Source organism: Nyctereutes procyonoides, unplaced genomic scaffold (genome assembly GCF_905146905.1).
Source record: "Nyctereutes procyonoides isolate TBG_1078 unplaced genomic scaffold, NYPRO_anot_genome, whole genome shotgun sequence".
Classification (NCBI taxonomy): Eukaryota; Metazoa; Chordata; class Mammalia; order Carnivora; family Canidae; genus Nyctereutes; species Nyctereutes procyonoides.
Window position 1 is genome coordinate 46,592,434 of NW_026575046.1, and position 437,137 is coordinate 47,029,570.

The 437,137-nt window shown below is 45.9% G+C and overlaps 3 protein-coding genes across 6 annotated transcripts; 2 read left to right on the forward strand and 1 right to left on the reverse strand.

The window, feature by feature from the left end:
- The first annotated feature begins 12,744 nt into the window (after positions 1 to 12,744).
- On the forward strand, positions 12,745 to 353,769 carry KCNIP1 (potassium voltage-gated channel interacting protein 1). 2 transcript variants are annotated; one of them, XM_055325909.1, is made up of 8 exons: positions 12,745 to 12,832; positions 341,025 to 341,149; positions 341,948 to 342,017; positions 343,522 to 343,592; positions 344,300 to 344,407; positions 348,821 to 348,925; positions 349,822 to 349,884; positions 352,911 to 353,769. In XM_055325909.1, the coding sequence occupies exons 1-8, from the start codon at positions 12,745 to 12,747 to the stop codon at positions 352,956 to 352,958; spliced, it is 678 nt and encodes a 225-aa protein (XP_055181884.1). In that variant the 3' UTR covers positions 352,959 to 353,769. The 2 variants fall into 2 exon arrangements, with proteins under 2 accessions (XP_055181884.1, XP_055181885.1); XM_055325910.1 differs by lacking the exon at positions 12,745 to 12,832 and adding an exon at positions 140,772 to 141,134.
- Positions 32,793 to 41,790, reverse strand: KCNMB1 (potassium calcium-activated channel subfamily M regulatory beta subunit 1). Of its 2 annotated transcripts, XM_055325912.1 has the most exons (5): positions 41,487 to 41,790; positions 40,273 to 40,389; positions 39,175 to 39,332; positions 37,971 to 38,142; positions 32,793 to 33,815 (listed from the first exon to the last, which is right to left on the reverse strand). In XM_055325912.1, exons 3-5 carry the CDS (start codon positions 39,306 to 39,308, stop codon positions 33,546 to 33,548), a joined length of 576 nt encoding a protein of 191 aa, XP_055181887.1. In that variant the 5' UTR covers positions 39,309 to 39,332; positions 40,273 to 40,389; positions 41,487 to 41,790; the 3' UTR covers positions 32,793 to 33,545. The 2 variants fall into 2 exon arrangements, with proteins under 2 accessions (XP_055181887.1, XP_055181886.1); XM_055325911.1 differs by lacking the exon at positions 40,273 to 40,389 and having other exon boundaries at positions 41,487 to 41,788.
- Positions 353,770 to 388,547: 34,778 nt separating the features above from the next.
- Positions 388,548 to 410,649, forward strand: GABRP (gamma-aminobutyric acid type A receptor subunit pi). 2 transcript variants are annotated; one of them, XM_055325581.1, is made up of 10 exons: positions 388,548 to 388,743; positions 393,532 to 393,628; positions 394,099 to 394,217; positions 398,242 to 398,309; positions 399,105 to 399,322; positions 401,381 to 401,463; positions 405,043 to 405,180; positions 405,662 to 405,814; positions 406,344 to 406,531; positions 408,619 to 410,649. In XM_055325581.1, the coding sequence occupies exons 2-10, from the start codon at positions 393,576 to 393,578 to the stop codon at positions 408,919 to 408,921; spliced, it is 1,323 nt and encodes a 440-aa protein (XP_055181556.1). In that variant the 5' UTR covers positions 388,548 to 388,743; positions 393,532 to 393,575; the 3' UTR covers positions 408,922 to 410,649. The 2 variants fall into 2 exon arrangements, with proteins under 2 accessions (XP_055181556.1, XP_055181557.1); XM_055325582.1 differs by lacking the exons at positions 388,548 to 388,743; positions 393,532 to 393,628 and having other exon boundaries at positions 394,164 to 394,217; positions 398,222 to 398,309.
- Positions 410,650 to 437,137: the final 26,488 nt, after the last annotated feature.

Genomic DNA, 437,137 nt, shown 5'->3' on the forward strand with positions numbered 1-437,137 from the left:
GTGGCTCCCAAACCCGTTCCCATTAGCAACCAACACATCATAGGTGACAAGAAATGTGAACTCCCTTTCCTTGCCCTGCCTGTCATATTTTTGGTTTCCTCTTTGGATGAGCCCATAGCTCGTAACTCAAGCCCAGCCCTGCACAGCTACAGAGCTGTGGAGAAGCAGTTCAGCCCTGGTGGGGGGTGGGGTGCAGAGGCCCCCAGTCCTGAATCTATAGGCCAGTAGCTGGCTAAGTCATCTTGGGTAAAGTCATTTCATCTCTCTGCAGCCTCTGATTCTTCATCTCTAAAAGGGAGATGGAGGTGATGGGATGTGTACTCCTGCCCAGACAGGCTGTTTTGAGGACCCCGGGGAGGGAGGCAGTACCATTAATCTAGGGACCCAAGGGAGAAGACAGGCCCAGGCTACACGCAGACTTTAGTGGGGGAAGTAGAGGGACCACACACCTGGAATTTACTCAAATCTGGGATTTAGGCCCCTACTCTGTTGGAAAAGCAGTCAAATAGGATAGATGAACAGGCTAAGGGTTCAGATGTCTGGGGCTTCAAACCCTGTTCTGTCCCTTACTAGCTAGGTGACCTTGGGCAAGTCATCATCCCTCTGAGCCGTAGATTCCTCATCTGTAAAACGGGAATAAAACTAGTGGCACCTTCAATGGTGGATATAACAAGGCTTGGAAAAGACCTGGCACAGCCTCCAACACACAGAAAATCCACCCCTCACTGCTGCAACTGCTCCTGCATCTTTGCAAAGAGCCCAGGAGCTGTGCTCTCTGGCTTCCTGCCCCACCTGACTTGGGGCCTCACCCCGCCACCACTGCCCACAACTAAGTGCAAGTGCCACTTACAAGGTACATGAAACAGCATTTGAAAAATGAAGGCTCTGTGCTGCTCAGGGATTTTCTATTTAAATTTACTGATTCCCTAATTATAATCTCAGCAAGAAAGAAGACTGAGGACCAGCGGGGGTTGTCGAGGAGCAATTACTTGGCAATTTTCTTTTTTCCAATGGAAGCAAAGGGAGGTGGAAGAGCAGGACGAAGGACAGAGCTCAGATTCTCTACCCTGTCACTTATCTGAGCTTAATATTCTCTGCCCATTGGAGGCAACTCAGCACTTCCTTGGAGGGTAGGCCAAGGGAATGGTGCTTGGGGAGGTGCTGCGGGATAGGGGCTGGCAAGTGGGGGGAGCAGGGGGAATACTCTTTGGCATTCCCCTCTTTCTTGAAAAGCCAAAGCAAGCCTGCTCATCCCTTCCCTCCTGAGCACATACCCATCTAGTAGATCTTTTTTTTTTCTTTTCAAATTTCCAAAAGTAGAAAGAACACTTGCTTAGAATTACCCAAGTCGCTTGTCATAGAGTCAGGCCCCAGAGTCTACCTACAGAATCAGCATCTGCTTGTCCTGATCAGCTGGAGGTAGGCACTGGCCTCTACACTTGACTAGCACTCTGCAATTGATCATCGAGTCCTTGGGCAACTCAATTCATCAGCTCTTGGGTTTCTCTGGTGATAGACTTTAGAAGCATCACCTGCAGAAAAGGATGGCTGGACACTTTCCTTGTCCTCTACACAAAATGACCCCAAACAGTACATTGTTGTTTGCAGAAGGCCAGATCCAGAAGGACTCTAAGCAAGTAATTTCTTTCTTTTTTTTTTTTTAAGCAAGTAATTTCTAAGTGTGAGAGCAAAGCTATAGAGTCAGACTTGCTGGGCTTAGAAATCTTCTTCTACTGCCACATACCAGCAGAACACACAGCACCTCTGTGCCTCAGTCTCCTTAACTATAAAAGTAAGATAATAATAGACACATCCTCCTGGGAGGGTAGAATGAGATTATGTGAACATACACAAGCACATGTACACACATGTATGCACACAAATGCATAGCCAGCACCTCACAGAGTGCCTGGCACGTAAGAACTGCTGGGAGCTGCTATTTATTGCCGACTACACACATACTCATTTAGCCCTCACCATCCCCTGTCTGGCAAGTCTGTTTTTCTCCTGTCTTACAGATGGGGAAACTGAGGCTTAAAGACTTGAGGTAACTGGTGCAAGGTTAAAGAAGCAGTAAAGTCGGAGCCTCTGGTTTATTCATAAAATATTGACTGCTCTCCTTGTGCCAGACTCTATTCCAGGCATTGGGGATTTTGTGGTACACAAGACAGACAATGTTCCTGGTCTCTCAGCAGTCATATCTAGGTGGGGAAAATTTGGAAACAAGATAGTCTGACTCCAGAGCCTATAGGTCTGACCACCAGACTGTCTCCTTGATCGGTGATGGGTCTTATCGTCTTGGTCACACAGCACATAGCTGAGCCTTCCCATCCCCTATCCTGTGTCTGGGCTCCCAGGATGCTGTACTTGGTGTCACTTGCTGAGAAGAGCCCTGGTCTGGGGATGGGGGAACCAGGGTTTGTGGAATACAGACTACCAGATTCACGGTGGGGGTTGTAAGTTCTTGCAAACTGTGAGGAGAAACAGTACTCATTTGTAGTCAAATCTAGCCTTTGCTGCCTGTGATCCCTGAAACCATTTTCCAAAGTCTGTTGAGACCTCCCCAGTCCTAGCAGGGAGGGCTGCCTCTCCCATGCCCCTGGACCCACATCCTCTCCCCAGTAGAAAAGCAGCACACCTGGCCAGGTGGGCTGCAGGTGGCGAGTGGGAACTTGGGCTCCCCCTAGTGAGGCAGTGAGGCAGTGCAGGACTTGCATGCATCCTGGGCACAAAGTCACCTCTGCAGGACTTCTTCCCCATTAAGAAGATGGTGGGATTGGCTGAGTCCTGGTCGAAAAACGGCACCTCCCTCCCATGGCTATCAAGCCCAGCAACAACGCCCCAGTACAGCTGCTTGGAATTCTCACCCTTTTGAGGTACTTGCCTCTGAACCTGAACTTCCCTCAGCTGTGTACATCCAGGTCACTGGATCTAGCCTCACCATAGCCCCCATCAGGCCTCTCGCTGGAAGGGGCCTCCTTGCCATCCTCTTTGCCACATTAAGCACACACTACCTCTTCTGCTGGGCCTGCTGGGTTGGGCTTGCCCCTGACCCCAGCCTGCTTGTCACCACAACCCCACTGGACTGGGGGTAGGGGTGTATGGGTCATGATAGAGATTGGTCCTGAGTCCCATTGCCAGGCTCAGCTTTGCCTCCTAAAAGTCACCCCATGATATTTTTGGAGCCACTCAGCATCCTAATGATTAGCAAACTATTGCAACCAGATGCCTATACTTTGCTGAGTCAGCAGAGGTCCCCACAGCAGTGAGGAGCAGACCCGGGCCAGTGTAATTTGGAAGGAGTCACATGTCCTCTCAGGGCTGCAGTCTCCTTGTCTGAAAATTGAAACAAACTAGTGAGGTTAAAAGGGACAAAATATGGGAAGGCACTCTGGGAAGTATAATGCACAAGCTGTTATTATTATCTCTATTAATTCTGAAATGGAGAAGTCATCTGAGATCCCTTATATTTTAAGACTCAGATATGGGTTTTGTGTAAATGTCCCCCCACCAGGTAGCAGAATCCTTTCTGTCCCATTCTCCTCCCTATTATGTAGATGGAGTGGGGTAGGGGTAGGGTAGGGGTTTTCCTGGTCACCTGGACCTCTGAGCACCTGCTTCCACTGAATTAGGACACTTTAGGGACCTGCTTGGTTTCCTATGTGCCCTGGTCCTATTCTACCTCAAATCTTTCTGAATTTGTACTGTAACCCTTTTCCTAATTTTCATTTTAAAAATATCTGACAAATCCCTTGTGTGTAGCCAACTTCAGAGGAGATAGAGGGAGTTTATCGCATAGCCACACAGATAACTGAAAGTTGAGTGTCAGACAGGCATCTTCCTAAATGTCCTTTGGCTACTTCTGGTACCTTGAGGTCAGTCTCCCTGTCCTCTTTCCTAAGCCCTCATCAGCTCTCTCTCACCCCCAATTCCTGCTGGTTCCTGCAACAGAGAAGTTTACAAATTTCTTTCGGCATATTCTGTCAATCATTGTTCATCAAGGCAACATCCAGGACCCACACCCCAACAGGACTAATGCCCCAACAAAGACAATTCCTTCCCTAAGAGGAATTTATGTGCCAGCTGATGGGATAATGACTTCTTTCTCTCCACCACATTTGTATTTATCTTTGGGCTCCCTGTTCATGTGGGCCAGGGACAGGAGAGAAGAAGGATGGGCACAGAGCAGGGGGCAGCGTTGGAGGCCCCAGAGGGGCTCCAATGCCTCTCCTTGTTCTTCTGCACAGTTATTTTTGAGGGGTCTCAGCTCCCCAACTAGAAGTCAGAGAATCAAACTCAAGCATTTTTCCATCTACATGGCAGAGTTTTAGTAAAGGTGTGTCCTGTGAGGGTGTAGTCCACCAACACTTTGGGGGATGCAGGATCCATACCCTTTCCAACCTAAGCTGAAGCCACATCAAGAGGAGGATCCAGGAAACTCACATTATGTCCAGTCCTTTGTCCTCCTGCTCTGGAACTTTTGAAGCCCAAGGACACCTTGCTCTCAGACTCCTGGCTGGAGACAGAGACAAGAGCTCTGAGTGGTAAAGAGGCGAGACTCACAGTAATTCCAGATTCTAGATAATTCCATGTGGACTCACACACCCTGGATGGGCCGGATGTGTGTAGTGGGCTCCGCAGTTACTATAACAATGGCACTGATGGTAAATAATAATGACTGACACTATTTGAGCACGTATTACATCCCAGATCCTACACATACCTTTCACTGGAAACAATAATCATATGATCTGAGTACTGTGATTACCCTCATTTTATAGATGGGGAAGCAGAGGCTTAAATGGCTTCCTTTGTCTCAAGTCACACAGGTAGGAGGTGTAGGAGCTGGGCTTTTAACCACCATGTAGCACTGCCTCTTAAGCCGTACGCCATTTAATGCTTGTGTAAAATTTGCAATTTAGAAATGAAATTCTCACATATTATTTCGTTTGTCCTCATCTGGAAACACCTAACCTGGAAGCTCTTTTACAACTGTAGCACAGGCAAGAAACTGAGGCCTGAACAAAGAAGGGGTCAGTCTGCCTTCCCTCTGCTCATAGGAATGTGAGGGCGATGCAGAAGGAAGGGGTATTGACTCTGCAGCAGAGACAACACTGAGGACAGGGGTGGCAGGGGGTGTATATAAAAGGAGCAACAGACACCTTCCCTGTCACGAGCAAGCCTACAGGCTAGATGGAGAAAAATGACACAAACCACCCAAAAAGGTTGAGCGTCTCCTCTGGCATGCCTATTGCCTCTTGACCTTCCCGGAACACACCAGCTTCAGGCTGGCTTGAATTCCTCTGAGAGTTGGGTTGGTTTTGCCATCTGAGGTACTGGGCACAGTGACAAGTTATCTATCCCGCAGTGAGCATCACACCAGAGTATGGGAAATACTCAGCACCCCACTACGTTCCCTATGCAAACGCCCCACTGTCTCCTGCCTGCCCTTTAGCCACCAGGCCCTCTGGGCGCTGATGTAATTACCGAGAAGAAGATGAATATTTAAAGGGGCTCTTATTTAACCAGTAAATGCTTCCTCTCCAAGTTTCCTCCATCGCCGTTTCTGGATGGATTCTAGAAGGACTGTTCTGACTTAGACCAGGAGCTGCCTGTGGTTTGGCCCTGTGAATGGTCACGTGACCCTTCTCCCCTCTTTCTGGGATGCGGCCTTAAAGGTAGAGGGGACCAGTCATTCTGGCCTCACTGTGAACATTAAGGTCAGCTCCCCTGTTCTGCAGGGACCTGGCCATATAGGACCCTGACCTGTGGGGAAAGGGAGGAAGAATCAGAGACACTAAAGGGACTGGGCACCCTTGACTCATTCATTACTCCTTTACTATTATCCATACCCCGCCTTGTTGCCACAAATGGATAGTTTCTCTCCAGAGCCAACCCTACAGACCCTTGATCTCAGACTTCGGGCCTCCAGATCTCTGAGAGATGAGACCCCTGCTGTGTCAAGCCCCTCGGCATGGGTGATTTGTTACAGTCGCCACAGAAACCGATGCCAAGAGGAAGAGGAAGAAGAGTCTTTGAGTGTTACAGCCCGAGGGTCCGAGATGTTGACAATGTGGTTTGTTGAGCTAGAGGGTGTTAGAGAAGCCATCTGAACTATTTGCAAAGAGCAGGACCCCGAGGACCGGGAACACAGGACAGGTGTACAGTGATGAGAAAGCAGGAGAACAGAGGCATCCGGAATCCATTGTATCTAGGAATTGGGACCCCAGCCCTAATCTCTGCACTTTGCGGCGGGGTTGGGGGGGTGTCCTGCTTTCAGTGACTCTGGGAGGCAGAGGGGAGGCAGCGCTAACACATTAATTGGCTTGTCTTAGAGGGCTCTCTGCTGTTCAGCCTGGAGCAACCAGAGCCCACACCTGTGTGTGGCCAGCTTCAACTGGTTCTTCTCTTTCTATGATTACAAAATAAAGTGGTCCCCGTGATATTCCAGGACCAAGTCCAGCTGAGAGCATAGCATTTTATGGGGGCAGGAAAAGATAGCAATGGGCAGGACATGTCAATGGGCAACAATGGGGTAGCAGTTGGGGACACAGAGGAAGAAAGGGTGGCTTCAAGGACCAACGTGGTCTCTTCCTACCTTTTGCCTAGAAGCAGCTGCAGCTGCGCACTCCCCTTCCTGCCAGTTCTGTAGCAAACTGTGGTTCCTCCAGCCCCCAGCCAGGCCCTGCAGACCTGCTGACACAGTAGAGAGCAGAGGGCGCTGGACCCCAACACGAGCTGCCCTGCCTTCCACACGAATAAGCCTGAGGACCTCCAGCCAGCCGTGCTGATGAATGCCGATCAGCTCTTAGGCATCATTTCCCCATAATCCTGGCAGGCAGCAGACACCGGGTCCCACTGAGAACGCGGAGCCGCCACGTGCCTAGACCAGGACAGACTCCTCTCTGAGGATCCACTTAAGCAGAGGGGAATTTTTTTCTGAGACTCAGAGGAAAAATAAAATCTGATTTAATTCTTAGGAAATTGCCTTTCTACCCACCTGTGCAAGCCTGTATTTAAATGCTAATATGTTTGGCCTGTTGGGATACCACAGTTATTATTTTTTTCCTAAGCGGCAACAAAACATCATTTATTTTTGAGAGTTCTAGAACCCCCCACCCTCTCTCCTGAGTTTCTCATCTTCATATGCACCTAGCAGCTGGCTGTGTGACACATGAAATCTGTAACCTTCTCCCTCCCCAGACCAGATCCTCTTTATACCTTTCCTGGTTTTGTTTCCAGAACTGCTGGTGGCTTTTGAGCCCCTCCTGTTCCCTAGACTTCCTCCTATCAGTCACCAGTCCTACTGACTCCACTTTCTTCCTTGGGGCAAATTACCAAATCTGACGGAGCCTCCACTTCCTCATCTGTAAAATGGGTATAATAAATAATACTGACCTCAGGTGTTTGTTATAAGACCCAGATAATCCAAACACAACACCCAGCACAGCATCTGGCAACAGACTAACAAATCAGGATGATTTATTTTTATAATGACCATGACCCCCATGGAATCTGCCCTCTTCATCTTAATGATTATTCTATCATGATCTGTTCAATGAGCTCTGAGAGGGCTCTATTAGGTTGGAAAACACTGGTCACTATTTGCTTGAGTATTTGCATGCTCTAAAATTCTTTACCTTATACCTTTGTCTGCTTGTTTATAGTCTGAGCACTCCTACCCGACTCCACCTCTAAAATGCAAGTTTCACAAGGGAAGGGATGCTATCTTTTTACCGGGTAGCCTCAATACCTGGCACAAGGTGGAATTCTACAGTTTTGGAAGGGAAGACCCCTGGCCTGGCTGGTTATTAAACTACCAACTCCCAGGCACCTGGGTGACTCTGTCGATCAAATGTCCACCTTCAACTCAGGTCATGATCCTGGGGTCCTGAAATCAAGCCCCGTATAGGGCTCCCTGCTCAGCGGGGAGTCTACTCCTCCCTCTGCCTCTGCTCCTCCCCCACCCCTCATGCTCCCTCTTTTACTGTCTCTCAAATAAAATAAATAAATAAAATCTTTTTCAAAAATAAAAAAAAAAAACTACTGACCCCCAGCTTCAAGGGCGCCCTTCTCCATCCTGTTTGGTGCTGCTGGGCTGGGACTCTGCAAGCCACATTTCTGCTTTGCCATCAGCAAGCAGCCCCAGGATAGGCTCTGCCAGTAGAGGGACAGGGAGGAGGGGGGCAAGTTGCTTCCAGGCAGCTTCCTGCTCCTGCCTGTGTCCCCAGTACAACTAGCAATGGCATCAGGTTCCAGTGGCAGAGGCTGGTTTCGTTGCTGAACCTATTTTTTGAACTCCCAGAGTCAACCTCATGACTCCCCTTCAGAGACCCCAGCACCAGCCAGCCAGCACCCCATCCTCGGAGGACCGGGTCTCAGGCTCAGGGAGCCTCTCCTCCAGGCTTCTAGGCTCTGAGAATCCCAGTTCTTTCCTTGACTGCCCCCCGCCCAGCGTCAGAGCTGGCAGCTGCTTCCTACCACCTCTGTGATTCCTCAGGGTCCCCTTCTGCCCTCATCCGTCCTCCAATAACCATGTAACAAGTCTTTATATGAAATTCTTGCTGTCAGAAGAGTGGGTGTGGCTGTGTTTCCTGGCTGCAGTGTGGCTGAAATCTGCGTCTAGCCGTGCCCACCTCCACCTCCTCTCACACGCCCATGGACATGGCCGTGGAGGGAATTCCTTTCGGGGCTTTTGTCTCAACTCACTCCATGATGCTTCCAGGAACGGGGGTTTATGATTATAATAGCTGCTTGTTTCTTTCAAATCAAGGCAAAATATGTCTTATTCAAATGCCCAGGGTCTTTAATTTTGAGCCCTGGTGAGATACGAAATAAATTTCCATGAATTTTAGATTCAAATGTCAAATGGCCTTAGGCTCAGCTTCTGCCCCAGCTGTGTGACCATCAACAAGTCACTTTCCCTCTCTGGGCCTGTTTCCTCATCTATAGAATGGGTAGCATAATAATACTTGCCTCATAGGGTTGTAGGGTTACATATATGCAGGTGATCAGTGAATGTTGGCTGCACATAGAAAGTTCTCAGTGAATGTTTCTATCTGGTCAGCCTTTCAACCTTCCAGAGGACAGCACACCTCTCCTCTTGCTCTCGGAGAAGTCAGCACACTCTTGTGAGCAGAGAGACATCTGGAGCCCCCATCTGCTTTTCCTACTGCCCCCTGGAAATCCGTGTGAAGGTTCTTGTGAACAGTAGCAGGTGGACCAATAACTCTGCCTTCCCAAGTTCCTTTGGCTAATGCACATCTGTGACAGGGAGGCCGACTAATTATAAACCTGCTGATGATCTAATTTCCCCGGTGCCACCTGAATGCTCCATTACCGTGTGTCCCTTTCTATTCCTTATTTGCAGAATGGTGTGTTCCTTAAGCCAAGAACGATTCTTTCCCATACTCTTCTATTATGAATTTGATACTGACACAACCAGGCTTCCTTTGCTGGGAATGTTCTTGGCACACTAAATACCTTGCCCACGTTATCAGAGGCTTTGCTGTGTGATATTTTGGATGCTGCTGGTCCTCTCTGGGCCCGAGTCCTGTCCCTAACACTGAGAGTTCAAATACTTATCCTTGCTGAGATCAGAGGAGAATCTGAAATGCTTAGTGTTTGAGTTACTACGAGGGGAGATTAAGAATTGGAGTCTGGCTCCAGGATTTTCCATCATCACAAAGGTTTACTCATACAGCCTCTACTTGTATGGAGTTGTTTTAGATGCAGGGGCAATCGTTGGTGGCACCACCACAACAGTGGTAACAGTAGGAGCAGTAATAATGACCTGTGCACTGACAGAGTGGCTTACTATGCCAGGCACTAGATTAAGCACATTAATTTCATCATGAAGCCTCCCCAGATGAGGTTAAAGATTATTATTCCCATTTTCCAGAAGGAAAAACTGAGGCTCTGTTGCTTGCTCAACAGCTGCTAGATTGCAGACCTTAGCATCTCAGGACTGTCTAGTCTTTGCACTTACTGTTCTCTCTGTTGGAACAGTTATTTCCCTACAAGCTGTGTGGCTGGTTCACGTCTCTGCTTTTGTCATTTAATGGAGCAAAGCTTTTCTCGGTGACTCTGTCACCTTAAGAGCTCCTGTCCCTTTCCACCCATTTCGTCAGATCTCTTCCTTCAAAGCACAGTCCTGTATGCAGACACATTGTCTATCTGTCCTTCCACCATAGGGATGTGACCCCAGTAAGCCCAGTGACTTTGTTTTGTTCACCACTTTCTGCTCAGCACCTGGAGCAGAGGCCAAGGTCGCCTATCTTCACCAATCATATACATGGAATGAACAAGCCTCGGGCAAAGGGCCATGCTCTTAACCACGAACTGTCTTGCCTGGAGCAGGGATGAGATACTTACTCCTTCTTGGGATTTTCCAGCTCCCTCAGACCCCAATGCTGGATTTCTTCCCCCCACACCCCACACCCAATGTTTCAAATGACAAGACTCCAGATTCTGGAGCTGGAGCCCAAAGGCGAGTCCCTCCAGGACTTCTGTCATCCCGAAGCAGATGCTGCCCCACAGCCCTCAGGAAGCCACTCTTCTTGCGGTGTCCTGGCCTGGTTCGAGGCAGAAGAGTTCTGGGTCTGCTAATGCCACTAAAGTCACAGCCACCGTTTATTCTGGCTTCTCACTCTTGAGTGTCCCTGTCTCCTGTGGGATGGAAGAGAGAGGCAGCGGGGTCTAGCCAAGGCAGGTGGTCAGGTGGCTAACACAGCCTCCCCTGATCTTTCTCTAAACATTCTCCTCCTCCCTGACGCCAGGTAGTACTGCTCCTTGTTAGCTCTTTGCCCACCAGCTGTGTTCCAAAGTCAAGTTCTTTCCTTCCCCTTCTTTGTACCTACCTGCCCTGTCTCCATCCCACTAAGATTGTGCAAATTGAACAAGGTTTATCGGATAAACGAGCTCTTGACAAAGGCTTGGTGCCTGATGGTGAATCCATTCCACCATAAGGTTGGGAAGGCACTGACTCCATGTGTCCAGTTTGCCTGGCCCAGTGTTTTCTACATCCTGGGAGCTTGGCAAATATTCACGTGAATAGGTAAACCAAAGACAGTGCCATTATCATTCCCAGACACCATGGGCCTTTTAACTGGAACCTTTGATCCCTAAAGACAAAGAGTGAATAACAGGGCAATTCAGGCCCTAAGACATCAAGCACAATGGGATATTTTCCATCAGGACTCCTTTCTCTATATGTTGTGACTCATACCATGCTGGTGAGTCAGGGTGCCCCGTGCGTATGGACTGTCTCCAGAGTCTGGTCTTAGAGCTGAAATTTGATGGTGATTCCTGTCCAAGAGCTGATATTTGTTTCAGGATTCACTTCCACATGACTCATGGAAGATGGGAAGAGCCCGAATTCCATTGATCTGGCATTTTATCAACTGGTAGCCCATCTTAAACAATCTATTCTTCTCAAACATCCCAGAGAAGCAAATAACAGGGAGACAAGAAAGGAAGAGAAAGACGGATGGAGAGGAAGAGAAAGGCTTTCCCAGGGTGTGGCTTAGTGCAGCAGATGGGGGGTCTCACATCTGCTCTTCATGTGGCCACAGTGCATTAGCAGGTGACGCCCCTGCCAACGGCCCCCGTGAGGACCTTTTGAGTCGCCAAAGAAAGTCCAGTGCGGCGTCACCGGAGAGGTTCATGCGGTGGGCAGGGCCTGGGATGCTGGGATGAGGTGTCCGCCGAGGTCCTGGCGGATGCGCTCAGGCCGTGGTACGGCGGGGCAGTCAGGCTCGTTAGGAAGCGCATTTGCATGCCGGGCTTCCTGTTTGCAGAGTGCCTCGCAGTTTTACTTCTGAGAGTGTTGCGCCGTAATCAGACGGAATTCTGCGCCGGCCCTTGCGAGGAGCCCCCCGCACCGCGGGGCGCGCAGCGGGCTGGGGCTGGAGGCGGGTGGACGGCGCGGCGCGCTCCTGCCCTGGGGAGAGCCGCAGCGGGCTCTGCGGGGCCCGAGGCGGCCGGAGGCGGGCGGGGGCGTTGGCCTTCCCGGTGGCGGAGGCGGGCAGCCCCTCTGCTGCAGCCGGGGCCGGGGCAGCTGCAGGGGCCGGCTCCCGGGGCTCCCGCTCAGCGCCGCTCCGCGAGGCCAACCCGGCCGCCCGCGCCGCTGCCTGCGAACTTTCCCCGAGCTCGGGCGGCGGCGGCGGGCGGGCCTCGGCGCCTGGGGCGCTGTCCCGCAGCCGGGTCGGGCCGGGAGACCCGCTCCGCTAGACTAAGCAGCAGGACAGAGCGGGCGGGCGGGCGAGCAGGGGGCTGCGGAGCGCAGGGCTGCGCGGAGCCGTCCCTCCCTTCTGACTCGAGTATTAATCGCGACATTACCACTGCCAAGTACGAAAGACATCGGCCAAGCCTGCGAGAGCGCCGGCTCCTCCTCCCGCTCGCTCAGCCCCGCTCCCCCTTGGCTCCCTCGGAGCGCCCTGCGCCCTGGCACTGCGTCCCCGTCCCAGCCCGGCGTGCCGAGGTCCTCCCACGGTGAGGACTTGAGTGGATAGCAGGAGGGGGCGGAGGAGGCAGGCAAGGAGGAAGGGAGCAGACATCGTGCCCCGCAGGCTTTCTGGATGCAGAAGCGGGGCTCACTGCAGAGGCAGCTGTGCTGTTCCCGGAGCTTGTGGGGTACATCCGCTCGCAGGGCTTGCCTAGGCGGGCTCCAAGTTCCAGGGCCACGCAAGGTGGGTGCTCTCCCTTCTGGGCGCTGACCGCAGAGCCCACCTTCCCTCTGCCACCATGAGCGGCTGCTCCAAAAGATGCAAGCTTGGGTTCGTGAAATTTGCCCAGACCATCTTTAAGCTCATCACCGGAACCCTCAGCAAAGGTAGGAGCCTGGCCTTGACCCTCATTTTCTGTCGTCCTCATGTGGTCTGGCTGGCCAAAGTGGCAAGTGTCTTGGTGCTGCGTCTGTGGCTGTTCTTGTGTGCCAGGGTCTCCGAGGAGGGTGGGGGGAAAGGGGTGGCTGGGATTCGGGGCTGCTGACAACCTGGGTCCGGCTCCGAGCCTCTGAGCCGGCGCACCACGCCAGGGAGCTCAGCCGGCCATAATTGCCTGGAACTTTGGAAATGGATTTGGTGGTGTGTGGCTGATTGGTTACAGGCGGGCAGAAAGACAGAGCCCTTCCCAGAGCACTGGAAGCTGCTTAGCATGACTAGAGTTTCAAGAAGTTATCCAGGGAGTGTTGTGTCTTGTTGATAAAAGGGAGATTTGATGCGGTGGGCTGCGAGTAATGGTGCAGACCAGAGCCACTTGGGGAGGCCAGCAGGGCAGGAATCCACCACGCGCTGGTGAACACGGGATTCGGATCCGCTCTGGGTCTCATGTGCCAAGGACTTTCTCCCACTGGGTTCCAGGGTCCTGCATTTCTGGAGCTTTGTTCATCATTCTGCTTTCTCAGACCCCTGTTCCTCTGCGGATCTTGCCTGTGTCAAGGTCTGTCTTCTCTACTTCTCCAAGAACTGGGGCAGCAGGGGGGTGGTAGGTTCAACTCCCCAGGCAGCAGAAAGGGTGGTTGTGAACCAGACCTAGGACCGTGTATGCACCAGTCAGCCCCAGGATGCAGAGGGGAGGCTGACTTCTCAGGGCCATCCTTGTCCCTGGAGCCCCCTATAAACACTATGTCACAGAGGGTGAGGCACTCGGAGAGACTCTGGCAAACTTTTTGGAGATAAAATTCGGAGAAAGAGCAGCATTATGTGGTTTCACTGGCTGAAAAAAAGTCTTTAAATATTCATACCCTCTTTCAGGAGGAAAGAGTCTTTAGGGGAGATGCATTGGAAGCAGCAGGCTGGGTATCCAGGGAAGGAGGGCCACAAAACCTTGACCAGGATTTTTTTAAATGACAAGGAGAGAAGATAAAAGCTGCGTGTGGCCAGCTGTGACGATGCGGTGCAGGAGCTCCAGGCCCAGCAGGTCGGGCTTGGTACAAACTGAAAGGCAGGTGTGTTGGTGGGGGGATGGTGAGGTCTGCCTACATCCTTTCTCAGCCCCATCATCACCCCTGTTCTGCCTCCACCACAGTTCTCAAATAGGGCACTGCGCCTCCAGGACGCCCAGGGTGACCAATAGTCTAATGCTGAGCATCAGGCCATGTGCAGATGTACTGGGGCCCATGTGGGATGGACAGGGGTGAGGAGCAGGGAGCCAGGATTAGAGGATACAGCAGTGATCTCCCCGGATTTCGATCCTTCCGAACAGGATTTTCTTCCCACATCACGGATTCCAGGATCTTAGGGAATGAGGGGTGAGGGGTAGCTTCCCATCTCAGCCTTTGCTTCCCAGAGGTTTAGCAGAAAGAGCTTTGGCCCAGACTCAGGTCTGACCCAGGTCTCAACTCTGGCTTTGCTCCCTGTGCAGGCCTCAGCCTCTCTGAGCCTCAGTTTCTTCATCTGTAAAATGAATCTGTTCCCTGCATCCTGTTTATCTCCCAGCATTGAGAGATGGCTATTTGAATAAATGAACAGGAAGATATTGTCTTTGTATTTGCCTCCAATCATTTGCTTAAGGTTTATTTACTAAGCTCCTACCCTGTGCTATGCTAACTGCTGGACACTGGACACATGGACAATATGACACAAGACCTCCATCAAGACATGTGCACTCTGGTGGGGCATAGGATAAATACACAGACATCACCCAGATGCCATGCTGAGTGCGGAGATGGAGGAGGCAAGGGGACCGAAGGGCACCCAGAAGAGAAGCCTGGGGCAGATTCAGAGGCTCCTCCAAACATGGCATCAGCAGAGATGAGAAGCAGGGCAGGAGTGGGCAATGGAAGCAGGCTGGCACCAGCAGAGGAAGCAGCACTGGGGTGTCAGCCTCTGCAGAGACACCAGACAGCACAGGTCAGGTTGGGCCCCTCTCTTCGCTCAGAATCAAGGGGACTAAGATCCATGGAACACAGAAAGGGCTCCCCAGGGACCAGCACTGAGGACCCAGTGGCCCCTGGCCCTTCTACGACCTGCATCCTTACAGCGTTCCCTAGAGCCAGGGCTCACGGAGGCAGCACATAGTGGGCACCAGGGCAGGATGGTGTCTCCCCACTCTGCAGAGAGCACCACATGTTTACATAGCACTGGCTCTGTGCCGGGCACGCACTGGGAAACTGGTGTTCTGCCCAAGCCAGGTGTTTGCTAAATATTTGTTAAATAAATGACCATGGGAGCAGGGCCAGGACTGGAGCACGGGAGCAAAGAAGGTCTTTCTAATGCATAGGCCGCCCTCGGTGACTCTAGGTCAGATCCTACATGGACACATTATGGTAGTTTAATGATTGCTGGGTTTAATTGCAATTTCACTTACTCATTTCTCATTGCAATGGGTCCTCAAGTTGCAAAAATTGAACCCTTAGAAGGACTTTTCCCTGTCCCTTTCAGAATTGAAGAAGGTAAAGATGCTACAGGACCAGGCATCTCCTGCTGGTTGTGGGTTCAACTCATTATGTCTTACCTGCCTTGGGAATTCCTGGAGAACGGAGAGAGCCCAAGACCACCCCTCCCTGTCCTTCCCTTCCTGGACCACAGCCACCTCCTCCCAGTTTTAGCAATCCTGTTGCCCACTGGTCTCAGCTGCGGGTGGCCCAGACTTTTCTCACCGATGCCCTTTTCAGAGCTGAACTGATGAGGTCCTCCTGCTCACACATCTCCTTGACCTTGAGCTTTCCCTTCATAGCTCTGATCACAATCTGTGGTCCACATTCCTTTTAAGAACATGTTTGCTGAAGGCTGTCTTCCCCACTGGACTTCCGCTCTGGGACGGCCGGGGTCATAGGCGTCTTTCGTCACCACCACAGCCAGAGCCACTCGTCCGGTGCCAGGCCGGCAGTGGCTGCTTTGCCGACAGCAGGACATGAATGAAGCAGCACTTCGGGGCACAGACGTCAGCCAGGGAGGATGTTTCGAGTGGGAGCTTTCTAGGACACACTGTGTGAGCCCCCATCCAAGAGGTGCCCAGTAAACCCTCTGTAAACTCTGTCCGGCTGCAAGACCTGAGTCTGGGGCCAGAGGATGAGCCTCCAGCCAGGCAAATCATTCAGAACCGTCCCTGAGCTTTCTCCGTGTCTCGGGAGCGGCATTTAATTGTCCCGCAAGAGGGAGGCTGCACTGGGAAAGAGCTGGCACATCCATCCCTGCCCCTTCAGCTCTACTTTGATTTGTTTTATGTACTGAATTTCCCTGAAATTTAAAGAACAGGTTTCTCTTACTTTAAAAAAAAAAAAAAGTTTGTAAACCACTTATGCAGTGCAAAGGACAGTAGGTTGCCAGACTGGGACATCCTTGGGTCCACTGGGACATCCTTGGGTCCACTGCTGGCCAAGAAGTCTCCTGCAGGGTCCCTCACCTGTCTGGCCTCAGTTACCTAATCTATAAAATGGAATCATAATGCCCTCCTTCAAGGATTAAACAAGAGTGGGTCTATAAAGCTCCCTGCATATTAAGTCCTGGGAAATGTTTGTTGATGTGCCTGCAGTTATTAGCTGCCCCCAGGCCTGTGAGTGCCTCAGGGCAGGGACTCCATCTCACTAACTGGTGCTTTCTTCGTAGCTGGCACAGACTCTGAGAGTGGCCTCTCTAGAATATTCTATTCCCCTCTCCAGAACTTGCTTTCTTAAGGTCCCACCTAGTAGTAAGACTGACTTTAAGCCATTTCCCATACCTGATTCCCTAATTAGGAGTTTAATAGCATGACTCCCAGGGCCAGGCCCTCCCTGGCTCTTTAACTGAATGGAAGCTCAGCTCCTGGCTTAGATGCCTGGTTCACCCCAGGGTCTGGGCACCTGCCTGGTTCTCTTCCTACACAGCCAACTCCCTCGCCACTTCAGAGACTCTGGGGCCATGGGTGGGAACCTAAGTCGTGCAGGCTTCACTCTGTTTGGGGAGGTTCAAGCCCTTCTCCTTCTGCACTTTGGGAACCCATCTGTCACCCCTGGCACAGATGGCGAAGCCAAAGCCAGCAGGAGGGAAGAATCCAATCCAGGAGAGCTTCTCGTTGTCCAGGCCACCCACATGGCTGCAGGGTGGGGAGGAGGTGGAAGGGCTGACCTTGTGAGATTTATCTCAAGGACAATGCCCTAGAACCCCGACTCCACTCTCCCACTCTGGCGGGTGGTTTCTCTCTGTGCTTCAGACCCATCACAGACACACTGTTCCTCTTGCTGCCTCTCAAGGAACTGACCTTGAACCTTCAGGCAGGCCCAGCTTGAGTCCCAGCCCTGTCATCTAGCAGCTGTGTGAGCTCAGGTCAGGTACCTCCCTAAGTCAAGGCTCATCCCTTGTAATTGGAGGTAACACCACCACCAAGTGCAAAGGTTGTTTTGTAAGTCTGTGAGGATGACACAAGTGGCAGGCTGCGGGCAGCTGACGGTGAGTTCCTCCTTACATCGTGCCCTGGGGACCTCTCCTGTCTTGTCCCAGTCCTGACCCTGGGAGTAGGGGTTGCAATCACCATTTTACCAGATAAGGAAACTTACCAGGTGGCCCAGCTGGCAGTAAGTGGCAGAGCTGGGATTGGAACCCAGGTCCTACTGGGGCCAGGACCAGGTGCTTGCCTTTCCACTCCATGGGCTGAAGACACCCCTGAGGGGATTTCTCCCCACCTGTCACTGGCAAAGAGTGCCCCCATCTTCCCACTAATTTTGTAGGTGGGTTTGTAAAGAACTGTTGTACCAGCTGGAGCACTTCAGGGAAGCCATCCGTCTTCCAAAGGTTTGTGACAAATTCCTTAATGTGGCATGACCTGGGTTAAGAAATAAGCTTTATGGGGAATAGAACACTCTACAGGCCAAGGTCAGCAAGACAGCCTCATACATGCTCTTCCAGCAGCACCATCACCTCTCAGATAGGGACACTGGGGCCAGGCACCTGCTGGTTGTTGAATGGGCTCCAAGCCCATGAGGGACACTCCACACCACTCTCCCTTCACATAGGGCAAGAGTGGGGAGTGGTCATGTCAGTGGGGTAATACACAAGGTTTTAGGCACCAGGTACTCTGGAATTGAGAGACTGACTAGTTACTAGAATTTTCTGGGAAAGACCCTGGGAACCCTAGGACCTATGAGATGTCACAGAGCCCTTTGCCAAAAGGAGAATGCCACCAGTTCCATGAACAGCTCAGCTTGCGTGCACTTCCCCACCGCCCTGGGTCCCAACTAGCTCACTATCCTGGCAGGACAGACCAGCCCTGCATCATGGTACTACTCTCTGAGTGCTTGTGCCTTGCCATATGCAGAAAGTTCAGTCACTGGGGCTTCTGGTCCACTCCCACCTCTTTAGTCACAGCCAGAACCGACAAGCGTGGGAAACTAGCTCGTCTGGGCTCTCCCATTGCCCACTAGCCCTCATCCCAGCCTACCTGTCTCTCATCCTTGCCCTCTATACACACACATCACTCCCTCATCCATCTCACCGGCCCGGTGCTCTCTAGGGTCCCCCTAGTCCCATAGCAGCTTCCTGCCACGTGCCAAGGCTGTCCTTCTTTGGGGCCACTGGCCTGTCTTCCAGATAACCTGATACTAGCTAGGAATAATTTGTTCAGGCCTGCTTATCCTGGCGCAGACATCCTATTAACTTCAGGACCACGGGGGAGTGGCTGGTTTGGTCCAAATTAAAAGTAGCTGGAAATGGCCTCTCTGGCAGGAGGGGCATTATGGGTTATGATACCAAGACAAGGGTGGAGTGGATCAAGTCAGGTCCTAAGGGAACTGGAGGTCCCTTATCATGTCAGTATGACCCTCACCTCCCCCAGTCCTTGCAGGGTTACGGAATCTTCAGGGCACAGAATCTTCCTTGGATCACCTCTCTCACCAGACCCCAGGCCCCAGGTCCCTGAGAGCTGTTGATTCCCAAGTGTGGACACGGTCACCTGAGGCAGCCACGGAGGAAGGCAGCATGATTCAGGGAAAGCCAGAGAAAGACTCTAGGGCCAGAGTTCAAATCCTGCCACTTCCTGGCATGATAGCCTTGGGCAAGCTATTTTCCATTTTGAGTCTACGTCCTCCTCCTGGAAAGTGGAACCAGTAGCTCCCACTGTACAGGGTGACCAGGAGACTGAATCGGATGGTGCCTATGACATGTGTGGTACCTAGCACTTAGCAACTGCCTGGTAGAGGCCAAGTTCTGTCCTTCTCTTCTTCTCAAGTGATGAGCCCTTGGACTGGTTGGCAGGAGAAAGGAGACATTGCTGAATGAGGTGGGCTGGGTGTCAAGTCTCCTAGTTCTTCTCCAGATGTGCTGCTACTTAGGTCATGTCCCGTCACCCTATCACTTTTTTTTAAGACTTTTATTTATTTATTCATGGGAAACAGAGAGAGAGAGAGAGAGAGAGAGAGAGGCAGAGACACAGGCAGAGGGAGAATCAGGCTCCACGCAGGGAGCCCGATGTGGGACTTGATCCTAGAACTCCAGGATTATGCCCTGGGCCAAAGGCAGAGGCTCAACCGCTGAGCCACCCAGATATTCCCCCATCCTATCACTCTTAATGACAACTTCTATAATTGATAACTTGTCAACAGCTGAAATTATCCTTTTGATTTAGTGGTTTATGTGTTTACCTACCCAGTCCGCGTGAGGACATGAAGCTCACGTGTGGGGCTTGTGCTTGGCTCCTTGAGTACCCAGTGGGTTGAATGCACGATGACTGAAAGTGTCCCCGGCCAGCACCATCAGTGACTGGAGTCCCTTGCTGAGGCCCTCTCTCACTCTCCATCATGTCGTGCTGGATTCTGTGCAGGAGTGTGACAGAGGTGACCAGCCGGAACCACTGTGATGACATGATGGGTCAGCCCAGTCCACACCCAGGCTTGGTCCCACTTCCACTCCAGTTTTCCTGTGCTCTGCGAGATCGGCCCCTCGACGGCAGGCCCGCATCGCCTGTCCACCGCGGCTGGCCAGCGGCCCTCGGTGTCCATCTGCGCCCCAACCAGGAGGCCAGGAGGGAGGGCCGAGGCTCTGAGGACCCCACAGAAAGGCAGAGGGCTGGAGAGAGAGAGAGGAAGCAGGAGATGAGATAGCCTCGCCGGGGCCAGCAGGGAGGAAAGGAGGCCAGGACCCCAGGAAAAGACGTGAATGGAAGGCGTTTACCATCACCAGCGACCACCCTCCCTGCATGCCTCACAGATCCTCTGTCTGGAGGCATTAGAAAGCCTTACTCCTGATGGGGTGAGGGCAGGGAGGCCACAAACACCAAGTCAACCCTGGTTCCCTCTGGCTGAAGCCACTACACGCCCAGCCCGTGTTCTTAGACCTCCATCAAATAACAGCCTCGGAGCCAAACCTGAGTTCAAATCCAAATCATCATGTTTGCTCACTGAGCAGGTGGCTTCCTTCTCTGGGCCTCAGTTTCTTCATCTCTAAAATGGGGGAATTGTTGATTTGGAAGGTCTCGTCCAGCTTTAGAGCTTTAAGATTCAATACCAGTATTTGCCATCCTCCTTGCTGCACCTGCTCTGGGCCGGACACTGCTCCAAGCACAGTGCATGCCCAAAAGCACAAGAAGGTGGGGTGCTCTCATCGGCCCCATTTACAGTGAGAAAACCGGAGCGTCAGGAAGGGAAGGACCAGGCTCTGAGTCAGGTTGTCTGTTTCCACATTCTGGCTTTGCACCCCTCATTTCTCGCCCTCCGTCTCTAAAACTCAGATCCAGGGTGGGAAAGCAATGAACACAAAGCTCGTGCCTTCCCAGTTTGGCCAAGAGGCGATGTGTAGTGCTCTTTCAGAAATCAAGGCCTCAAGACCTCTGTTCTGACTGAAGCAGCACAATCCCAGAGAATTTCCCTGAGACCCAAGTCCCCCGCAAACCACCACCGCTGGCCATCTTTTCCAGCTAAACAGCAGAAACTACGAGAGAACTGGCTGGACAGCCCAGCCTGCAAGGACAGGAAAGAAAGGAAATGCCACTCTGCAAGCCTTCTCCCTGTAATTGCCAGTCTGGCCAGTTTCCACTTCTTGCTGGAAGGAGGTGGTTGGAAGCAGAGGCAGAGAACTGGGCAGGAATCAGGGAGGGAGATGTGATTTTGATGCTTGTGTCTGGGAGGCCGGGGTTAGCCTGCCCTAATTTTCTTTCTGTAATCTTCTGATTAACCCTGGACCAGTTTGGGTGGCATTTTTCAAACCATCTACGCTTGGCAGGCAGAGCCAAGCCCAGGCTTGCTGCTCACTATCTGCAAGCATCAGCTTGGAACTGGCTGTCATTCAGAGCCTGGGACTACAGGAGGCACACTGCCTGCAGAGGGCACGGCCATCCTTGGGCTGGTTAACCCTGCCCGTGCCTCACAAGCCCAGAAACAGCAGCCTGTCATTCCAAACTCAAGAGGCACCGTGCAAAGAATAATAATCGCCATGGTCCCTGGAGTGTTATCTATTTGCTGGGGCTTTCTGAGGATCCCTACATTCAGTCCAGCCTCAGCCCTGAAGTTACCTACTCTCACCCGAGGATGGGAGAGGTTGAATAACTTTCCGAGGTCACAGAGCCAAAGTGCGACTGAAGATTCCACGCAGTCCCTCAAGGAAGGCTCTTTCGGTCAAATCTCTCAGCACTTTTACTGTCAAGTATAGACTGAACTGTGCCATCTCCCCAATTCATTTATTGGAGCCCTAACCCCCAAGGTGACTGTATTTGGAGACAGTGCCTTGAAAGAGTTAATTAAGGTTAAATGAGGTCACAAGGGTGGGGCCTCATGGCGTCCTTGTAAGAAGAAAGGCACACACAGAGAGGGTGCCACAGGAGGTGACAAGGGTCATCTGCAAGCAGAGGAGAGAGATCTCACCAGAGAGGTCCCAACCTTGCCAGCACTGTGATCTTGGACCTGCAGCCTCCAGAACCACGAAAATAAATTTCCGTCAAGTTACCCAGTCTGTGGTATCGTGTTATGGCAGCCCTCAAAAAGTGACATAACCTCAGAGACAATTCTCTGCATAGCATCCTTTCCCATATTTTTTTATTGTAGTAAATATATATAACATGATATTTGACATTTTTACCACGTTTAGGTGTACAATTCAGTGTCATTAAGCACATTCGCGCTCTTGTGCAACCATCGCCGCCGTCCAGCTCCAGAACTTTCCAGCATCCCAAACTGAAACTGTATCCTCAGTAAACACTAACTCTCCATCTTCCTCTCCCTAGCCCTGGCAACCACCAGGGCTCCTTTCTATCTGTACAAATCTATCTGTTCTAGGTGCTGCATGTAATGGGATCATACAGTAGCTGTCCTTTGGTGTCTGGCTTAGAAAATATTCCCTTGGCAATGTTTTCAAGGTTCATCCACATTTGTATCAGAATGTCCTTCCTTTTCAAGGCTGAATAATAGTCCGTGTATGGATGGACCATCATTTATTTTACCCATTCCTCTCCTGCTATTCATCCATTCCCATATATTTAAAATACAAAATAGATCCCATTCACCCCTTATTCACCACTCTGCCTCCAGCAGTTTCTTGATACATCTGGGGTCAAATGCAGACTTTCCTCCGGGACCTACGGGCTTTGCTTGATGTGCCCTCTGCATTTACATCCTCCACTTCTGGTCTCCCTGGGGTGTACCCGAGCCACCAGGCCCAGATGCTCCTCCTGGCACACCAGCACCAGCTCTGGATGCTCCCAGTTACTGTTACCTGCACCGGGCACTGTCAGCTCTCATCTGTCTGGCACATCCCCTCCTGTGTAATCCCCACCTCCTCATCCCCCACCACCCCCCCCACACACACACGCACATCAGTCACTTTCTGTCCACTAAGGTTGCCTTGTTTTTCCACATAGCATTCATTGCTTATGCAATGACATTACACATTGATTCCCCTGTTTCTGGTCTGGCTTGCCCCCTAAGAGTTCTGCTTCACTTAGTGAAGGCAGGGACTGTTCTGGTTATCACTGTTTCCCGAGTACTCGGTACAGGGCCCAGCACATAGTAGGACTCAGTGGAGGCTGAAGGGTCAACAAGGCAGGTGAGAAGCCCGAGGTCCAGGGAAGACCACTCAGCAAGCAGGCAGCAAAACTGGCTTTGAATCTGGGCGTCTGGTTCTCTTAAAGGCCCTGGTTCTGTAACCCACCTTCCCGAGTCTATCTGTCCATCCACACCCATCCCTTAGCAAAGCCACCAGTGATCCTGCAATCAGACATGAGGGTTTGAGCCTTTTGTCTGGCTCCTGAGCCCCTCATCTTGAGAACTGTCCCTTCCTGTCACTGTAGCTACAGGCCATTTAGTTAATCTTTGATCTATTCTTCCCATGGAAAGAGGGCAGTGTTGCCACAAGGGAAGGACCAGTATTATTTTCCATTTGGCTCTGCACCATTCAGCTGGGAGTATCCTCTGTTACTGTGTGAAGTGACCAGTCACCGGCAAAGGCTTCTGGAGGCTGCAGACACAGCTGGCTTCCCTACCTGTGCTCCAGCCCTTGGGAATCCAGGACCTTCTGGGAACATGATTTTTGGAGGTCATTAGTCTCCAAAGCCAACCATTAGTCTCTGGATGCTATTTGACCTTCAGAAGGTCCATCGCTTCTTTGAGTCTTGCTTTCTGCTGGGAATTGGGAACAAAATAGTAAGTACAGCAATGAGACCTTAGCTTTATAAACCTAAAACCTGAGTGTTAAAACATCTCTTGTGGCCTGGGTCAGACTCCCCTAAGGACACCTCTACCCTGGGTCAGACTCCCCTAAGGACACCTCTACCCCTAAGCTAGACCCCCAGTTTCAAAACCCCAGGGCAGGTGGGCTCTGGCAGGACATTTAACAACATCTGGTGAGCTAAAGGCCAGAAAGTGATGAGCACCTGCCCCCGCCTGCTGGCCTTCTCGCTGGACTCTGTAGTGTAGAAGGAAAGCTAGCATGGGGCTCCCCAGCACAAACCAGTGCCTCTGCATCATACCTTGGACTTTGAAGTCCTCCCAAACAATCTGCCAAGAGCCTGATGGCAAGCAAGCAGTTGAAAGGAAGTCAAGGCCACCCAGGCAAGTGACCAGTGTGAGACTCCTCCTAACACTCCAACCCCAACCCCTTCGGTGTACAGATGGAGAAACTGAGGCTAAAACAAGGAACACCCTTGAAGTAGGTATCTTGAGGCAGAGTCTGGGGGCTGGCATCCAGGAGCACCAGGATGAAGAGAGACCCAGCTCCCTACAGAGGTGTGGCCACCCAACAGTTGGCTCTTCCAGGCCACACATCAATGACTGCAAGACTCCTTGTCTCTTCAGCCGTGACCCTGCAGCCTTGACCTTGTGTCTTCTTCTCCAGTAGGGCCTCCTGTGTCTCTCTCCCTTGCCCCGGCTTGTCTCTTAAGTTCCAGGCCTGCAGGAGATGCCCTGGCTGAACTGTGAGCTCATGGAGGACAGGAGCCATATCTTAGTTGTATAAGATGCCTGATAGGCAGCACAAGGCCTGGTATGGAGTAGGAGTCCAACAGACAGATGAGTTAAAAAAGGAAGGAAAGGAGGAAGGGAGGGAGGGAGGACAGATCTTAAACCCTTCTTTATGAATGTCTTCCTGTGCCCCTACTCGACCCTTATAAAAGCAAAGCAGCTCCCTCTCTCTCAACTCCTCTGTTTCTCTATGTCCCCAGTCTTTCACCCTGCAGTTATCTTCCTCACTAAGTCCTACTGATCATTTCTTGCCAGTGCTTCTCCTATCACTGTCTCTCCATTCTCAGAGCTGTTCCTGAAGTCCACACCCTCACCATGTCTCGGTGGCTTTGCTGCAGCAGCCTGCAGCCTGCACTTCCTCCCATATCTCCCTCTCCCATTCCCTCCACACCACGGGCCAGGCAAAGAGAAATCCATCCAGTCCTTCGACCCAGGATCCCACTTCTAGAATCTGTTCTAAAAGGTGACCAGAGATGTGCACAGAGACTGTGACCCAGGGGTGTTCATCATGGTATCACACCATAGCAGTGAACAGTCAGGGACAAGCAAAGCTTTAGTCAAAAAAGAGTGGGTTAAAATCACTTAGGCTCAGCTATCTGCTGGAATAATGTTACATCTCTGAAAAATGATTTTGAGGACCACTTAAAAACAAGCAGAAATGCTTTTAACGTAATATTAGGTAAAAAAAAAAAGAAATCAAGATACAAAACTGTATGTACAATGAAGTTCCACTCTGTGAAAAGATATGTGTACAGAGGGACGCCTGGGTGGCTCAGTGGTTGAGCGTCTGTCTTTGGCTCAGGGCGTGATCCTGGGATCCCAGGATGGAGTCTTGCATTAGACTCCCCACAAGGAGCCTGCTTCTCCCTCTGCCTGTATCTCTGCCTCTCTCTCTCTCTCTCTCTCTCTCTCTCTCTCTGTCTCATGAATAAATAAATACAATCTTTATAAAAAATGTGTACAGAAAAGTGAAATAGAAAATAAATAAACTAAAGTAGTAGCATGGGTTTCAGTTGGACTTAAGGGTGATTTTTTAAAGTTCTTGACACTTATCTGTATCATCTACACTACACTGCCTTCAACAAGCATGTATATTTAATCAGTCCATAAAGAAATCATTTGCTGAAATATATTTGCAGGTTTTTACTTCTTCTCAAGAACTTCAGTGACAGCCATGCTTTCCTTATCATGATACCACAGCCTCCCACATGCTAGAGCATGCCCTGAACCTACCAGCCTGGGTCCCACAGCTCATGGCCTCAGCCCACATGCTGCTCGTGGCTCCCTGCCTCCATCTGCGTTCTCCCTCAGCCAGACTGGTCCCCACGTGGTTTCCAAACCAGACTTGTGTTTTATGTCCCTGAATGTAACTCTCCAATGATTCAGAAAAAGAAATACACACACACACACACACACACACACGTACAAAGAAACAAAGAGGAGGAATGCAAATATGGCAAAATATTGACAACAGTTTGTGAACAAAGTACATCTCCTAGTACTCATTTTGTAATGCTTTATATAGTTGGAAATTTTTTAAATTAAAACTGGTGAAGGGCACCTGGGTGGCTGAGTCCATTAAACATCTGCCATTGGCTCAGGTCATGATCCCAGGGTTCTGAGATGGAGCCCCACATCAGGCTCCCTTCTCAGTGGGAATCCTGCTTCTCCCTATCCCTCTGGCCCTCCCCTCAGTTGTTCTCTCTCTCTCTCTCTCTCTCTCTCTCAAATGAATAAATAAAATCTTTAAAAATAGATAATAAATAAATAAATAAATAAATAAATAAATAAATAAATAAATAAGAAATAAAGGAGCAGTATAATGTCATGCTTAAAGATATAGGCTGTGCTATGAAATAAGCTGAGTTTAAATCCCAGTTCTACTGATAGGGCAGCAGTGACCTAAAACAAGTTACTTGCTTTCTAGGTCTCAGTTTCTTTGTAGGTGAAATGAGGATAATGAAAATCATAGTATATTTCTATCCTACAGATGCCTGGAGGATGGGATAAATGTGTTCAAAGGGCTTAGTGAAGAGTCCGGCAGACCCTTGAGCATTGTGAACTATTAGTACCAATGTTAAATATAGAAACTGAATGGTGAAGTTATCCATGATGCCTTCTACCTCCCAAAGCAACTCAACCCTTGGGTAACTAAGGGAAGTGTTGTGGCTCAGAAATCTTTTGCTTATGTGATTCTCTTCCTGCCTCTGGCCAGGAGCAGCCAAAACACAGTACGGTTCCCACTGGCATCCATTCCTCCAAATCTTGCCACAGCATCTGACACAAAGGAGGCAGCCAGTAAGTGCACAGAACCCCAAATAAGAAACTTGAAGGGCTCAGGTTGCACGTTAAAGAAAGTTCTCTTCATCAGATACAAGCTTGTCATTTTGCTGATGCAGCCAGTCTATTCCCATGGGCTTCCTGGAGATGAGGCATCACCTTGATAATTTAGCTGTGGATATAGGCGTCCTGCAGTTGGCATGGAAATGCAATTTAATTTCCAATTAAGCCTGATTTCTGGGCCAAGGTATCTGCCTGGCTCACAATTGGAAGATTATTCCAGGCAGATCTGTTGTTGTCAGTGTTGATGGTTCTCCCAAGAAGTAGACTTTCATGGTCACTGGTTCATTGGCCCTTGGATGGTTCAGCAGGGTGGGGATGTAGCCCTTGTGTGCAGGCACTGCTTTTCCATGGGAACTAAGTTTATGTGAGTAGATTAAAGAAAGTTCAATGCAGAGGAAGGCAGTGTGTTTGTGGACAAAAATTTTAAGATGGAATACAGCTAGAAAGGGACGGAGAGGGACAGAGAGGCAAGGTGGTCCCCAGCTCCACTCATGAGAACAGAAAGTGAGAAGTTAGTAGTAAGGAAAGGAGAGCAGTAGGAAGCTCTCTGGGTTCAAAAAGAGAAGAATCTTTATCAGAGGAAAGAGACATGTTTGCGCAAAGAGAGAGTGAACATTCGTGGAGCATCTTTTATGAGTTTGTCACAAGCAATCTATAAAACGAACGGTGTTAGGTTTGTTTTCCAATTGAGGAAGGGGAGACTGGAGGACATTAAATAAACTGCCTGAGGTCCCAGTCCAGCCAGATTCCACCTCTTACTTTTCTGAGCTTTCTTCCCTGCAGTTGCCCTCTCCAAAGACAAAACATGTAACTCAGAGTCATGAGAATAAGGTCACATGAAGTTGAAACTTACCTCCCAAAAATGTAAGGATAAGAAAAAAGCTTTTAGAACATGTTTGGAGAGAGAGAGACGGTGAAACTAGCTGATGGGTGAGTCTACTTGGGGAGATAATCTGATGGAGAGGCAAGCAATACCCACTTGTGTTTGGGTACTTTCCCGCCTCCCCCACAAGGAGTGAGATCTGGACTGGGAGCCATGTGCCAGGATGGCTAAGAGGCTCACGTGACGTCAGGAGCTCAGAGGGCTCTAGCTGCTCCACATCAATGGAGTTCTGGCTTGTGGCTCAGGGAATTTCAATGGAGGGAGTATAAACCAGGGTTTAAAAACATGTGTATATAAGACATTTCCAAGAATATGACTACTTGAGTGGCCAACAGAGTCACAGAAACATTACTTAATTGCCAAGAAGAGTCACATGCCCTGATTTTTATTAATGATTGTAAGAGAAGACTCTAAAGCTATGCATAAATAAGCATGCTGTCAACTCCTGGACAAATTCTAGAGTGGCTGAGTGGACTATTAAACCAATGATTTAGGAATAATGGGGAAAGATAACAGGGGTTGCTGAGAGAAGCATGGGGTCCTCAAGAAAGAGTCATGTCAGACCAGCCTCTCTTCCATTCTGCTTTTTGATAGAGTGACTAATTCAGGGACTGTTGTGGTCCTGGCCTGTCTGGTTCCCGCCCAGTGTTTGACGGGCTGTGGGCTGGGTGGTGCGTGGAATCCTGCAGATTGTAGCTGACTGCATGGCCCGTCTGTCTTAGCAGCACCCACGTCAGAACCTTTGCAGGCCTTTTTAGGACACTATGTTTGGACCTCAACCTACCTCCATTCACTCTTCACAGGCATGATTCCAGGGAGGAGCCTGCAGGAAGCCTGGGCTCTGTGGGAAGGTATATGGAAGCATCCAACACACTGCCGCTCCTGACTGTGCTCTGCTCAGCATTTTCCATTTTTGGTACAGAGACCACGGGCAGAAATCACAGAGCTTTGAGAGTAAGGTCTGAAGCCATGCTATCCGTGTTTGAATCCCAGCTCTGCATTTGACTAACTTCCAGTCTGTGGCAAGTTAAGTCCCTCCCCTGAGCCTCGGTTGCCTCATTTTGGAAATGAAGATAGCAATGATAACCTAAAGGGCATTGTTCGGGTGACATAAGCTGCACATGTAAAAGCTCAACCCGAATCCTGACCTAAAAGTTCTCCATAAATATTAGCTCTACTATTAGGGATGACGTGTTCTTGTACAGGGAGGCATTTGCTAAACATATCCCCAGTGGAAGTGGCTGCCTCCCAGTACAATGAGTTGCTCGTCAAAAGGATATTAATGTAGATTGTCACTAAAGAGGAATGTTGTTGGGAGGACCCAAGCACCAAATTAAAAAGTGAGGAAGCATAGATGATCTTTAAAAAAAAAAAGATTTATTTATTTTAGAGAGAGCATCAATGCTGGCAGGTGGGATGGGCAGAGGCAGAGAGAATCTTCAAGAAGACTCCCTGCTGAGCTGAGCACAGAGCCCCAGATGCAGGGCTGGATCTCAGGGCCCCAGGATCATGACCTGAGCCAATTCCCAAGTCAGCGGCTTCACTGACTGAGCCACCAGGGCACCCAGCACTAGATGATCTTTAAATAACTATTTACCTTCAGAGAACATGAGTTTGTATTTGAAGAGGAGCAATCAACGTGGAATGAACTAGCAGGGGCTCCAGAATTGACACAGGCGGGCTCAGACACTCGCAACCATCTCACCAGGAGTGGGGAGAGAAGACATGTCTTGAAGCTGCATATACTTAGCAAGCCCCTGTGTTTAGTTTACATATATCAGAAAAGAGAGAGCTTGGTATGGGGAGATGGAGATTATGGGAGATTAAAGACTCTGCAACTGGGGTACTGAGTTCAGCTCAGGTGGTGAGCCTGGGGTTTTGGGATCAAGTCCCTCATCAGGATCCCCATGGGAAGCCTACTTCTCCTTCTGCCTATGTCTCTGCCTCTCTCTGTGTCTCTCATGAATAAATAAATACAATCTTAAAAAACGAAAGAGTGCACCTGAGGGAGAAGGTGCAAGCCTTTGGCTAAGTCCCCAACTTTGTCCACTGGTCAGCTGGAAGTTGTTGTCTTCACATCTACATCCAGCCCTTCCCCATCTCTCAAATCCTTTAAGGAAGTTGACTGGGGATCATCTGCTTTATAGAAGTGGGAAGGGAGAGTTGTGGAAATCTAAGAAGAAACTGAACATCTTAAGTTTATCATGGATAGTTATGACCTCATAAGCCTCCTCCCTGAGAACCGCTATACAAGTCTGAAGTGAATTTCTCGGTGTCTTTCTGATCTTGCTTCAACCTTTCTCTTTTCCCTCCATGTGAAAAGGCAGTCGCTGGTGAGGTATAGGATAGCTACACTTTGTTCAAAGACCATATTCCCGAATATTTCATATAATTAAAAATTCCCAAAATGCAATTCTAATTCTAAAGATATGACATATTTTTATGTACCAGCCTATATCGTCAATTAGCAATAGAATGAATGCAGTTTACAATCAAGGCACTCACCTTAGAAAGGAGTTTGAAAATTAGGAGAAATTTTGGATAAATTATTGATGGGGTGGGGGCTGGAGTCACTTCAATAAGTCACAAGAAGATTTTATTAATATTTTATATTGCACTATTCTGAATTTGTGTAAATTAGGCTCTTCATTGTGAAGGAGGCCCCTGATAATGGTGGGGGTGGGGGTAGGAAGAGTGGCCAGCTCCATGAAGGCAGGCACTGGGTCTGATTCATCTCTACCTCCCCATTTCCGGCTCTGATCCCCACAACGTGGGCTGAGTTCCAGGGGAGAGACACAGGAGAGCAAGCCAGGTGCACCTCTCCAGGTGTGAGTCACTGGCCCATGAGATGAAAAGCAAAAATGGTGGAAACATGAGACGTTCATTAGCAGTGATTTATTAAGAGCTGATGAGGACTTTTTGTTCCTAGGCAGCCATTATCCCAAAAAATGTTTTTCCTCAGTGTCTAACTTATTTGTGCTCAAATGCCCATTACTTCATGTTCATCCTGCCCATGGAGTTCTGTGAGCAGGAGGCAGATGGAAGCCAGTCTCATTGACAGGAGGAGGGCATTTGTCCCAAGCCAATGAAGGTCATTATCAATAATGCATGGGGCAGTGGGGGCTGGGCATTGTTCTAGAGCCACAGGGCCTTTCCCCTAGCAGAGGCTGTTTGGAGTTTCTGAGTTTCCGTGTATTTTAGCCCCAAAAGCAGGTACATGGAAACCATGTGCAAAGAAGTCCCTTTCAGTGAGACTAATGGTGGGGGCTTTTGTTTTCTTATTATTATTTAAATTTACTCACATTTTTTAGATCTTGCAGATTCCCACAGAATTATAAGAATTAATACAGAGAGATCCCATTGTACCCTTGGCCTAATTTCCCCCCAAAGTAATATCTTATCATTAGTACCATTACCATAGTGCAAGGTCACCACTGTGGCTTTCTTAACAACTCAGGAGACTCTTGAGACTTCCCTGACCCCAGAAGGGAGAAACTCTGGGGAATGGTGTACTATATTCCCTTGGAAAGAATGTCCCCAAGTAAGAAACTGGAGGGTATGGGGATACATCAGGGATTCCTGGTTGGAAGTGAGAGATGCTCAAGCAGAATATAGATGCCCTCCTCTCACATCCCTGACTTGTATGAGGGCACGTTGGGTTCCAGAGACACAACACTGTTCCCTACCTGGCCCCTGGGGCTTTGAGGGACTAGGGCCCCCAGCTCTTTAGCTGAGTCTGCTCAAGTTACTATGGTTGATAGTCTGATCTGGAATCACACAGCCCAGAGCTTGATTCCCAGCTCATCACCTGCTATATGAATGACCTTGGCCAGTGACCTCTTAGAGCTTCAGTTTTTCATAATATCATATAACACTTACCATGTATCAATTACTATTCTAGGAAGCTTATAGAATAACCAATATGATACCAGCACTTAAAGGGAAATATTATTAGTTCCTATTTTGCAGATGAGGAAATTGAGGCAGAGAGGTTATTTGCCCAAAGCCATCCAGCTAGTGAATGAATGGGAAGGTTGGGTATTGGAAGCCACATTTAAGTTGACATACATAACCACTGTCCTGTATTGCTTTTCCTCCTCTCTGAGGTAGACTCAATAGTATCTAACTGAGTTTCTACAAGGCAAACTGCTTAGCACAGTGCCTGGCATGTAATACATAAGCACCAATAAATGCTAGTTAACATGATCACTGGTATAATTGCTTCTGGAAGTTTCTGAGTATTCAATTACTTCCATTCTGGCCACCTACCATGTGTCAAATCTCTATTTGGCCCTCCCAACTACCCAATAGGAGGAGTCCTTTTTTTTATAGATGAAAAAATTGAGAACCAGAGAGATGAAATCTAGCAGAGGCAGAGACAGATTCATACCTAGGGGCTGCGGCTGGAATCACAGCTCCTGAAGGAACTTCAGAGACATCAGCCTAACTTCACATCTGGCTCAGGACTTGCCCTGTCAAGCAGTCATTTATTTATTCTGAAAAGCCCAATGACAGGGCACTGGTTCTCTACACGAGTGGTTGTCATGCTTGAGGGCACTCAGAAGCCACTGAAGCCATTGTCAAAACACAGAGTGCTGTCCCCATCCCCTGTCTGCCATCTCGTCTCACCCCATCACATCCCCTTGAGGCTTCTGACTAGGAAAGGCTGGAGAGAATGTGCATTTCTCCCAAGGCCCCGCAGAATGCTTATGTCACAGCACCAGGGACCATACTTTGAGAACCACTGTTCTAGGAAAACTTCTTGGAGTAGTAATAATAGAGATGATGGCATGCTCCACTTATGCCCTTTTCAAGTGTGAGACACGCTTCCCTTGCAGGGCCAGTGCCATACACTTACCTGCATTATAAATTATAAATCCCCATCTATGTGGTTACCTTCCTTCCACAGAGAGTTCTTAAAATTTGTATGTTCTCAAAAGCCTGCCTCTGACTGGAGCCCAGTCCCTTCCCAGTACACTTCCTCCTGCTTGGTGACGTGAGGTTCACTCATCCAAATCCTTCCAAGATAATATCTGTCACTGCTTTTCTGATTAAAAACAATAAAACCACATCTTCCAACTGCTGAAAATTTAGAAAAGTACCAAAAATAAAAAGAGGGATGAGAAAGTAAATTAAAATTAGCCACCATCTGAATTCCCAATCCCACTGTTAATATTTTGATATATTTTATTATATTTTCTTATAGCCTCCTGTGATACATATTTTTATTGACATATTTTATGTCAATTGTACATATAACATTACATTAGTTCCAGGTATACAACATAATAATTCGATATTTGTATATATTGCAAAATGATCACCACAGTAAATCTACTTAACATCTGTCACCATACAGAGTTACAATTTTTTTTTCTGATGAGAACTTTCAAGATTTACTCTCTTAGCAACTTTCAGATATGTAGCATGGTATTGTTAATTACAGTCACCATGTATAACTGGAAGTTTGTAACTATATTTGTTCATATTGGAATAAAAATGTATATAGCACCTAGTGTCCTAAAGTAAATTCTGAATGTTCTCTATACATGGGAGCTGCTGTTATTTTCATTATGGAATTCAAAGAAGAAAGTAAGGTTTGCCAAGGATGGCAAAGGTAGGCTTTTGGGCCAACCACGAGAACACAGGCACAGAGATAAGCATCATTGTTATCTGGGGGCTGGTGGGTGGCACAGTAGGGTTTCAGTTAGTTGAGTGGGGACAGGTAATGGAGAGCTGTTACCAGCTGGCCTTGGGCTCTCTGAAGCCCCAGGGACTCATTGTACATTCTTACCCAAGAATGACTTATCAGAGGCATTTCCCAAAGCCCAACCATGTAGCAGAAGTTGTTATGGATCCTAGTGGACAGTGCGAAAGCAGGGGGAGGAGGCGGGGATACGTAAGTAGGGAGCAGCCAGGGGACCCCCCTGCGGCCCAGGCAGCTTTGTGGCATGGATAGGTCTACTTCTGAGCTGCCAGGATGGAAAGGGACTGGTTTATCTTGACCATGGCGATGATAAGGAGACCTCCGGTCAGCAGGAAGGTGGGCCAGAAGAGAGAGAAGAGGAGGGTCTGGGGCCCATAGAGGCGCCGATACAGGACAGTGGTCTCGTTCTCCCGGGTTGTTGAGAAGCAGTAGAAAATCTGTTGCTCGTGGAATTTGGCTTTGACCTTCTCCACATCGGCCCGGGCCACTTGGTAGTTCTCCAGGCTGCCTGGGATGTAGGAGCACTGCAAGGGGGGCGGAGAGGGAAGCAAGAGCACCCATGAAGTTGGAAATCCCTGTTTCTTTGGGAGACATGAGGGGCCAGCATGAAGTAAAGAAAAGTGTTGGCTTTGGAATCGGGGCCCCCAGTGGGAATGAATTTGCCGAAGGCTTGGCAGGCTGTGCACTGCATGGTTCTAGAGAAGCCTTCACAGTGTTGTTGGTGAGGGTGGGGGTCCAGGAGCTGCTCAGGGTACCCACTGCACACCCAGAGCCAGGGGCCCAGCTGCAGCTCTGGCTCTGCTTCCATTGGCTGTAGAAACTGAGGCAAATTGCTTACCTTTCTCAGCCTTGATATCTCAGCTCTTAAATGGGTTCATAGCAGTATCTCTTTCAAAGATTGTAATTAAAGAGGGACTTCAAGCTTATCTAACCAATGAGTGACACAGACTGAGTGGGCTCTGTATTCAGGCTTGGGACAGAGGTCATACACTCAATTCCCCACAGGGCTCATGCACGTAAATGTCCACATGTGAAGTGGGTGAGGGAGGGAAGAAGATGGCAAATGCCAGCTGACACTTGCCTTGCACCAGAGAGGACTGTCAGGGAGTGGTGGCGCCTGGTGAAATGGAGAAAGCCAGAAGCATCCAGACTGCCATCTGCAGACTGCCATCTGCATGACGGATGCCAGGCGATCCAGGAGACCTACTGTAGCCAGGCCTCTGACATTTCAAGAAAAGCCAGAAAGCCAAATTTTAATGTGAACTCTCACAATTTTAAAATGTTGGCAAAAATTTAAATTGAAAACCCTTTGAGGGTTTGTGTGAGCCAAACAAAAAGATCATTAGCAAGCCAGTAATTGACACTGGGATCCAAAAGTAAGAGAGAACACATTGGAAAGAGTTTGTACAGGCAGAGCATAGTATACACTTAATTCTGACACTGATTGTTGTGGCTAGGAGCCCCTGGCTTGGTCAGATGAGATCCAGCTGGAAAGCTCTGCAGAGAAGGCACAAAGTAGAAACGCTGGTTTTATCTCTGCTCTGTGCTGGGAGGTCTGAATGTTGTTTACGTGAGGCTCTGGGAGATGTTCCGCAAGGTGGTTTCCCCACAGCACCTGCAGCAGACTCCCTGGAGAGCTGACCATAGCACAAGTTCCTATTCACTCTGAATTGCTGAGGGTGGGGCCCTGCAAACAAGTGACTCCTTCAGGCACAATAGTTTGAGACCGCTGGCCTGGTACAGTCATGTCTGAGATCAAAACGTGTAGTGTTGAGCCAGCTTCTCCCCAGGCCTTGGCTACTCCCTGGGTTTGAATGAGACCCTGGCCCCAAAGCTGCCTGCCCTGATAGCACTCAGCCAGCAGTAAAGAAAATGGTTGCATCATGGCTCTGACAGCCTGGGAAGTGGGGAAGCTGTGTCCAGAGCAGGTTTCCAGCCTGCCAGGGAGCAGCTGAGGTGCGGGAAACCTGCCTCCAAGGAATCTGACATTCAAAGTCATTGGGTAGTGCAGGGTCCCAGTAGCAGCTGAATTCAGAATTCTGAGCTGAGAGGACCTAGACCATCTCCCCAATGCCTCTGACTTTGGCTCTGGGTAACCCAGCTCATTGAGCAAAGGTGTGGCTGTAGAGCCAGACAGACCTGCATTCAGCCACCAGTTCTAAGTTATGTGACCTTGGTGAATGCCACAACCTCTCTGAGTCCTGTAAAATAGGTTTGTGAGGGTAGCTGCCTGGATGAATTGTCATGGAGACAGGACTGGAGGGTGTGCTGCAGAAACCGACCCAGGGAGAGGCTGGCGACCTCAGGTCAGGCAAGCCGGTCTGCTCCCAAGCCCTAGTACACCAGTGATCGCTCTTGCTTGTCTTTGGAAATTTGTGTCTTGCTCCTCGGGATAAATCAACAGCCACTAGATGTCAAAGAAGAAGCAGGAGTTCTGGTAGAAGCTGATGTAGGGAACTTGGGGGGCTCTACCTCCATCTGGTGTCATGAGTCACTTGCCTTGCACTCTTCAGACCCACTTCTCAGTGACGCCCCAACACTGTCAGTAATCCCACTGCACGCCCTCGCCCTCGGCACCCTGCCCTCCTCATCCCATCAGCTACCAAACGCTCACCATCAGCACCCATCCCTACCACAGGCTCAATCTCCACCCCTGCTGTTGGCCTTGGCCTCAGCCTCTCTGCCCAACCACTGAACTTTCCACTCCTCTGTACCACCCTGATCATGCATCTAGGACCACAGACCCTTTAAACACTTCTGGTCGCTCATAGAAATAATTCTAAACCTCAGAATCACCTGGAGACTCCAGAGATTCTGCATCAGTTGGTCTGGTGTAGAAACCCAGTTTGGTAAGTGCCCAGGTGGTTCCAATGCACAGCCAGAGCTGAGCAGTGCCAGCTTGCCCAATCACATTTTAATTCCATAATTCAGTGGTCCTTGGCAGAGATGACAGGCACACAGCCTGTACGGTGCCAGAATATTATTAGCATTTGCCTTCTCTACGGTCTACTTGAATTTAAATTCTTGAGAACCAGTAGAACCTTCCCCTGGGAAATGCTACGGGAAATGGAGGATCAGTTAGGAGCCACTTATGACTCCACTCCCTGCTAAAATCTGCACCATGAGCATTAGTCGGAGTGAACTTGTTCCAGATAAAGCTCTGGCCTTCTGAAACAAATGCAAAGGAACTTCGTGTGTTCCGAGCCCAGGTTGGTGAGAGACCTGTCCTGATAGATCAGAGAGACCTGACTGCCTTGGCATTCACTCTTACTATTTTTGGTATTGAGGAAGATCACCTCCCCTCTCATAAGGTTGAATCAGTGTGTTTTTTGGTAAAACGGTGATTATAGATAAGCTTAGCCTTTCTCCCAATTCTCTTCCTTATGTTGGACTTTTAAAGCTTAAAAAAAAATCCCTACTGGTTATAAATGCCTAACCCCATATTTTGTGGGATGGCTTCTTCCACCTGCTTCCTTAATCGTGCTATGTGGTGTCTTGCACTGGAATTCAACACACGTTTCTCCTTTCCTACTGCGTTGTATCTGCTGTCTCACTCAGATATCCTTAAAGACTATCTTTTTAGCAAAATAAATAAATCAGTAAAGTGTTTTCTATATTAATTTCTTTAAATATGGGAACTAATTATTATCCATAACTTGTACCTTTCTTCATTAAAGTTTTGCTTCTCTCAAAAAACAAACAGCAACTTACTACAAACAAAAAGCATTCTGATTCCATAATTGGGTCTTGTGGAATGCACCTCTGCAGCCTCTCCCTGCCCCACCGCACCCTGTCTCCTTCCAGTCCCGTCTCTTCTAGGCCCTTCCTCCCGCCATGCCATGGTCTATGCCCTTCCCTCACCATGCATGCTGCCCTCACGTGTCTGTGTATCTAACATCTGCTTGATTTTTAAAGTCTAACCCAAATGCTTTTCTGATACCTTCGCCTCACTGTTGGCTGGAAAAAGTTACTGCCACCTTTAACCCCATACTTTTCTCTGTTCCTCTCCATGGCACCAATCCCTCCCCACTACATACTATTTCCCAGATGAGCTCTCTCCTCCTGAGTCCAGAGCTCCTAACACAGGAAGTGCTCAATGACTACCAGATGAGTGAGTGAATCATTAAATGGATATGGCCAACTTGTATTTTCTATATGAAAGGATAGGATGGGGGGTTGGGGTGTGTGTGGGGAAAGGCAATGATGGGAAAATCTCCCAGGCATTGATTGGCCTCCAGAGATTACTTCAGTCCTGGGCCTCTGGTTTCACCGGGGGAGAGGGGGTGTCTCAGGTGTTCTCCTCCATGGGCTCAGCTCTGGGTCTGGCCTCTCATTTGACTTGCTTTATAGAAATACCTTCTATCCACCTGACATGGAGCTCAGCAGACCACACAGCCTCTGATTTCATAATAGCATTTCAGCAAAGGTGGTACATGCGACTTAGAAGGGCCCAGTGGCCTGGCCATACAGCAATTAGTGGCAGAATGGGGATTCAAACCCAGGTCTGTCTGACTCCGAACCAGAAGAGCTAAGTCTAGCTGGACCTCCATGTCAAGTAGGCTCAGCTTTCCTAGCCTCTACTCTCCAGAGCAGGGATGGGGATTCCTTAGGAAGAGGCCCCCACACCTGCCAGGGACAAGGGGACACGTGCCCAGCTGCCCCACCACCACCATCAGTACCTGCTGGTTCCGGTCCCGAGTGTCCTCTGTGTGGTACAGCACAGCCCACCGGCCCACAGCTGACACGTTAACCCATAGGCACGGGTACTGGGGCACCTTCTTGCCCTCCAGCTCCTCCTGCTCCCTGATGTTGGTCTCAATCAGATGGCACGTGGATTTCTGCGTCCACACACTGGGGAGACCATGCACACACGTACATATCTCAGAACATGGGCTCCAGGCTTGAACCCCTTTAGAGAGACCTAGGGCTGGGACCCTCGTCTTGTCGTAAGCATTCAGCACTAAAGGAGTGTGAACGCAGAGTTGCCCAACACATGGCAAGAACCATAGAATCAGAATATCAGTGCTTGTTTGCCTCTTAGAAATCACCCCTTGGGTAAGATTCCAACCTGGAATCACTCCAGGGTTATAAAAAGTGAGGAGGAAGCAGGCCCAGAAGGGACTAACAGGCTCATCAACACATCAGAGAATCAACTGTGACTCATCTCCCGTTTATCAGGCAGGACACACATCACCAGATGGAGGGGTTGCCAGCAGCTGGAACATGCCCAGAGGCGAGGGTCAGAGACTTAGCCTCAAAAAACAGGATGAGCGAACTGAGCATGTTTATTCCAAACAGAGAATGGATCAGGAACTTCACAGTTTTCCTTTTAAAAGCTCAAGTGGTTGACATGTTAGGGAACAAGGAACATTCTCTGAGATTCCAGAGCAGAGCTCCACAGGAGCAGGTTTTGGTTCATTGTAGACATTTCCTACTTACAGAAAAAACCCAAAATGAAATATGCACAGTGACGTACTGAGCTCCCCGTCACTTGAGACATTCAACAGGAGGCTAGACGCCCACCTGACCAGGAGGTTTCAGAGGGGGACTCAAGCAGTGCAGACAAGCTATGAAAATCTAAAACCTCTGATTTCTCCTGGGATCAAACTCACACTGGGATGTTTGCTCTGATCCTTCTTTGTTTCTTGTGAGAAGGGCCTCCTGTGTCTGCTATCCCCAAGTCCCAGAACCCCCGATGAGCAGAGTCCAGCCAGCCCTACCCCTCCCTGCACTTGAACCCTTCACCCTAAGAATGATTGTCCAGACCTTCCTGCCTGGTGTGAAGTCAAGGGGGTGGGGGTATGAAGAAGACCGGGGTTCCTGGCAGACCAGAGCCTTAGGAGAGCAGCTGGAGGATGGGAGCAGGCCAGGAGAGTGCCCTACCTTTTCTGGTAGAGGGGCAGCATGGTCGTGCCCAGGATATAGTAGGCAATGACAGCACACATCACCATGGCCACACCCAGGCAAAGGGCTCGAGTCTCTCCCCGCTTTTGGGCCATCACCAGCTTCTTGCCCATGTCCACGGCAGGCAGTGGTCATTTCTAGAGCCATAGAGGCAAACAGATATGAGATCAGCCTAGGCAACAAGTAATCCACAGAAGGGGGGACAGGTAAAAAGGGAGACTGCTCAGTGATCAACATCACCTCTAGTTTTGTATGGAGTTTTGTAACTTCAGAGGGCTCTTTGAACTCACGCAAACCTTCCATTAACTCTGAGAGGCAAGTGTTATCATCTCCATTCTACAGTTGAGGGATCTGTGGCTCAGAGAGGTAGAGTGACTTGTGCAAGGTCACACGATGTGAGATAGGTTCAGTAATGGCCCCCAAGAGGTCCTGGGATCTGTGAGTGGTACTTCATGTGGCAAAGACTTTAAGTTAAGGATCCTGAGATAGAGAGATTATCCTGGACTATCCATGTAGACCCTAAATGTAATCATAGAGGTCCTTACAATGAGGCAAAGGGAGATTAGACACAGAAGAGAAAAAGGCAATATGACCAGGGAGGAGAGATTGGAACATTGTGGTCACATGCCAGGAAGTATGAGCAGCCACCAGAAGCCAGAGGGGACAAGGAACAACAGATTGTCCCCTCAGCCTCTGGATGGAGTGGGCCCTGCTGACACCTTGATTTCGGCCCTACCAACACCGCACTGGCTTCCGGAACTATGTGAGAGATTTCCATTATTTGCGGCCACCAAGTTTGCGGTGATGCATTATGGCAGCAACAGAAAAGTAATACAGGAAATAGATGAATACAGTGGGCAGCAGGGGTGGGACATCTGAGCATTTTTTTCTAGGACACTCATCTTAGAAAAACCTGGAACATTTCACAGTTTGTGAACACAATCCCAAGCAAGCCTGGCTGAGTTGGGGGCAGCAAACAGAAAAGGGGCAGCAGGGCCCACTCAGTGCCCCAAACAAAACCACTCCTTTCCTGGAGATTGGGTGTACCCGAGGAGCTGCCCTTGGCATGTGCCCTACCTTCCAGGCTACTCAGTCCTCTCAGGGGCATTGACTCCTCTGCTGCAAAACATCTTGTGTCCTCCTGGCCCTGGGCACTCCGGACACTGGGAAGGCAGGGGTGCTGTGTGACCAGATCTGGAAACTCAGGAGGAGAGGAGTTGAGAGGCTCCCCTGTCAAAGAGAAGTCTGAAACCTGCCGCTTGCTCAGGTCCCACCTATCTGTAATGCTCTGGTGAGATTGTCTACACCGAGTGGGTAGGTTTGCAGAGTCGTGATCAATACTTCAAAGACCACTCAGGAATGGGGTGAGGATATGGGTATGTGTATGGGTATGGGTATAGGATTTGACAACCATAGTGAGAACCTTCAGACGGGAGGAAAGGTAGGCACTGCTGATGGCCTAGAAAGGAAGAAATGGATTGTGGCTCTAATAGGGGGGATTTCAGTTAAACTCCAAGAAGAATTTCTCACTTTTTTGAGTTGCTAAATACCTCTGGACTTTTTGGCTAATCTTCCATCTAGAAAAGTCACTCAAAGTCTGGGGTGAATTTAGGAAAGATGGGAAAAATTAAAAGAAGATAGGACCTAGAATTTTGGTTGGCATTCTTGTCCTTAGAAGGACAGGGCACAGAGTACAGTGTTCAAGCGTTTGGTGGAGTGTGGGGCAGGGATTCTGAAGTCAGCGGATCTGGGATCAAATCCTCACTTTGCCACTTAGCAACCATGTGGCTGTAAAAGGAGAATAATAGTACCTGCTTCAGACAGTTCTACAAAGACCAAGTGGCATACCAAATATCACATATTGATCCCAGTGTCTGGCCCAACACAAGCTCTCAATAAATATTAGCTGTTACTCTTAACAAAGGGAATCCTGAAGGCTTGGAGCAGAAGTCCCCAGGGCTCTTGCTGAGCCAAGTTTTGTCCCACTCCTCCCCTGGGGACAAGTGCCAGGACTGGTGCTGCTCTCCAGGCTGCTGCCCCTGGCTGCTCTGGAATCTGGGACCTGAGTGCTAGGAGTGACCCAGCCATGGAGCAGGCCACCAGAATGGGCACAAATACCAGCAGTGCTAGTCTTGGGTGACACCACTATCAGCCCCCCTGGAGCCCAGAATCCTGATGGACTTCCCTTAAGGAAGCAAGTTCCCACTGCCAGTCTCTCTCCCCCAAGACCTCACCTCTAGCCCCAGTGTTTGGAGAAACCACTCCCCAAGTGCTCTGGACGCAGTACTCACAGTTTCTGCTGCCCTGGAGTCTTCAGCAGGCGGATACTTTCTGCCTGGCCCCCAGCCCCCACCCCAAAAGAGGCTGTCTGAGCTGCAGCAGCAAGCTTGGGCTCCCAGCCCATCTCTGGGAAAGCAGCCTTTGGTCCCCATCTGGGACGAGCCTCCATGCCCAAACATGGTCAAGTCTGAGCACACAGCCCCAGGACACAAACTCCAGAGAGCCCGGACCAAGCCCAGGAGACGAGGGCAGCTGTTACCCAGGCCCCCACACCTGTAATTTTCAGGGTCTGTAGGAAACAGATCTTGAACAAAAAAAGACAGCAAAACTGAGAAACCGGGAAAGACCATCCTGGTACATTTAGAGACTTTTCTTCGTCATTCACTCTCTGGGCTGGCAGAGAAGCCAGGAATAGGAAATGATTTTCCTTTCGTTGACACAAAGGAGGGAGGAGGAGTTAGAGCTCCAAGGGGTTGGGCTTATCAGCTACTAGAGGGCTGACATATCCCCATAGAAGCATCCAAACCCTCCTGAACCTTTGGCACTTACATACTGTGTGACCCTGGGCAGGTCACAGCTACTTCTCTGAGCCTCAATTTTCTCAACTATGTTATTAGGATTTTTTTTAGAACTAACTTGTTTAGGGTTATGATGAGTGTTAGGGATAACAGAGATTTGAGGCAGAGGAAGAGGAACCCACCTTTTAAAGCTCAGCCAAGCAGAAGCTAAAAGCAGTTCCAGCCAGCCAGGTCCAGGGACAGCTTGCTCAGCTAGTGGCCTCCTTGAGACAGTCAAAGGACAGTTTAGGGTCATGGGAAGGGATTTGTTCCTCTCAATATGACAAGTGAACAGCAAAGAGGTCTTTTAAGGCCTAAGACCTCACAGGTAGATTGACAATGAGAGACACAGGGCCTGGAATGAATCCCTCGAGAAATGATTTTTCAAGATGGTCCTCGGCCCATCTAGGGGCCAGAATAGTCCTTCTGGGGCCCAAGAATTCATGCAAAAATGCCAGTCCTTCCTCCTGCTTCTGTGGGGGAGACATACACAGTACATTCAACTAAGCCACTTTTAAGTATGATCAAAGCGCACATAATTTACTGAATGAGTTATTAAGGGTTACACATTTGGAATTTATAAGCAAATACCAGCATTCTTCACAAGGTACTTTTCCCCTCAGAAGACTGAAGCAAGCAAGGAAGGGGGACTGTGAGCTCTCATCACAAAAGCCCCCTTCAAAATGCTGGGACAAGCTCTGTTCTCGAGTTGATGTGGAGAAAAACTCCTGTCCCCAGCTGGCTGTGTAGCTGTAGGTGAGGGGCAAGGAGATCACAATGTTATGACCATAAAGATTAGCGCTCCTGCATTAACACTGGCTGTTAGAAATCACAAAATGCTTTCCCAACTCCAAACTTCCAACGCCCTAACATAATAAGCACTGCAGGTTCATAACAATCTATTCAGGTAGAGATTTTTCTGCCCATTTTATAGATAGGGTAACTGAGGTTCAGAGAGGCTAAATAAAATGCCCAAGGTAAGTTACTTTGCATCTCTGAATCTCAGTTTGTCCATTTCTAGAATGGAGGTATTTATACCTAACCCCTTTTTGTTTTTGAAAAAGAAAAGATCACCTAAGCTACCTAGCCAGCAGACTGTATTTTCCAAAGATGGCCACGCCAACATGCATCCTCCTGTCTCACATCTTACAGCGTGACATCAATACTCCTCCATCAAGAGGGGCGTCTGCATCCTTCAACCTTAGCAGAGCTCTGTAACCACCTTGCCAATAGAATGTGGTTGGAAGTGACACTGTGTGATTTCCAAAGCTAAGTCATAAACAGTGCTACAGCTTTCACTGGGCGCCCTCTCAGGACACTTCCCTTAGAGCCAGCCCCCAGATTATGAAGAAGCCAAGAAGTCACATGTAGGTGTTCCAGCTGACAGCCCCAGCTGGGTTCTCAGCCAACAACCAGCATCCCCCAATGACATGTGAGTGAAGAAGCCTGCAGATGCTTCTAGCCCCAGCCATCAAGCCCCCCAGCTGAGGCCTCAGACATCATGGAGCAGCGATCAGCCCCCCACTCTGTGCACTCTCTGAATTCCCCATTCACAAAATCCATGAGCAAATTAAACAGTTGTTTTATGCCGCTATATTTTGAGGGAATTTGTAATGTAGTCACAGTAACTGGAATATACTGTAAGTGACTTAAAAGAGAAACTTACTGTTGCTGGTGATTGTGGTAGTATTGAACCAGTGGGGATGAGAAACCCTGAGATGACTACAGGGAGTATGATGGGGGAGCTTTAGAAGTGCTCTATATGTTCTGACCTCAGGTTGCTCACTGCTGCACAAATGGAATAGAAGGAAGGTGTTATAAGAGGGAATTCTCATTTCTCAAGCAACTACTATGTGCCAGGGCATGAGCTACATCCATATGTGAGAATACACACACACACACATGCATCACATGCACATACATATATGCATGGCTGTACTTTTATACATACAAGCAGTGCACACGTGCAGTAAGTATGTACATATCTACATATACACATATGTATGCATATCAGGGATACACATACATTTACACACATATACCCATGTGTGCACATACTTATGCACATATAACATATACATACTTATACATGCATGTGCATACACATGTCACATGTACAGATATATGCATATGCATGTGCACACAATACACATACACACACATACATGATCCACAAACCTATACACATATGGACACTTATATGCACACTACGTGCATATATACATGTGTGCACATGCATGTACATATACACGTGTAAATGCACATGTACACATACACACAGATGTATATGCATACACAAACGTATACACATATCCATTCCTCTCAGCAGTCCTCACAAAAGGTCTTGTTTCTATGACTTGCCCAAGGTCACTCCCCTGTCACCTGATGCAACGGAGCCTAATGTGAACCTGCGCTTGCTGACTCCACAGCCCATCCCTATCCGCCCGTGACTCCCTGAGGCACAGTCTTTAAGAGAACCAGAGTTTTTTCACAAGTCAGCTTCAGCTGCTGTGCAAACCCCTCTCCTCAGTCCATAGCCCTTTCTGGATGCTGCATCCACTTATTTATTTAAACCCTTTTGAATCAATATCTATTCTCTGCCACCACTTGGGATAATAAGTCCCATAAATCAAATTGGCAACCGTGTCCTGAGCCCGAGCTGAGGGTGTGTCCCCGGCCGCGTGTTGCTGGGAGCGGGTGTGAGTCGCCCTCAGTCCTCACAAGGCCATTTGCTCACAGACCCTTGAGGACCTGCCTCGCGGAGGCTCTGAATACGTCACTGTGCTATAGTGGATCCCGGTGGGAAAGGGGAGACATAGATTTTTAAAACTGCAAAAAGACACAACGGAAAACTAAACTATTATATTTTCAGGGAGAGAGAGTAATAAAAGAGAAAATCACAGTGAAAGATTTTTCAATGGAGTTGAGAAGACAAAGTATAAAAACAGGACAATTAAATGTCCATATTTGAGTTAAATGCAAGACTGGACCCAACGAGGAACAGGACAGGCCTGCCCCTTTTGAGGGAAGGGAAGTCTCCCACCTTTCTCGTCTGATTCTTCCAGCCAGTGTTTTTGCTTCCCCTCATTTTTCTTACTTAGTGACAAGGTATTTTAGCCTGCTATATTGTTAACATAATTGTAAGCAGCTTGAAATCCTCTTTGAAACAAGGAAAAGCATAAATAAATAAAGAGCACTGCTCTCCATCTGTGCGGTCAGGTTGCTTTCTGATGCCTCTTCCTTACTGCAAAATCATCCACGCTCACTGTGAAAAAGTTGTACGATAGAGAAGCGCACTAAGAAGATGAGGCACAGTGATAACCCAGCCACTGGGAGGGAATTGCTGGTCAGGGTGTGTGTGTGTGTCCTTCCAGATGCTCATAAAAGGATGCATGCATTCTCTCCCTCCGGAGGGCACATCACTGTGTCCCCACCTGCTAGGGCGCTCTTCCTCTTCCCTGGGATGCGATTTTGGGATCCTCACCCCACCTCCTGTTCCCTTAGCCACTCTCCTTGCCTTCTGGGCCAGGTCAGTGCTGTGATTGCACATGCTCAGAGCACCGTGTGCGGCTCCTTCAGAGCACTCACGGTCCTTGTAATGTTGCACCTATTCCCCATTCACAGGTCTCCCCACTAGAGTGTAAGCTCACTGAGACCTGGAGCAAGAACTGTTCTGATTCACTGTCACATCTCTAGATAAACTGAATCTTTGGGGTATTTTCTGTGGTTTGTGGTTTAATTTGAAAAAAACTCTTGCTTTTTCAAAGAACATTCGCCATCTTAACCATTTTTAAGTGTACAGTTTGGGAGTGGTAATTGTTTTGATATCGTTGTGCAATAGATCTCCAGAACTTTGTCATCTTGCAAAACTGAAACTCTACACCCATTAAGCAACAACTCCCCATCTCTTCCTCCTGCTTGGCAACCACCATCTACTGTCTGTTTTTCTGAGTCTGACTACTTTAGATACCTCGTATAAATAGAATCATGCCAGAATTGCCCTTTTGTGTCAGGCTATTTTGCTCAGCATAATGTCCTCGAAGTTCATCTATGTTGTAGCATTTGACCAGGAAAAAACCTCTTGCTCCTTAGTGTAATGTAATACAGTCATCATTTTGCCATACCAGGAAACATTTTTTAAAAGTTTGCACAGTACTGTTTTATATGGGTAAGCTGTAGTATATTTAATTTAAAAGGTATGGTGTTGGATATTTATGAAGGATGCTTGTTAGTTCTTGGAGCTCAGAGTCCTCCTCTGTTGCTGGGTGGACCTGTTCCATCCATCTCCACTGCACTTACACCCATCATTGTTCTGGAACTGACAGGTACGGGGGAGATTGGATCTATGAGGACACAATTTAAGCACCAGAACTTGGGGATAAAGATGACAGAGCCATAGAAGTAGAAGATAGCAGGTTTCAAGTTCCTAGCCTTGTCCAGGCCTGATTTGAGCCTTGGGGGAAGAGGGAGAAACAAGGCAGAGGGAATAGATGCAGGCTGATGGAGCTCTTATCACCCCATAGTTTTTGGGACTTTGGGACTCTGGAGTGAAGAGAACAAAGGGCTCACAGTGATGCTGTGGCCCTGGGCAGTAGCCCCCTAATAAGGGAATCTGCATCATGACTTTTGGCAGCTGCAGCAGAGGCAGTGGCCCGACATAGCCCTGCACCACTCAGGGTCTTGCAAAAAGGGTAGGGCTGGTGATGTGCTGAGCAGGCTCACACCAGCTTCCAGAGAGTGCTTGTTGTTAAGTCACTGGGAGCTGCAAATCAGCCACAGGGGAGCAAAATCTACAAACACTGCAAAGCAGGGCTTTTGCTTTTTGAAGAACCTGTTTCCCAGGTTGCCACTTAGAGGGCACACTCGAATTGGGAAAATGAAGGAGGTTTTAGGAACTACTGACAATGGGGTGGGTAGGGAAGCACAGGGAATGTTGTAGTGCCCTGGAAGCTAGCAACATGGGCCTGAGGGCTGAGGGAAGGGAGCTGTGTCCCACCATCAGAAAGAGAGTCTCCTTGAGAGGGGCTACCTCCAGCCTGGGACCCTCAGTGGCTAAGCTGGGGGAATGAAGAGCTGATTTCACCGTCTGGAGACCCTTCTTCTGATTTCCTGAACCCCATTCACTGAATCCAACTGGTAGAGAGAAGCCGATTGCTCCAATCCCTATGGTCAGCCTGTAGGAAGAGTCTAAAGCAAAGTGGGGAGTGGGTCTGAAAGGGTACCCAAGAAGATATGAGTCCATCTCCTTGAGGTGGCTTTTGGGTTAGAGAATCAGCAAGCAGATCAGAGCAGAGAGCATTGGAGCACAGGAGGGAATCTCTGCAAACCCCCAGGAATATCTGCGGAGCTGTGAGCTGTGCCTCTGAGCCCAAATGTTTGTATATCAAAATAAATGTTGCTCATTTGTAGCCTCCAGCTGATGAGAGCTGAGAAAGCTCAGGTGACATAAACAGTGCTGCATTAAATACTCCTTGCAGTTTTTTGCCCATTCCATTTCCCTAGAATAAAGACCAGACAGCTGAACAAAAATTCTAGAGCAAAGGCTTTTGACATTTCTCAGATTTTGATATTTATTGTATACTGTTTTCCATAAATTGACACCAATTGACAAATATGCGTACACAGCCGGTACATAGAGTAGCTGATTTCACACATATTCACCAATCCTGGGCGCGATGAAATTTAGAAATAGTTGTCTATTAGCTAGATGAAAAAATTTTAGTCCCAGTTTTATTTGGCTCTGCTTAAATTACCAGCAAGGATTGAGCAGTTCTTCATATATTTATTTAGATGCAAAATATTTTATTTGTCCCCATTTTTTTTAAGTTCAGAAGAAGAAAATCTTTGAAAGCAATTCATATAGTGCTCAGCACATAGCCAGCCCTCGATTTACCACTCATTCCTAAACTCATTCAGCACATGTTCATGGCATGTCTAATGTAAGTGACGAGGAGTGAACAAGAAGTCCCCTGCTCAGGACATGTTTGACTCTGGCAAGACCAGGGCCCCCAATCTACATTATCTGCTCTTACTGGTACCTGTCAGAATGGGGTCAAAGGACAGATTGACATTCCCTTGCCTGCCCGCTTCCATCTCCTCGAGTTGTGGAGACTTTGAGGCTGCAAACAGAATATATCTATCCCTTTTGTGAGTCAAAGAATATCCCTCATAGGTTAGAGATCATGTAGGTTGACAGCCTGTACGTGTGTCAGGTTTTCTATTCACAAACTGATAGAGGCAAGTTATAGAAAATCTGATAAGTACAGAAAGATAAAAAGAAGCAATCAAAGTCCAACATCCCAAGGAAAACACTGTCAAAGTACTGGTGCTTAGAATATGTTATTTTAAAAAAAGAATGTATTATTATTATTATTATTATTATTAGAGAAACAGAGGGAGGGGCAGAGGGAGAGGAAGAGAGAGAGAATCTTTTTTTAATAATAAATTTATTTTTTATTGGTGTTCAATTTGCCAACATACAGAATAACACCCAGTGCTCATCCCGTCAAGTGCCCCCTCAGTGCCCGTCACCCACTCACCCCCACCCCCTGCCCTCCTCCCCTTCCACCACCCCTAGTTCATTTCCCAGAGTTAGGAGTCTCCCATGTTCTGTCACCCTCTCTGATATTTCCCACTCATTTTCTCTCCTTTCCCCTTTATTCCCTTTCACTATTTTTTATATTCCCCAAATGAATGAGACCATATAATGTTTGTCCTTCTCCAACTGACTTACTTCACTAAGCATAATACCCTCCAGTTCCATCCACGTTGAAGCAAATGGTGGGTATTTGTCATTTCTAATGGCTGAGGAATATTCCATTGTATACATAAACCACATCTTCTTTATCCATTCATCTTTCGATGGACACCGAGGCAGAGAGAGAATCTTAAGCAGACTCCATGCCCAGCATGGAGCTGGACACGGGGCTCAATTTCACAACCCTGAGATCATGACCTGAGCCGAAATCAAGTCAGACACTTAACTGACCGAGTCACCCAGCCACCACTAGAATATATTCTAAAGACAAATGCAAATGCTTTCTAAAAATAAATTTAGGAATATTCTGTATAATTTTAAATGTGCCCTTATTTTAAATAGGAACACCTTCCCATTAATGTAATATTATTTTACAGCATAGGGTTTCATGTCTCTAATAGTCCATTTTACCAATGTGCTATAACATGTGTATTTTCCTATTATGAAACATTTAGCCTGTTTTCAAAGTTTTGTCATTATTAGCCATCCTCCAATGACAATTTTCGAACATCAGTCTTTGCTCACCTGATTCTTTTCTTCCAATAGACTTCTAAAAGCAGGAATCAAAGAATATTAGCCTTTTAAAGGCTTCAGCCCCCTTCACTTTTCCTGGAAGCATTAGATCCAATAAGATTCAAACTTCCCTTCTACTGGTGAGCTATCTGAGATCAGAGACTTATTCAAAGCAACTTACCTAAAGCCATGCAGCTTTAATGGTGCAGGGGGATTCAGACATTACAGCCTCTCATGGGTGTCAGAACTGAGGCTGGAGCCCATGTCCACTGACTCCCAGGCAATGTTCTTGCCTTTCTCCTCTTCTGTAGACTACTTCTCTACCCATAACTAGAGCTCTCAATTCCTGGCCACTAACATGTAGCAGGCCCTGTGCTAAGTACTGAGAACATAGTATCTCACTTGATCCTGACTCTATGACGGAGGTACTGTGATTGCCCTCACTTTACAGGTGGACACACTGAAACAGAGAGTGTCTGAGACAAGTAGAAACCTACTTGTCCAAGGTCATAAGATCACATACAGAGCTGAGACTCCTACCCTTCCTTGCTATGATGATGGAAATTTGAGCTGTCTAAATATGGAAGCCACGAGTGGCATGTGGCTTTTGAGCACTTGTAAGTGGCTAATGTGAGTGGAGAATTGAATTTTTTAAATTTTATTTCATTTTAATTAACTTAAGTTTAAACAGCCACATGCGACTGGTAGACAGTCTACAAAGTCATAAACTGCTGGCCCCTGGCATTGCCTTTTCTTTGGCTACTTGTCACCATTCTCGACAAGTCCTGGGAAGGCTCTCCCTGCAACCTCTCCTCAGCTGGGGAGGACCAGGCCTGGCCTTCCTGAAGCTCCTCGTCAAGCCTCAGCCTGTGGCTCAGTCTGAGCCAGGACCCCAAGCAGAGGCCACCCCTTGTTTCTGACGCTGGTTCTTAGGCTGCCCAGAGGGGGGCTGGATCCAGTAGCTGCCTCCTGCAGGCATTTAAAAAAAGATGCTGCAGAGAAAAGATTTTTAATCCACCTGTTGCACATTAATAAATATATATGTTTGTGATCCACAAATAATAAGAAGCTCAAAGTCTCCATTTACTCTAAGTGGAAATACCTTTATGAGTTTCACTAGAACCTTCTCTGGGAGTTAAAAAGATAGACTTGAACTCTATCTGTCCCAGAAGACCCTGTCTTTAAGGAGCAAATTGTAGAAGTGTACAGTGCTGATTTTTTTTTAATTCACCATTTACTGAGTGCCTTCTTTATGCACAGCACCTGGCTAGGCCCTGTACACACCTCACTGTGTTTGTTTTCTAGCATTGCAGTAACAAATTGCCACAAACTAGGTGGCTTAAAGCAATCTAAATTTGTTCTCTCACAGTTCTGGAGGCCAGAAGTCTGAAATGAAGAGGTTGTCAGGGCCCTGTTCCTACAAAGGCTCTAGGGGTGGATCCTTCCTTGTCTCTCACAGCTTTTGGTGGCCCCAGGCATTTTGGGACTTGTGGCTGTGCCACTCCAATCTCTGTTCCTGTCTTCACACAGTCTTCTCCTCTTCTTTGTCACCTGTCCTCACAAAGACAGTTACCATCGGATTTAGAGGCCTCCCAGATAATCCAGGATGATCTCAAAATCCTTAATTACATCCGCAAGACCTTTTTTTTTTATTCTAATAAGGCCACATTCACAGGTTCCAGGGATTTGGACATGAACAAAGCTTTTCTCAGGTAGGTGGGGTGGGGGTGGGTGGGCAGGAATTGGGACACCACTGAAGCCACTAAACTCACCTTATTTAAGCTGCATGACAACCTTGAGAGGCAGGGGAATTGGCCAGGATGGATTAACTGCTGCAACAATCTCAAGATATTATTGGCTTTCCCCAATTACAGTGCATTTCTCATGGAATGAGAGTCCAGAAGATTCGCTTCTGGTTGGGTGGATCCCCTCTAGGTGGTTGCTAGTGGCATCAGGCTTCTTCATCTTGTGGCTCCACTGTTTTGTGGCCTTGAGGTGACTCCAGAATTATCTAGCCAATAGACTGGAAGGAGGGAGTGAGTGCAGAGAGAAAATGAGGGTAATTGATAGATAACCACCTTGACCTAGAAGTGACAGATGTGACTTATCTTCATATTCCATTTGTGAGGACTAGTCACATGGTCCTACCCAGATGCAATGGAGTCTGGGAAATGTAGTCCTAGATGAGCAGCCACTTTCCAGCATGAATTGGGTGGGAGGATGAAACTTTGTTGGTCAGTCTGTGACTGCCACAGTATCATTCATTTATTTATTCCTCATTTATGTAATTCATTCTTTCACTTATTTTCCAGAAGATGAATTTGAGGCTCAAAAGAGTTAAGTGATTTGACTAAAGTCACACAGTTTTTAAGGCAGAATTCAGTCAATATTTATTAAGTGTCATCTGGATTTGGTGCCCCTCATTCAGGTGGGTCTGTTCCCTCTTTGAACTTTTATTTATCTGTGTTATTTATCTGTGTGTTTGCCAAGAATAAGATTGATCAGATTTATCTACACGAGCCTCCCTGTTCCTTCCCCACTACCCGAGCAGTCAGTCCTTTGCCCTCAACTGTCAGATTCTTTTTCCCTCCTTATGCCTGCCCCTCTAGAGGATGGGGGGAGAGAGGTGGCTTTAGAGAGGCAGGAGACAGAGAGGTAACACAGAGCTAAGAGCTGGAAAGGGAGGAGGTGGCAGAAAGAGAGAAAATCCATATGGGCCAGATGTCCTAGAAAATTTTCTCTGGTTTGACATGTGAGGGGTTTTGGAGCAGCTCCTGTTAGGAAAATTCAGGAGCAGAGGAAAAATATGAGAGATGTAACTGTGAACTATGAGTTTTATCCACTTTTATGCATTCAAAGGAAATCAGTGATTTTCTTTTTAATTTGTTTAAATGTCTTCTTTTTTTCTGGACTGTATACAGCTCCACATGGAGAGAATGGGCTCCAGGTAGCATAACCACAGGTCCCTGGTAGCTCAGACAGCCTGTGTTTACTCCAGTCAGCCACCTTCACTTTCAAAAATAATCCCACTTGAACAGTAGGTTATGTGGCCATGCTAACTTTGGTGTTTGAGTGGATAGGTCTCCCCATAAGACCAAGGACTCACCTAGGAGACCATGTCTGCTTCACCTCTAAATGTCCAGGCCCAGCTCAGGCCCTTAAGCACAGTCAGTGCCAAGGAATGGATGCAGGGACCAGGAAGGCAGAGCTGTAATTTGGGTCCAGGCCTTTGCATTCCAAATGCCAGGCTCATCCTGCTATGCCAGCTCTGGTTCTGGAGCTCTCCAAATACAGTGAAGCAAAAGGTAATGGGGATGTCGGACTGCCTCCCCTCTGGTTTGTGAATACCATAGAGATTCAGGGATGGGAGCTACTGGTGGCTACTGAAAACACCAGAGAACAGTTCCCAAGTTTCCCATTTCAGAGCCTCTGGGAAAGAGGGTCAGTGTCCCAGGGACACCCTTCCAGATCCCACCATCTTGGCCCTACCTGGAGGACACAGCTCAAGCCTCCCTCTGCATCCGTAGTAGGCAGACTAAAGAGATCATAACTCAAAACACCAACATGCCACAGGGATTTGAATTAAAACTCTTCAGATAAGGAAATTCAGCTCCTTTTTCACTTTTTAAAATGTGCATTTATTTTTCATTGCAAATAGTGTAAACATAGTCTTAAAATTTTGAAATGAATAATCTTTTAAAGAAATGATCCCACCATTTAATCCTAGTCTTTGCATTTTGGAATCTTTTCCTCTGGGAATTTTTCCCCATTGAAATGGTTTTTCTGTACCTAGTTATACTCATAGACATATGTATCAGTTATCTACTGCTGGGTAACAAACTACCCCCAAATTTAGCAACAATGACTCATGACTCTGCTGTGTGGTTCTTCTGGTCTGATCTGAGCTTGGCCAACTTCAGCTGGTCTCCCTTATGTACTCAGTTGGCCCTTTTAGGCCTCAGTCATGTCCCTTGATTGGCTGGCTATCAATCAGCTGGAGTGACAAGGGGTTTCTTAGCTTACTAGATGAGCTTGTTCTCATGGTGCTGGTTTCAAGGGCAGTGAGTGAAGTAGAACCTGTAAATCCTCTCAAGGTCCAGTCTTGGCACTTGTGCCATGTCACTTACACCATATTCTATTAGTCCAAGCTGGTCACAAGGCTGGCCCCATTTCAAGAGGGAAGGAAAGATCACCTCTTGGTAGAGGAATCTGCAAAATACTATGGCCATTTTTGCAATCGATTGTAACTATATAGTTTTGTACTCTTCTGATTTTTCATTTATTATTGTATTATGATCATCTTCTCTTATTAATACAAAGTCTTCACAACATTATTTTTACTGCCTGCATTATGGTTAGATGGTAGATAGACTACAGTTTACTCAACTGTTCCTCAACTGTTGGATATAAAGATTACTTCCAATTATAAATAAGTCTGCACAGAACATCTTTATGCAGTTAGTTATTTCTTTCATTTTCATTGTTGCTTTGGAATACACTCCCAGAAATAGAGCCAAAATGATATATTTTTTTAAATATTCTTGATGTATACTGTCCAGTTCTATTGCAAAGAAGTGCCGCTTTGCCTCCAACTCCAAGAAGAGTGATTTTCAGCAGTAGCCTGTATGCAAGCCTTCCTGCAGGCCACCTGGCTTCCCTTGGGTCTCCTTGCTTTCTGGTGTACCAGGTCAGAGAGCTGGAATAAAAAGCACAGGCTTTCTTTGGGCAACATTAGCATCTGTAGTCAGTGTCCAGTGGTCAGCCTTGTGGTAGACGACAACTGATTCAGGCCCCTGCAATTTCTCACCTCTTGTCTGTCAGCACCTGGATAATATGTCTCCTGGACCAGTGATTCCAACCATCTGTACCATCTGTATCTGAACTGGGAAGCTGGTGGGACCTCAGAGAGGTTCCTGTGTTGGGCTGGCTATGGCAGTCCCTCCCATGGCTGTGTGCAATGCCCCTGCTCAACCATAATTCCAGGTGATCCCCATGGAAACCCACGTGACTGGCAACACTGAGGTTGGTCACACTTCTGAATGGAGACTTGGGACCCATCCCCATTTCCCCTGGGACAAACCTCCCAGTGGGGACACCCTCTTCCACTTCCTCAAAACTTATTTGCCTCCACTGCTATTTCTTCAGTTCCCATGTTTTTAACACACAGAATAATCAGGTAAATGATTGTGTTGACTATGCTTTCCTCTAAGATAATAGACTTACAGCTATATGGAAGGCTTCTGAAATGGATGGCATAATCTGGGGGGAATATTGGATACCATGATTAGAGGGTTGGTGGAAGAGAGATTTGGGACACATTCATGGGAAATCAGATACATGGGTCTGGATGTTGAAAGGACCTTGTGGAGCCTGATGGGACTGACTTTTGGAATGAGGCGGGGAGGAGTAGGTTGGAGAGGTTGGAGAAGCATCATGTGTGAGCTCACAAACTTGAAGTTTGTACACCCCAGTTCCAACCTCTATTGCACCCATTACTGGCCCTGTAAACATAGCCAAGTTATTTCACCTCTCCGTGCCTTAGTTTTCCCACCTGTAAAATAGACATAATAATCCATAAGGATAATTGTAAGGATTAGGGCAATAAATGACAGGTAGTAATAATTGCACCTATTGAATTAAAAAAAAAAAAGAAAAAGGTGATTTGGACACAAAGAACTCTGTGGCTTGTCCAAAGTAGCCTTGACTGGGACTTGTTCAGCGGGGACCAGAACCAGCCAGGTGGCCTTCATATCCCAAGAAGCCTCTTCTGTATCCTCCCATAGCATCTTTCTCCCCAAGTAATGTGAGGCCATCAGCTTATTCCCCTGATCCTAGTACAAATTTTAAATAGTTGGCTTTTCGAGACAAAACAACCTCTCTTTTTGCTGATGAAATATCCAACCTATGAAACCATCAGTTGATGGAATCCACAGAGCAGTATGGAACCTAGAGATGAATCCGAGGGGCTGAAGCTAGTGGGCAGCCTGGGGTCTCCACGGTATGTCTGGTGGGCAGTTGGTGCAAATGGGAGGAACACCTATAGATCCAAGAAAGGGCAGGAATCTAGAAAGAAAGAGTAAGCAGAATGCCTACATTGATTGATACCTCGATTTTCCTTTTACTAAGATTATAACCAAAAAATTATTTTTTAAAAAATCCCACATTAGGAGGTTGGACAGTATCATCGTCTTTGAACAGGTAGAAAGGTGAGGTGAGGTCCAATGAGGTGATGAGGCCCCCAGCTAACATGCGAAGGAGCCAGACCGACTCTGGTGCCGGGGCTCTTTCCTAGCAGTGTGCTCCACGCCCTATACATACTCTTTCTTAGACAACCTTCCTAACAGCTTTGCAGTAGGTACTGTCATTGTTCCCATTTTATAGATGATAAAGCTGAGGTTTAGCTCTGGAGACTAACTGCCCAAGACCACACAGTTAGGAAGGTTGTAGCAGGGATTTGGATTCAGCGTGGCCTGTCTCTAGAACCCTTGGTCTTAAACCTCACACCATGTCTCTGCTGTCTGCAAGGTGAGATCCCTATGTCCTCCCATGGTTCTCAAGACCCTGTGTGACCTGGACCTTTCAATGCTCTGTTCTCGACTCCAACATCTAGGTTACTATTACTAATTTTATTCACCTCCCCTTATCCTTCAGGCCTTGGCTTAAAAGCTACTTCCTCCAGGAAGTCCTCTCTGACCCTCTGACCACTTCCCAGCCAGGAAGGGCACCCTCCTCTGGGCTCTCATAGCACCCATATTTCCTCTGCCGTAGCCTGCCTGGCCTGTGCTGAAACTGCTGATTTTAAGATCTCCATAATAGACTCTGAGGTCCCCAGGTCAGGGACCAAGGCTGCTTGCTCCCTGTACTTGGCTTTTGGCTGCATGGTGGGGAAATATGTCCCAAGAATATCCTCCACCTGCTTCCTGTAGGCCTCCTTCATAACAGGGTGCCAGGCAGGACACAGTCCCTGGGGCCGGAGGAGCTCTTCACTGTGTCCCAGCACCCACCCCACCCCTCTCTTGCCTCTCTTTTTTCCCAATTGCCCAAATTTCAAGAGGTACTTCCAGGCTGCCTCCTCCAATGTTTCCTTGGCCACCCGAGCTCTGAGGTACTCTCTTCTCCCTCCCATGGTGTCCCAAGATTTTTTTAAGATTTTATTTATTTGTACATGAGAGACACAGAGAGAGAAGGAGAGGGAGAAGCAGGCTCACTGTGGGGAGCCCGATGTGGGACTCGATCCCAGGACCCCAGGATCACTCCATGAGTCAAAGGCAGATGCTCTACCACTGAGTCACCCAGGTGTCCCATCCAAAGACATTTCTGAAGAACACCAGTCCCACATGAGACACTTCCTTGGCCCAAAGTCCTGGGAAAACCCTGCCTGATAATACATTTCCTTGATTTGCACATATTAACACTTTGGAAGTCAACACGTGTCTTACACTTGATATACATCAAATGTGAAAGTGTTTATTTCCTAGGAAAGTAGTTATTGCATTAATGATGCCTCTTAGAATTGATGGCATCTTGAGGCCAAGAAAGTGCAGTATGGAGAGCCTCTCGCAAATTGAGAGAGGAAAGGTCCTAAGACGTCCTGTGGTAGAGAAGCAAAATTGGCAAAGCTCAGCCCACTGCTTCACAAATGAAAGCTGAGCCCCGAATATTTTTTTAGAAGATGTATTAACACTTCATGCAACTACCTTCCTCTAAAATGTACTTTGAAAGCACTCCCTGTGACATTTATAATTGATGGGATATATTTCATGATCCACCTTGCATTGTTTCTGTCATCCTTTCCCGGTTACTAATCTTGCCATCTCGCCTACACCACGTGCCTCCCAAGGGAAGGGCATATACACCATAGAACTTGCTGACAGGATGAGTGATGACTCAGACCATGTGCCACATGCCTGCTTCGGAAGAGGGGATTTCAGGGTATAAATGCCACTGCTGCCCAGAACACTTCCTCAGCAGGCGAGGGAGAGTGACTTTTGCTGGTGGCATCTTATTCAGGGTGGTAGCCCTTCAAGGATATGGGTTCTGTTGAATCACAGTTTGTTCAGCTGTGTGACTTCAGACAAGTTGCTTCATCATTCGGAGCCTTCATTTTCCCATCTGTAAATGGGGGAGAATTACCGTGTCTAGCTTCTGCAGTTGATTAAGGGAGGTAACATGAGTAGAGCACTTAGAACGAATCCCAAGATAAGAACTCAAAAGCTAGCTGGTGTTATTTTGTCCTTACTGTCATCATGAAATTCCCCTAGTAGTCAGTGGTGGGCAGGATTCACTGGAGGAGGAAGCTGGATGATGGAAGCATGGAAGCGGATTATTGTTATTATTAGCTGGAGGGAACTACTTACAGAAGAGTCATTGGCCTGTGGGGGCCTCCACGAGACAGGCTGGGCCCATCAGAGGGGGATATGCAGCTCAGGCGCTTGGGTGCGAATGTGTCCCTTATTCCTCAAATCATCTCCTGGGCTCGGCCAGACCCTGGCCTGTAATCTGCTTTCACCAAAGGCAGAGTGAGTGAGCTCTCTGTGATGTAACTCAGTAGAGATGCTGGTGTGAGCAGAATTATCCTACATCCTAAATTTGGGAGATCCAGAATACCCTATCAGGACCACACTTGTCCCCCCGCCAGCCCCTGCAATGTGTGCCAGACAAGGAGGAAATGGTCACCATCCAAGTGTCTTGTTTTATTTTTGGTAGTTCTTATTGGGGCAAAGGGAAAACAATATTTTAAATGTTCTCTGGCTCCTTGAAGAATGTTTTCTTGGCTGTCACCACAGCCCTTGTTCAAAGTCTCAGTTGAAAAGAAAAATAAGCACAGGAAAAGAGAAGCAGAGTGAAGATTCATTCAGCTGAGTTCCTACTCCTGTGTGCCCAGGGGGGATGGTGCGGTTAGTGAGGAGAGGCTCCCAGCCGTCCAGAGCCCAGGTGATCTGGGAGTAAAATGTTTCCAGAACTCTCCCCATCACCTTCCTTCTTATTAAAACACTCATGCAGAGACCCTCTGGGCACACAGGAGTAGGAACTCTGTTCACTTCTCCAGGTGAGGGGACTGTGGGCCTAGGGGGGCAAGAAGGATGGTTGGTGTGGTAGGTTGGTTTCAGAGTGTGAAATACCTTCACAGTTCAAAAGCTGGGGGAGCAGAGGGGATACTGTTCTAGGCACCCAAGAAGGACAACTTGTTTCATCCTCAGACTGAGCGTGGCGGGTGACAATTATACTCAAAGTCACACAGGTGGTGAGAGGCAGGTCTGGAACAGAAATCTGGTCTGTCTGATGCTTAACACCATGCCGCCTTTGTCCACCATGCCATCTCCTGAAACTGAAATCTCAAACTTGGCAGTGTCATTCTGTACCCCCCTTATCAGAGAGTGGGTTCCTAACCTACACAAATCTATACAGAGACTTACCTAGGACCTGCCTTCAGGAGCTTCAGACCCCAGAGAGTTGCCCTCTGGGCTTAGTCCTGGGCCCTCAACATGTTCATGAACCCTCCTGACCAGTTGCTCTTAGCAAACCAACAAGACTGAGTTGTTTTTCCATCCCAAGCTCTGCTCTCAGCTCTGGTAACTCAGGCACAGAAGAGCCCCCATGAGTCAGCTCAGCAGAGGCAGGGTTGTATAGGAGTTTTGCACACAGACTCCAGAGCCAGTCTGGGTTCAGATCCCACTTCTGCTACCAGAGCTACCATGGAGTATTGGATGGTTTATACCCTATACAAGGTCTTCGGTCCAAGATGGCAAGGGGGACTAGCACCCAACACTTCTATCACCAAGCTGTGACCACTGGACCATCACCCAAAGAACAAGGTGTCTTACACCGAAGGGATCCATGTGTGCTAGCCACAGCTGTCTGCTGTTCAGAACTAGGTTATTTGGTTGAGTTGCATACCTTCATGGTGCCTCAATATGTTCACCTGTAAATGGAAAAAATAATATATTTCTCAGATGTGTGAGGGTATGAGGGATGAATACCCAGGAAACATTTAGAGCAGAGCCTAAGGCATAGTAAGTGCTCAAGGCATGTAGTAAGTATCCAGAAGATTAGCCATAGTTTCTGACCAATATTTTATTTTAAGATTTTATTTACTTATTTTAGAAAGAGAGAGCATGCACAGGGCTGGGGGGGGGGAGGGCAGTGAGGGAGGGAGTGTTAAAGCAGACTCCTTGCTGAAGATGGAGCCCAACATGGGGCTTGATCTCATGACCCTGAGATCATGACCTGAGCCGAAACCATGAGTTGGACGCTTAACTGAATGAGCCACACAGGTGCCTATGATGAGCATTTTTAAAGGACAATTTTACTGATGGCAAAATCTGAATCCACAGTGTTATTCAATTTTACACTTTTGTTGTTGTTGTTCTAAGCCTGAGTGTCACCATCAGAAATCTAGAAAAGCCTTTGGAGGGTCTGTGAGGTCCCCACCACAGCCATCCTGCCTCATCAGCCTGCCTCTTGCAGGTCCCCTGAGTCCTTCACACAGGACACTGCAAAAACGACACAGCTATACCTGCAGTGTCCTTCCTACACCCTGAAATGGAAAAGGAAAGCTGGGTTTTTTTTTTCTCATCTCCTGTTTTAGACCAATTAAAAGAAAAGCATTTTAATAAGCCCTGTGGAAAGAGAACTAAAGCTGTTCCCCAGGCTGAGCACTGAACCCAGAGGTCAGGGCAGGATTAATAAGGATGCTATAAATGCAGACAGTGGCCCATATCTCTATGGGCAAAGTGCTCTGGTTTGAGAGAAGAGAGAAAATTAAATTATAATGGGAAAATATACATTATTTGGATCAAGATAAAAAGGAGGAACTCAGTGGAGTGTAAATGAATCTGAGTGGGTCTGGCAGAAGGATGTGGAGGCTGGCTCAGCACGCTGCCCAAGGAAGCCTGGCAGGGCCGTGAAACAGGGCCCCACCGAGAGTCGTGCTCACTCCCAAGTTAGGCCTTACCCCTTCCCAGGGCCCTATCAGCGGGCTTGTAGCTCTGTTTTCCTGGGGTGACAGGTAAATACACATGGTCACCCACCCAACAAGCATTGATGAGACATCTTCCCTGTCCCAGACCCCCACGGGCACCATCCATTCAGAGGGAAGCAAAGCCGGCTCCGGACTACCCCCAGGGAGCACGCAGACACATTATGTGGCTAGAGAGAAGATGATGCTAATTTACCGCGGCTTTCCAAGCACGGTGCTGGAGCCCCTTGGCAGCATTTGCTCACTTTTTCTCACAGCATATGGCCCTCTATCCCTGCCAAGAGGCAAAGGTGATTATGATGCCTATTTTATAGATGAGAAAGCTGAAGCTCTAAGGGCTGAGGGAACTGCCAGACAGCCCGTATGTGGCAGAGCTGAGTTAGAACCCAGGGGTTTATGCCTTTGAAAACCAAGTTCTCAACCACTTTGCAGACAGCTGTTGTGACAGAGAACAGCGGAGGAGCATGTGTGTGTGTACACGTGTGCATGTGTGTGTGTGTCTGTAGGGCATGGCACTGCACCAACCTGAGATAAGCATTCCTGGAAGGCTTCCTGGAGGAGGTAAGGTCTAGTCAGGTCCTAAAGTAAAGATCTTGAGTACCAGGCTAAGGAATTTGGGTTTTATTAAGTGTTTTTTGAGTAGAGATGAAGAATGATCAAGTCCGCAACAGACAATATTTAAAAAGCAAGTATGATGTGCCAGATAATCTATTAGGAGCAGAGAGCATCACGAAGATCTAAAACAAGGTGTACAGCCTTCTGTTCTCTCCTAGCTCTAGTCTGGTTGGAGTGCTGAAACACAAAGCTATCAAAAATAATTAGTGGTCGTGGAAATAAACTCAGGCCAAGTGCCAAATGAAAGGCAGAGACCAGGTGCTATAGGAGGTGAGAGGAGGGAGCTGACCGGGCTCTGGGGTGATCAAGGAGATTCCTAAGGTAGGTGGAATCCTAGTAGGGTTGGAGGAATTCAGAGAGAGAAATGGGAAAGGCACCAGAACTGGGCCCTAATCGTACTCATTTGGGAGTCCCGAGGGCTTAGCAGAGAGCCTGCCTCTCACAGGTGATGAAACGTGCTTGCTGAATGAATAAATGTTGGGTGACAATAAAGGACACATGGTTGAGAGGTAAGGTGTGACCAAGGACTGTGGGGTATGTCTGTTGGAGAAGTGAGTAGATGTGTAAGGTTGCAACAGAAGAAAAGGTGGGAGAAGCCTGTCGGGAGCCGACGGGAGAGGCCTTGACTGCCAGGCCAAAAAGTTTAGCCTTTTCCCTTGGGCAAGCGGTGGCCGCTGAAGTCTCTGAACATTCACGTAGCAGGAAGCCAACAATTTGGGCGAAGCTAAATGTGAGTCTGTAAGCAAAACGTCCTGAGGTGGGGAAAGGAAAGAAGAAAAATACTACAAGACAAGGCTTCAGGAAGTGACTCTTACCATCTAAAATGGACAAACTCTTTGATCTAGAAATCTGATTTCTAGACATTTGTCCAAGGATATCAGGAAACCCCCATGGAAAAAAACTGTTTCTGGAGATTCTTTTGTTTGTTTGTTTGTTTGTTTGTTTGTTTCTGTCTCCCTTTCTGATATTTCCTTTTTTAAATTTTTTATTTTATTTTATTTTTTTACATTTTTTTAATTGGAGTTCAATTTGCCAATATATAACATAACACCCAGTGCTCATCCCATCAAGTACAATGGAATATTCCTCAGCCAATTAGAAACGACAAACACCCACCATTTGCTTCGACGTGGATGGAACTGGAGGGTATTATGCTGAGTGAAGTAAGTCAATTAGAGAAGGACAAACAGTGTATGTTCTCATTCATTTGGGGAATATAAAAAATAGTTTCTGGAGATTCTTACGGCACTATCTAGGACAGAGAACACTGGCACGTAGCTCCCTCTAGGGGCACAACGCAGAGCAGGCCAGCGGGCCCCAGCTCCGGGGCTTCCCATTTTCCCTCTTCTGCCTCTCACCTCAGGGCCTGTGCACCAGCTGTTCCCTCTGCCTGGAGTGCTTTCCTTTCCTCCAGTTATGCGACTCACTCCTTCTCATCTCTGCTTAAATGCCTCCTTCTCAGGGGCGCCTGGGTAGTTCAGTGGGTTACGCGTCTGCCTTCAGCTCAGGTCCAAGTGTCCGAGTGTCCAAGTGTCCACCTGGGATCGAGTCCCGCATCTGGCTCCCTGCTCAGCGGGGTGTTTGCTTCTTCCTCTGCCCCCCATCTCACTCGTGCTCTCTCTCTCTCTCTCAAATAAATAAATAAAATCTTTTTAAAAAAATGCCTCCTTCTCAATGACACCTTCCCTGACCACCCTATGAAATGCCCTTCCATCCCCCTGCCCCATTTAGACCAAACACCTGCCACCCCATGCCGCTGCTTCACTTGTCTCCCAGCCCCTGTTACCATCTGACATACTCTCTATTTGACTTACTTTGTGTACCTGTCTCCGTCACCCCCTACCCACAGGCCCTCCGCATTTCAAGTGCACGCAGGTAGGGATTGTCATCTATTTCACAGGCCGGGGTATCCGGTGCTAGGGCAGCACCTGGCACACGCTAAGTGCCCAATGAGGATTTGTTGAATGAGTGAATGAATGAATGAATGAATGATGGGCAGGTGAATCTGTGAGTCTGTGGCTTACACGTGACATCAGTTTGAGCAGCACCAAGAAGCGACCAGGGCAATGCCTTGCTATTTGCAGGCCTGCAGGGTCTGAGCAGCTGGAGGCTGGCCTGAGTACCTCCGTGCCCTACTCACTGGTGTCAGAAGGGCAATGAACACTTTCAAATTAATTATGCCCGCCTTTGGCACTCAGTGGGGTCATTTCCTGTCCTAATGAAACCTTTCCAAACATAGCCACACTCAATTGAAATGTCATAGCACTTACACTGCAGCTGTGTCGTATGGGAAAGGACTCAAGGCCTGCAGTCAGAAGACATGGATTCGCATCCCAAATTTACCCATCTCTCTCTCAGGGAGGACTCTTCACTTCTCTGAGCCTCAGTTTCCTTGTCTGTGAGGTGGGAATAATAACAGTCAGTAGCTATGTCACAGTGTGGGGCTTGATCAAGGAATTGATCCCGAGATGAGAGATTTTTATGAATTGAAAAGTACCACACGGATTACCCAATGTTACGTGATTCTCATATAAAGGAGGACAGGTTTTACCATGTACCATTTATGAATGAGGGCACCAATGACAGGAAGGGAGCATGGCACAGGCTGGCACAGATGGAGGAGGTGCCTCTGAGTTCTCCCCTTCTAGAATCCCAGTGTAAGTGATGAGGGGCGGTGCTTTGAGCTCATTTTCTTTGTCTGCAGGCTCCAAGTGCAAGCAGAGATCCATACTGTTTCAGAATTTCCTGGGAGAGTAAAACCAACCCAGTGTTTGGTTGCCATTTATTTAGTTCTGTGCTCGTGCCTGGGAAATGGTAAGGAAGGAGGCGGGAGGGAGGAGATGTGGCTCGAGGCCTGAGCTCCATTAAAGGGAGTAATTTATCTAAAGTGCAAAGACAGTGACAGTTCGTGTTGAGCAAGGGACAGGGAAGGGGCAGAGGAGTGGTCTGGGCAAGAGAGTTTCTAGCTCTGGTCCATGGTATTAGGCCCCCAGGACCATCCTTGCAGGAACCAGGAGCTGGCTCTGAATGGGGGAGCCAGGTGATTCCATATCATTCAGCGTCTCCTGGCAGCCTTCAACTCCTAATTCACATCTGATCTGCCCTCAGCTCCAGGGCTCTCCGCTTTGCCCGGCCCAGCCCTTTGGACATGATGTGTATATATAAATATATAAAGATGGTCGGGATCCCTGGGTGGCGCAGAGGTTTAGCGCCTGCCTTTGGCCCAGGGCGCGATCCTGGAGACCCGGGATCGAATCCCATGTCGGGCTCCCGGTGCATGGAGCCTGCTTCTCCCTCTGCCTGTGTCTCTGCCCTCTCTCTCTCTCTCTCTCTCTCTCTCTCTCTCTCTCCCTCTCTCTGTGTGTGTGTGTGACTATCATAAATAAATAAAATTAAAAAAAAAATGGTCTCCTGACTGTGGCTCTGCTGCATCATAGACTCTGCTGCCCCCATTCATCGGCCCAGCCTCCCCCTGGGACCTGCCGTCACAGCAAAGAGGAGCAAAAGCCATCAACCAACTCAGCACCAACCATGTCTCTTTCCTGTAGGGAAATCAACAAACCACAGCCATGTACGCATCCTGACTTTCCCTAATTCTTGTCTAACTGTGTCTGTGACCACTTCTGAGCTAAGGTTTCATAAAAACAGCTGCACAAGTTGAGATTGGGGAAGAAATGACATGATGCACAAAATAGCATAGAAGGCTAAAATGTTTCATCCTCATGGTAACCTAGATTGACTGGCGCTGAGTGCCGGGATGCCGCATCATGAAGAGCTAGGTCCACAGCTCTGCATCCAGTCAAGAGTGCTGCAGTCAATTAGCAATGTCTGCCCCAGGCAAGGGACGGGGAGCTGACTCGTAAATGTCGTATACAATAATTCTTTCTTATATCTAGCCAAATCTATTTTGAGACATGCAATCAACCTAATGACAGCTTTTCTGGAAAAGGTCTCTATTAAATGTTACATGTAGATGTTGATTATTGGATGGATCCAAGTTTCGACCTTATAAATATAAAATATATATTTTATAAAATATAAAAATGATATAAATCTTAAAAATATAAAAATATATAGGATTTATAAATATAAAATGTAAAATGTGTGTGTGTGTGTGTGTGTCTGTGTGTGAAAGAAGGAAATAACTATTTGCTATCCCTTCTCTATGAAAACCTACCTGAGCTCTTCAGCCAAAAATATGATGGGTATTTTTTGGAGAATAAAGAAATGTCTAGAATTTACCCAGACTTTCCCACTCTGGCTGTTTCTTGCTTCCATGTGTACTGGTAAGGTTTCTAATGTTTGATACATAGTGGGTACTTGGCAAATATTCATGGAAGGAGCTTTGAATGATGAACTCACTATCTGTGTATTTTTTTAAGATTATTTATTTATTTATTCATGGGAGTCACAGAGGGAGAGGCAGAGGGAGAAGCTGCCTTCCCTGTGGGGAGCCTGATGCAGAACTCGATCCCAAGGCTCTGGGATCACACCCTGAGTCAAAGGCAGAAGCTCAACTATTGAGCCACCCAGACATCCCTGTTTCTGTGTATCTTTAATGATTTGTAAGTGTTGTCACATTGGCTGAATTTCAATATAAAATATTATATCCTGTCAAATTTTTCTTTTTCTAGGAGCAAACATGATGGGTTAATTGGGATAACCCATATGGGCATTGGTTCATTATTTTTCTGAGTGAGGGGATGTGCTGGATTTCCAGGGAGAAATTCTCTTGCTAATTGTTCCCACTTCTGTATTTGTTTGTTTGCTTTCCTTCTCTCCCTCATATTTCCCCTCATATATTTCTCATCTTTGGATTCCTTATCCTATAGCTCTCGCTTCTCAACCTCAGCTCTACTGATCTTGGGGCAGAATCTTTTTTTTTTTTTTTTTTTTTTTGTCGTGGAAGACTGTCCTGTCCATTGTGTAGCAGTTGGCAGTATCCCTCACCTCTATCCACTAGATACCAGTACAACCCCCTATCCCAAGTCATGACAACCATGTTGTCCAGGGTACATGTCCAATGTGTCCCAGACATTGCCAAATGGCCCCTGAGGAGCCAAATCTCCCAAGTTGAAGACTACTGCTGTAACCTCCCTGGGAGCACAGATGCTTTCTTCATTCTGAGAGATTTCAGCATCCATGCCACCTCCTCAGAGAGCCTTGTGACCACTTGGTCCAAACCAGCCTCAGAGCTCTCCATTCTGCCACAGGACTTCATTTATCTGTAAAGCACATAACTCTCTCTGATAATTCCCAGGCATAAGCTTGTTTATTGGTTGCCTGCCTCTCTCTTTTTTTTTTATTTATGATAGTCATACAGAGGGAGAGAGAGAGAGAGAGGCAGAGACACAGGCAGAGGGAGAAGCAGGCTCCATGCACCGGGAGCCCGACATGGGATTCGATCCCGGATCTCCAGGATCGCGCCCTGGGCCAAAGGCAGGCGCCAAACCGCTGCGCCACCCAGGGATCCCTGTCTGCCTCTCTCTACTAGAGTGTGAGTTCCATAAGGGGCCTATTCTATCTTGACTGTTTTTCTATCTTAGGGTTTAGAAGCGCCCAACACTTAATAGTTCTCAATAAATGTTGTTGAATGGGTGAAGGCAAGGAAATGCCTCTTTGGAGGTGATACTCTAGTATATAAAGCTGCCAGCCACAGGAAGTTTGAGGAAGAGAATTCCAGGCAGAGGGAACAGCCATTGCAAAGCTCATAGGCAAGGTTACACTTGGCATGTGGAAGGTTGCTGGCAGACAGGGATGGGGGAGAGATAGGAGGGGCACGAGAGCCAAAAAGTAGCCTGATTTGTAGACCTGGGGGACCAAGCTGAGGAGTGCAGACTTTAATTCTAAGAGTGACAGCAAGCCCTTTGGAGACCCCCTAGATGCCTCCAAAAGTATCCCTGGCCTCCTGTCTCTTTCTTCTCTCTGTTCTCCAGTCCCACAATGGGCAGGGTTGGGGAGGATTCTTAAATCTGGTCTGAACTCTCAAGGCTGAAGCAAGAGCTGATGTGACCCCCCAAGCCACATCTCAGGGTAGGTGAGGGTCCTTCCATCCAGGAGGCAAAACTGCTGGGGTTATTTCTTTCTCGGCAAAAGCTTGCCACCCTTTGCAAGGACATGGGCTGCCCTTACACTATCAAGTCCTGGCAAGGGAAGCCTGGAGTGTCTGTTTGCAGCTCTTCACAGAAATCAGCTTAAAGAAGTGATACATAGGAAAGAGCATCGAAGAGGCTCATTATGCCCAGTGAAGCCATCCTGGAGCCCTTGGGTTGTATTAATTCCACTCTACCAGAGCTCCTTTCCCCATCCTGTGCTGTGACACTATGGCTGGGTTGGTATTGGAGGACTTTAAGAAAAAAGCTGATTTCTGCATTTAATAAGAACAACTCTACTCAGTATCTCCTGCATGAGAAGAGTTTGGGTAATAATAACAGCTCACTTTGTTTTGAATATTTACCATGTTTTAGGCTTTATTCTAAGCATATCATGCATAATAACTCACTGAATCCTCACAGCAAAACCCGGAGGTCCATACTACCAATTTGCCCCATTTTATAAGTGAGGAAACTGAGGCCCAGAGAGATTATTTAATTTCCCCAGACTCGCTAAGGATTCTAAATCAAGTTAGGTCAGGAAGTCCACACTCTAACCCTTAAACTATATTCTCTTTTTAAAACTAATACCAGCATATTGCACATTATCTTTTAAAATTAACATGCCTTTTGCCTCAGCAATTCCATGCTTAGGAGCGTATAATATCCTGAGCCTAAGAAGATATAAATATTCAGTGGCAGAGATGCAGTATTGTTTAAAATGTAGAACACAACCTGCACCTCCATTAAGAGGGGTTATTCAAATAAGTTGTGGATCCTCCATATAGTAGGAGCTGCTCACAATGACATTATTCATATGTACCAACATGGAAAGTCATCTACACTACATATTTAATAGAAAAGTCCAGAAAAATTGCATTTTAATAAACAGTGATTTGATTTGAGCAATGGGATTGCTAATGATTTTTAATTTCTTCTTTTTGCTGGTCTATAATCTCTAATTTTCCGACAATGAATATGTACTACGTTTGTAATAAGAAAGAAACCCAATAAAATGTATTGGATAAAAGAATAAGCAGCTGGAAATCATTCTCTCCTGAGGAATTCGCATCTTCTCTGACAATCAGGGCTACAGTTACTTTGTGGGAGCCTTCTGTTTATCTCCAAGGATCTGCTTTTGGCCAATGGGGAGAAGAGGCAGGTGATCAGATGTGGGAGAGCCTGAGGCCAGGGTATACATTCACCTGGCTTGTTCTCCATGAGGTCACTTGGACAGACAGTCATTTTCAAGGTACCTGACTATACACAACCCCCTATTTTCTGGGTGCTGGTGACCTTCCCCTCCCAGTGTGGGGAGAGGAGACAGCAAGGTTGTCCAGCTCCTTCTGTGCTCTCTACCCCCTGACACCTTTGTCATTAGTCCTTTTGTAGATAAACTCTCCTACATCACCACAATTTAGTATGTCATCTTTTTCTGGTTGAGACTTTCATACACTTACCTATTTGCTTTTTATTCTTTCCTTAGACCTAATTCTCTAAAATAAAATGACTCTCCAGTTGACCTGTCCAACTTGACTTTTTCTCCTGATGGTCTGGTCTTGCCCACCAGACATATTCATTTGGACAACCAGGGAACTCGTAATACTCACGCCCAAAACACGACTTCAACATTTATTCCCAAACCGAATTCTCTCTTCTTTTCCCTTCCATTCCCACCCTTTCTAAACCTCAAATCATCCTTATCTGTCCCTCTTTGTTACATCCTTTCTGTGCCTAAAGCCTGTGAAGTTAACCTCAGCAATGTCTTTTTCAAACAACCCCTTCACACCATTTCTCCAGTTGGCTCCCGCATCCAGGTCTCCTGGTGGGGTCTGCTTGCCTCCCATATCCTCCACACCTCCCCTCCTCAATCTATGTTATGTGCGACTTCCAGCAAAGGGTCCTTGAAATACAGTTCTGGTCCTATCTACTCCCATACTCAAAACCCAGGGCCACGGCGACCAAACCCAAATGCCTCAATCTTCCACCCAAAAGCCTTTGAACAAACTGAGCTGTGGCCCTACACCCCCAAGTCTTTGCTCATACTGTGTCCTCTGCTGGATCACGTCCTACCACCTTTCCAAGTGTCCCTCCAAGGCTGTTCAACAAAGCTGATCCCCACACAGTTTTCTTCCCCATAAGCAACCCATTCCAAAGTCCTAATCTGGTTGTACTTCTTTCTAGGAAGTGATTCTTTCCCACTTGGCATTTGGGTAAGTAACTTGATTAAGACTGTGCTGTCATAGAGGCCGGTGTTATTTTTGTCTCTGTATCCCATGAGCTCAGCCAGGGGTCTCAGTCTAAGTAGTCACAAAGGCTGTGTACCAGAGGCTCCTGCTCTACAGTGTAAAGTCGTCGTCTGAATGAGGAAGGAAGGAGCTTACATAAGAGGGATGGACAGTGTCAGCCTCCTGTCCCAACCTTTGCAGAGACAAACAAAAGCCTTCGTACCCTAGGAAGGTACGAAGACAGAGATTCTGGGAAGGAGGGGGGTGGCACAGCGGATGAGGTACTGTGGACCGTGACTTCAGCAGCCACGGACATGATGACCAGAGAAATGGAGGAACAACATCCGGTGGAGAAAGCAAATAAATGGCCAAAATCCCCTCTCCCTGCCTGCTGCTGTCGACTTGCATGACCTCCCCCAAGCTTAGACACTGGAAGAGAGGAAACAGAACTCTGAATTTGAATACAATCCTGAAATAATGAATTTGCCAGAAAATGACTAGGTTGAGTTTTGTGCTGCAAGCAGAAGTAGAGCTCAAAATTAGAATTGCATGGAGTTACCGAAGTCAGCATCTTTCATATCTCAGTTGTATGATCTTTTGTATATAAAACTCTGTGCGTCCAATGTACCAGGTGCTCAATATTCAAATTCTCGTTTAACTAGGGAGACTGTAGAATGTATTGCTTTAATTGGGACAATTCTGGGACTGAAGAGGGTGCTGTGTATGTTGCATTGGGATGCAGACTTGTGTGAACCACAGCTTACCGCTATCCTACAGCTAAGCCTCTCAACTTTCATATAAGCAGATAACATTTGTGTGCCCATTTACAGATGGGGAAAACGGGGATGGGGATGCCTAAAGTGATTGAACGGGGATGGGGATGGGGATGCATAAAGTGATTGAATTATGAGTCCAGAATAAATAAGGAGCCACAACTCAAGCCCAGCTGGTCATCTGCCAAAGCCTGCATATTTTCATTTTGCACAGAGCCTTATGCTGGCTCTGCCCAGCTTTCCCATCACCATGTTGCCCACACACTCTGTTCTCTTTTCTTTGCCAACAAAAATATAATGAGGCCACATATACATTTTCTAGTGGCCACATTAAAAAGCAAACAAAAACAGGTGAAAGCAGCTTTAATATCATATTTTATTTAACTCAATATATTCAACATGTCATGCGATACAATCAATGGAAAACAATTATTCATAAGATATTGTACATTTTCCCTGCCTCCACGCACCCCCCACCACCAACATAGAACATACCTCAGGTGGGACTAGCCACCTTCCAAGGGCAATAGCCACATGTGGTAGTGGCTACCCTTCCCAGATGCCGCCCAGTCTGGCAGACCTGGTGAGAGCTGGCCGCAGGCACACTGCCATCTAGTGGACAGATGCTCCTCTCCTGGAAAACCATTCAGAACAAAATTCTCTGCACCCAGTACAATGGTCCCCAGATAAACTCCCCCAAAAAGAACTTGAGGGGAGGGGGGTGTCATTTTGGAGTCGGTATCCAGGGTAGATATGCAGCCATGAAGCAAATTCAGGTTAACACGCTGTTGGTGAACCTCAGCTGCGATTCAGTTTCCTTTCGTAGACACACAAGGACTCAGCAGAAAAAAAAAAAAAGTTTTTTCAGGATGTGTTGAAAACAGTCCTTCAAAAAGACAGAGCTTTTTTTCACACCTAATTTCACTGTATGATTGTATGAAGGACTTCTCCCCAGATAATATACAGCTTCTCTTCTAAATCCATGCTAAAAACCTGGTTTCTTCCAAGTTGTACCTTTCTCACTCAGATTGGGTGCAGTTGCTCAAGGATTTCAGTTACCAAAGTTTTCCCAATGTGAATAATAGATTATGAACCTATGATGAGAGCTGATGTGATTCTAGACTTAGGAATTACCCCCACAGTGGAGGGGAAGCCTTAAACATGGCTTTGTACGAATAAAATCATATAACTGCATCACTCCGGAGAGGAGGCTTGGCACCAACATCGCTTGGCAGGCAGAGTAAGAAGCAGGTGGGGCATTCGTTGACTTGGCACTGAGAGTGTTGTCAGCACCTTACTATCTTCAGGATAGTGTTGGGTTTTGTACAGACACAGACATGATGGTCACCTTTAAGGAGATTATAGTCTTCCCAGGGGAGCCATACAAAACCGTCACAGCTAAACAATGACAAGAAAAACAGCATCATGATAGAAAGCAAGGACTTAAATTGTCCTTCAATTGCAACACTGGGCGGGATGCAAATTAGATATAAAGCAAGCATTTGAGGAGAACAAGAAGGGAACTTCCTTCTGGTTTCAGTCCTGACACTCCCAGGCTGTGTGACCATGTCTCAGCCACACAACCTCTCTGGTCCTCAGCTTTTTCATCTTATACTAAGCAATAAGCAATCTGGACAATTTGCATTTAGAAGATGGGGAACCAAGGAGAAAGGAAAGACAGATATGTTAGAAATGCAGTAAGTGGCTGGGAAAGAGTTTCCCACCAGTGGGAGGGCATGAGCCCAGGCACAGGAAAAAAAGATGCTCAGCTGGCTAACCTAGAGAAAAGTGATGGGCTGGGATGTCCTCGTTCTCTATTCCAGGGATAGTTAGAGATTATCCTGCTCAGGGGCTGAAAACTGGCTTAAATTATTAACTTCAAGAACATTGACTTGAAAAGGATCTTTGAACTTAATCCAGAATAACAAATCTCAAAGACTATTTTACAGAACACTGGTACCTCATGATGGTTAAATCGGTATTTAACAAAACAGACCTCCTTGCCACAGGACTTCTCAGAACCTCTAACATACTATGATTTTCCCAGAGTGCAGACAGTACACAGCATTTCCCAGACTTATTTAACTATGGAACTGTTTTTGTTTTGCTTTGCTTTGTTTTGTTTTTTAAGGGACATCACTTAAGAAGTGATTCGGGAAACAAACTTTGAAAAACACTGCTGTAGCCCAACTCTGCCTTTGCATAGATAGGGAAACTGAGGCCCAGAAAAGACAAGAGGTGACTCAGATTCACAAAGATAGTAGCCGAACCAAGACTGGAATTTCACTTTTTTTACCCAGTAAATTCATTTTTCTTTTTTTCTATTGCTGTTATACACTACTTAGGGATACAAAAAGATCTACAGAATTACACAAGATATGCATGTTGCCACCACCTGCTTAAAAAACAAAGCATTGCCAATTCAGTAAAAAAAAAAAAAAAAAAAAAATCTTGTATAGCTGCCCCGTCTCTCCCCAGGGGAATCCCTGTCCTAAATTTGGTGATATCATTCATGGATATCCCAGTGGAATTTCAAGAAAATCCCATCATCTTCAGAGGCTCCTTTTAGCCTCTTCCATGGTTTGTAACTTGTGATGGTCTTAGAGTTAAAAATAAAGACAAAATATCCCACCTGGGCCAGAACAATGAAGATAGAAAGCCCACCTAGAGAATTCTCAGATTACCTACGCACAGCTCCCAGCACAACCGAGAAGTGTTATGAATCAGTAAACTTTTTCATTCTCAAACGGGCTCTTCATATGCTTTATTAATTCTGTTAGATGCGGGGGTGCTTCTTGCTTCATTCCGTGTGAGACTTTCGTGGCATGAATTCACTGTACCACCCCACCCATCCGCAGGCCAGATGGGGAGCCGGGTGCTGCATAAATGTTTAATTGTGACACAGTAAAAATATTTGCTTTCAGTAGCTAGAAGCTACCAAATGGAGGTAGGGCTGTCTACTAGAGTTGCCAGACTTCATTCTAATGAGAACAGAAATAAAGGCTGATTAAATCAAATTCCCCATAGTGCAGAACCACTTAAATAAATGTTTCATATTGTTTGCATGATGCTTTTAAAATGTAACAGCTGCTTATGTAACCATTAGGCTGGACATAAATCATTCATTGCCATCACCACCGTCAGAGCAGAGCTCGGCTCCTTTCCTTCAGCTGCGGACATTTTCATTACTGGGGGATTTCTAGACAGACCATGTGGGCTCCCCCTCCCTACCCGCATGCTGGGTAGCAGGAGCACATGTGAAGGGATGTGGACTGTATGGTGGGCATGAAGCAGACATTTCTGGAGGCCCTGTACTGCGTGTGACCATTGTGCTGGTTTCTCACATTTCATTCAACCTCACCACAAGAAGGCATTATTCCCCTATTTTATAGATGCAAACACTGAGGCCTATGACAATTAAGTAACCTGCCCAAGGTCCCACAGTAAGAAACAGGGCCTGTATTTGAACCCAGGTCTGGCTGAGCCTTGGCACATCACACATGTCTTTCCAAGAACAAAGGACAACATCACTCCAGCCCCCAAACTCCACACATCTCATGATGCCTTTTGGCAATGATGAGACCAACAGAGGCCAGGGCAGGACTTGAAGAACTAAGGATTCATTTGAGCTGGGGCTTGGGGATGAGAGAGGATCAGAGATTCTGACCTGAACTCCATTTCCTGGGCCAGCAGCCTAGTCCAAGTTTCTGCTACCTCTCACCGTTTACCATGCTGGCCCCCTGCCAGCCTCCCTGCTCTCATTTTTGCTCACCTCAATCCATCATTCCCCCACTCACCTCATAAATCAGACCATGCCCCTCTTCTATTTAAAAGCATCCAATGTATCAGAAAGGGACACAGAACATAAAGACTTCTAACTCTGGGAAATGAACTAGGGGTGGTGGAAGGGGAGGAGGGCGGGGGGTGGGGGTGAATGGGTGACGGGCACGGAGGGGGACACTTGACGGGATGAGCACTGGGTGTTATTCTGTATGTTGGTAAATTGAACACCAATAAAAATTAATTTATTAAAAAAAATAAAGGATGTGTTGGTTGGCAAAAAAAAATAAAAAATAAAATAAATAAACAAAACCAAAAAAAAAAAAAAAAAAAAGCATCCAATGGCTTCCCTCCACTTTCAAAATAAAGCCCAACCTTCCCCCCATGGCCCTCAAGACCTTGCATTGAAATGACATCTGCCACACTTGCTTGCTCTTCCCTACCTCCCTCCTTTGTCCAGACATCCTGGCTTCTTTCGGATCCTCAGACACCTTTGCTTTCTTGCCTGCCTCAGGACCTTTGCATAGATCTTCCCATGGCAGACTCCAACCTGTCAATCCACCTCAGTTCAAAGTCACCTCCCAGAAACCCCTCTCTGCACCCTCCACCGAAAGCTGCTCTCACCTAGACTCTCTCCATTACACAGCTCTGGGTCATTTACTTTGAAGCACTGATTCCTTTCTCAGTTTCTTGACTTGCTTATTATATTCTGATTCACTAGAACGTAGGCTCCATGAGAGATATCTGAGCTATTCACCACTGTTTCCCTAGCCCTAGAGTAATGTCTGAAACATAGAAGGTACCCCATAAAGATCAATTCGATAAATGAATCGACTTGCCACACCCATTTCCCCTGCATCCAGACAGGGTAACCCTCACCTGGCCCCTAGAAAGAGAGGATTTGAATCTGAAAGCCAGTTGTCACCTCCAGGTCCAAGCTCCCTGTAGGTAGCCCAGCCTTGCAGGTGATGTCAGTCACGGAGGAAGGCAGAGAGGTGATGGAGAAAATTCAGGAGACCCTCTGGGGTTCCCTATATTCACAGGCCAGAGAGACAACCAGTGTCCTATCTCTGCAAGGTTGAGTCTAAAGAGAAAACAGAACATGAGGCAGGCTGCTGGTGCCGGCCAGGCTGTAGACACCCCATCATGACTGTGAAAGACTCAGCTGCTGGCCCTGACTGGGCTCCAACCCCACCCACCCCTCCTGCAAGTGCCCCTTGCTCTGCAGTGGAGGTTGGATGGCTTGACCCCAGACCTCCTGGAGCCCAGACCCTGGACATCATTCAGGCTTGAGCAAGCTTTGGAAGGCAGAAGCCACCTTTCTGCTCCTGTGGCAGCTCTTGGCTGGCAGACCAGGTGCTGGAGACAGATTCTCCGTGGCCCTGTTCCACCCTCTGCCCTTCAGCTTCCCAGGGCCCACTTCTTGCCCTGCAGCCCCAGCAGTGGGCCCCTGAGCTCAGCAAAGTCAGCGGCCACCTCAGAGCAAGTGGCCCTGGCAGGTCAGTCCTGCGCTGCTCCAGGGTCTCCCTTGAGGCCTTTTCTCCAGCCCTTCCAGAGACTTTGGAGGACCTCGTTTTTTTCAGTAAGTCCCTTCCTCATCACAACAGGTAGTTCCTCTTTCTTGCACTGACTCTGAAACGAAGCCCTTCCAGGGAAGGGGCGCTTCTTGTCTCTGCAGCCACAGGGCCCGCCACACCTGAGGAGCTCCTTGGGCGTCAGGGACGGCGGGGGGGGGTCTGGGGGGGCTGGGGGGGGCTTTACAGACATTGTGCTCACACCCTCCGTCTCACATTGTCATGCACACCACCGAGGAGGCAACTCTTAATAATACCCGCTGCGTTGATAACCTGTTCATCACCCACATGTCCTATTTGTTTCATTTCCGGGCCCCATTTGGAAGCCTGCCCTTCTCTTGCCGTGCCCCCCCCCCCCACTAGGAGCTAATACTAGGACGCAGGGAAGGGCATGAGGCTCTGAGCCAGGCATGCATAGCTCATGGCCTCCCTCTTCTGGAGTCTGGCCAGGTGCAGCGTAGCTACGACCACATCGCTTAATCCTGTCTCCATGGGCATTCCTGTTTCCCCAGTTTTGAGAAAGGCACAGGGAGAGGAAGTGACTTCGGGGCTCGCACAGCCAGTGGGTGGCAAGACCTGGCCCCACCGCAGCACCTAGCAGCTGGAGTGTGGAAGGGAGCTGTTCCCGGGAGCCCTTGCACCCAACCCTCCGAGTTCCCAGCAGCAGCAGGCGCCAGGGCTCTTCTCGGGCCAGGCCAGAGAGGTCTGCCACCTTCATCTTCCTCCTGAGAGTGGGGTCCCCACCCCTCCCCTGCCTCCCACGGGACAGTGCGCTGCCAGGCTGCCAAGACCCGGAGACATCACCTCTGCTCACACTCTCTCTGGCCTCTGGGTCTGATCCCCACCCCCAGAGTCAGCAAGCTGCCCAGAGCCTCCCAGAGAGGCCTATGGGTTGACTTCAAGTTTAGCATTTTCGGTGTATGATAGAAAGAAAACAGCTTTGTGAGATTTACAAATGCACTTCCCTACTTCCAGAATGCCCTCTTCCCTCCTCTACTTGGCTTGGCGAACTCCTCCTCATGCTGCCAAACCATGCTCCGGTGTTCCCTTCCAGCCTGTTTCCCCCCACGTGGATGGGTCCTACCAGGCACCTCTGGTTTCCTTAGCGAATAAGTTAAGGAAAATCTAAATTGCTCCACATAAGAGAAAAGGAAATTGAGAGCTGAGAGGAGGCTGGGAAAGATGATGTGGCAAGCACCCGGGCTTGAGAGAAGGGGCAGAAAGGGTGAAGGGGTTTTCCCTAATGCAGAATGTAGGGTGCAAGGCCCTCCTCCATCTCCCCACAACAGCGTAAGTCGGGGTCTACACTGCTTACCAGTGTCCTGGGGCTGGGCCTCTCTTTAATTTCATCTTGTGTTTTTATGAAAACAATACCCCTGACTGACCAAATGTAGCGGCAAGAAACACAGTATCTGACTTTAAAATCGCTTAAACCCCTTATTCCTTGCCTTCCAGAGCAAAAGGTCACAGTGTGGGCAACCTTAGGGCCACGGGTTCTGCAGCTCCCTCGTGCCGAGCCTCGGGTGGCTTCTGCCACAGCCTGCTGTGCTGTCAGTAGTCGCAGGACAGGTCAGCGTGCCGCAGGCATCACAGCCTCGTACAACCAACTCCATGCAGCGTCAGACAGGAGGGAAGGTGTGCGTCTCCTTCGCTTCCGGCCTTTACGTGGGAAAGAAAATGGGCCCCATCCTGGCGCCCCCTTGATCCCACCGACTTCCATGCTATGCCCCCACTCACCTGCTGGGAGTGTGGCAAAGTATCTGGGGTCTGTCAACCCTGTCGTGAGAGTTGGACTCTGCCATCAGGGGGCAGGGACAGCTGTTGAGTGAGTGAGCTGCAGCAGGGCAGCCCAGTGGAACCCAGGCACCCCGGTGAAGAGGCAGGGGCTGGGGGGAGCGAGCGGCGGGGAGAGGCCTGCTCAACTGCACCCCAGCCACAGATGTTCTCCTCACATCCATCCACTCAGTTACGGGAGTCTCAGGACAAGGAGGAACCAAAGGAGGCCTCCCCTCCACTTGGATCCCCCCACTGATGGGGAACTTGTTACTCCTGGACACCACCCCTTCATCACAGGACAGCTGGATGTGCTAGGCAGTCCCTTCTATAAACGCAAGGTGACTTCTCAGTAACCTTCCATTGCCCTGGTCCCGCCACATTCATATCCCTTCAGCAGCCCGTTCCACAGCAGCCACCAGAGGGCACGTGGTAGACCACAGAGCTGGAGTGGATAAATCATTCTTGCTAAAAACCCTTCAGTGAGTCCCCAGTGTCTAGGGAATAAAATCCAACTTCACGGCATGGCAAGAAGCTTGTCACAGTCCAACTCCAGCCTGGTCTCTTATGACCTTCCCTCTAACACGTATCTTCTTATACCTTAGGTTACAGCACACTGAAGCTCTTGTTACTCCCCCCAACACTTTGATGCTTTTGTTCTATTTGCCCAGCATATCCCTCTACCTTCTCCAGTTGTCAAACTTCTGCACACACTTCAAAGCCCAGTTCATTTGTACCCTCCTTACCTGGGCTACTATTCAACCCAAAGGACAATATGTTGTTACTTCCTTGGTTCTGTCACATCCTGGGTGGCTAATGCAGCACTTAGTGTTGTTTGGTGCTTGGTGACTTTCCTAAATACTCATTTCTAGCCAAGGCCTGGAAAGTCCTGTTGGGCACCTTTGCAGCCCTGTGCCTAAAGAAACCACTCGGCAGATGCTTGCCTAAAACGAAGGGTCACCTTGGGAACCCTGGCTCACTGTCAGGAAGTAGCAGAGATGGACCTAGAACTATCATGGGGATTCTGTGAGGTGATGTGCAGTTTCCCAGCCCCCGAGAAGTGACCCAAGAATGGGAGCTGTGGCTACTACTGTGGTCACCGTGGCTGCTATGGGCTCTCAGCTCTTTCTTTAACTGACGTTCTCACTGGTTCCCAAAGGGAGGGGGCCAAACTGCCTCCTCAATCCCAGAATTTGCCCCCCGGTCTGCCTTCCTGGCACAGCTGGCTGCATCCAAGCAGGCTCCCGTCCTGCCCTGTCCCTCCCCTTCCTTCCTCTCCCCCAGGGCAGATTCTCCCACTGACTCCATCAGTAGGTGCTGCCAGACAGGTTCAACCGCTTGCCTCTGAGTTAGAGAAATGGATTCTAATTATGGGACCTGCCAAAAGTGGCCTCATTTTACAGACAATTGGGTTGTGAATCGAAGTGAACATTAAAGTTTACAGGCTCGACAGAAACCAACCGGCCTCATCATCTTCCCAGGCTGAGCTGCTGCCTGTCACGGTGCAGGCTTCTCCTCCATTGACTGGACAACCGTTTGTGGTGGGAGTGAGGGGCACTCCAGGGTCATCCTCCCCATGTTCAGCGGTGAAAGAAATGTCTGTCCATTTGTCTGTTGTTTGTTCTTGAAACCTGGGCAGGTGCGGCATCTCCTCTCTAAATGATTTGCTCTCCCCCTGCTCTAGCCTCACACAAGAATATATTAGATAGGGACACCTGGATGGCTCAGCAGTTGAGCACCTGCCTTTGGCCCAGGGCGAGATCCTGGAGTTCCAGGATCCAGTCCCACATCGGGCTCCCTGCAGGGAGCCTGCTTCTCCCTCTGCCTGTGTCCCTGCCTCTCTCTCTCTGTGTCTCTCATGAATAAATAAATAAATAATCTTTTAAAAAGAAGAAGATATTAGATGGTGTGGAAAACAAAAACAGGGAAAAGGGGAGCACCTGGGTGTCTCAGTTGTTGAGCATCTGCCTTTGGCTCAGATCGTGATCCCAGGGTCCTGGGATTGAGTCCTGCATGGGGCTCCCCCAGGGAGCCTGCTTCTCCCTCTGCCTCTGTCTCTGCCTCTCTTTCTCTGTGTCCCTCATGAATAACTAAATAAAATCTTAAAAAAAAAAAAAAACAGGGAAAAGGGTTCCAATCTGTAGACTCTTACTCATAACAGATCCCCAGTGTCTAAGCCTCCACAGTCCTGCTAGTCCAAGCCTCTGCTATTTGGAGTCAGTGGAGCTCCAAGTCTCTGCTGTTTCTGGGCTTTCCAGACCCTGTACACAGAGAGCCAGGCGCTCCCACTGGGTTCCTCAGGGTTCTCCACAACAGGAAAAGAACCAATAGGATCTACATAGATGTAAATCAGAGGACGTTTATCATAGGAACTGGCTTTTGTGTTTGTGAAGGTCAAGAAGTCACACAGTCTGCCATCTGCAGGCTGGTCAACCAGGAACCCATCTGACTCGAAAGGTCTGAGAATCGAGGGCCAATCGTGTTAGTCCGTCACAGTCTGAGGGTCAAAGAATCAGGAGCATCCACTGTGATGTCTGAGGAGGGCAGGAGAAGATAGACATTCCAGGTCAAGCAAAGAGACGAAATCCATTCGTCCTCCACCTTTTGTTCAATTCAGGACAACAAGGGATTGGATGATAACCACTCGCATTGGCGAAGTACTCAGTCTACACTCTTCTGGAAATACCCTCACACTCACACACATCCAGAAGTAATGTTTTATTAGCAATCTAGGCATGCCTTAGCCCAGACAAGCTGGCATCTGAAATGACCCATCACACCCACCAAATCTCTACCACCCACCCGTGAGCTGCTCAGCATCTTTGTGGACTTAGGAGATGAGTCTCTCTTTTTTCCCTCTCCCCCCCCCCCCAAGATTTCTCTCGCTCTTATCCCTGCCTAGCTCCAGGACATCCCACCCTCTCTCCTCAAAGGCTGAGGGCTGCTCAAGGGCAGATTCCATCTTATAGCTCAGTTTTGGTTAGCCTCAACGGTATTATGTCTTTTTTTCAAATTGGGCCATTTTCTAAAAGCTGAGGTTTCCATATAAAAATGCAGACTGCTGGTTTCTCTTTAAAAGTAGGGCAATCTGGCAGTTCTGTGCTCGTGCAGAAACAATTTGATGATGCTGAAGAGCAGAGTTTTTCCAGGAGGTCTGAGATTGCAACAGCTGAAGGACCATTCCTCCCACCACCCCTCCCCCCAAAAACCCTCCCTGAACTTATTTATATCAACTCCTGTCCCTATAGACATTTACTTTAGGTTTTAACTAGTAATAGGGGGACAGGGTTTATTTAAACGCAAAACTGCTTAGGTGAGATGATACATGTAAGACATTTGGGATGGGGCCAGGTACCTAACTGGGTCTTAGATAAATATTTATGGAGTAAATAATCTGATTCTCAAAAATACCAATAATCTGTGCACACGAAGTAAGAATACTAGCTCAGGGTTGGCCCTAGAGGGCTCAGGATTCCACAGTGTAGGGTCTCTGATGTGAGGCCACGCCATCAGGGGAGTTCAGATGACCTGAAGATCGCCTCATGGCCTAAATCCAAAGAGACTGATGCCAGGCCCACGCTTGATGCTGTCAGATGTTTATTTTGGGAAATTAGAAGACAGCCATATGTTAGCCCTAGGGCCCTGGAGCCACCTAGAAGACACCCCCCCCCCAAGCTCTTTACCTGCAGTTTGTTATTAGATCCTCACAAGAACCTTGTGATGTAAGACCTTAGGTCCCCATTTTACAGATGAGAAAAGTGTCTACTGAAAGAGACAGACATTGAAATGGCCAGGCAAATAAACGTAAGTGAGATAAATTCTGAGGGAAAGGCATATATAATGGTATAAAACAAAGAAAATGGGCCTGGTCTAAGTGGTCAGGGAATGTTTCTCTGAAGATATGATACCTGAGCTGAGATCTGAATGATAAGTAAGTGTGATGTGGGATAAGAGCAGGCAGGAGAGACTGTTCTCAGCACTCGCAATCCCAGGTGCACCACATGAACCACTTGAGGAGCCATGATCTCATGTTGCGTGGGTCCGATTAAATCAGTAGGACCTGGGTGCCAGTGTTTTCAAAAGCTTCATGGCTAGGGGCACTTGGGTGGCTCAGTGATTGAGCGTCTGCCTTTAGCCCAGGGCGTGATTCTGGGGTCCCGGGATCGAGTCCCACATCGGGCTCCCTGCGTGGAGCCTGCTTCTCCCTCTGCCTGTGTCTCTGCCTCTCTCTGTGTGTCTCTCATGAATAAATAAAATCTTTAAGAATAAATAAATAAAACCTTCATGGGTGAATCATCGAAATGGAGCAAAAAGGAAGTCCAAAGCTAAGGCACTCACAGACAACAGCCATTCAGAGTTCTCTGGCTGAACATAGTGGATGTTCAATAGCGGTAAGCAGGTGGGATTTTCAACATCTCCATCCTCATTACTACTCCTGCCTCCTCCAGATGGCTTGGTGGCTTAAGCCCAATTTCAAATAAAGGAAAGAAACCTGCCTCTGTTGAGGGCTTACTGAGTGTCACATTATTTATTTCATTTAACATTTACCAAAACCCTCAGAGAAAGGAATGTTGTTAGTATTATTTTACAGATAAGGACACTGAGGCTCAGAGCGGGGAATTGGCCAGAGTCACCCAGCTCACCAGGGGCAGCACTGGGATCCTCTCCCAGGCCCACCTGGCTGAGACATTGCATTCCTTCCCCTGAATTCTGCATCTCCATCCATCCCGAGGGGTCTCCTGCTCACCTCAGCACCATTTCCTGGCCTGGATGCCTCACCTTGGGCTGCCTTGCTTTGGCCTGGCCACAGAGGTAGTTGCATGGGTTATGTCTATTTTGAGCAGGGCAGTGCCATGGTTAAAGAGCAAGGACTGAGGAACCAAATCCTCAGTCCAAATCCTGAGTTCAGATCCTGCTCTACTGCTTCCTGGCTGTGGGATCTCAAACTAGTGTCTATTTTTGTCTTCTGTGGCATGGGGATCATATTAGTTCTGCCTCCTAAGTTTGTTGTGAGGACTTCATATGTATATATTTAATGCGTATTCATTATATTTAGAAAAGCAACTGGAATATAGTCAATGTTCAAGTAATGTCAGGAACTCCAGGAGCTGGAGTGAGAGGAACCCGGACTCTAACGTCCCAACCCCCAAATCGGGGCCATCCTAGGTAGGGTGCTATCTGGCCCCTGCAAACAGGAGGAACAGCACCAGGGACCTGAGGTTGACAGGGAGGATGAAGTGACAGTCATTCCTCCTCCAAGAACAGAATAGAAGGGAGTGCGTGGCTCCAGCGAGCGGCCGATCTATGGACTTGGATGCTGCTGATGTGAGACTGTCTGAGCTGGAGTGGAACTGGCCAGGGTCAGGTCTCAGCCAATCCCCCTGGTGACCTAGCCTGAGTCCCGGACAGCCCCAAGAGCCCGTCCTGACCAACTGTGACCAGTACCACTTGTGACCAGCAGAGGGCGGCACAGGCCACGGGCTCGCCGGCTCCTGCTCACCCGCCCACCTTTTTTCCTAGCAAGGTTTTACCACCTAAGTCCAACCTCTTGGGTTCAGGGTCTCCCTCCTCTTCCCTGAAAGCCAGAAGCACCCTGCCTCTCTTGTCCAATTCCCCCCGCCCCAAGTCTGAGGTCTTCTGGATTCTCTTAGCCTGCATATAGAAGTTTCGCTGCAAACAGGGAGTAAGCCCTTAAATTCTTGCAGAGCATCCCAGCATCTATAGGTGCAGACAGCTCACCCCTCAGAGCTTCAGCTTCCACATCTGTGAAGTGAGGTTGGAAGGGGTGGTTCATTCAGCTGTTTTTTTTTTTTTTTCCAGAAGCTCACTCTGTGCCGGGCACTGAGCTGTGTCTTTGACTTTTTCTCCCAAGAGAAGGAGGTACAACAAGATGATGCCAAAGGCACAAACTCCAAAACAGAGCAGGACTGTGATTAATACCGACCAGTGATGTGATTCTGGACCAGCCACTTCATCTCTGTGAAGTCAGAGAGAAAACCCCTACCCCGTGGGTTTACTGGTGGATGAAATGAGAAACCATGTGCACAGTGCTCTGCACAGTGCTTAGGGAGTAACACTACTGCTTTTTAGGGTATGCCTCTTGGAGACCACCCAGAGCATGCTCTTTCAAGGGCCAGTACCACCATTTCTCCCCCCTCCTCCCATCACCTTCTTAGTTCCACCCTCAGGGAGCCTCCTACCACTGGAGCAGCCCCAGTGCCCTCAGGCTGCTACAGAGGTAGTGTAGGGCAGCTGTCTGGATCTCAATCAGACCAGCACCCTTGTACCTGGTCACTGGCCAAGACCATGGCCTCATCTCAATTTTATGTAGATTGCAAATGGAGCTTCCAGTTCCACTACAGGATTCTGGAATGAGGACTGGTTGGGGGTGGGCATCTGCATTTTCACAGGCTGCCCAGGTGATTTTTTGAGGCACTGCTCCAGGCAACCAGACTAGGGAAGTAGTATTCCAAAACAATTAATTAAGGCAAGTGAAAGGGACAAGAGAACCATTATGCAAATATGCAGCCATTCAAGGCTATTCATTTCCAGGAGAGAATGTGGATCCAGGTAAAGATTGCCTAAAACACTGGCTGAGTCAGCTTGCTCCCCCATAGGGCCAAGTCCTGCTCTGCTTGATGAACAGAAAGGTCTCAGCAACCACATCAGAGGGTGATAGGCTCCATGCTGGGTGACAGGGATCAGCTGCTAGGCCAGAGGCCAGAACTGGGAAGGCCCACCTGTTCCTGCTCGGCAGTTCTCAGTTTGAGGACACACCAGCTTCCCCTGGGAGGGCTCAGTGAGACCCCCAGGGCTGGGCCCACCCCCAGCTTTGGGGCCTGACAGTTTGCATATCCGACAAGTTCCCAGGCATGTGCAAGTGCCTGTGCTTAAGTGTGTGTGTTTTCCTGTTTTCTGCTTTCTGCAGTGTTTAGTTCAGGCTCCTGGTTGGCAACCAGCTTATGGACCCCATTGTGAGTCACAGAGAACAAGACTAGACCAGAAACAGTGACTGTGGCCCAGCTCCTTAGAATCCACAAATCCTGTCCAGGCCGTTGTCTCCAGGCCTCACAGTAAGTAAGCCCACTAGGCTGCTTACAAAGTACACCTGTGTGCTCTCAGTAGGCCAGCCACTGTCCTTGAAACAAACCTACAAACCCACACTTGCCCATGTCACAGAGATGAAGTGACTGCCCCACCGGAGGAAGCAAGCCAAGGTTCAAACCAGAGCATCTGGCCCGGGAAGGAGGCTTGGAGCCCGGCACAGGGCGAGCGTACTAGCAAGAACACAGAGTTCTTGACACCGTGTGACAAGCAAAACCGGACCCTCCCCTTGGAAGCTGGGCTCAGTCCCCCGGTCCTGAGCAGCCACGCTGGGTGGGGCCCATGGCAGGCAGGCAGTTCCCCCACCACTGTCCCGTGCTTTCTTTCTCCTCCCTCTTCACACTCTAGATGGAACTATGTAAAGATCTAAAAGCATTCCGGCTGTCCCTTAACTCCGGGCCTTTGCGGTCTTCAGAGGCACACTGCAGTGGATTTCCTGGTCCCTCTGCCCTGTCAGTGCATGACCAGGCTAAGCTTGGACTCTCTCCAGAGTTTGCTCTGAGGCTGATGTCCTGGTTTCACACCATTTTGTCATCCCCAGCCCTGATCCCCCCATGAAGCCTCTGCTGTCCTTGTTGGCACCGGCCTCCGGGTTTCTAGAAATGCAAGGCTACTGGCTCCACCAACAGGTCTCCAGTAGGCACAGGACACCCAAGAAGTGTGTGACTCTCCTGGCTCTTCTGGGTGTTACTCAGGCCCTTTGGCTCCCCCCCAGCCCTGCACTGGCCAGCTTCTCCCTCTCATCCTCTGCTGAGCCAGCCCCTTACCCCTTACCTCCACCCTTGGCCAGCGCTGAGCTTTGCCTTCCAGCCTTTTGGGTCACAGGAGCCAAGATTCCCGTGTTCCAATTCTAGGTCTACCTTTTGGCATCAGGCCAAGGCAGCCATTCTGGTTGGATATTAGTCCCATCAAGCACGAAACTGTCATACCCTCCCATAATCAGTCCCCAGGCTGCTACAGTTGCTTTTTCAGTTGCCCAGAGCCTGAAGTGCCTGGGAGTGTATCTCATGCTCCTTCATCCCTTCTTCAGGACCTTAGCCCATGTTGGGAGTGGGAAAGCCCTGCTCCCTTGCCCAGAGGTAGGACTAACCCTGAGCACAAGCGGCCTTCCTGAGATCCAACAGGATCACACCTGAGATCATAGCCTCATGTGGCCTCTTGCCTTCCTCTTCTGTTTCTTCTCCCCTGCCCTTGCTGGTTTCTCCTGGAAACAATTCCTTGATCAATCTCATGCACGCAACTTCTGGTCTCAGGGTCTGCTTCCAGAAGCCTGACCTAGGACAAAGGTGGTGTCGTGGCAGACTTTGCCTCTGGCCTGCCATGTGAGGATGGATGGGGGGTGGGGAGCAAGGCTTGAAGCAGTGAAGAGGGATTTGTGGTCATCCTGTCATCCTCAGCCTCTTTCTGTTGCCACCCCAGTCACTGCAGTCTGTGCCTCTCTGTCCCCTTCTGTCACCTGTGTCCATCCCTTGGAGGAGCCTCCTGGGTCATGGATGCTCCCTGTCCCTGCAGCTGGGTGGGAAGAAGGGGTCCCACCACTATAGCATCTCCACTATAGAAGGCTCAGGAACCAACCAGAAGCATCTCCACTATAGAAGGCTCAGGAACCAACCAGAAGGCTTTAGCCCCCACCTACCCCTTCCTCTGCTCTTGGCCAGCATGCTGCCAGATGCAAATAAGAAGAAAATTTTAATTCCACAAATTGCAGCACTTATAAAGCTCGTCAGGCTAACTGGCAGGCAGGCACAGGTGAGGAATAAGCGTTCAGGCTCGGCCAAGTGCCAGGGCCCCGGGCTGCCTTCCAGGAAGTCCCCCACCACCTGCCGCTGCAGCTCGTTCCTCAAATGTGTCAGGAGAGCTGAGCATGATGGGAGGAAAGGGGATAAGCTTGGCATCTGTCCCCCTATTGCTTCCCACTGCCTCTCAATAAGAAGACCGGATGCTTACTCAAGAAAGGAGAGAGTGGGTGGGGTTCCTGCACTCTGCACGGTCCTTCTGAGTTAGCCTTAGGGAAGAAGGTTTTTCCGGGGGGTTGCTTCCACCTCAGTATTTCCAGGTTGAGGCAGCAGATCAGAGCCTGTGGAGCTATTCCCCTTCCCAGGCTTTGCAGCCCCTGCCCCAGTTCCATCCCAAGATGGCATGTGTGTGGCCATTTTTGCCCACTGGGGGCAGATAGCCCAGGACCTCCTGAGAGTAGATGGGCCTGCAGACCTCAGAGGACTCAGAGCCCAAAGGAGTGGTTCATCCTTCCTTTCACAGAGATTTCATGATTCGCATAATTAACAAGTTCAAGGGTAGGAGGAATTCAGGTACTGCTGGATCCAGTGATATGAACAGGACTGGTTTCTCTCCATTTCCTGCCTCTGCTTTCCTGTGTGGGCTTCTTTTTCACATGGTGGCTTCTGGTAGTCTTTCCTTCCAGATGACAAACTGGCCTCTCAGCTCCAGCCTCACATCAAATCAGGCCCGAATCCCATGAGAAAGAGCCAGAGTCTTTGACAGTAGCCCCTGAAAACCTTCTGGGCTTCGTGCTGACCAAATAGCTTATGTTGGAGGCCAGGGTAACAAGATGCACAATTGGCTTTGGGCCTGGACCACGTGGCCACCCCTGGCAATAGATAAAGAGGGAGAAGACATTGGCATGCAAACATTCAGAGCTGCCCCAGTAAGGAGCGGGAGTGGCTACCAGAAGGCAGACACACATGGTTGACCCAGAGGTCTCAAAGCAGAGACTTCTTCTATGGCTCAGGGCTGAGACCAGGCGATCCTGGAAATGGGGCTCCGTACTATGACCCGGGATTTGGGAAGGAGGCATTTGAAAAAAAGCCAGGCTATAGCCTCAGAAATTCTGCTAGAAAACTGCAATTAATGTCTGTCATGACAAACTCAGACGTTCTACCGCCTAAGGTGATTCTGACCGAATTTTCTTTTACAATCAATGAGTTAGGTTCTGTCTCCCTGGGAATGTCCTTTGCTTCTGCTGAAAACTCCTATACATCCTAAAAAAAAAAAAAAAAAAATACAGTGCAAACACCACCTCTTGGATGCCCTGGTAGAAACTGTGCTTTCATTCACCCATTTGACAAACATCGAGTTCCTGCTTAGAGCCAGGCTCCGGGCTGGGTGACAAAGACACTGAGACCAATCAACAGGAGTGATGGGCAGATGGCGCCTGCGCTCACACAGCAGGTGGGGAGCCAGGTATTTATGAAACATACACATAAGTGTAAAACTGAAACTGTAAAACGTGGCACAGCAGAGGCGCCCACTCTAGTACGAGTCTGGCTTGGTCAGGGGAGCCAGAGAAGCAGTTTGAGGCTGTGACCATCAAGCTGAGAGTTTTAGGAAGAGTAGAAACATTGGAGTTAAGAACTCAAGAGGGCAAGGGTGAGGAATGACATGGGAAGATTCTGCTGCCAAGGGGAGGTACCGGGTGGATAGGAGCAAGGGGTTGCTGTTTCTGGAGAGGGAGAGATTGAGGCCAAATACATGGCACACTGGAGAGGATGGCAGAGATAGACCATGCAAGTACTAAGGGCAGCCAGGAGCCACTGAAGGTTTTATGCAGTGGATGGTGTGATAAATTCTGCGTTGGGAAAACATTTCTTTGACCATTGCAAAGAGCAGCTGCAGAGAGCTTGGGAGAGGCAACAGGAGTGTGAGTAGGCCAAGTGCCAAGACACAATTCCATGGTAGCCTGGACCAGGGCTGTGTGGAGGTGGACAGAGATGAGCAGAACATGGTGATGGATTGGGTGTGGGAGGGGAGGACCCGGAAGGGTCAAGGATGACCTCTGGGTTGTCGCCTTACATGTGTAAGTCAATGGTGGCATCATTCTTTAAGAAAGGGAAGGGTCTGGAGGACATAGACAAGGCTGAATTGGAAAGAGACCCTGAGGAGTCATGTGAGTGGAGGGCAACAGAAGCTCTGGGGGCAGAGGAGATCACCCAGGGTGATGGTATGGGATGAGAGAAAGAGAACCTTGGGCCAGTCCTTGAGGAGCACCAGTGTTTGATGGTCAGTTAAAGGATGTGAGCCTTATAAGAAGGAAAAACAGGAATGGCCAGAGAAGTAGAAGGAAAACTAGGAGAGTCTTGTGCCATCTAGGGTCCCCACAGGAAAGAACTGGCACATTCAATGAGTTTAAAGGAAGAGAGTTAGAGGAGGGACTGTGTATAGAGGCATGGACAGTGTTAAAGAAACCCCAGGATGGCAGCGTGCCCAGGGACCAGCACCCCTGGGCCTGAAGCAGCTGGGATGGAGGGCAGGTTGGTGCTGTGGCCTCGGGGATGCAGCCACCACCAGGCCTGCAGGTGGATGGGAGGAGTTTGCAGCAACACGTGCTTGACCTCCAGTCTTCCTGCTCTCCAATCTGCTGATGGCTCTCTCCTTGCCCAAACCCAGCCAGAGTCAGAGGGCGAGGGAGCCAGGGTGGCACAGGCCAGGGGGACACAGAGTAGGGCACGAAAGGGCAGAACATGGATCAGGGAGGAGGAAATGGAGAAAAAGCAACCCAGGTATGGTGTCATGGAAGCCTAAGGGGAGAAGGTTTCTGGGAAGAGCAAGTGATCATGAGTGTGTCACACAGCTGAGAAGCCAACAGAACAAGGGCCAAATTAGTATGATGCGTTCAGCACCACAGAGGTCACCCGTGACTTTAGAAAGAGTTTATTCTGTTGAGTAATGGGGGTAGAAGCCAGACTGGAACATGATATGCAAGGTCTGTTGGTGGTGGTGTTAAAAGAAGAACATAGAGGTCCGGAGTTCAAATCACGTCACAACCACAGATCTGTGACATGGCCTCGGGCCCCACCCCGCTCTAAAGTAGAGAAATTAACGGTACCTGGTAACAGGAGAGCTGGCGGACGTGATGACACCGTGACACACGAACACCTCAATCAACTCTAAAACAATGATGATGGACAAGAGAAGGATTTATTGTACATGGTGCCCCTGCCCAGAACAGTACGGATGACCCCTGGGTCCGTCCCCTGGGGCTTGGACATTTGGGCAGAGTTCCTGTTTCTCTGCCCCTGCCTCGGCCAGGACCTCAGCCCTGGCTACCCTGGTCTCTCCCAGGGGTAGCAGCTCAGCGGCAAGTCCCGTGGGGGCTGCAATGGCTTTGCCCCCTGAGTTTGGGGCAGAAATGGGGCTGCCGAGAAATGTGAATGGAACTTTGGCCAAAGAACATCTGGTGTTTTGAGAAAGCCTGGTGGCCATGGAGACAGCAGAAGCAGGCAGACATTCACAGCTGAGGATGCCTGTCTGCCGGGCTGGGGCTGGGCGTCGGGGCAGGCAGGGCTGCTGGCTCTGCGGGCGCCCTCTCCCTCGCGCCCCAGGGCTCAGTCGGAGTCCCCCTGGGCGTCCGCGGCTGCCCCCCGTCCCTGCTCTCGCCTTCCTCTCTCCACCTGCCGTGTCCCTCCTCGTCGGCAGTCTGTCTGAACGCGTGTGGCCGGGATGTATCTCAGGTCTGCAGCCGCAGGTACGCGAGAATGTGACTCCCCGTGTGTCTTGTAAGTAAACTCTGTTTTCAGTTTGCATGAATGTTCGTCCGGGCGCCAACCCAGGCCTGCAGAGGCCCTGCCGGAGGACCGCAGGACATCTGCAGTGATCTGATCAGACCTCGAAGCCAATGACATGCAACAGCCCTGTCTGAAATCTGTCTGATTGGAAGCAGAAGGAATGTGGGGCCATTTTTAGTGAGGCTTTGTGATTCAGGTAACAGAGCTAGCTCCAGGGAGCCTAGAACAAAGGCGTGCCCCCCTGTGGGGAGAGACACCTCACAGAGCCTGTGCTCGCAACACAACACCCCCACCTCTGGCCAGGATAGAGGTCCCTGCCTGTAAGCATCTGCTGGTGCAGCTGTGGTGGCCACTTGCATGAGTTTGCGCACATCTGTGCACGCACTTTGCACCTCTGTGTGTTTCCGTTCTCAGCCAGGGACCAGAGTGGGAGACAGAGGAGCACAGGAGGCAAGAGGCATCTGCAGTTCCAGAGCCTGCTCTGGCCTGGGCTCTCTGGGGCCCATCACAGTGCTTGGCTCTTGGGAGAACAGGAGAAGCTCTTTACTGAATGAGCACGCACTGACACTGTACCACAGTAAGCACAGCTGCTACTCTAGCAGAGGAAGCAACTAATCAGAGAGGGAACCAAGGTTCTTCTCAGCATTGGTCCATTCCCCAAAACTTTCTTTAACTTTGTCCCCTTTGTTCCCTTGCAGGCCTGGGCAGGGGGTAGACACCCGAGTCACATCCCAGGTTAACCAGTGATGAGCTCTGTGACCTTTGATAAGTGTCTGTCCCTTATGGCAGCTCCTGGTGGAGGAGACAGCATTGCAAAAGCTCTGTGGACTAGGTAACAGGGTTCTTTTAGGGACAGAAAGGAAGCCATATGGCTGAAAGCCTCTGTGAAGCTGAGAGGCCAGCAGGGCCAGATCTGCAGGGTCCCTGGAGCCCTACTAAGGGCTTTGGCACTAATTAGATATGTGTCATGGTCAGATCCTGGCCTCATTCTCAGTTGAGAGTGTGCTCATCTGCAAAGGGCTCTGGACTTGACCTAGGATCCAGCCCGACCTTGGGCCTCTGCCCTAGGTTAACTAGAGATGGGTTCTCACTCAGTGTATAAGATGAGTGTTTCTAAGGGAAACCCATCCCATTACCTGGCTGAGTCTGGTTGCAGGAAGCACATGTGACTCTCAGAGCATTCTGTCCCTACACTCAGGACAGCATCCTGTTTTTGTCAAGTGAATCTAAGGACATCACCACCACATTTGAGTCACTTGACATCCTCAACAACTCCTTCTAGGGTGGAGATCTTTCTGGCTTTGGGGAGGGAGCATATTTATAGATTAATGTTGCCAGTCCAGGCATGTTTCATAGCAGAAAAGAACCCAGAACACAGGAGGTGAGTAGAAAGAAGCTGGGCTTCGATTTGTTACAATAGGTTTTCTGCTGCAGCTATGTTCCAGGGGACACAGAAACCTGTGCCTTTGTGTACAGGAGCCCCTTCTACAAAACCCAAAGATAACCTACTCTTGAATACTCCTTCCATGGGAGGTTCACTACTTTACAGGGCAGTCTCTTGAACAGTGAAAGGCTGAGAAAAGGCTTCCCACCTTTCTGGATTAGCCCTGACCTCGAACTCTGCAGTTCTCTTCCCCATGACACATCTGGTTTTTGAGGCCTCATCATGGATTTGAACCACATATTCACCTAATGTGACATAGTAAGCTTTGGTTCAGCAAGATTTACTTTGTCAGTAAAGGAAGGAGAAAAAAAGTTGAAGTACTTTCCCATGGCTACAAAACCCAGCTGCCCATCAACTTATCACTCAACTTTCTCTGGGCTTACGAAGGCTTATTGGTGATGAGGACCACCCTTAGGTTTGGACAAGAGGTGTGCCTGCCTTGGAATCTGTGAGATAATAAATAAATATATCTGTCCCCAGTTCCTAGCACAGAGCTCCTGAAACCCTCGTACAGAATTTCCTGACTGACAAGAGCACCAGAAGCATCTTTTGTTCTAATGTTTGGTCTATGATCCCAGTTCCTGACATAAGGCTCCTGAAACCTAATTTCCTAGGTGATAGGAGTAGCTCTTGTTCCAACAAGGTGCTTCTGGGGCCTGGATGGCTCCTGGAAGGGGGGCTGGTCAGCAGAAAGACCAAGCCCTGATCAGAAGCTGGGTACTTTCAGCCCATCCCCATCCTCTTGAGAAGAGAGAAGGACTAGAAACGGAGTTAATGACCAATTGCACCTACATGAGGAAGCCTCCATAAAAATCCTAATAATACAGGGGTCGGGGAGCTAGGTTGGTGAGCACCTCCCTGTACTGGGAGGGTGATGCACCCCCAACTCCACAAGGACAGAAACTCCTACCCTTGAGACCCTCCTGAATCTCACCATATGTATCTCTTCATCTGGCTGTTCATCTGTAATCCTTCATCATATACTGTAGTAAGCTGGTAAATGTAACTGCTTCCCTGAGTTCTGTGAGCCACTCTAGCAGATTGGTTGGACCTGAAGAGGGGGTCATGAGAACCTCAGATTTATAACTGGTTGGTCAGGAACACAGGACAGCCTAGACTTGTGGTTGGCACCTGAGGTGGGGTGGGGGCAGTCTGGTAGGCCTGAGCCCTTCACATATGGGATATGACACTATCTCTAGGTCAGCAGCATTGGAACTGAGTTGCATTATAGGATGGCCAGCTGGTGTCACAGAGGATTGCTTGGCATGGGAAAACCCCTACATGTTTGGTGACAGGAAGTGAAGTGTTCTGTGTGAAAGTAAAGGGGACACCTAGGAGGAAGGATGAGAGATTTCGCTATATGGGACCCTTGCTTAGATGACGCCCCTCTGGTCCTCCAGCTGTGCCCTCCCCACAGGTGAGGAGACAGAAAGGGCCATGGGGGTTTGGCCCACAAGGAATCCATCCCCTCTTTCCATCTAGACCATACTGTTGGGGCCAGGACCCCAGGATTCCCTATGCTAGTAGCCCTGGGACTGCTTCCAGAGCCTCCGCACAGCCTGTTTGCTGGGTGTGTCTTCCTGGGAGAAGCAGCCGTTTGCAGGAGCTGTGGATGGGCTTCCACAGCGGGCCGGAGGCAGAAGGCCTCTTCCAGGAGGGGTGAGAAGTGGAAGAAGAGAAAGGGATCAGGTCATGGGCCAGGAGTGGGAGCTAAGGCCTAGTTTTCCTGTACTGCCATGTTCTCCTGAGGAACTCCAAGGAGGTTAAAAATCTGCAAACTCAAGCAGCTAAGAAGCTATCTTTGTTAACGTAGGAAGATAGAATACATTTTATTTAGTACATAGCTGACTTGATATATAACTTTAAATATTTAGACATAGGGTAAGTAGGCCTCTACATTTGTTTCCTCTTGCTACTGCCACAAATTACCACAAATTAAGTGGCTTAAAACAACAGAATTGTCTAATCTTACAGTTCTAGAGGCTAGAACTTGGTCTCACTGGACTAAAGTCATAGTGCCAACAGCGCTGTGTTCCTTCTGGAGGCTCTAAAGGGAATCCATTTCCTTCTTTTTTCCAGCTTCTAGAGACGCTCGCATTCCTTGGCCTGAGGCCCCTTCCTCCCTCTTCAAAGCCAGCAATGGCCAGCCACGTCTTTGTCACACTGCCATCTCTCTGACTCTCTCACCCCTGCCTCCGGTCCTCCACTTAAAAAAGACCCCTGGGATTACTTGAGCACCCCCAGATAACCCATGATAATCTCCCCATCTTGCAGTCAGGTGATGAGCAACTTGAATTCCATCTGCAAACATTGTCACAGGACATCACATAACTTCAGGTTCCAGGAATTAGGATGTGGACATCTTTGGAGGGCCATTATCGTGCCCACCACAGCTTCCATTTGTAGTTTTGTTCCAAGCCCTACAGAAATTTGGAGTCTGATTTGTTGAATCCTGAAAGAGTAATATTAGTGCCTGACAATGACTTTTAAAAAATACAATTCTCCTCAGAGTCTGATTTCTTTTAGACCTCAGGGCTATGTACCTGACACAATTTGCAGGCCTGGGCATGAGCTCCACATTTCCAATGACATTATTATGTTACTTTGGCAGTGTTCTGAGAGTAGAGATAAAAGCCCTTCAATTCTCTCAGCCTACCCTTTACAGAGGGAGAAGGGAATTGGGGACAGACAATGGATAGTACTAACCCTTATTCCCCCATATACCTGCTTTCTGCCCAATTATTTGGGGACAGGCCACAGAAAGGGCACTAGACTGGGAGTTATTGACTTATGCACTCACCAGTTCAGCAAATATTGATTTAACATCTGCTCTTGCCAGACCTAGTGCTTGTAGTTGGGAGACACAGAGGTGGCAAATACATAGTGGCTAGCTCAGTCACTGGGGGCAGAGGCCTTCTTCCTTCTGGGCCTCAATTTTCTTATCAATCTCGTGAGCAATGGAGCCACATTGTGAAGGCAGGGCGCTGGCCCCTCTCACTCACTGTTGTCTCTCCCTGAACCTTGAACACATAGTAGATGCTCAGCAATGCTTGTTGAGATGCTCAGATGTTTGTTGAATGAATGAATTGTCCTCCCTGATCTGACAGTTAATGACCATATCACGTCAACCAAAAAGCAGAGAGCAAAGCAAGAGGAGAACTGGCTGAGCTTGTTACCATGGCTTTGAGAGAGAACATGGAGGAGTTCTAGGGTAGGTTCCTATTGCTCCTTACAGAGCACTTGCTGGAATTTATCAATCCACACAGCCACCTTATGATTGTGGGGCCTAGACGACTCCTGGAAGTGGGGCTGGTCAGCAGACTCTTTATCATTCCTGCTTTACCAAGAAAGCAGACTTATTAAAGAGAAACATGCTTAAGACCACACAGTTGGTAAGAGTCAGAGCTGGGGTCTGAACCTGGACTCTCTACTGAGATCAGCTTGTCTCCTTACCTCACAGGTACATATACAGTCACCCCAGATCCCACTTGGTGGCTGTTAACCTCTCTTCCACTACACCCTGCTACCTTCTCATCTCTGGTGATCTCCTTGGGTCTAAACCACCTCAAGGCCAGGCTGTGCTGATGGGGGCTGAAGAAGGCGAAAGGGCTGAGTTGGGGCGATACTTCAAGTCCTTACCTCCTAACTCAGGTCTCTTGATTGCTCTCAGCTACTTTCCCTGAGCAAAGGCAGAAGTGCTTGATTTGTGCAGCTTCCAGGAAGTCTGCGCCAAGACCAGAGAAATTGCCACCGGCCATCTGTTCTGTTCAAGCCTTCATAAGTGTGCTGCAGGATCTAGAGAATGACAGTTTAAAATATATTGAATAGCTCCTGCCTCTTCCTTTATTACCCTTCGACAGGCTCTGAGGGCGAGCAGCCATTAAAGTAAGCCCCAGCAAGTGTCCCAGCAGCACGGCTGGCATCAGTTGGTACCTTTACAGCAGCCAGGGGATGAAGGACTGGGGATTTTTCTCCCCTTCTGTTTCACTTGCTGAGGCTTAGAAAACTCTGACTGGAATAATCCATTTCTGATGCCTGCTGCCGTGGAGTAGTGCACAGAGCACTGGGTTTGGAGTTAGTCAACTCCCGCATGGGCTGTGTGAACTCAGGCAATTACATCTTCTCTCTGAGCTCAAGTCTTGCTGCCAGTTATCTGTGTCCTAGCTTTTGACGTGACTGCCAAGAAACCGCAGCAGGTCTGGGCAGGCAACTACTGACACCCCACCTCTCCTCTCCCAAGTCTACCTTAGCCCTGTTGTAAGTCAGGCAGGACCTGCAATTTGCTTTAACCTCCATTTCTTGTCCTTAACACTCTACCAAGTGGTCCGGCTGGGCCTCCGCATCCCTCCCCTGGGATCCTGGGAACATAGGAACCCCCTCCAGGTCCTGACTGAATTGTTTCCTTTCTCTGGTGCCGAGGCATAATAGGTGTTCCTGCCTTAGCCAATGGTGTGCTTTAGATATAGTTTCATTCTCTAGATGTCCATGTCTCCCATCGTTCATTTTACCCCCGGAGGTCCCAGCGAAGCCCCACCAGTGCCTGGCTCAGCACCCTGCACACACGGTAAGAACTGGTGTGGGGTTCCCAGCTGGGCTGCAAGCTGGGGAGCTTCCCACTCTGAGTGAGGTGACCCTGCCTCCTGCTGGACTAAGGGTGTGGCATTCATCCATTCATCAACACAATTGACTGAATAAGGGGGGCTTGGGTACATCTGGACCTGCATTTTCAGACAACATCTTCAGGAGACTTTCCCCTCCCTACTGCCGCTTTCTGCTATGTTGTCTTCACCACCCTTAGGGGCTCTTCTGTCTTCTAACAAGCTGGTCTTTGGCAGCACTCAAATTACCTTCCATCCATTTAGCCAGCTTGGGCCAACTATGAGCCAATCACTGTGGCCAGAAGAATGGAACTCTGGATTGGCCAGTTCTGGGTTGTGCACACCCTCCAGTTAGCAGATGTGTGTAACCTCATCTTAGCCGAAAAGATTGAGTACGAGTGGGGTAGGTTCTCAAAAGAAAATAGGGAAAATATTTCTTAGCAGAAAGGGGAATAATAGACATTTGGCGTGCGAAAAACAAAACAAAACACCCAAGATATCTGCCCTGGTCTCATTGGTTTCACATTACTATCCATTCAGTTCTCATCAAATATTTAGAAATGGGTTCCTTATTTGAAACTGTCCTGCGTTTTCACTTAGGATCTATTTTAATCTCTGAGTTCCATCCTCTTCTGTTCTCAGCCTGCACAACCAAGCTGGGAGTAAACTCCAGGAGCCACACCATCCCCAACAGGCTGCAGAGCAACCCAGTATTCTTAAACCTGTTAGGTTTTAAGAAGCCCTCCCTCCACCATTAACTCACCTCTGTTTCCCATGTTCATCAATTATATTACTACCACCAGTAGATATGACCCCTCAAAAATAGAAAACAGAAACCTGGCTGGCAAAATCTCAGGAATGTCTTGATGTCACAATGGCTAGCAGGTAATGCAGCATCTCAGGACCAGTTCAAAGGGGGATATTTTTAAGATCAGGCTCCCCACGTAAGGTCAGTAGTTGCTTTCAGCTCAGACTAACTTCTTCCCATCACCATAACAATCGACTCTCCCATGACAGGACATTGGGATCACTATTTATCAGGAGCAAGTGTGCATATAATGGTATTTGTTCTCTCTTCAGAACTCTACGCCCTCAAGGGTATTGTACCTTCCTTCTTCCCGGTAGTTTCTTGCCTGATAGTGAAGTTCTGACAATGAGCACTGTACCTGTTTCTTTTGCTGCTGTAACAAATTAGCGTTCATCTGGTGGCTTGAAACACAAATTCATTATCTTAGAGTTCTGGAGAACAGAAGTCCAAAATGGATCTCATCAGGCTACAACGAAGATTTCAGCAGAGCTGGGTTCCTTCTGGAAGCTCTAAGAGAGAATCCATTCACTTGCCTTCTTCATCTTCTAGAGGTTACCTGCATTCCTTGGCTTGTGACTGCCTTTCTCCATCTTCAAAGCAAGCATAGAATATTCAAATCTCTCCTTGAGTCTTACCTTTCTGGCACCCTCTTTCACATTTAAAGGACCCTTGTGATTACATCTGGTCTTCCTGAATAATCCAGAATAATTTCCTCATTTTAAAGTCAGCTAGTTAGCTGCCTTAATTCCATCAGCAACCTTAATTCTCCCTTGCCATGTAACATTAATATATTCACTGGTTCCAGGGATTAGGACATGGATATATTTGGGGAGGCCGTTATTCCACTCACCATAAGCACTGAGAATTCTAGGTGACTATGGACTTTCTCAGTGATGTCTGTCCAGCATTAGAAAGTTAGAAGAATAACAGGGTTGCCTAAATACAAATAATATAAATGATCTGAAAGATGAAACAAAAACATTCTAGGACAAAAAGAAATACAGATGTCCCCCAGTGGTCCTATTTAAGAAATAACATACTTGGGTGTATGGTCCTGAAGAGCAGAGATCCTGTCCAAAGGGATCAGAACCTAAATGCTCCCTCCTTAGCTGGGCCCCCATTATAGCTTCCAGTTCTATTGAGGTATTAAGGTTTGCTTTCTTAGGCTCCCTCAGCACTTTCTCCTATTCTCAGAAGCTTGAAGACCCCTCAAATCCATCAGGAATTATACCATATTCATTAGGCAACAGTCCTAAAGATTTGAGGGGATGTTTTGGGGGAACTCAGGTGTGAAATTATAGCCCTGCAAGTTCAAGTACCCAATAATGTAGGTCATTACAACTATGAAATATAAATTATTTCTGGAAAGGTTAGATTAATGACTGATGAAGGGTAACCAGATGTTTGGAGGACAACCTTTTCTTTGTAGGACTGTTATGTTCTCCTGGTCCCACTGACTCATACAGACCTCATAGGCAGAATGGCTCAAGGTCAGCATTACTCATACCGGGTGTCAAGTTGATTCCTACCACATCACAATCCCAGGACTCCAAGTTGGAGCCTTGATGTTGATCCCTTCTATTCCTTTCCCATATTCAGCCTGGATCCCCTCCCTGCACTTTATCCTCTTGTGTTATGGAGAGTACTGTCACTTCCATTAGATTGAAGGCAATTATCACGTCTCATTCACCTCTTTGGGCCCAATGTCTTCCATGATGATGCTCTCTTTGTTAGTTCACTGCTGTTGCTTATCCCTCCATACTATATTTGGAAAAACACTCAAGTTATGAGGCAGACCTCACCTCCCACCATAAAGCTGGGAATGCCAAATAGCCTCTGCGCCAGCCTCCCTTGCAGCTATGGTGAACATGAACGTCCTAGGCCATATCAACCAAATTCTCCTGCCCCAAAGTTTGAACCAGAAGCGGTGACATGAAAAATGAAGAACCACATAGAACCTATTGTGAAGAAAGTGGCAGGGAAGCCACCATATCTAGTTTCCAGGGACAGCATCCAGAATTTAGCCTCAGTGCAAGCTGACAGGGATAGGGAGTCTTCACAGGGCCAGTTCTTCAATGTCATTTCAGGGGTTGTTTCTGGCTCATGGCCTCAAGTTGATTTTAGTCTCTTAGAGATTCAGTGAGCCAGCTAATGTCATTTAATCAATCCCCTTTCTGCTCAGATAAACCAGGCTTAGCATTTGTCATTTACAAATAAGACCCTGAATGAAACAGATGGTTTTGATTCTCCAATTGGAGTCATCCACACATGCCATTTCTTCCACCTGGAGCCATCATCCACATCCCTGTTCTTCCACATAACTTGTACTTATCCATCTAAGGGCCAGCATTGGTGGCTTTTCCTTCGAGAAACCTCCCAGATTACCCCAAGTCTGGGCTCCTGCAGTACTGTGAGTCCCTCCTGGCAGCACTTACCTCTCTGGATCTCGTCTGTTTATTTCTGTATCTCCCTCACTGCTCTGTGAGTTATATGAGGAGAGATTCTCTATTTCATTGTATTATATAGTACCTGGCTTATTCGTATTGTTGAATGAATGAATGAATGAATGATGTGAATGAATGAATGAAACTATCGCAGGTCAGAACAATCCCCAGTAGAGCCCCCACCATCACTTTCTGGCAGTGTAGGGCATCTTAAGCTTTCAGATTCAGGGCAATTGCCCTGTTTTAGAACCCCTCCCTACAATGGTGCTGCCTTATCCTACTTCCACCAGCACTTCTTATGTATCCACTATGTGTCAGATCTCTTCCTTCCCTCTTCCTGCCCACATTTAAGATCCTTCAGGTAGAAGCACTTACACTGCCACTGTCCTTCTTCCTCAGCCAGTCATGGAGGCCCTGGGCACTTGGAGGAGTGGCTGTTGCTCCTTGGGAGAAGCACAGGCTAGCTGCAAGCCTCTTTAATGGGCAGGTTGCCATGGTGACTCTATAATAGAGAGAATTGCTTGAGAAACACTGACCACCAAAGGGAACAATTACCAAAGAAGCATCCATTTATTTAACCATTTTCAAGACTGGGTAAGACATAAAGCCACAAATGAAAAGACACCGCAAACAAATAATAGTGCATGAGCTGGTCTGGACCCAGTTCCAGGCCTGCTCCTCACTCCTCCACTCCCATTGCAGAGAGAGAAAGTTCTGCTTTTCAGTGATCTGTAACACTGGTGTAAAATTACAGTTTTTAATAGTTACCAGCTATTTGCTCAGCACCCATTATGTGCCACATACTCGAACAGATATTTAAAATGTATTTTCTAATTCTGGAAACAACCCTGTAAAGTGAGCATCATTATTCCCATCTTACAGACGAGGAAACTGGGGCCCATGGAGTTTAAATGACCTGTCTGGGTTGCAGAGGTGGGAAGTTCAGGGGCAGTGTTTCAGTTTAGACTCAGCTCAAGGCAGCAAATTCTCCCTGTGTTATAACACTGTCATAGCATCTTCGTGAGAAAGCTTTCTCAGGGATGCGACTCCAGCTCTCTCCTGTCTTGTCTGCACCATGTTCAATTGTCATCTACTTCAAAGATAGGCAGTTGTTTATCCATTCACACATACATTCATACAGACCTACCAATTTCAAAGTTCTAGTGCAAAACCAGCAAGCTTTGTGGTGGGCACTTGGCACACTTGCTAAGTTAAAAAAGCTTCTCCATAAATGCTGAGCTTCCAGTCCATTTTTTTCTACTCCTGAAAGTAGCTTTTCCTTTCTGAACTGCACTTTGGTTCCTGACTTTACCAGCCTAAGCTCCACACTCAGTTTTGTGAGCTGCACATTGCTGCAGCATGTAAAGAGCCCAGAGCCGAGCCTGACATTTGGAGGGCTGAGGAGAGCACAGAGGAAAGTAGGACAGATCCTGAACTGGCTACTTAGGGTTGAACCCCAGTTCTCCTGCTTAGTAGCTAGATGATCTGGAGCAAATGGCTTAAGGTCCCTGTGCCTCAGTTTCCTTCCAAGAACTCAGAGCTAAAAAAAAAAGAAAGAAAGAAAAAAGAAAAGGCACCTTCTCCATAGGATAATCATGAGGATAAAATAACAGAATCATGCACAGAGCTTTGAGCAATGCCACCGGGTTTGTTGATGGCCCAATAACATCAGCCAGCACTGGAAGTAGCAGCAGTGCTCAGTCTCAGTAATGGGTCAGTGCTCTCAAGTTCACCTCTGGCCCACCTCCCCATGCAGCTTCTTCTCCTCTTGGATAACCAGGAGCAGTTGTATGGCCCTAGGGTCTCTACTCACTAATCAAGATGCTCATTCCAGCCACCAACAGCTATCTTCCTTTCTCCCATTCTGTGAGCATCTCTTCATGTAAAACATACATGGGATCATGTCTCTCCCAGGTAAAAACTCTTCCATGGCTCTCTGTAAGCCTAAATTCCACCCAGACTCCTCAGGGGAGTGTGAGGCCTCCCCTGACCTAGCCCTTGCCTACTGTCCAGCTTCACCTCATCAAAATCATTTGCAGCTGCCAGAGCTTAAGGATTTAAGTTTGACCTAATGGTTCCCCTGACTAGAAACACCTTTTTTTTCTCTTTCTCTGGCCAACTTCTCTTGTTTTTAAGGTTCAGCTCTTGCAGAAAGTGAACCCTGGCCATGCAAGTGCCTTCCATTTTGTAGCTGATAACATCTTTGTGTAGTTCAAGCAGAGCACTTGCAGCACTCCATTGTAATTGTTGCTTCTGCAGGATCAGGGAGGGCTGAGCTGTGTCCTGGCACTGACACTGGCAATAGGGGAGGGAGGGCTTGAAAATATTTAGAAGAGTATATGAAAATTACTGAGAACATAAATATGAAGATGTTCATGACTCTGAAGCTGGCCCAGCACTCACAGCTGGGCCCTGGTGCTGACTTTTTGAATATAAATGATTTCACAGAACATAGAGGTAAGGCTACACTGACCAGGATGGAGCAAGTCACAAATAAGACCACTTTGTAGTCATGTCTGAGCACAGACAAAATGGAACATTGGGGGGCACCTAGGTGGCTCAGTGGTTGAGCGTCTGCCTTGGCTCAGGTTGTGATCCTGGGGTCCTGGATAGAGTTCCGCATCAGGTTCCCCACAGGGAGCCTGCTTCTCCCTCTGCCTGTGTCTCTGTCTCTGTCTCTCTGTCTCTCTCTCTCCCAAGAATAAATAAATTTAAAATAAATAAAATAAAGTCTTCAAAAATGGAACATTGTCTGAACCACAAAAATGACCAAGGTCCCCCTTTCCAAGCTAATCTGAGGAATGGCTACTTATTTACCAATGACAATATCATTCCTTCTACCTTACTGATTGAATTTATAAAGATCCCTATTGATAGAGTTACCTTTGCAGCCTGACAACAACCAACCCAGGGCACAGCCCCACTTCCCTGAGCACTCCCTAAATTCACCTAGCACAAGCCTAAATCCTTGAGTGAGTCTTTCCTCATACCCTCTTGCTCAGGTACTTCATTGCCCCCCATGATATACATCCACTCTCACTGCAGACTCAAGAAACCCAGCTCTGTTGAACTAAAGTGTGTCCCTGGAGGCCTTTGGTTAAAGGGCATTGGTATCATTCAGGTTCTATCACCCTGAATTTGTTAAAAGAAATCTTAATTTAAAAATACCTGCAAAACTAATGGTGAGCAATATATTTCTGATAGGGAGCTTGTGCTGTAGCAGAGTACCCTGAGCATCATACTGCTCTCCAGAGAGTTGTTGCCTCAGATTCTTCTTCGCTGTGGACCTCCTGGCTGTCTATGATGGGTATGTCTCCCCTGGAAGAACATCAACTATCATTTCTTGAAAAATTGAGTGTCATCATTGGATAATGACATCTGCTTCCTGGGGAGCACATGACAGATGGTGTCCATCCCAGGAGCTTCTCGGTACAGATAAAGCCTGAGTCGGTGGCTGTTGTCATAGTTTGGTTACTATCTATCTGCAAGGCCATCCTCAAAAATGCCTGGTGATATCACTGCCATCCAGTGGACACCGTTGTGGCTCCATTTCTACCCCCAGTCCTGCTTCCTGTGGAAACATCAATGAAGATGCTGATTGATAGCACCTGGGACAGAGAACAGAACAGATTTGGGCGTTAAGCGCCCATCAGAGACATATTATGTGGTGATTGGATCTTCTCTGACAGTGGATGCATAATGGGTCTAATCTCTCACAGAGGCAGAAGGCCAACAGATGCTAGTCTGCCTTGTGAATGATTATTTCTTTTCTTTGTAGAAATTCAGAGTATCTTAATGGGCAAGATTAAAGTCCAGGTAAGGCCTCTCCTCAGCAGCCAGAAAGTACCTGGCGTTTGTGGCAGCAGAAATCCAATATGAAACCCAGATGATAAAGATGGCAATGGGTGTCACAAATGTCCCATCATAAATTTCTACCTGGAATGAGAACCAGGGAATCACAAATGTCAGCAAAGGCCAGCGATGGCTCTAGAGAGGGATATTAGGCCAGGATTGATCTATGAGGAAGTCTCATTCAGGGCTCCCGGCACCTCCCATCCATGGGCTGAGCTGACACGGGCAGGTGTCAAATTGTCACCCTTCTCCTCACCTCTCAGAAAAGTAAAACTTCTTTATGATGCTTTTTATCAAATTTGTCTCTTGCTGTTTCTTCTCTCTCGCCCCTCCCCTTCACTTCGTTCCTGACAAACAAATGAACTGTTACTCTGTCAGTTATTTATCTGAGTAATTTCTTGATGAAATTGCAAATATAATTGAATTTTCTGAAAACCATGAATTCAAATGAGGCAACAGTAGAGGAAACAGCGTGATTAAGGAATTGTTATTCGCTGGCTGTACATCATTACCACCCAGAATTCGTCGCCGGAGCGCTCACAGATGGAGTCACTGAACTATGATTATATTTTAGAAAATGAAAGGGGACAAATCTAAAAAGGCAATAAAGCAAATTAGGAGCCTTCTTGAGGGATAGGATTATTACTGATTAAGTATATTTGGCATCAAAAATGTGCTAGCACTTTGGCAGTTTAAATTACACATTCGTGCAGTCAACGTTTTTACTGGTCTCAAAATTCGTGTTATTTTGGTCTTCTAATCACATTTCCTTTCACCCTCCAAATTGACAATTTGAAAGAACATTAGAAATGCTCTTTTCTGAAGGACCATTTGCCTTCAAAATGCATTTACACTCAGCAGCTATTAAAAGGGTATCACCCACTCATTTAGTTTCTCAATTTAACTTTAAAGGAAAGTTACTGTACTAGGGGAAGTAGCCCCCATTTCAATATAACGGTCTTCGTCATGTCTCTCCATATGCTGGATTAGTGCTGCAGGATTGCGGGAGGCAATTTGCAGGCATCCATGGCCACCATGTGACCCACTGACTGGAGGTACGCTGCCACATACCCTATAGGAATGGAACTACATTCCTGGTGTCAGTTCACTTTTTAATGGATCTGAGAGTAACTTTGGGGCATATCTCTTGAAGAGCACTTTAACAGAAGTCAGAGTTAAAAGAATTTCCTTGTAGTCCTGGCTCAACCTCCTATCAGCTGTGTGACTCTGGATATATCATTTCACCTCTCTGAGCCTCTGTGTTCCAATTTCTACAAGTACATAGTACCTGCCCCATAAGGTTGCTGGGATGGCAACTGGAGATGAACGCCTGTGGTGTGCTTGCACTGTGCCCTGTGCACAAATGATGTCCATAAGTGTGCTTCTTTCTGCCACCCTCCTCACCCTCTATAATCATGATCTAATCCAGCCTGGATCTCACTCTGGAGGTCTCTTTCACCAAGAGGATCATATCTATCAATTTTCTCTCCTGGTGCTCATTAACCAGTGGAATTCTACTTGGCCAACACTTTCAGCTCTATTCAATGTCTCTTGTCCCTGGGTACAGTCCCCGGGTGGAGCTGAGCTAAAAAATCCCTGCCCAAATGCCAGCCCCATGCAAAGCAGCTTAGGCCAAAACTAGGCCTTGGTCTTTAGAGAGAGACCTGGCTCAGGGTCTCAGACCCTAGGCCAGGGTTGAAGGTGGCAGGAGATGAGCAAAGAAAATCCTAGAGTGCAGGGTCACAGAAAGGGCACTCACTCATCACAAGATGGGCTTGGGGCCCTCCTCCTCCAAGGGTAGGCATGGCAGATTATTTCCCAGGATGACAGCATCCTACATTGTCATCTACTAATCATCTGGCTAATCCTCCCATTGAAGCTGGGGTTTGTGTATCCTCCCCTGAAATCTGTATGGTACTTGACTGACCAATAGAGTTCAGCAGAAATGACCCATGTGATCAAATGACCCAACTAAGGCTAGATCATCCAAGGCAACTCAGCTTCCACCTTGCTTACTGGAATGCTCTCTCTTGAGATCTTTGGCTGATTTGTAAGCAGTCTGCCTATCCTGAGATCCCCAGGCTGTAAGGAGGTCCAAACCTGTCCACATACACAGACCATGTAAAGAGACTCTAAGACTCCCTGAAATGAGATGGATGTTCAACTAGGCCCCGGCTCCAGCCACCATCTAGCTGCACTTGCATGAGACACTGAGCCAACACCCAGATAAGCCTTTCTTTAGTTCCTGACCCACTGAGATGATGAGAGAGAAGAAAATCAATAGTGTTGTTTTAAGTCATCAATTTTAGAGGTGATGACTGGAACAGGGGGGTGGGGGGTGGGTTCACTGTGGAGTAAGTTCCATTAAGTTAAGTGCATCTGTTTTACCTTCGTCCACACCATCTTCATCTCTCCCACCTCTACCACTTACCTGCTGTATGACCTTGGGCAAGTCTCTCCAACCCTCTGAGCCTCTGTTTTCTCATTTCTAAAACAGGGTCATGATAGTACATCCTCATCAAGTGATTATGAGGATAAAATGAGACAGTTATGAAAAGTGCATGGACTAGTACCTGACATGTAATTTAATAAATATTAGCTATCCTGGAGAGCTACTTCAGAATTGGCAGCATGATGTGGAGAAATTGGAACCCTCATACGCTGCTGCTGGGAATATAAAATGATGCAGCCATTGTGGAAAAACAGTTTGCTGCTTCCTCAGTAAGTTAAATATAAAATTTTCCACATGACCAGCAACTCCACTCCTGGGTATATCCCCAAAAGACTGGATAACAAGCGTTCAAACAAAAACTTGCACATGAATATTCACAGCAATGCTATGCACTATAGCCAACAGGTGTGAACAGCCCAACACCCATCGAATGATGAATGGATAAACAAATGCTGTGTATCTATTCAATGGAATATTCTCTATCCATAAAAAGAAATGAAATACTGATACTTGCCATAACATAGATGAAGCTTACAAATATTAAACTAAGTGAAAAAAAGGCTACAGGCTTTTTTTCAACAAAAGATACCTCTTATATAATTCCATTTATGTGAAAAGCCCAGAATAAGGAAATCTGTAGTGACAGAAAGTATATTTAGTGGTTACCGAGGACTACAGATGGGGCTGGGGAGAAAATGAGCAGTGACTACTGGTGGGAACAAATTTTTTTTGGAAGCGATAAAAATGTTCTAAAAGTGATTGTGTTACTGGTCACAGAACTCTGCGAATATACCAAAAGCCACTGAGTTATACACTCTAAATAGGTGAATTATATAGTATGTAAATTATGTCTCAGTAAATCTGTTATATAAAAACATGAATTAGCTATCCCTAAAATCCCCACTGGTTATCCTGCCTCCAACTGCCCACTTTCATTCTCCTCTCTGGCCTTCCCAGTGCAAATAAAACATACATACATAAAGCAGATTGTGTCCCTCCTCTGCTCAAAATCCTCCAGTCCCTCCCGATTTCACCCCAAAGTTAATTCATTATAATACCTATGCTGATCTGAACCTTTTACCTGTGACATCATCTCTGTCCACTCTCCTCTTTGCGTGCTTCATTCCAGCTACACTGAGCAACTTGCTCTCCCCCCAATACATCACGTATATTCCAGCCTCAGGACATTTGTGTTAACTCTTCCCTCTGCCTGTACCATGCCTTCCTCAAATAACTATATGCCTCACACTATCGCTTTTTCTACATTTTTGCTCAAAAGTCAACTTCTCAAGAAGGCTTCACTCTGAGGACACCATTTAAAATTATGACTTGTACCCACCTTCTTCTCTACCACTCCCCAGGAACTCTCAATTTCCCTTTTCTTGCTTTATTTATACTTTTACCATAGTATCTATCTCTCAGGATTCTCTTTAACTTATTTATTTATTTGTTTGTTTGTTTGTTTGTTTATTGAATCTAATTATTGTCTATCTCCTTCTACTAGAATATACCCTCCATGGAACAAGGAATTTTTAAATCTGTTGTGTTAATTGACTTATCCCACGGATACATAGTAGACACTCAAAAAATTGCTAAATTGTTGGACTATATCTCACTCCTCTGTTCTTCCTTGATCTCAAGATAAAGCCTAACTTCACACACTCCTGCATGACCTGCCCAACCCTTTCACTTCAGCTACATTCGGCTATTACAACTTTCCTACTATTCTCTGTATTCCCAAACTCTGAGTCTCAGCCCATGTTTCTCCTGCCTGGAATTCCCATCGCCAGCATGTATTATTATTCCCCATTATACAGATAAGACAACAAAGGCTTAGAAAACTCAGTCATTTGTCCAGGGCCTCGGACTTCAAAGGGCTTATGGTTTACTGGGGAAGACAGATTTTGATCAAATCATAACACTAATACATATGCATTAGATATGGAGATACTGCTTTGAATGTCATCTGAACTGGAGGGCAGAGAAGGCTTTCTGACCTAGGTCTGAGCAATGAGTGGGAATTTGCGAGTAAGATAGGTATGAGAGCACATCGGGACAGCATTCTAGAACATTTATGCCAGGTCCCAAGAGAGAAGGAAATGCTCCATTCCTGCCACTGAAAGACCAGTTTCTCTGGAACACAGAGGGTAGAGGGGAATAGCAGGACAATCAGGCAGGGAAGGGTCAGGAAGGCCACATTGTGAAGTGTAAACTTTACCTTAATAGTTACATTTAACCACTGAGGGGTCTTTGAAGGGATGATCAGAGTGATAAGCCTTGCATTTGTGAACTGTGGTTTGGAAGACAAGTGAGGGGATTTGCAGGACAGATGTGGGAGATAGTGAGTAGGCTCTTGCAATGGTCCAACAAAGAAATAATGCCTAGCTGGCACTAGGGTGTTTTAAATTGAGATGGAGACAAGTAGGAAGGTTAAAAGATATTTATGGGTTAAGAATGGACAGGACATGGTGACAGATGAGGCATGACACTAGAGAGGAAAGGCAGAGCCAAGCATAACACCCAAATCTGCATTGCATAATAGGGTGAATGGTGGTGTCATTCACTGAGAGAGAACGCCCAAGAGGAAGATGTGGTTGACAGGGGATAGGGCATGAGTTCAAGCTGGACCACATATCCAAGTGAATTTGACCAGTGAGAAAGCAGGTATATAGGGCTGGAGCTTGGAAGACAGTTCTGGAGTAAAGATACAGACCTCATCTGTGAAGAGATAGTGACTGAAGTCAAAAGAATGGATGCAATTGCCCAAGGAAAGAGTGAAAAGTGAGAAAGGTAAATGATCTACAACCAAGTCTTACAGCTGAGGAAGCAGAGGAATAGCCAGGAAGGAGAGATGAAAATCAGGCAAGGATGATGTCATGGAAGGGAGGAGAATACAGTGTTTCAAATGCAGCAAATCTGAAGTCAAACATTACAGAAAAGTCCAGCAAAACAAGACTGGAACCTGGCCACTGGGTATGGTGACATGGCTGCCATTGATGACCCAAGGGAGAGAAGTTTTGGTGGAGTGAGAGAAGTTTTGGTGGCGCAGAGCCAGAGTACAGTGTGCTAAGAGATGGGCAAAGATGGGGACAGGAACATACCCAGTGTAGACAACCCCTGAAAGCAGTTTGGCCATGACCCAGAGGAGATAAAAGGGAAGATGGCTAATAGGGCTTGGGAGTCACAGTACTTTTGTTTACTCTTTTTTTTTTTTTGAGATGGATTCAAGCATGTTTAAAATGCTAATGAGAAGTATGCAAGGGAGAGGGAACTGTGGAATGCTATAGGAGGAAGAAAATGATGGATGTCAGCAATTAGAACGTGTGAAGCCCACAGCAAGACCAGGGTATGGGTCTGGGCCTCAGCTGGGAGGAGGGCCAGCTGTATACTCACAGGAAGAAAGGAGAGGCAGGTGCAGGTGTAAGGAGGCCGGCGGGTGCAGCAGCAGGCAACAGAGTGGGACCCCACACATGGTCCAAGTTAGAAGGGCATCCTCTTAGGATGAGGGAGGTGACAGTGGCAGGGCCATAGGTTTGAGCCACAGTGGAAATGGTCACCAAGGGAGCAAGTTGGATTAATTTAAGGAATAGAGATGGAGACAAGGCATATGAGAAAATGCTGAAAATAAGGGGAAATTGGGACCTTAGGGCAGCAATTACAGAAGGGGGAGAGGAAAGATTGGGGTTATGAGGAGGGATGGAAGACATCCAGGTGCAAATACAAAGAAAGATAGCTGTCATGAAGTAGAGAAAGTCAGGAGTAGAATCCTCAAACACAATTCAGTGAATGCTACTGTGTCAAGGTTCAGATTGAAATACATTTTAGTTATACAGTTTTTCTTATATTATAAGTAATTCATGCTCATATTCAAAATGTATTTTTTAAAAGTTCAGAAAAGCATAAAGTGGAAAAGGGAAGTCACCATACCCAAGAGAGATTATCCTAGACATGCTTGCTATGTGCCATTCTCAGTTTATCTTTTTACATTTTAGAATGTTAACTCAGGTTCTCCAATGAATTGATCTTAAGAATAAGTGTTCTTGGTCTTGTTAACAAGGGAGCCAGCATAAGACAAAAGAATTAGCTAATGTGTACTTCTTAGGGGTATGTGTCTATATGGACAGGAATACACATGGGAGGTTTTTATGGGCCAGAGTTGAAGATGTTTATGTCACTTCTCCTTCTATTCAAATCCCTGAGAACTCAGTCACATGGTCACACCTAATTATAAGAAAGGCTGGAAGACATACACTCTGGAAGATGACTCTTGTGGTCAGCTAGGAGCTTCAGCCCACAGTAGGCGAGCAACTTTTACCCTGGGAATATTTGGAATTAAGTGGATAAGTGTAGTAGAAAATCGTACCCTTTGCAATACAATATTTGTGCTTTGTAATAAGCTGAGCTTATATACCTGTCATGTTTAAGAAAGTGTGGCCTTTTAGAGTCACAGACTAACTTTTCCATTCTAATGTAAAATAATTAATTGAGCAATTAATTGACTTCAGATTTTAAGTTGAAATCTAACTAATAAGTATTGGAACCTGTAAAAGAATAAAAGATTTGCTGTATTTGTAAGTTTAATGAATTATATTTACACTAGTTACTTAATACTTAAAAGGTTTGTTAGACAACTGAAGTACTTAAAAAGAGATTCAAATATATTAAATCTATAAATGCAGTTTACAATGTTTACAGCAATTTAATTAAACCCATTTGTAAATGCGAAGAAACATTTCTCAAAGGTGCCCTTAAAAGTGATTGTTAAAATTTGCTAGACTTATAAATAAATAATAGGATTTGTAAACTAAACTTTAAAGCATATGAAAGAACTTGGGTCTGTATGAATTTGTAACTTTAATAAATTGAACATTAATTTTAAAAACCGAAGAAACCTTTGAATAATATTTTAAGTGCCAGAGAGCTTTCCTCAGGGCATCAAATTAATAGTTTTTTATTATTAAAAAAACATATAGTTATGATAAAAAATTCAACCAACATAGAAGGGAAAAGGTGAAGCCCCTAGGCCCAATCCCCCAGGCAACCATCACTACTAGTATCTTGAGGATCCTTGCAGAAATCCTCTACTCATCCACTTATGAAACACCCTCCCCTCTGCTACCTCACCATTTTGTATACAAAGAGGTCTACTCTGTCTAATATTCTGTACTGGTTTTTTCGCTTAATGATATAATTCATGTAGCTTATAAAAATAAAGGTAAAAGCTGCTCCCTTCATCCCTCACCTCTTTCTTGGCATATGGCTTCCCCTCTCCCCTTCAAGTTGTGGCCATACTCATCTTGAGTATGGAGCTGGTGCTCCATTCTCACCCAATGTCCCTGCCCACCTTTCCACTCACCCCACAAACCCCCTCAGCACACAAAATGGCACATACCCAGGTACCAATGGCTTCCACAGCAGCAAATCCACCAGAGAGGACTCAGTTCTTTTCCTCGATCTGTGGCTGTGACGGTTTGCTCTTTCTTCTTGCTCACTGGGCTTCCCACAGTCTCTACCCTCTCCTGCCCTCTACCACTTTCTTTCCTCACATGTTCTCCTACTTAGATATCACATCTACAAGTACTTCAGAACCTGGTCCTTAAGTGTCCTCTTGTCATCCTAAACCTTTTCCTAAAGTGTGTCTCTGCCCACACTTTCTGTCCCCACCTATGAACAGCTGATGCATACATTTGTATGTCTCCAGGCCGGGAGCCCCACCCAAATTCTCAATAGATCTAGACAACTACTCAAGAAGCTCTTCTTCTCCAATGGCTCAAAGGAGGACTGGCTACATAATTTGTTCGGCTTAGTGCAAAATGAAAATGCAGATCCCTTTGCTAAAAATGTATTAAGGATTTCAAGATGGCAACAGAAGAGTATTAAACCACGTGTGGGCCTTATGTGACTACACAGGTCTTGCACCCAAGAGGTGGCCCCATTCAGAGACATCTCAAATTCAAGCCTAAAAAGAAGCACACACCTCCCACCCTACCACCAAATCTGTCCTTTCTTGTCTTTCCTGTTTTCATAGATGGCAGGGCTACCATCCAGCCCTTATCCACGGTACCACCAAGCCCCCCAACAAGTTCCTGCTCCTGCCGCTGGCTATCCCACCTGCAGCCCCCCTAAGCCACCATCATCTCCTTTCTGACTATGGCAACAGGCAACAGCTTTCTCTTGATCCCCACACCTTCTCCCCACATCATTCTACCATCTCCACTATGCTCAGAGAGGGTTTGTTGGTTTGTTTTCTTCAAAATATAAACCTAACTATGATGACTCATTCCCCACCCCCGCCCCCCGCTCCATCCGTTTCCCCCACAATCCCTTGCTGAAAACCCCTTAGCGCCTTCCCATTGAAAATCTCTTTCCCACACAATCATTTTTCTTTTGGCTTTTTTTCATCATATAGACATTTTTATGTTTTTGTAATCAAATATGTCAGTCTTTTGTGGCTTTTGAGATTCATTGTTTTTCTCAGAATGATTTTTTTCCTACTCTAATATTATAAAAATCTTATCTGTGTTCCTTCCTATATCTTGCATTCTCTTTTTTTTCTTTTTTGCATGTAAATGTTTGATCCATGTTTCGATGTGAGGCATGAGCCTTCAGCTTTGTTTTACTCCCAAAGCCCAGTAGCCCTCCTCCAGTGTCCCCTGACTGAGCCATCTTTTCCTCTCTGAATTGCAAAGCCACCTTTACCTGGTCCTGAATTCCTATTGGCATTAGGGCTTATTTCTGGACTTTCCACTCTATCCCACGGATCACTCTTTCCTCGGGTACACGTTTTCTTTCTTTTTTTTTTTTTTATAAATATGGATTTTTTTAATTTTTATTTATTTATGATAGTCACACAGAGAAAGAGAGAGAGGCAGAGACACAGGCAGAGGGAGAAGCAGGCTCCATGCACCGGGAGCCCGACGTGGGATTCGATCCCCGGTCTCCAGGATCGGGCCCTGGGCCAAAGGCAGGCACCAAACCGCTGCACCACCCAGGGATCCCCGGGTACACGTTTTCTGATGGCCTGATGTGAATCAAGGATAAAACCTAGACTCTTCCAGGGCATGAATGTCCTTCGCTCAATCCCCCATAAATAACAATTGCTTCCACTAGGCTTTTCTCTTTCTTTCTTAATAAGAGATGGTGATAAAAGAGGTCTGAGACTCTATTTTCTGGCGAGGTCCAGAATGCTATTACTCTGGGCTATTGATTGAGGGCAGAGCTATCAGCACATGTAGAACTGATACTATTGTGTTGGAAAACTGAAGAGCCCATCAGAGATTCCATCCCATCCTTATGGAAGGAGCTGCAAGTCTTTGAATTCCTAGCACTTGTTCATGCCTCTGGGCTTTCCCTTGGGTCCTTCCCTCCTCTACTTCTTCCTTCCTTCTGCTAAACTATCCAAATCTTCAAAACTTAGCTCAGGTGTCCCCTTGTCAATAAACCTCTCCTGAGGCTCCTCTGTGCTGCTGGCCTGGGTTCACCTCTGCCGCAGCCCCTAGCACATGCACACCATGAATGACATCCCTTCTTGCCCCACATCCCTCTCCCTAGACTGGCAGCAAGACCCAGATCTGGATTGACTTGTGCTCTCCACCTTTCCCTGAGCCTCAGCCCAGCTCTTTAGGGTGTGCGGGGTAGAGGCATCTATTGGTTTTCTGTACAAAAGTTATACCTGATTATTATAGAAGAGAAGATCCAGATAAAAGAATAGCTCTAAGTAATCTCATCTCCCAGTCCCAATGCCTTTTCCAGAGGAAGCCGCTATTGGTGTGCTGGGTAGCTTGGTAAATGTCTGCAGAAGAAATGGCCAACTTTCCTGCAATGGAGGGCTGCTCACCCCTCTTCAGACAAAGAAAATTCTCGTACTTTTTTTACAGCTCAGGGAGACAGGGAGGCTCAGAAAGGCAAGCTGTCATAGCCAACAGTGGCCCAGCTGGGCTTTGTAGTCTGTTCTGAAAAGGAAGCTACACTTGCCATGCCACAGTGCAAGTCCCCCGGCCTGGATACTGCTCCTGGCAGAAGCAGGGATGCACCAGGCCTCGTCCCATGTGCTGCCTGGGGCACGGTGCTCAGGCCTCCTTCCACCTGCATCCCAGGCCTGAGGCCCTCCCTGGATCCCTGCTTCCCCCTCTACATCTCGCTTTCTTCCAAACCTATTCATTTATCACCTTTTGATGAGCTCTTCCAGGCAAGCCGTGTCAGGAAATTTCTTGGTGTTCGTTTTAATAAAATTTAATTATTAAGACAGCCTCACAAGTCATAATACATTTAGTGGCTCATTTTTCACTTTTCCACTAGAGGCCTCCTGGCAGCCAGGTGGGAGGAGTGGAGGCTCTGGGGAGAGAAGTGTCAAAGGCCTTTCTGGCCCTGTAGGAGCTGAGGTGAGGGGAACATGTCCCTGACCCTTTTTCTCTATCAGCACTCAGGCTTCACTCTCATATCAGAGGGGTGGGGTGGAAAGAGTACCCGACATGGAGTCGGGAGGTCTGGGGCAAAGTCCTGCTTCTGTCACAGATTGCCAGGCATGTCTCTGGGAAATACAGATCTCCCCACTACATGAAAGTAGAGTGCCCCTATGAAACTTTTTCCTAAGCCCAAATGGCATAAGGCAAAGAAGCAGTTACTTATGTGGAAGAAATTTTGGGCATTTCCAGACCCCAAAAATCACCTCTCTCAGGGTTTTTTTTTTTTTTTTTTTTTTTTGATGTCTTTGGCCACCTCTTGCTAATGGATGCAAAAAATAAATTAGGATAAAGCACAGATGCTCATAGACACAGTTCAGAGCTGTGGCGGCCTGATGCTAAGATGCTGAGTGTGGCTCCCAGGGAAGGAGAATCGTGTGGCCACTGTCACTGCTCTGCTTGGGGTGTGCGCTGCCTCTATAACAGCTCTCTGCAAAACCCACACCACAGACTATTTTCCTTTCACCTTTGTTTGCAAAAGGAAAAATCTTTGTATTTCTTTTAGTAGCAGAAAGTGGTACTAATGTAGGTCTTCTGTAAAAATGAAGTAACATAACACAACCTTTCCTCATGTGGGGGATACCTGTATAGAGTTTCCCCAGGCCTCAACTTACTCATCTGCAAAATGGGAATAGTTTTGGTCCAAACCTGACAGAGCCATTGTGAGAGTCAGAAGCAAGATCCTGAAATGAGAAGCCACCCCAATAGGCTGATGGAGGCAAACCTATAAGTATGGAAGCTGGCCATGGTGACACTTGTCCCCACTGGCCTATGAATCAGATCATCTGGGGAAGAGATGGGGTGCAACTGCAGGTCATCATAGTCACAGGCACGGTCGACATTTATTAACGGCTTAGCCTATTCTAGGCCCTGCTCCAGGCCTGAGGGCTTTATCTGCACAGCTCACAAAATCCTTACGACAGTCCTAGTTGTTACTAGGATTATAAGGTTGAGACTAGTAGCGTCCATATTTTACAGATGAGGAAACAGAGTCAAAGGGAGGCAAATGCAATATTCCCAAAGTTACAGAACTAGTTGATGGTGGAGCCAGATTTGAAGTCAATGCCCTGGGAGGAATCAGGGAGAGGCCAGGGAAGTTTATAATCAGGGTGACCCTCACCCTAAAGTTGAGGGGAATGCAGAGGTCAGTGAATACCAGAGTCCATGGCAGCTTGATGTGGAGATGTGAGCATGCTTGTGGTGCTTACGAGTAAGCTGGATTCTACTCTTGCCCCCTCTTCAACAGATCCCATAATAGCAACATGGTCTTGGCAACATTGCCAATTCTCTGACCCCAACCCCACCAGGATGTAAGCAGGGAGACAGGTGGTGTTGGTAAAGCTTACACAGAATGATATTTTTATTCTGAAAAGAATCACAGTGTGTGGGTCCAGGAAGGAAATCAGCTTCCATTTATTGAGTACCTATTAAGTGCCAGGCCCCACCCTACTGTAAGCTTTATGTACGATGATTTCTGATTCCCACAAGAACTCCTCTGGGGTCATCAGTATTATTTACATTTTGCTGATGAAGAAACAGGCCCAGAGAGCATAAGTGACCTGTCCCAGTTCACACAGCCAGGTCAATAGGAATGCTGGCAACTAAACCCAGCTCTGACCAATCTCAAAGCTTTTCTCTTCTGCTGCCCTGTTTTCCTCTGTATCATATCTACTCCCATACATTCATGTCAGCCTCACTCTGAGCACCTACTGTGTGCCACACACCAGCTGAGTGCTGTTTGAACAGGCCAGGTCTGCTCCCTCCCTCCCCCCACCACCTCCATGGAAGGGGAGGGTCTCTGCGGGGAGAAGCCTCCCTGCCTCCCACCTCAGACCCAGAGAGACAGTCTCCCACGCTGCTGTCCCAGGAGCAAGCAGGCAGCTTTTCTTAGGTTGTTCTAAGTTAAGGATTCTCTCTTCTGGTAAAACAAGGAAACAGAGGAGATAAAAATAAGAAAACAAAAAGAGAAAGTCACAAAGTTACAAGAACTCTCAAAATATCTTTCTGTTCTGGATACAACTCCCTAACACAACTGGGGTAAGGGCCCCTTTGGGAAGTTTTTATCTGCAGTTTCAAGGGCACTTAAAGAGGGCTGGAGCAGGCCCTGGTTATGCACCCCACTTCCATTTCTTCCCTCCTTTCCTTCTTACCTCCCTGCTAACAGACCCGGTTTTATTCCATCCCCCAGGGAAGCTAACCCTACCCTCGGCTCAGAGTGAAATCCTGAGTGATCCAGGACGCCCTCTTTCCAGTGATGGGTTCAGGGGTGGCTGTGGCCCCATCCTTCCTGGGGTCAGGGAGATGATTTCATGATTATTGGGTTGGCTTGGGTTTAAATTTGTTTCTAATTTGCAGTTCCAAATTATCAGGCGTTAATTCTCTGGTTAGTCACAATGGCGGATGACAAAAGGTCAAAGCGTAGAGCTGTCCTCTCACTTCCTGTGGGGCCCACAGGTTCTTTTCCTCCACAGTCTGACTAAATTATTTTAGTGTCCTCACCTTAGATGGCAGACTTGTCTCTGTTCCAATCTGGGTTTTTATTTTCTTCTTCATGGCTGACCAGTTAAAGGCATAGTTGATAACAGAACGAACAGAAAAGATTCTGGGTTAGCCTTAAAAAATAGACATGTTGTAATTTGTCTTGAATTTTGACCTTTCAATAAATAACTTGTTTCTAAATTATAGTCTTGGTACAGTGGTATGACTCACTGAAATGGTTAATAGCCTGAAATTTTTATTTTAAAGCAAATTTAGGTAAATAAAATTACCTGTTTTTCTGCTGACTTCTGCTTTGGAGAGCTGTTCTCAGAGAAAAGCATTGTTACCCCACAAGCTAACACATCACTCCCTCTATGGAGCAAAGAGCCTCAAATTCTTCACATTCAAGAAAAACGAAAATATTCTGACCACGTCCTAGCAGTAATGCTCAACATCAATTACGAAGCACAAAGACAGTTTTGAAATGCAAAATATTTTGTTATAAATGGCCTTCCTTTGGGCCCACAGATGAGGACACTTCCTATACGTTACTTGGACCTATAACTTCCCCTTGGGATTTTATACCTACCAGAAAGTAAATATTTCTTTTTACGAGTCTAAGACAACCACTTGTTTATTTCATGGATTTGGCTCTTAACTTTTTACCTGATAGCCTGATTTAGAGTCATTCGTGGCTCTTGTCGTTATTCATTCATTGAACAGATGTGTTTGAATGCTGCTGTGTGGGCCTCTTGCAGTGCCACTGGAGAGACAGAGATGAATCCAACATGGCCCTGTGCTCAGAATTCACATCTTTAGAGATGTGTAAGTTAGCATTTGCCATAGAACATGACAAAAACTCCAGTATTCATGCATTCAAGGAGGGTAAGAACAAGTCACCTTGTGGTCGGAGGTCAGGAAGGGCTTCAGAGAAAAAATGTCACTTGGATCTTAGCACCTTCTGGAGGCTTGAAGCAGCGGGGTTGAATTCAGGGGTCAAGATGCATCTAGAAGGGCAGTGGGGGTTGAATGATAGAAGGCCCAGTAGGCCAGGTAACAGCTGGTGCTTTACCCAAATAGACTCTCTGGTAATCATATTCCTTTGGTATCTTTTATAAGTTCCTTGTTTAGTTATTACACACTCATCCTAAACTTTGGTAGATCATGGTCAGAAAGGTATCACAGACACAGGCAAAGGACAGAAGCCCTTTAATTTGGCTTTTTCAATGGAATAGGAGAAGTCACAGCACCTATGGTAGTAGGAAAAGCTTCTTTGGCCTTCAAGTCCCAGGAGAGTACCTGCTGTTGACATGGGTCTTGATAAAGGTATGGATCCCTCAGGCCCATGGAATGCTTCCTCTGCTGTTCTCAAGAGGGGGTCTTAACCCCCCAACTCTGAGGCACTCACAAACTCCTGATCCTGAAGACTCCAAACTCAGCCCATGCTGGAGGGCTTATGCAAGACCATACAACTCCAAGGTCAATTTTCCACGCTCACTTTCCTAGGAGCACCATCTCCCTGTCAAGCCCAGTTCTGCATTGTCAGAACAATTCCCTGCATGCCTAAGTTTCTAGGTGAGAATTTTGGCATCTTGGGTTCCTTTTAAGTAGGACATACTTGTAAGCTCTAAAATAAAAAAGAAAAGGTTCTTGAAAGGTGTTAGCTTTCAAGATTATGGTTCAGTGGGATTTTCAAGGTGCCTAGGGAGAATAAAAATGACACAGACAGCTGAACACTTCCTACAAATGAAACAGCAATATAGATCTGAGTTTCATGCCTGACTCTTGAGGTGGTCAATGAAAAGGAAAAGAAAGCAAAGGGTTGGCAGGATTTTCAGGGCATTTGCCCCCCAGATGTTTCAATCTTACTTTCTTTGGACTTTGAAAAGTGGAACTGCAAGTTACCTGTCAAGGAAGCATCAAACCAGAAGAATTCAAAATATGTGGTGTGGCCATGCAGGGGCAAGCCTTCAGAGGGGACCTCTCTCTGTTGGTTGCTTAGAAAACTAGGACTTATTGCCTGGGGGCATCTTGAAGAAGTCACCAGCTGGAGGCACTGAACAGGCCTATATGATAAAATACTACTTTTCTAAAGAAAATAATAATAATACCAGATAAAATCATATATTATAACATATACAATACAATGTCATAATAATAATAACAACCTCGGGGGAGGGACTGGTAAGGCACCAGAGACAATTGGCTGAGAGGTTAAGACTCCTGCCCCAAAGATCCTTCTCATCTTCTGCATAGGACCTGGAAAAGCTCCATTTGATCAATTCCTTTGAGACATGAAGACTTCTCCACTTCTAAGAATCTTCACGTGAAATGCAAGCACAGTGTGGCATGCCCCAAGGCAAAAATAATCTTCAGTCCCTTCTGATCATAGTGCAGTTCCATGAGGATGATACCTCTCTATTTGGCCGTCTCAGAGGCTCTGGAATTTTGGCTGTGATGCACTGATAGTCCTATCATGCCTATGGGACATATGTCATCAGGAGGGAGCCAAATACACACCTCTTTGCACTTTGCATAATATTCAACTTCCCAATCTCATGAATCTATTCAACAATTTTTCCTTGACATTCAAACACTATTTACTTCATCGATAAATCAAAACTTATTAAACTTTGAACCAATTAGAATTTATCAAACTTATGAACATTGGTTACAAAATTATTTACCCACAGTCTCCAAAATTTTTCACTAAAACCCTAAGTTTAACGTGTCAGACTCCCTTAAATGCTTTAAGCACCTAAAAAGTCAGCCAAAATGCACACAAAAAATCACCAGGACTGAAAAATACAGACTTACAGTTGCTCTTAAACTTGTTACAAAGTATAAAGATCATGGATATAGGTGGAATGTTTCATTATTTTTATACTTACAGTTTCTCAGAGTTACTTTCTTAGAATTAATATGGCAGTTTCTAGAATTAGGGCAAAAAAATTATTTTCTGCTCTGATTACAGAGATCTTCTAATACCAAAAGAAAAACAATATCATGTCAGGCCAGTGTTTGGGGGTCACTGTTCCTTATTTGGGACACCAATAAAGGGTCTTCCAACATTATTACGCTTATTATTAACAGATTATTAAATGTGGCTTCACTAAGAATGTGAAAGTCCATGCCTTTCATGTAGATGTTCTTTTCTGTGACCAGAAGTTTCTCCCCAATGATGTTTCATCTCCTGCAAAAACCAAGGATAGAAAGTCAGCATCTTGCTGTCTTCATGAAGACATTTAGCCGACTCAGGGTCTCCTACCACTTTATTGCTTCCCTCCTGTTACTGTGCATTACTACTAATTTCTATTTTTCTCTCCATAACTATTAGATGTATTCAAAATCCACTCTTTCTTCCTTACAAGGATTGAGAAAAGTGCCAAGGTACCTAACAAACCAACATATATTTAATAGAAGAAACAAGATCATTCATATTGGCAGCTATTTAAAATAATATAAAATGAAACTATCATGTTCACCATGTTTTGTACAATTTATATCAACTTTTTCTCTTTTGAGCTTCATTAGGAACTTATGGCCCTTCACAAGAGACCATGTGTTTAAATTAATTATAGTTATCAATCTCATTTGATGCTTAAATTACCAGAGCCTGACTAAGTGGAAGCCTCTTTAATAAAGCTTTTTGGTCCTTTCAGAGCTAACTGGTGACATTCTGAAGAGCATCTTTACTTTCTCTGCACAAAAGGAACTTCCTTCCTACCTATGACGACCCTCCAAAGAGCTCTATTTCTTTCACTGGGGAAAAGTTATTAGAGATAAAATCTGAGCATCAGGGGGCACTTGAGAGTTGGTGGCCGGATATAAATGCTGCTGCTGCTGCTGTGGTCACTTTTAGCCACAGAGATGGGAAAAATGTTTAAAGTCAGGGAGTTCACATCAGTGCTTCCAATAGAACTATTGCATTGCTCATTTATGCTGTTCTGATATGAAAGTTTTAAATAGATTTTCTCAATGACATGCCAGTTTAGCCTCTCATCCAAGCTGTAAATTGTGCCTCACTTTTCTTTTGTCTTATGTTCATAAAATAAATAGATATAAAATTTTTAATGTTTTTCATTCATCTGTAGTCAGTTGATTAAACAATGTAGACATAAGTTTGAGTCCACTTTAATGAAGGGTTAAGTAACCATAAATAACTATAACCATAAGTAAAGGAGTTTATTTATTAGGGATTTATATTATTTATTAGGGATACTAGGACAGAAAGAAACGTTGAGATTAACCTCACCCACCTTCCATAATGATGGTTGTTTATAGTTGATTTTACAGTGAAAAGGCCTGTATCCACATTGGGGTTGTTTTCTGAGTAGCCCACATGGTCAGATGTGAAGTGCAATTGCCATTGCTTGCTTTTGAGCCTTTCTTTCTAAGTCTTATTCTTTGTTTATGGATTTAGTAAAGTGAATTTCTGGAATTCCAGTCTTTTATCAACTGCTAAAATATTTTGCTTCTCTCCAACGTGGTTAACAGAATGTTGGCTGCGGTGACGGGATGCTTTGCAATCTATATCTTCCACCAAGCGTGATGTATTGGCATTCCCTCTAGCAGTGGTATGTTAGGCCAATTGAGAATCTAGAAGATGTTAATGCTTTTTAAGAGAGTTGTTAGCAGGAAAAGACACTGTATCTTTTCACTCTGATTCCAGAGTGCTTGGAATCCACTCTGAGAAGAGGTCTACCATTGAGATAGCACAAGATACCTCCTCTGCCGTGCCATTTGTCTTCCTCCAACATTGCTCCATCAACCTGCCATAACTCTAAATGTTTCAGGTCAAGTTTATGTCCTTTCCCCAAGGAGGCCAAGGAAGGGTGGACTTTTAGCCAAGTATTAGTCAATGTTTATTAGCAGGAATAACAATAATTAAAACAATGGCCACCTTTTGAATCTCTGTTGAATGCCCAGCACAGTATGAGGCTCATTACAGTTATCATATCATAAAATCCTCATAAGAGTCCAATGAAATGTGTACAATTATTTGCTTCATTTTACCTTTGAAGAAACCAAGGATTGGGTAACTGAAGTGATTTCTCAAGGACTCACAACTGATTAATCGTAGAGCTCAGAAACAGGCATATGTGATGTTGGTGTTTTCAGGAACCACACCTCCTGACAAAAACCATAGCCCCCTGAGATTCTGATATAATTTCTCTTTGCTGGGGATTCAGTAGTGATATTTTAAAAATCCACAGAATCCTGACAGAATTATGGAAGGTTTTATCTAGTATGCTATGAGAGTCAAGTAATGTCCAAGGCCAAGGCTGTCAGAAAGAGAGAGAGATAGAGGGAGGAGAAGGTGAGGGAAAGAGAGATTTATTAACTCCAAAATTATAATAGCTTCCAAAGCTCTCTCTCACCAATTTCTCCCTCCACTGACACAGCCTCAGTGACATTCATAGCCATATATTTGGGATACTTATTAGGAGAAGCATTTTGCTACTGCTGTCCCAATCTCTTTGTCCTAAAAGGTTTTATCTGATCATACAGTATTTCAAGTAGGCAATAACTAGACTCCATGTGACCCCTGGAGCCTTATTCCAGAGCCTAATTCTAAATTTAAAATATCAGATGGGAGAAATAGATTTTCTTCACTTTTGTTCAGTCTTATTTCCAAGGATGAATGGGGTCAAAAGGGGGTCTTGTGTGTGAAAGTCTGGACAGTGTGGGCAGTGACAATGTTCATTTGCAGGCTGTTGAGATGGGTATTTATTTGGAACTACACCTACTTAGGCCCAGAAATTACAGGTGACTGTTGGGTGGGAGCCAGCTGGGTCGTGGGGGAAATAACTTAGGGTGACCCAAGGCTGGGAACCATCTGACTGAAAAGATGAAAGCCAGAAGCCACTCCAGGAGGAAATGCAACTTTTGTACTCTCTTGTGATCATGACTGGGATATTGCTCAGATCTGCCTAAGGTAAGCTTCTGAGTCCCCTTAAAATGCGCTGATCCAGCCTCTCCATCTTAAGACTGCCTCTCCTATCTGCTACCATTTCTCTTGCTTTTCTTTCTTTAAAGACACCAACATTGTTATTTGGAGTTAGCATGCAAGAGGAAAGTACAAATCACTGCAAAACTCAGGCAAATGTCCGTCAATGTTGATTTGCATGGGCCGTGAGGTTCTGGAGTGATGGTTAGGATGACCCCGGAATCAGACAATCCTAGGTTAAATCCCCACTCTTCCCCTTCCCACGTCAGCAGCTACATGTCTCTGAGCTTCATTTTCCTCATTTGCAGAAGGATTGTAAAAGATACCTCCGTGGGATAAGATCTCAGCATCACTAGATTCCTAAATAGGCACATTAGTGTCTGTTCGTTCTGTAAGTGCTTCTTGAGAGGGCACCGTGATGCTGAGGACTCCACAGCCCACTAAGCCCATGGCCATCCCTGCTCTCAGGAAGCTGTCAGTCTACTGGGCCTGACAGGTGGTAATGAGAATGAGAACACCGCACTGAGAAGTGTAACATTATGCCTCCGGGAAATGCAAGAGGATAGAAGTGGGCGGTACGAGCAGCGTGAAATGGGGGTGAAGCTGCAACCAGAAGGGAGAACAGCCATTTCCCACCTCATCACTTTGCTTCCAAGAGAAACAAAAAGTTCTTAGACAAGTTCTCTGGTCCCCCAGTGGGACTTCGTCCAACAGGGGCAGCAGGAAAGCAGTCACTTCAGGCCAACAGACTAGTCAGCAACGCTCTGCCGTCACTTTCCTGCCCTGGCAGTGCTTTGGATTCACACAGACCCCAGTGGGATTGATAAACCCACTCATCTGAATCTCTCCTTCCGCACTCACCCCCTCCGGGCCGTCACCGCATCCCTGTGGCCTTTTCAAGGTGCACTCCTGACAAGCACTCTGCATCAGATCCCCAGGGGTTGTGGCAGCAGGATGAGTCACCTCACAAATATAGTACGTTTCCCTAGGGGGCGGCAGGGGGCGGAAGCATTTGTAGGATTCACCCTGCTTTAATAGATCATTTAGTGCTGTCATACATGCAGGGAGCGAAAACAAGCCAGCAAGCTAACCAGGCATGCAGCCCCTCCCTGAACCCTGGTTGGCGACTCCTAGCCAGCACACCCCTCTGCCACATGTGTATCTTGGGGAGGCTGCAAGAACCGGGTTCACAGGGCCTCACTCAGCTCCACCTCTACCTCCAAGGCCAAGACTCTCATTTTCTCTCTCAATCTCCTCTCTCTCTCTCTCTCTCTCTCTCTCCTCCCCCCTTTCTTCTCCCTCCCTCTGTCTCTTCTTCCTTCACTCCATCTCTCTGGCTCCCTTTCCAGCTTCCTCCATATCTTCCTCCATTTGCAACCCCTCACCCCATCACCCTATCTCCAACCATACCAAACAGGAGTGAGAGCTGATTTTTCACTGCCCTACAAAACTCTTGGTCCAGACAGGGCCCCTGGCCTTGGGCCTAGAGCAGAATCCTATCCTCCTTCCGGCGGGTGGTTCTGTTCCCTCCTTCACCACTCCTCCCTCCATATCCCAAAGCCAAGCCCACAGAGCCCAGCTCTGGACCCAGGGTCTGGACAAAGAGGGTGGCTGATGTTGCCCACACATATTCACACACCCCACCTTCAGGGTCCTGTGGATTTGCAGGGACTATTCTGGGAACCACCTCCAGGAATCTGCAAAGGAGCTGGGGCAGGTCTGAGTTTCCACGGGACCCACCCTCCGCCTCTCAGGGGCTGAGCCTCTGCTCCCTTCCTGAAGGGGCTGAGGAGGGGTGGGTGCTACTGAGGACACAGTCTCAGAGGAAGGTAGGCAGCTTTTAGGCTTCCACTGGGTCTGATACATGAAGGAGGAGAAAGCCAGGAGCTCAAAGATAGAATAGCTGAACCCTGCCCCAAGACCCACATCGTTGACCCCACACCCAGCCTTAGATCACTGCTGGTCTCAATTTAACTGAAAACTGACTGGACAGGACCCCCTGTGTCATTCTTCTAGACACAGTACCATTGCCAAGATTGGAGACAATCCTTGGAACAAAGAACAGACCCTTGGGATTGTCAGACCCCGAGCCAGGCTTTATCCCATATGTCTTCTCATTTACCTTTTCTCAGAAACCTAGAGCTAGGTACAGTGGCCTGTCCCAAACAACAAGGATGTTGAGTTTCAGAGAGGCTAAGTGACTTGAGCAAGTCCGTACATCTGGAAGCATCAAGGCCTGTCTAGCTCCAGTCTTCCCCCTAAATATCTCAACAGGCCACCTGTGGTCCTGACACAGCTGGGGGTAGAAGCAGTGCCATTGCTGTAATAGAGACCCAGGAACTCAATTCAGAACACCAGGCCCCAGCTCATTTAATAGATCATTTAGCGCTGTCATTGGCTGGGCAAGGATCCCAATACCATGCACTTCTGCTGATATCCAGCACCCTGATTAGGCACCCAAGATACCACCCAATTGGCAGAGAGGTCAAATGACAGCTCCTGTCTTGCCCTCCCAGTTTAGAGGTTGGGCATATGAACTCAAGAGAGGCCACTGAATTTTGCCTTCTGAGACTGTACATTTCAAACTGAGCAACCTAGAACAAAAAGTAGTGGCAATGGATTTATCCTGAAGAGACCCTACTCATAACCATGACTTCTGGAACCAGCCTGATTCCTGGCAGTTCCTGGATTTAGTTGTTAAGCTTCTTCTGGGTGTAGGAGTCTCCACACTCTTCTCATAATTTCCTCCTTCTGCTAAAGTTGGCCAGAGTCAGTTTCTGTTGCTTGCAACCAAAAATAAGTCTAACTAATATATCACTATCCTACAGGCAATAGAAAGCCATACTGTGATCATCAAGGCTGTTTATGATCGGGCCTCCCTAACTTTCCCCGACCAGCTTCTTCCTACCTGTGCCTGCAATACCCCAAGTGTGCCATACTGGTCCATTCCTGCCCACTTATGTTCTATGGTTGTGCCATTTTTGTTGAATTAGTCTCCCCACTAGCACGCATGTTAAATTTGAGATATAACTCATTTATTAGTCAGTGTTCTCAAGAAAAACAGGACCAATCATATTAATATATTGGTTATTACATATAACAGTATTATTTTTTAAGATTTTATTTATTTATTCAGGAGAGACAGAGAGAGAGGCAGAGGCATAGGCAGAAGTAGAAGCAGATTCCTCACAGGGAGCCCAATGTGGGACTCGATCCCCAGACCGGGGATCACGCTCTGAGCCGAAGGCAGATGCTCAACCACTGAGCCAGCCAGGTATCCCTATATAACAGTATTATATATGGTGTATATAATATATATATATATATATATATATATATATATATATATATAGAGAGGAGAGAGATTTATTTCAAGGAATTGAGTCCCATAATTGTGAAGGCTGGCAAATTAGAAACCTGCAGGGCAGGTCAGCAGGCTGGATACCCAAGGAAGGGTCTCCAGGATATTGCAGCTCATGCCTGGAGGGAGAATTCTCTCTTCCCCAGGGGAACCTCCATCTCTTTTAAGGCCTTCAACTGATTAGATGAGGCCCACCCATATTATGAAAATTAATTGGCTTTACTCAAGTCTACTGAGTCAAATGTTCATCTCAGCTAAAAATGTCTCTGCGCCAAAATTTAGACTGGTGTTTGACCAAGCAACTTGACACCGTGGCCTAGCAAGTTGGTACGTAAAATTAACCATCACAATTCACATATCATAAAATCATCCCACTTAAAACATACAACTGAGGGGTTTTTAGCCTATTCGCAAACCTGTGCAACCATCACCTATCCTATCATGGAACATTTTGTCACTTCAGAAAGAAATGCAGCCCTTCAGTCACCCTGGTTCCTCCCTCCCCCAGCTCCTGGAAACCTGCTTCTGTATTTTGCACATGCTGCCTCACCTTCCTCCTCCTCTCCCTTTGCACACGTTTAGCAAATTTCTACTCATTGCTCGAAAGCCAGCCCTTCTGAAATCTCCTCCTTGACTCCAGCCTCCCTGAGACACTCCATCCCACTCAGAGTGAGTTAATCATCCCATCTTCTGTGTTCGCCAGTATACACGCTGTCTGTGCCTCCTGGCAGAGCCCTGAGCAAGAGATGTTAACTTGTTTCCCTTTCTCATCAGATCAGGCATTCCTAAACTGTGGCTGGCGATTTCAGTTTTTGAAATGGACCCCACATTTTACCCACCTGGGGTGGGTATAGCTGTGGGTGTGGGTGTGTTTGTGTGTGTTTCTGAGGTGAGGGGTTATAGATTCATCAGATTTTCAAGAATCCCATGAAGTCAGAAGTCACGACATTAGGGAGAGCTTCTCAAGGGTAGAGACAAGCTCATAGCAGCTCTAGGCCTCATGCCTGTTGCAGAGTAGGACGTTTGCTCAACGTGCCTGGGTGATGAATAAAGTACATTTAGGAAAAGGTCACTTTCTTCAGGGGCTTTCCATCATCATTCTCTGTGAAGCAGTTAAGAAGCAAAGCCAAATAACATATGGCTAAGTGTCAGAGGAGGAGGATAGATGTATAAGTGCATACTCATTCATCCATTCATGCAGTCACCCACTCCCCATTTATTTTATGCACCTACAAGGAACCAAGCCCAGTGCCTGGTGCTTGGTGCTCAGAGAAGCAAGCAGTCCCTGAAAGAATCAAAGGTCTCTGAATGTGGAAGAGATGGTATAGGAAATCAAGGAAGGCTTCTTGGGGGAGGTGCTACATGAGTGAAGTCTGGAGTGAGGAACAGGATTCAAATGGACAGGATGAAGGCTTGAGAAGGGGATCCTGAGGGTGTGTGTTGGAAAGGGCACTCACGTGAGCAGATGCCAGCACAAGGCCCTGGATCAATAGTCCTTGTGGCGATGGGAGGACTTCTTAAGTCTCCGAGGGGTGATGGTGTAGAGAAACCTTCCTCATGTGCCAAGACGGACTGTTCGTAATGAGGTGTGGGGTGTCATTCCAGAGCCGGAGCACAAGGCACGGCTGAATGGGTAAGAATACTGACCCTGAGTCCAGCTGAGCCCTGAGCAGAAGGAAGATTTCATTAGCGTCAGAGGGAGGAAGGATGTGCCTGCTACCCCGGAGGCCTGAGGGCAGGAGGCTGGCCAGGCAGGGAGGGTGACCCCACGACCCCTAGTGGTGATTGAGCAGCCTGGGAGCACTGGCACTGAAGGAGGGCGAGACCCCACCCATCACTTCAGCACTGACCCTGCAGGATGGAGGATGGCTGCCAGGAATGGACATTCTCCTTGAGATAGAAGAAGCCATGCTGCAGGAAGTGGAGATTGCAACTCTTGTGGTCAGAGAAGGAATGAGACTGTCAGTGGCTGAGGGAACTCAGGCCAGGCCTAGAGCAGGGTGGCCTGGGCTCACAGCCTTGTGCAGGAGCCCCCTGGGCGGGGGCTGACCCTTCTGATCTCCCTCAGCACCCTGTGAAGGCCCCGGAGCCACCTGGTCCTTCCCCTTCCCCATCTTGCTTGACCCTGTCTCTTCCTCTCTGTCCTCTGCCCTCCCATTCCCCTGCATCCCTGGGCAGCTCTGAGCAGACCACTCTAAATGAAGTGGGACGTTATTTGGGGCAGGAATGCTATGTGCAGAGCTGTGCTTGTTTCAGAGTTTAAAAGCCCTTCTCAGGGCCCACTGGAGAAAGAGATGGAGAGCCTGGACGCGGTGAAGGCTCCCCCTCTGTTGCTGCTGGGAGACACACTGGGGGATGGTGCAGAACTTCTAGCCTCCAGAGCTTGGCCACTGGGTCCCACGCAGAGCAAATGGAGAACTGGGGGCCTCTGGTATGTGCAGACAGCCTGGGGTACCTGCCTTGTGCTTGGGGGTGGGAGGGAGGCAAGAGCTGAGACCTACAAGCCGAGCAGTTGGAAGAACGAGCTGAGCTACAGGATCTGAGGGCTAATCACCAGTCCCCCAGGGGGACCATTTCCAGCCTCCCCACTGAAATGGGAGAGGAGGGTGGAGGAAGGGCAAAGGCTTCTCTCCAGTACTTTTGGGTCAATGTTGGCATGTTGACAGCAGAAAGGATTTTCCCTTATGCTTGGCACTTTGCAAGTATCTTCTCATGGATCCCTCACCTGTTTCAGATAGGTAATAGAGCCTTCCACCTATGGGGATAGAGAAGTACAGGAGATTGGGGATTGAGGCCTTGAAGTGGTAGCCTGGGGAGAGGCCCCTTTTCTCCACAACGCTTGGTTTCCCCTGTGACCAGCACACCAGGCTCTGCAGACTTGACACAGTCATCCAAATAAGAGACAGCTCATAAGCCCTGAGTAGTGCTGTGTGATCTTGTTCGAGTTGCTCAGTCTCTCTGTTCTTGCTCTTCAACTGCAAAGTGAAGCCATCTGAAACCATCCATATGGATGTTGAACCTGCTCTGTTGAGAGGCTTCTAGGGCCTCCAAAGATGGGTAGGCTAATGTCCCTGCCCCCGCTCACAGCTCTCCGATCTTCCCACTCCCCACCTTAAATTTCTCGCATGGTGATGGGACACAGAGGTGTGGGGCGACAATAAAGGGAAAGCACAACGGAGTTTCTTTGTGGTGATGGAACAGTTTTGGTATATTGATTGTGGTGGTAGTTACAACAACCTACAGATGGGCTAGAACGGCTGAGGAACACACACACACTAATGAATAGGTGTGACGCTGCTGAAATATGAACAAGGTCTGTGGATTATGCCAACATCAGTCTCTTGATTTTGATGTTAGACTATAGTTATGGAAGATGCTAACATTGGGGGACACCAGATGACGGGTGCAGAAGACCTCTCTGTACTATTTTTTTAGTTTCTTGTGAGTCTATCATTTTTTCAAAATAAAAAGTGAAAATATATTCTCCTATGGCCTCTCCTTGCTCTTAGGATAAATCCAAACTGCATCCAGGATGACAGACCCTATGTAACCTAGCCTCCCCAGCCTGCTCTGGAACCTTCTCCCTTGTTCTGCTTGGCCCGGCCCCAGTGCCCTTCCCTCTGTGCTTTGAGCCTGCCCAGCACACATTCCCTCTGCAGGGACTTCATGTCTAGTTCTATTACCCTAAATCCTAAGCATGAATAACTCCTGTCTGTCATTCAAATTTCAGAATCGACCCTGCCTCTCTCAGCAAGGCCTTCTATCTCAGGTTGTCCCCCTCAGCTCTCCCACTGTAAGGATTCCACCTCCTGGTACCTCCTTAGAGTGCCTATCACCAACAAATGTAACCTGATTTATTTGCTTCTGTGCTGTGCACTGTCCTAATGACCCTTCCCTATGAGAATGGAAGGTACGGAGAGCAGGAAAATGGTCTGTCTTGGTCACTGGTATATCCTCATACCTACAACAGGGGCAGGTGTCACAGATGGGTAGGGGATATGTATTAATGATCAATGGGTGGATGGATGGATGGATGGATGGATGGACGGATGGATGGATGCATCATACCAGACTACATTTCAGCAGTGGTGAAAAAAAAAAGAGAGAAGAGAAGAGGAAAGAAAAGGGCAGAGAAGAGAAGAGGAAAGAAAAGAAGAAAAGAAAAGAGGAAGTTAATGCAGAGGTTCACTACCAGGACTCCTACTATTATTTAGACATGCACACCCACCTCCCTGAGGCCTACTACAGGCCCAGACTACTCTGCTGGTCCCCACTCCTCAATACAGTTCAACTCTCCTGTGCACTTACTTCTTCCTAATCGCCACCCTTCCCGATCACTAGCAAATCTGGCTTATAATATCAGTCATTTAAACTTTAGTCTGAATTCCACGTCAGTGCCAACTTCATCCAGAGATTTGTAGTATAAACTTTATTTAATATTACTTCATCTCGAGGGAATTTCAGTAAAGGGGAGGGAGGTCCATTTTGGGCACATTTCCTGTGCCCATTAAAGTTATGTTTCATAGAAAGCCAAGAACAAATTCAGATCTGTTTCTGGAAGAGGCTGTGACAGCTGGGGACAACCTTTAGTACTTTAAAACATGAAAGACCCTTTCCAGAGCCCAACTCTATTGTTCTCTCCCTACATTTCCCTAAGCAAACATCTTTCCCTCCCCTGGCCATCTGTAGAGTGGCATATAAAGTCCTTTACAGCCTCGAGTTGTATAACTCTAAGAAAGGGTACTATTCTGGGGAGAGTAAGAGTTTTCGAGAAAATGTGCACACTCAGAATTAGAGCCCAGGGTGCAGGTCAATCCCTTAGCCACCCCCTCCCCCACTCTAGCTGTTCAGTTGCCGCTGTAGAAAACAGCTATATCCCCCCCACCAACCTGGGCTTTCCCTCTCACCTGAGGGCTTAGCTTGGGGAAGTCAGGGCTTTGTGTGGTTCTGGCAGTTTGTATAAAGCAAGGCTTTTAGCGAGGCATTCCATCCCCTGCTTTCTGGAATATTAAGAGAATATTAAATCCCCTTCAGTTTAGCAGATCGGTGAGCTGTTAGGAGGTACCTCCTAGCTCTGGGCACAATAAAACGCTAGAGCAGGTTGCACACAGAAGCCAGGTGGCTTCCAGCCCTGGAGATGTTTCTGGATGACTCAGTTGCTCACTTCAATCATCTATCACAAGTTTATCTGTCACATGGTGCCTGGACCTGCTTTCTCCAAAGTCTGTCCAACTCTAGGTTTGGGGAATCCATAAATGGGCACAGTGGTGCATTGCTACTCTGGCCAGTGAGACATTCCCATGAGAGGAATTAGGCTGTGGCTCTGTGGAGCTGCTGAGGAGAAGGTCCCTGAACCAAGTCATGTGTTTACAGTGATGTTTGGCTGCCAGACTTGATTTAGTCTTCAAGACCCAGTGCCAGCATCTTCTGCTTTGGAAAGCTTTGCCTGACTGCCCTCACCACCCCCACTCTTCCCCCAGGTTGAATCAGACATCTCTTCTCTGAGCACATGTGGTCTCTCAGCTGATTGCTCTAGGCCCATCTCCCAGTCCTCAAATGGCTTGTATGTCACACTCTGTCCCCATAGGACTGGAGCTTCCTACGGGCCAGGATGGAGCCCACCTCACCTCTCTCTGCTCCTCTGCTACCACCACAGGACAGCTGGGGCAGAGCACGGGCTCAGTTGTGCTGGCGGATCATTGGAGGACCTGGCTGGGAGCTCATACATCATAGATGGCAGATTCCAGGGGTTGGCAATGTGGGAACCAGGCAAGGAGCCCCAGTCTCATCTGCAGCCTCCCACAGCCTTCCCTTACTCGGCAGCCTTGATTCGCAGCAAACTGCACCAGGTCCCTATCACACACCAGGCTCGATGCTCATCTGCATAGCATCCTCCATCCAGAACAGCCCTGAGCTGCGGGCACGAATACTAATGCAGCATGCAAATGCCAACCCAGAGAAAGAGAGCCTGGACTGTCAATGAGCTCCCCCAGCACCTGCTAGAGTGCCCAACCCCCTTGCTCACTATGGGCCAGCCAGGACAGGAAGGGACAACAGACACAAGTCATCTCAAAGTGCCACTGTGGTCAAAGCAATGCCTCGTGGCCTCCCAGGAAGGGGGCCTCCATGCAAGGGAGTGGGAGAGAAGGCCAGCCTGGCCTCTCAGGAAGGGGGCTCCCAGAGGTGCTCAGGAGGAAGGATGGTGTTCCTGTTCTCAGAGGTGCTTTATTACCCTTCCCGCCACTCCAACAGTGGCAAGCTAGGCCACCTGGGTGCCAGCTTCAGTGCGCGTGGCCTGTGACCCACCATGGAGCCCTCTAAGCCAAGACACAGGCTCCTCACAGGCATTCGCCTCTGACCCAGGGCCTCATCTGGGAGGACCTCAAGTAGAGAGCACCCCCTCATCCCACCTGTTCTTCCTGGCACTGCTCCCCCCTCCCCACTTCCTCTCTTTTTTGCACTGATCTCCTCCTCTTTCTTTCCTGAGTAACAGCATGGTTTGAAGATAGACAGAAATGGGTTCCAATCCTGACTCTCCAGCTGTCTCATGTTTTATGGCCTTGGACAGATGATTTCACTTCTGCCTCTCGGCCTGCTAATGTATAAAATGGAGGAGAGAGCCGAGAAGGGGTCTTATGAGGACTGTTTACAGATAGCTAAGGACTTCGGGCCACTTCCTCTGGTGTGCCAGAAGTGCTACTTGGCTTATTTCTTAAATTGCCAATCTTAATTTCTATTCCAAATTCCTACTCTTCAAAAAAACAAAACAAAACAAAAAAAAACAAATTCCTACTCTTCGTGGGGGTGGGGGGCAGAAAGGAAATCTCAATAAACTCAGAATAGCCCCATCTTCTCAGCATTATCTGATCTTCTGAGGGCTTATGAAGCATGGAGGTGTGGGGTGGACTCAACCTCTGCTGTGCAGCCTATCGCCTCTCCAGGCAGGCAGCCCCAGGATGTCCTGCTTCCTGAGCATTCTATGCTCACCCTGCCATCCAGGTCATAGCTGAGCCCCCCACCCCCACCCCCACCCCCGGCCTACAACCAAGGTTTACCTGCTCTCTGGGGCATGGTGGGCCATGGCCCTTGTGAGCCCAGGGGAGAGATTCCTCTCCTTGCCGGACTCCACTAGGAGAAACAAGTCAGGAGCCCCTTCCGAGCAAACACACACAGGCTGGTGGAATATGCACTGTCTGTGCTGCATAACGGAGTGGCAGAGCCAGGAGGGGGACTTGGGGTCAGGTCCACTTTCCCAGACACTGCTTGGGAAAGGGACAGGGTCTCCCTGACCCCTGGGTTCCACCCAAGTCTGGAGCTTCAGTGCTCATGGTGCTTGGCCTGAGATAGGTCAGGGACAAATCCTGTCTCCGAGCCCACATTCTTCTATGCCTTTTTTCAAACCAGAGCCTTTGTAAGTCAAAATTCAAGACGGTGGCCCCATCCTTTCTGTGTCTTATTGCCACAGGCAGTGAGTGCTACAGATCTCACATGTGAGGCAGGGTGTGTGGTCACAGAAAACAATAGAAGAAGCATCCATTGATACCTTGTACTTTCATGTTGCCTCATTTCTGCAGCTCTGTCCCAGAGTCAGCCCTTGGTATCAAGGCGACAATGACTTTTCTCCCTGCTTCCTTCCTCCCTCCTTCCTTGCTTCGGGCTTTTTCTTTCTTTTTCTTTCTTTTTTTTTTTTCCTCTTCAGGCTCCAATTGTGGCAGCAGCCGCCTAGCTGGGAAGCTGGGAGCCAGCGCTGACAGGTTCAGCGGGCCGTGGAGGGCCAGGGGCGCTCATCTCTGGCATTATTACTAATCATCACTCAGCATGGTTGCTGCTCCTTCCCTCCTCCCCTGCTCACTTCCTCTGGGGTCTTCAGTTTGGAGAAGTCACAGAGGGAAAACAGACTCTGTGTGCATTCCGCATTTCCATAGGCAGATGGGTATGGCTGCAGCCGCCTGGCAGAAAAGGTATGGATAGGAGCCACAACTGCCAGCCAGAGGGCCAGGACCCAGTGACCTCCCCTTGGCATCTATCCCTTGGCTCTAGGAAGCTACACCATACCTGTGAGTTCCTGGTGAATTGCTTACCTCCCAGAGAAACAGTGCTGAAAAAGGAAGTTAAAATAGCCGCAGGAGGGCTTGGAACCAAGGGGAATGTAGGATCTGGAATCAGACCACCTATGTTCAAAGCCAGCTCCACCACTTCCTTGCTGTGTGGCTTTGGGCAGATCACTAACCTCTCTGTGCTCTGGTTGCATCATATATAAAATGGGAGATAATAAGGATACCTACCTTAATGAAACAATTAATAGGACCAGGAACAAACTGGTACTTAGTGAAAATCCCAAAGACAATGGCTACCACTGTTAAGGTAATTATCATATAATCTAAGAATAAAGGAGGGGAGTAAACGTGACAAACTCCTGCATATTTACCCAAGGAGATCATGGATCCATGTTCTGTTTTGAAATTCTGTCCTCATTGCCCCAGCCATTTTAGTGTCACACCACCATGGCAATTTTCCAGGGCCACCCTCACTCCCTCTCAGTCCTGTCTGCCCCGACTCTCACCTGCACTACCTGAAACTCCATCCATTTCTACCTAGTTCCAGTCTTGCTTTTTCCACCCCACTTCCACCCTGACCTTGTCCTCCTAGGTTGCTCTAGGTCACTGGCCTTGCTGAGTCCAAACCTTTGCTTCTCCCAGGACTGTGTGGGGCTGGCCGGCTCAGCCAGAGTCCTGGGCTGGTTTTCTCAGTGGCAGACCTAGAGAAGTCATTCCCACTCTTTCATGGGGAAATCTGGGATAGGTTGTGAGTTGCTTACCTGCCCATTGCCCCCTTCGACTCTGAGTTCCCCAAGCAAGTGAGCATAAACTTCTGCAGCCCCAGAGACCATCTCAGGGTGTGATGGAACAGAAGGCACTCACTACCCTGTGACTGAATGAATGAGTGAGTGAATGAATGAAGTGTAATGAGGCTGTTTACGATGACTGACACCTCTCCCTGAGCCTTACCAGCCGTTACACTAGAGCCCTGGAATGCTTCTTCTCATGTAATCCTTACAACAGCCTCAAGAGAGAGGCACAATTATTTACACCCATTTTACAGATGTTGAAACTGAGGTTCAGAGAAGTTCAAGTGGCACAGCTAAGAACTGACTGAATCAAATCCCTGATTATCATCTTTTCCCTGTTGCACAGAGTTTCTTAACTAGGTGTCCATGGATGTGCCTCATGTGGGAGAGTCGTGAACACCATAAAATTTTATGCAAGGTGTGAGTGCGTGTTCACACATGCATGGCTATTTTGGGGAAGAAGGTTCACAGGTTTCATTGGATACCTAACTGTTTGTTTGAACGTATGTGAATCCACCTCCCTCCCCACCATTCCTTCTTCTACGCAGCCTTCCATCCACCCCCAGAGAGCCATCTGATCAATTTCATGAAGTGCTGACCTTGTGCCTGGCCTAGGGTTGGCACCCATGACTCCTCTGGTCTCCAGGACACATTATGTATGTTGCTTCAGATAATGTAAGCCAGGATGCTCTGGAATGTCGTCCCCCCCCACCCCCCCCACCCTTGCTGGATCTGGGTAACTCGGAAGGGCTGTGCTGCAAGTGTCTGGGCTGTGTGGGTGGCTGCACTCTGTCTGAACTCATTTCAGCCCCAGGCAGAGACTGTTCTAGCACTGGAGCATGAAGGGGGAACCCTTGGGGCAGTGCAGCCATCAAGACACCCAAGGCAGAGCCTGGGACCTGGCTTCCCTGGCATCAGTCCTGCTCCCTGAAGGGTCAGGATCAACCTTGACAGATGAGGCCATGCTTGATGCATATGGATGTGGCCCTGAGGAGGCACTTCCCAAGCCCAAGTCCTATTCCAAGATGTTTTCTTCCTCCTGGGAAGGTGGGGAAGAAGTTGCTTGCAAAGAAGACTGGAAAGGGAAACGGAAGAATGGAGTTAGCATTTTCTGAGCCAAGGCTGTGTTCTAGGCAGGAGACCCTCTGCCAGGCACTTTTGTAATCGTGATCACTTTCAGCCTCACTCTGCAAATGAGGTTGGTGGGATTATTCTGCTTGCAGATTTTGGAAATGGAGGCTCTCACACATCAAATAGCAGGCTTGAGGTCACAAAACAAACCCAGCATTTGCAACCTGATCTCCTTGACTTGAAAGCTATATCTAACTTCCTGCCTTCTGAGGATCTATACTTAGTTGTGACATAACTTTGTACTTTGCAAAAGGTTTATCTACCTGGCTTCTCTGAGCATCACCCACCCCACCTCATCCCAAACTCATCTGCTCCCTCTTTCTCCCCAGCCCGATCACAGTTTGTAATGGTAAGAGGATCTCATTGTCTTCAATCCTAGCCCACCAGTTCCATGAGGACAGGACTCCTGCCTCTTTTTGTTCATTATTGGTCCCTTTCTTTCAAATGGTACCTGGCAGGTAGATGGTGCTTAATAAATATTTGTTGAATGAATGAATAACTAAATAAGCCCCAGCACGTAAATATGATAAAGGACATTTGCAAAGTGCTTTACCAAGAAATGAAGTATTTTCCCCTTACTTTATCTGACCCAATCCTCACACCAACCCTTGAAAGGACGGACCCTGTTCACGTTTCGGAGAGAAGCAACCCAGGCCCAGATGCACATTTAGTAAGAGAAGTGGGACCTGATCCCAGGGTTAAGTGATGGTGCCCTTTCCCCTGTCCTGATAATCTCAGTTTGAATATTTGCCAAACACTTAGGATGTCCTGGGGCAGGCTAAGCCAGGGAGGGAGGGTGGGGTGGGGGCAGGGAGGGGGTGCCTGCTTTGCTTTCTAAAAACTCAGGATCTATTTGAGGCGGCCAGACTTATGCATGCAGAACATTTGGGAAATGGTACAAGACAGCAGCTAGCATAGTGCTGAATTGCACATAATCAGGTGCCAACCACATTCCCTTCCTTAACTAATCTGAGTCTTTTAATACCAGATGGGGACCCTGAGAATAGATTTCCTATGAAACAGATGAAGAGCAAAGATGGAAGCCAAGGGGAAGGGCTGTGGCTGACTCATTTCTACACCCTTCTAGCCCAGCACGATACCTGGCCCACAGCAGCAGTGATAGTGGCAGTCCGTCCTCCACAACTGGCCACGCTATGTGCCAGGCACCTACTAAGGGCCTTACATCATCTCCAAGTCTTCACAGCAGCACTAAAAAGTAGGTGCTAATGTAGTCCTCAGAAGGGGAGAGTAGGGTTCAGAGAAAGTACTCATCAGGCTCCAAGTCACACAGCTAAAAAGCAGCAGAATCAGCATCGGAACCCAGATCCAGCAGCGCCTCCAGATCCGTGCTCTTCATCTGACACTGCTGCCTCCACGTGTGACCTGCCCAGGCCCCCAAGGATGGAAAGAAACGTGGCTGAGTGAGTGTATGCCAGAAGAGGGGAGGGAGCAAACTTGGCTTGTGTGTTACATAGACCAGCACAGGCATGCTTTCATCGGACCCCTCTGGGTCTCTAACCATTTCACCCTTTCCTCCCTGAACAGCCTTCCAGGGGGACCTTAAGGGGTGTGTATGTCAGAGGGATGGGAAGGCCTTGCCTCCAGAGCTTTCTGAGGGCACGGACAGGCACCGTGGGTGTGTATTACTCAGCTCAGGCTGCTATTACACAATGCCACAGACTGGGTGGCTTAAACAACAGAAATGTATTTTTTCACAGTTCTAGAGACTGGAAGTCCAAGATCCAGGTGCCAACAGGGTGGGTGTCTGGTGAGAGCTCTCCCCTTGGGTTACAGATGGCTGCCTTCTGCTCCCTGTGTGCTCACAAGGCCTTTCTTAGTCGTGTGTTCAGGGCTTGGGGGAACTCTCTGATGTCTGCTCTTATGAGACAGTATGGACTCTAATCCCATGGGACCGAGACCTCATCCTTATGACCTCATTTAGCCTTAATTACCTTTTTAGAGGCCATATCTCCAGATACAGACACACATGTGGGATGGCGGCAGGGGGGTAGGGGACATATGAATTTAAACATATGAGTTTCAAGGAGACACAAACTTTCAGTCCGTAAGAGGATAGGTGAGGGAGGGATCAGAGCTGGCCATGGAGCATGAGCTAGCTCGCCTTCAAGAATAGAAGGAGCCACAGCCAGTGAAGCCCCAGTTGGACAGAGCTGGCACAATGGCCTTAGTGAGTACATGTTGAGGACAGCAGGACAAATCACCCACATGATTCTCTGCTCCCTGCAGCAAGTCTCCCAGAGGCAGGAGTGGGTCTGTTGTCATCTCTCTCTTGATGTGCTCTCCTCCCTAGATGCGTTCTTTGTGAGCCTCTCATGGGCAATGTCTGCTGCATCATATAGTGTGTGTGTATATAGTGTGTGTGTGTGTGCATTTACCTTTCAATAATACCTACCATGCAGGACACCATCAGGAACAAGGGAGCTGTTGTGCATATAAATATCTGGTACATGGTTGACATATGAATGAATAAATATTTGTTGAATAAGTGAATCTTTGCTTGGAAGAGTGTGCTTCTTCCTTTGAAGAGCTAGGATGATCTGGTAATCACCAGTTTTTACTTAATAATTGAGTGAGCAAAGAAAATTAGTTCATTCATTCATTCATTCATTCACTTGGCACAGACTGACTGCACAGGGGGTTAAGTAGACAGTGTAGAGCTAAATCAATAGTGGTCCCTGCTCTTACAGAACACTCTGTGAGGAGGGAGAGACGGACAGGAAAGGGACAATGAAAACCAAGGAAATGACTTTTCTGATGGGCAAAAAGCCCCAAGTGCTGCAGGAACTTGGGGCAGGCACCAGTTCAGGGCCAGGAGGGGACTGCTGGAGAAAATGACACTTGAATTAGATGTTGAAGGATGGGCAGCAGGTCACCAGATGGAGAAGGAGGTGAGGGACATTTTAGGCAGAAGGAATGGCATATGCAAAGGCCCTGAAGCACAACCCTAGAGGGCACCAGTGAGGTCCTGTTTGGCCAGAGCCCTAAAGGGAGCACCAGTGAGCAGAGAGTAGACTGGTAGATGAAGCCAGGCCACAGAAGGACCTCACAATTAATACTCAACAATTTGGACTTCACCTTGGTGATCTCGTTTTATTCCCACTGCTTAGGAGCAGACAGTCACAAACTCCTCCAGATCTCTAATCTCTAAAATGGAGCAATTCATCTCTCCTCTCCTTTTTTCACATGGCAATGGGGAAGAAGAGGAAATGCACGAATGGCATCCTAGCTTTCTGTAAACTCTCAAGTGCTGGTCCTGGTCTTTAGGTAGTATGAAGTTGAGCAGGTGCCTGAGGGTCCAGTGACCCTAGAGGGCTGCACCACCGTCTCCCCAGCAAAGTCCCTCCTCTGCTCCTTGAGTCTTGGCCATCCTGATGGGACCTCTCCTGACCCCTGGCTTCAACCCCAGCCCCACCCTTCTCCAGCAAGGAGTGCAGTCTTGCTCCACCAGCCAGGATTCTAGTCCTCATGGACACACACAGATAAGTTCTGACTGGTATGAGAGCTGAAGCTTTGAATCTAGTGGGGCCTAGAGGAGGTCTCCCTGGCTCAGGAGTCCCCGGTGTCCTCACCTGTCGACAGGAGGTGGTGACACAGTCCTGAACTCCAAGTTCTAATCCCACATTCTGGCTAAGTCACTTCAGGCAAATTCCTCACCCTTGGTAAGCCTCAGTTTCTCTTTACAGTAATGATTAGACGCGATCCGTCTAACTCACAGGGCTGGAGGTGATGTGGGTTATACATAGCAAACGGCAATGCAAATAAAAGGGACAGATGTTATTAAGCACACCTTCCCTGTTGCACAAAATATGACGTGTCTGGATTTGTGAAAGCATTAAGCGCTGAATAGGTAAAGGAAACTACTCAGGGTCCCTGGCCAAGTATCAGGCCAACCTTTGTCCCTGAAAGGGCAGCTAATGTGCTGGAATGAGGGGAAACAGTACCTGAGGGGCCCTGTAGGCTGGAATATGGCTATCTGCCTGTGTAGCTTTGAGTGTACGTGAATGTTGGTAACTCGAATGCCATTTCACACTGTTTGTATGCCTTTGTGCCTCTGTGTTCCTGTGTCTGGACCTTGTGTGGGGTCCTGCGGATGATCCTATGAGTGTATGATGGGCTGAGCGTGTCTGTGTGGACTTGTGGGACTGTGCCTCTATTTTTTTCGTGTGACTGACTACGCGCATGAGTGTGTTTGTGAGCCCATATGTTGGGGGACCTGTGGTCTGCAGGCACAGTGTATACTGGGAACCCAGGCAGCTCCTACTTGGATGAGGGGTAGGTCCTCCCTTGGCTTTCAGGGAGCAGACCTTGCATTTCGGCATCACAGGATGCTGAGGAGAACCCATAGGGGTGAACCCAAACTTTGCCCTTTTGCATGAGACGCTGAGATAGGAGTTGGGGTTCTGTGTGATCTGGAGTGAAAACTCACAATAGGGAGACTGTTTGTCAAATTCAGCCATTACCCCTTCAGCACTAACTCACAGTCTACCCCATGGCTGATGGTGAAGAAATTACTGTGGGGTCTGAGAGCAGGTGGGAGGGTGAACGAGGGAGAGAGTGAGGGGAGAAACAAGAGAAAGCAAGGGCCCAAAGGGGCTCCTTTACCCTGTCCAATTCTCAGTCCATAGAAGGTGGCCCTGGTGTTGGAGGAGCAGGGGGACCCTTCCTCCCACGACAGCTCAGGTAGATGTGTATCTTTCACCTCTCCCTGGGTGGAGCGGACTTTATTTCCCCCACCCTATGAATTCAGAAGGTGGATTAAGTAAGATTTCCCTTAAGTCAAGTGAAATAGTGCATCGCACGCAGGGACACACACGCGCGCGCGCACGCTCTCCCGGGGCGCAGCCTGCGGCCCCCCTGAACCCACCCGCCAGGCGCCGGCCCACGCGGGTCGGTGCGCCCCGGCGCGCGGCGCTCACAGGTGCGGGCGCGCGGGGCGGGGGCAGCGCTGCGGCTGCGGCTGCGGCTGCGGCTGCGGACGCCCCTCGGGGCCCGGCCCCCGCCCCGCCCCCCGGGCGCCCGCCGGCCGCCCCGCGCCGCCTCCTCCTCCGCCCCGCGCCGTCCCTGGCGCTGTTCATTCATGGTTGGTCCCGGCCCCGAGAGCCCGCCGAGCGCCGGGAGCGCAGCGGGGCGCAGCGGCGGCAGCAGGGGCGGGCGGAGCGCGGCTGGCTCGGGGGCCGGCACCGCGCGGGCTGCGGGCTGCGGGCAGCGTCCTGGGCCCGCGGCGCGCGAACAGCCCGGCCCGGTTCCGAAGGCTCGCGGGGAGCGCCTGGCCGTGAGTCGGTGCATGTGCGCGGCTGAAGAAGGGGAGACAAGGCTCCCGGCGCCCCAGCCCCACGCTCGCTGAACACCAAGCTGCAGGCGAGCTGCCGGGTGCTTTTTTGTGTCCTCCTCCAATTCGGAGTAGAGGAGCCACACTGGTTTCTTTCCAGGGGAGGGGAGGGGCAGGGCGAGGGGTCCCAAGTCGCACACAAGTCTTGGCTGCCATGGGGGCCGTCATGGGCACCTTCTCGTCTCTGCAAACCAAACAAAGGCGACCTTCTAAAGGTAAGCCACCTCCTTCCTCCTTTTGTTCCCCTGACTGGATTTGGGGGTGCTGCATGCTGAGCTGGGGTGTACCACCTGCCTCCCTTGGCCTGGACCCTCCTCTTCATGAGGAGCAAGGGCAGGTTCTTGCAGCTAGAGGAGTGAGAAACCTGGCGGGAGGTTTGGTGTGAATATCGTGAACACGCAGAGGAGGGAGCCAGAGTGGGCGCTGGCCCCCCGGCGTGGGGGAGCTCCCCTCTGGGGCTCCAGGTGCCAGGACACTCCTCCTGGAAATCTCTAGGAGCAGAAGGGAGAGTCAGATTCACAGGTGGGGGTGACTGGATTGTCTGGGTGGAAATGTTGGGAAGCTCTTCCCATTCCCATGACGGCTGGCAATTGTGCAACTGTGGGCACCCAGCAAGTGTGCTCACACATTCACACACTCCTCCGGGTGACAGTGCTGATGCAGACCTTGGAGTCCATCATCAGGGAGAGTGCTCTATCTGCTTACCCCAGTAAACCTCTGCAAGCCAAAAGGAATCACCAGCTGCCAAGCGGTAAAACTCCCAGGGCTCATGTCCTGGTGGCTGGGGGAGTCATTAGGAGCGAGGGTATCACACAGGGTGCTGCTGTGCTCTGGGAGCCGCTGTGGAGCTGAGGGCGCTGTCAAGGTGTGATGGAGCAGTGAGCTTATGTCAAGGATTAGAAAGCATGATAGCCGCTGTTCCCTAGCTGAGACATGCCCAGTCTCACCAGCGGGACAGTTGTCAAATGGGTCCATGTGAAGTTGGGGCTGACATATGTTGCGCCATAGGGGACTCATGCAGGCCTCCTCCCCAGCAGTGAGAAAGTTGATTATTGGAAATAAGGGACAGGATGCGGTTAAGAAGAAAGAAAATGATGGGTTTTACTTTCTTTTATTTGATGCTCAAATCCTGTTGTGAGTGGAAGAAAGATTTTAAGTAACCTGACCTGTAGACCTTCACATTCCACCACTGGATCTCAGGTTCTGGTTATAGGCAGGGGCTGTAGTTCCCAACCTTTACTCTGGGTTGTGATTAGAACTGTAGTAAGGTATGGGTGGACCCCAAGGTACTCAGTGAGTCTGCTCTAGGACTTGCTTGGTCTCTCCTGACTCAGTGGGCAAATTCGCATCTCAGAGTTCCCCATGAGTAGCCTGTGCTTCAAGGGGTCCAGGCATCTGGCCCAGCTCCCAGAGATATCAGTCTGGGTGAGCAGTAAGGAATGATATCTCTGGGTATAGATCTTAGGGGATAAAGCTGGATTGGTGTTTAAGTCCCAGAACACAGGTCTAAGGCCACATGAGTTACACATCCTTCTGGCAGGAAAGGGTCTGGTTGCCTTTTACCAGTCTTGGGCAGGCCAGGTCTTCAAGCCTTGGCACAGGACCTTGACATCCAGAGCCTTGATTCTCACAGATCCTCGGATACTACTTATGTAGGAACAAAATTCAGCACCAAACTCCCATCATTTATCTGACCGCTATGAGGTCCCAGAGGCCAGGAGACTATGGAACAAGAAACCCAGGGATTTGTTTTAAAATATTTTCAATGCCTGTCACACTTCTGCGAGGCAGATAGATGTCACAGAAAGGTCTTGAGCTTTGGAGTCCAGTAGGGTCTGGGCGTGCATCCCAGCTTCATCACTCCCTCCTTCTGAGATCTCAGGCCAGCCTTCACCCCTCTCAGCCTGTTTTCTCATCCATAGAGTGGGTGAGAATAGCATCTCCAGGCAGGAAACTCAGTGTGGAGGGAGTAGAGGGAGGGAGGAGCCTGTTTCATATACAGTGTTGGCTGAACCACCAGGGACCCAAGGGAGATTGTTGTAAGGACATGAAAACACGAAGGATGGATATGGAGCTCCTTGCATAGGGTCGGGCAAAGATTAAGAGCTCAGACATTACTGTCTACCGTTCCTGTCTCCTACGCAAAATTCTAGGTCACTCCCGTGAATTCCCATAGGATTCCCAGAGGCCAGAGCTCTTCATTCTCTCCCAGGAGCCTAAGAAACAGAAGACAGGGGTGGGGGGCAAGGGTGACAGCTTCCAGTGATCCTTCCCTTACTGTGTGCCTGGCACATTGTGGGATGCTTTTCCTGCGCTTTCTTATTTAACTCTCACAACAATGCTTGCTTGAAGCTCACAGCATGTCAGGGCTATTGGGCAGGCCACCACGACGAGCTGCACCATCCCTGGGTAGTCAGGCCCTCTTGGACAGAGTTCCACCACATTGGCTGCATTGTTCAGGGCTCCAGCTGTGTACCTTTCTCCCGGCATTCGCCCTGATCAGTCTTATCTTAGCACCTTCCTCTGTGGAATGCTAATCAGCAGGAGACCTTTCCTGCAGAGGAAGGTGACTTGGAAAGTGGCTGGGGAAGGCCAGAGGTCAGGGACCGCTTCCTGGCTAGGTCCCTTAATCCCTTGGAGCCTCAGTTTCTCCTCAGGTTCCATCCTGTTCTCAGATTTGAGGATTTTTCTTGCTGATGCTCTTAATGGAACTGTTACTATGATCTCTGAGACATCAGACTCAGATCTAATTAAGGCATTCGGAAGAGGGTGGTAAAGGTTCTCAATTCAGGATTTGACCTCCCTGGTAGGTTCAAATCCAGGCTCTACCACTCCCTAGCTTTGTTTTCCTCAACTGTGAAACAGGAACAGTAGTAGTTACCATCTTAAAATAGCTGTTATGTTGAGTGGATTTCAGGGATAATGCAAGTCAAATGATCAGCACGAGCTCTGCTGTGTAGTAAGTGGTCAGCAAATTTATAGCTCTACTGTTTGTGGCTTCCAAATGCCTAGAATAAGGCCATCCTGGAAGTAGGCAGTGCCTCTGGGAGTCCTAATAGCTCATTTCCGGAGCCCTCTTTCAGTGCTGTCCAGGGAACTAGGACCCAAAACCCTAGAGGCACAGACGCTGGTTCTGTTACTGCAGCCCCCACTGATCTCTGCTCTGTGGCTGGTCCTGAAAACAACATAGCCTACTGAACAAAGGCCCTGAATGTTTCCAAAATATAATTTGGTGGCACATATAAATTTTTTTAAGTAGGGCAAAGCTCCACGTGACTAGTGCCAAGAGAGAAAGAAGCACCTAGCCCAGGCTGGGTGTTCAGGGAGAGCTTCCTGGAGGCAGCCGAAATCTAAATTAATTTCAGAGCCATGTCACCGAGTAAAAATATTCTAATTCATTTTCTTTCTCTGTTTAGAATCTTTGTTAGTCTTTAATTAAGAATGAGAAAAGCCCTGCTTTGGGGGATTCAGCCTCTGCATCCCAGTCCTAGATTGAATTTCTGGGTGCAGGAATTTTGTCTGTGCTTTTCATACTGTTCTGGGCTTTAAAGAATAAGTGCAAAGGGTTGGGGTGTGGGGTGGCCAAAGAGGGATGATGCAGGTGTAGCTGCTGGGCCTGTGAGGGGCAAGAGAATTTAGAACAACCTATAAGCAAACTGGTTATCAGTCCTCCACGACCAAGAGAAAGCATTCAGAACCTTCAGGAAGGTCTGAGCTTGGGATCTTCAGAGTGCTCATTGAATAGATGAGCTGACTAAATCCCACAACTATTTGAAGCTTATTCTAACCACATGGCAAGTTAGAGACAAATATGGGATTGGTTCCCTGCTTCCTAGATCAGTGAACACCTTGGAGAATATATGCAACCGGAAGGCTCCTGATGAAGCTGGTTCTGTAGTTCCTTCATTGGGCAACATGTTCAACCCAGAAGCTGTAGGAGACCAAGGAGAGGCAGTGAGGCAGAGAGAAGCAGTAACCCTACTGTCACACAGCCCTTGTCGCAAAGGACCTTTGGCAAGTCATTTTACCTTGGAAATGCCAGTTTGCTGATGTCTAAGAGAGGCATACTTATTTACAGGGGTGTTTGTACTGGGCGGTGTTACCGACTTCTGCATCTTTGTTCGTCCTTTTCACTCTGTTACCCTTCCCCCCCATCTCCTAGCCTAATAGTTATAATTCCACTCATATTCCAAGACCCCACTCAGCTGTTTCCACAGCCATGAAGACTTCCCCAGGCCCCATCTAAATTCCTTACTTTTTTTAAGGTGTGCATTCCCATGACTCTCAAGTCATGCATTGTATTGGGCACTGGATGGAGGTGTTAATCCATCTTCCCCCGCGATCCCCCACCCCCATCCACCACTCCAGAGTGTCAGCTTCTTGCAGAGTGCTTGTCTGAATCATTCCTCACGGTCCCCAGCTTGGATTCTTACACATGGTAGGTACTCAAAAAATCTTTTCTGGAGGAAATCATAAATAATGGAATTGTCGGCTGCTCTCTGTTATTTTCTAGAATAGCAGACCCTGAAGGAAAAGTTAGCTTCCCACTGGAATTTCAGTTACCAGCCCTCTGCCTGGAATGAATTCTCTTATTTGGTCTGCTGGCTTTGAATTGGCTTTGTCCACAAAATATACTGAATCTGTTTACCATTTAGCAGGGAGATGCTGAGAGCAGTGTTCCTACTCCCCTGCTCCTGATAGTCACAAAAGGATGAGGAGCCCACACCCAGTGCCAGACACAGTTCTTGGGCCCTCAGTCCCAGAAGAAACCCAGTGAGGATCAAGGCAAACAGAAAGAGGGAGGTGGGGGAATGCCTGGGTGGCTCAGTGGTAGAGCATCTGCCTTCAGCTCAGGGTGTGATCCCAGGATCCAGGATTGAGTCCCCCATTGGGCTTCTCCCTCTGTCTATGTCTCTGCCTCTTTCTCTGTGCCTCTCATGAATAAATAAATAAATCTTTTTAAATTTTTTTAAAAAGAGGGAGAGGGAGGTGGGAAGACCAAAAAATAAAAGTGAGGGACTATTACCTAACATGAGGAGGCTTTCAGACTAGTATCTGGAGAGGGACCTTGTCTTGAACCTCATTATATGCCTCTGAGGGCTTTGCTCAATAAATGCTTCATAAATGTGCAAATGAACAGTGAGCGCATGTGTCAACAAGTGAGTGAAAGAATGGATGATGAATGAATGGAGGAATAAATAAATGAATGAAAGAAAGGAAGGAAGCAAGCAAATGAATTAACAAATGAATGCCAGAAGGAATGATTGAAGACATGAGTGCATGCATGAATGAATGTACCCATAAGTTAATGAAGTAATGAAGTCCTAGTCCTAGTAATGAAGTCTTTGCATGAAGAGCATTGATTGTCATGCTACCCCAATGCTGGACCTTAGGTGTCTACCATGAAATTTGGAAGGAGTCAGTGGTACAGGAAGCCCTGGTGCAATAATTACCAGTAACTTAACAACACGTGCTTCTTAGAAAGCTAAAAATTGTAAATTCAGTCAAGAAGAGTCCTGGCAGTTTTTGGATATCCGTAGGGGTGTAGTATTTTGGGGGGAAGGTGAGAAGATGGGAAAATATCTCTACTTTCACTCTTTTGTTGATTAATTTAAAAAGAAAGGAAGGAAGGAAGGAAGGAAGGAAGGAAGGAAGGAAGGAAGGAAGGAACTGATCTAGAATGACCTCCCTTATGTTTCAGGTTCACATTTACCTTGTCTAGCTGAGATCAGGAACCTGTCTATTTGTCTACCCATTTATCTGTTCACTAAGCAATCTCTTAAGTACCTGTTAAGCATCATTGCTTCTCTGATGTTACCTCTGCCCAATGCCCACTCTGGCTTCCACTCACCCTCCACCTCCACCTCCCCAGTCACCTGGCAAACTCCTACACATCCTTCAAGACCTCATTATTATCACCCTCTCCCAGGGTCCTACGGGCAGAGCACATCTCTCCCTCCCTCCCCTGTTACCTCTGCAGCTGTTGCTGCTTCCCCTTGCCACAATTGTGAACATTATGTGATAATGAATTAATCATTCATCTCTCTGACTAGCTCTAAGGGCATGAGTCTTATTCCATAGTTTCTCTCAGGCCGAATGTTGGGTCCAGAGTTGATGACTGTTGGCTGTGTGGGGCTAAGGATGGATGGGCCAGGGTGTGTGCTCTCGATGGCTCCGGGTAGTGCAGGAGTGCGGCGGCGCAGATGAGAAATCCAGGTCTGCTCATGGGGAGAAGCGCCGCAAAGTTCTGCATAATGGCCCTGGAGTTGATGTTGCCATTCATCAGGCAGAGAGTGAGCAGTGTTTAGGAGGGAGAGGGAGAAAGAGAGACTGACTGAGTGACCGAGTCTTGGGACCTTCAGAAAAAGTCGACTTACCTTTAAATACTTCGCCTCCCTGTAGGAAGTATTTTAAATGGGTCACCTTTGGGGAGCTGCTGCCATCAGCTGCTCTCTGGCTTCCTGTCCCGTAGCCACAGGAGCAGAACTTTGGATGGATTCTTGCCATGCTAGGCCAGGCAGAAACCTCACTGGGGCAGTGGGGGAAATGGGGACGGCACTCGACTCAAATCAGGGCACCAGGAACAGGATCTCAAAAGTGGTTAGGACCACTGAGTGAAAGTAAAGGTTTAAACTCTGGCTCTGTGACTCCTTAGCTCAAGGTCTCTGGGCCTCAGTTTTCTGTTCTATCAAATGGGGACAATGACAGTGTCTCCCTTACAGGGCTGCGTATGGGGTCAAGGAGGTAGTGAGCACAGTACTTCGCCTAAGGTGCGATGATTTTGGCAACTCGGGGTAGTACTGGCTCTGCTGCTTCCTTTATCACATCTCAGAGCCGGTCCCTTCCTCCTCTGTTGCTTCATCTGCACCGTGACTGGGCAGTCCTTGGCTAGCTGTGTCCCTTCGAACTGCAGCCTTTGATTCCATCCCCCTGGGGACCCAGAGCTGTCACAACCCTGGCCACTGGAGCCCCAAGCAGTTTCCCCAGTAACTCCTAGGGGAAGCTGGGAATTTTAGGTCATGAAATTCCCAATGGTGAGATAGGAACGTGGGGATCATCTGCCAGGGTGAATAATAGTAATAGCTGATATTGACTGCTGCTGTCTGCCAGGTACCGTGCTCTGCCTTTTTCCTGTGTTATTTGGTTAACGTCTTCCCAGCCCTGAAAGGGTCCCATTTTGCAGATGAAGAGTTGAGGTTCTAAGAAGGGAAGCTCGTCCATCGCCCAGGGTCACTCAGCTTGTGGATAGCAGGGCCCCATTCTGGCAGGTCCCAGAGCCTGAGCTCTTAGGCACCACATCACCCCCCTCCCCTCCTGGCCTTGCCTCACAGAAGAACAGCCCAAATGTGAAATGTGGATGTTGAGAAGGCATTCAGGGATAGACCTCATTAGCCATACAGAACAACTGAGCCATCTGCAGGCCTTGAGCAAAATGCTTTCAGCCTCATCTCAGACCACCCCTGGATCTGTTTCCATTTAATCTGACACTGCAAAAGCCTAAATATGAAATGATTGGGGGCAGAAGGCCAATTAGCAAATTCATTAATAGGATTAAACACCACTCCTCTGCTCTAATCATTTATGTGAACTAAATTCTTTTCCCTTTGTTGCAGACATCATTGCCTGTCAGTGAAGGATCGGGCACTTAAATCTCTAAGTATGTTAGAATTTCAGACCTTCCGAATCGGGAACCAGAATCAGTCAGTGTCTTCACGTGATCCAGAGAGGCAGGGAGGGGTCAGTTGGTGTATGAGTGGTCATCATTGCAAAGGAAACGAACACTAGTTCCTTCCTGTCCTTGGCCACAGGTTGGCCTAAATCTCTATGACACATCTGCAGGTGGTATGGCGGTTATGGGCATATACTCTAGACCCGGATATAAACCCTGGCTCTGCAGCATGTTAGCTGTGTGACCTCAAGCAGGCCCCCCATGTCTGTGAGCCTTCATTTCAACATCTAGAAAACTGAGATATTGGTAGTAATCCCCTCCAAGGCTGTTATGAGGATGAACTGCAATAATGCATGTAAGACACAGTGGTCGAAAGATAGTAAGAATGCAGTAAGCAGGGAGTTATGACTGTCAAGAACTGTGCTACTCAATGTGGTCCTCAGACCAGCAGGCCTGGTGCCCTGTGGGAGCATGTTAGAAATGCAGTCTCAAGTCCCTACTGGACCAGAACCTTCATTTTACTACGATCTCCAGGTGGCTTCTGTGCCCACTGACCCAGAGCACAGGTCATAGTAAGTATGTATGTGCTTATATGTATATTTATAAGTTTACATACCACGGTGGAAGGGCCTTTGAAACTTCCTGGTTCAAGTCTCATTTAAAATTTAAAAAATGGAGTTCCTAAGGAGGTGAGTGGTTTGCCCATAGTCACGCAGCTTGAGTGTCCAATCTGGGATCTGAACCCTGGGCCTCCCCAGCCCTACTTGTCTTCAACATGAATTGCTATGAAGTCAGATCTCCCCAGATTAACATTTCTTCAACTTTTCTTTCTATCTTTTTTTAAATAAAACAGAAGTGCAGGGCTACATATGCCCATTAAGTTTTAATTTACTAATTTAAAATGTTATTCCAGCTAAGTGAGATCCTGAATCTTAATTCTGCAGCCCTCACCTTAGCAGTACCTATAAGTTCTGTGCTATCTGAAGATGTGACAAGGAGACAGCTAGTTGTATCTCAGATATGGGCCAGGACAGAGTGCAGGCTGAGCCATGTGGGTGAAAGACCTCTCTCTCCACAAGGGATTTCATTGATAATGCTCAGAGTCACAAAGCTGGCAGCCTGGTTTCTGTACAAAGCCTTGGTGTGGGATTTGAAGCCAGAAGGTATGACAGAGTTAGTAGGAGTCTAAGAGGTAAAGGAAGAGCCTGAAGCATGGAAGTGAAGTGCTTTCCATGGGGCATAGTAGGACCTCTCTGTTGGAAAACCAACAAGCAATCCTCCTGGCTGTCGTAGAAAGCTTCCTGTACTAAATGGTTGAGCAAGACTCATCCGGGGTCAACAGGCTTGTTTGGGATAGAAATTGGAGGGATAGAGAAGCATCACTTGAGGAGGGATTCAAATTGTTTAAGGGCCTGTATGTCCCTGACCCTTCTGCATACCTGACCTCCGTTGACTTTTGCAGTAGCCCTGTGATGGTTGTATTGTTAGTCTCCCTTTGCGAATTAGGAAACTGAGGTTCAGAGAGGTTCTGTGATTGCCTAGTGACTAAAGAGCAAGGATTTGAAGCTTGTCTGATACCAAGGTATCCCCCTCCCATGGCCTCCTCCTCCAGCCTGAGGCCCCATCCAGGACAGGCAGGCTTCTGATGCCCAAGAAGCAGTTGGAACAACAGTGGCTAGCTTTTGAGCCCCTGGGAACCAAACATGACAGTCACCAGCCTCCCACTGGCCCTGTCACCTCCTCATTCATGCAGAGCCTACACCCAAGATAGAGGAGGGATCTGCTGGCAGCTGAGGAAGGGTTCTGGAGGCCACACAGCACGCAGGCGCTGTGGGGAAGCCAGTGTGCTGGCCTCTGTGTGGGGCTGAGCCTGCACTTTCTCTCCATTCCTGGCACTCATCCATGTGCCAGTCTCCCAGATGGCCAAACTGCACACTCAGCAGGGGTCTCTTCCAGAGGCTTCCCTGCTCACCTAGCGGGGGCAGCAAGGGGCTCAATTCCCTTCCTCTCTCCTTTGTGTGCTGTCAGCCCAGGGCTAGATTAAGGCTCTGAGCATTTACAGCTAAAATGATTGTACTGCCCACCCCACCCCCCTTACCTGCCACTACTTAGACAATTCATCACAGAAACAGTAAAGTAAGTCTAAGGAAGCCAAATGAAATTTGGATTTTTTCCCATGATGACTGCTTTGATGATTTAAAAAAAATAGAAAATACATTGTCAAAACATGTTTATGGTGCTTAAAGCCATAAACTTTTGCATGTGCCCATTGGGTATTTCTGCTTTGGAGTTGGAACCAGACAGGGGAAAAAAAAAGTGTATTGAGGACCGAGGCACATAGTGCCAGGCACTGTGCAAGGTGTTGACAACTACAACAATAATAACACAAATACTATTGTAAAAGCTGTCATAGTAATAAGAAAAAGAATAGTAAAAACAAATGACACCTATACAGCATTTTTTGCCAAGTGCTATTCTAAGTGCTTTTAATATATTAAACTAATTTAATCCTTACAACAACCCAATACTATGGTTATCCCCATATAACACATGAAATCTCAAACTATGAAAAGTAGCATTCAATCCCCCATTTTATAGATAAGAAAACTGTGGCTTAGGAGGAAGTGACTTAACTAAGCCCCTCCAGGTGGTTGGTGGAAGTGCCAGGATTCCCACCAACTCTGACTGCCTCCAAATGCAGATATGTGCTACTCTCCACCCTACCCCCGCCCCCGGGGTGCCTTATATAGAGCGGTGGTGTGAAGGCCTGAGACTGAAGACTAAATATTGAATCCTGTCCTGACTTTTTCAGGAGCACCCTCCACTCCCCACTGCCTGGTTCATCTGCCCTCACCTTGTGCTACCATTCCGACATCTCTGGGTCTTCCTCACCGTCCAGAGCAACCACTGTGTGCTTTGGTCCACACCGTATAGCCTGTACTGGAACTAAGTCAGGTTCCTATCCCCCGCCACCCTGAAGAAAAAAGCTGCTAGAAGGAGATTAGCGGTGTAGGATACTGTCTTTGCCCTCAAGGAGCTTCACCCTGGTGACAATAATATTTTTTTTTTTGTTTATATACATTATTTCACTTGTGTTTCTCGATTCTGTCTTCTATGTCCCTTATGTGTTTTGAGCATATTGTCTTTTTTTTTCCTTGCTATTTCAAAAAGGTGTTCATTTATACGAAAGTTTACTTCTATATAATTTTTGAGTGCTGACAATGTGCCTCCAGTCATTCTGTTTGGTGACAATAATATTAACAGTGAATCTGTAGAGCTCCAACTATGTGCCAGACACTTTAGCAGCTAGGTTTCATTTAGGCCTTATAGCATTACAAGAAGGTCAGCATTATTACTGGACTCTCTGCAGATAACGAAACTGAAGAACAGAGAATATAAAAACAATGTCCAATGTCTCACCTCACAGAAGTGGCCAGGCCAGCTTTTGAATCCAAATAGTTTGACTCCAGCATCTGCCCACTTAATCACCAGGCTAGACTGTATCTGAACATCAACCTATACCCTAGTGCAGATTGTGTCACACCGTGCGGGCTTGTAGGAGGAAAAGGCATCTCTCTCCGAGGGTGCGTCTGAAGAATCAGGGAGGAGGCCTGAAAGAAGTGGCATTTGAGGCTGATGAAAGAGCAAGGGCTTCCCCCATGCCAAAATGTAGGTTAGTAAAGTTCTAGGCAGAAGGAATAGTATGAGCAATGTCATTGAAGGAGACGACAATAAAGGAGAAGGAATAAAAATGACAGTGATGTTTCTCACTTTTGTGACTTGGGGGAAGTCAGTAGGAAGGTCATCATTAGATATGTGAGGGAACAGAGTGGAGACAGAGACCAGAGCCAGGTATCCACATTCAGGAAGGTGGGGGACGAGGGGGAGGAAGGTCCTGAAAGGTGCCAGAGAGGAAGGATGAGAATAGGCCAAGGTAAGTGGGGAGCAAGACTATCCCCTCTCACCCTCACCTTGTCTCCCCAGAAGTCTCCCAGGGATCACTTCAGCCCACAGCTGCTCCCTCCTCTCCCCCCTCCCGGTGTGCTTACTGTTTGTCCTGCATGATTTAACAATTGATTGCCTTGAATTGTTCTATAATCGCTCCCTGTAAACATGTCCTGACTCTTCAGTAAGAGTACACTTTCCTCAAAGACTGGAACCTTTCTTTCTGCCCTTCTGAGGTTCTCCCACGAGTCCAGCACCATTCTGGGCACATGATTGGTGCTCAGTGGCTTGAATTGACATTTTACTGAGATGCATGAGGACTTGGAATTATTCCCTAACTGAGATTAATGTAACAAAGAAGGCTGGGCATAACTTTCAGGCTCCCCTCAGCATACCCACAGGATCCAAGACAGTAGGTTAGTGAAAAAACATAGAGCATTGGAGACATTTCATAATAGCTTAGAGTTGATAGAAAAGGTATGGCATGTTGGGTGAAGTAGAACGGAAGGCCAGTCCTGGCTTACCCTTTACAAGCTGCGTGGTTGAAGTGAACTGTTTGACACCTCTCTCTATGTCAGTTTCTTCATCTATTAATAACAGCAATCATGACATCAACCCACTAGGTTGTCATGGGGATTAAATGATATCATGTGATTGCAAGTGTTTATAAACTTTAAGGCAATGTACGAATGGTGAATGTTAATATGTAGATGATGATAATGATCACAGATGTGGTAATGCTTTTGATGGTGGTGGTGATGAAGCTCATGGCGGTGATGGTGGTGTTGGTGGTGTTAGTAGCAATGATGACAGTGATGGTTGATAGCAGATAGTGTTATTAGTGGTGGTGCTGGATACAATAGGAATAATATTGGTGAAGGCAGAGATATCGATGACAGTGAGAATAATGGTATTAAGGTAGTAATGATGGTGCTGGTAGGTCATGGTGTTACTGGAGCATGATAATGTTATCAGCAATTGTGATGATTATAGTAGGGATAACAGTGATGGGGTAGTGGTGGTAGTGATGGGGCACGATGGTGGTGGTATGATGAGGGGTGGTATTAGTAATGGTGGTGATAATAGTAGAAGCGATGTTGGCAACAATGGTGGTGGTAAAGTAGTGGTGTTGGAGGTAGTATTGGTGGTGCGATGATGGTGGTAATAATGGGGGTAGTGGTGGTAGTGGCACTGGTGGACTTGAGGCTATTTTTCCCTTTGTTCAATTTATCTTCTTTACTAGTCTACACAGAAGGATTTCTAACTCTGAGAATTTGAATTCCCCCAGATATATTTGTCAACAGTAAGAAAGAATAAAACACATCAGCTCACGCCTCTAGATTTATCCATGGTTGGCACTTTCAGAATAATTTTCATACAGACTGCCTTCTTGACACTTGCGTTCCCAGGACATAGCATAGTGCCGTGCCTGCTACACAGTCAGTCTTTGATAAATATTTGTGGAATGAAAGAATAAACTTGCAGAAGAATATCGGCTATACTCATGGATGAACTCATCAGATTTAAATGTCCCACCTCCAAAAGTATGCAGGGTTGTCAGGCAGCTCTCTATCCCATCAGACTGCAGCTGCATTCACACCATGACCAGCATGGGCAGTTCAGTCACTCTTCTGTTTCAGCAAGCTGGGAAGACTTCTGGGGAGCTCCCTGAATGTCACCCTCAGGCCAGGGCAGAACACATTCTGGGCAGACTCTACAGGAACTAAGCACAAGGAACAATGGAGAAAATGGCATTTCCCATCAGCTTCTTCCGGAGTGTTCGTGTCTCTCTCCTCAGTAACCTTGCTGTTGCATCAGGAATGGGAGGCATGTCCTGCCCTTGGAGACATTCTTCTTGGCAGCAGGTCCCCTCCCCCTGAGCCTGGGAGGGATTATAGCAGTGGTTTCAAATCCATTGCCTCCACAGCCCACCTTCTACCCTGGGCAAATTAGAGGCACCTGGAGGCCTTTTCTCTCCATTCACTGTAAAAAAAGAATAGTCACATGTCAACATTGTAGGGTTCCTGTGGCTTTTAAGAATGTGGCATATAGTAAAGGCTCAATAAACGGTAGTAATTCTTTTTTTTTTTTAATTTATTTATGATAGTCACACACAGAGAGAGAGAGAGAGAGAGAGGCAGAGACATAGGCAGAGGGAGAAGAGGACCGGGAGCCCGACGCGGGATTCGATCCCAGGTCTCCAGGATCGCGCCCTGGGCCAAAGGCAGGCGCCAAACCGCCGCGCCACCCAGGGATCCCAACGGTAGTAATTCTTAATATCAGTGGCATATATTACTTCTATTATTAGTGGAGAGATTAACATAGAAAGCGGTGAATAATGATAGACTGGAGGCTTTGCATATCTTTCTTTGATGGAATACGTGTGGCTTGGATTCATCTTGAAAACCCTGGTCTTGGAAATCTGAGCCCACAGGGTCCCCTGAAGAGATCACACATTGTTGGGGGACGGTTGTTGAGAAAGATGGGGATGACCTATAGGCAATAGCATTCAGGTGTTGTTGTGCTGAATAAGGACTAAGAGTGGGAGATTAAATAGTCTTAGATTTAAATCTCAGACTTGCTTCTCATTGGCCATGTGACCTTAGGTGAGTTACTAGGTGAACCTTGGTTTCTTTGTGTGTCCAGTGAGGTTAATAATACTGACCACATCTGTTCCTTGGGAAGAATCTGGAAAATAAAGTGTGAATGGAGTGAGGGTGGAAATTTGTGTTCCAGGCAGCTCAGGACCGGAGGTAATGGAAAGGCCAAAGTACTTTTGGGATTAGAGCTGCTGACAGCCTTTATCTGTCTCTGGAGTTGATTTATTATTCCTCCAAACCCTGAACAAAGTCAAGGAGGGGATAAAGAAAGGGAGAAAGAGGGGTAATAAGAGTATGGAAGAAAATGTAAACATGTAAAGTGCAGGTAGCAGGTTGCCTTCCCAGAGCAAGCAGTCGATAGAGGGTTCACTGGTGTCCTTTTTATTCTGATTGTTCTTGCTGTCAAAACATGTGGAAAGGAATCCAGGTTGAAAGGAGAACTCAAGCAGAGACATAGGGTGAATGAGATCATGGAGGGATGGACAGATCCTAGGCTGAATGTGATCAAGGTTACCAAGCATCATGTGTAATCTGCAAAGGGTGGAAACTGAGACAGACTGTTCCCGGGCTGTCCCCCTACAACTTCTAATACCATCCAGTGACTCTTTGTGTCAAATGGGAAGAGCTCTTTAAAGATTTTTTTTTTGAAAGGGGAGACAGGCAAAGGGAGAGAAAGAGTCTCAAGCATATTCCTTGCTGAGGGTAGAGCCCAACATGGGGCTCCATCTCACAACCCTGAGATCACGATCTAAGCCAAAACCAGGAGTCCGACACTCAGCCACCTGAACCACTCAAGCACTCCAAATCGGAAGAGCTCTTTAAAGGATGTTTGGTGTGTGTGCATTTGTGCAGAGAGAGAAGGCACGCTACTGTGTATAAAATATCAGACCCCATGCTGGTCACACCCTCTAAATCATCTTTTAATTGTCACACAATCCTATGAGGTAGGTGCTGTTATTATATGTATTTTAGAGGTGATGAAACTGAAGCCCGGAGAGGAGAAGTGATTTACCCAAGGTTATTTCACTGGTAAATGTAGGGACAGTATTGAACCCAGACCTGCCTGTCCCTTAGTTTCTGTAGCACTGTCACTCAGAGACTCTACACCCACTCCCTGGTATTAGCTCCATTTGACATTTGGGGAATTTGAAGCTCGCAAAAGCTGCTTCCCACAGTTGCACAGCCAACGTGAAGCAACGCAGGACTAGTCCCAGTTTTCCTGACTGCCAGCCCCACAATATCACCCTGGTGGCTCACACATCATTGGAACTAAGAACACAAGAATCTCCTATTCCTTCTTCTCTTCCTGCCTGTCTTGGCCTTCTTCCAGAACTGTGGAGGAACAATAAACCAACTCAGGAGGCAGGGGAAGGCTGTAGGAAGCTCAAACCCCAAATTGGTTTGGTCTTTACACGACTTCCATATGAGTTTTCTGGGAGAAAAACCCACCTTGCCCTAATATGTCAGTGGGCAGTAGCCAGGCCAAAACGTATGCTAATGCATTGCTCCTCTCAATCCAGACCCCACTTAATTTAGAGGTTTTCCATGTAACGGTGAGATGCACAGACTGAGAAGCCAGGCAGCCCTAGCCTGGACCTTGGCCCTGCCTTTCTTAAGCTTTGTGATCTTGGGTAAGTCACCTACTCTCTCTGAGCCTCAGGACCTTCATCTGTAAAATAGGGGTAATAGCTCTCTCCTAGGGTCTCCTCTTTCCTAGGAGGAGGAATTAGAAAAGTATATATAAAAATGCCCTCATTTGAGGGTTAACAAGGGCTTTGTTGTTATGGTTTGACCCAGTAAGTCTCAGGCTATACAGCCTTGATGAACATAAGCTCCTCTGCAACCACATCCTAGTCCCTAGCCCAGGTATGACAATTCCTGGCACATGCTCTTACTCCTTTTCTATTGCCCATGACAGATACTGATCACCTGTCATAGTACTTTTTCCTTCAGTGCTAGAATGTGACCTCAGCATCCTTCTTAACACAGCACGCCATTCATGCAGCCCCTACCAATTGATTACAGTTGGCATGGGAGACAGATGAAATTTATTTGCATCCCCATTCTGATGAAGTTCATATATGCTTCTCCCTCTCTACAGTCCAGGATGTCTGGCTCCTGTCTGCATTTCTGCATTTGTGAGTGTGTGTGTGTGTGTGTGTGTGTGTGTGTGTTTAAACTGCTCTTCCAGGCTGTCGTTGGTTTGTTTGTATGTATCTCTGTGCTTTGAGAATTCTGCTTGCCATGTCGTGCCTATGGCTTAAGATCTGCAAGGAAGATCAGCTCATATCTGGGAGGAGGGAATCAAGTTAGAATTAGGAAAACAAAATCCATGCACAGAACTTGCCATCAGCCACCCTTAGGAGTGACACGAGAGATGGTGATTTAATATGAATTTGAGGTCTCAGAAGGTTTAACACTCCATTGGGTGATGACTGAGGTCTCAGGGAAGTAGACCAAGAATAGAACATTTATTCATTAGAGTAATACAGTAATACAATACCACAGTTATGTGGTAACAAGTAGGCCCCAGTATTTCAATGGATTACTGCATAGCATTTTACTTATCGTGCATATAACTGTTCAGTGTGGGTGCTCCTGAAGGGCAAGTAACTTTCCTCTGTGTGGTTGTGCAGGGACTCAGCCTCCTTCCATCTTGTCACTCCACCAATCCTAGGGCCACCTTTACCTCTAGGTGAAGGGTTCACAGATGGCACACTGCTTCTTAACCGCTGTGACCTAACAGTGACAAGTCTCACTGGGGAGAGCTTGCTGCATAACCCCACCCAGATGGAAGGGCGGGTAGGGGTGCAGAGAATGTGGTCTCTGGCTGGTCCAGTGACACCTCCATACCCTTGGAGAAGCACCAGATGGAAGTAGCATAAAGACCACAGCTGGGCCTGTCACAGACAAAATGGGCCCCCTGTCAGTGGGGTGGGTCCTGCCTGGGGAAGGAGTCTGAATTCCGAGCTGTTTGGTCAGCATGGGCATGAAGGAGGACAGCTCAAGAGCCAGAGGTCAACTGGCAGGGGTCACACAGAACCTGCCCAGGGAAGTCCTGCCTCGACCAGGAGGACGTGCCCATGTGATTGTGGTGTCAGCTGTCTCCCTCCCAGGGAGAGGAGGCAGTAGTTGGAGCCGGAGGCATCCAGTGGTCTGACGGCATCTGGACAGTTCTACGTTCCCCTGGGGACATTATTGCGATGTGCCTCCCCAGGCAGCCCTGTCATCAGGGGAAGACAGGGCCGCTCGTGACGACTTCAGCAGCCTGTGTTTTGCAGGGCAGCTCCATTTCTCAGTGTGGTTTATATTTTGGTCTCATGATCTGGGTTAATGAGAGTGTTCTCCTGACAGATGGGTCCCTTCTGGGTGTGCCAGGAAAATCAGGTTTCCGAACCTCCGAGCCTGGGGGCCAGAGGCTGGGGAATGTGCCAAGGTAAATGCCACCTTGTGAGGTCTCTGGGAAGCAGCCAGCAGCCTCCCCTGGGCATCGCTCCTGCCTCATCACGAGGCTTCTCTGGCTGGCCCGTGAGCCTGTGGGAGCCACGTTCACAGCTCTGGAGGTATGGGTCTGTCTCCAGCTGCATGTGGGACATTCCAGCAGTTTCTCCCCAATCTGTGGAAGGAAGGAAGCAGGAAGGAGAGGAGGTGAGAAAAAAACAATCCTGTGCTTAGTCTTCCCTCCAAAGCATACCTTGTGAGCCTCGTCTGTACCGGATTTGGAACAAAGGAATCCTGGCGCTTTGATTATTGTGTCTGCAGCAGTTGGTGAAATGAGCCTGACGCTCACCAGTGCCTTAGTAGGAATTATAATTACATTGGAAGACCCGAGGCAACCAAGTAAACTGATTAGCGGCTCGCTTCAAGTTGATGGATATTTTTTTCCCTCTGGGTCATAAATAGGGCCATGGGAGATGGCGGCTCCCGGGGTGGGAGCAATCGAGATGGGGCTGTGTGCGTCCAGGAAGCCAAACCGAGCGGTGCTGAGGGGTTCCTGGAGGGACGGACGTGCAGGTGCCCACCTGTTCCCGCCTGGGATGTGTCCGCTCTGTTCCCTCGGGCGGGGACTGGCTCTGACGCTGGGCAGGGCTCACTTGGGCTGCAGCGGGGTCCTCAGAGCGGTGTGATGGTGATCAGGCTGTTGGGTGATGCTCTGGGAAGCCCTCCCCCAGGAAAGCTGCAGCTTCTGCCAGGCATAATTATTGCATGGATAATTACACGATTCAGAGCCTGCTGGAGAATTCTGGGCCGGTGCCAGAGCAGAGAGGCAGGGTTCCGGGACGGCGGCCGGTTGCCGCTTCTCAGAGCAGAGTCTAAAAGAAAGAGGGTAACCATTCGGCTTCCTAGGATTCCAACCTGGCAGGGCCAGGATTTGGCAGACATAAAGCCAAGAGAGGTAGGAAGCCAGTGAGTTCTCTCTTCCTCCACTCACCCTCTTTGAGGAAGGGGTCCCCAGCATTCTAACCTAAGCCCCCCTGTACAACCCCCCCAAGCCTCACCTCCCCAGGAGAGCCCATCCCCTCCCACTAGCACCTGCATGCTGATGATGCCAAGCTCCCCAGCACCCACGTCGCCCTCTGAGCTTCAGTTCAGCTGTGCATCCTCAAATGCATGCTGGGCATCTCCTTCAGTTGGAGCTCATCACACCCCCACCGACACTCTGCCTATTTTACTCCAATCTGCCCCCCAGCCAGCATTCTCCTTTTGGCCAGCAACACCTCATCCTCCCAGATTAGGCCCCTAGGTAAAAATCCAAATCCTAACCTCCTCCACCATCCTCATGTCATGTGAGGCCACGTCACATCAATTCACTCTGCCTCTCCTCCCCACCCCACTTGCGTGGCCCAGGGACAGGCTCCATGATCATCACCAGCTTTCATATAGTGGTCTCCTCACTGGCCTCCCTACCTCCACCCTCATCTTCCGGAGACCATCCTCCCACTACCTCCAGATCCATCTCTCTTAGTGTCAATCTGGTTGCAACTTCCCACACTTAGTGCCCTTTAGTGCTTTCCCATTGCCCTCAGCACCGGCTGTACCCCTTCAGGCTCTGCTCAAGCTGGTTGTGCTCCAACACTGTGTGGCCTGCCAGTCTCATGACATGACAACCAACCCTATGGGATGCCACACTTGTGCTTCCTCAGACATGTCTTTGTCATGCCTAACAGTGCAAGTGTGGAAGGAGAGAGTGTAAGGGTGAATGTTCTAGGCTCTGGAGCCAGTCTTCTACGTTTGAATCTTGGCTCCATCACCTGCTAGCTGTGTGACTTTGGACAAGTGACTTGACCCCTCTGTTCTTCTTTCTTTCCATTTATAACATAACAGTGGTGGTAACAATAGAACCTATACCATGGGGTTGGTGAGAGGATTCAGTAAAATAATTCATGTAAAGCACTCAGAACATAATTGGTGCACAGTAGCTATTTTATCAAATGTTTGCTGCATGTCCCAAGGTGGATATTCACAAAATGTCAAATCCAGAAAAAAAAAAAAAAGATTCCAGGTAGTTCACATCTTCATTGTACAGAGAAAGAAACTGAGTTTTTGAGAAGGAGAAGGGCTTCACCCTGGTCACCCTTGGAGCCTGGCTCCCAAACCCCAGCCTGGAGCTCTCTGGAGCCAGACAGCTCCCTCTGGACGGTCAGGTTCTCTGAGTGATGAGGGCTCTCCAGTCGTGAGAGGGGAGTCCTCTCGTACAAGACCACTGCCTCTGACAAGTCAGTTAAAGCAGGAGGGGAGGAAAAATGTGCAACTTGGTTTATTCAAAGTTAATTAAATAAGGGGACATGTGATGGCAGGTGCAATGAGGGGAGTGCTCCCATCCAGGGCCTGGGGAACTCTGTCTAGGACATTATAGTCTCACTGAGGCCTGAGGTACCCCATTTACTGGGTCCCATTGTGTACCCAGCATCGTTGGGAAGAGCCCATGCCTGGAGAGGCCAGCCTGGACTTGGGAAGCAGCCGAGGGCAGGAGGTCCCTGTCTCTGAGCAAGTCCCTGTCTTTGGTGTCTGAGGAGCCTGTCCCAGAGGGCTGGGCCTGCCAGGTTCTTGGATCCTAACCTCAGCTGTAGCACTTACCAATTGAGTGATCTCAGACAAGTGACTGACTTAACTTTCCTGAGCTCAGCTTGCTCTTTCATAAAATAAGGGATCATAATATTCACCTGCCTCCTAGGGTTTTGTGGGAATTAAGGACATCATCTGTGTAAAAGCCCCTAGGTCATGCCTGACTCTTAGTAAAGCCTCCACACACATCTAACAGTGAGAATGATCAAGCCTGCCAGTGTCTAGAGGGCACCCATCCCTGCACATGACTAGTGCATGTTTTTTTCCCTGGAATGCACAAGAAGGAAGACCTCTATGAAAACCCTACAGAGATCTTTGCTGATTGGCAGTTTTTCCTCGAGTTAATTAAGAAGCTTTGACCTGTCTTGCCACATGGGTCTCTGACTCAGAACGCAGTATTGCAATGACTGCAGAACGTGGTGACAATCCAGCCCCTTTCTCAGACAACTGAGGAGAGGCAGGCAGGTGTTCTGAAGGCTTCTCCTGGGGTGAGGTGGAGGAACCATCTGACACTCAGGAGTGCCCTGGTTGAAGAGAGTAATTCAAGTAACTCTGTCCCAGCTGTGTCCCTCAGTAACAGGCGAGAGTATTCATTGAGGATGTGTTGACTGTGCCTCCTACCCTCTGCCCCATGCCCAGGAATCTCATCTCTGCACAGGACTGTGCATCAGAGCCACCAGGGAAATGGGCCTGCTGAGAAAGCCAGAGCCAGCCAGGCTCTCCTCTGGGGCAACACGCACTCTGTGTCATTCCACCCCTGGAATCTCCCCTGTGCCAGGCCCTGGCTCAGCCCTGCCGAGTCTCACGTTACGGGCTCCCTCTCTCTGTCCAGGATCATTAGGCTTTCACCTACAGCTGGGTTCAAAACCTGCCTCCTCCACCTTCCAGCTTTGTGGACTTGCCACACTCATGTCACCTTCCTAGAGACCTACTTTCCTCATTTGTAAAAGTCAGTTTGTATGTTGTGACCATGAAGTGAGAACCAATTCTGCAGAGCTTAGAATGGTCCCTGGCCAGTCATACACACTGGAAATCATCCACCTTATGCAGTAGCCCATTCCTACAGATGAAGTAAAGGAGGTCTGTGAACTCAATGGACATGCTTGGGGAGACTCAAACCCAGGTTTGTCAAGTTCCAAATCCTGGGTTTTTCTGCTGTTTGCAGGCTGTGCTGGAGATCATTGCAGAGGTTCATTCTCCAGCATATCAGATATGTACTGCACCAGATTATGCCTCTTTTAAACTGGAGATATGTCCTTTCTGGCCTTGAAGATTTGCTGGAACTGGAGAGTCACTAGTGGAACCCAGGTCATGACATCTGGAAGGAGAAATAGAAGTATTGTCAGCCTTGTGTTTGGGACATCTCTGCCCGTCCTTGCACCTTCTTCTGACTAGCCACTTTCTGTCCTCTGGGACTTGGCACAGGCATCACGTCTCCTTGAAAGCCATCCTTTGCCTCTCCTCCATCTCAAGACTGGTTTAGGTGAAACTTCTCTCTGTTCCAGGACACTGCTGCTCACAGGAGCCCAGCATGCAGGTCCAGGCCATGAAGCTTTAAGGTCAGAGAGCAAGCCTACTGTTTATAGTGCCTGACATATGGCAGGAGTTAAATAAAGCTATATATTTACTTACTTATTTGCCAATATCCTGCCTCATTACAAAAAAAGACTTGAGACATCTGAATGAATGAATGTTTGCAGAGCTGAATTAGACTGAGGCGGGATGTTAACCCAGAAGAAACGATGTGGGCATGGCATCAGAAAGACTGAGGAGAAAATTCTGACCCTGACCCTGTGGCTTCTGTAGAACTTTGGAGAAGCCTTTTATTTCCTACGGCCTAAGTTAGCTCATTCATTAAATGGGGCTCTGAATGTTGTAAGGACCCAGTGTGAGGCCATGTGCTGAGGTCAGCAGCTCAAAGCTGTGGCAGATCCAGAGCAGAGGAGTTTGACATTGGCCTTTTAAAATATTCATGAATGGCGGCTCCTTGGTGGCTCAGTCGGTTAAGCATCTGTGTTCAGCTCAGGTTATGATCCCAGGGTCGGGGATCAAACCCTGCATCAGGCTTCTGGCTCAGTGGGGAGCCTACTTTTCCCTCTTCCCTCTGCTCATGCTCTCTCTCGCTGTCTCTCTCTCTCAAATAAATAAAATCTTTTTTAAAAAACTAAAAAAATAAAATATTCATAAATGATTGGAAGACTGTGTGGCAGATAGTCACTGTTTTACAAAGGTCTGAACTTGAATGGTGCTCTTTGGAGGCCTGGACGTGTGGGGGAAAGGGGATGTCAGCGAGCTAGAAGTTTGCACATGTGCTTGCACATTCATACACCCACCCCCAGGACACATATCTCAAAACAGCTGCATTTTCCTCTGTCCTTGGGTCCTTGGTAAGAGCAAAAGTCCTTAAAAAACAAAACAAAACACCTTTGTTTTGAGTCATGATGTGATCTAATGTTACATAGCATTTATTTGGGGTCAGAGTTTATTTCAATAGTTTCAAAAACAATATTGTCCTGTATTTATAGAAACATAGAAGTTCTAACGGGGTATTTTCCCTCCTCTACTGTATGTTATTGGGGAGATGGCAAGCTGCAGTGGTATATGTGAGTGGGAGGATTTGGGAAGGTCTCTGGGACTTTCCTTGGAGTGTCAAGGATTAACTGTAGTCGGAACTCAGGAACTCGGAATGATTTCTGCCCTGGGGCCTGCCCTGGAGGAAACTTGCATCTCAGCAGTGACTCCCACCCAGGCTGCTCTGGCTCAGCATCCCAGGTGCTCTGGAACCAGAGTCTAAGGCAGGCTCCCTGGCTCCTACCCTACCCAGCACCCGGACCCTCCCTGACCCAATCCCCAAGCCCCTTGTCAGGATTGAGCTGTAGGTGAACGGTCTCTGTGTATCTGGAGAGCTGCTTCGAAGGCCCGAGGCCCTCTTAACATCATGTGGACTAGTCAAAGAATGCAGGCCAGACTTCATTTTGCTGTGAAATTTTCTAGCAGGGCGACCTTCCTTATCTGTAGATAAGCCTGCATGGCTGGCATGAGGAGGTAATAAGAAGCTTCGTGTCCAGTGCCTGGCACACAGCAGGAGCCCTGGAAAACTTAGTCCATCTTTCTCAAGCATCTGGGAGATGACTGGAACAAATGTCGTAGGATGTGATGTTGCTGATATGGGGCAAACCCCAGGCTTATTTGGAACGGTGAGGGCTTTGTGGGATGTCAGAATAAATAGGGCCCATTACCTCCCACTTCATACTCTCTGCTTTAGGCAGGACCCCTTCTGGGACCTCAAGATGTCACAGGATCAGTGACACCCAGTCAGAGAAATCCAAGAGTCTAGGACTTTAGGCCATTTTTTGTTTGGGAAGGAGGAGACTTCTCCCAGGGACTTGTGCTGCTTCTGTCTCTAAATGCAAGTGGGAATTCATTCTGGAGAGGGTGAAGCTCTGAATTTGAGATTGGAGCCCAGTGGGCTCCATCCAACTGATCTTATTAAATAGGAGATGGTCGGGGTACCTGGGTGGCTCAGTTGTTGAGCGTCTGCCTTTGGCTCAGGTTGTGAACCCGGGGTCCAGGGATCGAGTCCCACATCGGGCTACCCATAGGGAGCCTGCTTTTCCCTCTGCCTATATCTTGACCTCTCTCTGTGTGTCTCTCATAAATAAATAAATTAAAATCTTAAATAATAATAAATAAATAAATAAATAAATAAATAAATAAATAGGAGATGGTCATTAGCCTCAAAGATGGACTTGTGTGGATGAAGGGTGAATGGGCATTCCATCTGGGATGGAATTAGCCAGGACTTTATCAGTTTTAAATACAGAAAGCCAACTTTTACCATTTAAGAAGAAAAGAGGATTTATTGATTCATCTAATAAGAAAGCCAGGATAGGGTTCGCTTCAGGCACAGCTGCATCCAGGTGCTCAAAGAAAATGTCAACAAGAATCTTGATTTCCATTTCTCTCAGGTCTGTTCTCCTCTTGTTTGGCTTTGTTCTCAGGAGAGCTCTAACCTTGGGGTGCCAAGATTTGTACACTGGCAGCAACCCCAGTGGGAGAGGCTTCTCTTCAGTAATCCCAGGAAAAGTCCCAGGGCTGACTCTCACTGGCCTCGGTCGGCTGTGTGCTATGGTCTGATCATCCAGCATCTGGGACAAGGATAATTCTGCCTCAACCACCAGATGGACTGTGTTTGGAGGACAGTGGGAAAACCAAGGAGCGCTTCTTAGAAGGCAAATGGCTGCTGGGTCAGCAGAAACAACAGATGTCACTGCCTTGTTCAAGGATGCAAGGTTTCTGTAAAGCCTAATCTCACACGGAGGCCATGCTCACCCTCCCATCATTCTTGCTTGTTTCCTGAGCACCTGCTTTGTGTTAGGTGCCCTGCTTGCTGTTGAATGCGCCTCTTCTGTGGACTCTAAGATCACTTCTATTGCCAATATTCCCATTTGATAGAAGATAAACCATAGACTCACAGTGTAGAGGGACAGAGTTGCCCAGAGTCAGAGCTTATAAATGGCAGCATTGGAATTTGAACCCACATTAAACAGGCTGACTTCAGAGTGTAGATTCTTAGTCATATACTCTTCCCCCAAAAAGTGCCTCATGATTTCCCCCTTCCATGCCTTTGTTCTCGTTGGTCTATAAACTTTAGAGGCCCTTCTTCCCACTCCTAGCTCACTTGCCAAACTTGTCCTTAAATGCTCTCTTGTCTAAGTAGTTTCTTCTAGGACTAATGATGGGAAGGACTCTTTTCTGCACCACTATGTGCACAGAATTCTGTGGAGGTGTTCATTTCTCCTAGCTGGCCAGCACTTGGAGAGCAGAGACTGTATCTCTCATCTATCACTCCGGCACCTCATGCAGTACCTGGCACATAGCAGGTGCTCAGGGCTCATCAAATGTTCGCTCGTTCAGAGGGCAACACAAATACAATCAAAGCACAGCAGTTTGCTAAGACTTGACAATGGGAGTGGTGTCCTGGTGGTGACCTCATAGCTATTGAGTATTATGTTAATGGTAGTTGGTGTGTTGGATACTGTATTTTAGGGGCTTTGCAAGCTGCTCCTTTTCATCTTCACAGAGATGCTGTACTCTTGTCATTTTGTCAAACTTGAACTCAGGGAGGTGAGATGATTTGCCCAAAGGCTAGCATATCATGTAGCTGGGTTTTAAGGACAAGGACAGGGCTGCCTGACTCCCTCCTGCCTGCCCTCTGCCTCACATACTCAGGGCGCTGCCTGAAAGACTGGCCCCCTTAGCTGGGAAGTTTGTGGCTTTCCAGAATCTGTTGAACATTTTTCTATGTTTGGAGAGTTTCTGACATTAGAAATACCCCCTCCCTAGGGAGGGATCTCACCTTCAGACTACCTACCACCCTCGCATCTAGGGCTAAGATAGCACACCAACCCAGGTGAGGCTGTATTTGGAAGAGGAAATGGATTAAGCCTGGAATCCATTTTTGATGAGAAAGGCAGCAGAGGCCCACAGCTCTCTGGAAGTCATGGTGGGGAAATCCTGGAGCCTCCTTCTCTTGTGTCCATGGTGCCTGTGTTGAGCAGTGGGGTCTTTTCTGGAGAGGTCTCCATGATAGGGCTTGAATCTTGCTCCGGGTTGGATGGCCTCCAAACCTAATACCTTGACCCTCTTGGAGATTCTCTAAATTACTAAGTATCTTTTAATAAGCTCCTTCTCTGGATAAAGCAACTAGAGGGGATACTATAGTTTGTAACCAAGGGCCCTGACCAATAGAACCATCCTCATACAATGGAATGTATGGGTCCTAGGCATGGTCCTCTGGGAAGGCAGCATGAACTCTGGACTGTCCATAGAACCAGGTGAGGCTGTGACAGCAAAGAGACCTGTGGGAATTAAAGAGGGTTACACCAGTGGGTCTTTGGAAGCCTTTGCCATCTGCATCAGCACTTTGAAACTTTTGTGCACATAGATCACCTGAGGATGTTGTTAATATGAAAATTCTGATTCAGGAGATCTGGACTGAGACCTGGGATCCTACATTTCCAGCACTTCCCCCTCCTAGGTTTTGCTGATGCTGATAATCTGAGGACCACCAGTGAGGTGGTGAGGTTCTTATGACCCTTAGGCCTCAGGCAAAATTTCACATATGCATGTCACATAAATGCTGACTACAGTATCATGAAATAATGAGCTCACATCCTTCCCTGGCCAAGTCCACTACTAACAATTATCCCAAATTTTGGTGATATCAGTCTTCAGGTACGTGGGAGCTTCAAATCTCATAATTAGCATGCTTTGTTATGTCACTCCTGCTCCCAATGAGGACATTTTAGTAATTTGCATTGTTGAATAAACAGGATGGTTCCTTTGCCCCACAGGGCAATATGATAGGAGTGTGATGTGCTATTTTTACCTCTAACTCAGCCCAGAGAATGCCAGCAGTGTGTGAGGCACTGCAGGAGCCCCAGCCCCCCATCTGTGGGAAGCAGCCTGTGAAACAGCCAACATGGCCTCTGAAATCTTCACTGTAATCTTTACCATTTCTAACATCCAAGTCCTGGCCCTCTCTCTTTCCAAACTGAACTCATACTATTTTCCATTGTTAACTGGCCCTAGGCCACTTTTAATTCCCTAAAGAGGACTGCCCTCTCCTTCTGCCAAGCCTTTCCTTAGGCAGTTCCCAAACCTGGAATATGCTTATCGCGACCAATCTTATTCCTCTGGCCAACTCCTCCACAACCTTCAAAACCCAGTTCCTGAGTCATCTCCTCCAGGAAGCCTTCCAAGACCCTTCTTTTTCTTTTAGTCCTTAGACTGATCTAAATCCTGGAGATTAGTGCTTCATTTTAAGACTCTTTTTGGCTTCTAGCCTGCAGCAAACTCAGACCGCAGACTTGGGCCTGCAAGAACTGTTATATTGTTGTTCAGGAACCAAACTTAAATTTCAACTTTAAGCTCCCGTTCTGCCAAGTGAAAGAAAGAAAATCTTACTCAACTCAGGTTTCCCACCTTCTTCTCTGGAGTTGTATTTTCATGACTGGCAGTTTCCATCTCAGGCAGGGATGCCAAAGGAAGGAGCAGGGTCAAGGGCATTTGGTCCTCAGCCTTCTCTCTGTGTTGACATCTAACCAGGTGTCCTTGACTCATCTTGCTGCAGTTCACAGGGCAATGATGATCCCTGGGGTATTCTCATCTGAGCTTCAAGGCCTCTGGAGTCCAGTTCATTCTTTCCTTTGCCCCTCCCCCTTGTGCACAAACAGATGCTGGGCTTTGTGAAATGAGATCCTCTGACACCACCCCAGACCCTTTGCCCTGGACACCCTCTAAAACCATCCTGGTGCCCGGATCATGGGCCACAAAGCTGTGTGGTTACCCTTTGCTCTCAAACTCACTCCTCTGGCTATATAGGGGCTGTCTGCATTCCCCCCACCCTGCCCTGCCCAGGGACTTGGCTGAGGGCAGGATGACAGTCCCCTTTCAGATGACCACCAATAAATACCTCAACTTCCTTCCCTTTCATTCTCCTCTTCCTCACCCCAGTCCAGGCACATTGTATGTACAGGGCAGGGGAGGGAGAGGTGAGGCACCAAATTCTCTGACCGAGCATGTAGCCTTCCGTGTCTGTCATTTGTGCATGAGTCCTTCAAAGCTCTGGGCTTTTGGAATTCAGAGAGCCCAAGAAATCAGAAAGAGTTCCTCTCACGTCTATATGTCATGGCCTACAGTTGCCCAAGTCTGTTTTGAGACTCAAAAGTCAAGCAGTACCTTCTTTGTTCCCTGCTTTCCAGAGGCGGTCAGTGTGGAACACCTGCCTGTACCCCAAATTAGGGAGGGGTTTCTGGGCATTGAGAATACCAAGAAAGGGGAACACATGAATCAGAGAGCTCAGAAAGGGCAAGGAGGCACCTCCCTAATCTCTACATTTCGAAACTAGGCGTAGTATAGCGAGGGTTAATAGGAGCCAACATTTATGGGGCATTTCTAGCGAGCATGGCACTGCTTGCCTCATGCTACCTCACAGACCTCTGCAGCAAGTACTATTTTTATCCTGATTCCTCACCTAAGGAAACTAACTAATGCGGACAGGGTTGGCTAGCTTGCCTTAGGCCACGCTGCCGGAGTCCACAGCCCAGCTGGCAGTCGAAGCCTCAGGAGGCTTACCCACTGGACTCTACTGCCTCATCTGCCCAGGCCTTGGCACAGTGCCTGGGACTTGGTAGGGAGCAGCATGTGGAACTCTGCTCGGTGACTTCCTCCTTATTGGCATCAGATCAGTGGCTCACCAACTCTAGGCCTCACTTCAGTCATCTTTAGAAGGTGGATAATAGGCTCCTTAGCCAGAGTACCTGGATGGCTCAGGTGGTTAAGTGCCTACCTTTGGCTCAGGTCATGATCCCAGGGTCCTGGGATCGAGTCCTGAATTGGGGAGCCTGTTTTTTTTTTTTTCTGTCACTCTGCTACTCCCCCTGCTTGCGCTCTTTGTCTCTCTCTCTCTCTCTTTCTCTCTCTCTCTGGCTCGCTCTTTGATAAATAAATAAATAAATAAATAAATAAATAAATCTTTAAAGAAAAAAAAAATAGGCTCTTTAGCCGAGGGCAGCTGTGGACATAAGTGACTCAAGGCTAAAGTTTGATCAAAAGAGCTCAGACTTTGAATCCTAAGACTTGTGCACACAAAGTTTAAATTTCTTCTGTTAGATTACAGCCCTGGACATGTCCCGTCCCCTCTCCAAATGCCAGTCTCCTGATCTACCAACTGGGCACAACCAGCATCTCTGATAAACAGTAAATAAATGTTCGTTGCAATAGGGAGGGGGCAGGAGGGTGATGGACTTGACTAGGTAGGCAGTGGGGTCAGGCCTGCAAATGTGTTCCCAGGGAGTTTAGCCATTGGTTTGGTGTGGTTGCAGGTGCTTGGGGCATGAGGCCCCAGGAGGCCCCCAGCCCCAGCCTCCAGGCAGTCTCCGCCCCATGCAAGCTCCAGGCAAGACTGGCAGCCTGGCCCAGGAGGCATGAGCCTACGGAGTGACGGAGTGACGCTCAGGCCCTCCTGGGAGTTTCGGCTATGGCCACCTTCTGCCTCCCAACCCTGGACACTGCTTATGAGCAAAAGCCCCATCCTGTGTGCAATGTGGCCTGAGCTGCCTGCCTTGGTTTCTTGGAGAGTGTCTGATGAATATGTTTCCTGCACAGCAGTGGCTGCTTCATTTGTTTGTTCTCAAAGTTTCCATTTCTCATTAGCTGCTAAATCGTCCCTGTTGCGGCTGACATCAGGGCCATCCCAGAGACCTGGAGGGGGACCAGGAGCAGCAGGGCCTGCCAGGCTGTTCCCCACAGGGTGTGGATCAGGTTAGCTCCTATCTCTGGAGACTTTAGGAGACGATGCTGTGTCCTCCTCTCCCCAGTGCTGAACTCTGGCCTCACAGCTCAGCACCCGCGGGTGAAAAGAAGAGGAAGGAGGATACGAGCTCTCTTTAACATCGTTACTGTGAGCCAGAAGCTGCAAGGAAAGGCCAGAAGTTTTTGTGGGCTAGAAAAAGCCAGAAGACAGGTGGGGTCTTAGTCCATTCTGGCTACTGTAACAAAATGCTAACAAAACAAAACAAAACAAAACAAAAACAAAATGCTGTATACCCTGGGTGGTATATAAGCAACAGTATTTATTCCTCACAGTTCTGGAAGCTGAAAAGTCTAAGATCAAGGCTTTGTCAGATTTACTGTCTGGCAAGAGCCCCCTTCCTAGTTCATAGAAGGCCATCTTCTCACAGAGTCCTCACATGGTGGAGGGGGTGAGAGAGCTCCCTGGTTGTCTTTTATCAGGGCACAAATCCCATTCAGGAGGGCCCCACTCTCATGACCCAAGCACCTCCCAGAGGCCCCATCTCCTACTATTAGCACATTGGCAATTAGGTTTCACCATATGAATTGGGGGGGATGAACACAAGCATTCAGACCAGAGCAACAGGGACCTGGGTATTGCACATTACATTGTTCTCCCAACAACATCTAGTAGATGTATAATGAACACCCAGCATCTGTTGATAAAGGACCAGAGAAAAGATGGGAAGGACCATTTTCAGAGGCTCCCTCCTATTTAGTCCCAAATTCTTTCTAACTCCAGAACCACTTCACCCCCACCCCATCCCTCCCTGTTGTTCTACTATGTGAAAGATCACTCTGTGAAAACCTGCAAGAAGTTCAGAAATTCCTGGCTGCCGGCCTCCACCCCTTGCCTCTCACGCTGGTAGAGGCCTTTCCCTAAATAAACACTTGTCTCCCATGAGTATTCAGGCAGTGGAAATTAATATCATTGTAAATCTAACTCAAACATAATTAAGAAGGTAAATCTACTTTTGAATTAAAAAAATCTTATCATTCATCTCTAGCCCAAATAAATACAATTTCAGGTCTCTGAGATCTGCAGCATCACCTGAACTACACTCTGCTTCTCTGCCAGAACATGGAGGTGGGAAAGAATTGTCTGAGGAATCACCTCCTCTGGTCCCATCGGGGCAAAGAAGAAGCTTGAACTTGTCACCTATGAAATGGCATCAACAATACGTATCTTAGTTGTTTGTGCGAGGGATTAGAAACGATGCCAGCTGAGGGCCCAAAGGAGACTCTTTGGGAATGATCATAAAGTCTATAAAAGGAACATTGTTTTTGTCCTTTGCAGTATCCTGGTGCCTCACACATGGTGCTTAATAAAAACAAAACCATCAAACTCTGACACCCAGAGAATGGCAGTGACTTGCCCAGGCTCACACAGCAAGTCAGATGAGAGTCCAGATTCACACTGAGGACTCCTAGTCCTGACCTGGCCCAGGGCACAGGTGGTTTGCTGTCTCATTCCACCAATTACTACTATCTGTCCTGGGGCACTGCCTTACTTTCCCTCAGTTTTCCCATCGCAGAATGGGTGTAGACCTCCACCTTAGGAAGCAGGTAGAGTCCTCTCTCACTTTCCCTCAAGAGCTGCCCATTTTCTTTCCAGACTGTGGCCAGAACCTTTTCTCTACCGTCATCAATATGACCCTCTCCTCCTCTGCCCCTTTTGTCCTCACCTCACCATCCCTAAAGATGAAATAACGGTAGGCAACTCTTTCCCTGCTGCCAGCCCTGTCCCAACTCTAAAGTTAGAGGGAGGGCAGGGGAAGGGAGGAGAGGGACTAGAGTGTCTCCTCCCCCTCCACACACCTGATGAGAATTTAGGGAAAGGGGAGCCACCCTGGCTGGCTGTCTATGATTTAACTCTCCTTCCCTCCCTCCTTCCCTCACCTGCAGTGCACTGGAGTTAAAAATGACCTTGGCAAACAGCCTTCTGTATTATCTGTCTAGTGCAGAGAACAGAGTCAAAGAAAACCCACTCAGAAGCCTGGAGAGCTTTGGGGGGGAGGAGGAGGAGGGAGAGGGAGGGAGGGAAGAGGGGGGAGGAAGCATAGTAGGAAATGTCCCCAGGGTGGTAGGCAAGATGGATTAAGGAGAAGAGAGTCAAACCTGTGAAGCTCTGCTCTGGAAAAATCATTGCTGAGGAGAGATTACGTCCCACTGCTTCAGCAGAGCAGGGCTTCTCCAAGTGAGAAGGGGGAACAACCAACCCTCCCTGAGCACCCATCCTCACAGCCATTCTTTGGCATAGGGCACCTTGCTTTGGGTTGGTGCCTCAGAGAGGTAGCAGCTCTGATCTCAACATAGCTTCCGGAAGCTTCTCTCTTCCTGACAAGGCAGGATTGTGCTGAGTGATGAAAGTAGCCAGGTGTTGGGACCACCAGGCCTGGTTTCTACCATCTGGATTTTGCTATGTGACCTTGGACTGGTCACTTTACCAGTCTGACCATGGGTTCCCTTAACTGTAAATGAGGAAAATAATGCCCAACTCAGGGTATTGATGAGTGGAGCCATGTGAGATAATGGTTAAGAACATGGACTTGGGAGTTAGGTGGCCCAAATTCTGTGATTCTGGACAAATGATGTCACCCTTCTGAGCCTCAGTTTCTCCATCTGTAATATGGGGATGCACAAGTGTCTACTTTCCCCTCACATAAACCCTTGTGCTGGATAGGCTCTGTTTGTGCCTCCTCTTCTCTGTGGGGTAGGGAGGCCAATCTGGGGGGACCGTAATTGTGAGGCCTCTGCCTCTGGCTTTTGGCTGTTCTGAGTGGAGATAGCTGCAGGAGCCTGAGGGCAGAAGAAGAATGACATCGAGATATCTACTCATGGGATCCCTGGATGGCTCAGTGGTTTAGCGCCTGCCTTCAGCCCAGGGCATGATCTTGGAGTCCTGGGATCGAGTCCCACATCGGGCTCCCTGAGTGGAGCCTGCTTCTCCCTCTGCCTGTGGCTCTGCCTCTGTCTCTCATGAATAAATAAAAATAAATAAAATCTTTTTTTTTTTTTTTTTAAAAAAGGTATCTACTCACAGGCTCCTTCCCCATCGGGTTGTAGTGGACGGCCCAGGCTTTCAAGAAGGGGCCAAGTCCCCCTTAGGCAGCCCTGTCACTATGTGCTCATAGCCACCCTCCACTCTTTAGATTGGGGTGTTAAAGTTTCCCACTGTCCCTAGCCCAGGGTCCTGCGCTGTCATGTGCTTCCCCGCACCCTGGCTATAGCACTGTAAATAGTCCCTCTGTTAGACTGTCTTTAAGTTACCCAGTTGGAGTGGGCTCTGTGTCCAGCTGAGACCCTGAAGCAGTTGCCCCTGTGGCCACCGACTTGGTACTTTCAACAGGAATAATTAACACAAGCTGAGTTTAGCTCCATACTAAGCCTTTACAAGTGAAATCTCACCTAACCTCTCAACTAGCACTGGGAAGGAAGCTACTGTGATTCTTCCCAGTTTGCATTTGAGGAAATGGGGGCTCTGGGAATTGCTCTAGCCAGGACTAAGTCTAAAGCCCTTAAAGACTATCCTGCATTCCCTCCCTGGTACAGGCAGAGAAGCCTCTGAGTGCACACGGCTCACATTTCCAAGGCGTGTTCTCAAGTAGATACGTTGTCCTTAACCAACTCCGAGGAACATGCTGGTCTGGAATCCAGGCTAATAATTAGGCACAGCTGATATGAGCAGTCCCGCATGGCCTCCAAGGCGGACACACAATAGATGGTAAATATTCTATTTGCTATTGTTACAAAACTCTTTCACAGTAGGGCAGTGATGGGAAGTCCCCTGAGGCCAGCTTCTACCTCCCACCCTGGTAGCTCCTGTTTTCAACACCCTAGCGGGTGGCTGTGGCTTTGGACTTTGCAGGGTGGGGGCTCCCCCTTTCACTCTCATCTCGCTCCTTCCCCATCCCTCCTCCAGGCTCTCTGTCCTCTCCTGGTTCCTCTCCTCCCCTACTGGAGCCTAGGGAGGTGGGAGAAAACATGCACCCCTCTGGGCTGTAAAATCTAATTGGAGACAGGGTTTCACTCAGAGTGAAAGACTCAGGCCTGGAGTGTGTTTAAGGCTGGAGTTTCAGACCCCATTGCCCCTGGGTGTGAGGGGAGTTGAGAAGGAGGGGATGCTATTTTAGGATAGATGGCTCTGGGCACTTCTCATATCCCATGACATGCATGGTTGTGTCCTCCCAGTGTCATTCCAGAAGCCCCCTTCACATCAAGCCTTGTTCTTGGCACAAGAGATGCATAAATGACACCTGGGTCCTGCCCTCAGAAGCTCTTTGTCCATGGGGACGACCTTGAAGCAAATGACCACAGTATGCTCAGCACTCCATGTTCCAGCTGAGGGGCATCATCCTTCTCAGGAGCCCTTTACCATATTTCCTTTAAGGCAAAGACTTGGCCATGTCCCCTGACACATCCATTCATTTAGCTGATATTATTCCATGACTCAGTTTCTGGCCATGCCTTCTCAGCCCTCTTCATTGGCTTCTCTTCCACTGCTACCTACTCAATGGTGGCTGGCCCCAGGCCTCTGAACCAGCCTCCTGTCTGTCCCTCTGTGGTTTCATGCATTCTCCTAGCCTTAAACATCATCATACATAGTTCACAGGTCCTGTGGTCATGACCTACAAAACGCATCCTGACTCTTCCATTTCTCCTCACCATGTCTACTGCCCTCTAGTCCAAGCCAGTCTCACCTCTAGCCTGGACTGTTGGCAGTAGTTTCCAGACTGGTCTCCTTGCTACCAACTTTGACTCTTAGAATCACTCTCAATAAAAATATCAGGCTGTCACTTCCTCACATAAACCTTCCAGTGGTCTCCTTTGGCACCTGGAATAGAATCCATACTCCTGACTGCGGCCCTCAAGACAGCCCCTGGCCTGGCCCCAAGACCTCCCTAAACTCATTTCCCACCTTCACCATGGCTTTCTTGTGCTTTTGCAAACAGGCCCATTCCTGCCTTCTACTGCCAGACCTTCCGATGCTGGAAGCTCCTTCTTAGCATTCAGGTCTCAGTAAAAATGCACCCCCCGCCCCCACCGGCTCCTATCTTTGACCACGGTAGCAGAAGTAGCTTCTGTTCCCATGGGTATTTCATCTTATCTCCATTTTATCGTCCCAGTAGACTTATCCCAACCTAAAGGTATCTCTTGCAAATTTGTTTGCTCGCTCATCTGGTGTCTGTCACCCCTGCTAGACTTCAGACAGGGCCGGGTCAACCTGTTCACCAGTGTCTCTGCAACATCTGGGACAGGATCTGGCACAGCACAGGTGCTAAGCAAGTTATCTTTCAGGGAGCAAATGCCAAGCACGTAGCTCCAAGTTTGTCTTTTAACCCAGCTCTCTGCTTTCAGCGCGAATATCTTGTATATGAAGAACTCAAGGTGAATAAACATTTACACTCCCCAGTGACTTATATGCTCAAGCTGAAGTAAGAAGAGATTTGATTTTTAAAATAATAGTAATAATAAGGGAATCATCCCTCAAACTGTGTTCTGGTGTCAGTGGCTCAACCAGCTTGTGGTGTGGATCTGACCTGTTCACTTTCTGTGAAGCAGAAAGTTCTGAGTTCTGAGTTCTTCCTGTGTCTGATGAGGTTCCAATACACACTACTTTGCTTCTAGATCCCAAGGAGATTTCTCCTCACTACACACCAGGAAAACTCAGATGAGAGACAATTAAGATTTCCAGGCATGGCAATGAGCCCACGAGCTTTCCGGGGGGCACAGCTCCTGCTGCCCACGCCCATGCCCTACAGAGCGACCAGCTGCACTTGGTGGATGATGCACCTGCCCAGGGGCGATGCTCACTGCACCCCTGCAAAAGTCTCAAAAGGCGTTTTGAGACATAGTAAGGAGGCTGCTAGAGCCCAGAGAGACTCGCAGCCCTGGGTTTGGCAGTTAGAAAGCCGCATTGCTCACACAGCGTCCCCACAGTGAGCTTTTGTCCCCCTATCCATTGCCCAGCACTGCTACTCGGATTATGGACTGCAGAGACTGTAACTTAGCCAGATTGTTGCTGGCTACCATGCACTTCTTAGACAACAGGTGGCAAGTACACAGGGCCCATGTGGTGAAGACCTGCCCTTCCCTTAGCACAGCACAGACTGGAGGTTGACAAAATGGAGTGGTCCCCTCCTTGGTAATAAGATATAATGAGCTATTGATGATGACCCACTCCCAGCAGGGCCCTGAGGCAACTGATACATCAGAAACACTGATGAGTTACGTTATTCCCGCATCTGCGCTAAGGGTTGCATGATGGCAGCTCTTTCTTCAGACTAACCGAACTTCACCTGCAGAAGATGAGGCCCCAGAAAGGTCACGAGCTAGATGGGTGGGCGAAGGGTTGAAATGTATGCTGGGTGGCATAAGAACCCCAAGCATTTCTCATTGTCGCTGGCGGAGATCTTTGCAGCTGCACCAAAAGGTGTCCAGAAGCTGGTAGATCTGATGTTGCTCACTAAGCTATTCTAGGTTGTGTCATCTCTGCCTCAGTGGTCCTCTCTATAGAATGGAGTTGTAAGGCTAGATGATCTCATAGGATGTGTATGCAAACGACTTCTCCTTTCTGAACTAATTTCTCAGCTGTGGAAGCATGGGCTTGGAGAGCCGTATAAAAACAAAATACACTTGTGTACACTGCACTTTACTGAAAACAGAACATTCTGGTACCTTTGAAGCACCAATCCTCCTTTCACTCCTTGTCCCATCTACCTTTCTCTTTGTTTTTCTTAAATTTACCCTTAAGAGACATGTCCTTCAGCAACGCATTTCTAAATATTGCATTAAATTTGAAATTTAATAAGAAATAAGGGGCCTGATAATCTTGGCTATGTGATTTGAGACAAGTCCCTTTGCCTCTCTGGGACATGTTTTCCCAGTCTGTAAAATGGGCTGAACGTGGGGAGTGAGGAAAGGGTGACCTTTGAGCCCCTTCCTACTGCTGCACCTGCTCCTGCGCTGCAAGTGACCAATGTTCCACATGACCCTGTGGCTTCTCTGTCTCAAGTGCCAGGCCTGAGGCATCCTTGTTGGGCAGGTTGGTTCTTTCTCTGACCTTCCTGAGTCTGCTGCATTGTCCCTCCAGTCCCCCAAGGTGAGGCTTCTGTCTGAACTCAGAATAAGCTTTTACCCAGTCCCTGATGGCAAGTGCTACCAGCTCCATGAATCCCACTGGGAGGGATTCACCTCTCTCAGCTAAGTGAATGATGCTCTCAGCCGTGCCCCAGAAACCAGGGCTGGTTGAGTCAATACTTGTCACCAGCAAGCTCCTTTCCTGAAACCCCACCTTCCATCCCCAGATGACTAAGTAGTGTGCAGTTCTTCTCAGCCATGACAGCACCACCGAGCAGAGCCCCTCATCTCTACTTTCAGACCCAGTCCGGACAGTCCAAGCCATAATAATAAAGCAACGTTGTGAAGAGGGAAGAGGTTTGCAGTCAGACAGCTTGAACCCTGGCTCTGCCACTTGCAGGCTGTGCGGCCTTGGCAAGTGCCTTCATCTCTCTGAGGTCCAATTTGTGCATCTTCAATAATGAGATTGAAATGCCTGCTGCACCATTCTTAGGAGGTACAAATAACAGACTTGAAACACCTCAGACAGTGATTGCCTGGCACACTGTAGAAGCTCAGGGCCTGGTGGTTCCCTTCCAGTTCTCCCATTCCCATGATATCTATGAAGTAAGATGGGGGAAAAAAATGCTCCACCATCAGCTCCTGTTTTAAAGAGGCATCCCCATCTTCAGATTGATAGCACCTGGGCTTCTCGCCATATACCCAAAAGTCGAACTGAACAATGGTACTCATAGTTGTTTGGCCATATCACACTGAACTGAGGACCTGCCCATGTGGACCTGCCAAAATGTACTAAGTACCTGCCTTGTGGCAGACTCTGTGATGGCCCCGGGAGAGAGAAAGATGAATAAGAAAATATAACATGCAAATCAGAAGCTTGGTTTGGAACTGAGTCATAAACTTCCTGTATGGCATGGGGCAAGTTCAACTTTCTAGACCTCAGCTTCTAAGTCTAAATGTCTCATAGGTATGTATTTAGCAGAGGGTCTCATTCATAGTAACTGTCAAAACCCAAGAAGTGTGACTCAGTCTTGCATGAAAAAGAAGACACACATACCTATATACACAGCAAGATACATCTTAGGTAAAAGAATTTTTCTAAGGAAAATTGGTATCAACGAAATACCACGTGAAGAGAAACTTCACAAAACAACAAATATTAATTATAAATATTGAGGGGAAAAAAGTGTGAATGGGGTCTTACCTTGAAAAGCAAACAAAGCATGAAAGCACTTCTCATAACAAAATGTAGGTTCTAATGTCAAATGAGCTCATTTTTTTCTATTAAAAATAGGAATTATCAAGTGTTGATTAGGGTTTTTTGGTGGAGGAGGGGGTGAAATTTTTTAGACAGAGTTCTATCCTAGTGCAACATAACATTTTTCATTTTGTGTTTGACTTTCACAGCATGGTGATAGAGAATGTCATTCTGAACAAATATTTCAGAGGTTTATCAGTTTTCCCAAGGGCATCTTCTAGTCATTAGATGATAAAATTATTCTCTTTTGAAACACCTGGCATCTTTGTCGATTTTCTCTTCTTCAATTCTTAACTAGTTTAACTCTGCCAATTCTTCATTGTACTTTAAATGTCAGCAGAGCTGTTTCCCAACAGCATTTTTGCTAACTTCAGGAAATCCTGATCTAGTTCATGATTTGCACCTTTTCTTTTCATCAGTTTCCTTTGAATTTCCATTGCATCTTCAGACATTTAAACAACCAACAAGCTGAAGAAAACCAACAAAGGCTTAGGTGAGGTGAGTAAAGTCAGAAAACAGTGTTAATCGGGAGTGCTACTTGAGTATAAACGGCAGGCTCATTAGTAAATATTTTAGTGTTAGGAAGACTTACTGCTCTACCAAACCTTGTAACTATACAGACGTGAATAATGACTTAATTGTCAAATTCAGAGGAACTGACAGGAATTTCTAAAGGAATTCACAATAGCAAGCTTACTAGGTTGATTCTTTTTAAGTATGTATCCTAGATATTTTAACATGCACACTTAACACCGATATCTTTACCTTTCATCTGAATAATGATAGCTTGACGGTGTTTGCACTCTGATTACCTCCTTTCCAGCTTAAATGCCATGGTTCATTATTTTAGTTCTATCTTGTTATTTTTGATCCATTTATATTTAATATACCAACTGATGCTGTTGCTATGTTTTCTATTTCTATTTTCTATTTCTATGTATATACCACATTGCTGTGTTTTCTATTTCTATTCATTTCTTCCTTTATTTTATCTTTGCTGGCTTTTTTGGAAATTAAACAAATTTTTCTATTATTCTATGGTTTTTCTCATATTGGCTTTTGGCTTCATGTTTTGGAATTACTTTTTGGTGGTGACCACACAAGTTTAAATATACATCTTGAGCCTGTAAGGCTTAGCCATCCTAACTTATTTTTAAGTTTGGACTTTTACTGCTTACTGAACAATGCAAGAATTTTAGAATAGATGAACTCCATTGGCTACTGTTAAATATTTGACATCTACATATCCCTCAAGACATTATTAATATTGTCATTTTAACCAGTTAATATTCTTGCATATTTAACCACATATTTCCTTTGTAGTGTCCTCTAATCTTCTTACAATTTTGAATTTCTGGCTGGAATACTTTTTACTTCAATCTGAAGAACATCCTTTGTATCCTCTCATGCTGATCTAATGGCTTTCAGTTTTTGCTGATTTTTAGTTTCCATTTGTCTGAAAATGTCTTATTTTGTTTCATTTTCTGCAGGACATTTTTGCTGTGTATATAAAATAAGAGTGACAGTTTTGTTATTTTTTTATTTCAGCATTTTAAAGACATTTTCTAGAGTTCATTTGTTATTGTTGAAAAGTCAGGTAACAGACTTATTAATGTTTCTTTGAAGATAATTTGTTCCTTTTTTCCTCTATGATTGCTCTTGAGAATTTCTCTTTGGTTTTCAACAGTTTAACTGTAAAGTGTGTAGGTATGATTTTTCTTTGTGTTTAATTCTTTTGGGGGCTTCACTGGGCTTCTTGAATTGATGAGTTGATGTCTTTTCTCAGTTTTGAAACTCTTGACTATTATCTTTCTAAATATTCCTTCTGCCAAATTTCTTCCCTTACTTTTGAGACTCCGATTATGTGTATGTTAGACCTTTTACAACGACCCACATTACACTTACACTGTTGTGGTTTTTTTGACATTACTTTCTTTCTTCTCTGATTTTAATTTTTATCTATTGTTCTGTCTTTAAATTACTGATCTTGTAGTTTGTTATGTCTTGCCTACTGTCAAGCCCATCCAATAAGTTTCTACTTTTTTATTCATTTCCAATAACTGTGGAAAGATAGTAGAATTGGAAAGCTACATATTTTCATCCATTTTGCCCACGATTTTCTCTGTGTTTTTTTTTTTTTTTCTTTAAACAGCGCAATCATAGTTAACATCCTTGGCTCATGACTGCAGTATCTGGATCTCCTGCGGATCATTGTTGTTGTTTGCTTCCTTTTTTCTTTCACTTCTAACCTCTTCACAGTCCTTATAAATTTGACTGAACATTGTGTAGTAAAGCATTGTGAAAGCTCCAGTAGATATATTCTACCAGAGAGATTCCCCCTTTCCTGTATCAGGGGGATAGGATGAAAGGCTGACTCTCTCAGTCCAGTCAGCAATTTAGGTGTGTTGTAGACGGCTTGCAATTTATACCATACTGAATCTATCACATTTAGTTTGTCCTTATTATTTGAGTGTGGCCCTTCAGGGCTGTTGAATGAGAGCCTAGATCGTCTCTGTCTCCTTATCCTTAAAAAAGGCAAAACAGTCAGACATTTATGTTGGGCATCTCTCGCCCTAGTGGAACTCTGTCTCCAAATACCATGAGATTATGAGACTTTATTCCAACCTTCCATCCCAGCTTCCATGCTACCTGTGTTCCTTCAGCACTCAGCAGTGTCCAGTGGGGGAAAACTGTCCTTATATTTTTGGCTCCTCTAGTGTTCAATCCATCATGCCAGTTCTGCACAACTACCCAAAGCTCTGCTAGTTTCAATTTCCCTCAGAAGACTACCTCTTCTTGGCCAATGCCAGCCTCAACCCATGTCCAAAATCACAAATGTCTCCAGGGGAGAAAGCTGTCAGTGCTCATCAGCTTACCTAGGAAGGGCTGTTCTCTTTCTGCAATTTTGGTCCATTTAATCTTCATTTCCATACTCTGATATGTTCAAAATTTTGCAGCTTTTTTTGTAGTTATTGCACTGGGGAAGTTGCTTACCACAATCTACTACATCTTATCTGAAAATACTACTTTATCTTGTTATTTTCAAGTCAACAAATTAAAAATTAATTTATACAGTAATTTTAATGTAGATTGACCTGCATATTAATCACATATATGTATTCTTTTGTGAATCTTTGACCTTCTGTCTGGGTTAATTTTCCTTCTGACTAAGCTATATCTTCTAGAATTTCCTTTGTTAAGGATCTGTTGGTGATAAACTCTATTTTTGTCCCAAAATGCCGTTAGTTTGCTCTCATTCTTAAAATATACTTTCTTTTGGGTATACATTTGCAGGTGGCCAATTCCTTTCTCTTGACACACTGAAAATATCATTGTCCTATATACTGGCTTCCATTGTTATTGTTGAGAAGACAGCTGTTACCCTAATTGCTGCTTATTTGTAGATGTTCTAACTTTTCTCTTTGACTGCTTTTAATATTTCTCTGCCATCAGTTGTGATGTACCCTACACCTCATAGAAGTTTACTGTATACTATCTGAATGATCATAAGCAATGACCCTGAATTAGGTCTTCTCATTCTGTCCTCCATGACTTTTAATCCTATTTCATTTTTCCACTTTTGTTTCTCTACCCTGAATTCTAGAAAATTTTTATTTACATTTATCTGTTTATTAATTCTGCCTTCAATTATGTCTACTTTGTCATTTAACCTATCCATATCCATTCATTGAGACTTCAAAAAGTTTAACCAGTGTATTTTTCAGTTCTATATGCTCAGTATGATTCATTTTCAAATCTGGTAAGATATTTTTATAATATCTTGTTACTTGCTTATATTTTCACACCTCTCTTATTTCTTTAAACATATAAACATTGTCATCTTACATTCTTTGTCATAGAAATTCTGATACCTGAAGCTTTATATGTCTGATTTTTCTATATATTATTCCTGATGGTTCTCTTTCATAGTGCCTTGTTCTTTGAATGTTTTGTATTTTGAGGCTGTTTGTTCCTTGGAACTTTATCTTCGAGAATTATCTGAGGACTGTGTTAAATTTTCACTTCTCCAGAAAGAACTGTCTGCTTCTTCCAATCATCTGGGAAAACTACTAATCATTGACCATTCAAATAAGATTTTCTACTTGAGATTTTTCAGACCAAAAACCCAAGGGAGGGCTAAAATCTGGTTACAAATTTTCAGAAAAATGAGTTCCATTCCTTCCCCACCTAACTCCAACAGCAAAGTCAAAATAGGCAGATTTTTTGTGTTAATTCATTTCTCATTTCCATTATATTAAAGGTCTAGCCCTTTGCGGTTCAAGATCTATGTGGACCCCACTAGGTTTACTTCTTGGTTTCCAAGCAGGGTTGCAGTTACCCTCAGGAGTTGGGAGTGGCCCATGTATGCATAACTCTTTAACACCTCATTATTTAAATACAGTAGACCTGCTTTCCAGAGTCACTGATTTCCAAATTGCTCCAGGCTAAGCCATCCTGAACCTCTCTAGATGGGAGAGTCCTAATGCTGGGACTTTTAGCATAGAGACAGACTGGAGAAGGTGGGCAGTGCACTAGGGAACTCATGGTGACTATGAGGGACAGGGTCCCTGCCTGCTTGGCTTCAGCATACCCCAAGATAAGCCCCTCTGTCGCTACTCCAAGTCTGACAGAGACAGTTACCTTGTCATCTGAAGCTGTATTCACTATAATAGAAAAAAATTCTTGCCTGGGCTAAAAAAGTATATGCCTTATATGAGAGCCTCAGCCAATCTAGACTTTCACCCACAGTTTCAGATATGGAGTTCCTGGATTCTTTTTAAAAATTAATTAGGGGCACCTGGGTGGCTCAGTGGTTGAGCATCAGCCTTTGGCTGGGGTCCTGGGTTCAAGTCCCATATCAGGTTCCCTATAGGGAGCCTCCTCTCCCTCTGCCTATGTCTTTGCCTCTTTTTGTGTGTCTCTCATGAATAAATAAATAAAATCTTTTTTAAAAATTAATTTATGTATTTATTTGATGTATAATTGACATTCAACATAATATTAATTTTGGGTATACAGTGTAATGAATTGACACTTGGATACACTGCACATGATCATCATAGTAAGTCTAGTCACTATCCATCACCATACAAAGTTATTTAAAAAATTGTTTTTGTGTGTGTGTGATGAGAACTTTGAGGATCCACTCTCTCAGCAAGTTTCAAATATGCAGTACATTACCATTGACTATAGTCATCGTGCAGCACAACTCATCCCCATAACCTATTTATTCATTTCTCAACTGGAAACCTGTGCCTCCTGACCGTCTTCCCCCATTTTATCCACCGCCCTGAACACCCTTCTCCCTGGCAACCACCACTCTTCTCTGTGTCCATGAGTTTATTTTTTCATTTGCTTTATTTTTTAGATTCTGCATAGAAATGAGATTATATGGTATTATTTGTCTTTCTCTGACTTATTTCACTTAGCGTAATACCCTCAACATGGGTGTCCTTGGATTCTAAATTTTTAAGAGAAAAAAATTTTAGCACCAACCTTAGGCCATGATAATGTTCTTAGCTAAGCAAACCTGCTCTGATTTAAGGAACTGATATTCATACAACTAATTGATAAAATTGATTTTCTGTTCCTTAACCACATTGACAGTAGAAATAAGGAAACCTGGGATAATATAATGATGGCTGGTCTACAGCTGCTGAAATCACTGAGCACTGGACTGAACTCTAGCATTTCTGAAAGTGTGTTCCTGAAAACATTAGACCATGTGGAGGGCCTCTATGTTTAAATAAGCTTAAGAAATGTTACATACTTAAAACTTCCCTTAGAGATTCACAACATGCATTAGAACATTAAAGGTTCTGAGAAGTCCTACACTTGAAAAGCTTGTTTGATTTGATGTTTTCATCATATTTGAGAATATTTGACCACAAAATTATAAGAAATTTGGAACAGTGAGAATTGGTTTTTTGGATGGAATTTATTTCTGACATAGAAATTCATATGCCATCAATAAACACTGAGAAATGGGTTGTAGAGATACAAATAACATTGATTCAACAAATACTTGTTAAATGCCTCCTATACCTATGACTATAGGTATACATTGGTGAAGAAAACAGACATGGTTTCTGTTTTGTAGCATTTATAAGAGCATTAAACTGTCAGGGAAAGCATTAAGAAATAAACATCAAGTATTAGAAACCAGTTCCTTAAGCTGTTGGACCAGAACCATGGAACAGGCCCATGATCTGGGCAGTTGGCCTGGCAGTTGGCTATTATGCCTAGACTAAAAGCTCCAGAACTTACTAACATAACTGACAAGAACCATAAGGAATACTAAGCACTAACACACTTGGTTCTGGAACAGAAGAAAACATTTATCTAGGAAAGGAAGTTCAGGGAAGACAAGGAAGTAAAGTAGGTGGTTTTTAAGGCTTATCGAATTACCATGGATCTGAAGAGTCTTCCCAAAATAAGCCATGTAACAATATCTGATTTATAGTTCAAGTCAAGTAAATGTTAGCTGGAATGATGAAGATGGTATTGGTAATGATGATGATGATGGCAGTGATGGTGGAGATCACAGTGATGGTGACGATGGTAGTGATGACAATGACAGTAGTGATGATGGTGATTTTGGTGGTGATGATGTTGATGATAGTAGTGGTAATCTTTAACTCTGTCCTAGTGCTTAATACTACATTCAGTTGGTCACTAAGAACTGAACTATAAGTCTACTTTTTAAATAACTCCTAAATACATCTCATTTCTCTTTGAAATTCCATTACCTTCGAATAGGCCTTGGTCCTTTCTCAATAGCCCCCTTACCTCATTTTCCTGCCTCTATCCTCCAGTCTTCTAATCTGTGCCCCCACAATAGCAACGACCCTTTGGCAGGCGTTCAAGTCCTACTGTGAAGCTGCCTGGGTGGTGTAGCAGGGATTCCAGACTCACTAGCGTCCCTTCCCAATTTTACCTCTTCCCCTTTCACATGTATCCCCTGTTCAGCTCCACTCAACCAACTGGACCCCAGGCACACCATGCACATTGACACTTGCATGCCTTTCTCATCCTCCTCCCCTTACTTGTCTTTTCTCCTTCTTGTCTTTTAGCAAAACATATACTCATCCTTCAGGGTCCAGCTTAACAGTCAGAGTGAAGGCTTTGATTCATCTCTACCCTGGAATGGACTACTATATGCTTTTGCCTAGCTTCCTGCATGCTTTCTGCATTTATCTGTATGACCTTCAGTAGAGCTATGTTGTTATGCACGCATGTAGGTGGCTGTGTGAGTGTTCATGGTGAAGTCAGGGATGAGCTGGAAGGAAAACCAATCTTCCACTCTATAGATCAAGGATGCTGCATTCTCCCAGGCTTTAGGAAGTTATTAAAATTAGAACCATTTGTCACAGGAGGTCTCATTGTAGCATCAGACCCTGGGAGGGACCAGGGCACATCTCTTGGCCTCTGAAAGGAATTAATCCATTCATTTGCACATTGATTCCACAAATATTTATTGAAGGTCTGCTGTGTACCAGACACCATGCTGGGAGCTGGGGATATAGAGTTGAACAAAAAAGAGCAGAACCAAGTGCTTATTTTCATGGGATTTATGATCTGCTGCTCTACTAATTCAGGTGGAGGTGGGCAACAATCAAGGAAACAAACCAATAAGGCAACTGGGGATGATAATAAGGGCCACAAAGGAAATGAATGGAGGTCATGAGAGAGTAGTGCAGATGGAGTGGAGAACTGCTTTAAATGTTGCAATCCTGGAGAACTGCCTGAGGAGGTGGCACTTGTGCTCAGATGTCAGTAACAGGAAGGGGCCAGATGTCTAAACATCTGGGGGGAAAAGGAAGGTCCCTCAGGCCAAGCAGAGAGAAGGGAAGGAAGGCAATAAATGAGGGGCAGGGTAATTGTAGAAGCAGGTAAGAGGTAAGCAATGGCCAGGCAATGCAGGGCCTTATGGGTCATGCTAATGAGGCAGGGTTTTATTCTAAATCCAATGGAGGCCTCTCTCATGTTTTAAGCAAAAATGACCAGTTCCCATTGATGCTTTTAAAGGTTTAGGTGTGGGAAATGAATTGCAGAGGGGATAGTGTGGACCAGAGGCAGTGAGGCCAGGGCTGGTGCTGGTGAGGAGCAGGAGCCAGCATCTCCCTCCCTTCCCTGGAAACCCTGGCAGCCCTGGAGACTTGCAGTGAATGACATCATCCTCAGCTCCGGGCTGCTGGATAAGCAGGGAACTCCTCCCAAGGGTTTGTTGCGCTACACACCAGCACCAAGTTGTCAGCTGAGTGCCTGAGGGAGAGAGGAAGGAACAACCTCAAGGAGTACCTGCTGTGGCCCAAACACTGGATAGAACACCATAGCACTTTCTGGATAACACAACGGCTCCGTGAGGAACACCTCTGCTTTGCAGATGAATACTAAAATCCTGAACAGGGAAGGATGCCTGGAAATCATGTGATTGCTCTCCTGTCTCAGAACCTGTGTGTATCTCTGGTTCTCATTAGTTATTAATCATATCCTTAAATAAAGCGCTTGCTACCTTCCAAAGATCTTACAAATATTCTTATAACCACTTCATGAGGTAAGAACTATCATTATCCCCATTTAACAGGTGAGGAAAACTGAGACCTACAGAGGCTAACTTGTCCATGGTAGCACTGAGCCAGGCTTTAAACACAGGCAGTCTGCCCCAGAATCAATATTCTTTTTAACCCTCTGTGATGCCACCTCCCCTCTATTGTCCATGAGCTAGAACAGTAGAAATATCTATCCCTACCCTCCCTGCCCCTAGTAGGCTAACACATGTTTTATACATGTTTTATACATGTGTGGTGTTGCAGAGCTGTTTGGCGGCATAGTTACCACCTTGGGTTCTGTGAGAGTAAGGACACCTCATGGCAGACTGGCCTGTCTGGAAGGGGAAGTCGTTCCCAGTTACTATTCCTTCTACATAAGGGCAGGGCATCGGACAAGAAGCCTGGAGTAAGAAGGTACATCTAAGATGTGTGTCTGGTTTAACTTTCTGTCTCCAGACTTCCCATAGTACCTAGAAAGGAGGAAGTGCTCAGTAACACCTGACCAGTGAGTGGAGGGCTAGATGAATGGTTGAACACAGGCTTACCCTTCCCATGAGAAAGTCCAAGAGGACATTTTTACAGCTAACTCAACATGTAGTACAAGGCTAGCAGGCAACATCTGGTTCTTTCCCTCACACTCCAGAGTCTAAACCAGTGTGACAGTGTAGAATGTTTGCAAGGGCACGTCCTATCTATAGGGAGCAGCTCCTCCTCGGCTCCACCTGGTCATTAAAGCCTGTGGGAATGCGGCCCAGTGTGGCCAGGTCTTCATGAGAATCACATTTTTTTTTCATGATGACCTGAATATACAGATGTCATACACAGTTAACCGGTTTTTAGAAGGCTGCATCCCAAAGCAAATACAGCTAAGGACTAGCTAGACCAAGCCCATGGGCCACTGGTTTGAGGCCCCCGGTCTAGAATCAGTAGGAGGTGGGCCAGAGTGGACTCTGGCTGGTGACCACTAAGAAAGATAAGGGACACCTGGGTGGCTCAGTGGTTGAGCGTCTGCCTTGGGCTCGGGGCATGATCCTCGTTCGAGTATCGAGTCCTGCATCCCCATAGGGCGCCTGCTTCTCCCTCTGTGTTTTTGCCTCTTTCTGTGTCTCTCATGAATAAATAAATAAAACCTTTTAAAAAAGAAAGAAGAGAAGAGAAGGTCCCAGGAGCCTCCGGGAGGAAGTTGCATTCTGCATGCTGGCTCAGCCAGACTCAAGGTATAATCCTTGTTTATTTTCTGGTTGTCATCCCCAGATTTTAGTTTCATCTTGTCCAACATTGGGTTTTTTTTGTTTTCTTTTTTTTTTTTCTTGTCTTCTCCAACATTGTAACCAAGCTTGGACATTCTGCAGTGGGATTAAGGATGGATCTTGTGTACAAAACTGGGCCAATGTGGGAGAAGGAAGCCAGGAAGATGGCTTGATGAGAGCATTAATCTCAACAAGCTGTGTTGTCTTAAAGGCCAAGTTCAGAGCAGACAGCCCAGCTACCCTTCTCCAGATGGAGATTCACCACCCATGGCCAAACTCAAACTCAAAAATTTTCTCAAGAGAGAAAATTTCTTGCAGGCACTCTTCCCAGTTGGGAAACTCTTTTCATGTTCAGTTCAATCCCTTCAGCTGCAGCCAGAGCTCGCTCTCTCTTTCCTGTGTTTTTCTCATCTCTTTCTTCTCCCCCACTCTCTTCCTCCATACCACCCAGAGCCTGCGTGGGGAAGGAGGGAGGGGGCAGCGTGCTCATCCTGGCTCCATTTGGGGTGGACTTTTAATCCAGGCATGTTGCCGACACCTGGTGCTGAGCATTTGCAGGTATTTAATTAAACCAGGGATTCCCAGGGGATTTGAGAAGCCGGCTGGCGGGCAATGGGCTCTATCTCCACATCTTATTTTGACAAGCGCTGTAATTATCCCTCGTTGCTGGCAGGCGGAGCAGAATCACTTTCCTTCCCAGCCCCATCTTCTTAGAACAAGAGTACACAGACTGCTCCATTGCTCCACCAATAAACAACTTGCCTGCCTAGGTTCGCCAATTAGGCTGAGACCGAGCTCAGCCATGATTCAGGTTAATGCAGACATGCCACTCAGCCTGATTATCAGCAGCAGTGGAGGTGACTTCAGAGCACTTGCTTTATGCACTAGGGAAACTGCCCCCAAGGATGGCCTTTAAGGGCAAAAGAATTGAGGTGGGAACCATACCCTCCAAAAGGATAGAGTTTACCTCTCCAGGAGCCAACATGTATGAAGCACCTGCTATGCACCTGTCTGGTGTTTTGTTTTTGTTTTTTAAAGATTTTTATTTATCCACTCATGAAAGACACACAGAGAGAGGCAGAGACATAGGCAGGGGAAGAAGCAGGTTCCCCACAGGAAGCCCAATGTGGGATTCAATCTGGGGACTCTGGGATCATACCCTGAGCCAAAGTCAGAGGCTCAACCACTGAGTTACCCAGGCATCCTGTGTCTGGTGTTTAATTTAAACTTCACAATAATCCTGCCAGGTCAGCATCATCATCCCATATTATAGAGAGACTGAGGCTTTGTGAGGAAAAGTCACCCAGTCAGCTGTGGTGGCCTCAGGACTCTAACCAAGGACTAGCTGACCCTACTACTTCTGCTCTTTCTGCTTTATGGCATTGTGTCCCAGGGATGCCACATATCCACCCCCACCTCCAGGCCCTTCCCCACCTGACTACTAGGGAGCTGCTAGAAAGTTCTAGCCAAGTCAGGAGCAAATGCTTCCCTCTGAGGTATGATGCCCAGTGGTTCTATAGTGAAATGAGGGTGAACTCATTTGTGAAAAAGGGGCTCAGAGTTCTTGTGAAATGAGCTTGGATAGCATCTTTGAAAGTCTTAGGAAAATCGAGAAGGCCTTTGGAATTGTAAAGAAGCAAGTTACTGAGGCTGTGCTGTAGTTCAGAAGGGGACCAAGGAGACGAGGCAGGGGAAAGAAGTTGCTGAGGAAAGGCTAATGGGATAGAACACCCGAGCTCAGCCTGGCTTCCAGGTACCCCATGACCTGGCTTCTTGTGCTAGTGCCAGGCAGGGCTAGGCCAGTGGAGACCAGCCTGCCAGGGACCTTGAACCTATTCCAGCAAGGCTCATAGCAACAACTTGATTGTTATTGTTACAAAATTCATACTGGGCACAGCATCATGTCATGAAACACGTCACTACACTTAATTCACAAGACACTAAGAAGCAAATTCTCTTATCCCTGTTTGATGGATGAGCACAATGAGGTTCCTCAAGCCTCTTCCCTCAGGTCAACAGCAAATGAAGAGTGAAGCTCGGGCCTAATAGTTTGTCTAAAGCACTGTGTAATAAAACCTCCTTCCACATGGGTTGTATTCCAGGTGCCCTCAAACTCCAGAGCTTTTCTTGGAGGAGTTGCAAGGAATGGTTTGAGAGGTGATGTTGGGGGAAGAAAGCCTCTGAGCTGCCAATCTGGGGAGACTCTGGAGTTTCACACTGTGTGCTGTCAGGCCCTGGCTTCACTGCCCAGTGGCCCCACTCTCGGGAGCACCTTCAGGTGTTGTTTATGCTGCCCTTGCTCTCGCTGGTCAGGGACCTGCTTCCCACAGATTGAGCCTTTTCCCCAGGCAAAGATGGAAGGATGGGGGCTGGTGTCAGCAGGGAAGAGGGGGGGTAGGAAGGGAGACACGGGTTGTGTGGCAGATGGGCCCGGAAGCAGGCTGGAGCCAGCTGCCTGGCTCTGGCAGTCTGAAGCATCTTTTCTGATTGTCTTCATTCAGCCCCATCTGTAGATGACTCGTTTTATGAGAGAGGCCCTGGGCATTTGTTCCAGGATCTGAGCTGTGATTAGCAAAGGCACTTGGGGGACCCCACTCCTCAATGCAACAGAATGCTTCTAGATCCTCATCTTGCTCCAGCTGCCATAGAAGGGAATTCTTGCTTATTTGCAGCCTGGATTCCAACTGCTGAGGTTACCTGTTAAAAATGCCCGGGTCATTCTGTCTCAGGAGTTGGATAGACCTGGGTTTATATATCCCAGCGTTTCTATATACTAGTTGTGTGACCTTGAACAGGTTCCTCTACTTCCCTTGAGAAGCAGTGGAGTGTAGAGGTTAAGTATATGGATTCCAGAGACAAGGCTGCCAAAGCTCCAATCCCAACTCCAGTGTGCCATCCCCTTGCTAACTGTGTGACCTTGGCCAAGTGACTCAGCACCCCTGGGCCTGTCTCTTGAGCTGTAAAATAGGACTCCACATGTATCTACCTTATGGGGTTGTCAAAAAGATGAAGCAAACTCATGCATTGAAAGGACATGGTACATTTTAAGTGCTGTAAGTTATTAAGCACTGTTAGGGCATGGCAAATATTTTCCGGAATGAATATGGATAAACTTCAGTCAATAGTTTTCTCTCCTGAAGATATGTCCATTGTGAAGGCATCTCAAAGAGGTGTGGCCTGGAGGAGTGGCAACAGGCAGGTGGTTCTGGTACCTCAAGCCTTCTTTCCTTCTTTCCCTTACCTCCACCTCTCCTGCCTCCCCCTGGCATTCTTCATGCAGTTCATGCTGTAAGCACTTACCAAGGCCCGTGTTGTGTGCCCAACTTTGTGCTTTTGGCAGTAGGCATTCAGCAGTGAACAATGTGGGCCCTGTCCTCTTAGGGACAGTGTGGTGAAATAGTGCTCATGGGGATCAGGGAAGACTTCTTTGTAAATGTAGTATCTGAGCCATATGACCATTAGAAGGAAGAGCATTTTCAGGCAGAGGGAGCAGCTTATGCAAAGGCCCTGAGGTGGGAACATATTTGAAGAACAAGAGGGAGGCCAGAGTAGCTGGACTAGAGTGAGGGAGAAAAGTGGACAGAAATAATGTTGAAAAATAGCCAGGGATCACGTCATAGAGGGCTCTGCAGTCACAGTGAGAAATTTGGGCTTTGTCTGAATTTTCTAGCATAAAGTTGTTATGAAGGTTAAATGAGAAGAGACTTGGAAACACACTTGTAAAGTACTTAGAACAACATGTAGCATATTGGTGCCTTAAATAATTGTTAGCCTTTATTATGGCCACTCTTCATCTTCCCACACTTAGTACTGACACTGTCGCTGGTCTGCTAGCACATTATAGACATTCTGGCTTAGGAAAGAGCACTGTCCTTAAAGTTACATAGATTTGGGCAACAAGTCTCATTTCTGCCTCTCCCTGGCTTATGTGCCTTAGCCAAGCCCCCTTTGTTCCCTGAGCTTTTATAAAATGACCACATCACATTCCCTGCCTAGGTGGTTGTGACTGTGAATTTAAAAGTAAAGAATTATGGTCAAAGATGTTCATTATTTAAACTGCCTTTGCCATCTAAATCAGAAAGTTCAAGCTGGCTAGGGCATCAGGGAAAAATCCCTTCTCACTACATCCCTGAACACCGAGCTCACCAGTAGAGCAAGCTCAGAGCAAGGTGGGAGTGGGTAGAGAGACTCTATCCCAGGTTTCAGGAGGTCTCTCAGGGTGACCCTGAGTGTGCTGTAAGGGAAGCTGTCAATACAGCAGCTTATGTAGCCCCTGGGACCAGCTGGGAATGACCCTGGGTGCTTCCATCCAGTGCACCTGTGCATTTTCCAGAAAGAGGCAGCCAGGTGCTGATTCAGAGAAATCCTAATGGTCCCCAAGTCTATTATTATGTTTTAATGAGCTGGAAAAGCACAACAGAAATCCTTAAGGGTATCGGCTGTGACACACAAACCTAATAAAATAAAACAAAGTGCCTGTAAATCCAACCCATAAATCGCAGATCGACATATGAGGTTGTATCTTGTTAGCCCCTAATATACCATGTGGCCTTAAACAAGTCTCATCTCCTCCTAGGGCCTCAGTTTCTCCATCTGTAAAATACAAGGGTTAAAAAAAGACATGACACCCATGTTGTCTTCCATCCCAGACAGGCTTTGATCCTAAATATTTCCTAGTGCAAGTCTACCCGGGCTACCCAGTATCTTTATTTGGCACCTTGACTGATCTGCTCTTGAGAATTCTCTTCCCATTCCCAGTTTAAGTATCACTCCTCAAGGTAGCATCCACCATCACTCTAGACAGATTTAATTCCTCTCTCTGACTGCATACACTCCTTTTACAGATTTGATAAAGTGAATTATTTTCAAAATTTTACTTCTATAGCCCCAGAGCATTATTTATATTATTCTTATTTCAGCTATCACAATAAATCCAGTTATTTGCATATATGTCAATTTGCCTGCAAAGCAGGAACACATATTATTTATTTTTGGCCTCCTCCCCAGTACTTAGCATAGGAACTGTTTGCCAACATGCCCTAGTTCCTCAAACTTCATAACTTCACACTTTTTCTGTCTTGTACTTGGGATGGCCCTATCTTTTCCTTGGCCTGTAGGCAGACTCCTCTTCATCCTTCAAAGTCCAACACCAGAATCCCCTCCTCTGTTAAACTCTGTCTTCTCCAGGCTAGGTCTCACTTTGAGAGCCTTCATACCCATCCTCTGCTCCTGTCCTGGAAATTGTGTGCTGCCAAAACCCATTTACTGTCAGCTCTCCCTTCTAGGCTGGGGATCCTCAAAGAAGGGCCCCTGGGCATCTTACCTCTACATCCCCAGGGTTCTTGGCCAGGATCCATGAGTGCTTTGGTGTAATTTAGGTAATATGAACTCAATTGTCTGCCAATGGTAAGGCTATTAAACAGATGTGTCAGGGGTCTGAATAAAGCCACTTCAGCATGGACAGATGCCCCCCAACTGAGCAAGACCTAACAGTTCTAAACATCTCATCCAGAACGCTAGACAGAATCTTCATTGCCATTCCAGCTCCTCTGAGCATCTTTATCACACCCCAGTTTCCTCCTGCTTTCTCTCTCATCCTTATGAATAAGGCCAACAGTATCTGCCAGGGGACATTCAGCTACTTTGTCACTGTTCTGTTTCTTAAGTATGGGGGTATGGGTAGTTCATATACTACCAAGTTTAATGGTATGCTTTGCAACACAAACATATATTCTATATTTTCATTTTGTGTAAATCAACTGTTTGTAAGGAAAACATTTATTAGATAAAATTTTTAAATTGGTAAGTAATGCCAGTAGTCAGTGTAAAAGCAGGTTCCAGAAGTTCCCTAAATGCTTTCTGTGGAACCAAGAGAGGTCAAGTTTTCAGGGTAGTAAGCTCTCAGATGGTAGGCATTCCTCATCAGGCCAACCATCACCCAGACTCCAGTTCCCCCTCCCAGCATCTGAGCCTGCAGCAGAAAGCAGATGCTTTCTTAAGAGAATTCTCTGTTCTCTTCTCAATAACTTGACCCAGTGAACTGTACATGCTCTCGTCTGGATCTTGGCTGAAAGCATAAAAGTATTGGGTCAGGCTTCAGATCTGATCAAGGAGGAGAATCAGAATGTCTGGGTAGGTACACTGGCTTGTGGCAGAAGCCCTGGGAAAGACAAGACTTGGGTTTTATGCTCAACTCTGCCTGGAACCTAGGCATCTCACCCTGTAACCTTGGCCCTCATGAGGGCAGTGGGACTTCCCTGGCACACAGCACAGCATTGTGAGTTTGCTGACCCTCTCCCTCCTGGGACAATCGCATGTTAGCCAGTAGTTCCATCTCTCCACCACCCTACCCCCAGGGATCAGAGTGATCCAGTTGTGAGAGTGAGAGTAAGAGGCGTGCAACTTGTGTGTGTCTCAGAGATTTCCAGAGTTTTCAGGACTGTCCAATAATTTCATTTAGAGATGAATGCTTCTTAGATGTTGTCTCTTTCTCATCTCTCTGTTAGTTTCTCTCTGTCCCTCTCTGCATATGCTTGTGTCTTTTTGTGTTTCCTACTGCCTTGCTCTGTCTTTGTCTATCTCTTTCTGTCCTAAGCTGTCTCTTGCATTCACCCCATTTCCCTTGGTCACCTGCTACTTTTACTCTCAGTGGTTTTAACTCTGCTTTTACCCCTGTACCTGCTTCAGCTCTTTCCTTTCCTTCCCATCCCTCTCTCTGCTTCACCCTTTACCACTCCTGCTCCTTCTCACTTGCTTCTCCTTCTCTACTGGTCTCTCTCTATTTCTATCCCTAACTGTGCATCCTTGTCATAGGAGAGATCCCACCTGGGGCCCAGTTGCCAGGCCAAGCACCCTATACAAGATAGTATAAGACAGACATTCCTGCTGTCCAGCAGGCAAGAGCCCAGCCTCCTGGCTAGAGCATGACATCTGCAGTGGTTTGTTTCCACTTACCAAAGGGCATCTGTAATTAATGTGGGCAGTGATTAAGGAGCTGGAGATGTGTTTATGCTCCTCTCGGGCTGCAATGAAACACCCATAACATTTAATGTGGTGCATTGACATTTAAATGTCAATTAAAAAGTCCCTGTTCTGCTTAGCTGGCCCCTAGATCCTCAGATGAACGTTGCCCTCCTGCCTGCACTGCCAACCCCACTGAGGGCTTTTGGCATGCAGATGACAAGGCAGCCACAGTGGCCATGACAGTAGGGGTGGGCAGATTCCAAATGGGCTGAGGTGGCTGTGAGAGTATTGCAGGCATGGAGGACCTCACAAAAAGAAGCAGGGAGTGGAGTGAGGCCAGGCCAAGAGCAGAACTGTGCAGAAGGTGGACGGGAGCAGGTGTATGAAGGGGGTTCATGGGAGGCAAGGTCAAAGGCAGCATTTGCCTCCTTTAGCTCTTGTCCCTGTCCCTTCAGGGCATTGCCTAAAGCTCACCTGTGCACTTATCCCTTAGATGCAAAGTCCCTGCCTCTGGGGCTGACCACCCTTCACTAGACTGGGAACTTCTTGAGGCAGGGGGCCCATGTCTGATTCATCTCCCCACCATCCATGATGTTTGATACACACACAGTCTAGCACACAATGGGTATACTAGGATGACCTATTCAATTCAATGCAATACTTATTTATTGAGTTCCCTCTAGGTAGGAGGCCTTACTCTAGGAACAAGGCTACAAAATGATCAGCACTCCGATCTGGCCCCAAGAAGTGTATTATGTTCTCAAAGACATATAGAAAAGGCAAAAGCTAAGGTAGATGGATGCAAAGAGGACAGGCAGCTGGCCCAGCAAGGATAACAGGGGGAGCTTCCTGGGAAACCTTAAGTAAAGCCAAGATCCAAAGATCAAACATGCATTTTCAAGGCAGATCAGAGACAGAGGGAATTCTAGGCAGAGGACCTAACACTAGTGTGGAGGTAGGGCTGAGCCTAGGTGTGCTTAGTGACAAGGGATAAATGAGTGGTCAGTGACATGGTCATAACAGCTTCATTGTGAAATCTGTGCCCAGGGACCATGTGATTGTTGAGTTTCTGCCACCAGCACATGGGCCCTGTGAGAGCAGGGACCTCACCTATCTTATTCTCTTCTGTATTTTCATGATGGGAAGAATGCTTGACAAGTAGCAGACACTTGATAAACATTTGGCACATGTCTTCTCTGGCCTTCCTTCTCTCGTCCAGTTCCAAAGTCCATTGGGTCCTGAAAGTGCATTTGTTTTGCAAGAACTCTTTACAAAGCCTGGCGTCCTATGGATGCTCCATTCCCTCATCCCTTGTATGCCATCTCTCAGTCTCTGAGCTGCTGGGTCTAAGAACAGCATGCTCCATTTTCTCAAGAGTCCTTTCAACAAGGAGCAAATTTGCATGTAAACTTTCCTGGAGTTGTAGTACAGATAAATATGTCTTCCTGAGCCCAGGGCTCTAAGCTGTAGGTAGAGAATGAAACACAGCAAGTGGGACATCTGCCCAGAATGAGGTTCAGGCCCTGGAATAACACATGGGACCGGGTCTAGTCCTGTGGCTTCTGTAGTCCCTGGCCCCAAGGCAGTGTCCATCTTCTCCTCCACTCTGGAAGGGGAACCAAGAGCCTGAGCCACCCAATTTTTAGACTGTTGGTTTGGCTTCCTGAGACATTTCTCAGGTCACCCACAGCCTTCCAAACCCAGATCTAGTTCCCTCATAATCGTCCCTTTCAGTCTTGGGCAGTGCTGGAGACTTACTAGGAGAGCCTAAGAAACTCAGTGCTTCCCTGTCTTCCATCTACCAATCTGTCATTTGCTCATCCCTGTTCATGGTCAGAAGCCTCCTCTGGAGCACAAATGACTCTGTAGCCTGTTGATTTAGCAGGTGCTGCTGTTCTCCACCTTGGCTGGGACACAGTTTATACTGCCCAACCAAGCAGGCACAGCAGGGGAAGGAATGAATCTAGTGAGTGTTCTGACACTGGATCAATCAGCTGCTCAGTTTATTGGAATTACATCCCAGTGGCTGCTATTGATGGATCTGCATGGAGTGGTACTCAGAGCCTGCTAGACACAGGCTCACAGTCCTGCATTCAATTTGTATAGCCCTGACATCACCTGCCCATGTACTGAGCATCCTTTCCTGTTCTTTTCCAGATACCTCACACTCTGGCATGAGATTTCTAAGGCAGGGGGATCTGCACTAAATATTTGGCATACGTGGTACAGTTAAAATTTTCCTTAGTCTTCTTTCTGTGTCTTACCTATGAGGAATGCAAAGGCACATGCACACAATTTAAGCATGGAGGTTTTAGGATTTTAGACATATTCAGGAAAGTTCCCATCTCAATACATCCCCGCCTCCAAACACTGCTCTTATACACACATACACATGTATGCATGCACGCATGCAAGCACAATCCTCAGCTACCCTGCATCCTCCCTCCTCTATTGCCATGTCACAGCACACTGTGAACACACCAAGGAGTAGATGCACAATAAAAGTCTGCTGAATCTTCAACAGCCCTCATTATGACACTGAGGAGCGTGCATGCCAAGGGTACACAAATGGTTATCACAGATATAGAAAGAAACCATTGGCCTTCTATTGATAATTTTGAATTTTATCATTTGTAATTGCTATCACTATGCATGTTTGATAAGGTATGTTATAATAACACAGTAGTGATGCTAATAATGTATTGAAACCCTATACTCATGTTTTCTGGAGGTGTCCCAGAATTGTAGCTCCATGCTTTTCTTATTGTCTGAATATCTCACCCCTGTTCAGATATCCTTAAATGTCCCTAAGGGTCGTGGAGGGTAAATTGAAAACAACACTTAATTGAACAGCATCTTTCCTTTCTTTCCATTTGGTCTTTTTGGTAGCAGAGAAAATGCTGTGTGGTGGTGTTGTCCATGGTGCTGAATTGACTCTGCTTACAGGGTGAATGGCAGGAGGCACAGATAAAAATTCAGATTCCTGGATTCTCCCAACCCTCCCAGGACTACTGAACAACAGTTTCTTCAGAGATGCAGACTATAAATCTGTATCTTTAAAAGCACCTCCCTAATCGCTCAACCTGGCATGGGCACCCCTAGGCTAGGACATGGTGTTGCTTTTCACCACGAGATACAATGGACTCTTGTCCAACCTCACCCAGAAGCCTGCATGTGGTTAGTCATTATTTTTTTTATCTTTAGCAAACTTTTTTCATGTTTACACTCTTTCAGAACAGATCATTTTTATTGATGATGTCTTAAAAAGTCCATCAGTTTTCATCCATTCATTCAATAAATGTTTTTGCCTGTTACACTTACTATCATTTTATTTTCATTTGGTAGATACAGAAACTGAGGCTGAAAAAGATTTATTTCTGACCGACTTAGCTTGTAAGAAATAGATTCAGAAGTTACCTGGTTCCAAATTCTGTGTCCTTTTAGTTTTATTTCAGGACATTTTAATGAAATGGCCACCAGACAAGATCTTCATGTGTAGAACGTATTGTGCCCCTCAGCCCTTCTTCCTCTCCCTTTCTTATCCCCCACCCCAAGTGCAAGCTGCAGAGAAAATTAACATTCAGGGCACATTCCGCTCCCTTCTGATTCCCATGGAGAGAACACAGCCTCTGCCTGCCAATTAGTGACGTTCAGATCTTTATTAAAGATGGGGACAGCACGTTCCAGTTATGCAAATGCCCTTGTCTGAAAGCAACCACGGGCCAGCGCACCAGCTCCCCTGCTCCCCACAGAGCCACCACAGAGGTGACTTGGCACCCCCAGTGCTGCTTTAATCAATGGTTGAATCAATAACTATTTATTAAACCTTCTCTGAGGTGCTACAGGGAACATAGGGACATATACCACCTCTGCCTATGAGAACCTGGAGCCCAGTGAAAAGTATGGCCAGGGAGGGAGAAGAACTTATAAAGGCCTTTGCTGTTTTTTAAATACTCACACTTTCCATTTATTACTCCCCAAAAAATAGGTGAGGAAAAGATTTGACCTTTGATAAATATTGTGTGCAGGCACTGTTAGGTGCTCTACATACATTATCTCATTCAAATCCAGTAATTTTATGTGTTAAGCAATATGCCATTTGTTTCAAAATGTGTGTTTTAAGTAGGGGATATTGAGATTGTAATCCCAGCCCTGCCACTTTCTCCCTGTGAGACCTGGGACCTCAAATTCTTCATCTGCAAAATGAGAGGAAATAATATGCGTCTTTTAGGATTGTTGGGAGGAGTAATTAGATAACGCATTTAAATTCAAGTGTCTGACTCCACGTGAACAGTAAAGTGTTAAGATGCTTCATATGTAAGAAGATGACAAAAATGAGACAAGTGCAGGACATATATTAGCAATAATGTCTGTATAAGATGGATTCTGAAAGACAACCATTGTGAGAGGAGATTCATCTTCTAATTCTGAGCTATCTGTGCTATTATGTATTTTCATTTAAGCTTTTAAAGAAAAGGGGAAAGATGTGTGAAACTGAACCTCCGAGAGATTCAGTGACTGACCTGAACAAAGTCATACAATGACTGGAGGGACCAAGACAGGACTTGGAATAGTCTGTTTGCAATACCCATGCTCTCCCCCTACACCATGCTGCCTCACTTGGGAAATAGATCTGCAATAGTTCAGAGACTACATAGTCTACATTGGTGCATGGGCTGGTGTTGATTTCTCTCTTGGAGATTGGACCAGTGGAGAAGGCTTGAATTAAAGCAAAAAACAAGGTGGAGGAGGGGGAGGATGGAGGTTAAATGGGTCCCTGATTGTCAGAGGCAATGCTGTTAAGATGGAGCACCATGAAATTAATGACCGACCCAAAGCACCTGAGAAATAGAACTGGTTATTAAAATGCAAAATCATAAACCAGGAGAAGGAGGAAAACAAGCACAAAGAATCAGGAAGAAGGAAGCTATTGCATGGACTACAAAGAACAGAAAATCTGTGACAAGCAGCTGGATATTCAGAAGAAGAATCTGATTCGGAGGGCAGGGCTTTATAGCTTGGGCAGTGGGAATACTTGTTACCTAGAAGAGCTGTAAACAAGTGCCTAAGTCCCAATTGTTGTAGACAATGGAACACACATCGGTGTCTGAGGTGCAGGGGCAGGCACTCAGGTGAGAGGCACTAGTTTTCAACATAGAAGGGTTTTACCTCTGAAAATGTTTGAGACTATCTGGCAGCATGTTTGACTGTCACACTGGTGGGGGCTACTACTGGTATCTAGAGAGTACAGTCCAGGTGTGCTACCAAACATCCTCCAGTGCAACAGGGCAGCTTACTTTCAAAGAATTAACCAGTCCCAAAAGCCCAGGTAGAGAACCTGTGGTCTAAGGGATGAGTGGAGAAGTAGGAGGTTAGGGTGTTAGAGGCCAGACTGATCATCAGATGGGAAGCCATAGAAAAAGAGGCCAGACTAGAGATTGAGTTAAAAGGACACAAGGAGGTTAAGTAATCAATCAGATTAGGAGATCATACAGGAGGTCGGGCAAGAAGGAAGAAGGTGTAAAGGAATTCCTGAGCTCAGACAGAAGGTCAGGATCTAATTATCAAAGAAGCAAAGATCAAGAAGCAATGAGGGAGGGCATTTGTGGCCAGAGCCAGGAAGAAAGGCTGTCAACAAGGAGCGATCATAGTCTGAGTTTGGATGGGAAGTGAGCATGGGGGCTGTGTGTCAAGACAATGGCATTCCGGACAAAAGTTTGCATAAAGCCAAGAAGTCTGAGCACTTTCCTGCCAGGGGCCACCAATGAACCAGGCAGCCCTGGTATGTAGAGCATAAGCTCTGAAGTCAGAGCCAGGTAGGTCCAAATTCTTGCTCTGCCACCTTCCACATACACAGCCTATAGCAGGTCACTGCCCCTCTCTGAACCTAGTTCCTTCATCTATAAAATAGAAGCAATAGAGATTAGCACTGTGGATTACCTGAACTATAGACTTTGTGGCTGTTATTACTGGAACATGATTCTGTCCCTGGTGTTTCTGAACACTTTGGATCATGTCTGTTGCAGATAATCATTCATTCACTCAGCAAACATTTCCTGGCAATTGGTATCCCAAACACATTCTGAATGCTGAAATTCCTGGAGGTATGGGGGTTGATTTCTAGTCTGTGTTTACTACTCCTGAGGTTTGAAAGGTATCTTAAAATTCATAAATGCCTTCCTTAGGCTTGAGTACCCTCTATAACATCCCAGTAAGTAGCCTTATAGCTCTCAGACTTCTAGTGGTGACCAACTCATCACCTCCAGAGGTATGTCACTCCTTTCAGAGAACACTGTAGCTAGAGCATGCATACCTATGTTGAGCTAAAGTCTTTCTGGTCCTATCTTTTTCCCGGAAACTCCCCAGATTTGTTTATATCCTCTCCCATACTGCATCCAATTTAGAAAGAGGCTTCTCTAGATCAGGATGGTTTTTAGACTCTGCACTGTTGAGTGACCCTCCCCAGAATGAGCCCCAGTGTATTCCTTCCTTCTCAAGGTGGAAAGCAGCCAATTGCTGCAACCCTGTGACCCTTCCACCAACAGACATGGCCTCCCTCCTGTGACCTCAGGAACATAGAGATAGAACTCTTTCGAGGTAACCTGAAACATTCCCAAAATTGAAAGGACAAATCGACTTCTCTGGCTTTCTATGGAGCCCATTCTGAACCAGGTGGTCTACCCTTCCTGAAATCTGCACCCGAAGCACAGCAGGAGAAGGACTTTCACTGACGAGGCTTTCTAAACATAAGCTCTCCTTGACACTCTTGGCAGACATTCTACGCCCTCCCAGACCTCACTCTGGGAAGCCTCAAGCCCACAGTTAGCTTTGTTAGGCTTATTATTTTAATCAAGACAGAGAAGTTGTCCCCAGTGAACTTAGACTCCAGCGGAGTAATCAAGATTCAGTGAAATGAAGGGAATTAACATGGAGAGTGGCTTAGAATGAGCTGTTGTCACAGAAAGAGTAAAACATCAGACATTTGGTATCTAACCATTTGGAGCTGTTCTCTCCAAAGAGGACTGTCATGGACAGGAACAGAGAAGAACCAAAGGTCCCCTATTTTCTGCAGCATTTTCTTGTTTCTGCTGTATGGTCCACAGGGGGTGTAGGGTCCAACCTAGCATTTCCAGTAACTGGCTGAGTGATACCAGAAAAGATGAGATGTTCATCTCATCTCTCTGAGCTTCTGTTTTCTGTACAATTAAGAAAAAACACACTCCCTTAGAAGATCATTGAAAAAATTCAAGGACAGTTATTCCTTACACACGTTTGGCATATATACCTAAGAAATGGTAGCTGCTAGTGTCTCCTTCTTATCATTATTTCATGAATAATAATGTTAATTATGACTGGCATTCAAGACCATGAACAACCTGGAAGAATGAGAATCTCATCTCCTTTTCTTGTTATGCTTTTTTCCCTTGGAAAATGCACACCAGTTCATCCTTCCTCATATCCATTCTCTCTCTCTTTCTCTCTCTCCTCTTTTCAGTGCCCCAGTAGGTTCCTGAGAGGGCTGGAAGCTGGGATTGTAAACTGCCAGATCTCATGCCTTGCTCTCATTCCTCTCTCCAAAATCTTATCAAATATTAAAAGCTGTGAAATAGGAGGCAGGTTTTTAATCATTTTAATCACAGCATTTTTCAGCCTGCTCAAAAGGGCTCGAAGGAATCGATTCAGAAGTGGTAATTATCCTTGCAGCCCCGTGCCAGGCTCCAGGTCAGCACTGGAGCGCCAGTGACAGATGGCAGGCACTGGGGAGGGCTCTTCCTGGATGGGGGCACCGAACAGGAGATGCCTCATGGGAGGATGTAAAGCTAAGTCATCCCAGGTTAGGCATCAGGTTTTAAAATGCACACCAAAATCAATTGAAATTCAGCTTACTTTTATTACATTCTCTTTAAGTGCCAGATGCTTGTAGCCTCATTTATCTCTCACAGCAGGTCATGGAGGTATTTACCAGTATCCCAGTTGGTAAGTGGGGAAGAGGAAGAGGAGGCTGCAAAATGGAAAGTAGTGGCCCAAGGCCCATCAGGAAGTGGCATGGTGACCTCAGTCCAGCTCTGAAGCCCGCACTGTGTCCTCTGTGCCTTGATCACTCCTGTGATGAGGGAACTGCTGCAAAGATGTTGGGGGGCCACTAACCTAGATGTCCTGCCTTCCTTATCAGCCTGCACTATGGGTCCAGTCTGCTCACCTCCCTCTCTTCCCCTGCAGGGTTATTTTATGGACTGTGGCTGACTCTTGTTCTCCTCTGGCTACTGAAATTTATCCGTGCATTTCAGACCCTCGGTGAACCACTAACACTTTCCAACAGCCTGTGCATCACGTCCCAGCTGTTGCCCACCTCACCAGCTCATTTCCGGACAATTCCCCCTACCCATTTACCTCTGCTGCGTGCTCTGACAAGACTTAGCTTCCTCTGGTTCCAGATACCTTCCTGCCTTTGCACATGCTTTTCCTATCCGGGAAGAGCTCTCTCTGTCTCACCTTCCAGATCTCAGCTGAAACATCAGCTCTTCCTGAAAAGATTGCTAACTCTTAATTAGGTGTTTCCCCCCTAATTGATACTGCTTTGGCTTTCTTCCTATTACAACAGCCAGTCCTTTGTTGGGATGGCCTGTTTACATGGTTGGGATTCCTTTGGCTGGCCAGGCTGAAAGGGGACAGAAGGCATGTCTGCCTGGTTCAACACCATAGTCCAGGGCCAAGCATGGTGCCCAGGGCAGAGCAGGTGCTCAGTAGACATTAGCTGAGTGAGTTACAGAAATAATGAGACTGGACTTAAAGGGGAGGGGGTTCTGGAAGTTTAGGGAATCAGGCAGTCTATAGCTCTGGGCCAGATGAGGCACACAAGTGATCCAAGTTGGCCATTTGCATACAAAATCCAGAGGAATATTCTTCAATATCACAAGAAAATATGTTTTCCATCATTTTCCTTGAAAAATGCATCCCTCTTGATCTATCTTTCATTTTCCCACGTTTAATAGAGATGTGAATACAGAGAACTATGTCTCTACTATAAGACAAATAGCACCCCATGCACAGTAATAAATGACGACCCAAGCAGTCTACTTGTCGGAAAGATGAAAGGATGTGGGGAGGGAGGGCTGTGGGGAGCGGTGGCGCACAGGTCCCATCTAAAGGGAGAGCTGCTTCTCACCCCCAGTCTGCTGTTGCCCAGGGGAATATGGCCAGATCTTCCGGCTTTTCAAAAGAAGCTAGAAATAGACCACAAGTATAATACCCCAGTTTTTAAGAATTGCCTCAATTACGTACACACGCGCATATGCACAAACAAAAACAAAATAAACAAGCCAAATAAAACATCTGCTGAGAGGTTTTGGTTGTTAGATTGCTACCCCTGCAGACTTTTCCTGCTGAGCAGAGCAGTGAGTCTCCTTGGAAATGGACTCAGGCTGGACCCCAACATCCGAATCCAGTCAATGCCCAGGGTCCTGTGCATGAAAACACTCCCTTCTTACACTCACAGTGCTTTCTTGAAGCTTGAGCAACTCTCAACACCAAAGACAAAATATTTATAACCTGACCAGGCAGTGCTTAAAAGATCAAGGCATATGAGGAACACTGAAATCACTCACATTGTTCCCACTTCCTCTCTGCTGTAGGATCAAATGCTTCCGGTTTCAATGATTAATCGCTTCTCCGTTTTCACCACAAGTAGTACGATGTTATTGATGGGAACAGAAGTATTCATTTCAAGGCTTTGCCTCTGGAACAGATGCAAGTCCTGGGGGAGGGGCTAATGATGGCTTAGGGCATCTGTGGGCTGCCCAGCACTTTGTGTTGGCTGATTCGACCCCTGAGACTAAACGAAGCTACCCCATGCTCCCATTTACCGATGGGCTCAGGAGAGTTCAAATAACTACCCAACAACCGTCACTACCAGGACAATTAATGGCCACTATCTGTGGACTGCTTACTATATTCCAGGTATCATGCCAAGCACATCACACCTCCTATCTTGTTTGTGCTTCATAACATCTTGTAATATATGTGGGGAGGGGAAGGGCAAGGAGCCTTGGTAGCAGCATGACTGTTTTACACACAAAATAAATGAGGCAGAGAGAGGTTAAGCCAAGGTCACACAACCAATAAACAGTAGAGCAAAGGCCAGCTCGGCGTCCAGGCTCCTGCTTCACTCAGCTCAGGCATTCTTCCCTTATGTCCAACCTCAACATAGACCAGATAGTCTCTCCCCAACTGGCTGGGAAGGAACAATTTTTTCCAGAAACCCTATTTACTCCACTGCTTCTCTGGGTGGTCCAGGGTACTGCTGGTACTTTTGTTATACCTCTAACGCGTCACCTATGCTTGCGGTTGGGGTGGAAGATATGGTGGAAGATTGAGAAGATTTACTCCAACAGCTTTTGCATTTCTGTTGAACATGCCTGGAACTTGCTTTCCTCGATACTCCAGGGCAGTGCCCCTCAAACTCAGATCCTTGGAGATATTTATTCTCCAGGTCTGTGATTTCTCAAGGGCAACTTTTATTTATTTATTTATTTATTTATTTATTTATTTATTTATAAATTAATTTTTATTGGTGTTCAATTTACCAACATACAGAATAACACCTAGTGCTCATCCCCTCAAGTGTCCCCCTCAGTGCCCGTCACCCATTCACCCCCACCCCCCGCCCTCCTCCCCCTCCACCACCCCTAGTTCGTTTCCCAGAGTTAGGAGTCTTTATGTTCTGTCTCCCTTTCTGATATTTCCCACACATTTCTTCTCCCTTCCCTTATATTCCCTTTCACTATTATTCATATTCCCCAAATGAATGAGAACATACACTGTTTGTCTTTCTCCGATTGACTTACTTCACTCAGCATAATACCCTCCAGTTCCATCCACGTTGAAGCAAACGGTGGGTATTTGTCGTTTCTAATGGCTGAGTATTATTCCATTGTATACATAAACCACATCTTCTTTATCCATTCATCTTTCGATGGACACCGAGGCTCCTTCCACAGTTTTTTTTTTATTTAAATTGTTGTACTTAAATAAGAATAATTTAAACATCACTTTAATATTCTAGATCGTCTATCATAGCCACCTGTAATAATCCGTGCCTGGAATCCACAAACTACAGCCCATGGACCAAACCCAAGCCCAACTTGTTTTTGTAGGCCCCAAGAGCTAAGAACGATTTTTACAGTTTTAAATCATTGGGGAGAAAATCTAAAGAAGAAGATTTCATGACATGTGAAAGTTGTATGAAATTCCAACCTCAGTGTCTGTAATAAAGTTTTATTGAGACACAGCCACTCTCATTGGCTTGTATGTTATCTATGGCTGCTTCTGCAATAAGACAGCAGAGCTGAGCAGTTGGAAGAGAGACCATATAGCCCACAAAGCAGAAAATATTGACCATTTGGCCCTTGGCAGAAAAAGTTCACCAACCCATCATCTATGCAATGAGATTTTACAATCCATATTTTACAATTGCTTCCAGCTGAGTTGGGCACCTATTTATTTGGGGTGGGGGTGGGGTGTTTGCTTTTATTTTTATTGTCATAAGAGAATAAGGAAAAAGAGCAGGATTTAGGTACCTAAAGTGCCTTCCAGTGAACAAAAACAAATTTCTAATGGTTCCAGGAGAGAGGAGCTGTGAGACCTGAGCCATCATAGCATAAGGTAGTGCTGAAGTAAAATGAAAGAAAATGTCAACTCCACACCATAGTCACACTGCAAGCAGCAATTCCCTTTCAACCAAACCACTTCACATTAAACTAATATTGTTAATTTGAGGTTTATTGGTTTTGCAGTCTTATTTGTGTTTAATTTGGAAATTTGTTTCCACTTTATAGCTTGATAAGAGCCATAAGCATAAGGATTTTATACCTGGCTTTATATGTGTCTGTATTAAATAACATTATGATAAAAATAATTTAAGTCAACACATTGAAATTTTTCCCCTTTAATAGGGTGTATGTTACTCAAGTTTAACAGGAAAAAAAAGGATGCAAGATATATCAATTACATTGTATCTTTAAATCAGTGTAGTCTGTTCTAAATTGCCACCTGCCACCCTGCTAGAAAATTCTATCTTAGTTATTTTGGGAGGTCTCCACCTCAGTCTGAGGGTAGAGAGGATTGTCAAGTAAGAACCCTAAGCTTAAGTTGGAACCAGGTTCTCATTTTTGGGTGGTGATTACATATTTTTCATATTGCTCCTGTGGCTGCATGCTATTTGTGTGTGCTGATACCCACTGTCCATCCCTTAGGCTCTGGTACTCAGAATGGCTTAAAGCTGCCCCTCACTTAGTCCTCTCGCCTGCTTCCTTTACACCCACTCAGCCCACTTCCCCTTCGTCCTCTCTCCTTTTGGACAAAGAGAGAACGATTTTTCTCAATATGCCTTTAGAAGCATAGTAGACTTTGTGAGGTTGGACAATGAAGTGGAAGTGGGAGAGAACAGCACACAACAAGTGGTCTTTCTTCTTAATAATTCACTTTATTACAACAGTTATATAGAAAACATCTTTTTTTCTCTTGCTGCAAAGTTTCACCCAGGCACTGAAGATGAGAGAGTGAATCCGGCTCTTTTAATCATCTCCTGAGTTCCCCAATGTATCACTTCCCTATTGCTATGTAACAGATCATTCCAAATGTTACACCTTAAAACAATAAAAATCACTTCTTTTTTCACAAGTCTGCAATTTGTGCAGGCTTTGGTAGGGATGGTTTGTCTCTATTCCATGTGGAGTCAGGTAGGGTAATTCAACTGGGGTCTGGAGGATCCACTTTCAAGCTGGCTCCCTCACGTGGCTGGCAGACTGGTGCTGGCTGTCGATTGAGAGCTACTGGCAGGCAGCTTGTTTCTTCTCTATGTAAGCTTCCCCATAGGCTTCTTGTTTGGGTTTCAGAGTAGATGGTGGCTTCAGGGCAGCCGGGATGCTTCAAGAACAGACTAAAAGCTTCAAGAACAAGCATTCCAGTGACAAAGGTAGAAACTGTATTGCCTATTACCATCCAGCCTCAGAAGTCACCTAGAGTTATCTTGCCACAGCCTGCCACCACTCTGCATCGTGTGGTAGCTGCTTGGCCAAGTGACTTCAACTCTCCAAGCTTCTGTCTCCTCTACAAAAGTGAGGACACATACATAGTATTACCTCAGGGTGATGCTGTGATCATTAAGCAAAATAGTATATAAAAAGTTAGCCGGGTACCTGGCACTTAGATCGTGTTAGCTTCATTCTCTCTTCCCCAAATCCATGTCAGTCAACCTGGACAGACTCAAATGGCATTCTTCTTAGCTACCACCTTGGAAGCATTTTCCCTCAGAAAACTATGTATGTTTTATTCAATAAATTTACAGGCTACACATAGATCCTTATTCAAACCCTGCAGGGTGATTGGCCTTTTGAAAGTAGACTTGTTTTCAAAGCTGCTGGCTGTGGGAAGGAGCCCAGCAGGGGCCCTTTTGCCAACACTCGTCTATGGGTGGGGGAAATCCAGACCTCCCTCTGGTGGGGCTGATTGAAGTGGAAGGGCCGCCATATGTCTTTCCCAGAAGGGTGACTGACTTCCCACTTTGGTCCCATTCCCCTGAGGGTTTCCTGAAAGCCCTTCCGGCTAGCCCAGTTGGGAGTGTTAGCACATCAGATCCCATGCTTTGGTGAAAAATGTAAACACAGACCTGATTTTTCATTTTAAATGAAGCCAAGCATATTGCTCCCAGCAGATGCCGAGTGACTCAATCTGTCCTCGCGGTTTTGAAGGGAACTGAAGAACAACATGGTAAAATAAAGCAAACAGCACATTTATTGGTTGATAAAATGCTGTTTTAGTCTACCCTGGCATTATGTGGTGATTGCTATGCAGCGAACATCTGTTATTAAATCCAGACTTCTGTTGCCTGGATACATTGAGTCAAAAGCTGGAGCCTATGAGAAATCCATTTATGTGTCTGTTGCATGTGAATGTCAGAGCTCATATGATGCCTTTGTCTTCATTCTAACTGAATCATTTCATAGACAATGTCTTGCTTGTTAATTATGCTCTGCGCCGATACTGTTTTCATTTGATTTAAAAGGGTAAAAGAAACAAAGAAACAGTGTTCTCTCTCTAAGGTGCTCTAAGTAATTTTGTTGACCAGTTTTGGGGGACAGTATAGTGTATTTGGTAGGCCTTTTTCAAAAGAGTTAAGATCAAATGACCCAATAATTTAAATTTTAGAGATCTATCCCAAGGACGTCAGAAATGAGCAAATGTATTTGAGAAGAAGAATGTCCAATGCAATGTTACTTACAACAGCAGAAAAGAGTTGGAAGTCACCTAAATGCACATAAATCAAGAGCTTCATTTCTATCAGCTGCAAATCCCATATTATTCTACATCACAACTCATCTAGGTAGTCCCTTCTCAATAAAAAGATGTTTTGGTGAACCATTTTGTACAGATTTGATTACCTCTTTAGGATAGATCGCTAAATGTGGAATTGTTAGGATAAGTGTATAGTGTATTATTTATTCACTCAGTCGGCAAATGTGTCCTGCGTGCCAACTATGTGCTAGGCAGGTACTGCTTCACACACTGGGAGCCCAATGGTGGGCAAAAAGGTTCCCACCTTCATGGAGCCAACAGAGGGAGAAGGGAGGAAAGAAAACTAGAGGAATCTTGCAGGCAGCAGTGCATACTGAGGGGGGTAAGGCTGAGAATGGTGGAAAGCTAAGGCAAGAGACCTAGAGTGCCACAGGTCAGAGGACACTGAAAGAATCACCCCAGGGCTAGCCCTGGTGACCTTAGACACATGGTACTGGGAAAAGTGGTGCATTTACTCATTTGCCAGATGTTTGTTGAATGCCCGCTATATGGCCAGCTGTGTTCTAGGCAGTGAGTACCCAGCAATGAACATAACCAATATGGTATCTTAAAGTAGAATAAGATGGACAATGAACAAAAAAATAAATTTCAAGAAGTGATAAGTGCCATGGAAGAAATAAAGGGGACTGAGGAGGGAAGAGGGCTCTGGTCAAGGAGAATCTCTCTGAAGAGAGGTTACTTGAGCTAAAATATGAATACTGAGAAAATGATAGTTGTGAGGGCGCTAGGAGAATGGGACCAGCAACAGCAAAGCCCTGAGGTGGGAGCAACCTTGTCGTGTTTGAGGAACAGAGAGGCAGCCATGACTAGAGCCTGGTGAACTGATTTTAAAATGGCTGCCATCAATGTGTCAGTCAGCGATTGTCACTATCATGCTGTGTAACAAACCACCCCAAAATTGAGGAGTATACAACAACTAGCTGGGGCTGTGAATCTCCCCAAGCTCTATTCTCTTTCCATCCATATTCACTACCTCTCTGTATACAAGCTCTCTGCTCTGAAAGCTACAGCAGCCTCAGAATATCTTGCGTGTGTAAGAACCAGGCTTACGTCCAGAAGCAGTGACTCTCAAATTCTACTGAGCATGAGAAATACACATTAAGCTAGTTAAATATGTAACATCCCAGGCCTCAGTGTGAGGCCCCAGGAATCTGCATTTAAAAATCCCAGGCCCCTGGAAGGCCCCAGGAATCTGCATTTAAAAATATCACTCCCAAGTAATTTTGATGAAGGCAGTCCATGAACCACACTTGGAGAATCAGTGGTGGAAAATTCACCAAAGACAGCACAGGCACAGCAGAAAAATAGTGCTGGCTGTTTACCTTCAGGGTAAAGGAGAAGCTGGCCCTGCCCTCCTTGGTTTCCAATGTCACAAAGCACACCTGGGCATTTTTAGCATGCACTTCTCTTCACTGTGATGCCATGTGGCTGGCCCAGCCAGCCAAGGAAAGCCATGAGTTAATGGCATCTCCTGGGTACAGCACACCTCCCCTAGGGCTCTGCTCCCCACTGAGCTCTGCTGGATCCTCTGGCATTTTAAAGGGAAGTCGGAGGTTCTTCAAACAGCCTGGAGAGGTTTACTGGGATTCTAAGGCTCCTCATCCTCTGCTTAGAGCCGGATTTGGCTCCTAGCTTGGAGGCGGGAAGACCTGCTGGCCAGGACTTATAGTGGCTCACAAGGAATCAAAGCAAGCGTTCTCCGCCTTTCTGTGACAGCCCTTCGTACATCTTCTCTGATCTCTGCCTGAGTGGGGGGAAGCGTTCTGAAAGCTCATTATCAGCTCACATACTTTGCCCTGAACCAGCTCTCAAACACCCTGGGATGAGCAGCCCTAATCGGGAAAGAAAAAAAGAAAATAATGAGTTTCTTGCAAGTTCATAGGTATGCCCGGTGCTTTCTGTCCGGCCAGGGTTTAGGCTTCTCTGTTCTAAATTTGATTTTCTGAGCCTTTAGGAGAGTTGGCCATTGGTCCCCTGGCCATTAACTGCTTGCGTGTGCTAGCCTCCTCCAGACCCCTCTACCACCACATGCTGGACCTTGCCCATGTCAAAATGACTGGACTGCTCCCAGGGTTCGGTACTTTCTTGGAAACACTGCTAGAAAGTTATTTCTTTAGTTTATGCTAACAGAAATACCACGTCTAGAAAGACAGGATGGTAATAACTAGTATTAATTGAGCACTTCCTGTGTGTCCTTTACATCTATTAGCCAACTTAATCTTTGTAATAACCCCATGAGGCAAGTACTGTTATCATTGTCATTTCCAGATAAAATAGTGGAGATTCTGAGAAGTCCCTAATGGAAGATCACACAGAGTGGAGGTGCAGATCCAAATGTTCTGTTCCTAGGACCCAGAATCCCAGCCTCCTCACCACCTGCCACTTCATGTTGCATTGAGCAGACAATGCCTACATGGCGACATTTAGGTTGAATGTTGTGTAGACAACCCTGGGCATACCCAGGACATGGACACTCAGAACCACATCACATAAGGAATAGTGGCAGGACTTGAGAATGTTTAGCGTGTCTCATGCTAAACCTGAAGTTAGTCTCGTGACAGGTTGAATAGGAATAGAGAAGTGCAAGGTATGGAAACTAATTTCAAATGCCAGAAGAGGCAAAAGGATTAGATGACCCCGTATGAGCCCAAGAGTTATAGAGTCTAATGAGGTAAAGTAATGGCAGCAAATTAGGGAAACTTTTCAAAACTCAGAAGTGTCCCAAAAAGGGTGGTGTTGCCTTGGGAAGTAGGACTCGCCCTGTTGTGGGAAGCGTGCAAGCAGGCACGTGGCAACATCTCATTGGGCATGGTAGAGAGTGGACTCAAGTGTCAGATATAGATGGCCCAAATAGTTTTTGAGGCACTTGTGATCCAAAGTATCTATGATTCTAGCATGCGTGAGTCATTGGCACCCATCTCAAGTAGCACTTTATGCTGTAATTCAAATGCCCAACACAGACACCTTCTTAATAAGCCTAAAGGTAGGTATCATCACTCCCAGATGATGTCTTGTTGGCCTAGCAGGCAAGTTCTGTGGGATCACTTCCCATCCAACCCCCATCCGGTGATCTGCTGTGAATCACAGGTTATTGAAACTAGATAGGACCACTGAGCTAAATGATACAGATGAAGGAACTGAAAACTAGAGACAGGGATGAACTTGTCCCAGGTCACAGAGCTGGCAAGTGGCCAAAGTGGGCGAGACTCAGAGCTCCCAGCTCCTGAGCTCACTGCCAGGTCACCTCTCACACCCTGTGTCCTCGTAGCATGTTATAACATGAAGGATACTTTGCAGTCTCCTCAAGCAGCGGTGGCAAATAGGATTCGCTTCCTGTGCCAGTTTTTAATTAATCCGTCATGGTTTCCTGAAGAGCTCTTTCAGAAAGAATCTGGGGCCACATCTAGGTTCAGTGAAAATGAGATCTGTAAATCATTTTTGATGGCTGCCTGGGGCACAGGTAGAAAAGTGACAACCTGCGTGCCAAGGATTTGGCATCCTTAAGCAGGTCCATCTCACCGACTTTCTGGATGAGCGCACTGACCTCTCTGGAAGTGATATGAATACTGCAGAAGAGATTATGAGGTGAGATAAGGCCTTCACCACCTCACTTGTGCAAATGAGGCAAGGGTCTTTGTATGATGATTACACGTACCTATGGAATGTAAAAGATACACAGTAGCCTTAAGCCCCAGCAATAGAGAGCAGATGATAGGTCATATGTAGATGGTTTGAATTAACAATTTCTAGTTCATTTTTACTCAGGTGCTTTGCTCTGGGTGGCAGGTGGCTAAAGAGCTTACTCGGGTGATCATAAGCTGGTACTTCTCTGAGATCTTTTTGCAAGTTGGTAAAACGAGGGCTAGGTCCTTCCTCAGGAGGTTCCCACGGGAAATTGAGAAAATGTAAGTAATCAGCACAATGTAATGCTTAGTATTTGCTCAATGAATAGTTGCAAGTACTAGCAGTATAGTATAGCCTCTACTCCCTTCTCTCTGTGTTAGCATCTCTCTGTGTTGTTAAGGGTTCAAGCAAAGGCCACCAGAAACAATTTGCCAGGGAACACAGGTCACCAATGCCAGGCTATTGGTCTGGGGCAGATTTTTTGAGTCCTTTTTTTTTTTCCAAAGAGATTCCAGGAACGGCTTTCCTGCTGAGGGAGCAGAGGAGAACCGGGTGGGGGGGGGGGGGAAGGGAGGCCAGAAAAAGCTCTTACCTTCGTAACACGTTTCACTCTCCAGTTCTCCTCCATGGGCACTCTCGAAGTCCACACTATGGTCCTAAATGTCGGGAAAGAGCCAGAGACCATGAATGTGAAATTTGCCGAGGGCTCGATGTTGAAGAACTGCAGGCTTCCTTGGATTACAGGGGAGCAATCTGCCTCCCAAGCCTGCTGTTTCCAAATTTATCAAAGTGCAAGCCATTTTTTAAAGACCATTAAGTGAACGGGATCAAATGTACTTGAAAACAGAGCAAGCAGCCAGTCAGATCATAAGTCTCACAGCCCCTGAGAAGTTGCTTATATGGTAGAAATGAGAGTTTCTCAGATTCTGTGGGTTTTAGCTCTGCCAACGGGGAAGGGAGAATGAGGAAGCTACTATGTACTGAGTGTCAGTGCTCAGTACCTAATGCTACTGTGTGTCACATGGCTTATATAACATTATTCCATTTATTCTCCACGATAGTAACACTTATAATACTTCCACTGAACAGTAATAATTAGCAGGGAAATAGCTGAAACTTGCATTAGCGATAGCTAGCAGGTACTTTGTCTGTATGCAGGTGGTAAGCATGAATTGCGGTCCTCAAATTCAGAACAAAGAGAAATGTAAGTTTGTTTTTCTATCATCCCTAAATTTTATGCCCATCCTGAGCAGTCAGCCCTTTGCGTAGGAGGACCCAAGTCACTGTCCTGTCAGTTTCCTCCCACCTTCCTTCCTTCCCGGCCACTGCATGTAAGCGTGGGGCAGGAGCTGCAGGTGCAGGAAGGGTCTGTGGAGGCTAGGGACACCCAGCTCTCCCAGTTATCCTCCTCTACATCACTGAATGCAGACACCTCCTCATCCCCATCCGGTCCTGGGCACTCCCACTGCCTTCTTCCCATCCCACCCAAGACCTCAGCAAGGTTCCCCCCAGGAGGCATGGAGGAGCTGCCTGTGGTTCTGGGCCAGCCGGCACTAGGGCATGGCTATGCTGGGAGGCTCCCTCGGCCCATCTTCCTAGACGTCCCTGCCGCCCCTATGCTGTGCTGGACGGAGACAGCCGGTGCCCAGCCTGGTTTCCAGTTGCATCGTCATCTGCAAATGGACTTAGGGGTTCACCTTACTGCCCACCCTTCTCAGCGACCACCAGCATCTTTAGTGCCCTTCTTCCCCTGCTTGCCCTGGCTTAGAGAAGCTTTATCTAGTCTGAGGGCAGAGTAGCCTGCCTCTTCCTCTGCTCTTGGAAATCTACTGTTTGGGGCACAAAACGATCCTGAGGGCTTAGGCTCTTGAGTCTCAATAAACTGAAAATTTTTTCTCAGCTTTCCCATTGCATCCCCCCACCACCCCTGAGGCAGTGAATGCTGCCGAGCAAATAGGAGAAGGGTAGAAAGAAAATCCCAAAATGTTATCCTGCAGTATTCATGAGCTCCAATCCTCCAGCAGCCCTGGGAGGTAAAAATAATTGGCCTGATTTAACCCTGTGGATATGGATGCTCAGAGTGGACAGAGGCCTTCCCGAAGATCATGCCAGGTTAAGGGTTAAGTGGTGGCACTGGGATGGGGCTGGATCCCCCATCTGTCTGACTCCACTACCTAAAGATGGAATATGGGTATTGACAACTCCTTTGATGACTAGAGGCTGGCTGAGGAATTGCTTTGAGAATTCTGAGGCTGAATCTAAACTTGGTGAGTCAAAAGGTCTGAGACCGGGGATCCCTGGGTGGCGCAGCGGTTTGGCGCCTGCCTTTGGCCCAGGGCGTGATCCTGGAGACCCGGGATCGAATCCCACGTCGGGCTCCCGATGCATGGAGCCTGCTTCTCCCTCTGCCTGTGTCTCTGCTTCTCTCTCTCTCTCTCTCTCTCTGTGTGACTATCATAAATTTAAAAAAAAAAAGTCTGAGACCTATTAGTAATGTCTGCCATGGGCAGCAGCCACTCCCAAGCTACCAGGGCTACATGATGCTTCCTAGACTCTGTGCTTCTTAGAAATTCTGATGCTCACCCGTTGGCTAGATAAATTAATGAATGCATAAACTATTTCATTAATGCCAGGCTCAGAGAAGGGGTTTGAGATAGGCTGCTCCTGGCCCATTCACAGGGGTCTTCAGAGACCAGACTGGGCAGATAAAGATAAGATTGCCAGTGGAGATTGGGACCTGAACTTACAAAAGCCCAGAATGCCAAACTCAGAAGCCCATGAGTCGTGAAAGGTTTGGGCTCAGGGGAATAATGTAAGAAAAGCCACATTTCACAGCAGGATCTGGCAGCAAGGAGTTGAGGGGCCTGAGGGAGCAGCTTGGAGAGCTTTGCAGTCAGTGAGGTGTGGGGGAGGTGCCCAACCCATGGGAGAGGAAGGTCATGGTGACAAGGACAAGAAGATGTGGAGGGACAGCTCATAAGACTCAGCGGCTTGCAGAGGGCTCTTTTCCGTAGTGACTCACATGCCCCTTCCTTCTAGTTGAAGTTCAGTTTTATTTTCAGCTTCAATCAGTGGTAATAGAGAAATCCAGGTGCTTTCTTTCCCACATTCTTCTCTGCAGTGTCCTGAGGTCGAATATTCCCATATTCTCCCAAAGACAAGGAATTGACAGCCCAGGGCAGAGAGGGTCTGTGGCGTCATGATGTCATGATCGTCATCGTGATCCCCTCTAATGAGCGCTCTGTGTCCAGCAGAGGGTAAACTTCACAAGCATCATTCCCTTTAACCCCCAACAGCCCTAGAAAGTAGGAACTTCTAGTGTTTATAGTTTACAGGTAAGAAAACGGAGATTCAGAAAGACAAAGTAACATGCCGAAAGTCACACAGCTAAGTGGTAATTCCAGAAACAAAAATGATTTAAAAAAATAAAATCTAGGGGCACCTCAGTGGCTCAGTGGTTGAGCATCTGCCTTCGGCTCAGGTCGTGATCCCAAGGTCCTGGGATCAAGTCCCATATCAAGCTCTGAGAAGGGAGCCTGGTTCTCCATCTGCCTATGTCTCTGTCTCTCTGTATGTCTCTCAAATAAATAAAATCTTTTTAAAATAATTAATTAATTAATTAATTAATTAAAAAATAAGATCTATAAATATTCTAAGTTCAAATCTTGCTTTCTTAACTGTATGCCTCTGGCCCAGTTGTTGGGTGATGTCCTGATACCTAGATTCTCAAAAAGGCCTTCACCACGACTGGATTCACTACATCCCCCCAGCCACTCAGCACTGTGATTCCCCATCCCCCTCATTCAGAGATGTTCAGCTGCACCTGTAAGTCTCCCAGGCACATCGTTTCTGCCCATTACCAGGCTCACAGTACCTGTGAAGATATCAGTGCCACTTCTCATCCCTGTGGCAGAGATGGCTCGGTTATTACTAGAGGAATCAATGTACCCAGCAGCATCAAGAACTTGGCTGATAATGGCATAGCAAATGGAGAAAATTAGAGCTGAATGCATTCATGGTGAAAATTCCTCCCAGGTTAGATGGGACCATTCTCTGAGTGACCCATGACAGATATTCACATGGAACTCATTTGCAGAGTCACCTTCACACCTCTCGGGAGCAGGACTATCTACCACTCTGGTCACACACCAGACAATTCTCCATCCCTAGACCCTGGCCCTCCTGAGTCCTGCCTGGGAGGAGCTGGTGTGTCTGCATGTCTCCTGTAGCACTTCACAAGGACACAGCCTTGACCCTGCAGGTAGGGAGGCTGGAGGATACGGTAGTTGATTGCACAGCCTTTGATGTCGAATGAATATGCTTTCAAGTGTCAACTTTCCTCTTCATGCTGGGCAAGCTGGTCAACATCCCTGAATCTCAGTGCCCTCATCTGTAAAATGGGAGTAATTAATACATATGACATAGGATGGCCATATGAATGAAATGTGATCAAGTATCAAGGTGTCTGAATCAGTCCCTGTATATAGTAGATGCTCAATAAACACAGGCACCAATAATAGTAACAATAATAATAATGTTTACTTATGTGTAATCTTCATAGTACCTTGTGTTTATTAAGTGCTATAATAAGATGTTGAGATTAAGATGGTGCTGATGATAATGCTGATGATGAAAATGATGGGCAGGAGGCGGATAAGTGAGAATTTAAATGCCCTACGGGACCTTGGAAATCATGGGGGAGTAGTTTGTCATAGTAGAAATTGAATGAACTTTAGAGCCAGACAGTTAAGACAGTTGTGCTTAAATTTATTACCAGTCTGTGTGACCAGGGCAGTTACTTCATCTTTTCTAGTCCGGGCCTCTGTCCCTCATTTTCTATAAGGCTATTGTCAGGAGTAAATGAAGCCATGCTCATAAAGTGCTTAGCACAGTTCCTGGCCTAGCACACATTCAATTTATAGCAGGCATTGCTGTTCTTGCCAGTACATTTCTGGTCACCCCGCCTGCGGACAACACTCCCCTTGAGACCAGGGTTGTGTACTCCTTTGTACATGCACCTTGAGGGACAGAGAAGCTAGCAGTTTGTCCTTACAGGTGGGGGTAAATGCTCTGAAGAAAGCCAACAAGTTGCATGATAGGAAATAATGTGGGGTGAATGAGTGATACTAGTTTCCTACTGCTGCTGTGACAAATTATCACACATTTATTTAGTAGCTGAAACAACACAAATATATTATTTTACAGTTCAGAAAGTTAGAAATCAGAAATGAGTTGTAAGGGGCTAAAGTCAAGGAGGGGTTGCAGGGCTGTGCTCTCCAGGGGAGAATGTATTTCCTTCCCTTGTCCAGTCTCTGGATGCCACCTGCATCCCTTGTCTTATGGCTCCGTCTTCCATCTCCAAGCTCTGCTTCTGTCTTCACACCACCTTTCTCTGACTCTCATCCACAGGACTCCGAGAAGGAGCCTTGCAATTACAATGGGCCCACCTGGATAATTCCAGATAATCCCTCCATCTCAGAAATCCTTGGTTTCATTCCATTTTCATTCACTTCATACCATGTGAAGTAACATTCACAGATTCCAAGAATTAGGAACACAGGCATCATTGCATTAGGGGGACATTGTTCAGTGTCACGGAGGCTTTCTACTTCAGATAGATCCTATGCTCGTCATCACTAAGCTCAGTGCTTGGTACAGCAGAGGTAATGAATGAATGAGTGAATGAATGACAGAGAAAGATGGAGGGAAAGCAACAAGACTAAGCTGGCCTAAACAGTCCATATTTGAAATGGACTCCTATGGGTCCCCTGAGAACCAGTTGCTTTGTTATGGATGTGCCCTCCACCATCGAGCATCAAACCTGCTGGAAAGTTAAACCTTTCAGGCTCATTGTGCACTAGAGCTGAAAATCAAGGAGGCCCCTCCAAAACCAACCATGTACTATAACCCCATGTGGGATGCTTTATCTCATCCACAGTCCTCTGTTCCAACAGCCACTATTGTCTCCATTTCTCAGAGAATGACTAAAGGCACAGAGAGGTACAGTCATTCACCCAAGGCCACACAGCTAGAGAATGGCAGAGACTTGACACCAGCTGCCTGACTGCAGAGCCAGCACTCTCATTTCTATCCCACACATTTAATAAACCCACTCCTGGGGCTGCCCAGCTTTATCCCTAAGGGAACTTTCTTTTTCCCTGCTGGATTATGTGTATGATTTTGCAGTCTTGCAAGATTTTAAAAAACATGCATCAGCTTCTGGTGTGCTTGTCACTCATTCATGCCTATGGGCATGCCCTGTCATTATTGAACAAGGTGGAGTCGGGAGAAAGGCAGGCAGGACCAGGGGAGAGCTCCCACCCTCCTCCTCAAATCCTTTGGCTCCCTGGATTGCAGCTGATCTATGCAGCTTCCCTGGGGAAGGAAGTACAAGACACTGCCAGGGAGCCTGGTAGCTTTGCAGAGCAGACCATTCCCTGTTCGCATATCTAAGCTGTTTCCCGTGACTTCGTCTGACTGCAAATGGCCACAGGTTGAGGGCCAAGTTCAGCCCAAGGGGAGAAGGGGTGTATTATGCAGAGGCTCAGCATCCAGGCTTGGAAGTTAGAAAGACCAGAGCTCTTCGTGTTTTTCTGCTACCAGCTGATGGCCTTGGGCATGTCACTTCTCCCCAGTAGCCTCGTCTGATACAATGGATATAATAATGGTGTTTACCTTTTCAATAAAATGAGATAATATTTTCATGTTAGCATTAGCACAATTCCTAATGCCTAAAAGGTACCAGTAAGTGCTATTTGCTATTACCTAATTTCATCAGGTGTTCAGAGTCTAGAATGAATAATTCACACATTTATGGAGCACCTGCTCTGTGCCAAGCATTGTTTGGCACTAGGAGTATGGCAGGGAATCCAGGACATCCCTGTCCTCTTGGAGCTTATAGAGTAGTGCAGCAGAGACACCCAATACAGAAATAAGCATGTAAGTTCAGAGATAGAAATGCTCTGGAGGAAAATTAAAGCAGGGTAAGGGGTAGAGGGGGCCAGCAGGCTGGGGCTCTGTTTATTTTAGACCCAGAGGAGGTGATGTGGGAGCACAGACCTGAATGAAAGGGATATGGGAAGGTGCTTGATGACTGTACTTAAATTATTCTCTTTTTTGTGTGGGCTGATTCTGGTCTGGGAGCCCGCTGGCCTTCAGGATCTGAAGTCTGGCTAGAGCAGCGGGCTTTGTGGTCAGACCGCTGACGGTTCCAATCTCAGCCCTGCCACTCTTGAGATGCACAGCTCAGGTGGTTTCCCCTCTCCTAGTGTCTCTTTCCTTCCCTGTAACATGGGGATGGGGGTGGCTCCGAACTGCCAGGAAGGGCATAGGGATGAGAAGAGAAAACACATCAAGTGTGAGCAGAGACCCTGTCCTAGAGTGCACACTCTATAATTGAGAAGTGCTGATATTTGTATTATTGGATGTGAGTTTGGCAACTCAGAGCAAGCAGGGATGACCTTGAATGTGAATAGAAGGTAGCTGGAAGGGATCTCTGGGTGGCGCAGCTGTTTGGCACCTGCCTTTGGCCCAGGGCGTGATCCTGGAGACCCGGGATCGAATCCCACATCGGGCTCCCGGTGCATGGAGCCTGCTTCTCCCTCTGCCTGTGTCTGCCTCTCTCTCTCTCTCTGTGACTATCATAAATAAATAAAAATTTAAAAAAAAAAAAAAAAAGAAGGTAGCTGGAAGCTTTTACACTTCCCTGGCCTACCCAGGGGATACTGGGGAGCTGTCATCCTAGAGCACCCTGTTAACGGGGTTTTGGTCAAAGTCACTCCCTGCCAGAGCATCAGCTGTGATAGTTGCCAGACACAGGTCCTCACAGGGAAAGCCTGGGGATCAGACAGTCACATCCTGCTGATTGAAACTGAGAGCTAGGAGGCAGACAAAGCAAGTGTGGGCAAGCAAGTCTTGAGTCAGATATGAGCTCCCCAGTGAGGGGAATGGCTGTCACTGAACCATTTCTATCCAGTTAGCAGGAGCTTAGGAGTTGGGCTCTGGTTTATGGTTTGGTGATGGTCAGTGTTGGTGAGAGGCCGTGGCTTGGAGGATGATGGGAGGGTTCCAGTCTCACACTGAACCTCCTGTACCTTCCCCACCAGCTATCACCAACCCAGCTGGGAGAGATTTACTACTTTGTTGATTATTCTTGAAACTGTCTCTATTTGAAATAATTGGGTCCCCTGCTGGGCTGTATTAAAACAATGCCAATGCTGTAACAGACAGCTCCAGGATTTCTGTGGCTGAACATGACAACAGGTGGCTTCCCACCAGAACATCTTCCTCTTTCCAAATATTAATCCCATTCTATTAAACAAGCATCACAACATACTAGCACATTGATTTACTTATCTGCCCTCCTCCCTGCCCCCTCCCACCACCACCAGACGTAGATTGTGAGCACCTAGAGACTGTGAGTGCCTCTCTTAATTACCTTGGACACAGTGGTGGGCATGGGGAGGAACCTGTCAAATCTGAAGGAGTGGACACACCCAGTACCACACCTGAAAGCACCACATGGCACAACAGAATACTGGTCGTGGTTGCTCTGAACCTGGGCTTTCTCATCTACAAGATGGAGAGAGGAGTTCAGTCCTCAGTGGCCTGTATGATTTTAACTAGTACCTCTGCGGAGTGTGGAGCATGGTGCCTAGCGTGGTCCAGGTACTGCCTGAATGGTGAAAGTCTTTAACTCGGCTGTGCTGGGAACTGTGGCCAGCACGGGAGAAGAAGCCTAGAACATCATTCCTGCCTTTCACAGGGTTTTCTCCTGGTTGGGGAGATAAAAGAGTCGTGCCACAGCTAAAGAAGAAGAGCACAGAAGCCAGCACAGGCTGCAAATGTGCTTGAGTTTGTGTAGGTTATCTCAGGACCAATTCAGGAGAATCTGGATGCTGGTTGCATCCGAGAAGGAGAGCCAGAGGTCAGGGAGGTGAAGGAAAGTGGCTCATGTATGCCAAGAGACTTAATTTTTGCTGTATACATGTTCATATAATTGGAATTTACTGTGGGCATATATATACTGTCCTTTAGAAGAGAGTCTATGTGCTAAGAAAGTGTGGGCAAGTGGGGCTCTGGGTGGCTCAGTGGTTGAGTATCTGCCTTTGGCTCAGTCATGATCCCGGGGTCCTGGGATCAAGTCTCACATCAAGCTGCCCACAGGGAGCCTGCTTCTCCCTCTGCTTACGTCTCTGCCTCTCTCTGTGTGTCTCTCATGAATAAATAAATGAAAGAAAGAAAGAAAGAAAGAAAGAAAAGAAAAAGAAAAGAAAAGAAAAGAAAAGAAAAGAAAAGAAAAGAAAAGAAAAGAAGAAAAGAAAAGACAGAAAGGAAGGCCTGGTCCATGGAGATGGGGGTGGAAGTAGGGACCCCTGAGAGCAGAAAAGACTGTGAATTCATCCAGCTTGTACCTACCAACTTCCTGTGTCTCAGAGACCCCACACACCCCAGCATAAATCAGAAACCCTCCGAGGGATTCACCTCAGCAACTCCCAGAAGTGTTTCCCCAGAAAGAACCTGCCATTTGCTTCTGCATCTCCAGCACCTAATGGAGTTATCATGAAGAGGGAGCATTTTTAATTTACTCTGGAGGGGTGTGTGGAGGCCTGGTAACACCGCCTTCCATCTCAGTGACAACAAACTCATTCTTCACTATAATTAAAATGTCACTTTGATAAATAATTCCATCAGCCCCCTTCCACCTATGAATAGCTTCCTGCTATAATTGTTCACATTCTGCTGAATTAGAAGTATTCAAGGGAGAATTTAAGAGGTATTTAGGCAACAAAGATAAATTGAGCGCGTTTTCCATCCTCCCACAATCCCTCATTAAGCAAGACATCATCCCTGGCTGGGGTCCCTCTTCCCGATGCTCTCTTCCCTCTCCAGAGTAGAGGGAAGTGGAGCAGTGGAGTGGTGGAGGGCTGCCTCGGCATGGGCCTCAGAGAGGGCTGGAGTTTTGGAATGTGTATTAGGGGACTTCCCTTCCCAGCCATTACTGCAGAAAAGGGAGAGGAGGCCAGAGATCAAGGGAAGAACATAGACTCCAGTTTCAGGAGGGATCTAAGCTAGGAAATGCCAATTAGCCTTTCTGGACCTCTGTTGTATAACACAATAATACAAGATTACCCATATGAGATTGAGTCAGGATATAATTCATGCTCAAGAAGGAGTCACCTGACCTTGTGTGAGGGACTTCTCATGTTACAGATGAAAGACCCAAGACTCCAAAAAGTGGACTTCCCCTACCTGACACCTAGAAATGGGCAGGGCCAGAGTCTTTAAATACTCGCTGAGACCTATGTGGTATGATGCACATAGTAGGAGCCTCACAAATGTTCCTGTCTTTCATTATTTTTGTTGGTACCTCCTCCTTCCTAATACATGGCATCCATTGGGATTATGTAGGGTGCACAGCCAGCCACAGGGTGTGGAACACCTTGGGAAGTGTCCTGGATTATCCCTTGCCTTGGGTAGAAAGAGACAACATTTAGCTCTTCGCTCTCCACGAAAGCAGTAGAGCTGTGTGGTTAAGAGCATAGCAGTTTGTAGCCAGAACACCAGGGTTCAAAGACAACCTCTCCCACCATGGGGTTGGGCATGTTATAGACTCTGTTTAACTACAGTTTTCTTATCTATAAATTAGAAATAACTGCAGTCCTCTCGAGGAGTTGCAAAAGGCAGCGCCTGGCACAGTGTCTACATGTGGTACACATTAGCCCTTGTTTCCATTGGGTTTCTCATGAAGCATGTAGCAGGTGCCACTCGGTCATACGGTTTTAAGTGCTTTGTGCTCAGCTAGAAGGGAGGGAGCATCAGGCCAATCCAACTGAACCACCCCTTCTTCAGACAGGCATGCCAGTCCACTTCCTTCACAGTACATGTAAGGATCCAGTTCGAGGCCACCAAAATCCTGCCAAAGAAAATCCCACTTCCCAAGTCCAGCTTCTTCCAAGAGTCCTGAGGGGCAGGTGTGCATTGGTGATAGTGGGGTTTAGTTGAGGCTAGGGCTTGGAGGGGTGAGGAGTGGAAATGGGGGTGAGGATGGAGTGTGGGATGGGCACCGGTAAAGGAAGGAAGTAGCACAGATCAGTTGTGTCTTCCCTGAAGTAGAGCCCACAGGGACAGCCCCTGGACCAGGAGTTCTGTCTGAGAGAGCCCCGTCCAGTTTCATCAGTAAGGGAATCCATAAAAAGAACTCACATGCAAGTGTGACTAGTCAAAGAAGCCAAGAACCCTACATGCTACCCACACTCCCTCCCCACTGAGCTATTTTAGAAGATCTGTTCTCCCCCAGGGAAAGGCTCTGGGATCTCCTGAGCAAGGGGGCACTGATTTGCACTGGGCACCTTGCCTGGAAGTGCTCTGATAAAGAGGCCCAAGATGATGGGAAGAAGGGTCTCCCCTACTTCTCCCCTGCAGGCCTCTCGGGGCTGATTTCCTGTGCACCGCCAGGGCTAACTCCCCAGGGTAGAGTCTGATGGCCAGAGTGCTCAGGTTTTAGAATGTGGAGGGAGGAGAGAGTTCATTCACTCTTCCTAAGAATTCTGCAACGTAACTATTTTTATCCCCTTTTACAGAAGGGGAAGTGGAGACTTAGATACCAAGGATAATTTTGCCAAGGTCACACTGTTAGCAAGTGGCTGGATTTGAAGCACTATGACTCCAAAGAGGCAGGCTCTTTACAGCCTATCAGTGATCCCTTTACATTGTGCAAGTTTGCATCACAGGTATAGACAGATGCGATTGACGTGCAGTCCCGTCTTCTAGCCATAAGGAAGGCATCTGTATGGAGAAATGTGGAAATGTGTTGGGGAGGGGGGCGAGTGGTGAGTGTCAGGGTGGTGGTGGACCTCATCCAAGTTGATTGGATGAGGACAGGAAGCCTGGACAGGAAGGCTGCCAGTATTGCAAATACCATCTTGCAGAAGTCTTTTCAACATTAATATGCAGGGACCCAGGGACACCTGGGTGGCTCAGTGGTTGAGAGTCTGCCTTTGGCTCAGGGAGTGATCCCAGGGTCCTGGGATCAAGTCCTGCATCAGGCTCCCTATGAGGAGCCTGCTTCTCCCTCTGCTTATGTCCCTGCCTCTCTCTCAGTCTCTCTCATGAATAAAAAAATAAAATCTTTAAAACAATAACAAAAAATGCTCAGGGACCCAAAAAGTTGTTTCTGAAGCCATAAGGTTTTGAGAACATGGCTCTGAGAAGGGAAGCAGCATGCAAGGGCATATTTATTCTCACAGACTCAAGAAAGAACCAGCAATCCAAACAATTTGTTCTGGAAGATTAGCATCTCCCAGTTCCCACCCCTATCCTAGAAGGCTCATGTGTCCATTTGTAAGTCAGTACATGTCTCTGTGAACATGCTGCTCTATGGCATGCCTGCCCATGCACCCAAGGACCCGTGAGGCCACGGCTGCCATGTGGACATCATGTCACCTGGGCAGCTGCTTCTTAGACCAAAAGTGAAGGGAGAAAGTCTTACCTTAGAGACCCACGTCAGACTGTAGTGTCGCTTAAGAGACTCCCATGTCCTGGAGGTCTGCATGCAGAAGGGCATACAAGAACCCAGACTCCAGCCTGAGCCATAGTCAAGGAGAAGAGAAGTGGCACGGCAGAGAAAACACCATCTGAGCAGCGTGGAGCAGTGGTGGAGAGAGCACTGAGTGAAGAGCCAGGCTGCCAGCTCCTCCAGTCCCTGGCCAGTGACGTCCAACAGGTGCCTTCCTTCCCCTGGGCCTCCACCATCTGCAGAGACAGATCCCACTGGACAACTGGCTCAAAGCTCTCACCCTGCCTGCACACCCCTCCAGTTTGGGGCCTGCTTAGTCAGCAGGATTCTGGTGGGACTGAGCTGGAGCTGTGATCAAAGCCACGTATATGCAGGAAATGGGGATTCTAGAAACCAAAGAAGGGTGCCCCAGAGGTCCCCCACCAACAGAACTGGCAGCAGATGCCGGCCTGAGCTTTTGGGAAGTAGGCAGGCCAAGCAAAGGATAGGAGGTAGTGTTAGCCAACAGTAAGTAAGCACTTGCTGTATACCAGGTAATGCTCAATGTTTAAAGTAGAGTCACTCCTCTTCTGCACAGTCAGGCTGTGGGTGAATTTTATAGAGAAACTGACACAGAGCGTTTAAGGTAAGCTCATGCAGCAGCTGCTGAAGGGAGAAGCCTGGGTTTGGACCCAGCTGACCTGGTGCCAGCATCTGCACTCCTCATGTGTCACTGCTGGTTTTCTTGCCACTGTTGGGATGGGTCCAGAGCCATCACCCAGAATAAGCATTTGGGCCCCAGAGCATCCACCAGTAGTGGTAGCTGGCTGGCTCAGTCCAGTTCAGAGGCCAGGAGCAGGACAGTCATTTGCAGCTGTGGCAATCCAATAACTCAAACCAAGGCAGAAGTGATAAATTGGGGGTGGGGGGTACCTCTCATCATTTTCTCCTAGTGAGGGAAGACCTGTCAGGATCATTGCAGGATTGAGTCAGCCATCCCAAAAAACATCTAATTGAAACCTCCTCACTGAGCCACACTTCCCATCATGCAGAGGAGCTGCCCCACGTCTCTCCTTTATCCTTGTTTGTGAAGAGGCTTCTCCCCTGTTACCCTGCTCCCCCCACTGCACCCCGCCCCACCACCTCCTGCTGGAATGGACAATCATGGATTTTCGAAACGTGATAAATCTGGAAGATGAATGTATTCATGAGCCCATAAAGGGGTCATGAATCACTGGCCCCAATTACTGCCTTCAATCCTGACAAGATGAATTCCCTCAAGCAGATTCTCCTTGTCAGACAGACACGGGAGGCAGTGCCACTACGAATCTTGGGCCACAGATAACATCATTATTCCACACCAGGCTGGTTTCAGTTTCCCAAGCCGCCTCCACTTAATTTGTGGCTCACTTCCGATGCTGAAGAGAAATAAAAGTAAAATTATATGTGTGTGTGTGTGTGTATGTGTGTGTGTATATATAAAATATGTGAAAGAAAAGAGAGGAAGACAAAATGGGGAAGCTTTCATGCCAAATGGAAAGGAGACAAGATAAATGTTCTGAATCTGATTTCAAAAACTGTTTGAAAACCCTGTCCGGAATTGTCAGAAACAGCCCTGGCGTCCCCAGGAAATGTATCGTTGCCAAAGCCCTGTGCCGCTGAACTCTGCGGCCCCCATCCTGCCTCCTGGTGACTTGTTTAGAACTACTTCAAATCAGAACAAATCACAGCCAACTTCACTCTCTCTCCAGCCCCTCAATCACTCGTAATCAGACCATGTATTTTAGCAACAAAATCTTCCCTGGCTGAGCAGCTCATTCATCTGCCTTCTGCAAGCTCAACACCCTTTGAATGGGAGATGAGGGAAAGCCACCTGCTTCTCTGGCAGCCAGGGAAGCTGGGAGGAGGGAGGGAATGCCAGTCCTCCCCCTGCCTGCTAGATGGCCAGAGGGAGCCCAGACCCACAGGACCTGCAGGAGAGGAGGCAACCCAGCAGAGGGATGCGGAAGGTGGGGGAGTCATCTGACTCCACATTTGGTGAACACCTGCCCAGCGCCAGACACCATGTATGGTCTCTGGGTTCAGGCTTTATCAGTGCTCTTTTCTACCCGTGTGACCCCAGACACATTACCCAGTCCTGTGAGTATGGAAGCAAACCCCCGGAATCCATGCACAGAAGAAGCAGAAAATCAGGACTCAGACCTGGTTTGATTTCTCACTCCAACTCTTGGGAAGCAAGTCATTTCTCTAAGCCTTATTTTCCTAATCTGTAAAATGGGGACAGTAATGCCTCCTTGGCCTCTCTCACGGGGTTTTGTGAAGATCAAAGAAGCAAGAGAGAGGAACACACTCAGAGTCCTACAAGTGAATGGCAGAGGCATTATTTAAGCATTGGGAACCTTGAACAAACCCCCATAACCCTCTGATCCATTGAGCTCATCTGACTAAAAGTGTGCACACCAGGAGCTGGGGCAGGGCCTGTTGCCAGGGACACCCACAGCTGAGAAGGAGGAGGCTTGGAAGATTGCACAAGAGGAGATCTCTATCTTGCACAGACAGGGAAGGCCTGGGAGGTGCCAAGGGGGCCCCTTCACACTTCCCTCCACAGGAAGAAGGGGCTGTCCTGCCTTACATGGGCCCAGTGGACAAAAGTCAACAGAGGCCATGCAGGGCGGGGGCCTTCCTGCCATTGCAGATTCCTAAACTGAAACAGATATGGAGAGTGCAGACAATCCCCGAAGCACATCTGACATGCCACCGGCAGGGTGAAAGGGAAAGGGGAGTTGGAGGGGAAGACAGAACAGAGGTCATAAGGCTGAGGCCCCTGACCCTAAGTAAGGCTGTTTCTAGATCCCATAGGTGTACACAAGGGTGCCTTAGGGTCAGGGACATTCTCTTAGTCAGAACCAGAGGCTTGAAGAGCACTAGAGCACATGCCAGACAAAGGGGACTCACTCCTCCTTCCTCTAGCAAATGTTGCTTCTAAAAATTTGACATCAGTTTGTGAGTGACAGTGGGAAAAGCAATTAAAATGAGTTAATACAGTTCCAGGCATACAATAAATACCTAATAAATGCTAGCTATTCATCTTTGACCTGTGGCCTCTCACCCAGACACCACTCAGCAGGCTGTTTCCTCCCTCCTGGAATCTCATGCAACATAATGGTGGCATCTGCTTCGTTTTCTGACTTCTCAAATGATACCAGGGCAGCTAAGGTCTTACCACTGCCCACCTCTTCAGAGTTATAGGTCCTTTATCTCATGTAATGAGTCTCCTATCACTGGACACAATCAAGTAGAGCCCTCCTGGTTATAAGTGGAGGAGGAGGCAGTTGCCAAGGGGAGCTCAGAGGTGCCCTGTCATGGCAGGATTCCATGATGCTCAGGACTGCGGGGTGGACATGGGTGTGTGATGGGTCTGGGAACAAGGGAGCCAGAAGTCAGAACACTGTGAATGGGGAAAGGAAGAGAAACCGGAGAACCCAGAAAGCCAAGCTGATGATTTTAACCTAAATATCTTCTCCTTCCTTTCCTCCTTTTCTGTAGCACTGACCTGAGTTATTTGAATGAGGACAGACAGAGGGCTTAATCAACAGTACTTACTGAATGGAAATAGAACAGCACTTCCCCACGTTTAAAACCATTCACTCTCTTTCCACCACCTACACCCTACAGGAGAAAATGAGGGCTCTTTAACTTGGTACTCAAGATCCTCATCAATCCTGAGCTAACATTTATTGAGAGTATATGTGTGATAGACACTCTTATAGGCACCAACTCATTTAATCCTTATAAGAAAAACCCTATGGGGTGGGTTCTTCTATTGTCACCACTTCACATAAAGGAACCGAAGCCCAGAGAAGTCAATTAACTTGCTCAGGGTCACACAGCTAGTTAGCGATAGAGCTGGGACTTGAACTTGGAGGTCAGTAGTCCTTGCACTGCTGTTCTTAACTCATACTTTAGTCAGCCTGGCCTTGACCGGCCTCTCTAGCCTCACCTTAACTTGCTCACCACCTGGAACTCCTGGCCAAGGCTACAGGAAATGACCTATGTTTCCTGAGTATATCATGCTGTACTTTGCACAGGCTGTTCCCTCTCCCAAATCCCCTTTTCCCCACCCAAATCCTACTTGTTCTTTAAGATCCAAAGTAAGGTCCCCCTATTCTTGGGAGCAATGTTTGAGCTCTGTGCACCCAGAGCTCATTCCCTTGCTACTCATCTCCCCCAGCTTGGTCAGAAACCTCAGAGCACTCTTCTCACACTGCCCTCCAACTGAGGACTTCCTTGTCATCTTCTGGAACATGTCCCCTTCTTTGCTGTCCCCCAAGGCCCTAGCTCAATGCCTTGCATTCAGTAGGCACGTACTATTTTCAGGGGCAGGGCAGAAAACGGTTAGAGCTGAGGCTCTAGAAACAAAAAGGGCCTGATACAAGTTTCCAGTCTGCCATTTGTTAGCTGTGTGACCCTGGGCAAGTCAGCCAGCTGTTTGGAGCCTCTGTTTCCCCTTCTGCAAACTTGATTTTTTTTAAAATTTTTATTTATTTATGATAGTCACACAGAGAGAGAGAGAGAGGCAGAGACATAGGCAGAGGGAGAAGCAGGCTCCATGCACCGGGAGCCCGATGTGGGATTCAATCCTGGGTCTCCAGGATCGCGCCCTGGGCCAAAGGCAGGCGCCAAACCGCTGCGCTACCCAGGGATCCCTGCAAACTTGATTTAATAGTAACTAGGATCCACCTTCGAGGTCCTTGAGCTGATTCATCGAGATAGCTCATATAAATTAATTAGTGCGGTGCCCAGCATGCAATGAGCAGATGGCCAATCAATGTTTGGAAACAATGCACCTCCGAACTGGGCTGGAATCAGACAGACTTAATTTTGAATCTGAGCTCCACCACTTACCATCTTTATGACCTTGGACAAGTCAACGACTTTGATCTGTTTCCCATCTAGAAAGCAGGCTTACTGTTAGGGCTCAATTCAGAAGACTGTTGTGAGGATAAATGCCTAACATGGTACCTGGCCCACAACCAGTGCTCAGTCAAGTGTTCCTTACCATTATTTAAGTGCGTGTTTATTGAATTAAGCCTGCCGTAAACTTGGTGATGGGTGCACACCTTTATGTATAGGGACATGAGGTTTCAAAGGGAGGCTGGCCTGGACCAACCCAGAGTGAGACTGTGGGGTCAGACTTCCAGCTGCAGGTGTTGAAGGGGAAGAGGGCTCTGTAAGGATGGCAGGAGGGCGTAGAGCTGCCTGGACAAGACGGAGCCACCGTTCACCGGGACTTGTGGTTTTACCTATCCCAAGACATGATCCCAGGTCTCCTGTGGTGCTTCTGGGAGGACATGTGGGCAAGGCATAGAGTATAAACCGGGGACCAGTTAGCCGTGATATAAGCTCAGGTTCTGTCTCTGTGTGGCCTTGGGAGGTTATATGCCTCAACTTTAAAACAGGGTTGTAGGGACGTCTGGGTGACTCAGTCCGTTTAGCATCTGACTCTTGATTTCGGCTCAGGTCATGATCTCAGGGTCATGAGATCGAGCCCCGAATCATGCTCCATGCTCAGCTTGCAGTCTGCTTGAGATTCTCTCCATCTCCCCCTGCCCCTCCCCAGCTCTTTTAAGTAATTGACTAATTATTTAAATCTTTTACAACAACAACCTTGGATTATAAATGCAATACCAGTGCTACAGGTCATTGCAAAGAGTGCACCTGCCCTTGCCAGGTCCAAGACACCTTGTAGGTGTTTGATAAGTGTCTGTTCCTGTCCTCTCTCTCCAGAGAAGTCCTGTTCCAGTTCATATACTAGGGCCATGGGCTGGGCTGCAGCGCCTTTCAAATATACCAGCTCCAGGTTTGGAGCTAATGGGGCACGTGGTGGGGACAGCTGGGAGTCACAGCGTTGTGGTGGAGAATATGGCTTCATGAAAATAACATTTGGAAGTGATTATGGGAGCAATGGATCAGAACCACAGTCAGTTGCCAGCCATCCCCGGAGACAGAAGAGGAGATGGAGGCAAATGGGGGATCCTTGCCTGGAGCTGGATAGAGCACCCCCTGAAACTTCACACTGGCCTGCCTCCGCCCTGCCCTCAAGCTTCATCACACCTTCTCTTGGGATGAAGCAGTTTATCCACTCAGGGCTTCTCTGAGTTCTTAATCCCAATAGGACACAAGTTGTTTTACAAAATTATACAATATGAAAGAACATGGAACAAAATCCTGAAATCTGGGGGCAGGGATGGGAGATAACCACAAGGACGTCAGCAATGGAGATGGCAGGAGGAAAAGCTCATTCCACCTCAACAATTCCAGCAGACACCTGCTCCCTGTTCCTGACCCTGTGCTGGGTGCTGTGGACCAGAACGGACCCGACCTGGCTCCTGTGCTCAGGTGCGGAGAAGGCAATGGAACGTGGGCTTTGCACTGTGGAGGAGGCATCACAGCACAGAAGGGATCCTCAGTGCAGCTTTCGGACATGAGGAAAGACATCCTTGAAGAGCTGGAGGTTGTCTGGCCTCTAGCCTGGGCCTCAACCCTGATAGAGGGCAGTGAATCAGGCAGTAGGGGGCAGAAGGTGCTGCCGACACTGAGATGGTGGTTCTGGGAAGATGAAGCTGAGGTCAGTCTCACCCTGCACCACACACAAATAGTTCTGTGGTGCATTTAATTCCCAGAACTCTGACAGTTTACTATCAGATCCTGCACAAGGCCTGGGTATCCTTGGCTTTTAAGGCCAGCCCATCGACAGATACTTACCACGGGGCCCTGTGTCCTGGCACTGGTCCAGGCCTGCAGAAGTGGCCCTGCCACCTGGCCTCACAGCTCTCCACCTCAGCCACAGGGGCTCTCAGACTAGACACGGCTACATTCAAACCCCACAGCTGAGCGTGGTGCTCAGAGAGACGCTAACAGCCTCATCACCGGCTGTTTGGGAGGATGAGAGGGGCTTCTGGCTCACTTCCTGGTTGTAGCAGAGGCTAGTAAGTGGCAGTCAAAAAAACCCTCAGTGTGGGAGGGAAATCTGGAGGCTGAGCACCAACTCTCTGCCGTGTGGGCTGTGATGCCTGGAGCAGGTGATAGAACAGTGACCTCGGTCCCTCTGCTGGCTCCTTGGTTCAGTGGTGGGCATAAGTAGGGGCACTCACTGGAGGCCTGACAACCAGGGCTGTGGTTTCCAGGAGCCCTGGACAGTGTCAGGCCTGCAGGATCAGAACAGTGGCCGTTCTCGCACCGCCTCTCAGTGCTAGCCAGCACAGCAGGCTTTTCCCATAGCATCCCATTAAGCTGCCCACAGAACAGGCAGCCGGATCTTAATATTTACACTGACCTGATGAGCAAACGGGACTCAGCGAGGAGGACTTTCCCAAGGGCATGTGGCTAAGTGCCAGTTCTGGGCTGCAAACCCCAAGCTTCCTAATTCCACAGTGGGTAGTCTCAGTGTTCCACACTCGGTCCCACAGCTCTCCTCTCCTGCCCCCAGAGTGAGCCAGTCAGGATGGCATCTCCACAAGGGGTATCTCAGATGTCCCCGGCATGATTAGCTCCTGTCGGTGCAGGGCTGGGACCCCTGCCCAGCTGCAGCTGAGGTACCCAGCAAGGCAGTGGGCTGCAAGAGTGGAGTTCTTCCCGCCCCCGACCTGTTCCAGGACATCTTTTGAGTGGATGATGTGTGGATGAGGCCCCTTGATAAGGACCAAATCCCCTCTCGTTGCTTGGCAACCCAGCTTACAAGTCATAGCAGGAAAGTAATTTACAGGAATTCAAAGTGTCGCTGGAGGTTCTGCTGAGCCGAACTGGTGCAAAGAGGAGCCGCAATGATCCAGATCACACCTTTGGTGGGAAGGAGGGGAGGAAGGAAATGCTTCCACTTTCCTTACCCCTACAGTTGAGGGCCCTGAACTAGGTTCATTGATCATTTTCCATTAATTTATTTACTGAATCAAAGACATTGAACCCCCGCCATGTGGCAGGCCCTGTGCTGGGAACCAGGCACACAGTGACAGATGAGACAGATGCCATATCTGGATGCACAGACCTCACAGAGACAGACAAGTACAGAGAGCATCGCAACACGTGGGCCACGACAGGAAATGCATGGGGCTCTGGGTGGGAGCCCCAGGGAGACCAAGAGGTACAAATATGGGCATGAGAGGGCAGGGCTCATGCAGGTGACCAGCTAGCCAGAGGACAGAGGGTGTCCCAGCGAGGGGCCAGCGTGAGCAAGGGCATGGGGTGGGAGAGCCTGGCACTCTCAAGAATCCCATGTGGTTGGGAAAGGGCTCCTGCTGGGGCTGCAAAATAAGTGGAGCCCCGACCAGACAGAGCCTTGAGTACCAAGAAAAGCATCTGGCCTTTAGTATAGTCCCACAGCTATTGCTGACGGGCGGGGGGATGGAGCATGAAATCTGTGTTTCAGGACAACCACTCACTCTGGCTTTATTTTTACTATTGGAGAGTAGACTGGAGGAGAAATGAGAGGTGGGAGGGAAAAGACTGGGGACAGGGAAGCCCGTTGGGAAATTGCTAAAGAAAATTGCTAATGGCAAGAGTTGATGAGTTCTAAGGAGGAGAGAAAGGGACAAATTCAAGAGGTGGTAGGAAGTAAAATCAGCCCAGGTGATTTACCAGTGTTGGGAATGTTGGACCGGAGGGGCCTTGAACGTGGCTGCTTGACCAGCAGATGGCACCAGTTAAAAGAGCGGAAGGGTAGGATGAAGACCAGGTGTGATTTTAGGGATGTTTCCTCAGCTCTTATTCATGGGGATTCCTTGGGTTGCCAGCAACAGAAAATCAATTGGAATGCGATTGGGGAACATATTGAGTCATGACATTTAGGAAAGATGGGATGGGGTGCAATGGAACCTTCGTAGCCTTGTCTCATGCCGAAGCCCATGGGTAGCAGTTTATGTTGGACACAGTGTAATGGAGTGGATCTGGAGCAGCAGAAGAAGGAAACAGCAGACACCACACTGAGCTGAGCAGGATATGCAGGATCCTTGGCACCAAAGCCCATCTTGATCTTCACTGTGGCTCCTGTCACACTGTAGGGAGAGAAGCCAAAGGACAGTTGGGAACGGCAAGGCTTTGTGCAAACGTGAGCTGTGTGGTTCCCAAGAAGCCTGACAGGTGAGGAGTCAGGATGAAGAAGTGGAAGCCACAGAAAAGTAATGTTCTCTGCTCATTCATTCCAGTACTTATTGGAAGTTGGAGACCCCCCTTCATGAGGTAACTGGGGGAGCTTTTCCCGCAGAGCAGCTCAGGCATATCCCAGATCTGCCCTTCCCTGACTTCGTCTCCCTTGCAGCTGGAATGACTGAGAACTGCACCAAGACAGATTCAGCCCCCGGGGAGAGGACCAGCTAATGCATGCATCCACATATATCACAGCTTAAGAAGGGCTGCAAACAGCTTCTTGGCACAAAAACAAAGGGCCATTTGCATTGGCTGCCTGCAGTGCCTCTTTCCTGAGCAGATCCAGTTATCTGAGCCACTGAGTCCCCATGTCTCCCTCCTAGGGTGCAGCGTGGCACAGCGGTTAGAGACATGGGTTTTCTTCTCGGCTCTGTGTCAGTGGGCAGCGTGGAGTGAGCTCGCCTCTCTGAGCCTCGGTTCTGCCCTTGTAGACCGAGGTGAACTACCTCAGCGGTGGGAGGTATCCTCTGTCCTCTGTCTTGTCTCCATGCATCCTGGTCTCTGCGTGCTCATGACCACAGCAGGTCCTGGAGCCCTTCTGCCCTGTTCTTCCTCAGGATCATTAAGCATCTGCTCCTATTTCTTTGTTTCCTTGTTATTTCCCAGTGACAATTTCTATGGCACGTAGGGGGAGAATCCGATAGACCCAGCCTATCTTTATTTTTTTTTATTGTGTCAAAATATGCATAACCTAAAATTCACTATTTTCAAGTGTATAATTCAGTGGCATTAATGTTCACAATGTTGTGCCGCCATCACCACTGTCTAGTTCCCACACTGTGTCATCACCCCAAATGAAAACCTCGTACCCATTAAGTACTCCATCTCCCAGCCCCTGGCAACCACCTGTCTGCTTTTTGTTTTTGAGGATTTGCCTGCTTGAGATATTTCACATTAGTGAAGTAATACAATATGTGGCCTTTGGTGTCTGACTTCTTTCACTTGGTATCATGTTTTCAAGAGTCATCCATGGTACACATTCACTGGTGCCTCGTTCCTTCTTATACCCCATTGTATGGATAGACCACATTTCATTCATTCATCAATTAATGGACATCTGGAATTTTCCACTTTCTAGCTGTTGTGAATAGTGCCCCTATGAACATTCATTTACAAGTTTTGGGTTGAACACCTGTTTCCAATTCTTTTGCATATATACCTACAAGTGGAATTGCTGGCTCCCAGTAGTGTATTTAACTGACTAAGGAACTACCAAACCACCTTCCACAGCAGCTGCATCATTTTACGTTCCCACCAGCAATGTACAAGGGCTCTAATATCTAATATCTCCACATCCTTGCCAACATTTGCTATTCTCCTTTGTAAAAAAAAAAAAAAAAAAAAAAAAAAAAAAAACACCTCGACAGGCAGTGATTTCTCCCAAACCTATGAAATGCTGATCGTGTTTGCTGGCCAGTTTGCCAGGAACAGAAGTAAGGGAGAAGCCTGGAGCTCCATGGCCTAAACTTGGCCATCTCAGACTTTTCTCTTTCTTCTGGGGCTGTGGGTTTGGCAGTTTGGGGATCTGGGCCTGGCAGGCCATGTGACATGTGTAGTACACATGCATGACCTCAGTCCTCAACACAACCCTTATTCAAGTGAATAAGTGTTACCTCACCAGCCTATGTTGGTGGGGCCACTGTCCTGACCAGTATTCCAGTGTCCCTGGCTTGTACTCTCACTTGTTCTTTGCAGAACCTTAGCCACAAATGCGGCATCAGCTCTTTCTTTCTCCTGCTGCTCTGGTTTCTCTCCCTGAAACAGTGCTTTGTCTGAGAAATTGCCCCCTCCCGCCAGGCAGTGCCCATGGCTGGGGCCAGATGCCACCATGCTGCCCACTTACTGTCCAGCTGCTCCTGTGAGCTCCGTTCCCCTATGGTGTGTTCTGTCAAAGGAAAGGCCTCAGGTCTCCTGGCCAAGGCCCATGGAGGACCCACGCCTGGTTCACAAGTGTGCCCAGACATGGCCGGACATGCTCGATTTTCCACTTCGATTCTCAACAGGACGTCTCTCCTCTGGCTCTCCCCTGGGTCCTGAAAGACTAAGGGTGTGGCCCTGGAGTTGGACCACAGTTGTTTGGATCGATTCACTTACCAACCACAGTCACTTTCTGTCAGCTCCTGTTTTTAGCCTCTGTACTTCCATTGTCTCATGGATAGAATGGTGGTTAACAATTCCTAATTCATAGTTAGTCCTTATAAAAGACTTAGAATAATGCCTGACCCACAGTAGGTGCTCAGTTAACCTAAAAATCATTATCTAATATAAACAATCATTGAGGGATGAATATATACCAAACCCAGGACTGGGGCCTGCTCCTATTTTTGCAATGACCATACCCAACCACCCCTTAGTAGATGAGGTCATGAGGCACCAGCAGTGAGGGGAGGAGCCAAGAGGAGGACTCTGGATTTGTCTGACCATAAAGTCTGTGCTCATTCCACTCACAGCCAAAAAAAATGCAGTGTCTTCTTACATAAGGTTGAGCCCCACCTCCTGGGTGCTCTGTTTCAAGGAATGTGCTTTTTGCCTGAGGATGGCAGTGGATGATCTGCTCAGGACACTCCCAGGTCACAGAAGAATTGTAGAGAGATAAGGTGAAGATTGTAGCTGAGTGAAGACCAAGGTCTCTAACGCAGAGTCTGGGTAATTTGCAGCTATATCCTACCCAATGTGAATTATTTTCCTCACCCCCCACAAAATTTTCACTAAAATCTACACAGTTTGCCAGTGCTTTTAGAATTGAATTTGTGTATGTGCGGGAGGTATGTTTCCAGTGGCTGCTATAACAAATAACTACACATTAGGTGGGCTGAAAACAACAGTAATGAATTCTCTTGCCATTTAGGAGGTCAGAAATCTGAAATCAGTACCCCTGGACTGAAGTCCAGGTGTGATCATGGCCCCATGCCCTCCAAAGACTATAGGGGAGATCTGTTCCTTGCCTGTCCCAGCTTCTGATGACTTCCAATGTTCCTTGGCTTGTGGCCACATCCCTCCAATGTTTGCCTCCTCAGCCGCATTGCCTCCTCCTCTTCTGAATGTGTCAAAGCTCTCTCTGCCTTACTCCTGTAAGGATACCTGGGATTTCGCTTAGGGCCTACCTGGATAGTCCTAGGTGGTGTCCCGTCTCAATATCCTTAACTTTGTCACATCTGCAAAGTTTTTGCTGTACCAGGGAACATTCACAGGTTCCAGGGATTAGGATGTAGACATCTCAAGGACCATTATTCAGCCTACTATAGGGAGGATGGAATGAAGGAGAATGGCCTTAAGGCAGGTGTGAAGCTGGAAGCCAGGCTGTCTGAAGCAGCTGGTTCCCACTTAGGTCAGACACAGGATCACACTACCCCTGGCAAATGGCAGTACTAGGGCTAGAACTGGGTCTCCTGAACCCAGGTCCGACGCTCTTTCCCACTACAATACAACACACTACTCCCAACTCTTGTTCCACTGGGTCTTCCATGGTAATGGCCCCTGATTTAGGGCCTGTCTGGGTGACCTAGATACTATCTGGAAGGTTTTCACCTGAAGGCCTGTGCTAGGGCCTACAGAGTGGTAACATGGAAAGCATGGGCACCAAACCTTGACAGAGTCCTGTTTGACACATACCTCATATCCTACCCCCTCCTCCAGCCTCCCACTGCTGTCACCCAGGCCCCAGGCTCTCCTGGGAATGAGGAGCATTAATGTCATTTCACATAAGACCCTCTTTCATCCAGCTGTCATCAGTGTTGATAAGCAAACCCAAGAGAAGCCTCAAGTGAGGTGAAGAGGAAGAGGCATGCATCCATTTGAACCTGAGTTAGCATATCTGTGGGATTACATATCATAGTCACGTGAGGATACTTGCTGAAGTTAGATGACATCAGTGATGTGACCCCTGCTTCTCCGAGCCTCAGTTTACTCACCCATAAGAGGGGGATAACTATGTCTACTTGATTGATTCATAATGAAGATAAAGTTGGCCTGAAGGTGATTAGTTAGGTGACCACCCTTAGTTCAGGGAAAAGACAGTCACAGGGCCATATGACTCCTTCTGCACTCTGCAGAGTCTTTTCTGCTAAAGGAAAAGTTGAAAACCCAGGATTAAGATGCTCATTGGAAGCGTGATCCCCGGTGGAGGTAAGGAGGGGGACTCCTCTGGCTGGGAGTCACGGATCTGTCTGCCTGGGTTCTGTGCTTTCACCATTACCTTTCTTCACCCTCCCACAGCCTGCTTCCTCCCAGTGTGGCAGCAGGAGAATAGGGCCTCACAGTACTCCCCACAGTGTCGTGCTCTGGGCAGGAGAAGTTGATCACCATGGCGAACGTTCTCTGTGTCTCCTACGGAACCATACGCAGCAAAGACCAGAAAAGAGAAAGCTTCTTATCGCACAGAACAAGAAAGTTCTCCCTTTCTTCCTTCCAGTCACATGGGAGAGTCAACAGAGAGCACTGACAGCCACCAGGCTATTTTTTTCCCTGATTATAATTATAATAATCACTTCCATTTATCGAGCTGTCTGTATGAGGCACCGTGCTAAGCACTTCATTGCATGTGTTACTGCACCCTGTCTCTCTGAAGGGCTTAGGAAGCAGAAGTTATTATTTTACAGATGAGGAAACTGATGCATAAAGAGATTGAATTTGAATCCCTTGTCAGCCTGAGGCTCCAATCTAAGCTCAGCCCTTTCAGTGAAACTTTCGATTGAAACTATTTTTTTGTGCATTTCAGGAGGTTTTTGGTGATGGGTATAGACATACAGTTGAACAAAATTTTTGTTAATGCTAGTTTACTCATTTATGTGAGTGAGGGAATGGACAAATGGACAGATGCAAACATCCAGCTGTCATCTGGATAAAGATAAAAGGAAGCTGGGCACAGAGTTAGAACGGAAAATGCATGAACTGTTGCTGGAGTGGCACCTGACTTGACCACTTGGCTGTGAACTTCCTTGCTGCCCTAGCAAAGATGGAAACAAGATCTGTTATGCAAATCCTCCACAACAGTGGTTCTCAGCATATGGTCCCCAGGCTAGTAACCTCAGCATCACCTGAGAACTTGTGAGATGCACAAATTCTCATGCCCCAGCCCAGAATTTTCGGGTGAGGTCCAGCCGTGTGTGTGTGTGTGTGTGTGTGTGTGTGTGTGTGTGTGTTTTAAAAAGAAAGAAGGTCCATGTGTGTTTTAACAAACTCTCCAGGTGATGGTGATACACATTCCAGTCTGGGAACCACTTACCTTAGAATGAGAACATACTAGCTCCTGACATATATGTCTAGGAGAGATTTCTCCCACACCCTTGTGTTGCAGCGAGCAATTATTTTCACTAAATCCCTATCATACAAACCATCATGAGCCTGGAAGAGCTGTTTCCTTAAGTGTCCCCTCAGCATAGACCCGTGGAGCCTTATGAAGGCACAGTTCAATGAAAGCAGCACCAGAGGGCCCAAGAAGTTCCTCCGACACACAGGATGATGGTCGGGCTTCCTACTCTTGCACAGCTCAGAAGCCTGGCGAGCTTCCTTGCTTAGCTGGTAGGAGCCAAGACTCTGGAGCCAGGCTGACCTGGATTTGAATCCTGGTTATGCCTTTCATTAACTGAGTGACCTTGGCCAGTTTCCTGAATTCCCTCTCTATGCTTCAGTTCCTTCATGTGTAAAGTGAAAATATTGTACCTATTCTATAGAATTGTTCTAAAAATTTAGTAGGCTAATGGCCAATGTGGTTAATATGGCTAGTAATATACTTTACAATTGGCCCAATGATTATAAACTGATGGGGTGTATTTCTTATAGGTGACTGTGCAAGCCACCAGCCTATATCCATGTCTCTTGCCTTGGAGGACTAGTCTAGAGATGCGTACTTCAAACTTAGTGAGCTCTTAGCATGAGCAGGGTTCTTTCACACATGTCATCCCCTTTCATCTTTTCAATGGCTCTGCACTCTATCACTGCCCATTCTCTGTGCCAGATAAGTCAAGTCCCCCAAATGAGCTGACTTTTCTAAAGTCATGCAGGTAAGAAACGCTATAGGCAGGACTTGATTCCAGATCTGTGGCTCAACAGTTCAACTCAAATTCATTAGTCATTTCTTGAGAATGTGCTCTCTCCGGCTCCCTAGATTCTGAGAGAGATGGTTCTCAGCCCCACTCAGAGTGGGGAAGGGAGGCAGCTTTCAGCATGCCAGCAGGGCTGGGCATCTGAGCTCATCTGGTTGAAACCCCTGATTCACGGTTGTGAAAGTCCAGGTGCTGAGAGGGGCTTCACTTGCCTGGGGCCCCCAGGGAGACCTCAAAACAGCCAGTTCTCCAGCCGTCCACCTCTGGTGCTCAGTTCTCTGCCCCATGCCCCACTATATCTCTCAAAGTTACGGTTAATACCCATGAAAACCGTGGCACAATAGAGTGTAGGAAGAATCTGAGGGCAGAGAGTTAGGGCCAGTTGCTCAGAGCAAGAAAAGGTCAGAAGATGTGGAACTACCCATGTAACCCTTGTGGAGGGGTATCATTCAAACCCATTCAGGGTCGGGGCCACAGAGATATGGGCGTGTCCAACTTCCCTTCTGTCCTGGCCTCCCGGGAAGTCAGAACACTCTCCTCCAAAGCCCACCGTGCCCCGCCTCCAAGTGTGACCCCTTTCCTGAGCTAATGGCTCTCACAGGAAAGACAGAGACTTTGGAGTCAGGCCGGGGTTCCCAGTCATTGTATTGGGCACATGACCAAGCCCAAAGTCAGTGGGGCTGGAAAAGAAAGGGAGGGAGTGAAGCATTTATAAATGATGCAATCTGCCACGTCCACCTTGCAGGGTGGCTGAGAGGGAGGATTGGCTCATTCATTTATTCCATGTGCATTTGCTGAACACTCGCCTGGCCCCACACTGGGTGCTTATATGCAGCAGCAAACAAGAGAGACACAAACCCCTGCCCTCATGGAGCTTACATTCTACCGAGTAAGTGCCCTGATTTATCCACAGACATTTACTGGGTGTCCACCCTATGTCAGATTTGGACAGATGTTGGAGACCAAGATGTCCACGGCAGGACACTGATGTCACTGCCTTCAGTGAGCTCATGGTACATGGGGAACTGGACATGCAGACACCCACTTACCACTCAGATGGAGCAGGAGGCAAAAAACGGGCACGGCTCCAGGGAACACCTGGCCCACCTGGCACTGCCACTCTAAGCCTCTGCCCCCCACCAGCACCTCCCAGCCCCCGCCTTTGCCAGCTCTCCTCGCAGCCCGCGGCCACAGGCCTGGTTTTCAAGCGCCTGGGCCAGCCAGCCTCCCAGAACGCTGCCAGCTTACAGCCGGTCCCTGCTGGGCACAGCGCAGAGGAGCAGAGGAGTGCAGTCGGCGGACCGAGCCGTCGTGAGTAGGAAGCACCTGCTCTCCCCTTCCGAGCCTAGTGGGGGTGACTGGAGAGGAGGGTGCAGATCCTGCAGCTGAATCACACACCCCGGGAACCGCAGTAACCGCGTAGGCCAGTGACAGCACACAGGCCTTCTGCCCGTGGGCTGAAGAAGCCCTGCTTCCCTGGGGTGAACCAGAGGTCAGGGATCAGCCCTCCCCAGAGATTGCTCCCATTTTCCTGAGTCTAAGGAGATGGAGTAAATTGGTTTAATGAAGTGGAGTCTCGTTGTCATGGTGGCGGGAAGAGAACAGACTGATGGCCCTGCCCCAGACTAATGAGGTTAGGTTTGGCTTTTAGTGAATGTGGCCAGCATAATTCAGGGAACTCAGTGTGACCCGTGGTGGACCCTCTTTCAGACAATGGCTTTGTGCCCTGCCCTGCTCTCTTTGGGCAGGCAAGAAACCTGAGGCTGACTCCCCTTCTAGCCCAAGGGGCCAGCCTGTGGGCTCTGCTGGTCCCTCCCCTGTCTTTCTGCCTCTCCCTGGATTGTTGTGCCAGCCCCTTCGGGTCCTGGGCTGAGTTCTGGTCCCATCCACTCTTCCTGGCTCTCCTGCTGGTCATCATGAGCATGACTCTCCTGCTGAAGGCCTCCAACCCGGAGCTGTGCCCGTCTCTCACACTGTAGTGACTATAGTGTCTGATCCCTTTGTCCTCAGCGCACCTGCCTCCACCAGGCAAACACCTGCCTTTGCCCTAAAATTCCAGCTGCAATCTCCCTTCTTCTGGCGAGCCTCCTTTGTCTCTTTTTCTAAACTGCCCTTCCACCAAATTAGTGTTGATCACTATGAAGTTTTAATGCCAGAAATATACTCTATTCCTGTTTATGTACCATATGGATAGCTGTGATATCCATCCATTAAAAAAAGGTGAATTTTTTCCTGCACACACTCCCATCCCCTGCAAGAAGCAATTTGCACCCCTGTGAAGATGCTCCCATCCCCACTGGGGTACATGTTGCACATAAAAGCCCTTCATATAACACATTTCTGTAATCAGTCCCACATCACATTTCAGGGGAGAAAAACAACTCAGCAAGACAGAAAGTTTTTTGCATGGTGACACCTCTTCCGGGAAGCCTCTCATCCTCCTTGAGCCAGGACTGAGATTTCGAACATCCGCCACATACGCTGTTTTCCTGTACATTTATACCACTGTCTTGACGTAGGAGTTTTCCTCCTGGGTTTACAAATTCCTTGAGGGCTGGAATTCCACTCTCAGTGCCTGATACATAGTAGGAGGCTTACAGACAGGAAAAGCAAGACAGAATGTGAGCACTGCTTGGCCTCAGCCTCTCCAGGCTGTGGACAGGCCCAAGGTAGTGTACAGCTGTGGGAGGTCACCCTCGCCAGCACAGCACACCCTGACACCATCACTCTCAGTCAGGAGCACCAAACAATTTCATTAAGGCAGCGGTTCCTTAGCACCAACTGACAAGCCCGTAATAACATTTTAATGGCCTAAGTTCAATTCCCAATAAATTACTTAAGTTTCTGCAATAATAGAGCTGGCATTTTCATTAATACTCCTGATTAATTGTCTGTCCTAGGGAAAAAAAAACCCATCGCCATCACAATCATGATCTTGCTAGTTCCTAGCAGAGAGAATCCCAGCAATGTGGGTTCTCCCACCAGATTAAAGTTGGCAAAGAGTAGAAAAGATTTCTCTGTCACCTGGCACCCTCCGCAGCCGTGGGAACAGAGGAATGTGAGCTGAGTCCAACTGCAAGTACTTGAATCCGATCTCAGCATGTGCTGCTGGGGCCTCGAGCTACTCAAACTGCCTCAGTTTCTTTGCCTGTCAAAGGGGATGATAATACTTATCCCATATGGTTGCTGTGAGGATTAATTGCCTTGGTGCAGGTTAAGTCCTGAGCACAGTATCTGGCATACAGTAGGTGCTCAATAAATAGTGCCTATTCTTTATTTAATTTTGGTTTGACTGTCCCCTCCAGAAAGCTCAGGGAGCTGTGTCACTTCAGAAGAGGCAGAAGTGGGATGTTCGGGAGCGGGTTACTGTAGCAGGGGTGGCAGCCTTTGAAGAAATATCATTCCAGCCTTTTGAGTAGCAAAAATCTGCAAATTTGGATTCATTTCCTGACTCTACCAACAGCTGACTATGGAACCCTAAACAAATCCCTTTTCCCACCAAGCTTCCCCAAAAATGAGGATGATATTTTGGGTTTCCTAGGGTAGTTTCCATATATGTGGAAGCATCTGGTGCCTGTAACTGTTCTTTAGTTTATTCATTCAACCAACAACTTTTATTAGGCACTTATTCTGGGCCAGGCACTGACGAGGCATGGGGGTTCAGCAGACATGGCCCGGTCTCCTGGAGCTCCCCAGGATGGGGAGGCAGGGTTGGTCTACTCTCTAGAACGGGTGTTTGAACAGGGTCTCCTGCTCCAAGTGACACCTGAGCATCTGTGGAAAAGTCTGAATGAAGTGAGAGATCAAGTCATGTGACCACCTGAGGGAAGAGTTCTAGGGGATGGAAGAGAAAGGACAACTAGAGGTTGCTTCTGCCATTGAGTGTGTGTGTGTGTGTGTGTGTGTGTGTGTGTGTGTGTGATTACAAATCATTCCCTGCACAGAACCAGCAAGGTCAGGGGAGGACCCTGCAAGACCCAGGTGCCCAGATAGGACTGGGAAAAGGGACGGGTGCCTCTGTTTTCCTATCTCTGCACTCGCTGTGAAAGCCAGTGATCCCTCTGGCCCTGAGTTTCCCTTTGTCTGTGAAAGAAGTGCTCCCTCTTGGGCATCTTGCTCCTAGGGCACCTAATCTGGCATTCATTGGTCTCTGCATCTCCCATGCTCCCCCAGAGACACCCTGACCTTCATCTAGTTCCTTAAAGCAATATATTCTTTCTCGCCTCTGGGCCTTAGTCCAGGCTGTTCCATCTGCCCGGAACACACCCCCTTATACCTGTCTTCACTCAGCTAACTCATACTTCCATGTCATTGCTTACATGGAATGCCTTCTGGAATCCAGCCTTCCTGAATGTCTCCAGGCCAGGATCTGGTACCTAGTGAGTGGATGATAAATATTTGTCCTGAGCTGGAGATCCTTATCTCAAGATAGGGACACAGGGTCCCTGCCCTGAGGATTCCAGGTCTGGATGGGAAGACAAGATGAAGTTACATGATAATGTGCCTTCTCTATAAAGCATGGAGGAGGCCAGAGGATATGACAGAAGCAAAAGCAGGAGCCAGAAATCACAAGGCCAGCAGGTTAGGATGAGTGGAAAACTTTTTTTAAAAAATATTTTATTTATTTATTCATGAGAGACACAGAGAGAGAGAGAGAGAGAGAGAGAGAGAGGCAGAGACACAGGCAGAGGGAGAAGCAGTTTCCACTCAGAGAGCCTGACGTGGGACTTGATCCGGAGACTCCAGGATCACACCCTGGGCTGAAGGCAGTGCTAAACCTCTGAGCCACCCGGGCTGCCCATGAGTGGAAAACCTGACTGAGGTCAGATGTTGACCCCTGCAGGCTTACACACCATGAGCCTCTGGCTCCTGTCATCCCAGTTATGCTACATGCTTGGGTTGAGACCTCGCCCTCCAGAATATGGATTATCATAAACCAGACTTAGAAATTATAATCGGCCAGAGGGAGGTCCAGGCTTCTGTTAGGCTGTCTTGCATGTCCTTCTGGAGAAAGTGTTTACTTGACTTTTCCAAAGCTGGTTCTGCTTATGACCAATTCCATAAAAGGTCTCCTACAAAGGGAGCTCAGAATCCCATAACCACATGTGCTCTTGGAGAGTCCTTTTGCTCAATAGCATCGCAAAGATTCCTGAAATGTCCTGCAGGAAAGGCTGGGTTAACTTTAGCAGCCCTGTTCCCTACACTCAGTTTTAGAATAAGCAGTCCTTCTTGTGACCCACCAAAGGTCCTGCAGACAAACACCAGGAAATGCAGATCGAACCCATTCTCTGTGCAGGGACTGACAGAGGAAGTTAAAGCGATTGCATTTATTGCACATTTTTCCTTCGAGCTGGAGGAGAGAGTAAATACGATGAAGGAGAGAATTACCAACCGGAGATATAAAGCAGTCGTCTTACAGGGAATGTTCTGTTTGCCCAGGGAGAGGGCTTTCATAATATAAAGCACCATTTCTTCCCCTAAACATCCCTGGGGAGAAAGGAAAGAGAAACTGAAAGAAGCCCTCCGACCAACCACTGGAGATGGGAACATTTCTGTTGGTTTCATTTACATAAGTGTCCTTGGCAATTTGTCCCAATTTGCCTCATTACAAATGATGTAAACATCCGGCGCAATCACAGGCAAAATGGGACAGTTTAAATGCTGCCTGATTAAAAACCCTGGGTTGGCTGCAATGACTTACATGTATGCTAACCATTTCCCTACAAGGACCTTGGTTGCAAAGTTCTGGAACCTTCAGGGAAGGTTCCTAGGCCTAGGTACTATTCCCTGTGGCTGCACTCTCCACATAGAGCCTAGTAAAAAGACACAGTCTTCTTTATATTTTTATGCCAGAAAAGGAGGGAAGGAAGGAAGGAAGGAAGGAAGGAAGGAAGGAAGGAAGGAAGGAAGAAGAGAGGAAGAAAAAGAAAAAAAAAAGAAAACTGACATTTTCACCTTTGCCATCTCACTGGTGGTCAAGGCACTATAACCAAGGGGGTGAGAGAACCAAAATTCAAATGCTAGTACTCAGGTTATGTGTGTGACTTCAAGCCAATCACATCATTTGACTAAGCCCCAGTTTCCTAGGCAGTGATATCTGGCCTGTCTCTCACTGTTGATGAGACACCTAACTAGAAACTTCATAAGGACAGAGATCCTGTCTTGTCCATCACTGTATCCTTAGAGCCTGAACAGTGCCTGGCAAATAGCAGGTGCTCAGTAAACAGTTACTAAAGGGATGGATGGATGATTGAATGAGGAGGGAGCAGCTCTAGGGGGATAGCACCTAATATTAAAAACACCGTACCAAGGAGAGGGGGACCCTTCAATAGCTGAACTTGCCCCTCATCCTTCAGAACATAGATGTGATGTTCCCTCCTCCTCAAATCCTTCCCCAGGGCCTCAGCTAGAGCTAGCAGAGTCAGGCACTGACTTGAGTTCAAGCCTGGTTCATGACTTTGGGAAAGTGGTTGAACTCTCGGGGCCTCAGCTTTCTCACCTGTATCCTAGGGAAAACAAGACTATTTGCTAAGATGTAAATGGCCTGTGGACCCAAAGGCTTTCTGGGAGCCTATGGGCAGGAGGCACCTCAGGAGGTCTGTTGGATCAGAGTTTCTGGCAGGCCCTAAGGAGCTCACCACTGTCAGAGCTGGGGTGAAGTTGATTTGGCCAAAGTGGTTCCCACATGTGAAGCTGAACTGAAGGTTCTGACAATGTCCAGCAACTCCAAGTGCAGAAACACTAGGTACATGTCCTGCTTCAGCTCCGAACATGAGGGGCAATTGAAAATGATTGGAAGAAGACACGATCAGAACACAGGCCTTCTGGTTCTTGCTGGTCTTGGCCTTTAATTAGTTGCTGTGTGATCTTGTGCCTCTACCCAACAATCTGAAAGGTGGTTGTTGGTTCATGGTGCTAGGGAAAATTAGAGGATTCTGTGAATTCCTGGTACTGTCAACACTGGATTCTGTGTACCTTTCAGCTAGGAACCTTCAGATCTACCTGTGCCAGCATCCCCCAGTCACAGAGCTCCAACTGGGAGGAACGGTGAAAGGTTTGAAGAAAAAAATCTGAAGAAGGGAAGTAACAGAGCCAGACCCCCCTCAGCAAATGGCAGGCGCATGGGGCAAATACCCTAAAATTCTGGCCCAAAGCCTACCCCTTGCTGACCTCAAGAGTATTATTAACTACTAACCTCTGAGTCTCCGTTTACTCATCTTGAAAATGGAAATAAAACCACATACCATGCAATGTGGTATATAAACTAATGTAGGGTCTGGTTCATAGCACATGCTCAAAGAATGCCGGTTCTATGTTTTTCCCCCCTGGAGAACTTTATAGTAGACATTGGGGTGTCTTCCCAACATCCCTCGCACCCTTTCCTTGTCCTGCGGCAGCTGAGATGGCATCATCCCACCTCCAGCTCTGAGAGTGGGCTCCAATGGGTGCACACGCAACATCTTAATCCCATGGGTTCCCTTGGCCTCGATCACTGGTCTGGGGAAGATAAAAGGCCTATAAGTTGGTTCAATGAGACTTAAAATCAGAAATCTAGATTGTTGATTAGAAAGAGAGGAACTTTCTCTGGAAGGAGTTTAGTGCAAAAATGAAGACTGGGGCTGCTACAGCCATTTTACTACCATGAAGGAACTCGCCATGAGAACAGAACTAACTTGGTTAAGTATAGAGCAAGTTCCACCGGAAACGATGCTGAGGTTTCACCAAACTGTACCTGAAATCTACATCTGCACATCTTAGATCCATGAGCTAGTGAATTCCCTCCGTTACTTAAACCAGATAAAGTGAAATTTGTGGAAGAATAAAAAGCATACTAACTAAAAAAAAAAAAAAAAAAAACCTTCAGGTATTCAACATGCCTGAACCCACCCCCAAGTCTATTGGGAGCTTGTCACAGTTTTCATAAACCAATTTAGATATGCCAATTCTCTTGTATTAATTGGCTTTCCAGGGACTGGTTTCTGCTCTCTCTTCAGTCATTTAAAACTCAGAGCAGCACAAGGACCTCATGGACCTCGTGGACCCAGGAATCCAGGTAGCGGCCTGGATACTCTGCTTCCTGGAACCTTGTACTTCTTCCCTTTGCTTAGGGAGTCTGCTATAGGAGAAGTGTCCATCTCCCAGTCACACTGGAAACCAGTGGCAGGGAAGCTGGGAAAAAGCAAGATAGGGCCAGAGAAAGAACACCAACTTCAGGGTCAGGGAGACTCAGAATCTGAGCTCTATTTTTCCAAGCTTCCAATGTCACATCACCCCCTCTTGAGCTTCGGTTTTCCCATCTGCCAAGGGGAGGATGATACTCACCCTGCTGGGCTCTTGTGACAATTTCAAGACATCATGTGTAAAATGCCTGCCTGAGAGCCTGGGGGCAGTTGGCATTTGATAAATTATAGCTGTTGTTTAGATTTTTGTCATAACTGTGGTTGCTCTTCCCATTTTCCTGAGCCAGTAAAGATCTAAATTTCAAGGGGCTTCAAGATTTCTCCGTGGAGCAGGAGCTATGTAATAAAAGTAGCATTATCATTTGTCACTGCAGAGCGTTGTTGGGGGAGGTCTATAGAGGGTGGTCAGCCACACACCTCAGCAGCCCTAACATTCAGCACAAGTCAGTGATACGCCCGCTCTGGGTCTTTCTTAAGGTCAGTGATCCCCATCTTCTTATCAGTTTTTAGAGCTATCAATGTACAGAGCACCAGGTCCAGAAATGATGAGAGAAGAAAGAGGAAAAGCTGAATAAGACAAATTTCTCTGTCCTCAAGCTGCTCATAAATGAATATAGACAGCTTTGGAGTCTCATTGTCCTAATTCCAATCCTGGTTCCCTTGGTCCCCTTGCTGAGCAGCTGTGTGACTTGAACCAAGTTATTGAACCTCTTCGAGCCTTAGTTTCCTTTTCTGGGGGAAAAAAAAAACAGTGGGAACAATAATGCATCTCTCTCAGTTTGTTGGAACATAATGAAAAGTAGGGGATAAAGGTGGCTTGCACCATCCCTAGGGCAAAGGAAGTCTTCATCAAGTTTCTTTTTGCATTGGGTTGCACAGTGTTCCCCCAAAATTCATGTCCACTCGAAATGTGACTTTATTTAGAAATAGTGTCTTTGCAAAACTGGGGTCTCTTAATTAGTTAAGGATCCAAAGATGAAGTCATCCTGGATTTAGGGGTGGATCCTAAGTTCAATGACTGGTGTCCTTACAAGAAAAGAGGACTGACTGGTGTCCTTGTAAGAAGAGAGGACGCTGAGAGACACAGAGAAGACAAGCATGTGAATACAGGGGCAGAGGTGGAGTTCTGCTGCCCCAAGCCAAGGAACACCCTGAAACTAGAAAAGGCAAAAAGGATTCTTCCCCAGATTCTCAAGGGGAGTATGAACCTGCTGACATCTTGGTTTCAGACTTGTAAGCCTGCAGAGCTGGGAGGGAATCCATTTCTGATGTTGTAAACCACCCCAGTTTGAGGTGCTATGTTACAGCTGCCCTGGGAAAGGAGACCACCCTTCTTCCCCCACCCCTCTTCCCTGAACCACAGTAGAAGTGAACACTGCTTCATTAAGTACACGTAAGGAAGTGTGGGATGCAAGGTGCAGTAAGGATGGGCAGGAAGGGGCGGAACCCTGGAAACGAGGGGTGATCCCCGTGCCCTCTGACAATGGTCTGCAGACTAACAGGATGGGTGGCCTACATGAGTGAAATAGGAAGGCTACTGCTGGGGACTCTGAACCACCAGCCCCCCAGAGCTGTTCTTAGCAGGAACTCAGTTACATCCCCATGTCCCAGGGCTGCGGCCAGACCCAGCCTTCATTCCACAGCCCAGACCCCCCGAGGCCCTGTGCCTCCTGCCTCCAGTGGTACAGCCTCTGGGAGCAAGGCGCCCTGCCTAATGCACTGACCTGAGCAATCAGTCCCTAAGCTGATCTCAGACTGCTTTAACCGGGACAAACTCAGTCCTCAACCGCTGAATGACGGATTCAACCAATTTCGTGAAATAGGTCATAGCAATACTGGTGAACGTATTTGAGTGTCTACTTCGCTGTTCTTTGACTCATTCAGAGTCCATTTATTGAGCACCTACCATGTGCCAGCCACTGTTCTAGGTACTGAGCACACAGTGTGACCTTGACCGAGAAGATCCCAATCAGGTGGCACTGAGAGTCAGGTGGGGGTGGGGAGGCAGGAAATTAATGAACAATAAGTGAAGCAGCGATAACCAATCACTGATGGGGCTAAACTCAGTGCGAGGTACCTACAGACAACAGGGGCTTCATTTTCTCCAAACTTCGTCTTCAGCCCTCTAGTCTTTCATCTCCATCCCTCTCCATTTTACGGCACCTCTAGCTGTTCTCCTAGCTTTACGGTGGCTTCCACTGTCATCTCAGTAACAATGTCAGTTTTTGATTGTTGAAAAGTCTCATCCAATCAGGACTTCTTGTGCCATTTACCATTTCTGTGCCCCGGAGTTCAGACCTGGAAGGGAGCTTCCACACTTCTTCCCCTCCACTTGCTACCCTTCCTGCTTCTGGCCCAGGGCAGGGAAAGCCTTGGCAAAGAGAGACAAAGTTCTCTGATCTTGGCTGGGGCTGTTAGTGACTTTCTCTGGGCCAACATGAGCTGTCTGTGATGTTCCGTGACATGATGCACTGCCAGCATCGGGCTCCTTGGTGGAGGGTTCTTTCCCAGTCTTTTGTAGATAGATGCCCCTGTCAGCTCCCTGTGTCCTCTGCTCCTGGGCCCCCCTAGCCCCTGCTTGGGTCCTTTCACCCAGCAGCAGCTCCCTTAGCAAGGAGGGGAGGGTATCTCACACAAATACCTCCAGCCCACTTACCTTCCTCAGCGTCCCCCTGGCCACAGGAAACTCCAAACTTTGCCGTACCAGATGGCAGGAGGGCATGTGCCCAGCCGGCCTCTTTACTCAGCCACCTCAGGCTGCTTCAGCATGTCCCCAGCTCCTGAATCTTTTAAGGGGGTTCAACCTCCAGGGCTCTGTCGCCACCTCAGGCCTGTGTCTGCAGCTCAGGGCTCCTGGCTGTGGTGTGAACCACCAGCCTCCTTTTAGCATGGACACTCTCATCTCTGAGAGGGGCACCCCCAGCTCCCCACTACTGAGCCATGACGCAGGGGGAACACCCCTGCGTGGTGAAGAAAGAGTAAATCCAAAGTGCTCTCTACTACAAATCTCCTTCCACCCCTTTGGGAATTTCTAGCCTTTGCTTGTATACCTGGGAGGGGTGTGTCACCAAACCCATCCCACTTTCAGCAAGTCTAACATGCATCCAACTCTGTTTGTTCTACTTATGTGCACAGAGCCACTTCCCAGCCATTGTCCCCAGATTTTAATAAGCATTAGCCAGAATCCTGGGCAGCAGGATGTGTCCTCCCACCTGCTATTCCGATGATTTCAGGGAATACAGAGCATTCATTGGAAAGGCAAAGGCAGTAAAACAACACCCACCTACCAGGCTGGAGCTAAAATGGGAGGGGAACTGGGCAGCACCACCAGGAGGCAGCAGGGAGCCCCGGAGCCCAGACTGGGTGGCAAGCATCTGGGACCATGCAGATCTCATGAGTGAGGGCAGGGTCCCCACGTGGGAACAGCTGGCTGGATGGAACAAAACAAAAGAGGCCCAAAGCGTAGTGAGTGTCAGGGTGAGCTGCATGGGATAAGTCAGGTCAGAGAGAAGGCTGGCCTGGGCCTGCAGGTTCTTGAGGTATGTGGTAAGAAATTTGGAAGTCCCTGGAAAGTTTGAGGGCCAAGGAGGGATATGGCCACTTGTCACTGTTGTGGAGATCGGGCTAGATCTGTGCCGGGTGCTATGTGTGGCATGTTCAAGTGTTTACTTCCTTTAATCCTCAGAATAACCCTGTCATCTAGGTCTGAGCTCCTATATTTAGGAAGCAGGGAAACTGGGGCTTGGGAACGCTGTCCCAGCCCCAGCTGTTAGGTGCAGAGGCTGAATTTCATGCCCAGGACTTGGAGACTCCTGGCTCTTAGCTCTTTCCATCAGAGCATGCTGACTTCCTAATGGGAGTAGAGAAGGGACCCTGCAGGCTCTCACACCACCCCGAGCAGGTGTCACTGCTCCAGCCTATGAGCCTGGACACCAGCCAAGGAGGAGTGGGTGCTAGGAAAGCCCTAGAGCAAATGCTGCAATCTGAGAAACTCCACACCCCGCTGACCGTGCTGGGACAGGGGCAGGGCTGCTCACACAGGAATAGGCAGGCTTAGGAGGAGCTGCTAGTACTGCCCCTGACTCTGCAGACCTGAGGAGTGTCCCCTAGAGCTTCTTTGCCCTACCATTACCCAGACAGGAGTCAGAAGCTGACTTCTCAGGGCTGTGGCCTGGCAAGCCTGGGTGGCACATTGCAGGGAGGTTGTCACTCCAGTAGTGACATCAGTCTTTTAGGGACTGGGATTATGATGGCTACTTCAGCATTTGAAAACCCCTTCCTCAGTTTGAGAGATCCTTTCATCTCTGAATTCCGTGGGAGACAGGGCCCACCTCCCTCTTGAGAAGCCTGGAAGACCAGATAGCCACTTTCCCAGCCTCCTTTGCAGCTAGCATGTGAGCACATGTCCATGGCCCAAGAAGCTTGAGAACCAGAGACAGGGAGGCAGGTGACTTACCAGGAAGAAGAGAACTGGTGGCTGTAGCAGGAGCTGTGGCCAGTGCCTTCCCAGGGCGCCGTTGTGAGCTGCGGCCCTGACCGTGCCCCGACTTTTGTGTGTATGTGTATATACATGCACTTCACAGGGAGGATAGTCAGGAACAGGGGCCTTGTCTCCAGCATTTTCCCACAGCCTGCTCACCATTTGTTCAGTGACTCTCAAAGAATGCTACTGCGACAGAGCTGCTAATGGTCCTGAACAACATGAGAAAAAAAAAATCATTTTATAATGAAGAGAGAAGATCTGTATCTTCAGGCCTGATTGTCTGGCCTTCTGGGTCATTAATCCCCCTTCTGGCTTCAGCAGCCTGAGGCTCAGGCTGAGATCCACTGGCCCTGCCTGGGATGGAACCCTCACTGGGCACCCCGCTGGGGCACATTCCTCCTGAACTGTGAGCTCCCCTCCTTCTTGAGCCCCTTCAGGCAGATTGCTCCTGCCTATGGCAAATATCTTGCACTCCCCCATCAGAATGAGCACCAGGTTTGTCTGACCCACACTAGCTCAGGGAGAGAATGTTCCAGACTGCCACCCCCTGTGCCCAAGAAGTTGCCTACAGCTTCGCACAATGCCAAGCTACAACTAGTAAGGGGCTAAGGTCACTGCAAGTCCCAGAGAGACAACAAAGCTCCAGGTCCCCCTGCCACTGCCCAAGAGGCTAGCTGACCCCATGCACCCACATGCCCAAGCACTCATGGTCCTCAGGTATCCATCCACCAAAGCCTACAGCACTTTGATTTGACTTGAAGACAGCACTTGGCAAGTCTGTTTTATTTTTGGGTTTTTTTAAAAAACATTTTTATTTAAGTTCGATTTGCCCACATATAGTGTAACACCCAGTGTTCATCCCAAGAGATCCCCTCCTCAGTGCCCATCACACAGTTACCCCATCCCCCTAACCGCCTCCCCTTCCGAAACCCTTTGTTTGTTTCCCCAGAGTTGGGAGTCTCTCATGGTTTGTCACCCTCTCTGATATTTCCCACTCATTTTCTCTCCTTTCTCTTATAATCCCTTTCACTATTTCTTATATTCCACGCATGAGTGAAACCATATGATGATTGTCCTTCTCTGATTGGCAAGTCTGTTTTGAATCAACCTGTGGTGTTTAGCTCCCCCTGGGTAACACACGAAAAGGCTGAGGCTCCCCAGAGCCAAGGGAGAAGCTCCCTGCCTGTCCCCTGCTCTCTCGGGCGGGCAAGCACAGAGACCCAGGCTGGGGAGTTGCTCATGCTTTGAGGGATGAGGCTGGAGAGGAGATGGACTTGGGGGCTCCCCTTGACTCCAGAGCCCAGGGGCCTGCGGAGAAGTCTCAGCAGCGTGGGAATATCAGGCGGCCTTTCTCTCCAAGCAATATAAGAGCTTTATTATTAAAAAGTCTTCCTCCCCAGGACGCCTGGGCGGCTCAGTGGTTGAGCGTCTGCCTTTGACTCAGGTCATGATCCCCGGGGTCCTGGGATTGAGTCCCCTCATGGGGCTCCCTGCAGGGAGTCAGCTTCTCCCTCTGCCTACGTCTCTACCTCCATCTGTGTGTCTCTCATGAATGAATAAATAAATCTTAAAAAAAAAAATCTTCTTCCCAGACACCATGCCTGCTCTAATCTCACAGGTGTTGAGGATTCTGACCTGGCCCACCCTTCTTCCTCTCCCTACATGCAGAGAAGCACATAGGGATTTCCTGCCTTGGGAATCCCCACCACCACCACTACCACCACAGAGATGGCATTAGGAAATGAAAATGTTGCTGAGAGAGTCTCTGTGGTGGCATTTGGCCCACACAGGGGAAGTACCAGGCCGGGTGTCTTCCCAGGCAGGCTGTTAGTCACACCCCCTGGCTGGCACCCCCTCACCCTCCTCCCAAACATACATGCTGCCTCCTTCATCACTGAGAAGTCAGACAAACCATCCCCAAGGGCCGCTGTGCGCCTGACTCACCTTATCCAAGCCATGGCTTTTCATCCTCATAAAGCACCTGTACATAATATCCCCATTCATACAAGTGGGGAAACAGTCTCAGAGAGGGCAAGATTCTCAAAATTGCATATGAATAGGTATTAGAGCTAGAATTACAACTGCGGTCCTTTGACTCCAGAGGTATGGGGTTTTTTTCTCCCTAACTACAATGCCCTCCATAAGACCCTACGAGGAAACTGCTAGGAATGCTGTTTGGTGTGGGGGGACGGAAATCAATAAAATGTGTAGTAAAGAAGGAAGCATTTATTTCTTCATAAAAGTCATAAAAAGCAACATGGGGTATTTTCCATGGCCAGGGCCTGAGATCTGAGGCTGTGATTTAAGGCTCCCACTCCCAGCCTGGTTGTCCCACCAAGACGCCCATCATTACATGAATATTTACACACACACATTGCTGCAGTGCATATGTCTCTGGGAATGGCGTTTCTCTTCGAGGGGAGCTCAAGGTTAATTTGTGAGATTCATGGTTGGCGTTTCTGAGCAGTACAGGTCTGGCCCCCAGCCCACATCGGGTGGGGCAGAAAACCTGCCCCTGGCCTCCTCCCCTCCTACCAGACCTGCAGCCTGGCCCTGGGGGTAGCTCTGGATTGGAGCCCACCCAGTGCTTCTGACAGTCTCTCCCTCACCCCCAGCCCCGCCTAAGCATTTCCATCCATCATGCCATGGGCTGACTCCAGAATGCAAAATCATTTCATCCCTCCTTCCCTCCCCTCCCACCTCCGGCATCTATGGATTTGCTGTTCAGAAAACATCTGTTCCCTCCTTCACCCCTGACATATGCATCGATCTCATGCTAGCCTGGCTGCTCAGACTCACTGCCTGGGAAACATGCACTCGCTCCTGACCCTCGTGCAGGTCTGGGGGCTCTGAGCTGACAGGGTACAGGCAGGCCTAGTGAGTCTGACAAGGGGAGTCACAGGGTAGGGGGTAGCCCTCGTCCATGCAGAGAGCTCCTGGCTGAGACCCTAGATCAGAGCCATAAGGGAAGATGTAGATCAGATGGATGAGTCGGAAACTCTTGGCAGGCTAAGGAGCTAGTCTCCGGGAACATGCCCTACCTACTGATAGAGGAGGCCTGGACAACCAAGCCCCCCCACCGCTCCCTGCCCCCACCTCCCCTATTCAGTCAGAGACCCATCTCCCTGCAGGGGGAGTGAGGAAGGATCTCAGACAGCCAATGGGAAGCCCTGCAGCTGCAAGGCCACCACAGCCCAGAGAGGGTAGTCGAGATACCTGGCCCCACCACACTCTCCCTCCAGCACTCCAGCAATCCTGGTCTCCTTGTCATTGCCCAGTTAGGTCAGACTCACCCCACCTTGTGGCCTTGTCTGGGCACCCTCCCCCTATGGACTGCACCAGGGCTCAGGATGCCACCTCCATCTCCCATCCACGCACCACAGTGTCCCCAGCACCACCCACCTAGTAGGGACACCGAGTGCACACCCAAACATATTTGTGAAATGAATTAAACCTGAGCCTGAGAAAGGAAAGCCACATAACTTCTGTTCCCTCTTCGGTGAATGGGGACAATCCATGAGATCAAGGGTGTGACACAGCCTCGGACAGGAGAAGGCATCTCCCGTCTGTAGCTCACTGGACAGATTGTTTCCTCCTGTGTGAAATGGGCGTCATGAATCCTGTCTCCCCAGGCGGCTGTGAGGATGACAGCGGCGAATGGCTGGGGAGCATGAGCACTGTGGGCCTGGCACCGAGTAGGAGCTCAGGAAACATGGAGCATGATGCTGCCAGCGCCAAGCAGGGCCCCAGGGCCCAGGCACGGGGCTTCGGGAATCAAGAGTAAGTCTGAGCCTCGGTGATTAGTCTCTGCCATTCTCCAGATCAAAAGCTTTTCCAAAGCAGCTGGAGACCCAAAGAGGAACTTTTCCCAGATGGGATTTTTAAAAAAACAACAACACAGAATTATCTCCCTGCACAGAAGGAGATCTATCTTCCCAACCACGGAGCCGCCAGTCCCCAAACTGCTGATTTACTTATTTTTCCTAATTCCTCAGGAGCAGAAGAAAAAGCTCTAACCATCCCGGGGGCAAGTCAGGCCACAGACCTGGAAGGTATCCCAGCTCCCCCTTGGACCAGCTGGTGACCGGGGCCAGGCCCATTGGCCTGAATCCCCAGTCCTGATCAGGGAAAGTGCTCCATGATGCAGCAGCCATGGGGGGGACCATCTGGCCACACTCAGGGTGTGCCTCCCCTTCACAGGCCACCCTCAGTGTCCAGGACAGCCAGATGCCAGTTAGCACACTCAGCTCTGTGCCTCCCCTCTGCAGCAGAGGCCATTCATTCCTTTTCTTCTGTCCATCTGCCCATTTTCCAACCCAGGCTCATCTGGATGGATAAGCATCTGAAATCATCTTTAAAAAAATATTTATTTATTCACAAGAGACATGCACACAGAGGCAGAGACATGGGCAGAAGGAGAAGCAGACTCCCTACGGTGAGCCCTGTGTGGAACCCGATCCCAGGACCCCAGGATCACGCCCTAAGCTGAAGGAAGATGCTCAGCCACTGAGCCACCCAGACGTCCCAGCATCTGGAATCATCTTGATAAGATAAGCACCTGAATCAGGGCTTAAAGTAGTGAGGGAAAGAAGATACCCCAGGGTGAAGTATAGGAAGAGTTGCAGAAAATACTAGAAAAACCCTGAAATCAAGCCCCATCTAACCAAAGCCAATGATTGCTGAATCATTAGCTCTTCTGTAATTCTGATTCTCTCCTCCAATCCTGTATCTCTCTCTGAGAAAGGAGGCCCCTTCCGGGCTTCAGCCCACTCCTTGGCGCTTCTTTGCAAAGCTTTGAAGAATGCTTTGAAGAGAATCTACTCCTCTCTCTCTGCACATGGCCTCCCTTGGTACAGGCTGCCTAAAGCTCTGCCCGCACCCCCTGCCTCCCCCAGGTATCCCTGTGCCCGGAGGGGGTGGGTTGCGGGCAGAGGCAGGGAGGTCAGGAGAAAGAACATAGCTCTTCTGCATCACCTTGGGCCATAGGTTCTCTGGGCTCCGCTTGCACATCCTTAGCACCAGGACATGGACAATGAGTAAATGAAAGCAAGTGGTCATCGCAAACAAGTATAATTTCTCTTGAAATGTGAAATGGTTTCTGAACTGTGATAACCCAAAGATGGACCAGCCTCTGGGTTTGCCTCTTCTCCAGGCCATTCTCTGCTCAGTGTAGGAAGTAGAGGGGACGGGAGATGGACACATCTGATATAGCAGAACCCTGACTCTGAGTCCAGTGGGCCACACTTGGAACCCCAGGACTGGGGACCCTCCGGCAGACAACCTGGCCTCTCTAAGCTTCAGTTTCCACATCTAAAGTCTGGAAATGCGAAGACAGCTAAGGCAAGGATTCTGTAGGACAACTGGGAAAAAGCACCCAGCACAGCAGCCAGCACACAGTAGGCCGTCCTCGAGGTTCCTTAGCATGGGCAGGGCGGTGAGGAACTTAGACCCAGACTGAACCCAGAAGAGGCTGGTTCTCTACCACGGGGAAGAGTTGTGAATCCCCATGTCTCAATGGAGCCATCCTCATTACGGACTCAGAAAAAAAACATATCCTCTTCTCAAGGGGAGGTCCCTAGATGGGAATCAGGCCCCTGGCCTCCCTGTGCGGATTTCTCAAGGTGTCTGACTTGCAGGAGCTGAGCAGAGGAAGCTTGGAGCAGTGTGGGGCTCCACCTGGTGTCCAAAGTGGGTAGCACAAGGCCAAGCGGGAGTGTGCACACAGGGCTACAGGGAACCAGGCGCAATTTAGGGGAGGAGGGTACCCTGGGAGCGATGCCCAGGGGAGTGCACCCCTTACTGAATATAGACAACAAGCTAAATAAAAAAATAATAAATAGGGCAGCTAGTTATAAGGGCAAAATAAAAGTCGAGTAACTGATATTTCAGGTAGGGTGGTCGGGGAAGCCTGATAGAGACTTTGGGTACCACCTGAAGGAAGCTGAGGCCTGATATGCAGGTCTCTGAGAGGAAAGCTTTTCAGATAGAAGGAACAGGCAGTGCAAGGCCAGGAGTGTGCCAGGGTCAGAGGAGAACCAAGGGGAAGGCACAGCAACGCGGCCTTCAAACCAACACAGGAGGTCAAAACCATGTCACCTACAGGGTCTTGGTCAGGGCTGTGGCTTTTACTGGTATGAAGACAGGAGCCAGTGGAAGGTTTGGAGTACAAAAGAAAGAAGATCTGTGGTTTTTTTTTTAAGATTTTATTTACTTATTTGAGAGGAGAGAGCGAGAGAGAGTATGAGCAGGGGAAAGGCAGAGGGAGAGGGAGAGAGGCAGACGCCCCACTGAGCAGGGAGCCCTACACAGGGCTCGATCCCGGGACTCTGGATCATGGCCTGAGCTGAAGGCAGACGCTTAACCAACTGAGCCACCCAGGTGCCCCCGACTGCTTTTTAACAGAGTCCCTCTGGCTACTGGGCCAGACTGTGCCATCCCAGGCAGAAGGGGGAGCACCGGCAGGCGACAGTGGGTCCAGCCACGAAGGTAGCAGCGAAAGTGGGGAGAGACCTGTCTCTGAACGGATTTTGAATATAGAGCCAACTGGGCTTGCTGACAGACCGGATGTGTAGGTGAGGTACAGAGGGAAGTCCAAGATGACCACAGAGGTTTGGGTCTGAGCAAAAGGCAGGATGAGGTCAGGTCAATACTAAGCTAGATGGAGAACACTGGTAGAGGAGTTCATCGGGAGGAAGTGTCAGGAGCTCAGGTGTGGACGTGGTAAGTGCGAGGTGCCTGTTACACATCCAAGCAAAGAGGTCAGGAAGCCAGGTGCTTCCCAAGCTTCAGCATGTCAGGTCCTCTGGAGAGTTTGTTAACCAGATGCCGGACACCACCCTGGTCCTTCCCCACCCGAGGTGCTGATTCACTAGGGTTGAGCTAGGGCCCAAGTTATTGCATTTCTAACAAGTTCCCAGTCGGTGCCTCTGCTGCCAGACTGTGGACCACTCTGAGTAGCACTGAAGTTGGTGACTGGCTATGTGACTCTGATGTTCAGGAAAGAGACCTCAGCGGGAGATAGGCTTTTGAAGTCTTTGGTGCCTAAAACCATGAGACTGGAGGACATCTCCAAGGGGTGTATGTCCAGAGGGAAGACAAGAGGGACAAGTCTGGAGCCCTGGCCTTCCAGGGGCAAGAGACTGGGAAAGGAGGAAGGATTAGTTCTGGACACTGAGTGGAAGGAACAGTGAGATGGGAGGAAAACCAGGCAGATATGATGCTCTGGGGGCCTGAGGAGAAAGGGCTTTAGGAAAAAGGGGTGATCGACACTGCCCAGCACTGCTGACTCAGGTGCATCTAGTCATATGGCCTCATACTTAATATGACATAATGTGTGATTCTTCTTTTATTAAAAAATAAAAGGAGGGTAACTGAGGTGGTGCAGCTGGTTAAGCGTCCGACTCTTGGTTTTGGCTCAGGTCATGATCTCAGGGTCGTAAGTTTGACCCCGCGTAGGGCTCTGTGCTCAGAGCAGAATCTGCTTAAGAACTTGATGTTCCTCTCTCTCTGCCCCTCCTCCACTCTGTGTTTTCTCTCAAATAAATAAATCTTTAAAAAATAAATATATAAAGGCAATGTATATATTATGTTATACATTACATTATCCTCTATATCATATAATTATATATTATAACTATATAGTATAATTATATCATATTATGTATTACATATAATCTGTATTATATATTATGTATCCCTTTTTACTTTATGTATTTTATATAACAAATATAAATATATTTGTATATGTAATATATAATACATATAAGCTAATTTAATATATATTATCTTATAATAAATAAGATAGGGATATACTCGATTTATAAAAGTATCTCTGGGCTTCAGTGATGACAAGAGACTAAGGGGGGGGGGAGGTGCAAAGAGACCAGGTGGGAGAAGCCACTGCCAGGTAAGGAGTGTCAGGGCCTGGGATGGGGCAGTCTGGGGGGATGGTGGCCATGGTGAGATGTGGCCAGTCTCTGGGTGTGTCTTTAAAGGAGAGCCAGCAGGATGGCTGGATGTGGGTGTGAGGGAGACACACGTCAAGGAAGTCCCAGATGTCACATCTAAGAGACAGGGAGAAGAATTGCCATCGAAAGCCATGAGGAAGACACAGGGCAGACAGGTTGGAAGGAAAATACCAGAAGTCTTGTTTTATTAAGTCTGAGGGTGCTGGTAAACACAAGTGGAAATGTGAAGAAAGCAGCTAGAAATGAGGGTCTGGAGTTCAGGGGAGAGCCTGGTGGCAGGCTCACAGGCAGTGCCCAAAGCTGGCTGCCAGCTGAGTTCATGGGACAGAGTCCAGAGAAGAGCTGGAGGAGACCTGATCCCTGCGGGCCTGGCCATCTCCCTGTGGAGACTGCAAGGACACGCAGGGACGTTGCAGGCAGGGCCTCAACCAGATTGGCTGCTCCAAGGCCCCAAGCCCTGGCCACAGGGGGATTGCGTGAAGAGGCCCAAGGCCCTGGAGCCATAAGAACTCTCCCAGGCCTGCTCCTCTGGACCAGCAGCATTGAGTCATCCCCAAGGAAAATATCAGCCGAGCACCTTCTGCATACAGAGACCTCATCAATTGCTCAACCATGACACAGTCACATGCCCTGATCCCAGCAATCTGAACACATTTTTTCCATACTGGGTTCATCTCTGTTTAAAAGGGAGGAAATGGTGTGCCCTAAAGGTGGGCAGGCCCCCCACAATCACACAGCAAGCCAGCCTTCATGAGCATGAGGCAGGGCTGAAAGTGTGGTGGAAATCAGCATTTACTGAGCACCTCCTATAAACACCTCCTACATACCGAGAGCACTACCCAGAGTATTAGCTACCCCATGAAGTAGGTCTGATAATCCTCATTTCACAGATGGATAAATGGGGGCTCAGAGATACAAAATGACCTGCCCAAGGCCACAGCTTATAAGTGGCAGAGCCAGGCCTGCAAGCCAGGCTGTCTAAATCCAGATTGCACTTCCATGTCTGCGGTGGAGGCAGTGGGTACGCTGACACCCCAGTGCCCCCAATCCACCCCCACCACCAACAGAATAATGGGTAGGATCCAATGAATGAAAACATGGATGCCTTCAAAGCATATGATAAATCAGCAACATTTTAAAGTGAACATTTTTATGACACAGCATCTACATACATTAGAATAAACATACATACATGTATCCCAGGCATATGTATACTTGGTGGGAATCTGGATTCATCTGTCCTTTCCAGCTACTTTCCAGCACTCTCAGGGTCCTACCAGCCCGGAACCACTGGCCCAGCCCTCCTTCCCCTACCCTGATTCTTCTCTTCTCAGACCCTAAATATCTGGCAAGGCTTCTCATTGGGAAGCTACCGCTCCCACCTCCCTGGCCTGGATTCTTGCAGGAGATTCCTCACTGGTCTGCCTACTTCTGCCCTTGCCCCCTACTCTTCTAGTCCATTTTTTAGCCAGTACACAAAGGGATGGTCCACAAAATGTCAGGCCATACCTCTTCTCTGCTCAGAACCCCTCCAATGCTTGCCATCTCACTCAAAGTAAAGGCCAAAGGCCCTACAAGATCCTAAATACTCCCTCCCCCACCCACCCCAGCTCCTTTACCCCCTCCCCGTCTGCCCTGCCACTCGCTCTGCTCAAGCCATGCCACCAACCTCCTTGCTGCTCCATAAACATGGCACCCATACTCTTGTCTCAGGGCCTTTGCTCATACTGTACCCTCTGCCTGGAGCATTCTTCCCCCAAACATCCACAAGTTTTGATCTCTCATCTTCTTCTCTTCAAATGTCCCTTTAGGCAGACCTTTGCTGATCCCCTATTTGTGGTATCAACACTTCTGTCCCCTGCTGTGCTTTCATATTTCTCCCTGACATTTTCACTCTTTATCATACTATATATTGTATTTGATATATATTGATTTCCTACCTCCCTTAACCCCTACTTAAATGGAAGCTCTATGAGGGCAGATTGATGGTCTATTTTGTTCGTTGCTGATTCCCTCATCCCTAGAATGGTGGTAGGTCCAGAAAAGGCATTTGGTGCATATTTGCTGAATAAATGAATGTTGAATAAAACGGTGCAGGGACTCCGAGAGAGATTTGCCTGTTCTCCACCCTCTCCACTCAGCTCAAAGCAGGAAGTGAGAGGCATCCAAAAGATGAAGAAAAGTGGTGTCCGGGGGTGGAGGAAGTGCTCAGAGATCTCTGAGATGCCATGGACTGTAGGCAAGAGTTGAGATGACTGCAGGAGGGCCCGGATGTTGCCAGAGGTATAGTTTGCCTATTTCCCAGGACATCACCACCTATTACCTTAGCACTTGCTCCATTAACCTCATTCACAGCTGCCTGCCTTGCAGCCATCTGCTAGGGGTGTTTTGGACAGAAATTGCATTTGCTCCGTGGCCTTGAGCTCTACCCCACACCAGGCCTGTGCCAGAGTTCCTCCTGCACCCCCTCATGGGTGCCTGTCACTGCCACTGCCGTTCCGTGGTTTCCAGTGGGAAAAGCGGGCCTGGAAGAAATGAAGTGCCTTTCTGAGGTCACCCATCTAATGTCTGAAACTGGAATGCAAACAGAATCTTAGTCTGAGGTCTTGGCAGCAGTGCATGGACATCATCTCTGCCAAGCCACTACCCTGAGTGGCAGTTTCTAAAAATGAAAGTCATAACTGCTGTATACAAGTGGTAGGTGTGTCACTAAAGGCCACAGTGAGGTTGTCTCAGCCCCTTCAGTAGAGGTCTTCTCTTCTCCTCCTCCTGACCGCTACCCTAGGCCATCCTGGTTCAGGCGCCCAGGACAACCCTGTGGGTAGTTCCTGGGGGCAGCCAGGTGCATCTAAGGCAGCCTCTTCCTTCAGCTCCCGACAGGCCATGTGGCCTTTCCCCACACAGCAACGAAGATAGGCCAGCGGGAGCAGCAGCTCAGGAGGACCCCCCACGCTCCCAGCCCCCCAAACCTGTGGAGCTTCAGGTCTCTGCACTGAGAGGAGACGTCCGCCAATTCCATATGTGCCCAGCAGAGGGCAGCAGCAGCCTGGGGAAGACCCAGAGCAGAGCGAGGCTGCAGAGAGTGCTGGAGTCTCCACACGATGGGTGGTTTCCTCCACAGGAGGAAGAGGGGCACACATTGGAGGGCAGGCAAGATGTCTCTGGGGCCAAACACCCCGCCTCGCCTGGGGCAGCCTACCTTTTACTTCTTCACAAGGTGCCACATGAGATTCCATTTGGCCAATAGTAGTACTGTATTAATAATAATAAACCGAAAGCCCTTGAGTTACATCATATTACGGTTTCCTTTGAGACTGATAGTTCGATTTGCAGTTCAACAACACAAAAACATACCATACAAAACACCTATCTGTTGGATATTTCACAACAAACACACCTCCAGAAGCTAGTGGTGGAAGGCCAGGCCCTGGGAGCCAGGTGTCCTGGGTTTGAATCTGCCTCCACCACTAACTGTGTGGCCTTGGCAAATTACTTCACCTCCATAAATTCATTTTTCTATTCTGTAAAATAGAAATAATAATGGAGCCAAACTCATAGGGCTGTGTGTTGTGAGGAGTGGCCGAGGTAACACAGGTGGACACGTGTTGCCCACGTCGGGTGACTGCCCAACCACCTGTGATTGCAGTGATAACTCCCCTCACAAGTCCCTTAGTCTGCTCTCACCTGCAGAACCTTTGTCTCCTCCCCCTGTACCCTCCCAAGCTTTTCTAATTTAAGAGTCATGCGGGTTCCACCTCGTGTACACCTGTTCACAGGTCAGACTCCCCTCTCTTTACTTCAACCATGTAGTTGGATGTAGTTCATCTGTGTGTGATCAAACTCCAAGATAACATTATGTTAGACCATGAAGAGGTCTCTCACACATAAAAGAAGGCAAGAGAGGGTTGGTACAGGGCTGGTATGGCAGCTTCAAGGAATCATGAGGAACTCGGCTTCCTTCTATTTACCTGTTCTGCCAATATCAGTCCGTGGCTGCTACTTCATGGCCCGAGGTGGCTGCCTTAGCACCTGCCATTAGTTCCACAGAATGTGGTAGCCTGGTCTAAGATGGTGGTAGTGGATTCCATAGAGATTTAGAGAGTAAAATCAATAAGACTTGGTGATGGATTCACTGTGGAAATGAGGACCAGAGAGGCTCAAAGTGTGACTCCTGAATGACTGATGTGAGACCAGATGGATATTGTTCCCATCTCCTGAGACAAAGATAGTGATCCAATGGTCAGGAAGCAGTGGACTCTAGAAAGTCACAATGTGCATTAACAGATCAACATAGTAAGGAAGCATGCAGGACAGAACCTGTCTAACCCAACCTGGTGCTAGAAAGTCATTAGCAGGCTATGGAAAAATCAATAAAATCTAGGTGAATTTGAGCCCAGAACTGCCATCTTGAATTTCAGGTGAACATTTGCCTTATTCTTTAGGCTGTGTGCCCCTGGACAATGGTGCTCCCAAACTTCAGGTCAGTGTTCAAAGATGGGTTGAAATTAATCTTGTTAAGGGAAAAATTGACAGTGAGGGTGTTTGGTACCTCAGGCCTTTGACAGTAATGGAGTGTCCATTACTCTGCATACACAACAAGAATATAAACTCAATCAGAAATGGAGCATGACTTGAGGGGATAAACTATTTACTAAAAATCTCCTCATGTGTGCTAGTCATGTTCGTATCTATTTGGGGATAAGACTTGGTATTTCTAACTCTCAGCCCTATCTTACCATTGCCTGACCTAACACACCTCATGGTCTAGAGAACTATAGAGCTTGGGAATATCCTACAAGGAAAATCCGGTAGTAAAACATGCCTTGGCATGGGAAGAACAGAATGGGCTCTCTGTCTCCTTTGGACACACAGGAAACAGGCAGCAGTGTCATCTTTTAAAAAGAATCTAAAATCCACCCCGTAGAAGCAGATCCCTTTTGGCTTGCAGTTGTGCAGAGGATAAAGCATTCAGAGAACCACAAAGTCCCTGATTGTGAAATGAAAAGAATATATCTTGGCCTAACTATTCTTTTCCCCAAGAGAAAGATACATGAAGAGGAAATCCTCACCTTTCAGCCCAGAAAGCAAATCCCTTGCTGCCTCCAGAAGTGTATTCGTGCCCATCACAGCCTCCCCGTCACCCTGGATTCCTGGGAAGAGCCTCTTTCCAGACCCACCTGTCTGCATGGTCCCATTTCTCTCTAACTGTTGACCTGGTCAAAGTCAAGGCATCAAGAGAAGAGTGTGGGTTATCCTGATGGCTCAGCCCCACTCGGGAGGCCTTTTCAGAGCCAGCTTGCCTTTGGTTGAGGGGCTGCAAGGGCCTGGTCCTGGTGGCCATGCTGGTTCCAAGGGAAGGTCTCGGTCATCCCGCCATCTGTGTTCTCTCTTGCAGGTAAGTCAGGCTTGAGCAGCCGGGAGGGCGGTGTGATGACACACTTGGCAGTTTGGGAGCAAAAGCAGCCACAGTAAGACATGATTGATTCATTGCATCTCAATTCTCAGCTGGGGTAACCTTCTGTGTACAGACTTCTCCTCTCCCAAAGGAGACTTCTCTGGGACTGGAAAAGAGGATGCCAAACCTCAGGGTCTCACTGGGAGTCCTTAGCCTTGATTGCTTAGCCTTGATCGGGGGTGACAGAGGTGACAGTGGCTTTAGGTACTGTCGGGCCAGGATCTGGCCCCATTGTCTGTGCATGTGGCTTGCACTGGGCTGCCTGCTCCAAGGGGGGCATCTCCGTGTGATCTACGACATGGGTTCTGAAGAGCTTCTTCTGGCAGCTTCAGATAGCTGAGACCTGCTGGCATGGGATGGAGGGGTGAGGGAGCGTTCTGGGATCTTGACGGTCCCACCTGGATGCTCCAGAAGACCCTCATCCTTGGCGGCATGCAGCCTCAGCCATTTCCAAACTCATGGCATCCCACCAGACATGTCACCCACCCTGGCTGTCTTTTCCTATCACTGTCTCTCACCATCACTTCACATCCAGGTTCCAGCCAGTAGGGAAGAGTTTTCTATTCTAATTACTGTGTGTGTGAGAGGGTTGGATTGTGATGTCTCTGTAGGGCCAGGTTTCTGAAGCAACATCTGATCTCTCACACTGAAACATCAAACACTCATGGGGCACTGGTGAGGGCAGCACAGCGAGGGTGTGCCTGGGTGTGCATCCCCAGGACCTAGCAGTTACCCATCATCCTGACCCCCTTTACTTTCTTGGTAGTCATCTGGGCAGGACCTTCCCTTGCCTGGAAGGGCATTTGGGACAGTTTCTCCCGAGTGCTATGCAAATTCATTTTTTCTGGATTTTAAGGGAATAGGACATGGTAGGGATATGCAAATCACTCTTCCCAAGATGCTTTAGTAATGGGTTTGCAGAATTTCTCCTGAGGTGCTCTGGGGTGGCTGCTCCCAGACTATATCCAAGGGAATATGGGATAAAGGGATAGATAAATGCCTTCACACCCCAGCTTTAAGAAAGTGAGTCTGGAGCAGGAAATGCAGGGTTTGGCACTAGGCTGCCCTCTCTGATAAGTGAAATGTCCCTGCGACCAGGGGCAGTGATAGGTCTCTTCCCAGGGGACATTCTTCATCTGGACCCTGGATCCTCCTATCTGCCTGGGCTAGGAAAGTCCTGTCTCCCTGGGCCCCAGCCTGGTCTTCGGCCCCCCAAACAATATCATTTTCTTGGGGATACTTCAGCTTTCCAATTGGCTTTGTTTTCCCAAAATCAAATTGATGATATGTTGTTGCTCATAAACCATTCCATTCTTCCCAGGACAGAGCCTTTCTGGCATAAATGAGGCCTTTGGAAAAAGGGCTCAGAAGCCCAGGATCCTGCAGGTAGAGAGGGAGGGGGTAACTGAAGTGCCCAGCATCGCCTAACAGGAGCTGGCAGCAGGGGTTGCTCTCAGGGCTCACATATATTTTCTAGTCTGAGGCCCACAAAAGCCCTGTGAGCTTAAGAATAGTTCATCTTTAAACACTTTAGAGGTCTCTTTTAAAATAATTGTAAGGGTGTGATGGTTAAGACTAAGATGAAAAGCTCTTAATGGAGGGAGGGGGGCCGTAAGCATAGCAAGAGTCAGAGAGAAGGCGTCCAAAGTGTTGCCTCTTGCAGGACACAGCTCCCCTTCCCATTGCACAGACCCTCCCCCTCCAAGCCCTTCTGCCACCTGCCCCCTCCCCCCTCCCTCCAACCTGCCTGAAAATCTCCTGTCTGTGAGGTGGGATGATTATCATTCCCCTCATATCAAACAAGGGTACCCATAGAAGAGGGGACTCACAGGTCTCAAAGCGTGCCACTGAGTCACACAGCCCCAAACACCCCATGGAGGCCCTGTGCCTGAAAACTCCCTCCTCTGGACTATCCTCCCTCCAGCAGGGTCTTCACCCCATCTCCCCTGTAGACTGCAAATGCCCCTGGGAAGGGTAAGGCACAAGACTCTCATTTTAGCTGCCAGCATTTATTCACAGAGCACTTACTCCCTGCCATGGCCTGGGGGTGTTTCCAGGAACTGAGGACAGGGCTGCTGAGCCATTGCCCCCAGGTGACTGGTTAGGAGGCAGCAGGGCTGCTGGGGAGCCCTAGCAGATGCTGTCACCACCCCTCGTGGCCTTCTAGACAAAAGAAAAGAAAGGTTCATCAAGAGCCCAGGAGCTGCCCTCAAGAACCACGGGGCAACCAGAAGACGAAGGAGGAGGAGCCTGAATGTACTGAGCACTGACTGTGTGCACACAGTGCAGGGACCCTGACACTCCTGTCTAGTGCCACAGAGCTCCAAAGCCTGTGGAAGCAGATGGAATTCTCCCTCCCTCCACTTGCCTTTCTCCCAGCATGCACTGTCTTTAGAGGGTCCTCACTCACTGAATAAACACGGTGGTGGTGGGGGCAGCCGGGTGCCACTCTCAGCCTCCAATCCTGCTTTCCCAATATGGCCATCAAAATAAAGCCTGGGGCCCCGCAGGCCAGTGCTCCCTGCCCTACAGCCAGGTGTAAAAGTTGGAGGAGGGGGTATTCCCAAGGGAATTTACCTCAAGCCCGCCCCCTTTTGTTTTTGAATTTGTCTACCTGTGTCTGCATCAAACCCAGCCAGGGCAGGACCAAGGGCTACCAGCAGATCTGAGCAAAGTGAATTCTAGGGCAGTGATTACAATCAGAGTATCCCATGTAATGCAGTGTGACTTGCTCATATCCTTCCACTTAAACTTCAAACCCACAATCTTCTTGGGATTATTATCCCATTGAGTTGGGATTATTATCTCCATTTATGCTGGAGAAAACATATGTTTCTGAAAGACCAAGTGACCTACCCAAGATGTCAGGAAGTAAGTGATCCAGGTGTGGCAGGCTGAACAATGGCCCCCAGAATGAAAGCTGTGAATGTTCCCTGCTAGGACAAAAGGGATTTTACCTATGTAATTAAGTTCAGGATCTTGAGATGGGGAGAGGGTGTTGAGTTATCCAGGTGGAGCCAGTGTGATCACAAGTGTCCTTGTAAGAGGGAGGCAGAAAGATGTCAGACACAGAGAGAAGGAGACATGACCATGGGAGCAGAAGTTGGCATGGTGCCAGGACAGAGTCCCAGCCAAGGAAGCTGGCAGCTAGAAGCTAGAAAAGGCAAGGAAGCTGATCCTCCCCCAGACCTCTAGGGAGCCAGGACTTTGGCCCAGGAACACTGATTTCAGGTTTCTGGCTTCAGAACTGTAACAGAATAATTTGTGTTTTTTTTTAAAGCCATCAAGTTTGCAGTCATTTGTTTTAGTGGCCATAGGAAATTAAAATCCCAAATCTCGTGATTGGCATTTCCTCACTGCTCTGCCTCATGGTGAATCCTGCCGGTTCTGCTACTGACAGGGGGGTGTGCAATCTGGTCTGACACCTTCACTCCCCTAGACTCAGAGATCCCTGAAGTCCAGACCATGGCATCTCATCACTATATCCCCAGGTCCTGATGCGTAACTGGTGACCAGGAAGTAGGACTCACCTTCCCCCTCATTAAGAACAACATACAGCTACTGTATGTTGATCCCTTAGATCCCATCCTTTCTAGGACAGGGGCCCTGCTTATCTACCTCCAGTGTGTGTGGCTTGTGTGGCTTTTCTGGCTTCTTTACCTCCCACCCCAGAGTAGGAAAAGGTGGTCAGGCAGAAAGCAGAGGAATTGCAGTCAGATTTTGGTCTCAGCTCCCAGCCAGCTGGGAGGGTGTGGACCAGGCCTTCAGCCACCTGTACCTTATGCTTTCTTCTGTAATGGGACATTAGCAGCTCCTCCCATAGTTGTTCTGGGGATAGAGTGAGGGGATGCATGCAAGTGAGTTATGCATGCTAAGGCTGTTACTCACCAGCCCTCACTGGACAGGTTGATGAACCTCTCTGAGCATCTACCTCCACATCAGTGCTAACCTCTGCTTGGCAAGGCTAACCCAGAGCAAGGCTGTTGCCTCTTTGTCCCCCTGGACAAGTCTGGGTACAAGGGCAGATAAAAAGTCTTGAGAAGAGTAAGGTGCGGCCAGATTATGAAGGACCTTGAATGGCACCTTTCTCCCATTGTCTCCACAAGCATTTACCACACAGACCCCATGCCAGGCTCTGATTCAGTAGTGTCCACAAGAGACAAGGTCCCTGCCATCATGGAGGGGCCAGACAAGTCCTGGCGCTGGTCAGCAATCGAAACGCAGTAGACTTTTGAGCAGAGATGAATGGGATGACATCTTTGAGTATCAAGCTGACTTTTCTAGGTGAACACAGAGAGGCCAGGGGCAGAGTCAAGACAATTGGGTCAGTTCAGGGAGGAATGGGTAAGAGGCTAAGCTGAATGACAGCAGGAGCAAGACTACCTGCCCGTCACCCCAGACCCTGTACTGATTTTTATCCATGAACCCAGCACCCAGGCAGGTCACAGAGTTGATGCCCGGAGTGGTGGTGGTCAGGGGAAATGATGGGTGTCCCAACAGCAGCTGGGACAAGAGAAGTAGGGAAGAATTCAGGATGATGGAAAATGGAAGGGTTTTGAAAAACAGGTCCCTCAGTGTGGTGCTGGCTAGACTCTCAGATCCAGTTGACTCTCTGAGGCCTCCTGTCGCTGCCCTGGTCAGGTCACCAGCATTCTGGCCAAAACCTCTGCTGCAGTGAGTGCAGCGAAGCAGGGCCCAGAGCTGAGGCAGGGCACCCCTCGGGCCTCAGGAGAGTCCCCATGCCCTTCGCAAGTTGGTCTGAAAGACCTTAATGCTTGTATGAGAAAGGAAGGAAGGGTGGAAATTCATGAGCCAAGCATACAACCTGACATATGGAGAAAAGAAGAACAATAACGGGACCCTGGGTGGCTTAGTGGTTGAGCATCTGCCTTTGACTCAGGTCATAATACCGGGGTCTTGGGATCGAGTCCCACATTGGGCTCCCTGCAGGGAGCCTCCTTCTCCCTCTGAACTATGTCTCTGCCTCTCTCTGTGCCTCTCGTGAATAAATAAATAAAGCCTTTTAAAAAAAGAACAACAACAATAAATCTAAAGTAAGTAGATAAAAGGAACTAATAAAGGTAACAGCAGAAATTAATTTTTGTAAAGAATAAACTTTTTGTTAAGATCTATCAGGAAAAACAGAAGATATAAAAAAAGAAGGAAAAAGGAAAGATTATCTGCAGATGTTGAAGACCTTCAAAGATTTAAGAGGATATATTGAACAACCTTCTTGCAATGAATTAGAAAACTCATAGGAAGTATAACATTTTCTTATAAAAATGAAAACTTGCCAAAACTGACTCAAGAAGAAATTGAAATCTTATAGAAATTGAAGACTGAAAAGGAATTACCAGGTGATAAAAGGTGATAAACACCTTTTCTCGACAAAAACCTCAGTCCAGACACTTTTACTGGTAGATTATAATGACTATTCAAGGAAAAAATTCAGAAGGAATGCCCCCCAAATTCTTATGACACTAACATAACCCTGACATCAAATCCCGACAAAGAGAGGAAAAGTAAAAGCTAATATTACTCATGTAAATATACATAATTTTTTTTAATCCTCAACAAAAAACTAGTAAACAGAATCCGGCAACAAAAAAGTCAAGTCTCAAGAATGCAGGGTTGGTCTAACATTAGTCACTTCAAGATATTTACATTAACAAATTAAAAGACAAAAATCATATTCATCAACAGATGAAGTGAAAGTATTTTATAAAATCTGCCATCCATCTATTATATTTTTAAACATAGTAAACCAGGAATAGAAAGGAATTCCTTAGCCTGATAAAGGACATCTACAAAAAGCCTACAGCAAACATCACACTTAAGGAGAAATTATTGAAAGTATTCCATTTAGGTTTAAGGACATTGAGATCACTCCCTTTAAACATGGTTTTGGAAATCCTAGCTAACACAGGGATGGCAAAAGAAAGAAATAAAATGTGTTGGAATTAGAAAAGAAAAAACTTAGTTATGGATAATATGTTTGCCTAAATTCAAATAATCTAAGATGTTATTAGAATTCCAGTATTCAGTAGCTTTCTGAATAAAAATCAATAAAAAAGCAAACACCAACAGCCAAAAGATAGAAAACAGAATTTTTAATATACTACATGTAATAATATTTAAACATATAAAATATGTAGGATTAATCTCACAAAAGTCGTACAAGACATTTGTAGAGGAATTCTGAAAACTTGATCGAAGGCATTAAAGAGGACCTATATAGATGGAGAGAATATGCCATGATCATGGATTGGAAAACCCAACAAGGTAAAGATGTCAATTCATCCCAAAATGAACTATGAAAGTTGATTCATTTCTGATCAAGTTCCAACATTTGGGAAATTTAAAAGCTAGTCCCAACATGTTTAGGGAAACACAAATGGTCAAGGATGACAATGATACTTTTGAAGAAGAGGAACAAGATGCAAGGACTGATTCAACTCATAAGACTTCGGGTCACATAGGAGCAGTGAGGTAGTGCAGTTGTGTGGGAGTCAATAAATAGACTGTTGGAAAGCTCAGGAGACCGACACGTGGAGATACTTGCATGTGGTAGGGATGGCCTGCAGAGCAGGGGACAGGGTGATGGACTTACATAACTGGACTGGGACCATTGGTAATCTGTGATGGAAAAAAATGCAATTGAACTCCTCCTTCCTACCCTACATAAAAATCAATTCCAGGTGGGTTACATACATAAATGTGAAAAGGAAAAAGGTAACACTTTCAGAAGACAATATAGGAAAATACATTTATGGCCTCAAATTAGGAAAGAATTTCTTCAATGAGATACCAAAAATATAAGCCAGAACGGAAAGATGAGTAAACTGGCCACATTAAAATTAAAAGTCCTCTCCAAGAATTTCAAGAGGGTAAGAGTACAGGCCATGGCGAGGGAGAAGATATCTCCTGCACATATAATCAACAGAAGACTAGTATCCTATAAACACAGCCTGTGAACTAAGTTGAAAAGACAAACGCCCCAACATAAAAGTAGACAAAAGATATAAAAACGAATTTCAGAGAAGAAAGAGTATTTAAAGACCCACAATTTATGCAAAGTTACTAAACCTCATTAGTTGTCAGAAAAATACAGATTAAAACATGTGAGATACAATTTCACAACCACTAGATTGACAAGAATGAAGAAATGTAATAAAGAATTGGTGAGAAATTGGAGCTACGGGGTAAGCTTAGAGATTAATTGCTGGTGGGAAAGTAAATTAGTACATCCACTCTGTAAGATAATTTGGCAATAAAAGAACTGGGAAAGTTGAATGTGACCCCAGGTGACCCAACAATGTCACAATGAAGTATTCACACTAGAGAAACTCTTGAACAAGTTCCTCAAGAGACATGTGATATTACTTGTAGCATCATTTACAACAGCAAAAACTGGATGCCACTTGTGTGTTCCTCAATATTTGAGTGCCTACATTCATTTTATGCAAAATACAAATACACATAGGGATGAGATTTATTATCAAGCAATATTTCCCATTTCTCTTCCTGTTAAGTATATTTGGCTTTGTGTGCTATCAAAGATTCTTCTTGTCAGGGCTACCACTGTGTGTGGCTTAGCTCATGCACCAAACAGAAGGTCCTGAGAGGGTGAGTGGGAGCTGAAATCCAGCCTTGGGTCCTGGTGCAGGGTATGTCTATGCAGAGAAAAGGGGCACCTTTTACTTCGCATAGTGATGCCATCTGTTCCCCAAACCAGGTGCTTGCAAATCTGGCTCTGCCCAGTGGGCGGCATTTTTTTAAAATCCATCCACCTAGTGGGAGCATCATTTTCTAATTCACACAAAGGTACTTTTTAGGTTTGTAGGATCCCTGCCCTCTTCTCCACCCAATGCCTCCACTCCAGTACAATCCTGTCCTAACTAGGCAGGTACTCAGGCTTGTTTAATGCAACCAGGGAAATGGAGAGAGGCAGGAGGAAGCTGAAGCAATCCCTTGTCCTGCCTTTGTCATGAAGAATCCAAGTAAGGGACCCAGGGAAGGAAAGAATACTGAAAAGAAGCCAGAGCCGCACAAATGATCATAAGAGGAGCTAGAGGTGAGTATGGGAAAGAACCAAAAGGGTTGCAGAGGATTCATGCCCTTGAGAGCTTTCCATGCTTTACAGGGTGAGAGAGTGAGAGTCCTAAACAGTTGGGAGAAGGAAGAAAATCAGAGAGGAGAAAGAAGGGAATATTAAGAAGCATGGCTGAGGATTATAAATTAGGTATCCTTTAAAAAAAACAGATATATTGTACTTGAAATACAAGAAATTGTACATGTCTACAGTTTAAAATGTTATTTGTTTTGATATATGGCTACACTTATGAAACGACCACAATCCAGATATGAATATAGCCATCATGCCCAAAAGCTTCCCTGTGGCCTTCCCTCCATCGTGCCCATCCTCCCATCCCCCACCTCAAAGCAAACACAAGTCCACTTCCTGGTCACTACAGAGTAGTTTGCATTTCCTAGAATTATATATAAATGGAATCATACAGTATGTATTCTTTCTTATCTGGCTTCTTTCACCCAACGCGATTATTCTGAGATTCATTCATATTGTTGTGTATATTTGTTCCTTCATTCCTTTCTAGTGCCAAGTAGAATCATAGAATTCCATCGTGTGGATATGCCACAGGTTGTTTATCTGTTCATTTGTTGATGGACATTTGGGTTGTTTCCAGTTTGGGGCTATTACAAATGAAGCTACTATGATATTCATGTATGAGTCTTTATATGGACGTATGGTTTCACTTTTCTTGGGTAAATACCTAGGAGTGGAATTATTGGATCATATGACAGGTGAATGGGTAACTTTTTAAGAAATTGCCAGCTTAGGACTTTTCAAAGGAGTTGTACCATTTTACATTCTATCATCATTCTATTAGCAAATTGGATTTCATTAAAATTTATAACTTCTGCTCCACGAGACATTGTTAAGGAAAGGAAAAAGCAAGCCACAGGGTGAGAGAAAATATTTGCAAAGCATATAACTGATAAAGAATATCAGTTATTCAGAAATTGCAAAGAGAATAACAACCATATTTCCCACTAAGGTATGAATGATTCGTACAAGGAATACATTTTACAAGGAAGCTTGTGAAGCCAGAGGCATCTCTAGTCAGGGAAATTTTAGATCAAGGAGCCAGGACAAAGGGTGGGTGGGACTTGATCTCTGGTAATATATCTGAGGACAGAAGGGCTTGGGCTCTTCTTGGCTCTTGGGGGGACAACTGGAGAAAGGTAGGTCTTAGCAAAACAACTCTGGATGCCAGAGGATGAACTTTCGAATAGTCAGAACCTTCAGAGATAAGATAAGTCACCTTAATAGGCAGTTAGTTGCCCTCAGCGGAGGATGCAAATCAAAGCCAAATTTGGATTGGACCCAGGGAGGGACAGAGAGTTCTAGAACTTTCTAAATATGTCCCAGTGTCTTTTTCCTTCTCCAACTACACATAGGTTTAGGCCCCGATAAGACGTCCACAGCATGAATATCTAATGCTTAGCTCTGACATCAGGCCAATCCTGTCTCCCCATGGGACACTTCATTCTGTCCTCACCTCGTCCGTCTCCTTAACAAGTGCCATCCATTCAGTGTTAGAGCAGTGTTGGAACCCTGGCCATCTGTAATCTTCTCTCTCCCTCCCACTGATTTTTTTTTTCTTTTTGTGTCTCTCCTTCCTGGACATTACTTATTCTTAACTTTTAAATATCTGCTTCTGTTAAAAACAACAACAACAAAAACAAAAACAAATGAATGCCTGGGACAGCTTTATAAACAATGTTCCTGGAGAGGCGGGTGGATTAATTATTCAGCATCCTTTCCCTTTGTAACTATTTATTGTCTCATATGCATTTATATGGTACCTATCACTGCAGATCTCGCTCATGCTGGAGACATAATTTCCAGGGACTGACTACTTGTCTAAGATGCATAGATAGTATTGCAGTACTATTTTATTTCTGACTGTAACAGCACGTGCCATTATTGGGTAATTGTGTTCATGTTTTTAAATGTGAAAAATAATCAAATATAACTTGAAAGAGATTGTACAGTAATTCAAGGGGATAGTAAACCACCAGGAAGTTAGTCGGCAAATAAATAGGCATTTGTGGCTGTCTGGGTGAGCGATGGGGAGCTGCCTGACTGTGGGAGAGGAAGAGAGAGTGTGAGAGACAAAGAGGAGGATACAGCTGCCCTACCTGCTGCCAGGTAGTTGTAGGGGGCAAGGAAGGAGCCTCGATGTGAGAGGTGGGGGCACCAAGAGAAGGCCAGAAGTTACTGGGTCTCATCTGAGATAGCCAGACACAAAGGAAAAGGAGCATTGCCCTCGTGGGATAGGAAGCAGAGGGCTGGATTGAAGCAGGCTTTGGGTTTTCATGTGTGCTTGTCTGAGTGGCATCAGATGTCAGACTCCCAAGGGGACCTGGTGGGGCAGGTGGGAACTACCATTTGTTTATAGACCTACAACATGCTGGGCATGTGCTAGTGCCTTTACATGCATCATCTCTTTTTTTATTATTAAAACATCTCTATGGAAATATGGTCGCTGCTTTCCCGTTTTACAGATGGGGAAGCTGGAGATCAGGGTGATTAAGCAAAGCACAAAGACAGACCAGGTGCTTTTCCTGAGGCCCCAGTACATTTCCCCCTCCCCACTCCACAAAAAAAAACAAAAAAAAAAAAACACAAAAACCTAAGGCACAGTCCCTGCCTTCCAGAAGCTTATACCCATTAACATTGGTTCTGGACGTTAACATGCCCTGATTTTCATTCTTTCATTTCTCCTGTGTTTGTTTTGGGATGACAGGAGACACACCAGGCCGGGGTGAAGGTGTGGAAGTCTAGGCCTACATCCAGAGTGCAGCACCCCCTTCCCACCCACTGGGAGAGGACTGAGGAGGGGGACAGCTGGGAGTCAGAGGAGCAGTCCCAGCCTGGCAGGACCAGGAGGCAGACAGAACTGACATGGGGGAGATGGAGGAGGAAAGATGACCCTGCTCTGCAGCCCCTTTCTTTCGGTACCGCCCAACGGGGTGGCATCTGTCAGTTTTCTGGACCCAGAATTCTGCATCTTGCGTGCACATGGGGAGTAGGACAAGTGTTCTTGCTGCCCAGATGTGATCACCTTGGTGACCTTGGCAAAGATGAGGAAGCAGTACGACACATGCATCTCCTTCCTGACCTCATCTTCCTCACTCTTCCTCATGGTCATAAAATATAAATCTGTGAGACCCCCTCAGGTTGGAGATGGGGTTTTGTGCCATAACTTTTGTGGGTCCCTCTCTGTCCAATCCAGACTCATGAGGCAAATGCACATGAAAATCTCTAATTTGGTTTCTAGTACCAGAAACCAGCTCCTTTTTTCTCAGGCCAAAGGGAGGGCTTCTCAGATGTGTGCTATGCTGACAGAGGTGGCATTTGGGCCCGGGGCGGGGTAGGATGGGGGCCTGGTGTGCTCAGGGATCCCCTTGCAGCGTGCTCCCCTCTCCCCACCCCCACTTACTCTCACTCTCACTCTCTCCCATCTGTGCTTCCTTTGCCCTTTTATGTCAAAGGCCTGGCCTCCCAGAGAGTGAACTGATAATCCTGTCAGCTCCCACATTCCCTGAAGAATATTGGCAGGTCCTGCCCGTCAAGCAGCTCGGGGCCAGGGAGCCAGCTCATATTGTAAGAATATTGCAGTCTTCACTAAAAACATTTGAAGTGGAGGAGGACATTTCCCAAGAAAGAGAGTGTGCTGTGACCAGCCCACAGGTGACCCCGTCCCCCAGTAATCCATCTTCCACAAAGTCACATGGTCCTTATTGCTTTCCTGCAACGTTTCACTTTTCCTGCACCATTGCTTCTGTCTTTCCCTTCTCTCATTAGGAAGTGTCCTCTGCACAACTTTCACCAATCACCAGTGTTCCCCTTCTCTGGTCTTCAGCTCTGTCATCTCCCACCCCTCATCCCAGAACCCCCACCCCCCAAGGCTGCCCTGGTCCTTGCAGCCACCAGGAACTGCCTTTCTTTGTGCTTTTCGGGCCGCTAAGTACTTATGCCATTAGCCTGGGTGCCTGTTTTTTTCCATTTGTCAGATGTCGTCAAGCGCCCATCACATGCCAGGCTCTGTACCTCAGTGCTGGGGGGATGACCCCAAAGGTAAAGCACCACTGAAACTTGAATGAATTCACATTCAAGTCATGTCCACAAACGGGTAATAAATTCATAAAATTCTACGTACTTCTCTAGTCATAATAAAACCATGCTGTGCTTGGATGCTGAGTATCCATTTTAAAAGAGGGAGGATTGGCTGAATCTGGGTAATTACCAAAGAAAATTCATATATATGATTATTTACTCATGAATATTAATGCATTTAATGAGAGTAAAACATATTTAAAACAAAGTGTTCATTCCAGCTACAATTGAATTTGCTCATTACTCTTTCCTATGTGGATATTATCTGTGATCTACCTGTATATCAAGCATCTGGATACAGCTCAAGTCTACCTGTGGCTAAATTAGGTTAGACATTTTCTGGTGAAAATTACAATGTTAACTTATTTCCAGAGTATTCTTGGTGCCAAGAGTTTCACATTTAGGTGTATGACTTGCATTAACATTATCTGGTTAATGGTACAAACAGAATTTTTTATGGATTTTTAGAATATACTAAAATGATATTAACACTATCTGGTTCTGAACTCTAGCTATAATGTGTATTATAAAACCATCTTAGAGCGTGCTAATCTGAAATTTGAAACAATTCAAAAATGAGCTAGGGTCAAGGTTGCATCATTATAACTTACAAAAATAAGGACTGGTAAGTTAACCGAATAAAGAAGGTTGTAAAATAATGATTTCAGTGACTCTGGAACTGACGCAAAAGAGAACAATTGAGCGTAATCAAAGTTACCCCTGAAATTCCCTAAATCATCCTTAAAATGTAACGTGAAAGTACATTAATTTAGAATACCTCCAACAAAACCTATTTTTTTTTTCTCCAACCTCAGGATAAATTTCTCTTTCCTTGGTTGTGCGTTAGATGAAGAAGTTGTGCGTATCTGGGGCTATGCTGTATGAGAACTTCCTGTTTCATGTGTGTTACTGTTAATATGCAGGTCACACTCAGCCCGTGCGATGCTCTCTAGGACAGGCGCTGCCGGGAAACCAAGGCGAGGAAAAGTCATGACCCACTGTAGGACTTTGCTTCAGATGGCAAGACTGAATTTCTTCACCTCCATTTCACTTCTATTCTTATCTCTCCCTCCCTCCCCCTCCTTTTCTTCCTCCCTCCCTCAGTTTTCAGAAAGATCTTTTACCTCTACCTGGCTTCATTTGCATGCAGCTAGCCAAAATTGGGGTCTGAAGTGACTTCACCCACACTGGCCAACTCCAAGCACTGTGCCCACCTTCACAAAGACAGGTCTGGATGTGGTGGTGGATGTGGTGGTGGCTATTAGGAATACAGAGAGATCTACAGAACTGATTTCTTCTCCCAGTGTCAGCAGCTCCATGCTACTGCCCCTTGGTGGGTCAGAGTAAGGGTAAACTTGGCTTTCAGCCTGGTAAGAACAAGCGCATTCCATGGTTGGGATCCTGATCCTATTTCCAGTCCACTTCTGATTTGCATTGTGCTCTGAGAATTGACCTTCTGCTTGGGGAAATTTTGTTCTCTCCACTAAGACAGAGTTTAATTACCATGTTCTTGCTGTGGAGGAAAATTCTATTCCGGAAGCCAGTCCCTCTCAGACCAATCAGTCATCCTACTCATTGACCGATGGGTCTCAGGGCAGGCAAATAGAAAAGATCTGCATTTAGGAGAAAGCTTGGGGATGGTTGGAACAATGGCCCTGGAAAGGCGTGGGGGCCCCAAAAGGATGGTGTGGGTGGGGCAGGGGTGAGGGGAAGAGGAAGTGCAGAGCAGGCCTGGCACTGACCCTATATGCACCTGCCTCACTCTGCAAGGCTTAGAGCTCTGGCCTCTGGGGCCATCCAGGGCAGAAGCAGACTGGGTCCGCAGTGGCCATGGAGACTATGCAGCATGGTTACTATCTCAAAAGTATTTTTTTCTCTCTCCTACACTGTGTGACTCGTAAGTTCGAGCAGGACATGGGGAGCATCCCCATAATTATAACTTCAGGATGTCTCTTTCTGTCCTTTAAAAAAACCCACAACAGGAGGGACCCCTGGAAGGTGGCTCACACGGTACATGTGTACTCGCTCACACGGTAGCCCACACACATGCTCACCCATATCCCTGTCCTTATGGGATGGACACATCCAGTTTAAGGCCCCTGCTCACCCACATAACACAGGCACACTCACACCTGAAAAAAGCCTTAAATGTTGCTCCCAGAGGACCCCCAAACCACATTTTTATTTCATTAGGTTCAAATGACAGGAGAGGTCCCAAGGACAGTGCTCCTGAGTCCTACAAAATGGAAAAATGGAGGTAAGGTTAGGAGGTTAAAGGCCTGGATTGAAGCCCCAACCCTGCCACCCGCTCCTTAGGGCCAGCCCCACTCCTTGTCCAGGCCACAATTTCCCATAGGTAACGTAACGGGTTCGATTCGTGGGTCTCTATGGGCTCTCCAGCTGTGTGGCTCCATGTCAAATGCGCTTGACACCCCTGAGATGAACCACTTCCCAAAGGCAGACCGTTTGCCTTGGAAACAGCAAGGCAATGATGATGGAACACATCATTCCAAGCCCCCTCATGCTCACTCAGCTCTGCAGAAACGACCTCTCCCATCATCTGCAATCCTGGCCGCTGGTGGTAGAGCAGAGTTAAAAACATAGACAGACCTCAGTACTAATGCAAAATGAGCACTCCAGGAGTACATGGTGCATACCAGGAGTATATATGCATACCCACAGACTGCGGGCAATCAGGTGGCTTTACTTCCAAGCTGGGGAGCCCCTCTGGATCTCCTCTCAGTTGCTCAGTCATTTAACAGACCTTCACTACATGCCAAGTGGCCGCCAGACTCCATGCCAGATCCCAGACATATTGAGAAGTGAACAGATACCTAGATCCCAGTTCATACCCCAGGAAGGAAATAGATGAGGCCCCGGATGCAGTGACTGCTGGGATAGGAGTCCTCATATCAAAAAGGTCTCTAAGAAGGCCATTGCTTTATGAAGGAGATAACACCTGAGTTATGCCTGAAGGAATGGCATTGCAAGCAAAGGCATCCGTACAAGGCAAAGCACAGACACCCCCAAAACTTACCATGGGGAGTCTATTGAAGCGAAAGTACAGGGTGTCATGCCAGCAATCACTTTTCTTAGAAGTGGCAGGAGATGCATTTTAAAAGCAGAGGGAGAGGGGCTGGTCATAGAGGACCGCCTACAAGTATTAAGATCTTCTTTTTAGGAGGAGACAGGGAGGAGTCTGTCCTGTGCCCCCACCGAAGCCACAAGTCTAGCATCATGCCCCGATCTTGGCAGGAACATGGGATATATTTACCGAATAAGTGAATTGAGGAAGAAACAAAGGTAGCCATGTGACTTAGTCAGATTTGCATTTGAGATAGGTCACTCTAAAGACTGCATCAATCCCAAATTTCCAACACAACCATGTCTTCCACAGTGGGTCTGAACACATAATAGTTCTTAGGTTCTTGTCTGGCCTTGAGAACCTAGAAATTCTTGCAATCTCACAGCAGACAAAGCATGAGCAGCCACCTAAGCCAATGTTTCCAGAAGCATGGGGTTTATGGTGCACATTTCTCAAAGATAAACCAGTCTTCCCCATCCACTTTTTTGTTTTGTTTTGTTTTGTTTTTAGTAACCAAAAGAAGGCAGGTGGGGATCTTAGAGCCTTTGGCAAGCAACAACCTCTCATTGAATTTCCATGGCATTGATTTGTTTTACTCTCTTCACGGTTCCAGTGGCCTTCTGTGTAGAGCAAATGTATGTCAGGATCCCAACAAAACAGATGGACCCTCAAATTAGTATATTGCAAAGGGACTCATGACAAAGATGTGGCAAGATGTAGGGAAAACACAGTAAGGCGTGCAGCAACCTGGGATTTTATTCTGAATGTGATATACGTTCATTATGGAAAACACAGAGGACTGGCAGGAAGGCAAAAACAAGTGACCTGAACTGCTGCTACACAGTGAAAAGCATTGTTGACACTGTGTGGAGAATTCTCTTCTTCCTTTCTCCGTGTTTCTCTAGAGAAACATTGCTTTCCTGAAGGCTCGCCTGGCATCCTGCAGGTCTGAGAACTTCTTACATATTCCAGAATGTGTGGACGGTAGCAAAGAACTGGCACACACAGCACATGGAATGTTCCACATTTTGTCTTCAACCAGGCCCTAAACCAGACCACTTGCCTTTTTGTTGTGTTTTCATGCACTTCCAGCATTTTAACCCTGAGAGCAGAGCTTTTACTACTGGAATTACTTTTATTTCATGACAACCCTCTGTCACCCTAGATTTTTTTCCTGGCCCCTTTGGGCTTCCATAATTAGAATGATGATAGACCTACTATTTATTGCCCCATCTGGTCTATTTCTTGATGTCCATGTAATCCTCACCTTGACTTGCTGAAATGGAGGAGTGTGGGAAAGGTAGAAAGAAAAGGTTATCTCAATATGTCACTAGCGTTAAAAGAAGGTAGAACATTATAGACTTGAAGTGACACTGGATTATAAGTTAGCTTCATGGAAAAGTGACATCCAGTTGCTTTTCAAATCCCCAAAATGTTAGTCTGGATTATAGACCTATTTATAGTCTTCAGAACTTCTGACACAGTCTAAAACTGTTGGTGGCAAAACAAAGTTTTCCAAATCCAGTCATGTTTCTCATTGATTTCCACTTTGAAATTGGAAGTCATTGTCCTCAAGATATAATAAAAACCGTGCTTAAAAAAAAAAAAGGAAAACTCCCCCTCCCCTTGATATTTAAAGGAGAATGTTTTTTATACAACGCACTCGTTTGTCTGCTTGAAGTAAATCACAGGGCAGTGCCAGCTGGGGTTCAGAGTCTTAACACTTTTGATTTAGTTTCTGTAATGAGAAGCCCTTCTCATGTCTTTGCAATTCAACATAATAATATAGCATATATAATGTAACAGTATTTATTGCACACCTACCAATCTGTTCATTCCTACCACGCCAACCTGAGGGGTCCGCCTAATGTCATGCATGCTTCACATTTCTATAAGAACCAGGAGGGAGATGGCCTGCAGCTTCATCTCCCACCCCACCGACCCCTCCTTCCCACATAGTCTCTTTCCTTGACCAGCTCATGGGGATGTTAGCCCCAGCCTCCAGGGTTTCTGCTGTAAAAGACAGGGAGTGGGGGCACTGTCAGAGTAGCAGAACAGAAAAAGAACTTCTAGATTCCACATAAAAGGCCCCTTTCTTCTGATCACAGGTAATGTCTTATATCTGTCCTTCTGCAGTGCTCCCAGCCTCAGGGACTGGTGCCCAAGGCAAAGACATGAGGGTCATCCTTGAAACCCCCCTCTAGACCCACAGCCAGTGATGTGACACATTCTGTCCTTTCTACCTCCTAAGAACCTGTGGCAGTCATCCTCCACCCCATCAGCATCATGTGTCACCAGATCCCAGACTGCCTCCCAGCTACCTGTGTGCATTCACTAGGCCTGCCACCAGACCTGTCCACAGCTTTCTCCAGTGACGTCTACATGCTCCTCTGGCCCTGTCTATACCTTCCTCCAGTTCAGCTCTATCCTCCTCTAATCTATCCCCACCTTCTTCCAGTCCTGTGTCACCCTCCTCTAATCCCATCTACACCCGCTTACAGTCCTGACCACTCACTGCAGGCCAGAGTCAGCTTTCCAGAACACAGGTCTGACCATGCCATTCCTTCAGGATCATGGAACTTCCGGTTTAGTGGGGGACAAAACAGAAAACAACAATAAATAAACATATTCAATATAATATCAAGTAGTGATGAACGCTGAGAAGAAAACTAAAGCATTGGCCCCAGAGGGTGTGGGCACTGATGTTTTTAGATAGGGTGGTAGAAGGGAATAAGGGAAGGGGGTCTCTCTGAGGAAGTGGCATTTGAGCAGAGACCTGGGTACCTAGTAGGTCCTCAGTAAAACTTAGTTGGCTCTCTGTCACTCTGAATGAAAGACTGTAACCCATTTTTCTAAATCTCCCTCCAGCTGATTTTGTTCCAAATCACAAGCATGAGGCTTGAGGGACATGAGTGGGAGTTTTAATTAACCCGATATGCAGCAGAGAGAAGGGCAGCCCAAAACCCCAGAAGCCTTCTCTGCAAAAGGTCAAGACTTGATAATAAAATGGTACTTTCATTCTCATTAACGGGGCAATTGATTTAAGGACCAGACCCAGTGGATTATTGATCAGTGTTAATGATTAGAAAATACCAAGTTAATGAATCTAACTGCCATGAAACCCCTGTGGACTTGGAGAAGGCCGGTTAGATACAATAACCTTGTTCCCCTCCAGTCCAGCAAACAGACTTATTTACAGAACTCTAGATTTTTCTAAGGAAACAAAGGCAAAGTAAGAGTCACTGATAGTCAAACAGTTTCTCCTTCCAGTGAAACTGCTGCTGGACCTGAGTGATCATCCTGAGTCTCTACAGAAGTTATTGCTGACACCCCCTGTTCCTATCTTACTTCTTAAAATAAACTTTTCACTTTAGAATAGTTTTAGTTTACAGAAAAATTGCAATAATTGTATAGAAAGTTCTCATGTACCCCATACCCAGCTTCTCCATTAATTCCTTACTTCAGCATTGTCACAATTAATGAAGCAACGTTGTTGCATTTTTATTAACTAAAGCTCATTCTTAATTCATATTTCCTTAGTTTCTACTTAATGTCCCTTTTCTGTGTCAGGATCCCATCCAGAATATCACAGTACATTTAGTCATCATGTCTCATTAGGCTCCTCTTGGCTGTGATAATTTCTCAGATTTTTCTTCCTGTTGATGGCCATGACAGTTTTGAGGAGTTACTGACAAGGTGTTTTGCAGAATATCCCTCATTTGGGTTTACTCTGAAGTTTTTCTCATGCTTAGTCTAGAGTTATGTATGGGTTTCGGAGGAAGAAAGGGTAAAGAACCATCCACACCACATCATGTCAAGTACACTTACAATCACATGGCTTCTCACTGTGATGTTGACCCTGACCACCTAGCTGAGGTCGTGCTTGTCAGGTTTCTCCTCTGTAAAGTTTCTTTCCCTCCTGCTTTCCACACTGTTCTCTCTCTCTCTCTCTCTTTAAAGATTGTATTTATTTGTTCAGAAGAGACACAGAGAGAGAAAGAAGCAGAGATACAAGCAGAGGGAGAAGCAGGCTCCATGCAGGGAGCCCAATGTGGGACTCCATCCCAGGTCTCCAGGATCACGCCCTGGGCTGAAGGCAGGTGCTAAACTGCTGAGCCACCCAGGCTGCCCAACACTGTTTTCTTTAGAAGGAAGTCACTATGCACAGCCCACACTTAAAGAACAGGGACTAATGCTCCACCTCCATGAAGGTGGAGAATCAACATAAATTATTTGGATTTTTCTGCACAAGATATTTGTTTATATTAGTATGGAATCGTGGATATTTATGTTTATATTTGAGCTATAATCCAATATTATTTTACCTTTTTTTGTTGCTCAAATTATTCCACCTTTGGCCATTGGAAGCTCTTTCAGTTGGCTCTTGTATCTCTGACATATCCCCATCAATGCTGGGTGGGGATTGTTTGTTTTCAAGCACTTCCTTACTCTCTGGCACTACAAGATGCTCTGGGCTCATTTTGTATATTTCCTGCCTTAGCCCTGGAACAAGTCATTTCTCCAAGGAAGAAATATATCCTAATATAATATATTAGTTTTCATAATGGGTTGTCTTGTTTCATTTTCTTTATGAGCATAAAAGTAAGTCATGCTTGTTGTGGAAAATTTAGCAATTCTATGAAAGAATAGCGAAAAATATAAGTATCCCTAACTATGCAACAGCAAAAAAAAAAAATGCCACAGTTAACATTTTGGATATTCCCACATGGTCTTTTTTCCAGTTACTATCTTGAGAAGTCCTTTCTGTACTTTCACTCTTGATCTTATCCATCAGACCATGGACCCCTAGTGGGTGGAGAAGTGGTTTGCCTCCTTGTCCCACAAATGTAATTGGAGCAAATGAATCATTCTGGCCTTTCTTGTGTTGTCTATTCACTGCGTCCCTTCCCACTTTTCCTTCTGTGGGTCACAGGTTCAAAAAGCCCAGGAGTCAGGATGTGTCTTCTAGCAGAGTCTGAGGATAAGAATACATCCTACTTCTGGGACCTTGGACATGACTGTTGACTTCACTTTTTTTCTTTTCTAAGGATTAAATGAAATAATGTGTGCAAAATACTTAAAAGAGGGCTTGGCAAGTAACAGGTATTAAACAAGTAAAAGCAGTGATCGCTATAATTACAATTATTAATAATCCAAAGAAACACATTGCCAGTGATAGAAGCATAGCTTAGTGTGGTAGGCAGGCCTCTGGGAAAGACATATGTGCACATACTACCTCTGCGCCAGAGACCTCATGAAACTGATCTGGTCCTTTCCAAGAATTGGGGCAGACTGGCTAAGAAACTGTCTCTCTACAGGACCAGCAGTGCAAAAGTGGGCCCTTGGGTCTCAACTAAAAAGAATACATATGGAGAGGCAGTACTGCACTGTGGTCAAGAACAGGGGCTCAGAACCAGGCTGCCAGGGTGGCAAACTCTGGTCCCATCACTTACCCACCAGGTGACTCTCACTCAGCCATTTAACCTCATCAGGTCTAATGTAAGGATAACCCTATTGGTTGTCTACAAGGTTGCTGTGAGTATTCAGTAAGTTCACAAAATTAGGAACTCAAAACAGTATCAGGACAGAGTAAACACTCAATTCCTACTATTTACTATGTTTATTATTTTATCATTCGGGATTCTTCAGGTTGCAGGTAACAAAAAAACTTAGCCTCTATTGCACTAAGCCGAAGGGTATCTATTGACATGTGCAGGCGTGCTCGGGAGTTTCTCAGAACCTCATTGGCTCCCATCGGATCATGCACCGGTCTCTGAACCAACCGCTGTGGCCGAGGAGATCCTAGGCCTGGACTGGCCACTTTGAGTCTCACGTTTCCCTCCTAAAGAAAATCTCAGGGAACAGAGGTGGTGAGTCCCGTGGTGACAGATGCCTTTCTTTGAAACTATTTCCTTTTCCCTGAAGATGAAGCAGAAGAGGAGAAGCTTTGGAGTGGCCAAGTATTGAGCTGACAGGGCCAGTCACAGACAGAGTCCCTGTGCAGTGAGGCTCCCAAGGAAGGCAGTAGGGGAGGAGGTAAATCAAAGGTGGGGAAACAAGAAGGTAAGCTTTGGGCAAGATTCACTTTCTACAGCATCCTGACCCATCACTTGGTATAGGAGGATCTCCTTAAAATTCCCCACAGGGCTGGGCTAGGATAAGAGAAATACATTGAACTAAAGTCAAGAGTCTTGAGCCCAAGTTCTGGTTCTGCTCTTTGGCATGGGGAAGATGGCTTGCCCCGGTCCAGACCACCACCTCCTCCATTGTCAATGAGCAATGAGTTGATTTTCCTAACTACATGACAGCCCTAGAAATCCCTGAATCTCTGCCCATATCAATGCTTGCTCTCTTGCGTTGATTTTTTCCCTCCAAATAAAGAAACTGTGGACATGCAGGGGAAAAGCCTACTTATGGTAACAACTGGAAACCAGAAAGAATTGGGGAATCATGACAGAGGAGGAGGGAAATGCAAATATCTATCAGTGACTCATCTGTGCCAACACTGATGTTTCATCATTATCCATGGAGCCTGATGCCAGGTAGTACAGATGAATGTGGTCACTCATGCTGTGTGGGGATAGTTTCCAGGTATTTCTTAGAAGCCCACTTGCAGTCTCACCAGATGAAAATTGTGCCATATTTGCTGCTGGGAGCTGGAGTTGGAGTTGCCAGTCTCTGGAAAGAAGAGCCATTAGGCACCCTTCTCGCTGGGTCCTTCTATAGGAATTTCAGATGAAACTGTTCTACGACTCTTACCTCCTTGGAGAACTCTTCCCAGATTTCTAGGCTGGGCTTGGTGTCCCTGAATCATGCTCCTACAGTCCTTCTGGTGATCTTTGTGAGCACCCATCACTGACTTGTCAACACCATACAATTGTCTACCTACCTACTGAACCTGTGAGCAAAGGAACCAAGGTCTCTCCAGCCCCTAGCACAGATGCTGGTACACAATAGGTGATCTGTGTTTGTTGAGTGAATAAACAAATGGATTTAGATAACCCAGAATACTCTTTCTAGCTCAGCATTGTAAAACAGGAAAACATGGAGTCAATATGACCTTGGGCAAGTCACCTAATTTCTATGGACTTCAGTTTTACTTCCTATAAAATACATGCAATAATAATTTGCTCCCACCTCCCATGGGACTGTTTGATGATTAAATGAGATAATGTAGAGGCATCTCGGTGACTCAGTCAGTTAAGCATCTGACTCTTGGTTTCACCTCAGGTTGTGATCTCAGAGTCATGGGATAGAGCCCCATGTGGAGCCTGTCTGGTCTTGCACTCAGTAGAGTCTGCTTGGTATTCTCTCTCCCTCCTTTCCCCTCTGCCTCTTTCCCTATTCACGTGCTCTCTCTCTTGAGAAAGCTCAAATATATAAATGATATAATGTATATAATACTGCTAATTACCCTTACCTGAATGTTCCCTCTATTCCCACTGCTGTATTAGCCTTCATATAATGTATTTAAAATGATAAAGACAATAGTACTTAACAAATATTTGTTTTCTCCCCCTCTCCCCCAAACTACATTACAGTTTAATTGTTGAAGTTAAAGCTTATTTGTGGAAGGGATGGATGGATGGAAGGCTTCCATCTAGTAGTAGCCTTCCAACAGCAGGGGATAGAATGGGTGTGGCGGGTACCACTGGCTCAGCAGATGTTTATACCATTTAAAATAACTACCTTGGACTTCAGAGAGTTCCTGGGTATGAAGGTTTGGCTTTAATTAAAGTCTCAGCACAGTGTTAAATGCCATTTTATTTTCGTTCATAATTAACACTAATGAGATGAGTGGATCACAAACGGCCCACATTCTGAGAAAGTGAAAAACAACATCCGAGCTTGGTGGTTTCCATTTTTGCTTTTCTCCCTCCCATGTTCTGTTCAATTAAAAGTTTTGAGAAAATATTGCAACTACACTCCTTGTCTTATGGTAATGAAGCATATTAATTTGAATGTGATGAATACAATATTCCACTGACTTTTTTATTCCCTTATCTACAAAAGTTTAAAATAATGGGCCAATTAAATCAGGAGAAAAGAATGCAGGGTTTGCCTGAGGCTCCAATTCAGCAACCAGAGAACTGAAAGAAAATTCAGTGAAGTGTCTGGGTCAGACTGCATCCCCTTGGCTATAGCTGAGAGACACTAACTCATCATGACAGATGTGGACCAGGAAAGAGCAAATACTGTATCAAAGGGCCAGGTTCTAGACACTCTCCAGTGTTGTCTCAGGGAATATTTATTGAATGGAGGGTGGGTGTGTGGATGAATGGGTGCATGATGGATAGATAAAAATGGATGGATGGCTGCAATGGAAAGATGAAATCAGATGACATCCCAGGTCCCATTCTTCCCAAGATAGAAACATAAGTCTAGCCTGGAGTTGACTTAACCCTTCTAAGACCTAAAAATCAAAGGCAGAACTTAGAAGTGAAGTTCAGCTCTCTAACCTCTTTACCTTAGATTCATAAACTATAAATCATCCTGAGTTCAGGTAGGACAGCCCCTGGGAGCTTAACTCTAAAGTAGAGGCCTCCAAACCGACTAACTACAGTATGAGCTTCTGCATTGGAAGAGAGATATCCTGGAGTAGGCCTATGACCCTGAAATATTATTCGGGTGTCTCCATGAGGACTTCTAGAAGACTCCCTACCTCATTGTGGTGCTTCAGTCATTAAGTTCACTTTGCCACTCTGTCCTCTGAGGCAGTCTACAGGTACATATCCCCCAATATCTGTGTACTTTGTAACCTTCTGATCTGTTCTCTGCATTGAAGGCATTTTAAAACACAAAACACTCTCTCTCTCCATGCCCTAACCCCCGTCCTCCCCGCACACACACTCAAACACACTCATTATGTTATTCCTAGCCTAAAACTCCTTGTTCACAGGGTAGACAAATCCCTAACATGGTCTACAAGACTCTGCATGGCCTGACCCCCGAATGCCTCCCAGTCTTACCTTTCATCATACCCTCTCCCCCTGTGCCCATTCCTTGGGCTCCTGTATTGGCCTTCTGGCAGTTCTCTCTTCAGCACTCAGGCTCCCACATACCTCAGGACATTTACGCATACTTTCACTTATTCCTTAAATGCTCTTCCCTATGTTAATACCTATCCATCTGCAGCTTTTAGCTCAAGCATCACTTCCTCAAGGAAGGCATCCCTGGTGATACTCCCTACACCAATATCAGTGTGTGTTGGGCACTGTGTTTATATTGTCATAACTGAGTATTTTTCCTTTGTAGCACTTATCACAGTTTATAATTATATGCTTGTGCTATCATTTGAGTCTTATACCTCTTCCTTATTAGGCCATTAACACTATAACCACTGATTCATTGTATCCTTAGTGCTTAGCACAGTGCCTGGCTCATAACAGATGCTTAATAGATATTTACTGAATGAATGAATGCATGCATAAATGCCTATTCAAGAGCCTTGGCTCTTTCTACTCTACTAACTGCTTCCAAGTTTGGGATTTCTTAATTTCTAAAGTACCTACTTGCACTAGGCTTTATGCTAGGAACTTGAACAACTGAGATCTACCCTTGCTTTCATGTAGTTCACAGTGGGACAAGAAACAGATACATAATACACAATGACAATACAGCGTGTCAAGTCCTACAATTCATGTTAAGTGTGAGGTTTCATGGAAGCAGGAAAGAAACACTCCTTGTTCCCTCTAGAGATACTTCCCAAATGAGATCTTTCCTAAGTTGAATCTGAAAGGAAAAGGTGTTGGCCAAGGAAATAAGGGTGGAGGTAGAATTTGTGGTGAAATGACTAGTAGTAAGAAGGCTCATCATCGAGAGCCTGGCACTGGAGTAAATAAGTACCAGGGATGACAGCACCCCAGGTGGAGAGGCAGGGCTGTGGGAGATGAGGCTGGGAGGTGAGCCTGGGCCATGGCACTGAGGACCTTCGATGACAGTCAAAGATGGCAAAGGATGCTATGTGACAGGGGACTAGCATGGAGAGACCTGTGATTTGGAGAACTTTGGAGGCTCTTTGGAGAAAAAGTGCTCATACTTCAAGTGACTCTTCCTCCTCTGAAGAAAGAAAGGCTCAGTCCCAGGACTGTCAATCAAACTCTTCTCTAGAATCCAAACTTCCTTTTCCAAAGGGTGCTCAGTGTGGCTGACCTTGCTTATTCATTGCAGGGAGAATTAATTTCAGGGAGGGGGGAATTAAAAAAAAATACAAGATTAAGCAGTGTAATCATCTGCTGCAGAGAGTTGGAAATGCAATAAATAATAATAGCATTGAGAGCTGTTTTTAATAACTCACCAGTGTAATTTAGCCCCAGCTTCTTGGAGCATATGTAAAATATGTCATAATGTGTATAATGGCAAATGCCTCATTGCCAGTCTCTAAAGACAAATGTCTTCCCAGGAGGAAAGGGGGTGGGATGGAGAAGGGAGGAGAAATTGGAGGACATGATTGCAAATAGGGTGTAGGAAGGCAAGCATCGTTCATTTTGACACCACTAATACAAAATTTGTGATCCTTTGCAGATGTGATAGGTTTCAGTTGGTTTGTCTTCGAGGATGGGGCAGGTTAACAGCAATAACATGCTAAAGGAGATAGTCATAATTTGTGAGAGAGTGAGTTGTTTTCATATTCTGCAGAATCACTGTTCGCATCTAGTCTGTGTTATAATTACAGATCATCGTTGTCTGTCTACGCCAGCAGGTCCCCAGGGCACTGAAGTCTTGGCAGCATTTGTTTGACTTAGTTGAGTTACTAAATATTCATGAAACCATTTAAATGTGTTATTTAAAAGTATTTGATAAAGCCTCACTTTTAGTAATTTATATGGACTATACCCCCTCCCCTAAAGTCCAAATTAGTGGGATGGAGCTGGGAGTTCTCCTCTCTTGGGAAGCCATCATGGCACAATTAAAACAGGATAGACTTTGGAGTCAGACAGATCTGAGTTCAAATTCTAGTCCTACCACTTACTAGTTGTGACCTTTTGCAACTTATTCCAACTCTGAGGCTCCACTTCCTTACCTATTAAATGAGCGATGATGATGATGATGATGATGACAGCTAATATTCATGAATCACCCATTGCGTTTCCTCCATCACAACACCACTGCGATATAGGTATTGGTATGATTCCCATCTTACAGGTGAGGATCCTGAAGCTTAGAGCAGTCCAGTAACTTTCATGAGGCACAAGGCTAGCAAATATTGTTCAGGAACCCAACACTGGGTCCCTATGACCTCAGAGTCCATACTAATCCAGCTAGTAAGTGTGCTATGTGATCCTCTTAAACTAAGTTCTACAGTTGGGGAAGATGAGACATAATGTGTGTAAGGTATAGTTCCTGGCACATAATAGACACTTTGTAAATGTCTCTTGCATTGAAGGACTATATTTATCTTCCTTTGATGTGTCCTCTCTGGAAAAATACATCTGTGTCTTTGTCAAAGTTTTATTAATGCCCTCATCATTCCATGCTCTTGGCCAAACAACTGAGCACCCCTCCAGTCCTCAGGTTTTTAATCTATAAAATGAGGGGGTGTGGGTGCAAATTAGTACAACCACTTTGGAAAACAATGTGGCAATGTTTAGTAAAGATTCTGTGATGCATCAATTCTACTCTTACCCTAAAGCAGGGTTTCTCTACCTCTGCCATATTGACACTGGGGACAGGGATTTCTTTGTTGTGATATTCTGTGCATTGTAGGATATTTAGCACCATCCCCAGCCTCTATCCTCTAGATGCCAGGAGCATCCCCCAGTTGTGACAGCCAAAAAGGTCTCCAGACATTGTTGCCAAAGTCTCTTGGTGGGGAGGGGGGGCAAAATCTCCTTTGAAACCACTGCCCTAAAGGCACTCTTGCAAATATGCATCAGCAGCATGTTCAGTAGTGAACAGAACCACATTGTTTGCAATAGCATAAAAGTGGTAACAACCTGTCTACTAACAGCTGAATAGTGTATTTATCACAGCATTGCTGTGAAATGAAATATAATACAATAGTGAAAATTAGCCATAGCTACCTACGACAATGTGGATGAATTTCCTAAATACAGGCTTGAGCAAAACAGTAAAAAGCAAGTTACAGAAGTCTACATGTCATATGATTCTATCCATATAAAATTTAATGACATATAAAATGATGCCACATACCATTTAAGGAATATACATATACGTGTATATGCAGTAACACTAGAAAGAAATGAATGGAAGTAAAAATAACCAAATTCAGTATATGGTTCCTGGGAGTGAGGGGCACAAGTGCAATCTGAGCAGGGCACATGCGCTTCCATTCTATTGGAATAACTGTTTCCCAAAATGGGTATATGAGTATCATCAGATTATTTTTATGCCTCTTTCTAAGTCTGAAATATTTCATAATGTTTTTTTAAAGAAGTCAGAGTGGTTCCAATGGGGGATGGGCACATAGAAGAATCACTTGGGAACTTTTCTTAATTATACACATCTGCCTCTTAGAGATTTTGAAATCTTTCCAGTTCACTCCCCATATCATCAAACAAGAGTCACTGCCTTGGCCACTGTTCCCAATAGGAATGTGTCCTCCCCTCAGGTGTTGTAGGGTTGAGAATCATTGGTCACTTTGAAGAATTCCTGAGGTTGTGTCCTTAGACTTATTCTGTCCTCTAATATTCTATGAACCCCAAAAATAAGGGAGTTGGGGGGTGTCTACTAGATGGATAAACATATAAGCAAACATACATCCCTCCAGTTTTCAAAGCTCAGCCCACATACTGTTTCACATCGGGCCCTCGACAGGGCTCTGAAGACAGATCTCTTGGGGTTAGGAGATCACCTTCCTTCAAGGGAGGTGGATGCTGCTGCCAGAGTGTTTGAAACCAACATTGTATTCATGGCCAACAGGGGTGTCCTAGGACTCAGGAAGCACCTCTATCTTCATTTGACAAGTACAAAAAGGAAGACTCAGCAAAGTCAAGTTATTTGAAAGTCATCCAGCCAGTGAGTGGCAGAGACATGAATAGACTCAGATCTGCCTTCAAATCCCATGTCCTTAGCATGTTGCCTTCCTACAGTAGTAATAACTCTGGCCATTGCAACTGAGAGCTAATTAGGAATGCAAGAAATCAAAGCAAGAGATTTCCCCCCAAAAAAACACATGATTGACAAACAAATACGTGCTCTGCAGTCAGAGAAAAGAGAGCAGGTAGGAGGAGTGTGGAGCATCAGGCGTTCACCTGAGCCTTGACAGGTTGGCTTTAGTTAGCAGAGAAGAGAGAACATTCCATATGGGGAAATACACAAGGGAATGGACAGAGGGCAGTGTAAGTCAAGTTCTGCAGGCCAGGAAGGCAATGTCAAATGCATTCTGTTTGGAACATCGCTGGTTGGAACTGGTGCCCCATCTAGTTCTATTTGTAAGTATAGTCACTGGACTAGAGGCTCCTTGGTGGCTGAGATAGATCTTAGCAATGTATCCCCAGTGCCTGTGGCATAGTAGACAGAAAACATGATATTGGAGGGAGGGAAACAGGAAGGCAGGAAGGAAGAAAGCACTGAAGCTGAGGGAGAGGAGGGAAGGAAGGAATGAAGGAAGGAAACAATGTGTGTGTATCATATTAGAATTTCTGTTGAAATTCCAACAGAGCCTGGATCCCTTCTGAGAAAGCAAAGGAAGTAGAAATTGAAACATGTCAGTGGATATCTAAATACCATATCTCATTGACTTTATTTACAAATGAATTTCCACCAACAGCAGTTAAGTGTTGCTCAAATCAACAAACAATTTGCCAGTCCAAATTGACATAAACACTGTGCACTCATTAATAAATGTGCTCATTACTCTTCCCTGCTAGGCAATGTGAACTCCTGTGTTCTGGCCTGTTTTAAGCATAGAGACCTACATCACCATCTCCTTAGCCTGGCACCCTGGTAAGGGAGGGCAGAATGTAGAAGGAGCCTGCAAGCTGAAAGCTTGGGGTGGTGGGGAGAGAGGGGCTCCTGAAGTTCATCCCAAAGGACATGGAATTCTTGAAGCAAAATTCAGGATCCTCCCAAAATTGATCTCCTAAAATGTTTGGGATGATCCTTCCTGAGGGTTTTCTAAAATCCAAGAGGAAAAACCAGAAAGCTTTCCTCCCATTGTTTCCCTTGACCCCAGGCTCCATGGAGCTGATGATGAATCAAAATCAAACAAAAGTGAAACCATATGATTGTCTTTCTCCAATTGACTTAAGGAGAGAAAATGAGTGGGAAAAATCAGAGAGGGTGACAAAGCATGAGAGATTCCTAACTCTGGGAAACGAACAACGGGTGGTGAAAAGGGAGGTGGGGGGGGGGCGGATGGGGTGACTGGGTGACGGGCACTGAAGGGGGCACTTGACGGGATGAGCACTGGATGTTATACTATATATTGGCAAATCGAACTCCAATAAAAAAATATACCAAAAAAACCCCACAAACAAACAAAGATGGCTTTGAGAAATGACTGCTAAGAGCTGAAGCCTGGGGTCCATGGAGAACAAGCCCAGTTGGATTCCACAGGAAACTGCTTGGAGCTGGACCCCTCTTCCCAATGATGCACCTGTAAGATACAGGCTTCCAGGCAGATGCATTGAGGTTTTTTATATTTCAGCATCTGCCCCATCCCCATAAATCCCTAAATATACAATCAGGGGCACTAATGACCAGCAAAGAAGTAAAATCATTGTTGGGACCAAATGAGACAAAAAGTCTAAAATATCTGACCCAGTGGGGCGGGGGTGGTTATTGGTACCATAGTTATTCCTGGAGAGAGAAGCAAAAGGGCCTGAGGGAAGAAAACTGAGCAGAAACAGGAAAGTTGGGGACCAGAACCAACTCCAAACCCATCCCTAACCACCCAACACTCCTCACTAGCAGAACCTGAGCCTTCAGTAGCCAGAAAATGCCTCGAATGAAAGGATACAGAGACCTGAACTCCAGGACTGCCTCTGCCACCATAGTTTTGGTCATGTGTCCAAACATGCTGTGTCATGTCCTGAGAGGCACTTAACCCCATCTGAGCTTCCTCTGGAAGTTGGTACTGGTGAACACCTAATTAGTTGTTGTGATGATTCAGATAAAGGAGAAAATTGTGTGCAAGTCCAGCACGGTGCCCGGTCCAAGAAAATGCTAAAGGCATTTATTTCCCTCTCGTTGCCCCTGTTTTCTTATCTGCAAAATGGAAGTAATGCTGCACCCTAACTTAAAGTTAGGGCATCGTATTTTTTCAACAAATATTTGTTGAGAAACTACAATATGCAGAGTGATTGAAAAGGTTAAACAGAACTCACAAAGTAAAAATCCTAGAAGACTTTTTAGACATTGTGAACTTCCTAATGAGAAAGGTTTTCTTTTTATCTATGCACAGTCTCTAACACATGCCCAATAAATATCAGAGAAAGAAGGAGAGGGAAGAAAAAAGGGAAGGGAAGAAGGGAAGGAAGGGAAGGGGGAAGATGTCATTACTTTACTATTGTACAGTCATCATCATCATTATGAAACTAATTTAAACAAACCCAGCCGGTGCCCCCAAAAGGCCTCCAAGGTAAAGGCTAGGATGAAGAACACAGAAATAATTTTCCCATTTTGACCAGTGATGGGAATAGTAATGATTTTCTCTCTGAACCATAACCATCTTGCAGTTAAATAATTTGCTTTCTGGTAGAATCAAGAGCTCAAAGATGGTGCTCTAAGGAATTCTTTCATTTCTTTCCCACCTTTTAAAGAAAAGAAAACTCCAAATGCAATTATTGGCATTATTTTTATACCAACTGCAGCAGAACGTTCTGGAAGATGAGGCTCCTACCAAATTAGTTTATCCAAATGAGATTTAGACAGTACCTTACCAGGAGACCACTCAGAAACCCACATACCACCAGCAAGCCCTTCTATGTCTAGTGAATGTGCACGTAGCTTTGTGTATGTAGTTTCAGTGAACTACATGAACTGCTTCAATCTTGTGGGATGCTACACCACTGGGCAGCCCTGTTTACTTCAGGTTACACAACACTGAGCAAACTGAGAGCAGAAGAAGTAGCTCACTAAAACAGAGTTTTATTTTCTGACAGCTGGGGGCTCACACGCAAGTGAAATTTAAGCAGCAACAAATATTTGCCTGAAACCATTTGTCTGGAAGGAAAATCTGTGGCTAGAAAACTGAAGTTCAAGCACTCAGGGGAAGTTTGATTCCCCTACCTTAAACAGTATTCCTTCCTCTCCCTAGATCCAAACCTCCAAATTATAACAGCTCAATCTATGACTTCTCCATCACACCTAGCTGATATATTATCTCCTCAAGTGTATGGATAATAATGATAATGATACTAATATAGTTCTTTCTGTTCTTAATTACTAATTCATTTCAGTCTTTACAACTCTCTTGAGTAGCTACTATGATTATCTCTGTTTTACAGGTGAGAAAACTTGGGCACAGAGAAATTGAGTAACTCACCAATAGTCACATAGCTGAATAAGAAGCAGAGTTAAGAGGTAGTGCAGGCAGTCTGGTCCTGGAGATTGTTCTCTGAACCTCCACGTAAGTCTCATTCACTGGGTGTCAGAGACTGTGTTAAGAGGTTATAAAATTATTTCATTTCATTATTGCAACAATCCTAGAATATGGGTACCAATATCACCCCATTTTATAGATGAGGAAACCGACTCCAAAAGTTTAAATTATTTGTTCCAGGTCACATAGCTAGTAGTTGACAGAGTTAAAATTCAAACCCAGTGATTCTGTGAACTCATGATTGTTTGGCAGAAGCTAGGTGCCATGGATATTGACTGTTTCCCAAAAATTCATATGTTGATGTCCTAACTCCAAATATGGTGGCATTGGGAGGTGGTAATTAGGGAGATTATTAAATTTGCATGAGGTCATGAGGATCAAGCTTTAATGATGGGATTAATGACCTGATAAGAAGAGGAAGAGACTAGAACTCTGTCTCTACCATGGGAGAACACAGCAAGAAGGCAGCCATCTACAAGCCAGAAAAAGGGCTCTCACCAGATCCCAACCACACCGATACCCTGACTTCAGACCTCCCAGCTTCTAGGATGAAAAGAAATAAATATCTGTTGTTCAAGCCACCCAGTCTATGGTATAACATTAGAGTGGCCTGAGCTGACTACAACACTAGGCATTTGTGAGTGTGACCATCTTGGTCCGTCAGATTCCTAAGGGACCTTAGAGTCCATGGCCAGTATCCATGTCTCAGGGTGTGATGGTATGAATTGGAATCTAGTCGTCTGTGGTGTCTGGGTCAGAACAAAAGTCAAGTAACTGGTATATGAGGTCAATTCACCACCCACCAACCCACCCCTACCCCTCCCTCAACACCCCTCCTTTAGCCCTACCCCTGCCATCCACACCCAAAGAGAACGTCTCTAAATGATCAAACCTTTATTTCTTTATGGCAAACAGCCCAGAACAGGGGGGTAATAAAGCCTGCCAATGCTGACAAAGAACTGAAGAGGGCCACAAAAGTGAAGATCCTTGCCCAAAAAATAGTAAATCGGGACAAACTAGGGAGAGAAGTGCCCAATTCTGTGTAGGCTCACGCCTACAATGCAGACACATTCACCTTACAATCTATGTGGAAATAAGGAAAAGCAATTTGTGAGATGGATTCCACAAGTGCTCCAGTTAGGGTGAAAATTTCTCATCAAGTGAAAGATGGAACTCCAATAAAAATTTAAAAGGAGGTTATACATAGACGAAGAGTTGTGTGGATACCACGTGATGCTGGATGGAAATCGGATGGAGAAAAAGGCAGGCTCTCTAATAAACAATTCATGTATCTTTCATAAATACCAAACCGCAGATGCTTCATGTATAAGCTGGACATGTGAGAGAATATGGACTTTGGGGCAGGGAGATCTGGGCCTGACACTCAGACACCCATTACCTATGAGAACTGAATTTACTGTTGATCTTCTTAGAGATGAAGTGGCAATACTCCCAAAGATATATTGTGAGAATCCAGGGAGATGAGCTATGTAAAGCACCCCACAGTTGCTTAAAAAAATAAATAAATAATAGTTCTGTCTGTCTAGTTGCCATTGAGCTAAGTCACCAGGAGGCATATGTTCCTAAAAGGGTTTGGAGATCATCAGGAGGGGTCCAGGCTTTGAGACCAGAGAACTCTGGAAGAATTTAAGTGCTTGGGGTGCCTGGGTGGCACTGTCAGTTTAGTGTCCAACTCTTGATTTCAGCTCGGGTCTTGATCTCAGAATTATGAGTTTGAAACCCTGGTTGGGCTCCATGCTGGGCATGGAGTCTACTTTAAAAAGAAGGAGGAGGAGGAGGAAAAGAAGAAGAAGAAAAATTTAAATCATTACATGGTGATGGCAGGCAGAAAGTGGGAGCCATTACTCCTTTTTCTCTTGTGATTCATTCCCAGAAATTCCAGAAAGCAGCAAGAGTTGAAGTCTAGCTCCTGGCACCTGAACTTGCATCTAACAGATACTCAGTAATCCACGTCGGTGGAACTGCTCTGGAAATGCTGTGTGTGAGGTGAAATAGGGCAAAAAGTGAAAAATGTGGGACAGAAACATGGCTGAGATCAGAGTCATCTGCCCCAAGCTGACATCTGGAGCAATGAGCATGCATCAGCTTGCAAAAGGGGAGAACGCAGAGGGAAAGATAAGTGTCAGGGACAGCACCAGTCTTGTAAGGCAGAGAGCTGTTGGAAAGGAAGCAAGAGAGAGGGGGCAAGAAGCAGGCAGAAACCAGGAGAGGTACAGGCCAGAGAAGCCAAGAGAACAAAGTATTGGCTTACCAGAGGTCTCTCTACTCCTAATTCATTTCCTAATGTCTGGCCATGCTAATGCCTAAAATTCCACTAAGCCCATTGGTTTAACGGTTATACTTACTAGGGCTCAGAAGAGAGGAAACACAGAAAGTCAGGAAAACCTCTGGGCAGGTGAATTTGTCAGGTTTCCTTCTGGATGGGTGGGGTCTGGAATGGCAAAGTGGTGTCCCCACAAACCTGGCGGGGGTGGGCAGGAAGCGGTCAGGTGTGGTATTTGACATCTCCATAGTGTAAATATTCCTGCTGTGGCCCATCAAACCACCAAAGACTTAATAACTGCCTTGCTAATTCCCTAAAAATTTAGCCATCAGCTTTCATAAGCTGGAATGGGCTGACTCCAGGCAGCACCACCCACGTGCAAATGAGATTGGAGATTGATACATAGAACCAAGAAGGTACATGCAAAGACAAGAGTGTGCTGTGCCTCAGTCTGATATGTAGACCATCTTTCCTTCCACAAAGAAGGAAAGGAAGGAGAGATAATCATTCACATTTAGTTATTGTTGCTGTTTAAAATAGATCATATACATGGGAGAAAATGGTAACAGTAGGCCTCCCTCTGACCCAGGCCTTGAGTTTTCTCCTCCATGGACAACTAAAATTCTCAATTATCAGTGTATCCTTCTGAAACTATATTATGCATATGCCCACAGATGGCGTATGTGTGTCCCTTTTCAAAATTAAAATGGCAATGTACTAAGCAACTTACTTTTTTCCTTTAATAATACATTTTCAGCATTCTTCCAAGAGAAGGTACATAAATGTGTTGTATATCTGTAATGGCTGTGTAGTATGCACTATGATTTATTTAATCAGTTTCCTCAGTGATAAGCACCTAAGTTTTTTCTGTCTTCTCCTGTTACAAACAAATGATGTGATGAATATCTTTTTATGTATATAGACCTACATGCACACATATAGGTATCCTGTAAGTGAAATTCCAGGACCAAAGTGTGTAGACACTTTTTATTTCTGATGGGTTTTTCCCTCCTAAGAGGTTTTTATGCATTTACACCCACCCCAGGTCATGAGAATGTCTCCCCCCTCCGCAGGCCCCACATTGTTGCCCCCGTGGTATATGCTCCAAATCTGAGCTGGCATTTGCTAAGTACGGGCTCTGCTCTCACACCTGGGGCAGGCACTCTTCTTTGAGGCAGGTTTATTCCCAGAAGGGGAAACTGAGCCTCATGGAGATCAAGGAATTTTACCACAGGGCAGGTCTCTGTGATAAAATTCCTAGTCTTCCTTCTCTATGTTGTGCCCCCTTCCCCACCAGGCTCCCCGCTGACCATCCAGTGTAGGGAGAATGTGATGCCCCCCCATGGAGCCCAGAAGCTTAGGACACACTGGTAACCCATACTTTTGCTTCCCCATCTTTTCCTTTCTTTCTAGGAATTTTGCTCAGTTTTGCTTTTAGTAAATTCTTCTACTGAACTAAAAACTGCCCAAATACAAATATAACTGTAGACTCAGCCCAGTTTACAGTTTCTTTCTTGGTGATCCAGTTTCCAGGGGCAGTTTGTGATGTCAAAACAGGGACCACCTGCACTCCAGAATAAGCTTGACTGGTTTTTACTGGAGGACTCCAGGCAAATTATTGTCCTTCTGAAAAATGTCATTTCCCTCTAAACCTGTCACAGATCGAAAGCAGTTTTTTCCCCTTATGTCTTGAAATAATCTACAGCCCCACACATTCCCTCCAGAGTCGCGAAGAGGATGTGCCATGAGACCCCGCCGGTTAGGGTTACACTCGGGGAACAGATGCTTAGGGTTGGTGAAGCCTTTGGCGGGGGATTGCCTTGGGAAAAGAGGAGGTGAAAGTACAGAGCACTATGAAACCACGCAGAGGTGGCCGGCTAGGAGGAGGAGAAAAGTGGAGGGAGCGGGGAGGAGTGGCAGGCGGGGAGGGAGGGCGTGCGGGCGAGAACGCGACGCTCCGCCGCGCGCTTGGGCGAGCCGCGGCCAGACCGCCCTGGAGGCCTGCTCTCGGGGCCGCGGCCCGGCACGATGCGGGCGGAGGGCGAGGCAGAGGGGCTCCAGACGTTGGGAATAGTGGTGGTGCTATGCTCCTCCCTGAAACTTCTGCACTACCTCGGGCTGATTGACTTGTCAGACGGTAAGCGCACTCTTGAGCTTCCCTGTTTTATAGGAACGTGTTTTTCAGCTTCGGTCGTTACGCGTAGTTTAGAGACCGCGCGCAAAGGAGCGCGGAGACCCGGAGAGCTTTGCGGAGGCCTTGGCTGATCCCAGGGGTACCGGAGCTCGGCCTCCTCCGACGCCCCAGTGATGCTCTGGCCGTGGTGCAGAAACCTATGCCTGGAGAGTGGGGGGACTGGAGCCGGTTAGCTCGTCTCTGCCTGCCCTGTGTGCCTGTGGGTCGCGGCGGGTCACTAGCTGCGTGAGACCAGCACAAAACACCACAGTCCTCTCTCAGAGTGTCTGATAGCTATGTTATTGATAGAAGCCAATGACTTTTAGAAGTCATTATGTTGTTTAAGAAGTCTGTGGGATGATGGCGGTGCTAAAACTTTTGCAAAATGCTAATCACAGTGCCGGACAATTAGAAGACATACAGCAAGAATCGGTTTCTTTCCCCAGCCCTTCATCCCCAACCCTTATAAGAATCCTTACCCTAAAACCACTTTAGCTTCCGTTCCTTGGTGAGAAAGTAGTCAAAAATTCGAGTCACCCCCTGCTGTTTATGACTAGGAAGTTAGTGGTTTGATTCCCAAAGTTAAAGGAGCTCAAGAAATGAGTATTTTCTTCCTCCTTTTGAGATTTTGTACCAAGTAGGACATAGTTTGTTTACATAATGTTAATCACATAAAATGAGACTCCTGGGAAAATTCCAGTTTCGATGAGCAATGAGTTAAACAAAACCAGCCTCCAACAATATATATTCAATGTATATATGATGTGTGTCTGTTGTATATTCTTCCATAATTGGACAGTGTAGACAGAATTTCTTTTCCAAGAGGCATCAGATACCTCCTGTAATGAATGTAATGAAATATATTTGTAGGCAAATTTGTAGACAAAGGACTAGCTGAAGTACCAACCAAAGCTGAGATAGACCAGAGACTGCATACAGGATGATGTGATTGGATGAGCTCTGGACTAGGAGCCAAGATACCTGGTGTCTATCAATGATCACTCTCTACTTAATCTTGGTCAAGTCACTTTTTATCTTGATCTCAGTTTCCTTATGAGAATATTGATAATTTTCAATCTCTGCTTCATGGGATTCTGGAGCAACCCAAACATTTCCTTGTTCACAGTTTGTGGTGGGGACAGTAAGGCAGACACTGGGCTCTTCCCTGCTTCAATAAAACCAGCTTCCCTTGATCTGCCCTTTATGCCAGACCTGTATGTGAGAGCTTGCTAAGCTTCAGCTACATTTAGTGAATACATGATTCTATGATTCCATGAGTGTGTTTCCCTAAGATTTTGGAAGCTGAAGCACATTCAGAAAAGTTTTTCTTTTTTGAAAACCACCTGAAGTCTAACAATCTGGAAGAATAGTTCTGTGTGCACATAGGAACTCTTCCAGGCCCTGGGTCCCTTATATGTGCTCCTCTCAACTCTAAACTCAGCCTGCCAGCCCATTACAATTGAGCAAAACCCCTGTTCTCCACCAGATCCCCAAAATATGTTTCATCCCTGTTCTGAGCTTCAAAGCAGATACCCACCAAGATTACAAATTATAGTCAGAGAAAGTTCCATAGAAACTTCTTTATAAAGCTAGAGGTGTGGTGGAAAATATTACCCTGTTCTTCCTTTCTGTATCCAATCATACCCATCTCTCTTCCCCTGCTTTAGCTTCTGAAGATTATAGCTTTTGATTTTATTAGTATAGAAGATATCAGTTACTCATCTAATGTTATAGTAATGAGGGGATTAGGATAAAATGAAGAGAACATATGTTTAAGACTGCCTCCAGGAACCCTCGGTGAAGGAAGGGATTAACATTTATTCAGCACCTACAATGTACCAGGTATAGTGCCAGATGCTCCTGTATGTATGAGCTAATGGAAGCCTCAAAATAACACTCTAAGGAAAAAGACTGAATAGCACTGGAAATTAGATATCATTGTTCCTTTTTAAAAATATTTTTTAAATATTTTATTTATCTGAGAGAGAGAGAGAGCACCAGGGGGTGGGGGGAGGATGGGCAGAGAGAGATGGAGAAGCAGACACCCCTCTGAGCAGGGAGCCCAACCCCAAGGCCCTGAGATCAGGACCTGAGCTGAAGGCAGATGTTTAACAGACTGAGCCACACAGGTGCCCCTCATTGTTCCTTTTACATAAAGAAGAAGGTAGGTTTAGAGAAACTATGTAAAATTTCCAAAAACACAGTAATAGCAAGATGAAGAAATTTGTCTCTAAAATTTCACCCTCTTTCCTCTATACCAAGTGGCTCAACAAGTAAGATGGGGTCTGTGGTCTGTCATTAAGTCTATACTACACAGGCTGTTAGGCCAGAGCCTTTCCCATATGGTCCAAAATGCCATTTTTAATGTGTATGTGACATCTGAAATTCTGTTCACCCATTTGAATATCAAGAGGAGAATACCACCTCCTATTAAGTACACTGGGACCAGTGTGGTCCTGCAATCATTCTCAAGAGAGCTGGAGAGCAATTCTGAAGAGCCTATCAGTAGTCTTCCTTAGGTGCTTCATCTTAATTTTATTTTTCAGTAGTAATTTTAGAATAATACAGATATTGGGTCTAGAATGAAAAGAGCTGCATTCCAGTCTTGGATGTGCCATTTATTGATGGCATGACCTTGGGCAAGTCCCTTTTCTTCTTGAGCTTTCACTTTCCTTATTGGTCATAATGGAGACATGAGGATGATGGTTGTATTAATTTCCTAGGACTAGTGTAACAAATTATTTCAAATTGGGTGACCTCAAAACAACAGAAATTTCTTCTTTCACAGTTCCGGAAGCTAGAAATCCAAAAGCAAGAAGTTGGCCAGGCTGTGCTCCCTTTAAACCTCTAGAGGGGAATCCTTCCTTGCTTCTTCCCATTTCTGGCAACCCCGGGTGTTCCTGGGCTTGTGGCAGTGTCACTGCATTCTGTCTCCATCTGCACAGGGCTATCTTCTCCCTGTGTGCCTTATCTTTACTCCCTCTTCCTGCAAGACATCAGCCATGTTGTATTAGGGCCACCTTAATGACTTCATCTTAACTTGATTCTATCTGCAAATATTCTGTTTCCAAATAAGGTCACATTCACAGGTACTAGAGTTTAGGACTTCAACATAGCTTTGTAGATGACCCAATTCATCCTGTAACAATAGTAAGCAGTGCTGCATATTGTTGTTGTAGGGATTAAATGAAGTGGCACATGGGGACGGACCAAGCTAATTATCTCTCTCATAGCAGTTACTTCATAAAAGATTAATTCTTCTTCAGCCTTACATCATGCAATAAAATGAATATACTACTCATCACAGAAAAAAGACAAATCCCAGGTTCATCAGGCCTCTTGGGCACTATAATCCTTCCCTTTGGGTTTGGAAGTTGCCAATGAAATTTCCAGAGTAGAAACACTGGGGTGACTTCCCCCCATATGCTGTGTCACAGTGCATGCCTAGGCCTCACTGCCATGACCTGCCAATCAGACTTATCACTCATCCCTCCAAAATGAGGACAGCAGGGGATGCAGAGAGGAGAAGGTTGGGCAGCGGCATGTGGTGACAGACAAGTAATCCCCCCCAGAAAGTTCAGAGACCATTAACAGTGAATTCTCTGCCTCTCTCTCACCTGCTGCTCACTGGGCCAGTCTGAGGCAGCCTTACCCTCACCAGATGGGAGTCCTCTCTTCCCAAAGCATCATGTCTACTGGCGCTGCCACAGTAACTTCAGAAGTAGCTCACTATTCCAGGGCCAAACATTGACTGTAGTGGTGAGGCATATACATCAGTGTTTCTCATAGTGGGTTCTCCTGCTGCCATGTCTTACACCTGTCTAAATATAGAGTTATTTTGCTCTGTGTCTAACCATAGCTTGCTTGCTTACAGAATCGGGAATGTCACAAGCTATGCAAACTACCACCAAAAAATGATAGCAATAGTAATAACCTCACAAACTCAGGGAAACCATGAGAATCCAGGTATGTTTATTGGGGTCTTTAAAAAGAGTCAACTTTCTATGCATTCTAAAATGTGTGAAACATGTAGTATTAACTCCAGAGGTTTGCTGGATCCACTTGATAGCAAAAGATTTGAAATATGTTTTGTATGAGGCCAACTACCCACACATAGCCCGCTTTAATTATTTCTTATGGACTTAGTGCCTGTATAGTACTTTATAGCCTAGGAAACCATTGTCCATCAAGTGTTGAATCTGGACAGCAGAGAAATCTTGTTAGATATGGAGATCTTATATTACTATTGAATTAATTTTATGGCTTTGAAAAACTGAAATTCTGGGGCTTTGACTTTAAGCCACATGGGTAAAAAGTAACAATTTCAGAACTCAATTCAAGTCTTCTGAGTCCCACTACAGAGCCCTTTCCATTGTCCATTGAAGCAAAACTTGTAATTAAACTGTGCCTGGAGCATTGGGAATATCGCTGTTTCTGTTCATTGAATGTTTGTATCACTCCTCTTGGTAAAGTGCTCATAACCTAATCCAGTTAGGTTTGTCGTGGGCTGAATCATGACCATCCAAAGATATTGTGTCCTAATCTCTAGAACCTATGAATGTCACCTTATAAGACAAAAGGTATTTTGCAGGTTTGATTAAGTTAAGGATCTTGAGATGAGATCATGCTTAATTATATGTATATGTGTATATATATATGTGTGTGTGTGTATACATATATGTATATTCATATATATGTATATGCCATCATAAGTCCTATATGTCATCATAAAAGAGAGGCAGGCAGAGATTAGACAGAAGAGTTGAGGGTGAAAGCAAGGATAGGAATGAGGGCTGCAAAGCAAGGAGCGCTGGCAGCCACAAGGAGCTGGAAGAGGTAAGGAAATGGATTCTCCCCAGAGCCTTTAAAAGGACCATGACTTTGCTGACACCTATAGGTATATACCCATACACCTATAGGTATATGATGTATACCTTCATATACCCTCCCACCACTGAGTAAACAAAAGAACCCAAGTAGATTACTCTTCCACAGCCTTGCCTTTCGAACTACCAAACCTGTTAATTATATTATCTTTTTACATTGCCAAGGTTTAAGATGTTCCAAGAACATACCTCTTTCAAAATAACTAGGAGGAGTTTCCTTAGACCTCTCATCCCCCATGAGAATGACCCTGTCTCCTGCACTGAGTGGGCTCCCAGGTCTGTGTCTAGAATTGTCTATCTTTATGACCAACAGAAGGACATCTGTTTGTCCTGAAAGGTATCCTATGACATACATGGCACTAACTGAAAGATCCCCTTTTCTAGTCCTTTCAATCTCACAGAGACATCCAGAGCTACCCAGGCCTATAAAGCTAACCCCTCATTCAGCCACACCTTGCAGACCCCCATCCCCTATACCTGATTGATAAAATGAGACTCACCTCAGGTCCCACTGTGCTACTGCCCATCTCCTCCCCCAAACACATCCTGCACCTGAGAAAATCTCTTAAAATCCAACACAAAGACACACTAATTTTGCTGGCATAGAATAGCTGGCAGCTTGAAGTCTGTAATAGCGAGCCTAATAAACTTTTAAAATGTCTTTTCCGGGGATCCCTGGGTGGCGCAGCGGTTTGGCGCCTGCCTTTGGCCCAGGGTGCGATCCTGGAGACCCGGGATCGAATCCCACATCGGGCTCCCGGTGCATGGAGCCTGCTTCTCCCTCTGCCTGTGTCTCTGCCTCTCTCTCTCTATCATAAATAAATAAAAATTAAAAAAAAATTAAAAAAAATAAAAATAAAATGTCTTTTCCTATCTGAGAAGATAGATTCTGAGAAAAAGTGAGGGATGCATACAAATCAAAGCAACTGCATGTGACTGGTTTGAGTTTCTTTAGAGAAGAGAACTATCAAATGCACAACTCACTTGCTTTGTGAAAACATGTTCTCCTATTTATTTACGTAATAATTACACAAGTTATACATGAATGAACTCTCATGGTTTGACAATCCCCCACCATAGAAATAAAGTGAAAGCGTTGATAGCCTGCCTAACTGTCCCAGTCCCACATTATCCCCAGGGCCAAGTGCTGTGGTGACACCAGTGCTTAGACTTCTGGTACCGACACAGAAGGATCACAGCCTGGTCTATAGTAAGAAAAGTAAATATAAAATACATTTAAGGAATAAAATGGACCTGCTTAGGGAGTCCATCATATTTTCAACTTCAGCAGAAATAGGAGGAGAAGAAGATGGGAGAAACAGAATAGGAAGGAGAGAAGCAGGGAATAAAGGAAGAAAGAGAGAAGTGGTCAGAAGTGAGAAGAGTGAAGAAGTGGGACTGAGAAAGGGCAGGAGAGAGGGTAGGCAGTAACAGGAAGGAGATTCAGCTCATTTGGAGGCTAGCACTCTGTGGTTCAGTTGGGTGTCCAGTAAGTTCCATCCTATAATCATTCACCTTTAAGAGTCTGCTTAGCTTACTAAGGGCTTACCAACCACTCTCTGTGCTCCAATCTCTTGAGAATATAGGCTGCAAAATAAAGTCCCAGGAGCCCACTTGGCACCTGAGCCATAGCCAGAACACCATCTCCATCTCCCCTGACAAAGCCAACCCCAGGGAGGAACCCAGCCTTTGTCTCCAGTGCTACAAACCTGGCAGTAAATGGCAAGTCTGTCTCATTATTTTCTCAGGCATTGCTCTGGCCGGGCATGCGAAGTTTTCTGAACCAAGAATTCGATGGCACACACATACTCATTTGTTTAGTATATTCGCCTCCTACTCCATTGATCCAATGCCCTGGAAATAAGTAAGCACTGCAGGCAGTATTGTTCCTTTATTTCCCTCATGGCAATATTCAAAGATTAAAAAGTCAAAGCTGTCCAAAGATTCCTCCTGTCTGCCTTCACCCTCCCTCCGCATACATGCCCCTCCACCCCATCTTCTCTCTCTCCAGCCCCAGGGCTCTCAATCTGTCTCATGCTTCTCAGGCCCTTCTACCATGATGCCCACCTGGGCTGACTTTCATTGGTTCTCTCCTGACTTCCTGGCTTTTAATCCACCCCCTCGAAACATACCCTTCTGCACTGACTCATCTTAAACTGCCCCTGAAAAACAGACCTCTGCTTAGGCCTTCATTTTGTCCATGAATTTGTGGGTGAAGAGCCCATGTTAAAATCTTTTTTTTTTTTAAATGATGGTGCTAACATAGTATACTGGCTTTCCACTGTTACCTGCCTTCACATTTGCTTATTTTAAAAACTAGAGAGAGAATAGCTGAGGTGTCCTTTCCCCTCACAAGCCACTCTGCCTCCCAAGGGAATCAGTTTTCAGAGACAAGTTGCAGGGTGGTTGAGCGTCTGCCTTTGGCTCAGGTCGTGATCCCAGGATCCCAAGATCAAGTCTCTCATCAAGCTTCCTGCAGAAAGCCTCCTTCTCCCTCTGTGTCTCTCATGAATAAATAAATAAAATCTTAAAGAGAGAGAGAGAGAGAGAGAGAGAAGAGTTGCTCTGGCACCAACAAACACTTGTTGAATGAATGAACAAATGCCTTTAATCCCGACGACTGCTGGGTTCATCACATATTCCTTCTGCCCAGCACAGTGCCCAATACATAGTAGATGCTCAAGAAGTGTTGAATGAATGAATGATGAATGAACAAATAACTAATGAATGACAAGTCCAAAGGTTTACCTTCAAAGCTTCCTCACACCTCGGAATGCATTTGGAGGACCTTCCAACTTCACCAGCAAAGACTCTGTATAGAGTTATTTCCCACTCCCCTCCAGTGGGCCTTTGTTTTCCCCCAAAGCCTCTTTCTCCAGACCTCTCTATTCCCTGCCTAATACACATTCTAATTGTTGACAAGCTGGTTGTTCCCCCTCTGGCCTGTCTGGGGATAATCCCTTGATATTTCAGAGAATATTCCAAGAATAGAGCAAGTTCTCCGACTTGACAAACAGATACTCAGTAAAAGCTGGTGAGTGAATGGGCACAAATTAATGGCCATCCCTGCTCATAGCAAAGAAGCTGAGAATGCATTCAGGCCCAACCCGAGACACCCTCAATACTGCTTCTGTGTTGCTGTTGAAAGAACCGCAGGCCCCATGTCAGTTGGCCTGGACTCCAGCCTTAGCCCTGTCCCTCAACCCCACCCTGTTTCTCTCTGGGTTCACCCGAGCCAACCATAAAAGGGGCAGGTTGAATTAGATCAGTGGTCTCCAAATGCTCAGCTGCAAATTTGCCATATGGGATTTGGGGAAGGAAAAAGCCTTCTCCTGCTCTCCCTCCCTAATCCAGCCTCTGATTGTTCTCATCTATTTTACTTAGCCTCCATGCAAAATTGCCTTTAATTGAAGAAGTCCTTGCCTTTATAGGAGCTTGAAAACCACTGATAACATCTAAGATCCGTCCAACCTTGAAGTTTTCATGATCTCATGATTCCACTTTATGTAAGAAGATCCATGATGTACTTGCTTTCAAGGTAGACAGAAGGGATACGACCTTGCCGGGGCCACATTTCTCTATAGCACCATCACCGTGACAACCAACCCACAGGATGCCTTATGGGTTCACTGGCCTGAGCCTAACCCCTAGAACACTGCAACCAGCAACAGCCGTAAACACAGAACTAATGAGCAATATATCTGTTCTCATGGCTGCCAGAGTCTAAATAAGTTCAGAGAATGTTGCAAAAGCCAAGATGAGATCACCAAGCTTCTGGTACCGAAAAAGGTATATTTCATAGGATGTTTATCTGGACAAGACCCTAAAGAGCATGGAAATGATCTGGTGCCTTGGAAATAAACCTGCCATTGGAGTCAGAAGCCAGAATTTAAGCCCGACTTCTGCCATTCGCAGACTAATGACTTTAGGCAAGGTACCTAGTTCCCATGAGACTCAGTTTTCTCATCTGTAAAATAGGGTAATATAACCCACCTTGTAGGATGTTGGGAGGATTAATTAAAATGAATTGTATGAGGGTATTTGGCTCAGTGCTAAGAGTTTATAAGTACAAAAGCCCAAAGGGAGGAAGTGACTTGCCCAAGGTCACACAACAATGGCATTATCATCACGTTGCCCACAACTCAGCATAGCCATGCTCTTAGAGGATTCTGGTGCCCAGGGGGAGGCAGAGGGGCCCACTAAGCCTTCTACTTAAGTTCCCAGCACTTCAAGGGTGCTGCCCTGGAGGGGGCGCTGAGGCACCACCCAAGAGTCTCACTCTCACGAATTCAATATAGAAAACACATTAAGACCTGTTTACATGGAAGTGCTGTTTATAATTATTGTCCCCTATGGGATATTCCCCTGCTGCTTCCTCCAATCCTGTTTTAAACTGCTCTGCTAATAGAGCTTTCCGGGCTTCCCCAGGGAGACATTCACAGATGCTAATAGAGACATAATTCAAAAATTGTTTGATATACATGCCCTCAATTTTCTCCAAGAACCACCTAAGATACCCAAACATGCAATGCACTCATTGGCCAGATGCAATTAAACATGCATGGTATTAAATGTGCAGGCTGCTACTCGGCCAGGTCTGCATTAAGTTGCAGCAGTCCAGCACTTCATCCTAAGATCCTGCCAAGGTCAGGTGCAACAGGAAAGAAGCAAGCTGCTGGATGAGAGCCCTGGAGGACCCTTCTTATAGAGTCTGCACTACAAGGCTTTCCAAAGCCTTTTTAGACATGACAAGGAGGCTTTTAAAAAATCCTCCAGGTCCGAAGAAGCAAAGAATCAATGCTGAGCAACTCTGAGAGTAATAACTTCCATCTCTCTGATGTATAAAGAGGAGAAGGAAGGCAGAAAGAAGCTGGGTGCAACTCTACAACATTGCAACATTACATTACAGAAAGATCTGGCTCCAGATCCCAGAACAAGTGCTTACTCTGCGGGACCCTGGGAGAGTCACATAAGCTTTCTGAGACTTAGCTTATCCAATGGCAAACTGGGGATTCTAAGAGCACCTCCCAGGATCTCTGGAAAGATAAAAGGAAATTAACAAATGAAAAGCACTTAGCGTATCTTCACATAGTAGGAATTCATTAAACTTCTTTTATATAAGTCGTTTTCCTAAAATCTGAATATGGAAAGCATGGACATGCTTATATGCTTGTTAAACAAATACATGAATGTTGAGAAAATTTTAAATATGCTAAAATTAGAAGATCAAGAGAAGTAAACTAGGACTGATTAAAAAGAACTCTGACTTACCCAAAAGTAATACATTTAGTAAACCTTGGTATCTCAAGAGAAAATTAATATAAATTGAAAATGGCATAGGTTCAAGGTGACTTTAGAGATGTTTCTGAAGACTAGATCCATAATTAATTAATAAACTAAAAATATAAAGAACTGGCAAGGCTAGAAACCCAATGTCCCTCTTCATCCCCCCTTTTTCCTACAGAAGGAATTGCAGCCCAGAGAATGGAAATGTCCAGCTCAGGAAAGAACACTGAACCAGGGGTTTGAGGGATGTTGTTCAGTGCTCTTTACCCTGAGAATGGGCCAGCCCTCCTACACATTGTCCCTTAAAGATAGTGCCAGACTGACACTCAGGCAAAGTGACCCAGAGCTCAGTTTACCACCCTCCCCTCCTCACACAGAAATGGACAGGAGGGGAAAGGACAGGGGCTACACCTACTGCACACCTACTAACTTCGCACTTCTGGGTATCCATCTAAATCCTCAGGAAGACCCTAAGAAGTAAGTGTCCTTCATGTACAAGAAAATGCCATTGGGTAGACAACACAACTGTGGAAGCCACACAAGTGTGTGACAGGTATGGGATTCAAGCCACACTCCCTGGGCACAGCATCCAACGCTTTCCACCTCTCCAACATGACAGATGCAAACATCTGACCTCAGAAGGCTTATAATCAACGTGGCCCGATTGGAATTGACATAACTGAGCTTCAGTCAAACTATACATGTGGGGATTTTTCAATCAAATAAAGATTGGAAAGAGCCCCTACCCTCTCCTGTCATATAATGTGGGCTGCAGTCACTATGGCAGGCACTCTTTGCAGTTTGCCTGGGAGGGGATTAGCAAGCATGTAGGGGCCTTCGGTAGGACAGGCAGCAGAGAGCGGGGAAGAGCAGCAGAAAACTGAACATGCTCCCCATGGTTTTCGCCTTCACCTGTGCAGCCCTTTCCAGAAAGTAGGGGTAGAGGCTCCCCCGTTTGTCCCAGAGGAAAGCCTTGAACTCTTAGGGCAGATCTGAGAAGTACAAATGAGAAGCCTGACCTGGCCTCTGTGGGGTCACAGATACGGTTGCTCCTGAATGAGGAAAGGTTGAAGTCTCTCAGCCTGAGACCTTCATTTATCTTCAGGACAATTTTAATTGGAAACCTCGCCTCGCTGCTGCCCACTTTTTCAGAAGTAATTAGAATGCTAATCTATAAGAAAGATGTCTATTAAAAATAAATTAATAATATATAATACATTTTGGCTTACAATTTTGAATAATATGGCCATCCCGTCTTAAAATAAAAATTCATATATTTTTAATAAGCCTGAGACATGTTTCCCAATGAACCACAGATGGTTCATTTTTATTATCCTATAAAGAGATATTATGGGTAAATGTTTTTTAAAAATGGCAAAACAGAACCTCAGAGCTGCTCTCTTTTGGAGATCTCCAAGCACTTCCTAAGCATCTGGGCTCCCTCCTGTCATCATGGAGACAGACACCATTGATCCCCTGACCTTCATCCCTAATCAGACAGAAGCAGTGAGGCAAAATCAAAACCAGACACAGTTCAAATTCCAACTTTGTTACTTGATGACTAATAACCAAGCCATAATGACCTAGAAAATGGATATTTATAAATTAAATCCTCGTGAGGTAATTTAAAGAGTATATAAAGCAGGGTATGAAATGCATTGGACATAGTAACTCGCACTGAGAAGCTCTCTTTAAAAGTCCCTTCCTCTCCCTCAATGTCTAGAATCATGATGAACATCTGAAGCTATTACACCTATGTGCCCAAGCACATAGCCTGCCATTGTACCTACAAAGAGGGTAAATATGTTCTGTCCATTTGACAAACATCCATGAACCCTACCACAAAAAGCTATTGAGTTCGGAGAACAAATCATTTGTACTATCCTAAGAAGGTGAAATGTGTAGAAGACAAGGGGCGGGTAACTGGCTCTTCTCCCAGCACTGATCGTCAGCTTATTGACTTAGAATTTAGCGGAAGGTAAGTCAGTATTAATCAAAACCACCCCTATAACAACCACATTGCTGGGGCCAGGGGACAGAGGGAACTGTGCCAAAGCTCCCTCCCAGATGTCCCCACTGCACAACCCAGTTCCACTAGCCACCCAATTGCTCAAGCCTGGAAAATCTTCCTTGTCATCTCCTCCTGATCCCTTTCTCTCAAGCTTCCCCTCCCCTACATCAGCAGGTCTTGTGGATTCTGTCTGCTGGAGAGACTGGAAATATGGTTTCACTCGTACGGGGAATATAAAAGATAGTGAAAGGGATTATAGGGGAAAGAAGGGAAAATGAGTGGGAAATATCAGAGAGGGTGACAGAACATGAGAGACTCCTAACTCTGGGAAATGAACAAGGGGTAGTGGAAGGGAAGGTGGGCAGGGGGGGGTGGGGGTGACTGGGTGACAGGCACTGAGGGGGGTACTTGGCAGGATGAGCATTGGGTGTTTATACTATATGTTGGCAAATCAAACTCCAATAAAAAAAACATTAAACATTTTTTTTTAATTTGCCCTTGATCTGTTTCCTTCAAAGTTAACATCATCTCTCATCCAGTCGCAACTCTCTCCTGGCAGTCTTTCTGCATCTACTAAGAACAAAACAAACAAACTATAACAAAAACCTCTTAATCAACCTATAGTAGACATCAGAACCCAAGTAACCAATATCCAGATTTCTTTTTTAATTGGTGGAAAACCATTCCAGCATCCCAGAAGCCCTCTATTCCCTCCTTTCTGGTCACAAGTTCCCCAAGATAACTGCTCCCCTGACTTATAGCAGCATGGGTAGATTTTTCGATTTTCCTCCCATACTGTTGGATGGTGCTGTCATTAATTCATTTGCATCACTGTGCAGCATTTCATTTTGTCAGTGTGTTAACAATTTGTTGATTATAATGTTAATGGATGCTTGGGTGGTTTTCAACTTTGGGGCAGTTATAAACTTGATACCCCTGATTCCCATTGCTTTAAAGATAAAAACTCTAAATTGACTGGTCTGACCAATAATTACCTTTTTACCTGACACTTGGTCATTCTGCTCCAGCACTTGCCCTCTGCTTAACTTCCTCAAAAGGCCAAATTCATTCTCATTTTCTCATCTGGGCACATGCTGTTCCTGCTCCCTGAAACTCCTCCTGCTATGCTTTCTCCTCTTTATACTGCAGCTCCCATGTGCACAGACTCTCCCTCCCTATAACTCAAATCAGGATCCTTCTGGTTTTTCTTCCTCACACTGCCCCCACTCTTACTGTCAGGGTTCTTAAAAGGATTCATAATTGCATATTCATGTGTGTGATTATTTAGTTAACGTGTGGGTCCCACTGAACAGAGGAGTTGCCTGACTTACTTGTGTTTGCATTGCTGGCACCCGGAACAGAACCTGGCACAGAACAGGAGCTCAACACATATTTGTTAGGTGAGTGAATGAACTCGCCATCCCATCAAGGTGCCCATGGTCAAGGGAGACAGAAAGGCCTCTGTATCATGTGGGGCGGTGGGTGCTACAGGAGAGAGATCTTGCCATATAGATGCTATCTGGGAAAGAGTACAAAGCTTCCATTTCAGAGGAAGTAGCCCTTGAGGTGACATATTATAGAAGACTGTACAGTTGCGGTAGGTACCATTCACACTAAATGGTGCCCCCTGGGAGAGTGCAGCATAGGGGGATAGATTTGAGGGAAACACAAGAAATAACCCAGCACAGAGGGAAGGAAATCAGATGCGAGATGGAGCAGGAGCATATGCAAAAGTATGAAAGCATCACTTAGAAAGTCTGGTTAGGAAATAGCAGTTCTTCTTGAGAGTGAGTATATGAGGAGCGTGGTGTGGCTGGGAGAGAAGACCCTGAAAGCAAAGCAGGAAGCAGATCATAAAAGACCTTGAAGGCCTTATTAAGGAGCATGGCCTTTCTCCTGCAGGCAGTGGGGAGCCACTGAAGGCTTTAAAGCAAAGGACATATTCAGATGTATTTCCTTTGAACATCTTGTTTTCTCCTTCCCCAGAGCCTCCACACAAGAGGTTCCTGAAAAGCTACCCCCATCTTCCTTCTGCAGTTAGGATGTCTCTCTCTCTCTCTCTCTCTCTCTCTCTCTCTCTCTCTCACACACACACACACACACACACACACACACACACACATCTTCCTTTCCATCTAAGTTCCCACTCCTTCAGATTTCAGGCTTACCTTCACTCCCTCAGGGAAGCATCCCCTGACTACCTTCACTGCACCGGAGTCTCCCCACCACTCCAGCCCTTAACACCAAACAGTTCCCATTTACCGCACTTCTCACAGTTACAATTTTACTCATGTGTCTGTGATTCCTAGGTTAAGTCCCTCATGCACCAAACTGTAACCCTACTGTGGACAAGAACCATGCCTGTCTTTGCTTACCCTTGGAATCACACTGCCTGTCAAGTGCCTGGCACATACTGGGTACGCCACAGTTAAGTGCTCTATGAATGACTGTTTTACAAAGAACCTTCCGCCTATTCATGCAAAGAACCCAATCGTAGAGTTGAGGCAACAGGCTGGAGGCTGAAGCTTTCTGGTAGTCTTGGGGAGAGATGCTGAGTACATAGCATTGAGTCCAAGGAATGTTCCTGCCCAGTGCTCCAGCGGAAATCTCAGAGTAGGCATTTTGAACCTCTGCCTAACTGCAAAACCAAACTCTAGCGACTGTATTTTCTTATTTTCTGTTTTTCTGGATACTCTGGGATTTGGGACCTTGATCCTAGAGATACTGCCCCTCCCAGAGCTGGTTAATTCCTAGGGATAGCAAATGACTCCCTTGCAAGTGTGCCTTTGGTACACAAACAAACAAATCCAGAGCCCACACCCAACCATCTCTTTTAGCTAGCTCTCACACACCAAGTCAGTATTCCCTCTGCCCTAAACTACCACGGGGCCAGGTACCAGACAGATGAAAACCCTCCTACAGCCTAGAGGTGGCCAAGATTCTTCCAACTTTCCAATCCCAGCATACCTATCCTGCCTTGCCCATTCCTTCCCACAAAAACCCCAGTAAAGGCTCTGGGCCATCCTCTCCCCTCATCCCTGTCTGCCTTCTGACCACTTCGGTGCTTCCCTGTGTGTCCCTGTATGGTGTGTCATAACTCCTATTTCTAGGGATCTGTGAGTATAAACTTCTTCTCTCGTGACAGTCATTTCCCTGTCTGCATTTCCTACTGTACCTGATTAAAACAAATCCCAGGTACACATTTTAACATAAAAAGTCTTTAATGTATTTAGCTGTCCCAGGGTCCTAACTCCTCAAAGATGAAACTGTGTGGTGAAGGTCTTTCTAATCCTCATGGCTCTCAATGTGGTATCTCAGAAGACACTCATGAATGTTTGCAGATAATGAACAGGAAGCTCTCTGGCACCCTCATCTCCTGAGAATCTGCTCTCACTCCCGGAATCAGGCCCAGGCGTGGAGCTTTTCCAATGGCCTTGGGACCAACCAGTTTTACAAATTATCAACATCTCCCCATTAGCTGTTGCAATATTAAATTGTGTGACTGGAAATGAATGAATAATCCCACGGGCAAGTGAGAGAGACCAAGCAGTGGGGATTTAATAACAAGTCCTGCCCTCTTTCCAAGCAGAAGGTCTTCCTAATTAAATATTAAAAATCTATCCACACAGCTCCAGCAAAAAATTGCTTTTTCAGCAGCATCACTTTGAGACATTTCCTCAAAAGACCCAAGTGCTGTGGGAATGTCCTCTTGGGGCCCCAGATGAGGGAAAGGGAACCACCAGCGACAAGTACTGCTGGGTGTCTTATCACATGGGTAAGATCACATCCAAGTGGCAAAGTTGGCATTTCAATCTAATTCAGTGTGGTTACGAACTGATACACCATAACAGCAGTTCAGAACATGGTTTCAGTATCAAGCAGACCTGAATTTGAGTCCTGGGTCTGCCATTTGCTAACTGTGTGGCCTTGGGTGGATAACCTCACATCCCTAAGTCTCAGCTTCTTTGTCTTTAAGCAGTGTGGAGCTCACAGGGTTTGGGGAGGGTTCTGTGAGATAATGTACATGAAGCACTAGATGTAGGCCTGGTAACTAGGAAATGCTTCTGAAATGTCAGATACTGTTCTGATCAATCTGAAGACTCCCCCCAACATTCCCTCTGCCCCCCAGTGTCCCAGAAAGGCCTCCATCAGAACGAAGGGCATCCTGTCCAACCCACGGCCTCTAGCCAGGTGTGTCTTTTTTTTTCTTCACAGGTTAGGGAGGAGTTATTAGGAGCTGTTTCATATCTAGCGATATACTCCCTGCCAGTTGCACTTCTGTTTATTACCTCATTTAACTCTCACAAGAGTCCTGCAAAGTAGGGATTATTCCCACCATCTCCCAGTGTTGAAACTGAGTTGAAAAACATAATGCGTTACCAAGGCTACAAGCCAGAAGCACTCCACCCTCACCTCTGGGTAGCTTCCGGGGCTCCTCCTCAGAGAAAGGGCCCCAGGATCTGGGCTCCACCCTACCCCCAGTCAGGGCTTCTGAGGTGCTCCCCATCTGTTCTTTAAGTCAATCGAAAAAAAACATTTTGGATTTCGTATTAGAAATCTATACCTACTTATTGCAGAAAGTTTAGAAAATATACATAAGCAAAAAGAATATAACAAATCTTAACCCTAACCCTAATCCTAACAGCCATCCATAACTCCAACCCTCAATAATAACTAAAATTTTTATGTATGGTATCTTTGAGATGGCAGATAGATAGATATTTCCTGTTTCACAAAGCCTGCTTTTTTTCCACTTCCAGGAATATAATCTGAAATGCGTATAGGATTTCCCACATTCCTAATCCTAGCCCCATGGCTTTCTACCTGCCTAGGCTTTGCTTTAGTTATTATTGCACCTCTTTTGCATATTTAGCCTCTCCTTTTTAATTACAACTACCAGGACCTGCTTCTCCCACAGGGTATGGGTAACTAAAGTAAGAATAAAGGAGGAAGTTGCTTATGAGCTAGAAGTCTAGCAGTCCTGGGAGATTTTCTCCAGCATTCTAGTATTCCTGATGCCAAGGAGTCAGATCTCCAGCCACGCCTGACTGGCCTTTGGCATTCTAAACAGGAATTACCAGGCCCCTTGGCATTCCAGCAGAAGCTTCAAATATCTCAAATTGTGAATTTCATTAACTGATAGGAAGAAACAGACTTTCTTCCCTGTCAACCAGTTGCAGGGAACTAAGACCCAGCCTAAGGTCTCAGGCCTATTTGATTAGTGGAGGCTCTCCATCGCAATGAGCTAGGAAGGAGAGGAAGGGCACAAAGCCATCAGGCAAAGAACTCACCCTACAAAGCCATTCTCCATGAAGTCCTCACAGGTCAGAGGGGCCAAAGACATCTCTGTTCTCTTATGATTAGTATTAGCTCTCATTGGGTGATTAATGTTATAACTCCTAACTCTCCACTGGCTTCTCAAAACAATAAAGCCTTCTGTACTGTGCTGTTTGCCACCCTCAAAAGCTATTAACATGGACTCCAAAACCTAGCACAATATAGTCCATAACCGCCTCACACTCCTCTGTCCCTTGTTCACCATGTCCCGGACTCCAGACAAGACACCTTCTCTCATGCCCTGGAGCAGGCTCTCTCCTTCCCATCTGGGAGTCCTTGGAGAGGCTGCTCCCTCCCTCACTCTGCACATGGCCATCCCCTTCTTGTCCTTGGCTCAGCATTTGGACTGCCACAGAGGAGTCCAGTGGTGACAGCTAGGTCTGCCTGTTAAGTCCACAAGGCATCCCTCCATGGCACATTGCACTTCACTTAAATTTTTTTTAATTTTATTTATTTATCCATGAGAGACACACAGAGAGAGGCAGAGACACGGGCAGAGGGAGAAGCAGGCTCCATGCAGGGAGCCCGACATGGGACTCGAGGATCACGCCTCAGGCCGAAGGCAGCACTAAACTGCTGAGCCACCAAGGCATCCCCCCAAATTTTTTATTTGCTATCTGCCTGCACCTAAGGACACACACAGCACCCCTGTTCTCATTTGATTTGATTGGCTAGGACTGGCCACATGATCACACCTAACTTCAGAGGGGCTGGAAGTATAGGCAAACATGCACATGGAAGGAGGAGAACCAGCACCAGGAGTAGTTGGTGATGAGCACTAATGATCATCACAATGTCATGTTTTGTTTGAAAAAAAAATTATTCCATAAAAACAATATCATAACAAACATAACTAACACCAAATGCAGTAGACCAGACCTCTGGGACCATCTTCACAATGAAACAAACAGCATCTACTTACCCCCTCGAAATGTCATGTTTTTAACCACAATATTAAAATTATCAAAACAACCCATACACATAGCTTTAAACATATTTCAAACCCTAATGAGCTATAAGGTGAAAAGGAAAATGTGCCTCCTTGCCCAGTCTCCCCACCCCATAATCCTGTATAAGTGACGATTATAGACAAAGTATTTCAGGATTTGAGATGCCAGTGGGGAGGACTAGGAAGGCTTCACAGAAAGGCATGACTAGAAGCTGTTTGGGTTTCTTAAATGTGAGATTTAATTTTCAAAGACTCCTATGATCCAACTTAAGCTTTATGGCTTTGAGACTCATATGATGAGAAAAACCGCTGTCTCACAGCAAGGAATTTAGAAGGGTTAGGAATTCCAAGCCAGAGCTCCACTCTGGAAAGTTCCATCAAAGCATCACTCCAGGCTTAGTGGTTGCCACCCACCACTCCGCAGATTAAAAAGCTTCAGAGTCCTGTGACCCACTAATGGATTCACAAACTAACTCAGCTAGTTAATCCTTGTGCATGCATCCTCTTAAACTGCAAAAGCCTTCCTGGAGCTGGCCACCCTGGCTAACAGAGTATCATGTGGGCTTTCCAGAGCTGCACCCTGCTTAGCCAAGCAGAGACACTCATTAGGAAACTCAGCCCCCACTCACCCCACCACGTGAGGAGAGGATTTGATTAAATGCCTTCAACATGCCAGGTACTTCCTCTGCAGTGGTTCCTTTGATCCTAACAGACTGGGAAGATGGGTGCTGTTGTGCCGGTTTTACCATTGAGAGGACTGAGTCTTGCAGGCTGGAAGTGACTTGCTCAGGCTCACCAGCTATTGAGCTGCAGAGCTGGGATTCAAGCCTATTTTGATTGCAAAGCTCACCATTACTCCCCTTCTGCTGATGCTCAGTTCAGCTACCTACCACCTTTCTCAATGATCCTGTAGAAACTGATGCCTCCCCTGACCCATTTCTCTCTAGTCCTGGGACCCTGCTTCGTTTTCATTCACAACACACATCACCACCTCTGTTCACTGCTTTGTTCACCACCTTTTGTTCACTGCTTTGTCACCAATGCCTATAAGAGTGGCTGGCACCTCGTAGGCACTCAGTGATTATTTGCTGAATGAGTGAATGGTGCTGTGAAAAGAACACTGACCTGAGTTTTAAGCCTGCTCTGCCAGGAATCCAATGTGTGGCCCTGGATGAGTCCAGTTCTGCTGGGTTCTCTGGCCCCCAGCAGCCATATCTATGAAGTCAGAGGGCAGGATAAAAGCATCTCTTTGTAACTTGTATGCTCTGTGACTTATACAGCTTGTCACCCAGAGCAAAGTCTGCTGTAAGGGAAATAAGATTGGAAATGTTACATGAATGGCAGAGAACTTGAGGCAGAGGAAGAGATGGGGAAGGGACCCTTGAAACTCTTTGGAGTCTTCCCTCCTACCACCTCATACTGGGTTCTGCAAATTCTCAAGTGCAGAAGTGCAAGAAGCTTAGAGTAATTTGGTCCCTGACTTGCCAAGACAGAGCAACAACCACAAAGACACAGGATGAGGCCCAGGGCGACCCATAGGATGGTCCCTTATACCAAAAAACATCTGTCTATCAGTGAGATGATGAGATTAGTCTTTGCTCTTCTACTTGCCATCTTTTTTATTTCAGAGAGGTCTCATAAGATCTCTTGAACCCTTTTCTCCTAAAATGGTAAAACTCATTTTTTTTCTTTCCTCTCTGAACCTCAGTTTTCTTGTCTGTAAAAAGCCAGACATGTGCTGAAATGCACTGAACCAGAACCTGTAAATCTACCTCATTCTTGGCACATGTGATATTAGCCACACAGAAGCACATCTCAGGATACAACCTGAATCTGTACAGAAATCCTCTCTAGGACAGCCCAAATGGCTCAACGGTTTAGTGCCACCTTCAGCCTGGGGTGTGATCTTGGAGACCCGGGATCGAGTCCCGCGTTGGCTCCCTGCATGGAGCCTGCTTCTCCCTCTGCCTGTGTCTCTGCCTGTGTCTCTGCCTCTCTCTCTCTCTCTCTCTCTCTCTCTCTCTCTCTCTGTGTGTGTGTGTGTGTCTCATGAATAAATAAATAAAATATTTTTTAAAAAAGAAATCCTCTCTAATCACAGGGCATCCTGTTTACTCCATGCTGCTTGGGACCCCCAAAATGAAATTGTCCTGTTTCTAGATTATCACAAAACACACAAAAGTCACTTGGAAAAACATGGTATGGGGTGGGGGAAAGAGGCAGTTAAACTGGCCTCATAGAGGCAGGCAATGTGGATGAGTGATAATAGAGATTTGTCCCATGATCTTAATTCTGGGGAGGTAATAGGGAGTAGAAGGGACTGAGGTTTACTAGAGAGCAGTGCCATGTCTAAAGCAAGCAGCCACTCCTCAGCTCCAGCCAATTGTTGCCATGTGATAATGTGATAATTCAGGCCTACACAGACATAAATTCCAATTTCTAAAGAGAAGCCAAAAAATCCATATTTTATGTGAAATAAATGTTGTCAAAATTCACATTTAAAAGAAGTGAAACAACAACTGTACCCTGTAGGCTGCCAGACTGTGATTTCTAAACTAAACTGTCAGACAGAATTAGCCACCGAATTAGCCAAATACTTCCCAGATAGTCTCTTGGCTGCTTTCTCAGGACTCAATGTATTTCCCATTTAGCTTCTTGTTCTACACACTTCTAGCAAACAATGAGCACTTAGTACCTACTATAGGCAAAGTGGATAGACATCATGGCAGGAGTGGGACACAAAATTAAAAACAAAACAAAAACAGGCACAAGACACAGTCTCTCCACCCATACCCTACCCCACCCCACTCCCATAAGTGAAATCTGCAACATCCAAGGGTAGGTTCTGACACTTGCTCGGTGATGATAGAGACAGTAAGTGCCTCAGGAGTTTGGACAGAGAGCTTTCCCTGTGGTGTCTGCGAGAGCTGCCCAGAGGAGAGAGCTCTCAAGGCAGGCTTAAAGGGTGGCTGGGGTTGGGATCAGCTGATGACACGCTCTGGCAGAGACAGAGGACTGTGGCTATTGCGGAAGACTCCGGCTGGGTAGTTGTGGGAAATTGTTCTGGGGGGATCCAGGCTTCATCCTAAAGATCCCTCAGGAGGGAGCTGGTAGGTGGTAATGGGGCAACGCTGATGGAAAGGGACCCCCTTATCCTGCCACATTCTCCAGGATGAAGAAGCTGGGCACTGGCTCTGGAGGCCCCTCTGGGCCTGACTCTTTACTTCTTGCGTTTCTATGCAGAATAGACAAGCAGGACAGACCTTCCTATGACAGCTTCTTGTGGGCTGTTTCCTTGGGGGTAGGGGAGATGCCTTCATGGTAATGATCTGGATCCTGAAACAATTCAGAGAGGCAGCAGGGCTCCGAAACAGGCAGTATTTCCTTTTTTTATGATGGTTTCATTTTACATTTTTATTGGCTCTCCACTGATTGCTCTCGGGCTCTCTGACGGGATGTGAGATGCGCTGACATTTATAGAAATCAATACATTAATAAATCACGAAGTTCATAATGTCTGATTTGCTTCTAAATGAGACAGAACTATTATCACCATAAAGTTGCACATAAAATATGCCCAATTGTGATGTATTGTATAGTCTAATCAAAGGCATTTGAGTGAATAACCTTTCCCCAAAAGAAGGAAACAATCAAAGCTGAATAACGTCATTAATAATTCAAGGTATGTCTGCCAAGGCTTCATTTATTAAGTGCACAGTTAAGAGGCTTCCGAGCCGAGTCCTGCAGATGACACCTTGCCATCTTCTCCCTGCCTCTGGGCAGGCAGACATCCGTTCTCCGATGAACTGGCTACAGTCCTTGCATTTGGCAGTACATGTTCCAGTGGAGGGCAATGTCCAATTCCCTTCTCCAGCTAAGAAATGGACCAAAACAATACACACTTTGACTGTCTGGATTATTAAGGGCAGAGGACATGGAGCCATGTAATAACTCTAGGGGAGAAGAGGCAGGAAGTTTCTCAGTGATGATCAATTATTAGATCTGTTGACTTAACACTCCAGGCCCCGTGTTTCTGGTGTCCACAACTCACAGATGCTCAGCCCTGTTCCCTGGCAATCTGCAGACCAGAATCTTGTGTTTGCTTATGTCCACTGCAGTTAATACAGAATAATAATATTCCCTTTAGCCAGTTAATGTCCAACCTGAGCTCGCAATTGGATGCTTTTCTGAGAGAGTAAGTCACAAAACAAACAGATCTTCCTATATTAAAGAGGAACACATTTAATTAACTAGATCCATCAGAAAAGGCATAATCATGGTCTAGAAAATATCTACAGACTTGATTATTGGATTCTGCCTTTGAGAATCACCCTCAACACTTAACATCATGGACATGACACACAATTGGATAGTTGTCTCCAAAAAAAATAACATTTTTGAGCACCTACTATGTGCATAGAGCACTTTACGTATCTTATCTCATTTAGACTCACAACTACAAGGTGGATATGATTATAAAATTAGTCTAATAACGATATACCTCCTAGGGACAACCAGATGATTAGATCAATCCTAAAACCATTACCATGCTCTCTGAGCTCCCCAAGACAGGTACTTAATATGAAGATGCATTAATACTGAATTCCAGCAAAAGCTCACCCAGCCAATCTCCATTATTTCCCTGCTTGTGTTACTCTATATGATGTACTGAACTTTACTTTCACAATAACAACAATGAAAAGGTTTATTTGGTTGGATTACAGGGGCTAAACCTACTTTATGAATTTGGTTTTCAGACCCTTAGCACACTAATTGGGATAATTAAACATACGCTAGCTATTCTGACATAGCAGCAGTAATATGATGGAGCCGGCTCATACCCACAGGCTGTGCGCTTCACTTCTCAAATCCACGTCCAGTGACTTCACATTGATAGCCTGGTGGGAATATTTACACCAAATGCCAATTGTTAAACATTTACCAGCCCACCAAAGCAAGTCCTCTGCTTGGAAACCCATCACCTGGCAAATTGCCAAGTTAGCTGGAAAGCGGTGAACTACTCTTCAAAAAGCAGGCTGAAAAAGAAAACAAAAACAGGCTGAAAGATTGGCTTTTCACACCTTAGTCTGACCTTGATCCATTAAGTGTCCATTGATGAGAAAATTCTGTGCCAATCTTGGAGAAGTCCTATTTATGGGCAATTTTACTTTTCCTTTGAGTAATTTTTTTGACCTCTCTCAGCACCTTCATATTTCCAACTTAAAACTAGCAATGCCCTTCTCCGTGGATACTTCTACTCCCTTCTCCCCTTCATTTACAGTGAATTGACATGTTAGCCTCTCAGTCAAGAGGAGCAACAAAATCCCATTTATGCAATCCTCTTGCTTCCTACAGAAATATTCAAGACTCACTTATCCTGGGCAACGTGTCCCCCATCCCCAACACAGGGCAGCCAGCACTCATGAACTGGCCATCTCAATGTGCTGGAACTTCAGGGCAGTAGCCAGTTGAGACCAAAGAAGAGGTGGTAGGAGGTTCCCCACTGCCTCCCAAATGCCAGCTGGCTGTAGGATTTGGACCTCGTGTGACTAATTGCTCCCTGGAGCTGTGGAGACTACTGGTGCCATCTAAGTAAATCATCCAGAATACTTTTTTCAGATACAGAGTCCATTTAAACATCATCTAGAGATTTCCACCTGTGGCTGAGACACTATTTCACAGCCTGGCCAGGGGCTTAACTGGACTGCAATGTTGCCATGGAAGCAAAGGGACACAAGAGTCCCTAAGGTATGTGACCTTACTCCTTGTCCTGAGACATCATTTAGGGCTGCCAATCCTGGGATCTAAATGATTTACTTCTTTCCTAGTAGTTTGTCTTTCCAGTCTTGTTGGAAAATGTGTGAATTTCATGCTGTCACACAACAGAGTTGTGATTTATGTCATGGTCTGTTTAATGACTTTGTATAATCACATTATATTTCTGACAGTTAATCTCTACTACCACCACTTTCCAAGGTACATCTGACACTCCCTTTCCACATACCTCACCCAATATGCTGATCTGAAGGCCACATTCAAAAACACCCTTATTCTGAGAGAAAGGTCACAGAACTGAAATACACTATATATGGAAGAATTTTCAAGCCCATCTAATGGAAATAGCAGTACTCAACGATTTTTTTATAGGACTCTTTTTTTCAGAAGATTTTCAGGACTGAAGTGTAAATGAATGAGAAATGTATAAATTCAATTTTGCTTAAAAGGGGCAGGAGGGCTTCAAGATTAAGAGAACAAACGCTTGGAGCAAAACATGATTTGAGTTTTATTGAAGCAAGAAGACTGAAAAAAATGTCCAGAACCTTAAAAAAATCTTTATCAAAGCTCAGCTCAGCACTCCCGGGACTCATCGTTAAGTTTATAAAATTCAGAGCTGATGAGTTGTGTGTGCTGTGTGCGTCTGAGTGAGTTTACGACTAACCTCCAAGCCCTGGCTATAAGAATCTCAGCCTCCAGGATTATACTTCAAGACCAAATGAAACTCGTCCCTCTGTGCACCACCATACCCCAGCTCCTCACCCTTGGTTCCATACAGGTGCCACCGAGATCTTTACTCCTCATTATAATGGGGTAAATTGTCAACCAAAAGATGGTGTTAAACTCATCCAGAATAAACCAATCAACCATGTTTAAGGAGAGAGAAAAGATCACATTTTCAAATGCCAGCATGCCAATCTCTAATCTCTAATACAGTCTTTAATGTAACCAACATAGTTTAGGCACACTGAAAATGAACCATTGGAAGCACTAGAAATATAATTTCAAGAGGCAGCACGGCATTCAGTTTTATGCACACTGTCACCTAAATTATTTGCAGCTCAAGTATGTCATGCTCTTTAAATTTCCCTCTGGGTTCAGTTTTCACAGTGTCCCACAGTTTCAATATGTCGTATTTTCATTATCATTTGGTTCAAAATGCTTTCTAGTTTCCATGAGATTTCTTCTTCCATACATGGGTTTCTTAGGAATTCAAACCATGTTGTTTGATTTCCAAACATTTGGAAATGTCTTTTTTTTCTTCTTCCCTTGATTTCTTGTTTAATTCTACTGTGGGTAGAAAATGTTCTGAATAGGGGCACTGAGTGGCTCAGTGGTTGAATGTCTGCCTTTGGCTCAGGTCGTGATTCCAGGGTCCTGGGATCAAGTCCCAAATGAGGCTCCCCAAAGGGAACCTGCTTCTCCCTCTGCTTATGTCTCTGCCTCTCTCCCTCTGTGTCTCTCATGAGTAAAGAAATAAAATAATAAATAAATAAACAAATAAAAAGAAAACATTCTGAATAATTTCAGTTCTTTAGACTTTGTTGAGATTGGCTTTATAACTCAAGAAGTGGTCAGTTTTGGTCAATGTTCTCTGAGCACCTGAGAATGTGTGAGCTCTGTGGCAGTTGAGTAAAGAGCTCCACTCCTATCAATGGAGATACACTGGTTAATTGCACTCTTTATCCTAATCGATTTTTTTATCAGTTGCTAAGAAAGGAGTTTTGAAATCTCCAGTTATGACTGTGAATTTGCTATTTCTCCTTTTCTCTGTTAGTCTTTGCTTTGTATGTATTTGAAAATTATATTATTTGTGCATACTAATTTAGAATTGTTGTATCTTCTTAATGGATAGTGCCTTCGTGATGCAAACTCCCTCTTTCTAGCAAAGGTTCTTGCCTGAAATTCTACTTAATCTGATGTTAACATGGCCACACCTGCTTTGCTTGATGTGCGTTTGCATGTTGTATCACTTTCCATCCTTTCGCCTCTATCTTTTCTGTGTCTTCAGATTCACAAGCAGTACTGAGTTAGGGCTTGTTTTTTATCTGAAGTTTGTTGTCTTATATCAAAGGTTTCCTCTTTGTCGTTGTATTTCAGGTTTTACTGTGATGTTCTCAGTGTGCTTTTCTTTGTGTTTATCTGCTTGGGTTTATGCTTCTTGAATTTGTGGCTCAATCTCATTCATCCATTTTTTTAAATGATCAGTTGTTATCGCTTCAGATATTGCTTGGACATCATTTTTTATCTCCTCTTTTTTAGGAACTCCGATGGTATATATGTTAGAACTTTTCTTCACATCCAATGTCTCTTTTATGGGCTTGTATTTTCCATGGTTCTCTCTATGTGTATATCAGTCTGTATATTTTTCTCTTGACCTATCGCTGAATCACTAATTCTCTTTCCATCTGTGACTATCCTGCTGTTAAACTGATCTATTTAGTTGTTAATCCTGGATAGTATGTTTTTTAATTCTAGGACTTTTCATTTACTTTTATAGGTTCTGATTCTCTAGGGGAATCTCCATCTTTTTATTTTCTTGAGCATATTTCACCATCATTTTAAAGCTCACTCTTGATGAATCCAATATTTAGATCACCGATGAATCTATTTACTATATTTTGTCTTCTGTCGGTCCAGTCTCTTAATATGTCTGGCAAATTTTCAATGAGTGGTGAGCATTAGAATACAAAATGTGAACACTATCTGGCTGAGCCTTCAGCTCGTGCAAGGTAACTGAGCAGGAGCAGATGAACTTAATCCAAATGGGGATTGGGCTGTTTTGAGGCTGGATTTCGATCTTTGAAAGACCTGATCTATTTCTTTTTTTTTTTATTTTATAAATTAATTTTATTGGTGTTCAATTTACCAACATACAGAATAACACCCAGTGCTCATCCCGTCAAGTGTACCCCTCAGTGCCCGTCACCCATTCACCCCACCCCCCGCCCTCCTCCCCCTCCACCACCCCTAGTTCATTTCCCAGAGTTAGAAGTCTTTATGTTCTGTCTCCCTTTCTGATATTTCTCACACATTTCTTCTCCCTTCCCTTATATTCCCTTTCACTATTATTCATATTCCCCAAATGAATGAGAACATACACTGTTTGTCCTTCTCCGGTTACTGTGGCCAAGTTCAAAAAGGGTGTTGCCTGAGTTCTCCTCTGGGATTTTGATGGAATCTTGTCTCACATTTAGATCTTTCATCTATTTTGAGTTTATCTTTGTGTATGGTGCAAGAGAGTGGTCCAGTTTCATTCTTCTGCATGTGGATGTCCAATTTTCCCAGCACCATTTATTGAAGAGACTGTCTTTCTTCCAGTGGATCGTCTTTCCTCCTTTATCGTATATTAGTTGACCATAAAGTTCAGGGTTCACTTCTGGGTTCTCTGTTCTGTTCCATTGATCTATATGTCTGTTTTTGTGCCAGTACCACACTGTCTTGATGAACACAGCTTTGTAGTACAACCTGAAATCTGGCATTGTGATGCCCCCAGATATGGTTTTCTTTTTTAAAATTCCCCTGGCTGTTTGGGGTCTTTTCTGATTCCACACAAATCTTAAAATAATTTGTTCTAATAAGTCTCTGAAGAAAGTCCATGGTATTTTGATAGGGATTGCATTATACGTGTAAATTGCCCTGGGTAACATTGACATTTTCACAATATTAATTCTGCCAATCCATGAGCATGGAATATTTTTCCATCTCTTTGTGTCTTCCTCAATTTCTTTCAGAAGTGTTCTATAGTTTTTAGGGTATATTTTGAGAACCATTTGAATGGTAAATGGTTCTCCAACCTTTTATTTTCAGGTTGTAGGTGTCCTTCTGTCTAAAATGAGTCTCTTGTAGACAGCAAATAGATGGGTCCTGCTTTTTTATCCAGTCTGAAACCCTGCGCCTTTTGATGGGGTCATTAAGCCCATTCACGTTCAGAGTTACTATTGACAGATATGAGTTTAGTGTCATCATGATAACTATTTAGTCCTTGTTTTTGTGGATTGTTCCACTGAACTTCTTCTTAAAGGGGAGTTTTAAGAGTCCCCCTTAAAATTTCTTGCAGAGCTGGTTTGGAGGTCACATATTCTTTCAGTTCCTGCCTGTCTTGGAAGCTCTTTATCTCTCCTTCCATTTTGAATGAGAGCCTTGCTGGATAAAGTATTCTTGGTTGCATGTTCTTCTCATTTAGGACCCTGAATATATCCTGCCAGCCCTTTCTGGCCTGCCAGGTCTCTGTGGAGAGGTCTGCTGTTACCCTAATATTCCTCCCCATGAAAGTCAGGGACTTCTTGTCTCTTGCTGCTTTAAGGATCTTCTCTTTATCTTTGGAATTTGCAAGCTTCACTATTAAATGTCGAGGTGTTGAACGGTTTTTATTGATTTTAGGGGGGGATCTCTCTATTTCCTGGATCTGAATGCCTGTTTCCCTTCCCAGATTGGGAAAGTTTTCAGCTAGGATTTGTTCAAATACATATTCTGGCCCTCTGTCCCTTTCGGCGCCCTCGGGAACCCCAATTAAGCGTAGGTTTTTCTTCCTTAGATTGTCATTTATTTCCCTTAATCTGTCTTCATGGTCCCTTAATTGATTGTCTCTTTTTTCCTCAGTTTCCCTCTTTGCCATTAACTTGTCTTCTATGTCACTCACTCGTTCTTCCACCTCGTTAACCCTCGTCGTTAGGACTTCTAGTTTGGATTGCATCTCATTCAATTGATTTTTAATTTCTGCCTGATTGGATCTAAATTCTGCAGTCATGAAGTCTCGTGAGTCCTTAATGCTTTTTTCTAGAGCCACCAGTAGCTGTAGAATAGTGCTTCTGAATTGGCTTTCTGACATTGAAGTGTAATCCAGATTTTGTAACTCTGTGGGAGAGAGGGCTGTTTCTGATTCTTTCTTTTGAGGTGAGGTTTTCCTTCTAGTCATTTTGCTCAGTGCAGAGTGGCCAAAAACAAGTTGTATTGGAACACGGGGGAGTATCACTGGTCCCTCTAGCTGGTCTTCTGGGGGAGGGGCCTGCTGTGCTGATTTTCAGGTGTTAGCACTTGGGGGAGCTGCTCTGCCCCTGCCTGCTGCCGGGCTCAGCGGGGGTTGTTTACCCCGTGAGGCCCCAGGAGGAACAGTCGCAGTTGCTATGGCAACTCTGGAAGCCTGGATTTAGCCTCCGCAGGAACTACGGGGCTCGGGGCTCTCGGTTCTCCGTCCGCAGGGCCTGGAGGCTCCAGGGCGGGGCCGCTGATCTGCTCAGCTCGGGGCAGGAGCGTCCTCGCTGTCCTGGGCCCTCCCGGCCTCTGCCTGTCCCGGGGGAGGCCGGATCCTGGGCTGTGTCCCGGCGCCCTGTGCTCCCGGGGCCTGCGCTGTTGGATTCGCTCCCGGCCACGCAGCCCCCTCTCTGCGGAGCCGCCGCCCGAGCCCCTCCGAGCTGCTCCGGGTCCCGCCGTGCGCGCTGCAGCCCTTAGGGAGCTCGGCGCACTCTCCCGGGGCGCAGGTGTCTGTTAGTGTCCCCGGGAGCCCGAGGGCATCCCCGCCCTCCTGGGTCCTGCTCCAATTCCCTGCGGGGCCCCTTTCTGCCGGGAAGGTTGGTGCAGCTCCTGCTCCTCCGGGACGGGGCTCTCCTGTCCTGGGGACACTCGCCCGCGCCTCAGCCCGGCTCCTCGCGGGGCCCCTCCCCCTCGGAGGCCTTTTGTGTCTTTATTTCTTTTTCCCCGTCTTCCTACCTTGATAGAAGCGCGGACTCTTCTCACTGTAGCGTTCCAGCTGGTCTCTCTTTAAATCTCGGGCCGAATTCGTAGATTTTCAGGATGATTTGAAGGTTATGTAGGTAATTTGGTGGGGACAGGTGACTTGGGGACCCTGCTCTTCCGCATCTTGCCCCTCCTCCGACCTGATCTATTTCTGATGTGCCCTTTCTCCTAGAACATAGTCCTCTCCGGGCCAAACTGAAAACCTGAATGTTCACCAGGAACCCCCTCCTAGAAGACTCTGATACCCCATTACACTGTGAGCCTGCCAAGAGCTCCGTTTAGCTCTGCAACCTTGGGATACAGTTCTTGCTTCGTTTCCCTTGACCTCTGCCCCTTGGGATAGCTCAGGCGATTAGGCTTATGTCTATGCATCCCTCCTCTGAGACCCCTCAAGCCCTGAATGTCTTAGTAGAACTGATCCTATTTTTGTCTTCCCAGATTGGTGAAAGTTCTGCTTACATTTTTGCTCTTAGCATACCCTTTTTGCTCAGTTTCTCAAGCTCATTATCCATGCCACTTATAAATCAGCATACACTGTGAGATGAACAACAGCATTGACTGTCAGGCTCACCTTAATGAGTTTTTCTTCCCTCCAGAATCACGGCTTCTAAAGATGGGATACCTTGGTAGCTCTCCAGTGCCTTCAAACACAAGTGTTGCTTTTTGCCCCTGCTCCCCACCACCCCCAGGCTTCAGGTGTCTTTTTGTTGTTACTATGTTAATTTTTTAAAAAATTTTTAATTGATTCATTTTTTTAATCCTCCTTTTCAAATTGTTCTCAGTGAGAAGTCAGCTCTGCTGTAGGAGAGCTCACCATTCCTGGACCTTTTGGCTTATATATCATTGCATAGGCTATTCCCTTGTTCCCCTTTTCCTTGAAGATTCAAATAAATTATCACCTTCTCTTGAAGCCATCCCTGTCACCCCTTCCAATCCTATGCCTTCCAGGTGACATTCATCAAGAGCTTTTTCCTTCTTGGCTCCCAAGTGTCTTAGCCATATCCACACTACTTGCTACTTGGCATGATTTACCAAGGAAGAGTTCCAGACCAGCAACCCATAGCATCCTATGAATAGGAATATTATATTTGGCTCATGCTGTATGTTCCCAATGTTAAGCTCATTAATAACAGCTAAGAATCAATATACAATCTTTTAATTGTAGCAGCTCCTGAGAAAAATCTAAAGATCTGGACTCCCTGAACCTAAATTCTACATAATAACAACTGGCTGTGTAAGAGCTATTCCCCTTTAATGGGGCAATGACTCACCAGTTCTCAGTCCCTGCTAGTCTCTCTTGATGTATACCTAGCACCTGACTCATCTATATTCCATACTGACTACTGGTGGCATTTGAGTTTGTGATCTTGGTCTCTGTGTGCATCTCCCAGCCAGTCAGAGAGCTCCATATGAACTGACAGTACATCTTTTCACCTCTTTCCAAACCCATCCCTGGCATGGCAGTGATGGTCAATACATATTTATAGATATATCTCCACAAAAATGCTACCAAGGTGTTTTTAGGGCTATGAACTATTCTGTGGGATGCTGTAGTGGTGAATATGAGACCATTATACACTTGTCAAAACCCATAGAATTATACCACACAATGAACTCTAATGTAAACTATGGATGTTAGCTAAAAATATTTTAATCTTGGTTCATCAGCTGAACAAATATATCATACCAGGGCTAAGGGGAAACCATGAGGTGACAGGCATGGGAACTCTGTATTTTCTGCTCAACTTTTCTGTAAACCTAAAGCTGCTCTAAACTTTATCTATTAGAAAAAGTAAATGAATGTAAATGTGATTAATCAGAGTGATAAAAGAAAGCAAGTAAATCTGGCAAAATAAGCTTCTCCCAGGGGATTCAGGTCAGGACACAAGACAGAAATATTTATGAGTGGATATCTACTAGTACCACCACCTTTAGGGACAGCAGAAAATAAACCAATGCTGTCTGAGAATGTGGGTGGGAAGTGATCAAAACACACTTAAAGTGAAGGCTGGGCTGTATGACACACTCTCCATCAGGAGTGATGGAAGGAAAAAAAAAAGGAGTGATGGAAGGACAGGAGGAAGTTCAAATAATGGTCCACAAAGGAAAAACCAAGCTGGCCCCTAAAGAGGCCCCAAAACACCAGCAGGAGAGCAGCAAGTAAGGCCCCCCATTTCCTGTTCTCTGGGACCTGGACCTGCCCAGCTCCATCGTGCCATAGCAGATCTTCCAGGTCTGATGATTTGTCTTATGTTTTGTATTCAGCATACCAGGGGACTTCACCTGCATCCACTCTGCTCACCCGTCCTAATGTGCTAATCAGTTTTTTTCAACAGCCCACCCCCTACTTATCAAGCTCGAGAAGGGAAGAGAGAAGGAGAGAGAAGGGTTGTAGATTGTAAGCTCCAGGAGAGCAGGGAATAGAGTTGTTTCGTTCACTGAAATGCGCATAGTAGATACGTCATTGATGATGGTTGACCGAGCAAATATAGAATCCTACAAAACGTGCAGATTCAAATGTCAAAGCAGCAGAGGGGGACAATGGGGCCTCTGTTGTGAAGGGTATCACATAAGACACTTTTCAATCAAATATGCGAGTACTTCCAAGGACCCATCCATATCCGTGCATCCTCTGCCCCATGCCATTCCATCTCTCTTCAGGTTGCATGGCTGCATGGCTGCGGGCATGCTCAGTGAGCCCCCTGCTGGGAGCCGTGGGCACTGCGAGGTGACCCATTGCTCTTGCCTGTTCGGATTGTGGGAAAAGAATAGGGAAAAGGTCAGCCCCAGCTCTGCTACAAGATCTCTTTGCATATGTCCAGCTGGATGGTGACCTGGACACCTTCAGAGTGCAATCTCCATGGAAAATAAAAGTATGTTTTGGTTTTTTTTGATGAATGGATTTGGTAAAATGTTTTCTTACTTTTTCCTAGACATCGCCTGGTGGTATTACCAGTATCAGAGAGGTAAAAAAGTTTAAACTAACTTGACTACTTTGGTCACGTTACTTTCAAAAGAAAAGCTTCTTAATCAATTATATTTTGTAACTGTTCTACTCACTCACCAATTTTCTTTGCCCCTTGTTAGCAAACCCTACCTATATAGAAACAGTCGGAAACATTCTTTAGAGACAAGTTATAGGAAAAGCTTTGCTCCCACTATGAAATTGTTATGGTTTTCTCTCATGGGCAACAAGACATATATAAAAGCTCAGAGCCAGTTTGTGGCTCAAGTTAGTCACTGCTTGGAACAAATGACCTGAATTTCTAAGTTCTCTTTTTCCCCATGGTCTTGACCTCCTAATCTACTCAACATTTTCTGGGGTGGTTTTTTCTTATTACTTTATCTCTTTTTATTTTATTACATTTATTTCATATAATCAGTTTTAAGTCCTTTGTGAAACAAAGTGGAATGTGTTTAAATAAATAGGGAGAGAAAAGTTGGTTGGGTGGTTAAGTGAGGTAGGAGAAAGGTAGGTAGGTGGGAGGTAAGCAGGCAGAAATCAGGACACAAAAACTCAAATGCCAATGGGGCCAGGAAGGTAGCATAAATGAGCTAAGTGAGCCACAGGTGAAGAAAGGGAGCAATAGAGGCATTGGCTGCTCAGAGGGAATAGCTACTGCTCAGCTCCTGTAAACTATTGCCTTGTGAGAATTTAAGATCAAAGTTGTTAGATAATCCCATTTTCCAAGAGAAATTTTGAAAAATTGATTTTGTCAACCTCTCATCTTTAAATATTGTCAGTTAATTCCAAAAACATAAAACCCACCACATTTTATACACCAAACAAGACCAATCTTTGAGCTACATTCTATGTCGAGGGCCACCATTTTGTAACTTTGAAACTAGATGGATGATTATAAAATCCAACCCAGAGATGCCATGATGGAGAGACTATTTCCTAGTCCAGGGAGAAGGAGCTAGCAGAGGAGACACCTCACTAGGGAGGAGACCAAAGGCTTGTGTCCTCCTCCTACAGCTCATAGTCTAGGGGTCTGACTTGAACTCTGGCACAGAGCCCTGCTCCTGTTACTTTGTAAGGTTGGTTACAAACCAATTTGTGGTCTGTGTTTGAGGGAAGCGGAAGCCAGTATAGGAGCACTGGAAGCCAGATCTATAAAAGAGACCCTGAACTAGCTGGATTCTAGGTCCTGTTCTGTCATAAACTGGCTGTGTGACTCAGGCAAAGCCATTTAGGGACAGAGCTTGGAAGAGATCTCCTTAACATGGGCTTCACATGTTTAAAATATCTAATATTCGGATAGAGAGGGTAATGGTCCCTCACTCCCCAACACATACAAGGTTGTAATGGGACAACAGTCATGGCAACATTTTACAGACTAAAAGTACTTTACCAACAGAAAGTATTCTAATTTATTCTTGTTATGTAGTTATCGCCATAGTATTACATTTCTACGTTAATTTTGATGTCTATCATCCAAACTCAGTCTGACTTAGTAACTGGCTCATCATTACTTTTAATTTTTTAATAACAAAAGTAATAATAAGCAATATTTTCCCTTGCAGACTCTTAGCAGATCTCAAAAAGAAACTGTCAGGGAGGCGCCCCACCTATTAATTCTGTTGTCCTCATCCAGGTAGCTGAGCGGCCCTGCTTCCTTTACTGGGACCACCTGGGCAGCACCCAGGGACTCCCTGGAGGCGGGTGGGAATTGGGGTAGGTGCAACAGGAGGAATGTGAAAACCTCAGAAGCCCCTTCAGAAATCTCTTCAGAATGTCTTTACAGTGGCTGGAACCAGACAAAGGCTGGGAAGGGAGAGCAGGCATGAGGGAAGGGGATGCTGAGATGTGGGCCCTTCTAGAAAGTTGCCACATGTATAGACAGCTTAGCGTCTTCCATCCACAGGTCATGACACATGATGGTCACAATCAGCATAATTTTAGAAAGGACCAGATTAAAAGTGAGAACAGAGTACATCTCACATTAACAGGGGAAAGTGTTTAAGGAGATTTTTGCTTCAAAATATTTCATAAAATCTTTGTTTATATGTTTGTGCATACTGGATTGTGATGTAAATTGTAGCTCTTCCTCTGAAACACAGTAAAACAAAAAAATTGGGAACCACTGGTTTAAGACATGCAAGCTATTTCCCAGCATCTCGAGCCCCAAAGACATGAATTTCCTTCAGTGACTGATGTTACCACAGCCTGACAATTAGAAGGTGATGAAAAGCAAAAGCAAAGCAAAGCTTGGCAGTCAGCATCCCAATATTCAGATATTACTGAATCTGATATGGAAATTGATCCTGCTGCCCAGACAGCAAACAAACCATTTATTGATAAAGTTTATTTCTCCCTTAATGAAGTGAGCTTAATATTTGATATTTCAGTAACTACTTAGTGCATTTATAATAAAGGAGATGGTAAATGCAGCTTATGAAGCAGAAAGATTCTCTCAAACTTCCGCAGAGACTTCCCGGATCTGGTGAAGAATTCAATCACAAGAAGATTAATAGAAATGAGACGACACTGTAAAAGAAGTCTTTTTAGCTTCTGGATAAGTTAAACTGGGAAATATATTCCAGACACCTGCAAAAATACATCATTTCTTCCAAAAAATACATTTCTGTCTTTCTGGTTTACATTTTCATAGGTCACCTCTTCTCAGAGTTTTAAATATCTGTATACTTTCAAAATAAAATTGCTATTAAATCTAATACTGGAGATTTAAACTAACAATTTTATTTCTCTTTTAAAATGAGCTAAAAATATATGTGAGTTTTCTGAATTAGATTTATGTGGGGAGAGTTGTTTTTTTAGGGAAATTGGCCCTTTGATTTACTTAGAAATGCTGCAGTGTTTAGGTAATTACTACTTAACTTGTTAGTAACAAACATAACAACAATTAAAGGCTCTGTAAGAATTACAAAGAAATCAGTCACTTGTAGCTATGTTGTATTATCAGAGTATCTTATTTATATTGAATAATCTGCCCTACTCCCGGGAGGATAAAGTGATACCTGTTGCCCAGCACATACGAAAGACAACCATTGGGGATTATTACCAAGTTCTTCTGTCTCTCCCTTGGAACCTTACCCAAACGTCCATTTCCTTAGGGAAGATGTCCAAGATACAAACTCACTTTGATGGATTCCTTTTGTATTGAGATCACAGTCTCAAAAGAAAAAGTGACAATTGGAGAGAAAATCTGGTAGCAAGAGCTTGGCACTGACTGGAGAAATGTACTCAGTGTTAAGCACCTGCTCACCCTGTTCTCTCAGACAGAAATGCAGTCTGTCCCCACTCTCTATGGTCATGGGATGTGACATGGTGTGTGTGTGCATTCTCAGCACCCTGCCCATCTCATCACTATTCTTGCCAGACCAGATTTACAGTCGTTCAATATATGGATTGGGTAATGTCTGCATAACAACAACGGGCAGAAAAGGTTAGCCGACAATTGATTCTTGATTGGAGTAAATTTATAGAAAGCGTCTGGCAGGAAACACTCATTTAGCCTTCTGGGATGGTAAAACATTGAAACTTCCACTTATTTGGAGGTTGTGATCCTTCAGGAGGCAATGGCAAATCTCTTGCTTTAACTGACACTTTCTCAAAAACTAGTGGAAAATTACATTACATTGTCATACTTAGTGGAGAAACACACTGCTACTTCAGACAACTGTTTTCTGAGCCATTCAAATGCTTCAGAAGCTTTGATTTATATCAACTGGTTCCCATTTAAGTCATTTTCCTATTTAAGAATATCTAGTATATATTATAAAACAACTCTATAAAATACATTCATATTCTTGAATTAATATTTAACATGCCATAATTGGAACTTTTTGCTAAATTGTATTAGCTTCATCTAATTGTACGAAATGGTAAGACTTTGCTCTACATATTTAATAGATTTTCTCTTTGCTATTTGGGAGCTGTTAATCATTCCACTCACTTACCTGTGTCTCTCTGGAATATTCAGATGGTTCAGGGGGACAGCAAATTGAATATGTGAAGAAGTTACTTTGGAAAAAAAGGGAAATGTTTTCGTATAGACTTATTTTTAGCCCATCTACCCTCATCTCCACTTGGAAGGTGTTTCTCTCCTGCCTGAAGCTCCCTTCTTGTGTGGTATCTGACACAGCTGGAGTTATGGCTAGACGAAGTGTGAGACAGAAGTGACTAGGCAAGGGACAGGGGAGGTGGGGGAGGAGGGACCAAGGCAGAAAAGTCATCTGCACTGTGACCCCAGCCCACGACCCTGTGTCCCAGGTCACACCACCCACTCTTTTGACAGCCACGACTGTGGTCTGATGAGTGGCCACTGAGGTCAGCCACTCCAACTCCATCTCCTCTGGTTCCAGATAAGATTGAAGATGAGTTGGAGATGACCATGGTTTGCCATCGGCCAGAGGGACTGGAACAGCTTGAGGCCCAGACCAACTTTACCAAGAGGGAGCTGCAAGTCCTTTATCGAGGCTTCAAAAATGTAAGGCCCACAGGGAAGCTGAAGGCCCAGGCAGGATTTCCCACCCAAGTGCCAACAGGGCCCATTAGGGAGCTCTTCCATATATGCAGTTGTAAAAGAAAGGCCAATTCTATAAAAAGGGCATAAGAGCAAGATCACCTGGCTAGAAAGAAAGACTCCAGGCAAGAATGAGGCAATCTCTATAGATGGGAAACTGGCCAGTAGCCCAGGCACTTCACAGGATAGCAGGCGCGACCTTGGAGAAATCACCTTGGCCCAGCTTTTAGCCTTAGTATAACCCATCCACACTGTCAATATTGTCCATGCCCCAGAACTGCTGGGACTTAAGTCTGTGCTAACTGAGCTCACAGAGACTGATGTGTAAGCCTGAATTCCAAAGTATTAATTTGCTACATTACTTCCTATATTAAACCTCATGATAGCCTTGTCAGGAAGGTACTATTAGCCCTATTTTACAGGTAAGGACATTGAGAATCAGAGACTAACTCACCCAAAGTCATAAAGCCTAGAAGATGCTTAACCAGGATCCAAATCCAGGTCTTCCTAAGCCCAAAGCCCATGCTCTTTCCAACTCACAGTACCTATTCTCTGATAAAGCCTCATCATTTTGCAAAGCAGCTCCAGTCGTAAGGCAGGGTAAACTTCCAGCTACTCACTTGGTGATACAGAAGCATATGGGTGGTTGTCCAGTCCCATCATCAGGGATGATGAGGAAACCTAAACCCCAAGGATGGACACAGTCTCCTCCTTCTGGGGTGGGCTCCCATCCCCCCCACTGACTGTCTCCCCTTCATGCAGGAGTGCCCCAGTGGTGTGGTCAATGAAGAAACATTCAAACAAATCTACGCTCAGTTTTTCCCTCATGGAGGTGAGTCTGATCTTCAAAAGATCTTTTCCAGCTCCCTTTCTGGTGAACAGCCTTCCTCCAAGTGCATGCTTCTTATTATCTGCCTCCTCCTCAATGTCAGGAACAACTCAGGGTAAGATTTCATTCCCTTAGTATAAGATAAAGAATTAGCTAAAGCTTGAGTGGAAAAGAGCTCTGAAATGGATCATTTTCAGGAGAGGAGAGATTAATAAAGCAATATCATAAAGTCTCCTAACAGTTCTAGAAAGCAGCTACTATACCATATGCCAAATGGGGCAACTGTCTCAGAGAAGTTAAGCAATTCACTCAAGGTCACATAGCTAGTAAGTGACAGAGCAGGATTCAATCCCACAAGCATCTGATGAAAAGCTTCTCTGTGTTGGCCCCACCATTGTGCCACCGGCCCTCCATTCTTTCCCTCACAACAGCTGAGGCAAAGTGGAATTTTGAAAGAGAATTTTAATAAATACCAGAGACTGTAGGAATAAATGAATCCATAAAGATGTAGGGAACATAAAATTGTGCATGTAAGTCCAGGTTAGCGAGTATGCCAGGCCCATGGCCACTGTGTTGCCATGCCTGACTCCTGAAGGAAGCTACTCTGGCTCCATGGGCCTAGGACATCAGTGGCTCTCCCCATGGCTTCCATGTGTTACATGCCACTTCCTTTCCCACCCCCAGGAGCTATCTCCTGCAGGACCCCTTCCCTGGGTCCTGATGAAATGGAGATCCAAGTGTCCCAAACACTTCTTGGACTCTGTTTCTCCTGGGCCTCTGTGGCAGCAGACAGGGCCCTCCTAGGTGTGGGGACTCAGGACAGGGTCCCTACCCAGGTTGTGGGGAGGCAGCTTCACCCCATGCTGGTTCCAGAATCACTGTTGTTGAGTTCTATTGAGCCTCAATCTCTTGAGTTTTGACCATGTGGCAGGCAAGATTTCATTGAGTTTGGTGATGGTGATGGTGACATGGTGATGGTTCTGATGACATGACTATGTGAAAAGTTAACACACTTTTTCCAAAATTCTGAGAGATAGATCTTGCTATATCCCTTTGTAAGAGACAGGGAAGAGGAGCTCAGAGATGCTCTGCTAAATGCTTCTGGTCACAGAGCTACACTGGGACAGAGCTGCTAGCCAAGCCCAGGTCTGTCTGCTCCCTAGTGGATGCTCACTCCCTGGCATTGCACTTTCACTCCTGAGAGCATCTTCTGCACACAGTCGCCATGTCACTCACCCACCAAGAATTATCCATGCAGCAGGCAGGAGGGTCTTTCTAGATGGCTAGATATAGGGGCAAGGGCCAGTCTTTGCTCTAAGAACTTCCCACCTAAACCCCAGGACAGTTACACAGGTCCCAGATTCCATGGTGGGTTTGCCTTTACCACCTTTTCTCCTTCCCATCACCCCAGTAGCACCCTCTTCTCTTTCTCACTGTTGCCAAGGATTCTTTCTCCCTCTGTGAAGCCCCAGCTCCTGTCACCTACCTTTCCTTCTGTGCCTTGCAGATGCCAGCATGTATGCCCATTACCTCTTCCACGCCTTCGACACCACCCAGACAGGCTCCGTGAAGTTCGAGGTATGCTTGTCCCCAAGTCCTAGACACCCCCCACCCAAACTCTTCCTTCAAGCTGTGGCATATTGAAGGGATGGTTGGATCATCAGACATTTCAGTGTGTTGTCCACTTAAGCATTTCCTGAAGATAGGGAAGAAGCAGCAGCTGCCCTTCCCCTCCAGGAGCTCAGGGCCTCAAGGGACTAAGGATAACAGTTTAATAGCTCATGTGCACATGGAGCTAACCACATGACAGACTGCAGTTGTGCTTTGCATGTATTAACTCATTTAGTCCCCACAGTAACCCTACAAAGTAGAGTTCTATTATTTATTACCAGTTTGCAGAAGAGGACAGTAAGGCAAAGAGAGATGGAGTAATTTTCCAAAGGTCAACCAGCTAGGAAGTGGTATGGGAGGAATATGAACTCAAGTAGTAGAATGTACCACCATCCTTGGGATAATTGCAGGTGTGGGATTAGGCAGTGTCTACCTAGATCTGGAGATGTCAGCACATACATTCTTCCTGAAGGAGACTCCATCACCTAAAATGTGGCAGGGTAAGGAATGAAAGAGGAGGTACTTTCCCTGAGGTTGACCATATCCTTCAGAGGACAGAGGACATGGGAGATATAATTCAGTGAAAGCAGTCATAGAGTCTGATCCAAAGACAGAGGTTCCACCCACCCCATGGCTTGGTGGTTAATGTCATTTATGCCTCTTCCACTTGTCAGGACTTTGTAACTGCTCTGTCAATTTTACTGAGAGGAACCGTCCATGAGAAGCTAAGGTGGACATTTAATTTGTATGACATCAATAAAGATGGATACATAAACAAAGAGGTAAGTGAGCTGAGGCTAGAGGCATGAAAGAACTACAATGAAGGCATCTAATAGAAAGCAGCCTCAGTCATGAGGGTGAAATTGTCTGAATGAGCAAGGCCCTCTTTTGGGGCTAACAGAGCTGATTCCTGGTGAAGGAGGTCACCTTTGACCTCCCCCTACTGTTCCACCCTGCCCTGTTCCCAACTACTCAAGAAAGGATTAAGCAGATTCATTATTACTGCGTCACATGTATTCAATCCACATTCCAAAAGGGGTGTCAGTGATTTTAGTGTGGAGTTACTTTTCCCAGGGGAACTCACATTTAGCAGGTTAACAGCCACAACCTAAAGCTAAATGTTGGAATGGTACAATTGAAAGCATGGTCTAGAAGAGAGAGGGGAGATTTTTGAGGAAGAGGAGACTACAATAGGATCATATTGGCCACAATCTGTTTTGCCTTCTAATAAAACCACAGAAGGGATGATGGCAGGTATGACAATCTCTAAACACATGACAAACGATTTCTGAATCTTCACTGCTTAACACTTTTACAGCCTCAAAGTACATGTAGTATCTAGACAGTGAAATACTCAAAGGTATATCTCAAAACTCACTTTGATATCCATTGTGTCTTAGTATCTCAGTTGTAGCTTGGACATAGCATCCTGCAACATCCCACTCCCTGAGCTTCTCTGTGCCAGGTTCAGTGCCTAGAGCTACAAATATCATCTCCAATTCTCACCTCAATCTTGCAAGCTTCTCTATAATGTTCATTCAGTCAAGTATTTGCTCAACATATACTTGAGGGCTTATTAGATGTTCTGGATGCTGCAAATAAAGTGGTAGATGATCCCTTGAGTGTGAAAACCCTAATATCCACTAATAACAGATATGTTCAATGAATTTCAGTAAATGCATGTAATGGAATAGCAGGTGGCCATTTAAGGTCATACAAAAGTGAGAAGATATAAAAATTCATCTGACACATTACATTTTAAAAATCACCTTATAAAATAGTATGTATAATATTATCTCAATTTTGCAAATAATTTAATGCTTCTACACCTATTCAAATATATGATACTCCAAAATATTCCAATACTACTTTACAAAAATATAAAGAAAGGACCCTAAAGTAGGACTTATAACACAGTCTTCAACCTTTGTGCAGCCATAATTTCATCACTAACCCCGGCTCCCTCTTTCTTATCTGCAGACTAGACAAAATGGTCCCCATTTATACCCACAGATTTCTCTAGATGGTAGACTTAATAAAGTACCCCTTAAAATAAAAAGAAAATGTGGATAAGTAGCTTCCTAGAAAATATAGCGAGCTGGAACTTCCCCCTGGCAATCATTTGGAGATAATCTCTTCCAAATTATAGGCAACAAAAGTCCAGAGAGAGCAATCAAAATTGGTCTTTAAGTCCCCTCTCTTATAAAAGATACTCAGGAAAGAAACGTTTGATAATGTGGATGTGAAGGACTTATGAAACCCACATTTTAAAAGAAACACATGGATAGAGACATGTATTTCCTAGTTCTGTTTGTTGGGAGGGCCTAAAAGCAATGATGCCCACTAGCAATGAGGGTATCTTGCACCCAGACCTTGGTTTCTGAACACCATTCTCCAATTAAAGGACCCAGTCTCCTTGGAGAATTGGGTGATACCAGGACTGAGAACAAGAAAACATAAGATCAACCTGGAGTACCTTGTAGTGCTATAAAGTATTGGAGTGCTTTAAAAAGGAAGGAAGGAAGGAAGGAAGGAAGGTAAGGAAGGGAAAGGAAAGGAAAGGAAAGGAAAGGAAAGGAAAGGAAAGGAAAGGAAAGGAAAGGAAAGGAAAGGAAAGGGGGAAAGGATGATATGTGGAATCAGTTGAAGGAGTTCCCAGTCACCAAAACCAGAACAATTTGAACAGCAAAATTAAAAATGCTAATATTAGATTATAAGCGATGAAATAAACATGCCTGAGTCCCTACTAAATTAAATATATATAATTATAGATTATATATATTTAAATAATATGTGTTCAAATAAATAATAAATATGTATTCAAATGAATAATTGAATTCACAGATAAATGAGGGACAAGGGACAACTCTTCCTTAAAGGAGAATTCCAATTAATAAATAAAGAAGGAATAAAGGAAATACAAAGTCAGCATTAGGCAAATACCACAGTAATAATTTTTGCAGGCAAGATCCACTGAAAGATGCTAAAATCAGTGGAGGAATTTGGCAGCCACCACCTTAATCAAGTGATCAAGGTTAATATCAACATTAATAAGATTATATCAACTCCATATACCTCTTTGACATGATGCACCAAGAAGGATATAGTATCACTGCTATGGTATTCTCATAAAAAATGCGTAATTTCAATCTTATCATAAGAAAACCAGGGACTAACCCAAACAGGGACATTCTACAAAATAACTGACTAGTACTCATATCAGAAGTCTTTTGGTCTTGAAGACAAAGAGTGAGAAACCATCACAGTTTAGAGGAGATTGAGGCACAACAACTAGATAGATGAGGGAACCATAAAAAGACACCAGGGAGAAATCTAATGATATGTGAATAAGCCCCATAGTTGTGTTAATAGCACTATAGCACTGTGGTAACATTGTTAATTCTCTGGGTTTGAGCATTGTGCTGTACTTTGGCAAGTTAGGTGAAGCTGGGTCAAAAGTATACATACATGAACACTGTTCTATTCTTGCAATTTTGTGTAAGTCTATTGATAGGTTATAAATGAATCAAAAACAATAAAATAAGCACATGGAACGAGGAGTAGCAGACAAGGAACCCAGGACAGAGGCTGTCTCCTGGGTCTCCATAGATCTCAAAGACAAGGCCGTCCTCCTGTCCTCCTGTGCCCTCTTGCTTGCATTCCAAGGAGGGGCCATGGAATACTATGCTTGGCCAGTGTGATCAGAACATCACAGAGCCACTCAACAGTTACTTGGCTCCCTCCCATGCAGGGACCTTAGGATTGAGCATAGGTTCTCACAAACTCTTGAGGAAATAGCTATAAACTAAGAATCAGAACTCTTTTAAGAAGTATTTAATAATCACTTATTCTGTATCGGGAAGCATTGAAAGATGAAAGAAAACATGATGGGACTTGTACCATCTATCAGGCCCTATCAAACAAGAATGACTCTATAGAAAGTAGTCTTTTGGATAAAGGTAAAAAATCATCAACACAGACTAGCTTAAGTTGAGAGGTTTCCTATAAAAATACAGTTAGTCTGATGGAATATGTGTAATCCCCATTGAAGTTAGAAGGTTGTTAGCTTCCAATCTCTCTCTCTCTGTGCTCCTCCCGCCGCCACCACCTCTTCTTTCCTCTCTCTTCCCTCCCCATCCTCCAGCATTGCTGAGATCAAGATGGCCACACTCTCCTCTGCAGGAATGACACAAATTGCTAGCAACATAGGGGTGGGGAGGTACAAGAGGAGGTTTTAGTTTATAGGGTAACCATTCTGAAATACTGTCCCTCTAGGGATTCTCTCAGTCTTTGTAACTGTTTTTCTTCTTCATTTGTTTTTCTCAGAGAGCCTGAGTGTATGTGAGTATATTTATGTGTGTGAGAGAGTGTGTGTAAGTGTATGTGTGTGTGCAAGTGCCCATGCATGTGCTCATGGGAAGATTTCTGTGTCTCCCCAATCCCTAACTCTCTTCTCCTGCCTCTACTACTTTCCTCTCTTCTCTCTCTCTTTCTCCCTGCATTTTTCCCATCTCCTCTACTTTCTTGTGTATTTGCTTCATTCTACTCTTCACAGAAGTTCTACTCTTCTGCAGAACTTTTAGGTGTCTGCTCTCACTCAACCTCAGCTAAAACCTGGAAATGGCTTGCCTGTGGCACCGACTCTGGTCCTAAATCCACTTGACTTTTGAGCTCCAGGGTTCTATCACTCCTGATTACAGTTTCTGCACCTCATCACTTAAGCTTCTCAAGAGAGAAAAACAGAGTAGCTCAGCTTCAGTCAGATGTCCACCCCTGTTCCAGTTAGTTGTGATCACAGGGACAAGTCACCCAATACAAACACAGCCACCCAGGCCCAATCATTCAAAGGAATTGTGGAGTGGGGAGAGAGTCTTCCAAAAATGGGGTGTGGGCTCATCAGTACACAAACATATTCACTCCAATCCCACACATAACCCCTCACTGAGGATAATGCTTAAGAAAAGGTAACTAACCCAACAGCTTTTGAAGGCAAGGAGAATTTTCCATTGCCCTCTCTCTAGGAGGAGGCTCCCAGAATGTAGCCCCTTCAGCTTGTTTTCTAACTTCCTCTCATCAGCTGAAGAGAGTCCTTTTAATTGCCTTCATTCACAAAGGTGACAGGGAGCCTCAAACTGTCACCTAAAAAGAGCTTGACTTCATGGTTCTCACTTTGTACTTCCATATTGTCTCTCCAGGAAATGATGGACATTGTCAAAGCCATCTATGACATGATGGGGAAATACACATACCCTGTGCTCAAAGAAGACACTCCAAGGCAGCATGTGGATGTCTTCTTCCAGGTAAGTGCCCACACAATGTGTGTGAGCTTTAAGCCCAATTTAGACCAGTCAACCCACAAGCATCTGAACAAGTGGTTCTGTCCAACTCTGTTCTAAGCATAGAAAACAGAAAAGAATCACAAGATGTGCTGACCTCAAGTAAGAGATGATCTCATTAAGTAAGCAAGTATTTACTATAGAATAGAACAGGGAAGTATATTATGAAGTATAGATACTACGGTATAGCCTCTAAGTTCCATAAAAATCCTTAGTGGAGCAGAGTAGCCAGAAAAGATGCCATTAAGCATGTTTATGTAGTTGTTAAAGTTTTATGTCTGGAGAGTGATGGGAAATAAGGTGGGAAACAAAGGTGGGTTGAATTGAGATCTTTAATTGAAGAGGTTTAGCCTTGCTTGGGTGACTACTGTTACTCCACAAGTAGAAGAGTGGCATGACTATAGTGGTGTTTTAGTAAAAAAAAAAAAAAAAAGTAAGGCTAGTGGTAGAGTTTTGAAGAATGTCCGAGCTCATTCTAGTCTAATCCTCTCACTTTGCAGATGGGAAAAGCAGAGGCTCAGAGAGGCTTAAAGACTCACTCAAGGTCACACAGTAAGTGACAGAGACCGAAGTCGAACCTCTCATGTGCAGTGTTCTCTCTGCCAGGTGGACAGGCTGGGAGAGAGTCTGGGGAAGACATGTTAGGTGTCAGCAGAATAATCCAGTGATGAGAGTCTGGAGCAAGTCTTTCCATTTTAAGGAAGTTCATGGGAGTCAAAGTGCTATAACCAGGGCCTGGGTGGGGTTGTCTGGCCAGTGGAAGACCACTTTAATTCTCGGGGCAAAGGTGGTTAACAAAGCGAAAGTTTTGGAATGCAGATTACCAGGTTTGTTAAAGTGCTTCCTGTTGTGTCTTCCAGAAAATGGATAAAAATAAAGATGGCATCGTGACTTTAGATGAATTTCTTGAATCCTGTCAAGAGGTAAGGAAAGACCTCAGAGCATAAAACCTCTAGATCTGGGAAAGGAAATCTGGGGGCTTGGGGTCTGCAGAAGGGAGAGAATGAGAAACCTGTGACCTCAGGTCAGAGCCTTCACCACCAACTCCACCAAGAGCAACTCAGAATCCCAACAATCTCCACTCCTCCCAACTGGCCTGTGGTTGGTCTTGGGTAAACACAGCCTGAGCCAGACAGCCTGAGAAGAACTGGGGGGGTGGAGGGGATGTGGAAGCCCAGAGGGGGTCTCTGTGAAACCAAAGACTTCCCAGTTAAGCAACACTCGTTTTTTAACCTGCTTCCGCTCTTTAGACTACAAGGGAGTAACTGAGGAAAAAAATCTAAGGCTGTGATTCTCAAGCCATAGTGTGCCCAAGAATTCCCCAGTGATACTGAAAATGAACACTAGATGGGGCAGGGCGGGGTGGGGAAAGGCTGTAGAAATCTTTGTTTTAACACAAATGGCCCTGGAGATCAATACTTCTAAAACTTTAATGGGCAAACCAACCTTCTTAAAGACCTGGTTAAAATGTAGATTCTAATTCAATAGGTCTGGAAGGGAGTTTGAGGGGCTACTTTTCTAACACTCTCCTCAGTCATGCTGGTGCTGCAGGTCCTTGGACCACATTTTCACTCATTTTAAGGCTAGACTAGCCCAGAGTCTCTGCCAGAAACTGAATTGGAAATAGTTACTTTTATCTACTTTAGAATAAATGCATTTATATCCCCACCTTATTTCAGAAAAGTACACAGTTACTCCGAATTCACCCATAAGAACAGGAGATGCACAAAACCAGGGAGATGTTATCAACATATACCGAGCACCTACCAAGTTTCAGGTGTATGTATAAACTTCACTAACAGCCCTGAGAGGTGGTGGCACTATATCCAGGGTGATATTCAACATATTTAATAATGAGAGTAGACTGAGAATCGACCACTCTTAACTGATGTTGACCAATGCCATGGGGCAGTGCCCTAGAGGAAGCCTTCTAAGCTTGCCAACCTGTTAGCCAATGGACCTTTGGGTGCTCCAGGGGTCCTGGGCCAATTACCAGATAGAGGGAAAGATGCTGGGTAGAAGGCTCAGGTCAGCAGTTATTTACCAACAAGGCTAGAAATATTTCAACATGTTAATCCTCAGGAACCAGGTGACCCAGGAGTATTGATCATGCCCATTTTAAAAAAGAGTACCCTAAGATTGCAAAGTTAAGAGAAATGGCTAAGGCACAGTAGGTGACAGAGATGGAACCTGAACTCCATCATTATAATTTTAAATTCTATGCCCTACTTCGGTTTGCCTTTTTGCCTTTGCTTCACAGGTGAGCGAAGTTTTTAAAATTCGTTTAGTTTCTCACGTTAGCAACCTCTATAGCTATTCATTAATTCACTTACTTTTGCTCACAACCCACCTTTAGGTAGATACGGTGATTGATGCTATTTTACACGTAAAGAAACTGAGGCGCAGAGGGATTAAATAACTGGCCTAAGGTCACTCAGCTATAAATGACAGATCTGGGATTTGAATTCTGGACAGCGTGACTCCAGAACCCATAGACTTACTTTAAAAGTTCTAGCAACTTTTAAAAGATTTCAGATACCCAGAGCCAACTTTTGTCTTTCTTTATTTTTTTCTCCTATTATACATCTGCTTTCTGTCTCATCATTTGTGCTCTAAATTATTTTCTTCCTTCTGTTAAATTTTAATTTAATTGTTTGGGTTTTCTTTCTAGCTTTTTAAGATGAAGATTTAGATCATTATTTTCAGCCATTCTTTTCCAGTATGTTCACATAAAGGTATAAAATTTCCTTTCACTACTGTTTTAGATCCCACAGATTTTAATATGTCATATTTTCAGTATATTTTAATTCAAAATATTTCCTTCTCTGACTCATGAACTTAAAAGTACGTTGCTTAATAGCTAAACATTTGAAGATTTTCTATATTCAATATTTTTCAGAGAATATACAATAGAAAAATGTAAAATGGAGAATATATAATAGAGACATACAATAAAAAATCAACAAAACCAAAATTTGCCTCTTTTCAAAAATTAATAAAATTGGTAAGTGCTTAGCAAGACTGAATTAAACAAAAGAGAAATAGATAGAAAACTCAAACTATCAGTATGAGGAATGGAAAGGGTAACAACACTACAGGTTTTACAGACATTAAAAAGAGAATAGTTAATTATTCAATACATTTGACAACATAGAAATCTACAAATTCCTTGCAAATATAATTTATCAAAACTAACACAAAAAGAAATAGAAAATCTGAATAGTCCTATCTATGCTAAAGAAATTGAATCTCTAATTTAAATTTTTCCCGTAAAGAAAATGGCAGACATAGATCCCTTACCCTGTAAATTCTTTCAAACTCTTTCCAAAGAAGAAAGGATATTAGTCTCATACAAACTCAGAGAAAAGCAAAAGAGGAAAAGCTTCTCAACTGGATTTATGAGGCTATCATAACTCTAATATAAAAACATGACAAGGCCATTGCAAAATAAGAAAATGTTCAGACTAATATATTCCCTCTGGACATAGATGCGAAAAAAAATCAAATCTAGTAATGGCTTTTTAAAAATGAACAAATAGGTTTATTACAGCAATGCTAGTTTGGTTTAACATTCAAGAATCAATATAATTAATAACATAATAGAATTTTTTAAAACACAATCATTTCAGTAGATGTAGAAAAATCATTTGATAAAATGCAGTTGCCCAGAACTTCTTAAAAGAAGTAATACTGCTTCACTGGATAATTTATTTCTTACAAATTTCTTAAGGCCACAGAAGGTGCTTCTTGCCTTGAGTTGCTCACACTCTAGCGCCCCCCACCCCCTCACACACACACCCTGTACTTCACATACACACCCTGTATTTCTCATACCCTTGCAGAGTTCTTTCTGCATGGGAAACCCACATGCTCACCATTACAGAGCTTCTCAAGGAGGAACCTCAAAGAGTTCTAACCATCCTTTCTTTCCCTCCTCTTCCCCTTCCAGGATGACAACATCATGAGGTCCCTCCAGCTATTCCAAAATGTCATGTAATTGTGGACATAGCCATCTGGCTCTCAGAGACGTTGTACTGAACAACCACCTCTTAACACACTGATCTGCCCTTGTTCTGATTTTACACACCAACTCTTGGGACAGAAACACCTTTTACAAATTGGAAGAATTCTCCACTGGAGACTTTCTATGGAACCCAGCATCGCGTGGCTCAGTCTCTGATTGCCAACCCTTCCTTCTCCATCTTCTTCAGAGAGAGAAGATTAAATTGGGTTTGTTTTGGAAGCATGCTCATCTCTTCATGCTGCTGCCCCATGGAAGGTCCCTCTGCTTGAGCTTAAACAGTAGTGCACACTTTTCTGCTTGCGTGCCCCAGCCCACCACCTCCAAGTCCAGCAGACCTTGATGTATCTGGAAGCAAGATGACCTGAGCCAAATGCACACCATCCTCTGATGGCCTCCCAAACCAATGTGCCTGTTTCCCTTCTTTTGATGGGAAGAATGTGCATTACACAGAACAATACAAATCAGTATATGACTAGATTGGGAGAGCCAGCACCTAACATATGTAGGATAGAACTGAATTCTTAAGCATGGCCTTGTCTGGTGACCCAAACTGCCCACATCTTTTGTTTCCAGAGGCAAGAACCAATAATTCTTTTTCACACTGACATCTGTGCTGGTAATGCAAGTCCCTTAATGTGTCCAGGAAGAAAGCCAATGCCCAGTGGTCCATGCCCTCAGTCCATCTCCTGCTAGAGTCCAGCACTGCATGCCCCTCCCAGAAAGCCCAGAATGCCTGCAAATTGCTGTAATTTTATACCATGTTCTAATCAATAAACAGAACTATTTCTTATACTGTTAATCTTCATTTTTTCCATGACTCCATCGACCAGAAAAGGTAAGCTGTGAAAAGGGAAGGCTTGTCCATTGAGTTGTCATCCAGTTATTAATACCTGCTCTGTGTGCCAGACCCAGTGCCAGTCAGAGCATCCTCCTCCACTGCCCCCAAGCAAGCATCCCATTTAAATACAAATACTGTGACATAAACAAATATGTCTTTGAGAGGAGACCCTTCACAACACCTTCCTTCCAACAAGATTACTACTCTCAAGACCCTCTGGTATAGAAAGTCTGGAGCCTCATGGTATGGTTGGGGATACAGAGATGAAGAAGTGGCTGGAACTTCTGCTGAGCGGCTTAGAGTCCAAGGGTTGACCAAGTGGCTTCAGCTTATAAACAACAAATTACTACTTATGTTGGACACTGTCTTAGATTCCTCATTTAACATCACATTAAAAAGATGAAGAGCTAACCATGGCATTTTTGGAAGGAAATCAATTTACTGAACCCCTAGTATGTGCCAAGTGCTCTACTAGGGGCTTACATACATCTCATTTCATGCTATGTAGCACATTCTAGGAGATAGAGTCCTCATTTTCCTGGTTTCAACACTGAAGCTCAGAGGTGAGGGGACCTGCCTAGGGTATCACAGCTCCATTAGAGATTAAACTCTTCCCATTCTATCATAGAGCCTTCCTGTTAGGAGAGTCTGTTTCCCCTCACCCCAAGGCAATGAAGGTACCACACACAAATCTCATTCATCTGTAGTCAGTTCAAAGAGGCATGGATATTCTCTGAATCCAAACAGCAGATGAGGAAACAGATGCAGTGAAGCGGAAAGCCTTAAGTGCCCATGGACCACTAGCAAGAGCAGGCCACAACATGTCACGAGTTCATGAAATACTCCCAGTCTGATTGCCATTGGCTGCTGCCTCTCATGGTTGGAAACTTTAGAGAAGGCAGTTCTGTTTCTCCAGGCTTCCTGCGTGCTGCCATGTGGTCATCTAGGACTGCTAGACATGTGGCCAGCCCCTAGCAAAGCACACACACACTTAGGCCCAAGCAGAGGATCTGTATTTATGAACCTTCCCATGTGCGGGGTCTGAACCTGCTTCATGAGGCTATACAATTTCTAGGCCATGGTTCTCTACCTTGGCTAAACATCACAATCACCTGGGGAACTTTGAAAAATTGCCAATGCATGGGCCCCACTTCAGACCAACTGAAGTAGAATTTCTGCTAGTGAGGCCTGGGCATTAGGATTCTTTAGAACCTGCTCAGATGATTATAATGTACATTCAGAGCTAAGGTGGGGAACCGACCACACTCAATGCTATGAATGGAGCACATGATCTGAACCATCCATCCTTCTAACCATAATGATTAGTTCAGTGATTGGCTTGATACCTAAGCCAGTCCAAACAGCATGAGTCACAAGATTTATGTTGGGAACAAAAGGATAAAGTTGGTCTCTCTCCTACTGGATATGAATGGTATGCATGCAGTCCTAAGGACATGTTGGTAGTGATTTAGGAATTCTAAGGGGTTATCTGGTAACTGAAGAGCAGATAAACCAGAATCACAGAAGGCAAGGCAGAGATGTTAAAACAAAACACACTGGAAACTGAAAGCTTAAATTAGATCACTGAGTTGCTGGAGCAAGCTGGACCTGAAGTTAGAATACATCTGACCTTTTCAGATGCCTGTGTTAGATCCTTATATAAGGTCTAGGCCAGTCCCGGCATGGAGCCTGTTTCTCCCTCCTCCTGTGTCTCTGCCTCTCTCTCTATGCCTATCATAAATAAATAAATCTTTAAAAAAAAAAAAAAAGGTTTAGGCCAGTGTATCTCTACTCTGGCTGCATATCAGAATCTCTTGGGGATCAGAGAAGGGGAAAATTTTAAAGTGCCAAAGGCCTGGGCCTTATCCCAGATTAGCTGAATAAGAACCACTACAGGTGGGGCCCTGAGCACCATTATGCTTTAAAAGCTGTCCAGGTGATTCCAGTGCACACCCAGGGCTAAGAGCCCCTGATGTAGAAAAGTTGAAGGGTTGGTACTCTTCCTGTGCTGGCCAGGCCACAAGAAACACAATTCGGTCCTGAACACCGAATGCCAAGAGGAAAATCAGTATCTGGAGATATTCAGAGAGAAATCAGGATGAAAGAAAGATTCAAAATTGGTCCTGAGATGAATAATCAACAGAAAGAAAGTTGGCTGTCCTCGGGCTATGGGTGGGGAGCAACTATTGCAGCAATTACAAACATAGAGGTATCCATTCATCTTTTTTTTCCATTCATCTTTTTAATAAAAACCAAATAATCCAATTTAAAAATGGGCAGAAGACATGAACAGACATTTCTCCAAAGAAGACATACAGATGGCCAACAGACACATGAAGAGATGCTTAACATCACTCATCATCAGGGAAATAGATATCAAAACTACAATGAGATATATCACCTCACACCTATCAGAACAGCTAAAATCAAAGATACAAGAAACAACTTGTTGGTGAGGATGTAGAGAAAAAGGAACCCTCATGCACTCTTGGTGGGAATGCAAACTGGTGCAGCCACTGTGGAAAACAGTATTGAGGGGCCTCAAAAAGTTAAAAATAGAGGGATGCCTGGGTGGCTCTGAGCATCTGCCTTCGGCTCAAAGCATGATCCCGGGGTCCTGGGATCAAGTCCTGCATTGGGCTCCCTGTAGGGAGCCCACTTCTCTCTCTCTGCCTATCTCTCTCTCTGTGTCTTTCATGAATAAATAAAGAAAATCTTTTCAAAAAAAGTTAAAAATAGAACTACCCTATAGTCCAGTAATCACACTACCGGGTACTTACCCAAAGAATATGAAAATACTAATTCAAAAGGATACATGCACTCCTATGTTTATAGTAGCATTATTTACAGTAACCAAATTATGGAAGCATCCCAAGTGTCCATCAATTGATGAATGGATAAAGATGTGATTATATATATTAGAATATTACTTGCCAATCAAAAAGAGTAAAATCTTGCCATTTGTAACAACATGGATGGAGCTAGAAAGTATCATGCTAAGTAAAATAAGTCAGTTGGAAAAAGACAAGTATTATGATTTCACTCACATGTGGAACTTCAGAAACAAAACAAATGAACAAAGAAAAAAAGAGACAAGCCAAAAAACACTCTTGACTCAAGAGAACAAACTGATGGTCACCAGAAGGGAGGGTGGGGGAGATGGGTGAAACAGGTGATGGGAATTAAAGAGTCCACTTACCATGACGAGCACTAGTACACACAACTGTTGAATCACTATATCATACACCTGAAACTAAAATAACACTATCTGTTAACTACATTGGAATTAAAATTTAAAGCTTAATTTAAAAAGAGTGATACTAAAACCAACAAGCAAAAAGCTTTTAATAAAGGAACAAGGGAAAAATAAACACAGCAGTTTCCAAAAGAGCACAGAAACAAAGAGAGGCCCATGCTTTGTGAATCCATGCCTCTCTCAGCATTTGAGCTATCGGAGAAACTAGGCTCTCCGCTTAGAACACCCGACTCCAACCTGTCCTCCCGGAGGGATCCTGCTCCTCCTGAATCACCCAACACATTTGTTACCATTTGCCAATGATCATGCCTGCTGATGGGGATTCATCCAAGCAGCAGAGTCTGTGGCTGTCGTACCCAGACACCCTTAACACTCACTGTTACCACACAGTTGCACTCAACTGTGCCCCCTGGAAATGCCTGCAACTTTTGTCTATAACTCTGTCATAGAAAGACCCTGGTCAGGATGCCTGCACTCTGCCTGTGAGCAGGACAGGCCAGAAGTATCACGTAGTGAACACCTCCCTGGAGCAGCCCTTAACCAATGGCTGACAAGAGTTGGTATATAAACATCCCAAACCCATCTCCTTTCCATAGGAAGAACTCCAGGGTGACTTCTATACCGTCTCCCAGACTTCACCAGTAGGATTGAGACCGAATAGTTCACAGCAGTATTGTGCTCAACAGTGTGCCCCTATTGACCTCTTTCCCTTTCCTCTCTTCTTTCCTATAGTCTCTTACCATTGCTTCCTGGGATCCCCTCCCAGATCAGCTACTGGACACCAACACCCAGAAGTGTTGGCTTCTGGAGGAACCTAACTAAAATGTTGAACAGGGGGATCCCTGGGTGGCGCAGCGGTTTGGCGCCTGCCTTTGGCTCAGGGCGCGATCCTGGAGACCCAGGATCGAATCCCATATCCGGCTCCCGGTGCATGGAGCCTGCTTCTCCCTCTGCCTGTGTCTCTGTCTCTCTCTCTCTGTGTGTGTGTGTGAATATCATAAATAAATAAATAAATTTAAAAAAATAAAAATAAAATGTTGAACAGGACAGATAATGTATCCTGCTCTTATGAACCTTGTATATCGTAGGAGTAAATATACAGTAGATAAAACGTTTTCAGTGAAGTGCATGAAGAAAATACAAGTGTGACATGGTAGAGAGTGAGTGGGCTGGTCAGGGAGGCTACTCTAGACAGGGTAGGGAGGGATGGCCCCTCTGAACTGATATGGACATGATCTCAGGTGGACCAGGGATGGGAAGGATCACCAGGCATTTACAGAAAATCTGGTTCTAAGCTTGCTATCACTTCTTGCTCAGGCATTCAAGAATCTATCCCTTGTTCCAACACGGAAATCATGTCTAGAAATACAGAATCCCTCCACGACCCATCCTGTGGTTCTCTAACATCACATCTCTGAGTAATCCTCTGAGCAGAGGCCAGTAAGGCCCCTCCAAGAGGTTCCCAGGAGGAAGTGCAGATGGCTTTGGGGACCATGGTTTGGTGCCAAGTTGTCTACAGATGATATCATACTTGAATTGCACAACAACTCTGTGAAGTAGGAATTCTAGGCACCTGTTTTTCTGATAAAGAAATGATGCCCCAAGACATTGAGGGACTTGCCTACACAGCTGGAAGTGGGCTTTAAAGCATGCCAGGCTCCAAAATCTATGCCCAGCTCCATTTCTTAGAGACATGAAGACCATTCTCCACCTATTCCTAAAACAAGCTCTAATGATATACAAACACCAGACGGTGTTGGAAAGCAGCTGCCATGCAATCTATTAGTAAAAAAGCAATGAAAACAAGTCCATGAATTCAAGCCAAATTACTCTTCCTCTATAAGGAATAATGCCAAGGACATGTGCAAAGATGCCCATATGGATTTCTTAGAGGATCTGAAATCTGTGTGTCCCTCCATATCAAAATAAAGCCCAATCTAAGTCTCAGATTTCCACAAGCTCTGCACTCCAGTACAGTGACAGCCTGGAGGCCAAAAAAATCCAAATCTTGAATATCAGAGAAAAACCCTAGGGGGAGCCAGCCAGCCCCACTGAGTGGACTTTCGAAGACCCAGAAGACTCTGGGAAGGTGACTGCACTCTCAGTTCTAGAAGGGAACACTTGACCTATACTAAACCAATCATTTTCTCCCATGCCTCTGGCCACAGGGACTGATTCAGGGATAGCTTAAGACCTAAGCCAATGCAAACAGCATGAATTTTAGAGTTACTGCTGAAAACAAGGAAACAACGTCACTCTTCCCTACTGGACATGAATGAATAAGCACGTAGCCCTAGAACATACAGGCAAATATTTTGTAACCTGCAGGGAAGCCAATCTATAGATGAACATCATACCACAGAAGACAAGGCAGGGAGATGAAACAAATGGACTCCATGATTTCACTGAACTGCTGAATCCAGTTTCACCTGAACTACATGTACCGCTAGTGGTTTGTGCTGCATACATCAACAAATTAATTTTTTTATTATTTAAGGCAGTTTTTTAAAGATGTTATTTATTTAGTTATTCATTCATGAGAGACACAGAGAGAGAGAAGCAGAGACACAGGCAGAGGGAGAAGCAGGCTCCATGCAGGGAGTCCGATGTGGGACTCGATCCTGGCTCCCAGGATCATGCTCTGAGCCGAAGGCAGACGCTCAATCGCTGAGCTATCCAGGTGTCCTCATTTAAGACTGTTTGAATTGAACTTTCTGCAACTTGCAGCTTGACACATGCTAACCGATCCCCCACTACTTCCTATAATAGATGGGGCAACCAAAGCCCCAAGCTACAGAGCTTGGACCAGAAATCTAGTCTAATGCCATATCCATTGTACTGCTCTGCCATCTACTTTGCCACCATAATATAACAAGAATATTAAATATCATTTATTGAGCACTTGTTACATGCTAAATAGTTCACATGCATTCAGTTCTCACTACCCTAAGGTTGTTTCTATTATTAATGCCATTTACTAATGAGGAAACTGGAGTTCAGAGAGTTTAAGTGGCTTGGCCACAATCTAATAGCTAATAAGTGACAGAGAAGTTTGAACCCAGGACTCTCTGACTGCTGCACTGAATGCTAAGCCTGAAACTGCCAGGTTCAATGAGTACATGGAACCAGGCAATTAAAGAAATTAGTGGCAACCCAGAGAATACACGCCCAGGGTAAAGGAAGGAATTATGTCACAGCTCTAGGGATTGCTGTCATGTTGCTGGTATGTGGGTGGGCCCAGTTATTAGACCTAGCAATTCTTCAAGTAAAGTTGAAAATCTGGACTTGCGTGTGAAATCCCCAAACCTTTGTATTCTGGCAACTAGACAGAAAGACAGGAGAAACACCCAATCAAACAAGTATAGGAGATGCATTTGGCACAGGGGTCACCAATTTGCAACCTCTGCACTAAACTCTACCAGCTCATTTCCCCACTAGCAAGTGGTGGTAATAGAGCAGGCTGATGCCAACTATCCATCAACAAGTAAATGGATAAACAAACATGGCCTATCCCTACAATGGAATACAACTCAGCAGTAAACAAGAATGAATTCTTGACACACACAACATGAATGAATCCCAAAATCATTATGTTGATGAAAGAAGCTAGACCAAAAAAAAAAAAAAAGGTACACATTGTATGTTCCCATTAATATAAAGTTCTAGAAAATGCAAACTGATCTATAGTGACAGGAAGATCAGTGATTGCCTGGGGATGGGGAGGGTCAGTGCAGAGAGAAGGAGTAAGAGAGATTACCGAGGGGCAAGAAGAGACTTTTGAGAATGATGGTTGTGTTTATTATCTTGATTGTGCGATGGTTTCACTAGTGTATACATGTATCAGGTATATGAAATCATACATTTTAAATACGTGTGGTTGATTCCCTGTCAACTTAAAGCTGTTAAAAAATACTTGGTCCGGAATCCCAGAGCACACCACCAATCCCATTCATAGGTTGTCTACCAACCTGGGACCCCCCCCAACCCCCACAAGAAGAACTTTGCATTAGTAATCCTCATCATCCTACCTTCCCTGGTGTTTCATTTGGCCAGCTCATTCCCAGCCAAATTCCTCCAGCTACGTTGCATCACTCCCATTCCCACCAGGAAAGCTGCCAAATCCAGTCCCATCTCTCCTCCTCTTCTCTCGAAGCCCAGTCAAGGCCCCTTATCCAGACTAGAATGCCTGATGAGAGGCAAGGATTTTGTGGCAGGGGATTGTGAACTAAGGGTATCCAGTCCGCCTATCTTCTAACCCCCCACTCCCTGCCCAGTCTAAGGGGCCAAAGCCCCTCACTGTTAATGCCAACATAGAATAGATACATGCTTGGAGAGAGGTGGCGAGGGACCCCTGGGTGGCGCAGCGGTTTGGCGCCTGCATTTGGCCTAGGGCGCGATCCTGGAGACCCGGGATCGAATCCGACATCGGGCTCCCTGTGTGTGGAGCCTGCTTCTCCCTCTGCCTGTGTCTCTGCTTCTCTCTCTCTCTCTCTCTCTCTGACTATCATAAGTAAATAAAAATTAAAAAAAAATTTAAAGAGAGAGGTGGAGAAAGATGGACTCTCACAGATTCTATAGAGGAGAGAATGCCATATGTGATCAATATTAGCCCACTGTGATGATTCATTTTATGTTAACTTGGCTAGGCCATGGTACCATGCTCAAATTCCATTCTAGTTGTTGTTATAAAAGTATTTGGTAGATGTGATTAACACTTAACTCCGTAAAAACAACAACAAACATTTAATTCTGTAGACTTTGAGTATCGCAGGTAATTTTCCACTATGTGGTGGGCTTCATCCAACCGGCTGAAGACCTTAAGAGAAAAGACTAAAGTGTCCTGGGAAGAAGGAACTCGGCCTCCAGAGCATACTAGAATTAAGTCATTTTGGATGACTAAGAAGGAACCATGAAAGGGGCCTATCTGTTGAGCATCCAGGGGGTGGTATGAAGGGAGAGGACCCCTCTCACCATCACCTGCTCCATGTCTAGCACCTTCTGTGCTGCGCCTCATGCAGTATTCTAACGAACCTGTGGGATAAGATCATAAATAATATCCCCATTTTCTGGCTGGGAAGAGCTCAAGGAGGTGAAATCACATGACCAAGGTCATTAACAATTAATGGTACAGAGTTTATGGTGATAATTTACTGTGCTTGTGACGAGCCAGACAGCGTTCTGAATGCCTAACAGAAGTCACTTCATCGCATCCTCACAACAAAAATCCCTCCACGCGAGCTCCCGACCGGGCCACTTCGGAGTCCGAGGACTCCCGGCGAGGACTCCCGGCGCTGCTGTGCGCGCTCCGAGGATCCAGCAGTCCCGGGAGGCTGTGGTCAGAGGCGGCACCTGGAGACACCCCCAGCGGGGCGAGGGGACCCCCCCCCGGCGGGGAAGGGTGTCAGGAGCGCCGGCGAGCGTGCAGGGCAAGGGCAGGCCGCGGCCCAGGGTGGACGGCCCTGGATGCCCGGCCAAGGAAACGGGCTTTCCCCGGAGCGGCGGAGAGCCCCAGCAGGGCTCCGGGGAGCAGCCGCGGGAATGGAGGGAGGGCGGAGGGGGCCGCCAGGGGCCCGGGGTGGGGACCGGCTCCTTCTCCGGGACGGCCGCTGAGGACCTCAGCGGAGTGAGCCCGGCGGTGAGCGGACCCGGGAACTCACGAAGGAGAGGGACAAGCTGAGACCCCGGAGCACGGAGCCGACCACGCGCTGATGGGCCGGAGCCACGGGACCGAGGCGCAGGCGCACGGGGGCCCCGAAGGTGGCGGGCGGGTGCGCGCGGCGGGTGCTGCTCCGCCTGGCGCCGCTAGATGGCGCAGGCGCCCCGCCGGACGCGCCGCGGGCCCCTGGGCGGAGCCTCCCGGCCCGGCGGGGCTCAGGGGTGAGGCTGCGGGGAGGAGGGCGCGCCCCCCCGCCACCTGCCACCTGCCACCTGCCACCGGCGCGGGCACAGGGCCCCGCGCTTCCGAGGGCCCCGGCGCCTGGCGTCAGGCTCTGCTACCACCGCCTTGAAATTCTTCATTATGTGACAACAGGAACATCTGCCTTTTCCTCCTGTTTGCACCAGGCCCTGCAAATTATGCAGCAGGTCCAGCCGAGAACTTGCTGCTTACAGCACTTGCACACCCGGACTCATTTATCAGTCCCACACTGCAGCGAGGCGAGGATACGGTTCCATTTTATAGACCGAGAAACTGAGGCTTGGAGAGGCGAGGAGACCTGTCCTAGACCACACACAGGCTGCTGATGCGCCGGCTGGAAGCGGCTTCTGTGACCCCAGCGCCGGCCCTTTGCTGCCCACGCTGGTAGAGCTGCCCACGGCTGTCAGGACCCCGGGCAGCTTCTTTCCGGCCCACCTGGTGCTCAGAGGCTCAGATGAGGCTGGGATGGAGGATGGTGGTGCAGAACAGCCCAGAGTCTCCATTTCTTCCAGTGATTGAGAAGTCCCGGGCAGCCTGGAGGAAGAGGCAGCCCTCCTGGCCCAAGTTGTTAATCCTGGCTTCTGTCTCCTGCACAGACAGACAGCGGCAAGTCCGGTCCTTGGCTGTCGTCCGTCTGTCCGGGGATTGTGCACCCTGACACGAAGCAAGGGGTAGCCTTCCCAGTGAGAGCCGGCCCCGAGCTGGAGTCCTGGCTCCCCCTCTCTCCAGCTGCTTGTGCCCCTAAGCAAGCGGCCTGCTGAGCCTCGCTTTCATCAAAAGTAAACAGGAAAGAATTCTCAGGGTTGCTGCAGAGGATTAAATTCTTGAAGCGCCTGGCAAGTTGCAGGTACTCGGTAAAGATTCCTTTATTTGCTTTTGGGTTTTGTCACGAAGGCGAAGCTGATTATCTGCGCTGGAATCTCCCCCGCAGGGAGTGAAGTACTCTGCTGGGTACATATTTTGTTCTCTAGTCCCCAATCTTCAAGGGTTGGAGGGCTGGAGGGCAAAGGGCGAGAGAACTGTGAGAATGCTGTCTGACAGGCTAGGCCAGGCCCCGATGGAAAGGTCTAGAAAGAGGCCTGCACAGCTCCTTCCCTCCCTGCTGGTCATGGCTTCGAGGAAGCAGGAGGGCAGAGGGGAGGAAGAAAACCACAAAATGATAATGTGGTCATACAACCCAGGACTGGTTTCAGAGTCTTTTCTGGTCCTTCATGTTGCTGGATTCTCCTCCCAGCTCCCCTGAGAAGCCAACAGGGCGCTTGCTGCCCCATTTTACAATGAGTGACTTGCCCACGGACAAGAGGGTGACGCCATGGCTTGACCCAGTCTTCTGGGTTTTGATTCAGGGTTCATGCTGAGTCAGGGCCACCAGGCTGGGATGAAGGAACAGAAAAGGCAGCATGACTCTCCTCTTTTCTCCATCTCCCAGACCCACAAAGCTAGGAATGGGTACTGGGATTGAAGATTGGGGACTAGAGAACAAAAGATTCTCCAAGTCTAGCACCTGTGCCCTCCTCGGAGTCCAGGCTAGCCCAGAATGAAAGGTTGTCCTGGAGCCTTTGACTCACACAGGTTTGGGCTCCAACCGTAGTGTTGCCATGTACTTGCTGTGTGACCTTAGGTAAGTGACTCCACCTCTCTGAGCTTCTGTTTCTCATTTCTAAAGCAAGGATGATGATAATAACTTACCTCACGAGATTGGCATGGTGTGGGGGAAAGTGAGTGGGTTTTATAGTCGGTCAGACTGGGTTCAGATTCCAGCTCTGCTATTTATTAGCTGTGTGATCTTGGGCAAGCGTCTTCACCTCCATACGACTCAGTTTCCTCACCTGAAAAATGAGGATGTTAAGACCTCCTGCCTAAGGTGGTTTTAGAAATTTGAGATAAAGCTGTAGACTGCCAGACACTTTGCCTAGCCTCTCGTCAAGCCAATAATGTTAATCTCCTCAGGACAGAAGGAGGCCCGGGGTGGCTTCTGCTGCTGCATTTCAGTGGGGAGGACTCCCCAAGACCGGGCCTGGCGCCTGCCCCAGCATTCATCCACTCTGAGCCCCAGGCACATCTGGTGCCTGTAGAGCAGTCAGCTCAAAAGCATCCTTTCAGGAATCATAGCTGACGTTCAGTGAGTGGGACATTAACCAGGCAACATCAACAATGGAAAGACTGTGAGTCTTTCCACCCCTAGGAGGTAGAAGGAGAGTGGGAACTAGTATTTACCGCACACCAATCTCAGTTTCCCCACAGTGAGCACACGCTAGAGAGAGAAGGTACATGCAGGTCTGCCTGATTCCAAAGCTCGCATGACAGCACTTTCCCTTACACACCAGCAAATAATCTATCAGCCCACAGTGTGGCCTGGTGCTTAAGAGGGTGGACTTAGTACCAAGTCAGCTTTGGTGCCAGCTCTGCCACTCATTAACCATGGGACCATGGACAAGAAGCTTAACCTTTCTGTGCCTCAGTTTCCTCATCTGTAAAATGGAGGTGTGGCAGCCATGGAGATGGGTTGCTCGGACCTCCTTCAGGAGAACTCGCCTGCCCCCTCGTGTGCAAGGGTTCAGAGTCAGGCAATGATGTTAATGTGACCAGCCCACTCCACCCCAGGGGAGAAGCACCTGGGCATGGCTGCTGCTGGTCCACACTGTGCCCAGCCAGTGACTGAGCGTGGAGGGCATATTAGTTCCAGCCCATTCTTGCAGGACGCCACATCCTTCTAAGGGGCATCCTTTACACAGAGGCTGCCATCAGCCTTGCTGAGTGTTTCTCAAAACTGCACTGCTGTGTAAGGCTCTTGCTACCCAACCTCTCCTGCCCTCTCTCCTTTTCGCAGCAGTCAGACCCACAGCCACCCTCCCGCTCTTCACACACCTCCTGCCCAATAAGTCCCTGGCCCATCTAACCGCATCTTGGCCTATGCTTCTTGAAGGACCATACCTAGCACAAAAAGTAATAAAAATACCTGTCTCACAGAGCTGCTGTGAGGAGGGAGTGCATTTCTTCATGCATGCTGCTCAGGACAGTGAGCACAGCCCAAGGGTTCGCTATCACTGTTGCTACAAATGACAGCCATTCACAGATCTGTCTGGTACAGAGATTTCTGTCCAATCCCCTTACAGACCTAAAGAAAATAATGGAATGGCATTCCCTGACCTCAGCATTCCCCCAGAGGGCCTCCCCCAGGGAATGGCATGGGGGTCTCCACCTTCCCCTGAATCTCTGTGCTCTTCACTCACAGGAGCACCTTGCTTCAGACACCTGTGCCAAGTGTCCACCCCCAGCACTCCTCTCTTCAAGCCTGACATGCCTGACAGAGCAGGTGAGCAGAGAGGGTGGAGGTCTAAGAGACAAGTAGAAGACTGGAAGCTGGCTTTCCTCTCCTAAGGAAGGGACCTGTGGTTCAAAGCCTTTAGGGGAAAAAAGTCACACAGCAGGACAGCCTTACTTCCTAGGCAAAGGAGAGAGTCAAGGCCTTGGGCCCCCTCCTCGCTCAGACAGAGGCCAAGACCAGGTCACTGATCAGATAAACGTCCCAGAAAAGGCTGAAGCAGGCTGAGGGCTCTCCCTGACATAGGGGGCCCCTGAGCAAATCCACCTTTCTTTTAGGGCACATTAACGCTAAATGAAAGGGTCAAATTCTAAAATAACTAGACTTTAATAAACTGACATTTATTGCCCCTCAACTGGGAACTTCACATGCATTTTCTCATGAAGCCTCACAACAGCTCAATAAAATAGTTATTAATGCCCTCTCATGAATGAGGAAGTGAAGGCTCTCAGAAACAAAGGGATTTATGCAAGTTCACAGGGCCGCACGTGGCAGTGCTGGCTGAACCCACATCCACGATGCCTCCACGCCAGCTCCGCCAAGCAGGAATAGGGTTCTTACCCCAGAGTCCATCTTTCCGGGCGGCCAGATGTCTCCTGTGCCTACCCTGTCCCCTCACCCCATTCCTGCTCGCCCCAACCAGGTACTGCCATCATCCTACCACCAAGGAGCAGGCTCGCCCATGGAGTTGGGTTGCTGTTGGAAACTCTGTCTAGAGAGGCGTGGTGCGAGGATGGCAGACAGACGGACATCTGTGGGGTCACATTCACAGACAGACAGATCATTGCCAGAAGGAAGCCACATGCCTTACCTCTCAGCTCATCTGACTGGACTCAGACACAGCCAGATGCTGTCACAGTTGTGTCCCAGAGGCCCTCAAGCGGGCAGAGCCTTCACAGCAGCTGTTACTGTCTGGAAGGGCTTTCTGCTCAACACTTAACCCTTCTGAGGCCCCTTAGGGCCAAAAGATGCCACACCCCCATGAGAGAGCTATTTCAGAGGAGAGGGTCCCCTCCACTGAGGAGGAGCCAGGGCACCCTAGAGGAACCCCACTTTCCCCCGCCCCCTTCTGCTGCTTCCCAGGAGGACAGGGCGGAGCAGGCAGTGCTGGGAAGGGGAGAAGCCAACATTCCCCAAGGGAGAGACCGTGAGCCTCTCGGGTTTCAGGAATCAAGGAAGGAACACACCCAAACACCTACCATGTACCCCAGAGCAAGAAAAAAGGCTCCTGAATCCGAAAGGCTTGGGCGGAGACCCAGAGCATGACCCTGTGTGGCTGAAGAAAGAGGCAGAAGCCGCAGCGTCCAGGCTGCCATGGGTGTGCAGCGCCCTGACCCGGCTTCTCATGGGCTCCCAGGAAATGAACAAAAGGCTCACACAGTGATTCCGAGAGGCGTCAGTTGGCAGCTGCCTCTGACTGGAGGCCATTCACCAACTCCCGCTCAGTCTCTCAGCCCCCCACACAGCCTGGGGGTGTTGGCAGCTGACAGAGAGACTGTCACCCAAGACAGGTCTGGGTTTCTCTGAAGAAAAAGAAAGGAGAGTCAGCTGACTTCCTGGGGCACTCTCTTGGGGGTCTCACCCGAATGAACAAAGCCATTAGGTCTGAAGTAGGGGGGCCACAGCCTGCTTTGCTAGGAGGTCCCCCAGATTCAGGATTGCTTCCTCTGCTCCAGACAACACCTTTGCAAGAGAGAGCCTCCCACTGTGGGGGCCCTGGGTCTACTGGCTGACTGGCTATCCCATGTCAACAGCTTGGAGCCATCCTCAACCTGGAGACCTCTCCTTCCTGCCTCCTTCCTGATTCAGGCCTGGTGCACTGCATTCTTGCTTTTCCTCCTCTGCTCTGCTCCACGCCCCGGACATGCTAATAGGGGGTGTACTCCTGCAGGCCATGTGAGTGACTGACCTTTCTCTTTCACCTGGGGAGCTCAGTAGAGAAGCCATCACACCTATCACCTATCAGTTCTGTGACCTTAGACAAGATATGAACTTCTCTGAGCTACAACTTCCTCATCTATAAAATGGGAAAAACAATATTTATATCAAAAGATTGTTATGAATATACAGAATAGACAAATCCATAGGGGCAGGAAGCAGGTTAGTGGTGCTATGTACAGCCACACAATGCTGGGGGATTGAGGGAAGGAATGGGAGTGACTGCTTTCATGGATCTGGGGATTTCTGTTTGGGGTGATGAAAATGTTCTGGAACTAGGTAATGACAATGGTGGCACAACTTTGTTGTGAATGAACTTAATGCCACTGAATTGTATACTTTTAAGAGGTTACAATGGTAAATTTTGTGTGATACATATCACAATAAAAAAGAAAAAAAAAGGTTATTATGAGATTAGATGAAATGAAGAGTGTAGAAATGTTGATCACAGAATCCGGTAGGCCTTGAACATATTTTAATTTCTTTCCTTCGGATCATCACATTGAATTGTATACAACATGCTCCCTCATGCCTACCCAGGGCTGATTGGCTTTCTCTTTAGACACCTGCTCTGAGATGCTAATAGGAAAAATACACGTTTTCCATAAAGTAAAGCCTTTATCATTGTCCAATGGAGAGAGTGCCCGATTCTACACTCCCACACACACACTCCTGCTGCTGACCTCTTTTACCTGTTCCACCACGGCTGTACCCAGGACTGAGTCCTGCCAGAGGAGGATAAAAGCCTTCAGTACCAAAGCCGAGGACTTTCCTCCGTATCTCCTTCTCAGTTTCCACAAAAACTATCATCCTAAAGAAACAAAGCTGATCATTGTTGGGACACAGTTTTCCAAGTCTCTCATGTCTCTGCACATCTTGTGAGCAGGGACATCGTCTTAGTTATGGACTATCTTTCCAGCAAGTTTGTATAGCAAATGTCCTCAGAGGACAGATAGGGTCCCCCTCCAAAGCAAAGAGCCAGTAGGCCTACTGTCCACTATAAAGGATTCGGGTTCCCCCAGCTCAGGTCTCCTCTCCTATAATGCAACCCATGGTGTGTGCGAGTGACACCTGGCTCTCTTTCTGTCACCCAGAGGAAAGTAGGGGTTTGCACAAAAATGTACTGTACATAGCAAGGCCCAGTTAGTATCTCTAATCATTATGACTGACTTGCCTTTCTCCCCTCTAAGCATCTTGAGGCTAGCTAGGCAGCATGTTTCATTTCTCTTTGTGTTTCACAGAACAGGTACTGATAAATTTGTGCTGAGTGAGTTACTGAGTGAATGAATGAATGAATAAATGGAGGGATGGAGAGGTGTTTCTCTTCTGTCATCCTGATGCTCTTACTGGGCCCTGCCTCTCCCATTCTCCATTCCCATGGCTCTCCTATATCCAAGATTTCATCCACTTTCCTAGCCTGCTGATTGCCTAGATAAAACCATATGATGCAGATAATAAAATGCAAATACTCTGTCTTGGGGCCTGGGACTTGAATGTGGGGAGGGATCCGAGATCTTTATCCTTGCCCAGGTCCAGATCTCTCTCATATTAGCCCTTCCCTGCCCTTACCACCCAGCTTTGTCCTATGTTCAGCTCCATTCCCATCTCCATGACCTAGTGGTGCCCTGTAGTTCTAATGTGTACAACAAGACGTAGATTCAGGCTACCAAACCACACAATGCTGGTCACCAGTGAACCAGCAAACAAGATGTTGGCTTCTCAGGTTCGTTCCTGTTAGTCTGAAAGGGGATTATAACACCAGATACTCTGTTAATATTTATGTAAATGATACACAAGCCTTCCTTTAAACTAAATGCATTGCCCCCTTCTTGTATTGTTTAAGCCAGGGAGCTGAGCAATAGCACTCAAAAATATGACAAAAAGGAGAGGAACCTGAAATGTCACTCCGGACATTTCCTTTTGGCTCAGTGTCAACATGGCAAACACAATCTCCCAGAAAGAGAGCAATGGCATTTAATGGGACAGCCAGTCATCGCTTGCCATGAGAGCCCCTGCCTCAGTGTAGAGCCTCATCACACACTCTATACAGTGTATAAGAGAGGATTACAGAAGCGTACCTGCTCAAGTTGCGCTTGAAACTGCAGGCAGCTCCTCACCTTTTCTGGAACAAGGCAGAAAGGATAGCCAGTTGGTATCTTGCCAAGGGAGGCAGCAGTGAATAGTTACTTAATGTAAAGGTTTTGGGGCCCATTTTTCAGGGGGCTTGGATCCTTTACTCATAGGAACACTGCATTCTAGACTACATCAGCTTCCCCTACCTTAGGTCACCGGAAGAAGACTGGCCTCTTATTTTCCATTCAATGCCTAAGAGTCAAACCATGCATTTCTTTACTTCTACCTCCCTTCACTCCGGGAGGGATCTGTGTCTGTCTATAAGACTGCATACAATAAGACAGGCTCTGGAAAAATACAGGCAGTATTTACAGAAATAAAATAAAACCAGGATTGTTTATAAACCACAAAACTGCCTGCCTATTTGCCCAGGGATGTTGCAATTGAACAAAGCTCGGAGCCATTGCAAGGCAGGCTGCCGAGCCGGGCCCAGGGGCGGAGGCCAGGGTGAGGTGGCCCTGATGTGGTAGCTGTGGTGTGACAGCCTTGTCCCAGGGCCTGGCCCCAGTGTTCCAAGTCCAGCAGCTCGACTCTGCCAAGGCCCTCAGAGGCTCTGAAGGAGCCAGGTCATACTACCCATGCTCACAAGAGGCTCATGACCAAACCAGAATTCACTCTGCTTTATGAATTTATTCTGAGAAATGGACCTACAAGGAAACCAAGAGCAAGAAGACAGGGAGGGGAGGAGGAAGCACAGGGAGAAGAAGAAGAAAAAAAAAAGAAGAAGAAAAGGAGGGAAGGCGGGAAAGAAACCAGAATAGGTATGTGACATGGTCGGTGCTGGTGTCTCTGTAAAAAATACAAAAGGGAAACCAAATTATAAACAGAACATCACTCCCTGGGTTGAAATCAAAGCTAAGAGAAATGAGCTGGTGGTGTGGGGGTCTGGGGGAGTGCCCAGAACTGTGCTGAGGCCTCATGAATTATCCTTTTCCAACAAGAGACAGACCTTTCCAATGACCTGAAAATACTTCTGGCAGATTCCAGCCCCTTTACCTTGGCAGGTCCTGGATAAACACTGCCCAGGTCTTGTTCTGTGAGCTCTGTTTAAGGTTCCAGACTGATAACTCCCCTCTGGATAACTCCCACATTCTTCAGAGAGCACATGATCCTACTGAAGACCTGTCAGCCTCCTTCATTACAGCTCCACTGTGGGACCTGGTCCAGGAGACATTACCCAGGTCCCCTTGATTGTGGAGTGTGAGCTTTCAAAAACCACTCTGTCGGGCAGCCCGGGTGGCTCAGCGGTTTAGCGCTGCCTTCAGCCCAGGGCATGATCCTGGAGACCCGGGTTCAAGTCCCACGTCGGGATCCCTGCATGGAGACTGCTTATACCTCTGCCTGTGTCTCTGCCTCTCTCTCTCGCTCTCTGTCTCTCATGAATAAATAGATGAAATCTAAAAAAAAAAAAAAAAAGATTAAAAAAAAAACACTCTGTCATCCTCTTGGATAATGTCTATAGATGATTTCCTTCACTCATTTTGTGTGAATTTTATTCTGTGACTCTCAAAGGTCTACTCTGAGTTCTAAATTACTGGGGGGTGGGGGCAGGGGAGCAGCCCCTCTCTCAGGTATGAGTCTATCTGCTCAGTCAGTAAAGATACCACATATGGAGCAGTACAATGTAATGTGATAAATGTGGTGATGGAGATGAATCCAATGTAGCATGCTGACACAATAGAAGAGAGGTAGAGTCGTGGAACTTCCACAGAAGAGGACCTGGAACCTAGAGGGTAAGTCAACTCACCAGGTGGCTTAGGACAAATCCAAGGGGGCTGCCTGGGCTGACACACTCTCTTGGAAGTGGTTATCAACGAGGGCTTCAGTGCCAGGAATTGTGTAGTGATCAGAGCCAACCAACTCCAGGAGAGGGATGGGGCCATCACACACTGGACCCAGCACAGTATGGCCTGGAAGGCTGACTCGGAGCCTCCACTTAGAGCAAGGACACCTAGCCACATACACCAATCATCTGAGCCAGGGCCGCTTGTACCAAATGTGCTCCCTCCCAAATGTGCTCATCAAATGAATGAGCACATGGATGAGTGAACATCCCATCTATAAAATGGAACTGATAATATTTAGTCCAGCTATCCCGTGGGGTTACTGGGAGGGCGAATCGGAATTGCAGGGATGGAAAAAGCTCCAAAAACTGTAAAACTTTACTGTACTGACATGAGGGTTAGTATGTGGACTGATACAGTTGGCTGCCCGGAGATAAAAGCCATTGGAGCAGGCAGTTGGTGAAGTGTGGTGACTTCTCCCACCTGCAGGGGGCAGCTCTAGTGGAAGCTGTTAAGAAAATCACTTCTCTTCATCAGCATGTTACCTGGACTATGATGACAACTATGAGAGGAATCTTTTTCATCAGTGGAACATTACAACGGGCAAGACTATAAGTCATAAGGAACAGCAGCAGGATTGGGTATATAAATAGGGTGGGGATAAAGATCTAAGACCTATCCCATCTGAGCATTCCACTAGAGAATTGCTGATGACCGACCAAGTCTCAGCCCCTATTTTAGAAAAAGGGAAACTGAGGCCCAGAGAGGGTACAGGTTACACAGCTCACCTGAGCCAAATAATCATAACAGCTCACATTACCTAGGGCAGCCCTATGACCGAGCACCTACATGCATTAGGCCATTTAATCTATTTAACAACCCTATGAAGTAGATACTATAATTATCTCCATTTTACAGATAAGAAAACAGACTGGTTCATACAGTTAGTAAGCAAGGGTTAGGACTTATATCTCCCCATTGCCAGGGCAACCAGAAGTCCACAGGTAAAGGTATCTTTGTGGGAAGAAATACACTATTTAATTTGTTATTTATTTATTTGTTTGTAGGTTGCGGGTATTTGACTAAAATAGAGAACACCAATGCTGGACATAGTACGTGGGAAAACCTATAAGGATCTCTCTTACTTGGGAGTGAAAACATGTACAAGGATGCTCTTAGGGCCTGGTAGCCGCTTAGCTATGGTTCAGCTCAGGCCAGGTCCTAGAGAAAGGAATTCAGTTAGAGCCCTAATGCCTGAGCCCTCCTGCTCCCTCTCTCTCATTAGCTGACACCATTAATTCAAGGTTAATGCATGCCAGGACTGGGAGCTAATTATTCCGCCATTACAGACACAAATTTCCCCTGGAGGACAGCCAGAGATGGGAGCCGGACAGAAGAGGAAGAGGCTTAGAAAGGAAAGAGACTGCCTGGGTCTCACAAATGGGAAAATAACCTGGCATCAGCTGGAGTGGGCCTCCCCAACCACTGGAACCTGGTCTCCAAAAAAATCTCAGTGTCGTTCCTGGGTGTTCCCCCAGCTGACCACTCGGCCATGCCCCATTTGCATGGATTGCCAGCCATTACAGAGCCCCCTACCTCCATCTGTGAGCATCAGTGCTTCCTACAAGAGTTTGTAGAAAACCCTTCATTTCCACAGTTTATTTAATTCCTAGTCCAGACCAAGCACTTGGATGCAGGGAAGGGAGAGGGGGATTAGCCACAACAATTAATAACACACAGTTTCTGACTTCAAGGAGCTTTTGATACTGCGGAAGATATAAACATGCATCCGATCAACTCTTGCCCTTTGCTAGATTACAGGGGCAAAGAGCTATGGGACAGATTCACTCCAACAAGGATGTTCTTGGAGAGAAGAGGCACTTGAAGTCTTAAAGGATAAGCTACCTTCCAGGATGGCGGGGGGGGGGGTGGTATCCCAGGTGATGGAAGCAGCAGAACTGTGGTGTGCAGAAAAGTCAGAACATGTTTGGTGCGGCTGGGACACGGGGTGAGCATATTGAAAATCAGCTTGTAGTGGAAGTAAGACTAGGAAAGTCATTTGGGAGAGACCACAGAGAGCCTGAAATGGCATAATGTGGAATGTAGAACCTTCTACTGGAGGCAGTAGGGAGCCACTGATAGCTTTTGAGGCAGAGTGACATGACTAGATCTGCATTTTAGAAAGAGGGCTGGGGGACACCTGGGTGGCTCAGCAGTTGAGCATGTGGCTTTGGCTCAGGTCGTGATCCTGGAGTCCCCAAATCGAGTCCCACATTGGGCTCCCCACATGGAGCCTGCTTCTCCCTCTGTCTGTGTCTCTGCCTCTCTCTCGCTCTGTGTGTCTCTCATGAATAAATAAATAAAATCTTAAAAAAAAAAAAAGAACACGAGATCGGAGCATGGTTCCCCATGATACCATTAAAAAAAAAAAAAGAGGGCTGGGGCAGTGTGTGGTATATGGGAGAAAATAGAGGCAAGAGGATTAGGGGGAAGCTCTTGAAAGATCTCCAAGTAGGGATTTGAATTAGTGAGCATTTGGCAACCTCATAAAGATGACCTTTGAGGATAAGAGATGCTTTTATCCATTGATCCAAATTCATTTAGTGTTCCCTTTGCCCAAGGACAGGTTGAGCCAGAATATTTCTGGTAAATTGTTTTGCCTGGGCGTTTCTTAAACTTTGCCTTAAAGCATCTTCTGAAGCGACCCAGACAGGGCTCTTGGATGAGAAGTGAGGAACAGAAAATGAACAGCCACAGCCCAGGATGGGACCTACTATGAGAGCTGTGCCCAGCACACTACAGAGCATGGAAAAGGGGTGGCTAGCTGCTGTCTGTGTCAGGGGAGGGCACAGAGGGCACTGTGAGTGTATGAATGTGTGTGGGAAAAGTGGGGCAGTGGGATATGTTTGTGTACATAGTGGAGGTATTTGGAAGGGAATAGGGGTATATATGTATTTAGGGGAAGGAGATTATGGATATCTATGTATCTATTAAGTGTATAGATGTGTGTATCCATGTGTGTATAGGGTGTGTGGTGTATGTGCATGTGTATCTTTGTGTGTACATGTGTGTGTGCATCTGGAAGGTTGTGTGTGTGTGTGTGTGTGTGTGTGTGTCTGTGTAGAGGATCAGCAAGCAGAAAGACCTCCCAGAGAGGCCAACACTGAGTCTGGCTGTGTGTGTGTGTGTGTGTGTGTGTGTGTGTGTGTGCGCGCGCGCGCGCCTGTGTAGAGGGTCAGCAAGCAGAAAGACCTCCCAGAGAGGCCAACACTGAGTCTGGCTCTGTGTCTGTGTGTGTGTGTGTGTGTGTGTGTGTGTGTGTGTGTGTGTAGAGGGTCAGCAAGCAGAAAGACCTCCTAGAGAGGCCAACACTGAGTCTGGCTGTGTGTGTGTGTGTGTGTGTGTGTGTGTGTGTGTGTGCGCGCGCGCGCCTGTGTAGAGGGTCAGCAAGCAGAAAGACCTCCCAGAGAGGCCAACACTGAGTCTGGCTCTGTGTGTGTGTGTGTGTGTGTGTGTGTGTGTGTGTGTGTGTGTGTGTAGAGGGTCAGCAAGCAGAAAGACCTCCTAGAGAGGCCAACACTGAGTCTGGCTGTGTGTGTGTGTGTGTGTGTGCGCGCGCGCGCCTGTGTAGAGGGTCAGCAAGCAGAAAGACCTCCCAGAGAGGCCAACACTGAGTCTGGCTCTGTGTGTGTGTGTGTGTGTGTGTGTGTGTGTGTGTGTGTAGAGGGTCAGCAAGCAGAAAGACCTCCCAGAGAGGCCAACACTGAGTCTGGCTCTGGAAGAATGAGGAGCAGTTCAGTGGGTGGGGAGAGCAGAGCAGGTGATCCAGGAAGTGAGAATGGGGTGTGCAACAACAAGGAGGCGTGAATGAACCTGGTATGTTTGGGGCATGGTGGCAGCAGAGCTGAGAAGGGAGGAAGGCAAAAAGATAAGTCAATTTGGTACTACATTAGGGGGTCCTTCCTGGAGACCTTGGCACTTGTTAGCATTCTTGGTTCACATCCCAGCCTCTCGGTGAGATGGCAGTAGCAACAGGGCATTTCTAGGGTGGCTCTGGAAGAGGACTGGCGAGGCCACAGACAGGCCACAGCCACACCTGAACTGGCTGCATGAATGTTTACAAAACAAATGCATGTTAGAGGGCTTAAAAAACCACACTGCGTTCTGTAATATTCAAGGAAAGAGGGGGCTGGAGCAAGCCAGAGTCTGTGGCAAAAATGGGTTAGGTTGATTCTCTAACCTCATAGGACCGGTCAGGCACCTCCAGAATTAGCTGCTCTGGACAAGCATCACCTCTCTGCCAAATTGTTCTCCTTGCCTTCCACCTGCCTCTACCCCGTCCCCCACCCTAAGCCAAGTGTCTCGAACTTCTATCCTTGAGCATGAGAAAAATTCAGTACAATCGACTACCACAGCCTGAAAGCATCTTCTTGTTCCAGGCTCTACCTAGGGCAGATCTCCATAGCAGATCTTCTTTAATCTGGAGGAGGGGGACCTTGAGAGTTTCCCATGGGGCTGAGGGGGCTCAATCAAGGGAAGGGACAGTGGGCCCAGAGGTGAGACCACATCACACAGCCCACTTCAGCTCAGGGCTCAGCCAGGCTGGGTGGAGGACACAGACTTGGCAGTCAGCCACTTGCAGGCTGTGTCCTTGGGCAAGGCATTCCAGCTCTTTAGCTGTTTCCTAAGACAGGAATCCTAAAGTGCCAACAGCATTGAGTCACCATGGTTTATTCATCAAATCCGTCTTCCTACTATGTGCCAGGCACTGAAATATATCAGGGAACAAAGCAGATGAAGCCTCCTGCCTATGTGGAGCTTTCATTCTATAGGGAAGAGACCAATAGATCATAAGCTATAGGGAAGAGACCAATAGATCATAAGCTATAGGGAAGAGACCAATAGATCATAAGCAATAAACATAGTAAATGAATTCTGGAGGGTGGTAGAAAGAGATAAGATATGGAGAAGAGAAAGGAGCAGGATAAGGGAAGATGTAGAGGCTGGGGAGGCAAACACTGACATGAATATAGCTGCCAGGGTGGAAGCAGTTAGGCAGAACTTGGCATAAACCAGGCAGGAGATGGTGGGGCTGAGCTGGAGTGGGTGTCTGATGATGCCATGGGGTGGCTGTGTCTGCCACTCAGAGGGCTCTGAATAGCTCAGAGGGGTGATCAGGCTCCCAGCCTGGTTCAGTGTCTCAGGCACAGGAGGTGAGTCTCATAGACCTCATTCTGCCCCCTAGGACCTGAATTCAGCATCTCCAGCCACCCTAGAGCCCTCCTGGAGATGGACTGTTGTCCCAGGCTTTTGCACCCCACGTTACCCACCAGAAACAGGGTGCTCCTCTAATCTGGCCCGACTGCACACTGCGTCCTCCTCAGTATCTTGAGAACCCTGTTCCCCATCCCAGGGAGGATGAACCCTCCCTGGGACCTTAGGCAAAGCAAATAGGCCTTAGAGATCATCTGACTTAACCCCCTTCCTTTTACATCTGAGAGACAGCTGGGGAAGTGACTGGCCCACGCCAAGCTCTCCAGTTTAGGCCCACATCAGTGCTTGCCAGGATGCTGCTCTGGTTTCTGAGCTAAGTTCCTTGCTTTTCATTTCTCCAACTGCAACCTCTCCACCAAACAGCGGCCAGAGTAATCTTTCTACAATACAAATTTGATCATGTCAGCCCCCTGTGCCTCACTCACACTGTTCTCTCCACTTGAAATGCCCTTCTTGCCTCTGACACCTACTCATTTTTCAAGATTCAGCTCTGGGGTATCACCTTTTCTATAACCTTCCCTGAACCCTGCTTCTCATCTCAGATAGAATGCAGCAACACTTTTCTCATGTCCCATTACCTTTAATTCTACCACTCAAATTTCCCACCTCCATTTTTGGCTGAAATTGATACTTAAAACAGTACGTGTTCATTCACCAAATATACTTTCCTAAGGTTTCATGTTACTTTGTTCTGTTAAAGATTCAGGTACTTCTCAGTTCTCATGTGCTGGTGTTTCACAGAATCACAATTTTTAGACAGCTCAGGGATGAAGCAGTGGTAAAATGTACAACAATCGTGGCTGCCCACTGCCTTGTTTTCGTAAATAGCTTTATTGGAACACAGCCATGAGCATGTGTTTATGTATTGTCTGAGACTTTTTTTGAATTACAACAGCAGAATTGAATAGTTGTGAGAGACCATGAGGCCCACAAAGTTGAAAATGTTTACTCTGTGTCCCTTTTCAAAAAGCATGTGCTGACCTGGAAGCTCATACAGGCAAGCACCATGTCTATTTTGTACCTGGAACAGAAGAGGCACCTGATAAACACTTTCGAGTAAGTATAGAAGGAAGAATACTAAGTGATGAGCAAAGCATATGTTCCATAACAGGGGTGGAAGCAAAGTAGAGTGCTGGGTGTGGGTTTTCAGGAAGGAGGATTTATATTAAAGAAAAAAACAGAAGGAGGGAACAGATATTCATTTGTTGGGGAAAATTCTGGAAATGAATTCGGTTTTCAAAATGTTTCATTAAAAGAGGTCCAATCAGGGCTACCTGGGTGGTTCAGTGGGTTGAGTGTTGCACTCTTGGTTTTGGCTCAGGTCATGATATCAGGGTCATGGGATCAAGCCTCAAGTTGGGCTCTGGGCTCAGCATGGAGTCTGCTTCTCTCCCTCCCTCTGCCCCACCCCCCACTTGCTCACACACTCTCTCTCTTACAATAAATAAATATTTTTTTTAAAATGGAGGGGGCCAAATCACCACACATGAACAATGCTCTTGGCACATAGTCTACAGAAGCAAATGCCAGTCTGTGAGCCAATCCTGCCCAACGCCTATTTTCATAAATAAGTTTTCATTGGCACATCACCCATTCAGTTACGCATTACCTGTGGCTGCCTCTGCTCTACAGCATCAGGACTGTTGCTGTGGTGTGGCCAGAGAGCCTTAAACACACACCATCTGGCCTTTTACAGAACACATTTGTGGACTCTGATCTAGAGCCTAGCAAAGGGCCCAACCCATTAAATACATGTTAAATGGCTGAAGCCATGCATGAGTATATGATCTCTCACTGAGAGAATGACCAGTCAGACAGTCTGGTCACCAGGTTCAAGGCAAAGTAGTGAATCAAACCAACAACAGGTCAGAGTATTTAAATTTCTAAAGCTCAAGCTAATAGAAGCTAAAGCTGGGCCATGTATTTAAGGTGGTGGCCAAGGGATCCCCAAAGCCAACTGCTGGACTCTAGTCAGTGTGGTCAATGCAGATAACCCTTTAGGACCTGAGGTCATGTGACATGGGCAGCTCCATTGCCTGCCTTTGTCCTCAGGCCTGGGGTAGCCTCCAGGTTGGCTCTACCTGCTTCAGCAGATGCCTCCTAGCTTAAAATAGCCAGGACCCACTGCCCATCTCAACCTGGGGATTCCAGATGAGATCTAGGTCATCTGGAAAAAGGTCTGGGTCAGCTGGGAGGAGTTGGAGCAAAGCTACAGATGTGCAGCCCAGCCATAGCCCCACAACTGGAGATGCAGGCCTGCAGAGGAGAGTCCAGAAAGGAGACAGACAGTATGAAGCAGGAGAACCAGGTGACAACAGTGGAAAGGACCCCCTAAACATACAGTGGGGAAAAAAAGGACACTGCTTGGAGGAAACAGACTGGATCTAATTTTCTTGCTAAATAAAATACACCATGCTGGAAAGGGCTCACTAAGGTGTCAGAAAATGAATAGAATGGATTCTTTTCCCTATTCATTAATTCATTCAGTGCTTACAGAGTATTCAGTTCTGTGCTGGGCATTAAGGATGGTTGCAAATACTTTCCCTAGGAGCTCATCATCTGTTGTGGAGGCAGGCAAGAACAGGGTACTCTATGGTCTGTGGTATAGTGGATGCTGTGCTATGGTGTAGTGGTCAGCTTAGAGAAAAGGGAGAAAGCCTCACTGGGACAAGAGGGACTCCAAGGGACCTGTTGGGGTTGGCCTGATGGATATGAAGAAGAGGACAAAGGATGTTCCTGACAGGGAACAGCATGTGCAAAGCCAGGTCAGGGAGGAGGAAAGTGAGGGAGATTTGGAGAACTGTGGGCCATTTGGTATGGATTGATAATTATAGAGTGAAGAGAAGGAGAGATGGTAGATGCGTATCTTTATGGCCAGACCCTGAAGGCTTTTGAATGCCAAGGCAAAAGTTCTTTCTTTAGAAAAAAAAAAAATCTACTGAAGGATCTTCAAGCAGAGAATTTACCTGATGGTAGAAGAATTTCAGAAAAAGAATTGGCAGGGAATGGGCTTGGAGGAGGGAAGCCAGGATAGGACAGCCTCCTTTCCTTTGGGCCTCCCTCTAATATCACCTCCTCAGAGAGGCCCTCCATGACAACCCCATCTAAAACAGAACCATCTCTTTAGCTTGGTAGTTCTTCATAGCACGTAACTCTACCTGATTTTGTAGCTATGTGCATATGCATTTGTTTATTGTCTCTCCTCACTAGAACATAGGTTTCTGGAAAGCAGGAACTATTTCCTGTTTCGTTCACAGCTGTGTCCCCAACACCCAGAAGAGCATCTGACATGTAGTAGGCTCTCAAATTAGATCCTGACCTTCTAAGAAACAGCAAACTTAGCTGAGGGCCCGTTTTTATCTGACGCAGTAGGCAGCTCAGACTTGGGTGGCCCTGAGGGTGGCAAGGAGCTGCTTTGAAGGTCAGTGAACTGAGCCCCACATCTGTGATATCTGTACTCCCAGGCTCTGAAACTACCCCACAGGCTGACAGCACCACAGGACTCCAAGAACGGGTAGCAGAGAGCCCTGCTATGTAAGCTGCTCCTAATGTCTTGGGGCTGGTAGGTTTCTGGTACCAGGTGCCATATCAGCATCTTATAACACAAAATGCTGCCACGGAGAGTACAACTGGCTTTTAAGGACCCTGGGTCTGAAATCCCAGATAAAAAATACTGATTAAGTACCACCTGCATGCCAGGCAGAGTGCAAGGTATACTACCTATGCTAATGCTGCAGGGTAGGTATCATTATCCCCATTTTACAGATGAAAAACTGAAGTTCAAAATGATTAGGTGATTGACCATGATCAGAGTAGGAATTGTCAGAGCCAAGATATTGGAACCCACTTTGACTCCAATACTTATGATCTGTGCTACTCAGCCACGTAAATTGAAATCGCTAATCCCAAACCAGGCCTAGTGCCAGTGCCCTGAGTTCTGATGGCCTCACCACAGTCTTCTCACCTCCTTATGATCAACAGATCCTCAGTCCCTCTCATCCAGAGGCACTCCTGGTGACTACTGAGGAAGGTGTCAGGGACCCTGGGTGGGCAAGGGCAAGTGGGTAAATGAAACGGACCTTGTTGAGGAGAAAAAACGTTTCCCATATCTTCTTATGAAGGTGTTTAGGGGTCTGTGAATCAAACAGACAAAAGACAGATTAACAAGAGAAAAGACAGATTTTTATTTACATACATATGGGAGTTCACAACGAAATACGGCTCAGAGGCAGTTAGAATTGGGGCTTATATGCCATCTTAAAAGGGGAAGGGGTGGGCAGAAGGACACTTACAGAAAACAAGTGTCCTCTTAGAAATAGGGGGCGGGGGAGAGAGAGAGAGAGAGCACTTACAGGAAAACAAATGACTTCCAGGAAAGATAAATGGGCCCTGAGGAGAATAGATAGGAGATACAACAATTTTTGTGACAACGCCTATTTAGGTATGAAGTGGAGACTTCGGATCTGAGATGATAAGAATCAATATTTTATGGTTGTTCTGGAGGAAGGGTTTTGGGACAATTTTGAGTTCTTTTATAAAAGCAATGCTTTTAGGAGCTCAAAGGAGATTTCAGGAGCTCAAATGCCTTCTGTTCCAAAAAATTTTTCTTCCACTGGAGCTCTTCAAAGCAGTGAGAGGCCACAGTGGGCTCATAGGAAACAGCAACATTCAAGGACCTCTGAAAACTGACCAGTGAAACATTTTGGCAAATAAAAGTCATGTAGATAGCCTGACCCTCTGGTGATGACATACGGGTTTGGTTTGGGTTTGGGGTTTGGTTTTGATTCGTTTCTTGAGCACAGGGAATATGGTAAGGCTGGGTATACTGGGCATGATGCCTTACAGGAAAGTGATGGCAGAGGTTTGGTGCGAGAGCTTGCCCTCTTCTGAAGCTCTGCTGCCGGCCCAGTGCACTGTCTGCATCAAATCTTTCTTCTGACCACTTTCCTGGGAATGGCTTCACTTGGTGCATGGTAAGGGACATAGGTGGTCTGCCCTATTTAAACACCGCTTCCCTGCAGTCCCGCTCACTTTCTCTACCTGCCCGATGGCCAACAGTGCCAGCGATTGTGTTTGTGGCTTGGGAGTGAGCTCTGAGGTCTTTCATACTTTAGTACAGCTTCTGGCAGTCTTCTATAGGTTTCAGTGACTTACCAGCTCAAAAGAAAAGGTTTAGAGAAAAAGAACAAAGTGGGTGTCCCCCAGCCCCCATCCTACCTCCCTTGCCAACTCCTTCCCATCCTCTACAGATCGGCTTCAATGTCATGTCTCAGAGGACCATCCCAGGGTCACTCTAAGTTGGCCAGCTCCCCCTATAACTCCTGTTGTTACAGCCTACTCCTTTCCCACTAAGTTCTTATCACAAGTTGTAGCTAGATATGTTTCTTATCTCTTGCCTATCCCCACTTCTAAACTATGAGCTTCAAAAAAAGGAAGGACCAGGTGTGAGCCACCAATATTCCACTAATACTTAGCACAGTGCCTGGCATGGAACAGGTAGGTATTCAGTACTGTGGATCCTCTGAATTGATGAGTGAATGAAATAGCTCTGCCTTACAGCAGCAGTCCTCAGATGTTAGACCCAGAAAGGATTATTTGGGGAGCTTATGAAAATTCAGATTTCCTAAGCCAAACTTCTTGAGATTCCAATTCAGTGGGTCAGGAGAGGAGCCCAGGAGTGTGGTAGACCATACTTTGGGAGCCACTGCCTGGGCTCCATGATTTTGTCTCCACTGCAGAGATATGGCCCAGAAAGAAACTTTTACCACTTGCCATTTCTTTTCCTTCCTGTCCCTAGGAAGGCCTAAGGCACATAAAGTCCAAAAGTTTATGCATTGATGCTGAGGAATTGCAGAGAAAGAGCAAAGAGGTGAAAGGATAAAGCATGTACTTATTATTATTAGAAATAAGAAGCAAATAATAAAGTTAATAATGCAGTACTATTACCCAGAGTACAGGTGCCATTGTTTGCATGCATTCAGTGACCTAGCAGACTTACCCACTATGTGACCAGGGTGTTGACCTTCATATTGGGGATGCATTGATTAACAAGACCTCAAGGAGCAGCAGCTTAGTCATGGAAGCAACCAGGTCAGTGATGTGTTGAGAACAGTAAAACCCAACAAGAGCAACATGTGAGGGCAGCGCCAGGACAGAGGAGCCTGAGTTGCTCCATATAGGAGGTGGTATCAGAACCAGACTTGTTCAGCTGGGGCTTACCTGGCCAGGAAGAGAGCCAAGATGAACACCAATTAGCAATGACCACAATGTAGAATCCATTTGGAAGGAAGCAACAGGAGACCTGTCTGGAGAGATGGACAGTGTTGTCCAAGGTTGGCCTTGACCTGCGCAGGAGTTACAAATGCCAGCCCAAAAGTTCTATCCAGACCATGGCAGGGTTTTCTCTTCCTTGTCCAGAGTTTAAAATTTTAAATTGGAATTTTTAGGCAAAGAACTCTCCTGCATGCTGTGGTTCCTATCATGCCTTACACTCAACCCTCTTCTTGCATCAAGTTAGTTGCCCAGCCCAAGAAGGCATTTAGGGCTGTGCTCTTTCTAGGAGAGGGGGTTCAAAAGAGAGCAGAAATCAAAGTTAGGAATTTGATCCCCTCTGAGTTTTTATGAAGATCAGTCCAGTGACATGTGGTAGATAAAATATAATTGGAAACCGAAAGAATAGCCAAGAACTTCCTCACTAGCCACACACTAATAACTGTCTCCATATTTTCTTGACTCTATACCCTCAATACTTATATTTATGTGCTTAGAAATCACATACATGCCTCATGTTCTAATACAGTATGGGTGTAAGTAACGATTCTACACCCAACTCTGATGTGTGGGTTTTTTCCCACACCAACCAACAATTCTCCAACACCACCTGGGTGTTCTGTAACTCAACTCAATTCTGACACTATCTGCTCTACTTGGAGAGAGCATCAGATCGCACAGGTTAAGGGCTCAGTTCCCACCAGACTGCCCCCACCCCAACCTCAGATGCCAATCACAAATACAGATTGTCAGTCACCTGTGCTTCTGACCAACTGCCTGTAAATCAGAGATCCTAAAGACTCCCTCCCTGGGGTTGATTAATTTGCTAGAACAGCTCACAAAACTCAGAAATATTTTACTTTCTAGATTGGGTGCAGAGCTCCCATGCCCTGTCCATGCCCACCACTCTCCTGGCAACTCCAGGTGTTCACAAATGCAGAAGTTTCCTGAACTCTGTCCTTCTGGAGTTTTATGAAGGCTTCATTACTTAAACATGATTGACTGAGCCATTAGCCACTGGGGGTTGATTCAACCTCTAGCCCCTCTGTTCTTCTTGGAAATAGGGGGACTGAAAGTTCTAATCACCTGGTGGTCTCCTCTGACAACGAGCCCCCATCCTCAGGTGACCCAGGGGCATTCCAAAAGTTATGGTATTACCATAGCAAAAGACATGATCTCAAGCTCATTGGCCTGGAAAATCCCAAGAGTTTTAGCTCTGTGGCAGAAATAAGGACAAAGGCCAAACACATATTTCATATTATAAATCACAATACCACAGTTAAGACACAGAAAGAAGAATTTAAATGGATGAGCTAAGGATAAAATAACACTACTTTTAATGCTTTTATTTTATTGTATGTATCATACAAAGAAACCTTTTTCACTGAAAGGAATTATTATGAATGCTCATGTTTCTCATGAGTGCAACGTGGTTGAAATGTTTTATGTTTGTGCCATTTTCATATTAACATTTTGCAGTACAATTTTTAGAAGATCTGGTTTTAAGTGCAAATTACTTTGATACTTGATTCTTTCTTATAGCTTTCGGAATTGAAAAAAGATACCTCAGTAAGGTTCAGGGATCCAAATGAAAAAAGCACTTCATTGACTGTGCTTATTAATATTAATGTTTCAGTCTTTCTCACCAATTACACAAAGGCTTTTGTTTAAATTCACCTGGTAAATTTCCATCTTCTCTGATGTCCATCAACTGTTCTTGCAAACAGATCAATTGTATTTTTTTATATTTTTCAGCAGAAGGTTTGAAAACCCCTCAAACTCTTCATTTGGACGATGTTTAATTATGTTGGGCATTAGGTAGGCCAAGTGTCAACACTACCATTTTCTTGCTGTTTGCCTCTGTTTGCATTATTAATGCTATTTTCCGCAAGTAGTTTCTTCCGGTGAGACTCATTTTCAAGCCATGTGTCCATTCCTTCAGGGTTTATTTAGTGAAAACAAATAATAAATCCATTTAACCTGGCCCACCTGCCCTGCAGAAAGTCAAGTTACATGAAAAGCAAAGGAGTGGAAGCCAAGCCTTGCTCCATCTCAGGCCAGTGTGCTCGGGCTATTCGGTATGTGACCTCGGTTTGTGACCTCAGATGGTCTGACTGACTGACAGAGCAGTGAGCTGCCAGTACCTATCACATGGTAAATACTAGAACATACAAAATCTTTCCCATTGTTTAAAGCCCTAGAAATTCTAATATTTTCTCCCCAAACCTCAGTGGTCTGGCTCATCTTGCACAGGGCCTGGTGTTTGTGGGCCTCTTTTTGGAGACTCCAGTCTCCAAGGTAAGGAGATGCAGATGAGACAAATGAGAAGGTGTCTGGGGTCAATCAGGTGTTGATGTGGGACAGGGAACAAGGAGTTCCAGGTTGTCTAGAGTTTCCAGCTGGGATGGTAGGTTGGTGGGGTATCCAGTCTGATAGGCAGCATTTCCTGGGAAGCACAGGTGCTAGGTAGCCTGTCCCACCATCGCCTCTCAGGCCAGAGAAAGATCCAAAAGCTGTCTCTGTCTCCTGCTTCACTTGAACTCTGTTCCTCTGCTCTGCTCCCCCGCACCCCAAATCACTGAATGTACATGTGAGGTAAGCAGCTAACTCAAAATCCTAAGACCTGGGTTCCAGTCCATACATAGTAGCTATGTGACTCAGCACAGCTTTCTCATCTGCAAGATGAGAATAAAGGAACAAACCCTGCTTGCTTCATAGGAGTATGCTGCAGCTCAAGTAAGACAGGCACATGCAAATATAAAGGCTCTGTAAACTGCAAAGCACCATATAAATGTACGACGTTATTATGACCTATTAGTATTTTGTGTGCTTAGTGATTGATGCACCAGGCAAGGCATACTCCGTCATTCCAGCCTTTGTTTTTCTGGGACACATTCTAGGAGGGTGTGTAGCCATGTGGTGTAGGAGGTGGACACCAGGATGAGTAACCCATGGGTGGTAGGTCTACATAGCTGAACATCCTGAAATACCACTGACCTCAGTGTCCTCAGAGTAGAGGTCACACTTGGAAGATAGATGGCCTGGATGGTGCAGAGGGTGACCTGTGGGTTCTGTAACCAAGAAGCAGGCCAGGACCACTGGAGCAGGACTTAGCTTCCAGGGAAACTCTCCACTTAATGACAGAGATGATAAATATGATAAAGTAATGATAGATATAGATACTTAGATGGGTGGAGGATTGGACAGAGAAGTACAAACATGAGAAGATGCTGACATCAGGATAAAAAGAACAATTTAGTGCACTCAGTGTGCTAGGTGTAATGCGCCAGGTCATTTCAGATATGCCCGCACACCTGTCATTGCTGAATTCTTCAGCAACAGGAAGAGAAATCATCCTCTCCATTTGTCAGAAAAGGAAGCAGGTCCAAAGAGGCTTAAGGAACTTGCCAAAAGCCACCCAGCCGGCCTGTGTTCTTTCATCTAAGTCTCACTGTTCCTACGTCAGAGGACACCCCACACCCACTCCCCTATCCCTGGCTCTGAATTGCCTTTGTTATTTTTCAGCCTTTGTTTTATGTGAACACATCTTGGAAACTCTGAGAAAAGCCATAGAGCGGTTTCCATTCATTGAGAACCTGAAACCAGCTCATCCATTCCTGTTTCAGCCGTCTTCAAGGTTCCCAGGTGAAAGTGAAGTGGCCTCTTAAGAGAAATCAAAGAGCTTTCTCTTCAGGCACACAGAAATGTTTGCAAAGCGAGCCAGGTTCTGGGGTACACTAAGGAAACTGGTCTGGAGCCAAAGGCGTCTATGGGACATTGCATGCCAAGGCCCACCCGCTCTGTCCTATCTCCTGTTGCTCCTTGCAGCTTCATTTACTCGTGTTCTACCTCTCTCCTGTCTTATCACCCTCTCCCCTCTGAGATTTGGCCTGGCAGGGATCTGGGCAGGAGCTTGGCAATGGTGTCAGGAAGGCAGGAGGTGCCTCAGGGCTTCACACCACACAGCCTCTGTACTCTCCCAGGCCCTTCCATTGGACTCTTGGCTCCTGGCTTTCTCAGGGTACAAAGCCAAGCCTCCAGGGAATTCTTTGCACCTTCCCATGGGGCTGGAGCCAGGAGTGAGTTTCAGGGCCACTGGCTATGGTGACAGGGAGACTTTAGGGGTCAGTGTACACTGGTGAAACCCTTCTGTTAGGAGGTTCAATTGGCTATGGAGGATGGATGCTCCTAAAGGGACTTTGCAGGGTAAAGAACCCTCTGTGTGAAGAGCAGGGATGGGGAAAGAGGAGAGATGGAGAAATCTAGCCAGATTTCTCCCAGTCCCTCCCACCTCTTTCTGGGCTGGCCTCCTCAGCCTTTATCCTCCTTCCCCTTGCCCTCTATATCTCCCTTTGAAACTTCCTAGCCCAGAAAGCATGTTATTCTCAGATCTGCAAGTCTCCTTTTACATAGACTAGGCTTTCTGTTGATTCCAAAGGTGCTTTTAAAATGCCCGAGAAATCAGAATTTTAGAAATGGTCAAGTTCTATCTTCAGGATGGAATGCTGAAGACAAGAGAGGTAAAGTGGCTTTGCCCAAGATCGTACACGCTGCTAACTCCTGTTCCATGATACCAGGATAGAGGTTGTCCTCAAAATTCAGAACCTAGGACTTGTCTTCCAGGCATGGTGGCTGGGATTACCCACTGTGTTTGACTTTCATTGGTCTTTGATCTCAAAATTCTTTTCTGGCTGTGGTCCTGGAGCTCAACTCACAATCAAACCCCTGGCATAGCAGTAGCCATAGCAGGAGCTGGGTGATTCTCACAGACACCCAGAACCAAGTCAGAGCTCCACCCGAGGGAGGGGCTGTGGGAGGTGCTGCCCACCTGTCTGCCTAGCCGGTCTTTCAGCTCTGTCTTCTCGGAGAGAGCCGCTCCATCAGAGAGTGGCTGTGTGTTGCATCCAGCGGGTCAAGGCTGAGGATGAGGAGACTCGCAGGGACCCAGAAGACCATGTCCTGCCTGAATGCCCGGCCTGAAGGCCTGAAGGCCCTGCGCTAACAGAACCTCAGAGGCATCCTGGTAAGAAAACTGCTGGCCCCTCTAGTACTTAGAGGGAGGAGAGGGAAGGAAATTAAGTCACAAACACTGCTGGGATTGAGAGGAGAGCACTGGGCCTAGAATTCGCTGATCACCTACTCTGTATCAGGTCTCGCCACTGTCTGAAGAACTATTGATTACTATCCATTTTATAGTGGAGGGAAACTAAACCCCAGGGAGAAGTAACACAATCTCAGAGTCAGGGGCAGAGTCAAGATTAGAGCTCCTCCTGTCTAACCCTAGAGCCCAAGATGCTCCTTCCTTTCTGTACTGCCAACTGGGCCCACACCGCACAACCTCACCTGTTGTGATTTTCTTTTTTTTTTTTTTTTAATTTTTATTTATTTACGATAGTCACAGAGAGACAGAGAGAGAGGCAGAGACACAGGCAGATGGAGAAGCAGGCTCCATGCACCGGGAGCCCGACGTGGGATTCGATCCCGGGTCTCCAGGATCGCGCCCTGGGCCAAAGGCAGGCGCCAAACCGCTGCGCCACCCAGGGATCCTGTTGTGATTTTCTTAAGGCAGTTCCCATGGCAATAATGCCTCTTCTCACCTCCACCTAATTTAGGCTCCACTGCTGCTTTCCAACAAACGATCTGTCTATGCCAAAGTGAGAGAAGTCAGGGGAACTCTACCTGTGTGGGAAGGAGGCTAGAGCATGACATGTTTAGGGTTTACTGTCTACGTGATGGAGATTCTGGGAATGGGAGCAGCAGAAATGTGCACATACTGGAATTACCTCTGCTTCTCAGAGCCAGTCCAGAAAAAGCTGCCTTTTGCCACGTAGGTGCCCCTGAAGTCCTATGTCTGACCCTGTCATTTCTGAGGTGGTGGCAAAATGAGTGTACTCAAAAGGACACAACAATCATCTCACACCCTGGGTGGCAGCACAGCGTATCGGAGGAGCTTGAGCTTTGGGCCCTCATGGTCATAGTGGGATCATTGGAGTCCACATAGAAGACACCAAAGGGAGAGGAGAATGATATCTGCTCCCGTTTCTCAGATAGGAAAGCCTAGACTCTGAAAGGTTAAATGACTCAGATGTGTCAACCCAAAAAGCTCAAGCTTTTCTGCTAGTAGAGGAGGATCTAGCCCTCAGAGTAGTTCATAGGCTGCCCTTACCCAGGAGCCTCTGGAGACCTTCTGAGTAGGTCTGGTGGGAATGGGGAGCTGCTTCTGTAATCTCCAGGTCCCCTGTAGCTGTGGGGACAACCCTCAGGGCACTGTCCTCTAGTGATTCAGTGCATGGCTCTATGAATGCCATTCCCAGTGTCCGTATCAGCACTGGTGGCAGGAAACTTCTTTCAGGCAGGCAGACACACAAATCATCACTTGATAGTTGGCTCCTCTGCCATGTGTGGTGAAGGCATCAGCGCAGTTGCCATGTGAAACATAGTGTGGATGCAGCACTCTATTTCAGAAGTGGGTTTGGTGTAAGAAGGACCAGAGTCAAGTGGAATCTGATTCACTTTGGTAGCTGGGGCCCTCTTCCTAGATGCAGTGCAAAGAAAAGGGGCCTGGAAGACTTGGATTCAAATCATGGCACTTAATTGCTATGTGGCCTTGGCTAAATCCCTTCACCAATCTGAGACTCTGGAAATTAACACCTACTAGACCCAATGGTCATGAGAATTAAATGTGATTAAGCACCAAGCACAGGACCTAGGGGGCATCTAGGGGGTAGGGGGGTTTTCTTCTCTTTTCTTCCTTAATAAAACAAGACAGGTTCAGCAACCTCACCACAGCAAACAGGGTCACATGGGGTCATATGTTCAGGTCTGGTGTGGGCAAAGCTTTTCAGACACAAGATTCCTTGAAGCAGATTCAGAAGCCTTGGGCCCTAACGTAGGGCTGGGCACAGGGAAACATGATTCAATAGGAGTCTTGGAGCTGAAGCTAGGTTGTTCTCCAACTTGCCTGATAAAATTCGATTGCCCATAGGAGGAGGAAGAATTTAGGAACATCCCAAAATAAGAATGAAGCTGATTCAGAACAGACTAGGAAGAAGTCACAGAAGGCCATGGGCTCGAGGGGAAAGACAGAGTATTAGTGAGCAAGCCTCCCTATCTTTGCCCAGCGTCTGGAGGGCCCCACCTTCTCTTGTTCACGTGGCAAATGCAAACACATTCTTCAGGAATCTGATGATATTCTCCAGGACCCCTGTCCTGGCACTGTCCCACCCTCCCCCAATGGAGATGACCACTTGCTTCCTTTGCACACCATATATCCCTTTGCTTCAGTCCCTGTTATAGGATAGTTACAGGGAACACTGTGTCATTTCACTGCTTACACACTCTCTCTCTCACTAGACGGGAACTCTGGTGATGCCTCACACCTGTCTGATTCCCAGAAGGAGTTTGTTAAGCCTTTGGAAAATTGAAAGAAGGGATGGAGGGCATGGGAGCCAGTCCATGGACCCTATTAAACTTGATGCTGGGGACAGGGGAATGAATGGAGACTGGGAGGATGAACTAAAGGAAGAAGGTTTGAATATGATCATTTGTGGATTTATAATGTTGATTTATCAAAAGATGAGAAGGAAAGGGCTGAGATGGAGAAATATGACAGAGTGCAGAGTTCCAGGAGCTTACATATGTGCCAAGATGTTCACTACTGATTTTGTTAACAGTAAAAAAATGTGGAAATAACTTAGTACCATACACAGGACATAGGTTATATAAATATTGGTATATTAATCTTATGAAATACCTTGAGCCATTAGAAAGAATGAAACATATCTTAGGAATTGGAAAGATGGCATTGGAAAAGAACATGTGTCATGGTGCCGTGGTTAGCAGTGATGGGGTGAGCTTGCCTGGGTTCAGGTCTGTCCCTCACTGGCTAGACAACCTTGGGGCTGTTTCTTAGCCTCTTCAAGCCTCAGTTTTTTCATTTGTAAAATGAGGAGAATGGAAGTAATTACCTTGATGAGTTGTTGTAAGGGTTTCTGAGGTTCTTAGAGTACAAGCATGCATTAAGTATTTAATAAATGTATGCCATCATTATTAAGCAAAAAAGTAAATGTCAAAAAATGCATACTATCACCCCAGTTTTACTTTTTAATTTTTTTCTTCATGCAGATAAACACGTATATAAATATACAATAATATATGCATAGGATAAACAACTGTTAAGAGACAAATGATTGTCTCTGAGGTATGAGACTAGAGAGAAGTGAGCGAGAGGCACTATTTTTACAGACTTTATTTTTATTTTTATTTTTTTACAGACTTTATTTTTTAAGGAAATTTTGGGCTTGCAGCAAAATGGAGTCCCCCACCCCACCCTATGCACAGCTTTTCCCACTATCACATCCCCCTCCAGAGTAGTACGTTTGTTAAACTAATGAACCTCCATCGACACATCATTGGGACTTACACTGTTAAATATACATTTCTAACTTGTTTTCATTTCTACAATGAGCATATATTTGTTTTCTAAGTAAAATTTTATTAGTTGATTAATGGCTAAATCACACCCTAAGTCCCAGAATGGCTAGACTCTTGAAAGTGGCCTGGTTCACAGAGGCTGCTACAGAGGAGGAAGGGATCCACCCTGGGACTGCCTGCCTAGGCACATGGCCTGAGGCGCACCCAAGAACCCCTACTCTGCTGTCACCAGCATAACAGGTCACAGGCTCACCTGCCTGGCTGCTGGCTACTCTCTCAGAGGAACATCTGCACTAGATCCCAAGGCCTGAAAAGGCCAGGCCCTTGGGCCATGTCTTCCCTGACAGTCCTCACGCATACACGATGCTCACCCAACCAGCTGAACGGCTTCAGAGCATCCAGGGAGCAGGTCTGGGAGGTTGGGAGAACAGCCAATATTATGGGTGCGAGGCTGCCAGCCTGGACTCAAAGTCTCCTCTGACATTCACTAGCACAGTGACCTTTCTGTGAGCTTCTGTTTCCTCATCACAATATGGGATTACCCTGCCCACTTCACAAAGGCACATGACAATAGAGTGAGAAGATCCGTGGGAAAGTATCTACTGTATTCCTTGGCACATGGAAAGTTCTTGGGAAGTTTGTTTATTATTGGGAAGTTTTCATTTCCTGTCTACATGACCTACTTAACAGTCCTGGGACTTTGTACAGATAATTCTTCTTGAGCACCTTCTTGCCACCATCCTGCAAAGAAGCTGTCACTTGCTAATCTCATTTAACCCTCTCCATGACACAATGATGTCATTAGCATTATCCCTCTTTGCGTGTGAGAGAACTTAGTTCTGGAAGATTCAGTAACTTTTTCCAGGTGTAGACTTACATCTTTCCCACTCCTGGGCTTTTCTTTCACATCCCCAGCTAAGAAGGAACACATTGCCCTGGCCTGGCTTCTGAGAATGGTGGCTCCAAGGCCTCTGTCTCAAGAGGCAAGACTGGCACTCTCAGGAATTTGGCCTGAGGATAAATGGCATTGTCTGGATGAGTACATAGTTGGGGTGTCCTTGCTGGCATAGTCAGGATAAGGACAGGGAAAGGATAATTGGGGCCCTTCAAATATGCAGCCCGGGATGAACTGGCTGCATTTCTGGTGCTGGCGAGCCACTCTCTGAACAGGTGTCAGCCTTTATCTGGGTTGGATTTAAAATGTGATCCTTCAAAATGAAGCTATTCCTGGATGGCATGCAGGGAATAGGTGCTATAACTAAATGGTTGAAAGAGAATGCTCCCCATGCATTCTGAAAAAATGCTGATGACCCACAGGATGGAGCTGGGCTTGAGGAGGTGAGCCCTTTGGGTCACCTCTCCCACCTTGTTTCCCCAGGTGATTCCTACTTTGGTCTCTCTCTGCGTGAGTGCCTCATCAACATGAAATATTGTCTCTACTTGACCTTCATGTGTCTGAGTCTCTTCACTCCAAGGTGAGTTTGCTGCCTCACAATGACCTGGGTCTGAATTGTTTTGCATATGTGCTCAAAATAGGAAGAGTGGCAGGTCCTCCTACTTACCAACGGCAAGACAAAGCCTAGTCCATTCATCTCCCTGATATACCCAGACAACACAATTTCCTGCCATGTATTTTATCTGGAGAATGCAAGCTTCCAAAATGGTCATAGATGGATGAAACCCTTGTGTTTTTTTCTAAAGACACTTGAAGGGTTTCTCAAATTACCTCAACATTCTGATGTATGGCAAATGGGTAATAAAATGGAGCAGGATAGGGACATGTTAACTCAGCAGCTTAAAATTAGAGATTTCTCTCTGGGAAAGTCACGGCTGGTACATGGGCACAACACTTACACATACATGCAAACAGAGCTCAAGTTTATGTGTATACGTGCTTATTCACACATAAATAAGCACGTGCACCAACATCCATTTTCTGTTCCAGGATATGTGTCCAGGGGAATCAGTTCAACATCGAGACCAGCAGAAGTGACAAGCTCTCCCTGCCTGGCTTTGAGAATCTCACAGCAGGATATAACAAATTTCTCAGGCCAAATTTTGGCGGTAGGTCATCCTTTTTGTCCAGGACATCGATCCCAAAGGACAAGAGCAGAGGCAATATGCAGAGGAGGGTTTCAGGAGATTCTAGTTGACTCCATTTTCTGGTCTGCAACCTGTTAAGGATTAACAATGATGAATGAGGCAGCCAGTGATTTTCACACTACTTTGGAGAACGTGCTTAGCCTCTCAACCTGCAGGATAAAGAAATCCTCTTCCCCACTGAAGAGGTTAGCAGAGTCTCTAACAACTTCTCACATACTATCTTCCTTCTGTCCCCATTTCTGTCATTATTTAAGGAACCTGCCAGGACCACACCACCTAGACTTCCAGCTTTCAGCCTGGTCACTCAAGGCTAATCCCCAACTGTGCTAACTGGATGACCTGCCTGGGTCTTTGGCCTGCTCAATATACCTGCCTATGTCCCAACCTCCTCAGCATAGAGTCCAGAGCCCTTTGCTACACCAGGCTTTCCCAGCCCAGCCTCTATCTGCCTGCCAGTCTTGCCTGCCCCAACCCCTCCCCTTCTCTGCCCTGCTATGAGTGTACCCAAAAGGCTCCCTGATCTCCTTGGCTTCCCTGGTCTCCGTGCCTTTGCTAAGACTGTTTACCTGCTGGGACCGACTTCATGCAACTTGACACCCTGGCAAAATGCCGATTTTTCATGCTTCACATCAAAGGCTTCCTCCTCTGAGAAGCCAGCCCCGTCCTGCAGGCCCCACCCCATCTTTCAAACTTTGTTTTGAACATACTTCCAAATCATAGCCATTACCTGGTAATACTACCATTGCCACTAGCTTCACATCTGTCTCAGCTTTAGGCTGCAGCCCCTTGAGGGAGTCTTGCTTTATTTACCTCACTAACCCCAGCAGCAGCTCAGCACTTGGCATATAGCGTGTTGTAAATTGGTATTTGTTAGCAGACTGAAGCAAGGAGGGAGGGCATGAGACCAATCACACACCTCGTTATTGGGTCTCCATCTCTCTGTTTATAAAATGGAGATTAGCCAAAGTGGTTGCTAACCTCCTTACCTAGAGCAGGAAGTGGGAGAAAGAGACTCGGAGTTGAACAAACCTCCATCTGGCTCCTGGCTCTACTGCTTGCCAAGCACCTTAGCTTTCTAAGCCCCCTTTCTGTAAAATGGGGATATATCTTCCACCTCACAGAGGGGGCTGATTGAGAGGAAGTGTGTGAACACGAAGCATGGTGCCTGCCACATTCATCAGGGTGCAGTCTATTCTAATCCCCTTTCCTTCCTGCTCCTCCCTTCACATGATAAAATTCTCTGGTCAAATCTAGGATTTGTGGGTTAGTCCAGGTCCTCTGAGGAGCAGACACCAAAAGGCAATTATCCATGCAAGAAATTTATTGGGGCAGTATCTATGACAGAACGTGGGTGGGAAGAGAGAAAAGCTGACTGTGGGGGAAGGAGAGAGGGATAGCAGGAAGGCTGAGTAGAGAGGTCTTAGACTATGGTGCTGGTGCAGTTCTACATGTGTTTAGAGAGGCCCCCAGGGAGTCCGTGAGCCCAAGCTCCCATCAGAGGAGTCTCCCATCTCCATGCCTTCCACTAACAGTGTGCTTAGTATTCCTGCCACACTCTGTCACTGGTGGGGTGCAGCCTGAGGAAAGCATGGCCTAAGAGCAAGTGTGGTAAAAGATTTCAGAGCACAGCATCTGGGCCAATTACACCCACTCAGTTGGAGATCAGAGAGACCATTTTCATGGCCACACAATAAAGATTTAAGGTCCTTAAGTTAACAAACCTAGGCTTCAAGCTCTCCTGGTCTTCCCAGGCCCAGCTGAACACTAATGATAAGCATATGAGTCCGTATACCCTGGTCAGGTCCAATTTCTCTGCTTCCCAAGCCCTAAACATTTAGGCCAGGGTATTGCCCTTCTTGTTGCCTGCTCACAGGTCTACAAGAGGCAAGGTTCTGAGGCAAAGTGCCCATTCTGAACCTGGGGTGGACCCAAGGAGTGTGAAGTCCTGATCCACATGGGCTGAAAAGGGGGCAAGGAGTTCTTTGTCAAAAAGATGGGAAGGCACAAGCCCCAACACCTTGGCAATCTGTCTCCTAAAGGAACCTACATTTATGTGGCAGCCTGGAGTTCCGTGCAGCTGAGATGTTTTCCATAATGTCTGTCCACCTGGGTTCTAGGTCCCTGAGGTCTTTAAGAGACAAGTCCTCTATAGGACTTTTCAGGGAATGAGGTAGACAGAGCACAGGTTTGTAAGCAGGCCCTCGGAACACTGTCCAGGAACTAGCTTTGACCTCTTTCCTAGGAGGAAGCTGCCCTCTGGTGGCACAGTTCACTTTTATAACTCAAGGGGAAGAAAGTTCTGGTCCATAAAGAAGCCAACAGAAGCATGGCCCGCCTGAACTAGCCAGAAACAAACAAACAGAAAGCGCAGTGGGGTGGAACTTTCTTGTGTATTCTGTTTTTCATATTCCTCAGGGAGAGCAAATAACACTGACCCACTCACTGCTCACTGTGCTCCAGGCACTTAAAAATAGATCCTATAATCTTCCCAACCCAATCCTCAATAGTAGGCACTAGTAGCTCTCACACACAGGTGCAAAACTATAGCACAAAAAGCTTAAGCAGTTTGCTCAAGGTCACCCAGCTGTGAAGCGGTAGGCACGGGATTCAAACACTGTGACTCTCTTCAAGCTCCTTTTCTTAATTTCTGCCTTTTAGCACCATGCTCCTTCAGCACCTTCCAGGGTCTGTCCTCAAAGATCCGCCATTTTTCCACCAAGTATTAACACCAAGTACTAGCTGAATTAATTTCAATTGCATTCGTTCTAAAACTCCATTTCCAGATTCCTGCCTGTATTTTATGGCTGGGTTTCCTTCTGTTAATGATTAGGTTGCTTTGTCTGATTCCTACCAGTTAGATGATTTTAAACTTCCTTTTGAGTTCCACCTCACCTCATCCTGGTTAATGCATTGTCACAGTCCCCTGAGGCACCCTACTTATTTATTGCAAGTGAAAGCTATTGCAGCTATTAACCTGGTGAGTAAATTTGTTCCTCTTCCAAAATTAGCTAGGATCATGGTGCTGATGGGGAAGGCAAATGCCATTTATTGAACCTCTATTATTATGTGACAGACACAGTTCTGGGACTTTGTACAGATAATTCTTCTTGAGCACCTTCTTGCCACCATCCTGCAAAGAAGCTGTCACTTGCTAATCTCATTTAACCCTCTCCATGACACAATGATGTCATTAGCATTATCCCTCTTTGCCTGTGAGAGAACTTAGTTCTGAAAGATTCAGTAACTTTTTCCAGGTGTAGACTCACATCTTTCCCATTCTTGGCTTTTCTTTCACATCCCCAGCTAAGAAGGAACACATTGCCCTGGCCTGGCTTCTGAGAATGGTGGCTCCAAGGCCTCTGTCTCAGGAGGCAAGACTGGCACTCTCAGGAATTTGGCCTGAGGCCAAATATCTGTGATTCCCCCAGATCACAGGGGGAAGGTTCTGGAATTCCAAATAGTTTAGGCTTTCTGGAGAGTAAAGGAAGAGGAGGAAAGTGTCAGGAGGTGAGCAAGAGCTCAACCATGAGCAGTCTTGAATGCCATCTTGTGGTAAATTTACTTAGTTGAGGGGAGAAAAAAAAGATATCTGTGCACAAATTCCCAAATCTCTTACTATATTTCTAAATGATTTGTCCCTTGCCCCTTGCAAGCACCATTGGAAAAATCCTCCAAGTAAGAAGTAGCAAATACCACTACATCCTTTAAAATATGCTCATGAGCTTGGTGTGGTCTCTTTTACCCATTAAGCTATTTATATATTTGTGCATTTCTTATACAAAAATTTTTCATACTTTTTTTTTTCTCATTCCACACAATGATTCCTCCTGACAAGGGAGGATAGAAATTTACCTTTTACTTTGTGTACTTCTAGAGTGGTTTAAATTTTCCAATAGGTCAGTGTTACTTTCATATTTTCTAATTTTTAAAACACTGTGCTAATGTAGAATGTTTTTGTTTCTAAGTCCTTCTGGTTTTTTCTTAGGAGAACCAGTTCAGATAGCACTGACTATGGACATTGCAAGTATTTCTAGTATTTCAGAGAGTAACATGGTAAGTGTGGCCCTTTCCTCTTTACCTGAGGAGTCCTTCTTATGTTTTATGGGGATATACTTTCTTGCTACTCAAAAACAGAATAGGACTCACAGCCCCCTTGTACTTGCAATGAATGACAGAAACTGGAGACCTATCCCAAAACTCAAGACAGTGGAAGATTCTTGTAAAACAGATCTTCTGAGTATCAAGAGGAAAGTGGATTCAAGGGCCAGGAAGGAAAAGATGAGGGAATGGGGCGGGTGCATTTGGTGAGGAATAAAAACTGGGTAATGAATGAAAGCACAGTGGAGAAGCCTGAATATCAAGTGGACCCTCCCAGGGTGGAAGCTAAGCTAAGCTGATGAAAACTGACAATCACATAAGTGCTTTCCACCATTCTCTCACTTAAGAGAACCCATTAAAGACAAAGTGACACTAAAGGCAGGTTGCCAAGGGGGCCTGCTGTGCATTCTGGGTAAATCCTGGACAACCTAAGCACTTAGCTCACCCAAAACTTCAACCACTCGGAGGGGCCTTTGGGATAGAAGGCAAGCAAGTTAAGGTCCGGAACATGCTCCTCTGGGGCTCCCTTTCGGCAGTGAGAGTTCTGGTGGAGAATAAATAAGGTGCTTTGGTCTCATTGCTACAGGCCCCTCCCCCAAGAATAAGACTTTATTCACCAATGTCTATTATAGTATGTACTCCTGACCTAAGTGCAGGTGGGAAGGGGAGTAAGACATCACCCCTTTCCTTCCATTTTCAGTCTTTCTCCCCTTCCCCCCATCCATTTCCACTGCCCTTCTTCCCCCTCAGGACTACACAGCCACCATATACCTCAGACAGCGCTGGACGGACCTGCGGCTGGTGTTCGAAGGCAACAAGAGCTTTACTCTGGATGCACGCCTCGTGGAGTTCCTCTGGGTGCCAGATACATACATCGTGGAGTCCAAGAAGTCCTTCCTCCATGAAGTCACTGTGGGAAACAGGCTCATCCGCCTCTTCTCCAATGGCACAGTCCTGTATGCTCTCAGGTAATTGGGTACCTGCCACCTCAGGATGGGAGGGGAAATGGCTAGAAGAAAGGGTCATTCTGACCATCACTCAGATAAGGCTGAGGTCCCCCCTTCTCATGCTCCTGCCTTTCTAGACTCTTGTCCCTGTGATAGAAGGGCCCTCCCTCAGTTTAGTTTGGCTCAACTAGCAGCTACTGAATGCCTGCTCTGTCCAGGCCCTGCAGTGGACACTGAAAATACAGAGCTGAATGAGACACTGTTCTGATGCAGATGGATAAGCCAAGGAAGACCAGGATCCCAGGGGCCTGAGGTAGGGAGGAAGTTAGAGGTTTGGGGGTGATGCTAGAGTATGCTTTCACGGAACTTTGAGCTGAGTCTTACAGAGTAAAAAAAAAAAAAAAAAAAACAAGTTAGCAAGGGAATAAGAGAAATAGCAAGGGAGATAGAGAGGTAGGTCCACGTAAGGGATTTTCTTTTCATGAGCCTCAGTGGAGTTAGAGTTTTCCCAGAATGCATCTCTACTTGCCTGAGTCATTTTTCTACACAGAAGCCAAGTGCAGTGCCTCAAAACCTCTGCCCTCTGTAGCCATGAGCTCCCCTCTGTCCCTTTCCCAAATCCCCGAGGCCAAAAGTTACTTCCACCCAGTTGTCCATCAACTAGCTGGTTGGCCAGAATAGGAAAGGTACTCCCAAGGTGCCACAAGAGGCAGCCCACAGGCAAAGGCTCATCACTGCCTATGCAAGGGATGTGCAAGGACTGAGCAAACCTTATGCTCCCAGTCCTTGGGGAGAAGGCCAGGAACCAATACTCGTGGGACTTATCTTAGATCCCAAGTAAGAGGCTGACATGAAACAAAGACTGAGCTATCCAATAAACTGAATTTTTGAATTGTTTGTCTGGCATTCCTCAGCTACACTGAATTTTGCAAAACCCAGCCAAAACCCCAACCCTTCCTTCAAGAAGCCAACCTACACCTCTCCCTCGCTTTCAACTCCAATCAACATTAATGTCTCCCTTCCTGTGTGTGAACATGTGTGTGTGTATGTGTCTGTCTATATTATGCATATGACACAGTCTATCCTGTCCAAAGATTATTGATAATTGTTAACTGCCTGGCTCTAGAATCAGACACTTTTGGGGGAAAGTCCCTATTCTTTCCATGCTCTGTGACCTTAGGGAAATTGCTGGACTCTTTGAACCTCGGTTTCCTCAGCAGCAAAAGGAGAATAGTATTTCCTACCTCATAAAGCTATGTAAAAATTCAAAGGGATAATGCATGTGAAGCACTTTGCCCTGGGACTGGCTTGGGCTAAATAATAGCTGTTGTCATTCTCTGTCTCCCTTAAATAAGTGTAGCTTCCTCAAGGTAGGCACCATGCATGCATCCTTTCATTTTCCCCAAGAACCTAGCACACTGCTTAATAAATAAAGTGTTTGATAAAAATATGTGACACTGAAAAAAGGGAAGATAAAGGTTGCCAATTGAAATCTCCACTGTGATGGCTTTACTGATGTTTAATTGAATGTCTCTGGGTGTTGATCCCCCAAGAGCCACAGTGCCTAGGACTCTCCAACATCCTCTACTCCCTCTGAGAAAGCTGATCCCCTCCAGGAGACAGGGTCCCTGAGAACTGCTCAGCCAGGAGACCTGGGATCCAGCCCCAGCTCTGCAACTAAGGGCTGTGTGAGCTAAGGCAAGCCCCTGAGTCTGTTGTCAAATGGAGATAGTGGTGACAGTGTTCTCTGTTCTAGCTCCTCATAGGTTTGTCATGAAGATTAAATTCTAAAACTGGATGCAAAAGCATCTCAAGCCAATAAGTGATTCTCTTCTGTGATATTGCTGCAAGTTTGCCTCTTCATTGCCAACATTCTAGCTTCCTCCATTCTGTACTCCAGCTTTTACCACATCTCAAAGGTGTTACTTAGCACAGAAAACCTCAGAAATGTTTTGAGTGTAGGCTGCAAGTCACACATTCACTGTAAGTCAAGGTGAAAGTCCTCCTGGAGTGGCCCTTTAAAGGGAATGTATACTTTCCCTCATAACACTCCTTTTGAACCCATTTTTCATTTCTTAGAATCACAACGACTGTTGCGTGTAATATGGACCTGTCTAAATACCCCATGGACACACAGACATGCAAGTTGCAACTGGAAAGCTGTGAGTATACATCCTGCAGGCCCCTGAGATGATTTCCCTGGGTGACTTACATCAGTGTATTCAGGAAGAAAGACCTAATATAGAGCAGCCTTTCTTTCCTTGGTCCTGATTCCAATTGATTCAGGCCTCCTGAGCGTTTGTCCAGAGAGACTTAGAGACCTCTCAAGGACAAACCTTCCAACATTACATCATTTGGGGAGGACCATTGTGAATGAGAACTAAATATTTCTACCTAAGAATAGATAGAACGGTGAAGGAAATGGGAGTCGATAGGACCAGGAGTGGGACTCAGAATCTGAGAAGGCACAGAAGCCAGAAAGAACACAGCAGAGGTTAAAAATGGTAAATAGCAATCATTGACATTCATTGCACTACTGCTTCCAACTTTGAAAAGCAGTTGTTTGGTTTATGTATAGCTTAACACAATGATGCCTGTAGTGGGTATCTAAACTGCAGTCTGAGGATTTATGATGAAGAATGAGCATTTTTTCTAACTTGATATGTGTCAGATGGCATTGTTGAGTAATCTCCATTGTTCTGAAGTGCCCACCAAACTTGGGAAAGTGGTTCCTGTGACAGGTGTCCTGGAGAAACAATGCTTCAGATAGGAGTCATTAAGGCATCAAGGGATGGCCTGTGTGAAGAGGAAAAAACCATAGTCAAGCACTGGAGATCAGCGGACACTTCTGACATGAGGACACAAGTGGTCAACATCCAAGAAGCACAAGCATTATGAGGCAGCAGTCATTTTTCAGGGGTAGACATTTAATTAAAGACTCAGGCAGATTAATTACTCTATTTATTAAATGCATGCAAACCCTCCTTCAAGCAATACAGCTATTTGGGGCAGAATAAAACTTAAAGTTATCTAAAACAGAACTCATTTTCAGCCCCACATGGAAAAAGTAATTGCCCTCCATGTGTGGCTCTGCTCATCTCAAATCCCAGGAGCGAGATTCTTCTGGAAACTTCAGCACTTGGCTTGTACGAATACCATCTCCAGTGAGCAGAGGAAGCTTTCACTGAGTGTTTATTAGCAGTTATTTGGGTACAGAAACCTCACCAAGGGGTTTTTTTTTTTCCCCTGAACACCATCCCTAGGAAAGAATTGCTAGCATCCCACAAGAGCAGTGATAATGTAATGATTATGAGCATTTAATAGTTGTAAAAGTAAAGTGTCCAAGTAGAAGCTTGTACATTCACTTGTTTAGATTTTTTAAAATTTCTTTGGGATCCTAGACCTATTTGGACAGCTAGATTGAACAGTAGATTTTAGGGTGCTTCTGAGAGAAAGCCCATAGAAAATTTTTACCTGGAAGTCCCCTAAGAGCTCATGACTACTTCTCGGCCCTATGGAGGGAAGATAGCCACTGTTAAACAGTGCATACAGCAAGACTTAAAATATTAGGCCCAACACTGAGCCTCATCTCCCAGTAGCCTGGGGAAATGAAGGCAATACAGTCCAATGTTTAAGACCACAGGTTCTGGGATCACTGTGTTTCCCTGTCACTAGCTGCAGTTTTGGGTGACTAGCACTAGCCTCTCCAGACCCCACTTTCCTCATCAGTGAAGGAGGAAAAGTAATAGTCTCTGACTCCGAGTTATTTTTTAACAGCTTTACTTAGGTAAAATGTACGTACCTTAAAATTCAGCCCTTTCAAGTATATAATTCAAAGATTTTTAGTAAACCTGCCAGGTAGTACAACATTGCCACATTTCATCATTAGAACTTTTTCCACCAGGGCACCTGGGTGGCTCAGTGTTTGAGCCTCTGCCTTCGGCTCAAGGCATGATCCCAGGATCCTGGGATCGAGTCCCACATCAGGCTCCCCACAGGGAGCCTACTTCTCCCTCTGCCTATGTCTCTGCCTCTCTCTGTGTCTCTCGTGAATAAATAAAGTCTTAAAAAAAAAAAAAGAACTTTTCCACCAATCAAAAATATCCCTTGTGCCCATTTACAGTGTCTCCTGTTCCCACCACCAGCCCCCAGGCAACTACTAATCCACTCTGTATGAATTTGTTTTCTTTGGATATTTTATTGGAAAAATAATCAATACAACATGTAGTCTTTTGTATCTGGCTTCCTTTACTTAGCATGTTTTTGAGGCTCATACATGTTAGAGCATGCATCAGCACTTTGTTCCTTTTTATTCCTTTACTCCTCATTATTCCATATGAAAGAGTACAAGTAGTACACATCCCTTTGGCTTGTTTCCACCCTGTAGTTACTAAGAATAATGCAACTGTGTACAAGTTTTTTGTGGACCTGATTTGACTTCTCTTGGGCAGATACTTAGGAGTGGAATGCTGGATCAAATGGTAAATTTATGTTTCAGTTTTCAAAAAATTGCCAAACTGTTTTCCAAAGTGGTTGCACCATTTGACATTTGCACTGGCGATGTCCCATCCTCTCCACGTTCTCATCATTGATTATTGTGTCTTTTTCATCACAGCCACTCTAATGGGTGTGAAGTGGTAGCTTACTGTGATTTTGCCGTGCTTATCCCTAAGATGCCCTTAATGATGTCAGGTGTCTTTTCATGTGCTCATTGACCACTCATCTATTTTCTCAAAGAGATATTTTGAGGATTAAATGAGACGACAATATTATAAAGCACTTAGAAATGTAATTGCTCACTAAGTGATAGCCATTATTATCACCATTATCACCCATGGGCTTTGGGTTTAGACTTTCCAGATGTATAATCCTGGCTTTGTTTTTAATTTGCCTCGCTATCTGAGTAAGTTATATAATCTTTCTGAATCTGAGAATTTTCATGTTTCAAATGGGTGAAACATTAGAGTTCCTCCATTCTAAGGCACAGCATCTATTGAATAAAATTTTAGGGAAAAAAGTAAGCTCTACTTTATATGTATGTATGTATGTATGTATGTATCAACTCTAAGATCCATCCCAATTTCAAAAACTATAAAGAAAAAAATTTTAGTGAAGAAATATAGAAATGGCTGTCTTGCAAGTTTATGAGAACATTAGAGATGTAGTGTATAAAAGACTTACCATAAATGTTTCATAAAAGGTAGCTATTATTATTATTATGAACTATATTAGTAAAACCACTTTGAGATTTATCAAATGCTTATGTTAACAGACATCAATAAAGGGGCTAGCTGCAGGTTTTTGTTTTGCATTTAAGTCAATATGGAAATTTGAACAAGCCAGTGGTAAAGTCGCTGAGAACACCGTTAGAACTGCTAATCTTTCCTGAAAGGCACTATGGAGCATAGAGCTATGTATGCCCACAGATATGAGTTCAGTAAATACTATTTAAATAATGAGGGCAGCTACTTCTAGAGGCCTGTAACCTATCAAGTCTATGTAATGCTTAGCAAAGAACCGATTTTTGATTGATGGCAAACAGCCCTAGCAGGTCATGGTCATCCTATTCTGAGGAGACACTGCAGCTGCCCGTGAGAAATCATGCCAAGTTTTGCATGGGATCATCCTTGGACTTAGCACCATCAAGACAGAGCCCCTGCTGCCCTTATATTGGAGTAATTTCTGGACCAGTTCAATCTGCTACCTTCTTGCACTGACCAAGGCACTGTTTTCCTTGCCAGGGGGCTATGATGGAAATGATGTGGAGTTCAGCTGGCTGAGAGGGAATGACTCTGTGCGTGGGCTGGAAAACCTGCGGCTTGCTCAGTACACCATACAACGGTATTTCACCTTGGTCACCAGATCGCAACAGGAAACAGGTGACTTGTGAGACGCATTGCTCAAAAGAAAATAACTAGGTTGCATTCTGAGTCAGAAGTAGCATCTCTTCTCCACTTTATCTCTTTGGGGCCCAGAAACCCCTCCACAGTGTGGTAGGGCAGGAGGATTTGGGCCTTGCACTATTATCTGCTTCACATTCAATACTGAAATGACCCCCAAAGGGCTCGCAGTCTAATGAAGTAGACATTGAGGAAACCAGCATGTATAATGTTGCAGGAATACTATGACAGAGAAAAGCATAAGAAAGGGATCATAGGTGGGGGTATCAGGACCCCTATACATCCCATTCTATACAACAGCAATTTCTTTCATTGAAACTATAGTGACAGTTCATGGTTAACTAGGTTTTGGTGAATAACAGATAACTTAATGTGAATATACCTAAATTAAACATCCCATAGTGAAAGCACTCTGCCATGTGAGGAGACATGATTTCCTATCAATTATTTACCCTATCAGGAAATTATACACGACTGGTCTTGCAATTTGAGCTTCGGAGGAATGTCCTGTATTTCATTCTGGAAACCTATGTTCCTTCTACTTTCCTGGTGGTGTTATCCTGGGTTTCGTTTTGGATTTCCCTTGATTCAGTTCCTGCAAGAACCTGTATTGGTAAGCAGCTCCAACAGGAGATTTCTTTTTTTTTTTTTCAACAGGAGATTTCTAAGAACTAGAGTTACAGATCTTTTTTTGTTTCTTTTTACCTTCTACCAGTTTGTTTGTTTGTTTGTTTGTTTGTTTTTTACTAATATTCAGAGGGCAGTTCCAGGAGTTGGTTTCTTGGGAAATCTTTTGCAGGGAGAGAGAGACAGAGACAGAGACCGAGAGAGATGTAGAGCCTTTTTAAACATATTTTACAATTATAAGAGAGAATTGTGATTGGATGGTCTATTGCCAATTATTTTGTATATTGAGCACCTCCCTCCAATGGGAAGACAGAAGGTGAAACATTTAGAAAACCATATCACTCATATTCGTTCAAAATGGACAAATCGATCCTGTTCTAGAAGATCACAGATTTTTCAAAACGAAAAAGTCCCATTTCTGTTCCCTTTGCCAGCTCCTGAATGGTGAGTCTGCCAGGTAAGGGTGAAAGGTGCACTAGCCACAGATGTGAGAACATTGCCTACTTGTTTTCCAGGAGTGACCACCGTATTATCAATGACAACATTGATGATCGGGTCCCGCACTTCTCTTCCCAATACCAACTGTTTCATAAAGGCCATCGATGTGTACTTGGGGATCTGCTTTAGCTTCGTGTTTGGGGCCCTATTGGAATATGCAGTTGCCCACTACAGCTCCTTACAGCAGATGGCAGCCAAAGATAGGGTAAGAATTTTGAGGGCCCTATATATAATTCATCACTTGCCATGTGCTGGTCTGTAGAGATGACCCAGACTGGTTCCTGTCCCCCAGGGATTCACTTTGCTCCAGCGACTCTCATCCTTGTTTAGGTGAGGGCATCTGGAAGTCATGGAACCTTTTGAAAAAGACTGCTCTTCTCATCAAGTACAATGGGTTATTGACATGTTTAATTTGCTAGCAGAAAATAACTGTTGCCTGTATGCCACGTGAAATCACAACCACAGGAACAAGCATCCATGAAAAACCCAGTATCAAACCAAATGTGATCAGCTGCTTACAAGTTTCAGATTAATATGTATTTACTATTTAATTCTTTTGTTGCACTCTTATTTTCTTAAATTATACAAATAACAGTTTGGTGGAAAATGTATGGAAAAAATTAAATTGCAGCAAATTTCTCAATTAGCATATCTTTCTGCTAAGATAATGGGAAAGACTGCCATTATCTGAGTTAGCAGTGAAACACTGTGGTCCAGCTCTCAGAATAATAATAATCATTATTATCAATTAAACATTTATATGCACCAGACTTAATCACAAGCCTTTTGCAAATATCATTTAAAATACTCATAACAACCCAGTAAGGCTATCTCCATTTTTATAGTTGTGGAATATGAGGTACAAGAAGGGTAAGTGACTTATCCCACGGGATGTAGGTAAAGAGGTAGAGGTAGGATTTGAACCTAAATCTGCTTAGCTCCAAAACCTGACCCTTATCTGCTATTCTCACTTACAGTGGGCAATGGCTATGTTCCTAACTATTGTCCTCTACAGGCCCATGAAACCCTTGGATTCTTTGGAAGCCCAGTTTGATAAACACTGGTATACGAAAGCTCATGCTAACAAGCAAGAAACTGATAGGGATCAGCACAGAAGAGATGCCCATCTTTAGCAAAGTTCCAGGACCACACAGGGTCTAATGGTGAGGAAATTAATCAGAATAACCCAGAGACCCAGTTGCCCATTCCCTTGCATTTAACTAACGTGAACAATGTTTCATACAGTCATATTCCCCAGTACCAAACGCAAATAATCCTATCTACTAGCCAAAGAAGAATATGAATTTCATTTATTTTACTCCTTTATAGGCTTCCTTAAGAGGACAATGGTTAATTACAAAAAAAAAAAATCTGGATTTGGTAGACTGGCAAAAAGGGATTGGAGAACTACTAAAATCCTTCACCAAGGTCACTAGAAAGCCCTTATTTTACTTTGTGTATAATAATAGCTTCACTACAGAGTACTTGCTATGTGCTAAACATCTTCTTTAGTTCACCCAACAGTTTATTAGATGGCTACCACTGTTATCCCAAATTTACTATTGAGGAATCTGCCACTCAAAGAAGTGAGATAGCTCACCTAAGCCCTCATAGCTAGTAAGTAGCCTGGCCAAGGATCCAACTTTGCTCTCTCTGACTTCACTACACTTCCTACGTGCTGTGCCATTCTAGGCATGTTGGAAAATGACACCTCCCTGGAATTGTAGGGAGCGTCACTATTTCTGTTTGTGTGGCAGAGACTTTTAGACACTGCAGATTCCTATTATCTCTCATAATCAATTAATCTCTCCTCACTAGAATGGAATTCATCAAACACCTACTAAATGCTTTCCACAATTTATACTATTTAATCTTACACAATTTATACCCTCTCATGAGGTAGGCATTAATATCATCACCATTTTGCAGGCAAAGAAACTAAGTTTTAAAGGAATTAAAGGTGACTAAAATTTCACAATAGCAAGAGGCAGAATGGAATTCAAACCCAGGCCAGCTAACTTCAAAGCCTGAGCATTTAGCACACAGCTCTGCATATCAATAGTAGGCAATGGTTATTCTTCACAGTATACAAGCTGCTGACCCAGGGATAGATGCCTGTAAGCAGGATAACATGACTGCCAAGTCTGGCTCACTGGCCAAATTCTGAGGCATTCAATGTCACTTTCTATTAAACCTAATTATTCAATACTTAGGCTTCTATGTACATAAATACCTACTTATTTATTTTGCTTAGTCAAGTCCTTCAAGTTAACTGTGTTCTCTATGACCTAGGGGACATCAAAAGAAGTGGAAGAAGTCAATATTACTAACATCATCAACAGTTCCATCTCTAGCTTTAAACGGAAAATCAGCTTTGCCAGCATTGAAATTTCTGGTGATAATGTCGACTATAGTGACTTGACAATGAAAACCAGTGACAAGTTCAAGCTTGTTTTCCGAGATAAGATGGGCAGGATTGTTGATTATTTCACAATTCAAAACCCCAGTAATGTTGATCGATATTCCAAATTACTATTTCCTTTAATTTTTATGCTAGCCAATGTATTTTACTGGGCATACTACATGTATTTTTGAGAGTACATTGAATTGTTGCATGTCATGGTTCTTTGACAGAACAAGGTAATGATGTAAATGGTATTCTAAGCCAAGTGTGTGCACTAATAGTGCTACAAGTGACTAAAATAACATTTGAGCATTTCTTCTCAAAGAATATTCCCCCAACCATTATTTAAGCTGCGTAGAAGTCCCAGCATTACAGAGTCTTGTAATAGAAACATCAACTCATTCCCTTTTTATCTTTACCAAAGACGTCCCCATGGAGCCTAAGATTACAAACCTACTCAGGGTTGCCTATTTGCTCAGTGGCTCCCTGGTCTGCATTTACCTCATATAAAAAATGAGAAGGAAACTATTATATGTATTGAGTAACCCTCAAGTGTCAGTGGTTGTTTCTAAATTAATCATACATGCTATTTACTAAATCTCTACAGTGCTTATAAAATGCATTGTTACCTATTTAGGGAGTAACATTTTCTAGTTTTTGTTTTTGATTAAAATAAAATGTGGGCCTAAGTCAATTCACTGGAAGTCACTACACTAACTCAATACTAAGATGAGTTTTTATTACAGTATTTGATACCACAGCAGAATTGTCCCCAAATTCCAATAAGTTCTGCCATTGAAAAATCAAATGTAAATGAAGAAAACATTAATGGATCAATAATCTCAAACATAAATTTGTTTCAAAGATATGATGCATTTCCCTATATCTGAACTGAAAGGGCTCTGGAGCTTTATTCCCCCATTTACATGTCTTATCATTTTACTATTATATGTACACCAGTCCTCAATAATGCGAAAGCCCATTCCCCCTACCAGGGACGGAATTGGAAGATTTTTCTAAAAACTTAGTGTAAGGCGTCTTACTTTGAACTGTTGCCATCAATACTTGAAGAACTGAGTCCATTTCTATCTGCTTCTCTGACACTGAGCACCACTTTCTCAGCAGCAGATCTCTTGCATCTTTCCAAGAGGAGCTCTTATTGTTATGCTCTAATGACCAGGAATGATGCTTATTAGATCATGAAGTACATTACCCAGAAACAAGTAGCTTAGAACAAGTAAGCTTGGCCTTGCTCAGAACCCTGATCCTTCTAGCTGGATTACTTTGACTTTCTTATCCTGCATGAGTAGGAGAATGTTGGCCCTGAGTCCTGAACTTTCTAAGTAACAATGGGACTTGTTCCAGAACTTAAATGCAGGCTGCTGATGAGCTACCTTTCAAGTCCAGCCATTCTCACCCTAACACAAGAAACACATTATGTGCATCCTTGCTCTTTGGTCAAGCTCAGCCAACAGCATTGTAAGTGGAGATTTGCCAGCATGTCATGATAAAGGCTTCAGTTCAGCCTCAATCTTCATAAAAGGAATCTTGCCATCTTTAATTCTTTAGCTTCCTTTTCTAATAATTGTATGCCTATACCTTTTCTTTCAGAAGCAAACTATGGGTTCTCTTTTCTACAGCCCTCTGTACCATAGATTCTCATTCTTTTTCTCTTTTTTGATAATTCTTACAATTCAGTGTGTATGAGTGTAATCACTTGAGCTTTCAACAAAATGTTTCTAATGGGATGAGGGAATTAAAAGTGGTGGAATGTGGTTGTATGGTTCAATCATATTTGTGATTTTTTTCAAGTTTTGAAATATCTGCTCTAAAACCCTGTTTAAGCATTACGTATTTTTTAGAAGGCTGTAAAGGTGTGAAACTGTGAAATAAACATACCATATTAGCTACCCACCAAATCAAGTGGTCATCTGTAGAATGACTAGTGTAAGATCTCATCTGGAAAAGGTATACATCATAGTGCAGACTCAATGGGCTCACAGTCTTACGTCTTCATGTTTCCCCCACTAGAGACAGTACACATATTCATTCAAACACACACACCTACTATTTCCTGCCAAGGAAGATAAGCACTGAGGCATAATCTCTTTCTTTGAGATCATGGCACCACAACACTTGCCTTGCAGTTAAACAACTGGGCCTGCTGCTATTGAAAGATCGAATTCCCTGAAAATGTCACAGATTCCCTTCTAAGCCTTCTTCATTGTTTGGAATTCACTTCTGTTTTTATTTAATGATATTTTTAAAGTTTGAGAATATACTTTGGGGAAAATTCTTGCATTTTGTATCACTCTGACATTTATGTAGGCTACAACATCAGAGTTCTCAGTAAAAACTCCTAAAATTTTAGATCTGCTCCATGTATCCAACCTACCCAGATTGGTCCTAGAACTCACTTCATTCAAAATATTTCTTGGGTGAAAATTCAAAGACTAACCTCACCAAATTTCCAAAGACATTAAACTATGTAGATTTAAGAATATTCTAAGTCATAGAAATATGATTTTTGATTCCTTTGATGTTGGGAATATCAATATTCTCAATATATGAAATCACATATATGTATATTATATTAAATAATATTCATTAAATATATATATTAAACATTCAATAACAAATGACAGAGGGTTAATTTCCAGTGAAAGATAGGGACAAATGGAGAAATGAGCATAGCAGAGAGGAGCTAGAGATTACAATAGACCATAAGTTGAAAACAAACACAGAGGGGTACCATTAGGAGAAAAAGTATAGTAGGGGCTTTCAGTGCCAGGAACATTTAGGGACAATCTGAAATTAGGGACAGTTAGTCAGCCAGGATTGAAATGTGGTCCTTCCTCGATGCCATACATTACTATTACACATACAGAGCATTCTTCTCAGCTTCTGGCCCATAGTTAATTTTGATTAGTCCATAATACATTCACTACCAAAGATCCTTGCTTCTTAATATACATTTTTAAAATAGAGTCATATTAGACAGGGAATTATACCCCAATATATATGGTCAATGTACTTTATGCATTACACCAATGACTTTATTTTTTTTACATCAATGACTTTAAAGAAGGAGAGAACATTTGATCACTTGTTTCATGTTTTTTGAATAATTAAATATGCAGTATAATTTTCAATAGATTTTGTAGAGAATTTAGATGTATGTCAGACTGACATATATTTGAGTTGAAAAATATTGAGTCCAATTTTGGTCATCATACCTTTAAAAAGGATGTAGAGAAAGGGAAGAGTCAAAGAAAAATGGTAGAAGTGATTAAAATCATGAAAAACTGGTCTAAGGGGGAGGAGCTTTTGCACCTTGAAAAGCAATGCTGCATAATGACTGTCATTATTAGGTTCACAAAAGGCTTTGTACAAAGTACATGCTGTTCTAATCACCTGAATAAGTGAGCTGAATAAAAAGTAAATAGAAATGAACTTAAAAGAAAGTCTAACTGTCTAGAAAGAAGAAAATGTGCAAGTTAAATAACGAAATGCACTTGAGTAATGAAATGCTCAGATAAACTTCTAGTCTCCATCTGGTAGTTTCCCATGAGAATAAACAATCATCTCTCTCCTCTGATTTTGCCATCAACAGTTCTGAAAGCAGACGACTCTATTCTAGCAGGCAATCTTGGGAGATTGCAGATTCAGGGAGATGCCGCTAGCTGCAGAAAATTAAAGTGTCATACTACGTATTGCTAACAAAGAACATATGACTAAGAATATTCCCAGGTGACCCACAAGTATTCCTGGTGGCCCACGAGGCTGAGTTCCAAAACTATAGTTTCTCTTTGGGGAATTGGGTGGGGGGGGGGGGTGTCATGTGACTCACAGCTTTCAGTGACTTGGATATGAAAAAGGCTTTTTGATTATCCAATCTCATTATTTATAATTGTGTCTTTCCAAAAATTAAAGAAACAATCCTATTTGGAAAAGTAGAAAGGAGGGACGCCTGGGTGGCTCAGCGGTTGAGCGCCTGCCTTCAGCTCAGGGCATGATCCTGGAGTCCCACACTGGGTTCCCTGCATGGAGCCTGCTCCTCCCTCTGCCTGTGCTCTCTGCCTCACTCTGTGTCTCTCATGAATAAATAAATAAAATCTTTTTTAAAAAAAGTAGAAAGGGGAGCAGAACATAAAAAGTGAGTAGCTAGCTTCATGTTAATCCAATGTCTCTGTGATCTCTTTTTCTCTATATCAGACTAGAGCCAAGGGCCAAGTGGACTTGGAGAGTCAGGAGCTCTATACCCTGCATTTATGGCCTGCTTCAAATTTTATTAAAATACTCAAGGAATAGGATTTCATATTTCATCACCTGAATCTCCATTTTCATCTGGAAGTTTTTCCTCCTACCCAATACTGAAACTTGGCTAACATACTATGTAGAAAAAGGTTAACATACCAGAGTTGAGACTGTTATCTTTAAAAAGGTCTGTTTGCAAGGTTGATTGGTCCTTAGTTGGCATGTGGGAATTTGGATTTGGGAAGAGTTCCCATTATTCCCCAATAGGTGATAGTGGCTCACTGTAGCTAAACTATATCAGACATGTGATTTATGCTGAACACCTGCTTCCCTTCTGGGAGTGTGGAATTTTGGATCGTGCTAAGCAGAAGTTGCCAATTTTTGCCCAGCAAAAATCTTGGACACTGAGTATCTCTAATGAGCTTCTTGGTAGAGAACATTCCAGATATTTGCCACAATTCCATACCAGAGGAATTGGGCACATCCTGGGTGACTATATGGGGAGAAATCTCCTGGAAGCTTATGCCTGCTTTCCCCCAGACTTTGTCCCATGCTCTTTTCCCCTTTGTTGATTGTAACATATCCCAGCTGTGAATAGGACTATGTGCTGAGACCCATGAGTCCTTTAAGAAAATCAGTGAATCCATTGGTGGTCTTGGGGGACCCCTGACACACATTTTGGAACCCAGCCGAGCATAAGATTGACCAGTGGAGCCTTTACAGACAACAGATTTCAGAATAACCTCAGACCTACTGACTCAAGATCTGTGTTTTTCAAAGCTCTCCAGATGTTTTTGATATGAAGTCAGATGGGAAAAGAGATGCCAAATGCCTTGGTAGAAAAGACAACAGCAGCATGAAAGCTATATTTTCTAGGAAAAAAAAATAATAATACAGTATGTCTGCCACATAGAAGGAAAGAATCCAATTCAATATGATGATTGAGTATGAATAATGTACACAGCAGCCAGAAAGCAAAATTTTTCCATTTTTTTTGATGAATCTTCTATGTTAGTGCCAAAGAAGGAACAGAACAGCTCCTATTTCTGATACGGCCACAACATGACCAAAAGACACCCAATGATTAACATGTGGTTGAAGGTGGATAGGGATGCAGCAGTTGTTCATTGCAACTTCCAGTTTATGAGACAGTAAACCTTAACATTCATGCAAATGAACTAAAAATCTTCATAGGAAAGCAAAAAGTTAGACTACATGCAACCGAAGACTCTGGCTTCTGCAGTGGTAAGCAGGGCAGCTGGTTTGAATGACACCTCATAAGCAGCTCTCAGGAATGACCCCAAAGTTTCACTAAGAACTCTCAGAATGACAAAGGGAGAAGTCAGAGACCATCAAAGTTGTGACACAAAAGGGCATCTGAAAACTCACTTTCTTTCCTCACTCTTAAGGTGTCTTTCAGTCTGGTTCACTGGCTTTCTCTGCATTTGTACCAAAGGCCTTGCAAGGAGCCAGAATCCAAATTATATTGTGCTTATTATGTCATGGATGAAGACACTTGTTTCATTTCTAAATTTTAGAAGTAATCTTGAAGCTGACTCTTCAGGTTAAATACTTCTATGGACAAAATGTGGATATGTCCTCATAACACACAGAAATGGGGCATGACTGATGAATAACCAGTTGACTCGACCAGAGATTTCTTTTTACGGGAAGTAGGCAAATGTGTCCCTGATGGATTTGCTTTTCAATAACAAGTTATTGAACCAATTCACCAAAATACATCCTGAAGAATCAAAATGCCCTCATTCATAAATCAATTTGTACCTATGGAACAAAACAAAGGAAATGGGAGAGGATGACAGCAGAAAGTGATAACCACAAATATAACCAATAAAAGCTAGACTCAGATGCCATGGCATTTAAAGCCACACACCTTAGAATGCAATAAAGAAAAAAAAAGTGAATTTTCAGAATGTAAAGAAGTCCCAGGAGAAATTATCCATTTAAAAGAATATGAGACATAACTTTTCTGAGTTTGTATATTTCTGAAATCCAAACAAAATATTCTAATCCATTTCACAGAGGGAATCAAAGGCAAATTCTCAACAAGGGAAATAGAACTTTGTTTTATTTTTATTTATTTTTTTTTTAATTTTTTTTTATTTATTTACGATAGTCATACAGAGAGAGAGAAAGGCAGAGACACAGGCAGAGGGAGAAGCAGGCTCCATGCACTGGGAGCCCTACGTGGGATTCGATCCCGGGTCTCCAGGATCACGCCCTGAGCCAAAGGCAGGCGCCAAACCGCTGCGCCACCCAGGGATCCCAGAACTTTGTTTTATCTACTCCTATAGTAATTCAAATAACTTATTCACTTATATTTTTCCACAAAGAATTCAATTGCATACCCTTTCATGCATATCCCCAAAGACTAATCTGGTTTCATTTAGTATAGGAGCCCAGGAATGAGAGTCAAGATATCTGGACTCTGCCATTAACCTAATCTCTATTTGCCTAAGTTACTCATATGTTAAATGAAACAAAAATATTTGTCTTTCCTACTTCACCGGTTTGTGATAGGGTTAGACATAAGATTATAAAAGTATTTTAGGGGATCCCTGGGTGGCTCAGTGGTTTAGTGCCTGCCTTTGGTCCAGGGCGTGATCCTGGAGTCCCGGGATTGAGTTCCACGTCAGGCTCCCTGCATGGAGCCTGCTTCTCCCTCTGCCTCTCTCTCCCTTTCTCTCATGAATAAATAAATAAAATCTTTTTTAAAAAGTATTTTAGAAATATGTAATAGAAGCAAGTTCTAATTAATCTGAGATATGATTGCGCACATATTTTATATCCCTAGATAATGAGAACTGGGATATCGCCAGGCATCCTGATATCTCACCAGCTTATATGACATATTAGTAGATAAGGATCAAAGACATGAAAGAATGCATCGGAGACCAAACACGGGATACCACCATAACTAGAAGCCATGCCTCATAAACCCAGCCTCCTTTTCACTGAACCTGTTACTTCCTCAAGTAATTCTGTACACATAGTTTCACGCTCTGTCTGTGCAGAAGCAGCACTAAAATATGACAACATCTACAGTATAACAAAAAGTCACAACCACATCAAGATTTAATGGCATTATCTGTGTGTGGCCTAAGTCTTGAAGATCTCTTTCAATTTGCCAGGACTGTCCTACCCCCCAGGATTTTGAGACAAAATCTCCAGAATCTTTGCTACCCAATCAGATCATTCTTCCCCATGAAGGACTTTTGAAAGTCATTTTCTTAGCCTACAGGCCCCACTTTCCCCCCTTCCTTCTAAAACCCCCTGTAGAGGAGATCACAAAAACTGGCATCCTTCTCACAAAACGTACCCCTGACATGGCTAGCTGCTCCTGGAATGCAGTTAGCAAGAAAATCCTATTTCATTTCTGCAACGGTGAAAGACCTCAGATCATGAATTCTCTCCTCGCTGTGGATTGTTTTACAAATGCGTCTGTATGTATAAGCAATGCTTTCCATTGCAATGAATCTTTTGCATTTTTAAAGGTAAGTTGTATGTTCTGACACTATAAATGGTAGTAAAAGTATTTCAAATTATCTACCATTTGCTTACTGTATTAACCAAGAGAGTACATAAAGGGCAATAAAGTTATATCTTTATCAGAAAAGCATACATTGCTTTGGTAAGCACTGTGCTATCACAACACTGTTGTCTGCTCAAAGTTTTATAATGTTTTGCAAATAGAACATAGGCACAAAATAACTTTTATTCAGTCTTTTAGGGGGAAATATTAAGAATAATCACCATGATGTAATCCATCAGGGGTTTTATCGTTTTGCTTCTTCTAGGTAATTTAGACAGACTTTCTATTGTGAATCACATAAAAGGATAGGAGCCCATGATGTTAAGTAGATGTAAGCCAATAGGTATAATTTACTAAGTGTCCATCATGTAATACACACTTAACCCTACTCGGGCTCTCATCTTGCCAATAATCCTATAAGGTAAATGCTATTAACCCATTTTGAAAATAAGAACAGCAATAATTAATGAGATTGACTGGCTGGCTCAAAGTTTCACAGTTGGTCAGAGCTAAGGTTTGAACCCCGGTCTATTCGGTCTCAAGACCCATGCTTTATCTACTATACCATAGTGCTTCCCTCTTATAGAAACTTGTTAGAAGTCTCCAGAATCTGGATCTGAGACTGTAATAAGAATTAAACAAACTCGGGCAGCCCCGGTGGCGCAGCGGTTTAGCGCCGCCTGCAGCCCAGGGTATGATCCTGGAGCCCTGGGATCGAGTCCCACATCAGGCTCCTTGCATGGAGCCTGCTTCTCCCTCTGCCTGTGTCTCTGCCTCTCTCTCTCTCTCTCTCTCTCTGTGTTTCTCATGAATAAATAAATAAATAAATCTTAAAAAAAAAAGAATTAAACAAACTCAAATGATACTGAGAACATGTCTCCTTCACCTTCCTACCTTAGAAATATCCATTGAACTTTTCCCCCTCCAAAGGCAGTAACTCACAACGGTGATAAGATGAGGCAAATAGACTGTGTGGAAATCCAAGCAGTACCCTGGAGAGGTCAATGGCTATGGCTTTGACCTGAGTCAGGTTGGTTTTAAGCTCTGGCTCTGCCTGTTACTAGTTAGCTGTGTGACCCCACTTAACCTCCTTGAACCTTATTTCTTTCTCTGTAAAACAGGAAAATCGTCTTCATAGGCTTGAATAATATGAGGTGAACAATATACTTAACCCAGCACCTAGCAGATTGTTGCATGCTCAATAAATGCTACCTATTTTTTTTATTGGAACTTTTGCTGTTAGGTTGCTATATAAAAATAAAAGACACATTATTGGTTAAGAAAATTCAGTCTCTGGTTTAACTGGTTTTGTTGGCACCTAATGACTTTACATGTCTTGATTTAAGAGAGCCTAAAAGCAAAGAATGGATGTCGAGCATTGGGTTTCTACTTTCAAGAACAGATGCTCTTGTTTGGGCTCAGCTAACATCGAAGTCTAGTTGGCAGCCCAAAATAGAACCCATTTGATTTCTCCTGCCAGTTTAAGTAGGAAATTGATGCTGCTAAGATTGTGAAATTAGGGTCTCTAGATTTTTTAATTAATATGTCACACCCTGAAATGCACATCCCATCCTTTCTTATTTTTACATAATGAAGTTTTAGATCTCATTCCCACCATTCCCAAACTCTTACTTAAAAAAAAGTTCTAAATATGTCTACTGAAAATAAAGTAGCAGACTGGTTAATGCAGAGCTGAAATGGGGACCTTCTTTTGATAGGTCTCCTATCCAAGGAAACCTTTTCTGTTAGACCTTCCGTTTTTCGCTTCTGGCTTAACCTAAGAAAAATATGTAGATTTACCTCAGTACGAATAAAGAATGGGAGACATTTGGACAGGGAAGAGGGAAAGGAGAATGAGGCTGCTGGGAGCCTTAGGATTTGGAAGTGACAATTTGACCAAGAGTGGACACCACATAAAATTTCACATTAAAGAATTAAAACCCATAGTTCCCAATAAGCAAAACTAAAACAAGTCTTTATGGAGGTTTTCACTAAATATCAACTGCAGACCTGAGTCCTTACAGAGTAGTAACTCTTTAGGCTTAATTTTTATTTCCTAGGGAAGCCTTCCCTCTTATGAACAGCTCATATCTCCATGTTTCATAGACTGTAGCAGTGTATGCCTTTCATTAAAAGCCCCATAACTGTAATTTTACACCTTTTTGAATAATTTGTTGGTTACTGTCTGTATTTCCATGAGATTTACATCTTTTATGGCCAAGAACTCTGTTTGCTTTTATTCACTGAGTATCCACAGTGGCTAGCAGGATAACTCACATAAAAAAATGCCCGGTGAGGGGTCCCTGGGCTGCTCAGTCGGTTAAGCATCTGCTTTCAGCTCAGGTCATAATCCCAGAATCCTGAGACTGAGCCCTGCATCAGGCCCCCCACTCAGCAGCAAGTCTGCCTATTATTCTCCCTCTGCTCATGCGCGCTCTCTCTCTCTCTCTCATATAAATAAATATATATTTTTTAAGTACCCAGTGGATGTTGTTGAGTAAATGGATGCATTCACTGAATCCAGAAATTCTGAACCAAATTCTGTCTCTGGATTAGAGCAGTATTTCCCCAAACAGCGCCCCCTGGAGCCAGAATGCCTGGGTTTGAGTCTTGGCTATAAAATTTACTGGCTGCGTGGTCCTAGTCACATTAATCCCCCTCTCTGTGCTTCATCTGTCAACTGAGGATAGTAAGAGTCCTTGCTTTGTTGGGTTGTTATCAAGATATCAAGAATTACAATATATACATTGCTTAAAGCAATGTCCTACATATAACAATACTTGAGTGAATATAACTACTGTCATTATATTTCTTGAAATACCACTGCAGCTAATGACCTGGAGATAAAAAGGCATTTTTCGTCAAATAATTTTGGAAGATATTGGATTAAATAAAGTTAAGGGGCTTTCTTTAATGCAGGACTTCTCAGAGCTTGTAATATGCTAATGTGCACTGTAAATGTCTAAGAGGAGAGCATAATATACCATGTTTCCCAAACTCATTTGACAACAGAATCCTTCTTTTTTTAAAAAATAATTATTTATTTATTTGATAGAGACCAAGCAGCAGAAAGCAAGAAAGCACAAGCAGGGGGAGTGGCAAAGGTAGAGGGAGAAGCAGGCTCCCTACTGAATAGGGAGCCCAATGCAGGACTCCATTCCAGGACCCTGGGATCATGACCTGAGCAGAAGGCAGATGCTTAACCAACTGAGCCACCCAAGTGCCCTAACAACAGAATCCTTTGTGTGATTAAAGTATATTAAAGTATCTCATGGATACTTTATGGAACATACTTTAGAAAATGTTGAATTAGACACCTTAGTAGCAAAATAGCAAGAAACAAAATTTGGGACTGGATATCTTTAAATATTATATGTAATGAAGAAATACAAAAATAACAAGAAAGTAACTCTTTCATAAAATTTAGTTAATGAGACATACATGGAAAAAAGATCTATCCTTAAACTTTTAGATCCCAACAATTCACCTTGACCCAGATAAGTGACCCCTGGAATACCTGAGAGCAGAGTTTGCAGATACAGCTTGAAGAAGAGTTCAAGTACAGGAAAAGGCAGAGCTTCCCACTTAAAAGTTCACACTTTGAAAAGAAGTACATTGTGCTTGGTGCTATGCACTTAGGAACTAGTATCCGCCCTTCTCCTCCTTTCCCCCCAGATGACTTCAGTAAATGTATTCGTTTGCTAGGGCTGCCATAACGAAGTGCCACAGACTGGGCAAATTAAACAAAATTTATTTTCTCACAATTCTGGAGGCTAGAAGTCCAAGACCAAGAAACCTGTGGTTTCTTCTGACACTTCTGTCCTTGGCTTGTAGGTGGCCATCTTCTCCCTGTGTCTTCACATGATCTTCCTTCTGTGTGTGTCAGTGTCCTCATCTCCTCTTCTTATAAGGACACCAACCATACTGGTTAAGGGACCATCCAAATGCCCCCATTTTAACTTCGTCTCTTTAAAGAGCCTATCTCCAAATACAGGTCCCCGCCCCCCACCCACCCCCACCCCGGGCTACTGGGAGTTAGGACCTCAACATATGAATTTAGGGCAGAGATGGGGGGAATGATATAGTTCATCCCATAACACCAGGTGTAACTTCTCTCACTGGTCCCTTAAAGACTCTTTGAGGACGGGCACCTGGTTACTGTGTGTCCTGCTCAATTTCCTGCACTACAAATACAAAAAAAGAAAAATATTTAAGCTCTCTCCTAAGTTATCTATCGCTCTTGTTTCTTGCCCAATTTTTCTCCAATTATTTTAGATCTTACTCTGTCTGCCCCAAAGCAAGAGAGCCCCTGTGACTCGGGCCATGTTGTACCATCCAGTGTCCCTTTGAGAAGAGTTGTAGTAACATGCTGCTTCGCTGCTGTCTCCCAGAGTCCATCCTTAAAGAGTTTTTGTACCGTCATACCCACCCATTTTTTCCAAACCTGATAACCTCCTCAGCTGCCAAGGATCTCCCATCACATTACAAAGATTTAAAACCCACAGACTCTGGAAGATACGCCCAGGTAGTGTTAAAATGGGAGTAGTGTTCTTTTCCAACTGGGAGAACACTCATGATTTGCTGACAGTTTGCAGGTCTGGGAATAGTACTAAGTCAGCAGAGGGCTCAATATCTAACCCAGGAAAGGCCATTGTCCTGAAACAGTGAAGAACAGACTTCACCTCACCTCAGAGCCAGGACCCAGCTTGGAAGGCAAGGCAAGGTGTTTTGTTTCTGCAATGGAAAGTAGTAGTAGAAAATATTTTTTTTTCTTTTTAATTACCTTGTTATGTGATGGAAGTCATAAGGTAAAAGAAAAGTGTGAAAAGTTTATTTTTTTTAACACCTGACCTTCTGATAGCCTATATGTTTTAGGGACAAACTTCCTAATGAGACTTTTTATAATAAAGCTTTCATTGCTTTGAAAAATATTAACTTTTCCAGTTCTTCCGGGTAGATCAAACAGACCCTGCAGTTATAGTTAACAATATCCTAAAGATTTAGCTTCTCAGTAATAATGGGTAAAAGCCTTAGCATTGCCACAGGCCAAAACTATATTATTTGAAATGAAACCTCTCATAAATATCCAACTATGAAGTCACTATCTATCAACTGCTGTTATATAAACAGGACAGAGCTAAATCTCCCAACTGCCAATATCTGAGCTGCCACAAAGAATGATTTTGTGTTCAGAACTCACAAATTTAACAGTCTTTTGCTCTGTCAGTCAATTCTAGGAAGCCAGGTTTGGTTTTGGTAGTCACCATGTAGTCCAAGTAAGGAGACCTGGAAAGTCTGAATTCTTCATGCATTTCCCTTTTGCCAAGAGCTTAGACCTCCCTCAGTCTCAGAAGCTGTCTGCAGTATAAAAGATGTGACCAGTCCTTTAGAAAGAACACTGTAGCTCCCAATGTCCCACTTCTTACCTCTTCTTTACCACAACTTTCGCTGTACCTTTGTGATTGGGTTAAGCCTTAGACTTCTGCCCTCACTCTGCTCTGAGCACTTATGTATCTAGTCTACCATAGTTTTGTTCAGCACCAGAAATGCTAACGGAAGGTCTCTGGACCAAGCTTTGAGAAACTGCTCAAAACAATATGAAGCCATTGGGGTGCCTGGGTGGCCCAGTCAGTTGAGCATCTTTCTTCAGCTCGGGTCGTGATCTTGGGGTCCCAGGATGGAGCCTCACATCAGTCTCCCTGCTCAGCAGAGTCTGCTACTCTATCTCCCTGTGTCCCTCCCGCTGGCTCACGCACTTGTGCATGCACATGGGTGTGTGTGCTTCTCTCTCTCTCTCTCCCTCTAATAAAATACAATCTTAAAAAAATATGAAATCATCGATAAAATTTAATTTTTCACATCTTCTGTTCCAGGGCCTAGAACATGACAGTCACATAATACACATGTGATAAACTAAACTGAAGCCAAGATTCTTTCTTCAAGCCTCAGATTTTCAACTAGAGGAGTAGCACAACTTCGGTTTTAGAGAGTAAATGGGAGCAGCTTAGAAGCTGGAGAAAGAAAACAGAAATCAGAGTCAAGGGGACCAACTGTGCATCCTCTAATTAAAATTTTTAAAACATACTGTAATAATATTCACCAAGATTGCCATAATTCTTATGATATGCCAGGCCCTATCATAAAAGCTTCCCTTATATTAATTCATTTAATTCTCACAGCAACTGAAAAGGTAGAGACTATCATTATTCTCATTTCAAGATAAAGCAAGGGAGATCCAGAGAGAGTAAGGCACTCACCCAGAGTGACATGGTCAGTGAGTGGCAGAGGCCTGCCACTGAAGCAGGCCATCTAGCTTCCAAGTTCAGTGTGCAGATCACTCCCAAGTGCATGATCTCAAGCAGTTCTTACTTCCCACCTACCCCCCACCCAGCCTCCCAGTAAATTAGTGGCCAGTGTGCCAGCTCCTCTTACTGGCCTGTCCTACTTAACTTGACTAGATCTGGCCTGCCCTTCCTTGCTTACCACTATCAAAACATATCTGACCTTTATCCTATTCCCAAGGAGTCTGTGTTAATTTACTGGTTTTAGCAGCTTACTGTGTTGTAAGTCATACTAGTATGACTCATTATTCTTTCAACAAATGTGTATTGAGCACCCACTATGTGCCAGGCACTGTGCTAGGTACAGGGGATATACAGAGAATGCACCATCAAAGAAATAGACATGTAAACAAATTCAATAATCACAAATCCTGAATAGTGCCCTTAAGAAAATAAAGATGATTGCATCTATAGGATAATGACTCAAAGAAATATTTCTTTTGTGTTGAGAATTTCAGATGCTATGACAAATCACACAGGAAGGATATTTTGGGACATTGGCAGCCTTTCCATCAGGCCCCTAAATATACCAACTTCTCTGTAAAAAATAAAATTATCTTTACCATTCCCCTAGAATCTTTTAGTAGTTCTTCTCAGCCTTCAGGATAAAATCCAAACCCCTTAACATGATTCACATTGCCATCCAAGGTTGGCCTTCTGCCCATGTTCCAGACTCAATATTATGTCAGTCCCTTCCCCACCCCTTACACATTCAAATCCCACCATATTTAAAACTAATTATCGCATAATGGCCTATCTACCTTGGTTGCCTATCCCCCTTCACCACACTTCACCTGAACAAATCCTATTTATCTTCCAACACTCAGATTAGAGTTACCCTCCAAGAGGCCTTCTTCATCTGAAGCTGGGTTTGGAACAGCCCTTTGGAGATCCCTTAGTGTTATGGATTGAATTGTATCCCCAGCCCCCAATTCATATGTTGAAGTCTTAACTTCCAGTACCTCAAAATGGGATCGTATTTGAGTGTGGGGGGTCTTTAAACAGAGAGTGGGGTCTTAAAACAGATAATTAAGCTAAAATGAGGTCATTTGGGCTGACTCAAATCCAATATGGCTGGTGTTTGTACAAACAGAGATTAAGACACAGACGCACACACAGAGAAGACTACATGAAGGTGTAGGGAGAAGGTGGCCATCTGCAAGCTAAGAAGAGAGGTCTCAGAAGAGACCAACCCTGTGGTCACCTTGATCTTGGACTTCTAGTCTCTAGAACCACAAGAAAATAAGTTTCTGTTGTTTAAGCCACCTAGTCTATGGCACTTTTTTATGACAACCCTAGCAAACTAACAAACTTAGCATCCTGTGTAAGCCTTAGTGATAAACCTGCTTCATGGACCTAAGTTAAAAAACCTCATCTTTTAAAATTTTCCCACGCCCCAATGTTGACCTCAGGCCCGAGCAAGTGGTCAACCCTTGGTCAGTGTTTACTGAATGAGTGAAGGAATGAATGAACTACTTATTCCACTTGCGTGGAAGGCATCATCAATGCAACATTACTTCTGAAAACTGGAAAGCAGGCTGGATAGTGTAATCATCTGAAAGAAAGGTTGGCTCCCTCTCAGAGAGAATAAAAGGAACTAGAACTACAGTTCCCACTGCAGCAATCAGGACTTGGAAAAACAGAAGGTTACAGAGGCACCCCCCGAGGCACAGATTTGTGGTATTTCCCAGGTCTTTCAAGCACATTTAAGTGTGCACATGGAAAAGAATGGCATCATTATTTAATCCAAAATACAATAACAACAATAGATTGCTCATGTAGGCGCATAAGTCCCCTACAGAGAATTTAATGTGCATGCTGCCTTTACCCACATATACAGCCAAGGCAGTGGGAATGGGGACCAGCCCATTCTTGTGGCCTGAAAAGAGAAAACATGGATGCCTATGGTTGTTATAACAGCAAAAGCGGGGGGGAAACAAAAGAAAGCCCAAGGGTAGAGCTACAACTCCACTTAAGACTAATGCATATCTTTATTTTTGTCCTCAGCAATAACCCAAAGAAATATCTGATGCTGCTGAAAGACTGCTGTCATCCCTAGTAGATACTCATCAATTATTATTAAGTATTGCACGGTTCAGGTCAAGATATAATATGTCTGAGAAAAACCACGGCACCTCCTTTTAATCTTGCGTAGAAAACAATTAAAGTATATAAAGCACATTATTAAAATATGTAAAATTTATAATTTAATTATAAGATTGCATAGCTTTATGATCTAATAGTTCTGCTGTATTTTGCATATTAGTGAACAATTGCTTTCTTAAAGCACACAGTAGAATCATTTACTTGATGCTGGAGAATAAGTTAATTATGGATTCCCTGTATATGACTAATGGATTTAATAATCACTTTACTGTAGAATTAACTTATACTTCCCTGTGCTTATAGCACTAATGATGATATTCATAAAAGTTATATTTTTTAAAAAATGTGAGATTGGCACAAAAAGAGGAACCAATGTACAACTTGGTTTCAGAGCCAGCAGTTCTAAATAGATAGTTCAGAGCCATCAAGGCCCTCTTCTTGCTCCATAATAAATCATACACACCCTCTCTACCCCCACCCCCGCCACCAACCCTGCCTCCATTGGCTTTATTAAGGGAATTTATTTTATTTAGGGGAAGACGAAATGCTTGCCACATGCATTTAGTGAAGCCTCTGATTTTTTTAACCTCAGTTGTAGGTCACAATGAGGATTATTCACTTATATCTATTTCATGGCACTCTGGGAAGCCCCATACATACTAAGATCACATTGGGTTGCCCAAGTCTCTCTTTTTGTCCTCAGTTTCATTCTCTCAAAGCCACTCATTTTTCTCCTTCAGCCAGAACAAGCAACATTGGTGGAAGGAGCAGCAGGAATGTTCTTTGTTTAAGGAGGAGAGTCTCTAGCGCTGCCTTTCTGAACTGATATTCTTTCTAACTACCAGTACCATAATCGTCATCATCACCATCAGCAGCAGCACCACCATCATTGTCATCAGCATCACCATCATCACTGCCATCACTACACCATCATCACTATCATGTCTACCACCATCATTACTGATGGTCATCATGACCATCACCGTTATCATCACTATCACCACTGTCACCTGGATTCTTCTTTCTCATGGAATTAAGCAATGAAAGATCTTGGATTTTATTTTCAGTTTTGCCAGTGTACCAGTGGGGATGACCTTAAGAGGGTCATGAAACCTCTCCAAACTTGTTCCATAGTTCTAAGATGTGAAAACTAATTCTGATGGTCCTTTGTTCACTGTCAAATCCTAAATACAGTCAGCATATTGTTTTGGTGATGCCTCCTACCCAAATGTACATCACCCCCCTCTCCACGAATTATTCTGCCAATTCTGGCATGGAGGTTAAATATTCTGGAAGAAAAGAATGATGGCTTACACTTTGATTTACAGCATTGAGCTTTTCACAAAGTATGTGCCCACTACATACCTGTTGATGAATTGATTGAAAGAGTGTAAATTCTTAAGGACCCAAGGGATTATAATTTCCTTTAAATCAGAGACCATAGGGCAGCCCGGGGGGCCCAGCGGTTTAGCGCTGCCTTCGGCCCAGGGCGTGATCCTGGAGACCCAGGATCCAGTTCCACGTCGGGCTTCCTGCATGGAGCCTGCTTCTCCCTCTGCCTGTGTCTCTGCCTCTCTCTCATGAATGAGTAAATAAAATCTTAAAAAAAAAAAATCAGAGACCATAGCAATTGCTGCAAAATCTTGAATCTCTGTATCCCTGCCTCATGCCTCCACCAATCTCTTCCAATATAATGTTCTGCTGAGAGTGCAGTCATAAATGGTAATGTCAGGCTGCCAGGAAATTTGGCCTAGCCCCTAGCAGGGACTCAGAAGACCTAAGAGTACCATTTCCTGCCCCACTGCTGGGTTCTTCACAAGGTGCCAGATACTCCAGATACCCTTTCCCTCCACCTCAGCACACCAAAGGAATAAACTAATCTTCTTTATAAAATACTGAATCGCTTTGACAAGTGAGAAATTCACAAAGTTTTGCTTTTGTTTTAATCAGCATATAATGTTATAGAGGGAAGATTTTAAGCTAAATTTTCAAGATTTCACTTATGTCTTCCTCGGCATAATTTATTTAATTAACTACATCAGTTAAAATATAATTGGTAAATGACAGACTGAATTAAAGTTCCTACCCCTTTAAGTCCCTAAACTTTTTATTTAATGAACTTTATTTACAACATAACTTCCCTCCACACCCCACTCCCCAGCCACAGTCAAGACGCTTCTGTGGCAACTGGAGTCATGCAAAATACTCAGTATACTCCCTGAAATTCATTTTTCTCATTAGAAGATCTAACACATAAACCCTTTGCCCAAAGTTATGCCCTTTCTCTTCATCCACAGCCATTATTAGCTTCTGGCCCAAAGCAATGCTTCTGAGACTGCACTGTGCAGATCTGTCATCCGGGGTCACAGTCAAATGCCCACCCTGATGCAGTGGAGCCCAGATTCTGCATTTCCTACAAACATCCAGGGGAAGTAGGTGAGCTGTTGTTCCTGAGCTACACTTTATGAGTAGCAAGAACCAACACTTTCTGAGGATCAGCCTTGAAGTAATACCTTAATTTTATTCCCAGAACATTCATATTATATATAATTTTTCATGCAAGAGACAAATATTTAAACTTTAAAATTTCTACTACTCAAAAATATGTGCATTATTCTTTTTCTTTGAATCACTAAAACTTACTACCTTTCATCTCCATCTTCACTTCGTCTTCATTTTGTTACCATATTCCCTTCTCTTTTCTTGACCTGCTCCACAAACTAAAATATGTTGAACGTTACACAAGCATAACTACCTCTCTGGTTTTCAAGTATCTTTTGCCTTTCAGATGTTAAATAACATCTAAAATGTTTTGGATTTATATAATACTTTATGCCTTACAAGGGGCTTGCGTGCAGTGCACTTATTTCATAAATAGAAGTTCATGTCTGAGGAGAGAATGATAATGTGAAAAAAGTAGATGGACTTCGGAGAGAAATACACCTGGGTACAAATTCTGGCTCTGTAAAGATTCAATCTTGGACAAATTACTTAACCTCTTTGCTTAAATTTTCTCATTTGTCAAAGGGGAGTATAAATAGCTGCATCATGAGCTAGTTTTTGAGTGAAGGTTGGGGTGGTACGGTTTCAAAAGAAACGGACTAGCCAAGACTTGGAACATAAGAGATACTTCATTCACATGAGTCCCCTCTAACTCACATCCAGCTGCCTCTAGGCATCTCTCACTGCCCTCTGCCCTGCATAGCTGTCCTTCTCCAGGATGGCAACCAGCATCAGACAGGAAATGCTCCTTTCCTCTTTATCTCCCAAACTTTCACATTTTCTCTATAAAACCTGCTTTTTTTTGTGTGAAGCATGCAGCCTGCATTTGACACCTAGATTTCAAGTGATCAAACAAGACATGATGACAAATCTAAGAAAAATGACACAAGCCTTTTGAAGAAAACTAAAATCAATTCCCTCCCCTCCTTCCTTGAGGTTCCCTCTTTTCCAGTTGTTATCTCACCTCATCTATCATACTTAGACAGAAATCCATACATCTAGTTTAAATCACTGTTTCTCAGGCAACAGCCAGGCCACTTAGCAAGAGTCTAAAGAAAGCCAATATAATATTCTGCCTAGAGTGATACTTGGTCAAAGGTTACTATGCCAGAGTAGGTTAATTATTCTAAAAGGACTTACTTTTACTATAATTATTGATTGCCATCAACTAATAAAAAAAAGCTATTTATTAAGTGCATCTGTATCCCCTAGAAACTTTTACATGAGTATATCATTTTGTCCTCATTACGACTCTACAAAATTTCTCCAATTGTAAGAAAATTTTAAGATCAAGTTGGTCAAAGTCATAAGTTGGTGATAGGCTGAGCCAAAATTCAAACCAAGCCATACATGATTATCTGATTGTGTTATGTTACTATCATTTTTTTTTAAGTAGGCTCCATGCCCAGTGTGGAGCCCAATGCAGGGCTTGAACTCACAATCCTAAGGATCAAGATCTGAGCTAAGATCAAGAGTTGGACACTTAACTGACTGAGCCACCCAGATGTCCCCTATTACTATTACTTCTAATTTAGAATTTGTTTAGCCAAGTAAGATGTGCACATATTAAAGAATTCCACAAGACTTAGAGCAAATAGCCGCAGTCCCTTGCCTATACCTCCCACCTGTAATTCCCATTCCCCAGAGGAAACCTCTTTTGACTGTTTTTCTGTTATTTATCTTTATATTTCTTTTAAAATGTGCTTAATTGCTTTCTTAATTTTTGAACTTTTGAATTATAATGGACTTACTACTATGAAATATGAAAATTTAACTCTAAACCACCATGTCCCCAATAATTCGCCTTTCCCCTCCTCCTAATATAGTAAGATTTGTTTTTATTAAATCAATAGGGCAGCCGGGGTGGCGCAGCGGTTTAGCGCCGCCTGCAGCCCAGGGCGTGATCCTGGAGACCCGGGAAGAAGTCCCATGTCAGGCTCCCTGTATGGAGCCTGCTTCTCCCTCTGCCTGTGTCTCTATCTCTCTCTCTCTCTGTGTCTCTATGAATAAATAAAATTAAAAATTAAAAAAAATAAAAATAAATCAGTAGTCAATGTTTATATTGATTTGGACATAGAAATGTTATTCACAGCTAAGCAATAGTAATAGTCCGGTTTGATAACTTTTCTTGTATAATAGTTTTTGTTGGAATTAATAATTGCACCACCATTCCAATTCTTTAATATTTCATGTTTCCTGTTACTAATTCATCCCCAGCTCTTTGCCAGAACCATAAAACTCTCAGTATGGTCAAATGTACCAAGTGATTTATGGTTTTTCAATTTGTACATGTTTTGTTTTGTTTTTCCCCAACATTCATCCAACAGCCCTAAACTACCAATCCACACTGATTGCTCTTGCAGTCTGCTTTATTCATTGTGCTGGGCTCTTAGCAGGCTCTTTCAACCCACAGCTGCACATCCTTCAGGTTTCCTGTATGGTTTTTTTTTTTTTATAATATTCTTCCCTTTGATAGTATCTCTGTTCTCTATTTCTGAACTCTCACTAGTTAGATGTGGGAATTCCAGAAAAGATCCTCTGTCTCATTTTTTTCGTGCCTCCTTTTTTTGCCTTTTTAGTGTATATTTCAGGTGATTTCTTCAACTTTTACTTCCAACTAATGGGTTATTTGTAGTATTTTATTTTTCATTTCCAAGATCATTTCTTCTTCTCTGAATGTTTCCATATTATGGCATCCAATGCATGCTCCAGAAAGGCAACACTTTATTTTCTCTAAGGATATTAATTATAGGCTTTTTAAAATTATAGTTTAAAAAAAGTTTTCTTTTCCTTGAAGTTTCTATTTCCTCAAGCAGTATTTTTCCAGTTTATTTGGCTCTCATCTTCCATATGAGAGGCTCTCTTCTTGCCTGTACCACTCTGAGGCGCTCTTAAATATGACACAGAAGCTCTGTGCATGGACAGAACATCCAACTAGTGAACTTTCTAGAGAGTAATAAAAGGATGATGAGGTGGTGGGTCAGCTTTTCCACAGATATTCAAAGTCACTACCCAAAGGTTATATTATATATATATTTATTATATATATATAATATATATATAGTATTATATATAAAGGTTATATATTTCCCAAGGACACCCATTTCTTCCTTGGAAGATAGAAACCTGGCTGCCAGCATCCCTGGAGCCCAGAGGGAAAATGGGCATGCCGTCTTGCAGTTCCGGAAGCTGACTTATACTAAATCTCCTGGTCCAGCTCTTGAGCCCTGTCAGCTGAGCAAACCTTGCAAGAAATTAAACTCCAGGTTGTTGTTGTTTGTTTTGTCTTGTTTTGTTTTGTTTTTTAACCAGCTACCAGAGAGTAGATCTCACTGTTCTATATGCTATCGTTCAAAACCTGCTTTCCGCTCCGCTCCTGTTGCTGTCATATCTTGACATTGCAGAGTTCTGCAGTATAATGTGGTGGCTTCCTGTCACCCTCTCCTACTGTAGGTATCTGGCTTCCCACTCCCTCTGCTGTGCTAAATCCGTAACCGCCAGCTCATTTGCTTTCCAGCTTCCAACACTGATTTCCCCACTTGCTGTGGAGCCCTCTCCTGTTCTCTTTGTCTTCATTTATGTGTGTTTCTCATATTCCTTCACTATCATTTTAGTGGGATGTGAGGAGGGGACAGAAATACATATGATAACTCATTTACCGTGTTTGACCAGAAGTCCAATGCTTTATTCTTGTTTAGCAGTTATCTTAGAATCATAGTGTATTATGTAATGGCTTAAAATCTCACTTGACTCTCAAATAAACAGAGGTAAATTAGGTTGAGCCATAGATATGTTTTAGTATTTCATAAAATAGTAGCATAGGTGTACTCAACGTGTTTGTCTAAAACTCTTATGACTAGAGCAGAAGGAAGATAAGAAGGGAGGGAGGGAGGAAGAAAGGAAAGAATGAAAAGTCCCTAAATTTTTTTAATCACACAGGATAATAAATAAACTTTATACTTTACATAATTTCTCTTCATTAATACTTCTTGGGCTTCACTATTAGGTGGTATAAAACAATTTTATTCTCATAGAAGAACTGTCTGGAGACTTGGCTTCCAGAACCAACAGGAGGCAAAAACTATACTTTCGTTGCCATGAGTATAGTTTGTTTTAAACCCAAAAGCTGTCCTGGTAAAATTGCAGCCCAGAAGAGGATTTTTGGATATTAAAATATCCTATGTATCTTCTGTAGACTTAGAATTTGATGTCAATATTGGCTTGAAATCATCTGTGGCAGACTCATGGGTTTTTTAGGTGTTCTGGTTTTTTTTTTTTTTTTAGCAGTTTTTTTTTTTTATAATTTTTTTTTTAAAATTTTTATTTATTTATGATAGGCACACAGTGAGAGAGAAGGCAGAGACACAGGCAGAGGGTGAAGCAGGCTCCATGCACCGGGAGCCCGACGTGGGATTCGATCCCGGGTCTCCAGGATCGCGCCCTGGGCCAAAGGCAGGCGCCAAACCGCTGCGCCACCCAGGGATCCCTGTTCTGGGGTTTTTTGTGAGGTTTTGTCTTGTTTTTGTTTGTTTTGTTTTGTTTGTTTTGTTTGTTTTTTTTTTGAAGGGAAAGAGGAAAAGAATAAAAGAAAGACATGAGGACTTTTTTTTCTCTTCTCTCAAAACCAAATATTCAAGACTTGTGTTCACTTTCCTTTGAATAAAGCCTCTGGTAAGTATAGTGGTATTTGCAGCCCTGCTACATGGTTTGCAGCCACCCCCCCCCCCGCCCCCCAGCAGTTTGCATCATGCAAGCTGGCTGACTTTATTCAAGGAAAGAGATGACCAAGGAAAACAGGATTTAAAACTTTGCTTCTAGCCTGCAAACTACCTGTCTGCGACTATGTTTGATCAATGCGGCTGCTGCTTAGAATGTGGAAGGTAAGTTCTGTGACTTGGACAGAAAAAAGTCACTTCTATGGTTATTTTGGGCACCATCTGGTATGTGTCCTGAATGCAGAGGAGCTGATGGATGGAAAACCCCCCAATCCATGAGGCATCTGTGTGAACTAGGAAAGGGTCTGTGGGCCTGAAGGAAAGACCTATGAGAATGTCTGCCAGTTTAAGGAGCTAAACCTTCAGAAGAGCACCAATGTTTGCATGAAATACAAAGGATCTCATGAATCAGGTAATACAAAATCCCCATATCACCCCCTTGAATCTTTAAAGAATAAAGAATATATATCTCTGCATATGTTTTGTATTTCTGACATTGACTGTGTGTGTTGAAATGATGGAAGAGCCTGATATTTTCTTGTAGTTACAATCTGACTTAATTTCCAGGTTATGTGACCTCTCACAGATCTAAAAAACTCAGGTATAAGGAATTCATTGCCCCAAACTTGATTTAATGCTCCCTAGATAAAATTATACAAGAATAAAAAAATTAACTGTACTAGAGCTCCAACTATGTGACCTTATTGAGTAATAGGAAACGTTTCTGTTTATACATTTCAAAACATTAATAAAGCTTTCTCTATCTTTTCTATCGTTATCATGCAAAATCAATTAATTTTAATTTAGTGATATCTAGATGGAATTAAAAATAATAAAAGGCAATACAAAGTAAATGCCTTGATAAATATGAATTATATCTGTATAGGACTTAAGACTTTTTTTTTTTAAGTGTAGACATGGCATATAATCAATTGGATGAAATTTCATTTTGGTGTAAGAGCCAAAACTTATAACATTTGAAAGGACCATGTTAAATAGATAGTAAATCTACATTACTTACTAAGTAAGTAGGAAAGTTTTCCTATGTCATTTGCATTTATTTTGGGGCACTTAAGCACCATAACAAGATAAAATAAAATTCTTATAAGGCTGCATTTTTCCTGACAGGATACAGAAGCCAACGTAAACATAAAACTACTATACTCATTGGGAAAGATGAAGAAAAATAAAGCAACTTTCACAGACGTAGTTTAACATCCTCACATTAATGTAATTTCATTCTTCAAAAATGAGTCATTCCAGTATCTTATAGATTTTCAAATGTCTTAAAGCATGCTCTCCAGAGCTCTAAATTGTTCATTAAACACTTCAAAATACAGTTCTGGAGATAGATATTAATGGAATAGGGCAAGTTCAACAGTACGTCAGTACGCAGAACCTATTGTGTCATCTGATGCTCACTCTATAAACACATGTATTTCAGAATATAATCATTCCACTTAGTTTTCAAAAGACCATAGGTGCAATTTATCCGACTACATTTGTTTCCAACAAGTAAAAATTTGAGATCTCAAGAAGCAGATTCCCAGAATGAAATAAGGCTTAACCAGCAATGTCCCCACTATAATAATGTTAACCCATTTCAATACAGTATTATAATTGCAAATATGGATACACAGTTTGCAAAGCATTGCAGTACTGGATTGCTGAAAGTCAAAACTCTGGAGAATTACATAGCTTAGCAAAGACAATATTTTTACCTAAGATCCATGTGTTCAAAATCTCTCCATTCAGCAGTAACCTATTATTGGGAATGTATTCTGTTGTAAATGAATAACAAGAGTTGTTTTCTCCAGAGTAATAGAAACAAAGTGACACTTGAAGTCTAATGATCCTGATATTATTAATGAGTATTCATAAGATTAGGTGTTCCAGTGTCTTCCTCCTCTTTCTCTTTCTCCTCCTCTTCCTCTTCCTTCTTTACATTTTTTAAATTAGGGTAGGTCCTCTAGTATCACTTTTAAACCCATCAAAACTAGTTTTCAGAAATCTTCAACATCATTTGTATCATTGAATCACAACTTCTCAATGCAATCTGCAAGTTCCTAGAGCTGAGAAGATGAGTCTAAAAGAGCTGGTGATGTCAATGATTTGGGAATATACAATCCTACCATTTTTTATTTGGTTATCCACCCCTCCATACCATCATTTCCAATTTCTACATGGATAATAATGTTATTTGAAATTAAAGATCAAGAAAATGAATTCACAGAATAGAATTCTTTCAAAATCTTCTGATAAGTTTCTAAAACTTCACTACAGGGATCCCTGGGTGGCGCAGCGGTTTAGCGCCTGCCTTTGGCCCAGGGCGCGATCCTGGAGACCCGGGATCGAATCCCACGTCGGGCTCCCGGTGCATGGAGCCTGCTTCTCCCTCTGCCTGTGTGCCTCTCTCTCTCTCTCTGTGACTATCATAAATAAATAAAAAATAAATAAAACTTCACTACATTTACAAAGACATATTTAACCATTATTCTGTTCATTTATGTTAGTACCTTCTTGTATTGGCCTGAATTCACATGCTTTGCAAGATGACCATTTGCCAACATAATTATGATTTTTTTTACATTCATAAGAAATAATTTGCAATTATTTTAACTTACTGATATATACTTAGCAGAAATAAGCTAAAATCTTTTAAAATATTTCCAAGATTGCTTTTACTTAACTCTGATTCAATGTTCTTGAGTTAAATAATACAAATCTAATGTGGTTTAACAGTCCATTGGGTATGATTTTCTTTCGGGTTTTGGCAGATAATATGATAGATTGAGTTTGAACTTTGATCACTGGCTATGGAAAGTCTGTGAGACCTTTTTGCAGACAAGACAGGTAGATTTATCATGAATAATATTAGCACAGGTTGTTGTGAGTATATTGTTTGTAATACACAGAAAAATTAAAGGGGCAGCTTTGCTGATTAATATGTGACATTAGCTGAACAATGAAGTCAGACATGAGTTTTCTTTAGCCAACCATAAAGTAATTGATTTGTGGGCAAGTCAGGTTTAAAACTGAATAGGTTTGATTCATTTATGTCCAAGAAAAGGTTACTGTTGTTAGCAATCAAAAAGTACTCCCCAAAGAGGAAAAACAAAACAAAAAAAGTATTACCAAATATTAGGAGCTTTTAGCACAAGATAGAACAAAAAAAACTTGGTGGTTAGGAGACCTAAGCTAAACCATCTATTCTTTATGAGTTTCTTCATATAAAATGTACTCCCTAATGTTGAGAAGCAACAATTTAACGCCAGTCCACTTTTTGTTTTATTTCTTATCCCATTTATTTTTGATTGGATGTTCACAACTTAATACTTCCAAGGGCCACATAGAGTAGCTTTGCCCTAGAAAAGGGGGATTTATGTGATTTCTAGCTTTTTTTATTTGGTGCCCTTGGCATTGCCTACTTTCCTGGGACAAAAAAGAAAAATTACTTTAATGTTAAATTGACTGATGACCCATTCTGATTTCCTGAGATTACTACTAATGAAAAAATACTTAATATTAAGAAATAGAAGCTATGAAATATAAAATTTACAAAAGCTATCTGCCTTAAAAGGCCCATATCAGCCACTGTCATTATATGATGTCAGCTTATATCAGTTGCTATCTAGACTCCAACAAAGAGTTAAATAAGCGGGCAAGAAAATTCATATAGCTAGATTTAAAGATGGGCTGACATTTTTTTTTACCCTGGGCCATAACTAAGTCAATTTCCAAGATGTTATATCACTAAGGATAAAACTAAGCTATGCAACAGTGATATTGCATTATTTTTCAGAAAGAACTTTTAGCATACATAATTAAATATTAATTAAACATATGTGTATGCATATATTTTGAATTTTATTCTCCATATGGATAAAAATGTCCTCTGTAGCAACTTATAGAAGTTTAGGATATTTTTAATGTGATTTTTTAAAAAAATAAAAATAACACTGAAATAGAATTTACCATATTCTTACTTGCTATATTTCATTTCTGGATAAAGGGTCTGTTTTAGATTTAGCTCCATTATTGAAATAAAATTATAAAGCTAGTTATGGTGTAATGGGAAAAATGAGATGTATGGGAAAATGTTATCAGAAACGTAATGGGAAAAATATTTACTTTGTAGACAGACAAACCTTTTTAAGTGGCTCTGCCACTTAATGATGTGACTGATCTTGGGTAAGGTGCTTAACTTTCTTAAAGTCACTTGTAAGATAGAAAATACCTACCTTGCCAGCTGGTAGTGTTAAACAAGAATTGAACAAAGCGTGGTACACAAATGTTCAAAAATATGTTTCCCTTTCTCCCATCCACAGAGAAAATGAGATCCTAGAGTAATGACTATTTTTATCCCTTATATGATATTTAAAAGAACAGATTTTGTATTTTCTAATATGGTCCATTTTTTTTATTAACAGTTTTATCAAGCTCTACTTCACATACCATACAACCCACCACCCACTTAAAGTATACAATGCAATGGCTTTTCGTATGTTCACAGAACTGTGCAACCATGGCGACGATCAATTCTGTTTACCACAATCAATTTTATATTTTCATTATCCCCAAAAAGAAACCTCTATCCCCTTAAGTCATCACTCTCCAATCCTCCCATATTGTTCATCCCTTGACTTTCCTATACTGAACATTTCATATAAGTGGAATCATATATTATGTGGTCAATTGTGACTGACTTCTTTCCCTTAACATGATGTTTTGAAGATTCATCCATGTTGTAGCATATGTCAATATCATTCCTTTTTATTCATTTTTATTAGAATAATATTCTGTTGTATTTATACAGCACATTTTATTTATCATTCTTCAGGTGATGGATATTTGGGTTGTTTCCATTTGGGTAGAACTGCTGTATTATATGGTATCTCTGTTTAACCATTTGCCAAACTTCCAGACAATTTTC

Excerpts from the sequence above, each read along its gene's own strand:
- KCNIP1 (XM_055325909.1), top strand. The coding sequence starts at position 12,745 with ATGAGCGGCTGCTCCAAAAGATGCAAGCTTGGGTTCGTGAAATTTGCC. Across the intron at positions 342,018-343,521 it reads TCAGTTTTTCCCTCATGGAG|ATGCCAGCATGTATGCCCAT; the intron begins GTGAGTCTGATC and ends TGTGCCTTGCAG. Across the intron at positions 348,926-349,821 it reads ATGTGGATGTCTTCTTCCAG|AAAATGGATAAAAATAAAGA; the intron begins GTAAGTGCCCAC and ends TGTGTCTTCCAG.
- KCNMB1 (XM_055325912.1), bottom strand. The coding sequence starts at position 39,308 with ATGGGCAAGAAGCTGGTGATGGCCCAAAAGCGGGGAGAGACTCGAGCC. Across the intron at positions 38,143-39,174 it reads CTGCCCCTCTACCAGAAAAG|TGTGTGGACGCAGAAATCCA; the intron begins GTAGGGCACTCT and ends TGGTCTCCCCAG. Across the intron at positions 33,816-37,970 it reads CTCGGGACCGGAACCAGCAG|TGCTCCTACATCCCAGGCAG; the intron begins GTACTGATGGTG and ends CCCCCCTTGCAG.
- GABRP (XM_055325581.1), top strand. The coding sequence starts at position 393,576 with ATGAAATATTGTCTCTACTTGACCTTCATGTGTCTGAGTCTCTTCACT. Across the intron at positions 394,218-398,241 it reads TCTCAGGCCAAATTTTGGCG|GAGAACCAGTTCAGATAGCA; the intron begins GTAGGTCATCCT and ends GTTTTTTCTTAG. Across the intron at positions 401,464-405,042 it reads CAAGTTGCAACTGGAAAGCT|GGGGCTATGATGGAAATGAT; the intron begins GTGAGTATACAT and ends TTTCCTTGCCAG.